Here is a 576,716-nt window from a genome sequence, read left to right on the forward strand (position 1 = left end):
CTACTTAAACATATTACACTACGTTCTATAATCATATACTTGTATCTCCAAATATTTTGATGATAATTTCTCCTCGTTGAATGCTACTATTTGTTTCATTCTACATTCAATGCCTCTCGCTATATTCCTTCATGTAGATATGAATCCTTTTGTTTTGAGAAGCAGCAGTATGAATACAATTTGGAGGTAAACTAAAAAATATTTCATTTGAACTGGCCTTTAATTGCCTCAGTAATTGAGCAGTGTATTCATTTGCAGGTTCAAGTGCATCATAATTAATACTACTTAATTACCTTTCCAACTTAGATATGGTATGAGGAAAAAAAAAAAATTCTATGGTTCATGCAAGAAAGTCCACCTTTTTTTTCATATTCAAAATGTAAGGAAAGAAACTTGTCACATCATCATTATAGAATACTTAAATGTGAGAGAATGTGTGGGCCCTATCTTAGAGAGACATTGTGAATCTTAGGCTATAAATCATAATTTTGATACCTTAATTGTAAATTTACTTTTAATAAGTATAAAAAGAATCATATTATTAAAATGGTTGAATGCTCTGGTTGGTGTATTTAGTTAAACCGTTGACAAATTAATAATTAATTATAATAATAAGTGGGATTTTATTATAAGTTGAAAATAAAGATAAATTTAAGAATGATATTATCCTTGATCAAGAAGATTGATTTTATCTGGTGTTTGGAAAGTAACATGTTATGTTATATTTGTAAACAAACTAACATTATTGTTTAGTTATTAGATATTTAATTAGGAAAAAGTTATTTAATAGATCTAATGGTAATTTTTAAACTAAATATATTATTATTAAAATTGGTAGCCTATTATTCTAATTATTATAATATAACAATTATGATATAATATAGTATAATTTATTATTTTAATGATAAATTGTAATAGATTTTGAGCTACTTTGACAATATAGATTTCCTTTTCCCATTCTTTATAGTTCTTTATTTAAAGAGTTAATTTATAGTTTATTCAACGAGTTATTTTATTTAATCTACATTTTTTACTTTAACAATATGATTCACTTTGTTTATTTTATTAGTTCAAAGAAATATAAGAGCAATGATATTTATCACAGAATCTAAGCCTTCAAGGTAACAAAATTTGTATTCTACTTTGTCTCTTATTTAATGATTAAATTATTGAACTATTTTATAATACTCTAATTGAGTTATTGGTATGTGGAGAATGTTATCTAATGCAACAATTCCAAGAGTTAATAGTCTTGCCTTTTGCCAATGACTCATATCATTATGGTTGGTTAGTTACATTTGACGTACAAAGCTCCTTAGATAACATACTTAAAATTGAAATTGATGTGTGGACATGTTGGTGTAATATGAGTGCCAATGATAGTACAAAGGAATTAACCAATGAGGCTGTGCGGATGGTGCTGGGCAGAGAGTTTCTGCGAATCGAAAATAGGTACCGTGTTAACACGGACATTACATCCGGCTTCTTAACATCTCTTCTGGACCTGAGAGGAGACAAGGTGGATATGTTGATGCTGTTGAGGAAGGTTTTTAAGGAAGACTTCCTTGGAGATGACATTACTCTTGTCGTACTTGCAGAAGTAGGGGTGGGGATCCCTTGGGCGAGTGAATTATCCAAGATTCTTCTCCCTGACCAAGCAATGCCAGTGGCCAGGCAACCGTTTCTCCTAAACCTGAATACGGAGTAGCTGATGCGTCACAGAAAATGGGCACGGATTGGTAGGGACTTCCTCCTGAAATGGTTCCTCCTGGACTACTTTCCAAACTACATGTGGCTTGACGAATTCTCTCAGCTTATGCTATCTGAAGAATTCTACATGGAAGGAGGGCAAGATTCTTAGGGCAGAATTGTAAACAATTCCACTACAGTCTTATGGATATAAAAATGCTTTCTATGATTCTATTTCATTTTTATTAATTAATTTCTTTCAAATGTTTTTTGTATATGAGCTATGGTATTTCAATTATTTGTTAAACAATGGAAATAAATTTAATACTGTGATCATTTTTTATGTAATGTTATAAAAATATTAAATCAGTTTGTTCCATTAATTATTTGTACATTGATTATGGTTGATTATAATTTTATAAATATATAGTCATTCAAAATACAAAATTTCAAAAGTTTCAAGATACAAAAGTTTATCGGTAAAGGTTTTTTAATTCTATTAATTCCAAAGTTTCAAGATACAAAATTTGCAGTCATTCATGCATAAATGCAAACGGAGAGAAATCCATACTGCCCACAGCTTATAACAAGCAGACAAAAAAAATAGTTCATTGTCGATAGGCCGCTCACTCAGTCTCACTATCCCTTAGGTCGCCTCCTCCCAGCCCCTTCCCTCCTCGGAGGTCGATGCTTTGGCTTTCCCTTTTGCCGCACTTCAACTTTCATTTTTGGAATGCAGTTTAGGCACTCAAAGTCGGGGTCACCCTCCAAGCTTGCCAGAAGTTGTATGGCCCTTCCTTCTTCAGCCCTATCTCTCAATTCCCTACCAACCTCCATCCTTGCCACCACATGCAAAGCCTTTAGGACTTCATCCACCCTGGTTAATTTCACAAAGAGCTTCATCGCTTCCCACCCCACTCGGGCATGTTCACGGCATTGGTATTTGATTTCATCATCTGGGCCACGAATAAAAGGAAGTAATTTGTCCTGGTCGTCCCCTTCCTTAATTCGAATGCCAACTCCCGGCACCACCCACTCCAAGATTGATTCCATGTTAATCAAAAAATCCCCATCAATCAATTTGACCAATGTGAGTTTTACCTTTTCCACCTCCAGTTCGAATTCACAGGCCCACGCCAAAACCAGAGAGTAAACCTCCATGTTAGTTCGATATTGGTGACTGATATGTGCCACCTCCTTCGTAAGCACCAGTCAAGCTACCGCCCACAACTTCTCCACCTTGAACCTGAACAACCCTTGCATTCATTTATCAGATACTTTGCCCAAAAAGGGCACCAACTTCTTGTCTGTTCAAAGTGTGAAATTGGCCTCCATGGTCACCTAAAATTTTAAAAGCACTTCCTGCAAAAAATGTCTTATAGAAGCTACGATTCTACGAACTACATATTTGTTCTACTTCAAAGCAAAAACTGGTACACATATCAAAATGTAATAAATTCTGCCTCTGTCTTATAGGTCGGGTAATGAATGTGCCCGATAAGGCATTAATGCCATGAGATCAAGTAAAATATTTCCTGCCATCCTCCCCTTCCTCCGTTCATGCGACATGCCACAGACAACTCCTTCTGCAACAATTAATCACCACCTTGACATTTGTACTTTCCAAATTTGCTCGCCTTAACAAGTTGAGGACTGCACATTTTTTTAATTTAATACACTAAATTTATGTTGAACATTTATATATATTTTTAAACTATTTTTTAAAATTATATATCGTAAAGATCGTCCATCGAATGAGCAAAGATCAATGGCTTAGAATGGATTTCGGCCCAAATGTGTGCAATGAACACATTGGTGAGAACTTCGCCCAGAATTGAACATTTTAAATTTAATTAAATATAATTAAGTCTATAGTCTGTAGACTATAAATCTCTTTTTCGAGCAGAATTTTAAAATGATTAAATAGACTTTAAAAACAGACCCGAAAAGTGACACGAGTATGGTGACGTGCCAGAAAAATGGCAGAAGTCGTGGGACCCACTTCATCTGAAAACAGGTACCATCGACTATTGGATGAACAGAGATCAACGACTTAGGGTGGATTTCGGCCCGAATGTGGGAAGTGAACACCTTTCTGAGAACTTCACCCGGAATTGGACATTTTAAATTTAATAAAATATAATTAAGTCTATAAAGCTTTTTTTCGGGTGGAGGTTTACAATGATTAAATAGACTTAAAAAACAAACCCGAAAAGTGACACGAGTATGGTGACGTGCCAGAAAAATGGCAGAAGTCGTGGGACCCACTACAACTGAAAACAAGTACCATCGACCGTTGGATGAACAAAGATCAACGGCTTAGGGTGGATTTTGGGGCAAATGTGGGAAGTGAATAGCTTTTTGAGAACTTTGCCTGGAAAAGTGACACGAGTATGGTGACGTGCCCGAAAACTGGCAAAAGTCATGGGACCCATGACAACTGACAACAGGTACCATCATTCGTTGGATGAGCAAAGATCAACGGCTCAGGGTGGATTTCGGCCTGAATGTGGGAAGTGAACCCATTTGGGAGAACTTCGCCCGGAATGGAAATGTTTTAAATTTAATTAAATATTGTTTATGGTGAAAATGGATAAAACAATATTGAAAGACTAAATGAATTCAACCACAAAACACTAGCCTAACATCAACAAAGATCCACCATAACATATGAAGATTACCTAAGACAATGCAAATCAAATGAAATCACAAAGATTATACCATCACATGTCCAATAGGGTTTGAATCTCCATTCTTCCTATCTCCATTGATCTTGCTTGATATATTTGCTCTCAGATTTTATGTGCACAAGAGCTCAACAAAGAACGGAAATGTGGTTGCAAGTAGGCTTGATTGCATATGCAAGTTTGAAAGCGTAGTCGAGGCTGAATGCATAGTGAGTGAGGGTTTGATATGAAGGAAGCATCTTCTTATATAGAAGACACTATATGAAATGGAGGGATAAGATTGAGAGGTGTAAAAGAGGTCGGCTATGATTAGAGGGTAGGTAGAGAAAATAAGAAAATAATAAAGGGGTAGGTAGTGTATGAATTAAGAGATAAATGACATGTGTCATATGTAGAAAAGGCTAATGAATTAATTAAATAAATAAAGATTTATTTAATTAATAGAAGAAGTGGGATCAATTAAATAAATAAGAGTGTTTATTTAATTTAGGAAAAGGATAATTTAAATAAATAAATGTATTTATTTAAATGAGAAATAAGGCTAGCAGAGGATAAATGAATTAATTAAATAAATAAAGATTTATTTAATTAATAGAAGAATTAGGCTAAAATAATTAAATAAATAAAGATATTTATTTAATGAGACATGACAATTTTAGGTGTCTACATTTTGCCCCTCTTTGAGACAATGCAGCTTGTTGCATTGTTTCAAAGAAGATAATATGAACTGATACAAAGTTGCCCCAAGATGGGAATGATATGCCCCCTCGAGAGATTGGATGAAAATGTCTGGAAAGATCGCAGACAATCTCTCGATAAGAAAGAAAGGTTAGAATGGACTAACCGAATGGAGTGACAGAGTCACAGGATAAAGAAGATTGACTTGGGAAACGAGGGCTAGGGCAATCTATAAAATAGACCATGAGGGGAATACATCCTCATTGTCATCCACACATTTAAGAGATCAGAGTGTAGAGAGAGAATAGAGCAGCAACAGTCAGCAGCGATGGCATTGGTGCATAGATTCGATCGCGTTCGCCGATTTTAGAGGCCAGCAGATGCAGGAGAGTCGGTAAGTACCGCAAAACCTCCTTGTGCTTTGTCGCAATAAATGTTGTTATAAATGCATGTTAGGTAGGGTAGTATGTCTTCAAGGCCGAATCGACAGTTCTGTGATGAACATACGCTGTCGATTGGATAAGCTGCTGAGAGGATACACTCAAGCAGGTCCTCTAGGGAAGACTAGGATAGCAGATAGGGCTAGGATTGACAATTTTGTGATAGAACATACGTTGCCAATTAGGAAACTACTCAAGAGGATACACTCAAGTATAGCCCTAGGATAGGATAGATCAAGGCACTTTGTGATGAACAGGGAATGCCAAAACATAGTACTTTGTGATGAACAGGGAGTACTAAAAAGAGCAACACTTTGTGATGAACAGGGAGTGCAAAATGTAGTACTTTGTGATGAACAGGGAGCACCACTAGGATAGAAGCAACACTTTGTGATAAACAATGAGTGTCACTTTCATAGAGTATCATAAGTACTTAGAATAATAAGCAACATTTTGTGATGAACAAGGAATGCCACTTTGACTGACACAACCGATTTGCTTGACTGTAGGAGTATCTACCTATGCTAGAGTCACGAGAGAGATTCTCATCGACTCAGAGGTTATGACCAGAGCTGATATTTGAGGACAGAGCCACGATTGAGGTTATGGGTCTATGATTTATTCTGTATGTGCCTGAGTTTCGGGTGAACATGGGATTACTGACTGCACTTGCTGAGAGATGGCACTCTGAGACATGCACATTCCATTTGCCGATGAGTGAGATGACAGTCACCTTAGAGGATGTGTACAGGATTCTAAGGATACCGATCAATGGGAAGTTGATACCCTATGATCGAGATGGAGATAGGGATGCCCTGAGATGAGTGTTCCAGGATCTAGGATTGGAGATGAGGGCTGGACATGTCACTTGGGACACGATGACATGGACATGATTAACACTATGAGCAGTACTAGCAGGAGTGATCAATGGATTCCTCTATCCGGATAGGGTGACACGAGGGTTGGTTGTGTAGCCATATGTATTTTGACATCATTGTATCATGACAATTATGATTTTTGATATATATATGAGATGATTCATCTTTGTGGCAGCTATATGCATGTGTACCTATGTGATGAATGTTTCTATGTGATGCTTATGATATGGATGCAAATATGTACATGAGGAAATGCAATATTTTTGTTCTTTTATATTTTAATAGGTTATGCATATGTGAATGTGAATGTATGAAATGCAGATGGATATGACGATGCAAATAACTATTTACATGATGAGAATGTAAAATGTGCTAACATGTGTTGTGTGTAGGATATGGTGCAATTGTGATATCTATATGTATGTATGAAATGTTAACATGTGATAATGCAGGTGCAACTACATGAAATGCAAATTTTTTTGGCGTGTCATTATACTCAGTCATGTGATAGCAGGTTACATGGACTCAAGAAGGACGATGGAAGTCAATCAGGAAATGGGGATGGAAGATAGAAGATATGGAAGTGAAAGAGCTTCTTGTGCGTTATCATTATTGAGCTTTATTATGGCAAGTAGGTTATGACAATCGAGACATATGTTCAACCCAAAAAGTCATTATACCTGTTTGCATGGAGATAAGATAGTCACAAACAAGGAATGCCCTAGTTCATACTAGACTCTCAGTGTCCTCATATCCTTGGACAAGTCATAGCATTACTAAGAGACAATCCACAGACAACAAAAGAAAAATAGGTGACGATACCCCATCTTCGCCTTTCTAGTCAAAGACATCCCGGAAAAGCTAAAAGACATGTCACCAGAAAGATAAAATCAAAAGAAAACCAAGACTCGACACCAACATCCACTATAGTCCTCAAGTTTTAGTGTCTCTTGTCACTTGTATAAGTCTTATTTGATTGTGGTCACAATGTTTACTTTCACAAAAAGGATAGATAGCACTGAACCATAATGTTGTCAAAGTCTGTTAAAATATCTGATTTGTTGAAGCCCATTGTTATTGTTGTGTCTCATCTGAAACTGACTGAATCAATGAAACTGATACTTTATTGCGGAGAAGACGAAACTTTATTGTGGATTGTGATGCAAATATTTCTTTATTACGGATTGTGCGTGGATAGACTGAAGAAAACTGGAAGAAACTGTACTCCTCAAAACATGTGATGATCTCAGTTCCACACCCATCACTAGACATAGGATTTGCCTTAGCCACAAATAGGAGCTGATTTATTATGAATGGAAAGGGTGAAAAGGAAGGTTATTATGAATGGCTAACCAATCTTGGGTAGATCAATAACAAGCCATGATGGGAATGTGTAAGTTTATTATGGATATGTAGGCTGTGAGTGTGTGCAAAGTGAAGGATGAAATGGAATCCTGAAGGAGGGAGGAGCAATGTCTATACACATGGCACTGGTGACCCAGTTTTCACCATGGTACTTGCCCAGGGCGCCACCAAAGTGGTTTTCACCATTGGACGAAATGTTTTTTCTGTTTTTCAATTTTTTCAATTTTTTTTTTGTGTCACAAGGTGCCTGTTCACTAGGTTTTCACCAAGTAATGATTTTTTATGTTTTTATGATTTTTTTGTATTTTGTATTTTTTTGTATTTTTGAATTGGGGTACTCTAAAGAGATATGTGTAAAACCTACGAAGGTGCATGCTATTGATAGGATCCTCCAAAGGTTCACCCTCTATAGTTGAGAGCTGATATGCACCAGATCCATATGCTGCTGTGATGATGTAAGGACCAAGCTAGTTTGGTTCGAACTTGCCCTTCTTTTCTCTGTCTTGCTGATTTTTAGGATTTTTTCTGAGAAATAAGTCACCCACTTCAAATGTGCGAGGCTTTACCTTGTGATTGTAGCTGCATTGTTCCTTGATTGAATGATATGTTGCTCAAGTGATTGTCTTCCTTGATAAAGGAATTGAGATAGAATTACTAGCGTGTGGACTACACAAGCCCATATGTGTGTCACAAAAAGAAGTTTGGGCATCCTTGATAACAAAGTCCCTCGAGGAAGCTCCATTAAAGGTCCATGATGTATCACCAGAAGGGAAAGGATGTGCGAAACAAGTGGATGAGTGATGAAGGCTTATGATTGCGAAAATAAGTGAAAGTAGGATGGCATGATGGAGACTTAGGATCAACAAGTATGCTTTTTGGCTTGAAATTTTAGAACTTTTGCCACCTGTTATTTTGATATTAGGGGAGATCATCTCTTTCTCATTTTTCTTCATAGGATTTTTATCCTTGACTTTGATTTTTTCAGAGTCCAATAGCTTTTGATTTTGATTTGGACTGAAGGACTTCTCTTTATTTTTTACTTTTAAATTTTTCTTTTCATATCTTGATTTTTGATCCCCAATTAGTAAGGGCTTTTGTAATTCTTGTTGATCCAAGTCTGGAAGTGGAGTGGAAATGGAATGAGTGGATGATATGGTAAAACTATGTGAGTTCTCAAGGGGGTTGGCGATATGCTCAATAGATTCTTTGTTGGAACCACTCTTAGGACTATTGATATCAAGAGTTGCTTGCACCACTAGAGGAGATTTGCATTTAGACTTAGTAGCCACAACACTAGGTGGTTCACACCCAATTCCTTGGCACTGCCAATTGTTGATAGATTGTTCCTGTCGAAAAAATGTGTTAGGAGATAGTGGGAGTTGATCAACATGAAAGATATACTCACCACATCCCATGTCTTTAATCTTGAACTTTTCTTTGATTTCTTCTTGTTTTGATGTAGAAGCTTTGAAGGATTCTGGATCAACATATGTTGATGAAGGAATAGCCTCTCAATTGACTGGTATTGTTATTTTTGATCTAGGTCACAGATTGTTGCAATATATGAATGGGTCTGGGTCAGCTTTGATGGTCACTTTAACTCCATTGTGAGGGAACTTGATACATCGATGATATGTAGATGGGACTGCGCTCATCTCATGAATCCATGGACGTCCTAGCAATATATTGTATGTGAGATCGAGATCAAGGACTTGACAAACCACATCCTTAGTAACTAGCCCAACTTTGAGAGGTAAGGTGATTGTGCCCTTGGATGAACGCTCTTCATCATCATATGCTTTGATGGTAATTTTGTTTGTAGCATTCACAGCTTTGTCTGAATATCCCAATTGTTTAATAGTGCTCAATGTACAAATGTTTAGACCTACTCCTCCATCTATCAGGACTCGTTTTATTCGATGTTTGTGTAGGAAGGCTTCGATGTGTAAAGGTGCATTATGTGGCTGACTTATGGAGGCGTCATTGGCTTATGTGAATGTAAGGGAGTGTGGAATGGAAAGGTATCCCACCATGGCTTGAAACTGGTCCACATTCAGATCAGTAGGAACAAGAGTGTCTCTCAAGATTTTGTCAAGAATGGCTTTATGTGCAGGGGATATGCGTAAGAGCTCAAGGATGGAAATAAGCGCGGGTGTCTTCCCTAACTGTTCTACAAGGTCATACTTAGGTTTGGTTGATGAGGAAGTGGTGTTTTTAGCTGGAGAACCTTGCAAGGTGAATTTACCTCGATAAGTTGTAACATTACATTCAGAGGTTGGTTCAAAAGAAGATCCAATTCCTTTTAGGACAATTTTGGGTCTTTGGGTAGAATTCTCAAGCATTTTGTCCTTGATGATAATGGTAGAGACATAATTGTCCATCGAAATGTGATTGATAGTTGAATCATAGTTATAGGAGGCTTTGGTATAGTTGGTTTGGTCATCTATGGCTTTAGACTTTCCCTTGTCATGCTTTGAGAATGGTTCCTTAAACATCTCATGTTCTTGATTGGAGGAGTGTCCTTCAATCTCAATGTCACCTTTATCAATAAGATCTTGTATGATGTTCTTCAGTCAATGGCAATTTCTTGTCTTATGACCCTTGCTCTTATGAAATTCACAATACTCATCATCATTCCACCAATTTGGTTTAACCTTTGGCTCATATGGAGGAAAATTTGGAATTGTTATTATTCTGTTTGCCACTAGCTTTTTGAAAACTGACTCAAGTGGCTCTCCCAATGGGGTGTACTTCCTTCGTGACTTTGAAGTTGTTTGAGTATTCACTTGATTGTTTGTAGAACTTGATCCAGAAAAAATGATTTTGGGTCATACTGTATTGGCATCAACAACACCATCATTGACTGTGTTCTTGTTTTTATTCCAAAATCTTGGCTTATCTTTTCCTTTAAAGTCATCTTTGTTTTCCTTGAATATCTTAATGACTCCTTGTTCAATTAGGACCTTCTTTGTTGCTAAGCCTTTTTCAATGACGTCCTTGAAGGTGGACAAACAAGCTTTCCTTAGATCATAGCCAATGTCTTTGTTAACATTTTGGGTGAACATCTCTACCATTTGTTTTTCTGGAATTTCACAAGAGCATCTGGTAGCTAGATTCCTCCATCTTTGTAAAAATGATGAAAAAGACTCTCCATCTTTTTGCTTGGTGTTGTACAAAGTAGTGATTGATATGTCTGTCTCTATGTTGTAAGAGAAATGTTGAATAAATGCCTCTGCTAAGTCACCCCATGACTTAATACTAGGTGGAAGTTGGGAGAACCATTCCATAGCTTGATCACCTAGGCTTTGTGGGAATAATCCCATCAAATATGTCTCTTCTGAAGCTACCTCAATGCAAGCTGTGAAAAATTGTCTTATGTGTGCCTTAGGATCCCCTTTTCCTCTATACTTATCAAACTTAGGTATCACAAAAGTGTGTAGGAAATGGAGGCATTGGAATGCTCTTGTCAAATGGATAAGGACATATGTCTCTCATTGTGTATGTTGGCTTTGGTGTATTTATGTCCTCCATTTTCTTTTGTAAGTCCCTAATTTGATGTTCCAAATTGTTCTTATGTGAAGATCGACTTCTTGGACCATACCCCATGCCTGAACCATCGGGTGGAGGAAGAGCATGTTGCATATATGGATGGTATTGATCATACACATGTTCATATGGAGGAGGTCTATAATGATGCTACGTATATGGACCACTTGGTATATAGTCATGATGAGGAATGGAATATCTGCTTTGTCCATGTATACCATACTCTATAGGAATGTCATGAGTTTGTTCTAGTGTGTTGCCCCCAAATTTGACGCGGGGTTTCCTTGTGTCCAAATTTTGAGCATGCCTTTGAATATCCAATTGCTTTGGTGGTTGATCCTTAGCATTGGTATGGATTGAGCATATTTTTCTACATAAGACCTCCATAATGGTCTGCGAAGGTGAGTATCATATGCTTGACCATGTGTGTAAGGGACCTCTGGTTTTTGAAACAAAGATGATGGTGATTCAGGCACCATATGTGGTCCTCTATTGCCTCCACTATTAGGCCTCCTTTGATCCATGTTGGAGTGAGTTTGTTGCAAAGGTCTATGTTCCATTATTTGAGACATGTCAAAATCATGAGGGATCTTGGTTCCACTTTGTGCCATCACTTGTAGAAAGTATTGTCTATCTCTCCTCATTATTTCCTCAACCAATCGATTGAAACGAGGATCCATAATGGTGTCTTCCACTTCTGCTGAATGTACTGAAAAGTTGTCCATATTGTCATTGTGTGTATCATTGTTGTTTGTAGTGTCCATGTTCTCAACATTTGGAATGTTTCTATAAGCATCCATGTTAGGTAATGTAGTATGATCAGAATTGAAAAAGATATCATTGTCATACTCATAAGAACTCATGTTTGCGGACTCTTGAGCCTCTTTAGTTTCTCTCCTAGATTTTTGGGAACGGGTTTCAACCATGAACTAGGTATTGACCAAGATGTGTGAGACTAGATAAAAATGGAAAGAGTATGGAAGACCAAGAGTTTGGATGGAATGTAAATGAATCTAAGGTGTACTTGCAATGTCCAACATGTAAAACCAATTATGTATGTAGTAGAGTAGGTGTGACTTCCAAAGAGATGATAGTTTCTCTTGATGAGGTAAGTTGACCTTGACTCTAAGTAAGACCAAATGAGACCCAAAGGTGATAGACCTTGATGAGGGACCACTCAACAAAATGTTGTTGTATGTAGTGTGTTGACAAAGTATGATGAGGACAAGCAAGTGAACTTTTGACTCAGGTTTAGACAAATGTGAATGTAATGTAAGGTGTAAAGCAATGATGGACTTTGTGAGACCCAAAGATAGGTTGAATGCTAGATGAAAATCTAGAGAAATAACTTAGGAAGCTCAAGAATTCTGAAACTGATTGCTCTTGTTTGTTGGACTGTAAATTTTTCCAATTTGTGAAGTTGTTTGTTGTGACCAAATCTGAAATTTTGACTGTATTTTCGTGACAAGAGGACACAATGTTGATGAAGACTCAATGTTTGCAAGTGTTTAGACTCAAAATGACTCCAAGAAAAGTGTGTTGTTTGATGTAAAATTGTTTTGCATACATTTGAAGACACAAAAGACACAATGTTTTGTTGTTTGGTCTTGAATGTTTGATTGTTCAAAATAAGACAAGCACAATTCTTATGGTTGGCCAAGACAATAGTTGTTGATCCCACATGGAGTTTCCCCCAAGGCTACGCTATTCAGAGTGGATACTTAGATGATTGACCCCACTGGCTCCACCCTCGGCACTCACTTCTCAGGGCAACCAAGCATCAGTCCCCACAAAAACTCCTCGTGGTGAACTTTGTATCTCTACTAAGAACTGTATGTGTGTGGGCCGCTACCAGAGGTCTGACCTTCTGCCCCAATAACCAGAAGGATTTTGGCTTCTAAAACAAAAAGGTGCTAGTAAGGGCATCCGCTCGTGTGGCCATACATGTGGCACTTTCAGCTCTGTAAATACAAAAGGTCCCAGCCAGTAGGGGTTACGCCCTACAACTAATCAAATAAATTTGATCAAATGGGTTTATGGGGAGACATAGTGTCAGTATGAACTAATTAACACATGCTATCCATAGTTTTCACCATGAATACAGTTGTTTATAGTGGTTCGGAAGAGGTGGGTTTTCCTCGCTACCACTTGGGTCGTTCTCTCCTCACTAGTAGTCCTAATGACCACACGGGGAGACAAACCCTTTAAAGATGAAACAAAAAGAGCCTATTGCTCAAAACACAAAAGACAATGGTTCAATTTTAGTGCACCAATTGAAGTGTTTGATAATCTATGAAAACAAGGCACACAATAAAGATCAAAAGAAAATCCTTGTCAAGGTCTTGCAACAAAGATTTGTTAGTAGTTTGGATTGTTTCAAATGATCACCCCTTCCTACAGGCACATAAGTTAGGTAAATTTTAGATCCAAAAGACTTTGTGAAATAGGGGCCTTCAACAATGCATTTTGTTGACCAATTCAAAGATCTGATTCATCATAAAAAAAGACCACTTGTAAAATTTTAAGAGATTTCTAGAGATGTAAGAAAATTCAAAAAATTTGCTAATTTGCTCCAAACATTAATTTTTTATGAAAAATAATAACAAATTCATATAAAATGCAAAATCGATCCAAAAAATCTGAAATTTTTACTAAAGAGTCTTGATGGTCTTCCAAACCTGCATAAAAAAATTTCTGCAACAAATCCGAGCAGTTTGTGAGATATGAGTAAAATAATGTAAAACCCTAATTTTCAAAGATTTGAATTTTGAGGAATGATTTTGCATCAAATTTAAAATCACAAAGAACAAATCCTATGTATAATTCTGAGATATTTCAAAAATGTAAGCAAATTTGAAAAATTCACTAATTTGCTCTCAAAATTAAATTTTTATGAAAACTCATAAAAAATTCATATAAGATTAAAATATGATCAACAAAATCTGAAATTTTTATTGAATCCTTTTGATACTTTTCCTGACCTGCACAAAAAATTTTATGCTAAAATTCGAAGCCGTTTGTGAGATCTGATCAAAATAAGGAAAAACCCTAATTTTTAAAGATCCAATTTTTTAGGAAACATTTTGCATCAAAATTAAAATCACAAAGAACAAATCCTCTGTATAATTATGATAGATTTCCAAAAATGTAATAAAATCCGAAAAATTTGCTCATTTGCTCTCAAAATTAATTTTTTATGAAAATTCATAAAAAATTCATAGAAAACAAAAATATGCTCCAATAGATCTGAATTTTGTTTTGAGAGCTCCTGATACTGTCTTCAACCTGCAAAATAAATTTGGTGCAAAATTTCCACGCTGTTTGTGAGATATGATCAAATCTCTCCAAGATCTTGATTTTGTGTCCAAAACCCTGGCTACACAAGGTTATTCTCCAAATTGTTTTACAAAACAACAATATAGGGCTAAAAAAATCTGCAAAAAACACAGATCTAACAAAATTCCATATCCCACGGGGCATGCCAAAATGTTTATGGTGAAAATAGATAAAACAATATTGAAAGACTAAATGAATTCAACCACAAAACCCTAGCCTAACAACAACAAAGATCCATCATAACATATGAAGATTACCTAAGACAATGCAAATCAAATGAAATCACAAAGATTATACCATCACATGTCCAATAGGGTTTGAATCTCCATTCTTCCTATCTCCATTGACCTTGCTTGATATATTTGCTCTCAGATTTTATGTGCACAAGAGATCAACAAAGAACGGAAATGTGGTTGCAAGTAGGCTTGATTGCATATGCAAGTTCGAAAGTGTAGTCGGGGTTGAATGCATAGTGAGTGAGGGTTTGATAATGAAGGAAGCATCTTCTTATATAGAAGACACTATATGAAATGGAGGGATAAGATTGAGAGGTGTAAAAGAGGTTGGCTATGATTAGAGGGTAGGTAGAGAAAATAAGAAAATAATAAAAAGGGTAGGTAGTGTATGAATTAAGAGATGAATGACATGTGTCATATGTAGAAAAGGCTAATGAATTAATTAAATAAATAAAGATTTATTTAATTAATAGAAGAAGTGGGATCAATTAAATAAATAAGAGTATTTATTTAATTTAGGAAAAGGATAATTTAAATAAATAAATGTATTTATTTAAATGAGAAATAAGGCTAGCAGAGGATAAATGAATTAATTAAATAAATAAAGATATTTATTTAATTAGACATGACAATTTTAGGTGTCTACAAATATAATTAAGTCTATAAAGCACCTTTTTGGGCGGAAGTTAGAAATTATTAAACAGACTTAAAAAATAGACCCATAAAGTCACAACAGGTACCTTGGTCCCTCGTCCATTGGATGAGCAAAGATCAACAACTTAGGGTGGATTTCGGCCCGAATGTGGGAAGTGAACACATTTGGGAGAAATTCGCTCGGAATTGAACGTATTACATTTAATGTCCTCAGAATTTATATTCAAGTAGTGAATGTTTTGTCCTTCGGCATCGAATAGTTATTTATAATAATTAATAAAATTGCAACATGATTCTTAATGTCCTCAGAATTTATACTGAAGTAATGAATGTTTTGTCCTTCGGCAATGGGCATCGAATAGTTATTAATAGTAATTAATTAATAAAATTACAACACATGTAGATATTTTGCAATTTAGGTTTTACTTTTCTACTTTTCAAATTTTTCAAAATAAGAGACTCGTAAATCATAATCGTCTTTCATTTCATAGACAAACCTGTAAATCAAGGGAGATTCAGAAACAACTACTAGATTGAGGAATGCAAGTTGCAACAGAGACTGTCTATGCCAATCTAGTGAAATAGAAATTCCAATTTTCGGGTAAAATCTAGAACACCTACATCCCGCCTTTTTTGCTTTTGGTAATCTCGTGGTCCAATTTGAGGGTTAGCATTTTCAGGTTTTTATCTAGCATTATTTTGAATTATTAACAATAATAGTGATGGGGAAAATGGGAAGCAGTAGTTCAACAAGAAGCCAAGTGAAAAACAAAATGTACCTAACTGAACTGGTTAAAACACCAGGTTTCACTGATGAATACCATGATATTTATGACCCTGCTATCCATGGTGAAAAACGTATCATAGATATTAGATATACATTGTCTAGTAAGGCGGCAAATGCATCTAGGGCAAAATTTACTGTTTTCAACCCAATGTTATAAGAAAAAACAAATAAAATCGCATCGTGGGATATTGGATTGGGAAGCATGGTTTTACCTAAAGTATTCCCTTGCCCTGATTTTGTCATGGTCTGCACCGAAAATTATGATGAAGATAAAAAAGCAATTGTCAATAAAAATACAAAAGAGGAAATTCTATCCATAAACGAGGGAGAATTTGCTCATTTGTTGAACCTAGGATTTGAATCCCAAAACTCAAACGTCCAAATTGACCTTGAAAAGCTGGCAGGGAATTATGAGAGTCTCGATCCAAGTCGCAGATATTCATTTATCAAAGCTCTAATAAAGAGTGGTACTGGTTTTCTGTTGGATTAGAATCATAAGCCTCCTTATGATTTGAACATTTTTGTTCCATGGGTTGGGGATACTATTTCCTTGTTGTCGTTTTGCCTGGGATTAGAAAATGATAGGGAAGTGGGTGCAAGCCTTCTTGAAATGATTTATAATATCCATTGTGCAGGTCAACCAGTAAGATATAATTTTATTGAGCACATTGTAAAATCCATGCAAAAAAAATTACTAATGATAAAAAAAGGTTCATGTAAGACATTTAGATTCTCATCCTACTTGTGCTATCTCCTTCTATCCAAGTATCGTGCAATATTCAAGACCAACAAGGGTAAGTGCACAAAGATGGTGGTAAAAAAAGTGGACACACCAAAACGTGCATAGGGTATTTCAAATTTAAAGAACCCCGTACGCGTTTAGGCTCATTTTGCCGAGCCTAACCAAAGCTAAACTGCATACGCGGTTTAAAGAATACTAACCGCATACACGGTTTAAAGAATACTAATTGCGTACGCGGTTTAAAAACTAAAACCACGTACGCGGTTTAAAAGCTAAAACCGTGTATGCGGTTCTGTCTATCAATAAAATGCAATTCACTTACATTCCATTAGGTTTTTCAGTAGGATATATACATAAAATATAACATTTAAGTATAAGTGACATTTCTCCTTTAAGTTATATTTTATGTATATATTGTCAGGATGTTTGAGAGTGGTTCCAGATCTTTAAGAGTTATAATGCAGATTCTAGTTTTTTGAGTATTCTTATAAATTTTAGACTTACTCAAATTTCAGTAATCAGCATGCTCATATCAGCATTATGTCTCTCATCTTTTCCCTACATTCCCCCTCTCTCTTCCTTAACCCCTACTTTTTTGTCTCTTAGGCATCTCCCTCTCTACTTTCTTCCCTCTCTCGGGTATCTCTACGTCTCTTTATCATCTCCCTCACCCTCTTTCTCTCTTTCATATATCCCTCTCTTTCTCCCTATCTCTCAAATATCTCTATCTCTCACTCTCTCCCGATCTCTTAATTGTCTCTCTCTCTCATTCTCTCCCTCTCCCTTCCCCTCCCTTTCTCTTCCTTTGTCAAGTATTTCTTTCCCTCTAACTCTCTTTCTCTCTCCCCCTCTCACTCCATTTCTCTTTCTCTCAAGTCTCTCTCCTCTCTATCACATCTTTGTATATCAACCTTTATCTCTCTCTCTCTCTCTCTCTCTCTCCCTCTCCCATTCTTTCTCTCTTAAGTCTGTCTCCCTATCTACCTCTATCTCTCTATCTCACTCTCCTCCTCTATCAAGTGTATCTCTTTCCCACTCTCTCCCTACCTCCCCACCTCCACCTCCCTTTCTATTTTTCACTCTCTCTCTCTCTCTCTCTCCCCCATTCTTTATCTTTGAAGTCTCTCCCTCTCATCCTCGTTCTCTCTATCTCACTCTCTCCTTCTCTTAGGTGTGTCTCTCTCATTCTCTCCCTCTCCCCTCTCCCTCCCTCTCTCCCTTTCTCATTACCTCTCTTTCTCACTCTCTCCCTCTCTCCCTCTCTTTGCACCTCTCTCTCTCTAGTCTCTTGTAATATCCTTCCACCCCTTCCTCCCTCTCACTCAAACTCTCTCTATCTCTCACCCTCTCTTTCTCTCTCTCTCACCTTTCCTCCCTTCACCTCTTAGGTCTCTCTTTCTCTCCCAATCCATCTATCCACCTCTTAGATCTCTCTATACCTCCCTCTCTCTCTCTCTCTCATTTATCTCAGTCTCCTCCTCTCTTAGGTGTATCTCTCTCCCATTGCCTCCCTCTCCTCCCCCTCTCTCCCTCTCTAGGGTCAAAAGGTATTCTCAGGGGTCATATGGTATCCTAGGGATCCATGCATGTGTCCTAAGGGTTCATAGGACACCATATGACCCATAACGACACATAAGAGGTCATACGGAGTCCTAAGGGGTCATAAGACACCATATGATCCCTTAGCACACCATACGACCCATAATGACACCAAATGGTATCCTAAGGGATCATAAAACACTATATGACCTCTTAGGACACCATACGACCGATAACGACACCATATGGAGTCCTAAAGGGTCAAATAGTGTCCTAAGGGGTTGTAGGAGACCATATGACCCCTTAGGACACCATATGGCCCCTAATGACACCATATGGTGTCCTAGGGGTCATACAACACCATAAGACACATAACGATACCATATGGTGTCCAATGGGTCATTGGACACCATATGACCCTTAGAACACAATACGACCCCTAACAACATCTAAGGGGTCATAGGACACTATATGATCCCTTAGAATACCATAGGACCTATAATGATGCCAAATAGTGTCCTAAGGGGTCATAGAACACCATATGACCCTTTTGGGCACCATATGGTGGTGTTATGGGTCGTATGGTATCCTGAACGGTCATATGGTATCCTATGACCCCTTAGGACACCATATGATGTTGTTATGGGTTGTATGGTGTCTTAAGGGGTCATATGGTGTCCTAAGGGGTCATAGGACACCATATGACCTCTTAGGAAATGATATGACCTCTAATGACACCTAAGGGATCATATGGTGTCCTAGGAGGTCATAGAATACCATATGACCCTTTAGGACACCATATGACCCATAATGACACCATATGAAGTCCTAAGGGATCATAGAACACCATATGACCCATAACGACACGTAAGAGGTCATATGGAGTCCTAAGGGGTTATAAGACACCATATGACCCCTTAGCACACCATACAACCCATAATGACACCAAATGGTGTCCTAAGGGGTCATAAAACACTATATGACCTCTTAGGACACCATACGACCCATAATGACACCATATGGAGTCCTAAGGGGTCATAGGAGACCATATGACCCCTTAGGACCCATAATGACACCATATGGTGTCCTAAGTGGTCATAAGGTGCCCTAGGGGTCATACGACAACATAAGACACATAACGATACCATATGGTATCCTAATGGCTCATAGGACACCATATGACCCTTAGAACACAATACAACCCCTAACAACATCTAAGGGGTCATATGGTATCCTAAGGGGTCATATGACACTATATGATCCATTAGAACACCATAGGACCTATAATGATGCGAAATAGTATCCTAAGGGGTCATAGAACACCATATGACCCTTTAGGGCACCATATGGTGTTGTTATGGGTCGTATGGTATCTTAAGGGGCCATATGGCATCCTATGACCCCTTAGGACACCATATGACATCGTTATGGGTTGTATGGTGTCTTAAGGGGTCATATGGTGTCCTAAGGGGTCATAGGACACCATACAACCTCTTAGGAAACAATATGACCTCTAATGACACCTAAGGGGTCATATGGCATCCTAAGAGGTCATAGAATACCATATGACCCTTTAGGACACCATACAACCCATAACGACACCATATGGAGTCCTAAGGGATCATATGGTGTCCTAAGGGATCATAGAACACTATATGACCCGTTAGGATACCATATGACCCATAATGACATGTAAGAGGTCATATGGAGTCCTAAGGGGTCATAAGACACCATATGACCCCTTAGCACACCATACAACCCATAATGACACCAAATGGTGTCCTAAGGGGTCATAAAACACTATATGACCTCTTAGGACACCATACGACCCATAATGACACCATGTGGAGTCCTAAGGGGTCAAATAATGTCCTAAGAGATTGTAGGAGACCATATGACCCCTAATGACACCATATGGTATCCTAAGTGGTCATAAGGTGTCCTAGGGGTCATACGACAACATAAGACACATAAAAATACCATATGGTGTCCTAATGGCTCATAGGACACCATATGACCCTTAGAACACAATACGACCCCTAACAACATCTAAGGGGTCATATGCTATCCTAAGGGGTCATAGGACACTATATGATCCCTTAGCACACCATAGGACCTATAATGACATTTAAGGGATCATATGGTATCCTAAGGGGTCATAGAATACCATATGACCCTTTAGGACACCATATGACCCATAACGATACCATATGGATTCCTAAGGGGTCATATGGTGTCCTAAGGGATCATAGAACACCATATGACCCATAACGACACCTAAGGGGTCATAATACACCATATGACCCCTTAGTACACCATACGACCCATAAATATTATCCAACCAATACATCCACATGATCCAAAGAAACTAATACGTTCATTTTCTCCAAACGCTCTACTTTATATCCTATCTTCTTTAAGAAAAAAAAGAAAACCGACCACCTTGTCAATCTTCTTATCACCTTACATATATGCAAATAAAAAGAAGATATATTGGAGGGAGAGGAAGAGAGAGAGGAGAGAGGGGCGGGAGAGAGAGAGAGAGAGAGAGAGAGAGAGAGAGAGAGAGAGAGAGAGAGAGAGAGAGGGTATGGAGGAAGGGAGAAGGGGAGAGAGGAAGAGGGAGAGAGAGAGGGGGGGAGAGGGAGAGAGTGGGGGAGAGAGGGAGAGGGAGGGAGAGAGAGGGAGAGGGAGAGGGAGAGAAAGAGAGGCACCTTGTACGTGCTTGAGAGGGGGAGAGAGGGAGACAATACACATAGATACACACATATGTGTGTATATATATACTTAATATATTATATATTATTATATACATATATATATATATATTATATATTATTATATACATATATATAAATATTATATATTATATATTTTTATATTATATATAAATTATATATTATATGTATATACACATATTATATATACAATATCATGCTATACACACTCCCAAAATTTAAACATTAAAAGCGCATACGCGCTATTTATAGTAAAAATAGCGCGTACGCACTTTTTATAGTTAACATAGACCGTACGCGCTTCTTACACCATAAGTACCCCGTACGCGCTTTTTATACCATAGGTACCTCATACGTGCTTTTGACTGTTTAGGCTTGGAAATAGGTCTGGATGACAAAGCTATGGTTTGGAAGTTTGATTTCCCTCCTTTTCCCTCCTTTTTGGCGTGTTTTATTTTATCAACTTGGTTTCTCGACTTTGTCATCATCAGGTTTACACTTCATCAAGTGGGTATTTCTAAAATTGCCACCATATTTTCACCCATCTTCTGAGATTTCTAACCATATAATTTTATAAAATTTGAACAACAATAACATATTATTATTGAATTTCTTTTACCAGTGTCTCCATAGTTCTCACAGACATACGTGCACCATTTTTTTAATAACTTTTGATATACTTATCCAGATTTTTAAAAAATTATGTATCATTGTAGTGCACTTGATTATTTACAATTTAAAAAAAAAAATTGTATTTTTTGATTTTTTTAGTGCAACTTATGCTTCGCGCACGAACAGGTACCTAATTTTCAAGATGTGCTCGATTGGAAAAATTATAAAAAAAAAAGTACTCAACAAAAACTTATAAAAAAATACATATATTCTAGTTCTCACTCTTAACTATCTTTCTGCCAAAGGATTTGTCAAAATACTAAATCTAACTATGACTTTTTTGATGCGCACATCAGACACTATGTTATGTTTTTCTGAAAAATACAGGGTCTATTTTTCGTGCACGAAGGATTTGACCCCCTTAATATTATCCAATTTTGAAAAAGTTTAGTAGTTTGGAAACTAGATTCAAAGTACTACAATATTTGTTCTTTGATTATCTTCATATCTTGAGTGGATGACTTTCAAATTTTGCCTCCAAGTTCAGGTTCACCTAATTTCAAAAAAAAAGTGTCCACTTATACCCCCCTTTTTGACCACCATCTTTGTGCACTTACCCACAAGCTTCAAATTGTGAGCTATAAAATTGATGAGAAGACTGGGAACAGAATAGAGTGTCCAATATATGATTGGATGCCAAAGATAAGGATGCATGATAATAGAAAGAACTACAACCATTTTGTAGACTTCTTTTTGGCACCAATGTATAATGAAATTACAAGCACTCCAATGCCTAGGTTGCATGTGTCTTGTAGAGATTGCATTCAACTCGGAAGTCAAATAGAATTGGTTGACTGGTTCTTCATGGAAGAATTCACTGTGTTAAGGTTTTACGGATCGGCAATAAAACCATACAAACTTCCAATACATGTGACAGAGAGGGTATTTGCATTAGAGTATGTACGGCAATTGGAGAGCATAGATAGGCACTTCCATGGTCAGCAAAAGAAGAGCATATTTCCTTCCTTGTCTTTCTCATGTGGAGGGTTCACATTTGAGAGAAAAGCATTCAATGTGGCACATGATTTTTTGACAGTTTTTAACTTTGGTGATGAGGATCTCTGGCAGTATGATCCAATCGGCGTAGTTCAAGCAAGGCTTAAGAAAAATGGGAACTCTTCAGCGTTATGTCAACATGAAAGTAAACCATTGCTAGAAAATCTTAGAAACATGGACTCCTGGGATGAGGTTAAAAGAGAGATGGAGAAAATTGCAGCTAACAATAACATTTCAACAAAAGAAATTTCATCACAAATTATGGCATTGCAAATGCACACAGAGAGGACAACAGAGGAGGGCCAGGGCATCCAAAATAGGAGGTCCTACAATTTCTACCTAAAATATGCTAATCCATCTAAGAAAACTATTCCCAAATCAATTCTACATGAATGTAAAGAGAATTATTGGACTCAAACCAAAATAAATGATTTTTGGACTATGAGGAGGAATCTTGGTGAACCAAAGACAAGTGCAGAATTTGAGAGCATCGATGAGGATACAGAGTTTAGCAAATTGTGGAATATGGAGCATCCCACAACATCACATGACAAGAGTGAAGATGTTGATCAATACGAGCCTGAGATTGAGCCCATTCAAACAACTACTATAGTCCCTAGGGCTAGAATATTAGGTGCATTCCATGAGGCAATGAAAGACAAATATAGCAAAGGGGCAAGCATTATGGAAAAAATGGGATTTGAAGGTGGTGGTCTAGGTCCCAGAGGAGAGGGCATTTGGTATCCACTTTAGGTACAAATTCCATCAGGGTCAAAATCAAAAGGTCTTGATAAACCAGTCATTGGACTTGATTCTTTAGATTCATCACCGATAGGTACTACTCATTACCCTTAGAATCCACCTACATTTGTTTCAGGTTCAAATCCACAACCACCACCACATCATGGTATTCCCATTGGTGGTGAATCAAGTGCCACTGCCACTGGTGGGGAATCTGGGGATAGTATTCCTATTATTGTTCAATCAAGTGGCATTGTGATTGGTGGTGTTGGCATGGGTACTACTACTGATACTAGTTTTCTTGGTGTTGGACAATGGAAACAAAAAAATATCTCTCGCAAGAGGCCACTAGAGGTAGATACTCAATCTCATACTATTGAGAATCCTATATCAAGTGCCATTGACACTACAAATCAATCATTTGCAGCTTCAAATCACACACCTCAAAAGACTATGAAAACTACACATGAAAGTGTCAGTAGGAGTGGGACATCATCAGGAATTGTTGTTGGTAATCCTGGTCAAGCATTAGTTAAAACCATAGGAATAAGTGGAACTGGAGCCTATGGTATTCCTATGTCACCTTTCAAACATTCAATTGCTTCAGCAAGCCTAGATTTTCAATTTCGTGATTACTATGAAAAATATGAACACACAACAAAAGAAAATAAAGAATCATAGGGTTTCCATGTTTGAAGTTGTAAACGAACAACCTGCAAGGAACAGGGTATTTCCAACATATGACCCATAGAAAGATATGATGGAGTTCATGGTTGTTATGCCCCTGACCACATCTAAAGATAAAAATCCACCACGAAGTCAGATAGATCCCTCTCAATTTCAAGTTAGCACCCTCCAAATGGATTTTTCCAAAGTACATAATGTGGATAAAATTAGTGTGTCAAAATGGACTAGCGAAGTGGTCTATACTTCACTGCTAAAGGTGGAGAGAGAGAAAAATAAACTGGAGAAATAAATAGAAAAGTTACAGGCAGACCTAGAAAATGAAAAAATCAAGGAGGAAAGCAGCAGATAGCAAGTGTAATGATTTACAGGAAAGGATAAAAAATTTGGGCTCTGCAGTAGAAATTGTAGAGCAGGAGAAGAAGGATGCAGAATTGAAGGACCTGACAGAAAAACTGGCTAAAAGCAGTAAAAAAATTGTTGAGGAAAAAGCCAGTTTTCAAAAATTATACAAAAGTTATGAGTCTACTGCTACTGAAATGAGAAAATTACAGGACCTATTGGATCATGGGAAGGAAAAAGAAAAACATTTGCAAGAGGAAGTAGAAGAAGAAAGAAAAAAATGTGCACAAATGAAAGAAGACCTGCACAATGCAAATGATAAAATAAAAACTTTGGAGGATAGATTGAAATATAATATGAAAAATACAATGAAGTATATACAAGAAAACATTTGGCGGCAAATAATGCAGAGGAGTGAGAAGTTGTGTGAATGGTTTCAATTGACTGAAAGTATGAGACTAATTTTTATAAAAATCAAAGGGCACTATGAGAAGAGCATACATGTTTATTCAAAAGAGGAAATGGCAAAAAAGATTCTGAAAGTAGTCTACAGTTCCAGTGACAGCTACTTGGCATCCAAGGGAATTAAGATCCGCATTGATGCCATAGTTAAGACATCATCTATGATTCAAAAATTCCAGAAGCTAAGGGAAACAACATAAGTTATGGAAAGTTGTGGAAAAAAGATAGTGAAGCTGCAAGAAAAGAAAAATAATTTGATTAAACTTGGTTTGCCTAAGCCTGTTGACACATCAAATAAATTTATTGGAGAAGAAGCTTACAAAAAAAGCATGGAGATAAAAATGAAGTCTGATTTAGACTTGCTTCCAGAGGACACAACTCCCAAAAGCTTTCTGGAATTCATCCAACCATTTACAACTCTAAATTCAGTATTGGATGAAACAGTGATGTCAAGTAAATCTTCTAAATATGAAATGTTGATGAAGTTGGAGTTGACTTTCCATAGTTTACAGAATATTGACCTTCCATAAGATGAAGAGTGGAGCACCCTACAAAAACTGGCACAAAATTCTTAAGAATCATAGTATGTATTGCACAATTTTCTTCTTTTATTCTTAATTTCAAGGTTTTATGTTTTTTCTGTTTGCTATTTTGCTAATCCAGCCTATGAATCTATGATGCACTTGCTATTGCTATTTTGCTAATCTAGCCTATGAATCTATTTTATGAATAGGAAAAAAATAGCACTCGCTATTGCTATTTTGCTAATCCAGCCTATGAATCTATTTTATGAATAGAAAAAAAACAGCACTCGCTATTGCTATTTTGCTAATCCAGCCTATGAATCTATGATGCACAGTGCAAAACTTTAGCTAGTAAATTTGTATTCTCAAATACTTCCTTGCTTTAACATTTATGCATTTCTCTATTTCTGATTAGTAGGTTTTAGGCATTGCTATTATCTATGTTTAATTTGTCATGGCGTGAATTAATATTTAATTTTGAACTCTGTTTTTTGAACATGAGACATCAAACATGCAGCAGATGTTAAATTTCTAATACGGCCTGTGATGGCCATATAAATCTGTGCTGAGTTTGTGATTTTGATGTTCAGTGTTCACATGTTGCAAACTTGCAATTCAACCTAAAGCTGTTGTTGCTCCCTTGTTTCTATAAAAGGGAATTCAGGGTCATTTGCAAAGGGTTCTAAAATTTTGTATTCACTTTTGCATGGACATTGGAGAATCACACAAGAGTTGTTGTTTCTCTCTTGTTTCTATAAAAGGGAATTCAGAGTCATTTGCAAAGGGTTCTGAAACTTTGTATTCACTTTTGCAATTGGCATGGAGAATCACACAGATTGGTGTATTACTATTGAATGAATTGTATCATATGGCTATATTTTGAAAGAATTAATGAAAATCTAAGTTCTCGACATGTGTATTACTATTGAATGAATTGTATCATATGGTTATGAAATGTATCACACAGATTTGAGACTCAAACATGTATAAATAAACAATAAACATCTTTGTATCAATAAACACATTATGGTTTTTTTTTATTATGCTATTTTAAATCTGGAAATAGAAAGTTGAAAAATACAATTACAAATCAATATTAAATTCTAAATGCAAAAAGTAATATGCTTTTTTAATATGAATGATGAGATACAGTAATAAGATTAATAAATACCGATCTCTTACAGTTGCCATTCATCCTCATCAAATTCAGTGCTTTCTTGATTCTTGTCTGTGGTTTCTTCACTTTGAGTTTGAGTCTGCATATCTTCGCCGAACTGCATCTCAATGCTACTAGTAGGTCTAGTAGTCCCACTGGCACTTTGGTTTGAAGTGTTGCCCAAACCTCTTCTTTCACATTTGGACCTCCAGATTTGCAGTGCCCTATCGTAAGGAAAAGTGTGGACATCATACCTAGATGTATAGAGCCTCAAGCAATTTTCTAAATTTTTGTCTAGTTTGTTTCTTAGCTTTTATTTTAGGAACCCCAAAGCACTAAAAACTCTCTCATCTTCCACTGAACCCAATATCATGGTAAGACATAAATCAACAAGCTTCACATATTCTGGCATTGAATCATGCAAGGCTGCATTCTCGGCTATATATTTCCAAAGCCTTGTTATTGATCCCTCTTCACGGGGGTTATCCATTTTGGCATATTGTTCTTTCATAGTGTATGCAAAATGAGATGATTGCTCTCTAAGATGAGTTTCATCTAATATTCCATTTATAGTTACTCCATTCAATTCTCTGGATATGCAAAATTGTTTTATCAATGTTAGTAGCTTACTTTGAAAATCAGATGCACTGTTGAGGCTCCAATAATGAGGAAACACAATAGACATGGCTTCGAGTAGGTTGTCAGGAGGGAATCTGCTTCTAATTTGTGAGGAAAGATCATATGCAATTTTCTTCATAGAAGTAGTTACAGTCTCAACAATCTTGTCAAAATCTTCCTTTGTAACTCTTGCTAGTTTCTTCCTTGGGTGCTTTCCTGGTTCCTCGGGATCGACCATGGCATAGAAGTGCATTGGTATCTCAACTCCCCGTACATTGGCACATACCACCCCATCTGCACCGATTTGTAAAAAGTTATCAGGATTGTTCATATCTATGAGTGTTTGCCACTTAACAAATTTTTCATTAGATAGTGTTGGCTGATTTCGATAGAGATTGTCGAGGGTCATGCATGTCATCTTACGCAGCGTAGCATATTTTGCAATATATAGAGCTCTTTTTTGGGCAGCCTTCATAATATTACTCATTTCCTCTAGCATGTTTAGAAGAGCTGCTAAAGTTAAGAGTGTCTCTAAATTACTTAACCTGCCAAGAAGTTCAGGAAATTTTGGTTGATCTGATTCGTCGCAAGTTGTGTGAAATAGTCCAATCAAGGATGGATATTATGAAAACACTCGATGTGCTGGACCATCCAAAGAGATCCATCTGGTATCATTATCCTTCAGAAGCTTGTTCCCATCAGTTAATCCATCAGCAAAGTGTTAAAATTCCATAAATCGCTTGGGACTTCGACATAAGTGTGAGTAGAGCTCTCTGATTAAAATTTCAATTTTTTTAACTGAAGCAAACTTGCTCACAATTCCAAAAGCTAGATTCATTTTGTGAGCCATGCAGTGAATTGCAATAATGTGCGGTGCAAATGAAGTTTCAATATTTGTACAAAGACCGTTCTTGTGACCTTGCATTACTGAAGCTCCATATGCTCCAACACAAAACCAATTTTTTGGCTACCGTCATGTCATCCATACCTCCATATTCAATTAAACTTGTCTTTACTAGTTGAAATAAATTTTCCACTGTTGCACTCTCCTTCATTTTAGCAACAGATAGTAGATGAGGTTGGTGGGTATGATTCTCTACAGTATAAACATGCATGCATACCCATGAAGTATTGTCTGTTGTTGTAACTTCGTCTAAAGAAAATGCAATGAAATTTGACTCTCTTATTTTTTCCTGTGCATCTTCTTTTTCAACCTCAACAAGACAACTTGCCCATTCCCATCCACTGTTTACTTACTAGTGTCTATTAGGATAGTTAGGAACTTTCAAAAAGTGTAATAAACCACTAATTGATGGGAAATCTGTCATAGCATGCCCTCTACTCAAAATATGAAAAACAATGCTTAACTGAACAACTTTTCCCAGTTGTTCTATTTGCATTGCTTTTCCAAAAATAGCTTCAATAGAAACTTTAACTTCAGCAGGCTTCGTCTGTAATTTCTCATGAAAATAATACTCTTCGGCATTCCTCACATGCTTTCATTCCTCCTTTGTTTTCCATCTTATCACTAATTTTTCAACCTCGTCTATCATTTGTTTTTCATAAACTTTACCCATATGCTTTTCTATGGTGTCAAATTTTAGCTACAACCTAATTTCCTTGTTATGTTTCCAAGTGCAAATCTTACACCTGCATTCTATTGGAGGCTCACCTTCAATTGGATTCTCCACTGGTTTAATGAATGGATACTTTGATGCCCAATTAATTTGAAAATTCCTCACTGACATATCTCACTCCCGATCCTTTTTTGATTGTGGTTCACCCTTTTTTGATATGGCTTTTCTTTTCCCCTTCCATGCATTATCATCAATGGCATTATCACCCAAGTCAATTATATCATTCCGGCTAACTTGGGTATCTGCCAGATAATCTTCTTCAAGATCATCTTGATCTTAGATATCAAGTTCGCCACCGTCTTCAACATGCGGTGCAGGTGGCGAATTTTGTACTTGTACTTGTGATGATGTACCTTCCTAATTTTCACCACAATCTTTTCCAATGCCAAAGTATGAAGACAACGTTCTGCTTTTTGTTGGCCTCTCCTGGCCTTCCCCACATTCAGGTTTCCTATCCCTCTTCCTGTTTGACATCTCCAACGAAATAAAGGCTACCAAAAAAATATGAATTTGTTGAAGAACCAATAATAGACTATAATGTATAATATACCACTTCAAAAATATGATCAATCACCTTTAGGTTTTAGGTCACTAGCAGTCAACAACAATGATTTTCCTTGGTCTGAAACTTTGCTATTGATCAGAATTCAGAGCCTAGAACCCACCAGATTGTGTTGAGATAGATCTGATCTTTGCATGTATTTAAATTTTATACCAATCCTTATATGGCGAATTCCCTGAGAATTTTATATGGTATACAAATATTTGGCGAATCTTGCATAACTATAACATGACTTATGTAATTTTCAAGGCAATTATAGGCTGTCCAAATATGACTTATGTAATTTTTGAGGTGATTATAGGTCGTCCAAATATGACTTATGTAATTTTCGAGGCGATTATAGGTCATCCAAATAATAGGCGAATATAATATAGTTGGTGAAAGTTGGGGTGAATGGAGACACGCGTCGGCAAGATGTCGAGCGAATGAAGGTCATCTATTAAGGCAACCTCGAAGAGTGTAGGTGAAACAATTAAATTTACTGTGTGTCTACCGTGTATTAAGACTTTGACGGAAAATGATAATGTTCTGGCAACATGGCCACCCCTAGTTGGTACAAAATATTCGCCATTTCCTAGGTCGCTGACGTGAAAAATTCGCCATTGGTGAATATTCGCCACTAAAGTAAACTCTGGTTGTGTTGTACACATACTTCAAAGTACATGCAAATACCTATTACTACCATCGTGGACAATGATATTCTTGAATATGTCACTTAAGGGTTGCCCATCAATAGACTTATTTTGGATTATAGTGAAGTATTTGTTCAGACATCTTCAAATGGAAAACCTAAAAATATTTTGAAGGACAAGAGCAAGAATGATTTAGTCAACATATTGTTCAAGTTGATAATATAAAATTTTGTATTGTTTTATATTTTGACAACTATATGCTTTTAGTTCTTTGGATCTTTTCATGATTTTTGGACTCTCATTGTAAAAGGGTTTGGCCCTTTCAAAAACCCATATTTTCCAATAATATATTACTATTGTGTCATACATATAAAATTATAGCTTTCCAAAAAATTATATTATTAAAAAAAAGTAAATATGACAATAACTAAATAATCTAGTTGTTTTATTTGGATCTAAGATAAAAGGCATGGCACTAGTATCAATATGTACATATTTAGGTCTAATTTGCTACATTTTAAAAACTATATTAATTCCTCAATGTTAAGGTAAAATGACTTAATTAATTTATTTTATATTTATTACTTGTCATATAGAAAAAGAAGAAATTTACAATACATAATGATAAAAAAGACATTTTTATTTTGATTTATAATTATATTTTTTATTTGAAAAATAATAATTTGTGTGAAGATTATATACAAATATTATTTAAAAAATAAATCCAAATAATGAGATTGTAAAAAATAAATCTATAATAATTCACCAATTAACCCTAAAGAGAGAATTAGGGTAAGGGCTAAAATTAGAATTAGAGATGGGACTAAGATATGGGGTTAAATTTAAGTTTTGGTTAGGGTTTAAATAGGGTTAGGGTTAGAAATCAATTAGTTTTAGGGTTAACTAATCTTTAACTATAATATTAATCCTAATTGTAACTCTAAACCTAACCTAATCATGACCCTAACCCTAACTATATCTATAACCCAAAACCTAATCATAATCATAATCATAACCCTAACCACGATGTAAACCCTAACACTAACTACAATCCTAACCCTAACAACAACCTAACCCTAATCCTTAGCTAAAACTTATAAAAATTATGATTATATCATAATCATAATCTTAACCCTGACAATAACCATGATGTAAGCCCTAAACCTAACAATATAATTCTAACCATTATATTAAATTCTAACCATAACCATAACCATAACCATATCCATAACCACAATCATAACTCTAACCATAGCCCTAACCTTGATATGAATTGTAGCCATTATTCTAACCCTAAACCTAATCCTTCGCTAAAAGTTATCATAGTTGTTATTCTATCACAATCCTTATACCAACCGTAACTCTTACCCTAACCCTAATCATGATCTACACCCTAACCATAATCATAACCCTAACCCTTACCCTAACCCAAACCATAATCCCGCCCTTAACACTAAACCCTAACCCTAAACAACAACCTAACCCTAACTATAATACAAATCCTAACCTTAACCATAACCCTAAACCCTAACCATTATCCTAACCCTACCCCTAACCCTACCCATGATGTAAACCCTAAACCTACCAATAATACCCACTAAAATTCTTATATTCTATCATAATCCTTATACTAACCATAACCCTTACCCTAAGCCTAATCATGATTTACACCCTAACCATAATCATAACCCTAACCCTAACCTTGATGTAAACCCTAGCCATAATCCTACCCTTAACACTAAACCCTAACCCTAACCAAAAACCTAACCCTAACCATAATATCAAATCCTAACCTTAACCATTATCCTAGCCATAACCCTAAACCCTAACCATTATCCTGACCCTACCCCTAACCCTACTCCTAACCCTACCCATGATGTAAACCCTAAACCTACCAATAATACTCACTAAAATCCTTACCCTAACCCTAATTATGATGTAATCCCTAATCATAATCCACCCCTAACCTTAACCTTAATATAAACCCTAACCATAATGCTAACCTTAACACTAAACCTTAACCCTAACCCTAACCCTAACCCTAACCCTCACCATAATATTAAACCATAACACTAAACCTAAACCATAGCCCTAACCATACCCCTATCCCTAACCCTAAGCATTATGTAAACCTCAACCCTACCAATAATTCTAACCATAACTCTAAACCATAAACCTAACCGTAATAGTAACCCTAACCTCAATCTTGAAAAAAAAATTAAAATCATAATTGTTATTTTATCTCTAATAATATCTCAAACTGCAATCTTAACCCTAACACTAAACTTATGCCTAACCTATTAATAACCCGAAACCTAACTATATCATAACTCTAACCCTAACCCTAACCCTAATTCTAACCCTAACCATTACCCTAACCCTAATTATAATCATAACTCTAACCCTAATTCTAACCATAACCATAACCATCACCCTAATTATAATCACAAAACTAACCCCATTCCTAACCCTAACCCTAATCAAAACCCTAATTATAAGCCTAACCATAACCTTGAACCCTAACCCTAAAATAATACTTAGTCCTAAACCTAAAACCTAATCCTAACCATAACCCTAATCTAAACCCAAACCCAAACCATAACCATAACCTGAAACCTATCCCTAATCTTAAGAGTAAATCCTATCCATAATCCTATTACTAACCCTAAACCCCAATCCAAACCCTAACCCTAATCCTTACCCTAACCCCTATCCTATCTCTAACCATAATCCTACCCATAACACTAAATCCTAACCTAACCATAACCCTAAACCCTAACAATAATACTTAGTCTTAACCCTAAAACCTAATCCTAACCATAACCCTAATCCAAACGCAAACCCTGACCATAACCCAAAACCTATCCCTAATTCTAAAAGTAAATCCTATTCATAATCCTAATCCTAACCCTAAACCCAAATCTGAACCATAACCCTAATACTAACCTTAATTTTAATTATAATCACTAATTATAGTCTTTAATCCTAGCCCTAATTATAATTATAGCCCTAACTCCTATCCTAACCATAATGCTGAACCCTAACCCTAACCTAACCATAACCCTAACCCAGACAATAATACTTAGTCGTAACCCTGAAACATAATCCTAACCATAACCCAAACCCTAACCCTAACCATAGTTCCCAAAACCTATCCCTAATCCTAAGAGTAAATCCTATCCATAACCCTAACCCTAAATATAATTATAACCCTAAGTGTAACCCTAATTCTAGCCATAACCATAACCTTGACCCTAATTTTAATTATAATCACTAATTATAATATTTAATCTTAACCTTAATTATAATTATAACCCTAATTCTGACCCTAACCCCTATCCTAACGATAATTGCAGCTATTCATAATTAATAATTATAATCTTTAACCCTAAACCTAACGATATATATAACCCAAAACCTAACCTTAACCCTAATTATAATTCTAACCCTGACCCTAACCCTATTCTAGCCTCAACCCTAATCCTAACCCAAACCCTAACTCTTATAGCTATCATCATGTACTATCTTTAATTGAAATCTTAACCCTAACCCTAACACTAATCCTATTTATAATTCTAACCCTTACCCTAACCCTAATTTTATTTATAATTAATAATTATAATCTTTAACCTTAACCCTAATTATAATCACTAAGATTGACGCTAATCCTGACCCCAACCCTAACTATAATTGTAACCCTTAACGCAATTATATCATTAACCCTAATAATAATTCTAATCTTAACCCTTATACTAACCCTACCTCAAACCTTGACACTAACACTAACCCTACTTTTATTCATAATTAATAATTATAATCTTTAACCCTAAACCTACCTATATATCTAACCCAAAACCTAACCCTTAACCCTTAACCCTAATCCCTCTAATTGAATGATAACCCTAAACTCAACTCTAACCATATATTTGAACCCTAAATACAAATTGATCCCTAATCTAACCATTTAATTGAACCCTATTCATAAATTTAACCATTTTCCTCAATTGTAATCATAATTGAATCCCAGCCCTAAACTTAACCCTAACCCTAATTGAACTCTAATCCTACCCGTATCCAACTCAAACCCTAATCCTGATTGAAGTGTAATACTAATTTAACCCTAACCCTAATGTAGTTGAATAACAACCCTAATTCTAACCATAATTATACTCTAGCACAACTGTAACTGAACCCTTATAATAACCTAACCTTAAAATTAACCTTAACCGTAATTACTATTTAAACCCTATTTTGAACCTCAACCATAACCCTAAAGTGACCTTGATTGCAAATCCAACCTATGCTTGATGTTATCCCCAATCTTTATGCTAACATAACTCTAACCCTAACAACCCTAATCTTGACCCAAACCCTAACTCTTATATCTATCATCACATACTATCTTTCATTGCAATCTTAACCTTAACCCTAACCTTAATCCTAATTAGAATTCTAACCCTAACCCTAACCCTAATTTTAATTATAATCACTCATTATAATCTTTAAACCTTACCCTAATTATAATCACTAAGACTAACCCCAATACTAACCCTAATTATAATCCTAACTATAACCCTAACCCTAACCTTAACCCTAATTTGAATTATAATCACTAATTATAATCTTTAACCCTAATGCTAATTATAATTATAACCCTAACCCTAATTATAATTCTAACCCTGACCCTGGCCCTATTCTAGCCCCAACCCTAAACCTAACCCAAACCCTAACTCTTATAGCTATCATCATGTACTATCTTTAATTTCTATCTTAACTCTAACCCTAACCCTAATCCATTTTATAATTCTAACCATAACCTTAACCCCAATTTATTTATAATTAAAAATTATAATCTTTAACCCTAACCCTAATTACAATCACTAAGACTAACCCCAATCCTAACCCTTACCCCAACCCTAACCTAATAATGACCCAAAACCTAACTTTAGATCTAACCCAAAACCTAACCCTAACCCTAACAACCCTAATCCTGACCCAAACCCTAACTCTTATAGCTATCATCACATACTACCTTTTTTTGCAATCTTAACCCTGATCCTAACCCTAATCCTAATTATAATTCTAACCCTAACCCTAATTTTAATTATAATCACTAGTTATAATCCTTAAACCTTACCTTAATTATAATCACTAAGACTAACTTCAATAGTAACCCTAACCCTAACCCTAATTATAATCCTAACTATAACCCTAACCCTAATTATAACCCTAACCCTAACTCTAATTTTAATTATAATCACTAATTATAATCTTTAACCCTAACGCTAATTATAAGTATAACCCTAACCCTAATTATAATTCTAACCCCGACCCTAACCCTATTCTATCCCCAACCCTAATCCTAACCCAAACCCTAACTCTTATAGCTATCATCACGTATTATCTTTAATTGCAATCTTAACCCTAATCCTAATTATAATTCTAACCCTAATCCTAACCCTAATTTTATTTATAATTAATAATTATAATCTTTAACCCCAACCCTCATTACAATCGCTAAGGTTAACCCCAATCCTAACCCTTACCCCAACCCTAACTTTAATCCTAAATATAATACTAACCCTCATTATAATTATAACCCTAACGCTCATTATAATCAAAACAATATAAATTAATAATAATAGTATATTATAATATTATTACACAAACGAATAGAAAATAATAATAATAATAATTGCAATAATAATATTACATATTATTGCAACACACATTAATAATATAACATTATATAGTTCTATTTTGAATTTTTTATTGTTTCCCATGTTGCACCGCGACTGCTACTAGCTTATATATATTTTATTTTAACTACATATATATATATATATATATAATACGCTGAGAGATATCCTTCTTGGGGTGCCTATTTTTATCATGTACCCTGAACTCTAATAGGCGTCTTGAGAAGGATATCTCTTGGCATATTATATGTGTGTGTGTGTGTGTGTGTGTGTGTGTGTGTGTGTGAGTGAGAGAGTGAGAGTGGAGAGAGAGAGAGAGAGAGAGAGAGAGAGAGAGAGAGAGAGAGAGAGAGAGAGAGAGAGATTATACACTGCACTCATCAAACTCTCGACAAAAACATGACGCTACGCGTCTCTTGTTGTAATTTCGATTAAGGATGAGAATTAGTAATTATAATGTTTTCTGTTGAATTTATGTGTATGTATATGTATGTGAATTGTTATGGATTATAGATAATAAATTTGTATATTTTAATTATTTTATTTGTTAATTAGTTTTAATTGAATTATTTTTTGTTGTTTAGGAGAGACAATGTGATGTACATTGTGTGGCTTTATGGTGAGGAAAATATACTAATGCCAATCCAATGCCTCAACTAATTGAATATGTATCATGTCTCAACTAGAAGTTTGAAGTATGCATTTATAGTAATCGGTAAATAATTCACTTGTTAATAAATGAAGCCCCCAAGTCTTGCCTAAAAGTAAATGTTTGTGATTAGGTACATGAGCACATATTTTACTTTGATTGTACGTTTGCTTATGAATGTATCATATCACGGTGACAATAATGACCCGATTCTAATTGCACCAATTGACTACACGAAATATATAATTTTTTTTTATTTTTATTTTTTTAATCGATAATAATAATTTTTATTTTATTATAATATATGGTTATTACATCATCAAAATTCAGGCTTTCATGCATCTCTTTAGCCCGCTCCTAGAACAATTAAACCTACACTTGCCTCATACATTGGTGTCCAGACCACCATCAAAAAACACAAAACACCCACCATTCCATCTCCCTCGAACCCACAAGATGATATATAGACTTATTACTATTTAACCTTATCTATTATTTTCAGACCCATATTGGGCTTATAATCCAAAAAAGGACTGGACACTACTAACCAACATTTCCCCAAACCACAGCTGCATCTGCATCCCCTTCAATCGGGAGCCCGACTGGTTTTTATTATTGTTGCCGATTGGCTTGAAAAACCCGACGCTTCCTCATTCCTCTACGCCTACCTTTGGGGTGTGCCTTCAACCAAGCTTTAACCAGTTTGTTCTCTTCCAGCTCGTGCTGCCTAATCAGTCTCTTTAAATTCTCCCAAGCTCCTGCCCTTTCCAAAACATAAGCTTCTTTGTTGACTTTCCCTATCCATCGAACAAAGGAGACCAGGCCGAATTCATCTGCATCCTTTGCATCTGTAAAACCTTCTGAATAATCAAACCCGACTCCTGGCATAGCCCATTCCAGAATGGAATCTAGTCCTTTCAGCATTGCATCCTCGAATATTGACGTAACCGCCCACTTCACCGTGTCAATATCATCTCCAACTTCTAAACCCCATGCTATCACCATTGAGATGATGTCTAAATTAACCTTCCAGCGAGACACATTCTCCATAAAATATGGTCCAACCACCTTCAAAACGGTGTTGATCATTTCCTCCTTGAAATGGAGAAGCCCTAACATTCTGTCTCTGCTCACTACCCCTTTGAAGTCATTTTGTTTCTTTTTAGTTGTGATTGTAAAGTTCGCCTCCATGTTAGCAACTTCTACTCTTTCTTCCCTCTCTGATGTCTCCGCTCGGTTCTCTCTGCAGCTTGTTTTTCTACTCTGAAATTCACTAAATGAACTACTACCCTTGACTTTATAACACCCTACACCTTCTCAATTTATGGTCTATGCACACCAACCCTCTGCATTTAAACTTCGCACGATTGCCCCTTAAAAGATCTTACACTTTGTTTAAAATCAACTTGATCAATCCATTTAATTATGACTTGTCATTTGCGTCAGGGATTCAGGAATCATTACTTGTTGCTCTCCCAGTTAGCTGTCATTTTGAACCTCCCTCGTACTGCTATAATTAAGATTACATAACTTCCCTCGTGCGAGCTTTCACTTCGTCCTTCCGCACAATGTGTCCCACTTGAGAGTGGCGCCATCCACCTGACATCACTCCACTGTATCAAACTCCCCAATCATTACCCTGTTGCTCGCCCAGTAATGATAGGCCCTGAATATCATCCATTTTTAGAACCCCTTCAGACTCAAAAGACAGGGCTCATTTGGATAAATTGTCCACAGTTTGATTTCCTGCCCTTCTAATGTAGCTAATTTTATAGTTTAAAAAAAAAAATAGTTTTGCTAAAATTACTATTAAAAAAACTTGAAGATGCCAAGCGCTTATCTCTCCATTCATAATGGCTTGAATTATAATTAATGAGTCCCCTTGTAAATGGAGGTTTCTAACCCCTTCTTTTTTTGCTAATTCTATCCCTAATAGCATTGCTTGGGCTTCAACCTCATTGTTGGTGCTCTTCTGAAGCCTTTTAGCTCCATATTTTAAAAGATCTCCATTGTCATCCCATAATGCAAATCCTGCCCCTGCTAACTAGCCATATTGTTGCGCTGCTCCATCAAAATTTACTTTAAACCATCCCTTCTATGGCGGTTTCCATTGAACCTTCTTTGAAATTTTCCTTTTCCCCTTTTTCACTAATATGGACCCATGTCTAATTTTAATGCCTGACCATGCCTTTTGGATACTTTTGTCCATTAAAGTGAAGGAGGTGGAAAATGAGGAAGAATGTGATGTTGCTGAGCCTACCACCTCTTCTATAGCTCTATTAATTCTTGTTAATAACCTCCTCTCATCCTCCATCATATCTTGAAAATTCTTCTATTTTGTTCCTTCCATATCTCCCAAATAACTATGGACGGATTGATTTTCCACACACTAGAAAGAGTTGACCTCCTTGGTTGTCTTGGCCAACTCTCAAAAACCTCTTTTAGGGTACTTTGTAACGGACCCTACCAATTTAGGTTCCTCTGGAGTTCAAACCAGCATTTATGTGCCATTTCACATGTTAGGAGCAAGTGGCTTGCATATTCTTCCGACCGATTGTACGTGACACACTTTGATGGGCCCACAAAGCCGAGCCTTTTTCTTCTTTCTCCTATTAAAATTTTGCCTTTCACAGCTAACCAAGCAAAAGCACCTGCTTTTGGAAGACATTCTTTACTCTAGAGGAGGGCCCATGTTTTTTACTAAGTCTCCTCTCTCCCTTCCAAAAGTTGATATCTCAGTTTGACTGAATACTTACCATCCTTTGCCCCACACCATATTACCTTGTCCTCTTTATCTATGAGGTAAATCTTCCTCTGATCCAACATATTTTTGAGTCTCTATTGTTCCTGAAGAGACAATCCTGTGGTTGACAGATCTTTCCAGTGCCATTCTATTCCTAAGATTCCCTCTGAGCTATACATATAATCCCTTACTTTAACTCACCATAACTGCACTAAAAATTCTTTTGTCTTTGTGAAGTCTTCCATTTCTCTCAATGCAGGGTTGCCTGCCCAAGAATCCTCCCAGAACTTGGCCTCTGCCCCATTCCCAATCTGCCATGTTAGATGGTTTGTTACTACCTTGTAACATTCCAAGACGAAGTTCCATATTGCTGATCCTTTGGGGGGGTTACAAATCATGAAGATTTTGTGATCCTCTGTTGAATCTAGATACTTTTCTCTCAGAACTTTAACCCACATCTGGTGTGGATTATAGTAGATATTCCAGACTAATTTGGCTCCTAGAGCGTAGTTCATTTTTTGCCAATCCCTCAATCCTGCATCTCCTCTTACCTTTGCTTGACAAATTTTATCCCATGCCAACAGTGGGATTTTCTCTTGCTCATTTGCCCCATTCCAAAAAAATGTCCTCATCTTTTGTTGGATTGAATTGATGACCTTTTTTCGAGATTTTAAGGCACATCATTGAATAAATTGGGATGGCTGACACAACTATCTTTAGCATTAAAATTCTGCCAACTGATGTTAACCATCTGCTTTTCCACCCCTCCATTTTACTAATGTAGCTATCAATTAATTTCTTCCACAACTCTGATCTGTTTGCTCCTCCAAAAAATGGGATTCCTAGATATCTACCTGGTAAAGACCCCACTTTCATTCCCAGAATTCTGCATATCTTTCTTTGCTTACATGGTTTACAGTTGAAGAAAAAAATTTCCGACTTGTACCAGTTAACTTTTTGTCCTGAAGCGATTTCGTAGATGTCAAGAGTTTCTTTCATTACCTTTCCTTCCCTAGCCGAAGCATCTCCTGCTAAAAAGGTGTCATCTGTGAATTGTAGGTGTCTTATGGGGTTTACACCTGCTGTTATTTGGACCCCCTTCCAAGCTCCTGATTCCCATCTTTTGGTTATGAGATGTCCGAGCACTTCTGGCATTATAATGAATAGGAATGGTGAGAGAGGGTCTCCTTGTCGTATACCTTTTGTAGATTCGAAAAAACCTTGGGGGTTGTCATTGACTAGGACTGACAATCTAGGAGAGTTGATGCAACTTCTGACCCAGGCAATTCAATCTTCTCTGAACCCAAACTTCTGAAGAACTTTTATAAGAAAGTCCCTGTTTACCTCATCATATGCTTTCCTAATGTCAACCTTGATCATCATCTTCTTTGCCCTTGTTGTTCGAATAGAGTGGACAGCTTCGTGTGCCAGGATAATACCTTCAAAAATGGACCTGCCTGGAGTGAAACCACTTTGTTCACTTGAAATGACAAGATCCAAAATTGGTTTTAATCTATTTGCAATGACTTTTGAAATGATTTTATAAATGGAGTTGCAAAGTGATATCGGGCGAAAGTCATCAAAAGAGTTGGTTTTCGCCTTCTTTGGGATCAGAGCAATGAAAGTGTTGTTGAAATCTTTTAAAATGAAGCCTCCCTTCTGAGACTCCTCTACCACTCCAAGGATATCTACAACCAAAATGTCCCAAAACTTTTGAAAGAAAAGAGATGGGAAGCCATTCGGGCCAAGCAATTTTTTTGCACCTAAACTAAAAACTACCTTTTTAACCTCTTCCATTGTGACCTGCTCCATTAACCTTCTGTTGTGGTCTTCCATTATACATGTGGGGATGACCTCTAAAATACGAGGGATATTTTCCTCCTGATTATCCAACCTGTTAAAAATTTCAGAGAAATGCTCTATTGTTGCCTGGTTAATTTGATTTATGTCTGTGATTGTTATTCCCTCTTTGTTTTTTATTGAGGAGATCTTGTTATGTGCTCTTTTAACTTTGACTGAGGTTGGGAAAAACTTTGTGTTCCTGTCACCATCGTTTGACCAGGTTTCTCTTGATTTTTGTCTCTAGTAAATCTCCTCTCTAGCTAAAACCTCTGAGTAATTTGAACTTAGAATTCTCTCCCTTTTGAAAGAATCCTCATCCATCCCCATGTTGATTATTTGCTCGTGTAAGAATTTTAGGTCTTTTTCTAAATCTAGCTTATCTTTGAAGATATTTCTAAAGGATTCTCTATTCCACTGCTTTAATTGTTCCTTTACAAATTGTAGTTTTTTAAAGAAAGTGAAAGCTTTATTACTTGGATTAACCGGCTTGTGTTTCCACCATTGGTTAATGAGGTTTCTGATGCTACCGTCTCGAAGCCACATTGCCTCAAATTTGAACGGACATCTCGCTAGAGCACTTTCATCTTGAATCCTTAAGCATATGGGATAATGGTCTGATCCCATGATAGGAAGGATCTCCGCTTCGCTGGACCAGTGACTCTCCGTCCAATCTCCAGCAATAAAAAACCTATCTAATCTTTCAACGATATTTAGGAAGCCACTCCTTCTATTGGTCCAAGTGAAATCCCCCGTTTTGAAGGGAATTTCGATCAGTCCCGCCCTTATAACAAAGGAGCTTAAATCTCTTTGACTCTGCCTGTTCCAGCCCACACCCCCCATTTTGTCTGAAGGTCGAAGTAGGGCATTGAATTCTCCTCCTAGGATGAATACATTTTCCTTGTCATTACTCAAAATTTCAGATATCTCACTCCAAACTTGATTTTTCAAATTTGTGTTGGTAGGCTCATAAATATTGAAGAGAAAGAAACTTGTCTGAAGTTGCATTGATTTGATCTTCAGCCATTGCCACCAACGAGTGGCCCTAACAACAACCACTTCAACTACTGAATCCTTCCACAGAGCTGCTAGGCCTCCAGAGGAACCTTGTGCTCCTACCAAACTACACTTCCATGTTTGAAATTTCCTAGAAAACACACTCGCATCCTCTTCTTTGATCTTTGTTTCTTGTAAGAGAAAAATGTCTGGCCTTACTTGATCAATGCACCGTTTGATCAAGCGAATCTTGTCAGGGGCATTGTTGCCCCTGACATTCCATGAAAGGGTCCTCATTGCTCCTGGGAAAAGGCATAGCCTTTTCCAATCTCAATTTTCTTTGGCCTGTTGTGTTGCCTGCCAATTCCAGTTTGAACTTATTTGACTTTGGCCCTCTTTTCTTTTTCTCCCCAACCTTGGCCTTAGTTTGGAGGGATAGAGAGGTTTCCAGAGATCGCCTCCCTGACACTCCTTCTATTGTTGTCAGTCCTAATTCATCCTCTTCGTCCTGGAATCCTGAAGATCCATAGTCATAATCTGATCCAGAAAAATTCCCACCGCTGTCCTCTACCTTTTCGAAGGAACTATTTAAATTTTTGATTGGAGAAATTTGTATATCCTTATATATTATGTCCTCCCTTGGTGAAATTGTGTGTTGTCTTGTCTTCCCTGAGCTGCACAGAGATTGGAATTGCTCCACGTTTGTATCAGTCGCCTGATTTGATCAGATAATGCTGTCCATCACAAAGTTTGCTGCATTGGGGGAGGGTGTGGTCTTCTTGGTCCCCTCCTGTGTAGCCTTAATGTTTGCCTTACACATATGTGTAGATGAAGTTTCTTCCACTTGTGGCGGGGCTCTGTTTTCTAGTGGGTCTATTTTGCTTCCCTCCTCAGCAAAAGCCACCTCCCTCTCGTCACCTTCCCTGATTCCATCTCCTGACAAACTTCCTGTTTTCCTAGTGTTTATGTGGAAGCAACCTTCAATGCTTTCCTTTGGATCCTTGTTCTTATTAAAAAGATCGATTGATTGAGCCTCTGCCATGAAAGTCTCATCAATGATTGTCTTCTGGTAGTTGACTATGATCAACTTGATTCCCTTGACAAGGTCTCTGCTGTATTCTGCATGAGAGTGAATCTGCCAATCTTTTTCATTCCATTGATTTTTTCCATGATATCCTTCAGTCAGTCTAATAATCTCCTTCTCCAGAAGTTGTTGAATTCTCTCTTTGCCTTTTGTTTCTGTATTGCAAAAGCCCGGTGGATGAATTTTGTTGGTGCATTTTGCACAGGATTCCATGTCTTCCTCTAGCATTATTTTTTATTTCCAAACCCCCATCCCTTTTTTAATTTCTAATGTATCTGGCAGGTTGTGCATTGTCTACCAGTTTATGCATAACCTTGAAATCATGTTGTAGTCAGCTGGGTCTACAAGTTCTTCTGACATTACAAACTTCCCCAAGTGGTTGCCAATTTGTTTCAGGGTTTCTGAATCCTTATACTCCTGAGGTAGGCCTGGCAATTTAATCCAAATCAGGGTTTTTTCTATTGAGGCTTTGCATGGATTAAATTTGGAGTCCAAGTTGAAATGTTTAAACCTTTTCCTTCAATAAAAAAAGGGTTGTTTTCTAGAATCCAGTCTCTGTCCTGAGCTGTTGGGCAGACTACTAAATAATAGTCGTTACCCAAAGTTTTTAGATCCATGCCTTCACCCCAGTTTTTGTCGCACCGATTCCTGAACTTGGTGAAAGCCGGCCATATCCCATTCCATTTAACAAAAAGGCCTTTGTCTGTCAGAAAGCTGAGAGAATCTTTCCATGCATCGTTTGAAAGCTCAACCGTCATAACTCGATTAAAAGTGGCATTAGGGTTTACCTCTAAGGTTTTAGCCGCTTCTGAAGATATCTTTGGCCGCCAGAATTTCTCCTTCACCATATTGAAATCCACTTCAGGGCCAGTTCCTAAATCGCGATATCCCTGAAAGAAACCTGTCAATTGCTTCCAGGGTGATTTAGGGCCTTCTGCTCTCTTCCTCATCCATGGCTTGGCATTCCCCGGAGCCTTCCATGCCTAGGAGCGTTGCCGCTGTGTTGTTCAACCATTCGCCTTCCAGCTGTGGTTGTGGTTTCTCCCGAAAGGCCATCTCCTCCCTGCATCATCTCTATAACTAAAACCCTCGTGACGCCTGAAACCATCGAACCTGCTCCGCTCCGCCATTTTGTTTTTGATGATTTATATCAATACTACGAAATATATAATATTAAATATAGTATAATATTTTTTATTATTATGTCGACATAAATATAAATATAATAATGACAAAAAAATAAATGAAGGCATTTCTTGTATTTTTAATTTATGTTAATATAATATTACTTGTCTTGGCCCTTTGCTGATAAAAATAAATAAATAAAGACATTTCCTTGATACATAGTCTTTCACTAACAAAGTGCAAAGTAAAATTTAACAATAAGCATTACAATTAAGTGTGTGAAATTATCTAATTTTTGACATTACATTGTCATCATCATCCAAACTAAGGTTACTCCAAATAATGGTGTATGCTAAAAATTATATCAATTGAAACTGGTTTTTATCTTAAAATTAGATCAATAGAAACTAGTTTTTTATCTTAAAATTATTATTTATTTATTTTCTAACTAAATTAGTTATTTTCTACTTATAATTTTAAAAATAATATTTGTTATACATTGTAATTAAGAATTAGTAGATTGGGGTTGACCCCATAATGCAATGATAGTTGCAAGTGTTGTGTTAATATTGCATTCTTGGTTTGATTCTCACTCAAGACAATGTTTGATTGAGTTAGGACAGATCGTGGATGATTGACAAAAGGGAAAAAATTGGAGGACAATTGACGACGTAAAGAGGATGGTGATTGCTCGGTGGCAACAGGAGAAAGAGAAGATTTCTAATGACAAAGCAATCAGCGAACATAGACCAAACAATTGAATAGTCAATGAAGAAGGGATGCCACATCAATTGTACGAAAAAAGAGTCGATAGAGAGGTGTTAGGCCCTCACACTTCAAGGAGGGCATGGACAGTAAAGAATGATAGGCAAAGAGGTGATAAGAAGAGGGAAATGAATAGGAAGGAAGAATGGAGAAGAGGAGAATGAGGAGAGGAAGACAGAGAATGAGGATAGGGAGGGAGGACAGAGAGGAAAGAGGATAAAGGAGAAGAAGAAGGACAAGGAGGAGGAGGAAAATGTTAGAGGGAGGAATGAGGGCAGAGAGGTAGAAAGGAAAATACACACAACTATCAATTGGGGAGGTGTTAATGCCTCAACTTGATCTTGGGAATGGGGTCCCTCGTTGTGGCTCCATTGGTTCACAGCTCCAGTCAAAAGTGTTCATCAATCAAAAAATAAATGAAATGATCTAGTTTTTTAAAATATATTCATTTTTTATTTTTTATTTATGCATGTATCTAAAACTTACAATTTTGATGAAGGCATATCCTTTTTTAATTAAATAAAAAAAAATACAGTCACACCTATAATGACATAATTTATTTTTATGTAGTGTTTATTATAAAAATATTATATTTATAATTAATATATATTTTGACATGTAAATGATTGTCAAATTTAAGCTAAAAGATAAGAGTTTTTGTTTGTTAGGATAATCGGTGGACAACAGAGGAGGGGGTGAATCGGTTGTCATTAGATTATGTGAATTAAAACACTTAAAACCTTTTACCGGAATAGCAAAAAATAGATACTAGAATAACTGATAAAGCATAAAAACATAATTGTAAACCAGAGAATCAATACCATGCATCCATAGAACATAACACCATGATTGTATGTGGAAAACCTGGTAAAGGGAAAAACCATGGTGGGAAACCCTACCCATAGTCAGATGATACTTCTGCAAAAAATATGTGATTACAAAAGGGGCCTGCACATACAGGAAGACACACTGCTCATCACAATAGAGTCTCATTGACTACAAAAGAGGTTAACCACCTCAAAACATTCAGACAACAATCCGAAAAGAAGAACTGACAATGATAGCATCAAACATGTCTAATTACAGTTTCATTTAAGCTCATTACCAAAGGTCTTAAACCTCTTGCATAAACCCAACTCAATCACCTATGATCGACCAAATCCTCCGCTCAAATGATTATTACATTATTCGCTCCTTACTTATAATCTACAATGAGATCTTACATATATTTATACAAACCCTAGGCCTAAACAATTAGGTCGGCCACCCAAAATGATTATTCAATAATCCATTACATAATCCCGAAATAAAATCATAAAACATGTCGGCCTAAGGCCAAACAAATATCATCCAACCAATAAAACATCCCAGAAGCACATTAGAAGGATCCATCAACACGTTGCATGAAACTAGTTCATAACCTAGATAGCACCGGACTTAAATTAGATCCACACACGCCAAAGCAATGACTCCAATTAGTCAAGGCACGAACACAATCACCATCAACATCCTCAATCCCTTCTAGAAGTTGCACCATCACCACTTATGCATTATATCAAAGATCTTCAATAAAGCTCTGTTGGTGAAACCCTTACTGGACCTAGAAAGCAGGCTTACTAAAACATAAGATTTCATCTGATCATCAAGTCAATACCAACTGACTAAGACATACTTCAAAAGCATATTTACCATTCATACAAACTTATTCCATCATTCAAATCGTACTAAAAACAATCAATTGATGGTCTTTCCAATCCAATCCTTCTATCGAAAGCCGGTAAACAACCATAACAGCTAGTGTTGACATCAATGACAAAACATCAATGCAACACATAATCAATTCTTTCATATTGCCAACAATCTCCTCGTTTGGCATTGATGGCAACACTAGATGTGAAAAACATCCAAGTGCCAAGAAATGCCAACAATCTCCTCTAAAGGATATAGCGATGAAGCTCTGAACCAATTCTGAATCAAGAGACCAAATACCACCAAACAATACCACCAAACTCCCCCTGAGGAGTGCAATCAATCTGAAAAATAGATAGCATTGGTTTTTCACATATATCTCTCCCCCTTAATGTCAATTTCTTATTTTTCACATAAATCTCCCCCCCATTGACATCAATGCCAAATATATGACATAGATATCAAACAAAATATGAAATCTCTAAATCTCAAGGCTAACTACTCCCCCTAAGTAGAAGCATTATTTTATCAATCCAGAGCAAAAGATAGTTCTGATAATGCATACCAGATTGATGCACATCTGCATCATTTAAGTCTCTAGCGGAGGGGTAAAAAACCCCAATCTGTCTCTTAAATGCTCAAACGATTCTCGTGACAAAGGTTTAGTGAAGATGTTTGCTATTTGTTCTTTAGTGTTCACATAAACCAATCTAACTTCTTTTGCGTAGACCTTTTCCTTCAAAAAGTTATATTTGATTGGTATGTGCTTAGTCTTGGAGTTATTCTTTTTACTGCACTTTCATGATTTTCTCTTGGATTACTTTGATATCTTGATACAATACTAATTGCATTCATTATATTCGGTCTAGTTTGAGTTAAATATAGCAAACCACCAATCATGGATTTATATCCTGTAGGATTTACTGGAGGGGATACATCTTTAATTGACAATTTTTCACTTGTAACCATAGGAGTATTAACCGGTTTGGAATTTTCCATACCAAACTTCTTCAATAATTCTCTTAGATACTTAGTTTGACAAATAAAGATGTCTTTGTTAGCTTGAGTAATTTGCAAACCTAAAAAAAATATTATTTCTCCAATCATAGACATTTCAAATTTATTCTTCATATTATTAGAGAATTTCATGTACAATTTTTCTTCACCTCCAAAAATGATATCATCAACAAATACTTCAATAATCAGAATATCATCATTAGTGATCTTGTAATATAGTTACTGTCACCATTACCTTTTGTAAAATCAAATTTCAAAAGATACTTATCCAACCTTGCATACCAAGCTCTAGAAGCCCGTTTTAATCCATATAGGGCTTTCCTTAATCTACAAACCATGTTTTTATCATATGTGAGTAAAAACCATGTATATCTGTAGCATACATTTCTAACTCTTCGTGGTCTAGTACAGACATGAGAAACTCGTTATGACGTATATTATGTTAAACTGTCTATAATACAAAAAACTACCCACTTTAGCTTTATCTATGAAATGCAATCAACAAAAATCACAAAATATTGATAGCAATCAAATTCTTTCTACTCCAATGCAATTTTTTATTGAAATTCCCTATAAAAAGCAAAAGGTTTCCATCCCTTAATCCTGACGATCAATGGGTTCATCCACTCACTGTAGTCTTTAACAAGTTTTTGTCCATGGAAGATGTGCATAACACAAGTGCTCTAGAGAAGATATTTTGTATTATAATGAATAACCCAAATGAGAATTTATCATCTTTCATATGTTGGTTGCCCAAATTGGGCACCCAAAATCCTGCACAAAGATTTGAGAGGGAAAACAATTTGAATTTAGAATTTGGTCCTGCATTGTAACTATCAACCAAATATGGTAAGAAGATAATATCCCAGAGATGCTCTAGAGAATGTCAAATAACTATCAATTAACTCTCAAAGATTCCCAAGGCCCCATTCAATTGGAGACAAAGAATTTAACATTTAGTTGTCATATAAAATTAAAAACTTCAAAACAATTATGAATATTCAGATTATTATTTTTCCTTCCATGGACCAATTCAACTTGATATGTGAGATATATAAATGCGATTGCTGGGATGGTATACTTATACAATAAATGAACTATTATGGTTGATTTTTTTTTGTTGTTTAAAACCTTGTTTGGGTTTGTTGTGGGGTTTCTAGGTTTGGTCATATGTGGTTCTTCATGTGTCTTTTTTATTTGCATCTTAGGTCAAATAGATGCTCCTTTATAGAATAAAAAATTTAAGCCATTTCACAACACAATTCATGATTTCTCATGAAGATGTTTAAGGCAAATTAATCCAAACTTATGTGAACTGCAATTGATTTTATTCGTTACAAATCATCTAAACAAAAAGATTTAAATATATTATAACATGTTTGAATGATTGTTTCATAAATTACAATGTTCAATGAAGCTTGAATCCTGTTTGTCAATAGGATAATGACTTGATGTCTCTATATCTTTCTAGTATTATAATCAAAATGCCATCTTTTGGTGATATCCTCGTAGGACAAGACTTCCATACATTGTAATTTGTATGGTACAGATCTTTCAGCAATTATTAATAACAGTATCAACATCAGCAAACATGTCTGAATTTCACCAAGTGTTAGAGGGCTACATCACTTCCTCTACAAATTCTATGTAACTGATTTCTCAGCCTGTCATTTTCCAATATTTTGTTGCGGTAAAGCAAATCGTCCATTATTACAATTTCGCAGCAGAGATCTTCAAGACTCCTCTTCCCTTGGCTCTCAAACAGGCTCCAACATAACTCATAGACACAAAACTTGGGAATAAACCCTGTCTCTGAAAATGAAAACAGTACAGAATACTTTGTCCATCATAAGACCAAAAAAACAAGTTGAATTAAAATACATAAGGAAACTCAAATCTGCAGAGGAAACAAGAAATATCAAGAAAACTGAGTCATATCATTCGAAACTGATTTAGATATATTAATCCCTCATGAGCTATAAGCAGTTTAGTGTGCAGTTAAGATATAATGAATTATATCATTCCTTCATATTCAACGAAATAAAGATTACACCACAAACACACCGAAACAAAGATTTTTCCCACTAAACAAAGAAACTTTCTCTCCAAAAACAAAAACAAATCTACTCAACCAAAACCGCTTCCTCCACACTAAAAAGGAAAGCACAAGGCAAAAAAAAATTGTGTTTCATACAATCTTGAAGACAGGCTATGATATTTAAAACACAAATAAAACTATTTGTTAAGAAAAGGAAAATAACTGTCAATTTTAGATGCATGTCATACTGCTTTAGATGGCTGTATGTAGACTAGAGGGGAACTAATTTAAAAGGTATTACTCGATTATGAATTGGTATGGTCTTACAGGATTTCACAGTGAAAATCGTAGCATGCTTAAAACCATAATTTACAAAGACCGAACCAAGCCAGTAGCAGTGAGTTTCTCTGCCCTGACTAGGTCAACTTGAATGAGTTTGACAGAAATCTGGAAAGCCCTCTACATTTCCATGTTACTCTGAAAAGTTTGTCTGAGATTTGATTAGTCTTGAGAGCATTTTTTTAAGACATTATTAAAAGCCTTCAGGTTTTTAAGGTTAAAACCCTCATCTTCATTTATGGCATTCACTTTTTCTAGTATCAACTTCTTTAAACCCTGAGCAATTTGTTTGATGTATCAATGACCACAAATTCATTGGCTCATACGCAATTCCTCCCACTGATTTTGTCCTAGATGTAAGACAGCGAGTAGTCCATTGAAATTTAGGAGTTTCCAGCTTGCTCCACCATTTTGAAAGAATTTACAGATTTGACTCATATATTATTGATCTTATCCTAAATTGGAATCCATAAAAATCCAATTTATTTTGAAAAGCAAGTTTGCCTAGTCAGGGCCTGAAATGACCTGGAGCCCCAAATGTATAATTAAAACCAACTGCTAATGAATTTCCACTGTAAATGGAAGAACCTACTGGTCTTGTGTACAGATTTTAACAATTTCTTTGAAGGACATAGATGACAATCTTAAGAAAAATTGACTCGGGTATTCTAAATGATACTGCATCAAACTCAAGGTTACAGCTTCCGAAAATATTGGGAGGCTGGAAAACTTGTTTGCTGAAAATTATGTTTAACTGTTCACTCCTTCCTCTAGCATAACCCTCATTCCAAACACAATGATGCGAATTAATGAAATGCCTTTCACATGCAACAAAACTTTTATTAAATAGTCACCAATTACATCACACTGAATGACTGTAGTGAAAGCAATTAGCTCACTTAAAAAGTCAGTAACTAATATGCATACCTTGCTTGAAGAACAATCAGACACAGAATGCAGGGCAGGGGAATATGGACGTAGCTTGTGCTGTTGAATATCGTACCTCCAGAAATGCAAAATGCCCAAAGCCAACACCATGACGAGGAGGGCCTGCCTCTCACTGTGTCCTTCCCAAAAATACAAATCAGCATTGGATTGAGCTCTTTGTGTGGTTGGAGGCCTTAGAGATGGCATTTTCATAAACCATCGACAGTGTTGTAGATTCAGGATGTCCTCTGATAATATTTCTAACAAACCTTTCCTCTGACATCTTCAATACTGACAAAAGAGAAAGGCTCGAGCCATTCATGGCTTTGATTTTCTGCCAAACTAGAAACCTGGGCCTCATAATCTTTTCCAAATTTAAATGCAACAAGCAGGAGTGCTTCACTATATAATTTGCAGGGAGCTCCATGTCTTTAACTACAAAGTTCATCGTTTCACGAACTCTCACCTTGGAGTAAAGAAGCACTTGAGGTGCAGGCCGACATACTTGCCAGGTTTCTTCAGCCGAGAGTCCGCAGAGTTGGAGATTCTCTATCTTGGCCTTCAGCGTTTCGATGCGGCTAATAGCTACTACACCTACAATAAATGTGTACGCCTTGCTTTCTTTGCCGACGCCAATCTCACGAATGAGATCAACTTGGGCAGGCGTTAGAGAAGAGCGTTGCAGAATGTCCGGTCTATTACGTAAGAGTCGGAAGAGCTCCGTGCCCTGAAAACCCCATCTCTCCCAGAAAACAACCGAGGGCTTCAAGGTTTTCTCCAGGTTATAACTGAAAATGGAGGGAGCTCTAAGCAGGGATTTGATGAGGAACTCCTGGGACTGAAATAGATTCTTAAGAAACTCCATCTTGGGAAGAAGGTCGTTCTCAAGGCTGATGCTCAAGATGCTTGGATTGCTCGCCAAAAGCTTCGCCAGAGTTTCACCTTGAAAGCCGAAATCTTCCAGCAGTTTGATTTTGGGTTCAAATATTCTTTCTGCACTTGTGCTGATCATTTGCGGCCGTGTCATCATTATCTTGGCAATTTGGACTTGAGAGCAGCCGTATCTGTTCAACATATCAATAAACTGCTCGACCTTGTCGAGGGTTTGAAGCCTCTGCAAGTGGGGAGCCCACTTAAACATCCGAGCGATGTGGGCCGCAGAGATGTTAAATTTGGTGGAGGCAAAGTGTGAAAAGAGGTTCTGCGAATAAGCATGGGTACTGGTAAGGGTGGAATACGCATTGCGGAAATGGAATGGAATGATAAACAGTTTGCTGCGTAACATGATGTTCCTGGAGTTGCTGCAACAATAGGGTTGTAATCTGACATAAAGAGGCTTCTAGTGACATAAAGAGGCTTCTAATGACCATATTATAAAAAATGATCTCATATTACTTTTAAGTTGATTTTCTAATTCAAAAATTTCAAATTCTATTTTAAGCTATCAAAATATCTAATAAATTATCTTCAAAATTAAATATAATATCTTTAACAAAAATTTATACAATTGTGTTGAAAAATTCTCGCCATATAAAGTTATAATTTCTTTGCATATTTCACAATCTATCTCGATGTACCCAAATAGAATTTAATTTGAACCAACTTTTAAAAGTTTTAATTATGTGCATCTAACATCCCTCTAAGAACACAATTCTAAAGCTATGTAGTCTCATTGTAATTTGGATAAAGGGTGGACTTTGTGATTATGATGTTTTATGTTGAACTTGTGTGTGTATGTATGTATATGTGTGTGAACTGTTATGGATTATCAATGATAAATTTGTACATTTGATTATTTCAATTGTTAATTAGCTAGTATAGATATCTTAAATACGTCTATTTAAAAAATGTCGAGAGATAGCAATTAAAACTATTGTATTTATCTTAATTATTTTATTTTACTTTAAATTATCTTATTTTTTAATTGATAATTAGTATTTTAGTTTTTTTATAATTAGTTGGGATTTCAAACTTGGCACGAAGCAGTTGGGGCTACAAATAGGGATCCACCTCTCCAAAGTATACAACAACATACAAAGCCCAATTAGCAGGTCTCGTCATTCCATCTTCGTTTTTGCTATTGCTTTAGTATGCATCGGAGGAGCATGTTGCAAGAACCTTCTTTTTGTGGTCTTTTATCCCTCCTCCCCTTCACAACATTCCATCCCCACTCCTGATCTCCATCATCCATCACCTCCTGCGAAATAGTATGTTGATTCACCTCATTATTCTCTCAATAAGATTGTTTTTCCTTTAACTTCGTACACCCTAAGGTTTTAGGTTTATCTACTTTCTCTATCTCTATTTCAACAATATCGTTGTCCTTGTTTGAACCCAAACCCTTGCTCTTAGGGGTCTGCAGCACTTGAGGCATTACTCCATTATAAGCACCCTTGACAATCTCTACCTTTGAGTTGTTGTCCTACCTTATCTCATCCTTCTCCATCAGATAATGAGTGGTAGAAACCTCTTTCCACCAAGATTCCTTTTTGACTGATTTTCGCTTAGCACATACAACATCAACATGCCTTATTTCAAAGCATCTATGACACCGAAATGGGGTCCCTTTGTAATCTGAAGGTTGAGTCCAACAACCTTTAGCCAACTTCAATATGACCTGCTCTAAAAATTCTTTGGTAGAATCCATTTCCACCAAGATGTGAGCATATGCAGTGTGCGTGAAATTTGAAGAGGCCTCATCTACTATGAGGAATCTACCCAAAGAGCTACTTAAAACCACAAAACAAGAATCAAACCAATATTGCAAGAGAAGGTCAGAGAGCCTTACCCAAATAGGAATTTTTCAAAAGATTTAGTGGTAGGATTGAAAGCTAGGTATTAGGGTTTTAGCATCAACTGGTACTTATCCTCCCAAGTCCACTAGTAGTCACATTTAAGATCATGTTTCTATCGTGGATATCATCATAAAATACCATGAAGAACCCTTGTGCACCAGAATAGATTTGCACATCCTTATTCAATGAAGGGCCCCAAATTTTTTAAATCCATTTGTTTAAATCATTGAGGCTTGGCTAGAAAACTCGGAATCTTCCTATTAAACCCAATTTTGCAAAATGTCTTTCAGTTACTACCATTTCATGCTCCATCTTCTCATTTAGAATTATTGTTATAGAACTAGCATTCTGATTTGGCATTTTTAAGCTATCACCTTCGAGAATACAATCATTATTATAACTTTCCTCTTTATGAAACCCTTGTCTCTTTACAACCTCTACTTGCCCTTTTCCCTCTCTCCCCTTGTGCCCATATAACCTTGCCTCTAAATGGCCTCCAAATCAGTCCTCTTTGGCACTCCAACTTCCCTATTGCATGCTCATTTCCAGCTGCATGCATGAATCCCATTTGTGCAATTTCTATTGTGAGAGATTTACCCTTTTTTCACCATATGTCTATGGGGAAACAAACAATCCCCCAACATCGCGCTTTGCCACCTACCAAAGGAAATTGCAAAAGTGTTGGAAGATCACCCAGTGTGTGCAAAAGACAAAGGATCATTCGACTAATAGCCTCAATGTGAACCCTCAACCAGGAGTCTCAATTTCTCAAAAACCCTAGCAATGAAAACATACTGAAGTAGCTCCATTTCTAAGTTTACTTTAAATTATATTTACTACAAATGAAAACGATTATTTTCTTTTTGCTAATACAATTTTTTTTATTTAATTTGTTTTTTGGTAGGGCAATTATTTTAATTTTTAAACTTCTTATCATTATTCAAAAAAATCATTAAAAAAAATTTATAAAATATTTTTTATTGAACTAGTTATTTTCTACTAATAATTTTAAAAAGAATAATTGCTACATATTGTAATTATGAAATTGTAGAATTCTATAAAAAAATATTTCATTTTTTAATTTATATATCTATCTAAAACTTGTAATTTTGATAAGTATATATTTTATTGTATGTGGCGTTTATTTTGAAAATATTATGTTTAAAATCAACATTAATATTTTGGCATGTGAATGGTTGTCAAATATAAAGTAAACGTTAACATTAACATGCTCACACCATTGTACTCCAGCCATTGTAGAATCAACATTAATTATATCTAAATCTATTTTATTAATTTAAATTAATTCCTATCGTATGAATCATGTGAGGCAAATTGTTGTTTAGGAGGGACAATGTGGTGTAGACTGTGTGGTCTTATCCAAAGGAAAATATCCTAATGCTAATTCAATGCCTCAACCCAGTACACATGTATAGTATTTAGTATGATTCATTTATTAATCAATGAAGTCGAGAAGTCTTGCCTAAATATATATGCTTGGCACTAGGGACTTGAGTACATATTTTACTTTGATTGTACATTTGCCTATGAATGTGTCATAGAATGGTGACAATATTAACCCAATTCTAATCGCACGCACCGATTGACTACACAAAATATTTAATATAAAATATAAATAATTAAAAAAAGTAAAATATTTATTTATTATTATTCTCAAAATTAATTGAAATATAAATATAATAATGACTAAAATAAATAAATAAAGTTATTAATAGTCTTTAACTAACAAAGTGAGAAGTCAAATTAATTGAGTGAAATCATTTAATTTTTGACATTACATTGTATCATCATTGAAATTAAGGTTACTCCAAATAATGTTGCATACTCCAAATTAAATCACATACAATTCATTGTTAAAAATCAATATTAAAACTAGTATAGATATCTCAAATATAGCTATTTGAATAAATGTGGAGAGAATCAATTGAAACTATTTTTTTAATCTTAAAATTATTTAATTTTACCTTATATTATATTTACTACATACAATTATCATTATTCAAAAAATCATTAAAAAAATTATAGAATATATTTTTTATTGAATTAATTATTTTCTAATAATAATTTCAAAAAGAGCATTTGCTATACATTGTAATGATGAAATGGTAGATTAATTTTTTAAAATATTTTATATTTTATATTTATGCATCTATCTAAAGCTTACAATTCTCATGAGAGCATATCTTTTTTTATTGAATAAAAAATCATTACAATCACACCTATAAGTGCATTTCTTTCTTTTTATGTGGAGTTTATTTTGAAAACATTATGTTAATATTGGAGTTATCATGTATTAGATAATAATTATTTATTTAATTATTAGTCTATTATATTCTATGCTTAAGCTAAACTTAAGCATTTAATAATATGGTAGGTATTTAATAATTATTCTAATTATTAAATACATATTATCCCTTTAGGGTTGCATATTTTCCTTCTATAAGAATTGTAATGTATTTTTCATATTCGATTCCCTTTCTGAATGATAATTTTCTTCTTCAGAGCATTTATGCTTTTTTGCTTTATGTGCCTCCATTCTTCTCTTGTGACAGGTATTTGCATGCAGGTGTTCTTGGGATCTCTGAAGTTGTATTTCTTCAACTTCTTCATGGTATCAGAGCTCCAGATCTGCATGCCCCTGTTCTCTTCATGAGAGATTTTGGGCCTTGTTCTTTAGATCTGTGTATTCGAGGGTTTGTGCAGTTGCCTTTTTTCCATTTCTCGGGGTAGTTGATTTTTTGGTACATTTTGGTGCCAAAAGGACCTCACGGTTGGATTCAGGAGGTCGATTCCACAAATTTTGATATAAAATTTGATATATTTTGGTGTTAGGTGTTCAAGAGGCAAAAATTTTAAGGCCCCAGGTCGTATAGCCTCAGGGTATGCAGATCGAAAAAAATATATATATTTTTTGGCAGTTTTACGGCTTGCCTAGGCCGATTTGGACACAACCGAGCCATCAGTGGTCTGTAACCCATCGAGGCCAGCCTAGCGGTTTATCGCCCACAGTCTTCAAACTGCCAACCCCACCACTTCACAGTTATCGTGGCGGTCACAGTCATCGTCGCCCCGCGAGCCACCTGTCGCCAACACCCTTCGCTAGGTCATTGCCCGGGGCCAGCCCGTTGCCCAGTCGTCGCCAGTCGTTGCTCCGCCTGGCTATCGCCTCCTACTCCATTGCCCAGTTGCCGCCCGCCGCCCGCTACCACCACCCCTGCACCACTCTCGTGCCACCCAAGAGTCCTCGACCTATTTCTGGCCTCTCCTTTGTCCTTTCCGGCGATTGGATTTTTTTTGCAGGCACCAGATTTTTTTTCCAGCAAGTTTTTCCAAGCAAATTGGTTTTTTTGGTGGTGACGGCCATATGACCGTCAAATTTATGCTCACAGTTAGATGACATCAGCACTGTGTAGGCAGCCTTTAGGCCCCTTCTGGGCCCATCCAGAGCAGCTTCAATTTTTTTGCCATATCTTGGGCTTACGAAAGCATTTTTCGACAAATCTTATATCGTTGGAAAGCTCTTTCCGAGCTCTATCCAGATCTAGAGGTTTGAAATTTTTCTTTTTCTTTTTTGATGGTTTTTTTTTGCTATAAAAGCTAGAAGTTTCTTTTTGCACTTAGGGAGACATAATTTGAGCATGTGAACTCCGTTTTTCAAAAACTTTATATCGTTGGAAATCTTGTTTTGTGCACTTTTCAGTCATATGAATTTTCTTTCCAAATTCTTCTTCAGGTACATTTTATTTAGGTTTTTTGCTTTTCAGCACTCTGGTGAATATCTTGGATGTTTCAGGTCCTGGGATCTCTTTCTTTGAGTAGGATGTCTCGTCTTTGGTTGTTATTTTTGTATTTCTAGTCTTCTGTCTCTTCTGATCATTGTACATCATTTTGTAATTTTTTTTTTGCAAACGCATTGAGATAAAGTGCCACTATTGTATACTTGGGATCTTGCACATCTTGTGCCTTATTGTACATGCACTCCATTATAAAGTGTCATGGGGGGGTTGATGTTTGCCTTTGTTTTCCATCTACCTTTGTCATGTGATTTTTCCTTCCACTACATTAGCCTCATGATGTGTGTCAAGTGAGTGTTCATGAATGAGACCCAAATTTGCCTTCATCATGTAGTTGCTTTTTGCTTGCTACATTTAGTTTTTTAGCTACTCCCTAAGTTCATCTTAAGGGGGGGTGTTAGAGTTATCATGTATTAGATCATAATTATTTATTTAATTATTAGTCTATTATACTCTACGCTTAAGCTAAACTTAGGCATTTAATAGTATGGTAGGTATTTAATAATTATTCTAATTATTAAATACATATTATCCCTTTAGGGTTTCTTTAAGGTTGCACATTTTCCTTTTATAAGGATTGTATTGTATTTTTCATATTTGATTCCCTTTCTGAATGATAATTTTCTTCTTCAAATCATTTATGGTTTTTTGCTTTATGTGCCTCCATTCTTCTCTTGTGACAGGTATTTACATGTAGGTGTTCTTGGGATCTTTGAAGTTGTATTTCCTCAACTTCTTCAGTTAATAATTAATATAAATATTTTGACATATAAATGATTGTAAAATTTGCACTAAAAGGTAAGAGCTTTTATTAACATGGTCACCTTAACAAACTCACGCCATGACAAGTTTACCCATTTTTCTATAATCTACAAGCACATGATTTGCTCAAAATAACAATATAAAATTACAATAGCAATAAGAAAGACAATATCTAAAAACCTGCTTACAAACTATCACCATCAACACTACAAGAACACAATGAATCTTCAACATTTAACTCACAAACTTTAGAAATTCTTTTGTAAGTAAAATATAACTTATTAAATGAAAATATGTTGCTATAGTAGAAACAAACCCCAACATAAACAACATAAAAAATAAAAAATACCAATATGAAATATCCACTCAAAAACGACAACTTCAACCATGTTATCGAGCATTGATTTGCTCCAAATTAGAAAATAGATCTCTCCATATTTGAAATTAATTTAAAATACTAACCTACAACACGAAACTCACTTCTACAACAACAAATGCAGTCAAATAGTAGCAATCACAACTCATGCAAAACTAAAAGAGAAACAATTAGCAACTATCCCCTCCTACACCTAGTCTAAAATGACCACTAAAAGGCCTAGGGCCCCTATAGACATTGGTGGTCCTAATGCTAGTCACGATAGTGCTTCTCAAATCATTAGTAGTGAACTGATTATAAATGAAAGTTTAGGAGACCCAGTTTCAAAGGGGGTGCCTATTAAACCTTGTGTTCTCTATGCATCTAGCAAGGTTGCTACCTCTAATAACTCAAACCCATATTTGTGTCTTGAACAAGATGAGAAACGTGGGGATAACCCTTTTACTGTTGCACTAGTGGAAGTGATGAATTTGACTAATCAATTACTAAGATTGTCTTCTAACCTTATTCTGACAAATGCTTTTAGCCTCCTAACTAGTGATTTGGAAAAGATTAAACCTAATCCTATCACCTCTAGTTACTTAGGAATTAAAATTACTAGTCCTTCTTAATCAACCGAAAACCCTCAAAGGAAACAAAGAGGTGGAATCTAATGATACATTGAATAAAAAATGCACAACAACTAGCCATGAATAAAATTAGGCAAAATATTGTCTTGAATAGTTACAGTCCTATTAAAACTAACAAGGGGAATATAGTGGATACTAGAATGAGATTGAAATAAGTCCTTTAATTAAACATTTGACTAATAAAAATGGTGGTAATTTTATAACTATGGTTAACACAAATAATGTTAACCAAGACTAGAAAATCATGAACAAAACATCCTCTGTGGTAAAAAAGATTGATACAAGGGCATCCTGGAGGATCTCAGGCCAAACCTAATGTTGAAATAATACAAATCCTTTATGAACTTCATAGAGCTTTCATATCATGTCATGTGATGGATACAAGGCTAAACAACACCTAGATAGGTCTGCACCTATCTACCCCAAGTTTTAGGCCCTCTCTAAGCATCTAGAGCATTTGTGCACATTACATTAACCATGCGGCCTAGGACGTTGATGCAGATCAATTTTGATGTTGGAACCTGATATATAAACACTTCAAAGAGAAAAAAAGAGTAGCTAGGTAGTAGCTCTAGAGTAGTATCTAGGGAGCAATTGATTTGGGAAACTTCTGATTTATTTTTATCTTTGTAATAAGCCCATGGCAACTTGTGAGATTGCACATGGTGCCAATTTACGCTAAATGTAAGGAATATATAAAGGTTTGTAGGTATGTAATTTTTATGTTCATTAATAGAAGTTCTTGTTCTTATCCACATTCGGTTATTTGTTATGGTTTTGTGTTTGTTGGCTGCAACGTTGGACATCCATTCTGAACCCTCTAACCTTGACTACATCAAATGGCATCAGGGCAAGATTCACACTTGAGGGGGTAGGATTATTGGAAGATACGTAATGTGGACAGATCATGAATTGAGGTAGGTTATAGGTGTAGTCAACTAATCACTAAAGAGAGGAAATTGCAACCCTAAACCAAATCGTCGAATTGAGACAATCACACCTAGTTCAAATTTATAATTCTGCCAAGAAGGATGCTAGTAATGAACAATGTTGTCAAGAGAGTGGAGTAGATGATGAACATGATGAGAGAAATGAAGAACTAACTGGATACATCATTGAGGAACATTGAAGGAAGGGAATAAACTTGAGACTAGAGGAGGAGAGTGGTGATGAAGAGTTGATAATACAAGAGTTGAATGAATAAAGACAAGAGGACTAGGAGTCACATTAGATCAAGATGATTAAGGTGACTGCCGAGATTGGAAAGAGGTCGAGGATCAAGATCCCAAGTTATGTTAGAATTTTAAATTTGGATGAGATAATTTTCTGGATAAATGATATGGAGTACTTCAAATTTCAAGAGATTGAAGATCTGAAGTGAGGGAGGTTTGTCAAAACCAAGCTGAAAGGACATGTCACCATCTAGTGGAAGGAAGTGGCGATGAATTGAAATCGAAGAGGGAAGGAGTGGATCATGAAATGGGATAAGTTGGTAATGAAACTGAAGGGCTAATTCATACCCATAGACTATGCATTAGAATTGTTGAACAAGCTTCAAAATTTGCGGCAAAGAGAGAAAACAGTGAAGGAGTACACTAAGGAGTTCCACAAAATGATCATTCAAACTTGACACAATCAAATCGAAAGAGAGAAGGTGACATGTTACATTAATAGCCTTAAGACTGACATTCAAGAGGAATTAAGCCTAGTGTGGATGACCACCATGGAGGAAGTCTATCAATTTGCACTAGGGGTCGAGGAGAAGTTGGCTAGGAAGGTAGAACAAATTTTAGGTAGTAGGAACTAGATACATCTTGAGAGGTGGGGACAATGAACTGAGAGGAAACATACATGGATTGAACTAGAGGAAGGAACCCTTCCCACAAGGAAGAGAGGAGAGCTAGGAAAGATTCCTACTGCAACCAAAGGAAAAGGGAAGACTATCACTAGTATAATGAATATTGAGGAACTAAAAGTATATTTGATTGGGAGTCATTTCACGGAACATGTTTCAAACATAGGGAGGTCAAACATCATGCCTTTGAGTGCCATCAAGTAAGTGCTATAAATATGAGGGATTTAGAAGCTATAAATGCCTATGTCGAAGATATAAGGTGGCACATTACATCAATAGATTTTGGACCAACATTCAAGAGGAATTAAGTTTGTTTTAAATGACCACCATAGAGGAAGCCTATCAAATTGCATTCAGGGTCAAGGAAAAGTTGATCAAGAATGTAGAATGGATGTGGCGTAGCAAGAATCAAAGAGATTTAAAGAGGTGGGCATAATGAACTGAGAGGAGACCATAAATAGAACAAACTAGAGGAAGAAGCCCTTTTTGGAAGGAGGAGAGGTGACCAAAGGAAGGTTTTAGCATCATAAATTATCACTAGGCCAATTTACACCTCATGTTTGTGCCCCTACTTTAGTGTGTCTCCCTCTCATCTTTTATCTGGGTATGTCCAGTGCCTTAACTCCATTTATGATGCCATGTACACCTACCAAATGAATCTCTTGAGGGGTGTCCTTCTCTTTGGGACTAAATCATGGTCCCTGATTGAGGACGACCAGAGTGTCCAATACCCTAGTCCACCTCAATTGGGCCCTATTTTTAAGTAGAGGATGAGACCTATCTCTCTAGAAAAAATGGCTCAACATGACCATAGAAGGTCAACCTAATTGGTAAATTGACCTAGGATCTCATATTTAAAGACATTTGATCAACCTAATTTCATCGATCCATTCAAGTATTCGACCTAAAGCATTCTTGCATTTGTGAAGCATTCATCATGAAACATTTTTAAAGATCTTTAAGGTTGCATATTCTTCATTCAAACATTGTGAAGAAAAATTACATCATTCATATACAAGCATGTGTGTGTGATTAGGTTTTTGTCATGTTCATGCCATTTTATACAACATATGTGATTACATTCAAGAAGCAAAGCATCATCAATCAATAATTGCAGATTTGAGTTATATCTAGGTTTCATTATTTATTTCAGTATTTGCAATATTTCATTCAAGGCTAATTCCTACACTTGGGTTTGACTTAGGAAAACCCCTATTCCCAACCTATTTCCCTTCTCTAGCATGCGCAGAAATAGGTACACAGTTGTGATCTTCAAAATTGACATTATTTACAGAGATGATCAAGTTTCCCTTTGGACGATGAAAAGTGTGGAGGACCAGAGTGACTGGCATTCTAGTCCTAACATTCTAGAAGCTCCTTCTAGGAACAAATCCGAATACTGCTATATTTATTAAATCCATGTTTTTGGCTTGATTTGACAACTATAGCTCATTTTTTGCACATAAGTACTTCAATTCCAACTTATTTACGCTAATTTCAACACTTTCACAGTTCAATTTAAAAGAGGATCAAACTTCCCCGAAAGTGAATCCAATAAGAATTCTCAGCCCTGTTCTTGTTGATTTGTGGCTATATCTATTGGGTTCACTCCTCTTTTAATATAATGGTCTCTAGGCCTTAAATTAGTGGTGTCTTCCTTTATTGGGTGGAAACCCTAATTTTTCACTATTACATTTTGGTGAACCTGACTCCTTACACTTTTAATTCTAATTTATGTTGTCAAATATGAGTTTTTATACAATTTCAAATTTAAATTTATATTTACAAGTATAATTTCCAATCAAATTTAATAAATTTAGAGGTTAAATCAACAAAAACCCTAATTTTTAATTCTAAAATTGAGCTTGTGACTTGTCTAATTTGGATTAACTATTTTTAGATCTAATTTGTGAACATTCTAATCATCAATTTTTCATTCATAGATCTTATTTTACTCAATTATATAAATTTAGAGGTTTAATTCACAAAAACCCTAATTTACTTTAATTAATTTGGTTTGTGGGTTACATAATTTGTTAAATCAATTTTCATATCTGATTTTACAATATTCATAATGGTAATTGATAGATCACATTTTTTTTTCTATTTCACATATGATTACATTGCTTTTCACTTACATTTATCATACTCATGTGCCAGATAATGGTTTCTTTCATTTCACATTGCTTCTTTTCATTCATAGCACTTTGACACATTGCATTTTTAGAATTTTAAAATTACTTCCTTTCAATCAATTGGATCTCAAAGCTTTCATCTATAGTGCATGTTTTCTTATGATGATATTTTTAGGGAAATGTGTTACATATGTAGATCACCTAAAAGATTTTGTAGATCCTAATCCTAGAGATGCTAATGAAAAACCTAATACTTGTACCTCTCCTGGGGTATCTAATGTGAATGAAGAAAGAGCTAATACTCCTATCAATTATCTCTCTAATGGAGAGAAAGCATTGAAGAGAAACATGGTGTCATCCTCTTCTCATACACATACCCTATCACAAGGGGGGCAAGATCAAAATATTAGTGTTTCCATCTCTCTAGATCCCCCTTATTCTCCTAGAGCCTATCTTAATCATCAAAACATTTGTAGAGAGGATGATGTTATGTATTTCATTAATTAACTATCTCCCCGTTATCACTATTTTGACTATTGGGTGATTTTGTTCTCTGATCCACTAAAATTTGCAAAAAATTGTGCTTAGTACTTCATTTTGCCTCTGAGAGTTATTGGTATAAAGGTTTAGGGTTTTTGAAATTTACCCTCTTCTATCTTGAAATCCCTGTGTTCTATTTCCTTGTTATTTTTTCCACTTAAGTGGAAGGGTCGGTCCGTCGTGAAGAGGTCCCCCCTTTAAGTTTTGCCGTAGGTAGGTTTTTATTAATGTTTTATTTTTTTGCCTTTTCCTAAGTTTTTATTTCGTTGTCGGGTCTCATAAGGATCGTGCATCTTCTGGTTGATCCAATGGTGTGTGTGGATTCACATGGTAGAGATGTGCAGAGTTTACCTTTCATGAAGCAGCGAAAAGGTAGTGGGCCTAGTGGAAGGATGGCTTGCAGGATAAAGAAAGTGCATCTCCAAGAAGATTTAACGGTGCTCGTTATTTTGCAACCAAAAGTGACACGAAGTTTACCTTTCGTGAAGTAGCAAAAAAGAGCTTGCAGTTACGTGGCGGATGAAGTGGCAATACAACTGGATGTCAGGTAAGGCAAAAGGTGATCTGCCAGTAGGACACGTGGCTCCAAATGGATCGTGAGGGGCCCGTTTGACTAAGCGGCTAAACAATACACGTGGTGGTTCATATGTGGAATCCGACAGAGTTCCTGAGCGAATGAATGACCGACACATGGAGGCTATTTGTTGAAAATCAGTAGGACAAGTGGATTTTGCGTAGAGGGCCCACTTTGAAGGTTAAAGGGTGTTAAAGGTCGTGCATCTCAAAATAGATCCAACGATGTGCGTTGTTTTGCATGTTGAAGATGCAAGGTGATTAACCTTCATGAAACAACGAAAACCATTAGCGGTGACGGTTTCATGCGGTTAGTTAAAAGGACTAGCAATCACTGTGGGGAATAATGGTCGAGCGGGTGATAGAAGATCTAATGGTCCGCGTTGTTTCACTTGGAAAAGATGCATGAGGTTTATGCTTCACGAAACAATGAAAGGAAGGCGGGGCTCGTTTCTAAGCAGAATGACCCAGGCAAGGTGAAGAACATACATGTTTTTCAGGATCTAATGGATGGCGTTGTTTCGCAATGAAAAGATGCGAGGGTTTTATCCTTCATGAAGCAACAAAAAGCAAGACATTTAGAAAATTCTCTGCGGTCTGTTGGAGCCATTTTTTGAATTCAATTGTGAATTAATTGTCAAAGCATGTGGCTTAAATGTCTCTATTCAATGCTCAGTTGCCGTAGTAAACTTCACATCACCTGAAACTTTGGCATCATTTCGAAGAGTCTTGCAGAGGAATCAGTGCACAGAGCGAATTTCTTCAGACCAACAAGTAAGTTTCTGCATGTTGCTTGACAGTTATAGTTTGAATTGGTATCACTGGGTGCTTGATTTCTTAGGAGTCTGTCTAAATTTTAATTGAAATAACTATAATTCCAAGATGGCACTGCGAAGAGATTTCACAAGGAAGGTTAATTATCAGGATAGAGCCATTTGTGATGACTTTTTAGAACAATTAACTATGTCTACTAATGTTGTTGCTAAAATAAAAGAATTAGTGCCCAAGGCTCCCCATCTAAGAATTGGTGATGGTTTGTATGACAAAGGGAACTGGTTAAGGGATTCATAGATAGGGATATCAAGTCTAAGACTCTTCAAAGTGGGATTTGGCCAGAGAAATGCCCTTGCTCCAATGAATAGTATATGGGAGTTAGATGTTGGAAAGCTCATAGTCCCTAGGGTTTTCATGGATGTGGACCTGTTAACCCAAATTGCAAATAACTATGATCATGTTGCCAGGTGTGTTAGAAATGTAAATGGGGGATCTTTAATTGAGATAAATGATGATGAGTTTAGGAAGGTGTTCAGAATCAGTGAGGTGTCAAATTATTTAGAGCCCATCAATTTTTAAACACTTGCACAGGTCTATAATGTGTAGAGAGATCACCTCAAGAGTGGCCCTTTGAAAGAGTTTTTTGTCAAAATAGGACTAACTATTGTAGGCCCTAGCACTAGGGAATGTTAAGTTCTGATACTAAATGTAAAGTACTGATGCCAACAGCTAACAAGATGAGAGGGGGGGGTGAATCATACAAACCTAATCTTCCATAAAATCAACAGATTCAACCTCGGTAACTTATACTTCAACAATATAACCAAAAACTGCTAAACATGCTAACTCATAAACACATAATCATCATAACACATATAACACCAGATTTAACATGGAAACCCAAATAGGGAAAAACCACTGTGGGATTTCAGACCCACTAAGAAATATACTCTTCTAGAGTATGCTCGGTTAAAAGCAAATCCTGTTAAAGATTACAAACACATTGCTAGATGTGATCTAGTTAAGGGATTTCCCTCAGATCTGTTAGGATCTTCACTTTGTTAGAAGTGACCTTGTCAAAGGATTTCAAACACTCATTTAGAATGTCACCTTGCTAGAGGATTTACAAATAAGACTGTTAAGTCCACTCGGTTAAGAGATTTTCTGACACTTTACAAAATAACAGTAATAAAAATATATCTGCAACTTCACATCTAAAATGCTAAAGCAGATTCTTATTTCCTCAAACAATCTTGTCATAGGACTTATCTTGTCCCTCTGTTGGGCTCCCTACTCTGTTATTCAAACAGGTCTTCAAGCTTCTATGCTCGGTAATCACTATGTAGCATCCCTGTGCTTACACTTGCCCGCATTCATTATTTATCAATAATTCCTTATTTATAAACAATTTGCTAACCACTTAATCTCCTTGATCACATTTCCCATGATCTATCTTGGCCATCAGATCATCAATCTTGACTAGGTTCAATGTATCCTTTGATCTAAAAACATTTTACCTCGCCTTGGAACTTGCATTCCTTCCTAGGAACTTGTGCTAGGTTATTGCGGTTCAATCTGTGTTGTAGATCTTCCTCTTGATTTTCCATTGCCGTAGATCCTTAACAAACTTCATGCATGGCATACCAATCATCTATTCATCTCTAGCTCATCAACATTCTTCATTAAATAATGCTTTTATCCATCCAATGCGATCTGTCATAACTCGGTTGTTACTCGGTAAATACTAGACTTTACTCAGTAGACATTCTGCCTTCATTAACCGATATCGATAACCTTAGGGTTTATCGACTAGGTTCCATAGGGTTTACCGACTAGGTTCTTTGCTCAGTGACATAGTATAGTATTAACCTTACAATCAACAACATATGTAGGATATCAAAACAATCAAAACAACATGATCTCATCATTGTCTAACTCAGTAATAGTTGCCCAGTGAATAACTTATTTCTCCCCTTATTCATCATATTCTTTCTGTGTCACTTACCGACATCTTAATTCTCATCAATACATACTTCTCAAGATATGGCAACATCATACTGAATTAGAAAGTCAATTTCTTGACATCAATGACAAAATTATATTATAAAGATAGTAATCATCCTTCTTTAGTTATATTAATAATCTCCAACAACCTTCTCAATATCCTTATTGAAATGCCAACAATCGCCTTTCTATTGTAATGCCAATAGGGAACCCTTCTCTCTAAATATTTTTACTTTGAGGGCTAAAGGGATGTATTGGTCCCTATGTCAGATTTTTGGTGAAGATGTTGAAACAACCATGCCCACCCATTATATGCTCATGTTAGCACAGATTTTGAACCCATCTCTGGCAGTAACTTTTGACTTTGCACCTTATCTCACTGATGCCATTCATGAAGGGTTGATAGGGATGAAAAATGCTAAGGTAGATAGACCTTTTGGATTGTATTCTCTTCTTATGACCATGTTTTTATTTAAAGGTGTTGATTATTTTGCTAATGAAATGGACCCGATTAAGGAAAAGGATAATGAGGAGATGCCTATTCAATTGTGGAGCACAATTTTGTCTTGGGATAGAGAGGATGCTAGTTACTTTAAGTTTGATAGATGTTTTGCATCTAGGCTTAGGATCCTCTTATGCCACAAAACCTAAGGATCCCTAAAGATCTCCTTGAATTCCTTAGGCCTAAGGAATTTGCTGAAGACATCAAGATTGTGCATAACTGGGGAGATATATATTTGTACCTTGTCTCTACTATGTTTAGAGTTTATGGTTTCAGCGGAACCCCATATTTGCTCCCCTATCAAGTCCCATTGAAGATAGGAATTGTAGAGGTCTTGAGGCAAATTAGAGGTTTGCAAGAAGCATAATTAACAAATAGAGGGAAAGGGACAATTTTCCCTACTGTCACCATTGCACATCAATTTGTAATCACCAAGGGTGGTTGGAAACATTTTGATGATTTCTTGTAGCCATACAAGTTGTCTACTGCAGTGTCAAGGTTTGCTAACCCTGAATACTTCTTTAATGGTATGTTCAAGAAGAGAGCCATATGTAGAGGTAGACCACATCAATTCCATTTTCTTGAGGATTTGATCAGAAATGAATTCAACCTAGATGAGCAGGAATTGAGAAAGGAAAAGTGGATAGCATATAAAAGGGCTCTTGATTTTATCCACCAATTTGATATTGGTTATGACCCTTTATCTAGTTTTACTCCCTTTGAGGAGAAGGCTAAATTCTTGATTCTTTATTTTGAGGATTTAGTGCAAACCTTAAAGGAGAAGAGGGAAGTTATATTGAAAAATGATCCTGAAAAGGCTAAGATGGTTCTAGCCAAGCCTGCCTTTGCTAAGGCCATCCCTCTAGGTGAGTATGTGATGCATAAGAAGCCAAAGTACAGTGTGTTGGTGCCAGTCAGGGGTGAGTCTTCCACTTCAAAAGGGAAAAGGGCGATGGAAGATGTAGTTGAAATCCAAGATTCCCCTAAGAGGCAAAGGGTGGGAGAAGAGGTGCAAATAGGTGAGCCTTTATACTCTCCATCCCAATCCCCAATCCATGTGGGAGATGAACAAGCAGCGGCTGAGCAACTGTTGCAGCTAGGAAGTCTTGGGGAGATTGCTTATACTTAGGAAGAAGTACAAGAAGGGATGCTTGAAGAGCCACCCAGTGCTAAAATGGAATTGATTGCAGAGGAGTTCAAAGGAAAAGAGTTAGATCCTATCATCAGACAAGCTAGTGAAGAATTCCTGGCTGATAATAATTTTGTCACAACAGGATCTTTCACGCAATTTGTTTGGAAACAAAATATAGAAAAATTCAAAGCAAGATGTGAGAAGAGGAAAAATGAACAACCCCACAAAGATGCATCTGCAATGGAGGAGGAAGTAAAATAGGAAATGATGACAGAGTTTAAAACTATTACTCCTGAATAGGGAAGAGAAATGGTAGCAAAAGCTAGTGTCCTAATTCTCCCTGAATGGGATATAGTAGATGCACTAGTGCTTGAAGCAGTTAGGAAAGAAACAAAGCCCTTGGAAGGGGTGACATTCAACAAGGACCATGTTGCTTTGGTCATGTGGTCTCTAAGAAGGGATGATAGCAAAAAGAGGAAGGACGCTTCGGGGTCCAGCTACCTAGGAGTTATGATTGTAAGAAGAGTGCAGGACACAGGGGTAGTAGAAGCTGCCAGCACAGTTTTGGAATCAACAAAATTCAATGTAGCAGTAGTTGACAAGGAAGCCAAAGAAAAGGTTGATCTCCAAATAAAATTGGAGACAGTTCTAAAGGCTTACAATGAGGCAAAAGGAGAGATAGCCCACAGGGATAGCACCATTGCCAAGTTGAAGAATCAATTAGCTGGACAATACCAGAAAGGTGAATCTTCTACTTTAATGATTGCCTCCTCTCCAGCAAAACCTCCATCCACTAGTCCAATCATTGAATTTCCCCCTTCTCCTATGACGTCTAGTTTTCAAGTAGCTGAGACCATACAAGATGAAGTGGAAAAGTTGAAGCAAGCTCAGGCCCTGTTTGCAAATAAGTATGAGGAAAAGGTCAGAGGCACAATCTTGAAGTTTGTTGACACAGTAGGAGTTCCTATTGTGCACATTTATATGAAAAGAATTTTGAATTTGTTGACTGATCTAAAAGAAGATAAGGCTACTCTGGAGCCAATTTTGAATAAGCGGATGCCTAGGGAGGTGGATTTAGAACTTATGTGTTCATCTTATGAAGAAGCAGAGGTTGATACCAATATTAAGTCCACTTGTGAGTTAGTGAAAGGAATGACCAGGTTAACAGAAGGAAGAGCTGGTGTAGAGAGAAAGGCCAACTTGTATAGAAAGGAATATGCTAACAATAAGTTTGAGTTGTTTCTCAGGGGTTTTGTTAGCTCAAGTCAGTTGAAGGATGAAAAGGCATGGCTTGATGAGCTAGGATACAACTTGTCTCAATGGATAAATGAAGTCATCAATACAAATGACACATCATTATTTATTCAAACAATTGAAGAGATTGAGAAAATGAAGTCATGTTATGGTTTTTTGGAGATAGAGGTTAAGCAATTAAGAAATACATGGAAAAGGTTGAGTAAACTGAAGAAGAAAATTGTTAACTTCTCCTGGCCTAGTGATGACGTGTTCCAAGAATGGAAAAACAAGTATGCAGTGCAAGAGGCAAAGGTTCAAGAGCAGTTAGAAGATGTTGCAGTAGAATAACAAACTAAAAGGCCATTAGGAATGAAATGATTGTAATTTCTTTTCAGCAGGAATCATGGTTGTAACAAACTTTTCCTAGGAAAGTCCGAAGCTTGTTTGCATCCATATCATTATAAATGGATACCAGGACTTCAGAAAAGAGATCACAAGATTTTGTAAAGAAACTCTGAAAAAATATATCTAAGATTTTCTGGTTCTTTCAGAAATCACCTTGAGTTATGTAAGATTTTCAAAAATGAATATTAATATACAGATCAAAGCTTTTTGAGCCTAAATCTTCATCGTCTTCTGGTGTGCATTCATTAATTTACTGGTTTCTTTTGAATAATCCAGGGTTATCTGATTGAATAGGGATTTGTAAGGCAATCTTGCAGATATGTTTTAGGCTTTTCCCTTCAGGAGAGGAAATAAATATACGTGAAATATCTCTGTTAGTAAATCAATTGTTTGTTGCTTGAATTTGATAAACGATTTTAGCATAAAGGGAAAGAACTTATATATATGTCAGACATATATTAGGTTAATGAAAGCCAAAGTGATGAGATGTATGAGAATGTCCAGATTTGGAACTCTTGTTTAAATTGGGTGACTTTGTAGCCTGGATAAGGCGCTGATATCAGTTGTGGAGTTTTTTCTATCTTTCTTGGGGTCAAGACTAAAAATGAACACATGTTTTCTTTTAATGTTTTAGTATTATTGAGGTGATGAGGTTCATAGGTTTTTAGCATTGGTTTACTGTGGATCTCATATTAAAAGTGTGAAAGTATTCACAAGAGGTATACCCACCCGAGCTTTGGATAAGCTTAAAGTGTAGAAGGTTTTGTAGAAACCTTGTTATATGTTTTCTGGAATTCTATTTTCTTGTTGTCCTCTCCATATGCAACAAAGGTTTCAAATTTTCTTACAAAGGGGATTGGGGAAATCATAATTTGAGAACAACACTCCCAACATAAAATTAAGCAAATATGAGGCCTTGGATGATAAGGATCTTCCTTCCCAACCCATCAAAGAGGATATGCATGATGATAGAAATGAAAATCCCTCTCCACGACATATTCCTTCTTCATCTACTTTTCCTTATGTTCCTTCTAAATACACTTACACAATAAATTTTAAAAAATATCATTATAATGTCCTCCTCCTTATCAATTAAGAAATTCCTATAGGAGTGGCTATAACATAATATCAAAACAAGGTTTTAGAGGACAAGGACTTGGAAAATTTGAACAAGGATTTAAAGTCCCTATAAAACCTCCTACGCAAACTAGTATCGAAGGTCTAGGACATTATCATGATTATCCTATGGATGATATCCTTAGGATTCAAGACTTTAAGGATCATCTTGCAAGACAAAAGACTTATCATTCGTCTAAGGGTGCTTCTTCTTCAAACACTCCTTTTTGTGCATATCATTAAACTAATGATCACACTTCTAATGATTGTCCATATTTTCAAAATGGAATGCAAGGACTCATTGATAGAGGTATAGTTAAAATAATCAATGAAAATCCTTCTTCTTCTAACAACCCTTGTCCTGTATCTCAAGAGACAAGACCTAAATCGATTGATAATCAAGAGAAATTAGCTACTAGAATCTTTTGGAGATTGAAGTACGATAAGAATGTTGTTTTTCCTTTCATAAAATTTAGCGGTAAGCATAAAGAACGTAATGAACATAGTCTTTTTCATCATGGTGGTTCTTATTCTCTTGGAAAGTGTAAAGCATTTAAAACATTTGTTCAAGAAAAATATGATAGGGCTTGTATAACTCTCACAATTGATCTTGCTCTCTTCCTTGATGAGAAAGTAGTGCCTTAGCACTCTAGTCACCCTCAATGTTTATCCTCACCCTTTGACACAAGTAGTTAACTTAATTGGGTGTTGTATGTAGGAATCATGGAAAACATCAAAGCCATCAATTAGGTAACAAAAAACCCTAATAAGCTAAGAAATGATCCTATCAAACTCAATATAGGAATGAAAGTGATTTCAGAAACAAATGCTAATTAAAGCACATAAATCTCCTTCATATATCCTCTATTGTTTCTCTTTCTCCTACAAATATGTGGGCTTCACCTACAAAATGCAAATGTGAGAAAGGAAGCAAGATTTCAAATGAATTCGACAACATGAGGGTAGTCAAGAAGTGGTTGTTAAAATGATTGAAAAAAGAAGCTCAATTTATAGACCAAAATTAAGGAAAATCACGAAATTGGAATGATTGATTCGAAAAAGGCAAATTGATTTGAAAATGGCATATAATTGAATGACAAAATATGACAAATTGATTGACAAGTTTCTATGTGAAAATATGACAAATTGAAGAGAGATTTATGCTTCATGATTTATGACAAATTGGCCTTAAAATTTGCTCATTAATTTATGACAAATTGAGCACAAAAGTAGCTTCATAATTTGAGCAAAAGGTGGAGACAAATTAGTGGAGAAATGGTGGGAGAAATTATAGGGAATGGGAAGCATGAAATTAGGGATGACAAATTATGACAAACTTAGGAGAAATTTAAGGGAGAGAAATGTGGGAATAATTAATAATTTCTCATTTATTAATTAGCCCGCAAAAGGGAAATTAGCCAATTAAATAAAATATTTAATTGTGACACAAGACATAGGGTAAATGAATAAATTCATTTATCCTAAGGAGGGTGTTGGAAAGGATTAATAATTAAAGAATTATTAAACCCTAGAAAGGAGAAAAGGAATGAAACAAGTCAAAACAATGTCATGACATAATTAATCTGATAAATGAATGATGATGATCTTGATCAAGAAGATAATTGACAAGGACAAAAAGTTTATTAAATTGATAATGACAAAGACCAATGACAAATTGATCAAAATTGACAAGGATTTATGGAAATTGACAAAAAATGATAATGATAAATGATGATTGCTTAACATTTAAAAGTCAATCATGATCATGAAACGACAATTGAGAATGACATTGATAAGACCTAAATTGGAACATCTAAATAGGATCGAGTAGGAAGAGAAAGAAGAAGAATGATACAATGTTGATAAATGATAAAGATCAAATGTGCAACATAGAGGAAGTGTTAGTAAAATGTAAAAACCCTAAAATAAGGTCACACAGACATGTTAGAGTGTGACATCACAAGTGTTGACCATTTTTAGACGCCTAAAGGCACTATTTATCATAAGAGGTGATGCTTTTTAAATTTCAAACATCTTGAGGAAGAAACATCATTCATTCTTGCCTCTATCTCATTCCTTCTCTCTATCTAAGGTTTCACTATTTTATTTAGGGGTTTAATTTTTCATAATTTGATGTCATGTCTCTTATGATTAATCTCTCCTTAGGGGAGTATGTGATCCTTAATTTTAATTCTTTCCTTCTCTCTTTAGAGATTACCTCTTCTTTGGAGACGCATTTCACATATATTAATGTCTTTTCTTATATTGAATGTTCATGTGAGTGCATTGTGAATTTGCTTATGTCTAATATTTCCTTAGAGATTGTTTAGTTGCTCTCATTGTCCTTACACTTGGGGGGTAGTGATCTCTCTTCTCCTTTCTAAGGATCCACTTTTCCTTTGTTGAGTGGTGTTTTATTGTGATTTGGTGTCATTCCTTGTGTGAAGTTGTTGTGTGTTCAAGGATTCTCTCTTATGCAAGAGGTGTGTATCCTTGGCTACAACCTCTTTGTCACTTGGAAATGTTTATCTATTATAAGCTTACCCTTCACACTAGGTCAAATGTATGTCATCCTTCATCAAGAATCTCTGTCACCTAACAATAGGGGAAAGGTGTGAATTCTTATTCTACTTCCCTTCTTTTGGTAGAAGATGTTATATTTGTTCAAAAACTCCTCTTGGAGGTAGAAGTCTTTTGAGAAAAGATCTCTTCTCCTCCAAGGATCCTCTATACACGTATTGCAAGATATCTCTTTTTAAAATATCTTATCCTTGCTTGTAAGAGCATTCTCTCTTTATCTTGGATTTATGACATTTTTGCCTAAAGGGCATCTCCTTGGTTTTGAAGGGTGGATATTCTTGTCTCTAGCTTCCTTAACACATTAACATAGGGCTATGTTGACATCTAAAGGGGGGCACCCATATCATCCTCTTTGTACTATATTGTACCATATCTTTGCATGCCTTAAATGAGGTATTTAAACTCAAAACCAGAGCAAACAAACTCTTATACAAGATGATTCACGCTCGAAACTAGATGCAACATTGATATATGTCTTAGACAGGTGCACATTCCCAAAACCAAAACAAACAAATTGTTACATAGGATGTTATCAAAACCAAGCATATATCTATCTTAAATAGGGTTATGCATTCTCAAACTAGAGCAAACAAACTCTTATATGAGATGTTCCCATAACTAGACACTCACCCCTTGGAATTTATATTTTAATTATATGTCTTAAGTAGGTTGATGCATGCTCGAAACCAAAGAAAACAAACTTTTAGACGGGGCGCTATATACTTGAAACCAAGAATCACTTGCACACACGCAAAAGGATGAGTGGAACTAGAAAAAAACAACTAGACTATTCCTCCTCTCCTCCCCAACATGGATCACCTAGAAAAACACATCTAGAATGTGTATCCATGTCCTCTATCATTATTCGCCCCATGGATCACCTAGACGAAAAACACATCCAGCATGTATATCCATGCTTTCTTTCTCTTCTTCTCATGTTCTCATAGCTTGATTATTTTTGGTACATGGATGATGCATGCTTTTCTCTTTTATGTGTTCAATTGTGTTTTTGAGATGGCATTTTTCAGGAATAATATTAGTGGTTGATACTTTTTGATATTGAGGTCTCTTCTGCTAGTTGACTTGAGGTCTTGTTTTTGGTTTTTAGCTTTTTGTGTTTGCCCTTTTGCCTTTTATTTGTGTTTTTCTTCTTGCATTTTGTTTACCTTTTTCTTTGTTTTCATCTTGTTTTGTGTGTATCCTTGCATGTGTTTGAGTGAGTTAAGGTCCTAAGATTGGGGGATTTGTTCCTCAAAATTGGTGATCTCTTATACTCCTTATGATTGTGATCCTCATTCCTCCTCTCTCTCATCTATTTCATCTACTTTATCATGATTATTTGCATAGGCTCATACTCTCATTAAAGTGGGGGATGAATGTAGCATCGTAAATTGTCACCAAGACAATTTACACCTCATATTTGTGCCTCTACTTTAGTGTGTCTCCCTCTCACCTCCTATCTAGTTCCATCTAGTGACTTTACTCCATTTATGATGCCATGTAGACCTGCCACATAACTCTCTAGAGGGGTGTCCTCTTTGGGATGAAATCATGGTCCTTGACTTAGGAGGACCAGAGTGCCTAGTGCCTTAGTCCCCCTCAATTGGCCCCTATTTTTAAGTAGAGGATGTGACCTACCTCTCTGGTAGGAAATCAAATTGGTGGCTCAACATGACCATTAGAGGTTGGCCTAATCGGTAAATTGACCTAGGAACTTATATATAAAGGAATTTGATCAACCTAATTTGATTGATCCATTCAAGTATTCTACCTAAATTATTGTTGCATCTATAAAGCATTCATCATCAAGAATTTTTAGAGATCTTCAAGGTTGTATATTCTTCATTCAACCATTGTGGAGAAAAATTACATCATTCATATGCAAGCATGTGTGTGATTAAGGTTTTGTCATGTTCATGTCATTTCATGCAACATATGTTATTACATTGAAGAGGCAAAGAATCATCATCAACAATTGTGGATCTAAGGTATATCCTTTATTTATTTCAGTATTTGCAATATTTCACTCAAGGTTAATTCTTAAATTAGGATTTCACTTAGGCAAACCCCTATTACCCACCTATTTCCCTTCTCTAGTGTGCACACAAATAGGTATAGAGTTGTGACCTTTAGAATTGGCCTTATTTACGAAGATGAACAAGTTCCCCTTTGGAGGGTGAAAAGTGCGAAGGACCAGAGCAACATGCATTTTGGTCCCAACATTTCAGGAGCTCCTTTTAGAAACAAATCCAAATACTCTTATATTTCTTAAATCTAGGTTCGTGGCTTGAGTCGACAATTGTAGCTCACTCCAACACATTTACCCTCATTTCAACACTTTCACAATTCAATTTAAAAGAGGATTAACCTTCCCCCAAAGCAAATCCAATAAGAATTCTTAGCCCTATCCTTGTTGATTTGTGGCTAGATCTATTGGGTTTTTAATGTAATGGTCTCTAAGCCTTAAATTAACAATTTCTTCCATTATTGGGTGGAAACCCTAATTTTTCACCATTACAAAAGGTTCCTATAGTGCTAGAGGGAAAGAGAAGAATATCACGAAGATGATGAATACTAGAGGATTGGAAGAAGATTTTACTAGGGGTCATTCGGGAACATGTTGTAGACACCTAAAATTGTCCTGTCTAATTAAATAAATATTTTTATTTATTTAACTTTTTTATCCTAAATCTTCTATTAATTAAATAAATTCTTATTTATTTAATTCATTCATTTATCCTCTTCTAAGTCTTTTCTCATTTAAATAAATACTTTTATTTATTTAAATAATCCTTTTCCTAAATTAAATAAATACTTTTATTTATTTAATTGATCCCACTTCCTCTATTAATTAGATAAATCTTTATTTATTTAATTAATTCATTAGCCTTTTCTACCCATGACACATGTCATTCATCTCTTAAGTATTCTCTTACCTACCCCCTTTATCATTTAATTATTTCCTCTACCTACCCTTTAATCCTAGCTAACCATTTATCCTCTTTACCTTTTAATCTTATCCCTCCATTTCCTAAAGTGTCTTCTATATAAGAGGATACTCTCCTTCATTATCAACCCTAATGACGACATCAATCAAGCCTTCTTGCGATCGAGCTATAAACCATATTTATGTTGTTTGTTGAGCCCTTGTGCACATACAAAATCTAAGAGAAAATATATCAAACAAGATCAATGGAGATAGGAAGAAATAAATATTGAAACCCTACTTGACATGTGAATGGTGTATCTTGTTTTTTCTATTTTTTTATTTGCATGATCTTAGGTATCTTAATTTATGTATGGTGGATGCTTTTCATTGTTCAGCTAGGGTTTTGTGGTTGGATCTTTGTTAGTCTTTCAATATTATTATTATCATCATCACTTTTCACCATATACACATGTTTCAAGTGTAAGGAAGTCAGACACCATGCCTTTGAGTGTCATTGGGGAAGTATCATAAAGCCAAGGGATTTCAGAGCCAGAAATGCCTATGTCGAGGAAGAAAGGGATTGATTGTTTGGATCTACAAAATATTTGGGAAAGGGAGAATTGTTGGTCATGAGGAGAGCCCTATTGCAAAGGGAAGCCGATGATGAACCAATGTAGAAGAGAAGCCTATTCCAAACCAAATTCAATTGAGGAGGAAAATGTTATTGTATATGGTGAAAATGGATAACAATAACAACAATATTGAAAGGCTAAATGAATCCAACCACTAAACCCTAGCCTAACAATCAACAAAGATCCACCATAACATATGAAGATTACCTAAGACAATGCAAATAACTCAAAATCACAAAGATTATACCATCACATGTCCAATAGGGTTTTGATCTCCATTCTTCCTATCTCCATTGATCTTGCTTGATGTATATTTGCTCTCAGATTTTTATATGCACAAGAGCTCAACAAAGAACGAAATGTGGTTGCAAGTAGGATCGTAGTGTAGCCAAGTCTTCAAGATTAGTCATTAGCATGAGTGATTAGGGTTTGACAATGAAGGAAGCATCTTCTTAAATAGAAGACACAATATGAAATGGAGGGTTAAGATTGAGAGGTGTAAAAAGAGAGGTCGGCTAGGATTAGAGGGTAGGTAAAAGAAATAGTAAAATAATGAAAGAGGTAGGTAGTGTAAGAATTAAGAGATGAATGACATGTGTCATGTGTAGAAAAAGATAATGAATTAATTAAATAAATAAAAATTTATTTAATTAATAGAAGAAATAGGACAATTAAATAAATAAAATATTTATTTAATTTAGGAAAGGGATAATTTAAATAAATAAATGTATTTATTTAAATGAGAAATAAGGCTAGAAGAGGATAAATGAATTAATTAAATAAATAAAAATTTATTTAATTAATAGAAGAATTAGGCTTAGATAATTAAATAAATAAAATATTTATTTAATTAAACTGGACAATTTTGGGTGTCTACATTTTGCCCCTCTTTGAGACAATGCGGCTTGTCGCGTTGTTTCAAAGAAGATAAGATGAACTGATACAAAGTTGCCCCAGAATGGGAATGATATGCCCCCTCGAGAGATTGGATGAAAATGTCTGAAAAGATTGCAGACAATCTCTCAATAAGAAAGAAAGGCTAGAATGGATTGACCAGATAAAGTGACAAAGTCACAGGATGAAAAATACTGACTTGGGAAATGAAGGCGAGGGGCTAGGGTAGGATATAAGATAGACCACGGGCAAAAGACATCCTCATTGTCATCCACACCCTCACGAGATCACAGTGCAGAGCGAGAAAAGAGCAGCAGCAGTCATCAACGATGGCTTTCATACACAGATTCGACCGCGTTCGCCGATTTCAGAGGCCAGGAGAGGCAGGAAAGCCGGTAAGTACCACCAAACCTCCTCGTACTTTGATGCATTTCAATTTTGTCATTAATGCATAGTAGGTAGCAATAAATGCGCTTAGGAATAGGGCATAAAAAAAGTGCAAAAACGTGCAACCGCGTCTGTGTCCGCCAGGCGCGTCTGTGTCGATTCCAGGCGCGTTTACGTCTAGGATCGCATTTGCGTTGAATGCGGCCGCGTCTGTGCATTTCAGATGCGTTTATGTTCCAAAGTCGCGTCTGTGTATGATGTAGGCACGTTTATGTCAAACAGGCGCGTCTGTGTTTTAGAGGTGCGCTTGTGCAGTCAAGAGGCGCGTTTGTGTTTTGTAGGTGCACTTGTGAGTTTAAAGCACGTTTATGTGTGAAAATGCATGGTTTTGGTCTTCTAGGTCAAATCGACAGTTCTGTGATGAACATACGCTGTCGATTGGATAAGCTGCTGAGAAGATACACTCAAGCAGGTCCTCTAGGAAGGCTAGGATAGATCAAGGCACTTTGTGATGAACAGTGAGTACCAAGATAGAGTACTTTGTGATGAACAGTGAGTACCCAAAGGATGAGCAACACTTTGTGATGAACAGGGAGTGCTAAATGTGAGTAACACTTTGTGATGAACAGGGAATTGGGCGGACACCTTACATACTGGAGAGACAGCTTGTGGACAGGGTAGGCAGACAGTTTGGCAGGATCCAGAGGATGCCACAAGGCTTGGGTATGTATGCCCGTATAGTCAGGGATCAGGCGCAGTTCGGGCCATTGTTATCGTATGATCAGGCCGTCACACAGTTGGCAGAGATGATGCCACTACCCTGGGATATGTGGCCGGAGATTGAGGATGCAGGTATGGATGCAGAGTACTCTGCCTATTGGGCAGAGCATCTGTTTCCACAGTTGACATATCTGGGAGAGCTGCTGGAGGGAGAGGTTGGAGGAGATGATGATGATGATGGTGGTGGAGATGGAGGCCAAGGCCGACAAAGGCGAAGGGGAGTAGTTGGGGAGAGGAGGGTGGCACCTCGGAGGGAGGGGGGATAGGAGGGACCAGCCCAGGTGGTGAGGGGTCGCGGTGGATTGCCCCTGCAGGTACTAGCAGCGCAGGGACAAAGACAGGGACAGGTGCAGGGACAGGTGCCAGTACAGGCACAGGGGCAGAGACAGGTATAGGTACCCAGGCATGCACAGAGACAGGTACCTGTTCAGGCACCGAGACAGGTACAGGGGGAGTTACAGGGGCAGGCACCCGCAGAGGGAGAGCCACAAGCAGAGGCAGAGGGTGGGGACTCAGAGGAGGATGAGCTGCTAGAGCTGAGGGAGATCTGCCAGGGCCAGGCAGATGAGATCTAGGAGTTGGAGAGGGAGAGGGATCAGCTCAGGATCAGGCTCAGAGATACTGAGCGGGAGAGAGATCAGGCTATCCAGCGCTACACTGAGGCTGAGACAGCTCTGAGGGCAGGGAGGCAGCGGCAGAGGAAGCAGGGGCAGGCTACGCATATGTCTTGCGAGCCGGAGAGGAGATTGGTTACTGGAGGGACCTCTACTATGGTGCAGTGCCAGCAGATCAGCGGGCGAGGAGCTTCCATAGACCATCGCGGACAGCGACGGCTACGGGAGGGAGTCGGAGGAGGCAGGCATCTAGTGGTGGGGTCATGGGTCCTCCACCACCACCAGACAGGCAGGGTGATCCTGGAGCGGGTCCTTCTATAGCTCACCGTCCGTCGAGGCCAGGCGGCTCCGAGGGAGGGAGTTCATCATAGCCATAGAGGGCTCCCCTTTGTATCAGTATATGTACCATTTTTGTATTGTAGACACCTGCGGGTGATTTTGTAGCCATATGATTCTTTTAACATCATTGTATCATGACACATTTGATTATATATGAGAGATGATCCATTTTTTGCGGCAGCTATATGCATGTGTACCTTATGTGATGAAATTTTCTTATGTGATACATGTTTTATGTGATGGATGCTTATATGATATGATGCAATGCAATATTTTTGTTCTTTTATGTTTTATATGTGATGCATGATGCAAATGTGAATGTATGTGATGCAGATAAATATGATAATGCAAATGATTATTTACATGATGAAAATGTAAGATGCACTAACATGTGTTGTATGCAGGATGTGATGCAATTGTGATATCTATATGTATGTATGAAATGCTTATATGTGGTGATGCAGGTGTAAACTATATGAAGTGCAAATGTTTTTGGTGTGTCATTATACTTAGTCATGTGATAGCGGGCTACGTGGACTCAAGAAGGATGATGGAAGTCAATCAAGAAAGGGGGATGGAAGACAGAAGATATGAATGTGAAAGAGCTTCTTGTGCGTTATCATCATTGAGCTTTATTATGGCAAGTAGGTTATGACAATCGAGGCATTTGTTCGACCCAGAAAGTCATTGTACCTGTTTGCATGGAGATAAGCCAGTCACAAACAAGGAATGCCCCAGTTCATACTAGACTCACAGTGTCCTCATATCCTTGGACAAGTCATAGCATTACTAAAAGACAATCCACAGATAGCAAATGCAAATAGGTGACGATACCCCATCCTCACCTTTCTAGTCAAAGACATCCTGGAGATAGAATCTCTAGTCAGAGACATCCTGGAAAAGCTAAAAGACATGTCACCAAAAAGATAAAATCAAAAGAAAGCCAAGACCCGACACCAACATCCACTGTAGTCCTCAAGTTTAATGTCTCTTGTCACTTGTATAAGTCATGTTTGATTGTGGTCACAATGTTCATTTTCACAAAAGGGATAGATTAACACTGAACCATAATGTTGTCTGAGTCTGTTGAAAGATTTGATTTTGTTAAAGCTCATTATTGCTGTTGTGTCCCATCTGAAACTGACTGAATCCATGAAACTGATACTTTATTGCGAAGAAGACAAACTTTATTGCAGATCTGTAATGCAAATGTTGCTTTATTGCGGATTGTGCGCGGATAGACTGAAGAAAGCTGGAAGAAACTGTACTCCTCGAAACATGTGATGTTCTTAGTTCCACACCCATCACTAGACGTAGGAATTGCCTTAGCCACAGATAGGATCTGATTTATTATGGATGGAAAGGGAGTGAAAAGGGAGGGTTATGGATGGCTAACCAATCTTAGGTAGATCAATAACAAGCCATGATGGGAATGAGTAAGTTTATTATGGGTGAATAGGTTGTGAGTGTGTGCAAAGTGAAGGATGAAAGAGAATCCTGAAGGAAAGAGGAGCAAAGTCTCTACGCATGGCACTGGTGACCTAGTTTTCACCATGGTACTTGCCCAGGGCGCCACCGAAGTGGTTTTCACCGTTGGATGAAATTATTTCTCTTTAATTTTTTCGATTTTTCAATTTTTTTGTGTCACAAGGCGCCTGTTTGCTAGGTTTTCACCGAGTAACGATTTTTTTGTTTTATAATTTTTTTTGTATTTTTGAATTTTTTGATTTTTTTTGTATTTTTGAATTAAGATACTCTGATGAGCTATGTGTAGAACCTACGAAGGTGCATGTTGTTGATAGGATCCTCCAAGGGTTCACCTTCTATAGTTGAGAGCTGATATGCCCCAGATCCATATACCGCTGTGATGATGTAAGGACCAAGCCAGTTTGGTTCAAACTTGCCCTTCTTATCTCTGTCTTGCTGATTCTTGGGGTTTTCTTTGAGGACCAAGTCACCTACCTCAAATGTGCGAGGCTTGACTTTGTGATTGTAGCTGCGACTCATTCTTTGTTGGTAAGCCTTGAGATGATTAAAAGCAATTTGTCTTCGTTCATCCAGCAGTTCTAGTTCTTGTAAGCGAGAGACCCTGTAATCTTCATTGTTGATTATGTTTCTCAAAGAGACCTGTAAAGAAGGTAACTCGACCTCAATAGGCAAGATGGCTTTAGTGCCATAGACAAGTGAGTAGGGTGTAGCTCCTGTAGGTGTGCGGACACTTGTACAATAGGCCCAAAGTGCAGGATTGAGTTGGATATGCTAGTTACGGCCAGCGTCGTCGACTGTCTTTTTGAGGATTTTAAGAATTGTTTTGTTAGACGCCTCAGCTTGGCCATTACCTTGGGGGTAATATGGTGTGGAGAAATGATGAGAGATATGGAAGCGCTCACAGAGTTCACGAACATCCCGATTTTTGAAGGGACGCCCGTTATCAGTGATAATGGAAGTGGGAATACCATATCGGCAAATGATGTAGTTCAGGATGAAGGTAGCAATTTGTTTCCCAGTGACTTGTGTGAGAGGCACAGCTTCAATCCATTTTGTGAAATACTCTGTGGCTGTGATAATGAATTTATGACCATTGGAAGAAGGAGGGTGAATCTTGCCTATGAGATCGAGTCCCTACTGACAAAAGGGCCAAGGAGATGCAAGTGGTTGTAGTTCTTGTGCTGGTGCATGTATGAGGTCTCCATGAATTTGACATTGCTTACATTTCTTGACAAACTGATATGAGTCTTTTTCCATAGTGGGCCAATAATATCCAATCCTGATGAGTTTCTTGGCCAAGGTAGGACCACTAGTATGCGGACCACATATCCCTTCATGCACTTCACGTAACGCAATCTAAGCTTTGTCACTGTCTAAACATCTAAGAAGAGTGCCATCTAGACCTCATCGGTATAGGATATCAGCTAGAATGACATATCGAGAGGATTGACGAATGAAAGTGTGGCATTGGTTGTTCGATAGATCGGGAGGTAAGATATTGTCGTGAAGGTATGTGAATATGGAACCATATAACTGGGATTCAGGACCAACAACGCATATCATTTTAGTAGGAGTGATCTCATATGAGGGAATCAACAGGTTGTCTACCAGGAACTCATAGCAGGCTTCATTTTGAGGCAGGTCAATCAACGAAGCAATTGTAGCCATGGCGTCTGCAGCACGATTCTGCTCTCTTGGTATCTGCTCAAAATCTATCTTTGTGAAGTGCTATTTCAAATCATCTACTAGTTGTTTGTAAGGCATTAGTTTTTCATCTTTTGTTTGGTAATCATCAGTTGCTTGACGGATAACCAGTTGAGAATCCCCAAAAACACGAAGTTCTTGGATCTTCCACTGAACTGCAATTCGTAATCCAGTTGTTAATGCCTCATATTCCGCTATATTGTTAGTGGAAGGAAATGATAAGCGGTATGATTTTGGTATAGAATCGCCTTGAGGAGTTATAAAGAGAATACCAGCTCCTGCCCCGTGCTGTGTGTATGAGCCGTCAAAGTATAATTGCCATGGCTTTGCATGTGATATTGTTAAAATAGCTTCATCTGGAAATTCTGAATTTAGAGGAGCATCATCTATCATGGGAGCATCTGCTAATTGATCTGCGATTGCTTGTCCTTTTATTGCTTTTCTGTCCATGTACTCGATGTCGAATTCACTCAGAATCATTACCCACTTGGCCAGCCGCCCAGTAAGTGTAGCTTTGTTGAGAAGATATTTTAGTGGATCAATTCTTGCAATCAACTTAGTCTTGTGAGTGAGCATATAATGTCGTAATTTCTTTGAAGCAAAGACCACAGCGAGACATGCACGCTTGATTGGTGTGTAGTTTAGCTCATATCCCACCAATGTGTGACTGATATAGTATACTGCTTTTTCCTTGCCGTCAGCTATTTGTTGTGCTAGGAGTGCCCCCAGTGCTGTTGGAGTGGCTGATATGTATAGTAGCAAAGGCTGATCTGGAATTGGTGGCATCAAAACTGGCGGATTCAAAAGATAGTCTTTGAGCGTCTGAAAGGCTTGTTGACAGTTCTCATCCCATTTGAACTTGATGTTTTTATGTAGCAGGTGCTGGAAAGGATTACACTTATCTGCAAGTTGTGCTATGAATCTTCGTATAGACTGGAGTCTCCCTTGTAAGGATCGAAGTTGACTGATATTTCTGGGTGGTGGCATGTCCAAGATAGCCTTGACTTTTTCCGGATCGGCTTCGATTCCTCTTTTAGACACAATGAATCCTAGGAGTTTCTCGGAGGTTACTCCAAAGACACATTTCTTGGGGTTTAATCTTACCTTGTATTTTTCCAACCGATCAAAGATGACTGAAAGTATGTCCAAATGTGTATCTCTATCTATTGATTTTCCCAAGAGATCGTCAACATAATCTTCCACGGTTATGTGCATGAGATCATGAAAGATAGTGGTCATTGCTCTTTGATATGTAGCACCTGCATTTTTCAGCCCAAAGGGCATGACATTCCAACAGAAAGTTCCCCACGGATAGGTGAATGATGTTTTATGCTGATCTTCGGATGCAATCTTGATTTGATTATAACCAGAGAATCCGTCCATTAAAGATAACATTTCGTGACCTGCTATGAGATCAACGATCAAGTCGATATTTGGTAATGAGAAGTCATCTTTCGGACAAGCTTTGTTGATGTCTCTGAAATCTGTACATATTCGGATGCTGCGATCTGGTTTACTGACAGGTACTAAATTGGAGATCCATTCGGGATAATCAATTGGGTGTATGAATCCGACATCCAATAATTTCTCCAGCTCTGCTTTAACTAGTAATGCCACTTGCGGATGCATTTTCTTTAATTTCTGTTTTACTGGCTTTGCCCCCGGTTTGACTGTCAAATGATGCATTACCAAATCCGGATCCAGTCTAGGCATATCAGCGTATGACCATGCAAAGTTGATTTGTCATTCCTTGAAGAAGCTTATGAATTTTTTCCTTTCGAACTCTGCCAATGATTGAGCCAGGAATATGTTGTGTGGAACCTCTTCTGTACCAATGTTTGTCTTGATAGTCTCCTCTACCAACATGGATGACTTTTCCTCATATGATGCTAGGAGAATGTCGAGCCTTCCATCTTCGGGTGCCTCAGAGAGGTTTTCGCCCTCAGATACGTCCTTTCTTTTTACTTTTTTGGGATCAGATAGCACCACAGTGTGGTTTTCACCATAAGATCCTTGTTTTGTTCTTATTTTCACATTTTTGCGACTGGAAGGTCTGACACCCTCACCAAAGTATGCCATATTGTTGAGTTCTATGATGTATCCTGCTTTGTGGTCTCCAGGGGGAAGATCATCTCGAATGCCAAGATAGTCAATAATAGCTTCGTCATTTTGAAATGTATCAAATTGTGCTGATCCTTCATAATCCCAGTCAATGAGTTGGGGATGAACAAGGGGAAGGCCTTTAATGTTTTCGGAATTTGCAGGGCAAAGAGTGAAGATGTGGTTATATTCGAGTATATCGAGGCAATCGTCGAGGTCATCGATGGCACTCTCCTCATCTGTTTCGATCGCAAGCGAATCCAAATTGTCATCACTAGTAGCGCCTTCCGGGACAGGTGTCCTCATCCTATGTGATTTCGACCTAGAACCTTGAAACGAAGACTGTGGGGAATCCTTATGAGTTGTTTCTTGACCAACTCTAAACTTTTTGTAAAATTCCTCTTCTTCTGTGGGTTCATCTGGCTCTCTAAATGTCTCGGTGAGCTCATAGTCACTGGAGGATTTGTCTGAACCCCATTCCCATTCGTTGGAATCTGTGGAATAGTAATTCTCTTGTTGAACTTCGGCAGCTTTGATTTGTGATGCCTCTTTTGTCCTTTTAGTATGGGTCTTGGAAGTCAGAAAACCAAGTCCCTTTGAGCGTTCCCTTCTTATAGTCAATTCAGGTTGTAAGGGCTCCATGACGCCTTCTTTGCGTAACCCAAGAGGGCTTTTTCCATCATACCTGAATCTTTGTAGAATCTTGAAGCCTTTGCCATAGTTCTCATAGGGTATAATAATCTGATCTTGTGTGTCCTCTTCAATGTCTTTATAGAGCATTTTATATAAATTTTCCTCTTCTAGTTCGCCCCATCTTTGAAAGGTAGTAGGATCCCATTTGAGTATCATGATGGAGATTTGCTTGTTAGGATGTGGCCTCCCATATTCTTTTGGAGAGCTCATGACTTGTCGTAAAAACATGGTCTGATTCAAAGTGTATTCTCCCATGCCTTTGTCTTGAAATTTGCTTTTAAGTTCACCTTGTCTTGATGTCGAAGGTTTTAATGACTCAGGATCAATGTATGCTGAGGAAGGAGTAGCCTCACGATTACTGGGAATGATGGTCTCAGTATGTGATCTCAGGTTATTGCAATATATGAATGGATTTGGATCACCGTTAACTGTTACCTCGACTCCATTATGAGGAAACTTAATGCATTGATGATATGTCGATGGGACTGCCCTCATTTCATGAATCCAAGGATGTCCTAGCAATATGTCATATGTGAGATCCAGATCTAGGACTTGACAAACCACATCCTTTGTGACTAGCCCAATTCTTAGCGGTAAGGTGACTGTGCCCTTGGACGAGCGCTCTTCATCATCATAGGCCTTGATGGTGATTTGATTTGTAGAATTCACAGCCTTGTCAGAATATCCCAATTGTTTAATGGTGCTCAATGTACAAATGTTTAGACCTGCTCCTCCATCTATTAGGACTTGCTTTATTCGATGTTTATGTATAAAGGCTTCAACATGTAAAGGTGCATTATGAGGCTGACTTACGGAGGCGTCATCGGCTTCTATGAACATAAGGGAATGTGGAATGGAAAGGTATCCCACCATGGCTTGAAACTGGTCCACATTTAGATCAGTAGGAATGACAGTGTCTCTCAAGATTTTGTCAAGAATAGCTTTATGAGCGGGGGATATACGTAAGAGCTCAAGGATGGAGATGAGTTCGGGTGTCTTCCCTAACTGTTCTACAAGGTCATACTCAGGCTTGGTAGATGAAGAAGTAGTGTTTTTAGTAGAGGCACCTGGCAACATAATCTTACCTTGACGGGTTGTAACATGACATTCGGAGGTAGATTCAGACGAAGATACAACACCTCTTAGGACAATCTTAGGTCGCTGAGGAGGATTCTCAGGATTTTTGTTCTTGATAGTAATAGTAGAGATATGATTGTCCATTGAGATGTGATTGATAGTAGAATCATAATTATAAGGTGCTCTAGTGTAATTGGCTTGATCATCTGTGACTTTGGCTTTTCCCTTGTCATGTTTTGGGAATGGTTCCTTAAACATCTCATGTTCTTGATTAGATGAATGTCCCTCAATCTCAATATCACCTCTATCAATGAGGTCTTGCACAATGTTCTTCAGTCGATGGCAATTACCTATTTTATGACCCTTGCTCTTATGAAATTCACAATACTCATCATCATTCCACCAATTTGGTTTGACCTTTGGTTCATATGGAGGAAAATCTGGAACTGTGATCACTTTGTTTGCCACAAGCTTTTTGAATACTGATTCAAGTGGTTCTCCCAATGGAGTGTACTTCCTTCGTGGTCTAGAAGTTGTTTGAGTGTTCACTTGATTGTTTGTAGAACTTGATCCAAAAAAGATGAACTTGGGTCTTACTGTATTGGCATCAACAACACCATCACTAACTGTGTTCTTGTTCTTATTCCAAAATCTTGGCTTGTCTTTTCCTTTAAAGTCATCTTTATTTTCCTTGAATATCTTGATGACTCCTTGTTCAATTAAGACCTTTTCTGTTGCTAAGCCCTTTTCAATAACATCCTTGAATGTGGACAAACAAGCTTTCCTGAGGTCATATCCAATGTCCTTATTAATGTTTTGAGTGAACATTTCTACCATTTGTTTCTGTGGGATTTCGCAAGAGCATCTGCTAGCTAGATTTCTCCATCTTTGTAAAAATGTTGCGAAAGATTCTCCTTCCTTTTGTTTCGTATTGCACAAGGTAGTGACCGAGACATCTATTTCTATATTGTAAGAGAAATGCTGAATAAATGCCTCTGCTAAGTCTCCCCATGACTTAATACCAGGAGGTAATTGAGAAAACCATTCCATAGCTTGATCGCCTAAGCTCTGTGGGAACAACCTCATCAAGTATGTTTCTTCTGCCGCTACCTCAATGCAGGCTGTGAAAAATTGTCTTATGTGTGCCTTGGGGTCTCCTTTCCCTCTATACTTGTCAAATTTTGGTGTCACAAAGTGTGCAGGAAATGGAGGCATTGGAATGCTCTTATCAAAGGGATAAGGACATATATCTCTCATAGTGTATGTTGGTTTTGATGTACTCATGTCCTCCATTTTCTTTTGTAAATCTCTTATTTGTTGCTCCAAATTATTCTTGGGAGGAGATTGATTTCTTGTAGCATACCCCGTGTTTGAAACACCCATTTGAGGTGGAGCTTGTTGCATGTATGGATGATACTGATCGTAGACATGTCCATATGGAGGTCTATATTGATGCGGCATATATGGAGCACTTGGCATAACTTCATGTTGAGGGACCCCATATCTATTTTGTGCGTGTATGCCATATTCTATAGGCATTTCATTTTCCATTGTGTTGCCCCCAATTTTGACATGAGGTTTCCTTGTGTCAAAATTTTGAGGATGTCTTTGAATGTCCACTTGTTTTGATTGATCCATACCTTGAGCATGTGATTGAGCATATCTATCTGCATAAGGCTTCCAAAATGGTCTTCGAAGGTAAGTATCATATGTTTGAGCTTGTGTATGTGGAATTTCTGGTTTTTGAAGCAAAACTGATGGTGACTCAGGCATCATATTCGGTCCTCTATTTCCTCCACTATTTGGTCTCCTTTGATCCATGTTGGATTGAGTTTGTTGTGAGGGTCAACTTTCCATAAGTTGAGACATGTCAAAGTCATGAGGTATTTTAGCTCCACTTTGTGCCATCATGTGTAAGAAGTATTGTCGATCTCTCCTCATTATCTCTTCAACCAATCTATTGAAATGAGGATTCATTATGGATTCTTCTATGTCTGCTGATAGTATTGAAAGGTTGTCCACATTGTCATTGTGTGTAGCATTGTTGTTTGTAGAGTTTGTTTTTTCCACATTTGGTTTGTTTCTATAAACATCCATGTCTGGTAATGTAGTGTGCTCAGGATTATAAAATAAATCATTGTCATACTCATAAGAACTCATGTTTGCGGATTCTTGAGCTTCTTTATCTATTCTCCTAGATTTTTGAAGGTGGGTTTCAACCATGAACTAGGTGTTTGACCAAGATGTGAGAGACTAGATGAAAAGTATGAAAAGAGTATGGAAGACCAAGAGTTGTATGGAGTGTAAATGAATCTTGAGGTGTACTTGCAATGTCCAAAGTGTAAGACCAAGTAGGTAAGTAGTAGAGTAGGTGTGACTTCCAAAGAGATGATTGTTTCTCTTGACGAGGTAAGCTGACCTTGACTCTAAGTAAGACCAAATGATTCCCAAAGGTAAGAAACCTTGATGAGGGACCACTTAGCAAAGTGTAGTTGTATGTAGTGTGTTGAAAAAGTATAGTGAGGACAAGCAAGTGACCTTTTTGACCCAAGTTTAGACAAGTATGAATGTAAAATGAGATGTAAAGCAATGATGGACTGTATGAGACCTTAGAACAGGTTGAATGCTAGATGAAACCTGAAGAGACAACCTAGGAAGCTCAAGTATGCCGAAACCGATTTCCCTTGTTTGCTGGACTGTAAAAGTTTTCAATTCCTGACACAGACGCTTCTGTATACTTCACAGACGCGATTCCCAGACACAGACGCTTCTCTGTTAGACACAGACGCTTCTAAAAACACAGACGCTATTCTACCCTTCACAGACGCGCTTAGATGACCCAGACGCAGTTAGAACAGACACAGACGCATTTCTGTAAACTTCGTGCAATTTTTCCAATCTGTGAAGTTGTTTCGTTGTGACCAAATCCGACTGTTTGACTGTTTTTCATGACAAGAGGACACAATGTGATGAGGACTCAATGTCTGCAAGTGTTTAGACTCCAAAGTGTGTTGTTTGATGTAAAATGTTTTGCATACACTTGAAGACACAAAAGACACAATGTTTTGTTGTTTGGTCTTGAATGTTTGAGTGTTTAGCATAAGACAAGCACAAATCTTATGGTTGGCCAAGACAATAGTTGTTGATCCCACATAGGGTTTTACCCCCGAGGCTATGCTATTCAGAGCGGATACTTAGATGTTTGACCTCACTGGCTCCACCCTCGGCACTCACTTCTCAGGTCAGCCAAGCATCAGTCCCCATGAAAACTCCCCATGGCGAACTTTGTATCTCTACTAAGAACCGTATGTGTGTGGGCCGCTACCAGAGGTCCGACCTCCTGCCTCAACAACTAGAAGGATTTGGGCTTCTAAAACAAAAAGGTGCTAGTAAGGGCATCTGCTCGTGTGGCCATACATGTGGCACTTTCAGCTCTGTAAATACAGAAGGCTCCCAACCGGTAGGGGTTACGCCCTACAAATGATCAAATAAATTTGATCAAACGGGTTTATGGGGAGACATAGTGTCGGTATGAACTAATCAGCACACGTTATTCATAGTTTTCACCATGAATACATTTGATTATAGTGGCTTGGAAGAAGATGGCTTTTCTTTTGCTACCACTTGGGTCGTTCTCTTCTCACTAGTAGTCCTAATGACCACACGGGAAGACAGGCCCTCTAAAGAGTAAACAAAAAGAGCCTATTGCTCAAGACACAAAAGACAATGATTCAATTTTAGTGCACCAATGGAAGTGTTTGCTAATCTATGAAAACAAGGCACACAACAAAATTACAAAACCCTAGCTAAGGCCCTGCAACAAAATTTGTTAGTAGTTTGGGTTGTTTCAAATGATCACCCTTTCCTGCAAGCACACAAGTTAGGTAAATTTTAGAAAACCCAAAAGACTTTGTGAAAAAGGGGCCTTCAACAAAAAACGTTTTTGCTTCCAAAACAAGTTGCACAAACTTGGTTAGCTAGATCTGAAAGGGTTAGTCCAAAAATAAACCAGATCTGAAACCTTAAGCGCGAAATCCGAAAAAAATGAATCAAAGAAAAATTGAAAATTTCAAAACAGTAAACATAGACGCTGTTATACCAAACACAGACGCGTCTGTATGACACAGACGCGGTTCTGTGATGCACAGACGCGCTTAGAACACACAGACGTCTTTCCAGGACACAGACGCGATCATATGCAACACAGACGCATTTCGGAAACACAGACGCGGTTCCAGAAACCTGCAAAATAAAATTTGGCAAAAACACAGGCGCGATTCCCAATCCCGCAGACGCTTCTGAAACTCAGAGATGTGATCCGAACGCTCGCAGACGCGGAAATACCTAAAATGCCATCGAAAAATGTCTGATCTGCAACTTCAAAAATGCAAAATCTGCAACAAAAAGGTTAAATGCAAAGGGATAAGAGTCCCACCGGGCGTGCCAAAATGTATATGGTGAAAATGGATAACAATAACAACAATATTGAAAGGCTAAATGAATCCAACCACTAAACCCTAGCCTAACAATCAACAAAGATCCACCATAACATATGAAGATTACCTAAGACAATGCAAATAACTCAAAATCACAAAGATTATACCATCACATGTCCAATAGGGTTTTGATCTCCATTCTTCCTATCTCCATTGATCTTGCTTGATGTTTATTTGCTCTCAGATTTTTATATGCACAAGAGCTCAACAAAGAACGGAATGTGGTTGCAAGTAGGATCGTAGTGTAGCCAAGTCTTCAAGATTAGTCATTAGCATGAGTGATTAGGGTTTGACAATGAAGGAAGCATCTTCTTAAATAGAAGACACAATATGAAATGGAGGGTTAAGATTGAGAGGTGTAAAAAGAGAGGTCGGCTAGGATTAGAGGGTAGGTAAAAGAAATAGTAAAATAATGAAAGAGGTAGGTAGTGTAAGAATAAAGAGATGAATGACATGTGTCATGTGTAGAAAAAGATAATGAATTAATTAAATAAATAAAAATTTATTTAATTAATAGAAGAAATAGGACAATTAAATAAATAAAATATTTATTTAATTTAGGAAAGGGATAATTTAAATAAATTAATGTATTTATTTAAATGAGAAATAAGGCTAGAAGAGGATAAATGAATTAATTAAATAAATAAAAATTTATTTAATTAATAGAAGAATTAGGCTTAGATAATTAAATAAATAAAATATTTATTTAATTAAACTGGACAATTTTGGGTGTCTACAGTTATAATGTTATCATCAACAACGATAGCACAAACAATTTTATCTTTGAGAAGATGGTACAAAAGTTGAACTTAAAGAGGATCAAGTGCCTAGATTCTTATTGGATTGCTTGGATACAACATAACCACAAAATTTTGGTGGGTTAACAATGCCTTGTCAGTTTTTATATTGGTTTGTATAAGGATGAATTCTTGTGTTATATCATGTTGATGGATGCTTGTCACTTGTTGTTGGGAAGGCCTTCCAAGGAAACATGATAGGAGGGAAATACATGATAAAAGGAGATACACTCACACAATACCAAAGATAAAAATTAACATGTCTGATTCTATTGGAGAAAAAACATAAGGAGGTAGTATGCAACAAAGCAAGGATCTGTTTGGTGGATGGGAAGAAGTTTCTTGATGGGCTGAAGCATGAAAACACATGTTTCGTGCTTACTCTTAGGAAAAGTAGTAGTTGTGACATTAGAGTTGCCAATGCAAGGGAAGAAAAAGCACTATAGAGGGAGGTTGTAGAGTTGCTTGAAGAATTGCAAGATATTATGTTGGAGAACAATTTGGAAGGACTACCACTAGTTTGGAGTATCTCTCATCACATAGACCTGGTACTAGAAGCAAGTTTTCCTAACAAGGTAGCACACTAGATGACATCGACAAATAATGCGGAGTTGAGTAGACAAGTGCACAAATTGTTAGAGAAGGGATTGATCCAAGAGAGGTTGAGTCCCTATAACATACCTATTGTCTTAGTAACAAAGAAATATGGAGAATGGAGGATGTGTACTAACTCAAGGACCATCAATAAGATCACAATACAGTGCTATTTTACTTTGTTAATGATGGATACCATAATGGATTCCCTCAGTGGTGCAAGATACATTAACAAGATTGATCTCAACAGTGGATACCATTAAATTAGTATCCATGAACGAGATGAGTGGAAGACTACATTAAAGACCTATGAAGGATTCATGAGTTCGTAGTCATGCATTTCAGATGCACTAATGCATTGAGAACATTCATGCAACTCATGAATGAAATATTGAAGAAGTTATTGGGTAAGTTTCTCATCATTTATTAGAATGACATTATGATATTTAGAAAAGAGAAGAACACATTTAAAATATTAGGCAAGCATTCTAGGGTTGAGGGAAAAGAAGTTATTGATCCATATCAAGAAATACAGTTTTATGAATAACGATCTAGTTTATCTAGAATTTGTGATCTCTATAGAAGGGTTAAATATGGATACAAAGAAAATGAGAGCGATTGTAGAATGCCCTACACTAGTGGAAATTGGAGAGGTAAGGTCCCTTCATGGATTGTCATGTTTTTAATAGAAGTTCATCACAAAATATAGCACTCTTTGTGAACCCATGATTGATATAATGAGAGGAGACAAAAAAGGGTTCAAATAGACATCTAGAGAATAGAAAAGTTCTTAACTATTGAACTAAAAGATGATGGAGTAGTCGATACTAACCCTACCAGATTTCAATAAAGTCTTTCAAGTGGATTGCAATGTCAATGGAAGTGTTATAGGAGTTATTTTGAGCTAGGAAGAAATACCAATTGCCTATTTTAGTGATAATTTGAATGATGCTCAGAGGAAGTATTCAATCTATGATCATGAATTCTATGGTATGTAGTCCAAGCATTAAAGAAATAGAGATAGTATTTGCTACCAAAATTTATATTATACACCAATCACCAAGAACTATAGTACCTAAACAACCAAGGCAAGTTGAATCAAATACACATGTGATAAGTAGAGTTCCTGTAGAGTTACACCTTTATCCTCAAACACTGCAGTGAAAAATCAAACTAGGTGACATATGCGCTAAGTAGAAGGAAAAATCTGATGATGCAGTTGAGGGTGGCAATAATGAGATTTGATGAGTTGAAAAACCTATTTAAAGATGATTTGAACTTTGAGGAGGCATGAAAAGTGAGTGGAGAGATTATAGTAAGAAACATAAATAAATGGATAAACTATTTTATCCAGGATGGTATATTGTGTAAGGATATCAGGTGTGTATTCCCATGACGTCAATGAGGGAAAATTTGATCAAGAAGAAACATTCTAGAGGGTTGGTAGGACATTTTGGTGTAGACAAGATAGTAGAATTGGAGAGCAAGAGTTTATTTTGGTTGCAATTGTATAAGGATGTCTAGAAATACATTTAAGAATGTAGGTTCTGTTAAGTAGCTAAAAGGATTATCTCAATACTAGATTGTATCAACCTCTTTCGATAATAGAAAAAGATTTAGAGGATGTCAACATGGATTTTGCATTGGGGTTGTCAATGACTAAGAGGGGATGTGATTCCATATTGTGGTGGTGGATCACCTCTCTAAGATGATGCACTTCATTCCCTGTAAGAAGACTCATGATGAATTTTATATTGCCAACCTATTATTCTGAGAAGTGGTGAGGTTGCATTGAGTTTTGAAGGGTGTTGTTTCAAACCGGAACATTAGGTTTACCAAATACTTTTGGAGGACACTATGGAATATGTAGACAAACCTAAAGTTTAGCTCAATATTTCAACAACAAATTGATGGACAGACTAAGGTAGTGAACAAAAGCTTGGGGAAATTTCTCAAGTGCTTGGTAGGAGACAAAGCCAAGAATTGGGACATAATCTTACCATAGGAAAAGTTTTCATACATTAATTCAATAAACCAAAGTACCAAAAAAATACCATTTGAGATCATTACCAGACTGAATCATAGAGGAGTGACCAAACTCTAGGACAACAACCCTTGAGATAATAAAAGTGAGAGGCAAATTAATTTATAGAAAACATGAAGGCTATCCATAAGGAAGTCAAGTAACACCTCAAGATGATGAATACCTAGTACAAGGAGAATGCAAAACTTAAATGCAGGTAGAAGGAATTTAGAGTTGGTGATGAAGTCATGGTGTATCAAAAGAGAGAGAGATTCTCGGTAGGCACATACAACAAGCTTAAGATGAAGAAATTTGGGCCCTACAAGATCATTTGGAAGTTTTATTCTAGAAATGCCTACGAAATGGATTTATTCAAGAGCGTGGACATTGCACCAATATTCAACATTGCAGATCTTTGCTAGTTCCATTGGGCACAAGAGGATGACAAATATTAATTATCTCAACAACAACTAACATATGTACCACTAGAGTAGATTGAATAGATCCTTGACAATCAAATCGATTGCAACATCTAAAATATTGATTATAAAGAATATTTGTCCAAATTGAGGAACAAGCCAGTTGAAGATGCAACATGGGCCTCAAAGGATGAACTAAAGAAATTTGTGCACACTTGGAACTGTGTAAGGCACACATTTTGAATAAACTTGGGGATTTGATGTGGTGCATCGTAGAGGATCTCAGGTCAAGCCTAACGCCAAAATCATGTAGATCCTTTCTAATATTTATAAAGCTTGCAGAGCATGTTGTCTGGTGGATATAGGGTAGGGAAACATGGAGATACCTCCAAAGCTATCCACACTAAGTTTTAGACCTTCTCAAAGCATCTAGAGAATGTGCACACATTACATTAACCATAGGGCATAATAGGCAGACACAAATCATTTATGATGATGAAACCTAATATATAAACATTTCAAGGAGCATAGGAGAGTATCTATCCAATATCTAGGGAGTAGTTAGTGAGTAGTAGTTAGGAAGAAATTTATCTAGGATACTTCTAATTTATTGTTATCTCTATAATATACCCATGATGACCTATGAGCATCCATGTGGGCCCAATGGCCTAAATGTAAGGAATGTATGAAGGTATATGGGTATGTAATCATTATGTCCATTAATAGAAGTTCATGTTCTTATCCACATTCAATTGTTTGTTATGTTTTTGTTTTGTTTGGCTACAAAGTTGGACAATCCATTTTGGATCCTCTAACCTTGAAAGTGTTAAATATTATATGTGAATTTAAAAAAAAGATATAAAAATTATTAGTAACCTACAAAGTGCCAATAGTAGGTTAGTTTCAAATACCTCTAAGAATAGGATAATAAAAATGTGCACATCAATTTATCACCTTAGTGTGATTGCAATCAAATTGAAAGTAAGGTGTTGGAAGTTAATAATGAGTTACAAGCTGATACTAATCTTTGTGACAAGAATATATTGAACCAAGATGGTGTTGTGGGCCAACAAACTATTAATACTTTGAAAGTTACTAACAATTTGAATATGGATAATAGAGAACACTTTTCCCTTCTCCACTCTGTGACTATACCCAAAGATGATTACAATATTGTTTTTGGGTTGGATATAAGTAATGGAGGCAAACTTAGAACCCAAAACTAAACACTTGAATTTTAAGGTGAACCAATACAAGAATAATAAGGAGAGAAAAGATGTACTAATGGTAGTGAACATAGAGACTCTTATAGGAGCTAGTGAATCTTTGAAATAACAATGAGACTACAAAAGGTTAGCTAAATCCTTGTTCTACCTCTCCCCTTGCTCCTAGGTAACCTAAGAAGAAAAAGGTAATCCCAACTAGGAAGGATAGATTAAACCTCACCAAACATAAGAGGAATAAAACAAGAATAGTGATATTTGATCCTTCCTCTAAGAGGATAGAAATGGAAGACAAATGCCTAAATTATTTGATATATTAAGGACTACAATGAATTAATATCAATAATTATTTATCATGGTTCATAACAATACCTCATGGAATATCAGGGGACTTGAGTCCCTTGATAGAAAATACATAGTCAGGGGTTTTCATAACCTGTATAAACATAAAGATGCAATCCTCCTTTATAAAATCAAAGGTATTTAATTTGTACTTTAGACCAATCTCAATTTTATATAGAAAAAATCCTCTCATTTTTTCACTATGCATGAGAAAGGGAAAGGAGTGGTAGCTATACTTTTGTCTACAAATGGGGCCTAGTTTGTAACTGCATCTAGTACCTCCACATGAAATAGGGTTACATTGGTTACCATTAAGAAAGGAGAGACTAAATTTGGCTTATGTTCAATCTATGCTCCCAACGAATAGGAGGACAAGGTTAAACTATGTTTATGCAACCTTCAAGATCTACCTTGGATTCTAGGGGTTGACTTCAATATGATTGAAAATAGGGAAGATAAATGTGGGGGAATATACAAGGATTGGAAGGGCAATGATAAACACTTGTAGTATATAATAAAATCTTAATTCAACTTATCCGATCCATAAAAAAGGGATGAAGAAAGATAATACTAGCATATGGTATACATGGTGTAATTCTTATTAAGGTAAAAGGAGAATTTACTTTATATTGGATAGGTTTTATGAAAATAGAGATTTTTAAATTTAGATCCAAATATTGATGCTTGCAAAGTGTTTATCCCTATTCATTATTTGACATCACCTTGTTAGAGAAATGATTTTGATGGGTAGGAATGGTCTTGAATAAAGTAGAAGGGAAGGTAGCTTCATTCTTGACACTAACCTATTAAAAATGAGGATTGTAACAAAGCCATATTCACTCTTAGGTAGATAAATAAGTGGATACATTATTGCATGACCACTATCAAGAAGTGGGAACATAATGTGCACAGTTGGAAAGTGATCTTCCAAACCATTGACAAAAAAAATAGTCATTGATATAAGGAAAGATGAAAACAATCTCCAGGAGAGACTTCTAAGAGCATTAGCTTGTACAAAAAAAGACCCATTTAATTAGGACTAGTGTGAAGAGTTCACCATAGCAAAAAAGTCATTGAATAACTTGTGGGTCAACAAAATATATGGCCTTAGAGTGTGGGCTAAACTAAATTGGTTTAATAATGGGGATAAAGGGTTTGAATTATTTTTTACCTACATAAAGGATAAAGACATAGAAGAGAAAATAGATAAAATATGGTATGAGGATAAATTTCTCAACAAACAAGTGGACATCAAAAGATATTTTTTTCTCTATTATAAAAACCTCATTATATCTAAAGGGGATAATGCAGCTAACCACAATGCAAGAGCGAACCTCAAACAAATTATTCTAAAGAAGATTTATGAGGAGAAGGAAAGTATATAGAGTAAAGAAATATCTAAAGAAGAAATGAACATCCTAAACAATGAAAAATATCCTAGGGTAGATGGATTGCTTGTGGATTCTACAAGAAATACATTCATTAGTTGTGTGATGATCTATTTCAAGTGTATAAGGAGGTTCTTAATAAAGGTTAGCTACTTAATAACATTGACAAAGAGATTATTAAGTTACTTCCTAGGGATGGAGATAAGGCATTGATAAAGAATTGGCAGCCAATCACTTTATTGAATGTGTCTTACAAGATTTTGGCTAAGTCCTAGCCATGAGACTATTAGATATTCTTATTTCATTCATCGATAACACCTAAAGTGGCTTTATTAAAGGCATGCATATCTTAGAGAATTCAGTAACCAATGTGGAGGAAATAGAATAGGCAAGATACTCTAAACAAAATACAACTATGTTCCTTTTAGATTTTGAGAATGCATCTCACATGGTATTGTGGTCCTTTATGTGAATGACTCTTGAGGCATTTAGTTTTTATATTAATTTTTGTAACATGGTGAATACCTTATTAAAAGATGCAATTGCACAAGTCAAAGCCAATGACTCCCTTTTTGAGGTGTTCACTTTAGAAATATCAATCAGACAAGCTTGCTCATTCACCCCTACTCTCTTTGTAATAGCTTTTGATGCAATTGACTACATATTAAGATGATCTCTTTTGATCCCTAGGATTAAGTGCCTTTCCCTCCTAGATAATAATTATTTGTTGACAACTCTACATTAATTGTTGAACTTGAAGAAAGCTATATGGATAATCTCATTTAGAAATTAGAATTTTTCTACATTGCTTCGACAAGTGGAAAGATATCCAATGTGAAATCCATCATGGTTGGTTGGATTAACACCCTCAAGTTTGGTTTAATAAGTATGACTTCTAGTGGGGGAAACCCCCGCAAGTAATTCAAATACTTGGAATTACCTTTTCAATTAGCTCTTCCCTATTATATATGTGATTATGTATTAAGATTAATATTGATAAAAAGTGATGGAGCATCTAAGGTGTAGAACAATCTTGCATCACCCAAATATATTGTTGAGTTTGTTAATAAGGGATAATAATGGAAAGGTTAATATGTTTAGTAAGTTGTAATTTTTGTTTTAAATCTTACATAGACTTCCTAAATGATTAAATAGAGCCAATGGTGAAGGAATTATCCTAATATCTCATGGCATTTGAGCGATATTCAATTTTTCTAAGAAATTTCTCCAATAAAAATTGCAATTGAATTTTTTAGTGCCTTAGAGGCACTTAATAGGGTCAAAATTTGGCTATGCACACTCCATTGGTATATATCTCCTCACAATATTTATAACGATGTATGATTATAAAAAACCTGATAGGCAGTTTGAAAGTTATGGCCCCTAGAGCTTCACGAGCCAAAAATTAAATAAAATATTTTATTAAGATGAAAGTTTGTTGGTTAGGGTTTTGTCATGAAAAAATAGGGTATTCCACTTTCTATAATAATGTATGGTGGTTTTTAATTCCAAATAAAGAAGTTAAACGAGGTGACAAAAGATAGTTCCAATAGTGCAGATTGTAGCTTTGGCTTGGTTAAGATAATACCAAGCAAGTGTTTCCTCTCTTACATTTTTTATTTATTTCTCTATTGTTGTTTTGTGTTTCTATTTGTGAGGGGAGCACCCTTGATCAAGTGGTATCAAATTTTTTTTTCCTAAGTGTGTAAACAAATTTCCAAATGTGAGATAATTTGCACTAGGATTGTGGTTGTGGGTCTGTGAGAAAATGCCTCCATGAAGGAACCATGGCAGAAGAAATGTTGGTGTGATGGAAGAGGGTTTTAGAGCCCTCCAAAGACAAGTTTAAGAAATGCAAGAGGAGATGCACATAGAAGTTGTTATTAGAGTAAGAGATGAAAGTAAGGATGAATTTAAGAAGAAGGCGAGTTCAAAGAAGAAGAAGAAATAACTAGAGATCTTGCGGAGGCTAGGTTTTTTAGGGAAATTTATAAGATTGGAAAAAGACCAAAGATTTTAGTTTCCACATTTTCTAAAAATCTTAATCTAGAAGAGTTGATCAATTGGTTCAATGATATGGAAGAATATTTGAGTATGAAGAAGTGGACGATCCTTGTTGGTGTAAATAATTATTCATCATGGATATTATTACACCTTTCTTAAGTTTACTTAGGTACATGCATATCATATTAGTTTGGGTATGAGACACTTGGGTGTTCATTCCATATTGGGATGGTGTGTGTAGGAGAATTTTCACCTTTTGTGGTCTTGTTGTTACATTCCACCTTCGGTGGGTGATCCACATCATGTGGAATATTATATTGTTTCTCCTACCTACCACACCTATTTCCTACCTACCCTTGTTTCTTATTGAGCCACATGTCATGTTTGTGTGCTCACATATCCATATAGCCTTGCCTATATAAGTAGACTCATATTCATTGTATGTAATGCTTGGTGATCCAGTTGATTAGTATTTTCATCTTGATAGAATACAGTTTATTCGTATCATCTATTTTATCTCTCTATTGTACTTTTCATTGAGCTCTTGATCTTGGCAAAATCTCACATGGTATTAGATCCATTAGAGCATCTTTGATTAGTCTTTTGGAGGCTTCATTTTTTGGAGCTGAGGTGGTGCTATTTTTGGGGGTATCATATGATGATTTGGACATCACAGTTGCGTCCGAGAGGCCATTTCCATGAATTTTGAGTATAAAGTTGGCCTATTTTGGTGAGGAAAACATTTTCTCCATTTTGGGTATATTGTACGAATTTTGTAAAAAAAAAAAATTTCTACGAAAAAAACAAATTCGCAGTTTTTATATGTAAAAGTTTTTTTAATTTTGAAAAAATAAATAAAAAATATTATTATTTTCGAGGGGTACAATACCCCCTGCTGCCATACTCTTAAGTTTTTTTGCAGGGCCATGTACCTGTCGCTTGTTCACTGGTCGTGTCGTAGTCCTCTCTACTGCCATTTGGTGTCTCCACTGCCTCCTGTCTACTTTGCAACCCCGACCAACACCCTACAACTTCTGGTAGTCCAGTTCCTTGGTCCCTGACTGCTTCAACACCGACTGTCACCGATTGCACGTCCAAACAACCGGCTACTCTCTGTTTGACTATGTTCTTTCGGCCCTGTCGGTCGCCTATCCTCCCGGCCTCGTGTTGCGGCACCTTCCTGCTATTGCCACCTATTCCACATGTGGACCTCCACTCCTTGGTGACCGACTACTATGTGCCGACTGTCGTGTAGCAGCTCCTGCGATCTCCCCACCGACTGTCGCTCGACCCTTCCACCTGGCCCCGACCCTTCAGACGTTGACTGCCCCACCAACTCACCGCCATGGGGTGCCACATAGGCTTGCTAGCTGATTGCCGAATCAACCTGCCTTTGTTCCTACCACATGGACATACACGTCAGTGTTCGTACGACACTTGGTAGATTTTTAGCTTGCTTAGTTAGCTAGTCCATACTGTACGAATGCCGAATGGGCAGCGAGGCGAATTTTTTTTGATGTCTAGACGAGTGTCATATTTAAGCCCATCATTTGCTGACATCAGCACCACGTCAGCAATATTTTGAATGTTTTTTAACCTCCTCTCATTGGGCTTTTTGATTTCACAATCTGACTTTAGGAGGCCGTAACTTACTCATTTTGGCTCCTTTTTTGGTGCAATGTTTTTTGAAATGGGATAGAATTTCTTTCTTTTCATAGTGGTGGAGGAATTTTTTGATTTTGATGGATGGAGTTTTCAAAAATTGCAGATCTTCATGACTGTACCTATCTAATCCCCAATTTTGCAACTTCAAAGGCTTCGTTTGGGTTCATACGACCTCCTTTCCAGGTACCATTTTTTTTGAAAGTGCATAATTTTTTGTCTACTTTCATAATATTCCATTTGTTTGTAGTGATTTTGAGTATAAATTGTACTTTCAACATTTGGTCATTTTTGGCCTATTTGGTACTTGTATTTCGCTTGTATCTTAGTTTAGATCACTAGCAGTATTTGTTGAAGTCTCTTATATCTCATTTTGAGAAGTTATAAATTGAAATCAAAAGTCCACTTTTGTTTTGCAAGTGGCCCATTGTATACAAGCTAAGTATAAAGTGCCAAATCACCATTTTTATTTTGGGGGGGTGGGTTTCTTGATTAAGTAATTTGGGGGGGGGGGGGGGTGTCTTGTGTGATTGTGCCTCTCTCTATCTTGTTTTTTTTCATTTTGGTGCTATGGGTTCTCCTAAATTTCCACTTTTAAGTCCTCATAATTATGCTTCATGGAAGGTTAAGTCTTGGAGTAAACTAATGGAAAAAGGACTCATTCATTATGTAAATGGAACTATAACAACACCACCTGATCCTAAGGCTGATCCTAATGCTCAGATTGAATGTCTCACTAAGAATGCTATGGCACTTGGAACTTTGAGAAAGTATGTATCATATGACCTCATTTTTCACATTGAGAAGTGTACAACAATCAAAGAGGCTTTGGATATTAATGAGAAATTGTATGGTCAAGTTGATGAGATTAAGGCCTACAAGCTTGATAGTGAACTCACAACTTTAGATCCCAAGGATTTGATACAATCCAGGATTATGTCACAAAAGCAATTGAGCTAAGAGCAAAGCTAAATGATTGTGGAATTGACAAAAAGGATGCTCAATTGGTTTATAACTTGTTGGACAAGCTTCTTTCAGAGTATGCAACCTTCATATCTAGCTTTCACACCCATAGGTTAGCTCAAGGTTCCTCATACACTTCTCCCTCATTTGATTCATTCACAAAGATTTTGATACTTGAGCAATCTAAGTTAACCAAGATGGGGATTCTCAAATCTTCAAAGTCACAAGCTTTGGTGGCTAACAAAGGGAATCAAAGCAATCAATGAAAAGGCAAGAATCAAAAGCAACCTAAGTCAAAACCAAAATAAGATGGAGCACAATCATCCTCTCCACAACAAGGTGATTCTACATTCTCACCTAAGAGGAAATCATATAAGGACAATCTTTTTTGTGCATATTGCAAGAAGTCAGGACATGATGAATGACATTGTTACAAGAAGGATATTGATGAGTTGAAGAATCTTCTTGAAAAGAACAAAATCAACCTACCTTCTAGAATGTCTACGTCAACTTCTTCCAAGGATAAGGATAAAGGAAAGGATCACTCTTTTGGGACAGATAAAGGAAAGGGACAAGCTCTTTGTGCTACTACAAGCCATGATTCAGGGACATGGATTCTAGATTAAGGGGCATCTCATCATATGACATCTTCGCAATCTATGTTCTCTTCATTTGAGCCTTGCCACATGTCATAGATTTTGATGGGCAATCATACATACATGGATGTGATTGGGAAAGGATATATTTCCATTGGGGATAGCTCCTTCAATGATGTGTTGTGTGTACCCCATTTGACAAACAATCTTCTTTTCATCTATAAAATCATGCATGGGGCAACTAGGAAAATTGTGGAGTTCACACTTGATTTAGTTATCATTAGAGACTTGGAGAGTGGAGCTATCATTGCAACTGGGGTGGTTGATCATGCATCTCGATTGTACTCTTTTTCCCATTTTGGTCCTATTGATGAGGTCGATTCTTCCTATGTTGATGATTCAAATTTTGAGGAGAACTTTGGGTGCTTGAACTTGGGGATTCTCACATGTGACCCCGTTCTTGAGCCCTACAGCTAGTGCGATAGTTTTGCCTTCTTGTGATTCAATGCAACAAGATATTTCATGTCTCCCAGCTTCAATTCATTGGGATGACTACTTGACATACATTGCAAGATTGTTTGTGGAGTCCTACATTGCATATTTGGGAGACATCATTGATGACATTCATCTTCTCTTTGATGAAGATGATCCTTCTTCGATTGTTGCGAGGGAACACTCTGACCCTCTTGTGCATTCTCTACATGATCTTTCCTTTGAGGTTGATATGATTGTGGATACTTTTGTACAAAAGTTGGAGGAGGTCTCTTTATCTTTTGAGGAGACATGTGAGTCTTTGGGACTTGTTCTACTTTCTTCTCCACTAGATCTTGGAGTGCCTTTTTTCAGCAGTGTGGAGTAGTTCACCACCTTTGGAGGGGGTATCTTTTAGCATTGACATGGGGACACTTGAGCAGTTGTCAGAGATTCTATTCATCATGGCTATTTTCCCCACATCTTCCCTTCATGATTGGGGAGACTTCATGGATACACCTTTGGTTTTGTTTCTTCCTAAGGGGAGGAACGTGGTTCGATGTTCATGGAGTAGTTTCTTCATTCATCTTTGATCTTCTATCATTGGTGTAGATTCTAAATTGAGGGGGGACTACCTAGTCTCTTTTCTTCTTCTCTCATATGGGGGAGATTTTTTCTTCACATGGGGTTTTGTTCCTCACATACTTCTATGAGAGTTCTGTTGTATATCTTTCATCTCTCTTTTGGGGGAGGGTCTTTTCCCATTGGTTTTTCTCTCTTTCCCTTCTTTATGAGAGATTCCATTGAATTGGTTTTCATGCATTTGCATTTGTACATGGGTACCTAACATGTCCTAGTAGCCGGGACCCATCTTGATTTCTTAGTTGTGTTGCATACTTAAGTGCATTCCCCTAAGTTGCACTTAAGGGGGGGGGGGGGGGGTGTTGGTGTAAATAATTATTCATCATGAATATTATTACACCTTACTTAAGTTTACTTAGGTACATGCATATCATAATAGTTTGGGTATGAGACAATTGGGTGTTTTTGCCACATTGGGATAGTGTGTGTAGGAGAATTTCCACCTTTTGTGGTCTTGTTGTTACATTCCACCTTTGGTGGGTGATCCACCTCATGTAGAATATTATATTGTTTCTCCTACCTACCACACCTATTTCCTACCTACCCTTGTTTCTTATTGAGCCACATGTCATATTTGTTTGCTCACATATCCATATAGCCTTGCCTATATAAGCAGGGTCATATTCATTGCATGTAATGCTTGATGATCCAGTTGATCAATATTTTCATCTTGATAGAATACAATTTATTCCTATCATCTATTTTGTCTCTCTATTGTACTTTTCATTGAGCTCTTGATCTTGGCAAAATCTCACAATCCTAAAAGGGTCAAGTTTGTAAAGACCAAGCTAAAGGGCCATGTAAGTATTTGGTGGAAAGAGGTTTAGTTAGAAAGGAATAGAAAAGAAAAGGAGAAAATAAAAATATGGGATCGAATGGGGGACACATCGAAGAGACAATTCATTTCTATTGACTATGAGCTTGATTTGTTGAAAAAGATACAAGAGTTGAAGCAAGCAGGGAAATCTATTAAAAGGAGTATACAAATGAGCTCTATTGAGTTTTGATTAGAACAAGCCATTGCAAGGCCAACAAGGAGAAAGTTGTCCATTACATAAATGGGTTCAAGCCCAATATTCAAGAAGATTTGAGTTTGGTAGGGATGTCTACCATTGAAGATGCATATTGATTTTCTTTTGAATTAGAAGAGAAGCTAAACCGAAGATTTGAGAGCAAGAAAAAATGGAAGGGGTTGTGGTAGAAAGTCCGGTAGATTATCTTATGGAGGTCATAATAAATATCAGAAGAAGAATGAAGAATTTAGTAGAAATGATAATACAAAAATGAAATAGTTCATATCATCCCTGCAATCAAAATTATGGAGATCAAAGAGGAACAAGATGTAGATGAGGACTAGGAAGAGGAGGCTTTTATGGAAAATGTTTCCAGTGTGGAGAAAGACATAGAGCCTGTGAGTGTTCCCAATATCAAGGACAAATCAAAGAACTGAGGGTAATGTGAAAGTTGCCCATGTAGATGAAGATGTTGAGTCTACACATTCTGAAGATGTAGAGAGGGGAGAGGTTCTTGTTACTCGAAGAGATTTGTCGAATAATGAGAAAGAGACTGCCCAAAGGAAGAATCTATTTCACACAAGATGTAAGTGCAACATAAAGTTTGCAATGATTATTGGGAAAATGGTGTTGTACACCTTGCATAATAATGTTTCATTGTTGTATTATTTTATTATTGTGTGATGTGGACATGGAATTATATTGTAATATCATATTGTATTGTTGCACCTACGAGCACCTAGATAGACGTTCAACATGTAGAGATTCCCTTGAAATATTCTTGTAATCACTTGATGAGTTGTATTGACACAATGGTACTATTATATTGTATTTATTTAATATTGGGGAATGTAATTGTGATCAAGTATACAATATTAAATGTGGGTCAAGGGTAGGTAGGAAAAATATTATATTTTATTGTCACATGGTTTTGATGTAATACCACTTGGTGGTTTTGTGGGAGCTTGTGTTTATAAAAGAAACCACAAGGGTAGTTGTTTGGGTTGGTTAGTTAGCCAAGTTAGCATTTGTGAAGGTTGGAAGCATGGCATGGGATGTGTGGATTCATGCTTGGTCACATGGAGTGCCTATTGATGGCTTATTATGACTGGGTTTCAGAAGCTTTCCATAGTTGTATTGTAATGGACACATTGCTCATAATACATGGTGGATGATTCTTTTGGAGGATGGGTTTTTCCCTCATGAGGGTTTTCCTAGGATATATCTTGTGTCACCTTTTCATGGGTATGTTGTCTATTCTTTGCATATGGATTTTGAAAAAATACTTTGAATGAGGGTTTTGGGGGTGAGTTTTCACAAATGGCCCCGTGGGACAAAATGGACCTCATGGATGGATTCAGGTTGGCTGAGAGACAAGAGATGATATATAATTTGCCCTATTTTGGTGTTGGAGGCCCAGGTTTGAATTTGTTTTTAAATGGTATGACCGTACAATCGTACTGTTTGCAAATTCCTCTAAGAAAAAAAGATAAAAATTAAAAAATAATCCCATCGATAAAAATAAATTAATCCTACTAAAAATATGAATTAAAAAAATATTATTGCAGGGGGTGTTTTGAAAAGATTTGAAAAATAAAAATAATAATAAAAAGAATATTTTTGGAAAGGGTGTGGCAGGGTCCGTAGACCCCGTACCTCCCCAACCCCCATCCTTGCGTACTACGGCATAGGTCCCTGCTAACAAAGCTTGTCGACTGACAAGGCCTATGACTTATTAGTAGGTAGACCTTGTCGATCAGGGCTGCTTGACTGTTACACCCTATGGGGTGAGGGTCCCACGCCCCCCCATGGTGGTTTTAAAAAAAAATTTAATAACAAACAATTTTTTTTAAAAATCCGCCAAATTTTTAACAATTGGGAAAATTAATTTATTTTTTTAAGAAGTTTTTTATATAAAAAACTTTAAAATAATTTTAATATGTCATATGTAAAATATTATTTTATATGCCATGGAGATTTGGGGGTGGGTTCGGCTAATGGGCCCCACCCAATTTTATTTAAAATTTGGAAATATTGATTTCTGGCATATTGGGGATAAATTTGTAAAATAATGATTTTATGGCATATTGGTGATTTTTTTTGGGATCCTATTGCTTGCGTATAGCCTAATTGGTTGTTTTCTTTCATGGAGCATATCTTGGGTGTATGGTGTCAGATTTTTTATTTCTTATAGTTGTTGGAAATGTGATTCAGTGTACTTTATCATGATATGATTAGTTTTTCCAGATTTTGTTGTTTGGGAAGTGAAATGTCATCTAGAAGTGATAGATACCTTGACGGCTTTGAGAGGTCATAACTTGAGCATATGGAGTCAGCTTTTGGACTTCGAATAGTCGACGAAAATCTCTTGGAAAGAACTACACATTGGTTCAGGTTTGGAACATATTTGACATAATTTATATGCTGATATTTTGACTTGAGCTATTTATGGGTTCTTTTGACTATGGTGACAGTATGACTTTATGGAATGTTACATATTGAAGATTTTGATTTGATATCATTGTATACCCAGTGTTGTATCTCATATTTCTCTTATGATGACATGGATATCAATTTGGTTTGGGTATGTATGTTACATTGGTTGGTCTACAAGTTGTGCAATTTTGTGAGTTGTCTTTACTTATAGGATTTCACCTATGACTTGGATATGGGTTGTCTATACCCATAGATCTTTCATTGTTTATGTATATTCAGATTTGGTGGCTTGGCTTAGTCATTGGTTTTCTGATTTTTTTATCATGGTGAGGAGGAGAGATGTTGTTACCATGTATAGTCATGATGGGGGACCTACATGGTTGACTATGTGATGCTGATAGGTTGGACACATTGAGTTAGATGCTCATTTCATGGATGTGATCATGATGTCATGGATGTTCCTTGTGTTTAGGGACTTTGGCATGACATGATTAGATTTATAGGTGCTTTTATTGATGATGATTTAATTTGGATTCTTGATTGATATGGCAGTTTATCTTCTTGTTTGAGGATCATGGTTATTTGGCTTTTGGGAGCTCATGATGTCGTATTTGAGTTCTTTGATTGTTAGATGGCTTTGGTTGATTCTCATGTTAGAGGATGATATTATCATATTTTCATGGATAGCTTGTATACAATTTCAGTGGAAGCTTGTGACAGTGTGATGTGGTAGTGTAGGATTTGAACCTGATTGTTTGTTGATGGTTTTGTATCTTCTTGAGATGGAGTTCATGGTTTACTTGATATTATTGATATTTTAATTGTATGTGTGTAGACTTGGATGATCTTTATTTAGGAGACAGTTATCATGATACTATGGATAACATGGTATCATGGTTTAGTGTGAGCTTGTAGCAGTGATGTGTATTCACCTTTGGATGGTGGATGATCTTATTAGTGTATAGATGTTTGGAGGATGCCTTAGATCCTATTGCTATAGAAGGATCTTTCACATTTGCGAGTACACTTGTAGGAGATGGTGATCTTCATGATATTTGAGGATGTTTACATCTTGAGGGCTCAAGGAGTTCTTGGTTGAGGTGTGGTTTATACTTTCATTTGACATGTTATCCTTGTTTGATAGGATGGTTGATATTATGCCATGATACACTCTTGATGGATATTTTAGAGTTTTGGCATGATATGGTTATTCGATATGTTCATATGGAGCATGTTATCTCTTTGAGATGATTAGATAACGTTGTCATGTTTATGTTCCCGATTCTGTGGTTGGAGCTTTGACATTGATCTTGGTAGTTCTCTTTGTATTGGGTACATGATAACTTTCTTGATTACTTTATGGTGATGCTATGTTGCATTTGGAGTTTGGAATGGATTGATTGGTTACAGGTACTCATGGATACTGGGAGATATATATGGTGTTGATATTCTCTTGTGTTTAGAGATATGTGTTGAAATGGTTTATGGTTTCAATAGAAATTCCAAGGAGCATTCACTTGGTATAGACTTGAGAGGAGATTATTCTTAGATGAGTCATGATGACTTGGATATCTTGGATGATAATTCTCATTCCCCACTCTTGGTCTACTTGGTGTTTTACTACTTGAGAAGTATTGCCCATTGTTTCCTTTCAGGTGCATTATGTTTATGCTTATCTTTCATAAATATGGATCTTGAGCTATGGATAGATGGTTAGTTTTGGATGATTCATTTGAGAGATGTATGACATTGGTTATCTCCTTGTGCATTTGAGTTATTATTATAATGGTGGCAGTCATTGATATTAGTTTGGGAGATGGTTTATTGGGCATATTCCCTTGAGATTGGAAAAAGGACATACTACAGGTTTTGATTTGCAATGTTTCTCTTTGTTTCAGTTATCTTCCTGAATGTTTGTATTCACATTACATTGGTTGGAGGTTGTTTGGAGCTATGTATTGATTAGTTTGTATTCATGATATGTCACATGGGAGATGCCATGGTGGTTCCTTTATCTATTTCTTTTGTTGGTGTGGAGAACGTGAGAGAATGTTGGAGACATGATGTGAGAGTAGTACTTGTAGATTATCGGTTTACATGATATTCATATTAATGTGGATGCTCTTGATACTACATGGTTACACTTCTATGAAATACTGTTAGTGGATTCATTTTTGATATTGACATTACCTATGCAGTGGGAGTTCTTTGGTGTACATACATTGTAGGTATTGCACTTGGGGCTTATGGTTGCATATGTTGATGAGATTTTATTCACTTAGTTTGTAATATGTATGCCTTAGAGGCATGTATAGTTGATGCATTAGCACTTGATGTGAGTGTTATTTCACCTATGTAAACAACTACTTTTGCATTGGATACCTTTGGATGAGTTTTTGTGTTCGGATATTAGTTGGTGCAAGACTTTTCATTTGTTGTGACAGATTGTGTGGATTTCTCTTTGGATGGCCTTTTCATGTCCAGTGGCAGTGGCTTGATGGAGGGTAGGATCATTCATGTATGGGATGGTGGTCACTTTATTTCTTGTTGCAGGTATCTTTATGGAGCACATGGAGCACTTGGATTCCATGATGGTATATGTGCATGGAGAGATTAGTCTCTTGTTCATGTGACATATTACTTCTTGGCCCTTATGCAATGTATACAAGAAGTGGGAGAATGTTGGGAAAATGGTGTTGTACACCTTGCATAATAATGTTTCATTGTATTATTTTATTATTGTGTGATGTGGACATGGATTATATTGTAATATCATATTGTATTGTTGCACGTACGAGCACCTAGATGGACATGCAACATGTAGAGATTCCCTTGGAATATTCTTGGAACTACTTGATGATTTGTATTGACACATTGGTATTATTATATTATATTTATTTAATATTGGGGAATGTAATTGTGATGAAGTACCCAATATTAAATGTGTGTCAAGGGTAGGTAGGAAAAATATTATATTTTATTGTCACATGGTTTTGAGCACATGGTTTTGATGTAATACCACTTGGTGGTTTTGTGGGAGCTTGTATTTATAAAAGAAACCACAAGGGTAGTTGTTTGGGTTGGTCAGTCAGCCAAGTTAGCATTTGTGAAGGTTGGAAGCATGGCATGGGATGTGTGGATTCATGCTTGGTTACATGGGGTGCTTGTTGATGACTTGTTATGGTTAGGTTTCAGAAGCTTTCCATAGTTGTATTGTAATGGAGGCATTGTTGATAATACATGGTGGATGATGCTTTTGGAGGCTAGGTTTTTCCCTCATAAGGGTTTTCCTGGGATATATCTTGTGTCACCTTTTCATGTGTATGTTGTCCATTCTTTGCATGTAGATTCTATGTGTTGATTTGATTAAGATCTATAATAGGTTATGTGAACATTGTCATAAAGTTGTCTGCAAGTTTCCTTTCATTGATATTATAAATAATGTTAGTAGTGATAACCTTGTTTAAGAGGGAATGGTTAGTAAATTGAAGTTAGAAAGAATAAGGCACTTGAATCCTTATTGGATTTCTTTGTTGAAGAAGGACCATAAGGATTTATTCAATCAATAACATATGGTAAATTTTAGGATTGAAAACTATCATGATGAGGTATTATGTGATATTATGTTGAGGGATGTTTGTCATGTGTTGTTAGGGAGACCATGACAATTTATTTGTTATGCAATACATGATGGGTATGCAAATACCTATCCTTTGACAAAGGACAAAGTTTGACACAAGATAAAGAAAATGAAGGAGATGAAAGAAAATATATTTAGCAATGCAAAAATATGTGTAGTTGATGAAAGAAAATTTCTATATGGCATGAAGCATGAGCATATGTGTTTTTATTTAATCCCTAAAATTAATAAAGAAGAATTAGAAGGTATACTTGTGGAAGTTGCAAATTTGCTAGGTGAATTTTAGGACATTGTATTTGATAATGTAGTCGATGGGTTACCACCAGTGAGAAAGATTAGTCATCAAATGGGTCTAATTCCTAGAGATAGTTTTTTTAATAAGACAACTTATAGAATGAATCTAATAGAGAGTGAAGAGTTGAACACACAAGTGAAAGAGTTGTTGTAGAAAGGGTTGATTTGAGAGAGTTTGAGTCCATGTGTGGCACTTGCAACACTAGCACCAAAGAAAAATGGAGAATGGATGATGTGTATAGACTATTGATCTATCAATGAGATTACTATCAAGTATGGACATCTCTTGTCAACTAGGATGGATTGCGTTATGGATTTTTTGAGTGGAGTTGAGTACTTCACAAAGATAGATCTCAAGAGTGGATATCACCAAATCTACATTAGAGAAGGAGATAAATGAAAAACAACCCTTAAAATAAAAGAGGGATTGTATGAGTGGTTAGTCATGTCTTTTGGGATAACCAATGCATCAAGTGCATTATTGCAACTCATGAACGAGGTAATAAAAAGAATTTTTGGATAAGTTTGTTATTGTTTAGGTTGATGAAATTTTGATTTTCAGTAAAACATTGGAGGAATATATAATGCATATTTGTAGGGTCTTTGAGAAGTTAAGGGAAGACAAGTTATTGATTAACCTAAAGAAGTGTGGTTTTGTAAAGGAGTTAATGTACCTAGAGTTTTTTGTCTTAGCAGATCATTTTAAAACAAACCCAGACAAAGTAAAGACTGTCCTTGAATGGCCTCCCCAACAAGTGCTACATCTTTTCTTAGTTTGGCTAGTTTTAACAAAAAGTTTATTAGATATTTTAGTAGTATTTGTGGAACCCTAACTAAACCAATGATGGGGGATTGAAAAGAGTTTAAGTGGACTATGAGAGCATCATAGAGCTTTGATTCATTGAAAAAAAGTTATAGAGCAACTTGTTTTGGCACTTCTAGATTTTAATAAGGTATTTCAAGTAGATTGTGATGTTAGTGGCAATATCATTGGATTTATTTTTGAGTTAGGAAGGTAAATCCATTGCTTATTTTACTAAAACATTAAATGATGCCAAGATAAAATTATTTTGTTTATGATTAGGATTTTTATGCTATAGTTCAGGTATTGAGAAAGTGGAGACATTATCTTTTGCCAAAATATTTTGTTTTATTTACTGATCATCAAGCTTTATAGTAGTCACAAAAAGTTGAATCAACGACATTTAAAATAGGTTGATTTTTTTAGAGTTACACTTTTGTTTTGAAGCATGGGAGTGGAAAGTCTAACAAAGTCATAGATTCCTTAAGTAGAAGGAAGAATTTGTTGACAAAAGTAGTGTTGTAAATTGTACACCCCTAATTAGAGTTGTCTGATTCCACACTTAGGTTAGCACCTGCCTTAGTGTGTCTCATTTCATTTTGCATTTTCAAGATTACTTTATGAAATCAATTATTAATTTAATTAAATCTAAGGTCCTCTCTCATCAATTCCTACATTATAAATTTGGGCCCTTAACCCTAAGTGTGCCCCTTTTTATTTCATTTCAATTAATCCTGATAAACTCTTAATTCTGACCTTCAAGCTACATTTTCATATATCTAAGCACCTTGGATTAACCCACTAAGATGGATTTGACTTTGTAATTCTGATATTTTGCATCCCTAGAAATTTGGGAAAAAGTTGGTTGGACCGATGTGACCACCACATCAGTGTTAGGAATTGCATGCATAAAATATCAATTATATGCAAATAAAGATTAAACAAAGGAATGAAAAAAAATGGAAATAATAGTAGAGAGGAGACAATTTTAACGTGGTTCACCCAAACTCAGGATATGTCCACCAAATAGAGAGTCCAATATTATTATCCAATAAATCGAACCGATTATAAACAACAACCCCTTGCAACTCAATACCGCTACAAAATGCTACAAAATTCTCTATAGAAAACCCTAACTCTTAGCCTTTTTATCAATACATGTTAGTTACAAAATTAGGGTTACAACATGTCATCTAATAGAAAAATATCACCTAAGGGCTTTATAAATTAATAAGTCTTTTTGGCCTTGTGGGGCACTTCCCTTGGACCCCACAAGGGGTGTTGTCCCTTGCTCCCATCTTGGAGGCGTTGCCCCCAAACCCTTGTCAAAAATATGGGGGAAATCACACTGATAGAAGTAGGGAAAATTTAACCTTTGAGTCTGATTAGGATCCATATAACAACAACCAATCTTGAATTTTTATCCCTAAATTTAAAGAGCTGAATTTGGTAGTATTATAATGTTTAAATCTTTCTTTGTGTGAAATTTTATCATTTCTAGGTCAGCCTATGATCAAAATTTGTTGGTAAGAGACACTGCTCAGGTTATCAGGTGTTATTATTTATGGCAAATTAAGTCATTGCACCCATTCACATTGAATTATTTGATCATATCAAAAGTCAAATTGGAGATTTGTTCAAATCTGGTAAGCTACGAATAGAGCATCTGAGAGTGTTCAGTATTTGGGTCGGTACTTCTTTTTAGGTTAAGATTTTGTGTTACAGATATAAGGGAAGGGCGATGGATGTCTAGACCACCCTATCCTAGAGTTTTGGTCTCTGATGATGATTGGTGTGCAAGATAGAAGCTTTTGAGTACCGGTTTTTGGTTTGCCAGTAAAGAACAAGCCTACTTGTGTAGTTGATCCTTATGCCGATTTGATGGAACTGTTTTGGTGATTGATTTTTGTTGGAAACCAATAACATTGAGAGGGGTGGGGGTGAATCAATGTTATGCCAAAATAGTAGATTTTAGCCTTAACAAAACATTCATGCACCAACTGGTATAAACAAAATTGAAAGAAGTAATGCAACCAATAAGCCAAACACATAAATGAGAACCATAACATACATATTTATACGTGGAAAACCTCAATGAGGAAAAACCATGGTAGGATTTGTGACCCACAATATCAATCTACTGGCCACATGTAGAGATTACAATATATGAGGGGTCCGCACTTGCAGGAAGGCTTACAACCTACATCACACTACTCAATCACAAAAGGATCCTCATTGACTACATAACATTCCAAAAAACAATTTGGAGAAGTGTGAACTACTAAGATAGTGTCTTCTATACCAGAATACAGTTCCAATTTAAGCTTTGTTTGTTCCAGTTGAAACCCTAAACCCCTTTACCGAAATAACCCTTACAATAAATTACTCACATACATAGTCTCTCTGAATAATTACATTCGCATATCCATTCTATGTCCATCCTTATCATATCAAAATGATCTAATCAATCTGCCCTATATATCCTATACAAATTTATGCCTTATGTCAGCTTACAAAGATATATATAATATCAGATTAAATGTCGACCATATAACATAAATGAATAAACATTAAAACAAGTTGTCGATGCCGGATCCAAGATAAGTCAGCCTCCAATACCGATAACCTTTACTATACCATGTCGGCCTACATTGTCAGTGAGCAAAGAAATCTTCCCAACCTGCCGGTGCTAGTGCCAGTGCTGATATAGAATCTGTGAAGTTCCTGCCAATATACCATATGAAGCCGGAACCTAAAAAAATGTTGCCATCAATGACAACATAGTGAAACCAACCAATAGAGAGTCATTTGCCAACAATTTTGTGATCCAAGAGGTTTGGCCAACATTTTTGGCAGTGTGTGAATAATTATTTTGGTCAACATAAGCATTAGAGCTTGAATTTCGTCTATTGTTCATACACATTTGGATAATGTTCTAAGTATTGATGAGCCGACTAACTATGGATCTAATTTCTTGTTGCAAATATATATGATCAATATTTTTGATCATTTTGGAAAGGCATAAGGTGTTAGTGATCAATTGTGCGCATTTTCACATGCACAAGGTAGAGATTTGTGCTCTAGATCATAGCAAAGCAGTGTAATAGAGTAGTGAGAGATGAAGTGTATGCAATGCATATATTGTGCTTAATCAGAACTATATTTTGGCATTTATAGATGTTGTTCTTTAGTCCAAACATTTCTATACTCTTTTGTTAATGATTATGTAGGTAGTGAGCCTCCTTTTGAGTAGTGAGCTCTAGGTAGTGAGCCTGAATGCATGTGCATTCCCATTGTAATACTTTTAATAGAGTACACTTATTTTGTGGGTTCATCCCTACCGTGTTTTTTACCCTAATAGGGTTCCCATGTACAAAATTGTGGTGTTATGAATTTGTGGTTGTTGTTCTTTTGTTCTTGCATCCTTCTCTTGATTAAATTTGTTAAGTGCTTAAAAGAACAAGTTAAAAATAAAATTTCTAGAACACTAATTCAACCCTCTCTTAGTGTTCCTTACTTCCAAGAATTGGTATCAGAGTCTGGTTCCTCAGAATAAGTCTAACAACTTGAAGAAAAATGAGGAAGGTGATTCAATGTATTCCAGTGGTCTTCAACAACATCTCCTAGTTGCACTAGATGATCTTGTTCAGTCCAAAGCTTAAGTTTGAGAATTGCAGGTGAATCTTAAGGATGCTGAGGATTTCATTCAATCATTGAAAAGGAAATTGAAAAAGTAAATGGAAAAGAGGAAGGAAATCTATGAAAAGATAAATAAGAAAGAAAGGAAAAGAATGGATGATGATCACTTGAGTCAATCCTTGAAGGAGAAGACAAAATAATGTGAGAAGCTTGCAAAAGAAAATGCAGTCCTGAAACATGAGATGGAATCTATAGTGATGGGGTTGAACAAGGGAATTGAGGGAAGAAAGAAGAATGAAGAGAATCTTGGTTAGTAAGAAAGATTTAATGAATGTCACAGACTTGATTATGAGATTGGCCAACGAAAGCTTGACTTGCAAGGATCCAAAAATAATGAGGAAGAACTTGAAAAGCAAATTGTCGTTCTTAGGAATGAACTTGCTACTACAAATGGATATAAGGGGAAGTTTCAAAATCAACTTAGCTAAACTTGATGTGCTACTTGAAAGCCAAAAGTGGGTAGATAACAAGAAAGGTCTTGGATTTGAGAAAGGTGAAAGCTCTGGATCTGGTCCAAGCAATCTTAAGTTAGAAAATCAAAAGAACAAATCCAAAAAGTCTTTGGTATGACAACCTAATGCTCAAAGGTATCCATATTTCAATGGTAATTGCTTTGTTTTCAATAAATTTGGTCATAAATCTATTCAATGAAGAAGTGGAATGAATCTAAATGGTCCATCTTTCTCTGATCAGTTTTTCAATTGCAATAAGTATGGACATAAATAGAGTGAATGCAGAAGTATAATAAATAACTCCTTCAATAGAGAAAATATTAGGTGTTTTGCATGCAATAGGTTTGGACACATTGCTAATCCGTGTAGATCAAGAGGAAATAAAGTGAATTACGGGTATGGACAAAGAAATGTTGTGTGCTACAATTGCAACAAATCTGGTCACATTGCAATATTTTGTAGAAGAAAGAATGTGGACAGGAAGGGTCTAGTAGACAACAAAAAAAGTGTACAGAAAGATGAAAAAGGAAAAGGGAAAGTAGATGTAGATGAGATCAGGAAGAAAATGAACAAGAAATGATTGAAGAAGAGAGATATTGATGTAGGAAATGGGTTTGCACTTGAATCTGGTGCTGGGAATTCCTTTGACAATTAAATTAAGGCCTCTAGCCTAGGGGGAGTTTTCAAGAAAATCCTATTCTCCCCTACTAGGAGTTGGTGCCTAAATCGGACAGGTTGACAAAATTTGTATTGGGGTATTGAGAATGAGTTGGAAGGATTTCTGAAAGAGATTGAGTGATATTGAAGATCCATAAAAGAATTTTTGTGAAATAGTTTGAGAAGATATGGTATCCAAAAGGTTTAGGGCAAGCACATTTATTACATCAAAAATTTAGATATGCAAATGATAAAAAGTAACTTTACTTTTTCATTTGTCATTTTGCATACTAAGAGAAAGAGAAGGGGTGATCTTTGCAAGTAGATTTCCATGAGATGTAGATGCGAAGGTGATTTCATGTGAAACCCTAATCTGACAAGAAAGGTATTTTTCTATGAAGCTTGTGAATCTAAAATTTTTGCAAATGGCTGCACCATTGGTTGTTGACATCACTGAAAAATATCACCCAAAATTCAAGAAGCACCCCTTCAAATCTATAGAGGTAGATCCACTAGGTGCATTTTCTTCAATTCTATATGGATTTCTTCATGTCGAAGATGTTAGCGCTTATATTCATTCAAATCTCAAGGAGGTAGGGAGCTCATAGTTGTTGAATATGTACTCCAATCAACTATTAGGAGAAGATTACAGACTTTAGATAGAATTTAAGGTGTTGGAGAAAAAATTTGTCCTGGTTGTCAAGTTCTCACCATTTGAGGAAAATGAATGGGTTTGGAATGTGTTGAGAAGAATTCATGCTAAATTTGTGTGATTGAGAAAACTGTTCATGATCACCAAGGACACAATCAAGGTTGTAACTAGTTTGATCTCTTCTAGTGGTTTTCCTATGCTAAGATCTATGAAGAATCAACTTGTTACTAAGGTCACTAGATCAAAGTTTGATAAAAGGGCTATGGCAATTAATGACATAATTGAGCCTGATATAAAGTTTTATTCAATGGTTATTGATTACAAGATCTATTACTTCAACCAAATGAATTATGTATCAAATACTGCAATCTATGCAACTTATTAGATGATTAAGGAGAATAAAGAGTATGACTTGTGTGAGCTACTACAGAGCCAACTAATGGAGAATCCGACTAAGATAAAGAAGGATAAGAAGAATGTTTTCAATTATGGCACTCTAGTCTTGTGCTTATTCTTTTACTTCATGAATGAGGTTTCAGGAATTGGAAATGTTCAATAGACAAATGACAAGCCAATGGCTATTCAGATCAGGGAACACTTATATAGAATTGGTTATAGTAGGGCCCGAAGAACTTCTCTTTGGTGTTACTTCAAGAATTTTCAAAGTTTGAAGTAGGATAGGGAAAGGATTACTAAATCAATTGCTGAGAAGTATGAAGACTTGCAGTTGCATTCTCAATTTAAGAGACCAAAAATAGTAAGGAAGGTAAGAAAACATATAGAAGAATAAGCAGAGAGCATTGGCATTTTGGTAGAAGCAATCAAGGAAGATAGGAAGAAAGCAAAGAAAGCCACAGAGGATAAACTAGTCAAATTTGAGACAACTAGTCTAAAATTCCCCTCCACCAAATCAAGAAAAACTAGAAGCTTTGTATCTTGCTATGGTTCATCTAAGCCAGACAACACCGAGAAATCACAAGCCAAATCATCTAGCAAAGAAGGAAAGAGAAAGAAAGTTAAGAGCACAAGGTCATATGTCACTATTGAGGATGATGAAGAGACAAATTGAAAGGAAGTTGTGAAGGAGATCGAGACCAAGGGAACTAAAGCATCAAGAGTCCCTAAGGACAAGTCCATTGGTGATGAAAAAGTAAGTAAGAAAATGAAGTTAGGTTCAGACAAACCTAGTATTTCAATCAATGATGTTGAAAAAGCTATAACTGTGCAAGGTAATTTGAAGCCACTTTTTGAGTTTTATGATAATTTTGATGATGTTGGTAAGAGAATACTTGAAGAAGCCACTATTAAGTATTTGAATATATTCAATAGGTCTCTTGTTGAAATAATGTTTGACATACCTAAAGGTCTATATAACCTTTTAGAAATGAAGAGAGATAATGCTAAGGTTGAGGAAGAAAGACTAAAAGATGATGTGTTGATTAGACTATGCCTTGAGATATTAGTAGAGGAATGAATAAAATATTCAAAGTAGCTAAAAAGGAGTTTAGGACAAAAACCAGGATAAATAGGCTAATGATTGGGTAAACTAATGAAGTTGTTAAAGAAAGAGAGAAAATATTGAATTCAGTTCTAACAATAAATTCTATGCTATCACAGAAGAAGCCCATGGTGGTGATGATTCAACTGTTCTAGATGTTCAAGAACTACACTCAAAATTTTAATAGGTTGAAGTGAATGTTTCTCCTATTTCGGGAGGAAGAGTTGAAGAATAGTTGAATAAAGGTGGTGGAGAGTCTATGATAATAGATAAAGTTCTAGATACTTAGAATCCTCCAGAGCAATCAAATTTAGAGCCATGAAATACATCTATAAAGATTGAGGCTCCATCAGAAGAAGCAGAGAAGGTGACAAAAGAGAAGAAGACTAAGACCATAGAAACTGTCATTGAAGCAAGAGACATTGCAAGGGCGGCAAAGGAGTTTTCAGAGAAGAACAAATAGGAATTGGATGATCCCGAACTGACTCAAGGGCCTATCAATTTGGCCACTCTTTCTCCAGTTCAAAATTTAATGTTAGCATCATTTTCTTAGGCCAAGACAAGAGAAGAGATTCTGAAATCTCATATAGAAGACAATGAGCTGCTTAGTCTTGCATCTAGTGTCTTGGAGAAGATAATGCGCATATTTTTCAAAGAAACATCTGATTGTCCCTTTAGTCAATTGAAGAGATTAATTAATTTTGTAAGTACTCACTTTGAGTCTTTAGAAAAATGATGCAGGAGCATCCCCGGTTGATGAGCGATCTTGCATCAACCAAAAATATTTTCTTTTAGTTTTGTTCTTGTTGCATTTTATGTGTTACTTTTAGCATTTTTTGATAGTTGTTTCTTTTTCGTTGCAAATCAGATTTTTGGTTTTTGGGCTTGTTCTTGTTGATGATTCCAGATTTCTAGTTCATTTGGATTCTTTTCTAGCAAGTTTCTTGGTTTTGAAGCAGTTTTGAGCTTATCATCTATGTTGGAGATTTCTTCTCATGTGGAGCGATTTCTTGCATTGTGGAACAATTTGGCACCACACATGATGTTTTTAGGCCCTTGGCCAACCCTCCTTTGTATTCCAAACTCATGTTTGTTCTGAGTGGATGAGATCTTCACATTTTGGGGCTAACCTATTTTACACGATTCATTTTCCTTCCTTGGTAAATCTAATCTTTTGTGGTTGACTCAGATGTGTTCAGGATGGTATATATATTGTTCTATGTGATCCTTTGAGACAAGTGAAGTTGTATGATGATCTAGATTTTATAAATTGCAATTTAGATACTTCTTGGGGATCTAGATGAATTGTATTCTAGGATGTATTCTGTAACTAGGCATGTTAGCATGTAGGTAACCTGGATGTTACCAGCTGTTCTATGATGAATATATGATGATTCAGATGCCTGCTTTTCCATTTTTTTATATTTTGTGTTGTTGTTTCTATTGTGTTACTCTTGTTGCATGATCTGGACTATTCTCTTTGAGGATCCTCCAGGTCATGGTTGTGTCAAATGGTATCAAAGCAGGTTGCAAACCTTGAGGCATCCCTTTGGGTGAACAGATTGTCGAATTGAGGCAGGTTGCAAGTGTGCTCAATAGATCACCAATGAAGAGGCAATTGAAATTTTGTAGTCAAATCACTGAGATGAGGCAATTGCATCAGATCAAAGGAGGAGATGCCACAGAAAATGATGAAACTCAGGAGGGTAGAGCAGATGATGGAGGATTTCAAGAATGAGATGCAAAATGCGTTGGCTGGTTTGAGGAGGAATCTGAAATCAGAGGATGAATATGAAGAAGAAGGAGAAGAACTTGAGGCTGAAGAAGAAGAAGAATGACCAATAGATGAGGGTGAAGAAAGGTTTCTTAGAGTGGTGGTGCAAGTTCATAAAGTTGAGGTTTCTAACTTTTCAAGTTCGTTGAATTTGGAAGACATGATAGACTGGATCGAAGAGTTGGAGGACTACTTTGAGTTTGAAGATGTTAAGGACCCACAAAGAGTTTGGTTAGCATAAACTAAGTTGAAAGGGCATGCTTCTTTATGGTGGAAAGAGTTGCAGAGAGATAGAGTGGAGTATGGTGAGATGAAAATCACCTGGTGGAGGCAAATGGTTGCAAGATTGAAGGCTAAATTCATTCTGGGAGACTATGAGTTGGAGTTGTTCAAAAGGTTGTAGAACTTGAAGCAGAAGGACATGAGTGTGAAGGAGTACAATAAAAAATTCTACAAGGTTATGATCAGATCTGGTCATCGAGAGATGGATAGGGAGAAGGTGGCTAGATATATAGATTAACTTTGATTTAACATCTAAGATAAATGAGTATATTGAAGATTTATATAGTTGAGGAGGCTTATCAATATGCTTTGAAGGCTAAAGATAAAGTAAAAAGTAGACAACAGAACAACCCTAGAGGAAATGAGAGATATAAGGAGCAAGTGAATGGTAGTATAGAGAAGCAAAATGTTGAAGAAGAACCAAAATATAAATGGAGTAAAGAACTTGATCAAAAGACACAAAGAAAAGGTAGTGGCAGTAGCAATAGAGAATTTTTAGGTAATTATTTTAAGTGTGGAGAAACCGGACATACATCTTTTGAGTGGAAGCAAGGAATGACAAGAAATTGCATGGTAAATAAGGATCAAGAAGCTAGAGTTACTGGAGAGAATGTGTTATAACCGGAGTAGGGAGGGTCCCTTTTGTTTAGAAGAGTCTTGATGGAGGAAAAATAGTGAAGATACCAAACCTACTCAAAGGAAGAATATTTTATGAACTATTTGTAAATAAGGTGGTAAGTGTTGTAAGGTTATTATGGATACTGAAAGTACTAATAATTTAGTATCAAAGGAGATGGTAGTGAATCTTGGTTTGAAGAGGCTTGAGAATCCTAGCCCTTACAAGGTGGAAGTGAGAGAGTAGTGCTTGGTGAATTTTAGTATTGGAACTTTCAAGGATGAAGTCTTGTGTGACATTTTGCCTATGAGAGCTTGTCATGTTTTGTTGGGTAGACCTTGGCAAGTTGATAGAGGAGATATTTATGATTGTAGAAGAAACCTGATCACTATTGAGAAGGATGGGAAGAAGTTTACTTTGTCTTCTTTGAAGGAGAAGGCTAAGGTAGTGAAGAGTTTGAGTCTTGTGAAGAATTACGGTCCTAAGAAGTAGGTTGTAGTGGATACACCAAATGGTGGCATGGATTTGCAGAAGGATCTAGTATTTAGGTATGATAGTAGAAGGGTTAAGGTGATGGTGGTAGACCAAATGAAATCTTATGGAAGAAATAAATCAGAGTTGCAGAAGAAGAAGAGCAATAGTTAGGGACAGTGTGCAGGTATGGAGCAAGTAAAAGGAGATAAAGAAAAATAGAAGCTAGAGAATTTGGTTGAGGTTTTGGAAGAGGTTAGGAAGAAGTTTGTAGACAAAGAAGATATTTGGATCAGAAATGATCATGGGGTCTATACCCTGAATCCTTTTTGATTTTCATGAGCTACCTCTCATAGAACATCTTTTTCTACCTGGGGTGTTTGATGTAGGAGCATCCCTGGTTGATGATCAATTTTGTATCAACCAAAAATATTTGCTTTTAGTTTTTATCTTGTTGTAGTTTCAGTGTTACTTTTAGCATTTTTTGGTAGTAGTTTCTTTTTCATTGCAGATCAAATTTTCAACTTCCAGGCTTGTTCTTGTTCATCATTCCAAATTTCCAGTTCATTTGGATTCTTTTCCAAGAAGTTTCTTGGTTCCAGAGCAGTTTTAAGCTTATCATCTATGTAGGAGATTTATTCTTGTACAGAGTAATTTATTCGATTGCAGAACAATTTGGCATCACAAACAATGTTATTAGGCCCTTGGCCAAACCTCCTTTGTGGTCCACACTTCATGTTTGTTCTTGGTGGATGAGATCTTCATGTTTTGTGGCTGACATATTTTGCACTTTTCATCTTCCTTCCTTGGTAAATATAATCTTTTGTGGCCGACCTGGATGTGTTCCAGATGGTATATATATATTTGTATGTGATCCTTTGAGACAAGAGAAGTTGTATGATGATCTAGATTCATGAATTGTAATTAAGATACTTCTTGGAGGTTCAAATGAATTGTATTCTGGGATGTAGTCTGTAACTGGGCATGTTAGTCTGCATGTAACAAAGATGTTACCAAATGTTCAAAGATGAATATATGATGATGTGGATGTCTAATTTTCTATTTTCTATGTTCTATGTTGTTGCTTCCATTGTGTTACTCTTGCTGCATGATCTATACTATTCTCTTTGAGGATCCTCCAGGTCATGGCTGCATCAAAAAATCAGCAAAAGTTAGGGCTCTAAATGAGTTTGATGTTGAAAGATTCAGTAAGTTGAACGAGATAATTGCTGATGATATAATTTTGCTAGACACTTGTGTAAAGAGTATTCAAAATGCCTTATATGAAGGAGGCAGTGTCCACAAATCTTGTTTATCATCTTCTAAATTTTTTGAAGATTTTGAGGAGCAAATAAAAGAGGATGAGAAGAATTTGGACGGTGTTTCTTAGTCCTTTGATCCCTTGATTACTTCGTTGTCTTGTCAAGAAGGTCAAGTTATATCTTTACTTGACGAGTTTAAGATCTTGATGCATGATAAGGATAAGATTGTTGGTAGATTTGGTGAGCTTCAGAGTCTAATTGCTCGTAAGTTGGAAATAATGTTTAGTGCTTTAAATGAAGCCCAAGATGCCATGGTCACCAATGATCCCACATATCTTCAGTTGACAAAGATGCAAGCATTTATGTTCAATGATCTCATCTCAATTTTGGAATGTCTCAAGAAAGGTTGGGATAGTGATTTGAATTTATTGAAGAACATTTTTGCAGATGTATTTAAGTTCATGTAAGGTAGGAAAGTTTGTTTGTACATTCGTGGCCTGCTTATAAGATTTTGGTATGAATTTTGGTATGCGGATCCCTATTTTTTCCATTGACATCAAAGGAGGAGTGTAGGGTGGTGAAAAATGTAACATTCATCTCAGGGGGAGTTTTAAGTTTTTGGTTTTTAAAGTGTGTGTACATATGTGGTACTAATTCCAACACTTGTCATTTTTCACTAAGTGTTGCCATCAATGCCATAGGGGGAAATTGTTGACAAGAGACACTTCTCAGGTTATCAGGTGTTGTCATTGATGGAAAACCAAGTCAGTGCACCCATCTGCATTGCATTATTTGATCATATCAAAAGTCAGATTGAAGATTTGTTCAAGTCTGACAAGGTAAGAACAAAGCATTTGACAGTGTTGAGTATTTGGGTTGGTACTTTTTTTAGGTTAAGATTTTGTGTTTCTGATCTAAGGGAAGGATGATGGATGTCTAGACCACCCTATTCTAGAGTTTTGGTCTTTGGTGATGATTTGTGTGCAAGATAACAGCTTCTGAGTACTGATTTTTGGTCTGCTAGTAAAGAACAAGCTGACTTGTGTCGTTGATCCTTGTACGGATTTGATGGAACAATTTTGGTGATTTTTTTTATGATCCAAGAGGTTTGGTCGACATATTTGGCAATGTGCAAATAATTATTTTGGTTCGCATAAGCATTGGAGCTTGTATTCTGTCGATTGTTCATACACATTTGGATAATGTTATGTCTTCATGAGTCGAATAACAATGCATCTAATTTCTTGTTGTAGATATATATGATTGATTTTTTTTTATCATTTTGGCAAGGCATAAGGTGTTAGTGACCGATTATGCGCAGTTTCATAATCGTAGAGTAGAGATTTATCCTCCATATTATAGTAGAGCAGTGAGAGATGAAGTGTATGAAATTTGTATATTGTGCTTAATTGGAACTATATTTTGGCATTTATATATGTTGTTCTTTAGTTGAATTTTTTTTGTAATATTTTGTTAATGATTATGTAGACAGTGAGCCTCCTTTTGAGAAGTGAGCTCTAAGAAGTGAGCTTGAATGCATGTGCATTCCCATTGTAATACTTTTAATAGAGTATACTTATTTTATGGGTTCATCCAGATCATGGTTTTTACCCTAATAGGTTTTCCATGTACAAAATTGTGGTGTTATGATTTTGTGGTTGTTGTTCTTTTGTTCTTTCATCCTTCTCTTGATTAAATTTGTTGTGCTTAAAAGAACAAGTTAAAAATAAAATTTGTAGAAAACAGATTCACACCCCCTCTCATTTTTCCTATTTCCAACAAAAATAAAGTTAGGGTTTCATATATATAGCTTTTTCTTTCCTCATTTGGAGGATCAACACTCTAGCGATTGAAGGAGCCTCTTATAAAGTGAGAGTGTAGGTTTTATGTGAAGTCTACAATTAAAAAATTCATCAAGAATCAAATCTTCATCAACCTTCTTCATCATCAATGAAAGCTTAGAAGATATTGAAGAATAATAAGGAGATCACCAACTAGTGATTATCTTGTACTTATCTCTTAGGTTTTGGTATGGTTGAACATGCTATTTTCCTATCTTTATATGAGTTTCACATCATTCATTCTCAAATTTACATTATTTATTTAGATCCATATTTAATTTGTGATTTGAAGCATTTACATTATGTTCATTTAGGGTTTTTACTCGAAACATAGCATGGTAGAATTCTAGTTTGCATTCTAGCTCATTAGGAGCTTACAAACATGTGAGATTCTAGGGCACAAACATTTAAATACTACATTGGCTATTTGTGGAGGTGGAAATGACCAAAACAATGGGTTTGACTAAGGAAAAACCTTATATAGCCACCTACACACCATTTTTTAGATTACAAGTGCAAGTACAGGTTCCATCGAAGTAAGTTTTCGAGAAGTCTAAGTTTGCAAGTACTTATTCAGATCTAGAATTAGGACCTAGATCTCTAGGACTGGAGTACCTAGTACCTTGGTCCTCCACTGTTGTTTGCAAATTTTAGTAGTTCAAACTTTGAGGACTTCAAGTTGCAAATTTATAGTTTTTGGCCCATTTTAGTGATAGGGACCAGAGCGCCCAGTGCCTTGGTTTGGCTTAATTAGGATTGGATTTTAACATCAGGTGCACATCAAAATCCCTTTTTCAGCTCTGTACTTGTATTTTATTTTCAATTTTGTATCTTTTTGTTATTTATTGTTATCTTAGTTGTTCTTATACTAGTTACTATCTTAGCTTTCTTTCATCCTACATTTGATTCATCTCCCTTTCATAGAATATAAACCCTAAAGTATTCCTTCTCTCTTTCATAAGAACAAGTCAAAGTGAATCACTTCCTTAGAAATATTTCATATTCCAATGTGTTAATGAGAGTGTGGTTAGGTCCTAGCTTACCTAGTCCCATTTTTACCCATTTTCTAGAGAGGTGATGAGACTACATGGTTTACCAAAGGCTATAGTTTCAAACTGAGACACCAAGTTTGTTGGCTACTTTTGGAGGACATTGTGGAACAAGTTGAAGATTGATTTGAAGTTAAGTTAAATGCACCATCTAAAAACTAATGGGAAGATATAATTTGTGAGTAGGAGTTTGGGGAACCTGTTGAGATGCTTAGTAGGAGATAAACCCAAGGGGTGGGATCTAATTTTACCAAAAGTATAATTTACATACAATGATTCTGGTAATAGGAGAACTAGTAAATCACCATTCCAAATTGTATATGGAAGTAATTCTAGAAATGTTTTAAAGTTAAGGAAGTTGGACAAGGGAGAAAAGAGTAGTGTTGAAGTTGAAGACTTTGTAGTGCACTTGAATAATTTGAATAAAGAGGCAAGAAAACATATTAATAAGATGAATATTCAATATGATGCTAAGGAGGATCAAAAAAGGAGATATAAGGAATTTAAGATTGGAGATTAAGTCATGGTTCATTTGAGAAAAGAGAGGTTTCAATGAGAATACATAATAAGTTGAAGATGAAGAAATTTGGGCCATGTAGAATCCTAAATAAGTATTATTCTAGAAATGCCTATGAAGTAGTGTCGCCGGGTGGACTTAATATTTCACCTATGCGTTTAATATATTATATTTCATAGAGTATCATGAAGAGAGTATTAAATATGAAATAATAGAAGTACAGTGGAATATTCCAACATCTAATTTAGGTAAGGAGATAGAGGACATCTTGGATAGTCGTGTGGGTAGAAGAGTATCTCGTTAAATGAAAATGAAGTCTTGTTGAAGATTTTTCATGGCTATCTAAAGAAAAGGTTGATTGTCTTGGTTTTCCTCAAAACACCTGGATGTGATAAGGTCTCGTCTCAAATTACTTGAGGTGTCTAATGTAGGAGCATGTACAATGTAAGAGAAATATTGCATCACCCAAAAATGTTATTTAGTTTGTTAATTAGGGCTAATAATGGTAGGGTTCTATTTTTTGTAGGGTTACTGTTTTTAGTAAGTTGACATTTTTTTTGTTACCCATAGGAGGTACCCCTATGACCTAGCCGAACGCCCAACCTACCTTACCTTGGTCTTACTAATTGCTAATTGGGGTCAAGGAGGGGCAAGTTGAAGCAAGACTAATCCTTCAGGGCCACATGGAGATCCGTAGGGGATCCACCCTAGGGGTGGCTAGTTTAACTAGGCTGGATACCAGATGAAGCTTGAACCTACGTTGATCGTCTGCGTCTTTCAATTACTTGACCAATACCAAGTTGTTATTTTTGCACGAAATTTTACATAGACCTCATAAATGGTGAAATGGAGCTAATGGTGAAAGAATTATCCCAACATCTCTTTTGGCATTTGAGAGATTCATTTTTTTTTTAAATTCTCCAATAAAAATTACAATTGTATTTTTGAGGGCCTTAGAGACACCAAATGTGCTTGAAAATTGACTAAAGTGATGAACACTCTACTATTGTGATTATTCTCACAAGTTTTCCAACAATGTATAATGATCAAATATCTTATATGTGGTTTGAAATTTATGACCACCAAAGCTTCGCAATCCAAAAATTAAATAAAATATTTTCTTAAGATGAAAATTGGTCGATTAGGGTTTTGACACCCAAAAATAAGGTATTCCACTTTCTAGAACATTCTATCAATGATAGTTTTGAATTTCAAATAAAGAATGCGAATGAGGTTGACAAAAGACAATTCTAGGGCAAGTGCACCAAGATGGTGAACAAAAGGGGGGGTATAAGTGGCCACCATTTTTTTTGTTGAAATTAGCTAAAACTGAACTTGGAGGAGCAATTTGAGATTCGTCCACCCAGAATTTGAAGATACCCAAAAGTTTTTCAAAATTGGATAAGATTAAGGGGCAAAATCTTTCACGCACACAAAAGTGTTCTTGTTTTTTCAACAAAACATAACATAGTGCTTGACGTGTGCATCAAAAAAGTTATAGTTGCATTTATTATTTTGACAAACCCTTTGGTAGAAATATAGTTAAGAGTGAGTACAAGAACTTGTGTATTTTTTATAATTTTTTGTTGAGTATTCTTTTTTATGATTTTTGAAAGTGGACACATCTTAAAAATCAAGTACCTATTCATGTGCATCACATAACTTGCACCAAAATAATCAAAAATTCATTTTTTTAAAGTGTAAAGAATGAAGTGAACAATAATATATATTTTGTTTCAATTCTGGACAAGTAGTTTAAAAGTTTTAAAAAAAAATGGTCCACATTTGTCTCTGAGAACTCTAGAGACATTGATAAAAGAAATTCAAGACTAATATGTTAATGTTCACATTCTTAAAAAATTATATGGTTAGAAATCTTAGAAGATGGGTGAATTTATGGTGGCAATTTTACAAATATCCACTTGATAATGTGTAAACCTAATGACAATGAAGTTGAGAAATCAGATTGGAAGAAGAAAACATGTAAAAAAGAGGGAATTGTGATCCATGATATCCAAGTCTAAGTACAAGACAAAATGCATCGTATGGGGTTTTATTTTTTAAATAACGCATACTAGGTTTTAATTTTATATAACACAAATGGGTTTTTATTTTTAAAAGAACACATACGGGTTATGTTATTTAATATTCAAATATGTTAACATATATATATATATATATATATATTCATATATAGTAAAATATAAGTAGACATACATATATTCATATATCTAGATGTATATATTGTATACATGTAAAATTCATCTTAAAAACAAGTAATCAATTAGAAGCAAAAGGGAAATCACGAATCCCTTCTAACCAAAGAATCTAAACAAATAAGACAATGGAATAACACAATCAAGTAAATAGGAATTAAAATAATCAAATTAAATCAAAACTCCCTATCCCAAGATCACGTATTGCTTCCATTGCTCTTCTCCTCTCTATGGTATGATGGCTCTTAGATATTGTGCTGGTAACTTGCAAGTGACACACAGATTCAAAGTTCATGATTATTGAAAATGGAGTTTGGATGCTCAATTTATAGAAAATTGGAGAAGATTGATTGAAAGGTGGAACAAAATGATCAAGAGGTGGAACTCAGGTGAGCTCACATGAAAATTGATAGTTGAACTACTGATTGTAGGAGTGAAACATAATAGATTGAATAGATTAATTGAGTCAACTGATTGAGAAAAAACTAACTGAGGGAAGAAAAATGATGATTGGAGGAAATAAAGAGGATGACAAAGAAAGCTTAATTTAAAAAAAGCTAACTAAAAGATGGAAATAGAGATTGGAGAGATAAAAATTTAATTAATTAATTTAGCATGTGCTTGCATTTAGATTTAGATTTTCAATTTAATCTTTGCATGAGATTTAATTCAAATAATTAGAAGAATATGAAATTAAATGAAATTAGAATTTGGGGATTTGGAAATGGAAGAATTAATTAGTTAATTAAATAATTTAAAGAAACTATTTAATTATTTAGAATGGACTATAATTAAGTAATAAAGATTATTTGAATTAAAGATTAAATCACAATTAATTAAATAATTAATATTTAATTAATATTTAGAAGAGGGTTGAATGATTAAATGATTAGAGATAGAATAAGAAATAGAATAATTAATAATTTATTTAAATAATAAAGATTATTTAAATTGAGGGATTAATCATAATTAATTAAATAATAAATATTTAATTATTAGAAAATGGTTAAAATGATTAAATGATGATAGATTAAAAAAATAGAATAATTAGTGAGATTATGAGGAAATATGAAATTAGAAGAATAAGATTAATTAACTTAATTAAATAATTAAATAATTATTTAATCAATTAGAGGAATAATTAGTACATGATCAATGAGACATTTTTAGGTGTCTACATTTGCCCCTCTTTGAGACAAAGTCAAAATGATATTGTTTCAAAGAAAATGAAAAATTCCTACCCCAGTATGCCTCGGTGATACTGTTGTATAGTGTAAATATGCCCCCTCGAAAAAGGTGGTCGGAAAATTCCAAAATTGAGACCATGTTTTCGATATCAGTTTAACGAGCAAGCGTGTGAAATTTCGTGTGGTTTCAAGATAGTTTGAGTAGGCTACGAGGTGTTTGAAGCTGGTGGAGACCACGAGCATTGAGGTGTCAATAAACCCTAATTTTGAGCTATAAATAGAGATTTTTAGGTTTTCATTTGCTCATTTGCAATTTGGTAATTCCTTGGTTTTCTCTGCAATTTGTGTTCTTTTTTCTGAGTATTTGATCATCATGGTTGGTTATAGAGCTCGATTGCACCTATCTGACCGAGTACGTTCATATCAGAGACCTCTTAGGACTGGTGGCATGGTATTTTTCCAATTTTTTTCCTGATTTATGCTTGTTTTATGCTATTTTCCCAAAAAAATTCCATGATCAATTTTTGCATTGTGTCACGCAATCGCCTGTCGATGTTTACGCATTAGTGTTAACTGTACCGCAAACATTCTAAATGCTACGCATGTGTCGTAAGTGTAATGCATTAGTATTAAACATGCCGCATTCGCTCATTTCTTTACACATAAGTGTTTATTGTTACGTAAGTGTTTATTGTTACGCAAGAGCCCATATCATTACGTATTAGCTTTAAACATCACGCAAGAGTCATAACTGTTCCACATTAGCCATAACTATCACGTATTCATTGTATGTGTAATTTTTTGTCATGCATTTTGAAAATATTGTTTTGTTTTTTGGGATCCGATATTTGATATTTTGAACATTTTCTCATTGCAGGAGAACATTCGAGTGTTATACTGTCGACAGAGCAGACCTAGTGGACTTGATCTTCGAGCTGACTTACCGGATGAGGAGATCGAGCATATCTGACAAATTGGTCTATACCATGTTTTACATTTGCCAGAGGTTACATCCAATAGGGCCATGATTATAGCTTTGATAGAGCCGTGGCATTCCGAGACCTGTTCTTTTCATCTTCCGACTGGTGAGGCATTGATTACTTTAGAAGATGTATGGCGTATACTGCAGATTCCCATTCATGGTGAGAGAGTTGTATATGACCATGATGATGGCATTGTTGGACTATGTGCACTTTTCAAGTGTGAAATTCAGGACTTGCAGATCAATGACTGTTATGACATCCCTTGGGCCCATTTAGACTATGATGACCTGACTATTGTATTATGCAATGTTATCGATGGTTTATTGATACCTAACAGACGAGGTCATGGGTTTCCAGTTGGATGGGGTAGAGCGCTCCATGATATGATTGTTCATCATCGACTGTATGCTTGGGGTCCTTGTCTACTTGCCATGTTGTACTATCAGATACATGGTATTGTGTATCTTGGATATCGTTCTATCAGTTGTGGTGTTACTTTGCTTCAGACATGGGCATGGGAGAACATTTCTATTTCTAGGCCTGTCATTTATGTAGACTTGCAGCTTGGTAAGCCTTATGCTTTCAGGTATACAACAGGTATCAGACATAGAGGTTCGGGGAATAGCTTGTACTGGAGACATCAGTTTGACATATTGCAACATTTTATTTGGAGACCATACTTGGATTGCCCCGATTAGCATGATGATGTAGTGCACTTGTCTTTCTACCGACAACAGAGATATCTTATTGGTAAGACCTTTAAGACCTAGTAGATTATTGAGATGTATCTTCTAGGGCAGGTTCTGAGACAGTTCAGTGAGGTACAGGTGACACCTGTGGTTACTACTTATTTTGCTCGTGTATCTCGAGAGGTATCTGATTGGGGTGTGTGCATACATCCACATGTTGCTTCTCCTGAGTTTGATTCTCTGTAGCAATTACTCTGGGGTTGGGGTAGAGGTGCAACGGATCCAGGGACGATGGCGGAGTATGATGTGTGGTTTGCTAGGCACGAGCCAGTGCCTTTGACTAATCCTATTGTTCTGATTACAGCACAGCAGATTCACCATCCTAGATAGTGGTTGAAGATAGACGCAGGGGAGAGAGCTAGAGGAGGAGGAGAGGGTGGAGCTGAGGGAGGAGGTGGTGGAGATGAGGGTGGAGATGAGGGAGGAGATGAGGGAGGAGATGAGAGAGATGATGATATAGACATTGGTGGAGAAACTGAGTCTATTAGCAGTGAGGATAGCGATGATTCTTCTGAGTCATTGAGCAGTAAGAGTGGAGGTGATGATTAGGATATGCTGGAGCTAGAGGATGTGCTTGGTGCTAAGGGTGGGAGAGGACGGGTTGATGATGACGATGAGCCGCTGACTCTTAGAGCACGGGTCTAGAGTTTGGAGGATGAGGTCGCTAGACAAGATATCGAGTGAGAGACTTATTGTACATATTATGGTGCCCTTGAGGCTGAGAGAGATCGTCTCCAAAGGGAGAGAGATGAGGCAGTGCAAAGATGTCATATTACCATGGATGCCTTTGATCATATTTTTAGAGAAGGTACAGATGCGCGTGATGAGGCAGATAGGTATTTCACTGCTATGCAGTGCAGGAGTCTATTTATTATCGACAAGCATATGATAGAGCCATCCCTGAGGGTCAAAGAGAGCCTAGCTTTAGTGCATTTACAAGGAGGAGATCGAGTAGATCTACTTCACGATGAACTAGTAGTGGTGGCGTTATGGAACCACCTTGACATCCCGGGGTAGGCTCTAGTGGACAAGTTCCACCTACGGACAAAGGTAGTGTTGGTTGATCATGTTATTTGAGCCTTCAGGCTTATTTATTGTATTCACACACATTATCATTTTTGAGTTATATATATATGACATGCGGGTTTTGATAGTGATCTACTTATGTTTTGCTTCTCATATATGCTTATATGATGCTATGAGTTTTATGATGTATATCTATTCGATTCTATATGATTTTGAATGCAATGGTAGTACATGTATGTATTAATGATGGTAATGGATTTTAAAATGAATGCAATGAACTCTATAATGAATGCAATGAATCTATATAAATTCTTTTTGTATGATAATGGTTGAACCAATTTTAACTCAGATACAACTTGAAGAAATGTTTGTTAGATGATAGAAAGAAAAAATTGATGGTAGAAGGAATGTTAGAAAGAATGTGATTTAGACAGAAGATGAGAAATCAACAAACTATCAATTAAGCAAATGAGATGAGAATAAGAATGAAATTGAATGAATAACGAACTTGTGTCACATATTTTATTGAGTCAATGTATATTCATCACTAAGCCTTATCATTGAACAATGAAGCTTAGCCCATCAGGGTATAAGGAACCAAGATGCAAAGATATCTCATTGTAGAAACAACATATAGTAAACAAGGAGTGAACCCTCCATTCTGGGAATTATGCTAGGGGTCGAGGTATGTGTGGCGATTTCACCTTGATGTAAAGGCTCTTATCACAGACACCCACTAGAGAAATTTCCCTAGAATTTCATCAGTTCACACCACAAACAGCAAAGAAAGAAAAAGATAATGCCCATCATAGCTCCTCTAGTCACTAGTAGACATCCTTGAGTAACATAGGAACAATATCTGTCGCCAAATGATAAAAAGATAAAGATTGACTCGGACAAAATTCAGCAGCTATACTGACCTTGTGCCTTCGTTCTCAGTTGCTTGATGTGATGGTTGATAATGTCTGATCTTAGAAAGTTGCGGACCCCATTTAAGACTAACCTGTCTAATTTTGATTGTATCCTCTTCTGTTTAAGACATGATAATGATCACTTTGATATGGATATGATATGATTGATAAGACAGTTTGATTAGTTGATTGTAGATGTTTGACTGGATAGTCGCATCCTTTGTTAACTTCGTGCGAAGTGTTTGCTGGATATCTGCTAGGGTATTTGTTTCTCACAAGACATTTTATTGGAATTTTTTCTAATTGATTGATTTTCGATTTTTAGTTGTTTTCCAGGAGCTTTTTTGATGTTTTTGGATTATGTAGACCGATATTTGAGTGTTTTTGGTTGTTTTTTTTTTATTTTCACTATTTTTGGATTTTGAGTTTTTCTTGTGTTTTTGAATTTTGAGTTTTTCATTGTTTTTGAATTTTGAGTTTTTCATTGTTTTTGGATTTTGAGTTTTTCAGGACTTTATATGATTTTTTGGATTTTTTCAGGACTTTATATGATTTTAAAGATTTTTTCAGTTATGCCCCCAGTGTGCAGACCTGTATGACATGATGATCTGTAGAATGTATGTGGAGACAAATGAATTTTTGACATGACCTATGTGAATGCAATATGCAGGATGAAGATGCATTTCCTATTAGAACAAGGTTGGCTGTGTTTGTTTTAGCATTTGTAATATACCAATTGAAATGAGGTGCAAAACATTTCATAGATAAGTGGTCAATCGATCCCTAAGGTCCCTTTGAACATTAATCTCAACATACTTAGTGAGTAGGATTTACAAATGGAGACATGGAAAACTTCCCCATTGGTTCCTGAAACTTTGATCTTCTTTTTCCCATGTGTGTGCAGATGAGTTAATTCATGCTCTTGTGTTCACTAAAGATCCTTAGCATCCTATATGACTAGCTACATGATTTTTTCTAACTTCAAAAGCATCCTGAATAGAGCCTCGTTGCCAACAAGCCTTGAGAGCTCCGATGAGGTTATAGACTACAATTTCTCAAATATTGCTCCATTGCCCGTAGGTGTTCATAGCCCTGATGGAGTTACTTACATGTTCCCATAGTCAATATTTTTATCACACTTGTATGCATGATATTTTAGTTATATATCATTGCTCTTTTGCCTTGAGATGGATATTTGGCATAGCTATTTTTTTTTTCTTGCCTTGACTTGTAAGTAATGAAACCTACTTGGGTGTGACAATTAAAGTGGTGCTGAAGTAGAATTTTAGATTTTTTACTTAGTCATATGATCAACTAGGTGTCTAGAATGAATTAGAGATCTTCTTAATGTGTGAGATATAGAAATTGATATATTGTGGGTTAACAAGTCTCAAATAATGAAATTACTACCCAACCATAAGTAAAGCATCACCACAAGGTAATGTTGAAAATGAGTGACCTTAGGACCTAAAAGACTTCATGTCCGAATATCTAAGAAAGGAGATGACCCTTGCTTCTCTTGAATGCTAATGAATGATCAACTTGAATAGTTGCCTTGTTTTATTATGCTGCTATATGTAAATGCAGAAATTTTGAGAATGTGATAGATTTGAAAATAAACTATATGTAATGCAGATGTTTTAAATGATATGATATGCAATGCAGAAAGTAAAAACCTAAACTACACAGCCCTTAGGTATAATATCACTTAAGGTACATGTTGTTCATAGGGCCAGAGAGTGGATCTCCCTTCATGGTAGCCAAATTATATGCTCCATTGCCTATGACCCTTGTTATAATGAAAGGACCTAGCCAGTTAGGTTCGAATTTCCCTAGCCTTTCTCATTGCACTAGGTTCCTTTTATTCTCTTTAAGTACTATATCTCCCACTTGAAAAGTTCATGGGTGGACCCGTTTATTATAACTTCATCTTAGTCTATTTTGATATCCTTGTAGATGATTAAACTTTGTTTGTCTTTTTTCATCAAGGGTTTTGAGTTCTTGTAACCTTGCTACCCTATAGTCTTCCTCTGATATGATGTTTTCTAAGGAGACTCTTAGAGATGATATTTCTATTTCAATGGGGAGTATCGCTTCTATCCCATAGACCAAGGAATATGGTGTTGCTTCTGTAGGTGTGCGTACTCCTGTTCTGTAAGCCTAGAGAGCGAGATTTAACTAGAGATGCCAGTCCCATCCTGTGTCATTCACTACTTTCTTAAGAATTTTCAATATTGTTTTATTTGTAGCCTCTGCTTGTCCATTACTTTGTGGATAATATGGCATGGAAAATCTCTATTGTATGTGGAATTTGTCACACAACTCTTTCACTTCCTGGTTTTTAAATGGATGCCCGTTATCTATAACAAAGCACATTGGAACTCTGTATCTACATATAATGTAGTTGAGCATGAATTTTGATATCTTCTTTCTAGTGGTGTATGTTAGAGGAATTGCCTCAACCCATTTGGTAAAGTATTCAGTGGCTGTCAAGATGAACTTGTGCCCATTGGAAGAAGTAGGGTTGATTTTACCCACTAGATCTAATCCCCATTGTGAAAATGGCCATGGTGATGTAATGGGTTGAAGATCTTGTGCTGGTGCATGAATAAGGTCTCCATGCATTTGGCATTGTTTACACTTCTGTACATACTTGTAAGCATCCTTTTCCATGGTTGGCTAGTAATAACCTGTTCTCAATAATTTCTTTGATAATGGCAGACCGCTTTGGTGAGCCCCACAGATTCCATCATGGACTTCTTTTAAAGCAAGGTGTGCCTCATTCTCATCCAAGCATCAAAGAAGAGTTCCATCGAAACCCTTTCTATACAAAGCATCAGCTATAATGGTGTACCTAGATGCCTGACGAATAAATGTCTTCTTTTGATTCCTAGATAGATCTGGTGACATGTATTGAGTATGTAAGTATGTATATATTTCATTGTACCAAGGTGATTCTGGACCCATGATTGCACATACATATTCTGATAGGGGAGTCTCATATGCAGGTAGCATCAACTATTCTATGATGAACTCAAACCGAGTTTCATTAGCAGGCATCTTCAGAAGAGATCCTATGGTTGTCATTACATCTGCTGCCTTGTTTTGTATTCTTGGGATTTGTTTGAAGGTAATTTTGCTGAAGTGCTCCTTGTAATCTTTGACCAACTTCTTATAAGGCATGATTTTGTCATCCTTCATGTTGTAATCATCATTGACTTGGTTTACAATCAACTATGAATCGCCATAGACCTGTAACTCTTCTATTTTCATTGTACAGTTGTATGAAGCCCTATGAGGAGAGCTTCAGATTCAGCCATATTGTTGGTGCATTGGAAATTGATCCTAAATGACTTAGGTATAACATCCCCTTGAGGAGTAATAAAGATAATCCTTGCTCCAAATTCGTGACTTGTATATGACCCATCAAAGTATAACTTCCACATTACTGAGGCAGTTAATATAAAGACGAATTCATCTGGAAAGTCTATCAGCAATGAGTGACTATCTTGTATAGAAGCCTCTGCTAATTGATCTGCTATAAGTTGTCCTTTGATGGCTTTTCTATCTAAGTATTCTATATCAAACTCACTCAAGATCATAACCCACTTAGCCAATCGCCTGGTCAATGTTGCTCTACTCAATAGGTACTTGAGTGGGTCAAAGCGTGCAATGAGTTGTACCTTATGACTCAACATGTAATGTTTGAGATTTTGGGATGCAAAGATTATTTCTAAGCATGCTCGCTCTATGGGGGTATAATTAAGCTCATAGCTGATCAGAGTCCTACTTATATAATAAATGGCTCTTTCTTTTCCATTTTTGTCATGCTATGCCAATAGAGATCCTAGAGCTGAGTTTGTTGCTGATATGTATAACAATAGAGGTTGTCCTGGAGTAGGAGATATTAACACTAGTGTGTTCAAAAGATAATCTTTCAGAGCTTAGAAAGCTTCCTGGCATTGTTCTATCCATTTAAAAGTAAATCCTTTCCTGAGTAAATGCTGGAATGGGTGATACTTATCTGCCAACTGTGTTATGAATCTCCTTATGGATTGCAGTCTTCCTTGTAACCCTCTGAGTTGTTTAAGTGTTGACGAAGGTTACATATCAATGATTACCTTGACCTTGGTAGGGTCTATTTCAATTCCTTTGTTTGATACTATAAACCCTAACAATTTACTTGTTGTTACGCCAAACACACACTTCTTTGGGTTTAATCTGACATTATACTGGTCTAACCAATCAAATATCTGTGTGAGAATTGCAAGCTAACTTTCTCTTGTTTGTCATTTAGCCAATATATCATCCACGTAATCTTCCATTATATTGTGGATCATGTCATGAAACAATGTTGTCATGGCTCTTTGGTATGTTGCTCCAATGTTTTTGAGACCAAATGGCATCACATTCCAGCATTATTTTCCCCATGGTCATGTAAAGGTCATTTTATGTTGATCTTCTGGTGCAATTTTAATTTGGTTGTATCCTGAAAAACCATCCATTAAAGATAGCATCTCATTTCCAGCTGTTAGGTCAACTATCATGTCGATATTGGGTAGTGGGAAGTCATCCTTAGGACAAGCTTTATTTAGATCTTGAAAATCAATACAGATTCTTATGCCTCCTGTGAGCTTAGTCACAGGTACTAGGTTGGATATCCATTCTGTGTAGTCAATAGGTCTAATAAAACCTACATCTAGCAACTTTCGTAGTTCTATTTTAACCAGTAATGCGATACTTGGATGCATTTTTCTCAATTTTTGTTTGTAAGGTTTAACTCCTAGTATCAAAGGTAAGTGATGCAACATTAATTCAGATTCTAAGCCTAGCATGTTAGGATAGGACCAAGCAAAGTTGATAGGTCTTTGTTTTAAAAAATGGATGAATATGTCTTTTTCTTCCTTGCTTAGTGATTTTGCCAGATGGATGTTATGTGTAGCCTCCCCTTCTGCTATGTTTACTTCTTCTATTTCCTCTATAAGTAATGCTGACCTTTCTCTTTTCATAGGAAGATTACCCAAATCACTCTTGTCATATGAGTAGTTTGATCCTTATCTTCTTTTACATAAGTACTTTCTTTTCCAAAGTATGTCGTTCTATTCAGGTCTATAGCAAACCCTGCTTTATGACCACCTTGTGGAAATACCTCTCTAACTCCTAGAAATTCTGAAATTGCTTTGTCATTTTCAAACCAATCTAGTGTTGGTTTTCCTTCTTGCCCCCAATCAATCAAGTGTGAATGCACTAGGGGTAAATCATTACTCCCTTATTTAGTAGACTCTAATAACATGAAGAATTGATTGTTTGACCGACTTTATGTATCTTCATCCTGTATAAGCCTTATTTGATTCCTTAATATTACACTTTATGGTGGGCTTAGGATCATGGAGTGATAAGAATTCGTAGTCATGAGAGTCTATCTCACTTTCAATATATGTTGCATCATATGAGCTATCATCACTTATTTCTTCTTGTTCCTATCTCTGATTCTGTTGTAGATTAACTGGTCTTCTTTGCACATTAGTTACCCTTCTTAAGTATGGTATAAGCCTTTGCAATCTTTCTTCATCTATTTCATTAGGCTGAGTCTGAGTTGCTTCTCATGGTAGTAGTGACAATAACCATGGGTGGGATTTGGGTGGTGGTGGTAAACCTCCATCTGTTGTCACATTAGCCTGTATTGTTGTGTCAACAACTGCATCATTTTGTAACTCAATGATAGGTTCTTGCAGGAGTTGTCTCATGTCTTCTCCATCTGATTCTGCACTGGGTGATGTAGGTACTTGATTACTTGTTTGAGATGAAGATGAGAGCGCCTATGTGGATAAATTCCTTTGTGATATGAAATTTGATGGTTTGCTTGGTTGATTTAGAATATCAAGAGTACATTGTCTTGCTTCGGTGATATGTTGTACATGCTTGTATCCCAATCCTTGATTCCCTGGATTATCATTAGGAACAACAGGTTCTAGTCTTCCTTATTTCTGTAACCCAAGGCTTGTGGTACCATCATATCCATTTCTTTGGAGTATTTTGAATCCATTGCCATACTGGTCTATGTGTATTCTGGGTATTGTCATATGATCTTCTTCTCTATATATCCAATGGTTAACATCTTCGTTTAGGGATTCTTCTTGTAAGTCACCCCATCTAATGAAAGAGCATGAGTCTATGTATCTGACAATTTATTTTCCTTTGTCTTGCTTTTGCACTATAGTGTGAGGTTTCCCAAAGGACTTAGGAGAAAGAGACAACTATTTCCCACTTAAAGTATTTGCAATAGAGTACTCTCCACAACCCATATCTTTTATTTGTAAGGAGGATGTTGTAGGCATTTCCTTTTTTGTTTCTGTGATATTTAATGTTTCCAGCTGTGTAGTGAGAGGTGCGGCTTGATTGATAGGTACCTAATTATCCACACTGTCTTTCAGATAATTGCAATGTTGGAATGGATTTGGATCACCCTTTATGGTGATTTCAATACCATTGTATGGGAATTTGACACACTGATGAAATGTGGACGGTACTGCTTGCAAGGTAGGGATCCATGGCAGCCCAATAACATGTTATATCCCAGCTCTCTGTCCAAGACTTTTAAAGTGACCTCTGTTGTTATAGGTCCTACTTGTACAGGTAATGTTACAATGCCTTTTGATGGACGTTCTTCATCATCATAAGCCTTGATATTTATCCTCTTGGAAGAACCAATGTGAAGTTCAGAATATCCTAGTGCTTTGACCAGCTTTAAAGTGCAAATGTTGACACCGACTCCCCCATCTATGAGTACTCTTTTGATTCTTCTCTTATGAATATAAGCTTCCAGATGTAGTGGGTCGTTATGAAGCAATCTATCACTGGGAATATCTTGTTCTGTGAATGCAATACGTGTGCCTTGTGTCAGATTTACCACCATAGTTTGGAAGGAATTTTCATCTATATCTTTGTTCACTATCGAATCTTGAAGTGCTTTGTCCAGTATAGCTCTATGAGTGGGCAAAATTCGCAATAGTTTGAATAATGATATCTGTGTAGGAGTTTTCTTAAGTTGGTCAACAACATTGTAAGTTCCTACTGCTGGTGGTTGATTTTGTGGTATTCCTTGTAAAGTTACCTTTGATTTGTGAGTAACTACTGCACAATCTTTGTCTCTAGGAGTTATGGTGATCATAGCGATTGTATCATTTCTATCATAGGTTGTTTTATCAAGATTTATGTTAAATCCCTCTTCATAGTCTGTATGGGTATGTTTGACATCCATGATATGTTCTATGAGTTCATCTTCAAACCAACCCGAGTGAGATGGTCGATCATGCCCCCAATCTCTGAGACAAAGATTTATATTATCATCATACTTGGGTGCCTCTAATATCATGCAAATTTGGTTATCATCTATGTGAGTGTTTTGATATTGGTCATCTTGATCAAGTGTTTCTTGTAAATCATTGTTTGCTATATCTCCTGAGCTAATGGCATGGATAGTGTAGTCGTATGAGACCTTTGTGTAATTAGCTGTATTATCTTGGGTACCTGATGTGGTAGCTTTCCCCTTGTCATGATTAACAAAAGGATCCTTAAAAATCATATGATTTGTGTTTGCTAAGGTTTTATCGATATCAATTGTGATGTCCCTTTGGTCTATCATATATTGGACCAAGTTTTTCAATTTGTAGCAACTTGTCGTTTTGTGACCTTTAGTCCCATGATAATCATAGAAATCATTATCATTCCACCATGTGGGTTTGAAAGGACCTAGTTCATACACTCTTACCTCAAATAAAGTGATCATGTTTGTTTGTATTAGCTTTTTGAGTGCTGACTCAATAGGTTCTCCTAGAGGTGTGTAATTTCTTCTCAGAGTATTTACCCTGGGGTATCTTGTGTTCGTGTTATGTGTAGCATTTATATTTGTTGGTGTTGTGTTATTCCCTATATGTAGATTTATTGACTAACTCATTCTCAAAGATAAAATGGGTTGAGTTCTGTTTATTGTTCTAGCGTCTACAATACCATCAATGGTCACATTTTTGTTTTTCGACCAAAACTTAGATTTGTCATTGTTGTTGGTATTACCATACTTAATAAGACCTTGTTCTACTAGTCCCTTCTCACATTTGAGAGCCTTTTCCGTGATTTGTTTGAATGTGGTTAAACATTGCATTTGTATCAGATATTTAATCTTAGGAATCAAATTTTCTATGAACATATCCACTTGCTCTATTTCTAGGATAACTGTCTTGCACCTCCTATAGAGAGCCCTCCATCATTGTATGAAGGATGCAAATGTTTCATTCTCATATTGTTTAGTAGCACACAAGTCCATCAAAGTAATCAAGGTGTTAAAGTTGTGCAAGAAGTTTGCAATAAATTGTTCAACTAATTATCCCCATGATGTGATGGTTGGTGGTAAATGTGAAAACCACTCTAAAGCCGGACCTCCCAAACTTTTAGGAAATAGTCTCATTAGATAAGTATCTTCAGAGGAAACCTCTATACATGCCATAAAAAATTCTCTGATATGATCTCTAGGATCACCCTTCCCTTGATATCTATCAAATTTAGGCATTTCAAAATGTTGTGGGAAGGCGGCATGTATAATATGTGATCGAATGGATAATGACATAAGTCCTGCATTGTGTAGCTCTTTTTATCGTTACCAGTTTGCATGGTCGTCATTTGTTGTTGTAAATTCTGTATTTGTTGTGTCAAAATACCTGTTTGTGTCAAAGGTATACCTTGTGTTTGTGTAGGTCCCACAAAAGGATTCATGGTTGCATAACTAGGAGGTTGTTGGAAGGTACCAAGATTATAACCTTGTTTGTTGTGCGTTCCACTAGGTACTATGAAATAGCTTATATGTGAACCCATGTTTGGTTGAGTTGTACTTGTTGTATTAGCAAGACCTAGATTTGCATTTTGATAGCTATATGTGGATCCCATAGAATAGGAAACTGGAGGTTGGGTTGCACTTGTTGCTTGTGTTTGAATAGGTGCTGAGACACTTGATATTATCGGTATGCTTTGTGATGGTATACTAGCATTGATCGTTGAGGATGGCACACTTGTTTTAAAGTTTTCATTTATGTTGACGTTTGTTTGGATAGGTACGTTTTGAGGAAAACTGGAGGTTGTTGCTTGTATTTGTGTCAAGGGTGGTGTTTGACTATTATCTTGACCTAAAGTTTTTTTGTGGTGGTAAAATCTTTGTGACATCAAAATCTTTAGGTAGTTTTGCCCCATTTTGTATTAACAATGAAATATACTTGTCCCTATCGCTATGTATAAGTGCATCTAGGATCATGAGGACATGTGGGTCTTGCTGAGCAGACTCAATTTCTTCCTTTGTCAAATGCTATTGTTGTAGTACCCCCTACCCTAATCAATCTCTAATCTTGGTTTAATCTTGGTTAGTTTATCTTAATAGAATGTTATAGGCAGATGTTTGATTTAACGCATAGCTGTTGATGTGGTTTTCACACTAGTTGTATGCAAGTTATTCAGTGTTCCTATTTCGTGATATTAGTATCAGACTAATGCTCTCATTAAGTTATTATATATGTATGCATGTATGATCATTGGTTGCAGGAGATTTTAGGTACAAGCCGCATGAGTGCGAGGTTCATCTTCACCTGGATTTGCAAGTTTGAGTGTACCTCTTTTATCCTTAGAGTTGGATTAGGTGGTCGTAGGACCCTAGTTGACCTTAGTCATGCTCAAGTGAGCATCGTCAGTCGTCGTCAGTAACCCCTCTTTGTTTGGGTTTGCGAGTCGTCTGTTTGGTTGACTTTCTCGGTTTGCGTGCTTGGTGTGTATGGTTAAATTGATTAATTAGTCCTTAGTAGTTATTTTGATTAAATATGTATTTGTGCATTAGAGATTAATGGACTAAATTAATCGGGATTTCGATATGCGATTTTTGTTGATATTGGATTGCTCGTTTTAAATTGGGAGTAAGTTCGATTTAATGACTGATTTTGAATATTAAATGCTTTTTGGATATGCTGTTGAAAATAAAGTTTTGTATTTAATTGCAATAGACTTAATTGCATTCTGTTGGCTTTTGAAATTAGAAAGGCTAAATTGGATTAAATGAGAGAATCGATTTTGAATTGAAAAGCAAGTTAATTTGTTGCTATAGTTAGAAAAGTATTAATTTGGAGAGTTATTTTTAAATAAAAATTTTTAATTCCAAAAATAGAATTTTTGGTCAACTCTTCCATATAACCTAAAATTTGGGGAAATTTTGGAGGATGGACATTTTTGGAGAATTTTTGGTTGGAAAGAAATTTTGGGGATGAAATTGGGGTTTTAGGAAGGAAGTTCTTCTTTTGGATCAGCAGGATTGGGCTCTCCTTCAGCTACTCCAGGAATGCGTATGAAGGTAGGAATTACCTTAACTGTTCTTCCTTGTAGTTATGGAAATGGTATGTTGGGTGAATGAAATTGTTTGTGGTCAAAATCCAATCCCTTTTAAATATTGTTATCAGATTTAAATTTGGATTTGTGGGTTTTAAACTATGCTTTTAGCTTGTGTTCTTCAAGAAAATTCATGGTTGTATCATTCTGTTAAAATGGATTATCTTGCCATGTCTGGTTTTCTCTTTGTTTAATAAAAATAAATTTAATTGGAGTCTTGTTATTCCTCAATCTATTTGGGTGTTGAAACCCATTTGTGTTGGAGAGGGAATATCCAAACATATTTCTTTTGAACCTGCCCATACTGTAAATCGAAATTTATAAAATCATTTTGGGTGTGGCGTTTTTTGCTTATTTCGAACTGTGTGTTCAATAAATTATAATCGTATTTTTTTTTACCGAACTGGGCGAGATATTATTAAAAATGCAGCCCTTGGTTTGGGGTTGAAGGGCGGGGAGCGGAGCTCCACCCGCTCCTCCTCCCCTCCCCCGCTCGTCCCCCTCCCCCTCGCTTGTTCTATTAGCAGCGACCGCGGCTCACCGCGGTGGCCGCAGGGCGCCGCGGGACCTGCGGGCACCGTAGTGGCGCCGCTTGCATGAAATTCACTGCGGCTAGGGTTGGGCGCCCAGCCATTCCCGTTGGGAGGTGGGCCTCGCCCTCACCGCTTTTTAAAATGCATTTTTTTTTAAATTAGTTTTTAAAAAAAGTTTTTTTTATGTATTTTTTTTTATTCAAAAAAAATATATAATATTTAAATATTATTTGATGAAGATTTTAATTAAGTTTTTTTTTATGATGAGTAAAGTGGCATAAAGGTATATATATGCTGGTGAATATTGAGTTAGAGTATTATGCAAGATTTAATAGTAAATTGTGTAGTTTTGGGTAGATGAAATATTGCTTTATTGGAAAAACCTTTTTGAGTTAAAACGTACTTTATTCCCATATATATTTTGTTTGAAGATTTTAAGGGTATAAGTCATTTGGAAAGGTTCGAAATGAATATTTAACCATTGGTCATTAGAAATTTAAACGATATGCTTTTGAAAATGATTATCTTCATTTGGATTCCCTTTTTATATTTATATTCCGGGATCCGTATAGAGCAACTGGGCGTGAAAATATGAAACTGTAGAGGTTGGTTTTGAACCAGTATGTCAATGGTGTTTTATTGGAGATTAAATATCTTATTTAATTGATTAATGGTTGTCTGAATTTGATTAATATGAAATTGGTTTAAAAACTCTTTATGGCTTAATATGTCTGTTCGATGCTTTGAACCTTAGAGAGTTAGAAAACCAAGAACCACCTATTCCTAGGTGAGGTAGATAACTGTAATTTGATTTAGATCTTGTAGAAAACTTGATCGACTTTTAATGTTTAGATCAATTCGGAAAGATTGTCTCTGTTGATAATTGCCTATGCGAGTTTAATTTCTGTATTCAGTTTTAATTATGAAATGGCAAGTCGTGCTTGTTTTGATAGGACCCTGTCGTATGGAATGACTTGGGGTACCTGTTTCAGTCCTCGGTTCCGAGTTGACTGTTGTATTGTGGTAGTGTCGTTTTGATCATATCCTCTTATGTGAGTCGAAAGATGATTTGTGGTTGACCATTGTTGGTCAGGTCTCTAGTTAGAGTACCGTCAGTAAGTGTACATCTTTGAGTCATGTTTGACCTGATGGTTGTCTCTCCCTTCTTGAACTTCGTTCATCTGACCATGCCTATCCCTTGGTTTTGAGTTCGTCTGAGTATAGTCTAGTGTCGTATGGGAAAGTGGCTTTCGATTGGGGGCCGCGCCCAAAGTGGCTGCTGGGTAACCCGTCGAAAGTGAGTCTAATAAGTGATAACCTAACAGTAGATTAGAATGTAATCTCTAAGTAAGATAATGTGCCTCACACATGGGACGAGTGCTAACATAGACTCGACATGCTGTGAGAAGGCCTGAAATGGCAAACCACCACCCTTGTCTTCACGAGAGGATGTGTGGGTCCACATGAGGCTTGGATGGGCCGGAAGCTCGGATTAGGTTGCCAGGGTAACCCAATGTATGGGGCCGGGACCTATGAAGACTTGCCATGGTAACCATACCAGGTTGTGTGATGACACTTGTCCCTACGTTCGCTAGTGTGTTGTCGTTTTGTCTTGTTAAGAGTATCTTGGTGGGTCGTCCTTTTGTCTCTGCCCTTGTGAGTATCGGTTTCATGTTAGACCTTGGGTGGTGATGGCTCAGTTTCATGGACGCTCTTCTGGACCTTTGTATTAGCTTTGATTATGTTCAGCTGGATCCTGTTCTTTTCAGGGATCGTTTATGTATTAATTGACCGATGCGGTCATTTGTATATTGTTTATGTTTCACCTTGATGGCAGGATTGTAATTGGTGTAACCTCTTGTATTCTTAACTTTATTAATTATCAGAGGGGTCTTGCAGTTGAGCAGACCCGGAGATGTAGCCCTTTAGGGGTGAACTCCGAGATCATTATGGTGTTATGTGATGTAGTCTCTTATGTTTCCTTTATTCAGCTTTATCATGTATGATTAGCTTATGTTAGAATGGTTAAGTGGATAAATGGAATTAACTTTAAATGCTTATATGCAGTTCTTCTTGAATGCCATGTTGATCGAATGCATAAGTGGTTTAGATGAGATTTATCGTAGATGCATGTATGTAATCGTCTTTTAAAATGCAATAAAATTGGAATATGAAAGAATGTAACTTAGAGTAATGGAATATATTCAGTTGTTGTTAAGGAAATTAAGTATGCTGGAAAAGATCTCTTATGGTTATGATGGAATTCTAGTGTGTTAGGATATTAGATGTATGGCTTGTAATTTTAAACGAAAAGCTTGAATGAAGATTATGAATAGATCTTAATGGATGAATCTTTGCTTGTGATTTATATTTCCGTCCTTTGAAAGAAATTATCCTGATTAAGAATTATCTCATTGTTAGATTAGCAGCTTATTGGATTAATTGTGTGAGTTAAGTGAATTGTGACATTTAAGTAATCTCGTTGGGAAACTCTTTAGGTGTTAGTTGATGTCTTCCGCTATGTAATCTGAATCTTTGATATCTTGTTGTACCTTAATGTGGTGTAACTTTAAAAAATAAAAAATAAAAAAATTATTGCACTCTATTCTTGTGTTATGACTTTATCCCTTCGAGGTTTCCTGGTGGGGCGTTACAATTGTAATTTGTTTATGGTGGAGATTGTCTGTGTACCTGAAAGTTGACCTGTTGACATGTCCATGTTCCAAGTAGTTTTTATAGACCGTGTGTTGTTCAGGTCCATTATTGCTTTCGCTTTCTATGACCTTGTGACGGGCATCTAAAATTGCTTATATGAGGGTGGTTCTATGCAATATGATGACTTCACACTAGACTGTAGATGTAAATATGAGGTATGCAAGACTATACTAGACTCTCTATTGAGGATTTTGACGTGAGACCTTTTGAGCATTTCTAGATTTCTCTAATGCATGTCTTTCCATTTGTTGACAAAGTTGTTCAGCCTCAATCTCTCTATCAGTTATACAGGAAATCCTAGACTCAATGTTTATCTCGTGTATGACTCCTATATATTAAGGTGCGCTTCTTCTTAAATCCCAAGCTAAGTTAGCTAGACCATCAATGATTTCTCATTGACCGCCATTTGGAACTAAATTAGGTTGCTCAAAGTGGAGCAAACCATCACCTGGGAGACCCATGAAGGCACATGCCATGAACCTATAACTAACAATGGACTTAGATGTATATGAGGTCTAGATGAAGATGTATATGATAATGTAGGACTATGTAACTAATATGGATGATAATGCAAAAGACTTAGGATGATAATGAGGACATGATTGGGACTATGCAAAAGACGTAGGGCGATAATGAGGACGTAAGTGGGACTATACAAAAGACGTAGGACGATAATGAGTATGTAAGTGGGACTATGCAAAGGACGTAGGATGATAATGAGGATGTAAGTGGGACAATGCAAAAGATGTAGGATGATAATTAGGATGTGATTAGGACTATGCAAAAGACTATGTAAAAGATTGCCTAGGGTCACATGTATGTAAGGACTTTTGAGTTTTGGTTTCAAAATGGACTTTGTTTTCTGTAACTTCATGTGTAGGACAATGTTTTGTAGTTTTCCAAATCTAAGAACAATTGCTGGTAGGTATGTATAGCGGATTGACTCAATTTTCATACAATCTCAAAAAATTCAGAGATATGTGGGATAGGGCCTGAAATAGCCAAAGGGACTTACTCAATACTGGTCTAGCACATCGATACATAAAAAAACACAGAATACATTCTTAGGCTAGATAGTGGACACCATTCAGTGAGGCCCTTATGAGATACCGAGACAAAATGAACAGATAGAGAGTCTGGTGGCACTGGCTCCACTCCACAACACACACTTCTTGGGCATGCCAGTCTCTCTTACCCCAAAGATCCAAGGATCTTATAGCCGAGGGATTCCTATATCATAGTGTAAGGTACATGAAGAGTATCTATGGGGTGCGATCCACAACCCAGAACCACTGAATGTAGGATTTTTGGCAACTAAATTGGTTCTTAGTATTAGGTTTTGAGGGGTCTCGATCCAATGATGGATTCTCAAAGAAAACCACTTAAGGCTTTAGTTGAGCTTATCGGTGCAGGGAAGGCCCCCACATACGTCGAATTCACTCAACACTCTAGCTGCCTAACCAGTATATTTATATAGCAGCTCAAAAAACTTGCTCGAGAGTACACTGGGAGAGATGATATCCCCAATGCATCCCAATTCGAAGTACCTCTATGGGGTGATGAAATCCCCAGTCAAAGATACCCCTCACTACATAGAATAAAAAAAATCAGATGTCGTTGTCACCTTCCTTCTTTCTCCCAAGTCCCCGAAGGTGGGTGGAAAGTCAGTTAGTGCAATAGTAGGTCCACCCTAGACACAATAAAAAGTTATTTACCTTAAGAAAAAGAAAAATGATTTAATCTAATGTAGCTTGATTCATGTTCATTTTATAGCCAAAATTTAGGTGTTAGATATGCATGTGCATATCTATTTTAAACACCAAATCCAAGTATGAAGGCATACATGTCAATTTTAACCATTTGTTGATTTTAAGTACCAAAAACCAAGTGTGAGATATATGCATTTCAATTTTAGCCCATGTTCATTTTAAGCACCAACAACTAAGTGTGAGATTATCTATGCACGTCCATTTTAACTGTTGTTGATTTTAAGCACTAAAAATGAAGTGTGAAGTGTGCATACAAAAATACTAATCTAATCATCTGTACAAATCCACCACAAGCTGTAAATAGAAGATTAGTAGTAAAACCAAACTAACAAAAAATAGAAACTCAAAACTTGACAGAGATGACTGCGTAATTTTACTTGTGCAATTGCGTGATACTTACAGAGCGAATGCATGAATCTGATAGAGTAAATGCATAAATCTGAAAGACCAAATGCATGACAATATCTCATCGATTGCATAGCAGTAATAGGTTGATTGTGTGACAGAAGGTAGACAACAACAAAAGTTAAAAACTAAAAAAGTAAAAGGAAACTAAACCCGATCAGGAACCTGCAAAACCAATTGTGAAGCCCTAGCCAAATCCCTCATCATCCATTCAATATTGATTAGATCATATTTAATTGTATAAGAAAGAACTAGGCTATTATATTTATCTAGGCCAGTTGCTCTTCTGAATCCTGTATCAATTTTTCTGCCTGGAGAACCTTTTGATAGTGTTTGGCTTCTCTTCTTTGTTGTTTCGTCCTTATTGCACCTGAAATCCTAAACTGTACTTTTCTTGCCATAAATTGTATTAATCAAATCATAAAATAAAAAGCAATTTGATCTCAGATTAACCAAATTTAAGATAGAATTAAATAGAACAGATAAGAGATGGAAGAAAAAAATTAAACATCAAAGCTTCCTGCGAATGCGTGATTCGGAAAGGGCGATTGCGTGATCTAGACATGGCGATTACGTGAACTTGTCAGAATGAATGCGTGACCCCGAAGGGTCGAATGCATGATGTTGTCTATGCGATTGCGTGATGATGAATGCTTGATTGCATGACGGAAAAATCTTCTCAAAATTTGTGCAACTTGCAAAAAAATTGAAAAAATCCGCACAATCTGCAAAAATCACACAAAAAAATAAAGAAGGTTAAATTGCTGTTACTTCACGTCGGGTTCACCAAAATGTATACATGTAAAATTCATCTTAAAAACAAGTAATAAATTAGAAGCAAAAGAGAAATCATGAATCCCTTCTAACCAAAGAATCTAACAAATAAGACAATGGAATAACACAATCAAGCAAATAGGAATTAAAATAATCAAATTAAATCAAAACTCCCTATCCCAAGATCGTGTATTGCTTCCATTGCTCTTCTCCTCTCTGTGGTATGTTGGCTCTTAGATATTGCGCTGGTAACCTGCAAGTGACACAAAGATTCTATTGGCATTTTGGTATGGTTTTGTCATTGATGTCAACACCTACTAAAACACTAGCACTTTTGAGATCCAACAGCATTCACTGGCAAGTAAGTAACTATTGCACAGTTACTGGTATATGGTTCACCGGTAGGATATAATGATCACCAGCACTTGGAATGGCATGGAAGACACATGGTTATGTCGAAGACATCGTTTGGACATCTTGTCCTGGAGTTTTGTTCATTGGTATATCCATATTTGCATATTTGCTTTTACCAACAAATAGGTCCAGGGTTATCTAGGGTTACATTGACAGGTTTATCTTTTCCAGATCAGCATGGCATGCTATGGAGATGATTAATTATTGGTGTAAATGCATTAAGCCGACATGTTGAATCGATTATTGCATCAGATATTATATTATTTGTAAAATATTTTTATTGTAATATCTTGTAGAGCCGACCTACTAAAATTGGTCTTAGGTTATGGTATAAATGTAAGATCTTATTTGTAAGATCAAGTGTGGAATACGAAAAAGAATTGTGTGAAGGTATATGCAAGATCAAGTAGTGCAATACACACAGACATCATTTGAAGGTGAAGCTAGGTTTTTGTGAAAGCATATCAGCATTACACCGGTACTGAATCCAACATATGAAGATGCTATTTTGTGCAGTATATTCTTATTAGATTTAACCATCCAACTATAGTCAGTGTGACTCCCATTTTGTGATTGAGCCGTGAGCTCTAGGCCATTGGCCTTTCTGCATGTGTAGACCCCATTTATGTACACTTACTATCTGCAGTAGTATCATCTGATTGTTGGTAAGGTTTCCCACCGTGGTGTTTCCCCTTATAGGGTTTTCATGTACAAATATTGGTGTTATGTGTTGTGGATGACTCTGTGTTTATGTTTCATGCATTAATCTTTATTGGTATAGCAATTAACTGTTAAAACTATCTACCGACATACTTAACTAGTTTACTGGTATTAAGCATTAAGTTGGTTAAGTTGTTTTTGGTTTGAATTTATTTGACAACTGATTCACCCCCCCCCCCCCCCCCCTCTCAGTTGTCTCCAGGACCTAATAGATTCAAAGTTCGTGATTATTGAAAATGGAGATTGGATTCTCAATTTATAGAAAATTGGAGAAGAATGATTGAAAGGTGAAACATAATGATCAAGAGGTGGAACTTAGGTGAGCTCACATGAAAATTGATAGTTGAATTGCTGATTGTAGGAGTGAAACATAATAGATTGAATAGATTAATTGAGTCAACTGATCGAGAAAAAGCCGTCTGAGGGAAGAAAAAGGATGATTGGAGGAAATAAAGAGGATGACAAGGAAAGCTTAATTTAGAAAAAGCTAACTAAAAGATGGAAATAGAGATTGGAGAGATAAAGATTTGATTAATTAATTGATTGAATTAATTAATTTAGCATGTGCTTGCATTTAGATTTAGATTTTCAATTTAATCTTTGAATGAGATTTAATTCAAATAATTGAATTTATTTAATTCAATTTAGTATTTGAATATATTTAGAACTTGACTTTGATTTTCAATTTGATTTTTGAAATCATGCACATGTATTTGAATTTGGAAGAAATTAGAAGAATATGAAATTAAATGAAATTAGAATTTGGGGATTTGGAAATGGAAGAATTAATTAGTTAATCAAATAATTTAAAGAAACTATTTAATTATTTAGAAATGGACTTTAATTAAATAATAAAGATTATTTGAATTAAAGATTAAATCACAATTAATGAAATAATAAATATTTAATTAATATTTAGAAGAGGGTTGAATGATTAAATGATTAGAGATAGAATAAGAAATAGAATAATTAGTAATTTATTTAAATAATAAAGATTATTTAAATTGAGGATTAATCACAATTAATTAAATAATAAATATTTAATTAACATTAGAAAATGGTTAAAATGATTAAATGATGATAGAATAAGAAAATAGAATAATTAGTGAGATTATGAAAAAATATGAAATTAGAAGAATAAGATTAATTAACTTAATTAAATAATTATTTAATCAATTAGAGGAATAATTAGTACATGATCAATGAGACATTTTTAGGTGTCTACACACACACACACACATATATGTAGACATACATGTAATAATATATGTAGACATTGATAATATGATGGAACAATAAGGGTCCAGTCAACTACTGAGAGGGGGGGGTGAATTAGTAGTAGGAAACCCTAACTTTTGAATCAAACTTAATTCCAACCCAGAAACATCTCACTAAGCATACCGGTTAAGTCACTCAGACAAATCTGCAACTACACTATTAAACTTTATTGGTTGACTAATACAACAATAATGTAATGTAATAGATCCGATACTCACTTACCATTAAACCAAACCACTAAACCACTTCACTTATATTAGTAATAACTCATTTTAGATCACTTCCGGTCATTTAAACATATCTAAGTGGATTTATCAATCTTTCAAATCAACCATATAAAAAACACACCCACAAAATCATTCACCACTTGATGTAATGATTTTTCACGTGGAAACCCAAATGGGAAAAACCACAGTGGGGATGAATAGCCACAAGTATTTTGAACTCTTCTAAAGTTCTCCTTGTTAGGAGCCAAGCCTTGTTAGAAGCTTTTACAATAATGTCATGTTAAGAACAAATCTGGTTAAGGACCACCTGGTTAAAGGATTGACTACAATACCCTGTTAAAGGTAACCTTGGTAGAGGATTTCAAATCCAAGCTAATGGATCACATGGTTAGAGGATTTAAACAACACCAAACCTATTAAAGATTACCCGATTAAGGGATTTAACTATTGCAATGGTTAGAGAACAACAGGTTCTTTGCTGATTTGGAAATATCAATATCTTGCTTAATCAGATCCTTTTCTGCTCCTATCTACCTTTACAACATTCTGCAGATACTTCTTCTATTTTGACAACAATCACACAACCACACTTAACCAATTTTTCCAAACCAATTACAAACAACTCATTGACCTTAAAGACAAATATAATAGGTCGGTAACACATCACAAACCTACAAATCTCATAGAGATTACAAACATATCGGTTCAATCATAACCATTGGATTATATAGAAATCAACTACACATTATTCTAGACAACTTCAACCGCTCCTAGATCACCGCACATTGGATCTTGTAGCTCATCATGCATTTTCCACTTCATACTATGCATATGCTCATTCAAAAGATAAACAGTTACCTTCACGCGCCAAAATCACTTTGAAACTCATCACATGCACCATGCATACGTGGCAGCTTCATCTGTGATCATCATTTAGTCATAGATCATTACAATCAATTCACCAATTTCCATCGGTTAGGGTTAATCTTATCAACTGGTTAGGGTTACCGATTGATCTCAACTTCAATAACAATATCGATTTCCTTCACTCCTTTATCAATACTAGTTGCTTAACAACATCACTACCGGTTTGCAATACAACTTCAATACCGGTTACAATTGACATCAATGACAACACTTAGCTTCATTAATGCAATATCCATGCAATGCCAACAGACATACATGTATTCATATATCTATATCTATCTATATATGTCTTCCTCCTCTTCATTCTCTCTCTCTTTCTCTCTCTCTCTCTCTCTCACTCTCCCTCTCTATTTCTCTCATACACACACTCTCTCACTCTATTTCCTCCTCTCCCTATTCCCCTCTCTCCCTCTCTCCTTTGTCTCTCTCCCTCTTTCTCTATCTCTCTCCCTCTCTCCCTCTCTCCCTATTTCTCTTTCTCTCCTAAACCCCTCTCTCTGTCTCTCCTCCCTCCACATCTCTCTCTCTCTCTCTCTCTCTCTCTCTCTCTCTCTCTTTGTCTCTGTCTCTGTCTCTGTCTCTGTCTCTCTCTGTTTATCTCTCTGTCTCTCTCTCTCTCTCAACCTTAGTCTCACTGTAAAACTCCCTTTCTCAACCTCTCTCCTCAACCTTAGTCTATCTCTCAGCCTATCTCTCTTTCTCTCCTCAGCCTCTCTCCCTCTCTCCTTCTTTCTTTTCTTATCTCCCTATGTCCCTCTCTCTAACTCTTTCCCTCTCTCCCTCTTTATCTATCTCTCCCCCTCTGTCCCTCTTTCTCTCTTGAACCCATCTCCCTCTCTCCCCCCTCCCTATCCATCTATCTTGAGCTCTCTATCTCTCAAATTTATTCTCTCTCTAAACCTCCCTTTCTCAACCTCTCTCTTACTTACTCCCTCTCTCTCTCCTCAACCCTCATCTCTCTCAACCCTCTCTCTCACAACCTCCCTTTCTCAACATAGCTTTCTCTCTCCCTCTTTCTCTCCTCAACCTCTCTATCTCAACCTCCCTCTTTCTCTACTCAACCTCTCTCCCTCTTTCTTTATCTCTCTCCCTCTCTCCCTCTTTATCTCATAAACTCCTCCTCTCTCACTCTCTCTCCCTCAACCTCTCACTCTCTCTATATATATATAGTGTGTGTGTGTGTGTGTGTGTGTGAAAATCCCGATTAGGTTTTGGTCACTATAGACTCATGTCTATAGTGTCAAAACTGCAATTAGGTTATTGCCACTATAGACTTTGCAACACTCCACCTCTCTTTATCTATAGTGTCAATACCTGATATGGGTTTTGGTCACTAAAAACTCATGTCTATAGTGTCAAAACCACAATTAGGTTATTGCCACTACAGACATTGTAACACTCCCCCTCTCTTTTTCTATATTGTCAATACTTCGTATGGGTTTTTTTCTCTTTTTCTTTAATGGATGGTTTCTCCGGATACAATCAGATCAAAATAGCACCTCGAAGATCAAGAAAAGACAACTTTCACATGCCCGTGGTGTACTTTTTGTTGGAATGTCATGCCTTTTGGATTAAAGAACGCATGTGCTACATATCAAAGAGCTATGACAACTATATTTCATGACATGATACATACATTCATGGAAGATTATGTGGACGACATCTTAGCTAAATCCTACAACAAAGAAGAACATATAGAGATACTGGAAAAGATCTTTGATAGGTTAGAACAATACAAGCTATGGCTAAACCCTAAGAAATGTGCCTTTGGTGTTACTTCAGGAAAGCTATTGGGATACATTGTTTCAGCTAGAGGTATCGAAGTGGATACAACTAAGGTAAACACAATCATGGAAATGGCATCTCCCAAGAACATTAGTCAACTCAAATCACTCCAAGGAAGACTCCAATCAATCAGAAGATTTGTTTCTCAACTAGCAGATAAATGTCAAACATTTACTCATTTATTATATAAAAATGTTCATTTAAAATGGTACAATCAATGTGAGGACTCATTCAACAAGATCAAGTCATATCTCATGCAACCACCTATCCAAATGTCACCAATTATAGGAAAGCCATTATTACTTTATGTATCGATCACTGAAGCATCACCAGGAGTTTTGCTTGCACAACAGGATAATGAAGGAAAAGAACGAGCTATCCACTACATCAATAGAACATTAGTAGGATACGAGGTCAACTATTCACCAACAGAAAAATCACGCTTAGCAGTAGTTTTTACTTCTACAAAATTATGACACTACCTCCTATCTCACTCCATCAAATTAATAGCTAAACTCGATCCTCTAAAATATTTACTCAGCAAGGCAATATTAACAGGAAGATTAGCAAAATGGATCAATGATCCTAAGTGATTTTTATATTGAGTATGTTGACAGGAGAGCTATAAAAGGACAAGTCATTGTAGACCAACTAGCAAAGGCACCACTTCAAGCTGATCATCCTTTACAAATTGAGTTTCCTAGTGTTGATATCCTAATAGTCACAACAAAAAAATGGCAATTATACTTTGATGGTTCATATACACAACATGGATCAGGAGTAGGTATTCTACTCATCACACCACAAGGTCATACAATCCTGAAAGCATACAAACTAAGCTTTTCATGCACAAAGAATATAGTAGAATATGAAGCATTGGTAACACGGATCAAAATGGCTATAGAATGGAATATTACACAACTTCAGGTCTTTGGAGACTCTCAGCTCGTCATCAATCAAATCAATGATGACTATCAAACAAAAGATGACAAACTCATGCCTTACAAAAAGATGGTGGATGATTTCAAGAAATACATTGTCGAAATCACTTTTGAACAAATACCAAGAAATGATAACAAAGCTTCTCTATTACAGACACAGGAAAATAAAGAGCGTTATGAATTCCTAGTTGAAGAATTGTTTTACCCTTCTAATAATTGTCCAGATTCCCAAACCATCTGTCAACTTATTGGACATGATTCCTCCTACTATAGTCAAACTTACACATACTTGAAAGATAACACCTTACCTCCTGAATTATGAAAAAACCAAAAGAGAAACTTTATTCACCAATCCTCCCATTATACACTCGTCATGAATACCCTATTTAAATGAGGTCTAGACAGAACTCTCTTAAGATGTCTCGAACAAGAAGAATCTGAGAAGTCCTTACATGAAGTCCATAATGACATTTGTGGCACTCATTCAAGTGGTCTTACCCTTTCAAAAAAACTCATAGGCTTGGGATATTATTGGCTGACTATGGAATGCGATTAACATGCAAACAATGTCAGATCCATGGAAATTTGATTCATGCACCAGCACAAGAACTTCATGCTTTAGCAACATCTTGGCATTTCTGCCAATGGGGTCTTGATCTAGTAGGAAAGATAAATCCTTCTTCATCTAATGGTCACAAATTTATCCTTGTAGCTACATAATATTTTACAAAATGGATTGAGGCAATACCTCTCATCAATATCAAGGAAAACAAATTGTTGCATTTATCTTGAACTACATCATCTGTCGTTATGGAATACCAATGACCATTATCACTAATAATGGGTGACCATTCAAGAATCAGGATATACAAGAGCTAAGTGAAAAATTCAAGATCCAACACAGATTATCCACACCCTACTATCCATAAGGAAATGGACAAGCAGAAGCATCAAACAAAACCATTATGAAAATCCTCAAAAAGAAAGTGAATGATGCTGGCAAATATTGGCATGTTAAATTAAGCCCTTCTCTATGGGCCTATCATGCTAGTATCCCCACAACAAAATGTGCCACACCTTTCTCTCTTGTCTATGGATCAGAAGCAATACTACCAATAGAAGTAGAGATACCTTCTCTACGTGTATCATTAAAAGGTATTATCCCAGATAAAGAACAATGAGTATCTAGACTGTACAAGTTAGAATTGATCCATGAACGAAGACAAAATGCCTTTGATCATTTAAAGGTATATCAACAAAGAATATGTCAGAGTTATAATCACAGGGTCAAACCATGAGTCTTTCAAGTAGGAGAACTATTACTAACAGAAAATCCACGCAATCAGGCAAATCGAGAAAAGAAAGGAAAGTTTGAACCAAATTGGTTAGGACCATTTGTTATCACAACAATATTTGGGTCAGGAGCATATCAGCTATCAACACAGGATGGGGATCAGATCGAGGAACCAATCAATAGCATGCATCTGAAGAAGTTTTATGTCTGAAAAATAAAAAAAGTGAAAAATCAAAAATCAAAAAAAAAAGAAAAAAGCAAAAACAATGAAAAGTAAAAAAAAAAAAATCAAATATGAGAAAAAGTGCAATAAAGAAGATGATGAAAACCTGGAAAACAGGTGCTATATGTCATCTAGCTCGTCCATCAATTAGTTCATGCATTTTTCTGCTTGCATTCATCCTCTATCAGTGCTATCCATATCCATCATAAGCTTTGTGCATATGCCGACAATAGCAGTTGCTCTCTCACCATGGTTTGGATCATTGGGTATATAATATCAACTTTATTTCTACGCTCGGGGAAAAATCCTGCACCTAGCTGGGGGCAAAAACTTTCGATTATTTTGAGCTAAATCAAATAGGTAAAACAATAATTAGACAACACTTGTCAAGCGAAAACAATGAGACACATCCAATGTTGAACATGAAATCAAATTGTTAACTATCAAGCTATCACACGTTAGTCTAAGCACATCGCATATTTTAATGGATGATGTCTTTTGGATAGTGCTTTCAGTACTTTTGGTTCAACTTTATTATGTTGATTTTCACTATCATGATTTATGAGAACCTCCATGATGTCTCTCACTAGAGGAACAAGGAAGGAACATGATATTTTTCTTGTCTATTGTTTGTAAATTAATCATTAGTAGGTGAAAATTTGTCCTAGGACATGATCATCGGATTATCATCGAAGACATTTCCGATTTGCATATACCAATGGTTAATACTGCCTGTTTTACACAAACAACACTCAGGTCATCTTGGTTTAATTATACCTCGATGCTTGTGTTAACTTGCAATATCAAAATACAGGAAATAAGTGCTCAGGTCATCTTGGTTTAATTATACCATCAATGTTTGCACTCACTTCCCACATTCCAAAAGTTCAATGATGACAAAACAAAAAGCAATAATCTAGTGACTGGTCCGATCACAGCTCTACATTTCATTAGCATTCGCATTGGCATTTATCTTGCATTTCATTCTTGCATGGCATCCCACAAGCTCATCTTATCCAAGGTTGAATCTATCACAGGAATCATCAAAGTATTATTATAAGTGTATACACAACCAGAATGATTAAAACAAATCAAATTAATAAGTTGTTGAAATTAATTAGCCTTTTCCTATTATTTGAATTTTTAAATTCAAATTCTCCAAACTTTTAACCACCTAACCTAACGACTCCTAAACTGAACCCATTCCATATAACCCCAGGTTTTCTTAACCCCATCCTAGCTTGCACATCCTAACCACCATGTTCCCTTTCCATGGACACTTTGCCCTCTCATGAGAAAAGCTCCTTGACACTTCTCACCAAGTGTTCCCTTCCAACCAACCCCTTTTCCTACCTACCACCAATTGTCCCCTTTCATCCAATCTCTTCTCAACCCACGTCCAATTTAACCATTGATATCTTTAGATCAAATCTCAACCATTGATTCATGCCAGATCACCCCTGACCTTGGAAAATCTTATAAATAGTCTCTTTGTTGGAGCTCAAAAGGACCCATCTCATTTTGCATTATTAGGCATTGTTACTATAGGCATATAGCTTAGCAATATCATCTTAGCAATGTTACCATGTTCAAATTTAGCTTTAATCCTAGCTTATTTCATAGCAATATCATAGAATCATATAGCTGAAATCATTATCTCATCTAGATCATGCATCTTCATCATTTAAATCCTCCATTTAAGTGTATTCAAGTCACTGGAATTTGCATAACTAGATCTGAGAGCAAATTTCACACTTGCATTTACTAGGAGGCAATAGATCGATTAGCTATAGTTTTATCTTTCATCATTTCAATTCACTAACCATTGCTTGTAATGATTTATTGAGTGTCTTTGTATTGCAGCTGCAAGTTCACAGGTACACTTCACAAATGACATGACAATTTGGCACCCACCATGGGGCCTGAATTATCATTTTTGGCCTCTCAAGCTTCATCAAACTTCATCTCTGTCGGGTCTGAACTAGAATGTCATAAAAACTCATTTATGGCCTAGTACGACATGATTTGTGAGTTGAAATGACAAGAGATCATATGTTGTACGAGTCTTTAGGAAAATTGCAGTGTCGTACGAGCTCTCATCCTGACTCGTACGGTATCAGAAAGTGGTTCATACGATCAGGTAAAGTTTTTCGTACAAAATTCTGCTTCTGTGTTCTAAGAGAAAATTACATTCCAAGTTTCATACTTCAGTTTGATTATGACTAATGCTAACTTTGTTCCGTTTATGATATTTTTGGCAGTCTAACTCTTTTTTGTAGAATGATTAACAAAGATACACTTGTCAAAGACCAAATTCAAAATGCATAAATGATTAATAACAGGTTTATTTTGCAGGTTGCCTAAGAAAATTCGACTAAACTTGGTGTATTCATTAATTTTTTAGGCACATTTGTCTTTTGGGCTAAAAATGAACAAACATGTATTTGGTGTTTTGGTGATAGGTGAGTATGCTCTCGCCTTTCTTAGGTGATCAGAAAGATAGAATCATCATTTAGTTTCATTAGTGCATATCTTTAGCAGGCCTACCCTTTTGAGGAGTAATAACTCTTAGCCATTAAGGTCGGTGAGAGGGGAACGACCTAAGTGGGAACAGCTAAACGCCAAGTAATCCAACCCACTATAAAATAAACATGATTTGATGAAAATCAAGTCAACGACAGTGCTCAGGAATAGCTCTCCTTTGTACCTTTGGGTATAGCAAACCTTGGTTTTCAAGGCTGGGAGACCTCTTAATTGAGTTTATACCTTGATGCGCCAAATAGATACCTTACTAGTTCCAAGTTAAAATAGAAGCTATTCGATTCACCTCCAAAAGGGGGATAATATTTGTGCAAGAGAGATAGTAACTCTCCCAAGATACTTGCCATATCATGCCCCCATTAGTGTTTGGAGTCGGATAATATGACATTGAGAATCCATTGCGTGAGACTCAACGACCATATTCTGATTAGCTATTGGTGTGTACCTAAGTTTGCAAGCAAAGTTTTTCTCTCTCAGCCAACTTCCTTAGGGTTTAGCATGCTTGGAGTCACTTATCATATCATGTGTTTGTTGTGTATTCATCCCTAAATTGACAAATCAGGCATCCAAAAGTGGAAAACATAAGAAAAACATCATACTTGAGTTATCAAAATTTGACCAAACAAATATTTTTTTTATATCTGCTCTGTTATCTGTCGTACGAGTTAGGTTCTTTGTCATACGAGTCAATTGTTTTATTGTATGGTTCAGAAAATTATGTCGTACGAGCCTGTGCTTTTTACATGAAATTTCTGATTTGTCGTATGGTCTTGTATCTTGTGTTGTTCTAAACTGCATATCCTGTCATATGAAACTCTACATTTGTCATTCCAGAGTTGTGTCCTACATGATTGTTTCATATTTGTCATTTATGCCTGATCAATTTGCAGTAAACATAAACACCTGTTAATCTATTGCTTGTGCTCAGATTGTCTACTTGGTTTGCTTGGTCAAGTTATCATCCATCAAACTTAGACTTTAGAACATATACACCTCAAGATTTTCAAGTGCTCATTATCAACAAGTTCAAAATCTAAACATCTCAAAGTGCATTATCACCCTATTTGATAAATTGATCACTCAAACATAGTTTCTCATCAGGATATATCATCCTCTATCATGAAACTAAAATGTTTGGTCAAGATAATCTTGTCCCACATCATAGGATATATCGTTCCTACTAGACTTGGTTCTTATCAAATCATCACCATTGCATTCCAAAACTGAAGATTGAAAACTTGCAAACCTTTAAACACTTGAATCCTCTTTTAATGTCATATCACTCTATCGTATCTACCTTGACAATTGATCCCTTATCAAAACAACCTTTAGACAATTGAATCCTAGCACAATATCTAACACATGTATGCCCATTTTGACTAGGGCTTAGAGATGAAAAATCGAAGAAACAGAAATCGAAACATTAGAAATAACTGAAGAACATAGAACCATGGAACATGAAGATGAAATAAAAATTGAAGGAGAAATAATAGAACAAAATATCAGAGACATCAAGAAAGATCCTCAATTTGACAAATTTATGCAGAAAATATTGGAGGAGGAAAAAGAAAAATTCTTCCTAATGTAAGCAAAATCTGGTGCTACACTCCCCCAAGACTTTGATGTGAACAAATTAACACAAAAGAAAAGTGATCCTCCCCCTGATAATGAACAATATGAGGATATTTTTGGTCTCAAAATGAATAACACATCAATTCCTAATAACACCAGAACCAATGAAGAAAGTTACATTCCCAAAAGGGACGAAGTAGAAATTCTGAATAACATTCAATTAAATGAAAATACAAGAACTAGAGATGAAACAAGAAGAGATCCAGATCCTCCTAGAATGCAAAATCATGGTTATGTGAGAATAAATCATGTTGATAATCCTATCATAACTCTCACACAACAACTACAAACAATGCAAACAACAAATTCAAGATATGCAAAGAGGAAATGTTATAAGATACTCACTTCAAGAAATCTGTCCTTATCCATTCAACATAAATTTAAACATGATACCATTTCCTATAGGTTGTGAAACTCTTAGATATGAAAAATATGATGGAAGCACTGACCCTCAAGAGCACATACGAGAATTTTGCACAATGAGTATGGAGTTTGCACATGAGGATACCTACTTAATGAGATTAGTTTTGAAAAGCTTAACTGGACTAGCTATGGAATGGTTCTCCAAACTTCCACCTGGAATCAAATAATTCTCAGAATTGGTGGATAAGTTTGTTTCACAATACTCTTACAACAACATGAAGTAACAATGCTAGACCTATGTAACACCAAAAAAAAGGTTGGAGAACCTTTCATGACATTTTTACAACGATGGAGACGGTTAGCCTTGAGGTATCCTCGTACAATACCAGAGTATGAAAAAATGGACATATTCATTGACAACTTAAATGATCAAATGAGTTATTATTTAAAAACGCATGGAAATCAAAGTTTCAAAAAAATGATTGATAATGAAATCATAATGGAGGAAGCCATGATAAAGAAAGGTGAGTTGAAAATATATAAAGGAGTCCATCCTCCTAACAACAACAACAATAACAATAATCACAATGATAAAACAAAGTTCTCGAATAGAAATCAAAATATCGTCAATGATGGAATAGTAGATAAAAACAATGTAAAACCAAAACAACTAGTTTTCAATCTATCTACTCACTCAGCAATGGCTCAACAAAACAACCATCACCAAAAAGTAGCCATCAAATTTTTTTCAAAGGCAATTTACAAACATTGGTGAACCCCTTGGGTCAGCACTAAAGGCACTTCTCGCAAACAAATTGATCACTTTGCTAGAAGAAAGGACCTATGAACCTCAAGTAAAACCACCTTGGTGGAATTACAACCATTATTGCGATTTCCATCGAAACAAGGGACATCACACAGATACTTGTCAACGATTGAAACATGTCATCCAAGATTTGATTGATAATGGAGTAATAACAGTAGATGGACATACAACAAACAAATCTCATACAACTTTTAAAACTCCACTTCCAAACTATGAGAAAGGTGAATCATCAACAACAAACAATGGTAAGGGTAAAGCAAAGGTAAACTATGCTCATACATATGATAATGTGGTAAACGTGTAGTTAAAGAAAAGAAAAATCAAGAACCTGCTCATGCTATCACAAGAAGCAAAGCTAAATTAATTTTGCCGATTCCTACCCCTAAACAATCATCTACTACAAAACAATATAGTCTAGTGGAGCAATTACAGAAAACACCCGCACAAATATCTATCTTAGAACTTTTAAAGCTTTCACCCGCACATAAAGAAATTCTTGAATGAGCATTAGTAGATACAAGAGTGTCCAAATATCTTGATATCGATCAATTCCAAACCATGGTGGGACACCTCACAACCCCTCACTGCTTAGCATTCACTGAAGAAGACGACATGTCTTTTCAACATCCCCACAATGCTCCCCTGCATATCAAAGTCATCATTCATAAGACACGCGTTAAATGTGTCCTAATAGATGGTGGAGCTAGCCTAAATATCTGTTCATTGAGTCTTGTTCGTGCCTTAGGATATTCAGAAGATGCAGTTGATGTCTAGAAAAGGATCACTTTAAAAGCCTATGATGATGAAGAATGTTCCTCCAAGGGAATTGTGATACTACCCATCAGAGTGGGACCTTTGCAGAAAAACACAGCATGCCAAGTTCTAGACTTGGACTTATCATATAATATACTCCTAGGGAGACCATGGATCCATGACTTGTAAGCTGTCCCATCAACATATCATCAATGTGTAAAATTTCCATACAATGGAGAGGAAATTATGATCTCTACAGATTTAAATCATTTTCAATATTGCAACAACCTCAAAATAGCTCAAGAAGTCATTGTACCTCATAATAGGGAGACATCATCTTTGAACACACAATCCAAGGAACAATCATTTGCCTCTATTCTCTCAAGTATGGAAAAACAAATGCAGCTAAGAGATCAAGGGAATGAAGAATATTCAATATCACAAATATCACTTTTCTCTAAATCCTTGGGAAAACCATCAAACTCTAAACAACAACCAATTGTAAAACATCTTCCAATATTTGATGGAGCATTTATTAGTGCTAGGACCTTATCAGAGGAAACAGAAGACAAAGATATACTATAGTGGCTATACAAGGACAAAGAATTTCAACAAAAGATCAACAATGTCTGCATACCTATGGAAAAGTATGGAAAAGGATTTAAAATCCTCAAAAAGATGGGATACAATGGAACCAGTCTTATAGGGAAAAGAAAAGAAGGTATATCAAAACCTATCTGACCTTACACTCAGTAGGTTACAGACAAAGTAGGCTTAGGGTATGGAAAAATTAATTTACTAGAAGATACATCTTTTAGTCAACAACAAGAGGAATATGAAAATAGACAAGAACAACTTGCAATTGAAAGGGAGCAACAAGTACAAACAATGAAATGGAAAAACAAGTAATCTTCAAGTCAACGAGAGAAACAGACCAAAAGAACCTCTCAAGAAGCATTAAATCTCTATCAAAACAAACATGATCCTAGTACAAATCTAGGAAAGCTCATAGCAAGGTTGACAGAACTCAATCTCAGTCTTGAAGAAGCTGAATATGAAAGAAGACAAGATATATTAAGAATAACAGAAGAAATGCTATATGATCAAATCTATAGATTGCAAGCTATTAGTGAGATAGATTCTAATGAATGGGAATGGGATTCCTATCATTTTGAAGACTCAACTGAAGAAAATTTCTTTGAAGGATATATAGAAGTTGATGTAGCTCACACGTATGTAGGTGAAACATTAGGAACTAGTTCACTTGAATTAGGATCACATTCGGCTGACTTAGACTTAATCGAGGATGATCACGAGTTTCTTATGCAAGGTCATTCTGATGAGAGTACCATTCTAGACATGGATATACATACTGAAAACTTTGATACATCTATCATGACCCTTAATATCCATGAACCATCTCAACCTGATGATCCCTTCCCTCTGCTCCACCCCAAACTTATTGATTGGGAAAATGAAGGACATACCAACATTGATACCTTTCCAAATGACCATGCCATATCTATATATCTTAATGCAATCAAACCCACAATGACTTCCATCGGGAATTTCAGCAACGAATCTTCCAGTCAAGTGGGTGCCAAATCTCCTAGTCACAAAAATGAAAATAAAGAAAACAATAGCAGGTCTAATGCTGAAAACCATTTCTTGGCAACATTAGATCGGGAAAAAATAAAAACAAAGGACACATCTAATGGTGAAAACCTCCTTGAGGCACCAGAAGATGGGAGATTTGACACTTTACCTAAGCACTATCAAGAAAGGTCATCAATTTTGATCGAACCAACAGAGACAGTTAACAATGGCACAATAGAGCAACCAAAGATTATTCATCCAGTGACTTCTCTATCAGAATAAGAAATGCAACAATATATAGAATTTTTCAAATGAAGGCAAATAAATTTTGCCTGGTCATATGTAGACATGCCAGGGTTAGATCCAGATCTTATTATGCATCACCTAAATGTAAGTCCTGGAGCCAAACCAGTCAAACAAAAGTTAAGGAACTTGCATCCACATATCGCTATTCTAGTCAAAGCAGAACTAAAGAAATTATTGGATGTCGGATTCATCAGACCTATTGTCTATCCTCAATGGGTATCCAACATCGTTCCTATTTTAAAACTAGATAAAAGCATCAGAATATGCACAGACTTTAGAGATCTTAATAATGCTTGTCTAAAGGATGATTTTCCTTTGCCTAACATTGACATCATTGTAGATTTAACTGCTGGACACTCCTTGTTTTCTTTAATGGATGGTTTCTTTGGATACAATTAGATCAAAATAGCACCAGAAGATAAAAAAAAGACAACTTTCACATGCTCGTGGGGTACTTTCTATTGGAACGTCATGCCTTTTGGATTAAAGAACACAGGTGATACATATCAAAGAGCTATGACAACTATATTTCATGACATGATGCATAAATTCATGGAATATTATGTGGATGGCATCTTAGCTAAATCCTACAATAGAGAAGAACATATAGAGATACTAGAAAAGATCTTTGACAGGTTAGAACAATACAAGCTACGGCTAAACCGTAAGAAATGTGCCTTTGATGTTACTTCAGAAAAGCTATTGAGATACATTGTTTTAGCTAGAGGTATCAAAGTGGATCCAGCTAAGGTAAAAGCAATCATGGAAATGGCATCTCCCAAGAACATTAGTCAACTCAGATCACTCCAAGGAAGACTCCAGTCAATCAGAAGATTTGTTGCTCAACTAGTAGATAAATGTCAAACATTTACTCATTTATTATATAAAAATGTTCATTTCAAATGGGACAATCAATGTGAGGAATCGTTCAACAAGATCAAGGCATATCTCATGCAACCACATGTCCTAATGTCACCAATTCCAGGAAAGTCGTTATTACTCTATGTATCGATCACTGAAGCATCACTAGGAGTTTTGTTTGCACAATAGGATAATGAAGGAAAAGAACGAGCTATCTACTACATCAGCAGAACATTAGTAGGATACGAGGTCAACTATTCAACAACAGAAAAAGCATGCTTAGTAGTAGTTTTTACTTCTCAAAAATTATGACACTACCTCCTATCTCATTCCATCAAGTTAATAGCTAAACTCGATCCTCTGAAATATTTACTCAGCAATGCAACATTAACAAGACGATTAGCAAAATGGATCATGATCCTAAGTGAGTTTGATATTGAGTATGTTGATAGGGGAGCTATAAAAGGACAAGTCATTGTAGACCAACTAGCAAAGGCACCACTTCAAGTTGATCATCCTTTACAGATTGAGTTTCTCGATGGTGATATCCTAACAATCACAACAAAAACATGGCAATTATACTTTGATGGTTCATATACACAACATGGATCAGGAGCAGGTATTCTACTCATCACACCACAAGGTCATACAATCCCGAAAGCATACAAATTAAGCTTTCTGTGCACAAACAATATAGCAGAATATGAAGCATTGGTAACAGGGATCAAAATGGCTATAGAATGGAACATTGCACAACTTCAGGTCTTTGGAGACTCTCAGCTCATCATCAATCAAATCAATGATAACTATCAAACAAAAGATGACAAACTCATGCCTTAGAAAAAGATGGTGGATGATTTCAAGAAACACTTTGTTGAAATCACTTTTGAACAAATACCAATAAATGATAACAAAGCAGTAGATGCCATGGCAACACTTACTTCTCTATTACAGCCATAGGAAAATAAAGAGCGTTATGAATTCCTGGTTGAAGAATTGTTTTACCCTTCTCATAATTGTCCAGATTCCCAAACCATCTGTCAACTTATTGGACATGATTCCTCTTGCTATGGCCACACTTACACATACCTGAAAGATAACACCTTACCTCCTGACTTAGCAAAAAACCAAAAAAGAAACTTTATTCGCCAATCCTCCCATTATACTCTCATCGTGGATACCGTATTTAAAGGAGGTCTAGATGGAACTCTCTTAAGATGTCTCGAACAAGAAGAATCTAAGAAGGCCTTACATGAAGTCCATAACGAAATTTGTGGCACTCATTCAAGTGGTCTTACCCTTTCGAGAAAACTCATACGCTTGGGCTATTATTGGCCGACTATGGAACATGATTCTTTTCAGACAGATAGAACATGCAAACAATGTTAGATCCATGGAAATTTGATTCATGCACCAACACAAGAACTTCATGTTTTAGAAACATCTTGGCCTTTCTACCAATGGGGTCTTGATCTATTAGGAAAGATAAATCCTTCTTCATCTAATGGTCACAAATTCATCCTTGTAGCTACAAAATATTTTACAAAATGGATTGAGGTAGTACCTCTCATCAATATCACAGGAAAACAAATTGTTGCATTTATCTTGAACTACATCATCTGCCGCTATGGAATACCAATGACCATTATCATTGATAATGGGTGATCATTCAAGAATCGAGATGTACAAGAGCTATGTGAAAAATTCAAGATCCAACACAGATTCTCCACACCCTACTATCCACAAGGAAATGGACAAGAAGAAGCATCAAACAAAAGCATTTTGAAAATCCTCAAAAAGATAGTGAATGATGTTGGCAAAGATTGGTATGTTCAATTAAACCCTGCTCTATGGGCCTATCGTACTAGTATCCACACACCAACAGGTGCCACACCTTTCTCTCTTGTCTATGGATTAGAAGCTATACTGCCAATAGAAGTAGAGATACCTTCTCTATGTGTATCATTAAAAGGTCTTATCCCAGATGAAGAACAACGAGTATCTAGACTGCAAGAGTTAGAATTGATCCATGAATGAAGACAAAATGCCTTTGATCATTTAAAGGTATATCAACAAATAATGTGGAGGAGTTATAATCACAGGGTGAAACCACGAGTCTTTCAAGTTGGAGAACTAGTACTAAAAGAAAATCCACGCAATCAGGCAGATCGAGAAAAGAAAGGAAAGTATGAACCGAATTGGTTAGGACCATTTGTGGTCACAACAGTATTTGGGTCAGGAGCATATCAGCTATCAACACAGGACGAGGATCAACTCAAGGAACCAATCAATAGCATGCATCTTAAGAAGTTTTATGTCTGAAAAAAAAAAAAAGAAGTGAAAAAGCAAAAAAAAAAAAAATCAAATATGAGAAAAATTGCAATAAAAGAAGATGGTGAAAACCTGGCAAACAGGCGCTATATGTTATCTAGCTCATCAATCTATTAGTTCATGCATTTTTTTATTTGCATTTATCCTCTATCAGTGCTATTCATATCCATAATCATAAGCTTTGTACATACGCCGGCAATCGCAGTTGCTCTCTCACCATGGTTTGGATCATTGGGTATTTCATAACAACTTCGTTTCTAGGCTTCGGGCAAAAAATTTTGATCATTTTGAGCTAAATCAAACAGGTAAAACAATAATTAGACAACACTTGTCAAGTGAAAACACTGACACACATCCAACGTTGAACATGAAATCAGATCGTTAACTATCAAGCTATCACACATTAGTCTAAGAACATCACATATTTTAATGGATGATATCTTTTGGATAGTGCTTTCAACACTTTTGGTTCAGCTTTATTATCTTGATTTTTGCTATCATGATTTCTGAGTACCTTCACGATGTCTCTCACTAGAGGAACAAGGAAGGAACATGATATTTTTCTTGTCTATTGTTTGTAAATTAATCATTAGTAGGTGCAAATTTGTCTCAAGACATAAACATCAGAGTATCATCGAAGACATTTCCGATTTGCATATACCAATGGTTAATACTATCTATTTTACACAAACAAAACTCAGGTCATCTTGGTTTAATTATACCTCGATGCTTGTGTTAACTTGCAATATCAAAATATAAGAAATAAGTGCTCAAGTCATCTTGGTTTAATTATACCATCGATGTTTTCACTCACTTCCCACATTCTAAAAGCTCAATGATGATAAAACAAAAAACAATAATCTAGTGACTGGTCCAATCATAGCTCTGCATTTCATTAGCATTCACATTGGCATTTAGTTTTCATTTCATTCTTGTATGGGATCCCACAAGCTCATATTATCCAAAGTCAAATCTATCGTAGGAAAATCATCAATGTATTATCATAAGTGTATACACAATCAGAATGATGATTCATCTTTCTCCTGATATTATCAACCCAACGAAAATCTTATGCTATCCCCTCAAATGTTCCAACATCAACATATCTAAATCAATTCAACAACCGAATATCAACAAACTGTCAGTTCTTTATCAAATCAACTTTATCCATTCTATCAATCGATCGCATCTGATCTATTTTATCATGTCTTATACAGAATGTATCTTTCCAGAAACCAGACACTTCTGATCAAGTCTTATAAAGGATATATTGTTCCTGAAACCAGACTCTTCTGATCATCTTTGTCTTATATGGGATATATCTTTCTTGAAACCATACTAAATCTAGATCTTATCAAATCGAATCAATCTTATCTTGTCAATCAAGATTTATCAAACCCTATAAATCATCGTGATCAAAGAACTCACACTTTCATCAATCAATGTTGCAGAATTGAATCTTTTCTAATTCGGACATCAATTTCGTAATCATCCAAATCACACCAACAAATCAATTATCTCAATTGATCTCCCGAGGGGGCATAATCATGCAGCAATTTATCAATCAAGGCCTGGAGCATCCTATCAAATCAATATTATTATCAAAACAAAATTATTCTTTGAATCAACGCGTCATCACACCTCGCTTCAAAGAGGGGCAAAATATATACACCTAAAAGTAGTCTGAAGATAATTAATTGAATAAGCAATTATTTAATTAATCCTCCTTCTCAATTTAATTGAATTTATCCAGCAATTTGATTAAAATTCTCCTTTTCATCTACTTATTAATAAATCTAAGGATTTATTTAATAGGTTCATTTCAATAATCCCCTTTAATTAATTAATTAAAATTAATTAATTCCCCCCATCAAATTCATTTCTTCTAAATCCATTAATTAATTAAAAAAAATCAAATTCATGAGTTGTTGAAATTAATTAGACTTTTCCTATTATTTGAATTTTTAAATTCAAATTCTCCTAACTTTTAACCACCTAACCTAACGACTCCTAAACCTAACCCATTCCATCTGACCCCAGTTTTTCTTAACCCCATCCTAGCTTGCACATCCTAACCACCATGTTTCCTTTCCATGGACACTTTTCCCTCTCATGAGCAAAGCTCCTTGACACTTCTCAACAAGTGTTCCCTTCCAACCAACCCCTTTTCCTACCTACCACCAATTGTCCCCTTTCATCCAACCTCTTCTCAACCCACCTCCAATTTAACCATTGATATCTTTAGATCAAATCTCGACCATTGATTCATGCCACATCACCCCTGACCTTGGAAAATCCTATAAATAGTCCCTTTGTTGGAGCTCAAAAGGACCCATCTTATTTTTCATTATTAGGCATTGTTACTATAGGCATATAGCTTAGCAATGTTATCATGTTCCAATTTATCTTTAATCCTAGCTTATTTCATAGCAATATCATAGAATCATATATCTTAAATCATTATCTCATCTAGATCATGCATCTTCATCATTTAAATCCTCCATTTAAGTGTAGTCAAGTCACTAGAATTTGCATAACTAGATCTGAGAGTAAAATTCACACTCACATTTACTAGGAGGCAATAGATCGATTAGTTATGGTTTTATCTTTTGTTGTTTCAATTCACTAACCATTGCTTGTAATGATTTATTGAATGTCTTTGTATTGTAGCTGCAGGTTCATGGGTACACTTCACAAATGACATGACACTATTCACAAGTTTTGATAGCTATTGACAACTTTTGATCTCAATGATCATAAAATTTGGTGAAGATGCCCAAGGCAACCAAATTCAACACTTGGAATTTAGATAATACCGATTGTGATTCATAATTTCTATTGAATTTCAATATCATTAATCCATAACATGTTAAATTGTTCATAACTCAGCCATTCATTATTGAATATACATTGTTCATAACTTAACAATTCTTAAGATGTTAATAAATTGTTCAAAATATGAATATATGCACACAACGAACAAATTAGATCGAATATCAAATTATATATATATATATATATATATATATATATATCCAAATGTAGTATAAAAGTTTTACAAAAATGTGGCATATGTGCCAACTCAACAAAGTGTACAAAAATTGCATATGTGCGAGCTCAATTAAATATACAAAAATGACATATGTGCCAAACCAATACAAGTTTTACAAAACTATGGCGTATTCCATCTCAAGATCGATATACGATGGCCACAATTAATAGTATATAACTCTAACAAATCTTAGAGTTGTGGTGGAAAAATTGAGCCTCTTTGAAGTACTGTGTGGCTTTGTAGATGCCTGCAGAACAACAATTCAAACACGTTAGATTACTTATGTCAATACTAATTTATAGTTGTCAAATTAACATCAAAATAATTGCATTGTACTATTATTTCTCTACAATTGAATTGTTGATTACCTCATGTTGTGGGTTTTTTTGTTGAAATTCATTCTGCAAATGATGGTCCCCTTTGATGATTAGGAGTCTTACCAAATTGATGAGGTAGAGGATTTGTGTTATGCTCATATTGTGAAGGGGATAGACCAATTAAAATACATACATACATACATATGTGTGCATGTACCAGAGGCTCTAATTGTTCACCTATTGTCCTAGGAGGGGTCATCACTGATGAAATAGGCATCGATATTCCCTGTATGTAAAGTGATAAGATTGTAATACAATGAATGTACATGTTCATATAATCATGAAATTGAGAAAATTTAAAAAACATATACCTCTTGCATATCTTCTTCCAATGCATGAATAGGTGCATTCATCTTTACTATAAATGATCCTAGCCATCACTGTACATGTACAAGACAAAATATGTTAGACTTGATCAATCTAGATGAATGTGTATAATCATAATAATTTGAAAAAATAAAATCTAAATCATGCTACAATAACTCGTGTAAGCTCTTAAAACTAATATATCTTGATTAAAATTATGCTCAATTACCTTTTTTTGATTAGGTGTCCTCGAGAATAACCTTTGCAATGGATAAATATCATCTACAAGTGACATACTTTAAAACAGGAACATAATTAATATACACAGACATATAATTTTTGCATAAAGTCAACTAATCAAAATCCAAATGAGATGCATATTCAATACAATCTATAAACAAGATGTGTACAAAGAAGAGTGTCATATAGCTCTCTAGGCCAAATCAAATGACCATAACAATGACATCATGAACCTATGAAAGTTGGTCCATAGTCAACCCCTATCAAACCCCACACAAAGATACATTAGAAAGTTAATGTGCATTATAATATATTAATTTGAGTTCAAGGTCTTATTCTATTTTGGCATGAATTGTAAATTTTTACTTTTGATGAAGATACTTGTGCAAGAGTTGTGGTAGGTGTGGTGGATGACTTACAAAAATTTGGTACATGGGTAAGTGCACCAAGATGGTGTGCAAAAAAGGGGGTATAAGTAGACACCCTTTTTTTTTTTTTCTGAAATCAACTAAACTTGAACTTGGAGGAGCAATTTGAGACTCGTCCACTCAAAATATAAAGATACTCAAAGAACGAATATTGTATTACTCTGAATCTAGTTTCCAAACTACTAATATTTTTCAAAATTGGATAAGAGTAAGGGGGTCAAATCCTTTGCACACGAAAAATAGTTCCTGATTTTTTCTAAAAAACATAACATAGTGTTTGGTGTGTTCATCAAAAAAGTCATAGTTAGATTTATTATTTTGACAAATCCTTTGGTAGGAAGATAGTTAAGAGTGAGCACTAGAAGTTATGTATTTTTTTATAATTTTTTGTTGAGTATTTGTTTTTTAATGATTTTTCGAAATGGGCACATCTCAAAAATTAGGTACATGTTCGTGCACGAAGCATAACTTGCACCAAAATAATCGAAAATGAAAAAAAAAATGTAAAAGTGTAAAGAATCAAGCGCAATACAAAAATATATAATTATTTTAAAATCTGGATAAGTAGATCAAAAGTTATTAAAAAAATGGTACACATATGTCTCTGAGAACTATGAAGACACTGGTAAAAGAAATTCAAGATTAATATGTTAATGTTGTTCAATTTTTTTTAAAAACATATGGAACTTAGAAAGCTCAGGAGATGGGTAAAATTATGGTGGAAAATTTATAAATACCCACTTGATAACGTGTAATCCCAATAACAATGAAGTGTAGAAACCAGATTAGAAGAAGAAAACACGTAAAAAGGAGGGAAAAAAGGCTCCCAAGCCTAAGTACAAGGCAAAACGCGTATGGGTTTCATTGAATTAAAAAACACATACAAGTTTCTTTGAATTAAAAATGCATATGGGGTTTTAGAAATGAAAAATGGGAACGGGTTTTAAAAATGAAAAACATGTACGTGTTATGTTTAGTAAGAAAAAAACATACACGTTATGGTTAGATAAAGTTAGTTTAGTAACATGGACTTATATGTAATTCCTTTAGCATTCTCTCAGTTTTTTCAGTAGGATATATACATAAAATATAATATTTAAGTATAAGAAAGATAAAAGACAAAGAGAAGAGAAAATATAACTTACACTTTAAGTTATACTCTGTATATATTGTCGGGATGTTTGAGAGTAGTTTCAGATCTCTAGGAGTCATAATGCAGATTCTAGATTTTAGGAGATCTTATAATTTTTCAGACAATGAAATTTTAGTAATCAGTGGGCTTACATCATCATTCACTTGCTATCTTTCTATTTCATGCTTTTTGTCTCTCCTAAGCTCTAGACCTATCTATTTTCCTATCTCTCTCCTCTCTCCACCTCTCTCTATATCACTGTCTCCTCTCTCCCCAAGCTCTAGATCTTATAATTTCTCAGACAATCAAATTTCAGTAATCACTATGCTCTTACTATCATTCTCTCTCTCTCTCTCTCTCTCTCTCTCTCTCTCTCACACACACACACACACACATTCTCTTTATCTTCCTCCATCTCTAGACCTATCTCACATTCTCTTTATCTTCTTCCATCTCTAGACCTATCTCCCTACCCATGACTCCCCCTCTGCCCTTCTCTCCTCCATCTCTCCATCTCACTCTCTCCTCTCCTCCAAGATTTAAACCTATCTCTCTCACCCTCCTATATATCTCCCCTCTATTATCTAAATATGTGACACACATTCCCTCTTCTCTATCTCACCTCTCTACCCCATCCCCAAATCTCTCTCTCTCTCTCTCTCTCTCTCTCTCTCTCTCTCTCTCTCTCTCTCTCTCTATATATATATATATATATATATATATATCCCTACATACATCCCCTCTCCCTCTTTACCTCTACTTCTCTACATACCCCTCTCTCTCCCTCTCTCCCTTTAAATTTGTTCCACCCTCCCATGCATCATCTTTACTTCCCTATCTCGCCTCTTCCTCTCTCCACATACCTCTTCTTCCCTTCCTCCCTAGCTCTATTCATCTTCATAAATCTTTCTCTCTACTTTTGTCTTTATTGCTTCCTCCCACCCTCCTTCCCTATCTATTTTTCTTTATCTCACACTCTTATATATATATATATATATATATATATATATATCCCTACATACATCCCCTCTCCCTCTTTACCTCTACTTCTCTACATACCCCTCTCTCTCCCTCTCTCCCTTTAAATTTGTTCCACCCTCCCATGCATCATCTTTACTTCCCTATCTTGCCTCTTCCTCTCTCCACATACCTCTTCTTCCCTTCCTCCCTAGCTCTATTCATCTTCATAAATATTTCTCTCTACTTTTGTCTTTATTGCTTCCTCCCACCCTCCTTCCCTATCTATTTTTCTTTATCTCACACTCTTTGTCTCCCCTCTCCTTCTCTCTACCTACCTCTCTTTTCATCCCTCACTAATTTAACTCCCCTAACTCCCTACCTCCTTCCCTTCATACTATTCCCCCTCTCTCTCTCTCTCTAAATATCGTCTCCACTTCTATCTATCTAGCCTCTCTACATCTCTCTCCTTATCTTTGAGCCTCTTTCTCTCTATCTATCTAGGTATTTAAATAAATAAGTTTTATGGGGTGAGTGCAAAAAGGAAGGTAGATACAGATAAGTAGAGAGAAATAAAAAGAGAGAGAGGTAGATATATAGGTAGGGAGGGAGAGAGATGTAGCTTGACAAAAAGGTAATAGAGAGAGAGAGAGAGAGAGAGAGAGAGAGAGAGTGGGGAGAGAGTGAGATTGATAGAAGTGGTAAGGGAAGGTTTGTGAGATAGAAGAAAAGATAGAAATAGAGGTCTTGTAGGGAGGGATATATATGTAGAGAAATAGAGAGGGGGAAAGGGGAGATAGTGATAAGTTGAGAGGGGGGAAATAGATAGAGAGATGGAGAGTGAAGGAGAGAGATAGAGATAGGTGATATATACAAAAGTGGAGGGAAGAATTGGAGTGAGGGAGAGAAGGAGAGATATTTAAAGAGAGGCCATATAGATAGAGATAAGTAGTTAGAGAGAGAGAGTATGGAGATGGAAGGAGGGAGGGAAAGAGATAAAGGGAGAGCTTGAGAGAGAGTGAGGTGAGATAAATAGTAGAATGGAGGGAAGGAGGTAAATAATTAGGTGAGATAAAAGTAGATAGGGATGGAAAGAGAGGTAGGTAGAGAGAGGAAGAGGGGAGATAAAGAGAGAAGGAGGGAAGATAGATACCCATAGAGAGAGAGAAGAGATAAATACATAAAGGTAGAGGGGAGATAGAGTATAGATAGATGGGTACTTGATAGAGAGGTGGAGTAAAGAATACCTCTCCTACCCTCCCTCTCTTTAAATACCTATCCTTCTCACCCTCACTTCAAATCTCCACTCCACTTTTGTATCTCTCACCTGTCTCTATCTCCCTCCCTCTCCACCTCTCTTTATCTATTTTCCCCCTCTCAACTTAACACTATATCCCCTCTTCCTCTCTCTCATCCTCTCTCTCTATTAATACATAACTCACTCCTTCTCTCCACCTCTCTACTTACCCCTCAAAACTATTGGCAATATTGGAGGAATTTATTATGTGTTGCATTGATGTTTTATCATTGATGGCAACACCAATTGTTTTGGTTGCTTTATCGGGACCCTTCTGGTCCCAGTAGGTTGTTTGGTTTCTGGTTTGATTAGATCTCGTATGCTTTGGTATGTTTAGCTTATGGAACTATATTATTTATGCTACTTTGATTCATGTTCATTTGGTTTTGGTTTGGTGATCGGATGCTATCTTGATTGCTTGCAAGAAGCTTGGCTTGTGATACCGATGAGGGTTTCATCGGAAAATATTTGTTGAATATCTTTTATTAATTGCATTAGTGGTGTTGGTGTGGCTTCTGGTATAGATTCAGGATGTTGATGATGATCATGGTGAAGACTTGGTTGATTGGAATCATTGCTTTAGCATGTGTGGACCTAAATTGGGTCTCGATTTATCTAGGTTATGGACCGACATAATATAACGTGTGGATTGGACTTCTCGATGTTCTTCTAGGATGTTTTATGGCTTGGATATTATTTTTTTGGTCTAAGGACGACATGTTTTGTAATTATGTAATTGTTTTATTGCTTGGTGGCTGACCTTATTGTTTGTGGTCGAGGGTTTGTATATATATGATTTAAGATCTCATTGTAGAATATATGCATGAGAATGTGTATGGGTGAATAATGTAATAATCATTCAGGCAGAGGATTTGGTCGATCATAGGTGATCAAATTGGGTTGGAAAGAGAGGTTTAAGACCTCTGGTATTGAGCTTAACCAAAAATATACTTAGGCATATGAGATGCTATCTTTGCAGTTCATTCATTCTTCCTGATTGTAGTCTAGATTTCTTATGTAGTCAAGGAGGCATGTAGTCAAGGAGGCTCCTTTTGTGATGAGTAGTGCACTCTAGGTTGTTGGCCTTCCTACATGTGTAGGCCCCTCAATTGTATTTCACATACTTACTACAGAAGTATTATCTGACAATGGGTAGGATTCCCACTGTGGTTTTTCCCTTTACTTGGTTTTCCACATACAAATCTAGGTGTCATGTGTTATGAGTGGATGGTAATTGTTCTATGATTTATGCTCTTGCTTAATTTCTATATCTATTATTCTAGTATTTGGTTTATGCATTCCGTTATTGTTCTTGTGGGTTCTGGTATTAAATCTTAAATGCTTAAGGTTTCGGTAATTTGGTGACAATTGATTCACCCCCCCTCTCAGTTGTCTTATGGTTATTTGAAATGTCTAAAAATTAGTATCAAAACCCAGTCCTCTCTACAGAAGCTTAACCACTTGAGGAAGATCCTATGGCATCTAACAAATCAAGTTCATCTTGCACATATGCTATTGTCTTTTGGAGAGAAATTACTAGGCTTGATGAAATAAATTATAAGGTATGGAAGATTCAGATGGAGACTCATCTGAGATATCTTGGAAAGAAGATTTGGGAGATCACTAAGAATAGGGTAACTTCTTATGATCCAACATTTGACAATCCTGCTCCGGAAAACCTAGATAAGGATCTTGAGAATGATTGTAGAGCTAGAGAAGCCCTTTTGTGTGCACTTTTTTTTATCAACAGATAATGAGATTGACTGATAAATCAACTGCAAAGGCTATATGGGACAAGTTGGAAACTCTGAATGAAGGTGACCCTACTATTAAAATTGTAAAACTTGATGGTTACTGGGTGAGGTATGAAAACCTAAAGATGGAAGAAGATGAAAGGTTTACTGCTTTCATGGAAAGAGTTAAAGAGATTGTTATGGTAATTCAATGTTGTGGTGGATCTCTGAATGAAGATGAAATAGTTTTCAAAATACTAAGAGATTTACCACTGGCTTATAAGATGAAGGCTACTGCAATTAATGAGTTGAGAACTATGACAAACACTACTGTTAATCGAGATACTTTGGTTGGGAAGTTATCAACTTTTGAGCTTGAGGAATTTGGACCTTTTGGAGCTATGAAATTTGAACGTGCTTTTCATGCATCTACATCATCTACCATCAAGAATGATTGGAAAGCCTTATATGCAAAGGAACTAGAGGATATAAAGAGAGAAGATGAAGAATTTGAGCAACTTGAAGCCCTATTTGTTAGGAGAGTACCAAAAGGACCGACAAGAAGTATGAAGGAAAAACACCTTTTAAATGTTTTGCATGTAATAAGATAGGTCATTTTGCATCTAGATGTCTTGAAAGAAATTCAAGATTTGAAGAAAGAGTTAGAATATCTTTTAGGCCTAACCATGATTATCAGAACAAGCATAAGTACAGGAGGAACAAAGATAAATCATGCTATATTGTGGATGAGGAAGGTGTGATTGATTCTGATGATGAACCGACACAAGATTCTGCTAGTGGTTCCGACAATGGAAAGGAATGGGTATTTCTGGCTATCAAGGAGGATGATCCAGTATGGGAAGGATACTAGAAGAGAAGGCCCTTGATACTAAAATTCAAGACAAATATGAATGGGTGATAGATAGTGGATGTTCATATCATATTACTGGAGATAAAATGAATTTTCTATCTTTGCAAGAGTTTGATAGTGGATTGGTTAGATTTGGAGATAAAAAATCATGCATGATCAAGGGAAGAGGAACTATATCATTGGATGGTAATCATAACACTGATAATGTTTATTATGTTGAAGGTTTAAGGCATATTATTTTGAGTGTAGGATAGTTGGTGGATAAAGGATTTCAATTACAGTTGAGGGATGGAAAATACAATATTATCAACCGATCTAGATTGGAGATTGCAACTGGTACTGAGACTAAAGGTAATATCTTTCATTTCAATTTCGGTAAGAAGACATGTTTGATTGCACAAATTGATGAGAGTTGGTTATGGCATAAGCAGTTATGTCATGTGAATTTTGATTGCATTGTAAAGATCAATTCTACTAAAGCAGATAGAGATATACCTAAGACTGTGAAGCCCTATAATCCGGTATGTAAGGAATGTCAAATGGGAAAATAGGTCAGAACTTCTTTTAAAAGTATACAAGATAAGTCTAATGATGTTCTTGATCTTATTCATACTAATTTGTGTGGTCCTGCTAGAATCAAAAGTTTTCAGGGTGACAGATACTTTATGCTAATCATTGATGACTATTCTAGAATGGTGTGGGTTACTTTTCTCAGGGAGAAGTCTAAAGCATTTGAAAAGTTCAAAATATTTAAAAATAAAGTTGAGACAGAGACAGGTTTGAAGATTAAATGTTTAAGGTCAGATCATGGTGGAGAACTCACTTCCAGTGAGTTTAATAACTTTTGTGAAAAGAATTGGATAAGGAGACAATTCTCAGCTCCCCAGACACCTCAACAAAATGGAGTTGTGGAAAGGAAGAACATTACTATCTTAGATGTAGATAGAACCATGATTATAGAAGCTAATATGTCTCATATCTATTGGAGAGAAGCTATAAGCCTGATGATATACACATTCAATAGAGTTCATATCAAAGGAGAAACCAGTAAGACACCTTATGAGTTATGGTTTGGTCATACACCGATAGTTAAGTATTTTAGAATCTTTGGTAGTAAATTCTATATCAAAAGAGATGATTCCATTGGAAAGTTTGATCCTAGATGTGATGAAAGAATATTTCTTGGTTGTTCTAATAAAACTAAAGCATATAGATGTTATAACAAAAGAATACAAATAATTGTGGAGAGCACTAATGTCAAGGTTGATGAGATTAACAAAAGTCAATTCATAACTTGTGAGAAGGAACCAACAATGGAAATGATCATAAATGAACCTATACCAAAAAAAAAATGTTGAACCAGTTACTCCGGCAACATCAGAAAACTCAATGGTAACAGAAGATCAAAGTAGAGAAATGGAAAATCAGAAGTATCCTAGGTATGTAAGGTTGAATCATTTAGAAGATTAGATCATTGGAGATAAAAAAAAAGGAGTGATGACAAGAAGAAGGTTGGCAGCTATTGAGGTATGTTTAATTTCTCAAATTGAACCGACATCAGTAATTGAAGCATGTAAAGATAAATATTGGATGAAAGCTATGGAAGAAGAATTAGATAAAATAGAAAAGAATAATACATGGACTTTAGTTCCTCGACCTAAAAATGAGAATGTTATTGGGAAAAAATGGGTTTTTAGGAATAAATTGAATGAAGATGGACAAGTGGCAAGGAATAAATATAGATTGGTTTGTAAAGGATATTCTCAAAAGGAAGGAAATGATTATGATGCAACCTTTGTACCGGTAGCTAGGATTGAAGCTATGAGATTATTTATTGCTTATGTTGCTCATAAGAACTACAAGGTCTATCAGATGGATGTTAAATGTACTTTTCTTAATGGAGATCTTGAAGAGAAAATTTATATTGAGCAACTTGATGGTTTTTCACTTTTAGATGACAAAAACATGGTTTGCAAGTTAAAGAAAGCTTTATATGGATTGAAACAAGCCCCTAGAGCTTAGTATGCAAGATTGGATAAATATATTTTGAAGCTTGGTTTTACTAAAGGTAGTGTTGACAGTAACTTATATTATAAGATCACTGACTATGACATACTAATTACTGAGGTCTTTGTTGATGGTATTATTTTTGGAGGTGAAGATAAGTTGTGTATGGAATTTGCTAACAATATGAGGAATGAATTTGAGATGTCTATGATTGGGAAAATGAAATTTTTCTTAGGTTTGCAGATCAATTAGACTCACAAAGGAATTTTCATCTATCAAACTAAGTATGCTAGAGAGTTATTGTAGAAATTTGGTATGGAAAACTCTAAACCGGTTGGTACTCCTATGGTTATAAGTGAGAAATTAACAAAGAGAGATGAATCGACACCGGTAAATCCTACATGGTACAAGTCTATGATTGGAGGTTTGTTATTTTTAACTTAGACTAGACTGGATATAATGAATGCAGATTGTATTGTATCAATATTTCAGAGTGGTCCTAGAGAAAATCATGAGATTGCAGTGAAGAGGATATTCCGGTATTTACAAGGAACAACTGAATATGGTTTGTGGTATCCTAAAAATGATGACTTTACTTTATGTGCATATACAGATGTAGATTGGGAAGGAGATGTTGATGATCGGAAAAGAACTTTCGGTGGAACTTTCTTTCTTGGAAATAAACTTATTTCTTGTTACTACTTATCAAATTGTCATTAGTTTTATGTCAAAGTTATACTATATACTCTAGTCGGTTACTATTACCGAAATATTCAGTCGCTATGCACAGTGTAGTCAGTTACAAAAGAAAGCAGTCATAGAACACAGTATACACCGAGCTGTCTATCGAGTATCTTTACATGTCTACCGAGCAGCAAAGATGACACACCGAGTTGATATACACTAAGTGAAACATGTTACTAGATTCATTGAACTTGGACATGCATATGAAAACATGTTACAAGATCAAGGCACATCTAACCGTTATCACATTGGAAATTGCACTTAAAGATTGTGTATGATTTCGAGGTCATCTAACCAATGAAATATTTTGCATGGTTATTCATTCAATAAATCGTGTTTGTAAGATTGAAGCAATGAATTGGATCACCATCTTAAGAGATCTATTTATACAACATGAATTGAGATCAGAAATATACATGTAGCATGGCAGAAAGGATGACACAGAGATATATGAAGCAAGACATGTGAAAGCACTAAGTGTTATGACTGTTACAGAGACACAGAGGCCACTGAGAAGGTTTTCAAAGAATAGTCAAAGAACAAAGTAAACAGAAGGGATTACCGAGTTACTATATGGGTTACCGAGGTATGCTATAAGCAAGGTAATCTTATTCTGAGCACATAGAATCTGCTATAACATTCCAGATGTAAAGTTGCAGATATTTGTAATATTTTATTGTAATATTTTGAAGTTGTAAAAGAAACCTTTAACAGGGTAAAAGACTCTAATCAAGTCTATAAATTGTAAAGCCTCTAACAAGGTGCAACATTTATATGAAGTGTTGTAAAATCCTTTAGCAAGGTAGATCTAACAGAACTTGTTACTCCTATCAAGGTATGCTATCAGAAATAGCTAAACATGTAGCTTTAAGTGAGCACTCTTTATTATTGCAATAGTGAAGTTGTGGGTGCCATCCCCACCGTAGTTTTTCTCTCTAACCAAGAGTTTCTGCGTAACCAAAATATATGTGTTATGGAGTGAATCATGTATGATTGTTATCTATTTGTTTTAGTTTTATATTATGTTACTGCACTATTCGGTTTATGCATAACAGTAAAGTTATTGTTGAAGAAATGTTTTGAAGTATTGATTCACCCCTCCTCTCTCAGTACATTAGCTTTCCATATTGGGCCTAACAATTGGTATCAGAGTTTGAATCTTGGAAAAGGGTTTAACTGCCTAAAGAGAAAGATCTTATCAATGGAAAGCTATAAACAATCTCGGAGGATTGTGTATCTGCAAGAAGAGCTGGATCATGCTAATCAAGTGATTGCAGACATGCAGAGGCAAATGCAAAAATCTTTGAAAGTGAGAAGAAGATTATCTGATGATTTGCAGGACTCTCAAGAGTTAGTAGAACAAATTGAGACATCATCTGAGAATAATATATCTAAAGAAACTAAAGAAATGATTGGAGTATTGAAAGAAAAGAACAAAGCACTGGCTGATCAACTAAAAGCAATGAAAAGAGAACATGAACATTTCAGCACACAGATGACTGAAATTCTTGATGCATTGAGGATAACCGAGGATAAAGTAAGAGATCTAGAAAGGGGGAAACAACAACTTGAAGTATTAGTATCTGACAAGAATGATGAAATCACTAGGTTGACTGGAATTCAACAAAACCTATCAGATCAACTAGGTTATGCACATCATGAAGCAAATCGGAAGAATGATGAGAATCAAGAATTGAAACTTGAAGTATCAAGGTTAATTGATGAACTCGAAACAGAGAAGAAATCCAAAGAAACATTGAAGAAGAGTTATGAAGCATCAAAGATGTTGGATAAGCAACTAAATACAAGACGACCCAACAAAGATGCAGGACTCAGTTACAAAGGAAAAGTCTCTACCGAGAAAGGAATTCATACTACCGAGAGAGGAGAATCATCAAAGCAAGCTTGAAAACAAGAACAACATCAAAAGAAAGAAGCTTATTTGCAACTACTGTGGAAATCAAGGTCACACTGCCAACATATGTCAAATCAGAAAAGGTAAGCAAGCGAATGTCACTAAGTCCAATGGTTATTGTTACAATTGCAATAAATATGTCACACATTTAATCAATGTAGGACAAAGTCTGTTAACAATTATCAGAAGGCAAAATTCGAAGGGTTTTGTAAAAACTGCAATAGATATGGACATAGTACCGAGAAGTGTTGGTTTAAGCAAAAGAACTACATGTGGTATGCACACCAAGCAAATGCTAGAGGTTACCGAACTCAGATAGATCCTTACCGACAGTATTATGCAGTACCATGGGATTACAATACAAGGATATGGTGTGAATGTTGTGGAAGATATGGACATATAAGTGCCAACTGCTTTATAAGGTTTGGAATGAACAATCGAAGATCATGGAGAAATCCTGGTATGGATTGTTTTCATTATCAAAAAGTGGGACACTTATCTGGAGATTGCAAAGATCAACCTAGAAAAGACACTGAAGAAATAAAAGAAAAATTAAAGATGATTTGGAAAAAGAAGGAAGTTGTGTCAAATGAAGAAAACACCTTACCTGCCGAGATAGGTGCACCTATTCCAAATTAATCGGTAAAGGTATAAAGGGACTGCATCTTGACCCAAACCCTAACTCTTAACATACTATCTTTCATTGCAATCTTAACCTTAACCCTAACCTTAATCCTAATTATAATTCTAACCCTAACCCTAACCCTAATTTTAATTATAATCACTCATTATAATCTTTAAACCTTACCCTAATTATAATCACTAAGACTAACCCCAATACTAACCCTAATTATAATCCTAACCCTAACCTCAACCCTAATTTGAATTATAATCACTAATTATAATCTTTAACCCTAATGCCAATTATAATTATAATCCTAACCCTAATTATAATTATAACCCTGACCCTGGCCCTATTCTAGCCCCAACCCTAAACCTAACCCAAAGCCTAACTCTTATAGCTATCATCGCGTACTATCTTTAATTTCTATCTTAACTCTAACCCTAACCCTAATCCATTTTATAATTCTAACCATAACCTTAACCCTAATTTTATTTATAATCAAAAATTATAATCTTTAACCCTAACCCTAATTACAATCACTAAGACTAACCCCAATCCTAACCCTTACCCCAACCCTAACCTAATAATGACCCAAAACCTAACTTTATATCTAACCCAAAACCTAACCCTAATCCTGACCCAAACCCTACCTCTTATAGCTATCATCACATACTACCTTTCTTTGCAATCTTAAACCTTACCCTAATCCTAATTATAATTCTAACCCTAACCCTAATTTTAATTATAATCACTAATTATAATCCTTAAACCTTACCTTAATTATAATCACTAAGACTAACCTCAATACTAACCCTAACCCTAATTATAATTATAATTATAACCCTAACCCTGATTATAATTATAACCCTAACCCTAATGCTAATTATAAGTATAACCCTAACCCTAATTATAATTCTAACCCCGACCCTAACCCTATTCTAGCCCCAACCCTAATCCTAACCCAAACCCTAACTCTTATAGCTATCATCACATGTTATCTTTAATTGCAATCTTAACCCTAACCCTAACCCTAATCCTAATTATAATTCTAACCCTAATCCTAAACCTAATTTTATTTATAATTAATAATTATAATCTTTAACCCCAACCCTCATTACAATCGTTAAGGTTAACCCCAATCCTAACCCTTACCCCAACCCTAACTTTAATCCTAAGTATAATACCAACTCTCATTATAATAATAACCCTAACGCTCATTATAATCAAAACAATATAAATTAATAATAATAGTATATTATAATATTATTACACAAAAGAATAGAAAATAATAATAATAATAATTGCAATAATAATATTACATATTATTGCAACACAAATTAATAATATAACATTATATAGTTCTATTTTGAATTTTTTATTGTTTCCCATGTTGCACCACGACTGCTACTAGCTTATATATATTTTATTTTAATTACATATATATATATATATATAATACGCTGAGAGATATCCTTCTCAGGGCGCCTATTTTTATCATGTACCCCAAATTCTAATAGGCATCTTGAGAAGGATATCTCTCAGCATATTATATATGTGTGTGTGTGTGTGTGTGTGTGTGTGTGTGTGTGTGTGTGTGTGTGTGTGTGTGTGTGAGAGAGAGAGAGAGAGAGAGAGAGAGAGAGATCAAATATATATAAGCTAGTTTACCTCTGCAACAAAATACATTGCATTCATCAAACTCTTGACATAAACATGACGCTACGCATCTCTTGTTGTAATTTCGATTAATGATGAGAATTAGTAATTATAATGTTTTATGTTGAATTTATGTGTATGTATGTATATGTATGTGAATTTTTATGGATCATCGATAATAAATTTGTATATTTTAATTATTTTATTTGTTAATTAGTTATAATTCAATCATTTTTTATTGTTTAGGAGAGACAATGTGATGTACATTATGTGGCTTTATGGTGAGGAAAATATACTAATGCCAATCCAATGCCTCAACTAATTGAATATGTATCATGTCTCAACTATAAGTTTGAAGTATGCATTTATAGTAATCAGTAAATAATTCACTTGTTAATAAATGAAGCCCCCAAGTCTTGCCTAAAAGTAAATGTTTGTGACTAGGTACATGAGTACATATTTTACTTTGATTGTACGTTTGCTTATGAATGTGTCATATCATGGTGACAATAATGACCCGATTCTAATTGTACCAATTGACTACACAAAATATATAATTTTATTTATTTTTTAATCAGTAATAATAATTTTTATTTCATTATAATATATGGTTATTACATCATCAAAATTCAAGCTTTCATGCATCTCTTTAGCCCGCTCTTAGAACAATTAAACCTACACTTGCCTCATACTCCAGGCATTGGTGTTCAGACCACCATCAAAAAACACAAAAACACTCACCATTCCATCTCCCTCGAACCCACAAGATGATATATAGACTTATTAATGTTTAACCTTATCTATTATTTTCAGACCCATATTGGGCTTACAATCCAAAAAAGGACCGGACACTACTAACCAACATTTCCCCGAACCACAGCTGCATCCGCATCCCCTTCAATCGAGAGCCCAACTGGTTTTTATTACTGTTGCCGATTGGCTTGAAAAACCCGACGCTTCCTCATTCCTATGTGCATGCCTTTGGGGTGTGCCCTCGGCCAAGCTTTAACTAGTTCATTCTCTTCCAGCTCGTGCTGCCTAATCAGTCTCTTTAAATTCTCCCAAGCTCCCGCCCTTTCCAAAACATAAGCTTCTTTGTCAACTTTCCCTATCCATCGAACAAAGGAGACCAGGCTGAATTCATCTGCATCCTTTGCATCTGCAAAACCTTCTGAATAATCAAACCCGACTCCTGGCACAACCCATTCCAGAACGGAATCTAGTCCTTTCAGCATTGCATCCTCAAATATTGACGTAACCACCCACTTCACCATGTCAATATCATCTCCAACTTCTAAACCCATGCTATCACCATTGAGATGATGTCTAAATTAACCTTCTAGCGAGACACATTCTCCATAAAATATGGTCCAACCACCTTCAGAATAGTGTTGATCATTTCCTCCTCCTTGAAACGGAGAAGCCCTGACATTCTGTCTTTGCTCACTGCCACTTTGAAGTCGTTTTGCTGCTTTTTAGTTGTGACTGTAAAGTTCGCCTCCATGTTAGCAGCTTCTACTCTTTCTTCCCTCTCTGATGTCTCTGCTCGGTTCTCTCTGCAACTTGTTTTTCTACTCTGAAATTCACTGAATGAACTACTACCCTTGGCTTTATAACACCCTACACCTTCTCAATTTATGGTCTGTGCACGCCAACCCTCTGCATTTAAACTTCGCAGATTGCCCCTTAAAAGATCTTACACTTTGTTTAAAATCAACTTGATCATTCCATTTAATTATGACTTTTCATTCGTGTCAGGGATTCGGGAATCATTACTTGTTGCTCTCTCGATTAGCCATCGTTTTGAACCTCCCTCACATTGCTATAATTAAGACTGCATAACTTCCCCCGTGCGAGCTTTCACTTCGTCCTTCCGCACAATGTGTCCCACTTGAGAGTGGCGCCATCCACCTGACATCACTCCACTGTATCAAACTCCCCAATCATTACCTTGTTGCCTCGCCCAGAAATGATAGGCCCTGAATATCATCCATTTTTAGAACCCCTTCAGACTCAAAAGACAGGGCCCATTTGGATAAATTGTCCGCAGTTTGATTTTCTACCCTTATAATGTGGCTAATTTTATAGTTTTCAAAAAAAATTAGTTCTGCTAAAATTACTGTTAAAAAACCTTGAAGATGCCAAGCACTTATCTCTCCACTCATAATGGCTTGAATTATAATTAATGAGTCCCCTTCTAAATGGAGGTTTCTAACCCCTTCTTTTTTTGCTAATTCTATCCCTAATAGCGATGCTTGGGCTTCAGCCTCATTGTCGATGCTCTTCTGAAGCCTTTTAGCTCCATATTTTAAAAGATCTCCATTGTCATCCCATAATGCAAATCCTACCCCTGCTAACTGACCATATTGTTGTGCTGCTCCATCAAAATTTACTTTAAACCATCCCTTCTCTGGCGGTTTCCATTGAACCTTCTCTGAAATTTTTGTTTCCCGCTTTTTCACTAATATGGACCCATGTCTAATTTTAATGCCTGACCATGCCTTTTGGATACTTTTGTCCATTAAAGTGAAGGAGGTGGATAATGAGGAAGAATGTGACGCTGCTGAGCCTACCACCTCTTCTATAGCTTTATTAATTCTTGTTAATAACCTCCTCTCATCCTCCATCGTATCTTGAAAATTCTTCTATTTCGTTCCTTCCATATCTCCCAAATAACTATGGATGGACTGATTTTCCACACACTAGAAAGAGTTGACCTCCTTGGTTGTCTTGGCCAACTCTCAAAAACCTATTTTAGGGTACTTTGTAACAGACCCTGCCAATTTAGGTTCCTCTGGAGTTCAAACCAGCATTTCTGTGCCATTTCACATGTTAGGAGCAAGTGGCCTGCAGATTCTTCCGACTGATTGTACATGACACACTTGGATGGGCCCACAAGGACGAGCCTTTTTCTTCTTTCTCTTGTTAAAATTTTGCCTTTCACAGCTAACCAGGCAAAAGCACCTACTTTTGGAAGACATTCTTTACTCCAGAGGAGGGCCCATGTTTTTGACTGAGTCTCCTCTCTCCCTTCCAAAAGTTGATATCCCAGTTTGACTGAATACTTACCATCCTTTGCCCCACACCATATTACCTTGTCCTCTTTATCTATGAGGTAAATCTTCCTCTGATCCAACACATTTTTGAGTCTTTGTTGTTCCTGAAGAGACAATCCTGTGGTTGACAGATCTTTCTAGTGCCATTCTATTCCTAAGACTCCCTTTGAGCTATACATATAATCCCTTACTTTAACTCGCCATAACTGCACTAACAATTCATTTCTCTATGTGAAGTCTTCCATTTCTCTCAATGCAGGGTGGCCTGCCCAATTTCCTCCCAAAACTTGGCCTCTGCCCCATTCCCAATCTGCCATGTTAGATGGTCTGTTACTACCTTGCGACATTCCAAGATGAAGTTCCATATTGCTGATCCTTTGGGGGGGTTACGAAACGTGAAGATTTTGTGATCCTCTGTTGAATCTAGATACTTTGCTCTCAACACTTTTACCCACATCTGGTGTGGATTAGAGTAGATATTCTAGACTAATTTAGCTCCTAGAGCGCAATTCATTTTTTGTCAATCCCTCAATCCTGCACCTACTCTTACCTTTGCTTGACAAATTTTATCCCATGCCAACAGTGGGATTTTCTCTTGCTCATTTGCCCCATTCCTAAAAAATGTCTTCATCTTTTGTCGGATTGAATTGATGACCTTTTTTGGGATTTTAAGGCACATCATTAAATAAATTGGGATGGATGACACAACTGTCTTCAACATTAAAATTCTGCCAGCTGATGTTAACCATCTGCTTTTCCACCCCTCCATTTTACTAATGCAGCTATCAATTAATTCCTTCCACAACTTCGATCTGTTTGCTCCTCCAAAAAATGGGATTCCTAGATATCTACCCGGTAAAGACCCCACTTTCATTCCCATAATTCTGCATATCTCCCTTTGCTTACATGGTTTACAGTTGAAGAAAAAAATTTCCGACTTGTGCCAGTTAACTTTTTGTCCTGAAGTTGTTTCATAGATGTCAAGAGTTTCTTTCATTACCTTTCCTTCCCTAGCCGAAGCATCTCCTGCTAAAAAGGTGTCATCTGCGAATTGCAGGTGTGTTATGGGGTTTACACTTGCTGTTATTTGGACCCCCTTCCAAGCTCCTGATTCCCATCTTTTGGTTATGAGGCGTCCGAGCACTTCTGCCATTATAATGAATAGGAACGGTGAGAGAGGGTCTCCTTGTCGTATACCTTTTGTAGATTCAAAAAAACCTTGGAGGCTGTCGTTGACTAGGACTGACAATCTAGGAGAGTTGATGCAACTTCTGACCCAGGCAATCCAATCTTCTTTGAACCCAAACCTCTGAAGAAATTTTATAAGAAAGTCCCTGTTTACCTCATCATATGCTTTCCTAATGTCAACCTTGATCATCATCTTCTCTGCGCTTGTTGTCTAAATAGAGTGGACAACTTCGTGTGCCAGGATAATACCTTCAAAAATGGACCTGCTTGGAGTGAAACCACTTTGTTCACTTGAAATGACAAGATCCAAAATTGGTTTTAATCTATTTGCAATGACTTTTGAAATGATTTTATAAATGGAGTTGCAAAGCGATATCGGGTGAAAGTCATCAAAAGAGTTGGTTTCCGCCTTCTTTGGGATCAACACAATGAAAGTGTTGTTGAAATCTTTTAAAATGAAGCCTCCCTTCTGAGACTCCTCTACCACTCCAAGGATATCTACAACCAAAATGTCCCAAAATTTTTGAAAGAAAAGAGCTAGAAAGCCATCCGGGCCAGGCGATTTTTTTGCACCTAAATTAAAAACTGCCTTTTTAACCTCTTCCATTGTGACCTTCTCCATTAACCTTCTATTGTGGTCTTCCATTATACATGTGGGGATGACCTCTAAAATATGAGGGATATTTTCCTCCTGATTATCCAACCTATTAAAAATTTCAGAGAAATGCTCTATTGCTGCCCGGCTAATTTGATTTATGTTTGTGATTGTTATTCCCTCTTTGTTTTTTATTGAGGAGATCTTGTTATGTGCTCTTTTAACTTTGACTGAGGTTGGGAAAAACTTTGTGTTCCTGTCACCATCTTTTAACCAGGTTTCTCTGAATTTTGTCTCCAGTAAATCTCCTCTCTAGCTAAAACCTCCAAGTAATTTGAACTTAGAATTTTGTCCCTTTTGAAAGAATCCTCATCCATCCCCACGTTGATTATTTGCTCATGTAAGAATTTTAGGTCTTTTTCTAAATCTAGCTTATCTTTGAAGATATTTCTAAAGGATTCTCTATTCCACTGCTTTAATTGTTCGTTTACAAATTGTAGTTTTGTAAAGAAAGGGAAAGCTTTATTACCTGGATTAACCGGCTTGTGTTTCCACCATTGGTCAATGAGGTTTCTGATGCTACCGTCTCGAAGCCACATTGCCTCAAATTTGAACGGACATCTCGCTGGAGCACTTTCATCTTGAATCCTTAGGCATATGGGATAATGGTCTGATCCCGTGATAGGAAGGATCTCTGCTTTGCTGGTCTAGTGATTCTCCGTCCAATCTCCAGCAATAAAAAACCTATCTAATCTTTCAGCGATATTTAGGAAGCCACTCCTTCTGTTGGTCCAAGTGAAATCCCCCATTTTGAAGGGAATTTGGATCAGTCCCGCCCTTATAACAAAGGAGCTGAAATCTCTTTGACTCTGCTTGTTCCAGCCCACACCCCCCATTTTGTCTGAAGGTCAAAGTAGGGTGTTGAAGTCTCCTCCTAGGATGAATACATTTTCCTTATCATTACTCAAAGTTTCAGATATCTCACTCCAAACTTGATTTTTCAAATTTGTGTTGGTAGGCCCATAAATATTGAAGAGAAAGAAACTTGTCTGAAGTTGCATTGATTTGATCTTCAGCCATTGCCACCAACGAGTGGCCCTAACAACAACCACTTCAACTACTGAATCCTTCCAAAGAGTTGCTAGGCCTCCAGAGGCACCTTGTGCTCCTACCAAACTACACTTCCATGTTTGAAATTTCCTAGAAAACACACTCGCATCCTCTTCTTTGATCTTTGTTTCTTGTAAGAGAAAAATATCTGGCTTTACTTGATCAATGCACCGTTTGATCAAGTGAATATTGTCAGGGGCATTGCAGCCCCTAACATTCCACGAAAGGGTCCTCATTGCTCCCGGGAAAAGGCATAGCCTTTTTCTGATCTCAATTTGCTTTGGCTTGCTGCGTTGCCTGCCAATTCTAGTTTGAACTTATTTGACTTTGGCCCTCTTTTCTTTTTCTCCCCAACCTTGGCCTTAGCTTGGAGGGACAGAGAGGTTTCCAGAGATCGCCTCCCTGACACTCCTTCTATTGCTGTCAGTCCTAATTCATCCTCTTCGTCCTGGAATCCTGAACATCCATAGTCATAATCTGATCTAGAAAAATTCCCACCGCTGTCCTCTACCTTTTCGAAGGAACTGTTTAAATTTCAGGTTGGAGAAATTTGTATATCCTTATATATTATGTCCTCCCCTGGTGAAATTGTGCGTTGTCTCGTCTTCTCTGAGCTACACGGGGATTGGAATTGCTCCACGTTTGTATCAGTCACCTGATTTGATCGGATAATGTTGTCCATCACAAAGTACTGATAATTTTAAAAATAATATTTGTTATACATTGTAATTAAGAATTAGTAGATTGGGGTTGACTCCATATTGCAATGATAGTTGCAAGTGTCGTGTTAATATTGCATTCTTGGTTCGATTCTCACTCGAGACAATGTTTGATTGAGTTAGGACAGAGATCGTGGGTGATTGACAAAAGGGAAAAAATTGAAGGACAATTGACAACGTAAAGAGGATGGTGATTGCTCAGTGGCAACAGGAGAAAGAGAAGATTTCCAATGACAAAGCAATCAGCGAACATAGACCAAACAATTGAATAGTCAATGAAGAAGGGATGCCACATCAATTGTACGAAAAAAGAGTCGAGATAGAGGTGTTAGGGCCTCACACTTCAAGGAGGGTATGGACAGTAAAGAATGATAGGCAGAGAGGTGATAAGGAGAGGAAAATGAATAGGAAGGAAGAATGGTGAAGAGGAGAACGAGGAGAGGAAGACAGAGAATGAGGATAGGGAGGGAGGCCAGAGAGGAAAGAGGATAAAGGAGAAGAAGAAGGACAAGGAGGAAGAGGAAAATGTTAGAGGGAGGAACGAGGGCAGAGAGGTAGAAAGGAAAATACACACAACTATCAATTAGGGAGGTGCTAATGCCTCGAATTGATCTTGGGAATGGGGTCCCTCGTTGTGGCTCCATTGGTTCATAGCTCCAGTCAAAAGTGTTCATCAATCAAAAAAATAAACGAAATGATCTAGTTTTTTTAAATATATTCATTTTTTATTTTTTATTTATGCATGTATCTAAAACTTACAATTTTGATGAAGGCATATCTTTTTTTAATTAAATAAAAAATAATTACAGTCACACCTACAATGACATAATTTATTTTTATGTAGTGTTTATTATAAAAATATTCTATTTATAATTAATATATATATTTTGACATGTAAATGATTGTCAAATTTAAGCTAAAAGATAAGAGTTTTCATTTGTTAGGATAATCGGTGGACAACAGAGGGGGGGTGAATCGGTTGTCATTAGATTATGTGAATTAAAGCACTTAAAACCTTTTACGGGAATAGCAAAAAACAGATACCAAAATAACTGATAAAGCATAAAAACATAATTGTAAACCAGAGAATCAATACCATGCATCCATAGAACATAACACCATGATTGTATGTGGAAAACCTGGTAAAGGGAAAAACCATGGTGGGAAACCCTACCCATAGTCAGATGATACTTCTGCAAAAATTATGTGATTACAAAAGGGGCCTGCACATGCAGGAAGGCACACTGCTCATCACAATAGAGTCTCATTGACTACAAAAGTGGTTAACCACCTCAAAACATTCAGACAACAATCCGAAAAGAAGAACTACCAATGATAGCATCAAACATGTCTGATTACAGTTTCATTTAAGCTCATTACCAAAGGTCTTAAACCTCTTGCATAAACCCAACTCGATCACCTATGATCGACCAAATCCTCCGCTCAAATGATTATTACATTATTCCCTCCTTGCTTATAATCTACAATGAGATCTTACATATATTTATACAAACCCTAGGCCAAAACAATTAGGTTGGCCACCCAAATGATTATTCAATAATCCATTACATAATCCCGAAATAAAATCATAAAACATGTCGGCCTAAGGCCAAACAAATATCATCCAACCAATAAAAAATCCCAGAAGCACATCAGAAGGATCCATCAACACGTTGCATGAAACCGATCCATAACTTAGATAGCACCGGACTTAAATCAGATCCATACATGCCAAAGCAATGACTCCAATTAGTCAAGGCACGAACAGAATCACCATCAACATCCTCAATCCCTTCTAGAAGTCGCACCATCACCACTTATGCATTATATCAAAGATCTTCAATAAAGCTCTGTCAGTGAAACCCTTACTGGACCTAGAAAGCAGGGTTACTAAAACATAAGATATCATCTGATCATCAAGTCAATAACAACTGACTGAGACATACTTCAGAAGCATATTTACCATTCATACAAACTTATTCCGTCATTCAAATCGTACTGATAACAATCAACTGATAGTCTTTCCAATCCAATGCTTCTATCGGAAGCCGGTAAACAACCATAACAGCTAGTGTTGACATCAATGACAAAACATCAATGCAACACATAATCAATTCTTTCATATTGCCAACAATCTCCTCTTTGGGCATTGCTGGCAACACTAGATGTGAAAAACATCCAAGTGCCAAGAAATGCCAACAATCTCCTCTAAAGGATATAGCGATGAAGCTCTGAACCAATTCTGAATCAAGAGACCAAATACCACCAAACTCCCCCTGAGGAGTGCAATCAATCTGAAAAATAGATAGCATTGTTTTTTCACATATATCTCTCCCCCTTAATGTCAATTTCTTATTTTTCACATAAATCTCTCCCCCTTTGACATCAATGCCAAATATATGACATAGATATCAAACAAAATATGAAATCTCTAAATCTCAAGGCTGACTACTCCCCCTAAGTAGTAGCATTATTTTATCAATCCAGAACAAAAGATAGTTCTGATAATGCATACCAGACTGATTGCACATCTGCATCATTTAAGTCTCTAGCGGAGGGGTAAAACCCCCCAATCTGTCTCTTAAATGCTCAAACGATTCTCGTGACAAAGGTTTAGTGAAGATGCCTACTATTTGTTCTTTAGTGTTCACATAAACCAATCTAACTTCTTTTGCTTCGACCTTTTCCTTCAAAAAGTTATATTTGATTGATATGTGCTTAGTCTTGGAGTTATCCTTTTTACTGCACTTTCATGATTTTCTCTTGGATTACTTTGATATTTTAATACAATACTAATTGCATTCATTATATTCGATCAAGTCTAAGTTAAATATAGCAAACCACCAATCATGGATTTATATCCTGTAGGATTTACTGGAGGGGATACATCTCTAATTGACAATTTTTCACTTGTAACCATAGGAGTATTAACCGGTTTGGAATTTTCCACATCAAACTTCTTCAATAATTCTCTTAGATACTTAGTTTGACAAATAAAGATGTCTTTGTTAGCTTGAGTAATTTGCAAACCTAGAAAAAATCTTATTTCTCTAATCATAGACATTTCAAATTCATTATTCATATTATTAGAGAATTTTATGCACAATTTTTCTTCACCTCCAAAAATGATATCATCAACAAATACTTCAATAATCAAAATATCATCATGCGCAATCTTGTAATATAATTACTGTCAGCATTACCTTTTGTAAAATCAAACTTCAAAAGATACTTATCCAACCTTGCATACCAAGCTCTAGGAGCTTGTTTTAATCCATATAGGGCTTTCCTTAATCTGCAAACCATGTTTTTATCATATGTCAGTAAAAAGCATGTATATCTGTAGCATACATTTTTGACTCTTCGTGGTCTAGTACAGACATGAGAAACTCGTTATGACGTATATTATGTTAAATTGTCTATAATACAAAAAACTACCCACTTTAGCTTTATCTATGAAATGCAATCAACAAAAATCACAAAATATTGATACCAATCAAATTATTTCTACTCCAATGCAATTTTTTATTGAAATTCCTTATAAAAACCAAAGGGTTTCCATCCCTTAATCTTGAGGATCAATGGGTTCATCCACTCACTGTAGTCTTTAACAAGTTTTTGTCCATGGAAGATGTGTAGAACACAAGTGCTCTAGAGAAGATATTTTGTATTATAATGAATAACCCAAATGAGAATTTTTCATCTTTCATATGTTGGTTGCCCAAATTGGGCACCCAAAATCCCGCACAAAGAATTGAGAGGGAAAACAATTTGATCTTAAAATTTGGTCCCGCATTGTAACTATCAACCAAATATAGTAAGAAGATAATATCCCAGAGATGCTCTAGAGAATGTCAATTAACTATCAATTAACTCTCAAAGATTCCCAAGGCCCCATTCAATTGGAGACAATAATATAACATTTCGTTGTCTTATAAAATTAAAAACTTCAAAACAATTATGAATATTCAGATTATTATTTTTCCTTCCATGGACCAATTCAACTTGATATGTGAGATATATAAATGCAATTGCTGGGATGGTATACTTATACAATAAATGAACTATTATGGTTGATTTTTTTTGTTGTTTAAAACCTTGTTTGGGTTTGTTGTGGATTTTCTAGGTTTGGTCATATGTGGTTCTTCATGTGTCTTTTTTATTTGCGTCTTAGGTCAAATAAATGCTCCTTTATAGAATAAAAAATTTAAGTCATTTCACAACACAATTCATGATTTCTCATGAAGATGTTTAAGGCAAATTAATCCAAACTTATGTGAACTGCAATTGATTTTATTCGTTACAAATCATCTAAACAAAAAGATTTAAATATATTATAACATGTTTGAATGATTGTTTCATAAATTACAATGTTCAATGAAGCTTGAATCCTGTTTGTCTCTATATCTTTCTATATGTCTCTATATCTTTCTACTATTATAATCAAAATGCCATCTTTTGGTGATATCCTCGTAGGACAAGACTTCCCTACATTGTAATTTGTATGGTACGGATCTTTCAGCAATTATTAATAACAGTATAAACATCAGCAAACATGTCTGAATTTCACCAAGTGTTAGAGGGCTACATCACTTCCTCTCCAAATCCTGTCATTTTCCAATATTACAATATTACAATTTCGCAGCAGAGATCTTCAAGACTCCTCTTCCCTTGGCTCTCAAACAGGCTCCAACATAACTCATAGACACAAAACTTGGGAATAAACCCTGTCTCTGAAAATGAAAACAGTACAGAATACTTTGTCCATCATAAGACCAAAAAAACAAGTTGAATTAAAATACATAAGGAAACTCAAATCTGCAGAGGAAACAAGAAATATCAAGAAAACTGAGCCATATCATTCGAAACTGATTTAGATATATTAATCCCTCATGAGCTATAAGCAGTTTAGCGTGCAGTTAAGATATACTGAATTATATCACTCCTTCATATTCAACGAGATAAAGATTACGCCCCAAACACACCGAAACAAAGATTTTTCCCACACTAAACAAAGAAACTTTTTCTCCAAAAACAAAAACAAATCTACTCAACCAAAACCGCTTCCTCCACACTAAAAAGGAAAGCACAAGGCAAAAAAAAAATTGTGTTTCATACAATCTTGAAGACAGGCTATGATATTTAAAACACAAATAAAACTATTTATTAAGAAAAGGAAAATAACTGTCAATTTTAGATGCATGTCATACTGCTTTAGATGGCTGTATGTAGACTAGAGGGGAACTAATTTAAAAGGTATTACTCGATTATGAATTGGTATGGTCTTACAGGATTTCACAGTGAAAATCGTAGCATGCTTAAAACCATAATTTACAAAGACCGAACCAAGCCAGTAGCAGTGAGTTGCGCTGCCCTGACTAGGTCAACTTGAATGAGTTTGACAGAAATCTGGAAAGCCCTCTACATTTCCATGTTACTCTGAAAAATTTGTCTGAGATTTGATTAGTCTTGAGAGCATTTTTTTAAGACATTATTAAAAGCCTTCAGGTTTTTAAGGTTAAAACCCTCATCTTCATTTATGGCATTCACTTTTTCTAGTATCAACTTCTTTAAACCCTGAGCAATTTGTTTGATGTATCAATGACCACAAATTCATTGGCTCATAAGCAATTCCTCCCACTGATTTTGTCCTAGATGTAAGACAGCGAGTAGTCCATTGAAATTTAGGAGTTTCCAGCTTGCTCCACCATTTTGAAAGAATTTACAGATTTGACTCATATATTATTGATCTTATCCTAAATTGGAATCCATAAAAATCCAATTTATTTTGAAAAGCAAGTTTGCCTAGTCAGGGCCTGAAATGACCTGGAGCCCCAAATGTATAATTAAAACCAACTGCTAATGAACTTCCACTGTAAATGGAAGAACCTACTGGTCTTGTGTACAGATTTTAACAATTTCTTTGAAGGACATAGATGACAATCTTAAGAAAAACTGAATCGGGTATTCTAAATGATACTACATCAAACTCAAGGTTACAGCTTCCGAAAATATTGGGAGGCTGGAAAACTTGTTTGCTGAAAATTATGTTTAACTGTTCACTCCTTCCTCTAGCATAACCCTCATTCCAAACACAATGATGCGAATTAATGAAATGCCTTTCACATGCAACAAAACTTATATTAAATAGTCACCAATTACATCACACTGAATGACTGCAGTGAAAGCAATTAGCTCACTTAAAAAGTCAGTAACTAATATGCATACCTTGCTTGAAGAACAATCAGACAGAATGCAGGGCAGGGGAATATGGACGTAGCTTGTGCTGTTAAATATCGTACCTCCAGAAATGCAAAATGCCCAAAGCCAACACCATGACGAGGAGGGCCTGCCTCTCACTGTGTCCTTCCCAAAAATACAAATCAGCATTGGATTGAGCTCTTTGTGTGGTTGGAGGCCTTAGAGATGGCATTTTCATAAACCATCCACAGTGTTGTAGATTCAGGATGTCCTCTGATAATATTTCTAACAAACCTTTCCTCTGGCATCTTCAATACTGACAAAAGAGAAAGGCTCGAGACATTCATGGCTTTGATTTTCTGCCAAACTAGAAACCTGGGCCTCATAACCTTTTCCAAATTTAAATGCAACAAGCAGGTGTGCTTCACTATATAATTTGCAGGGAGCTCCATGTCTTTAACTACAAAGTTCATCGTTTCACGAACTCTTACCTTGGAGTAAAGAAGCACTTGAGGTGCAGGCCGACATACTTGCCAGGTTTCTTCAGCCGAGAGTCCGCAGAGTTGGAGATTCTCTATCTTGGCCTTCAGCGTTTCGATGCGGCTAATAGCTACTACACCTACAATAAATGTGTACGCCTTGCTTTCTTTGGCGACGCCAATCTCACGAATGAGATCAACTTGGGCAGGCGTTAGAGAAGAGCGTTGCAGAATGTCCGGTCTATGACGTAAGAGTCGGAAGAGCTCCGTGCCCTGAAAACCCCATCTCTCCCAGAAAACAACCGAGGGCTTCAGGGTTTTCTCCAGATCATAACTGAAAATGGAGGGAGCCCTAAGCAAAGATTTGATGAGGAACTCCTGGGAGTGAAATAGATTCTTAAGAAACTCCATCTTGGGAAGAAGGGTGTTCTCGAGGCTGACGCTCAAGATGTATGGATAGCTCGCCAAAAGCTTCGCCAAAGTTTCACCTTGAAAGCCGAAATCTTCCAGCAGTTTGATTTTGGGTTCCAATATTCTTTCTGCACTTGTGCTGATTATTGGCGGCTGTGACATCATTATCTTAGCGATTTGGACTTGAGAGCAGCCGTATCTGTTCAACATATCAACAAACTGCTCGACCTTGTCGAGGGTTTGAAGGCTCTGCAAGGAGGGATTTCGTTTAAACATCCGAGTGATGTCGGCTGCAGACATGTTAAATTTGGTGGAGGCAAAGTGTGAAAAGAGGTTCTGCGAATAAGCATGGGTACTGGTAAGGGTGGAATACGCATTGCGGAAATGGAATGGAATGATAAACAGTTTGCTGCGTAACATGATGTTCCTGGAGTTCTGCAACAATAGGGTTCTAATGAGATAAAGAGGCCTCATCTACTACGAGGAATCTACCCAGAGAGCTACTTAAAACCACAAAACAAGAATCAAACCAATATTGCAAGGCAAGGGAAGGTCAGGGAGCCTTACCCAAATAGGAATTTTTCAAAAGATTTAGTCGTAGGGTTGAAAGCTAGGTACTAGGGTTTTAGCATCAACTGGTACTTATCCTCTCAAGTCCACTAGTAGTCACATTTAAGATCATGTTTCTATCGTGGATATCATCAAAAAATACCATGAAGAACCCTTGTGCATCAGGATAGATTTGCACATCCTTATTCAATAAAGGGCCCCAAATTTTTGAAATCCATTTGTTTAAATCATTGAAGCTTGGCTAGAAAACTCGGAATCTTCCTATTAAACCCAATTTTGCAAAATGTCTTTTAGTTACTACCATTTCATGCTCCATCTCCTCAGTTAGAATTATTGTTATAGAACTAGCATTCTGATTTGGCATTTTTAAGCTATCACCTTCGAGAATACAATCATTATTATAACTTTCCTCTCTATAAAACCCTTGTCTCTTTACAACCTCTACTTGCCCTTTTACCTCTCTCCCCTTGTGCCCATATAACCTTGCCTCTAAATGGCCTCCAAATCAGTCCTCTTTGGCACTCCAACTTCCCTATTGCATGCTAGTCCTCTTTGGCACTCTAACTTCCCTATTGCATGCTCGTTTACAGCTGCATGCATGAATCCCATTTGTGCAATTTCTATTGTGAGAGATTTACCCTCTTTTCACCATATGTCTATGGGGCAACAAACAATCCCCCAACATCGTGCTTTGCCACCTACCAAAGGAAATTGCAGAAGTGTTGGAAGATCACCCAGTGTGTGCAAAAGACAAAGGGTCATTCGACTAATAGCCTCAATGTGAACCCTCAGCCAAGAGTCTCAATTTCACAAAAACCCTAGCAATGAAAACATACTGAAGTAGCTCCATTTCTAAGTTTACTTTAAATTATATTTACTACAAATGAAAACGATTATTTTCTTTTTGCTAATACAATTTTTTTTATTTAATTTGTTTTTTGGTAGGGCAATTTTTTTAATTTTTAAACTTCTTATCATTATTCAAAAAAATCATTGAAAAAAATTTATAAAATATTTTTTATTGAATTAGTTATTTTCTACTAATAATTTTAAAAAGAATAATTGCTACATATTGTAATTGTGAAATTGTAGAATTCTATAAAAAAATATTTCATTTTTTTATTTATATATCTATCTAAAACTTGTAATTTTGATAAGTGTATATTTTATTGTATGTGGCGTTTATTTTGAAAATATTATGTTTAAAATCAACATTAATATTTTGGCATGTGAATGGTTGTCAAATATAAAGTAAATGTTAACATTAACATGCTCACACCATTGCACTCCAGCCATTGTAGAATCAACATTAATTATATCTAAATCTATTATATTAATTTAAATTAATTCCTATCGTATGAATCATGTGAGGCAAATTGTTGTTTAGGAGGGACAATGTGGTGTAGACTGTGTGGTCTTATCCAAAGGAAAATATCCTAATGCTAATTCAATGCCTTAACCCAGTACACATGTATAGTACTTAGTATGATTCATTTATTAATCAATGAAGTCGAGAAGTCTTGCCTAAATATATATGCTTGGCACTAGGGACTTGAGTACATATTTTACTTTGATTGTACCTTTGCCTATGAATGTGCCATATAATGGTGACAATAATGACCCAATTCTAATCGCACACACCGATTGACTACACAAAATATTTAATATAAAATATAAATAATTAAAAAAGTAGAATATTTATTTATTATTATTCTCAAAATTAATTGAAATATAAATATAATAATGACTAAAATAAATAAATAAATAAATAAAGTTATTAATAGTCTTTAACTAACAAAGTGAGAAGTCAAATTAATTGAGTGAAATCATCTAATTTTTGACATTACGTTGTATCATCATTGAAATTAAGGTTACTCCAAATAATGTTGGATACTCCAAATTAAATCACATACAATTCATTGTTAAAAATCAATATTAAAACTAGTATAGATATCTCAAATATAGCTATTTGAATAAATGTCGAGAGAATAAATTGAAACTATTTTTTTAATTTTTAAATTATTTAATTTTACGTTATATTATATTTACTACTTACAATTATCATTATTCAAAAAATCATTAAAAAAATTATATAATAAATTTTTTATTGAATTAATTATTTTCTAATAATAATTTCAAAAAGAGCATTTGCTATACATTGTAATAATGAAATGGTAGATTATTTTTTATTTTTTATTTTTATTTTATATCTATGCATCTATCTAAAGCTTACAATTCTAATGAGAGCATATCTTTTTTTATTGAATGAAAAATCATTACAATAACACCTATAAGGGCATTTCTTTCTTTTTATGTGGAGTTTATTTTTGAAAATATTATGTTAATGTTAGAGTTATCATGTATTAGCTAATAATTATTTATTTAATTATTAGTCTATTATACTCTACGCTTAAGCTAAACTTAGGCATTTAATAATATGGTAGGTATTTAATAATTATTCTAATTATTAAATACATATTATCCCTTTAGGGTTGCATATTTTCCTTTTATAAGAATTGTATTGTATTTTTCATATTCGATTCCCTTTCTGAATGATAATTTTCTTCTTCACAGCATTTATGCTTTTTTGCTTTATGTGCCTCCATTCTTCTCTTGTGACGGGTATTTGCATGCAGGTGTTCTTGGGATCTCTAAAGTTGTATTTGCTCAACTTCTTCATGGTATCAGAGCTCCAGATCTGCATGCCCCTGTTCTCTTCATGAGAGATTTTGGGCCTTGTTCTTCAGATCTGTGTATTCGGGGGTTTGTGCAGTTGCCTTTTTCCATTTTTGGGGGTAGCTGATTTTTTGGTACATTTTGGTGCCAAAAGAACCTCACTGTTGGATTCAAGAGGTCGATTCCATGAATTTTGATATAAAATTCGATATATTTTGGTGTCAGGTGTTCGGGAGGCAAAAATTTTAAGGCCCCAGGTCGTACGGCCTCGGGGCATGCAGATCAAAAAATATATTTTTTTTTTTGGTAGTTTTACGGCTTGCCTAGGCTGATCTGGACACAACCAAGCCGTCAGCGGTCTATAACCCATCGAGGCCAGCCTAGCGGTTTACCGCCGATAGTCTTCAAACTGCTGACCCCACTGCTTCATGGTTATTGTGGCGGTCACAGTCACTGTCGCCCCGCGAGCCACCTGTCGCCAACACCCTCTGCCTAGGACCAGCCCATCGCCCGGTCGTTGCTCTGTTCGGCTACCGCTGCCTGCTCCACTGCCCAACCGTCGCCGCCACCCCTGCACCACTCTCGTGCCGCCCAGGAGCCACCGACCTGTTTTTGGCCTCTCCTTTGTCCTTTTCGGCGATCGGATTTTTTTTGCAAGCACCAAATTTTTTTTCCAGTGAGTTTTTCCAAGCAAATTGGTTTTTTTGGCGATGACTGTCATACGACCATCAAATTTATGCTTGCAGTCAGATGATGTCAACACTGTGTAGGCAGCCTTCAGGCCCATCCAGAGCGCCTTCAGTTTTTTTGCCATATCTTGGGCTCATGAAAGCATTTTTTGAAAAATCCTATATTGTTGGAAAGCTCTTTTCGAGCTCTATCCAGATCTGGAGGTTTGAAATTTTTATTTTGCTTTTTTGATGGTTTTTTTGCTGTAAAAGCTAGAAGTTCCTTTTTGCACTCAAGGAGACATAATTTGAGCATCTGAACTCCATTTTTCAAAAACTTTATATCGTTGGAAAGCTTGTTCTATGCACTTTTCAGTCATATTAATTTTCTTTGTAGATTCTTCTCTAGGTACATTTTATTTATCTTTTTTTCTTTTCAGCACTTTGGTGAATATCGTGGATGTTTCAGGTCCTGGGATCTCTTTCTTTGAGTAGGATGTCTCGTCTTTGGTTGTTATTTTTGTATTTCCAGTCTTCTGTCTCTTCTGATCATTGTACATCATTTTGTAAGTTTTTTTTTTGCAAACGCACTGAGATAAAGTGCCACTATGCATTATATACTTGGGATCTTGCACATCTTGTGCCTTATTGTACATGCACTCCATTATAAAGTGCCATGGGGGGGTTGATGTTTTCCTTTGTTTTCTATCTACCTTTGTCATGTGATTTTTCCTTCCACGACATTAGCCTCATGATGTGTGTCAAGTGAGTGTTCATGAATGAGACCCAAATTTGCCTTCATCATGTAGCTATTTTTTGCTTCCTGCAATTAATTTTTTAGCTACTCCCTAAGTTCATCTTAAGGGGGGGTGTTAGAGTTATCATGTATTAGATCATAATTATTTATTTAATTATTAGTCTATTATACTCTATGCTTAAGATAAACTTAGACATTTAATAATATGCTAGGTATTTAATAATTATTCTAATTATTAAATACATATTATCCCTTTAGGGTTTCTTTAAGGTTGCACATTTTCCTTTTATAAGGATTGTATTGTATTTTTCATATTTGATTCCCTTTCTAAATGATAATTTTCTTCTTCAGAGCATTTATGTTTTTTTGCTTTATGTGCCTCCATTCTTTTCTTGTGACAGGTATTTACATGTAGGTGTTCTTGGGATCTCTAAAGTTGTATTTCCTCAACTTCTTCAGTTAATAATTAATATAAATATTTTGACATATAAATGATTGTAAAATTTGCACTAAAAGGTAAGAGCTTTTATTAACATGGTCACCTTAACAAACTCACGCCATGACAAGTTTACCCATTTTTCTATAATCTACAAGCACATGATTTTCTCAAAATAACAATATAAAATTACAATATCAATAAGAAAGACAATATCTAAAAACCCACTTACAAACTATCACCATCAACACTACAAGAACACAATGAATCTTCAACATTTAACTCACAAACTTTAGAAATTCTTTTGTAAGTAAAATATAACTTATTAAATGAAAATATGTTGCTATAGTAGAAACAAACCCCAACATAAACAACAAAAAAAAATAAAAATACCAATATGAAATATCCACTCAAAAACTACAACTTCAACCACGTTGTCGAGCATTGATTTGCTCCAAATTAGAAAATAGATCTCTCCATATTTGAAATTAATTAAAAATACTAACCTACAACAAGAAACTCACTTCTACAACAACAAATGCAGTCAAATAGTAGCAACCACAACTCATGCAAAACTAAAAGAGAAATAATTAGCAACTATCCCCTCCTACACCTAGTCTAAAATGACCACTAAAAGGCCTAGGGCCCCTATAGACATTGGTGGTCCTAATGCTAGTCATGATAGTGCTTCTCAAATCATTAGTAGTGAACTGATTTTCAATGAAAGTTTAGGAGACTCAATTTCAAAGGGGGTGCCTATTAAACCTCGTGTTCTCTATGCATCTAGCAAGGTTGCTACCTCTAATAACTCAAACCCATATTTGTATCTTGAACAAGGTGAGAAACGTGGGGATAGCCCTTTTACTATTTCACCAATGGAAGGGATGAATTTGACTAATCAGTTACTAAGATTGTCTTCTAAGATTATTCTGACAAATGCTTTTAGCCTCCTGACTAGTGATTTGGAAAAGATTAAACTTGATCCTATCACCTCTAGTTACTTAGGAATTAAAATTACTAGTCCTTCTTAATCAACCGAAAACCCTCAAAGGAAACAAAGAGGTGGAATCTAATGATACATTGAATAAAAAAATGCACAACAACTAGCCATGAATAAAATTAGGCAAAATATTGTCTTGAATAGTTACAGTCCTATTAAAACTAACATAAAACTAATAAGGGAAATATAGTGGATACTATAAGGAGATTGAAATAAGTCCTTTAATTAAACATTTGACTAATAAAAATTGCGGTAAATTTATAACTATGGTTAACACAAATAATGTTAACAAAGACCAGAAAATCATGAACAAAGCATCCTCTGCGGTAAAAAGATTGATACAAGGGCATCTTGGAGGATCTCAGGCCAAACCTAATGTTGAAAGAATGCAAATGCTTTATGAGCCTCATAGAGCTTACTTATCATGTCATGTGATGGATACAAGGCTAAACAATACCTAGATAGGTCCGCACCTATCTACCCCAAGTTTTAGGCCCTCTCTAAGTATCTAGAGCATTTGTGCACATTACATTAACCATGGGGCCTAGGATGTTGATGCAGATCAATTTTGATGTTGGAACTTGATATATAAACACTTCAAAGAGAACTAAAGAGTAGCTAGGTAGTAGCTACAGAGCAGTATTTAGGGAGGAATTGATCTGGGAAACTTCTGATTTATTTTTATCTTTGTAATAAGCCCATGGCAACTTGTGAGATTGCACATGGTGCCAATTTAGGCTAAATGTAAGGAATGTATGAAGGTTTGTAGGTATGTAATTTTTATGTTCATTAAAAGAAGTTCTTTTTCTTATCCACATTCGGTTCTTTGTTATACTTTTGTGTTTGTTGGCTGCAATGTTGGACATCTGGTCTGAACCCTCTAACCTTTACTACATCAAATGGCATCAGGGTGAGATTCACACTTGAGGGGTAGGAGTATTGGAAGATATGTGATGTGGACAGATCATGAATTGAGGTAGGTTATAGGTGTAGTCAACTAATCATTGAAGAGAGGAAATTGCAACCCTAAACCAAATCATCGAATTGAGACAATCACACCTAGTTCAAATTTATAGTTCTGCCAAGAAGGATGCTAGTAATTAACAATGTTGTCAAGAGAGTGGAGTAGATGATGAACATGATGAGAGAAATGAAGAACTAATTGGATACATCATTGAGGAACATTTAAGGAAGGGAATAAACTTGAGACTGTAGGAGGAGAGTGGTGATGAAGAGTTGAGAATGCAAGAGTTGAATGAATAAAGCCAAGAGGACTAGGAGTCACATTAGATGAAGATGATCAAGGTGACTGCCAAGATTGGAAAGAGGTTGAGGATCAAGATCCCAAGTTATGTTAGAATTTTAAATCTGGATGAGATAATTTTTTGGATAAATGATATGGAGTACTTCAAATTTCAAGAGATTGAAGATCCGAAGTGAGTGAGGTTTGTCAAAATCAAGCTGAAAGGACATGTCACCATCTAGTGGAAGGAAGTGGAGATGAATTGAAATCGAAGAGGGAAGGAGTGGATCAAGAAATGGGATAAGTTGGTAATGAAACTGAAGGGCTAATTCATACCCACAAACTATGCATTAGAATTATTGAACAAGCTTCAAAATTTGTGGCAAATAGAGAAAACAATGAAGGAGTAAACTGAGGAATTCCACAAAATGATCATTCAAACTTGACACAATCAAATCGAAAGAGAGAAGGTGACATGTTACATTAACAGCCTTAAGACTGACATTCAAGAGGAATTAAGCCTAGTGTGGATGACCACCATGGAGGAAGCCTATCAATTTGAACTAGGGGTCAAGGAAAAGTTGGCTAGGAAGGTAGAACAAATGTTAGGTAGTAGGAACTAGATAGATATTGAGAGGTGGGGACAATGAACTGAGAGGAAACATACATGGATTGAATTAGAGGAAGGAACCCTTCCCACAAGGAAGAGAGGAGAGCTAGGGAAGATTCCTATTGCAACCAAAGGAAAAGGGAAGACTATCACTAGTGTAATGAATATTGAGGAACTAAAAGTATATTTGATTTGGAGTCATTTCGCGAAACATGTTTCAAGCATAGGGTGGTCAAACATCATGCCTTTGAGTGCCATCAAGTAAGTGCCAAAAAGATGAGGGATTTAGAAGCTATAAATGCCTATGTCTAAGAGATAAGGTGGCACATTACATCAATGGATTTGGGACCAACGTTCAAGAGGAATTAAGTTTGTTTTAGATGACCACCTAGAGGAAACCTATCAAATTGCATTGAGGGTCAAGGAAAAGTTGATCAAGAATGTAGAATGGATGTGATGTAGCAAGAATCAAAGAGATTTAAAAAGGTGGGCACAATGAACTGAGAGGAGACCATAAATAGAACAAACTAGAGGAAGAAGCCCTTTTTGGAAGGAGGTGAGGTGACCAAAGGAAGGTTTTAGCATCATAAATTATCACTAGGCCAATTTACACCTCATGTTTGTCCCCCTACTTTAGTGTGTCTCCCTCTCATCTTTTATCTGGGTATGTCTAGTGCCTTAACTCCATTTATGATGCCATGTACACCTTCCAAATGAATCTCTTGAGGGGTGTCCTTCTCTTTGGGACTAAATCATGGTCCCTGAATGAGGAGGACCAGAGTGCCCAATACCCTAGTCCACCTCAATTGGGCCCTATTTTTATGTAGAGGATGAGACCTATCTCTCTAGAAAAAAATGGCTCAACATGACCATAGAAGGTCAACCTAATTGGTAAATTTACCTAGGATCTCATATATAAAGACATTTGATCAACCTAATTTCATCGATCCATTCAAGTATTCGACCTAAAGCATTCTTGCATCTGTGAAGAATTCATCATCAAACATTTTCAAAGATCTTTAAGGTTGCATATTCTTCATTCAAACATTGTGAAGAAAAACTACATCATTCATATACAAGCATGTGTGTGTGATTAGGGTTTTGTCATGTTCATGCCATTTCATACAACATATTTGATTACATTCAAGAAGCAAAGCATCATCAATCAATAATTGCATATTTGAGTTATATCTAGGTTTCATTATTTATTTCAGTATTTGCAATATTTCATTCAAGGCTAATTCCTACACTTGGGTTTGACTTAGGAAAACCCTTATTCCCAACCTATTTCCCTTCCCTAGCGTGCATAAAAATAGGTACACAGTTGTGATATTCAAAATCGACCTTATTTACAGAGATGATCAAGTTTCCCTTTGGACGATGAAAAGTGTGGAGGACCAGAGTGACTGGCATTCTAGTCCTAAAATTCTAAAAGCTCCTTCTAGGAACAAATCCGAATACTCCTATATTTCTTAAATCCAAGTTTTTGGCTTGATTTGACAACTATAGCTCATTGTTTGCACATAATTACTTCAATTCCAACATATTTACGCTAATTTCAACACTCTCACAATTCAATTTAAAAGAGGATCAACCTTCCCCCAAAGTGAATCCAATAAGAATTCTCAACCCTGTCCTTATTGATTTATGGCTATATCTATTGGGTTCACTCCTCTTTTAATATAATGGTCTCTAAGGCTTAAATTAGTGGTGTCTTCCTTTATTGGGTGGAAACCCTAATTTTTCACTATTACATTTTGGTGAACCCGACTCCTTACACCTTTAATTTTGATTTATGTTGTCAAATCTGAGTTTTTATACAATTTAAAATTCAAATTTATATTTACATGTTTAATTTCCAATTGAATTTCAAAAATTTAGAGGTTAAATCAACAAAAACCCTATTTTTAATTCTAAAATTGAGCTTGTGACTTGTCTAATTTGGATTAACTATTTTTAGATCTAATTTGTGAACATTCTAATTATCAATTTTTCATTCATAGATCTTATTTTACTCAATTATATAAATTTAGAGGTTTAATTCACAAAAACCCTAATTTACTTTAGTTAATTTGGTTTGTGGGTTACATAATTTGTTGAATCAATTTTCAAATCTGATTTTACAATATTCATAATGGTAATTAATAGATCATATCTTTTTTCTATTTCACATATGATTACATTGCTTTTCACTTACATTTATCATAATCATGTGCCAGATAATGGTTTCTTTCATTTCACATTGCTTCTTTTCATTCATAGCACTTTGACACATTGCATTTTTAGAATTTTAAAATTGCTTCCTTTAAATCAATTGGATCTCAAAGCTTTCATCTATAGTGCATGTTTTCTTATGATGATATTTTTAGGGAAATGTGTTACATATGTAGATCACCTAAAATATTTTGTAGATCCTGATCCTAGAGATGCTAATGAAAAACCTAATACTTGTACCTCTCCTGGGGTATCTAATGTGAATGAAGAAAGAGCTAATACTCCTATCAATTATCTCTCTAATGGAGAGAAAGAATTGAAGAGAAACATGGTGTCATCCTCTTCTCATACACATACCCTATCACAAGGGGGGAAAGATCAAAATATTAGTGTTTTCATCTCTCTAGATCCCCCTTATTCTCCTAGAGCCTATCTTAATCATCAAAACATTTATAGAGAGGATGATGTTATGTATTTCATTAATGACCTATCTCCCAACATAAAATTAAGCAAATATGAGGCCTTGGATGATAAGGATCTTCCTTCCCAACCCATCAAAGAGGATATGCACGATGATAGAAATGAAAATCCCCCTCCACGAGATATTCCTTCTTCATCTACTTTTCCTTTTGTTCCTTCTCAATACACTTACACAATAAATTTTAAAGAATATCATTATAATGTCCCCCTCCTTCTCAATTAAGAAATTCCTATAGGAGTGGCTATAACATAATATCAAAACAAGTTTTTAGAGGACAAGGGCTTGGAAATTTTTAACAAGGAATTAAAGTCCCTATAAAACCTCCTATGCAAACTAGTATCGAAGGTCTAGGACATTATCATGATTATCCTATGGATGATATCCTTAGGATTCAAGACTTTAAGGATCATCTTGCAAGACAAAAGACTTATCATTCATCTAAGGGTGCTTCTTCTTCAAACACTCCTTTTTGTTCATATCATTAAACTAATGATCACACTTCTAATGATTGTCTAGATTTTCAAAATGGAATGCAAGGACTCATTGATAGAGGTGTAGTTAAAATCATCGATGACAATCCTTCTTTTTCTAGGAACCCTTGTCCTGTATCTCAAGAGACAAGACCTAAATCGATTGATAATCAAGAGAAATTAGCTACTAGAATCTTTTGGAGATTTAAGTATGATAAGAATGTTGTTTTTCCTTTCATAAAATTTTGCAGTAAGCATAAAGAAGGTAATGAACATTGTCTTTTTCATCATGGTGGTTCTTATTCTCTTGGAAAGTGTAAAGCATTTAAAACATTTGTTCAAGAAAAATATGATAGGGCTTGTATAACTCTCACAATTGATCTTGCTCTCTTCCTTGATGAGAAAGTAGTGCCTTAGCACTCTAGTCACCCTCAATGTTTCTCCTCACCCTATGACACAAGTAGTAAACTTAATTGGGTGTTGTACGTAGGAATCATGGAAAACATCAAAGCCATCAATTAGGTAACCACAAACCCTAATAAGCTAAGAAATGATCCTATCAAACTCAATGAAGGAATGAAAGTGAGATTTTAGAAACAAATGCTAATTAAAGAACATAAATATCCTTCATATATCCTCTATTGTTTCTCTTTCTCCTACAAATATGTGGGATTCACCTACAAAATGCAAATGTGAGAAAGGAAGCAAGTTTGCAAATGAATTTGACGGCATGAGGGTATTGGAGAAGTGGTTGTTAAAATGATTGAAAAAAGAAGCTCAATTTATAGACCAAAATTGAGGAAAATCACGAATTGGAATGATTGATTCAAAAAAGGAAAATTGATTGACAAGTTGCTATGTGAAAATATGACAAATTGAAGAGAGATTTATGCTTCATGATTTATGACAAATTGGCCTTAAAATTTGCTCATTAATTTATGACAAATTGAGCACAAAAGTAGCTTCATAATTTGAGCAAAAGGTGGAGACAAATTAGTGGAGAAATGGTGGGAGAAATTATAGGGAATGGGAAGCATGAAATTAGGGATGACAAATTATGAAAAACATAGGAGAAAATTAAGGGAGAGAAATGTGGGAATAATTAATAATTTCTCATTTATTAATTAGCCCGCAAAAGGGAAATTAGCCAATTAAATAAAATATTTAATTGTGACACAAGACATAGGGTAAATGAATAAATTCATTTATCCTAAGGAGGGTGTTGAAAAGGATTAATAATTAAAGAATTATTAAACCCTAGAAAGGAGAAAAGGAATAAAACAGGTCAAAACAATGTCATGGCACAATTAATCTGATAAATGAATGATGATGATCATGATCAAGAAGATAATTGACAAGGACAAAAAGTTTATTAAATTGATAATGACAAATTGATCAAAATTAACAAAAATTGATAATGATAAATGATGATTGATTAACATTTAAAAGTTGAACATGATCATGAAATGGCAATTGAGAATGACATTGAAAAGACCTAAATTGGAACAACTAAATAGGATCAAGTAGGAAGAGAAAGAAGAAGAATGACACAATGTTGATAAATGATAAAGATCAAATGTGCAACATAGAGGAAGTGTTAGTAAAATGTGAAAACCCTAAAATAAGGTCACACAGACATGTTAGAGTGTGACATCACAAGCGTTGACCATTTTTAAACGCCTACAGGTGCTATTTGTCATAAGAGGTGATGCTTTTTAAATTTGAAACATCTCGAGGAAGAAACATCATTCATTCTTGCCTCTCTCTCATTCCTTCTCTCTATCTAAGGTTTCACTATTTTATTTAGGGGTTTAATTTTTCATACTTTGATGTCATGTCTCTTATGATTAATCTCTCCTTAGGGGAGTATGTGATCCTTAATTTTAATTCTTTCCTTCTCTCTTTAAAGATTACCTCTTCTTTGGAGATGAATTTTACATATATTAATGTCTTTTCTTATATTGAATGTTCATGTGAGTGCATTGTGTATTTGCTTATGTCTAATCTTTCCTTAGAGGTTGTTTAGTTGTTCTCATTGTCCTTATACTTGGGGGGTAGTGATATCTCTTCTCCTTTCTAAGGATCCACTTTTCCTTTGTTGAGTGGTGTTTTCTTGTGATTTGGTGTCATTCCTTGTGTTAAGTTGTTGTGTGTTCAAGGATTCTCTCTTATGAAAGAGGTGTGTATCCTTAGCTACAACCTCTTTGTCACTTGGCAATGTTTATCTATTATAAGCTTACCCTTCACACTAGGTCAAATGTGTGTCATCCTTTATCAAGAATCTCTTTCACCTACAATAGGGGGAAGGTATGAATTCTTATTCTACTTCCCTTCTTTTGGTAGAAGATGTTATATTTGTTCAAAAACTCCTCTTGGAGGTAGAAGTCTTTTGAGAAAAGATCTCTTCTCCTCTAAGGATCCTCCATACACTTGTTGCAAGATATCTCTTTTTCAAATATATTATCCTCCAAGGATCCTCCATACACTTGTTGCATTCTCTCTTTATCTTGGATTTATGGCATTGTTGACTAAAGGGTATCTCCTTGGTTTCGAAGGGTGGATATCCTTGTCTCTATCTTCCTTAACACATTAACATAGGGCTAGGTTGAAATCTAAAGGGGGGCACCCATATCACCCTCTTTGTACTATATTGTACCATATCTTTGCATGTCTTAAACGAGGTGTTTAAACTTGAAACTAGAGCAAACAAACTCTTATACAAGATGATTCATGCTCGAAACTAGATGCAACATTGATATATGTCTTAGACAGGTGCACATTCCCAAAACTAAAACAAACAAATTGTTACATAGGGTGTTATCAAAACCAAGCATATATCTATCTTAGACAGGGTTACCCATTCTCAAACTAGAGCAAACAAACTCTTATATGAGATGTTCCTATAACTAGACACTCGCCCCTTGGAATTTACATTTTAATTATATGTCTTAAGTAGGTTGATGCATGATCGAAACCAAATAAAACAAACTCTTAGATGGGGTGCTATATACTTGAAACAAAGAATCACTTGTACACATGCACAAGGATGAGTGGAACTAGAAAAACACAACTAGACTATTCCTACTCCCCTCCCCAACATGGATCACCTAGAAAAGCACATCTAGAATGTGTATCCATGTCCTCTATCATTATTCTCCCCATGGATCACCTAGAAGAAAAACACATCCACCATGTATATCCATGCTTTCTTTCTCTTCTTCTCATGTTCTCATAGCTTGATTATTTGTGGTACATGGATGATGCATGCTTTTCTCTTTTATGTGTTCAATTGTGTTTTTGAGATGGCATTTTTTAAGATTAATATTAGTGGTTGATACTTTTTGATATCGAGGTCTCTTCCGCTAGTTGACTTGAGGTCTTGTTTTTGGTTTTTAGATTTTTGTGTTTGCCCTTTTGCCTTTTATTTGTGTTTTTCTTCTTGAATTTTGTTTACCTTTTTCTTTGTTTTTATCTTGTTTTGTGTGTTCCCTTGCATGTGTTTGAGTGAGTTAAGATCCTAAGATTGGGGGATTTGTTCCTCAAAATTAGTGATCTCTTAGACTCCTTGTGATTGTGATCCTCATTACTCCTCTCTCTCATTTATTTCATCTACTTCATCATGATTATTTGCATAGGATCATACTCTCATTAAAGTGGGGGATGAATGTAGCATCGTAAATTGCCACCAGGATAATTTACACCTCATATTTGTGCCTCTACTTTAGTGTGTCTCCCTCTCATCTCCTATCCAGTTCCATCCAGTGACTTTACTCCATTTATGATGCCATGTACACCTGCCACATAACTCTCTGGAGGGGTGTCCTCTCTGGGATGAAATTATGGTCCCTGATTTAGGAGGACCAGAGTGCCTAGTGCCTTAGTACATCTCAATTGGACTCTATTTTTAAGTAGAGGATGTGACCTACCTCTCTGGAAAGAAATCAAATTGGTGGCTCAACATGACCATTGGAGGTTGGCCTAATCAATAAATTGACCTAGGAACTCATATATAAAGGAATTTGATCAACCTAATTTGATTGATCCATTCAAGTAATCTACCTAAATCGTTCTTGCATCTATAAAGCATTCATCATCAAGAATTTTTAGAGATCTTCAAGGTTGTATATTCTTCATTCAACCATTATGGAGAAAAATTACATCATTCATATGCAAGCATGTGTGTGATTAAGGTTTTGTCATGTTCATGTCATTTCATACAACATATGTGATTACATTGAAGAGGCAAAGAATCATCATCAACAATTGTTGATCTAAGGTATATCCTTTCATTATTTATTTCAGTATTTGCAATATTTCACTCAAGGTTAATTCCTAAATCAGGGTTTCACTTCGGCAAACCCCTATTACCCACCTATTTCCCTTCTCTAGTGTGCACATGAACATGTATGGAGTTGTGACCTTTAGAATTGGCCTTATTTACAAAGATGAACAAGTTCCCCTTTGGAGGGTGAAAAGTGCAAAGGACTAGAGCAACAGGCATTTTGGTCCCAACATTTCAGGAGCTCCTTTTGGGAACAAATCCAAATGCTCTTATATTTCTCAAAACTAGGTTCGTGGCTTGATTCAACAATTGTAGCTCACTGTTTGCGCATAATTACTTCAACTCCAACACATTTACCCTAATTTCAACACTTTCACAATTCAATTTTAAAGAGGACTAACCTTCCCCCAAAGCAAATCCAATAAGAATTCTTAGCCCTATCCTTGTTGATTTGTGGCTAGATCTATTGGGTTCACTCCTCTTTTAATGTAATGGTCTCTAAGCCTTAAATTAACAGTTTCTTCCATTATTGGGTGGAAACCCTAATTTTTCACCATTACAAAAGGTTCCTATAGTGGTTGGAGGGAGAGAAGAATATCACCAAGATATGAATACTAGAGGATTGGAAGAAGATTTTACTAGGGGTCATTCCGGGAACATGTTGTAGACACCTAAAATTGTCCTATCTAATTAAATAAATATTTTTATTTATTTAATTATTTTATCCTAAGTCTTCTATTAATTAAATAAATTCTTATTTATTTAATTAATTCATTTATCCTCTTCTAAGTCTTTCCTCATTTAAATAAATACTTTTATTTATTTAAATAATCCTTTTACTAAATTAAATAAATACTTTTATTTATTTAATTGATCCCACTTCCTCTATTAATTAGATAAATTTTTATTTATTTAATTAATTCATTAGCCTTATCTACCCATGACACATGCCATTCATCTCTTAATTAGTCTCTTACCTACCCCCTTTATCATTTAATTATTTTCTCTACCTACCCTTTAATCCTAGCTGACCATTTATCCTCTTTACCTTTTAATCTTATCCCTCCATTTCCCAAAGTGTCTTCTATATAAGAGGATACTCTCCTTCATTATCAACCCGAATGACTGCATCAATCAATCCTTCTTGCGATCGAGCTATAAACCACATTTATGTTCTTTGTTGAGCTCTTGTGCACATACAAAATCTGAGAGAAAATATATCAAACAAGATCAATGGAGATAGGAAGAAATAAAGATTGAAACCCTACTTGACATGTGAATGGTGTATCTTGTTTTTTTTTTAATTATTTGCATGATCTTAGGTATCTTAATTTATGTATGGTGGATGCTTGTCATTGTTAAGCTAGGGTTTTGTGGTTGGATCTTTGTTAGTCTTTCAATATTATTGTTATCATCATCACTGTTCATTGTATACATGTGTTTCAAGTGTAAGGAAGTCAGACACCATGCCTTTGAGTGTCATTGGGGAAGTATCATAAAGCCAAGGGATTTCAGAGCTATAAATGCTTATGTTGAGGAAGAAAGGATCGATTGTTTGGATCTACAAAATATTTGGGAAATGGAGAATTGTTGGTCATGAGGAGAACCCTATCACAAAGGGAAGCTGACGATGAACCAATGTAGAAGAGAAGCCTATTCCAAACCAAATTCAATTGAGGAGGAAAATGTTATAATGTTATCATCAAGAATGGTAGCACAAACAATTTTGTCTTTGAGGAGATGGTACAAAACTTGAACTTAAAGAGGATCAAGTGCCTAGATTCTTATTGGATTGCTTGGATACAACATAACCACAAAATTTTGGTGGGTTAACAATGCCTTGTTAGTTTTTATATTGGTTTGTATAAGGATGAATTCTTGTGTCATATCATGTTGATGGATGCTTGTCACTTGTTGTTGGGAAGGGCTTCCAAGGCAATATGATAGGAGGGAAATACATCGTAAAAGAAGATACACTCACACGTTACCAAAGATAAAAATTAACATGTCTGATTCTATTGGAGAAAAAGCATAAGGAGATATTATGCAACAAAGCAAGGATCTGTTTGGTGGATGGGAAGAAGTTCCTTGATGGGTTGAAGCATGAAAACACATGTTTCATGCTTACTCTTAGGAAAATTAGTAGTTGTGACATCAGAGTTGGAAATGCAAGGGAAGAAAAAGCACCATAGAGGGAGGTTGTAGAGTTTCTTGAAGAATTCCAAGATATTATGTTAGAGAACAATTTGGAAGGACTACCACTAGTTTGGAGCATCTCTCATCACATAGACCTGGTACTAGAAGCAAGTTTTCCTAACAAGGTGGCACACTAGATGACATCAACAAATAATGCAGAGTTGAGTAGACAAGTGCACAAATTTTTAGATAAGGGATTGATCCAAGAGAGGTTGAGTCCCTATATCATACCTATTGTCTTAGTACCAAAGAAATATGGAGAATGGAGGATGTGTACTAACTCAAGGGCCATCAATAAGATCACAATAAAGTACTAGTTTCCTTTTCTAATGATGGATACCATAATGGATTCCCTTAGTGGTGCAAGATACATTACCAAGATTGATCTCAACACTGGATACCATTAAATTAGTATCCATGAACGAGATGAGTGGAAGACTACATTAAAGACCTATGAAGGATTCATGAGTTCATGGTCATGCATTTTGGACGCACTAATGCATTGAGAACATTCATGCAACTCATGAATGAAACATTGAAGGAGTTATTGGGTAAGTTTCTCATCATTTATTAGAATGACATTATGATATTTAGAAAAGAGAAGAACACATTTGAAATATTAGGCAAGCATTCCAAGGTTGAGGGAAAAGAAGTTATTGATCCACATCAAGAAATGCAGTTTTATGAAGAACGATCTAGTTTATCTAGGATTTGTGATCTCTATAGAAGGGTTAAATATGGATACAAAGAAAGTGAGAGCGATTGTAGAATGCCCTACACTAGTGGATATTGGAGAGGTAAGGTCCCTTCATGGATTGGCAAGTTTTTACTAGAAGTTCATCACAAAATCTAGCACTCTTTGTGAACCCATGATTGATATAATGCAAGGAGACAAAAAAGAGTTCAAATGGACATCTAGAGAATATAATTTTTTTTAACTATTGGACTAAAAGATGATGGAGTAGTTGATACTAACTCTACTAGATTTTAACAAAGTCTTTCAAGTGGACTGCAATGTCAATGGAAGTGTTATAGGAGTTATTTTGGGCTAGGAAGAAAGACCAATTGCCTATTTTAGTGATAATTTGAATGATGCTCAAAGGAAGTATTCAATCTATGATCATGAATTCTATCGTATGTAATCCAAGCATTAAAGAAATGGAGATAGTATTTGCTACCAATAGAATTTATATTATACACCAATCACCAAGTACTCTAGTACCTAAACAACCAAGGCAAGTTGAATCAAATACACATGTGATGGGTAGAGTTCATGAAGAGTTACACCTTTATCCTCAAAAATTGGAGTGAAAAATCAAACTGGGTGGTAGATGCGCTAAGTAGAAGGAAAAATCTGATGATACAGTTGAGGGTGGCAATAATGGGATTTGATGAGTTGAAAAACCTATTTAAAGATGATTTGAACTTTGAGGAGGCATGAAAAGTGAGTGGAGAGATTTTAGTAACAAACATAAACAAATGGATAAACTATTTTATCTAGGATGGTATATTGTGTAAGGGTATCAGGTGTTTATTCCCATGATCTCAATGAGGGAAAATTTGATGAAGAAGAAACATTCTAGAGGGTTGGTAGGACATTTTGGTGTAGACAAGATAGTAGCATTGTAGAGAAAGAGTTTATTTTGGTTGTAATTGTATAAGGATGTCTAGAAATACATTTAAGAGTGTAGGTTCTGCTAAGTAGCTAAAAGGGTTAGCTACAATACTTGATTGTATCAACCTCTTTTGATAATAGAAAAAGATTGAGAGGATGTCAACATGGATTTTGCATTGGGCTTGTCAATGACTAATATGGGATGTGATTCCATATTGTGGTGGTGGATCACTTCTCTAAGATGATGCACTTCATTCCTTGTAAGAAGACTCGTGATGAATTTTATATTTCCAACCTATTGATTTGAGAAGTGGTGAGGTTGCATTGAGTTTTGAAGGGTGATGTTTCAAACTAGGACATCAAGTTTACCAAATACTTTTGGAGGACACTATGGAAGATGTAGAAAAACCTAAAGTTTAGCTCAACATTTCAACAACAAATTGATGGACAAACTATGGAAGTGAACAAAAGCTTGGGGAACTTTCTCAAGTGCTTGGTAGGAGACAAAGACAAGAATTGGGACATAATCTTACCATAGGCAAATCTTTCATACATTAATTCAATAAACAAAAGTACCAAAAAAACACCATTTGAGATCATTACCAGACTAAATCATAGAGGAGTGACCAAACTCTAGGACAAAAACCCATGAGATAATAAAAGTGTGAGGTAAAGGAATTTATAGAAAACATGAAGTCTATCCATAAGGAAGTCAAGTAACACCTCAAGATGATGAATAACTAGTACAAGGAGAATGCAAAACTTAAATGGAGGTAGAAGGAATTCAGAGTTGGTGATGAAGTCATGGTGTATCAAAAGAGAGAGAGATTCTCGATAGGCACATACAACAAGCTTAAGATGAAGAAATTTGGGCCCTACAAGATCATTTGGAATTTTTATTCTAGAAATGCCTATGAAATGGATTTATTCAAGAGTGTGGACATTTCACCAATATTCAACATTACAGATCTTTACTAGTTCCATGGGGCACAAGAGGATGACAAATATTAATTATCTCAACAACAACTAACATATGTACTAATGGAGTATATTGAATAGATCCTTGACAATTGAATCGACTGCAACATCTAGAATAACGATTATAAAGAATATTTGTCCAAATTGAGGAACGAGCTAGTGGAAGATGCAACATGGGCCTCAAACGATGAACTGAAGCAATTTGTGCACACTTGGAAATATGTAAGGAACACATTTTGAATAAACTTGGGGATCTAATGTAGGGGCATCCTAGAGGATCTCAAGTCGAGCCTAATGCCAAAATCATGTAGATCCTTTCTAATATTTATAAAGCTTGCAGAGCATGTTGTCTGGTGGATATAGGGTAGGAAAACATGGAGATACCTCCACAACTATCCACACTAAGTTTTAGACCTTCTCAAAGAATCTAGAGAATGTGCACACATTACATTAACCATGGGGCCTAAGAGGAAGACACAAATCATTTATGATGATGAAACCTAATATATAAACATTTCAAGGAGCATAGGAGAGTATCTATCTAATAGCTAGGGAGTAGCTAGTGAGTAGTAGTTAGGAAGAAATTTATCTAGGAGACTTCTAATTTATTGTTATCTCTATAATATACCCATGATGGCCTATGAGCATCCATGTGGAGCCAATGGCCTAAATGTAAGGAATGCATGAAGGTCTATGGGTATGTAATCATTATGTCTATTAATAGAAGTTCATGTTCTTATCCACATTCAGTTGTTTGTTATGTTTTTGTTTTGTTTGGCTACAAAGTTGGACAATCCATTTTGGATCCTCTAACCTTGAAAGTGTTAAATATTATATGTGAATTTGAAAAAAAGAAATAAAAATTATTAGTAACCTACAAAGTACCAATAGTAGGTTAGTTTCAAATACCTCTAAGAAGAGGATAATAAATATTTGCACATGAATTTATCACCTTAGCGTGATTGCAATCAAATTGAAAGTAAGGTGTTGGAAGTTAATAATGAGTTACAAGCTGATACTAATCTTTGTGACAAGAATATCTCGAACCAAGATGGTGGTGTGGGCCAACAAACTATTAATACTTTTAAAGTTACTAAAAATTTGAATATGGATAATAGAGAACACTTTTCCCTTCTCCACTCTGTGACTATACCCAGACATGATTACAACATTTTTTAAGTAATCGAGGCAAACTTAGACCCCAAAACTAAACACTTGAATTTTAAGGTGAACCAATACAAGAATAATAAGGAGAGAAAAGATGTACTAATGGTAGTGAACATAGAGACTCTTATAGGAGCTAGTGAATCTTTGAAATAACAATGAGACTGCAAAAGGTTAGCTAAATCCTTGTTCTACCTCTCCCCTTTCTCCTAGGTAACCTAAGAAGCAAAAAGTCATCCCAACTAGGAAGGATAGATTATACCTCACCAAACATAAGAGGAATAAAACAAAAATAGTGATATTTGATCCTTCCTCTAAGAGGATAGAAATAAAAGACAAATGCCTAAATTCTTTGATATCTTTAGGACTACAATGAATTAATCTCAATAATTATTTATCATGGTTCATAACAATACCTCATGGAATATTAGGGGACTTGAGTCCCTTGATAGAAAATACATAGTCAGGAGTTTTCATAACCTGTATAAACATAAAGATGCAATCCTCCTTTAGGAAATCAAAGGTATTTTATTCGTACTTTAGACCAACCTCAATTTTATATAGAAAAAATTCTCTCATTTTTCACTATGCATGAGAAAGGGAAAGGAGTGGCAACTATACTTTTGTCTACAAATGGGGCCCAGTTTGTAACTGCATCTAGTACCTCCACATGAAATAGGGTTACATGGCTTACCATTGAGAAAGGAGAGACTAAATTTGGCTTATGTTCAATCTATGCTCCCAACGAATAGGAGGACAAGGTTAAACTATGTTTATGCAACCTTTAGGATCTACCTTGGATTCTAGGGTTTGACTTCAATATGATTGAAAATAGGGAAGATAAATGTGGGGGAATAGACAAGGATTGGAAGGGAAATGATAAACACTTGTAGTATATAATAAAATCTTAATTCAACTTATCCGATCCATAAAAAAGGGATGAAGAAAGATAATACTAGCATATGGTATACATGGTGTAATTCTTATTAAGGTAAAAGGAGAATTTACTTTAGATTGGATAGGTTTTATGAAAATAGAGAAATTTTTTAATTTAGATCCAAATATTGATGGTTGCAAAGTGTTTATCCCTATTCATTATCTGACCATCACCTTGTTAGAGAAATGATTTTGATGGGTAGGAATGATCTTGAATAAAGTAGAAGGGAAGGTAGCTTCATTCTTGACACTAACCTATAAAAAATGAGAATTGTAACGAAGCCATATTAACTCTTAGGTAGATAAATAAGTGGATACTTTATTGCATGACCACTATTGAGAAGTGGGAACATAATGTGCACAATTGGAAAGTGATCTTCCAAACCATTGACAAAAAAAATAGTCATTGATATAAGGGAAGATGAAAACAATCTCTAGGAGAGACTTCTAAGAGCATTAGCTTGTACAAAAAAAGACCCATTTAATTAGGACTAGTGTGAATAGTTCACCATAGCAAAAAAGTCATTGAAGAACTCGTGGGTCAACAAAATATATGGCCTTAGAGTGTGGGCTAAACTAAATTGGTTGAATAATGGGGATAAAGGGTTTGAATTATTTTTTACCTACATAAAGGAGACATTAAAGAGGAAATAGATAAAATATGGTATGAGGATAAGTTTCTCAACAAACAAGTGGACATCAAAAGATATGTTTTTCTCTATTATAAAAACCTCATTATATCTAAATGGGATAATGCAGCTAACCACAATGCAAGAGCAAACCTCGAACAAATTATTCTAAAGAATATTTCTAAGGAGAATGCAAGTATATAGAGTAAATAAATATCTAAAGAAGAAATGAACATCCTGAACAATGAAAAATATCCTAGGGTAGATGGATTGCTTGTAGATTCTACAAGAAATACATTCATTAGGTGTGTGATGATCTATTTCAAGTGTATAAGGAGGTTCTTAATAAAGGTTAGCTGCTTAATAACATTGACAAAGAGATTATTAAGTTACTTCCCAGGGATGGAGATAAGGCATTGATAAAGAATTGCCAATCACTTTACTTAATTTGTCTTACAAGATTTTGGCCAAGTCCTAGCCATGAGACTATTAGATATTCTTATTTCATTCATCGATAACACCTAAAGTGGCTTTATTAAAGGCATGTATATCTTAGAGAATTTACTAACCAATGTGGAGGAAATAGAATAGGCAAGATACTCTAAACAAAATATAACTATGTTCCTTTTATATTTAGAGAATGCATCTCACATGGTATTGTGGTCCTTTATGTGAATGACTCTTGAGGCATTTAGTTTTCATATTAATTTTTGTAACATGGTGAATACCTTGTTAAAAGATGCAATTGCACAAGTCAAAGCCAATGACTCCCTGTTTTAGGTGTTCACTTTAGAAATATCAATCAGACAAGCTTTCTCCCTCACCCCTACTCTCTTTGTAATAGCTTTTGATGCAATTGACTACCTATTAAGATGATCTCATTTGATTCCTAGGATTAAGTGCCTTTCCCTCCTAGATAATAATGATTTTTTGACAACTCTACATTATTTGTTGAACTTGAAGAAAGTTATATGGATAATCTCATTTAGAAATTAGAATTCTTCTACATTGCTTCGACAAGTGCAAAGATATCCAATGTGAAATCCATCATGGTTGGTTGGATTAACACCCTCAAGTTTGGTTTAATAAGTATAACTTCTAGTGGGGGAAAACCCCACAAGTAATTCAAATACTTGGAATTACTTTTTCAATTATCTCTTTCCTATTATATATGTGATTATTTATTAAGACTAATACTGATAAAAAGTGATGGAGCATCTAGGGTGTAGAACAATCTTGCATCACCCAAAAATATTGTTGAGTTTGTTAATAAGAGCTAATAATGGCAAGGTTACTATGTTTAGTAAGCTTCCATTTTTGTGTGAAATCTTACATAGACCTCCTAAATGGAGAAATGGAGCCAATGGTGAAGGAATTATCCTAATATCTCATGGCATTTGAGCGATATTCAATTTTTCTAAGAAATTTCTGCAATAAAAATTGCAATTGCATTTTTTAGTGCCTTAGAGGCATTGAATAGGGTCAAAATTTGGCTATGCACAATCCATTGCTATATATCTCCTCATAAGATTTCTAATGATGTATGATTATCAAAAACCCGATAGGCAGTTAGAAAGTTATGGCCTCTAGAGCTTCACGAGCCAAAAATTAAATAAAATATTTTATTAAGATGAAATTTTGTTGGTTAGGGTTTTGTCATGCAAAAATAAGGTATTCCACTTTCTATAATAATGTATGGTGGTTTTTAATTCCAAATAAAGAAGTTAAACGAGGTGACAAAAGATAGTTCCAATAGTGCAGATTGGAGCTTTGGCTTGGTTAAGATAATACCAAGCAAGTGTTTCCTCTCTCACATTTTTTATTTATTTCTCTATTGTTGTTTTGTGTTTCTATTTGTGAGGGGAGCACCCTTGATCAAGTGGTATCACAAAAAAAATTCTTAAGTGTGTAAATAGATTTCCAAATGTGAGACAATTTGCACTAGGATTATGGTTGTGGGTTTGTGAGAAAATGCCTCCATGAAGGAACCATGGCAAAAGAAATGTTGGTGTGATGGAAGAGGGTTTTAGAGCCCTCCAAAGACAAGTTTAAGCAATGCAAGAGGAGATGCATAGAGAAGTTGTTATTAGAGTAAGAGATGAAAGTAAGGATGAATTTAAGAAGAAGGCGAGTTTGAAGAAGAAGAAGAAACAACTAGAGGTCTTGAGGAGGTTATGTTTTTTAGGGCAATTTATAAGATTGGAAAAAGACCAAAGATTTAAGTTTCCACATTTTCTGAAAATCTTAATCTAGAAGAGTTGATCGATTGATTCAATGATATGGAAGAATATTTGAGTATGAAGAAGGGGATGATCCTTGTTGGTGTAAATAATTATTCATCATGGATATTATTACACCTTACTTAAGTTTACTTAGGTACATGCATATCACAGTAGTTTGGGTATGAGACACTTGGGTGTTCGTGCCACATTGGGATAGTGTGTGTAGGAGAATTTTCACCTTTTGTGGTCTTGTTGTTACATTCCACCTTCGGTGGGTGATCCACCTCATGTGGAATATTATATTGTTTCTCCTACCTACCACACCTATTTTCTACCTACCCTTGTTTCTTATTGAGCCACATGTCATGTTTGTGTGCTCACATATCCATATAGCCTTGCCTATATAAGTAGACTCATATTCATTGTATGTAATGCTTGGTGATCCAGTTGATTAGTATTTTTATCTTGATAGAATATAATTTAGTCGTATCATCTATTTGGTCTCTCTATTGTACTTTCCATTGAGCTCTTGATCTTGGCAAAATCTCACATGGTATTAGAGCCATTAGAGCATCTTTGATTAGTCTTTTGGAGGCTTCATTTTTTGGATCTAAGGTGGTGCTATTTTTGGGGGTATCATATGGCGATTTGGACATCACGGTTGCGTTCGAGAGGCTGTTTCCATGAATTTTGAGTATAAAGTTGGCCTATTTTGGTGAGGAAAACATTTTCTCCATTTTGGGTATTGTAGCGTCCTAAAATTGCGACACTTGCAATTTTGACTGCATTTCGATCTTCACGATGGCGACGCAACACGCAACCTGAATGGAGACCCCGAAATCTGATTATGACACCAAAAACTGTATTTTTCAAGCACCCTGGCCTGAACCTCCTTTGCACCCCGCTGTCCCGGAGGTGGGACCAGAGCGCCCAGTGCGCTGGTCCCTCAGGACCAGGGTGCCCAGCGCCCTGGTCCCCCAGGACCATGGCGCCCAGCGCCCTGGTCCCTGGGTCCTATTTTGGGCCCGGTCTCTTTTGGACTTCAGGTCTTTATGTTTGCAAATTGGAAAATTAACTTTCCTGGTCGGCCTAAGGTCGGGAAAATCAGTCTATCAACCCTAATTGACAAGTATATAAACTACATTTTTCTCTCTCATTGAAAACATATGAAGAGGATATGTGTACAAAGCATGGAGACTATATTCAAGCATTCAAGCATTCAAGCATTCAAGCATTCCTTCTAAGTCTCCATTCAAGGCTAAGTGTTGCATTCAAGACAAGGATTCAACCATTGAAGAGGAGATCACATATTACATACTACAACATACAACATACAACAAACAACAACATCTATACCTTCACACATAAGGATACAAACATCCTTACAACAAGGTATTAGTACTTGTTTTACATTACAGACATTTACATTTACAGCAATTGCTCATTTCTTGGTTAATTCCAAAATCGGGGTTTGACCTAAAGGCAAACCCCCAATCCCTAACCCCCCAATCCTCTTCGCTTTTCTGTGTGTAGGTTGCAAGTATGCAGCTGAAATTGAAGATCTGGAATCCTTGTGCAGAGACAAACAAATCCCCCTTCGTTTCGCGGATTTTTCGGAGGACCGTGGCGCCGGGCGCCATCGTCCTGACAACTTTTGATCAAATTTGCAGGACAGCGCCGTATCGACATTTTACTACTAATTCCAGGTCCGTAGCTTCATCCTATATCCCTAACTTAGTTTATAAAGCGAATCCTTGTCACTTTCTATGCATTCCTAGCTTAATTCCTCTATCAACATTCTTTACAAAAGAGGGTAGCCTTGCTGTCATAACCCTTGAAACTCATTTAGCATCCAATCTTACATTGTGTGGGATTGGATCTTGTGGGTTTCAACCCCTCTTTTGAATGTAAAGTCTCTCCCCTAAGTGAAAACCATCAACCCTAGCGACCTCCCTTCTCTCTCCTCGGAGTTGGAAGAGGGGAGAGCAACTAGGGTTCGATCGCGATTTTCCGCTTTACATTTTGGTGAACCTGACATGAACATCCTTTCTGATTATTCATGATTAGATCTGAAAATTGGATTCCTTGATTACATTTCCATGTTTGATCTTTTGCAAATTTTAGAGGTTAATTGCATAAAAAACCCTAAAATTTCTTTTTGGTAATTGAACTTGTGAAATATTTAATTGTTAATGCTTGTTTCAGATCTGCCCTTCTATTACAAATTTTCAATTCATGTTTGTGCTTTAATTTTGAAAATTAAGTGGTTAAGTGTCAAAACCCTAATTTTTGAAACCCTCTTGATTCAACCTTTGTCCGACAATTTCACTGATCAAAACATCTCCAAATCAGCTGTAACTTTGGATTCCGCAATAAAATCACAATATCTTTCATCCTTGAAAATTTGGAAAAAAGTTGCGAGGACCGTGTGCACTCCGAGCACCATCGTCCCCGACATTTTTTCCGAAATTTCGGGAGCAAGATCTTACTGTATTTTTCTGCTAAAATCCAGAATTTTGGCTGATTTTATCAATTATAACACTTTCAAAATTACAGTCAAAGTTGGTCTTGTGATTGCTTGGTTTAAGGCTTCTAAACATTCAAAAATCATTGAAACTGAAATTTTGTGTCACAATTGTGTTCTTATTGTCATAAATTTGAAAAGTGTGTTTGCATTCATTCAAAATTTCAGTTCTTCATTCCAATTCTTGCATTTTGTGACTTTTGAAATTAAGTGCTTAATTACAACAACTTTGATTTCTGCTTTCAAAATTGAATTTTGCGTGAAATTAAGTCAATTTTTAAATTTCAAAATTTGCATTGCTTTTGACATTCCCTCTAAAATCATAAAATTCAAAATTTCAGTTTCCCCCTCTTTTTCAAAATTCAAATTTTGCATTTTTCGACAATCTTGGTAGGGTTCAATTTTGAAATTGCAACTTTAATTTGGCCTATCTACAGATCATATAATCACTCAATTTTTTCAGATTAGCTCTAAAATCATCATACCTTTCATCCCTGCAAATTTCGAAAAAAGTTGCCGGGACCGTGTGCACTCCGAGCGCCACGGTCCCTGACATTTTTTTCCAAAATTTCGGGAGACTGTCCTGATTGTATTTAACAGCTTAAATCTAGAAGATTGGCTGATTTTGCTGAAAATTGCTACCTCTAAATTCAAAATCTTTTCTCCCTTTCTAGTGCATGAGTTTTACAACAATAAGCCCTACTTACACCATTCCCATTAGGCGAAGCCGTAGAATTAAGTCTTTCCGAGGTTTAATTACCGAGGAGATGGAACCTAATTTGAATAGCCTTTTTAACAAGGACATGGGTAATTTCTCTAATCCTCCTAATGATGAAGAAGCTCTCCATGAGGTTTCTATAGAACAACTTTCGAAATTGGATAACCAATTTGATGATTTTCACCAATGGATGTCTCATGAGTATCCCGATAGTCAAGCTCTTCCTTTAATTGAGGGTCTAAAACATATGCTTCAAAGTGATAAGAATGGAATTGATATTTTGCGTGGTATTGCACACATTGTGGATTCGAATGTGATGCCTATGAAGAGTTGTGCTGAAACTTTAGGTTATACACAACCTCCCACTCAAGTTAATCATTCTATTCCTTTGACAACTTCTATTGCTAGCATACCTACCTTTACATCAAGAATAATGGCTACTTCTATACAAGATATTCCCCCTGTGATCACCAGTCATGGGGGCAATCCCTCTTCTTCAATTAACCCTATTCCTTTATTCAATCCGACTTCTTCATTCATTCCTTCAATGAGTGTCCCTATTACATCTCCACAAATGAACATCACACAAGGGGGCAATTCATTTAACCATTCCATTCCTCCTTGTAGTGTTCCTCCTGTCCAATCATCTCCTATGACTACCTATCATAGGGTCCCACCACCTTACTCTTTACCTTCTTTCAATAACATAACACCTCCATCTCAATCTAACACATCTAATATGAACTCTTCGACTGAAGCGACCATTAACAATCTTGCACAAACTATCTCTTCTTTACAACAACAAATTGCCTCTATGAATCAATCTAAGTTTAGTGTGCCCACATTTGATGTTGCGAGCCCACTTTCTCTTGACATTGTTCGAGCTATCCCCCCTAAACATGTTGAAATCCCGCATTTGGAACTTTATAATGGTAAAGGTGATCCTCTAACACATGTTAAGACTTTTCAAACCATATGTACTGATTTTGCTTATGACCAAAGGTTGCTTGCAAAACTGTTTACTAGAACATTAAGAGACAAAGCCCTACAATGGTATTGCTCGTTGCCTTCTTATTCTATTACTTCTTTCGAACAACTTGCAAATGCTTTCATTCAACAATTTCAAAACAATATAAGTCCTAAAGTTACTTTGATTGATTTAATGCATTGTAAACAAGGTGTTAAAGAAAAAGTGACTGATTTCATTGGTAGATATAAGCATTTGTATGCTCAAATTTCTTTTCTAGTGCCTGATAATGATATTCAAAGAATCTTTATTTCTAATTTACAAAAAGATATTCGAGACAAACTTCTGTTTTCTGAGTTTACTTCTTTCCAACAGTTGTGTGCAACTCTTCACAATTATCAACTGACTATGAGTCAAATGGAACAATCACATCCTATGGCTCCGAGTGATAAGGGTGATAGTAGTCAACAACCATTTGGAAAGTTTAAACCGAACAGAGATTCCATCAAATTAAATGAAAACATCATCAACAACAATGTGAATGCAGCATCAGGTGTGCCTCCTATTTCTAAATTTTTCAAGAAAGAAAGAAAGTATACTCCTTTGAATGAATCATTGCATAGTATTATGAATAAGTTATTGGAACAAAATGTGCTTACTCTTCCTCCTATAAGGCAAATTGATCCTGCAAATATTACTTCACCTTATTTTGATTACAAAGCTTTTTGTCAATTTCATCGTCAGCTTGGGCATGATACTGAAAAATGTTTTTCTTTAAAGGGTAAAATTCAATATTTTATTGATAATAATACTATCTCTGTTTCTGAAGCGAATGATAAAGGAAACACATCTGTAGCTCCTCCTAACCAAAATCTTCAGATTTTTACTGATCCATTACCTTCTCATACCTCTAATGCGATTGAGGCTAATGATTCCTCTCTCTCATCTGATGGTCTTGTGTCTATGACTCCGAATGTGATTAACTTTGTAGAGCAGCAAGAAAACCCTAAAGAACCTTCCATCACATTTGATTCTAGTGAAACCATTAGAGCACCTGATGGTCCTTTATACATAGTTGCAAAAGTCAAGAATACACCTTGCCGTGGAGTGCTTATTGATCCTTCGTGCATGGTTAATGTTATTACTGAAGAATTTCTTTTTACTTTGCAATTGAATCAAGTGATCTATGGCAAAAAAGATGTGGTTGTGAAATTATTTGATGCATTTTCTTCTCCTGTAATTGGTTCTATTACATTACCCATTGAGGTCCATAACAAATCTCTTGATGTGAACTTTGCTATTATTCCTTCATCCGAACAATTTCGTGTGAAGCTTGGCTATCCTTGGCTATCTTCCATGAAAGCTATTGCTTCTCCTATTCACAAATGTTTGAAATTTCCCCATAATGGTGAAGTTGTTACTGTCAATCATAGTCTCTTTAAACCAGCTGAAAGAACTTCTAGTGTTCCTATTGATTACTTTTGGCCTAAACAATTCCAATCTCTTCCTCCGCGAAGTGATCATCTTTTCAAATCTTATCAAAAGTGGAAAACAGATATGATCCTATCTTTAAGTGAACCTAGAACACCTAAACTTGACATTCCTATCATTCTTGAGAAGGAAGTTCTTCCTTTGAAAGATAAAACTAATGTCTTTCCTCAAGAAGATTCTCAACCCATCCCTATGGATGTGACTATGTCTATGCCTAATAAACCTTCTAAAAGTAGACCTATACCTCCTCACCATGATGGACTTGGTCTTCTTCCTAAACCAAAAATTCCTCCTTTATATGGAGCAGTTCCTCCTCCTTCCTTCTATAGAGAGAAGAGACCTTCCTCTTCTCCTATTATCCAGCCTAAAAGACCACAACCTAAACACCCAAGTGATAAGGATGAGAACATTCCTCCTCCTCAATCTTCTCCACTTCCTACTAAGACTAGACGAAATCGTTCTGCACGTGAACGCCGACGAAAGCGTCGTCTTAGGGCTCAAGCAGCTTCTTCTCAAACTGTGCAATCTCCAAAAACACCTTCAACAAGCATTATTCCATTTTCTCCTCAGCCGGACATTGAGCCTAAATCTCCTAAACATAAGATGCATGATGGTCTTGATCCTGTGCGAGTTAAAGATCCTATTTTTATAAATCTTGATGATGATATAGATGAAAATGTTATCCATGATGAAAATGCTACTCCTCTTGCTTCTGATAGTGAATATGAACTTGTTGATATTGATAACCATTTATCTAATGAATTTTCTAAAGCACTTATCCTAGCTCCTAGACAAGAACAACGTGGCTTGGAACATGAACATAGCCCTTGTTTGGATCTTGTGATAGCTCCATCTGCTGTGTTGGATGTTCCTCCTCTAGCGTGTTCCCTGCCTTCCCGAAACATTGATCAGCAAGATCGGGGGGTAGATGACGTGCTAGACTAGTTACATTAGCATAGCAGATTCTCTCCTCCTCTCTTTTGTTACTTCATCTATATGTTATTCTCATTCTTCTATTTGTTGTCCTTAGTGTTGTCTACTTGAGGACGATGCAAAGCATTGAGATCTGTTTTGGTCTCTCTCATGTTGACTCAAAAGACACATATGTTCCCTTCTTCTAGGTGACCTTCCTTGATTGGGGAATGAAGAACAATTATGCATACATACATATGATATATATACATGAATTATCATACAGCATACTGACCCCGAGGAAAGCGAAGTCACCTCATGCTTTGTGTTTTGTGTCTATTATCCTTGGGTTTATCTCACACTTGGGGGCTAAATCTTTGTGATAACGTGCTCCTTTTCTTTCTCATTTCTTATGTGTATCACTACGTTAAAACAATCACCCCCATTGAGGTGTGTGTGATCGCTTTAACGTAGGGGGGCATACACCCTGTCTATCCCTTCAAGATACTTGAAAATTTCTTGGCGAACTTAGCTTTGCCTTGAAAATTTCTTGGTATTTCTTTTGCATGACTCATAGTGAGGGAACCTTACTACTGACAGTCATGGTTCTCCCTCGTGATCTTCCCTTTTACTTTGTCAATCGAAGTCGTAAGATCCTTAGTCCACTGGGGGCTTGGTGTGTCTTGCCTCCTTGACGTGGTGAAAGTCTTTCAATGTTGTTTCCTTGTACTTTACCGGAAGTATGAGCGTACGCTTATACTCCCGCTAAAGTGGGGGCTAAATGTAGCGTCCTAAAATTGCGACACTTGCAATTTTGACTGCATTTCGATCTTCACGATGGTGACGCAACACACAACCTGAATGGAGACCCCGAAACCTGATTATGACACCAAAAACTGCATTTTTCAAGCACCCTGGCCTGAACCTCCTTTGCACCCTGCTGTCCCGGAGGTGGGACCAGAGCGCCCAGCGCCCTGGTCCCTCAGGACCAGGGCGCCCAGCGCCCTGGTCCCCCAGGACCATGGTGCCCAGCGCCCTGGTCCCCCAGGACCATGGCGCCCAGCGCCCTGGTCCCTGGGTCCTATTTTGGGCCCGGTCTCTTTTGGACTTCGGGTCTTTATGTTTGCAAATTGGAAAATTAACTTTCCTGGTCAGCCTAAGGTCGGGAAAATCAGTCTATCGGCCCTAATTGACAAGTATATAAACTACATTTTTCTCTCTCATTGAAAACATATGAAGAGGATATGTGTACAAAGCGTGGAAACTATATTCAAGCATTCAAGCATTCAAGCATTCCTTCTAAGTCTCCATTCAAGGCTAAGTGTTGCATTTAAGACAAGGATTCAACCATTGAAGAGGAGATCACATATTACATACTACAACATACAACATACAACAAACAACAACATCTATACCTTCGCACATAAGGATACAAACATCCTTACAACAAGGTATTAGTACTTGTTTTACATTACAGACATTTACATTTACAGCAATTGCTCGTTTCTTGGTTAATTCCAAAACCGGGGTTTGACCTAAAGGCAAACCCCCAATCCCTAACCCCCCAATCGTCTTCGCTTTTCTGTGTGTAGGTTGCAGGTACACGGCTGAAATTGAAGATCTGGAATCCTTGTGCAGAGACGAACAGATCCCCCTTCGTTTCGCGGATTTTTCGGAGGACCGTGGCGCCGGGCGCCATCGTCCCGACAACTTTTGCTCAAATTTGCAAGACAGCGCCGTATCGACATTTTACTGCTAATTCCAGGTCCGCAACTTCATCCTATATCCCTAACTCAGTTTATAAAGCGAATCCTTGTCACTTTCTATGCATTCCTAGCTTAATTCCTCTATCAACATTCTTTACAAAAGAGGGTAGCCTTGCTGTCATAACCCTTGAAACTCATTTAGCATCCAATCTTACATTGTGTGGGATTGGATCTTGTGGGTTTCAACCCCTCTTTTGAATGTAAAGTCTCTCCCCTAAGTGAAAACCATCAACCCTAGCGACCTCCCTTCTCTCTCCTCGGAGTTGGAAGAGGGGAGAGCAACTAGGGTTCGATCACGATTTTCCGCTTTACAGGTATATTGTACGGATTTTGTAAAAAAAAATATTTTTCTGCGAAAAAAAAGCAAATTCACAGTTTTTATATGTAAAAGTTTTTTTAATTTTGAAAAAATAAAATAAAAAATATTATTATTTTCGGGGGGTACAATACCCCCCACCAAATCCATACTCTAAAGTTTTTGGGTAGGGCCATGTACCTGTCGCTTGTTCATTGGCTGTGTCATAGTCCTCTCGACCACCACTTGGTGTCTCTATTGCCTCTTGTCTACTCTACAACCCCAACCGACACCCTGCAACTTCTAGAAGTCTAGTTCCTTGGTCCCTGACTGCTTTAGCACCGACTGCACGTCCAAACCACCGACTGCTCTCCATCTGACTGTAATCTTTTGGCCCTGTCGGTCGCTTGTCCTCCTGACCTTGTGTTGCGGCCCCTACCTGATATTTGCCGCCTGTTCCACATGCATACCTCCACTCCTTGGTGACCACATTGCCTACGGCCCCCGACTACCATGTGCCAACTGCTATGTAGCAGCTCTTGCGATCTCTCCGCCGACTACCACCCGACCCTTCCACCTGGCCCCGACCCTTCCGATGTCGACTACCTTGCCAACTCACCACCACGAGGTGCCACACAGGCTTGCCAGCTCACTACCAAATCAACCTGCCATGTGGACAGACACGTCAGTGTTCATATGACACTTGGCAAATTTTTAGTTTGCTTAGTCAGCCAGTCTATACTATACGAACGTCGAATGGGCAGCGAGTCAAAAAAAATTTGATGTCTAGATGGGCATCAAATTTAAGCCAATCATTTGCTGACGTTAGCACCACATCAGCAATATTTTGAAATTTTTTTAACCTCCTCTCATTAGGCTTTTTGATTTCGCAGTCCGACTTCAGGAGGCCATAACTTGCTCATTTTGGCTCCTTTTTTGGTGCAATGTTTTTTGAAATGGGATAGAATTTCGTGCTTTCCATAGTGGTGCAGGAATTTTCTGATTTTGATGGATGGAGGTTTCAAAAATTGCAGATCTTCATGATTGTACCTATTTAATCCCTAATTTTGCAACTTCAAAGGCTTCATTTGGGGTCATACGACCTCCTTTCCAGGTACCATTTTTTTTGAAAGTGCATAATTTTTTGTCTACTTTCATAATATTCTATTAGTTTGTAGTGATTTTGAGTAGAAATTGTACTTTCAACATTTGGTCATTTTTGGCCTATTTTGTACTTGTATTTCACTTGGATCTCAGTTTAGATCACTAGTAGTATTTGTTGAAGTCTCTTATATCTCATTTTGAGAATTTGTAAATTGAAATTAGAAGTCCACTTTGCCTTGTTTTGCAAGTGGTCCATTGTATACATGCTAAGTATAAAGTGCCAACTCACCATTTTTTTGGGGGGGGGTTTCTTGATTGAGTAATTTGGGGGGGTGTCTTGTGTGATTGTGCCTCTCTCTATCTTGTTTTTTTTCATTTTGGTGCTATGGGTTCTCCTAAATTTCCACTTTTAAGTCCTCACAATTATTCTTCATGGAAGATTAAGTCTTGAAGTAAACTAATGGAAAAAGGACTCATTCATTATGTAAATGGAACTATAACATCACCACCTAATTCTAAGGCTGATCCTAATGCTCAGATTGAATGTCTCACTAAGAATGCTATGGCACTTGGAACTTTGAGAAAGTATGTATCAGATGACCTCATTTTTCACATTGAGAAGTGTACAACAATCAAAGAGGCTTGGGATCTTTATGAGAAATTGTATGGTCAAGTTGATGAGATTAAGGGCTACAAGCTTGATAGTGAACTCACAACTTTGGATCCCAAGGTTTTTGATACAATCCAGGATTATGTCACAAAAGCAATTGAGCTAAGAGCAAAGCTAAAGGATTGTGGAATTGACAAAAAGGATGCTCAATTGGTTTATAACTTGTTGGACAAGCTTCTTTCAGAGTATGCAACCTTTATATCTAGCTTTCACACCCATAGGTTAGCTCAAGGTTTCTCATACACTTCTCCCTCATTTGATTCATTCGCGAAGATGTTGATACTTGAGCAATCTAAGTTAACCAAGATGGGGATTCTCAAATATTCAAAGTCACAAGCTTTGGTGGCTAACAAAGGGAATCAAAGCAATCAATGAAAAGGCAAGAACCAAAAATAACCTAAGTCTAAACCACAATAAGATGGAGCATAATCATCCTCTCCACAACAAGGTGATTCTATATTCTTGCCTAAGAGGAAATCATATAAGGACAATCTTTTTTGTGCATATTGCAAGAATTCAGGACATGATGAACGACATTGTTACAAGAAGGATATTGATGAGTTGAAGAATCTTCTTGAGAAGAACAAAATCAACCTACCTTCTAGAATGTCTACATCGACTTCTTCCAAGGATAAGGATAAAGGAAAGGATCACTCTTTTGGGACGGATAAAGGAAAGGGACAAGCTCTTTGTGCTACTACAAGTCATGATTCAGGGACATGGCTTATAGATTAAGGGGCTTCTCATCATATGGCATCTTCACAATCTATGTTCTCTTCATTTGAGCCTTGCTACATGTTGTAGATTTTGATGGGCAATCATACATACATGGATGTGATTGGGAAAGGATCTATTTCCATTGGGTATAACTCCTTCAATTATGTGTTGTGTGTACCCCATTTGACAAACAATCTTCTTTTCATCTATCAAATCACACATGGGGCAACTAGGAAAATTATGGAGTTCACACTTGATTTAGTTATCATTAGAGACTTGGAGAGTGGAGCTATCATTGCAACTGGGGTGGTTGATCATGCATCTCGATTGTACTCTTTTTCCCATTTTGGTCCTATTGATGAGGTCAATTCTTCCTATGTTGATGATTCAAATTTTGAGAAGAATTTTGGGTACTTGAACTTGGGGATTCTCACACGTGACCCCATTCTTGAGCCCTGCATTTCATCTCCTCCTATTGATATCACGTCACCTATTGCACCTGATGATGTAACTAGTGTGACAATTTTGCTTTCTTATGGTTTAGTGCAACATGATATTTCATGTCTCCTAGCTTCAATTCATTGGGATGACTACTTGACATACATTGCAGGTTTGTTTGTGGAGTCCTACATTGGATATTTGGGAGACATCATTGATGACATTCATCTTCTCTTTGTTGAAGATGATCCTTCTTTGATTGTTGCAAGGGGACACTCTGACCCTCTTGTGCATTCTCTACATGATCTTTCTTTCAAGGTTTATATGATTGTGGATACTTTTGTACAACAGTTGGAAGAGGTCTCTTTATCTTTTGAGGAGACATGTGAGTCTTTGGGACTTGTTCTACTTTCTTCTCCACTAGATCTTGGAGTGCCTTTTTCAAAAGTGTGGAGCAGTTCACCACCTTTGGAGGGGGTATTTTTCAACATCGACATGGGGACACTTGAGCAGTTTCCAAAGATTTTATTCATCATGGGTATTTTTCCCACATCTTCCCTTCATGATTAGGGAGACTTCATGGATACACCTTTGGTTTTGTTTCTTCCTAAGGGGAGGAACGTGGTTTGACTTTCATGGAGTAGTTTCTTCATTCATCTTCGATCTTCTATCATTGGTGTAGATTCTACATTGAGGGGGGGCTACCTAGTCTCTCTTCTTCTTCTCTCATATGGGGGGGAATTTTTCCTCACATGGGGTTTTGTTCCTCGCATACTTCTATGAGAGTTCTGTTGTATAGCTTTCATCTCTCTTTTGGGGGAGGGTTTTTTCCCATTGGTTTTTCTCTCTTTCCCCTCTTTATGAGAGATTCCATTGCATTGGTTTGCATGCATTTGCATTTGTACATGGGTACCTAACATGGCCTAGTAGCCGAGATCCATCTTGATTGCTTAGTTGCATTGTAGACTTAAGTGCATTCTCCTAAGTTGCACTTAAGGGTGTGGGGGGGGGTGTTGGTGTAAATAATTATTCATCATGAATATTATTACACCTTACTTAAGTTTACTTAGGTACATGCATATCATAGTAGTTTGGGTATGAGACAATTGGGTGTTTGTGCCACATTGGGATAATGTGTGTAGGAGAATTTCCACCTTTTGTGGTCTTGTTGTTACATTCCACCTTCGGTGGGTGATCCACCTCATGTGGAATATTATATTGTTTCTCCTACCTATCACACCTATTTCCTACCTACCCTTGTTTCTTATTGAGCCACATGTCATATTTATTTTCTCACATATCCATATAGCCTTGCCTATATAAACAGACTTATATTCATTGTATGTAACGCTTGATGATCCAATTGATCAGTATTTTCATCTTGATAGAATACAATTTATTCCTATCATATATTTTGTCTCTCTATTGTACTTTTCATTGAGCTCTTGATCTTGGAAAAATCTCACAATCCTAAAAGGGTCAAGTTTGAAAAGACAAAGCTAAAGGTCCATGCAAGTATTTGGTGGAAAGAAGTTCATTAAGAAAGGAATAGAAAAGAAAAGGAGAAAATAAAAATATGGGATCGAATGGGGGACACATCGAAGAGACAATTCATTTCTATTGACTATGAGCTTGATTTGTTGAAAAAGATACAAGAGTTGAAGCAAGCAGGGAAACCTATTAAAAGGAGTATACAAATGAGCTCTATTGAGTTTTGATTAGAACAAGCCATTGCAAGGCCAACAAGGAGAAAGTTGTCCATTACGTAAATGGGTTGAAGCCAAGTATTCAAGAATATTTGAGTTTGGTAGGGATGTCTACCATTGAAGATGCATATTGATTTTCTTTGGAATTAGAAGAGAAGCTAAACCCAAGATTTGAGAGCAAGAAAAAATGGAAGGGGTTATGGTAGAAAGTCCAGTGGGTGATCTTATGGAGGTCATAATAAATATCAAAAGAAGAATGAAGAATTTATTAGAAATCATAATGAAAAAATGAAATAGTTCATATCATCCCTACAATCAAAATAATGGAGATCAAAGAGGAACAAGATGCAGATGAGGACTAGGAAGAGGAGGCTTTTATGGAAAATGTTTCCAGTGTGGAGAAAGACATAGAGCTTGTGAGTGTTCCCAACATCAAGGACAAATCGAAGAACTGAGGGTAATGTGCAAGTTGCCCATGTAGATGAAGATGTTGAGTCTACACATTCTGAAGATGTAGAGAGGGGAGAGGTTCTTGCTACTCGAAGAGATTTATCAAATAATGAGAAAGAGACCACCCAAAGGAAGAATTTATTTCACACAAGATGTAAGTGCAACGTAAAGTTTGCAATGATTGTTGGGAAAATGGTGTTGTACACCTTGCATAATAATGTTTCATTGTTGTATTATTTTATTATTGTGTGATGTGGACATGGAATTATATTGTAATATCATATTGTATTGTTGCACCTATGAGCACCTAGATAGGTGTTCAACATGTAGAGATTCCCTTGGAATATTCTTGTAATCACTTGATGAGTTGTATTGACACATTGGTACTATTATATTGTATTTATTTAATATTGGGGAATGTAATTGTGATGAAGTATCCAATATTAAATGTGGGTCAAGGCTAGGTAGGAAAGATATTATATTTTATTGTGACATGGTTTTGGGCACATGGTTTTGATGTAATACCACTTGGTGGTTTTGTGGGAGCTTGTGTTTATAAAAGAAACCACAAGGGTAGTTGTTTGGGTTGGTTAGTTATCCAAGTTAGCATTTGTGAAGGTTGGAAGCATGGCATGGGATGTGTGGATTCATGCTTGGTCACATGGAGTGCCTATTGATGGCTGGGTTTCAGAAGCTTTCCATAGTTGTATTGTAATGGACACATTGCTGATAATACATAGTGGATGATGCTTTTGGAGGTAGGGTTTTTCCTTCATGAGGGTTTTCCCAGGATATATCTTGTGTCACCTTTTCATGGGTATGTTGTCTATTCTTTGCATATGGATTTTGAAAAAATGCTTTGAATGAGGCTTTTGGGGGTGAGTTTTCACAAATGGCCCCGTTGGACAAAATGGACCTAATGGATGGATTTAGGTTGGTTGAGAGACAAAAGATGATATATAATTTGCCCTATTTCGGTGTTGGAGGCCCAGGTTTGAATTTGTTTTTAAACGGTATGACCGTACAGCCGTACTGTTTGCAAATTCCTCTAAGAAAAAAAGATAAAAATTAAAAAAATATCCCATCGATAAAAAAAATTAATCCTAGTAAAAATCTGAATTAAAATAATATTATTGTAGGGGGTGTTTTGAAAAGATTTGAAAAATAAAAATAATAATAAAAAGAAAATATTTTTGGAAGGGGTGGGGCAGGGTCTGCTGACCCCATACCTCCCCAACCCCCATCCTTGTGTACTACGGCAAGGGTCCCTGCTGACAAAGCCTGTCGACTGACAAAGCCTACGACTTGTTAGTCGGTAAGCCTTGTCGATTAGGGTAGCTTGACTATCACACCCTGTGGGGTGCGGGTCCCACGCCCCCCCACGGTGGTTTTTAAAAAAAAATTAATAACAAACAATTTTTTTTTTTTAAAATCCACCCAATTTTTAAAAATTGGAAAAATTAATTTATTTTCTTAAGAAGTTTTTTATATAAAAACTTAAATAATTTTAATATGTCATATGTAAAATATTGTTTTATATGCCATGGAGATTTGGGGGTGGGTCCAGCTAATGGGCCCCACCTAGTTTTATTTAAAATTTGGAAATATTGATTTCCGGCATATTGGGGATAAATTTGGAAAATAATGATTTTATGGCATATTGGTGATTTTTTTGGGGATCCTATTGCTTGCGTATAGCCTAATTGGTTGTTTTCTTTCACAGAGCATATCTTGGGTGTATGGTGTCAGATTTTTTATTTCTTATAGTTGTTGGAAATGTGATTCAGTGTACTTTATTGTGATATGATTAGTTTTTCCAGATTTTGCTGTTTGGAAAGTGAAATGTCATCTAGACGTGACAGATACCTTGACGGCTTTGAGAGGTCATAACTTGAGCATATGGAGTTGGATTTTGGACTTCAAATAGTCGACAAAAATCTCTTGGAAGGAACTACACATTGGTTTAGGTTTGGAGCAAATTTGACATGATTTATATGCTGATATTTTGACTTGTGCTATTTATGGGTTCTTTTGACTATGGTGACAGTATGAGTTTATGGCATGTTACATATTGGGGGTTTTGATTTGATGTCATTGTATACCCAGTGTTGTATCTCATATTTCTCTTATGATGACATGGATATCAGTTTGGTTTGGGTATGTATGTTGCATTGGTTGGTCTACAAGTTGTACAATTTTGTGAGTTGTCTTTACTTATAGGATTTCACCTATGACTTGGATATGGGTTGTCTATGCCCATAGATCTTTCATTGTTTATGCATATTCAGATTTGGTGGCTTGGCTTAGTCATTGGTTTTTTGATTTTTCTATCATGGTGAGGAGGAGAGATGTTGTTACCAGGTATAGTCATGATGGGGGACCTACATGGTTGACTATGTGATGCTGATAGGTTGGACACATTGAGTTAGATGCTTGTTTCATGGATGTGATCATGGTGTCATGGATGTTCCTTGTGTTTAGGGACTTTGGCATGACATGATTAGATTTGCAGGTACTTTTATTGATGATGATTTGATTTGGATTCTTGATTGATGTGGCGGTTTATCTTATTGTTTGAGGATCATGGTTATTTGGATTTTGGGAGCTCATGATGTTGACTTTGAGTTGTTTGATTGTTAGATGGCTTTGGTTGATTCTCATGTTAGAGGAAGATTTTATCATATTGTCATGGATAGCTTGCGTACACTTTCAATGGAAGCTTTTGACAGTGTGAGCTTGTAGCAGTGATGTGTATTCACCATTGGATGGTGGATGATCTTCTGAGTGTGTAGATGTTTGGAGGATGTCTTAGATCCTATTGCTGTAGAAGGATCTTTCACATTTGCGAGTACACTTGTAGGAGATGGTGATCTTCATGATATTTGAGGATGTTTATATCTTGAGGGATCAAGGAGTTCTTGGTTGAGGCGTGGTTTATACTTTCATTTGACATGTTATCTTTGTTTGATAGGATGGTTGATATTAAGTCATGATACACTCTTGATGGATATTTTAGAGTTTTGGCATGATATGGTTATTTGATATGTTCATATGGAGCATGTTATCTCTTTGAGATGATTAGATAATGTTGTCATGTTTATGTTTCTGATTCTGTGGTTGGAGCTTTGACATTTATCTTGGTGGTTCTCTTTGTATTGGGTACATGATCATTTTCTTGATTACTTTATGGTGATGCTATGTTGCATTTGGAGTTTGGAATGGATTGATTGGTTACAGGTACTCATGGATATTGGGAGATATATATGATGTTTATATTCTCTTGTGTTTAGAGATATGTGTTGAAATGGTTTATGGTTTCAGCAGAATTCCAAGGAGCATTCACTTGGTATAGACTTGAGAGGTTATTATTCTTAGATGAGCCATGATGACTTGGATATCTTGGATGATAATTCTCATTCCCCACTCTTGGTCTACTCGGTGTTTTACTACTTGAGAGGTATTGCCCATTGTTTCCTTTCAGGTGCATTATGTTTATGCTTATCTTTCATAATTATGGATCTTGAGCTATGGATAGATGGTTAGTTTTGGATGATTCATTTGAGAGACGTATGAAATTGGTTATCTCCTTGTGCATTTGAGTTATTATTATGATGGTGGTAGTCATTTATATTAGTTTGGGAGATGGTTTATTGGGAATATTCCCTTGGGATTGGGAATGGATATTTAGTTTGATCTTCTTGGTTATGAGAGGCTTACATCCATGTTGATTACATGTTATATATGGTGGTTTAGTCCAAGGGACTGAATGGTGTTTGGGTGTTGTTGTGATTTTAATTTGGGGGTTTTATGGAGGAGATCATACTTGACACAATTAGCATTTAGAGGTGTGTGTAGAAGGACATACTACAGGTTTTGAGTTGCAATGTTTCTCTTTGTTTCAGTTATCTTTCTGGATGTTTGTATTCACATTACATTGGTTGGAGGTTGTTTGGAGCTATGTATTGATTAGTTTGTATTCATGATATGTCATGTGGGAGATTACATGGTGGTTCCTTTATCTCTTTCTTTTGTTGGTGTGGAGAACATGGGAGAATGTTGGAGACATGGTGTGAGAGTGGTACTTGTAGGTTATTGGTTTACATGATATTCATATTAATGTGGATGCTCTTGATACTACATGGTTACACTTCTATGATATGTTGTTAGTGGATTCATTTATGATATTGACATTACCTATCCAGTGGGATTTATTTGGTGTACATACATGGTAGGTATTGCACTTGGGGCTTATGGTTGCATGTTACAAGTTGCATATGTTGATGAGATATTATTCACTTAGTTTGTAATATGTATTCCTTAGAGGCATGTATAGTTGATGTGTTAGCACTTGATGTGAGTGTTATTTCACCTATGTAAACAACTACTTTTGCATTGGATACCTTTGGATGAGTGTTTGTGTTCGGATATCAGTTGGTGCGAGACTTATCATTTGTTACGACAGATTGTGTGGATTTCTCTTTGGATGGCGGGTGGGATCATTCATGTATGGGATGGTGGTCACTTTATTTCTTGTTGCAGGTGTCTTGATGGAGCACATGGAGTGCTTAGATTCTATGATGGTATATGTACGTGGAGAGATTAGTCTCTTGTTCATGTGATAGATTACATCTTGGCCCTTATGCAATGTATACAACAAGTGGGAGAATGTTGGGAAAATGGTTTTGTACACCTTGCATAATAATGTTTCATTGTATTATTTTATTATTGTACGAGGTGGACATGGATTATATTGTAATATCATATTGTATTGTTGCACCTACGAGCACCTAGATGGATATGCAACATGTAGAGATCCCCTTGGAATATTCTTGAAACTACTTGATGAGTTGTATTGACACATTGGTATTATTATATTGTATTTATTTAATATTGGGGAATGTAATTATGATGAAGTACCCAATACTAAATGTGGGTCAATGGTAGGTTGGAAAAATATTATATTTTATTGTTGCATGGTTTTGATCACATGGTTTTGATGTAATACCACTTGGTGGTTTTGTGGGAGCTTGTATTTATAAAAGCAACCACAAGGGTAGTTGTTTGGGTTGGTTAGTCAGCCAGGTTAGCATTTGTAAAGGTTGGAAGCATGGCATGGGATGTGTGGATTCATGCTTGGTCACATGGGGTGCTTGTTGATGACTTGTTATGGTTGGGTTTCAAAAGCTTTCCATAGTTGTATTGTAATGGACACATTGTTGATAATACATGGTGGATGATGCTTTTGGAGGCTAGGTTTTTCCCTCATGAGGGTTTTCCTAGGATATATCGTGTGTCACCTTTTCATGTGCATGTTGTCCATTCTTTGCATGCGGATTCTATGTGTTGATTTGATTAAGATCTATAATGGGTTATGTGGAAATTGTCATAAAGTTGTCTGCAAGTTTCCTTTCAATGCTATTATAAATAGTGTTAGTAGTGATAAACTTGTTTAAGATGGAATGGTTAGTAAATTAAAGTTAGAAAGAATAAGGCACTTGAATCCTTATTGGATTTCTTTGTTGAAGAAGGATCACAAGGCTTTATTCAATTAATAATGTATGGTAAATTTTAGGATTGAAAACTATCATGATGAGGTATTATGTGATATTATACCTAGGGATGTTTGTCATGTGTTGTTAGGGAGACCATGACAATTTAATTGTCATACAATACATGATGGGTATGCAAATACCTATTCTTTGACAAAGGATGGAGTTTGACACAAGATAAAGAAGATGAAGGAGACAAAAGAAAATGTATGTTGCAATGAAAAAATATGCTTAGTTGATGAAAGAAAATTTCTAGATGGCATAAAGCATGAGCATATGTGTTTTTATTTAATCCCTAAAATTAATAAAGAAGAAGTAGAAGGTATACTTGTTGAAGTTGCAGATTTGCTAGGTGAATTTTAGGACATTTTATTTGATAATGTAGTCAATGGGTTACCACCAGTAAGAAAGATTAGTCATCAAATGGATCTAATTCCCAGAGATATTTTTTTTAATAAGACAACTTATAGAATGAATCTAATAGAGAGTGAAGAGTTGAACAAAAAAGTGCAAGAGTTGTTGTAGAAAGGGTTGATTTGAGAGAGTTTGATTCCATGTGTGGCACTTGCAACACTAGCACCAAAGAGAAATGGAGAATGGACGATGTGTATAGACTCTTGAGCTATCAATGAGATTACTATCAAGTATGGATATCTCTTGTCAACTAGGATGGATGGCATTATGGATTGTTTGAGTGGAGTTGAGTACTTCAAAAAGATAGATCTCAAAAGTGGATATCACCAAATCCGAATTAGAGAAGGAGATGAATGAAAAACAACCCTTAAAATAAAAGAGGGCTTGTATGAGTGGTTAGTCATGTCTTTTGCAATAACCAATGCATCAAGTACATTCATGCAACTCATGAACTAGGTAATAAAATAATTTTTGGGTAAGTTTGTTATTGTTTAGGTTTTATAAAATTTTGATTTTCAGTAAAACATTGGAGGAATATATAATGCATATTTGTAGGGTCTTTGAGAAGTTAAGGGAAGAAAAATTATTGATTAACCGAAAGAAGTGTGGTTTTGTAAAGGAGTTAATGTACCTAGAATTTTTTTGTCTTAGCAGATCATTTTAAAACAAACCCAGACAAAGTAAAGACTATCCTTGGATTGCCTCCCCAACAAGTGCTACATCTTTTCTTGGTTTGGCTAGTTTTAACAAAAAGTTTATTAGATATTTTAGTAGAATTTGTGGAACCCTAACTAAACCAATGATGTGGGATTGAAAAGAGTTTAAGTGGACTATGAGAGCATCATAGAGTTTTGCTTCGTTGAAAAAAGTTATAGAGCAACTTGTTTTGGCACTTCTAGATTTTAATAAGGTATTTCAAGTAGATTGTGATGTTAGTGGCAATACCATTGGAGTTGTTTTTGGGTTAGGAAGGTAAATCCATTGCTTATTTTACTGAAACATTAAATGATGCCAAGAGAAAATTATTTTGTTTATGATTAGGAGTTTTATGCTATAGTTTAGGTATTGAGCAAGTGGAGACATTATCTTTTGCCAAAAGATTTTCTTTTATTTACTGATCATCAAGCTTTATAGTAGTCACAGAAAGTTGAATCAATGACATTTAAAATATGTTGATTTTTTTAGAGTTACACTTTTGTTTTGAAGCATGGGAGTGGAAAGTCTAACAAAGTCATAGATGCCTTAAGTAGAAGGAAGAATTTGTTTACAAATGTAGCGTTGTAAATTGTACACCCCTAATTAGAGTTGTTTGATTCCACACTTAGGTTAGCACCTGCCTTAGTGTGTCTCATTTCATTTTGCATTTTCAAGATTACTTTATGCATTAAATTATTAATTTAATTAAATCTAAGGTCCTCTCTTATCAATTCCTACATTATAAAATTGGCCCCTTAACCCTAAGTGTGCCCCTTTTTATTTCATTTCAATTAATCTCGATAAAGTCTTAATTCTGACCTTCAAGCTACGTTTTCACATATCTAAACACATTGGATTAACCCACTAAGTTGGATTTGACTTTGTAATTATAATATTTTGCATCCCTAGAAATTTGGGAAAAAGTTGGTTGGACTAGTGCGACCACCACATCAGTGTTAGGAATTGCATGCAGAAAATATCAATTATATGCAAATAAAGATTAAACAAAGGAATGAAAAAAACGGAAATAATAATAGAGAGGAGACAATTTTAACTTGGTTCACCCAAAATCGGGATATGTCCACCAAATAGAGATTCCAATATTATTATCCAATAAATCAAACCGATTACAACCAACAATCCCTTGCAACTCAATACCGCTGCAAAATGCTACAAAATTCTCTATATAAAACTCTAAATCTTAGCCTTTTTATCAAGACATGTCGGTTACAAAATTAGGTTTACAACATGTCATCTAATACAAAAATAACACCTGAGGGCTTTATTAAATAATAAGTCTTTTTGGCCTCGTGGGGCACTTCCCTTGGACCCCGTAAGGGGCATTGTCCCTTGCTCCCATCTTGGGGGCGTTGCCCCCAAACCCCTGTAAAAAATATGGGGGGAAATCACACTGATAGAAGTAGGGAAAATTTAACCTCTGAGTCTGATTAGGATCCATATAACAACAATCAATCTTCACTTTTTATCCCTAAATTTCAAGAGCTTAATTTGGTAGTATTATAATGTTTAAATCTTTCTTTTTGTTAAATTTTATCATTTCTAGGTCAGCCTATGATCAAAATTTGTTGGCAAGAGACACTGCTCAGGTTATCAAGTGTTGTCATTGATGGCAAATCAAGTCAGTGCACCCATTCACATTGAATTATTTGATCATATCGAAAGTTAGATTGGAGATTTGTTCAAGTCTGACAAGCTAAGAATAGAGCATCTGAGAGTGTTTAGTATTTGGGTCGGTACTTCTTTTTAGGTTAAGATTTTGTGTTACAGATCTAAGGGAAGGGTGATGGATGTCTAGACCACCCTATCCTAGAGTTTTGGTCTCTGATGATGATTGGTGTGCAAGATAGAAGCTTTATGAGTACCAGTTTTTGGTATGCTAGTAAAGAACAAGTCGACTTGTATAGTTGATCCTTATGCGGATTTGATGGAACCATTTTGGTGATTGATTTTTGTTGGAAACCAATAAACTGAGAGGGGGGGGTGAATTAGTGTTATCCTAAAATAGTAGATTTTAGCCTTAACAAAACATTCATGCACCAACTAGTATAAACATAATTGAAAGAAGTATTGCAACCAATAAGACAAACACATAAATGAGAATCATAACACACATATTTATATGTGGAAAACCTCAATGAAGAAAAACCAAGGTGGGATTTGTGACCCACAATATCAATCCACTGGCCATATGAAGAGATTACAATATATGAGGGGTCTACACTTGCAGGAAGGCTTACAACCTACATCACACCGCTCAATCACAATAGGAGCCTCATTGACTACATAATATTCCAGAAAACAATCTGGAGAAGTGTGAACTACTAAGATAGCGTCTTCTATGCTAGAATACAATTCTGATTAATACTTTGTTTGTTCCGATTGAAACCCTAAACCCCTTTACCGGAATAAACCTTACAATAAATTCCTCACATACATAGTCTCTCTGAATAATTACATTCACATATCCATTCTATGTCCATCCTTATCATATCAAAATGATCTAATCAATCTGCCTTATATACCCTATACAAATTTATGCCTTATGTTAGCTTACAAAGATATATACAATATCAGATTACATGTCAGCCATATAACATAAATGAATAAACATTAAAACAAGTTGTCGATGCCGGATCCAAGATAAGTCAGCCTCCAATACCGATAACCTTTTCTATACCATGTTGACCTGCATTGCCAGTGAGCAAAGAAATCATCCCAACCTGCCAATGTCGGTGCCAGTGTTGATATAGAATCTGTAAATTGCCTACCGGTATACCATATGAAATCGGAACCCAAAAACATGTTGCCATCAATGAAAACATAGTGAAACCAACCAATAGAGAGTCATTTGCCAATAATTTTGTGATCCAAGAGGTTTGGCCAACATTTTTGGCAGTGTGTGAATAATTATTTTGGTCAGCATAAGCATTAGAGCTTGAATTTCATCTATTGTTCATACACATTTGGATAATGTTCTAAGTCTTGATGAGCCGACTAACTATGGATCTAATTTCTTGTTGCAGATACATATGATTGATGTTTTTGATCATTTTGGAAAGGTATAAGGTGTTAGTGATCAATTGTGCGCATTTTCACATGCACAGGGTAGAGATTTGTGCTCTAGATCATAGCAAAGCAGTGTAATAGAGAAGTGAGAGATGAAGTGTATGCAATGCATATATTGTGCTTAACCGGAACTATATTTTGGCATTTATAGATGTCGTTCTTCAATTCAAACATTTCTATAATCTTTTGTTAATGATTATGTAGGTAGTGAGCCTCCTTTTGAGTAGTGATCTCTAGGCAGTGAGCTTGAATGCATGTGCATTCCCATTGTAATACTTTTAATAGAGTATACTTATTTTGTGGGTTCATCCCTACCATGGTTTTTACCCTAATAGGGCTTCCATGTATAAAATTGCAGTGTTATGAATTTGTGGTTGTTGTTCTTTTGTTCTTGCATCCTTCTCTTGATTAAATTTGTTAAGTGCTTAAAAGAACAAGTTAAAAATAAAATTTGCAGAACACTAATTTAACCCTCTCTCAGTGTTCCTTACTTCCAAGAATTGGTATCAGAGTCTGGTTCCTCAAAAGAAGTCTAAGAACTTGAGGAAGAATCATGAAGGTGATTCAATGTATTCCAGTGGTCTTCAACAAAATCTCCTAGTTGCACTAGATGATCTTGTTCAGTCCAAAGCTTAAGTTTGGGAATTGCAGGTGAATCTTAAGGATGCTGAGGATTTAATTCAGTTATTGAAAAGGAAACTGAACAAGTAAATGTAAAAGAGGAAGGAACTATGTGAAAAGATAAAGACGAAAGAAAGGAAAAGAATGGATGATGATCACTTGAGTCAAGCCTTGAAGGAGAAGACAAAATAATGTGAGAAGCTCGCAAAAGAAAATGCAGTCCTGAAACATGAGATGGAATCTATAGTGATGGGGTTGAACAAGGAAATTGAGGGAAGAAAGAAGAATGAAGAGAATCTTGGTCAGTAAGAAAGATTTAATGAATGTCACAGACTTGATTATGAGATTGGCCAACAAAACCTTGACTTGCAAGGATCCAAAAACAATGAGGAAGAACTTGAAAAGCAAATTGTCATTCTTAGGAATGAACTTGTGACTAAAAATGAGTATAAGGGGAAGTTCAAAATCAACTTAGCTAAATTTGATGTGCTACTTGAAAGCCAAAAGTGGGTAGATAACAAGCAAGGTCTTGGATTTGAGAAAGGTGAAAGCTCTAGATCTGGTCCAAGCAATCTTAAGTCAGAAAATCAAAAGAACAAATCCAAAAAGTCCTCAGTATGACAACCTAATTCTCAAAGGTATCCATATTTCAATGGTAATTGCTTTGTTTTCAATAAATTTGGTCATAAAGCTATTCAATGCAGAAGTAGAATGAATCTAAATGGTCCATCTTTCTCTGGTCATTTTTTCAATTGCAATAAGTATGGAAATAAATCAAGTGAATGCAGAAGTATAATAAATAACTCTTTCAATAGAGGAAATATTAGGTGTTTTGCATGCAATAGGTTTGGACACATTGGTAATAAGTGTAGATCAAGAGGAAATAAAATGAATTATGGGTATGGACAAAGAAATGTTATGTGCTACAATTGCAACAAATCTGGTCACATTGCAAGATTTTGTAGAAGCAATAATGTGGACAGGAAGGGTCTAGTAGACAAAAACAAAAGTGTACAGAAAGATGAAAAAAGAAAAGGGAAAGTAGATGTAGATGAGATTAGGAAGAAAATGAACAAGACATGGGTGAAGAAGAGTGATATTGATGCAGGAAATGGATTTGCACTTGAATCTAGTGCTGGAAATTCCTCTTACAATTAACTTAAGGCCTCTAGCATAGGGGGAGTTTTCAAGAAAATCCTATTATCCCCTCTTAGGAGTTGCTGCCTAAATCGGGCAGGTTGAAAAAAGTTGTATTGGGGTATTGCAAATGAGTTGGAAGGATTTCTGAAAGAGATTGAGTGATATTGAAGATCCATAAAAGAATTTTTGTGAAATAGTTTGAGAAGATATGGTATCCAAAAGGTTTAGGGCAAGCACATTTATTACATCAAAAATTTAGATATGAGAATGATAAAAAGTAACTTTTCTTTTTCATTTGTCACTTTGCATACTAAGATAAAGAGAAGGGGCAATCTTTGCAAGTAGATTTCCATGAGATTGAGATGTGGAGGTGATTTCGTGTGAAACCCTAATCCAACTAGAAAGGTATTTTTCTATGAAGCTTGTGAATCTAAAATTTTTGTAAACGGTTGCACCATTGGTTGTTAACATCATTGAAAAATCTCACCCAAAATTCAAGAATCACCCCTTCAAATCTATAGACGTAGATCCACTAGGTGCATTTTCTTCAGTTCTATATGGAGTTCTTCATGTCAAAGATGTTAGGGCTTATATTCATTCAAATCTCGAGGAGGTAGGGAGCTCATAGTTGTTGAATATGTACTCCAATCAACTATTAGGAGAAGATTACAGGCTTAAGATAGAATTTAAGGTGTTGGAGGAAAACTTTGTCCTGGTTGTCAAGTTCTCACCATTTGAGGAAAACGAATGGGTTTGGTATGTGTTGAGAAGAATTTATGCTAAATTATGTGATTGAGAAAATCGTTCATGATCACCAAGGACATAATCAAGGTTGTAACTAGTTTGAGCTCTTCTAGTGGTTTTCCTATGCTAAGATCTGTGAAGAATCAACTTGTTACTAAGGTAATTGGATCAAAGTTTGATAAAAGGGCTATGGCAATTAATGACATAATTGAGCCTGATGTAAATATTAATTCAATGGTTATTGGTTACAAGATCTATTACTCCAGCCAAGAGAATTATGTATCCAATATTGCAATCTATGCAACTTATTAAATGATTAAGGAGAATAAAGAGTATGACTTGTGTGAGCTACTACAGAGCCAACTAATGGAGAATTTGACTAAGATAAAGAAGGATAAGAAGATTGTTTTCAAGTATGTCACTCTAGTCTTGTGCTTATTCTTTTACTTCATGAATGAGGTTTCAGGAATTGGAAATGTTCAATAGACAAATGATAAGCCAGTGGCTATTCAGATTAGGGAACACTTATATATAATTGGTTATAGTAGGGCCCTAAGAACTTCTCTTTGAGGTTACTTCAAGAATTTTCAAAGTTTGAAGTAGGATAGGGAAAGGATTGCTAAATCAATTGTTGAGAAGTATGAAGACTTGCAGTTGCATTCTCTATTTAAGAGACCAAACACAATAAGGAAGGTAATAAAACATATAGAAGAATATGCAGAGAGCATTGGAATTTTGGTAGAAGCAGTCAGGGAGATAAGAAGAAAGCAAAGCAAGCCATAGAGGAGAAACCAGTCAAATTTGAGACAGCTAGTCTAAAATTCCCCTCCACCAAATAAAAAAAAACTAGAAGCTCTACAGCTTGCTCTGGTTCATCTAAGCCAGTCAACACTGAGAAATCACAAGCTAAATCATCTGGAAAAGAAGGAAAGAGAAAGAAAGTTAAGAGCACAAGGTCATATGTCACTATTGAGGATGATGAAGAGACAAATTCAAAGGAAGTTGTGAAGGAGACCAAGACCAAGGGAACTAAAGCATCGAGAGTCCCTAAGGACAAGTCCACTGGTGAAGAAAAAGTAAGCAAGAAAATGAAGTTAGATTCAGACAAACCTAGTATGCCAATCAATGATGTTGAAAAAACTATAACTGTGCAAGGTAATTTGAAGCCACTTTCTGAGTTTTATGATAATTTTGATGATGTCGGTAAGAGAATACTTGAAGAAGCCACTATTAAGTATTTGAATATATTCAATAGGTCTCTTGTTGAAATAATGTTTGAGATACCCAAAGGTCTATATAACCTTTTAGAAATGAAGAGAGATAATGCTAAGGTTGAGGAAGAAAGAATAAAAGATCATGTGTTGATCAGACTATGCCTTGAGATATTAGTAGAGGAAATGAATAAAATATTCAAAGTAGCTAAAAAGGAGTTTAGGACAAAAACCAGGATAAATAGGCTAATGATTGGGTAAACTAATGAAGTTTTAAAGAAAGAGAGAAAATATCGAAGTCAGTTATGGATGACAGTAAATTCTATGTTATCATAGAAGAAGTCCATGGTGGTGATGATTCAACTGTTCTGGATGTTCAAGAACTACACTTGAAATTTGAATAGGTTGAAGTGAATGTTTTTCCTATTCTGGGAGGAAGAGTTGAAGAAGAGTAGAATAAAGGTGGTGGAGAGTATGTGATAACAAATAAAGTTGAAGATACTTAGAATCCTCCAGATCAATCAAATTTAGAGACATGAAAGACATCTATAAAGATTGAGGCTCCATCAGAAGAAGAAGCAGAGAAGGTGACAAAAGAGAAGAAGACTAAGACCATAGAAACTATCACTGAAGCAAGAGACACTCCAAGGGCGGTAAAGGAGTTTTTTAAAGAAGAACAAATAGGAATTGGATGATCTCGAATTGAATCAAGGGCCTATCAATTTGGCCACTCTTTCTCTAGTTCCAAAGTTAATGTTAGCATCATTTGCTCAGGCCAAGGCAAGAGAAGAGATTCTGAAATCTCATATAGAAGACAATGAGCTGCTTAGTCTTGCATCTAGTGTCTTGGAGAAGATAATGCCCACATTTGTCAAAGACACATCTGATTGTCCCTTCAGTTAGCTGAAGAGCATAATTAATTTTTTAAGTACTCACTTTGATTCTTTAGAAAAATGATGCAGGAGCATCCCTGATCAATGAGCGATCTTGCATCAACCAAAAATATTTTCTTTTAGTCTTGTTCTTGTTGTAGTTTATGTGTTACTTTTAGCATTTTTTGATAGTTGTTTCTTTTTTGTTGCAGATCAAATTTTTGGTTTTCAGGCTTGTTCTTGTTCATGATTCCAGATTTCTAGTTCATTTGGATTCTTTTCTAGCAAGTTTCTTGGTTTTGAAGTAGTTTTGAGCTTATCATCTATGTTGGAGATTTCTTCTCGTGTGGAGCGATTTCTTACATTGTGGAAAAATTTGGCACCACACACGATGTTCTTAGGCCCTTGGCCGACCCTCCTTTGTAGTCCAGACTCATGTTTGTTCTTAGTGGATGAGATCTTCACATTTTGGGGCTAACCTATTTTACACATTTCATTTTCCTTCCTTGGTAAATATAATCTTTTGTGGTCAACTCGGATGTGTTCAGGATGGTATATATATTGTTGTATGTGATCCTTTGAGACAAGCAAAGTTGTATGATGATCTAGATTCATAAATTGCAATTCGGATACTTCTTGGGGATCCAGATGAATTGCATTCTAGGATGTATTCTGTAACTAGGCATGTTAGCCTGCAAGTAACCTGGATGTTACCAAATGTTCTATGATGAATATATGATGATGCATATTCCTAATTTTCCATTTTTAATATTTTGTGTTGTTGCTTCCATTGTGTTACTCTTGTTGCATGATTTGGACTATTCTCTTTGAGGATCCTCCAAGTCATGGTTGTGTCAAATGGTATCAAAGTAGGTTGCAAATCTTGAGGCATCCCTTTGGGTGAACAGATTGTCGAATTGAGGCAGGTTGCAAGTGTGCTCAATAGATCACCAACGAAGAGGCAATTGAAATTTTGTAGTCAAATCATTGAGATGAGGCAATTGCATTGGATCAAAGGAGGAGATGCCACAGAAAAGGATGAAACTTAGGAGGGTAGAGAAGATGATGGATGATTTCAAGAATGAGATGCAAAATGTGTTGGCCGGTTTGAGGAGGAATCTGAAATCGGAGGATGAATATGAAGAAGAAGGAGAAGAGCTTGAGGCTGAAGAAGCTATTGGATATTGTTGGCATATGGGGAGATTGTTGGATATTGTTAGAATATGATGAACTGATATGTTGATATGATGATAATGTATGTTTTCATTGATATCAATAAAGTTCAAGTGAACTGATATGAAGAGGTATGAAGAGATGCAGTGAACTGGTGTCAGGGTTTCACTAAGTGTGACTACCGGTTAGTGGTCTCAGCTCTATGGTTATCAATTTGGCAATCCATCTTGTGCGATGCAATCGGTGATACACTGCGATGAGTTAGCTAAGAGATATGAATGAGATCAAGGTGCCAAGTCAACCTTGTGTGCGTGAAGGATTGAGATATGAGAAGATCGACTACTTTTGAAGTCTACCTCGAGAATGATCATTCTTCTTAGTGGTATGAGAAGAAAGCATGATGGGTTACTGATTCCCATGAGTGGTGATGAATGAACGATGCATAATGTCTTGTGATATGTTCAAAATTGTAATACTCTATGCAATGTGTTTGGACGGTCAGGATTGGACTGCCTGTGTTGTAAACCTAAGATGCTTAGGGTTTAGAATTTATGCTACCGACCTATCTATTGTCTATAAGATCGATGATGTTTGTTATTGAAAAGTTGTTGGCAAATGTTGTGTGTATCCGAGTGATGAGATACTTGCCAGACCAATAAGAGGAAAAATGCAGAGTGTGATTGCAAAGTAGAGGAAATGAAAAGGATCTGCCTTGACATGTAGTGTTGTTATCAGATCAAAAGTTTTTCCTGTTGTCTTCTAATCATTTCAACAGATGGAAAATCCCTTTACCGGGTAGCTTTAACAGGCTTATTGTAAAACCTGTAACCAAGTGACTCAAGATCATTGAGTTCTTCAAATCCTCTAGCGAGGTAACCTCTAACAGGCTTTCAACCTTTAATAGGATATATAGCCATCCGTTAATCGAGTGATCTCTAACAAGATCGGTTCCTAGCAGAACCTTATTGTAAAGTCTTTAACCAGACTAGGCTCCTAACAGGGCGAGCTTCAAAAGAGTTCAAAAACAAGCTTGTGGGTATTCATCCCCACCGTGGTTTTTCCCATTTGGGTTTCCATGTGAAAAATCTATGTGTTATGCATTTTTCATGTGATGTTTATGAAGTATTTGGTTGAAAGATTATGCATGCAGAGTTAATAGGTTATGGTATGTCTAGTATACCACATGCATATGTTTATGGGTGAAGTTGATATCTAGTATTGATCATACTTGAAGTGATTAGACTTGTCAGTTTATGGTATCTGATGTCTTACTATGTTTAACTAGTGTTGCCATGGTTAAGTTCAGTAATGCTGACAACTAGTTGGTATTGCATTAACTAGATAAGTTGTTGAGAAAGTTTTTTTTGCTTTTACTGATTGACCCCCCCCCTCTTAGTTAGGTTGGGGTATATGCTATTCATCATTATTCATCAAAAGTAGAAGGACCAACAGATGAGGGTGAAGAAAGGTCTCTTAGAACAGTGGTGCAAGTTCATAAAGTTGAGGTTTCTAACTTTTCAGGTTCGTTGAATTTGGAAGACATGATAGTCTAGATCGAAGAGTTGGAGGATTAATTTGAGTTTGAAGATGTTAAGGACCCACAAAGATTTTGGTTAGCATAAAATAAGTTGAAAGGGCATGCTGCTTTATGGTGGAAAGAGTTGTAGAGAGATAGAGTGGAGTATGGTGAGATGAAAATCACTCGGTGGAGGGAGATGGTTGCGAGATTGAAGGCTAAATTCATTCTGGGAGACTATGAGTTGGAGTTGTTCAAAAGGTTGTAGAACTTGAAGTAGGAGGACATGAGTGTGAAGGAGTACAATAAAGAATTCTACAAGGTGATGATTAGATCTGGTCATCCAGAGATGGATAGGGAGAAGGTGGCTAGATATATAAATTGACTTTGATTTAACATCCAAGATAAATGAGTATATTGAAGATTTATATAGTCGAGGAGGCTTATCAATATGCTTTGAAGGCTAAAAATAAAGTGAAAAGTAGACAACATAACAACCCTAGAGGAAATGAGAGATATAAGGAGCAAGTGAATGGAAGTATAGAGAAGTAAAATGTTGAAGAAGAACCAAAATCTAATTGGAGTAAAGAACTAGATCAAAAGACACAAAGAAAAGGTAGTGGCAGTAGCAATAGAGAATTTTTAGGTAAATATTTTAAGTGTGGAGAAAATAGACATAGATCTTTTGAGTGGAAGAAAGGAATGGAAAGAAATATCATGGTAAATGAGGATCAAGAAGCTAGAGTTATTGGAGAGAATGTGTTATAACTGGAGCAGGGAGGGTCCCTTTTGTTCAGAAGATTCTTGATGGAGGAAAAATAGTGAAGATACCAAACCTACTCAAAGGAAGAATATTTTCTGAACTGTTTGTAAATAAGGTGGTAAGTGTTGTAAGGTTATTGTGGATACTGATAGTACTAATAATTTGGTATCAAAGGAGATGGCAGTGAATCTTGGTTTGAAGAGGCTTGAGCATCCTAGCCCTTACAAGGTGATTTTTTTGCAAGATGATCATAAGGTGGAAGTGAGAGAGTAGTGCTTGGTGAATTTTAGTATTGGACCTTTCAAGGATGAAGTCTTGTGTGATGTTTTGCCTATGAGTGCTTGCCATGTTTTGTTGGGTAGACCTTGGCTAGTTGATAGAGGCAATATTTATGATTGTAGAAGAAACTTGATCACTATTGAGAAGGATGGGAAGAAGTTTACTTTATATTCTTTGAAGGAGAAGGATAAGGTAGTGAAGAATTTGAGTCTTGTGAAGAATTGCACTCCTGAGAAGCAGGTTGTAGTGGATACACCAGATGGTGGCATGGATTTGCAGAAGGATGTAGTATTTAGGTCTGATAGTAGAAAGGTTAAGGTGATGGTGGTAGACCAGATGAAATCTTGTGGCATAAATAAATCAGAGTTGCAGAAGAAGGAGAGAAATAGTCAGGGACAGTGTGCAGGTATGAAGCAAGTAAAAGGAGATAAAAAAGCAGAAGCTAGAGAATTTGGTTGAGGTTTCGGAAGAGGTTAGGAAGAAGTTTGCAGAAAAAGAAGATATTTGGATCATAAATGATCATGGAATCTATATCCCAAATCCTTTTTGATTTTCATGAGCTACCTCTCATGGAACATGTTTTTCTACTTGGGGTGTCTAATGTAGGAGCATCCCTAGTTGATGATCAATCTTGTATCAACCAAAAATATTTGCTTTTAGTTTTGATCTTGTTGCAGTTTCAATGTTACTTTTAGCATTTTTTGGTAGTAGTTTCTTTTTCATTGCAAATCAAATTTTTAGCTTCCAGGTTTGTTCTTGTTCATCATTCCAGATTTCCAGTTCATTTGGATTCTTTTCCAAGAAGTTTCTTGGTTCCAGAGCAGTTTTAAGCTTATCATCTATGTTGAAGATTTATTCTTGTGCAGAGTGATTTATTGGATTTCAAAACAATTTGGCTCCACACACGATGTTATTAGGCCCTAGGCCAACCCTCCTTTGTGGTCCACACTTCATGTTTGTTCTTGGCAGATGAGATCTTCATGTTTTGTGGTTGACATATTTTGCACTTTTCATCTTCCTTACTTGGTAAATATAATCTTTTGTGGCCGACTTGGATGTATTCTAGATGGTATATATATTATTGTATGTGATCCTTTGAGACAAACGAAGTTGTATGATGATCTAGATTCATGAATTGTAATTAAGATACTTCTAGGAGGTCTGGATGAATTGTATTTTGGGATGTAGTCTGTAACCAGGCATATTAGCCTTTATGTAACCCATATATTACTAGATGTTCTATGATGATGTGGATGTTTGATTTTCCATTTTCTATGTTCTATGTTGTTGCTTCTGTTATGTTACTCGTGCTGCATGATCTAGACTATTCTCTTTGAGGATGCTCTGGGTCATGGCTGCATCAAAAAATCAGCAGAAGTTAGGGCTCAAAATGAGTTTGACGTTAAAAGATTCAGTAAGTTGAAGGAGATGATTGCTAATGATAGAATTTTGCTAGACACTTGTGTAAAGAGTATAAAAAATGCCTTATATGAAGGAGGAAGTGTTCACAAATCTTGTTTATCATCTTGTAAATTTGTTGAAGATTTTGAGGAGCAAATAAAAGAGAATGAGAATAAGTTGGCAGGTGTTTCTTAGTCCTTTGATCCCTTGATTACTTCATTGGCTTGTCAAGAAGGTCAAGTTATATCTTTACTTGACAAGATTAAGAGCTTAATGCATGATAAGGATAAGATTGTTGGTAGATTTGGTGAGCTTCAAAGTCTAATTGCTCCTGGGTTGGAAACAATGTTTAGTGTTTTAAATGAAGCCCAAGATGCCATGGTCACCAATGATCCCACATATCTTCAGTCGACAGAGATGCAAGTATTTGTATTGATCTTATCTCAATTTTGGAATGTCTCAAGAAAGGTTGGGACAGTGATTTGAATTTATTGAAGAACATTTTTGCAGATGTATTTAAGTTCATGTAAGGTAGGAAAGTTTGTTTGTACATATGTGGTCTATTTATAAGATTTTTGTATGAATTTTGGTATGCAGATCCCTATTTTTTCCATTGATATCAAAGGGGGAGTGTAGGGCAGTGAAAAATGTAACATTCATCTCAAGGGGAGTTTTAAGTTTTTGGTTTTTGAAGTGTGTGTACATATGTGGTATTAATTCCAACACAGTCATTTTTCACTAAGTGTTGTCATCAATGCCATTGGGGGAAATTGTTGACAAGAGACACTGCTCAGGTTATTAGGTGTTGTCATTGATGGAAAACCAAGTCAGTGTACCGATCCACATTGCATTATTTTATCATATCGAAAGTCAGATTGAAGATTTTTTCAAGTTCGACAAGCTAAGAACAGAGCATTTGACAATGTTGAGTATTTGGGTTGGTACTTTTTTTAGGTTAAGATTTTGTGTTGCTGATCTAAGGGAAGGATGATGGATGTCTAGACCACCCTATTCTAGAGTTTTGGTCTTCAGTGATGATTGGTGTGCAAGATTGCAGCTTCTGAGTACTGATTTTTGGTCTGCCAGTAAAGAACCAGCCGACTTGTGTCATTGATCCTTGTGTGGATTTGATGGAGCGATTTTGGTGATTGGTTTTGTGATCCAAGAGGTTTGGCCGACATCTGTGCCAATGTGTGAATAATTATTTTGGTTTGCATAAGCATTGGAGCTTAAATTTTGTCGATTGTTCATACACATTTGGATAATGTTATGTCTTCATGAGTCGAATAACGATGCATCTAATTTCTTGTTGCAGATATATATTATTGACTTTTTTGATCATTTTGGCAAGGCATAAGGTGTTAGTGATTGATTATGCACAGTTTCATGTTCATAGAGTAGAGATTTATCCTCCATATTATAGTAGAGTGGTGAGAGATGAAGTGTATGAAATTTGTATATTGTGCTTAGTTGGAATTGTATTTTGGCATTTATAGATGTTGTTCTTTAGTTCAATTTTTTTTTGTAGCATTTTGTTAATGATTATGTAGGCAGTGAGCCTCCTTTTGAGTAGTGAGCTCTAAGCAGTGAGCTTGAGTGCATGTGCATTCCCATTGTAATACTTTTACTAGAGTATACTTATTTTGTGGGTTCATCCACACCGTAGTTTTTACCCTAATAGATTTTCCATGTACAAAATTATGGTGTTATGATTTTGTGGTTGTTGTTCTTTTGTTCTTTCATCCTTCTCTTGAATAAATTTGTTGTGCTTAAAAGAACAAGTTAAAAGTAAAATTTGTAGAAAACAGATTCACCCCCCCTCTCATTTTTCCTCATTTCCAACAAAAATAAAGTAAGGGTTTCATATATATAACCTTTTATTTCCTCATTTGGAAGATCAACACCTAGCAATTGAGGGAGCCTCTTATAAAGTGAGAGTGTAGGTTTTATGTGAAGTCTACAATTAAAAAATTCATCAAGAATCAAATCTTCATCAACCTTCTTCATCATTAATGAAAGCTTAGAAGATATTGAAGAATAATAAGGAGATCACCAACTAGTGATTATCTTGCACTTCTCTCTTAGGTTTTGGTAGGGTTGAACATGTTATTTTCCTATCTTTATATGAGTTTCACATCATTCATTCTCAAATTTACATTATTTCTTTAGATCCATATTCCATTTGCGATTTGAAGCATTTACATTATGTTCATTTAGGGTTTTTACTCGAAACATAGCCTAGTAGAATTCTAGTTTGCATTATAGCTCATTAGGATCTTACAAACACATGAGATTCTAGGGCACAAACATTTCAATACTACATTGGCTATTTGTGTAGGTGGAAATGACTAAAGGAAGGGGTTTGACTAAGGAAAACCTTATATAGCCACCTACACACCATTTTTTAGATTACAAGTGCAAGTACAGGTTTCCATCGAACTTGTAAGTTTTCAAGAAGTCTAAGTTTGAAAGTACATATTCAGATCTAGAATTAGGACCTAGATCTCTAGGACTGGAGTGCCTAGCACCTTGGTCTTCCACAATTGTTTGCAAATTTTGGTAATTCAAACTTTGAGGACTTCAAGCTGCAAATTTCCAGTTTTTGGCCCATTTTAGTGATAGGGACCAAAGCGCCCAGTGCCTTGGTTTGGCTTAATTAGGATCAAATTTTAACATCAGGTGCACATCAGAATCCCCTTTTCAGCTCTATACTTTGTATTTTAGTTTCAATTTTGTATGTGTTTGTTATTTATTGTTATCTTAGTTGTTCTTATACTAGTTACTATCTTAGTTTTCTTTCATCCTACATTTGATTCATCTCCCTTTCATAGAATAAAAACCCTAAAGTATTCCTTCTCTCTTTCATAAGAGAAAGTCAAAGTGAATCACTTAGAAATATTTCATATTTTAATGTGTTAATGAGAGTGTGGTTAGGTCCTAGCTTACCTACCATTTTTTCCCTACACAATAAATATGTAGATCAAAGTTGGGTTCCATGAACTCAAGAATTTGTATCTAGAGGATCCTAATTTTGGCAAGGCATGTAGAGCTTTCATGGAGCCTATTACTTTAGATAGGACTAGGTGGTTGGATTTTATAATCCAATATGGGATGTCTTTATAGGAAGCCAATTGTACATTCCAAAAAGTTCCATGAGAGAGAACCTAATGAAGGAGAAGCATAGTGGAGATTTGGTTGGAAACCTTGGTTGAGATAAGAGCATTGCTCTTGTTAGTGAGCATTCTTATTGGCCATAATTGTAGCAAGATGTTAAGAAGTTTGTGAATAGTTGTATGGTATGTCAAATGGAAAAAGGAACCAAGAAGAATATAAGGTTATATCAGCCATTACTTGTACTAGAGGGGCCAAGGGAGGATATTAGTATAGATTTTGTTCTTTGTTTACCAAGGACTCGGAGAGGACATGATTCTATTTTTGTGGTGGTTGATAGATTATAAAATATGGCACAATTTATTCCTTGTAAGAAGAATAATGATGTTTTTACATGTGGTAGAGATATTTTTTAGAGAGGTGATGAGACTACATGGTTTACCAAAGGCTATAGTTTCAAACCGAGACACCAAGTTTGTTGGGTACTTTTGGAGGATATTGTTGAACAAGTTGAAGATTGATTTGAAGTTAAGTTAAATGTACCATCTAAAAACTAATGGGAAGATATAATTTGTGAATAGGAGTTTGGGGAACCTATTGAGATGCTTAGTAGGAGATAAACCCAAGGGGTGGGATCTAATTTTACCAGAAGTATAATTTACATACAATGATTCTGGCAATAGGAGCACTAGTAAATCACCATTCCAAAGTGTATATGGAAGTAATCCTATAAATTCTTTAAAGTTAAGGAAGTTGGACAAGGGAGAAAAGAGTAGTGTTGAAGTTGAAGACTTTGTAGTACACTTGAATAATTTGAATAAAGAGGCAAGAAAACATATTAATAAGATTAATATTCAATACAATGCTAAGGAGGATAAAAAAAGGAGATATAAGGAATTTAAGATTGGAGATTAAGTCATGGTTCATTTGAGAAAAGAGAGGTTTCAATGATAATACATAATAAGTTGAAGATGAAGATACTTGGGCCATGTAGAATCCTAAATAAGCATTATTCTAGAAATGCCTATGAAGTAGTGTCACCAGGTGGACTTAATATTTCACCTATGCGTTTAATATATTATATTTGACAAAGTATCACGAAGAGTATTAAATATGAAACAATAGAAGTACAGTGGAATATTCCAACATCTAATTTAGGTAAGGAGATAGAGGAAATCTTGGATAGTCGTGTGGGTAGAAGAGTATCTCGTTAAATGAAAATGAATTCTTGTTGAAGATTTGTCATGGCTATCTAAAGCAAAGGTTGATTGTCTTGGTTTTCCTCAAAACACCTAGATGTGATAAGGTCTCATCTCAAATTACTCAAGGTGTCTAATGTAGGAGCATGTACAATGTAAGAGTAATATTGCATCACCCAAAAATATTATTTAGTTTGTTAATTGGGGCTAATAATGGTAGGGTTCTATTTTTGGTAGGGTTACTATTTTTAGTAAGTTGTCATTTTTTTTGTTACTCATAGGAGGTACCCCTATGACCTAGCCCAACGCCCAACCCGCCTTACCTTGGTCTTACTTATTTCCAATTGGGGTCAAGGAGGGGTGAGTTGAAGTGAGACTAATCCTTCAAGGCAACATGGAGATCCATGGGGGACCCACCCTAGGGGTGGCTAGTTTAACTAGGTTGGATATTGGATGAAGCTTGAACCTGCGTTGATCGTCTATGTCTTTCAATGGCTTGACCAATACCAAATTGTTATTTTTGTACGAAATTTTACATAGACCTCATAAATGGTGAAATGGAGCCAATGGTGAAAGAATTGTCCTAATATCTCTTTTGGCATTTGAGAGATTCAATTTTTTTTTTTTAAATTCTCCAATAAAAACTACAATTGCATTTTTGAGGCCCTTAGAGACACCAAATGTGCTTGAAAATTGACCAAAATGATGAACACTCTACTATTGTGATTATTATCACAAGTTTTCCAACAATGTATAATGATCGAATATCTTATAGGTAGTTTGAAATTTATGACCACCGAAGCTTCGCAATCCAAAAATTAAATAAAATATTTTCTTAAGATGAAAGTTGGTCGATTAGGATTTTGACACCCAAAAATAGGGTATTCCACTTTATAGAACATTATATCAATGGTAGTTTTGAATTTCAAATAAAGAAGGTGAACGAGGTTGACAAAAGACAATTCTAGGGTAAGTGCACCAAGATTGTGAACAAAACGGGGGGTATAAGTGGCCACCATTTTTTTGTTGAAATTAGCTAAAACTGAACTTGGAGGAGCAATTTGAGACTCGTCCACTCAAAAATTGAAGATACCCAAAAAATTTTCAAAATTGGATAAGATTAAGGGGGTAGAATATTTCACGCACACAAAAGTGTTGTTGTTTTTTTAACAAAACATAACACAGTGCTTGACGTGTGCATCAAAAAAGTTATAGTTGCATTTATTATTTTGACAAACCCTTTGGTAGAAATATAGTTAAGAGTGAGTACAAGAAGTTGTGTATTTTTTATAATTCTTTATTGAGTATTCTTTTTTATGATTTTTGAAAGTGGACACATCTTAAAAATGAGGTACCTATTCGTGTGCATCACATAACTTGCACCAAAATAATCAAAAATTCATTTTTTTAAAGTGTAAAGAATGAAATGAACAATAATATATAATTTGTTTCAATTCTGGACAAGTAGTTTAAAAGTTTTTTTTAAAATGGTACACATTTGTCTCTGAGAACTCTTGAGACATTGATAAAAGAAATTCAAGATTAATATGTTAATGTTCAAATTCTAAAAAAGTTATATGGTTAGAAATCTTAGAAGATGGGTGAATTTAAGGTGGCAATTTTACAAATACCCACTTGATAATGTGTAAACCTGATGACGATGAAGTTGAGAAATCAGATTGGAAGAAGAAAGCATGTAAAAAAGAGGGAATTGTGATCCATGATATCCAAGTCTAAGTACAAGACAAAATGCGTCGTATGGGGTTTTATTTTTTAAATAACGCATACTAGGTTTTAATTTTATATAACACAAATGGGTTTTTATTTTTAAAATAACACATATGGGTTATGTTAATTAATATTCAAATATGTTAACATATATATATATATTCACATATAGTAAAATATAAGTAGACATACATATATTCATATATCTAGATGTATATATATATATATATATTCATATATGTAGACATACATGTATTAATATATGTAGACATTGATAATATGATGGAACAATAAGGGTCCAATCAACTACTGAGAGGGGGGGGTGAATCAGTAGTAGGAAACCCTAACTTTTGAATCAAACTTAATTCCAACTCAGAAACATCTCACTAAGCATACCGGTTAAGTCACTCAGACAAATATGCAACTACACTGTTAAACTTTATTGGTTGACTAATACAACAATGATGCAATGTAATAGATCTGATACTCACTTACCATTTAACCAAACCACTAAACCACTTCACTTATATCAGTAATAGCTCATTTCAGATCACTTCTGGTCATTTAAACATTATCTAAGTGGATTTATCAATCTTTCAAATCAACCATATCAAAAACACACCCACAAAATCATTCACCACTTGACATAATGATTTTTCACGTGGAAACCCAAATGGGAAAAACTACGGTGGGGATGAATACCCATAGTATTTTGAACTCTTCTAAAGTTCTCCCTGTTAGGAGCCAAGCCTTGTTAGAAGCTTTTACAATAGTGTCGTATTAAGAACAGATCTGGTTAAGGAACACCTGGTGAAAGGATTGACTACAATACCCTGTTAAAGGTAACCTCGGTAGAGGATTTCAAATCCAAGCTAATAGATCACTTGGTTAGAGGATTTAAACAACACCAAACCTATTAAATCTTACTCGGTTAAGGGATTTAACTATTGCAAAGGTTAGAGAACAATAGGTTCTTTGCTGATCTGGAAATATCACTATCTTGCTTAGTCAAATCCTTTTCTGCTCCTATCTACCTTTACAAAATTTTGCAGACATTTCTTCTGGTTCAACAACAATCACACTACCACACTTAACCAAATTTTCCAAACCAATTACAAACAACTCATTGACCTTAAATACAAATACAATAGGTCGGTAACACATCATAAAACCTACAAATCTCATAGAGATTACAAACATATTGGTTCAATCATAACTATTGGATTATATAGAAATCAACTACACATTGTTCTAGACAACTTCAACCGCTCCTAGATCACCGCACATTGGATCTTGTAGCTCATTATGCATTTTCCACTTCATACTATGAATCTGCTCATTCCCAAGATAAACAATTATCTTCACGCTCCAAAATCACTTTGAAACTCATCACATGCACCATGCATACATGGCAAATTCATCTTTGATCATCATTTGGTCATAGATCATCACAACCGATTCACCAAGTTCCATCTGTTAGGGTTAAGCTTATCAACTGGTTAGGGTTACCAATTGATCTTAGCTTCAATAATAATATCGGTTTCCTTCACTCCTTTGTCAGTACTGATTGCTTAACAACATCACTATCGGTTTGAAATATAACTTCAATACTGGTTACAATTGACATCAATGACAACACTTAGCTTCATTAATGCAATCTTCATGCAATGCCAATAGACATACATGTATTCATATATCTATATCTATCTATATATGTCTTCCTCCTCTTCATTTTCTCTCTCTTTCTCTCTCTCTCACACTCTTCCTCTCTATTTCTCTCATACACACACTCTCACTCTATTTCCTCCTCTCCATATTCCCCTCTCTCCCTCTCTCCTCTACCTCTCTCCCTCTTTCTCTATCTCTCTCCCTCTCTCCCTATTTCTCTTTCTCTCCTAAACCCCTCTCTCTATCTCTCCTCCCTCCACATCTCTCTCTCTCTCTCTCTCTCTCTCTCTCTCTCTCTCTCTATCTCTCTCTCTCTCTCTCTCTCTCTCTCTCTCTCTCTCTCTCTCCCAAGCTCTCTCTCAACCTTAATCTCGCTATCAACCTCTCTTCTCAACCTTAGTCTCTCTCTCAGCCTATCTCTCTTTCTCTCCTCAACCTCTCTCCCTCTCTCCTTCTTTCTTTCCCTCTCCCCCTATGTCCCTCTCTCTACCTCTTTCCCTCTCTCCCTCTTTATCTATCTCTCCCCCTCTCTCCCTCTTTCTCTCCCCCCTCCCTATCCATGTATCTTAAGCTCTCTATCTCTCAAATTTATTCTCTCTAAACCTCCCTTTCTCAACCTCTCTTTTACTTACTCCCTCCCTCTCTCCTCAAACCCCCTCTCTCTTAACCTCTCTCTCTCTCTCACACACAACCTCCCTTTCTCAACCTCTCTTTCTCTCTCCCTCTTTCTCTCCTCAACCTCTCTATCTCAGCCTCCCTCTTTCTCTACTCAACCTCTCTCCCTCTTTCTCTCATAAACCCCCCTCTCTCACTCTCTCTCCCTCAACCTCTCTCTCTCTCTCTCTCTCTCTCTCTCTCTCTCTCTCTCTCTCTCTCTCTCTCTTCTCTCTTTGTATATATATAGTGTGAAAATCTTGATTAGGTTTTGGTCACTATAGACTCTCCTTTTATCTCTTTGTATATATTGTCAATACCCTATACAGGTTTTGGTCACTATAGACTCATGTCTATAGTGTCAAAACTGCAATTAGGTTACTACCACTATAGACTTTGCAACACTCCCCCTCTCTTTATCTATAGTGTCAATACCTTGTATGGGTTTTGGTCACTATAAACTCATGTCTATAGTGTCAAAACTATGATTAGGTTATTGCCACTACAGACATTGCAACACTCCCCCCCTCTTTTTCTATATTGTCAATACCTTGTATGGGTTTTTTTCACTATAGGTGGTTTTGTAATGGCCAATTTTATTTTTTTTGGCACGAAGGTGTTGAAATGTGGTGACTGATCAGCAAAGTATTGTACACTCAGCACGTATCCTTGTCGGGGTCTGGGGCTGGGCAGGGGTTTGGGGGCGGCAACCCCCGAGAAAAGCGGGGGTTTAGGGGCAAGAGCCCTCGAGAAATTTTTTTTTTGGGTATTTTTTTGATGAAAACCGACATTGTAATAAAACCCTAAAAAGGAATGACTTTTTTTTTCCCCTAAAAATGCATGTTATAAGCAGCTGGGATGCTTAAGGCATTGTAAGGTTGATGTACTATTTTTGCTGGATAATAAGAAAGATTGGACGACTGTGTATGGTAGACGTAACCCATTCTGGGTGAGCCCCGTTAAATCTCTGTGTTATCTGTGTCCTTTTTTAATTTCTTTATCTTTTGTATATAAATTTTGCATATAATTATTAGTTCATATTTGCTTCGGATCTGCTTGAAACCCTAACAAAAGGACCCACTATAACCGTGTCTTTACTCGTGGCATTTTTGAATAGTGTATGCTTACTTGTTTTATACGATTTCAAATTATTGGAATGAATAATTAGTTTGATTTTTCAATGTTTTTTTGTTTCTTTTATGCTTTTTATTGTCAAATTCAACGATTTTCATAGTTTTACGAAATATTTTATTTGTTTAATTTGTATAATATTTACTAACATATATGATGTTATTTAGAACAATTCATATTCATGATGGGGAGGACCAAGTGAGGAACCATTGAATCATAAGAGGCAGTAAAGAAAAGGCAAAGGAAGTAAATGAAAAGACTACATGAAATGAGAAAATTGGGAGGAGAAGGTACACCATCTACACTAATTCAATTACATGGATCGAATGCAAACCAACAACAAGTACTAATCAATGATCAAAGAAATGTACTTAATGCAAGCCAAGAAAATGTACTGATATTAACACCTCCTAGAATTATTCATAGAAAAAATAAAGCATATAATTGACATTGATGAAAATATTTTGAAGCCAATGCCTGATAAATTTATGAACATACTTGTAGAAGAATAGATAATAGAGTATGGAAAAATGATTTTGAGAGCTTAAATCAAACTGAAAGATGCCAATTAATTGTTGATACACACAAAAACTTCCTTAAACAACTTAAACTGCAAAGACTGGACTAACTGGCAAACAATATCATCGATCTAAAATAAGGCACTATTGGTAACACATAGTATGACTGTGAAAGACATAAACTGGTTCATCTAGATCATCTTTAGACCTAACATCTCATCTTAACTTCACCCATATGCTTAAGAAAGTAATACATAAAAAATGCAATGACCAGTGGATCAACATGCTTTACCGCTTAATAGAAAACATTAAAATATCACATGAAAAAGCATCACACATAACACACTAATTTTTCATGTGGAAACCCAACTAGGAAAAACCATGGTGGGGATGAATACCCACAAGTTATTCTTGAACTCTTTTGAAGTCCACTCTGTTAGGAGCCTAGTCCTGTTAAAGACTTTACAACAAGTTCTATTAGGAATTGATCCTGCTAGGGATCACCCGGTTAAGGGATGGCTAAATACTCGGTTAGAGGTTAGAACCCTATCAAAGGTTACCTTGTCAAAGGATTTAAAGAACTCAATGATTTTGAGCCACCCTATTAAAGGATTTACAAAAAGCCTATTAAAGTTACCCTGTAAAGGGATTTTCTAGCTGCTGAAATGGTTAGAAGTCAATAGGTAATACACTGATCTGATAACAACACTCAATGCCAAGATAGATCCACTTCAGTTCCTTTACATCTATAATCACACTCTACAGATCTCTTCTCATTGCACCGGTTTGGCAAGAATGAAGTATCTCTTCACTTGGATACACACACAACTTTTGCCAACAACTTCAATTGAGAATCATCATCGACCTTATAGACAATAATTAGGTCGGTAGCCAAAACCTAAAACCCTAAGCATCTAGGTTAACAATACAGTCGGTTCAATCCTAACCGTTCAAACATATTACATAGAATAAAACAATCTTGAGCAAATCTCAAGATGTTCTCCATCATTAGTTCTTCACCACTTCTGGAAGTTGATAACCCATCACGCGCTCTCCACTGTTTACTAAGACTTCGCACATTCCCGAGGTAGATAGAATCAACCTTCTTCATGCAAGATTCTCAAGAAGAGTCTTCACGCAGACAAGGTTGATGTGGTAATGTGATCTCATCTTCATTTCAATGCTAACTCATCATAAAATGTCATCGGTTGAATCACATAGACTTGAAATGCATCAACTGGAAACCCTGAAGCTGAGACTACCAACCGGTAGACATATCAAATGAAACCCCCATACAAAATTTTGCATATACTGGTTCATACCATCATACCGGTTCACATTTCAACATATCGCTTCACTTGAACCATCATACCGGTTCACTTACCAATTCACTTACTTCAATATATCAGTTCATACTTTAGCATATTGACATCAATGACAACATACAATATCATCATGTCATCAAACTTTTCACATATGCCAACAATCTCCCCCTTTGGCATTGATGGCAATATACAAAGATATCTCTCCACTTCACATATTCTCCCAATCTCTTCCATATTATATGTCTTCAATACTACAGATATCTTCTCTACTTTTCATCTTCTCCCCTTTTGACAATAATGCCAAAGTGGAGGCAAAAACATCCATGATCTACTATGCTGCTCCCCCTAAGGAGTAGCATCCTTCAACACACCAATCCTGAAAAGATTTGACAATACAATACCTAACTGATGTGGAGCAAATACCTTTAGTTCACCTCTTGAAGGGGCAGCACCCCTAATTCACCTCTTAAATAGATAAATGTAGCCTTAGGTAGAGGCTTGGTGAATATATCTGCTAATTGCTTTTTATAGGAAATAGTTCCAATACAACCTCTTTGTTCTGAACTTTCTCCCTCAAGAAATGATACTTGAGCTCAAAGTGCTTGGTTCTAGCATGCAAAATTGGATTCTTCAAAATATTAATTGCACTTGTGTTGTCACAAAATATACTCACTGGTTCAGATACAGGGACTTTGAAACCACTTAATACATGATTCATCCAAATTATCTAAGTGCAGTTCATAAATGCTGCTACATATTCTGCTTCTGCTATAGACTAAGAGATACAACTCTTCTTCTTGCTCATCCATGAGACTAGTCTACAACCAAGAAAGAATGCACCACTGATTGTGCTCTTTCGATCATCTACATTACCAGCCCAATCGACATCTGTAAACACTTTGAGATTGAAATCATTACTGTATGGATACCACAATCCATAATCTATAGTTCCCTTCAAATATCTAAGAATCCGCTTGACTGCTACAAAGTGGGATTCTGTTAGACTTTTCTAAAAATGTGCAACAATGCCCACTGCATGTGCTACATCTGGTCTATTGTGTACTACATAGTGTGACTTACAAATCATTGACCAGTATTCCTTCTCATTCACCAATGTTGAGTCATCTTCTTTTGACAATTTACAACCAGTCATCATCGGTGTACCAACCAGTTTGCTGTCTTCCATGCCAAAGGTCTTCAACACCTCTTTGACATACTTGGACTGAGTGATAAAGATACCATCTTTCATTTGTTGAATTTGTAGTCCAATGAAGAACTTAATCTCTTCAATTAGTGACATCTCTAATTCCTTCTTCATTTCATCTGCAAATGTATGGCTCATCTTGTCATTTCCAGCAAAAATTATGTCATCAATAAACACTTCACAGATCATAATCTGATCTCCTTCTGACTTTAGATAGATATTTTTGTCTTCACTTGTTCTTTCAAATCCAATCTTCACAAGATGGGAGTGTAAACATTCATACCATGCTCTAGGTGCTTGTTTCAATCCATACAAGGCTTTATGCAGCCTACACACCATATCATTGTCTTCTGATAGGGAAAACCCATCTGGTTGCTCTATATACACTTCCTCTTCAAGTATTTCATTCAGGAATGCAGATTTTACATCCATCTAATACACTTTGAATCCCTTAAAGGCTGCATATGCAAGTAGCATTCAAACTCCTTCCAATCTAGCTACTAGAGAAAAGGTTTCTCCATAGTCTTCCCCTTCTTCTTGAGTATATCCCTTACATACCAATCTTTCTTTGTTTCTTACCATTGTGCCATCTTCATTCAACTTGTTTCTAAAAACCCATTTGGTGCCAAAAACATTTTTGTGCTTAGTTCTGGGTCCCAAAGACCATGTACCATTCTTTTCTATCTGGTCAAGTTCCTCTTCCGTAGCCTTAATCCAGTCTTCATCTTTATGTGCCTCTTTAAATGTTTTGGGCTCAAATTCAGAGATCATGCAAGAATTTTCTCTGACCTTTCTTCTTGTAAGAATTCTTGCATCCTTATCTCCTATGATCTTCTTTGGATCATGATGTAGCTTTACATACCTAGGAATGATCTTAACTGATTCCTCTTGATTTTCCTCTTCATCCTCATCTTCATCAACATCTACTGGTGTAGGAGCACTGTTATTGGTACTAGGTTGTTTTGCAACTGGTTCCCAAAAGGTTACATCCAGTTCATCTACCACTCTCTCACTGTCGATTTCCTCAGGTTTCTCAGAGGTTTCATCAACTCTAACATTGATACTTTCAACAATTCTCTAAGTCCTATTGTTAAAACACTTGAGAGCTTTGCTCTTGGTGGAATACCCTAGGAATATTCCCTCATCACATTTTGCTTCAAACTTGCTCTGGTGTTCACTCCTCTTGATATAACACTTGCTACCAAACACTATAAAGTAGCTTACTATAGGAGTCTTACCGGTCTAATACTCATAAGGAGTTTTATCCTTACCTTTCTTGATGAGTACCCGGTTCATAGTGTAGACTGTAATGCTCACCGCTTCTCTCCAAAAAGTGTGAGCAACCTTCCCTTGAATTAGCATTGTTTTGGCTACTTCAACTATAGTCTGGTTGTTCCTTTCTACTAGGCCATTCTGCTGTGGAGTCCAGGGGACAGATAGTTGCCTCTTGATGACATTCTCTTCACAGTACTTATTGAACTCACTAGAAGTGAACTCACCTCCTTGGTCAGTTCGAAGGCATTTGATTCTCTTACCACTTTCTTTTTCAACTAGTTCTCTGAAGGCTTTAAACTTTCCAAAAGTGTCAGACTTGTCTTTTAAGAATGTGACCCACATCATTCTTGAGCAATCATTAGTAAGAATCATAAAGTACCTATCTCCCTGAACACTCCTAGTTTTCATAGGACCACACAAATCAGTATGCACAAGATCAAGTAAACTATCTGCTGTGAAAGATTTACCTTTGAAGGTTGAGGAAGACATTTTCCCCAGTTGACATTCTTTTCACAAAGGAGTCTCCAGTTTGTTTAGCACAGGCAATCCTCTAACTGCCTTGATCTTACTAGCCTTCACAATATTATCAAAATTTACATGGCAGAGTCTCCTATGTCATATCCAACTGTCATCAAACTTATCCATTAGACATTGACTGATATTTGTATTTAACTAATATAAGTTACCTTTGGTCTGCATACTGGTGGCCATCAATTCACCACTCTTTCCTTTTATTTTGCACACTTCATCTTTGAATTCTAGAGTGAGTCCTTTATCATTCAGCTGGGCAACACTCAGAAGGTTATGCCTAAGACGTTCTACCCAATACACATTATCAACACTGCTTTTTCCATTTAGAGAGATGGACCCTTTTCCTTTTACCATACATGGTGCATCATTACCAAATCAGACTACACCTCCATCATACTCTTCCAAAGACAAAAAATTTCTTTGATCACCAGTCATGTGGTGAGAACAACCACTGTCAATAATCCACTCATTAGAATTATCAAAGCGGGAGACAAGAGTCTTCTTGTCTGACACTACTTCTTTAACAACTACAAACACTATGTCTTCGCTTTCTTCATCTTCTGATTCATCATCAATGACACCTTCATCAACTGCAACAAGACAATTTCTCCTATTTCCTCCTTTGAAATTTTTGAACTTCTCTAGTTTGTCCTTATTATCACTATTAGGACAGCTGACAACAATGTGTCCTATCCTATTGCAAGAAAAGCATTTCATAGGGAGCTTACCTCTGTATTTTCCAGTTCCCTTAGGAAGTCTCTTGTCCAGAAGAGCTTCAAATTCCATCGGGATCTCCTCATCATCCATATCTCTACTTTGTCAAGATTCACAGCTGGTACTAGCTTCTTTTCCCTTTCTAGATAGTGCAGCAGATGCTTTAAAGGCTAAATCAGTCTTCTAAACACTACCATCATAACTATTTAGCTCATATGGGGTCAACTTAGCAATAATAGAATCAAGGGATACCTTTGTCTTGTCCATAGATCTCAACTCCTAAATAGCGGCAACCCTTATTGCATAGACCGATAATAAGGATGTCAAAACTTTGCTAACAATGGTGAAATCATCCATTGTACCTCCTTCACTCTTGATGTCTCCAACAACAGTTTTAATCCTTATCCCATAATGTTGAATGGTCTCTCCTTCAACCATCTGCATATCTTCAAACTTTCCTCTAAGGCTTTCTTCCTTCACTTGCTTCACATGCTCATCACCACCATAGATAGACTCTAGAGTATCCCATACATCTTTGGGATCATCTTTATCCTAAACATCTATAAACTCAATATCAGATAGACTGCTGATAAGAGCTTCCATGACTTGCCCATTCTCCTAAATTTACCTTCTTTGATCATCGGTGAGAGTATCAGTAGGGACAACATAAGTATTCTCAACATAGTTCCAATGTTGAGCACCCATTCTTTTAATGTATATCTTCATTTTGTCCTTACATATCTTAAAGTTATCTCTGTTGAACTTAGGACCTTCCCTCTTCATCATTAGAATAGGATCTTTTCCTCAAGCAGTTAAGCTTATAGCATAGAGGACCTAGAGGATGCTCTGATACCAATTGATGAATAATGATGAACAGTAAATACCCAATAGGTACTGAGAGGGGTGGGGGTGAATCAGTACACACAAAAACTTCCTTAAAAAACTTAAACTACAAAGACTGGACTAACTCGCAAACAATATGACCGATCTAAAACAAGGCACTACTGGTTACACACAGTATGACTATGAAAGACATAAACTGGTTCATCTAGATCATCTTTAGACCTAACATCTCATCTCAACTTCACCCATATGCTTAAGCAAGTAATACATAAAAAATGCAATGACCACTGGATCAACATGCTTTACCGCTTAATAGAAAACATTAAAACATCACATGAAAAAGCATCACACATAACACACTGATTTTTCACGTGGAAACCCAACTGGGAAAAACCATGGTGGGGATGAATACCCACAAGTTATTCTTGAACTCTTCTAAAGTCTGCTTTGTTAGGAGCCTAGTCTTGTTAAAGACTTTACAACAGGTTCTGTTAAGAACCGATCCTGCTAGGGATCACCCGGTTAAGGGATGGCTAAATATCTAGTTAGAGGTTAGAACCCTATCAAAGGTTACCTTGTCAAAGGATTTAAAGAACTTAATGATTTTGAGCCACCTTGTTAAAGGATTTACAAAAAGCATGTTAAAGCTGCCGGGTAAAGGGATTTTCTAGCTACTCAAATGGTTAGAAGTCAACAGGTAATATACTGATCTGATAACAACACTCAATGCCAAGGCAGATCCACTTAAGTTCCTTTACATCTGCAATCACACTCTAAAGATCTCTACTCACTGTACTGGGCTGGCAAGAATCAACTATCTCTTCACTTGGATACACACACAACTTTTGCCAACAACTTCAACTGAGAATCATCATCGACCTTATAGACAATAATTAGGTTGGTAGCCAAAACCTAAAACCCTAAGCATCTAGGTTAACAATACATTCAATTCAATCCTGATCGTTCAAACACATTACATAGAATAAAACAATCTTGAGCAAATCTCAAGACGTTCTCCATCATTTGTTCTTCACCACTTCTGGAAGTTGATAACCCATCACACGCTCTCCACCATTTAATGAGACTTCGCACATTCCCGAGGTAGATAGAATTAATCTTCTTCATGCAAGATTCTCAAGAAGATTCTTCACGTGCACAAGGTTGATGTGGTAATGCAATCTCATCTTCATTTCAATGCTAACTCATCATAGAATGTTGTCGGTCGAATCACACAGACTTGAAATGCATCAACTGGAAACCTTGAAGCTGAGACTACCAACCAGTAGACATATCAAATGAAACCCCGATACAAAACTTTGCATATACCGGTTCATACCATCATACCGGTTCACATTTCAACATACCACTTCACTTGAACCATCATACTGGTTCACTTGCTAGTTCACTTACTTCAATATACCAGTTCATACTTCAGCATATTGACATCAATGACAACATACAATATCATCATGTCATCAAACTCTGCACATATGCCAACATTTTAGAGAGAATAAAAAATATTGGCTTAAGATCATCTGGAAATAATAGTGAAAAACTATAGTAAGAAATCTATTTGATGTGTATCAAGCAATTAGTTCAACATCACGCTCTAAAGATGCAAATGTTACTTGAAGTGTTCTTACATCAACTATAATGAGAAAGAAAACTAAAAAGTCTTGTTTAATAAGAAAAACAAGTAAGTCATTAAAGATAAGTAGAACGACACTACACCATTCCTTAGGGAGGCATGACAAAATTGAGGATCCTAACAATAATTCTCTTTGGGTATTTTCGGGTAGACTTCCATGAAATGACAAGGTTATTGTCGATGCCCTAAGAAAAAATCATTGTCCTGAGAAAATTGTTGTCTCTTCAAAATATAAGATAGGTTATTGTAGAGGGGCCTAACATGACCCTGTGGGTTTAAATAGATCTTTTGTATGTGCCCCAGATTCTGAGAAACAATCCGTCAAAGTTCAACAAATTTTTGAACTTGAGACACTTAAGAGATGGCACTATGACAATAGGGTGTTAAACGTTCGAGTGACTTGCAAACCCATCCAAGACCATTCCTAGCATAAAAATACCCACCCGAACATGCTTGCATTGACGCTTCATGGATAAAACAAATAGAACAAGATTTACCCTATCTTGCAACTTTGAATTGCAACTATTCACAAGTTTTGATAGCTATTGACAACTTTTGATCTCAATGATCATAAAATTTGGTGAAGATGCCCAAGGCAACCAAATTCAACTCTTGGAATTTAGATAATACTGATTATTATTTATAAGTTCTATTGAATTTCAATATCATTAATCCATAACATGTTAAATTGTTCATAACTCAGCCATTCATTATTGAATATACATTGTTCATAACTTAACAATTCTTAAGATGTTAATAAATTATTCAAAATATGAATATATGCATACAATGAACAAATTAGATCGAATATCAATATCAATATATATATATATATCCAAATGTAGTATAAAAGTTTTACAAAAATGTGGCATATGTGCCAACTCAACAAAGTGTACAAAAATGACATATGTGCCAAACCAATACAAGTTTTACAACACTATGGCATATTCCATCTCAATATCGATATACAATGGCCACAACTAACAATATACAACTCTAACAAATCCTATAGTTGTGGTGGATCATCAAAATTGAGCCTCTTTGAAGTACTATGTGGCTTTGTAGATGCCTACAGAACAACAATTCAAACATGTTAGATTACTTATGTCAATACTAATTTATAGTTGTCAAATTAACATCAAAATAATTGTATTGTACTATTATTTCTCTACAATTGAATTCTTGATTACCTCATGTTGTGGGTTTTTTGTTGAAATTCATTCTGCAAATGATGGTCCCCTTTGATGATTAGGAGTCCTACCAAATTGATGAGGTAGAGGATTTGTGTTATGCTCATATTGTGAAGGGGGATAGACCAATTAAAATACATACATACATACATATGTGTGCATGTTCTAGAGGCTCTAATTGTTCTCTTGTTGTCCTAGGAGGGGTCATCACTGATGAAATAGGCATCGATGTTCCCTGTATGTAAAGTGATAAGATTGTAATACAATGAATGTACATGTGCATATAATCATAAAATTGAGAAAATTTTAAAAACATATACCTCTTGCATCTCTTCTTCCAATGCATGAATAGGTGCATTCATCTTTACTATAAATGATCCTAGCCATCACTGTACATGTACAAGACAAAATATGTTAGACTCGATCAATCTAGATGAATGTGTATAATCATAATAATTTGAAAAAATAAAATCTAAATCATGCTACAATAACTCATGTAAGCTCTTAAAACTATTATATCTTGATTAAAATTATGCTCAATTACCTTTTTCTGATTAGGTTTCCTCAAGAATAACCTTTGCAAAGGATAAATATCATCCACAAGTGACATACTTTAAAAGAGGAACATAATTAATATACGCAAACATATAATGTTAGCATAAAGTCAACTAATCAAAATTCAAATGAGATGCATATTCAATACAATCTATAAACAAGATGTGTACAAAGAAGAGTGTCGTATAACTCTCTAGGCCAAATGAAATGACCATAAGAATGACATCATAAACCTGTGAAAGTTGGTCCATAGTCAACACCTGTCAAACCTTGCACAAAGATACATTAGAAAGTTAATGTAAATTATAAAATATTAATTTGAGTTCAAGGTCTTACTCTATTTTGGCATGAATTGTAAATTTTTACTTTTGATGAAGATACATGTGCAAGAGTTGTGGTAGGTGTGGTGGATGACTTACAAATATTTGGTACATGGGTAAGTGCACCAAGATGGTGTGCAAAAAGGGGGGTATAAGTGGACACCCTTTTTTCTGAAATCAACTAAACCTGAACTTGGAGGAGCAATTTGAGACTCGTCCACTCAAAATATAAAGATACTCAAAGAACAAATATTGTATTACTCTGAATCTAGTTTTCAAACTACTAATTTTTTTCAAAATTGGATAAGATTAAGGGGGTGAAATCCTTTGTGCACGAAAAATAGTTCCTGATTTTTTCTGAAAAACATAACATAGTGTTTGGCATGTGCATCAAAAAGGTCATAGTTAGATTTATTATTTTGACAAATTCTTTGGTAGGAATATAGTTAAGAGTGAGCACTAGAAGTTATGTATTTTTTTGTAATTTTTTGTTGAGTATTTGTTTTTTAATGATTTTTTGAAATGGGCACATCTTGAAAATCAGGTACATGTTCGTGCACGAAGCATAACATGCACCAAAATAATAAAAAATGAAAAAAAATATTAAAAGTGTAAAGAATCAAGCGCAATACAAAAATATATAATTATTTTAAAATTTGGATAAGTAGATCAAAAGTTATTAAAAAAATGGTACACATATGTCTCTGAGAACTATGAAGACACTGGTAAAAGAAATTCAAGATTAATATGTTAATGTTGTTCAATTTAAAAAAATATATATATGGAACTTAGAAAGCTCAGAAGATGGGTGAAATTATGGTGGCAAATTTATAAATACCCACTTGATAACATGCAAACCCAATGACGATGAAGTGTAGAAACCAGATTAGAAGAAGAAAACACGTAAAAAGGAGGGAAAAAAGGCTCCCAAGCCTAAGTACAAGGAAAACACATATGAGTTTCTTTGAATTAAAAACGCATACAAGTTTCTTTGAATTACAAATACATACGGGTTTTTAGAAATGAAAAATGGGTATGGGTTTTAAAAATGAAAAACATGTACGTGTTATGTTTAGTAAGAAACAAATATACACGTTATGGTTACATAAAGTTAGTTTAGTAACATGGACTTATATGTAATTTCTTTAGCATTCCCTCAGTTTTTTCAGTAGGATGTATACATAACATATAACATTTAAGTATAAGAAAGATAAAAGACAAAGAGAAGAGAAAATATAACTTATACTTTAAGTTATATTCTATGTATATATTGTTAGGATGTTTGAGAGTAGTTTCAGATCTCTAGGAGTCATAATGCAGATTCTAGATTTTAGGAGATCACATAATTTTTCAGACAATGAAATTTTAGTAATTAGTGGGCTTACATCATCATTCACTTGCTATCTTTCTATCTCATGCTCTTTGTCTCCCCTAAGCTCTAGACCTATCTATTTTCCTATCTCTCTCCTTCTCTCTTCACCTCTCTCTATATCACTCCCTCCTCTCTCCCCAAGCTCTAGATCTTATAATTTCTCAGACAATCAAATTTCAGTAATCACTAAGCTCTTACTATCATTCTCTCTCTCTCTCTCTCTCTCTCTCTCTCTTTATCTTCCTCCATCTCTAGACCTATCTCCCTACCTATGACTCCCCCTCTCCCCTTCTCTCCCCCATCTCTCTATCTCACTCTCTCCTCTCCTCCAAGATTTAAACCTCTCTCTCACCCTCCTTTATATCTCCCCTCTATTCTCTAAATATGTGACACACATTCCCTCTTCTCTATCTCACCTCTCTACCCCCTCCCCAAATCTCTCTCTCTCTCTCTCTGTATATATATATATATATCCCTGTGTGCATTCCCTCTCCCTCTTTACCTCTACTTCTCTACATACCCCTCTCTCTGTTTGTCTGTCTGTTTGTCTGTCTCTCTCTCTGTCTGTCTCTGTCTTTGTCTCTATCTCTCTCTCTCTCCCTTTAAATTTGTTCCACCCTCACATGCGTCATCTTTATTTCTCTATTTCGCCTCTCCCTCTCTCCACATACCTCTTCTTCCCTTCCTCCCTAGCTCTATTCATCTTCATAAATCTTTCTCTCTACTTTTGTCTTTCTTGCTTCCTCCCACCCTCCTTCCCTATCTATTTTTCTTTATCTCACACTCTTTGTCTCCCCTCTCCTTCTCTCTACCTACCTCTCTTTTCATCCCTCACTAATTTTAACTCCCCTAACTCCCTACCTCCTTCTCTTCATACTATTCCCCACCTCTCTCTCTCTCTAAATATCATCTCCACTTCTATCTATCTAGCCTCTCTATATCTCTCTCCTTATCTTTGACCCTCTTTCTCTCTATCTATCTAGGTATTTAAATAAATAAGTTTTATGGGGCAAGTGCAAAAAGGAAGGTAGATAGAGATAAGTAGAGAGAAATAAAAAGAGAGAGAGGTAGATATATAGGTAGGGAGGGAGAGAGATGTAGGTTGAGAAAAAGGTGTGTGTGTGTGTGTGTGTGTGTGTGAGAGAGAGAGAGAGAGAGAGAGAGAGAGAGAGAGAGAGAGAGAGAGAGAGAGAGAGAGAGAGAGAGAGAGAGAGAGAGAGAGAGAGAGAGAGTGGGGAGAGAGTGAGATTGATAGAAGTGGTAAGGGAAGGTTTGTGAGATAGAAGAAAATATAGAGATAGAGGTCTTGTAGGGAGGGATATATATGTAGAGAAATAGAGAGAGGGAGAGGGGAGATAGTGATAAGTTGAGAGGGGGGGAATAGATAGAGAGGTGGAGAGTGAAGGAGAGAGATAGAGATAGGTGATATATACAAAACTAGAGGGGATAATTGGAGTGAGGGAGAGAAGGAGAGACATTTAAAGAGATGCCAGATAGATAGAGATAAGTATCTAGAGAGAGAGAGTATGGAGATGGAAGGAGGGAGGGAGAGAGATAAAGGGAGAGCTTGAGAGAGAGTGAGGTGAGATAAATAGTATAATGGAGGGAAGGAGATAAAGAATTAGGTAAGATAAAAGTAGATAGGGATGGAAAGAGAGGTAGGTAGAGAGATGGAGAGGGGAGATAAAGAGAGGAGGGAAGATAGATACCCATAGAGAGAGAGAAGAGAAAAATACATAAAGGCGGAGGGGAGATAGAGAGTATAGATAGATGGGTAATTGATAGAGAGGTGGAGTAAAGAATACCTCTCCTACCCTCCCTCTCTTTTAATACCTCTCCTTCTCACCCTCACTTCAAATCTCCACTCCACTTTTGTATCTCTCACCTGTCTCTATCTCCCTCCCTCTCCACCTGTCTTTATCTATTTTCCCCCTCTCAACTTAATACTATATCCCCTCTTCCTCTGTCTCATCCTCTCTCTCTCTCTATTCATACATCACTAACTCCTCTCTACCTCTCTACTTACCCCTCAAAACTATTGGCAATATTAGAGGAATTGATTATGTATTGCATTGATGTTTTATCATTGATGGCAACACCAGTTGTTTTGGTTGCTTTATCGGCACCCTTCTGGTCTGAGTAGGTTGTTTGGTTTCTGGTTGGATTAGATTTGGTATGCTTTGGTATGTTTAGCTTATGGAATTGGCTTATTTATGCTACTTAGATTCATGTTCAGTCAGTTGGTTTTGGTTTGGTGATTGGATGCTATCTTGATTGCTTGCAGGAAGCTTGGCTTATGATACCGATGAGGGTTTCACTGGCAAAGATTTGTTGAAGATACTTTATGAATTGCATAAGTGGTGTTGGTGTGGCTTCTGGTATGGATTCATGATGCTGATGATAATCATGTTGAAGACTTGGTTGATTGGAATCATTGCTTTAGCATGCGTGGACCTAAATTGGGTCCCGATTTATCTAGGTTATGGACCGACATAATATAACACGTGGATTAGACTTCTCGATGTGCTTCTAGGATTTTTTATGGCTTGGATATTATTTATTTGGTCTAAGGATGACATGTTTTGTAATTATGTAATTGTTTTATTTCCTAGTGGCCAACCTTATTGTTTGTGGTCGAGGGTTTGTATATATATGATGTAAGATCTCATTGTAGAATATATGCATGAGGATGTGTATGGGTGAATAATGTAATAATCATTTAGGAAAAGGATTTGGTCGATCATAGGTGATCAAATTGGGTTGGAAAGAGAGGTTTAAGACCTCTGGTATTGAGCTTAACCAAAACTATACTCAGGCATATGAGATGCTATCTTTGTAGTTCATTCATTCTTCTCAATTGTAGTCTGGATTTCTTATTTAGTTAGTGAGGCTCCTTTTGTGATGAGCAGTGTGCTCTAGGCTATTGGTCTTCCTGCATGTGTAGGCCCCTAAATTATATTTCACATACTTATGGCATAAGTATTATCTGACTGTGGGTAGGCTTCCCACCATGGTTTTTCCCTTTACCAGGTTTTCCACGTACAAATCTGGGTGTCATGTGTTATGAGTGGATGGTAATTGTTCTATGATTTATGCTCTTGCTTAATTTCTATATCTGTTATTCTAGTATTTGGTTTATGCATTCCGATATTGTTCTTGTGGGTTCTAGTATTAAATCTTAAATGCTTAAGGTTTCAATAATCTAGTGACAACTGATTCACCCCCCCTCTCAGCTGTCTTCTGGTTATTTGAACTGTCTGACAATTGGTATCAGAGCCTAGTCCTCTCTATAGAAGCTTAACCACTTGAGGAAGATCCTATGGAATCTAACAGTTCAAGTTCATCTTGCACATCTTCTATTGTCTTTTGGAGAGAAATTACTAAGCTTGATGAAATAAATTATAGGGTATGGAAGATTCAAATGGAGACTCATCTAAGATATCTTGGAAAGAAGATTTGGGAGATCACTAAGAATAGGGTAACTTCTTATGATCCAACATCCGACAATCCTACTTTGGAACACCTGGATAAGGATCTTGAGAATGATTGTAGAGCTAGAGAAGCCCTTTTGTGTGCACTTTTTTTATCAGCAGATAATTGGATTGACTAATAAATCAACTGCAAAGGCTATATGGGACAAGTTGGAAACTCTGAATGAAGGTGACCCTATTGTTAAAATTTTAAAAGTTGATGGTTATTGGGTGAGGTATGAAAACTTGAATATGCAAGAAGATGAAAGGATTACTGCTTTCATGGAAAGAGTTAATGAGATTGTTATGGGAACTCAATTTTGTGGTGGATATCTGAGTGAAGATGAAATAGTTTCCAAAATACTAAGATATTTTCCACTGGCTTATAAGATGAAGGCTACATCAATTAATGAGTTGAGAACTATGACAAACACTACTGTTAACCGAGATACTTTGGTTGGGAAGTTATCAATTTTTGAGCTTGAGGAATTTGGACCTTTTGGAGCTATGAAATCTGAATGTGCTTTTCATGCATCTACATCATCTACCAGCAAGAATGATTGGCAAGCATTATATGCAAAGGAACTAGAGGATATAAAGAGAGAAGATGAAGAATTTGAGCAACTTGAAGCCCTATTTGTTAGGAGAGTACCAAAAGGACCGACAGGAAGTAAGTATGAAGGAAAAGCACCTTTTAAATGTTTTGCGTGTAATAAGATAGGTTATTTTGCATCTAGATGTCTTGAAAGAAATTCAAGATTTGAAGAAAGAGTTAGAAGGTCTTTTAGGCAAAACCAAGATTATCGAAACAAGCATAAGTATAGGAGGAACAAAGATAAATCATGCTATATTGTGGATGAGGAAGGTGTGACTAATTCTGATAACGAATCGACACAAGATTCTGCTAGTGGTTCTGACAATGGAAAGGAATGGGTATTTTTGGCTATCAAGGAGGATGATCCGGTACGGGAAGGATACCAGAAGAGAAGGCCCTTGCTACTAAAATTCAAGACAAAGATGAATGGGTGATAGATAGTGGATGTTCATATCATATGACTGGAGATAAAATGAAGTTTCTATCTTTGCAAGAGTTTGATGGTGGATTGGTTAGATTTGGAGATGACAAATCATGCATGATCAAGGGAAGAGGAAGTATATCATTGGATGGTAACCATAACATTTATAATGTTTATTATGTTGAAGGTTTAAGGCATAATATTTTGAGTGTAGGATAGTTGGTGGATAAGGGATTTCAATTACAGTTGAAGGATGGAAAATGCAATATTATTAATCGATCAGGATTGGAGATTGCAATCGGTACTCAAACTAAAGTTAATATCTATCATTTGAATTCCGGTGAGAAGAAATGTTTAATTGCACAAATTGATGAGAGTTGGTTATGGTATAAGCATCTATGTCATGTGAATGTTGATTGCATTGTAAAGATCAGGTCTACTAAAGCAGTTAGAGATATACGTAAGATTGTGAAGCCCTATAATCTAGTATGTAAGGAATGTCAAATGGGAAAGCAGGTCAGAACTTCTTTTAAAACTATACAAGATAAGTCTAATGATGTTCTTGATCTTATTCATACTGATTTGTGTGGTCCTGCTAGAATCAAAAGTTTTCAGGGTGATAGATACTTCATGCTAATCATTGATGACTATTCTAGAATGGTGTGGGTTACTTTTCTTAGGGAGAAGTCTAAAGCATTTGAAAAGTTCAAAATATTTAAAACTAAAGTTGAGATAGAGACAGGTTTGAATATTAAATGCTTAAGGTCAGATCATGGTGGAGAATTCACTTCCAGTTAGTTTAATAACTTTTGTGAAAAAAATGGGATAAGGAGACAATTCTCAGCTCCCTGGACACCTCAGCAAAATGAAGTTGTGGAAAGGAAGGACATAACTATCTTAGATGCAGATAGAACCATGATGATGGAAGCTAATCTGCCTCATATCTATTGGAGAGAAGCTATAAGCATGATGGTATACACATTCACCAGAGTTCATATCAAAGGAGAAACCAGTAAGACACCTTATGAGTTATGGTTTGGTCATACACCGATAGTTAAGTATTTAAGAATCTTTGGTAGTAAATGCTATATCAAAAGAGATGATTGCATTGGAAAGTTTGATCCTAGATGTGATGAAGGAATATTTCTTGGTTATTCTAATAAAAGAAAAGCATATAGATGTTATAACAAAAGATTGCAAATAATTGTGGAGAGCACTAATGTCAAGGTGGATGAGATTAACAAAAGTCAATTCAGAACTTATGAGAAGGAACCGTCAATGGAAATGATCATAAATGAACCTATACTGAAACAAAATGTTGAACCAGTTACTTTGGCAACATCCAAAAACTCAATGGTAACTAAAGATCAAAGTAGAGAAATGGAAAATCAGAAGACTCCTAGGTATGTAAGGTTGAATCATTCAGAAGATTAGATCATTGGAGATAAAAACAAAGGAGTGATGACAAGAAGAAGGTTGGCAGCTGATGAGGTATGTTTAATTTCTCAAATTGAACCAACATCAGTAATTGAAGTATGCAGAGATAAATATTGGATGAAAGATATGGAAGAAGAATTAGACCAGATGGAAAAGAATAATACATGGACTTTAGTTCCTCGGCCTAAAAATAAGAATGCTATTGGAAAAAAATGGGTTTTTAGGAATAAATTGAATGAAGATGGACAAGTGGTAAGGAATAAAGCTAGATTGGTTTGTAAAGGATATTCTCAAAAGGAAGGAATTGATTATGATGCAACCTTTGTACCGATAGCTCGGATTGAAGCTATGAGATTGTTTCTTTCTTATGTTGCTCATAAGAACTACAAGGTCTATCAGATGGATGTTAAATGTGCTTTTCTTAATGGAGATCTTGAAGAGAAAATTTATATTGAACAACCTAATGGTTTTTCACTTTTAGATGACAAAAGCATGGTTTGCAGATTAAAGAAAGCTTTATATGGATTGAAACAAGCCCCTAGAGCTTGGTATGCAAGATTGGATAAATATATTTTGAAGCTTGGTTATACTAAAGGTAGTGTTGATAGTAACTTATATTATAACATCACTGAGTATGACATACTAATTATTGAGGTCTTTGTTGATGATATTATTTTTGGAGGTGAAGATAAGTTGTGTATGGAATTTTCTAACAATATGAGGAATGAATTTGAGATGTCTATGATTGGGGAAAATAATTTTTTCTTAGGTTTGCAGATCAAATAGACTGACAAATGAATTTTCATCTGTCAAACTAAGTATGCTAGGGAGTTATTGAAGAAATTTGGTATGGAAAACTCTAAATCGGTTGGTACTCCTATGGTTACAAGTGAGGAATTAACAAAGAGAGATGAATCGACACCAGTAAATCCTACATGGTACATGTCTATGATTGGAGGTTTGTTATATTTAACTTAGACTAGACTGGATATAATGAATGTAGATTGTATTGTATCAAGATTTCAGAGTGATCTTAGAGAAAACCATGAGATTGCAGTGAAGAGGATATTTTGGTATTTACAAGGAACAATTGAATATGGTTTGTGGTATCCTAAAAATGATGACTTTACTTTATGTGCATATACAGATGCAGATTGGGCAGGAGATGTTGATGATCGGAAAAGCACTTTCGATGGAGCTTTCTTTCTTGGAAATAAACTTATTTCTTGGATAAGCAAGAAGCAGTCATGTACTTCATTATCTACTACTGAAGTTGAGTATGTTGTTGCTTCTACTAACTATACACAAGTCTTATGGATGAAGCAAATATTGAAGGATATAAAGGTGGATTGTAATGAACCAGTAGTTATTCACTGTGATAACTTTACTGCTATTGACATATCAAAGAATTCAATATTTCATTAAAAAAAAAAGAACATATCTATCAAGTAAAACTTTTTGAAGGAGAAGGTGGTGATGAATAATGATGAACAATAAATAACCAACAGATACTAAGAGGGGGGGGGGGGGTGAATTAGTATAGACAAAAACTTCTCCAACAACCTTAAACTGCAAAGACTGCACTAACTGGTAAACAATATTATCGATCTAAATCAAGGCACTACTGGTGAAACATAGTATGACTACAAGAGACATAAACTGATAACATCTAGATCATCTCAAAACCTAATATCTTATCTCAACTTCACCCATATGCTTAAGCAAGTAATACATCAGATATACAATGACCATTGGATCAGCTTGCATTACCACTTAACAGAAAACACTAAAACATCACATGAAAAAGCATCACACATAACACACTGATTTTTCATGTGGAAACCCAACTAGAAAAAACCATGGTGGGGATGAATACCCACAAGTTGTTCTTGAACTCTTATGAAGTCCACTCTGTTAGGAGCCTAGTTTGGTTAAAGACTTTGCAATAGGTTCTGCTAGGAACTGATCCTGCTAGGGATCACTCGATTAAGGGATGGCTAAATACCTGGTTAGAGGTTAAAACCCTGTTAAAGGTTATCTTGTAAGAGGATTTGAAGAACTCAATGATTTTGAGTCACCCTGTTAAAGGATTTACAAAAAGCTTGTTAAAGCTACTCGGTAAAGGGATTTTCTATCTGCTGAAATGGTTAGAAGTCAACAGATAATACACTGATCTGATAACAACACTCAATGCTAAGGTAGATCCACTTTGGTTCCTTTACATCTGCAATCACACTTTGCAAATCTCTTCTTACTCCTTTGGTCTGGCAAGAATCACCTCACATACATTCCTTTGCCAACAACTTCAAATGAAAATCATCATCGACCTTATAGACAACAATTAGGTCGGTGGCCAAAACCTAAAACCCTAAGCATCTAGGTTAACAATACAGTCGGTCCAATCCTGGCCATTTAAACACATTACATAGGGTAAAACAATCTTGAACAAATCTCAAGATGTTCTCCATCATCCATTCTTCATTGCTTCTGGAAGCTGATAACCCATCATGCACTCTCCACCATTTACTAAGATTTTGCACATTCCCGAGGTAGATAGAATCGATCTTCTTCATGCAAGATCCTGAAGGAAATTCTTCATGCGCACAAGGCTGACGTGGCAACATGATCTGATCTTCATTTCAATGCTAACTCATCATAGGATATCGTTGGTCGAATCACACAGACTTGGAATGCATCAACCAGAAACCCTGAAGCTGAGACTACCAACTGGTAGTCATATCAAATGAAACCCTGATACAAACTTTGCATATATCGGTTCACACTCCAACATACTGGTTCACTTTTTTCATATACCGGTTCACTTGCTAGTTTGCTTACTTCAATATACCAGTTCATACGTCAGCATATTGACATCAATGACAACATACAATCCCATCGTGTCATCAAACTCTTCACATATGCCAATAGGTGGAAGCAAATGAAGTAAGACTGGTTTATGTGAACACTAAAGAGCAGAGTGTAGATATTTTCACTAAATCTTTGCCTAAAGAATCATTTGAGTACTTCAGGGACAGATTGGGAGTTTTTGCCCCTCTGGTAGAGACTTGATTGATGTGGTTTGGCATCAATCTAGTATGCATTATCAGAGCTATTATTCATTCTGGATTGATGTCAGGATGCTACTGCTCAGGGGGAGTAGTTATCCTTGTAAGTCAGTGGTTTTTGGTTTTTGCTTCACTATTTTTGTCAAATTTCTAGCATTGATGTCAAAGGGGGAGAGTTATATGTGAAAAACAGAGCTTTATAGAGATATCATTCATAGGGGGAGTTTGGTCTTTGTGTTTGAGCTTCATGGCTATATCTTTGAGTGGGAGATTGTTGGTTGTTTTCCATTGGGGGAGACTTGTTTGGCACTTCTTGGCACTTGGATGTTTTTCACATCTAGTATTTCCATCAATGCCAAAGGGGGAGATTGTTGGAAATATTGGAGGAATTGATTATGTGTTGCATTGATGTTTTGTCATTGATGACAACACCAACTGTTTTGGTTTCTTTGCCGACACCCTTCTTGTCTTGGTAGGTTGTTTGGTTTCTGGTTGGATTAGATCTGGTATGCTCTGGTATGTTTGGCTTATGGAACTAGCTTATTCATGCTACTTAGATTCATGTTCAATTAGTTGGTTTTGGTCTAGTGATCAGATGCTATCCTGATTGCTTGGAAGCTTGGCTTGTGATACTGACGAGGGTGTCACCAACAAAGATTTGTTGAAAATCCTTTATGAATTGCATAAATGGTGTTGGTGTGGCTTGTGGTATGGATTCAGGATGCTAATGATGATCTTGTTTGAGACTTGGTTGATTGGAATCATTGCTTTAGTGTGTGTGGACCTCAATTGGGTCTCGGTTTATCTAGGTTATGGACCGACATAATATAATGTGTGGATTGGACTTCTTGATGTGCTTTTGAGATTTTTTATGGCTTGGATATTATTTGTTTGGTCTAAGACTGACATGTTTTGTAATTATGTAATTGTTTTATTTCCTGGTGGCCGACCTTATTGTTTGTGGTCGAGGGTTTGTATATATATGATGTAAGATCTCATTGTAGAATATATGCATGAGGATGTGTATGGGCGAACAATGCAATAATCATTCAGGTAGAGAATTTTCTCGATCATAGGTGATCAAATTGGGATGGAAAGAGAGGTTTATGACCTCCGGTATTAAGCTTAACCGAAACTGTACTTAGGCATATGAGATGCTATCTTTGCAGTTCATTCACTCTTCCGGATTGTAGTCTGGATTTCTTATGTAGTCAGTAAGGCTCCTTTTGTGATGAACAGTGTGCTCTAGGTTGTTGGCCTTCCTACATGTGCATGCCTCTCAATTGTATTTCACATACTTACTACATAAGTATTATTTGATTGTGGGTAGGCTTCCCACTGTGGTTTTTCCCTTTACCGGGTTTTCCACATACAAATCTGGGTCTCATGTGTTATGAGTGGATGGTAACTATTCTATGATTTATGCTCTTTCTTAATTTTTATATCTGTTATTCTGGTATTTGGTTTGTGCATTCTAGTATTGTTCTTTTGGGTTTCGGTATTAAAGCTTAAATACTTAAGGTTCTTGTAATCTGGTGACAACTGATTCACCCTCCCTCTCAGTTGTCTTTCGGTTATTTGAACTGTCTAACAAAAACACCATATGACCCCTTAAGGCAATATGATTTCCTAAGGGGTCATATAGCGTTCTAACACAATTGTGGCCACTTAAGACCTCATATGACCCCTAAGGACACCATATGACCCTTTTTAACATCTTGGTATGTATGACATGACCCCTTAGAATACCATATGACCCCTTAGGACAATATGATGTCCTAAGGGGTCACATGGTGTCCTAAGGGGTCATATGATCTTTTAACATGTGTGGCCCTTTAGGACCCCATATGAACTCTTAGGATACCATATGACCCTTTTTAACATCCTGGTATGTATGACATGACCCCTTAGGACACCATATGACATTCTAAGGGGTCATATATGTTCTAACACATGTGTGACCCCTTAGAACCCCATATGACCCCTAACGACACCATATGACCCCTTAGGACACCATATGAACCCTTAGGACCATATGATGTCTTAATGGGTCATATGGTATCCCAAGAGGCCATATGGTGTTCTAACACATGTGTCCCTTCTTATGACCCCATATGACCCCTAACAACACCATATGACTCCTTAGGACACTATATGACCCCTAATGACACCATATGACCCCTTAGGACACTATATGATACCTCAGGACACCATATGACTCCTTAGGACACTATATGACCCCTTAGGACACCAAATTTGATCATGTCTGAGAAATTATAAGATCTAGAGCTTGGGGAGAGAAGAGAGAGTGAGATAGAGAGAGGTGAAGAGAGAAGGAGAGAGATAGGAAAATAGATAGGTCTAGAGCTTAGGGGACACAAAGAACATGAGATAGAGAGATAGCAAGTGAATGATGATATAAGCCCACTGATTACTAAAATTTGACTAAGTTTGAAAAATTATAAGATCTAAAATCTAGAATCTGCATTATGACACTGAGAGATCTGAAACCACTCTCAAACATCCTGACAACATATATATAAAATATAACTTAACGTAAGTATAAGAAAGATAAAAGACAAAGAGAAAATAGAACTTATACTTAAATATTATATTTTATGTATATATCCTGCTGAAAAAACTGAGGGAATCCTAAATGAATTGTATATAAGTTCATGTTATGAAACTAACTTTATGTAACCATAACGCGTACATTTTTTTCTTACTAAACATAACATGTATGCATTTTTAATTTTTAAAACCTTTAAAAAAATTTCATTTCTAAAAATTCGTACGTGTTTGTAATTCAGAGAAACTCGTACGCATTTTTTATTTTAAAAACATGAACACGTTTTGGCTTGGATTTAGGCATGGTTATATGAGCCTTAACGTGAATGGATTATTTAAATTTAAAAATAACCCATTCACATTAGTTGTTTTTTAGACATTTTTTTTGAGGGTGTCCACTTTTTTATACACGATCTTGGTGCACTTACCCACATCTTGTAATCATTTGCATTAGTTTAGTTTGAACTATAATTAAAAATCTATTTACATTCAGGAATTTAAAGTATTTAATAAATAAAACATTATAAATTCAAATCAACATACTTGACTAGTAAAGACCTTTTGCATCAAGTCATCTATGAGGGCCACATCATCTTGTCTACCAACCTCACAACTAGCCCCATAACATGTGCAATCATGGTATTTCAAACCATCTGCATGTGCAATGGTATCTACCTTGTAGCAATTGATGCACTGGTGAACAATAGGCATGATAGAAGTATGTGGTATAGTAGCAACACCATCATCTGTTGCTACACCATCATGGGCTATTGTACCATTATCTAGGCCAAGAGGATGTGATAATTGTGTCCCATTTTGGATGATGGTGTTATTTGGTGTGGCAGCTACCTAAAGAGTCTCCATCTCCATGGACTCCTTCAAGGCTATAGGGGTTGTCACATACAGCAAGGGTTTCATAGCTAGTGGAACCCAATTTTAGGCATTTTGTACACATCAAGCCCTTGGTCTATTTTGGGAAGAGCCTCTACCTCTACCCTAGAACTCCCTTAAATCAAAATAATTAGGGATCTCATTCAAGATGAACTCACAGTATAGTTTTCTTAAAAAATATAAAGGCACCTCAGAGTTATTGCAAGGAGGTTGGTCAAAGACCATTCACCACCTATCAGAAAATTGTGTTTTCATGGCCACATGATTGCACCAATGTATAGGAAACCTCTTAGAATTAAGAGGTAGGGTCTCCTAGGTTCGGGGATCAATGAAAAGAGAACATATTTGTGCTTTTCTTATTTCTTTATATTTTACAACATCATATGAGAGAGGTTGTGCATAAAAGTTGTGACATGACTTTTTATATGCATTCCATGTTGGCATTGTGTTGTCATTGATGTCAACCAGTATGGAATGATAACTGGTGAGTAAGTATTGGAGACCGGTATGGAATGTCAACTGGTACGAACGATCAGAGACACCCAAGAGTTGCGATTCAGAATACATGTTCATAACATTGGCATGACCTTGTGATTGAAATTGCATCAAGTTTGGTGAACCGGAGAGCACACTTACAATTGATTGATATGAACTTTGTGAAGAAGGATAGCTAATTGGTGTGTATGATATGTAGATGTATGCAAGATTCCCAGTATGTAGATGCAAGCAGGAGATGTCTACTGGTATGCAACATGGAGATTGAGATATGCAAGTGTGAGACTGTTGGAATGATGTTGTCATGAAGATTACTGGGCTACAAACATAAGACTGCTACCAGTAAGGAGGTCCACCGGTGAGCATGTATGAACAAGAAAAATACAAACCAACAAAGTGAACGATTGTCGGATCACATATAGTGTGAACACAGAATCGGAAGAAATCCAAGTTAGCTTGAAGTAACCAACAAAACATTGAAGAGATGATACAAAGGTTGACTGGTTATTGCATGACCGGTAGGGAAATAATACCAGTAGTGTGTTTTTGGTTGGTGACTGATCCCAAAATGAAATAGTGAATTGAGGTGGATGCCAATAGAGATGACACATAGAATCCAGGTGGCAAACATAAAATAGTCGGTGAAGAGTGTTTTGGCAAGGTTGGTAATGAGTAGGTCGACATTAATGTCGACTGCGAAAATCATGGATTAGATGTAGAGGGTTGTGACTTAAGGAAGATTAAAGGATATAGATTTGATCCTTTGGCATCATGATTGAAGCAGGATGTCTGATCGACTAGTTGACCTGGAGAAGGAAACTACTGGATCATTTATTGTGATTGACAAGCAGTAGTGTCGGTGATCAATTTGTAGTTTGCTAAATTTAATAAACAGGTACAGAAAGGTCAAGATATGATAGTGTGGTCTGAAGAATACTAAGAGGGGGGGGTGAATTAGTATGCCAAAAAACACTGCACTAAAACACTTAAACAGTCTGAAGATAAACCAGTAAAACGGTTTAATAGAAAGATCAGTTATCACACATGCAAACCAAAATGCAAATAAAGCGTTCATCCACAAAAGCAATACAACCATAACATAAGATATTTGATGCAGAAACCCAAATGGGAAAAACCATGGTGAGATGGAACTCACAAGTCACTATCTGCAAAATAGAAACTAGACCGGTTAAGGTCTTACAATGTTCTTCACCAGAACAGATCCTGTTAGGAATCTCAATCTCTGTTAGGAGATAAGTTTGATTAAAGACTACCTTGCTAGAGGATTTTAGATTCATAGAGGTGAACCACCTTGTTAGAGGATTTTACAAAAGGCTTTTGGGCCTACCCAGTTAAGGGCTACGGACTTCTCAAAGATGTGACTAATCAACAAGTGTGTGATCTATCAGATAGCACATATTTCTTGGTTAGATCCAGTATAGCTCACAGCTAATGCATTCTAGCATTACTTCAGTCTTCTCTATCTCTCACTTAGTTACAATTTCATCTTCTTAGATAAGATCGCTCTTACAACAACTCATCAACCACCTTAAACCCTAGCACAAACAAAAAACCTTTTTAGCAACAACCTAAAACCCTAGACATGATGTCCTTTTAAAGGAGTTTGATTTCATGTCGGTCCAATAGGATTACATTTCAATTTCCTAGGTTCAATGAATCTAGACATACTCAGTAACATGACACAAGAAGCACCGCCAGTGTGTCGGCACCATCAATCAATTGGTGGATTGGTAACTCATCACAAAATACCGGTTGGTAACTCATCATAGAGTATTACCGATTCATACAAAATACCGGTTGCCGGTTTGACAAAAATGAAGACTGGTAAGAATGTGTTATGCCACTTTGCTCCCTCATACCACTTAAGATCTATGAACTGCTTGGGGTCGACATGCTGCTTCAGACCGGTAAACACTTTCTGCAAAATCATAAATAGTCTAAAGACTAGAATACAACATACCGGTTGGAACAGATACCGGTTGAGCTCTAGCTCATACATATAAAGGGGATCTTAATGCAAGTGTGTGTCCATCAATGACAATCACAACATAAACATAAAAAATGCCAACAATCTCCCCCTTTGGCATTGATGGAACACTTAGGAAAATAAAATTTTGACATATAAGTGTTTTACAACAAAAACATGCCATTAACAAAATTGCTCCCCCTAAGCATATACACTATCTCTTAATCAATACAATGTATAGCAATTTTGTATACAGAGCATAAACATTGAGATATCAGAGCATATAGCATATATCAAAGCATATAGCAAAATTTTAAAACCAAATGCTTCTCCCCTATACTTCTCCAAAATAGAGTACTTCTCCCCCTTTGCCAACAATGACAAAGTACTGTTGAACAACCCTGTTTCCATTTGATATCAAAATAATAAAAGTTTATGACAACAAGGAATAATACTTGTCAAAAACCGATTTATAGTCCTGCAAAAATTGTTTCATTGATAGAGACTAGGACTCAAGTAGGGAGGTGGCCACTTCTTTCTCTGTTTGCATCTGGGAGACCTGTTCTTCCATGGCATTAACTGTGCTCATCTCCTGTGTAACTGTCAAGGAATCCAAGTTCAGATAACACTTCTGAAGAATTTGCAAATGTGGGAGTAGAACTAGTTGAAGCTCCTGCAAATCTCTAGACCATGTACTAATCTCTTGCTCCGTTTTGGCTGACTGGATCTGAAACTGGTGAATGGTTTGCCCATAAGTTGCAAAGGAATCATAAGGTGGCTTAAATGTGCTCAAGTAAGACTCTAAGTCCGTTTGAAGCTTTTGCTTTTGAGCTAGCACATCATCATAGAATAGATGGGGTTGACAGATTTTGTTAGTAGCAGATTTCCCTCATCCAAAGCGTCCCTTATATCCTTTTGGTCTTTTAACAGTTCAGACCAGAGTTCATTCATTTTCTTCACCAGAGCAATTTTAAGAGCCTTTTGATGCTCTTTCTTGACATTTGCCTCAACTACTTCTTCCAGGCTCTACACCTGATCATCCACTACTGTACATAGTAGCTTAAGCTTTACTAGTGATGATTTAGTGTTGGGAAGATTGGTACCGGGGATCAAACTGGTAAGGGTGTCTACAGCCGCTTGAATTACATCTTGCTCCTTTTTCCTTCAAATGATTTCAAGGTACTCTTGAGCAACCTTGATGCTCTGCATTAGCTTCGATTCACTTGAAGACTGGAGATTGATAGGATTGGTGATATCAACCAATTTGGCTTGACTCCTGGTTGCCTTCGGAGTCTCCATCTGTGTGCTCTTCACCACTTCCGCTGCCTTGTCTTCTTCTTCCTTCTTTTTCTTTGCTTCCTTCTTCTTTTCTTGTTCCTTATCTTCCTCTTCTTTCTTTTTCCTCTCAGCTTCCTTCCTCTTCTCCTCTTCTTTCTCTTCCTCTTCCTTCTTCTTCTTTTCTTCTTCCTTCCACTTTTCCTTTTCTTTATCTTCCTCTTCCTTCTTCTTCTTTTCTTCCTTATCCTCTTCTTCTTTCTTTTTCCTCTCATCTTCTTGCTTCTTTTTCTCTTCATCTTTTCTTTTCTCCTCTTCCTCTTTTCTCTTCTCTTCCTCTTTCCACTTTTTCTCATCTTCATCCCTCTTCTACTTCTCTGCCTGTTCCTTAGCTTCTTCCTATCTATCCTCGGCTTGCTCACTGCCCTGTTCGGCCTATTGCACCTGTCCTATTCCCTCAGAAGGTATGTCCTGAGTGACATCTTCTATGTCCAGGGCATTGACATCAATAGTATCAATTGGTTCTTCAACTAGGTTTCCTTCTTCATCAAAAACTTCATCTAGTTTGGATATAATTGGATCTTTTTCTACTTGCAGGTTGGCCATACGTTCTTTGTGAGCATGGATAGCATGATCCATATACTGATGAGTGTCTTTTTCAACATCATCAACTCTTACCTCTAATAGCCAGAGTCTTCTTCTCCTTGTGCAGAAGAGTCCTTTATTTTGGTCCAAAACATCAAATAATTCTGAGTTTGAGAGGTTGGGAAAGTACTGTGCAAAGACTTTCTCCCTAATCTCATGTTCCTTTTCTATGGCAATGTGCCATTTATTATCTAATGCCTTATATAAGGAATCTGGTGTCTGAGATTTAATCTCTGATGGTGACCGATCATTCTTACACAAATAAATAATAATCTACTAAATCATGAAGTAATTTTCTCCTAATATTCTTTACTATTCTTTGACAATGTGTCAAAGGTTTATATGAGGAGATATCAATATTTACCAGTGCAGACACTGCCGGTTCATTCTTCTTCATCTTCTTCATCTGTCTGGCCTTCTTTGGCATCTCCTCAGACTTAGTCTCTTCAGAGTCCGGTTCATTTGACTTAGTCTTCCTTTTTCTTTCAAAGACTTTTGCCAGTGCCACTTCCGATTTCTTCTTTGCAGGTGACCGCTTGGTCACTCTTGGAGTTGCAGTAGTAGCCAATGTTGATGCTCCAGGCACTGCCTTTTCCTTCTTTGCTACCGGTTCTTTTGCTTTCTTAATAGAGGGTTCCTCGACCAGTGCAATCCTTTCTAGATAGGTTCTGGTCCTATTTGCCTTAGGATCAAGAGGTGAGGCAATAAGGGTTGAGGCATACCCTTCCAGCATATCATACATCACCTCATATCCCATTGGCTCCACTTCTTCCATTCTAGGCTCAACAACCTCTATTAAGCATTTGTCCACTTGGATGGTGAAACATATGTCATTTTCATATTTCTTGATGATGTCACCTAAGATCCTCATCCTTTGACTCATTTTCCATCTGAACTCATCAAAATACTTGTTCAACACATCAGGGTAATCGGTTCTGATTGCTTGAATGCTTTCCTTGATCTGCTTGGTTACCAGTTGGTCAGGAGACCACTGGACATCTCCTACTCTAGGAAAGTAGCCTTGAAAATAGAAGAACAACCCAACCAATAGTTGTCCGAACTTGAATATCAGTGCATTATCCTATTTGATCGACTTTAGATTAGACAGGAGTTGCCTCTGCATACCGGTGCACAATCAAATGATGCATCCTCTTTAATCATTTGGTAAGCGGCATTTACCACTGTAGCAGATACAGAGTTAATTCTATTGGAAGAGAATGTTCTGTAGCCTATCACCATGCAAGCATACTTAACCAGATCATCCTTGATGGAGTTGACTATCATACGTCATGAATCGCTCACAGAACTGGTGAGCCTTGACATTTCCATTTTGCTTATTGTCCTTAGGGTTGGCACTTCCCCTGTGTTGTAGAAACTGGTGACTGCATGAATTGCCTATGGCGTGATATCATGCATCCTCTCCAAGTACATCTTGTCACCATGGACTCTACTCAAAATGATCCTAATATGATCCTCTGTAAAGTCTTCCAAAAAGCATACAACATTATGGAGTTTCTTCTTCCCTAAGATACTATACTCTGGTTTGATTTTCTTATCCTTTCCACAGAACAAACCTAGTTGGGAGTGGATGGCTAGAGACCCTAGGTCTTCATTATTGCAATCAATATAGTCAGAAATTCCCTCTTCTACTATCACTCCATTCGGAACTTGTGATAGGGCATTATACTTTGACTTCCTTTGAATGAAAATTTTAGACTCAATGGATGCACTAGAACTGGTATGAGATGTGGAAGCCATTGTAGAATATTTTAAGAACTCGAGAAATACCTTTAAAACGCGAATTTAGGGCTTTCTAATTCTCCTTCACTCCACACTCCGTCGGTTGCTGAATCGCTACTTTGTGTTCTCCACTTGACCGTTTACAATTTGAATTTGAATCTCCTTCGTGATTTGTCAATTTCTTGAAATCTCAGCTCAAATCGCCTGTTCTTCGCTCTACTCTTTGAAAATCTTTTCTTCACTCGAAAACAGATAGTGAGAAATGATTTGAAATTTTTTTTTATACATGTCTCTCACCTACAACCATTAATGCTCCTCTATTAGGGTGTAAACCCTAATTTGCCTTTTTACCATTTCTGGTCTTCTACCAAGCAATAGGTATCACATACCAGATAAGGTCTTTTATCAGTGTAAACTGGGGGTTTGAAAACATTTCACTGTTTTCTCCCCCTAAGCCTTTTGAAGCTTAGTTTGTCGGTTCTGATATTTCCACACTAGGTGCAAAAACTGGTTTCTCTTCCAACATTGTTGGTTTCTTCCTCCAGGTTTTGTTCATGTCTGCTTGAACTATTTAAACATCAATTTCACCTTCCGGAGTGACCGGTATATCATCAGATACACTCTTTCTGCTTCTGCAAAATCTTGCCACATGACCCGGTTTGTTGCAATGATAGCAAATCATTCCAGGTGCTACCCAAGGTCCATTGTTCATGTTTCCATTCTTCCTTTTGCATGTAGCAGTAGTGTGATCATGACCATGACAAACCCAATAGTTTTCTCTCCATCCGGTTGTTGATTGATAGCCATTGCTTCTTGGCTAATGATTGAAGACATTAAACCGGTTGTGGTTCCAGTTCACAAAAGGTTCAGGACCAACTCCTTGGGTCCTTTGAGGATATCTTCCAATGTTATTCATCACAGACCTGCATTCAAATTCTCTATGCCCAAACTTGTTGCATGCATAACAATGACCATTGAACTTATTGGATCTAGGTACATTGTTAATAAAGTAAGGAAAATTATTGTAGGCTTTGCTCCTACATACATTGGAAGTGTGTCCTTCTTTAAGACAGTTAAAGAAAACAGGTTTGAATTTTCGCTTACCTTTTCCTTTGAATGTTGGTTGCTTCTTTGATGCTTCAACATTTGTTCCTGAGGATTCTCCTTCCTCATGTCTAGAGAAACCAAGTCCATTGGTATTCTTTACCGATCTAGATGACTCAAGCTTTTGCTCTAGCTTAACAACACTTTTGCTGAACTTAGCAAGTATTTCCTTTGACTCAGAGAGTTCTTTGGGAATAGCAGTATTTGTCTCCATTAGGCTTGCATTTTTAGAGATGGATATGTTCAGTTCATCATGTACTCCTTCTTTTTCCATTCTGCTCTCATGAAGGCAAGCAGTCAGTGCACTAATCTCTTGTTTCAATTTGGAGATCTCATGATCTTTGTCCTTCAGTAGATCTTTAGCTTTCCTCTAGTTTTCAAGCTCTTGACTTAACTGGATAGTGAGTCCTTCCAACTCCTTTCTCAGATTGGGGTTTGAATCATTCAACTTATTTACTTCTACTATCATGGCTTCCATATCTGCTTCATCTACAGAACTATTTTCAGATAGCTCCATCAACTTTTCTACATGTTCTCTCCTTTTTGCTTGAGATGCCTTGTATTTGACCATAAGATCATCATAGGCTTGCTCAGATTGAGTGAGCCATTGAGTAAGTTCCCTCAAGGTGCAATCCCCCATATCTCTTTCCAAGTGGTTAAACTTATAGAAAGGTAGGCTCTGATACCAATTGAAGAATACTAAGAGGGGGGGGGTGAATTAGTATGCCAAAAAACACTGCACTAAACACTTAAACAGTCTGAAGATAAACTAGTAAAACAGTTTAACAGATAGACTGGTTATCACACATGCAAACCAAAATGCAAATAAAGTGTTCATCCACAAAAGCAATACAACCATAACACAAGATATTTGACATGGAAACCCAAATGGGAAAAACCATGGTGAGATGGAACTCACAAGTCACTATTTACAGAATAGAAACCAGAGCGGTTAAGGTCTTACAATGTTCTTCACCAGAATAGATCCTGTTAGGAATCTCAATCTCTATTAGGAGATAAGTCTAATTAAAGACTACCTTGCTAGAGGATTTTAGATTCACAGAGGTGAACCACCTTGTTAGAGGATTTTACAAAAGGCTTTTGGGCCTACCCGGTTAAGGGCTACAGACTTATCAAAGATGTGAGTAATCAACAAGTGTGTGATCTATCAGATAGCATAGATTGATTGGTTAGATCTAGTATAGCTCACAGCTAATGCATTCCAGTATTACTTCAGTCTTCTTTGTCTCTCACTCAGTTACAACTTCATATTCTTAGATAAGATCACTCTTACAATAACTCATCAACCACCTTAAACCCTAGCACAAACAAAAAACCTTTTCAACAACAACCTAAAACCCTAGACATGATGTCCTTTTAAAGGAGTTTGATTTCATGTCAGTCCAATAGGATTACATTTCAATTTCCTAGGTTCAATGAATCTAGACATACTCAGTAACATGACACAAGAAGCACTGTTAGTGTGTCGACATCATCAAACAATCAATGGATTGGTAACTCATCACAAAATGCCGGTTGGTAACTCATTACAGAGTATTACCAGTTCATACAAAATACTGGTTGCCGGTTTGACAAAAATGAAGACTGGTAAGAATGTGTTATGCTACTTTGCTCCCTCATACCACTTGAGATCTACGAACTACTTGGGGTCAACATGCCACTTCAGACCGGTAAACACTTTTTGCAAAATCACCAATAGTCTAAAGACTAGAATACAACATACTAGTTGGAACAGATACTGGTTGAGCTCTAGCTCATACATATAAAGGGGATCTCAATGCAAGTGTGTGTCCATCAATGATAATCACAAGATAAACATCAAAAATGCCAACATGGTCTTGTTTTTTTGTAGGTTATCATTTCAAAGAAGATATCTGATCAGATTTGATATGGATTGGGTTGGTGAAGAAAAACCCCAGGGCTTGAAGTTTGATTCTTTGTTTTGGTGAGAAAGATCGAGTATAAATCTGCAGATCAAAGATCAAAGATGATGATGTTAGATGCAGAAGTATAGAGCATGAGTGTGAGAGAAGAATTAGTCCATGTGTAATCTATAGAAGATCATAGTGACTAAGTGTTGAAAGGAAAACTGGTAAGAGGGTTTAACTAGTGAGGTTAAGGTGACCAGTAAGTGGTCATAGAATCTAACAGATTATTCAACCGGTAGTGTCCAAATCAGTGAGAAGGCATCAGAGAGTGATAGAGTGTAGACTGAGGATTAGAGGAAGTTAGGAAAGGCAAAGGTTGACTAGTGAGGGATCAAAGAGAGTGATTTGACAACCGGTAGTAAAAGAACTAGTGAGATAGAGAAGAAGTGCAACAATAGAGAGAAGTTGAATAGGTGTTACAAAACTCATTTGTAACAAGGTGCTTTCATTGTAATAACCTTTTATTTCATTGTATATCAATGAGTTGGTGCTCAGTTTAGGGGTTGGTTCTCCTTGGGTTGGTGCCCTAAATCAATAGGGGTTGGTGCCCTAAATCAGTAGGGGTTGGTGCTCCTTGGGTTGGTGCCCTAAAACAGTAGGAGTTGGTGATCCTTAGGTTATCTCCCTAAATCTTTGTAATATTGTTGTTTCATTGTGAGGCTTGATTGGAGCAGTAGACTGCAACAATATATCTCACCGAGGTTTTTCCCACATTGGGTTTTCCTCATATAACCGGTGCTATGTGGTGTGTCTTTTGTGTATGATTTATAGTTAGTATTCTCATTGTTACCAGTTGCACACACTACCTAAGATTGTTTGAAATCACTGATTCACCCCTCCCTCTTAGTGACATATTGTGTTTTACAATTGGTATCAGAGCCTTAGGTTCCCTGTTGCTCAAAGATTTCTCTAGCTTGGGTAGATTCTAGTTTAAGAACACAATGGCAAGAAATGAGTCCTCCTCCTCCAAAGCCCCAATGTTTTATGGAACCAACTATGCCTTTTGGAGCAAAAGAATGGAAACCTATCTATCCTCCCTAGGTTTTGATGTTTGGATGTCTGTAAAGAATGGGTATATTGTTCCTAGTGTTCCTTCTACAGATCGGATGCTAAGAAGGAGTATGAAAACAATGCAAAGGCTAAACGTGCTATTCTCAGTGGGTTGTTTGATAATGAGTTTGTCAAAGTTATGCACTGCTCATCTACCAAGGAGACTTGGGACAAGTTTCATAGATTGTTTGAAGGAGATTTCAAGGTCAAGGAGGCTAAACTGCAAACACTAAGAGGTTAGCTTGAAGGTTTGAATATAAGAGATGAAGAAAAGATTGTTGATTACCTTCAAAGAGTTGATGAGACTGTGAATACTATTAGAGGACCTAGAGAGGATATTTCTAATGAGGTTATTGTCAAAAAGGTAATTAGATCACTCACATCTAAGTATGACACAAAAGTTTCTGCAATAGAAGAAACCAAGGATCTGAAATGTTTTCAATGGATGATCTATTTGGCTCCCTGACTTCTTATGAAATGAGGACAACCAGTGAAGGATCTTCACGGAAAGAGGTTTCTTTCAACTCCATCAAAAATGGAAAGGAAAAAATTGCTCATGGTGAATCCGGTGAAGACTCAGATATAGAGGTGGAAATTTTTTTGAGGAAGCTCAAAAGAGGATTTGGTAAGTATAAAGGAAAAATGCCTCTCAAATGTTTTAATTGTGGTGAAATAGGAAACTTTGTTGCAAAATGTCCCTATGGTGAGAATGGTGGAGAAGAATTGCAAAGCACCAACAAACGCTTGAGAAAGAACAAAGAGAAGAAAGTCTATAGGCAAGGAAGAAGAAGCTACCAGAAGAAAAATGACCTATATACCTTTGAGGGTGATGCCACAGTTGAAGAAAGTGCATCAAAAGTTGACTACCATGAGGATGAAAGATAAATTAATCTCTTTATGGAACTAGAAGAATTGGTTGATGAAGATGAAGACATTGAAGCTAAAGTGGACCTAGAAGGTGAGCTCATAAGTGCTCTTGAGGAATTAAGTAAGACAAGAAGAGAACTCAAGAAGGTCAAGCATGCTACTAGATTAGTTCAATCAAGTAATTTCAGATTTGAAACTCCAGTTTGAAGAGGCCAAGAGGATATGTGAAGTTACATCCTCTGATTTGATGAAGAAGGCCAAGGAGCACCAAAATATAGAAGAAGAAATTGTAAGCTCAAAAAGGAGCTTGAAAAAAGAAAGGATGAACTGAAGATGAGAAGCAAGTATGAGGGCAACACTGAAGCCTTGGACAAGATGTTGGGAAATCAAAAGCATTCAAAAGATATTGGTGGTTTAGGATTTAAAAAAGGATAGAGTTCAAACAACAAAGACACATCCAGTAAGGGGATACAATTTACCTCCTCAAGTGAAAGAAAAGAAAAACAAACCTTTACTATCAGCAAAGATACCAGAAAGAAGACCTATGCTGAGGCTACAAGTAATCAGCCTATTAACCAGAATGCTCAATATTGGAAGGATCACTCTACATACTGGAATGAAAGTCACAAAGGCAAATTCAAGATTGATGATGAAGGGCTCACTAGAGTCAATATCATGAAAAGAAGACATCCAGTGAAATAAAGGCCCGCCGGTCCATAACAACAAGATTGGTATGTGTTGAGGCTAAAGTTGAGCTCCAAATAGATGACTTGAAACTTGTTAGTCCATCATGCAATTAAAAATAAATCCACATGAAACACTTAACTTCAACCAATGAAGTAACATGAAATAAGAAAAAATAAAAAAAGTTATACCTTTCATGGTTTACACCTCATTGTGTCCTAACTCCACTATTCTTGGTTGTAGGTAATTTGCTCTTAGAAAAGCACTGGTAGCTTCCAAGATGACATATGAAGAATGGACTGATAGTTAACTGATAGTATGATATGCATATGCAAAATGATCTAAACTAACATGATATTAAGCTATGAAAATGATTCTAAACTTTCTAATTGCTTCAAACTCAAACTTATGAATGCAAGATAAAGACTCCTAGAATGACTATATGATTAGCTATTAGACTATTAGTTCCAAAATGGCTTAGGAGACCTCTTTTTATAGATTTTTGAGTGTAAAAGCTGATGTGGCAGAGATCAATGGTCATGATCAAATTTTCCAGATTGGATGGCTATGAGCAAGAGGCTGAGATGTGAGAGAGAAAGGGGGAAGATGTTCCTCCTACACCTACAGGATGAAGAGAAAGGGGGAAGGAGAAGACAAGTGTCACTCATCTCACCTTGACTGAGTTGAAGACTCGAGAGGATATATGATAGTTGGAGAAGATGTAGGGATGAGAGGACAAGTGGACTCAACTTCCTCCAAAGATGTAGGAAGGTTGGAGAGAATATAGAAGAAAGTTGGAGAAATATGTGTACGTACACAATTTCATTTATTTGGAGGTTGGAGATAAGTGGCCAATAAATTATTTATTTTATTTTATTTTGTTGATTTAATTTAGCCATATGAGAGATGAGTTGGCAAGGAGGAAGTGATGTGGAGATGGAAAGGTGAGTTGGAAAAGGGATTAAATAATTAAGAAATTATTTAATATTTGAGACTATAGGATAGAAGATAGAAAGACAATTAAATATTAGATATTTAATAAATTAATTAGAAGAAAAGATGAATGAATTAACTAATAGAAGGATGTAGCATGAATTAAATAAATCAATCTTTTCAAATTAACTATTTTATAGAAGAATAAATATTAAATAAATATAAAATATTTATTTAATTGCTCATAGCCAATTTTAATTTGTATACATTTTTCCCCTCTTTGAAATGATGTTGAGACAACATTGTTTCAAATATTAAATCAAGTCTCGATAATGCGCCCGATGGTGATGAAAAATCCTGATTGTGTAAAAATGTCCCTCAATTAATAAACTTGCCCCACTTAAAACATTAATTACCCTTTGAAAAGGTAAACATAAAATTAACCTAGGTTAACTTTATCCTCATTTGCATTCTTGTCAACTTTTGGAGTGAAAAAAGTTTCTTGTTGAGCTATCAAAATGGTGATTCCATTCAAGAGCCATCAATTTGAGCATGTACGATGATATCAATGACCTCCTGAGTATGGCCCACCGATATGTACCTTATTCCAAGCTTGTTTATAATTTTCCGTATGAATTTCCATTTTTTTTTGGCACGTTTTAGGGCTTGTTTATTTATTTATTTATTTTTGATATTGTGTTTTAGCACTTTTGCTATGTAGATCAACACATATGTTGTTCAAAATTGACACTCTATTGGTTGGTTTCTCTATGTTATCATTGATGGAAACATGATTTTGTGTTCTGCCTTTATGTTTTGATTCTATGGTGTACCGACAAGCACTTCATAGATTCTACACTAGCACCGATAGGTTAGAAAGATTTCTTTGGTCATCAGCAATGCAGACCGACGTGGTATAGTAAAGGTTATCGGTATTAGAGGCCGACATAAGAGATTGATTTTAATGTTTATTCATTTATGTTATCTGGCCGACATGTAATCTGATATTGTATATATCTTTGTAAGCCGACATAAGGCATAAATTTTTATAAGGTATATAGGTCAGTTTGATAGATCATTTTCATATAGACATATGATAGGAGATTATAGATATACAAATGTAATATGATGTGAAAGATATTAGAGAGATTATCTCTATGATGAATTTATTGTAAGGGTTATTCCGATAAAGGGGTTTAGGGTTTCAAATCGAAACAGACAGAGCTTAAACCAGAACTGTATTCTAGGATAGAAGATGCTATCTTAAGAAGTTCACACTTCTTCGGATTGTTGTCTAGAATTTTATGTAGTTAGTGAGGCTCCTATTGTGATTGAGGAGTGTGCTCTAGGCTGTAAGCCTTCCTGCAAGTGCAAGCCCCTCATATTTTGTAATATCTCTTCATATGGCTAGTGGATTGATATTGTGGGTCACAAAACCAATCGTGGTTTTTCCTCTTTGAGGTTTTCCATGTATAAATTAGTGTGTTATGATTTTGATCTATGTGTTTGGCTTATTGGTTGCTTTACTTCTTTCTATTCTATATGTACCCGTATACCGATTGCTGTATGCATGTTTTAATAAGGCTAAAATCTATTATTCCAGTATAACACTGATTCACCCCCCGTCTCAGTGTTATTGGTTTCCAACAATTGGTATTAGAGCCTTCTGCCTCAGAAGAAGTTTAACAACTTGAGGAAGATCCTGAAATGAGAATCAATGAATATGGCTTTGGAGAAGCAACTTGAGATGGCACTTGAAGATTATGATGCTGAAAGGTTAAAGAACTTAAATCTACAAGTTGAATTGAATTCTGCTAAGGAATTCATTCTTGTCCTACAAGAGAGGCTATCATCTATTGAAGCTAAGAGGAAGGAACTCTTGCAAAATCAAGATGATGAAGAGAAAGATGCGTTTAAGGAAAAATGTCAGAAATTGAGTTAGGAGAACATGGTTATGAAGAATAAAATTCAAGTTATAACTATAAGTATGTCTAAGGATATGGAAGACAAAAATAAAAAGAAAGAAAATCTAGATTTATCCCTAAAGAACAAGTTTGAATAATGTGTTAGGTTGGTTCATGAAAATGATATGCTAAGAACTAATTTGGTACAATCCTAGAGTAATGAGCAAGAGCTTGAGAGACAAATGATAATACTAAGAGAAGATTTAACTATTGCAAGTGAGTACAAAGAAAAATTCAAGATCAGCTCAAGACAACTTGATGAGTTATTGAAGAGATAGAGACAGATTGGAGATTCCAGTGGACTTGGATTTGAGGAAGGAAAAAGTTCCAGTACTACTAATGAAGATCAAAACCATAAGGCATTGGTAAGAAAATTCAATGCTTATAAATTCAATGGTACATGTTTTGTTTGTAATAGATTTGGTCACACGGCTAGGCAATGTAGAAATAGAGCAAATCAGAACCCTGATTTTGCTCCCGGTAAATGTTCTACATGTAATAAGTTTGGTCATAAGATAGAAGATTGCAGAATGAATGTAAAATGCTATGCTTGTGGAAAATTTGGACATATGGCTAATCAGTGCAGGTCAAGCAATTCAGAAGAACAATGTTACCTGTTATGCATGTAATGAAGTTGGATATATTGCTAAGTTCTATAGAAGCAAAAATCTACCGGTTAGTAATGGAGGATCAAATGAAAAAGGGAAAGAGAAGGTTAGTGAAATCTGGCAAGATCATACTCAGAGATGGGTTAGGAAGAATGAAGAATAATCATTAGATGGGAATTCCCTGGTTACTTATCCAGTAGAAGAGGGTGCTCCTGGACTAGCAGGAAGCTCATCTGGTAACTAAGGTAGATGCCTTAGGGGTAGGCAAAATTCATGAAGATGCTGCATATGCCCCGAGAAGAGATTCTAGAAGATGTTCCAGATATTGGAGAGGATTATCTGGCATTGATATGTTCTAAGCAAGATCTAGTATCTTTCACTAATATTCATTTATGTCAATGGAAGATTAGGGTTTTTCTTGAAGGTTAAAATGTCGAATACACTTCATTGTTAATCACCTTGCATTTAGAGTGATTTCAGAGCGATTTAGAGCAACTAAGTGTGATCAGAGGCTATTCAAAGGCAATTAGATTTTTTCTTGGGCGATTTCATCAATGTCTGGAAGAGTTTGTTGAAGGTTTTCACCGAGAGTAATCAAAAGGTATTTTCTCTAAACATGGAAGTGAGATCATCTTCTATTCCTATTTTTGTTGCAAACCCAACTATCATAGAGGTCAAGGACCCCCCCAGGCCAATTTTCAAGTAGTATCCACATGTGGCTACCCTAGAAGACTTGGTTGGAGCATTTTATCATGTTCCGGAGTGAGTTGTGTATGTAGATGATAATAGGGCATATATTCACTATCATATCAAGGACTTGGGAACTTCAGAAATCAAGGGAATGTATATGAGTGAGCTAATGGGAGAATATGGAAAGATCAAACCAACATATCAACATATTAAAGAACTAGGGTTTACAGATATTCTGGATATTATAGAGTTTGAGGATGAGATAATCAGATATGTACTGAGAAGAGTACATGGGGAATTCATATGGATGAACAAACCTTACAAAATCAACAAGGAAAGCATCTAGGCAATCACTAGTTTGCCATCGGTAGGGCAACACCCAGACAAGAAAGTTTCAAATGACTTTGTGAGGAAGGTCATTGGTGCTACATCTGACAAAAGATCCATGAAAGTGAGCACTATCACTGACACAGACATAAAATTTGGTAGCATGATTATCGGATATAAGGTAACTCATTCAAACCGACTGAATTTTGTTTCCAATTCATGCATTTTGGTTGCATACAAAATGATGAGAGATAATGTAAAGTTAGATCTATGCGGTTGGATGCTTAATGAGTTGTTAATCAACTTAGGAAAGATTAAGGGTGAGAAGAAGGGCACTTTTTGGTATGGGAACTTGTTAGTTTGCCTAATGTTATATTTTCTGAATGATAGACCCAGTTCTGGTAAGAGACAATGGGATTTTGACATTTCGGTAGGAAGACAATTGAAATAGTCAATTGCTGCATTAGGAAGTCAAAGAGATGATAAGATATGGGGATATAGTAGAAAAATATTCTATTGACATATGCTTCACGATAGAGAAGGATGAGACTCTCATGGAAGCAGTTAAGCCCTGGAAGATTTTGTTGGTGTAAATAATTATTCATCTTGGATATTATTACACCTTACTTAAGTTTACTTAGGAAATGCATTTCATAGTAGTTTGGGTATGAGACACTTGGGTGTTTGTGCCACATTTGGATAGTGTGTGTAAGAGAATTTCCACCTTTTATGGTGTTGATCTTGTTACGTCTTTATCATATCCACTTATTGTGGAGTGATAATTCCACATTCAATGGGTGATCCACCTCATGTGGACTATTATATTATTTCTCCTACCTACCCTTATTTCTTATTGAACCACATGTCATGTTTGTGTACTCACATATCCATATAGCCTTGCCTATATAAGCAGGCTCATATTCATTGTATGTAACAACATCACTTGATGATCCAGTTGATTAGTATTTTCATCTTGATAGAATATAGTTTATTTCTATCATATATTTTGTCTCTCTTATTTGTACTTTTCATTGCCTCTTGATCTTGGCAAAATCTCATAGATTTGGATTGAAGAAATGGGCTATGAGGTAGATGCACAAATTCTTGATGCCTATGCAAAAATGGTAATTGATGCACCAATAGATGAGGTAGAGAAGCCCTGTGGTACTGCACAACAGAAGACTCAAGAGGTTGAAACAAAGTTTAACCGGAAGAAAAGGGAGAAGCAGGAAGGAAAAGAATGTAAGTTTGTGCAGAAGGTCTCAAAGGACATCAAGGCACTAATTGATGTTGTCCTAGAGAAAATAAGAAAGAGGAAGGATCCAGAAATTAATATTGAACATGTTACTGCAGACTCTGAATCAGAGGATGACACACCGTTAGCATTTAAGAGGGTTATTAGGAAGAAACCGAAGGAAAAAAAGGTGGAAACAAAGAAGCAACCTGTTCAGAAGGTTACAATCAAGCTTCCAGTATAGAAGCAAGCACCTAAAGCTACACCTACAACTACATCTAGTACTGCCAAGAGGAAGAAGAAGAGTGACATTAACTTAGCAATTGAAACTCGTAATGTAACTATCATACCACCTAAAACTTATGCAAAAATTGTAGATGAAATCAGTAAAGATGGCATGCTGAAAATTTTATTATGAAAACTTAAAGGATGATGAACAGAGAGAGGTAGAAGAAGCATTCCTATTATACTTGGATATCTATAAGAAATCCTTAATAGAGATAGAAAATCAAATACTGACTTAGTTATATAACATGTTAGATGCTAGAAGATTATCAGCTATACAAGAAGATAAACACATTAAAATTCAATAACTATTATCTATCTATGTTACTATAGCTCCAAATGAAATGAAAAAGACACTTGAGGCGACAAACAAAAAAGTCTTCAATAGAAAACATAGGATAACTAGTCTGATGCTAGGGAGAGTGAATGAAAAAATAAAGGAAACTCAAAAAGCATGGGTCAATTTTTTGGGAGAAAACAAAGGATTCTTTACTTCACCAGAAACCAAGACAGACACTGTAGATACCCCAGTTAAAGGAAAAGGAAAGGGGATTATATGGGCACTTCACCATCAGTTTTGAAAAATATTAAGATAGTGGAAATTGAGCCACTAGTAAATACAAATGTATAGACAAATACTAAGATACTGGTTAATACTAAGAATGAACAAGCTAACATTGTACATGATACTAATATTGAGGATAATTGTCCTCTAGATACAAATGTACAAGTTGAGGATATTGTTCCTATAGAGGAACTGACAATTACACAGACTGCACCAAGTGGCAAAGACACTAGTGCAAGTGAGGAGGTTATAAAGGATAAAACATCAGAGGAGAAAATGGGGGAATCCGACAAGGAACCGGTTGTTGGTCCATCATTATTGTCAATTGACACTTCTCAGGTAGAAAAGAAAACCATCACAAAGATGATTCCCACTGAACTGATGAAGAAGGGATCCATAGATAAGGGGATTATAGATCAATCAATCACTATTCTACATAGATTGGTCCCAGAATGTAAGATTGAAAATGAAGCGAGCCCTTCCGACAAGCTTAAGGTAATCACTGAGCACATATCAAAAGACTTTCAATCCTTCCAGCAAATATCAAACCGACAAGCACTAGAAGGATTTACTTGGGCTAAGAGAGCTGCTTTTGATCAGGTAATTGAAACAGAGAAGAAGGAGATTGAGGAGAAGCTAATCCTAATAGAAAATTCTTTAAAACAATGTACAAATATATATAGGGTATGTTGTAACACTGAAATACTTACAACAAATGTATATAAAAAGATAAAGGACATTCGGGAGAAAATTGCAAATATTGCTAACTCTTTTGATGGATTAATTTCATTGACTACATCAATTGATGGTTAAATTTTGATTTTGGAGAACCACATTTCTGCTCTTGAGAAAGAAAGAGACAAAATAATTTGAAGAGACAGAAGTCTAAGAGGCATGGTGAGTCCATACTTTTATTCACTCTGTGTACATAAGAAAGAATGCATGGATATGGTGGGAAAGCCCACACCGGTAGAGGTAAATGAGAAAGAGTCTTTTGCAAATGTATTGAGTGGACTTGTATCTATTTTTGGCACATTCAAAACCAGCTGGGATACTTATGTGAAGTTACTGGAGAAGGCATATTTGTAAATTTTGAAATTGGTCAAGCTCTGGTAAGACATTCTTAGGGATATTTATTCTACAGTTCTTATTCTTTGACATTCTTTTTAGAATTCTTAATGGCATTGATGTCAAAGGGGGAGTAGTATAGATGTGAAAAAGAATAAAAGAGTTGCATACATTAGGGGCAGTTATTGAGTTTTGAAGTTTTTGGAGATATGGAGTATTTTGCATATTTAGCTCAAGGGGAGCTGGGTCAGATGAAATCGATAGATGAAACCTTGAACATTTTTCACATGAGTGTTGCCATCAATGCCAAAGGGGGAGATTTTTAGCAAAAGGGGGAGATTGTTGGCAGTTGACACTCTATTGGTTGGTTTCTCTATGTTGTCATTGATGGAAAAATGACTTTGTGTTCCGGCTTCATGTTTTGATTCTACGGTGTACCGGCAGGCACTTCACAAATTCTACACCAACACTGACACCAACATGTTAGAAAGATTTCTTTGGTCACTGGCAATGCAGGCTGACATGGTATACTAAAGGTTATTGGTATTGGAGGCCGACATATCTTGGATTCGGCATCAACAATTGATTTGAATGTTTATTCATTTATGTTATCTCACCGACATGTAATCTGATATTGTATATATCTTTGTAAGCCAACATAAGGCATAAATTTGTATAGGGTATATAGGTCAGTTTGATAAATCATTTTCATATAGACATATGATAGGAGATTATGGATATGTGAATGTAATATAATGTGAAATATATCAGAGAGATTATGTATGTGAGGAATTTACTGTAAGGGTTATTCCGGTAAAGGGGTTTAGGGGTTCAAACCAGAACATATAGAGCTTAAACTAGAATTGTATTATGGCATAAAAGATGCTATCTTAAGTAGTTCACACTTCTCTGGATTGTTGTCTGAAATTTTATGTTGTCAGTGAGGCTCCTATTATGATTGAGCAGTGTGTTCTAGGTTGTAAGCCTTCATGCAAGTGCAGGCTCCTCATATTTTGTAATATCTCTTCATATGGCTAGTGGATTGATATTGTGGGTCACAAATCCCACCTTGGTTTTTCCTCTTTGAGGTTTTTCATGTATAAATCTGTGTGTTATGATTCTTATTTATGTGTTTGGCTTATTGGTTGCTTTACTTCTTTTTATTCTATATGTATCGGTATACCAGTTGGTGTATGCATGTTTTAATAAGGCTAAAATCTACTATTCCGATATAACATTGATTCACCCCCCCCTCTCAGTGTTATTGGTTTCCAACATATGCATGTTAGGTTAGTGCTTTTGATAGGTTCTCATTTTTTACTTTTTTGTTCTCACCTTTGTTTAAAATGTTAGTGCATTTAATAGTTTCTCACTTTTTCTTGATGGGTTCACACATTTGTAAGAAAAATTAGTGCATTTGAATACTTTTGAGCATATGTTAGATGTGTTAGTGCATATGATAAAAATGTTAGTGCATATGATTGATTAAGCACTTGTGATCAATAAAACTGTGCATTTGCTTTGAAGAATAGCGCATTTAGTTAAAATGAATTTGTTTGATTTTGAGAATGTTAAAATTCATTTTAAATGATGTGATTTAGGCATTTGATGTTTGATTTTGATAAATAGGTATGTTGTTTGATGTTTGCTTGATAGAGAATTTTATAAATTTGATTGATAGGATAAATGATTGATCAATTTGATTGATAGATTGATAGAGAAGCTCTAAGAGACTGATTCGGTCTCTGATAAAAAACTTGATAGAGTTAACTCAGTGATTAATGGAAAACCATAATTGATGATTCAAATGTTGACTTGATAGCCAAATTTTGCTGATAAAACAAATTTTATTGATTGATAAACATGGTTGATTGTTTGATTGATAGACTAGAAATATCTTAGATTTGATAGATAGATGATTGATAAAAACCAAATTCTCTTGTTAAACAAGAGAAACTTGATGTTCTCCAGTGTTGGGAGAAATTCCCGGCCATGCGCCATTTAGTACTAGAGCTTACACATGATGAGATTAGACACATAGATGCCTATGGATTATGTCATTTGTTATTCATACTAGATATTACCTATAATAGGGGGTTATTGATTGCCTTAGCAGAGATATGGCATAGTGAGCATAACACTTTCCACCAGCTTCGATATGCTTGGGGTGTTTGTATTCTTGCTAATTTGTATCATGATCTTCATCAAGTTGTCTATGACGACAGTGCTAGTCTATCTACAAGATGTACACTTTTACAGATCTGGTGCTGGGAGCACATTGTTGTTACCTAGCCTATTCATCATAGAGTTCATGGTGATAGGTAGCCATATGTCTATTTATACGCAGATATCCTCACTCAACCTAAAATGGGTAAGATGGAGTATTGGCATTGGGTTTTAGATTCATTGGATACCATCATTTGGAGACCTTATATCGATTATGAGCCATGGATGGATGATGCACAAACATATAATGTTAAGCGACAGTTGATTGGTCACATTTTAAGACAGTTTGGTATTATTCAACACATGCCTACTAGTGTCACCATGTATGCATGATGATATAAGGATAGGCGATATTGGGGATCTTCCTTGTCTTTTGACATAGTACGCATAGAGTTTTTGGCTGCCCCTATGGTTGCATATGATTTGAGATTACACATTTTAGATCCTGGGATCATAGCGAATTATGCTCAGTACATGCTTACATGCCTTTTTCCTCGAATCACTAATCCAACAGACCCTCCTCCTAGCTCAGGAGATGATGAGGATGATTCGAATGATCCTATTATTAGGAGACAAAGATGGAGGAGATATCTTATAGCTGCTCGAGATGGTGGAGGAGATGGAGGAGGTGAGGGGGGAGATAGAGGAGGTGGGAGATAGAAACAAAGAGGAGGTCAATTGAGAGTCCATGGAGGATCATCTGGACCTATTGGCAGAGTTGAGAGACCACTTCCCATGGTAGGAAGAGATGCAGGAAGGGTCAGGAGGGACATAGGAAGAGATGAGATGAGAGCAGCGAGAGGATTACCCTCTCCAGGAGGAGGCAGAGGTACTAGATTGGATAGGGGCCAATGGAGAGGCATTGATTTTGGCTAGATTCATCCAGATCCTAGGGTTATTGCAGCTCAGGGTTGAGGGGATGATGGAGAGGAGGATTCAGAGGATCATGTTCCTCTCATTAGATGACAGGTCTTGTGGGCTACCTGGGTTGAGTCTCCAGCAGGTGGAGAGGGAGGTGGAGATGAGGGGATATAGGATGCACCTCAGTAGGATGTGCCGAAACAAAAGACCTTGGATGATCTCAGAGCATAGATAGATCAACTTAGAGAATAGGTGCAAACACTAATGACTAAGAGGGACAGGGATGTTAGGAGATCGCAGGATACTTAGGCACTTCTTGATCACATTCAGCAAGTTGGATCTACTACACTCTCAACCAATACCATCAAATCATTGTATCGAGTTGGGAAGGAGGCATCACATTGGCAATGACTATATGAAGATTTAGTCTCAGAGAGCCAGAGAATAGGGAGATATCAGACTACCATGATGATGGCTACTCATAGTGGTGGTTCATGGGACCTCCTCAGAGGAGTGAAGATCATGGGAGACAACCATCTGGAGGATCTTCTCGCTCGCATCCACAAAGATGGACATAGTCACGTGGTAGTGGCACAGGACAACCTTGACTTGATTTATATTGATGAGGCATTGTATTTTATTATTGATTTGATATCATTGTATACATAGAATTTTTATTATTTTATGATAATCTATATGCACACATGGACTCTATATGATGATGCTTATCTATGATTTATTATACATGCTACTTTGATGATGACGACTTAAATACAGTGATCATATAGATACATTGATTATATAAATGCAGTGATTAGATGGATGATGTGATGATGATCTACTCTTTCTTTTATTTTCATGATTATCTATATGCCTTGATGATATTGATCTATATGATGTGATGATTATGAATTGAGAATGCATTTAATTTTTTGATTTTTGATTTTTGATTATCATGGAAGCAAATTTAAAAAAATGATTCTAGAATTCTTTACTTAAATAATGCAAATGCAATGATCTATATGAAAATCATTCTAATCATGACGCATGAATAAATAATTTCTTTTCTCTTGATGAATATGCATATGATGATGAAAATGATAGAATGAACTACATGAAATTTAATAATTTTTTAATTTTTTGATTTTGACAATAAATGTTATATAATGGTTATGGATGATATATGTGATGAATGCCTATATGATTATGTAGATGCTTATGAGATGATATTGTGAAATACTTATAGATGTGATAAGATGATCATAATGAAATGCCTTAAATGATACGATAAATGAATCTAAGTGTAAAAGATGAAATTAAATGGATGAAATGGACTAATGATTACTAGATGCAACTAACAATAATATAATGCAAATGATAAATGAAATATACTTATGCAGACTAATGAAATGCAAAATGATGTTTATTATGTTTGAATACAAATCTAATGAAATGATTAATAAAAATGAATGAATGAACCTAAAATGATTGAATGCAAATTATTTTTATTTATCCAAGTACACTCAATCTTTATTTTGACCGTTGATCTCTAAATGAGATGCTTATAATGCAAACGAATAATGAGCTAATCTAAAATGATCTAACTAAAATGATACTTCCATTCTTCATATGTTGTCTTATAATAGTTCTTGATTTCATCATTGAGCTTTAAAATGTTGTAAGAAAATACAAGAAACTTTACATAATGATCCAAGCTGACCTGAGTATTTATTACATGAATTTTGATATAGCAAGTTTATACAATCAACTTGACATAATGAATCAAGTTGACCTGAGTGTTTCTTGTAGAACAAACAAGGATTATCTCCCTTCAAGAATGACTCAAAACGTCCTCCTTGATCTTTTGCCAATCATATGCTTAGACGAGTACATACCTTAGTAAGAGATAAACCACAAATAGAAAACAAAGAAAATAATCATGCCCCATCATAGCTACTCTAGTCATGGACACCCTTGAGTTGCATAGAGTACATAATTAGCAAAAATCAAGATATAAACACTGAATCTTGTATGTCATACACATGTTCTCATGGTCATTTACTGGTATAATCATTTTGATGAATGATCATTGATAATCCTTCATTACTTGCTGGTTGATTCCTCATTTTCTGAGTCTCATGATCCAGTTGTTGCAAATGCCTTGATCTTCATTGTCTTGTTGCTCGTTATCTATTTCAAAACCCTAGGTGTTTTTGGTTTTTCTAATTTTATTGAATGTTTTGGATTTTCTAAGATTTAAAAGATCACCTTAGCAAAGGGATTTATAATTTTGCCCCCAGCGAAAACAAAATTTATTAAGGATGTACGAAGAATGATCCAAACCATGATAGGACACAATGTAGATATGACTGATAAAATCCAAGATAGTGACTACGCTAAGTATGTAAAGATTGATAAATGTTGGTAAGCTACATATTTATTGCTAATGGTGCAAAGAAATGGATAAGTGAGGATAAATGAGAGCGATAGATGCAAATAGGATGGATAAGCGATAGATATGCAAAGTGATCTCGTAGATGGAAGAACTCACTTTTTAGATAGCACCTGTTTACCAGGTTTTCACCATCTAAATTTATTGCATTTTTTTAAGGGATTTTTCTTCCTTTTTGATTTTTACTAATTTTTTCAGGACTTTATATGCTTTTTACTGATTTTTTTCAAGACTTTAACTCTCCTTTGTTTAACAGACATCAAGTTTCCAGAATCCATTAGATATAATCTAGAGTGCTTCCAGATTAGATTGTGTATGATTTTTTTGCATCAACATTTTGGATCACACTCCGTGATCCATCATCAGGATGAAAAGAGAGCATGCAAAATATGTATTCTCATTCTGCATGCTCTCTTTTCATCCTGATGATGGATCATGGAGTGTGATCCAAAATGTTGATGCAAAAAAATCATACACAATCTAATTCGGAAGCACTCTAGATTATTATCTCCTTTCTTTACCATCGCATCTTCTATCTTTAAACTATTTTCAATCATTTTAGCAAAAGAAGGAGGACATTGCATTTTAAGATGATAACTCATTTCATTGGTAAGGTTGTCAATGAATATGTCCATTTTCTCTTGATAGGGTACATCTCTTGGATACCTATTGAACTTTTGTTTCCATCTATGTAAAAAGACCATGAAAGATTCCCCATTCTTTTGTTTGGCATTACATAGATCTAGCATGGTTATCTCACTTCTTATGTTGTAAGAGTATTGTGAGATAAATCTATTCACAAGTTCTTCAAAATATTTAGTCCTAGATGGTAGTCTTTGATAGTTCTGATACTTAATGTAAGTACAGATCCAATAGCCAACAAGATGAGAGGGGGGGGGGTGAATCATACAAACTTAATCTTCCATAAAAACATTAGATTCAACCTCGGTAACATATGATGAATACTAAGAGGGGGGGGGGTGAATTAGTATGCCAAAAAACTTTGTATTTAAACACTTAAACAGTTTGAAGATAAACTGGTAAAACAACTTAACAGACAGATCGATTATCACACATGCAAACCAAAATGCAAGTAAAGCATTCACCCACAAAAGAAATACAACCATAACACAAAATATTTGACGTGGAAACCCAAATGGGAAAAACCATGGTGAGATGGAACTCACAAGTCACTATCTGCAGAATAGAAACCAGACCGGTTAAGGTCTTACAATGTTCTTCACCAGAACAGATCTTGTTATGAATCTCAATCTCTGTTAGGAGATAAGTCTGATTAAAGACTACCTTGTTAGAGGATTTTAGATTCACAGAAGTGAACCACCTTGTTAGAGGATTTTACAATAGGCGTTTGGGTCTACCCGGTTAAGGGCTACAAACTTGTCAAAGATGTGAGTAATCAATAAGTGTATGATCTATCTAATAGCACAAACTGCTCGGTTAGATCCAACATAGCTCAATGCTAATGCATTCCAACATTACTTCAGTTTTCTCTATCTCTCTCTCAGTTACAACTTGATCTTCTCAGATAAGATTGCTATTACAACAACTTAAAAACCACCTTAAACCCTAGTCACAACATAAACCCTTTCAGCAACAGCTTCTAAAACCCTAGACATGATGTCCTTTTAAAGGAATTTGGTTTCAAGTCGGTCCAATAGGATTACATTACAATTTCCTAGGTTCAATGAATCTAGACATACTCAGTAACATGACACAAAAAGCACCGTCAATGTGTCAACACCGTCAATCAATCAGTGGATTGGTAACTCATCACAAAATGCCGGTTGGTAACTCATCATAGAGTATTACTGATTCATACAAAATACCGGTTGCCAGTTTGACAAAAATAAAGACTGGTAAGAATGTGTTATGTTGCTTTTCTCCCTCATACTATTTGAGATCTATGAACCACTTGGGGTTGACAGGCCACTTCAGACCAGGAAACACATTCTACAAAATCACCAATAGTCTAAAGACTAGAATACAACATACCAGTTGGAACAAATACCGATTGAGCTCTAGCTCATACATATAAAGGGGATCTCAATACAAGTGTGTGTCCATCAATGACAATCACAACATAAACATAAAAAATGCCAACAATCTCCCCCTTTGGCATTGATGGCAACACTTAGGAAAATAAAATTTTGACCTCTAAGTGTTTTACAACAGAAAACATGACATTAACAAAATTGCTCCCCCTAAGCATATACACTATCCCTTAATCAACACAATGTATAGCAATTTTGCATACAAAGCATAAATATTGAGATATCAGAGCATATAGCATATATCAAAACATATATCAAAATTTTAAAACTAGATACTTCTCCCTATTTGTCTCCAAAATAGATAGAGTACTTCTCCCCCTTTGCCAACAATGACAAAGTACCGTTGAACAACCCTGTTTCCATTTGAAACTGAAATAATAAAAGTTTATGACAATAATGAATAATACTTGTCAAAGACTGATTTATAGTCCTGCAAAAAGTATTTCATGGATAGAGACCAGGACTCAAGTAGGGAGGTGGACACTTCTTTCTTTGTTTGCATCTGGGATACATGTTCCTCCATGGCATCAACTGTGCTCAGCTCATGCGTAACTGTCAAGGCATCTAGGTTCAGATAACACTTCTGAAGAATTTGCAGACATGGAAGTAAAACCAGTTGTAGCTCCTGCAAATCTCTAGATCGTGTACTAATCTCTTACTCCATTTTGGCTGACTGGATCTGGAACCGGTGAACGGTTTCCCCATAAGTTGCAAAGGAATCATAGGGTGGCTTAAATGTGGTCAAGTAGGACTGTAAGTCCATTTGAAGCTTTTGCTTCTGAGTTAGCACATCATCACAAAATAGATGGGGTTGACAGATTTTGCTTAGTAGTAGGTTTCCCTCATCCAAAGCGTCCCTTATATCCTTTTGGTTTTTCAGAAGTTCAGACCAGAGCTCATTCAACTTTTTCACCAGAGCAATGTTAAGAGCCTTTTGATGTTCTTTCTTGACATTTGCCTCAGCTGCTTCTTCTAGGATCTGCACCCGATCATCCACTACAGTACATAGTAGTTTGAGCTATGCTAGTGATGATTCAGTGTTAGGAAGATTGGTACCAGGGATCAAACCGGTAAGGGTGTCTACAACTGCCTATATTATGTCTTGCTCCTTTTTCTTGTGAATGATTTCAAGGTGCTCTTGAGCAACCTTGATGCTATGCATTAGCTCCGACTCACTTGTAGACTAGAGATCGATAGGACTAGAGATATCAGTAGGTTTGGCTTGACTGTCGGTTGCCTTCGGAGTCTCCATCTGTGTACTCTTCATTTCTTCTATGGCCTTGTCTACTCCTTCCTTCTTCTTTTTCTCTACTTCCTTCCTCTTCTCCTCTTCTTTCTTTTATTCCTCTTCCTTCTTCTTTTCTTCCTCTTCCTTTTTCTTCTTTTCTTCCTTATCCTCTTCTTCTTTCTTCTTCCTATCATCTTCTTGCTTCTTCTTCTCTTCATATTTTCATTTCTCCTCTTCCTCTTTTCTCTTCTCTTCCTCTTTTCTCTTTTTCTCATCTTCATCCCTCTTCTTCTTCTCTTCCTATTCCTTAGCCACTTCCTATGTGTCCTTGGCTTGCTCACTGCCCTATTCGGCTTGTTGGCCCTGTTCTATTCCCTCAGAAGGTATGTCCTAAGTGACATCTTCTATGTCCAGGGCATCGACATCAATAGTGTTGATGGGTTCTTCAACCAGGTTTCCTTCTTCATCAAAAACTTCATCCGGTTTGGATACAACCAGTTCTTTTTCCACTTGGAGGTTGGCCATTCGTGCTTTGTGAGAATTGATAGCATAGTCCATATGCTGATGAGTGTCTTTTTCAACATCATCAATTCTCCCCTCTAACAACCAGAGTCATCTTCTCCTTATGAAGAAGAGTCCTTTATTCTGATCTAAAACATCAAATAATTCTAAATTTGAGAGGTCAGGAAAGTACTATGCAAAGACTTTCTCCCTAATCTCCTGTTCTTTTTCAATGGCAATGTGCCATTTGTTATCTAATGCTTTATATAAAGAATCCAGTGTCTGAGATTTAATCTCTGATGGCGACCGGTCATTTTTACACAAATAAATAATGATTTCCTATAATACTTCTTCTTTCTCCTCATCACTAAAATCATCATAATAATCTACTAAATCATGAAGTAATTTTCTCCTAATATTCTTTACTGTCCTTTGATAATGTGTCAAAGGTTTGTATGAGGAGATATCAATATTTACGGGTGCGGATGCTGCCGGTTCATTCTTCTTCATTTTATTTGTCTGTCTGGCCTTCTTTGGCTTTTCATCAGACTCAATCTCTTTGGAGTCCGGTTCATTTGACTTAGTCTTTCTTTTTCTTTCGAAGACTTTTTTCGGTGCCACTTCTGGTTTCTTCTTTGCAGGTGACTGCTTGGTCACTCTTGGAGTTGTAGTAGTAGCTGGTGTTGATGCTGCAGGCACTGCCTTGGCTTTCTTTGCTGCCGGTTCTTTTCCTTTCTTAACAGATGGTTCCTCAGCCAGTGCAGTCCTCTCCAAGTAGGTTCCGGTCCTTTTAGCCTTAGGATCAAGAGTCGAGGCAATAAGGGTTGAGGCATACCCTTCTAGCATATCATACATCACCTCATAGCCCATTGGCTCCACTTCTTCCATTCTAGGATCAACAACCTCCATTAGGCATTTGTCCACCTGAATGGTGAAATAGATGTCATCTTCATATTTCTTAACGATGTCACCTGAGATCCTTACCCTTTGACTCATCTTCCTTCTGAACTCATCAAAATATTTGTTTAGTACATAAGGGTAATCGGTTCCAATGGCTTGTATGCTTTCCTTGATCTGCTTGGTTACCAGTTCGTCAGGAGACCACTAGACATCTCCTACTCTAGGAAAGTAGCCTTGGAAATAGAAAAACAACCCAACCAATAGTCATCTAAACTTTAATCTCAGTGCATTATCCTATTTAATTGACTTCAGATTAGATAGGAGTTTCCTTTGCATACTGGTGCATAGGTCAAATGATGCATCCTCTTTAATCATCCGGTAAGCAGCATTTACTGCTGCAGCAGATACATAATTAATCCTGCTGGCTGAGAATGTTCTGTAGCCTATCACCATGCAGGCATATTTCACCAAATCATCCTTGATAGGATTAACTATCATACCTCATGAGTCACTTGTTGAACTAGTGAGCTTGGCCATTTCCGTTTTGCTTACCGTTCTCAGGGCTGGTACTTCCCCTGTGTTACAGAAATTGGTGACTGCATGAATTGCTTGTGGTGTGATATCATGCATCCTCTCTAGGTACATCTTGTCACCATGGACTCTGCTCAAAATGATCCTGATATGATCTTCCATAAAGTCTTCCAGAAAGTATACTATATTATGGAGTTTCTTCTTCTCTAGGATACTAAACTCCGGTTTGATTTTCTTGTCCTTGCCGCAAAATAAACCTAACTAGGTGTGAATAGCTAAAGACCCTAGGTCTTCTATTTTGCAATCAATATAATCTAAAATTCCCTCTTCAACTATGACTCTAGCTAGAACTTGTGAAAAGGCATTATATTTGGACTCCTTTGAATGAAACTTTCTGACTCAATTGATGTACTTGAACTGGTATGAGATGCAGAAGCCATTGTAAAGTATTTCAAGAACACGAAAAATACCTTTAAAATGTGAATTTAGGGCTTCCTAATTTTGCTTCATTCCACTCCTCATCGATTGCCAAATCACCGCTTTGTGTTCTCCACGACCACTTGCAAACTGGATTTGAATCTCCTTCAAGATTTGTCAATTTCTTGAAATCTTAGCTCAAATCGCCTTTTCTTCGCTCTGCACTTTGAAAAACTTTTCTTCACTTGAAAACAGATAGTGAGAAATGATTTGAAATATGCTTTTATACATGTCTCTCACCTACCACTATTAATGCTCCTCTATTAGGGCGTAAACCCTAATTTGCCTCTCTTACCATTTTTGATCTTCTGCCAAGCGACAAGTATTTCATATTGGTTAAGCTCTTTTACCAGTGCAAACTAGGGTTTCAAAAACATTTCGCTGTTTGCTCCCCCTAATCCTTTTTGGAGCTTAGTTTGCTAGTTTCGATATTTCCACACTAGGTGCAGAAACCAGTTCCTCTTACAACATTGTTGGTTTCTTCCTCTAGGTTTTGTTCATGTCCACTTGAATTGTTTCAACATCAATTTCTCCTTTCTAAGTGACCGGTATATCATTAGATATACTCTTTCTACTTCTGCAGAATCTTGCAATGTGACTCGGTTTGTTGCAATGATAGCAAACCAATCCAAGTGCTCTCCAAGGTCCATTATTCATGTTTCCATTCTTCCTTCTGCATGTAGCAGTAGTGTGACCATGTCCATGACAAATCCAATAGTTTTCTCTCCATCCGGTTGCTAGTTGATAACCATTGTTGCCTGATTGATAATTGTAAGCATTAAACCGGTTAGTGTTCCAGTTCACAAAAGATTTCGTACCAACTCCTTGGGTCCTCTAAGGATATCTTTCGGTATTGTTCATGATAGACTTGCATTCAGATGCTCTATACCCAAACTTGTTGTATGCATAACAATGAACATTGAACTTATTGGATCTAGGTACATTGTTGATAAAATAAGAAAAATTATTGTAGGCTTTGCTCCTACATACATTGGCAGTGTGTCCTTTAAGACAGTTAAAGCAAACAGGTTTGAATTTTTGCTTAACTTTTCCTTTGAGTGCCGGTTGCTTCTTTGATGCTTCAACATTTGTTCTTGAGGATTCTCCTTCCTCATGTCCAGAGAAACCAAGTCCATTGGTATTCTTTACTGGTCTAGATGACTCAAGCTTTTGCTCTAGCCTGACAGTACTTTTGCTGAACTTTGCAAGTATTTCCTTTGACTCACATAGTTCTTTGGAAATAGTAGTATTTGTCTCCACTAGGCTTGTATTTTCAGAGAAGGCTATGTTTAGTTCATCTTGTACTCCTTCTTTTTCCATTCTGCTCTCATGTAGGTGAACAGTTAGTGCACTAATCTCTTGTTTCAACTTGGAGATGTCATGATCTCTGTTCTTTACTAGATCTTCAGCTTTCCTCCGGTCCTCAAGCTCTTGACTAAACTTGATAGTCAGTCCTTCCAACTCCTTTCTCAGATTGGAGTTTGAATCTTTCAGATTATTTACTTCTACAATCATTGCTTCCATATTTGCTTCATCTTTAGAACTACTTTTAGATAGCTCCATCAGCTTCTCTACATGTTCTCTTCTTTTATCTTGAGATGCCTTGTATTTGACCATAAGATCATCATAGGCTTGCTCAAACTAAGTGAGTCGTTGAGCAAGTTCCTTCAAGATGTATTCCGCCATATCTCTTTCCAAGTGGTTAAACTTATAGAAAGGTAGGCTCTGATACCAATTGATGAATACTAGAAGGGGGGGTGAATTAGTATGCCAAAAAACTCTGTATTTAAACACTTAAATAGTCTGAAGATAAACTGGTAAAACAACTTAACAGATAGACCGGTTATCACAAATGCAAACCAAAATGCAAGCAAAGCATTCACCCACAATAGCAATACAACCATAACATAGAATATTTGATGTGGAAACCCAAATGGGAAAAACCATGGTGAGATGGAACTCACAAGTCACTATTTGCATAATAGAAACCAGACCGATTAAGGTCAGACTGGTTAAGGTCTTACAATGTTCTTCACCAGAACAGATCCTGTTAGGAATCTCAATCTCTGTTAGGAGATAAGTCCGATTAAAGACTACCTTGTTAGAGGATTTTAGATTCACAGAAGTGAACCACCTTGTTAGAGGATTTTACAATAGGTGTTTGGGCCTACCCGGTTAAGGGCTACAAACTTCTCAAAGATGTGAGTAATCAACAAGTGTATGATCTATCTAATAGCACAAACTGTTTGGTTAGATCCAATATAGCTCACTGCTAATGCATTCCAGCAACTTCAGTCTTCTCTATCTCTCTCTCAGTTACAACTTGATCTTCTCAGATAAGATCGCTATTACAACAAATTAACAACCACCTTAAACCCTAGTCACAACATAAACCCTTTCAACAATAGCTTCTAAAACCCTAGACATGATGTCCTTTTAAAGGAATTTGATTTCATGTCGGTCCAATAGGATTACATTACAATTTCCTAGGTTCAATGAATCTAGACATACTTAGTAACACGACACAAAAATCACCATCAGTGTGTCAGCACCGTCAATCAATCGGTGGATTGGTAACTCATCACAAAATGCCGGTTGGTAACTCATCACAGAGTATTACTAGTTCATAAAAAGTACCGGTTGTCGATTTGACAAAAATGAAGACTAGTAAGAATGTGTTATGCCACTTTGCTCCCTCATATCATTTGAGATCTATGAACTGCTTGGGGTTGACATGCCGCTTCAGACCGGGAAACACATTCTGCAAAATCACCAATAGTTTAAAGACTAGAATACAACATACCGGTTGGAACAAATACCAATTGAGCTCTAGCTCATATATATAAAGGGGATCTCAATATAAGCGTGTGTCCATCAATGAAAATCACAACATAAACATAAAAAATGTCAACAACATATACTTCAGTAATATAACCAAAACTGCTAAACATGCAAACTCAAAAGCATATAAACATCATAAACCTCATAACACCAGATTTAACGTGGAAACCCAAATAGGGAAAAACCACTGTGGGATTTTGGACCCACTAAGAAATATACTCTTCTAGAGTATGCTCAATTAAAAGCAAATCCTGTTAAAGATTACAAACACATTGCTAGATGTGACCTAGTTAAGGGATTTCCCTCAGATCTGTTAGGATCTTCACCTTGTTAGAAGTGACCTTGTTAAAGGATTTCAAACACTCAATCAGAATGTCACCTTGCTAGAGGGTTTTACAAATAAGATTGTTAAGTCCACTCGGTTAAGAGATTTTCTATCACTTTCATAAAATAACAGTAATAAAAATCTATCTGCAACTTCACATCTAAAATGCTAAAGAAGATTCTTATTTGTTCAATACAATCTAGACATAGAACTAATCTTGTCCATCTGTTGGGCTTCTATACTCTGTTATTCAAACAGGTCTTCAAGCTTCTATGCTCGGTGCATACATTTTCTCGCATACACTATTTATCAATAGTTCCCTATTTACAAACAATTAGCTAACCGCTTAATCTCCTTGATCACATTTCCCATGATCAATCATAGCCATAAGATCTTCAAACTTTGATTAGGTTCAATGTATCCTTCGATCTGAAAATGTTTTACCCTGTCTTGGAACTTGCATACATTTCTTGGAACTTGTGCTAGGGTATTGCGATTCAATCTAAGCTATAGATCTTCATGCTGATTTTTCTTTGCCATAGATTCATTAACAAACTTCATGCACGACATACCAATCATTTAATCAATTCCAGCTCATCAGCTTCCTTCATTAAATAATGCATGTAAGCATTTAATGTATTCTGTTATAGCTCAGTTACAACTTGGTAACAGCTCGATAAATACTAAACTTCACTTGGTAGACATTCTACCTTCATTAACCGATAGCGATAACCTTAGGGTTTACCGACTAGGTTCTTTGCTCGATAACATATTATAGTATTAACCTTACAATTTACAACATATGTATGATGTTAAAACAATCTAAACATCATGATCTCATCATTGTCTGACTCGATAATAGTTGCCCATTGAATACCTTATTCATCCCCTTATTCATCATATTCTTTCTGTGTCTTTTACCGACATCTTTATACTCTTCAAATCATACTTCTCAAGATATGGCAACATCATACTGAATTAGAAAATAAATTTCTTGACATCAATGACAAAATAATAATATTAGGATAGTAAACATCCTTAATCAGTTATATCCATAATCATCAACAACCTTCTCAATATCCTTATTGAAATGCCAACAATCTCCCCCTTTGGCATTGATGGCAAAACCAATTGATTTGACCTTAAAAAGATTTGGATTGCTATGATTCTGAAATGCTGAAATGCTCTCTTGCTGTCATCAGAATTCTCCCCCATACATTAGACTTCTCCTCTTTTCTCCAGTCTTCTCTCCTTCAGTTTCAGTCTTTTTAATAATCAGTCTTCTCCCCCTTTGACAACAATGCCAAAAAGTAAAAAACTAAAACATAATTTCTTCTTGTATGAAGTGAATTCCTACTGTTGTGTATCAACTTAGTCTCGGTCAGAGCATTTTGTCTTCAATTCTTGTTCCCTATATTGTATCCTACATTATTTCCTATTTTATTTCCTGCACACCTTTAGAAAATATCCTAAAGTGTGTAAATCAGCATCAACTCTTAAAAGATATTCGATAGAGTCATTAAATTGATGCTTTCACCGAACTCAGTTAGTGAGTAGAAGATAGGGGTAGGACCCCTAACTTACTTTTGAGATATTCAAAAGTGTCCCTTGGTAGTGGCTTGGTGAATATATCTACTATTTGTTCCTTTGTGCTAACATATTACAACACCACTTTCTTCTCTTGAGCTTCTTCTCTAAGATAATGATATTTTATAGAGATGTGCTTTGTCTTAGAGTGCATAACAAGATTCTTTGAAATGTTAATGGCACTAGTATTCTCACAGAATATAGTTACTGGCTTGGTAACTTTCTCATTTATACCTTTCGATAGTTGTTTGATCCATGCAATGTTGGTACAATTCAATGCTGCAGCAATGTATTTAGCTTATGCTGTTGACTGTGAAACACATCATTGTTTCTTGCTAAGCCAACTCACTAGTCTTTCTCCTAAAAAGAAAGCTCCTACACTTGTGATTTTTCTGTCATCAATGTTGCCTGCCCAATCAGCATCAGTATAAACTTTTAAATCAAAATCATTTCCTTTCTGATATACTAAGCCATAATCCTCTGTGCCTTTCAAGTATCTAAAAATTCTTTTGATTGTTGTCATGTGTGTTTCCTTAGGATCTACAGAGAATCTTGTGACTATACCTACTGCATGTGTTATGTCTGGTCTGCTGTGAACAACATATTGTAGCTTTCCAATCATGGATCGATAAAGTGTCTCATCAACAGATGCAGATTCATCATTCTTTGATAGTTTACAGTTGGTAGTCATAGGAGTACTTACTGGTTTTGAATGCTCCATTCCAAATTTCTTCAAGATTTCCTTTATGTACTTGGATTGAGTAATGAAAATCTCATTTTTCATTTGCAATATTTGTAAACCTATAAAATAATTTATCTCAGTGATTAATGACATCTCAAATTCTTTTCTCATTTCATTTCCAAAGTTCTTGCATAAAGAGTCATTTCCACAAAATATAATATCATCAACAAATATGGCTGAGATCAGTATTCCATTTTCATCTTTCTTCATGTACATATTGCTATTCTCACTTGTCCTTATAAAACCAATCTTAATCAAATAAGAGTGCAATCTTTCATACCATGCTCTAGGTGCTTGTTTCAAACCATATAATGCTTTGTTCAATTTACATACATGATATGTATTATTATCTTCAACAAATCCTTCAAGTTGTTCAATAAAAACTTCTTCTTCTAATATTCCATTCAGAAATGTAGATTTGACATCCATTTGATATACCTTGAAGTTTTTGAAAGCAACATATGCCAACAATGTTCTTACTCCTCCAAGTCTAGCCACAGGTGCAAAAGTTTCACCATAATCAATTCCTTCTTCTTGAGCATAACCTTTGCAAACTAGTCTTGCTTTATTTCGAATGACCTCTCTTTTTTCATTTAGCTTGTTTCTGAAAATCCACTTTGTACCAATTACATTTTTGTCCTTTGGTCTTGGGATTAGTGTCCATGTGTCATTATTCTTGATTTGATCAATCTCTTTTGTCATAGCATTTATCCAATCTTCACTGTTAAATGCCTCTTTCACTATTCTCGATTCAAATTCAGATGTCAGACATGTGTTCTGTCTTAGTTTGTTCCATGTCATCACTGGATCATCCTTATCTCCTATAATCTGACTTGGTGCATGATGTCTTCTGACATACTTGGCTAATACAGGCTCGGTAGGCTCTGTATGATCTTCTTCATCACTTGGTAACTAGATATTCTCTTCATTTTCTTCAACAGTTTTCTCGGTAGGACTTGTCGGTTGAACATAGACAAATTCATCATAATCTTCTAGTTCTTTGGAATTTCCTTCATCATTTCTTTCTACAAATTCATCAATTTTCACATTTTCACTTTCTACTATTTTGTTAGATGATTTGATCAGACATTTAAATGCTTTGCTTCTAGGAGAATAACCTCGAAATGTTCCTTATTCACTTTTCTAATCAAACTTGTCATTTCTATAGTCTTTGTGTACATAGTATCTACTTCCAAAGATTTTAAAATAACTTACATTAGGTTTCTTGTCATACCAGATTTCATATGGTGTCTTCAAAGTACCTTTCTTCAGTTGTACTCGGTTCAGGGTGTAAACTGCCGTGCTTATTGCTTCTCTTTAAAATGTTTGTGGCACTTTCTTTTCAATCATCAGGGTTCTGGTACAATCCACAATAGATCTGTTTCTTCTCTTAGCTATTCCATTCTACTGTGGAGTTCTCAGTGGAGAGACTTGTCTTTTAATACCATGATCATTGCAGAATAAGTTGAACTCATCAGATGTGAATTCTCCTCCTCTATTTGATCTAAGACATTTCAGTTGTCTTCCTGTTTCATTTTCAACTCTTGCCTTGTACCATTTAAACATTTGAAAAGCTTCTAATTTTTCTTTTAAGAACATTACTGACATCATCCTTGAGTAATCATCCACAAATAATATGAAATATTTATCATCATAATAACTTTGAACTTTCATAGGACCACAAAGACCAGTGTGTACAAGATCTAAAATTCCCTTAGAAGTGTGAGACTTACTTGTAAATCTTGATCTTGTCATCTTACCCATCTGGCATCCTCAACACATAGCATTCTCAGGTTTTTCAAGACTCGGTATACCTCTTACTTGGTGCTTCTTACTTATTTTGATCAGATTATCAAAATTTACATGACAAAACCTTTTATACCATAACCAGGTATCATCTATCTTTGCGTACAAACACTTGTTCCAAGTTGAGTCAAGGTAAAATGTGTTACCTTTTGTTTGTGTCCCAGTAGTAGCTAACTTTCCATTCTTGTCATGAACTTTGACAATTCCTTTCTGAAATTCTATTCGGTAACCTATATTATTTAGCTGTGCTACACTCAAATTGTATTTCAAACCTTAAACCCAATAAACATCATTGCATCTTGCATTGTCAAGAAGTATTCTAGATCCTTTACCTCTTACTGGACATGGTGCATCATTACCAAATCTTACATAGCCTCCATCATAATCTTCTAACATAACAAACTTGTGTTTATCTCCTATCATATGATGTGAGCATCCACTATCTATGATCCAAGAATCATTAGTATTTACATGAGATATTAGGGATTTTTCTTCATACCTTTCTTCATCTGATCCATCTTTGATAGCCACATAAACTACTTCCTTTGTATCAATTTCATCTTATTTATCATCATTGGATTCCTCATCAGCTATTAAGCATGTCTTTCTATCTCTTCTTCTAAAGTCTCGGTGTCCTTTGTAATGATTGTCTTTTTGTCTGTCATCTCGGTAATCTCTCTTTTCAGTAGATTCTTTGTTAGGACAGTTAGAAGCCATATGTCCTATTTTATCACAATTGAAACATTTCAAAGGTAGTTTTCCTTTATACTTACCTTTGCCTCTCGGTAACCTTCTAGCTAATAGTGCTTCAAACTCTTCCTGCTTTTTGATTTCCTCATACAGTTTGTGTACTTCTTCCATGTTCTTACGAAATCTTTCACTTGCTCCACTATGATCTCCTTCATAGTACTTATACTTTCTTTCATTGTAATCATTAGATTCATCAAGATGAAAAGAACTAAATGCAGATTCAACTTTATTTACCGAAGATCCACTGTTATCAAAGTTACTTAACTCAAATGCATGTATCTTACCAATAGTAGCATCTAAAGAAACTGGCATATTAGGTATAGACCTCAATTCATTGATTGCAGAGACTCTGATTGCATAAGCCGGTAGAAGGGTTCTTAACAACTTACTTGTTATATCCTTTTCTTCAATAGTTCCACCTGCTCCTTTGATTTGATTGACAATCTCCTTTAGTCTTGTACTGTACTGAGTTATGTTCTCACCTTCATTCATCCTCATAGATTCAAGTTGTCCTCTTAGACTATCTACTTTTTCTCTTTGAACATGTTCATCTCCTCCATATACTGATATGAGCTTACCCCACATAGCCTTTGTATCATTGTAGCCTACTAGATCATTAAACTTTGAGTTGGTTATTGTGGATGTTATTTCAATCATTGCTTGGATATGTTCTTGTTTTGCCTTTATCTCTTCCATTGTCAATGGATAGGTGCTCGGTGTGATGAAATCATTCTCCATATAATATACAACATATTATCCAACTCCTGATAGGTGCAACTTCATCCTTTTCTACCATGTAGAGAAACTTGACTTGTTCAGCTTCGGTGCATCCCTCTTATACATCTTTGGATCTTTGCCTCAAGTACCTTTAAACTTTTTTTCCAGAGTCCAAAGCTCTGATACCAATTGATAGTTCTGATACTTAATGTAAGTACAGATCCAATAGCCAACAAGATGAGAGGGGGGGGGGGTGAATCATACAAACTTAATCTTCCATAAAAACATCAGATTCAACCTCGGTAACATATACTTCAGTAATATAACCAAAACTGTTAAACATGCAAACTCAAAAGCATATAAACATCATAAACCTCATAACACTAGATTTAATGTGGAAACCCAAATAGGGAAAAACCACTGTGGGATTTCGGACCCACTAAGAAATATACTCTTCTAGAGTATGCTCGGTTAAAAGAAAATCCCGTTAAAGATTACAAACACATTGCTAGATGTGACCCGGTTAAGGGATTTCCCTCAGATCTGTTAGGATCTTCACCTTGTTAGAAGTGACCTTGTTAAAGGATTTCAAACACTCAATCAAAATGTCACCTTGCTAGAGGGTTTTACAAATAAGATTGTTAAGTCCACTCGATTAAGAGATTTTTTGTCACTTTCACAAAATAACAGTAATAAAAATCTATCTGCAACTTCACATCTAAAATGCTAAAGCAGATTCTTATTTGCTCAATACAATCTAGACATAGAACTAATCTTGTCCATCTGCTGGGTTTCTATACTCTATTATTCAAATAGGTCTTCAAGCTTATGTGCTCGGTAATCACTATGTAGCATCCCTGTGCATACATTTGCCCACATACATTGTTTATCAATAGTTCCCTATTTATAAACAATTAGCTAACCGCTTAATCTCCTTGGATCACATTTCCCATGATCAATCATAGCCATTAGATCTTCAAACTTTGACCAGGTTCAATGTATCCTTCGATCTGAAAATATTTTACCCTACCTTGGAACTTGCATACATTTCTTGGAACTTGTGCTAGGGTATTGCAGTTCAATCTAAGCTGTAGATCTTCATGCTGATTTTCCTTTGCCATAGATTCATTAACAAACTTCATGCACGACATACCAATCATTTAATCAGTTCTAGCTCATCAGCTTCCTTCATTAAATAATGTATGTAACCATTTAATGTATTATGTTATAGCTTGGTTACAACTCAGTAACAACTTGGTAAATACTAAACTTCACTCGGTAGACATTCTGCCTTCATTAACTGATAGCAATAACCTTAGGGTTTACCGACTAGGTTCCTTAGGGTTTACCAACTAGGTTCTTTGCTTGGTAACATAGTGTAGTATTAACCTTACAATTTACAACATATGTATGATGTTAAAACAATCTAAACATCATGATCTCATAATTGTCTGACTTGGTAATAGTTGTCCATTGAATACCTTATTCATCCCCTTATTCATCATATTCTTTCTGTGTCTTTTACCGACATCTTTATACTCTTCAAATCATACTTCTCAAGATATGGCAACATCATACTGAATTAGAAAATCAATTTCTTGACATCAATGACAAAATAATAATATCAAGACAGTAAACATCCTTAATCAGTTATATCCATAATCATCATCAACCTTCTCAATATCCTTATTGAAATGCCAACAATCTCCCATTGTCTGTTATAATGCCAAATGCCAATAGTCTTGAGAACCATTCCATTGATTGTCCACTTAAGATTCTAGGGAATAATCACATCAAGTAGGTTTCATCATGTGCAAACTCCATACTCATAGTGCACAATTCCCTAATATGATTTCTAGGATCAGATTTTCCATCGTATTATATCATACTTAGGGATTTCACAATATTGTGGGAATGGTATCATATTCAAGCTCTTTTCAAAAGGATATGGACAAATGTCTTCTATTGAGTATTTCTTAGAACTTGTTCCATTCTGCATAGCTTGTATTTGTTGTTGTAGAGTTTGTATTTGTTGAGAAAGATTTAACAAAGGATTATCAAGATGGGTTCTCCTTGTATCCTCATAAGTTATTTTGTCACCACGCTCTCTCCTTGCTTCACCTTGGTTTCTTTCACCATCATGATCTCTTCTTGTTCTATCTCTTCTTATTTCCTCATGATTTACTCAGTTTACATCCCCGTTGTTAAGATCATCAGTATTTTGATTGTTACTTGTTCCTGCATCTTGTTTCAAGCTTTCTATGTTGAAGTCTTGTGGTAATTTAGCTCCTGATTTTGCCAACATTAAAAGGTATTTCTCCTTTTGTTTTCCCAATAAATTTTTCATTAGTTTGTCAAATTTATCATCTTGTTCAAGGTCCCTAATGGTGTTATTAACTACTTCCTCATCAACATCAGTGTATCCAAATTGATGAAACATTGGGTCTTCTTCTTCCATTTATTTTTGTTGTCTTTTGAACTGTTTGTGTTGAGCCCTAGTCCAAACCGACATGTGATAATTTTTAAAATTTCTCAAGTTTTGACTTTCTTGATGTAACTCAATAAGTGATTATTTGCTTAGGAAGATACGCTTTATTAATTTTATCACTGTTATTAGTGTGTTGTGATAAAGCATCTCTTTGTTGAAAAGCACGTCCTTGTAAAAGTTTTCCGTCAAATTCTGTTCTGTAACCACGTAAATAGTGATGAAAACGGTGTAGGAATGTCCTATGTTTTAACAAGATGTTGCGATTGATATACAAAAATCTTATCCTCTTCAAAGTAGCCTTGTAACTAGATTTTCTCTTCTTAAGGCGATATTTGAAAGTCATATAAGCATATGATAGTTTACAAGTTTGTTTGATTCCAATGTGAGTGCAATTTTGATTTTGATATAACCTAGGTTCAAAAATAGGAACGATATATCCGAGATAATGAACAAAGGTTGATATGATCAAGTTTCATGATAAAGGATTTGATGTATCCTAATGAAAAACTGATATATCGTTGATGTGTTGATTTTTTTGCACTTGAGATAGTTGAATCACTAACTTGTTTGAGAATTTTATGCTTATGAAGCCTTTGGAAATAACCTATTAGATTGATAACCCAATTATTGGACTAGTTTGAAGGTCTATGATAATTAAAGATAGTTATACTTGAAAAAGGATATTTGAAACTGGTCTTGGAATTTTAATTTGATATGCAAAAGTACCCTATGTTGTAAATGCACAACAGTTGCACTAACCTATTGATCAAATGTGCCAACTTAAGGGACAAAAGCAATGTTCTGCTATTTAAAAGCATTGTTGTGTGTATGCAAAAGCAAGATCTCTTATGGAACAAAAGCGTTGTTTTACAGGCAAAAGTGATAACCTAATGAACAAATGCGCTAGCCTATAAGACAAAAGCACTGGACTATTGCTCAAAAGTGCTATCTTACTACTCAAAAGTGTTGTTTTACTGTTTAAAAGCATTGTTCTATGAGGTAAATGCATGATTCTGACTGTGTTACATAAATTTTTCAATTTTCCCAGCAAGTTGTCAGATTTTTGCTCATTTCAAAATGATATTTTTTCATGTTTTTGACCATATTGAGAACATTGTGCAGACACAAAAGACACAATATTCAAAAAATAGAAATGCACAAGCAAGCACAAATCTTATGGTAGGCCGAGACAATAATTGTTGAAACTCACATGGGGATTCCCTCGAGGCTACACTATTCAAAGTGGATATTTATATGCTTGACCCCACTGGCTCCACCCTCGACACTCACTTCTCTGGGGCAGCCAAGAACCAATTTCCATGAAAACTCCCCATGGTAAACTTCATATCTCTACTAAGAACTGTATGTGTGTGAGCCACTTCAAAGATCCAGCCTCCTACAACAATAATTAGAAGGATTTTGGCAACTAGTACAAGTGGTTTTTTGTAAGGGCTTATGATCATGTGGCCATACATGCGGCACTTTACACTCTAAAAATACAGAAGGTTCCAAGCCTATAGAGGTTACACTCCATAGGGTTTATGGAGAAACATAGTGTTGGTATGAACTAATCAGCACATGTTGTCATGAATTTCATCGCAAACATGATTTATTTAGAGTGGATGGGAAGAGATTGGCTTTAGCCCATTTCCACTTGGGTTATTCCCCTCTCACTGGCCCCCTCAAGGCAGCTCAGGAAGGCAAGCCCTCTAAAGGTTACACATAAAGAAAGTAGGTTTGGTTTTTGTATCATCATATGAGGGTGAGAGCATACTCGCCTACTACTTTATCAAGCACAAAATACACAAGTTTATTTTAACCTTCTAGAATCTATGTGCAACTAATTTAAAGAAGTCACTCAAATGCAAGTTGCATGTTGTTGGTTATCCATCCTAGTTAAGCTAGATGAGCAAGATATGATGTTTTACACTCCAAAATACTCCTAATTTACTAGATGTGTGGAAATGCATGAAATTTTCTTTAAAATAACTCTGCACACACAAATGTTAGTAGTTTGCAAAATTTAAAGTCTTGGACATTCAGACCTGCAAAGATTGTTAGCTTTCAGATTGCAAAAATTCAAAAATTTCAGCACTGTCAGATGAAAAGCGCTAAAACAGCAAAAGCGATAACATAAAGGCAAAAGCGCTATCCTGGGAAACAAAAGTGTTGCTTTCAAAACTAAATGCATGAATTCATAGAGAAAAGCGCTAACCTAAATTCTCAGTACATACCAAAATGCTCAGTACTGGAAGGATCACACTACATACTGGAATGCAAGTCACAAAGGTAGGTTCAAGATTGATGATGAAGGGTTCACTAGGATCAATATCATAAAAAGAAGACATTTGGTGAGATAAAGGTCTGCCAGTCCACAACAACAAGATTGGTATGTGTTGAGGCTAAAGTTGAACTCCAAATAGATGACCTGAAACTTGTTAGTCCATCATGCAATATAAAATAAAGCTACATGAAATATTTAACTTCAACCAATGAAGTAACATGAAATAAGCAAAATAAACAAAGTTATACCTTTCATGGTTTACACCTCATTATGTCCTAACTCCACTGTTCTTGGTTGCAGGTAATTTGCTCTAAGACAAGCATTGGTAGCTTCCAAGATGGCATATGAAGAATGGACTGATAGTTAACCAATACTATGATATGCATATGAAAAATGATCTAAACTAACATGATATCAAGCTATGAAAATGATTCTAAACTTGTTAATTGCTTCAAACTCAAAGTCACGAATGCAAGATAAAGACTCCTAGAATGACTATATGATTAGGTATTAGACTATTAGTTCCAAAATGGCTTAGGAGACCTCTTTTTATAGATTATTGAGTACAAAAGATGATGTGGTAGAGATCAACGGTCATGATCAAATTTTGCAGATTGGATGGCTATGAGCAAGAGGTTGAGATGTGAGAGAGAAAGGGGAAAGATGTTCCTCCTACACCTACAAGATGGAGAGAAAGAGGGAAGGAGAAGACAAGTGTCACTCATCTCACCTTGACTAAGTTCAAGACTTGAGAGGATATAGGATAGTTGGAGAAGATGTAGGGATGAGAGGACAAGTGGACTCAACTTCCTCCAAAGATGTAGGAAGGTTGGAGAGAATATAGAAGAAAGTTGGAGAAATATGTGTACATACACAATTTTCATTTATTTGGAGGTTGGAGATAAGTGGCTAATAAATGATTTATTTAATTTAATTTTGTTGAATTAATTTTTCCATATAAGAGATGAGCTGACAAGGAGGAAGTGATGTGGAAATGGAAAGGTGAGTTGGAAAAGGGATTAAATAATTAAGAAACTATTTAATATTCAAGACTATAGGATAGAAGATAGAAAGATAATTAAATATTATATATTTAATTAATTAATTAGAAGAAAAGATGAATGAATTAATTAATAGAAGGATATAGTATGAATTAAATAAATTAATCTTTTCAAATTAACTATTTAATAAAGAATAAATATTAAATATTTATTTAATTGCTCATAGCCAATTTTATGTGTATACAATATGTACCCAAATTTCATGGTTATTGTTACTAGTGTAATAAGTTTGGACATGTAATTGTTGATTGTAGTTTGATGAATAAACCCCTTGCTAATTTTGAAAGTAGAAACTCATTTGCTACACTCTGGGAGATGAATGTTACTTTTTATCAGTGTAATAGTTTTGGTTATAGGATTTTTGAATGTAGGAGAAGTCAATTGGTATCCTACAATAGTTTTATAGGTTCATCTTTCAATGTCAATGTGAAATTATATCATTGTCAAAATTTTGGTCACATTGCAAAGCACTGCAAACTCAGGAAAACCAAGCAAGAAAGGTCAGTACCAGATTAGAAACTGGTAGCAATACCAGAGCATGAATTTGCAACATACAAGAAGAAAGAAGCCAAACTAGTTTGGGTTGAGAAGGACAATAATAAAGCATAATAAGGTATGACTATGCAGATTGCCCTGCATGCAGAAAGAAGAATTTTATAGGTAGTTGACAATGGATGTTCCAATCACATGACCAGAGACAAAAAGAAATTTATTAAGTTTGAAGATTGGAATGGAGGTTGAGTAAGGTTTGGAGACAACTCCTCCATCAAGATAAAAGGAAAAGGGACCCTGAATATAGATGAAAAATTGAAGGAACATGATGTATACTATGTAGAAGGTATAAAGCACAATTTTCTAAGTGTGAGTCATATGTGTGATAAAGAATATAAATTCACTTTTGACTTTATCAATTGCCAAATAAGAAAAGAGAGTAATGGTCAGATTCTTGCAGAAGGAAAAAGGATAGATGAAAATGTGTACAGTTTGAAGGAATGCTTTGAGTCTCAATGCATGTTGGAACAAGTGGATGAGAGTTGGATGTGGCACAGAAGATTAGGACACAAACATTGACAATCTAGTCAAAGTGAGCAAGAAAGGCTATGTGGGACACATACCAAAGATCGTCAAACCGGTAAGCACATTTTGTGATGAATGTGTAAGAAGAAAAGCAGACTAAGGTGAATTTCAAGACCAAAGAAAATAATACTTCAAGGCCCTTAGAAATTGTGGATACAAATCAATGTGGACCAACCAGGACAAGAACACTAACTGGTGAAAGCTACTTCATTCTCCTCATTGATGATTTTTCAAGAATGACATGGGTTACTTTCTTACATGACAAGTCTCAAGGACTTGAAAGATTCAAGATTTTCCAGAAGATGGTTGAAAGGGAAAGTGGATGCAAATTGAAATATCTAAGATCTGATCAAGGTGGAGAGTTCACATCTAATGAGTTTGAAGATTACTGTGAGAGACATGGAATCAAAAGACAGTATTCAGCCCCAAGGACACCAAAAAAAAATGGTGTTGTAGAAAGGAAAAAAGGGCAGTCAAGGAAATGGAAATAACCATACTAAATGAGGTAAACATACCAGATATGTATTGGAAGGAAGTAGTTCATACTACTGTATATACCTTGAACTGGGTTCAATTGAGAACAAACAACAGGATGACACCTTATGAATTGTGGTATGACTAGAAGTCATCAATCAAGTATTTAAAAGTGTTTGGAAGTAAATGCTTCGTTAAGAGAGATGAGAATGGTTTAGGTGGCTTTGATTCCAAGAGTGATGAAGGTATTTTACTTGGTTACTCAACTCACAGTAAGGTCTACAAATGCTATAATAAAAGACTAAGAAGAGTTATTGAGAGTGTGCATGTAAGAGTGGATGAAGATTTGCATAAAGGGAGATATGCTCAAGTCAACTTGTATGATGATTCTGGTGATGAAGATGAAGTGCAATCTGATAGTGAACCAGAAGAAGCATCCAACAAGTCCCCTAACTAGTATGTGTAGAAGAACCATCTAGAAGAGTAGATTATAGGCAATAAGAATGATGGTGTGTAGACTAAAGGAAGACTTGCCCGAAATAATGAACAAGTCAATTTATGCCTTATGACTGAAATGGAACCCAAGACATTCAATGAGGCCAACAAGAGTGAGAAATAGATGGCTGCAATGGAAGAGGAACTACAACTTACTGAGAAGAATAAGACTTAGGAATTAGTTCCTAGATCGATAGACAAGAATGTTATTGGCACAAAATGGGTCTACCGGAACAAGATGAATGAAGAAGGCAAAATTGTTTGACATAAAGCAAGGTTAGTGTGCAAAGGATACTCTCAAGTAGAGGGAATAAATTTTGAAGAAACATTTGTACCAGTTTCTAGACTCGAGGCCATTAGAATTTTTCTAGCCTTTTCAACCTACACGGGATACAAGGTCTATCAAATGGATGTAAAATTTGCTTTCCTGGATGGAAATTCAGAAGAGGAAGTATACATGGAACAACTAGAAAGTTTTCTGCTGCATAATGATGAAAAATTTGTGTTTCAGTTAAAGAAAGCATTGTATGGCTTGAAGCAGGCTCTAAGAGAATGGTACTCAAGGTTAGAAAAATATCTAAAGGAGCAAGGTTTTAGAAAAGGGAGTGCAGATAGTAATTTGTACATTAAAGAAGATGGAAACCACATGATTATTGTGGTTGTATATGTGGATGACATAATTTTTGGAGGCAACAAGGACACTCTATGCAAAGAATTTGCTAATCAAATGCAGTCAAAGTTTGAGATGTCAATGCTTGAAGAGATGACATATTTTCTTGGTTTGTAGATTTCATGGCAAGATAAAGGTATATTTATCTCTCAAACCAAGTATGTTAGAGATATGTTGAAGAAGTTTCAAATGGAAGACAACAAACTGGTAAGTACCCCCATGGTGACCGAATGCAAGGTGAGCAAAGTTGATGAGTCACCAGTAGTGGATCGGACCTTATATATGTCCATTATTGGTAGTTTGCTATATCTTAATGCTTCTAGACTGGATATAGTGCAGTTAGTGTTCATAGTGGCAAGATTTCAAGAAGGACCTAAACAGTCACATATGAATGCAGTTAGAAGGATCTACAGGTACCTGCAAGGAACACTCAATTATGGACTATGGTACCCTAAGCAAGAATAATTCACCTTACAAGCCTACACTGATGTTGATTGGGCATGATTCATTGATGACTAGAAGAGCACAAGTGGTGGTTCATTCTTCTTAGGTAACTGGTTGGTTTCATGGCACAACAAGAAGCAAGATTCAATCTCCCTATCATATATTGAAGAAAAATATATTGTTGCTACTACATGTTGTTCCTAGGTGTTATGGATGAAGAAGAGCCTCAAGGATATTCAAGTAGAGATGATTGATCCTATTTCTATTTGGTGTGACAATTCAAGTGTAATTAACATATCAAAGAACCCGGTTATGCACTCCAAGACAAAGCACATTTCCATCAAATACCATTTTCTTAGGGAGAAGGTTGAAGAGAGGGAAGTTAAGGTGGAATATGTCCCTTCAGGTGAGAAAGTGGCCGATATCTTCACCAAACCTTTATCAGTAAGAACATTTGAATATCTAAGACACAAGTTAGGAGTTGTGTCACCAGCTTCATGCACTTAAATATGTATGGAGATCTATAGTTCATGAGAAGTTCACAACCATATTTATATATCTTGAACCATATGCTAGATACAGGGGAATATTTTAAAAAGGGGGAGATTGTCCTATTTGAGAAAATACTGAGTCATGTGGTCTGCTCCACTGAAAAAAGGAAGCAAGATAGTGGATATTGAATGGGGGAGAAGGAACCGATATGATAGTGGATAATGGATACTATTTGTGCCCTTTGTCATTGTTGTCAAGGGGGGAGAAGGAACCAGTTTGACAGTGAAGACTCTGTGTGTTGACATCAATGCCAAAGGGGGAGATTGTTGGCATTGTCCTGTCATTGATGTCAACCGGTATGGAATGATAACTGGTGAGTAAGTATTAAAGATTAGTGTGAACAATTAGAGAACACCCAGGAGCTGGGGTTTAGAATACATGTTCATAACATTGGCATGACCTTGTAATTGAAATCACACAAGTTTGGTGAATCAGAGAACACACTTACAATTGATTGATATGAAATCTATGAAGAAGGATAGCTAACTAGTATGTATGGTATGAAGAAGTATGCAAGATTCCCGATATGCAAATGCAAGCAGAAGATATCTATTGGTATGCAATATGGAGACTGAGATGTGCTAGTGTGATACTGTTGGAATGATTTTGTCATGAAGATTACCATCTTAAAAATAGGAGACTATTGCCGGTAAGGAGGTCCACTAGTGAGCATGTATGAACAAGAAAAAGACAAACCAACAAAGTGAATGATTGTTGGATCACATAGAGTGTGAACACAGAACCAGGGGCAATCCAAGTTATCTTGAAGTAACTGACATAACGGAGAAGAGATGATACAAAGGTTGACCGGTTATTGGATGAATGGTAGGGAAAGAATACCAGTAGTGTATTTTTAGTCAGTGACTGATCCCAAACCAACACAGTGAATTGAGGTGGATACCAACAAAGATGCCACGTAGAATACAGTTGGCAAACATACAATAGTCAGTGAAGAGTGTTTTGGCAAGGTTGGTAATGAGTAGGTTGACATTAATGTCAACTGCAAAAATCATGGATTAGATGTAGAGGGTTTCCGCTCAAGGCAGATTGAAGGACAAATATTTGATCCTTTGACGTCATGATCAAAGCATGATGTCTGGCTGACTAGTTGACATGGAGAAGGAAACTGCTAGATCATTTATTGTGATTGACAAGTAGTAGGGTCTGTGGTCAATTTGCAGTTTGCTAAATTTAGTAAATAGGTACAAAAAGGTCGAGATATGGTGGTGTGGTCTTATTTTGTTGTAGATTATCATCTCAGAGAAGAGATCAGATCATATTTGATATGGATTGGGTTGGTGAAGAAAAACGCTAGGGCTCGAAGTTTGATTCTTTGTTTCGACGAGAAAGCCCGAGTATAAATTTGCAGATCAAAGATCAGAGATGATGATGTTAGATACAAAAGTACAGAGCGTGAATGTGAGAGAAGAATTAGTCCATGTTTAATATGTAGAAGATCATAGTGACTAAGTGTTGAAAGGAGAACCGATAAGAGGGTTTAACTGGCGAGGTTAAGGTAATTGGTAAGCGGTCACATAATCTAATAAATCATTCAACTGATAGTGTCCAAACCAGTGAAAAAGAATTAGAGAGTGATAGAGTGGAGAGTAAGGATCAGAGGAAGTTAGGAAAGGCAAAGGCTAACAAGTAAGGGATCAAAGAGAGCGATTTGGCAACCGGTTAGACAAAGAAGAAGTGTAATTAGTAGTGAGAAGTTGAATAGGTGTTACAAAACTCATTTGTAGCAAGGTGCTTTCATTGTAATAAGCTTTTATTTCATTTTATATCACTGAGTTGGTACTTGGTGTAGGGGTTGGTGCTCCTTGGGTTGGTGCCCTAAATATTTGTAATATTGTTGTTTCTGTTAGGTCCCGGAGACAACTAAGAGGGGGGGGTGAATTAGTTGTCCAATAAATTCAACCAAAATTAACTTACCCAAAACTTAATGCTTAATACCGGTAAACCAAACTTTATGCCGATAGACAGTCTTAACAGTTAATTGCAATACCAGTAAAGATTAATGCATGAAACAGAAAGACAATAACATCCACAACACATAACACAAATGTTTGTATGTGGAAACCCTATAAGGGGAAAAACCACGGTGGGAAGCCTTACCCACAATCAAATGATACTACTGCAGATAATATGTGTGTACAATATAGATTCTGCACATGCAAAAAGGCCAGTTGCCTAGAGCTTGCTGCTCAATCACAAAATGAGAGTCACACTGACTACAATTGGATGGTTAAATCCAATGATAATGTAAAACATAAAATAGCATCTTCATATGGTGGATTCAGTACCGGTTTAGTTTTGATTTCCTTCCTAAAATCCTTCCTTCAATCTTCAAATGATGTCTGCGTGTATAGCTCTGCTTATTTTCGCATATACCTTATTGCAATCCTTCTCACATCTACTTCTTAATCTCACAAATGAGATCTTACATTTATACCATAACCTAAGACCAATTGAGTAGGTCAGCTCACTAAAAGATATTATAATAAAATCAATTACAAATAAATCAATATCTGATGCATGATGTCGGCTCAATGCATTTACAATAATAATAAATCATCTCCATAATGTTTTGTGCTGATTTGGAATAGATATGTCTGTCGGTGCTTATCTTGGACCTATTTGTCGGTAAAAGAAAATATGCAAACCCAAATAAACAATTAACCAAATCACCAAAACCAAGTGATCAAATAATGTCTTTGACATAACCAAGTAGTTTCCAAGTCATTCCAAGTGCTGGTGAACAATATAATCTGCCGGTGAACCAAATACCGATGGCTGTGTATAAGTCTCTGACTTGCCGGTGAACATAACCAAAATCTCCAAGTGCTGATAAGTGTTGACAAGCGATGACAAGTGTTGACATCAATGACAAAACCATATCAACATATCCAAAAAGCCAACAATCTCTCCCTTTGGCATTGATGGCAACACAAGATGGAAAAACCATCAAAATGCCAAAACAGAAATGCCAAAAATCAAAAACCAACAATCTCCCAAAGAGATCATTAGCTAGAAATAAAAAATACATAATATATCTCCCCCCAGGAATAATCTCTCCCAAAAGAAAAAGATAATGTGTTTTTCCTTATCAATCTCTCCCCCTTTGACATCAAATGCTAAAGCAATACAAAACCAAATACAAAATACCAACTTATTATACCAACTACTCCCCCTGAGAAGTAGCTCTCCTCATCAAAGCTAGAATAAAAGATTTCTCTATTAATTCTGTCGATTGATGACAAACATCAACTGTCTAAGTCTCTACCGGTGGGGGTAGGAATCCAAGTTGCTCTTTGAGACACTCAAATATTTCTTTAGGCAAAGGCTTTGTAAAAATATCTGCAATCTGCTCTTTAGTATTCACATAAACCAATTTCACTTCTTTTGCTTCAACATTCTCCTTTAGAAAATTGAATTTGATAGAAACATGTTTAGTCTTAGAGTGAAATACTCGGTTATTTGATATATCAATTGCTACCATATTATCATAGTAGATAGTTATAGGTTCCTTGCATTTTACCTTTATGTCCTTCAACATTTGCTTGATCCATAATACTTGTGTACAATTAGTTACTGCTGCAACATATTCTGATTCTGTTGTTGATAGACTTGTACAACTTTGTTTCTTGCTCAACCATGAAATTAGTCTACTGCCAAGAAAAAATGCTTTGTCAGTGGTTCTTTTTCTATCATCCACATTTCCTGCCCAATTAGCATCTGTGTATGCACATAAGTCAAAATTTTCATCTCTAGGATACCATAAACCAAGATTTGTAGTGCCTGTACCGAAAAATCCTTTTCACTGCTGATTCATTATTTTCTTTAGGATTACTCTGAAATCTTGAAACAATACATACTACATTCATAATATTAGGTCTTGTTTGTGTCAAATACAGTAAACCTCCTATCATAGATTTGTATCTAGTCGGATTAACAGGTGTAGATTCATCCTTCAAAGATAATTTATCAGTTGTAGTCATAGGTGTGCTTACCGGTTTACAGTTTTCCATGCCAAATTTCTTTAGTAATTCCTTCAAGTACTTAGATTGACATAGGAATATACCTTTATCAGTCTATGAAATCTACAATCCTAAAAATAATTTTCTCTCCAATCATAGACATTTCAAATTCTTGCTGCATTTTGTTAGAAAAATCTTTACACAAAGCATCTTCTCCTCCAAAGATTATATCATCAACAAAAACTTCAATAACCAAGATGTCATCACTAGTCACTTTGTAGTATAGATTTCTATCAGCATTACCTTTAGTGTAACCAACCTTCAAAAGATATTTGTCCAATTTAGCATACCAAGCTCTAGGAGCTTGTTTAAATCCATATAAAACTTTCCTTAACCTACAAACCATGTCTTTGTTATCTGTCAAATAAAATCCATCAAGTTGTTCAATATAATCTTCTTCTTCAAGATCTCCATTCAGAAATGCACATTTAACATCCATTTGATATACTTTATAGTTCTTGTGTGCTGCAAAAGCCAATAAAAGTCTGGCTGCCTCAATTCTAGCTACCAGTGCAAAGGTTTCATTGTAATCAATTCCTTCTTTCTTTGAATATCCCTTACACATCAATCTTTCTTTGTTTCTAATTACCATGCCATCTTCATTAAGTTTGTTTCTAAAAATCCATTTAGTTCCAATTACATTTTTGTCTTTAGGCCGGGCAACTAATGACCAAGTGTTATTCCTTTCAATTTGTTCCAATTCATCTTCCATAGCTTTAATCCAATATTTATCTTCACATGCCTCAATATTGATGTAGGTTCAATTTGAGAAATAAGACATACCTCCTCATTTTCTAATCTTCCTCTAGTCATAACTCCTTGAAATTTGTTTCCAATTATCTGATCTTTAGAATGATTCAATCTTACATACCAGGGTGTTTTTACTTGCTGTCGTTCTTCAGTGACTGTTGAATCTCCGGATGATGCCAGTGTCACTGGATTACCATTTTGTACCGATGTATTCACAGTTGGTTCATTTGTGATTATCTCTATTGCCGGTTTAGAGTCTGTGTACCTTGAATTTCCTCTAAACTGTTCATCAATATTCACATTTGCACTCTCAACAATTTTGTGAAATCTCTTGTTAAAACATCTATGTGCCTTGCTCTTAGATGAATAACCAAGAAATATTCCTTCATCACTTCTAGGATCAAATTTTCCAATATACTCATCTCTTCTAATATAGCATTTACTTCCATGATAATTAGAAACAATCTCTGCCTTACCATAGTTCATGCGAGGTCTTACCGGTTTCACCTCTGATGTGAACTCTGTTGAATGTATACACATCTATATTGACCGCTTCTCTCCAATATATATGAGGTAGATTTGCTTCAGATATCATACTTCTAGCTGCATCCAAGATAGTTTTTTTTTTCCTTTCCACAACTCCAAGAAAAGTAACCCAACACATTCTAGAATAGTCATCAATGATTAGCATAAAATACCTATCACCTTGTATACTTCTAGTTCTTGCTGGACCATATAAATTAGTATAAATTAAATCAAGAAAATTGTTAGACTTCTCTGGAATACTCTTGAAAGTTTCTCTAACTTGTTTTCCAAATTGACATTCCTTACATACCAGATTGTGAGGTTTAACAATCTTAGGTAAGTCTCTTATCGCCTTAGTAGTATTGATTTTCACAATGCAATCAAAATTTACATGACAATGTCTCTTATGCCATAACCAACTTTCATCAATATGTGCAATCAAACATGCTTTCTCATTGTTGTTGAAATGAAATATATTTCCTCTAGTCTGATTACCGGTTGCAATTTCCAAACCAGTTTTGTTTAAGATTTTGCATTTACCATTCTTGAATTGTAACTAAAATCCTTTCTCAACTAATTGACCAACACTTAGAAGATTATGCTTCAAACCTTCAACATAGTAAACATTATCAATATTCTGCTTACCATCAAAAGATATAGTGTCTTTTCCTTTGATCAAACAAGCTTTATCATCTCCAAATCTTACTAGGCCTCCATTGTAATCCTGAAAGGTTAAGAATTTACTCTTATCACTAGTCATATGAAGTGATCATCCTGAATCAATAATCCATTCATCCTTATCTTCAACTTTAGCTGCCAGGGCCTACTGTACTGGTTGAATAGTAGGTGCCAGTTGATCATCTATTATAGCAATAAAAGCCCATCCATTGTCTGTCGGATCCTCATCAGAATCATCAGTAACTCCTTCATCAACATAATAACAAGATTTGTCTCTATTCTTCTTAAACTTGTATTTCTGATAGTAAAGGTTAGACTTATATGTTCTTTTAGCTTCTTCTCTTAATCTTGCATGTCTATCAGGACATCTAGAAGCCATATGACCAATCTTATTATAGTTAAAACATTTAAAGGGTATTTTACCTTCATACTTATTTCCAATTGGACCTTTAGGCATTTTCCTTGCAAATAGTGCTTCAAGTTCTTCAAGTTCTTCATTTTCTCTCCTTCTTTCTTCAAGTTCTCTTGCATAGAAGGCTTTCCAATCAGATTTATTAGATGATGATGATGTTGTAGTTGATGATGATGCCTTGAAAGATAGGTTTGTCTTGATAGTAGTAATAGGACCAAATTCCTCAAGCTCAAAAGCTGAAAGTTTTCCAACCAAGGTGTCTCTAGATACTGATACATTAGGTATTGTTCTCAATTCATTTATAGCAGTAACTTTCATTTTGTATACCGGTGGCAAAGCTCTTAAAACTTTAGAAACAATCTCATCTTCACTTAAGGTTCCTCCACAACATTGTATACCCAAAACAATTTCATTTACTCTTTCCATAAAAGCATAAATTATTTCTTCTTCTTCCATTTTTAGATTTTCATACCTGACCCAGAAGCATTCAAATTTTGCAATTTTGACTATGGAATCTCCTTCATTCAATGTTTCTAATTTGTCCCAAATAGCTTTAGTAGTAGATCTATCTGACAATCCCATGACTTGTTGATCTGACAATGCGCTCAAAAGTGCTTCTCTTGCTTTGCAATCATTTTCCTCATCTTTAGCCAAGTTAAGTGGAATAGGTTGACCTTGAGTAGGAGCAGTATAGCCATTCTTTGTAACATCCCATATGTCCTTTCCAATGCAATTTAAATGTATCTCCATCCTGATCATCCATATGTCATAGTTAGTTCCATAAAGTTTTGGACTGTCCTTCCTAAAATAGTTAGAAGACATTGGATCTCCTCAAGCTGTTAAACTTCTGCAAAAAAGGACTAGGCTCTAATACGAATTGTTAGGTCCCAAAGACAACTGAGAGGGGGGGGTGGTGAATCAGTTATCCAATAAATTCAACCAAAATTAACTTAACCAAAACTTAATGCTTAATACCGGTAAATGAAACTTTATGCTGGTAGACAGTCTTAATAGTTAATTGCAATACCGGTAAAGATTAATGCATGAAACAGAAAGACAATAACATCCACAACACATAACACAAATGTTTGTATGTGGAAACCTTGTAAGGGAAAAAACCACGGTCGAAAGCCTTACCCGCAATCAAATGATACTACTGCAGATAGTATTGTTAGGTCCAATAAGGAAAGCTAATGTACTGAGAGGGGAGGGGTGAATTAGTACTTCAAAACCTTTCTTTAATAATAACCTTACTATTATGTATAAATAGAATAGTGCAGTAACATAAAATAAAGTTAAAAAAATAGATAACAATCATACATGATTCACTCCATAACACATATATTTTGGTTACGCAGAAACTCTTGGTTAGAAAGAAAAACTACGATGGGGATGGCACCCACAACTTCACTACTGCAATAATAAAGAATGCTTAGTTAGAGCTACTTTTAGCTATTTCTGATAGCTTACCTTGTTAGGAGTAACAAGATCTGTTAGATCTACCTTGCTAAAGGATTTTACAACATTGATTCTGAATGCTGCACCTAGTTAGAGGCTTTACAATTTATAGACTTGGTTAGAGTATTTTACCTTGTTAAAGGTTTCTCTTTCAACCTCACAATATTACAATAAAATCATAACAAACATTTGTAACTTTACATCTAAAATGTTATAGCAAATTCTATGTGCTCAGGATAAGATTACCTTGCTTATAGAATACCTCGGTAACTCATATAGTAACTTGGTAAACCCTTCTGTTTACTCTGTTCTTGGACTGTTCTCTTAAAACCTTCTTGGTGACCTCTGTGTCTCTGTAACAGTCCTCCTTCATACATATATGCACACACATTGCTCTTAATTCATGTTGTATATATAGATCTCTTAAAACGGTGATCTAATTCATTGCTTCGATCTTACAAACAAGATTCCTCGAATGAATAACTAAACAAAATATTTGATTGGTTAGATTGATCTCGCAATCATACACAATCTTCTAGTGCAATTTTCAATGTAATAACGGTTAGATGTGCCTCGATCTTGTAACATGTTTTCATATGCATGTCTAGGTTCAATGTATCTGGTAACACGTTTCACTCAGTGAATATCAACTCGGTGTGTTAACTTTACTACTCGGTAGCCATGAAAAGATACTTGGTAGACAGCTCAGTGAATACTGCATTCTATGACTGCTTTCTTCTATAACCAACTAGACTGTGCATACTGACTTCTCTGTTTATACCGAATGCATGATTCGGTAGTGCTAACCGACTAGAATATAAAGTATGACTTTGAATACAAAAACTAATGGCAACTTGATAAGTAGTAACAATCTCCCCTTTTGACATTAGTTGAGATGTTTGACAAAAACTACTTTCAAAGTCATAACTCAAAAATCTATATACTTTGCAAAATGACTACACTTGACAATATATACAATAGTCAATGAAATAGTATATGCAGATATACTCCCCTTATCATTATTCTATATATAACTCATATTTTGCATGCTTGGTTCTGTTCTGTGCTTGTGTGCTCTTCTTTCTCTGCATGGTATACTCCCCTATATACAATACTCAAAACTATATTACCAAAACTGTATCACTCTCCAAATATAGTATATTATTTCCCTTATGTAGTATTACTCCCCTTTTTTGACAAACATCAAAAACTTAATTTCCATCCGGGGGAGGTAACTGATCAAAAATAGATTTATACTTGTTCCGGGCATCGGTGAGTGCGACTGAGAGTGCATCCTTTACACTTTCCATTGGAGAATTTTGTGCTTGAATATCAGCCAATAGTGATATTAAGCCATCAAGAGTGCTTCCCTCTTGTGTAGTAGATAGGCATGTAGCACGGTTAATCTGCTCTTGAACTGATGAGAGATGAGGAAGGAATAATGTCTGGAGGGTCATTATATTCATCCTGATCTTATGCTCTTCATTTTTGAGTTCTAACTATTGAGCCATGAGTTGTTGAAGCTTAGTATAAAAATTCTAAACTGAATTAGGCTTGGTGGTCAACTTAGCTGAGAGATCGGTGATCTCTTTCTCAATTGCATCTGTTTTATTCTTGATATCTTTAATGAATAAGGAAAATGTACAAAGTTTCTGAAATAAATAAAGAATATGCTTGAGTTGAGGGGACAACTCAACAATGAATTTGACAAGCTTTACTTTTCCTATAGCGAGAGCTTTTTGTACCTCTTCTATCATCTTTGCAGTAAGCTCTTTATATTTTAGCTTGCTCCAGTACTCAGATGCATCAACTCCAGATGTTTCTATTTGAGTAAGGAGTTCATCCAGTTGAATGTGGATGGCTGCAGTGGTTGACACTGTTGCTGAAGGTAGCATATCTGTTAGTAGTGTCTTTACCTTCTATAGTACTTTATTCTTCTTTTGAATGGCCAATTGTTTTTCCTGTTCGGCCTTTGCTTTGCATAGTTCACCGAAATCAATAATTGCTTGCCCTTTTAATTTTGAGATATCCACATTGGGCAACACTATCGGTTTAGTTAAATCAACTTTGAAACTATGCTTTCTCACCTTCTTCTCTTTACCTTTGATTGGTTTAACTGAGACAAGTGCTTGTGAGGCTTGCTGACCCTCGGTAGGTTGCTCGATAGGTGCAACACTTTGGTTGGTTCCTGTAGCTATTGTAGTGTCCTTGGGTGTCTTTGTACTAGGGGTCTCAGCTGTTACATTTGTAGTGCTTGATAGTGCTTGAGATGTCTGATCTTTAGTTGTATCTTCTGCTACTTCAAACTTGTGAGCTTCAGTGCCTTGTTCTATATCCTTAGGAGCTTTGGTGGAGACAGGTGGCTTGACCGGCGGATAAGGCTGAACTTGTTCTAAGACAGATTCACTAGATACAAGTTTTGCATAGGTAGTGTCTTCAATCATTTCCTACTCCGGTGCTTCTGCATCCATGACATCTTCATCAATTTGAATAGTGTTAGTCGGGTCTTGCTTGGTAGCATCAGGACCTTGCTCGGTGACATCAGGATCTTGCTCAGTGACATCAACAATTTCAACTTGAGATTGTTCACCGACATCCTTTAGTTTGAAGATTTCCTGCCACTTGGCTTTTGTCTCATTTTCCACATCAATGTATAGCCCATTCATCAATTTTAAGGCTCTCTATTTGATAAGAAATTTAGAATTGTATGTTGTCAAATGTTCTTTAATTTCTGCCACAGACATATCAGGGAATAGATGGACTAGACTTCTTTCTCTTATTTTTTTCTCCGAGTCCATTGCATATTTCCATCTGCTATCAATATGTAAGTATAATTCACTCAGAAGTGACTTTACCAGTTCTAATGGAGCTAGCCAAAACTTTAGAAGTGTGCAGATGACAACTTCTTCAATTTGTCACTTCTCATTATTATTCCTAGTCTCATACTTGACATATCTAAATCCTGCAAATCCACCATATTCTTTAAGATTGGCACAAAAAATTTCAACACTATGAATGTTTACCTTTTTGCTTTTTACAATCTAAAATTTGTCTGCATCATCGGATTTTGTATCACTAGACTCTTTTGCCAAAATGAGTCTCCAAGTAGATTTCTTGTAGGTCTTGGTTACCTTGGGTGCAGTAACACTCTTTTGTTTCTTACTCGATGATGCAACTGATGCTCTAGTGTCAGGTCTCTTTGTTGGTGGAGTCGGTAGGGCCTTTGAAATGTTTTGTTTCTTTCTTTTCAAAACTTTACCCTTAGGCAACTTGGTACTTAATGTTATTGCTGCCTCTTGAGCTTCTGATTCCTCTTCGGTAATGGAAAGAGTGCCTTTGATAGGTGTAGAGGAGGATTCATCTTTGAATTTCTCAGATAAAACCTTTATCATTTTTGTAGCTTTTCTTGTAGCCTTGGGTACTACAATGCTCATTTTTACTTTTTCTTTCACCTCTTCATAAGTTCCATATCTTAGTTCGGTAGCATGCCTTGGCAACAATAGATAGGAATCAATTTGCTGTTGTGTTATATCATAGTCAATCTCATAACCCATTGGTGGCAAATATTGAGTCTTTGGTTCAACAACATTCATATAACAGTAATCGGTGTCTACCTCAAAACATATATCATCCTTATATTTCTCTACCTGTTGTGGTGGAATCCGGTACATGTTGTGCATCTTCTCTTGAAATTTGTTGAAATAGTCATCCATGATATCATTAAAACTATCTCCCACTTTCTTGATAAAATCATTGATTTGATGGGTGATAGGTCGATGTAGCTCCCAAACTACTTTACCGATTGAGGGAAAGAACTTCTCAAAGTAGAAAAACATGCATACAAGAAGTGAACCAAACTTCAGTGTGTTTGTTGAGTTGTTCTACTTTGGCTTCCTTATTGTGTTCAGGTTCTCAAACAAGTTTTTCAGTAGCAAACATAAATATACTTTCATTCCCTTTTTCACTATTTTATAGGCTAAGTCAACTGCGGCACATGGTACACTATTTTGCCTTGCTGATTGGAAGAAATAGTAACCAATTACTCTAATTGCAAACTTAAGTTCTACATCAGTGACATTGTTTAATTTCAGTCCTTGATAATCAGTTTCTACTCTAGTTAGATTGATTAGCTCCTTCTGTGATATCATTTCTGTGCTTGTACATGATCATAGATAGGATACCTGGTGATCACATGAATGATTTCCTTGGTGATTTTGAATGGTTGCTCCTCTAGCCACATAAAATCATCATGAACTCTGCTTAAAATAAACTTAACCCAGTGGGGTTTGAACACACGGGGATAGGCTAGGGCTTTAGTGAATCCCTTGATTTTGATATGCTCGAACTTGCTATCCATTTTGCCATTGGTACAAAGTTCATCATATGTGTCACTAATCTCAACATGACTGAGTTCTTCAACACGACATTTGGTGAAGAATCTAACATCTTTGACTAACAAGACTCGATCAGGGATGAGTGAAAATGCAGTTTTGTCATCCAGTTCAGAGGTGACTTTGGGAGTCAAAGAGTACTTCAACGAGGGCTTCTCCACATTTTTGACAACTATGGGATCTTGGATCTTGGGCGCCATTGAAGGTTTTAGGTAAAATCTTAGCAAACTATCCTTAGGGTTTGATAGTTTACAAATGACTGATGCTTCACACTCGGTAGATAATAGCAATTTGACAAGATCAGAAACCAACTTAACAATGTGAATAGATTTGATGTAAATACCTTGAAATTCGCTCTGAATGAAGTTTGATCACCTTGGTTCGCTCTGCTCTGCTCTCTTGAAAACTTGGTGAATGAAAATGACCACGAAAATACCTTTAAGTACACAAAATACCTTATCGGGCTTCGTGTGAGTTAGGTCAAAACATTAAATACACTCGGTTCACCTTTAACCGATTTACTCCCTTTTTTTCGTTTTAATCGAGTAACCAAATTTCCTTCATTAACCGACTTGATAGGCTTCCTGTATACACCGACTTGATAGGTTTCCTGTAAAGTACTTTTGATAGAATTTCAAACTTACTAATGCATCTTAACTATGTAGATTTTGAATTTTGTACATAATAGAATAGGAACTGTTAAGATTTAACCTTTAGAGAATGCAGTCCCTTCATACCTTTTCTGATTAATTTGAAATAGGTATACCTAACTCGGTAGGTAAGGTTCTTTCTTCATCTGACATGATTTCCTTCTTTTTTCATATCATCTTGAATTTTTCTTTTATCTCTTCAGTGTCTCTTCTAGATTGATCTCTACAATCTCCAGCTAAATGTCCAACTTTGTGACAATGAAAACATGCCATACCAGGATTTCTCCATGATCTTCGATTGTTCATTCCAAACCTTATAAAACAGTTGGCACTAATATGTCCATATCTTCCACAACATTCAGACCATATCCTTGTATTGTAATCCCATGGTACTGCTGCATATTGTCGGTAAGGATCTGTGTGAGTTTGGTAACCTCTAGTGTTTGCTCGCTGTGGACACCGCATGTAGTTCTTTTGCTTAGACCAGCACTTCTCGATACTATGTTCATATCTATTGCAGTTTCTACAAAACCCTTTGAATTTTGCCTTCTGATAGTTGTTAATAGACTTTGTCCCACATTGATTAGATGTGTGACCATATTTATTGCAATTGTAACAATATCCATTGGACTTAGTGAAATTTGGTTGCTTACCTTTTCTAATCTAGCATATGTTGGCAGTATGACCTTGATTTCCATAGTAGTAGCAAATAGGCTTCTTCCTTTTGATGTTATTCCTGTTTCCAGCTTGCTTTGATGATTCTCCTCTCTCGGTAGTATGAATTCCTTTCTCGGTTGATTCTCTTCCTTTGTAACCAAGTCCTGCATCTTTGTTGGGTCTTCTTGTATTCAGTTGCTCATCCAACATATTTGTTTCTTTGGATTTCTTCTCTGTTCCAAGTTCATCAGTCAACCTTGATACTTCAAGTTTTAATGCTTGATTTTCATCATTCTTTAGGATTGCTTCATGATGTGCATAACCTAGTTGATCTGTCATATTTTGTTGAATCCCAGTTAACCTTATGACTTCATCATTCTTATCAGATACTAAGACTTCAAGTTGTTGTTTCTCTCTTTGTAGATCTCTTGCTTTATCCTCTGCTATCCTCAATTCATCTAGGTTTTTAGTCATCTGTGTACTAAAATGTTCATGTTCTCTTTTCATTGCTTTTAGTTGATTAGCCAATGCTTTGTTCTTTTCTTTCAATACTCCAATCATTTCTTCAGTCTCTTCAGATATACTATTCTTAGATGATGTCTCAATTTGTTCCACTAACTCTTGAGAATCTTGCAAGTCATCAAATAATCTTCTTCTTACTTTCAGAGATTTTTGCATTTGCCTTTGCATGTCTGCAATCACTTGATTTGCATGATCCAGCTCTTCTTGTAGATACACAATCCTTCGAGATTGTTTATAGCCTTCCATTGATAAGATCTTTCTCTTTAGGTAGTTAAACCCTTTTCCAAGATTCAAGCTCTGATACCAATTGTTAGGCCCAATAAGGAAAGCTAATGTACTGAGAGGGGAGGGGTGAATTAGTACTTCAAAACCTTTCTTTAATAATAACCTTACTATTATGCATAAACAGAATAGTGCAGTAACATAAAATAAAGTTAAAACAAATAGATAATAATCATACATGATTCACTCCATAACACATAAATTTTGGTTATGCAGAAACTCTTGGTTAGAGAGAGAAACTACGGTGGGGATGGCACCCACAACTTCACTACTGCAATAATAAAGAATGCTCGATTAGAGCTACATTTAGCTATTTCTAATAGCTTACCCTATTAGGAGTAACAAGATCTATTAGATCTACCTTGCTAAAGGATTTTACAACATTTATTCTGAATGCTGCACTTGGTTAGAGGCTTTACAATTTATAGACTTGGTTAGAGTCTTTTGCCCTGTTAAAGGTTTCTCTTTCAACTTCACAATATTACAATAAAATCATTACAAACATCTGCAACTTTACATCTAAAATGTTATAGCAGATTCTATGTGCTCAGGATAAGATTACCTTGCTTATAGCATACCTCGGTAACTCATATAGTAACTCAGTAAACCCTTCTATTTACTCTGTTCTTTGACTGTTCTCTTAAAACCTTCTCGGTGACCTCTGTGTCTTTGTAATAGTCCTCCTTCATACATATATGCACACACCTTTCTCTTAATTCATGTTGTATATATCTCTTAAAATAGTGATCTAATTCATTGCTTTGATCTTACAAACAAGATTCCTCGAATGAATAACTAAACAAAATATTTCATTGGTTAAATTGACCTCACAATCATACACAATCTTCTAGTGCAATTTCCAATGTAATAACGGTTAGATGTGCCTCGATCTTGTAACATGTTCTCATGTGCATGTCCAGGTTCAATGTATCTAGTAACACGTTTCACTCGGTGAATATCAACTCAGTGTGTCAACTTTACTACTCGGTAGCCATAAAAAGATACTTGGTAGATAGCTTGGTGAATACTGTGTTCTATGACTGCTTTCTTCTATAACCGACTAGACTGTGCATACCGACTTCTCTGTTTATACAGACTGCATGATTCAATAGTGCTAATCGACTAGAATATAAAGTATGACTTTGAATACAAAAACTAATGGCAACTTGATAAGTAGTAACAAGTATGTGTGTACAATATGGATTCTGCACATGTAGAAAGGCCAACTGCCTAGAGCTCACTGCTCAATCACAAAATTAGAGTCACACTGACTACAATTGGATGGATAAATCCAATGATAATGTACTACATAAAATAACATCTTCATATGCTGGATTCAGTACTGGTTTAGTTCTAATTGCCTTCACAAAATCCTTCCTTCAACCTTCAAATAATGTCTGCGTGTATGTCTCTGCTTATTTTCGCATATACCTTATTGCAATCCTTTTTGCATCTACTTCTTAATCTCACAAATGAGATCTTTCATTTATACCATAACCTAAGACCAATTGAATAGGTCAGCTCACTAAAAGATATTACAATAAAATCAATTACAAATAAATCAATATTCAATGCATGATGTTGGCTCAATGCATTACAATAATAATAAATCATCTCCATAACATGTCGTGCTAATCTAGAATAGATATGTTTGTCGGTGCTTATCCTAGACCTATTTGCCAGTAAAAGAAAATATGTAAACCTGAATAAACAATTAACCAAATCGCCAAAACCAAGTGATCGAATAATGTATTTGACATAACCAAGTAGTTTCCAAGTCATTCCAAGTGCTGGTGAACAATATAATCTATCTATGAACCAATTACCAGTGACTGTGCATAAGTCTCTGACTTGCCGGTGAACATAACCAAAATCTCCAAGTGCTGATAAGTGTTGACAAGCAATGACAAGTGTTGACATCAATGACAAAACCATATCAACATATCCAAAATGCCAATAGTTTCATTGTGAGGCTGGATTGGAGCAGTAGACTCCAACAACATTTCTCACCGAGGTTTTTCCCACATTGGGTTTTTATCATATAAACGGTGTTATGTAGTGTGTATTTTGTGTATGAATGATAGTTATTATTCTCATTGTTACCAGTTGCACACACTACCTGAGTTTCTTTGAAATCACTGATTGACCCCCCCTCTCAATGAGATATTGTGTTCTACATTCCATTAATTGACTTGTTTTGAAACTTTGTCAACATTATTCACCATTGTTTCTAGGGCTTGGGCAAGTTCTACATGGTGTTGGTGTTCTGATGCTTTCAATCTAGCCACTAGGTTGGAAATGATTACCCTATTTTGTACTAGTCGACCTAGTAAATCCTCTTGTGTGATTTGGGAAGGCTTTATTGAATGATTAGGAGGATTACAATGCATATTGTGTTGAGTGGGTATGTTTTGTTGAGCATTTAATATCAAATTTACAAAATAAAATAAAATTAGTCAAAAACTAAAAAGATATAGAAAAATTTGAGATAGAGAACAATAAAAATGCATAAATAAATTGTAAACTAACCTCTCTAATGGTGTGGCATTTTGTTTTGGCTTATAGGGCTAAAATCGCAATCGTGGTTTTAGCACTATAACTTGGTTGTCTTCCATTTTTTGTGGAGGCCGTGGGTAGAATGGTTCCAATTGTTTTTCAAAAAGAAATTATAATCAGAAAAATGAGTACGGGCTATTAAAACTAAAAACATCGCGAATGCGTTAATAATCTTTTTAGTAACATGTACGAGTTACTAATAAGATTAGTACGCTTTACTAATCTTATTAGTAACCCATACACATTACTAATCTTAATAATCTTATTAGTAATGCACATGGGTTACTACTAAGATTAGTAATGTGTACTAATCTTATTAGTAACCCGTATGCGTTACTAATAAGATTATTAACACATTCGGTTTATGGTTCAAATTTTCCTAGTTGTAACCCATGAGTGTTGGTTTATCATTCAAAATAACTTGTACACATTAGGTTCTTTTTTAATTTTTTTAGATGTTGGCCAATTTTTGGTTCACCATCTTGGTGCACTTACCCTCTAGTAGTGTAGATTGTGGTTCTTCCTTGCAAATTATTGTAATGAGAATGCCCATATGGCTATAACATTTTATTTTCTAAATGTTGTAATTTCATTTTATTTGAGATAATAGAAAGAAAGTATTTTCTCTCTCACATTTTGTGTTTATTTCTCTATCGTTGTTGTGTTTCTCTCTACAAGGGTAATAATCTTCATCAAAAATCTTGATGGTTGGAATAGACAATACCTTTCTTTGGAGAGAAGGATTCAAATTTGTTAAAAGATATTATCTCTTATAACCTTTACTATTCTCCTATTTGTCAAATGGGATTGGTTTTATCTTGATAATGTTGGCATTATGGATGAATTGATTATGTGTTGCATTGATGTTTTGTCATTGATGTCAACGCTAGCTGTTATGGATGGTTACCAGTAGACAGGTTATCGGTAGAAGATCTAGTGTTGTCGGCAGAAGAGATTATCTATTGGACACTTCCAGCATGTTTAATCAGTGAAGTATATTGGATTTCATTTGTTATATGCTCCATGAGCATGTTTTGGTTAGTTGGTATTGGCTTGGTAATCGGATGATATCATACACTTTGGTAAACCCTTACCGGCATTGGTTTAAGGTTTTACCAATAGAGCTTTCATTGAGGAATTGTGACAGGATTCATAATTGGTGTTGGTGTAGCTTCTTCATGGATTTTAGGATGCTGAAGATTTTCATTGATCGTGCTTTAAATCCTTGAAGGCGTTGCTTTAGCATGGTGGACATAGAATAGGTCTGGTACCTATCTAGGTTATGGAATGGTATCATGCTAGCGTGTACTCTACATGTTACCTGGATGATTCGAGATGATTTATGGATTTGTTATTAGTATTTTGGTCTTAAGCCGACATGGCATATCATTGTAATAAGGAATTATGGAGTGATCTTATTGTAATATCTTTAGGTGCCCGACCTAATTGGTTAGGCCTTAGGGTTTGTATAAATAAGAGGTAGAAACTCTTTGTAAAGTATCATGGTTATTGTAAAAGGTCATGGTCAAGGAATGTAATGTGTGAATATTGTAATATCATTCAGGCAAAGGATTTGATTGATCATTGGTGATCGAATTGGATTCAAAAGAGGATTTAGTCCTCCGACATTGAGCTTAATTGGGATTGTAATCAGGCATAGTAGATGCTATTTCTAGCAGTTCACTCTATTGGATTTTTGTCCACTTATCTTGAGAAGGTTGTAGCCTCTTTGTAGTTAGTGAGAATATTTTGTAATGAGCAATACGCTCTAGGCAGTGTGCCTTCCTGCAAGTGCAGGCCCCTCATTGTAACACATACTTTCTGCAGAAGTATCATCTGACTGTAGGCAAGTTTCCCACCATGGTTTTTCCCTTTCTAGGTTTTCCACATACAAATCATGGTGTTATGTGGTATGGTTGTTTTACATTGATTATCTGGTTAATTATTAAGTTGTATTGTTTACTGGTTTTTGTTCCTACTGTCATCTCTCTGTGCTTTGCTAGTACTTAATTTGTTTAAGGTCATATTGTGGATTAAAAGTTATAATCTATTAACAACTAGTTCACCCCCCCTCTCTTAGTTGTTCACCGGTTATCCTAAAAATTGGTATCAAATCTTTGGTCCTCTTTTGCAGAAGCTTAACCACTTGAGGTAGATCCTATGGTAGCTAACACAACTAATCCACTGACAACTATTTTCAGAAGAGAAATCCCTAAGCTTGATGAAACAAATTATGGGATATGGAAAATTCAAATGGAGACTCATCTTAGATGTCTTGGCAAGGATATTTGGGAGATCACTGAGAAAGGATACACACCTTCTGATTCGACATCTGGAAATCCTTCTCCTACAGACTTGGATAAGAATATTGAAAATGATTGCAGAGCTAGAGAAGCCCTCCTATGTGCACTTACTGATCAACAGATTATGGGATTAACTGACAAATCATCAGCTAAGGTTATGTGGGACAAATTGCACTCTGAATGAAGGTGACCCTACTGTCAAAATTGCTAAACTTGATGGTTACTGGGTAAGGTATGAAAACTTGAAGATGGAAGATAATGAAAGAATTGTTGTGTTTATGGAAAGAGTAAATGAGATTGTTATGTGAATTCAATGTTGTGGAGGATTTCTAAGTAAAGATGAAATAGTTTCCAAAGTCTTGAGAGCCCTTCCACCGGCTTACAAGATGAAGGAAACTACAATTAATGAGCTAATAAAAATGGCAAACACTTCAGTTAACAAAGATATTCTGATTGGGAAATTATCTGCTTTTGAGCTTGAAGAGTTTGGATCTTCTGGAGCTGTAAAATCTGAACCTTCTTTTCATGCATCATCATCAACATCTACTGGAAAAAGTGATTGGAGAGCCCTATATGCAAAAGAACTAGAAGACATGAGGAAAGAAGATGAAGAGCTTGAGCAACATGAAGCCTTATTTTCTAGGAGAGTACCTAAAGAACCAACTGGAAGTAAGTATGAAGGAAAAGCACCTTTTAAATGTTTTGCATGTAATAAGATTGGTCATTTTGCATCTAGATGTCATGAAAGGAATTCAAGGTTTGAGGAAAGAGTTAAGAAAACTTTTAAGAGTAACTTGAATAGATATAGATTCAAGAAAAACAAGTTACATTGCTACATAGCAGATGAGGAAGGAATAACAAATGACTCTGGAGATGAACCAACAAAAGACTTTGCTAGTGGATCTGGAAATAGTAAAGAATGGGTGTTCTATGCTTTGAAGGAAGATGAACTAGAACTAGCTATCAAAACTAAAGAAAAGGCCCTGGCAGAAAAAGTTGAAGATAAAGATGAATGGGTAATTGATAGTGGATGCTTACACCATATGACCGGAGATAGAAAGAAATTTTTGTCCTTGCAAGAATACAATGGTGGTCAAGTCAAATTTGGAGATGAAAAGACATGTATGATCAAAGGTAGAGGTATTATTTCTTTGGTTGGCAAGCATAATACTAGAAGGTTTGATTCACACTAACTTATGTGGTCCAGCAATGACTAGAAGCTTTCAAAGTGATAGGTATTTCATGTTGATTATTGATGACTATTCTATAATAATGTGGGTGACTTTTCTGAGGGAGAAGTCTGAAGCTTTTGAGAAATTCAAGATCTTTGAAGCGAAGGTTGAAATAGAAACTGGATTGAAAATCAAACGTCTAAGATCACATCATGGCGGTGAATTCACTTCTCATGAATTTAACCATTATTGGGAGACAAATGGAATCAGGAGGTAGCTATCTGCACCTAGGACTCGTCAGCAAAATGGAGTAGTTGAAAGGAAGAACAAAAGCATTTTGGATGCAGCTAGATCTATGATGATGGAAGCCAAATTGCCTCATATCTACTGGAGAGAAGTAGTGAGTACAACAGTCTACACATTTAACAAAGTTCACATCAAAGGTGAAACCGGTAAGACCCCTTATGAACTACAGTTTGGACATACACCTACTGTTAAGTATTTTAGAATTTTTGGAAGTAAATGATATATCAAAAGAGATGATTCAATTGGAAAGTTTGATCCTAGATGTGATGAAAGGATATTTCCCTGCTTATTCAATTTAGAGCAAAACATATAGATGTTATAACAAAAGATTGCAGAAAATTGTGGAAAGTGCTAATGTGAAAGTGGATGAGCAATACAAAAATCATTCTATATCATATGACAGGAAACCAGCAATGGAAATGATTATCACTAAACCAACAATTCCTCAATGGGTACAGGAAGCTGAAACAGATACACCGGCATAATCAGAACATTCAACTATGACTGATGATCAGAACAATGAACCTGAAGTTCAAAAGACACCAAGGTATATAAGATTAAATTATTCTGAAGATCAAATTATTGGAGATAGAAACAAGGGAGTTATCACAAGAACAAAACTGGCAAATGAAGAGGTATGTCTTATTTCTCAAGTTGAACCGGCAACTATTTTTGAAGCTTGTAAGGATAAACATTGGTTAAAGGCTATGAAGGATGAATTAGACCAAATAGAAAAGAATGAAACTTGGTCCTTAGTTCCCCGCCCTAAAAATAAGAATTTTATTGGAACTAAATGGGTTTTTAGGAATAAACTGAATGAGGATGGTCAAGTTATAAGAAAAAAGGCTAGATTGGTTTGTAAATGATATTCTCAGATGGAAGGAATTGATTATGGTGAGACATTTGCACCTGTAGCTAGAATTGAAGCTGTTAGACTATTTCTTGCATATGCAGCCTATAAGAACTATAAGGTTTATCAAAGGGATGTCAAATGTGCATTTTTGAATGGTGAGCTTGAGGAAGAAATTTACATTGAGAAACCTAATGGATTTTCATCGACAGATGATAAAGATATGGTTTGTAGATTGAACAAAGCTTTATATGGTTTGAAACAGGCTCCTAGAGCTTGGTATGCAAGGTTGGATAAATATCTTTTGAAGCTTGGTTTTATTAAAGGTGGTGCTGATAGTAATCTATATTATAAGATGATTGATAATGATATTCTGATTATTGAATTTTTTGTTGATGATATCATTTTTGGAGGAGAAGATAAACTGTGCATGGAATTTGCTAACAACATGAAAAATGAATTTGAAATGTCCATGATTGGTGAGATGAAATTTTTCTTAGGTTTGCAGATTACTCAAATTGACAAAGGCATTTTTATCTATCAAACTAAGTATCAGAGGGAATTGTTGAAAATGTTTTGTATGGAGAATTCCAAATCGGTAAGTACTCCTATGGCTACAAGTGAGAAATTATCTATCAAGGATACTTCTACATTGGTAAATATGACAACTTATAAATCTATGATTGGTGGTCTATTATATTGAACTCAGACTAGACTTGATATTATGAATGCAGTAAGTATTGTTTCAAGATATCAAAGTAATCCTAAAGAAAATCATGAATGCGCAATAAAGAGGATATTCTGATATTTACAAGGAACAACAAATTATGGTTTATGGTATTCCAGAGATGATGATTTCACTTTATGTGCATATACTAACTCAGATTGGGCAGGTGATACTGATGATAGGAAGAGCACTTCTGGTGGAGCTTTCTTTCTTGGAAAGAAACTGGTTTCATGGATAAGCAAAAATAGTCATGCATTTCTTTATCTACTGCAGAAGCTGAATATGTTACAACAACAACTAATTGCACTCAAGTTTTGTGGATGAAGCAAATGTTGAAGGATATCAGGGTAAATTGTAGTGAACTGGTAGTTATCTACTATGATAACTCTATAGCTATTGACACGTCTAAGAATCTAGTATTTCACTCTAAGACTAAGCATATTTTAATAAAGTATAACTTTTGGAAGGACAAGGTTGAAGCAAAGGAAGTCAAATTGGTTTATGTGAACACTAAAGGATAGATTGCAGACATATTGACTAAACTGTTGTCTAATGAATCATTTGAATATTTGAGAGATAGGTTAGGGGTTTCTGCCCCTCTGACAGAGACTTGATTGATGAATTTTGTCATCAGTCCGGTATGCATTATCAGAGACATTATTCATTCTGGCACTAATGAGTGGTGCTACTACTCAAGGGGAGTAGTTAGCTTTGAGATTCAGAGGTTTATATCATTGCTTTGATATTTTTTGTCAGGTTTCTAGCATTGAAGTCAAAGGGAGAGTGATAGTTATGTGAAAAATCATTCTGAATGTTACAGAGATATCATTCATAGGGGGAGAGCTATTGATTGATTGGTTGTCTTCCACAGGGGGAGACTTGTTTGGCATCTCTTGGTACTTAGATGTTTTTCACATCTAGTGTTGCCATCGATGCCAAAAGGGAAGATTGTTGGCATTATGGATGAATTGATTATGTGTTGCATTGATGTTTTATCATTGATGTCAACACTAGCTATTATGGATGGTTACCGACAGATAGGTTACCAGTAGAAGATCTAGTGTTAACGACAGAAGAGATTATCTGTTGGACACTTTTGACATGTTTAATCAATGAAGTATATTAGATTCCATGTGTTATATTCTCCATGAGCATGTTTTGGTCAGCTGGTATTGGCTTGGTAATCAGATGCTATCATACCCTTTGGTAAACCCTTACTGGCACTGGCTTAAGGCTTTATTGGCAGAGCTTTCATTGAGGAAGTGTGACAAGATAACTTCTTCATGGATTTCAAGATGTTGAAGATGTTCATTGATTGTGCTTCAAATTCTTGAAGATGTTGCTTTAGCGTGGTAGACCCAGAATAGGTCTGGTACCTACCTAGGTTATGGGCTGGTATCATGCTAGTGTGTACTCTACACATTACCTAGATGATTCGAGATGATTTATAGATTTGTTATTATTGTTTTGGTCTTAAGCCAACATGGCATATCATTGTAATAAAGAATTATGTAATGATCTTATTGTAATATCTTTAGGTGGCCAACCTAATTGGTTTAGGCCTTAGGGTTTGTATAAATAAGAGGTAGAAACTCTTTGTAAAGTATCATGGTTATTGGAAAAGGTCATGGTCAAGGAATGTAATGTGCGAATATTGTAATATCATTTAGGCAGAGGAGTTGATCGATCATTGGTGATTGAATTGGATTCAGAAGAGGATTTAGTCCTCCGACATTGAGCTTAATCAAGATTGTAATCAAGCATAGTAGATGCCATTTCCAAAAGTTCACTCTATTAGATTGTTGTCCACTTATCTTGAGAAGGTTGTAGCCTCTTTGTAGTCAGTGAGACTCTTTTGTAATGAGCAGTAGGCTCTAGGTAGTGTGCCTTCCTACAAGTGCAGGCCCCTCACTGTAACACATACTTTCTGCAGAAGTATCATCTGACTGTGGGTAGGTTTCCCATTGTGGTTTTTCCTTTTCCAAGTTTTTCACGTACAAATCATGGTGTTATGTGGTATGGCTACTTTACATTGATTATTTGGTTAACTATTAAGTTGTATTGGTTACTAGTATCTATTCCTACCAGCATCTGTATGTGCTTTACCGATACTTAATTTGTTTAAGGTCATATTGTGGATTAAAAGTTATAATCTATTAACAATTGATTCACCCTCTACCCCTCTTAATTGTTCACCAGTTATCCTAATAGATAAAACCCAAGGTAGTTTAAGATTTAAGAATGCATAATATTGCTTTTGCAATTAAATTGATTTCTTAGGCATTAACTACCAGTATATTATAAATAACAACACACAAGTTCCTGCTCACCATTCCATATAGCAGAGCTTGGAAGACAAGGATAAACCCTTTGCATTACTACAAAGGTGTTTTTCTAAGAGCTTGTGATGCACGAGCACCCTCGGTTCATGGCAATCTTGCATCAACCAAAAATATTTTTGTTTTGTTTTTCTTTCTGTTTGCAGTTTCAGCATTTCTTTTTGTGTGTACCGGTTTTGGCTCACCAAAACCTCTGGAGTTGGATTTGACTTGAAGACTTGATCATCTTTCTTGTGTCAATATGACATTGCATTTGGATCATTCTTCCAGCAAGATATCACTACCGGTTTCCCATGTCAGTTTCATGTTACCGGATTGCTTGGACCTATTTTGGTGATCTATCAGAACCCCTTCTAAAGCTTGCGGAGCCTTGAGCATTTATTTTGATGTTCCTTGGTGTGTGGTTGACCTTTTCCCCATGATCTACACTCCATCATTTGAATTCTCCAGAGGATTCTCTTGGCGGAAGCCAAACTTGTTGGTTGTACATGTTTGATCTTGTTCTTCGGGTGTTGATCCTTTGGGACGACTGGATTCCATTAGATCGTCTATATATATATCATTGTAATTGAGCATTAGAGGACGGGATCATAGTAGATGAAATAAGGTCATAGAAGATAGATCCTTTGATTCAAGGTCCCAGTTGCAACTTGTTTTGTATGTTACTGCAGGCTTGTGTGCTAGTTTATGTAACCTGGATAATTACCAGTTGATTGTATTTAAAATTCTTGATATAAATCCATTAGTTTTGCATTGCCTCCATCATGTCTCTTTGTTTTCATTTTGTTTACTCTTGTTGACCGGTAGGACAGATCTCTCTGAGGTTTCTCCTTTCCGGTAGCTACACCAAGTGGTATCAAAGTGATTTTCATTCCAGTTGTCCTAAGAATTTATTGTGGGGTGGTGGACAAAGGATCCAACTTACAACTACAGAGGACTAGCGAAGATGGTGCGAAGAAGAACTAGGAATGGTGGAGTGCATGGGAATGCAGACCTTGCTATAATGGAAATGTTGCAAGGTATAGCATCCCGATTGGAAGTCATGGAGACAACACAAAGAAGAGGTCAACATATTGAATATCTAAGTGAACATGAGTCTAAAGGAGCCCCGACAAAACAAGAAAACCCATCGGCGGTTGATCCAGATGAAGAGAGGTTTTTTAGGGTTTTGAGTAGGGCTAATACTAAACCACATTTTACCCCACTAGAATATGATGGAAATTTGGATTCCAATGAATTGATGGATTGGATCTCGAAAATGGAGAAGTATTTTGATTTTGAAAACACTACAGAAGAAAGGAAGGTGAAATATGCATGTACCCGGTAGAAAGGTCATGCATATCTTTGGTGGGAACATTTACAAGTTGATAGACAGAGAAGAGATAAAGAGAAGATTAAGACATGTGATCAGATGGTTGCAAAGTTGAAATCAAAGTTTATGCCGACAAATTATCAAGTGGAATTATTATAGAAGTTGCAGAATTTGAGACAGAAGGAATCTAGTGTGAAGGAGTACACCGAAGCATTTTACAAGCTAAATATCAAATCTGGACATGTTGATGATGAAGTTGAAAAATTTGAAACGTACTTGAATGGGTTGCGAATGTCTATACAAGATGAACTCAGTTTGATAAAATTGGAGAGTGTTGAAGAAGCTTACCAATATGCCCTGAAGGTTGAAGAAAAGTTGAACAAAAGACATGAGAAGAGGCAAAGAGACCTAGAGGTGGAAGGTTTACCAGAGGTAGATTTCAAGGAGGAAGAGGATATACCAGAGGAAGAGTTATCAATACAAATCAGAGCAAGGATAAAGAAGTAAGCAAGGAAGGTAATTCATACTGGAAAGATGATAGAAATTTCTACTAGAGGAGAGAACCAGATGACTACCAAAATGACAATTTTGGAAAAGATGATAGAAGACAAGATAAGAGAATGTTTAGAGGAACTTGTTTTAAGTGTGGAGGAGAAGGACATCATGCATTTGAATGTATGAAGATAGATAATATCAGAGAAGCAATAATGGTGGAAGAAAAACCCACTGGATCAGCTAACAAACCGAAAGATGAAGAACTATTGATGATGAGGTTTGTGTCATACTGGTGAAGATGAGGAGCCCTTACAAAGGAGGAATTTGTTCAAAACTAGATGTAAGGTATCTGGTAAGTTCTATAAAGTTGTTATTGATAGTGGTAGTTTAGATAATATTATTTCAGAAGAGATGGTGAATAAGTTGAATTTGGAAAGATTGAAACACCCTAAGCCTTATCAGATAGCATGGATTCAAGATGAACATAAGCTATTGGTAAGTGAGCAATGTTTGGTGAAGTTAAAAATTGGGAATTATCATGATGAAGTCTTGTGTGATATTATACTAATGGATATTTGTCACCTTTTGTTGGGTAGACCTTGGCAGTTTGACAGGCAGGCCATGAATGATGGAAGGAAGAACATATACACCATTGTGGCAAATGGAATGAAGCAAACCCTGTTACCTTTGGATGAGCCTTTGAAGAGTGAAATATGTACAAATGTTAGGATCTGTTTGGTGAATGGAAGGAAGTTCCTAGATGGAATGAGACATGAGAATGTGTGTTTTTCCTTGATTCCTAAGAAGACTGAGAGACCGGAACCAGAAGAAGAGCAACCAGAGGAAATAAAAGACTCATTGGCAGAGTATGAAGACATCATTTCAAATAATATGCTTGATGGATTAGCACCAGTAAGAAGTATCAGTCATTGCATGGATTTGATTCCTGAAGCTAGTTTGCCTAATAGAGTTGCACACTAGTTGACACCAGCAAATAATGAGCAGTTAAGTAGACAAGTACATGAGTTGTTGAAGAAAGGTTTGATCAAAGAAAGTTTGAGTCCTTGTGCAGTATTAGCAATATTGGCACCTCAGAATAATGGAGAATGCAGAATGTGTACTAATTCAAGAGAAATAAACAATATCATAGTGCAATATCGGTTTCCTTTGCCTAGGATGGATGACATAATGGACTATTTGAGTGGAGTGAGATACTTTACACGGATAGATTTGAAGAGTGGATATCATCAAATTAGGATCAGAGAAGGAGATGAGTGGAAGACAAAATTCAAGACAAATGAAGCACTATGAGTGGTGGTGATGCCTTTTGGGTTAACTAATGCACCGATTAACTTCATGAGGTTGACAAATGAGGTATTGAAGAAATTCTTGGGTAAGTTTGTTATTGTTTACTTGGATGACATTTTAATTTTTAGTAAGATAAAAGAGGAACATATGTTACATTTGAGACAAGTTTTGCAGAGATTGAGAGAAGTGAAGTTGTTGATAAACCTTAAGAAATGCACTTTCATGAAGGAAGAGCAGAGATTTTTTTAGTGGCAAATATTTTCCAACTGGCAAAATCCGCGCGAATTGTCTGGGGCAACATCGTGGTCAAATCGCCCAGAATTTCGGGGTTAACAGTACATTGTAGAATCTGGCTTCACCATTGACCACACACCATCAACGTGCATGCCCGTAATATTCACCTAGAATCACTTAGACATGGGTATTAGATCACCTCCGTTATTCGCCAGCAATAGTAAAATGACCACATACCCAGGACCTAATTCACCAATGGTAAATTAAGTGTTCATTGCACACGTCGACCAAATTCACCAATATCAATTAAAACATTATAAGCATTCGAGGACCCATTTCGCCCTGCTTAAATTAAATGTTCATTGCACGCCCACGCAATTCACCAAAAATGCAATTAAATTAAATGTTCATTGGCAATTGTGATGCCCGGGCCCTACGCAATTTGCCAAAAATGCAATCATGGATTGCTATAAATACACTATTTCTTACACTCTTTCTTACAATTTGTTCATGTCTAATTAGTAAATTAGGAGCTCTTGAGTCTCGATTCGCATTCCACAAATTAAGTTGGAAAGTCAAAGTTCATTGTAGAGTAGAGGGCCAGAGTTACAATCCTGCAACACAAGCCCAAGCATTCCTGATTCCTGATTCAGAGAATTGAGAAGGAATAAAGGCCAGACATCATTTCTTCATACTTGATAGTATTAGTTTTAACTTTTAATTCATAGTGAGAAGTCAAGACTCAAGATGTCATAGTCAGACATGGGTCAGACTCCTCAAGGTGGTGAAGGGATTGAGATGTCACACAAGGGTGAGACTGAGACTCCTTAGGGTGGTGAAGGGATTGGGATGTCAGACAAGGGTAAGACTCCTCAGGGTGGTGAAATTGAAGGGATTGGGAGGCCATCAAAATTCCCAAAACTTAAACTTAGAGATACTACCATAAAGTCTTTCTTTGGAATTGGCAAAGTTTCTGGTCCATCAACTTCTGCAGTTGCAGAAGCCATTCACAGTAGCTCACCAACACCACAAGGTAGGATTGTCATTGAGTTAAATGCATCAAATGAGGATGACAATACCGACATGATAGAAGATGTTCTAATGGATACACACAATGAGATAGTTCACTTGGATGCAAATGCTAGTATTGAAGATGATGTTGGTAGGAAGAAAATAAAAAGGAAAGTAAAACTAGGGCAAGAGTGGGAGATGACAAGGAGTTTTAAGATTGATTGGGTAGAAAAGTACCCATTCATTGAATCGATCCCAAACAATGATGAACAACCAACAAAATGCAGGTGTAAGATTTGTAGCTGGAAAACTAAAAGAGAGAAGAAGATGTAGCTAAAGCTTGACACCATAGAAAAGCATATTGGTAAGGTTTATGAAAAATATATCATAGATGGAAAGGAAACATAAGTAGTAAGATAGAAATCAAAGGAAGAATGTCTTCATGTTAAGTATGTTGTGGAATATGAAGAGCATAACCACAAAATTGCACTGATTGGTAATAGTGGATTTGGAAATACAATCAAGGCTGGGCTTGAACATGCAGGGAAAGATGCAAACCTGGCAAAGATTGTTCAAATGAGTGTTATTTTTCATATTCTGTCGAGAGGGCGTCCTATGAAAGATTTCCCAGAATTTAGTAATGTATTATCTTTTTTGAATGTTCCTCACTATCCTATGTCACATTGGTCAATAAACGCTGGATGGGAAATGACAAATTGTCTCGCTTAGGTGGAAAAGCAAAATTTACAAGAGAGTGTAAAACAGTCAAATTTCATTTCATTATCCATAGATGAAGTTACTGCGGTAGATAACACTGCTTGGGTTTGTATGCATGTGTATACCATAAAAGAACACATCCATCGAGCTCATCTACTCTGTGTTCATAAAATGAGGGGCAATTCAACAACAGAAAATTTATATTTGGAAGTTAAGAAAGCTTTGAATGAAATTGCTGGTATGGATGACTTGACAATTGCCAAGAAGTTGGTGTGTGTTGGAGCTGATGGAGCTGCAATAATGCAAGGTCAAAGGACCGGTCTTTGCACAACATTACAAACTAGTATTGCACCATACATGGTTAGCATTCACTGCATGGCCCATCGAATGAATTTAGCATATATAATTGTAAGTAATTTCCCTATAGTGTCAAAAGTTGAAGATCTGGTCCATGAGCTCCACTCATACTTTTGCCGAAGTCCTAAACATTTTGTAGAATTTTAGATTTTTGTTGAGGGAGTAACAACAGGAAACAAGCTTCTCAGGGATATTGAGACCAGATGGATCTCCTTGCATGGACTAGAGAAATGAGTTCTAACAGAATATCAATCTTTGATCGGACTAATGTATGAGCAATGCCTCATAGTAGACAAAGCTCCTAATCTCTTACATAAGTTAAGTGATATAGAGAATCTGTTAACTTTAGCTAGTCTTCTCCCCATGCTGGATTCAATGAACAAACTTGCTAAGAAATCCCAAGATAGAACTATGTATATCAATGAGTATTGTATATGGTGAAAATGGATAACAACAACATTGAAAGGCTAAATGAATTCAACCACAAAACCCTAGCCTAACAACAACAAAGATCCACCATAACATATGAAGATTACCTAAGACAATGCAAATCAAATGAAATCACAAAGATTATACCATCACATGTCCAATAGGGTTTGGATCTCCATTCTTCCTATCTCCATTGATCTTGCTTGATATATTTGCTCTCAGATTTTATGGGCACAAGAGCTCAACAAAGAACGAAAATGTGGTTGCAAGTAGGCTTGATCACATATGAAAGAGTTTAGTCAATTGATTAGGATACATAGATTGATTAGGTTTGATAATGAAGGAAGTATCCTCTTATATAGAAGACAGTATATGAAATGGAGGGATAAGATTGAGAGGTGTAAAAGATAAATAGTCAGCTATGATTAGAGGGTAGGTAAAAGAAATAATAAAATAATGAGAGGGTAGGTAGTGTAGGAATTAAGAGATGAATGACATGTGTCATAGGTAGAAAAGGTTAATGAATTAATTAAATAAATAAAGATTTATTTAATTAATAGTAGAAGTGGGATCAATTAAATAAATAAGATATGTATTTAATTTAGGAAAAGGATAATTTAAATAAATAAAGGTATTTATTTAAATGAGAAATAAGGCTAGAAGAGGATAAAGGAATTAATTAAATAAATAAAGATAAATAAAAATATTTATTTAATTAGACATGACAATTTTAGGTGTCTACATTTTGCCCCTCTTTGAGACAATGTAGCTTGTTGCATTGTTTCAAAGAAGATAAGATGAACTGATACAAAGTTGCCCCAAGATGGGAATGATATGCCCCCTTGAGAGATTGATGAAAATGTCTGAAAAGATCACAGACAATCTCTCGATAAGAAAGAAAGGGCTAGAATGGACTGACAAGATAGCATAGAGTGACAGAGTCATAGGATAATGAAGACTGACTCGGGAAACAAAGGCTAGAGCTAGGGCTAGGGAAGTCTATAAAATAGACCACGAGGGGAAAAAATCCTCATTGTCATCCACACATCCAAGAGATCAGAGTGCAGAGAGAGAATAGAGTAGAAGCAGTCAGTAGCGATGGCATTGGTGCATAGATTCGATCGCGTTCACGGATTTCAGAGGCCAGCCGACACAAGAGAACCGGTGAGTACCACAAAACCTCTTTGTACTTTTTCACATTAATTATTGTCATTAATGCATGCTAGCTAGAGTAATATGTCTTCAAGGTTGAATCAGCAGTTTTGTGATGAACATACGTTGTCGATTGGATAAGCTACTGAGAGGATACACTCAAGCAGGTCCTCTAGAGAAGACTAGGATAGCAAATAGGGCTAGGATTGACAATTTTGTGATAGAACATACGTTACCAATTAGGAAACTACTCAAGAGGATACACTCAAGAAGAGGCCCTAGGATAAGATAGATCAAGGCACTTTGTGATGAACAGGGAGTACCAAGACAAAGTACTTTGTGATGAACAGGGAGTACAAAAAAAAAGAGCAGCACTTTGTGATGAACAGTGAGTGCAAATGTAAGCAGCACTTTATGATGAACAGAGAGTGCAAAAACACGTAGTACTTTGTGATGAACAGGGAGTACCACTAGGATAAATAGCAACACTTTGTGATGAACAGTGAGTGTCACTAGGATAAATAGCACCATATGATAAATATAAGCACTAGGATAAAGAGCAACATTTTGTGATGAACAAGGAATGCCACTATGACTGACATGATTGATTTGCTTGACTACAGGAGTACCTACCTATGCTAGAGTCACGGGAGAGATTCCCATCGAATCAGAGTTTATGACCGAAGCTGACATTTGAGGACAGAGCTGTGATTGAAGTTATGGGTCTGTGATTTATTCTGTATGTGCCTGAGTTTTAGGTGAACATGAGGATGTTGACTGTGCTTGCTGAGAGATGGCACTCAGATACTTGTAGTTTTCATTTGTCGATGGGTGAGATGACAATCACCTTGGAGGATGTATACAGGATACTATAGATATCGATCGATGGGGAGTTAGTTCCTTATTATTGAGAGGGAGACATGGATGCATTGAGATGAGTGTTCCAAGATCCGGGATTGGAGATGAGGGCTGGACATGTGGCTTGGGATACCATGACATGGACAGGATTAGCACTACCAGTAGTGTTGGCAGGAGTGATCAGTGGTTTCCTCTATCCGGATAGGGCGACTCAAGGGTTGGCTGTAGCCATATGTATTTTGACATCATTGTATCATGACACATGATTTTTGATATATATGTGAGATGATTCATCTTTGCGGAAAGTATATGCATGTGTACCTATGTGATGAGATGTTTCATGATGTATGTTTCTATGTGATGGTTATGATATGGATGCAAATATGTACATGATGAAATGCAATATTTTTGTTCTTTTATGTTTTTAAATGTTTATGCAAATGCAAATGATGAGAATGTAAAATGTGCTAACATGTGTTGTGTGCAGGATGTGATCTAATTGTGATATCTATATGTATGTATGAAATGCTTATATGTGGTAATGTAGGTGCAACTACATGAAATGCATATATTTTTTGGTGTGTCATTATACTTAGTCATGTGATAGAAGGCTACACGGACTCAAGAAGGACAATGGAAGTCAATCAAGAAAGGGGATGGAAGATAGAAGATATGAAAGTGAAAGAGCTTCTTGTGCGTTATCATCATTGAGCTTTATTATGGAAAGTAGGTTATGACAATCGAGGCATATGTTTGACCCAGAAAGTCATTGTACTTGTTTGCATGGAGATAAGACAGTTGCAAACAAGGAATGCCCCAGTTCATACTAGACTCTCAGTGTCCTCATATCCTTGGACAAGTCATAGCATTACTAAGAGACAATCCATAGAAAGCAAAGAAAAATAGGTGACGATACCCCATCCTCGTCTTTCTAGTCAAAGACATCCTGGAGATAGAATCTCTAGTTAGAGACATCCTGGAAAAGCTAAAAGACATGTCACCAAAAGATAAAATCAAAATAACACCAAGACTAGACACCAACATCGATTGTAGTTCTCAAGTTTAGTGTCTCTTGTCACTTGTATAAGTCTTATTTGATTGTGGTCATAATGTTTACTTTCACAAAAAGGATAGATAGCACTGAACCATAATGTTGTCTGAGTCTGTTGAAAGATTTGATTTGTTGAAGCCCATTGTTGTTGTTGTGTCTCATTTGAAACTGACTAAATCCATTCAACTGATACTGTATTGCAGAGAAGATGGAACTTTATTGCGGATTGGTGATGCAAGTGTTGCTTTATTGCAGATTGTGCACGGATAGACTGAAGAAAAGTGGAAGAAATTGTACTCCTCAAAACATGTGATGCTCTCGGTTCCACATCCATCACTAGACGTAGGATCTACCTTAGCCACAGATAGGAGTTGATTTATTATGGATGGAAAGGGATGAAAAGGAATGTTTATTATGAATGGCTAACCAATCTTGGGTAGATCAATAACAAGCCATGATGGGAGTGGATAAGTTTATTATGAATGGATAGGCTATGAGTGTGTGCAAACTGAAGGATGAAATGGAATCTTGGAGGGAGGAGCAATGTCTCTACACATGGCGCTGGTGACCTAGTTTTCACCATGGTACTTGCCTAGGGCACCACCGAAGTGGTTTTCACCATTGGGCGAAATGTTTTTCTGTTTTTACTTTTTTCAAATTTTTTGTGTTACAAGGCGCCTGTTTGCCAGGTTTTCACCAAGTAACGATTTTTTTATTTATTTTATGATTTTTTTTGTATTTTGAATTTTTTGAATTTTTTTATATTTTTTTGTTTTTTTTGAATTAGGATATTTTGAAGAGCTATGTGTAAAACCTGTGAAGGTGCATGTTGTTGATAGGATCCTCCAAAGGTTCACCATCTGGAGTTGAGAGCTGATATGCACCTGACCCATATGCTATTGTGATGATGTAAGGACCAAGCCAGTTTGGTTCGAGCTTGCCCTTCTTCTCTCTGTCTTGCTGATTTTTAGGATTTTCTCTGAGAACCAAGTCACCTACCTCAAATGTGTGAGGTTTTACCTTGTGATTGTAACTGCATTATTCCTTGACTAAATGATGTGTAGCTTGAGTGTCTGTCTTCCTTGATAAAGGAACTGAGATAGAATTACTAGTTTGTGGACTACATAGGCCCGTATGTGTGTCACATGAAGAAATTTGGGCATCCCTAATAACAAAGTCCTTTGAGGAAGTTCCATTAAAGGTCCATGATGTATTGCTAGAAGGAAAAGGATGTGCGAAACAAGTGGATGAGTTATGAAGACTTATGATTGTGAAAAGAAGTGAAAGTAAGATGGCATGATGAAGACTTAGGATCAATAAGTATTCTTTCTGGCTTAAAATTTTAGAGCTTTTCCCCTAGTTATTTTGGTATTAGGGGAGATCAACTCTTGTTCTTTTTGATTCATAGGATTTTTATCCTTGACTTTGATTTTTGCAGAGTCCAGTAGATTTTGATTTTGATTTGGATTGAAGGACTTTTCTTTAGTTTTGACTTTTAGTCTTTTCAGTTCATAGCTTGATTTTTCATCCCCAATGAGTAAGGGCTTTTGTAATTCTTGTTGATCCAAGTCTGGAAGTGGAGTGGAAATGGAATGAGCAGATGATATGGTAAGGCTATGTGAGTTCTCAAGAGGGTTGGCGATACGCTCAATAGATTCTTTGTTGGAACCACTCTTAGGACTATTGATGTCAAGAGATGCTTGCACCACTAGAGGAGATTTGCATTCATACTTAGTAGCCACAATGCTAGGTGGTTCACACCCAATTCCTTGGCATTGCAAATTGTTTATAGATTGTTCCTATCTATTGAATGTCTTAGGAGATAGTGGGAGTTGATCAACATGAAAGATATACTCACCACATCCCATATCTTTAATCTTGAAGTTTTCTTCGAGCTCTATTTGCTTTGATGTAGAAGGTTTCAAGGATTCTAGATCCACATATGCTGATGAAGGAATAGCTTCTCGATTGACTAGGATTGTTATTTTTGATCGAGGTTGTAGATTGTTGCAATATATGAATGGATTTGGATCCACTTTAATGGTCACTTCAACTCCATTGTGTGGAAACTTGATACATCGATGATATGTAGATGGGACTATGTTCATCTCATGAATCCAAGGATGTCCTAGTAATATGTTGTATGTGAGCTTTAGATCAAGGACTTGACAAATGACATCTTTTGTAACTGGCCCAACTCTGAGAGGCAAGGTGATTGTACCTTTGGATGAACGCTCTTCATCATCATATGACTTGATGGTATTTTTGTTTGTAGCATTCACAACTTTTTCAGAATATCTGAATTGTTTAATAGTGCTCAATGTACAAATGTTTAGACCTGCTCCTCCATCTATCAGGACTCATTTTATTTGATGTTTGTGTAGGAAGGCTTCAATGTGTAAAGGTGCATTATGTGGCTGACTTACAGAGGCATCATCAGCTCCTGTGAATGTAAGGGAATGTGGAACAGAATGGTATCCCACCATGGCTTGAAACTGGTCCACGTTCAGATTAGTAGGGATAGAAGTGTCTCACAAGATTTTATCAAGAATGGCTTTATGTGCGGGGGATATGCGTAAGAGATCAAGGATGGAGATGAGCGCGGGTGTCTTCCCCAACTATTCTACAAGGTCATACTCAGGTTTGGTTGATGAGGAAGTAGTATTTTTAGCTGGAGCACCTTGCAAAGAGAAGTTACCTCGATGAGTTGTGACATTACATTTAGAGGTAGGTTCAGAAGAAGATCCAATGCCTTTTAGGACAATCTTGGGTCTTTGGGTAGAACTTTCCAATGTTTCGTCCTTGATGATAATGGTAGAGACATAATTGTCCATTGAAATGTGATTGATAGTTGAATCATAGTTATAAGATGCTCTGGTATAGTTGGTTTGGTTATTTGCGGCTTTAGATTCTCCCTTGTCATGTTTTGGGAATGGTTCTTTAAACATCTCATGTTCTTGATTAGATGAGTGTCCTTCAATCTCAATGTCACCTCTATCAATGAGATCTTGTATGATGTTCTTCAGTTGATAGCAATTTCCTATCTTATGACCTTTGCTCTTATGAAATTCACAATATTCATCATCATTCCACCAATTTGGTTTGACCTTTGGCTCATATGGAGGAAAATCTAGAATTGTGATTATCTTGTTTGCCACTAGCTTTTTGAAAACGGACTCAAGTGGTTCTCCCAATAGAGTGTACTTCCTTCATGAATTTGAAGTTGTTTGAGTATTCATTTGATTGTTTGTAGCACTTGATCTAGAAAAAATGATTTTGGGTCGTATTGTATTGGCATCCACAACACCATCATTGACTGTGTTCTTGTTTTTATTCCAAAATCTTGGCTTGTCTTTTCCTTTAAAGTCATCTTTGTTTTCTTTGAATATCTTGATAATGCCTTACTCAATTAGGACTTTCTCTATCGCTAATCCTTTTTCAATGACATCCTTGAAGGTGGACAAACAAGATTTTCTTAGGTCATAACCAATGTCTTTGTTAACATTTTGGGTGAACATCTCTACCATTTTTTTTTGTGGAATTTCACAAGAGCATATGCTGGCTAAATTCCTCCATCTTTGTAAAAATGATGAAAAAGATTCTCCATCCTTTTGCTTGGTGTTGCACAAGGTAGTAATTGATATGTCTATCTCTATGTTGTATGAGAAATGTTGTATAAATGCCTCAGCTAAGTCACCCCATGACTTAATACCAGGTGGGAGTTGGGAGAACCATTCTATAGCTTGATCACCTAAGCTCTGTGGGAATAATCTCATCAAATATATCTCTTCTGCTGCTACCTCAATGCAAGCTGTGAAAAATTGTCTTATGGGTGCCTTAGGATCCCCTTTTCCTCTATACTTATCAAACTTAGGCATCACAAAGTGTGTAGAAATGGAGGCATTGGAATGCTCTTTTCAAATGGATAAGGACATATGTCTCTCATTGTGTAAGTTGGCTTCAGTGTATTTATGTCCTCCATTTTCTTTTGTAAGTCCTTAATTTGTTGTTCCAAATTGTTCTTAGGTGGAGACCAACTTCTTGGACCATACCCCATACCTGAACCACTGGGTGGAGGAGGAGAATGTTGCATATATGGATGATATTGATCATACACATGTTCATATGGAGGAGGTCTATAATGATGCTACGTATATGGACCACTTGGTATAGAGTCATGTTGAGGAATGACATATCTGCTTTGTCCATGTATACCATACTCTATAGGAATGTCATGTTCTAGTGTGTTGCCCCCAAATTTGACGCAGGGTTTCCTTGTGTCCAAATTTTGAGCATGCCTTTGAATATCCAATTGCTTTGGTGGTTGATCCTTAGCATTGGTATGTGATTGAGCATATTTTTTTGCATAAGACTTCCATAATGGTCCGCGAAGGTGAGTATCATATGCTTGACCATGTGTATGTGGGACCTTTGGTTTTTGAAACAAAGATGATGATGATTCAGGTACAAGATGTGGTCCTCTATTGCCTCCACTATTAGGCCTCTTGTGATCCATGTTGAGGTGAGGTTGTTGCAAAGGTCGATTTTCCATTATTTGAGACATGTCAAAATCATGAGGTATCTTGGCTCCACTTTGTGCCATCATTTGTAAGAAAAATTGTCTATCCCTCATCATTATTTCCTCAACCAATTGATTGAAATGGGGATCCATAATGGAGTCTTCCACTTCTGCTAAATGTACAGAAAAGTTGTCCATATTGTCATTGTGTGTATCATTGTTGTTTATAATGTCCATGTTCTCAACATTTGGAATTTTTCTATAGGCATCCATGTCAGGTAATGTAGTATGATCAGAATTGAAAAAGACATTATTGTCATACTCATAGGCACTCATGTTTGTGGACTCTTGAGCCTCTTTAGCTTCTCTCCTAGATTTTTGGGAATGGGTTTCAACCATGAACTAGGTATTGACCGAGATGTTTGAGACTAGATGAAAATGGAAAGAGTATGGAAAACCAAGAGTTTGGATGGAATGTAAACGAATCTGAGGTGTACTTGCAATGTCCAAAGTGTAAGACTAAGTATGTATGTAGTAGAATAGGTGTGGCTTCCAAAGAGATGATAGTTTCTCTTGATGAGGTAAGTTGACCTTGACTCTAAGTAAGACCAAATGAGACCCAAAGGTGATAGACCTTGATGAGGGACCACTTAGAAAAATGTTGTTGTATGTAGTGTGTCGACAAAGTATGCTGAGGACAAGTAAGTGACCTTTTGACTCAAGTTTAGACAAATATGAATGTAATGTAAGGTGTAAAGCAATTATGGAATTTGTGAGACCCAAAGATAGGTTGAATGCTAGATGAAAACCTAAAGAGAGCTTACGAAGCTCAAGAATTCTAAAATTGATTGCTCTTGTTTGTTGGACTGTAAATTTTTCCAATTTGTGAAGTTGTTGTGACCAAATTTGAAAATGACATGCTTGAGCTGGGATGGTCTATATTCAGATCTAACAGGGTGAAGCCCAAATTTTTTTAGGTGGCAGATAATTACAGATTTGAATCATGCTGAATTTTTTTTACATTTCAATACAAAAAATGAGTTATGTGTCTTTGTAAAAGGATTTCAAATACCAATGCACCAATCTAAGATGGGCAAGCGAGGCAGAGCACTACTAGTTAAAAAGGAAGATTTTGACAGGATTGTTAAATCTATTAGTGATAATTTGAAGTCTATTGCATATGAACTTTCAACTGAGATTCATGAAATATTCCCTTGAGAAGAAATACTTGAAGCCATGGGTTGTATGTATCCTCAGTTTTGGCATTGAATTGGAGATAATCCAAATGGCGCAAAGATGTTTCATTAAAAACTAGAGGAATTGATATTGACATTTTCAAAAGATGCATATTGCAATAGATAGCCAATAGAAGGAATTTTAAATTCAGACTGTTTATGGTGAAAATGGATAACAATAATAAAAAGATTGAAAGGCTAAATGAATTCAACCACAAAACCCTAGCCTAACAACAACAAAGATCCACCATAACATATGAAGATTACCTAAGACAATGTAAATAAAACAAAATCACAAAGATGATACCATCACATGTCCAATAGGGTTTGAATCTCCATTCTTCCTATCTCCATTGATCTTGCTTGATATATTTTCTCTCTGATTTTATATGCACAAGAGCTCAACAAAGAATGGAATGTGGTTGCAAGTAGGATCGTAGTGTAGCCAAAAATGATCATTAGGGTTTGATAATGAAGAAGGCATCTCCTTAAATAGAAGACACAATAAGAAATGGAGGGATAAGATTGAGAGGTGTAAAAGGAGGTTGGCTATGATTAGAGGGTAGGTAAAAGAAATAATAAAATAATGAAAGGGGTAGGTAGTGTATGAATTAAGAGATGAATGACGTGTCATGTGTGGAAAAAGCTAATGAATTAATTAAATAAATAAAGATTTATTTAATTAATAGAAGAAATGAGATCAATTAAATAAATAAAATATTTATTTAATTTAGGAAAAGGATAATTTAAATAAATAAATGTATTTATTTAAATGAGAAATAAGGCTAGAAGAGGATAAATGAATTAATTAAATAAATAAAGATTTATTTAATTAATAGAAGAATTAGGTTTAGATAATTAAATAAATAAAATATTTATTTAATTAGACTGGACAATTTTAGGTGTCTACATTTTGCCCCTCTTTGAGACAATGCGGCTTGTCGCATTATTTCAAAGAAGATAAGATGAACTGATACAGAGTTGCCCCAGGATGGGAATGATATGCCCCCTCGAGAGATTGGATGAAAATGTCTGAAAAGATCGCAGACAATCTCTCGATGAGAAAGAAAGGCTAGAATGGATTGACCGGATAAAGTGACAAAGTCACGGGATAACGAAGACTGACTCAGGAAATGAATGTGAGGGCTAGGGTAGGCTATAAGATAGACCATGAGGGAAAATACATCCTCATTGTCATCTACACCTTCACAAGAGCATATTGCAGAGTGAAAATAGAGCAGGAGCAGTCAGCAGTGATGGCTTTCACTCATAGATTTGACCGTGTTCGCCGATTCCAGAGGCCAGCAGAGGCAGGAGAGCCAATAAGTACCGCCAAACCTCCTTGTACTTTGATGCATTTAATTTTTGTCATTAATGCATGCTAGTTAGAGCAATAAATGCACTTAGAAGTAGGGCTTAAAAAATGTCAAAACTGTTTAATTGCATCTATGTCGGTGCCAGGCGCGTTTGTGTCCGCCAGATGTGTCTGTGCAGGTGCCAGGCGCATTTGTGTCTGGAACCACGTCTGTGTCGAATGTAGGCACGTCTGCGATGTTCAGGGGCGTCTGCGTAGTCTAGTTGGGTTTATGCCCGACATAGGCATGTTTGTGTTATACAGGCGCGTCTGTGCAATCTGTAGGCGCGTTTATGTAATGTAAGCATGTTTACGTTGAAAAATGCAAGTTTTGGTCTTCTAGGTCAAATCAACAATTCTGTGATGAACATACGATGTCGATTGGATAAGCTGCTGAGAGGATACACTCAAGCAGGTCCTCTAGGGAAGACTAGGATAGATCAAGGCACTTTGTGATGAATAGTGAGTACCAAGATAGAGTACTTTGTGATGAACAGGGAGTACCCAAAGTATGAGCAGCACTTTGTGATGAACAGGGAGTGCAAATGTGAATAACACTTTGTGATGAACAGTGAGTGTCACACACGTAGTACTTTGTGATGAACAAGGAGTACTACTAGGATAGAAGCAACACTTTGTGATGAACAGTGAGTGTCACTAGGATAGATAGCCATATGCATTTAGATAGCGAGTAGCATTTTGTGATAAACAGTGAATGCCACTATAACTGACATGATTGATTTGTTTGACTGCAGGAGTACTTGCCGATGCTGGAGTCACGGGAGAGATTCCCATCAACGCAGAGGTTGCGACCTGAGTTGACACTTGGAGACCGAGCTACCATCGAGGTGATGGGCTTGAGTGTTATATGTGCCTGAGTTTCGGGCAAACATGGGTTTGCTGACTGCACTTGCTGAGAGATGGCACTCTGAGACGTGCACATTCCATTTACTGATGGGTGAGATGACAGTCACCCTAGAGGATGTTTATAGGATTTTGCGGGTGCCGATCGATGGAGATTTGATCCCCTATGATCGAGATGGAGACCGAGAGGCATTGAGATGGGTGTTTCAAGACCTTGGATTGGAGATGAGGGTAGGACACGTGGCATGGGACACCATGACAGCCACAGGGTTAGCATTGTCGGCAGTGATCGGAGGAGTTATCAGTGGGTTCCTGTGTCCAGACAGGGCGACACGGGGGTTGGCTGTGGGCTGGGGGGAGCACTGGAGACACTGGTGACGCAGCACACCAGATATACTTGGGGACCATGTGTGCTGGCCCATTTGTATTATGAGCTTCACCAGTTCATTTATCACGAGTCAGTAGGATTGGGCTACGGGGTGACACTACTGCAGGTGTGGGCTTACGAGCATCTGCCAGTGACAAGGCCGATACACTTCAGAGGTAGGGGGCATGGACGCAGTTTTGTGCATCTGTACGATATGATCACCTCGCAGCCACGGATTGGCAGGTTGGAGCATTGGCGGCGAGTGCTAGATGATATCGATGTGGTCATATGGAGACCATATCTAGGCTGTGAGGAGTGGGAGGATGATGCAGTGGAGCTTCCATACACCTTCTGGAGTAGGTACCTGATTGGGCGGATGCCCTATGTGCTAGAGAGGCAGCTTGTGGACAGGGTTTGCAGGCAGTATGGTAGGATCCAGAGGATGCCACGGGGCTCAGGCATGTATGCCCGCACAGTCAGAGATCAGGCACAGTTTGGGCCGTTACTGTCATATGATCAGGTAGTCACACAGCTGACAGAGATGGTGCCCCTACCCTGGGATATGTGGCCTGAGATCGAGGACGCCGAGATGGATGCTGAGTATTCAGCATATTGGGCAGAGCATCCATTCCCCCGATTGATAGATCCAGGAGAGGCACTGGAGGGAGATGGTGGTGGGGAGGAGGATGATGATGGAGGTGATGGGGGCCGAGGCCGACGGAGGAGGAGAGGAGTAGTTGGAGAGAGGCGAGTTTCACCTCGGAGGGAGGGTGGAGAGGAGAGGCAGGCTCGGGTGGTGAGGGGTCGCGGTGGATTGCCTCTACAAGTACCAGCAGCACAGGGTCCCAGGCAGGTACAGAGACAGCTACAGGGATAGGGACAGGGACAGGTATAGGGACAGGTGCCAGTACAGGCACCAGTACAGGTACAAGTACAGGGGTAGGCACCCGCAGAGGGGGAGCCACAGGCAGAGGCAAAGGGGGTTGACCCAGTGGAGGCTGAGCTACTGGATCTGAGAGAGACCTGCCAGGGTTAGGCAGATGAGATTCAGGAGCTGGAGAGGGAGAGGGATCATCTCAGGAGACAGCTTAGAGATACTGAGCTGGAGAGAGATCAGGCAATTTAGCGCTATACAGAGGCTAAGACAGCGCTTAGGGTAGGGAGATAGGCAGCTAAGGACACAGGAGCAGGATATGCTTATGTCCTACGGGCAGGATAGGAGATAGCCTATTGGAGGGACCTCTACTATGGTGTAGTGCCAGCAAACTAGCGGGCGAGGAGCTTCCATAGACCGTCGTGCATAGTGATAGCTACGGGAGGGAGTCGGAGGAGGCAGGCATCTAGTGGTGGGGTCATGGGTCCTCCACCACCACCAGCACTAGATAGAGGGGACAAGCAGGATGATCCTGGGGCAGGTCCTTCAGGGGCTCAGATTCCACTGAGGCTAGCTGGCTCTGAGGGAGGGAGTTCATCATAGCCATAGAGGGCTCCCATTGTATCAGTTTTGTACTATTTTTGTATTGTAGACACCTGCGGGTGATTTTGTAGCCATATGATTTTTTTTGACATCATTGTATCATGACACTTTTGATTATATATATGAGATGATTCATTTTTGCGGCAGCTATATGCATGCGTACCTATGTGATGAGATGTTTAATGATGTATGTTTATGATATGGATGCAAATATGTATATAATGCAATGCAATGTTTTTTTTTTTTTTTGTTCTTTTATGTTGTATATGCATGATGCAAATGTGAATGTATGTAATGTAAATGCAAATGTAAATTGTGCTAACAGGTGTTGTGTGCAGGATGTGATGTAATTGTGATATCTATATGTATGTATGAAATGCTTATATGTGGTAATGTAGGTGAAACTACATGAAATGCAAATGTTTTTGGTGTGTCATTATACTCAGTCATGTGATAGCCGGCTACACGGACTCGAGAAGGATGATGGAAGTCAATCAAGAAAGGGGGGATGAAAGACATAAGATATGAACGTGAAAAAGCTTCTTTTGCATTATCATCATTGAGCTTTATTATGGCAAGTAGGTTATGACAATCAAGGCATATGTTCGACCCAGAAAGTCATTGTACCTGTTTGCATGGAGCTAAGACAGTCACAAACAAGGAATGCCCCAGTTCACACTAGACTCACAGTGTCCTCATATCCTTGGGTGGTTCGCCTCGTTTGTTGTATCTCTCTTTTTGTTTGGAATAATTTTGTAACCCTCTTTATTGTCAAAAAATTATGAAAAACATCCATCCACTAGATGATGATGTGACAAATCCATGTTTTAAAAACTAAAATTTTCTTCTTGCTATAAAAAATGTTATGCACTACAACCTAAATGTAACTTTTGAAAAAATGTTGAATACTGTAAATAATAAGTTATTAAAAGTTACATAAAAATATGGATAATTTATTTCTAATTATTTAAAAAAAAAATATTTAGAATCTATATGAAAATATCACAAATTAATAATTTAATTCATCTTCAAATTCTTTATGGTTTAGCTGCTATAAGTATTAGAAAGGAAAGATTTGTTAGCATTTGGCATTATAACAAACAATGGAAGATTGTTGGTATTTCAATAAGGATATTGAGAAGGTTGTTGATGATTAGGATATAACTGATTAAGGATGTTTTGCAGTCTTGATATTATTATTTTGTCATTGATGTCAAGAAATTGATTTTCTAATTCAGTATGATGTTGCCATATCTTGAGAAGTATGATTTAAAGTGTTAGAAATATGGATGGAGTAACTGAGAGGGGAGGGGTGGATCAGTTGCCACAAAAATAAATCCACAAGTCCCTTAGATGTCTTAAATATAAACTGCTGAAACTCGGTAAATTAACTTATCAGTGTTCATTAAACATTAACATGCATAAAACAAATAACATGAACACAAGTAACACCAGATATAACGTGGAAACCCAATTTTGGGAAAACCACCAATGTAACTAGTTACTGATTTTCACTCTTCTGAAGTGAGCCCTGTTAGGAGCCAACCCTGTTAAAGGTTACAAAACACACTGTTAGGTGTGACCCTGTTAGAGGATTTAATCACCCTGCTAGGAGTGGCCTTGTGAAAGGTCTTAAGAACAATTCAACCGAATTGTCACATTGTCAGAGGATTTACAAGAATGGTTGTTAGACCAACTCTGTTAAGAGATTTCGGTATCACTGCTACAATGGTTAGAAAGCAACAATGAAGTGATCTGAATTAAATACAACTTATCTTGCTGATACAGATCTCTGTTCTGAGCCAATAGATCCTTACTGATCACATATATCTTTTCTGTGCCTCAAGAATATCACTGATCCTTCATCAGAATTCGCACATTTCTGCTCCTTCACATTTCCATACTTTTCATACTTCACCACACTTCGAAATCGCAACTTGATCTCTTGTATATATCATTCAGGTTACCAAGTCGGCCCAATTACAAGTTAAAATAAATATTACATAGGTCGGCTACATATACAAGTTTCAATAAATAAATATTGCTTCGGTCGGCTGCATAAACATTTCACTGATGCTCGGTGAACACTGCTGATTCTTCGGTAACCGACTGAACTCGGTAAGTACTGCGAACTCGGTAAAGACTGACTTTCCTTCACATATTCTTCGAAGACCGACTGAACTTGGTAAAGACTGCGAACTCGGTATAGCATACTGGAGTGCTAGGTAGACTCTATGACTTGCTTCTCTTACCGTCTGAACTCGGTAGACTCTGTCTAACTGCCTTGCTGAACATTCTGAGCTCGGTAGACTCTGTCTAACTGCCTTGCCGAACATTCTGAGCTCGGTAGACTGATATGACATTTGTGTAACATCAAAGACAATACACAATTAAACAATTGTATCCAACAATCTCCCTCTTTGGCATTGATGGCAACACAACATGTCATAGCAGAATGAAATTTGAAAACAGGTCTTTTCTTTTATGACAGCAACATGCCAACATAACTTTCCCTTTGGATAGAGAACACTCCTTCTTTCAATAATCTCCCTCTATGAAGTAACTTCATCTTTGGACGGTGAAACTCTCCCTCTTTATCAAACAACTCTCTCTCTTTATCTTAATGAACTTTCTTTCAAATTTTAGTAGGATATGACAGTAAAACTCTCCCTCTTTGACAACACATGCCAAAGACAATAAGACTTCATCTGAGTTATAATGTACCTTTTGTACTGATTCATATGCAATATTTTCTTGATTATACTGCATCAACTACTTAGGATGAGTTGATGCATCACTAAAACTTTTCTTTAGTGAATTTCAGATAGGGGAGTGACCCCTAACTTATCTCTTAGATACAAAAATGCATCCTTAGCCAATGGTTTTGTGAATATGTCAGCAATTTATTCCTTTGTGTGAATATATTCCAATCTGATCTCCTTGTCCTGCACCAATTCTCGGACAAAATGATATTTTATTGCAATGTGCTTGGTTTTGGGATGCATCACTGGATTCTTGGACATGTCAATTGCACTTGTATTATCACAGAACATAACAATTGGTTCTTTGATTTCCATTTTCATGCCTGCCAATAGCTGTTTAAACCAAACAACATTTGAACAATTTACTGCTGCAGCAACATATTCTACCTCTGCTGTAGATTGGGATATACAATTCTACTTTTTGCTTGTCCAGGAAACCAATCTCTTTCCTAGAAAGAATGCTCCTCCGCTTGTACTTTTTCTGTCATCAATGTTTCCTACCCAATCAGCATCAGTAAATACTTTCAAATCAAAATTTCTTCCAAATTTGTACCATAATCCATACTCTTCAGTTCCTTTCAAATATCTCATTATTCTTTTGATTGCCGTCATGTGACTTTCTCTTGGTTTTGCTGAGAATCTTGCAACAATACCAACTGCAAGAGCAATATCTGGCCTAGTATGAACAACATACTGCAGCTTTCCAATCATAGATCTATACAGTGTTTGATCTACTTCTTGTGATTCATCTTCCTTGGTAAGCTTCAATCCAGTACACATAAGAGTTCCAACTGGCTTACAATCTTCCATACCGAACTTTTTCAGTATCTCTTTGATGTATTTTGATTGTGTAATGTAGATACCATTTTTGTTTTGTTGAATTTGAAGACCAACAAAGAATTTGATCTTACCAAACATGGACATTTCAAATTCCTTATTCATTTGTACTGAAAATTCTTTGCAAAGATCATCATTTCCTGTGAAAATAGTATCATCTACAAATATTTCTGCTAAGACAATTTTGTTATCTGATCCTTCCTTGATATACAAGCTACTGTTATCATTAGTTCTTTGAAATCCAATCTGAATAAGATAGTTATGCAATCTTTCATACCATGCTCTAGGGGCTTGTTTCAGACCATACAATGCTTTATGTAATTTGCAGACCATGTCCTTCTTTTGTGGATCAACAAAACCTTCAGGTTGTTCAATATAAACCTCTTCATCCAATATACCATTAAGAAATGCAGATTTAACATCCATCTGATAAACTTTGAATCCTTTGTAGGTGGCATATGCAAGTAAGGTTCTGACTCCTTCCAATCTTGCAACAGGAGAAAAAGTTTCTCCATAGTCTATTCCTTCTTGTTGAGCATATCCTTTGCATACTAGTCTTGCTTTGTTTCTTGAAACTTTGCCATCTTCATTCAGTTTATTTCTGAATACCCACTTAGTTCCAATCACATTTTTATCCTTAGGTCTGGGTACAAGAGTCCATGTCTTGTTTTTCTCTATCTGTTCTATCTCTTCTTTCATAGCCTCTGTCCAACTATCATTTCTCAATGCATCTTTGACATTTCTAGGTTCAAAATCAGCAAGTAAACAAGTGCTTTTCAACTTACCTCTTGTCATGGTTCCTTCAGATTTGTCTCCAATGATCTGATCTGCTGAATGATGTCGTCTGACATACTCGGCTAATACAGGTTTCTTGCCTTTAGAATGAATTTCATCATTGTCCTCTTGTTCTTCAACTGGCTGGTCCGGCTCGGTAAATATTGGCTCGGTTTCTTCAGACTTGGTAGACACTGGTTTTGGTTCATCAGACTCGGTAGATACTGGCTCGGTTTGCTCTTTCTGTAACTCGGTTACTGATGACTCGGGAGTAGAAGATTCCTGATTAGCAGATGTATCTGGTATTGTATCAGGTTCAATAGACACAAATCTTCTATAATCTTCTGGTTCTCTTTTGCTTTCTTCTTCAGATCTTTCTGCAAACTCATCAACTTTCACATGTGCACTTTCTATAACTTTATGAGTAGACAAGTTCAAACATCTATATGCTTTACTCTTGCAAGAATATCCGAGGAATATACCTTCATCACCTTTCACATCAAATTTTCCTTTTCTAGATTCTTTCAAAATGTAACATTTACTTCCAAATACTTTTAGGTAACTTACATTAGGTTTGTAGCCATACCATAATTCATAGGGGGTTTTGAATGAGTCCTTCTTCAGCTGTACTCGGTTCAAGGTATGAACAGCAGTGCTGATAGCTTCCTTCCAGTATTTGATAGCAATATTCTTTTCAATCATTAAGGTTCTTGCACAATCCATGATAGATCTGTTCCTTCTTTCAGCTATTCCATTTTGCTCAGGAGTTCTAGGGGCTGATACTTGTCTTTTGATTCCTCTTTCAATGCAAAAGTTATTGAATTCATGAGAGATGAATTCACCACCTCTGTCTGACCTTAGACATTTAAGTCTTTTACCTGTTTCTTTTTCTACTCTGGCCAAATACCATTTGAACTTTTCAAATGCTTCTGATTTGTTCCTTAAATACATGACAGTCATCATTCTTGAGTAATCATCAACAAAAAGAATGAAGAACTTTTCTCCAGTATAACTTTCAGTTCCTATGGGTCCACATAAATCGGTATGCACAATTTCTAATATATCTTCAGATTGATAGTTTTTGCTTTTGAAACTAGTCTTCCCCATCTTTCCAATTTGACAATTCTTACATAGACCGACCTCAGGTTTCTTTATATCTAGAATACCTCTTACTTTTCTGAATTTACTTATTTTCACTAGGTTATCAAAATTTACATGACATAACCTTTTGTGCCATAACCAACTTTCTTCAACTTGAGCAATAAAACATGAATTTTCACTTGTTTCAAGTCGGAACAAATTACCTTTTGTTTGAGTGCTTGATGCAATCAACTTTCCTTGATTATTTAGCAGTTTGGCCTTTCCATGCATGAATTCCACCTTGAGTCCACTATTAAGTAGCTGTGCCACACTCATCAAGTTGTGATTGAGACCTTCAACCCAGTAGGCATCATCAAATACAAGTTCTTTGGTTATAGGGATTCTACCTCTTCCTTTTATGTAGCGAGGTTCATTATTACCAAACCTTACACTACCTCCATCATAGTCTATAAAATGTTCAAACTTGGTTTTATCACCAGTCATATGATCAGAGCAACCACTGTCTATGATCCACGTATCATTTTTGCTTATATGAGAAATAAGTGCCTTCTTATCTTCCTCATCATTATCAGAATCATCTCTTATAGCAATATAAACAATTTCATCTTCACTATTATCAGAATCCTTAGCCATAAAGCATATTTTCTTACCTTTGAATGATTTGTAGTCCTTTTTGCCATTCCATTTGTGATCTTTCTTCTCATCTTTGCTCTGCTTGTTTGGGCATCTAGCAGCAATATGACCGACTTCATCACATGAAAAACAGATTAGAGGAACTTTGCCTCTGTATTTTCCTCTGCCTTTGGAATATTTCTTTGCTAGAAGAGCTTCAATTATTTCAAGATCACTGTCTGAACTTGGTTCTGATTCATCTTCACTTTCTGACCGAGATTCCTTTTTCTTTTTGCCTTTCTCCTTGAGTGAAACCTTAGCTTCAAATGCTGATTCCATATTTTTGGAAGCTGGAACATAGTTGTCATAGTTGTCTAACTCAAATGTAGTTAATCTTCCAACTATGGCCTCTAAATTTATCTTATGATTTGCTTCACATCTTCTTTCCTGAATTGCAGAAACTCTGATTGCATAAATGGGTAGTAATGTTCTGAGAACTTTGCTTATGACTGTTTCCTCCAAGATATCACCTCCAGAAGCTTTGATTGCACTGACACTGGCTTTGACTCTTTCAACATATTTTGCAATATTTTCATCCTCACTCATTTTTAATTGATCAAACTGTCCTCTCAAGCTTTTTGCTTTGGCTCTTCTCACATTGTCATCACTACCATAGATATCTTTTAGCTTGTTCCACATTTCAAATGCACTTTTGCAATCTTTGACATCATCAAACTCTTCATAGCTTAGGGTAGATGCAATGTCTATCATCATGGTGTTATGAGTCTTCTTTGCAGCAATATCAGCAACAGTTAGTGTACCAGTGGGTGTCACATATTCTGTGTCAAGATGTGTCAATCCTGTATCTCCAATGGAAGCCAAATGGAGTCTCATGAGACCTTGCCATGCTGAAAAGTTATTTCTGTTTAGCCTTGGAATTTCCCTCTTGTAAGACATCTTGATCTTTAGCTTAGATCCTTGAAATCCTTCCTACAAGCACCGAGAGCTCTGATACCAATTGTTGGAAATATGGATGGAGTAACTGAGAGGGGAGGGGTGAATCAGTTACCACAAAAATAAATCCACAAGTCCCTTAGATGTCTTAAATATAAACTGCTGAAACTCGGTAAATTAACTTATCAGTGTTCATTAAACATTAACATGCATAAAACAAATAACATGAACACAAGTAACACCAGATATAACGTGGAAACCCAATTTTGGGAAAACCACCAATGTAACTAGTTACTGATTTTCACTCTTCTGAAGTGAGCCCTGTTAGGAGCCAACCCTATTAAAGGTTACAAAACACACTGTTAGGTGTGACCCTGTTAGAGGATTTAATCACCCTGCTAGTAGTGGCCTTGTGAAAGGTCTTAAGAACAATTCAACCGAATTGTCACCTTGTCAGAGGATTTACAAGAATGGTTGTTAGACCAACTCTGTTAAGAGATTTCGGTATCACTGCTACAATGGTTAGAAAGCAACAATGAAGTGATCTGAATTAAATACAACTTATCTTGCTGATACAGATCTCTGTTTTGAGCCAATAGATCCTTACTGATCACATATATCTTTTCTGCACCTCAAGGATATCACTGATCCTTCATCAGAATTCGCACATTTCTGCTCCTTCACATTTCCATACTTTTCATACTTCACCACACTTCGAAATCGCAACTTGATCTCTTGTATATATCATTCAGGTTACCAAGTCGGCCCAATTACAAGTTAAAATAAATATTACATAGGTCGGCTACATATACAAGTTTCAATAAATAAATATTGCTTCGGTCGGCTGCATAAACATTTCACTGATGCTCGGTGAACACTGCTGATTCTTCGGTAACCGACTGAACTCGGTAAGTACTGCAAACTCGGTAAAGACTGACTTTCCTTCACATATTCTTCGAAGACCGACTGAACTCGGTAAAGACTGCGAACTTGGTATAGCATACTGGAGTGCTAGGTAGACTCTGTGACTTGCTTCTCTTACCATCTGAACTCGGTAGACTCTGTCTAACTGCCTTGCCGAACATTCTGAGCTCGGTAGACTCTGTCTAACTGCCTTGCCGAACATTCTAAGCTCGGTAGACTGATATGACATTTGTGTAACATCAAAGACAATACACAATTAAACAATTGTATCCAACATTAAAGAGTATTAAGATGTCGGTAAAAGACACAGAAAGATTATGATGAATAAGAAGATGAATAAGGTATTCAATGGGAAACTATTACTGAGTCAGACAATGATCAGGTCATGATGTTTAGATTGTTTTAACATCATACATATGTTCTAAATTGTAAGGTTAATACTATACTATGTTATCGAGCAAAGAACCTAGTCGATAAACCCTAAGGAACCTAGTCGGTAAACCCTAAGGTTATCGCTATCGGTTAATGAAGGCGGAATGTCTACCAAGTAAAGTTTAGTATTTACCGAGTTGTAACCAAGTTGTAACCAAGCTGTAACAAAATGCATTAAATGGTTACATGTGTTATTTAATGAAGGAAGTTGATGAGCTGGAACTGATTAAATGATTGATATGCCGTAAATAAAGTTTTTTAATGAATCTATGGCAAAGGAAAATTGGTAGGAAGATCTACAGTTCAGATTGAACCACAATACCCTAGCACAAGTTCCAAGAAATGTATGCAAGTTCCAAGGCGAGGTAAAATGTTTTTCAAATCGAAAGATACATTAAACCTGGTCAAGTTTGAAGATCTGATGGCTATGATTAACCATGGGAAATGTGATCAAGGAGATTAAGCGGTTAGCTAATTGTTTATAAATAGGGAACTATTGATAAACAATGCATGCGGGCAAGTGTATGCACAAGGATGCTACATAGTGATTACCAAGCATAGAAGCTTGAAGACTTGTTTGAATAATAGAGTATAGAAGCCAACCATATGGACAAGATTAGTTCTATGTCTAGATTGTATTGAGAAAATAAGAATCTACTTTAGCATTTTAGATGTGAAGTTGCAGATAGTTTTTATTACTGTTATTTTGTTAAAGTGACAGAAAATCTCTTAACCGAGTGGACTTAACAGTCTTATTTGTAAAACCCTCTAGCAAGGTGACATTTTGATTGAGTGTTGAAATCCTTTAACAAGGTCACTTCTAACATGGTGAAGATCCTAACAGATCTGAGGGAAATCCCTTAACCGGGTCACATCTAGCAATGTGTTTGTAATCTTTAACAGGATTTGCTTTTAACCAAGCATACTCTAGAAGAGTATATTTCTTAGTGGGTCTGAAATCCCACAGTGGTTTTTCCCTATTTGGGTTTCCACATTAAATCTGGTGTTATGAGGTTTATGGTGTTTATATGCTTTTTAATTTGTATGTTTAACAGTTTTGGTTATATTACTGAAATATATGTTACCGAGGTTGAATCTGATGTTTTTATGGAAGATTAAGTTTGTATGATTCACCCCTCCCCCCCCGCTTCATCTTGTTGGCTATTGGATTTGTACTTATATTAAGTATTAGAACTATCAATATTTAGTGCAAAATGTTGACCAAGAAGTGTAACCTAGTATTATGCAATCACCCAATATAAAATTTGTGAGAATTTATTGAAGATAGCCAAGATCAAGAGCTCAATGAATAGCACAATATAGAGACAAAATAGATTGATAAGAATAAACTATATTCAAATCAAGATGCAAATACTGATCAACTGGATCATCGAGAAAATTGTCACATACAATGTAGATGAGCCTGCTTATAAAGGCAAGGCTAGGAGACAAGAGAGCACACAACAATGGCATGTGGCTCAATGAGATGCAAGGGTAGGTAGGAGTAGGTAGGAGAAATAATAAAATATTCCACATGAGGTGGATCACCCACTGAAGGTGGAATTATCATCCCATAATAAGTGGATGTGATAAAGTAACAACAACATCACACCATAATAGGTGGAAATTCTCCTACATGCACATCTCCCTAAGTGTCTCATATGAAAACTAAAATGTAGTGCATATGCCTAAGTAAACTTAAGTAAAGTGTGGTTAAATCCAACATAAATAAATAATTACACTAACACCCCCCTGAAGTGCAACTTAGGGGAATGCACTTAAGTCTACAATGCAACTAAGTAATGCAAGATGGGTCCTGACTACTAGGCCATGTTAGGTACCCATGTACAAATCCAAATGCAATCTCTCGTAAAGCAAGGAAAGAGAGAAAAACCCAATGGAAAAAAACCCTCCTCCAAAAGAGAGATGAAAACTATATACAAAGTCCAACTCTTAAAGAAGTATGAGAAGGACAAACCCCATGTGTGGAAAAAGTTCTCCCCATTTGAGAGAAGAAGAGAGACCAAGTAGCCCCGCCTTAATGTAGAATTTTCACTAATGGTAGAATTTGAAAGTTGAATGAAGAAACTGGTCCATGAATGTCGAACAATGTTCCCCCCCTTTGAAAGAAACAAAACCAAAGATGTATCCATGAAGTCTCCCCAATCATGAAGGGAAGATGTAGCAAAATAATTCATGATGAATGAAGTCTTTGAAAACTGCTCCAAGTGTCCCCATGTCAATACTAAAAGTGACCCCCTCCAAAGGTGGTGTACTAATCCACACTACTGAAAAGGGAACTCCAAGATATAGTGGAGATTAATGTAGAACAATATCCAAAGACTCACATGTCTCCTCTAAAGATATAGAGACCTCCTCCAACTGTTGTACATAAGAATCCACAATCATGTCAACCTCGATAGAAGGATCATGTAGAAAATGCACAAGAGGGTTAGAGTGTTCCCTCGCAACAATCAAAGAAGGATCATCTTCGTCAAACAGAAGATGAATCCCATCAATGATGTCTCCCAAATTTGCAATGTAGGACTCCACAAACAAACCTACAATGTCTGTCAAGTAGTCATCCCAATGAACTGAAGCTGGAAGACAAGGAATATCTTGTTGCATTGAATCACAAGAAGAAAAAATTGTTATACTATCCGATTCATCAAGTGTAATAGGTGATGTGATATCAATAGGAGGAGATGAAATGCAAGGCTCAAGAATGGGGTCACATGTGAGAATCCCCAATCTCAAGTACCCAAAGTTCTCCTCAAAATCTGAATCATCAACATATGAAGAATCAACCTCATCAATAGGACCAAAATGTGAAAACAAGTATAACCAAGATGCATGATCAACCACTCCAGTTGCAATGATAGATCTACTCTCTAATTATCTAGTGCTAACAAAATTAGGTGTGAACTCCACAATTTTCCTTGTTGCCCCATGTGTAATTTCATAGATGGAAAGAAGATTATTTTTCAAATGGGGTACACATAACACATCTTTGAAGGAGTTATTCCCAGTGGACATAGATACTTTTCTAATCACATCCATGTATGTATGATTGCCCATCAAAATGTGTGGCATGGTGTAAGGCTCAAATGAGGATAACATAGACTTGAAGATATCATATGATGAGAAGCCCCTGAATCAATAAACCATCTCCTTGAATCATGACCTATAGTAGCATAAAGAGCTTGTCCCTTTCCTTTATCTATCTCAAAAGATTGATCCTTTCCTTTGTCCTTTTATTTAGAAGAAGAAGCCGATGTAGACATTCTAGAAGGCAAACTGATTTTATTCTTCTCAAGAAGATGTTTCAATTCATCAATATCCTTCTTGTAACAACGTTGTTCATCATGTCCTGACTTCTTGCAATATGCTCAAAAAAGATTGTCTTTATATGATTTCCTCTTAGGTGAGGATGTAGAATCACCTTGTTGTGGAGAGGAGGATTGTGCTTCATCTTGTTGTGGCTTAGGCTTAGGTTGCTTTTGGTTCTTTCCTTTTCCATGATTGCTTTGATTCCCTTTATTATCCACCAAATCTTGTGACTTTGAAGATTTGAGAATCCCCATCTTAGTCAATTTAGATTGCTCAAGTATCAACATCTCCATGAATGCATCAAAGGATGGTGGAGTGTAGGAGGCACCTTGAACCAATCGATGGGCATGAAAGCTAGAGATAAAGGCTGTATACTCTGATGGAATCTTGTAAACCAATTGAGAATCCTTTTTTTCAATGCCACAATCCTTTAGCTTTGCTTGTAGCTCATTTCATTTTGTGACATAATCTTGGATTTATCAAAATCCTTGGGATCCAATGTTGTGAGTTAACTATCAATCTTGAAGCCCTTAATCTCATCAACTTGACCGTACAATTTGTCATAAATATCCCAAGTCTCTTTAATTGTTGTACACTTCTCAATGTGAAAAATGAGGTCATCTGATACATACTTTTTCAATGTTCCAAGTGCCATAGAATTTTTAGTGAGCCATTCAACATGAGCATTAGGATCAGCCTTAGGATCAGGTGGTGTTGTTATTGTTCCATTTACATAATGAATGAGTTTTTTTTTCATTAGTTTACTCTATGCCTTAATCTTCCATGATGCATAATTATGTGGAGTTAAATGTCAAAATTGAGGTAAACCCATAGCACCAAAATGAAAAAACACAAGATAGAGAGGCACAATCACATAAGACTCCCCCTCAAATTACTTGATCAAGACCCCCCCCCAAAAAAAAATAAAAAATAAAAAAAAATGATGATTTGACACTTTATACTTATTGCATGTACAATGGCCACTTACAAAACAAGGCAAGGTGGACTTCTAATTGCAACTTTACAACTAGCTCAAATAGGCTATAAGAGACCCCCAAAAATATTTCAAGTGATCTAAACTGAGATCCAAGCAAAATACAAGTACCAAATAGGCCAAAAATGATCAACTGCAAAAAGTACAATTTATACTCAAAATCACTACAAAATGATAGCAGATTATGAAAGTAGACAAAAAAATATGCACTTTCAAAAAATAAGGCACCTGAAAAGGAGGTCATATGACCCCAAACGAAGCCTCTGAAAATGCAAAATTAAGGATTAGATAGGTACAGTCATCAAAAATTGCAAATTGTGAAAAAAAATTCCGTCAAAACTAGAAAACTCCTCCACCACTATGAAGAGCACGAAAAATTAGCTAAAATCAAAAAACATTACACTGGAAAAGGAGGTTCAGGGCCCAAGATATCGCCATTTTAAAATTGCCTATAAGATTGAAAATGCAAATGAAGAGGGGGGCAAAAATTCTCTAACAAATGATGACATCAAAATCATATCAGCAAATAATATTCTCTGATTTTGACCATATTCCTTGTGCCAAAAAAATATTATTTTCCAAAAGTTTCAATTTTTCTTAAAAAAACTTTAGGAAAAGTAAAAAAATGAGAATATGTGGAGGCCACATGAGCCTCACCCACACATATGAAGGCTCCTTTGAGAGTATGTAGACCTATAGAGTAGCTGTGAATTCTTTTAAAACAAAAATTAGCATGCAAGTTAAAATACGACCTTTGCCAGAGATGTAAAACGATGGCAAACAATATGGAAAGGAAAACGAGTCACTCTGCACCGCCCAAGAAAAACCCAACATAGTAGAGAAAACAAGAGTGTTCCTCTCTCCACAAAGGGATCATATCATTCAATAATGATGCACAAGAAAAAACAAGAAGCATGGGATGCCTGTGAAAACACCACGAGCCACCAATGAATCCGATCAAAACAATAATTGCACAGTGAATGAAGGAGTCACATCATAGATGGTGATGTCTATAGAGGGCTGATGAAGAAATTATGAAGCACAAAGCATTGTGCCAAAGTATGTGTATACACCTATAAATAGTTTGAAGATAATTAATTAAATAAGCAATTATTTAATTAATCCCCCTTCCTAATTTAATTGAATTCATTAGCAATTTGATTAATTTCCCCATTCACCTGCTTATTAATAAACTAATAATTTATTTAATAAGTTCATTTCAATAGTCCCCTTTGATTAATTAATCTAAATTAATTAATCCTTCCCCCATTTGATTCATTCTTCTAATCCCCTAATTAATTAAAACAAATAAATTTATGAGTTGTTGAAAGTTAATTAGCCTTTTCCTATTATTTGAATTTTTAAATTCAAATTTCGCACATGCCTCCTAACTTCTAACCCCCTAACCTAACCCATCCCACCTAATCCTGGGTTTAGCTAACCCTATCCTCTTGTACATTCTAACCTCCTTATCCTAACCTCCTATGGGTTGGATATTCTCCCCTTGAGACACATGGCACTTATGCGACATGTCTCTTTCCTTGGACACTTGCCCTCTTATGAGCAAGAATCCTTGACACTTGTCACCACAAAGATGACAAGGGTCCCTCCCTCCAACCTCCTCCAATTTGACCCTTGATATCTTCAGACTCAATCTTGACCATTGATTCTTGTCACCTCACCCCTGGCCTTAGAAATCCTATAAATATCCTCCATTTTGGAGCACAAAGGATCTCATCTCATCTCATCTCAAGCATTGTTATTATAGGCATATCCCATCTCATCTCATTTCAAGCATTGTTATTATAGGCATATCCATTCTTGTATATCATTGAAGCATTGTTATTATAGGCAATTGCATCTTAGATCTTGCTTAATTTGATCATCTTCAAGTATAATTTTGTAGAGCCCCTCCCCGATCAAGCTCTAGTTAACTCAATTGATCATGGTTGACCTTACTAATAAATGCTAGAAGTCAATAGGATGGGCTATGTTAGACAGATAGATTGGTGAGAAAAGTAATTGAACTAGGTTAAGGAATCATTTCACCTTGAGGTGTACATTTTGATGTGTTATGGATACATAACTTTATATGATTCTAGAATAGGATAACTTTGAGATGATGAATGCCATTATTGGATTTGCAGGACTTTACTATGATGACAGAAATAGGATGCATGTCTTATGTATGGATCAAAATTATGAGGATTATAATAATTGCTTATGTGGATTTATTTGGATATAAGATATATCGATTTGTTTGAATGTAAATTGTATGCAGAGTGTTTAATGTGTATTTGTATTCATGTGTTTAATATTATATGAGTTTATTTGGAATTACTAATGTGTAATTGAGATGTGCAGGAAAATTATCCATGTGACCATGGAAACATTATGGAGAACCAAACCTAGACCTATGTACGTTCGTAAAACCAGGGGTTGTCTATTTGGAGAGACAACACCCCGTATGTATCATATTTTATTTGTGAAAGTAAACGATGCATGTGTGTTAAATTGAATTTATTTATTTGTGTAAATCCAACAAGAGACAAATTTCATGTGTAATTTTGTAATGTATTTTATTGTGTCACTTGACACATGTGTCGATTTATGTCTTAATTTTTGACTTGTCTCTTGGAGGGAGTTGTTCAACTATAGCTTTTTCAAACATTGGAATGTGGTTCTAAAATTTTCCTTGGGTAGAGAATCTTTGGAGTGGTCAACTCAGGTTTGACCCAAAAGTTAACTTCAGATGGGTTTATAAGGGGTCAAATGGACTCCTAGGGGTAGTTTAAAGGTGTTTCTTAAAGTCCATAAGGTATACCTGTTACTACTTATCAAATTGCCATTAGTTTCATATCCAAAGTCATACTATATATTCTAGTCAGTCAGTATTACCGAATCATGCAGTCGGTACACATAGAGAAGTCAGTATGAACAGTCTAGTCGGTTACAGAAGAAAGTAGTCACAGAATGCAGTATTCACCGAGCTGTTTACTAAGTAATGTTTCATGGCTACCAAGCAGTAAAGTTAACTCACCGAGTTGATATTCACCGAGTGAAACATTTTACCAAATACATTGAACCTGGACATGCACATGAAAATGTGTTACAAGATCGAGGCACATCTAACTATTTTTGCATTGGAAATTGCACTAGGAGATTGTGTATGATTACAAGGTCAATCTATCCAATGAAATATTTTGGTTAGTTAGTCATTCGAGGAATCTTTTTGTAAGATCGAAGCAATGATTCAGATCACCGTTGTAAGAGATCTATTTATACAGCATGATTTTAGGGTTAGGAAAAGAGAGATATACAAGAGATGTGAGATATGTGTGTATATGCATGAAAGAAGACTATTATAGAGACACAGAGAGGTCACCAAGAAGGTTATCAGTGAATAGTCGAAGAACAGAGTAAATAGAAGGGTTTACCGAGTTACAATATGGGTTATCGAGGTATGCTACAAGCTAGGTAATCTTATTTTGAGCACATAGAATCTACTATAACATTTCAGATGTAAAGATGCAGACATTTGTAATGATTTTATTGTAATATTTTCAAGTTGTAAGAGAAACCTTTAACAGGGTAAAAGACTCTAACCAAGTCTATAAATTGTAAATCCTTTAACCAGGTGCAACATTTATATAGTGTTGTAAAATCCTTTAGTAAGGTAGATCTAATTGATCTTGATACTCCTAACAAGGTAAGCTATCAGAAATAGCTAAATGTATCTCTAATCGAGCATTCTTTATTATTGCAGTAGTGAAGTTGTGGGTGCCATCCCCACCGCAGTTTTTCTCTCTAACCAAGAGTTTCTGCATGACCAAAATATATGTGTTATGGAGTGAATCATGTATGATTGTTATCTGTTGATTTTAGTTTTATTTTATGTTACTGCACTATTCTATTTATGCATAACAGTAAGGTTATTATCAAAGAAATTTTTTGGAGTACTGATTCACCCCTCCCCTCTTAGTATATTAGCATTCCATATTGGGCCTAACAATTGGTATCAGAGCCTGAATCTTGGAAAAGGGTTTAACTACCTAAAGAGAAAGATCTTATCAATGGAAGGCTACAAACAATCTCGGAGGATTGTGCATCTTCAAGAAGAGCTGGATAATGCGAATCAAGTGATTGCAGACATGCAGAGGCAAATGCAAAAATCTCTGAAAGTGAGAAGAAGATTATCTGATGACTTGCAAGATTCTCAAGAGCTAGTGGAACAAATTGAGACATCATCTAAGAACAGTATATCTAAAGAGACTGAAGAAATGATTGGAATGTTGAAAGAAAAGAACAAAGCATTGGTTGATCAACTAAAAGCAATGAAAAGAGAACATGAACATTTCAGTACACAGATGACTGAAAATCTAGATGCATTAAGGATAGCTGAGGATAAAGCAAGAGATCTACAAAGAGAGAAACAACAACTTGAAGCTCTAGTATCTGATAAGGATGATGAAATCATAAGGTTAATTGGTATTCAACAAAATATGACAGATCAACTAGGTTATGCACATCATGAAGCAATTCTAAAGAATGATGAAAATCAATCATTGAAACTTGAAGTATCAAGGTTGACTGGTGAACTTCAAACAGAGAATAAATCCAAAGAATCATTAGAGAAAAGTTATGAAGCATCAAAGATGTTGGATGAGAAACTAAATACAAGAAGACCCTACAAAGATGCAGGACTTGATTACAAAGGAAAAGACTCTACTGAGAAAGGAATTCATACTACCGAGAGAGGAGAATCATCAAAACAAGCTAGAAATAGGATTAACATCAAAAGGAAGAAGCCTATTTTCTACTACTATGGAAATCAAGGTCATACTGCCAACATATGCCAGATCAGAAAAGGTAAGCAACCGAATATCACTAAATCCAATGGATATTGTTATAATTGCAATAAATATGGTCACACACCTAATCAATGTAGGACAAAGTCTATTAACAACTATCAGAAGGCAAAGTTCAAAGGGTTTTGTAAAAACTACAATAGATATGGACATAGTACTGAGAAGTGCTAGTTTAAGCAAAAGAACTACATGAAGTATCCACATCGAGCAAACACTAGAGGTTACCAAACTCACACAGAAATCCTTACTGACAATATGCAGCAGTACCATGGGATTACAATACAAGGATATGGTGTAAATGTTGTGGAAGATATGGACATACAAGTGCCAACCGTTTTATAAGATTTGGATTGAACAACCGGAGATCATGGAGAAATCCTGGTATGGCATGTTTTCATTGTCATAAAGCTGGACATTTAGCTGGAGATTGTAGAGATCAACCGAGAAGAGACACTGAAGAGATAAAAGAAAAATTCAAGATGATTTGGAAAAAGAAAGAAATTATGTCTAATGAAGAAAGCACCTTACCTACCGAGTTAGGTGCACCTATTACAAATTAGTCAAGAAAAGGTATGAAGGGACTGCATTCTTTAAAAGTTAAATCATAACAGATCCTATTCTATTATGTACAAAATTCAAAATCTGCATAGTTAAGATGCAATTAGTCAGTTTATATACTATACAGGAAACCTGTAAGTCAGTGTATACAGGAAACCTGTCAAGTTGGTTACCTGGTTAAAACACAAAAAGGGTAAATTAGTAAAAGGTGAATTGAATGCATTTAATATCTTGACCTAACTTGCATGGAGCCCGATAAGGTATTCTTGAGTACTTAAAAGTGTTTTTGCAGTCATTTTCATGCACCCAAGTTTTTGAGAAGCAGAGCAGAGTGAATCAAAGTGATCAAACTTCATTCAGAGCGAATTTTGAGGTATTTACATCAACCTATTCACACTGTTAAGTTGGTTTCCGATCTAGTCAAATTACTATTGTCTACAGAGTGTGAAGTGTCAATCGTTTGTAAACCCTAAGGATAATTTGTCAAATCTTACCTGAAACCTACCATGGCGCCCAAGATCCAAGACCCTGTAGTTGTCCAAAATGTGAAGAAGCCCTCGCTGAAATATTCTCTAACTCCTAAAGTTGCCTCAGAACCGGATGATAAAACTACATTCTCACTCATCCCGGATCGAGTCTTGTTAGTGGAAGATGTTAGATTCTTTACCAAATGTTGTGTTGAGGAACTTGGTCATGTAGAGATTAGTGACACATATGATGAACTGTGCATTGATGGCAAACTGGATAGAAAATTTGAGCATATCAAAATCAAGGGATTAACTAAAGCCCTAGTTTGTCCCTGTGTGTTCAAACCCCAGTGGGTTAAGTTTGTCTTGAGCAGAGCACATGATGATTTCATGTGGCTACAAGAGCAACTGTTCAAGATCACGAAGGAAGTCATTCACTTGATCACCGGGTATCCCATCTACGATCATGCTCATGCACAGAAAATGATATCACAAAAGGAGCTAATCAGTCTAACTAGAGTAGAATCTGATTACCAAGGACTAAAATTGGATAATGTCACTAATGCAGAACTAAAGTTTGCAATTAGAGTTATTGGTTACTATTTCTTCCAATCTGCAAGGGAAAATAGTGTACCATGTGCTGCAGTGGACTTGGCCTACAAAATAGTGAAGAAGGGAATGAAAGTAGACTTATGTGAAGTGCTACTGAAGAACTTGTTTGAGAACCTGAAAAAAATAAGGAAGCCGAAGAAGAAAAACTTGGCAAATACACTAAAGTTCGGTTCACTACTTGTATGTATGTTTTTCTATTTTGAGAAGTTCTTTCCCTCAGTCAATAAAGTAGTATGGGAGCTACACCGACCTATCACCCATCAAATCAATGACTACATCAAGAAGTTAGGAGATAACTTTAATGATATCATGAATGATTACTTCAGCAAATTCCAAGAGAAAATACACAATAGGTACAGGATTCCACCGCAGCTGGTCAAAAAATACAAGGATGAAATATGCTTTGAGGTCGACACTAATTATTGCTATGTAAATGCTATTGAACCGAGGACTCAATCATTGCAACCAATGGGTTATGAGATTGATTATGATATTACACAGCAACAAACTGGTGTCGATTTATCACTGCCAAGGCATGCAACTGAACTAAGGTATGGAACCTATGAAGAGGTGAAGGAGAAAGTAAAAATGAGCATTGTAGTACCTAAGGCTACAAGAAAAGCTACAAAGATGATAAAGGTTTTATCTAAGAAATTCAGAGAAGAATCCTCCTCTACACCTGTCAAAGGCAATCTTGCCATTACCAAAGAGGAATCAGAAGCATAGGAGGTTGCAATAACATTAAGCACAGAGTTGCCAAAGGGTAAAGTTCTGAAAAGAAAGAAATGGGACATCACAAAGGCCCTACCGACTCTACCAACAAAGAGACCCAACACCAGAGCATCAAATGCTTCACCGAGTAAGAAACAAAAGACTATTGTCTTTCCTATGGTAACTAGAACTTACAAGAAATCTACTCAGAGACTCATTTTGGAAAAAGAGTCAAGTGATACAGAGTCTGATGATGCAAACAAATTCCAGATTGTGAAAAGCAAAAAGGTAAACATTCACAGTGTTGAAAATTTTTGTGCCAATCTTAAAGAATACGGTGGATTTGCAGGATTTAGATATGTTAAGTATGAGACTAGGAATAATGATGAGAAGCGACAGATTGAAGAAGCTGTCATCTGTACACTTCTGAAGTTTTGGTTAGCACCATTAGAACTAGCAAAGTTACTTCCGAGTGAACTCTACTTACATATTGATAACAAATGGAAATATGCAATGGACTCAGAGAGACAAATAAGAGAAAGAAGTCTAGTCCATCTATTTCCTAACATGTCCGTAACATAAATCAAGGAGCATTTGACCACATACAATTCTAAATTTCTTGTGAAATAAAAAGCCTTAAAATTGATGAATGGGCTATATATAGATGTGGAGAATGAGACTAAAGCCAAGTGGCAGGAGATCTTCAAACAAAAGGATGTTGGTGAACAATCTCAAATTGAAATTGTTGATGTCACCGAGCAAGATCCAGATGTCACCAAGCAAGGTCCAGACCCGGATGACACTATACAAACTGATGAAGATGTAATGGATGAAGCCGCACCTAAGTAGGAAATGATTGAAGGCACCACTTATGCAAAACTTGTCTCTAGTGAATTTGTCTTAGAACAAGTTCAGCCTTATCCGCCAGTGAAGCCACTAGTCTCAACCGAAGCTCCCAAGGACACCGAGCAAGGCACCAAAGGTAACAAATCTGAAGCTATAGGAGATACAAGTAACAAATCTAAAGTTGTAGGAGATACAACCAAAGATCAGACATCTCAAGCACAGACAAGCACTGCAAATGTCACAATTGAGACCCCTATCACCAAGCCACCCAAAGGCACTGCAACAACTACAGGAACCGACCAAAGTGTTTCATCTACTGAGCAGCCTACCAAAGGTCAGCAAGCCTCACAAGGGTCAGCAAGCCTCACAAGCACTTGTCTTAGTGCCTTAGACCAAAGGAAAAGAAAAGAAGGTGAGAAAGCATGGTTTTAAATTTGACTTATCTAAACCGATCATGTTGCCCAATGTAGACATTTCCAAATTGAAAGGGCAAGCACTCACTGAATTCGGTGAACTATGCAAAGCAAAGGCTGAACAGGAGAAGCAACTAGCCATACAAAAAAAGAATAAAGTACTTCAGAAGGTTAGGACACTACTAACAGAAATGCTACCATCAGCAACAGTGTCAACCGATGCAGCCATCCATATTCAGTTGGATGAACTCCTCAATCAGATTGAAACATCTGGAGTTGATGCATCTAAGTACTTAAGCAAGCTCAAGGATAAAGAGCATACAACAAAAATGATAGAGGAAGTACAAAAATCAATTACTATTGGCAAGGTAAAACTTGTCAAATTCATTGCTGAGTTGTCCCCTCAACTCAAGCATATTCTTTATTTATTCCAAAAATTGTGTACATTTTCCTTATTTATTAAAGATATCAAAAATAAAAATGATGCAATTGAGAAAGAGATCATTGATCTCTCATCTAAGTTGACCACTAAGCCTAATTCAGTTCAGAACTTTTACACAAAGCTACAACAAGTCATGGCTCAACAATTAGAACTAAGGAATGAAGAGCATAAAATCAGGATGGATATAATAACCCTTCAGACATTATTCCTTCCTCATCTCTCATCAGTACAGGAACAGATCAACCGAGCTACATGCTTATCAACTACACCAGAGGGAAGCACTCTTGATGGCTTAATATCACTCTTATCTGATATTAAAGCACAAAACTCATTAATGGAAAGTGTCAAGGACTCGCTCTCAGTTGCCCTCACCGACACCCGGACCATGTTTAAGACTATTTTTGATCAGTTACCACCTTCGAATGGAAATTAAGTTTTTAATGTTTGTAAAAAAGGGGGAGTAATATTATGATACTACATAAAGGAAAGTAATACCTAGCAAAGGGGGAGTAATTCTACATTTGGAGAGTAATACAGTTTTGAGTATTGTATACAAGGGGAGTATACCGTGCAAAATATACAGAGCATTCAGAGCACACAAGTATAGAACAAAATCAAACATGTAAAATTCAGAGTTATGTACAGAATAATGATAAGGGGAGTATATCTGCATATACTATTTTATTGACTATTGTATATATTGTCAAGTATAGTCATTTTGCAAGTATATAGTTTTTGAGTTATTACTTTGAAAGTAGTTTTTGTCAAACATCTCAACTAATGTCAAAAGGGGAGATTGTTACTACTTATCAAATTGCCATTAGTTTCATATCCAAAGTCATACTATATATTCTAGTCGGTTAGTATTACTGAATCATGCAGTTGGTACACACAGAGAAGTCGGTATGAACAGTCTAGTCAGTTACAGAAGAAAGCAGTCACAGAACGCAGTATTCACCAAGTTGTTTACTGAGTAATGTTTCATGGCTACCGAGTGATAAAGTTAACTCATCGAGTTGATATTCACCATGTGAAATGTTTTACTAGATACATTGAACCTGGACATGCACATGAAAATGTGTTACAAGATCGAGGCACATCTAACCATTTTTGCATTGGAAATTGCACTAGGAGATTGTGTATGATTACAAGGTCAAACTATCCAATGAAATATTTTGTTTAGTTATTCATTCGAGGAATCTTTTTGTAAGATCGAAGCAATGAATCAGATCACCACTATAAGAGATCTATTTATATAGCATGATTTTAGGGTTAGAAAAAGAGAGATATACAAGAGATGTGAGATATGTGTGTGTATGCATGAAAGAAGACTGTGGTTCAACTATAGCTTTTTCAAACATTGGAATGTGGTTCTAAAATTTTCCTTGGGTAGAGAGTCTTTGGAGTGGTCAACTCAGGTTTGACCCGAAAGTTAGCTTCAGATGGGTTTATGAGGGGTCAAATGGACTCCTAGGGGTAGTTTAAAGGTGTTTCTTAAAGTCCATAAGGTATACCTATGGGTTAGGAGTATTTTTAGGCATGTGTCTACTCCCATGTGACTATTTAGTCACCTCAAAAAGTGGGTTTCCTAAGGTGAGCGAAAATTGAAATTAGAAGGTGCCATCTAGGTTAGATAACTTTCCTTTTTGATGTGAGATCTTTTTCCCACTTTCTTTTACTTTTCCCTTTTTAGTTTTAGAAACCTGGGAGAACTCTCACTGAGGTCTTTTTAGGCAAGAATGAGAGACTTTGTGGGTAATCACCCACTCTCCATTTTTGGAGATCATGCAATTTTGGAAAAAAGAATAGTTTTGGGATAGAATTTTGGCTGAGTGTAGAAAGAAGAATGGTGGAATTGGGTTGCTCATCCTCAAACTAGCTCTAGCAAACCTTTGGGCAGATTGAAGGTTGGATTTATCTTCTCCCTTTCATGTTGCATGTTTATGTTGGAAAGATTGCTTGTATGTAAAAGTTGGTTTCTTGTATTTTCCCTTGTGAAAATTATTATGTGACCTATCTGTTATTTATTTTATGCATTTCCTATGATTTGGAAGTAACCAAGGCCTTCTACTCTTGGGAGAGTAGGATGGACTTGCGGGTGGTAGGAGTTTGACAGCCCTCGAGTGAGAGGCTCTCATTATGAGAGCGAACTCAAGGGGTGTATATGTGACCCTTGCTGCATAGCCTTGTGTATGCATTTGGGGGTCATAAGGAGGGAAAGTATGGCATGGATGCCTTGGGGGGCATAAGGATATGGGGTTAATGAACTTGTGATATATCTTTGTTTTCCATGTGGTGGCTTTGTGATCTACTATTCTTGCAGGCTCCTCAGGGTATTTGGTCCACTACCACCCATGTAAAAACATCACATTTTGTGATGAAGTGTAGCCTTGGTCGGGAAAGTGTTTGCTATATGTTTTTCCCTTGCTTGTTGTGTTTGCATATATGTAAACTGTCTAGGGCTTGGTTCTCCAAGCTCGGGGGTTGGCTTCTAGTAAGCCTAGGCTGGGAGGTGAGCACTCCATGGTCAAGCCTTATGATTTATTTGCAAGTTGCTTGGAATGAAAGGAAAAAGTCAAGCTAGGAGTTGTTGTTTTTACTTGGTTTGTAGAAAAAGATTAAGAAAAGGGATGCTATATTTTCAGCTGCAGGAATGTAAATAAAAAGTTGCATGTTGTATTTACCTTAAAAAGAAAATGTATCTATTTTATTTAAAGTCCTCATTTGATAGAAATGAGAGACTAGTTGGGTATACCACCCATTTGTATTGTTGGCTATTTTGTATTTTAAACACACTTTAAAGAAATGCATTATTTTTATTAAGTATCATTTTGTTGCAAAAATGAAATGTTTATCTTGGATTAAGTTCCCTATAGTTACCAAAATAATATTTGTAGTATGCATGTTAGTTTTGAAAATAAAGGTTCATTTTATCTTCTTATGCATATTGAAAAAATGGGAAAGGAGTAAAGTAGAAAGCTTGCATGTTAGTAAAAGAAAATTTTGCATTTAGTTCTAATTATTATTTCCAAATACATATCATGGTTTAATAAATTTAACATGCATACCTCTAAGATTTATTTCAATAATTTTTAGTCTAATATAGTTGATGCTTAAATTTATTTAATTATGTCCTTTTACTTAATTACAGAAACTAAATCTAGGGTTAATTAGTCTATCTCTAATTTTAGCTACACGGTATTTTAAAAAAATAAAAAAATACATTGTTTTAAATCTGAAAATTTTAAATAAATTTGTCTATAAGTTATCCAAGAAATGGTCTTGATAAAACAAAAATAAACAAATAAACTTGGTGTTTTTTTTTACTGTCATTATTTTGTTAATATCCTGCAAGTTGGTTTCAATATATATATATATATATATATACACACACATATTAAATCGTGCCCTAAAATATCATATATATATATATATATATATATATATATATATATATATATATATACTTTTGAAGGTAACTATATATATGTATATATGTGTGTGTGTGTATACATTTATTTACATATATACCTATATATATATATATTTAAAATAACATAAAATAAAAAATTTTAAAAAATAAATAACAAAAAAAAAGAGGGCTCGGCCCCTGCAGAACCCCCGCAGGGCGCCCCCCCTCCCCCCCCCCCCGGACAGTGGGTGGCGACCCCCAGCGGCGACCGCAACTGCCACTGTGGGCTGCAACCCTTAGTTGGGAGGCTTCAGCCCCCACTGTGGGCGGTGCCCCATAGCGACGGCATAGCCAGGCTATGGGTTGCGCCTCATAGCGGCAGCCAAGGTTGCCTCTGTGGGACGCGACCCGCAGGCACGACTGCGGCCATCCCTGGAAGGAGCCCCCATGGTCACCACCACCACTCCTGCAAAACAAACTCTTCGCCGCTCCTCCTCCATGGTCGCCACTCCTCCCTTGGCCCTGCACAATAACATAAAACCCTAACCTGGTTTGGGTTAGGGTAGGAATAAAATATAAAGAAAAATATGGAATGAGGGTAAGAGATATAATAATAAGGTTAGAAATTTTAGGGTTTGTTGTTATTCAATTATTTAGGAAACAAAAGAATTATATATATATATATATATATATATATATATATATATATATATATATATATATATATATATATATATATATATATATATATATATATATATATATATATATATATATATATATATATATATATATATATATGCACATGATTATATATATGCATGTAAGGGTCAAATTTTTAGATTATTATGTTAAAATGTATTTATATTTTATATATGTTTTATATAAACATATGGGCATGTAAATATTCGAATATAATGTTTTTTTTAATTTTAAATATCTTTTAGAGTGTAATCCTATAGGAAATTATATTGACTTTATAAGTTATTTTGACTTTAGGGGATTAGTCAGTCCACCTAAATTTAGGCTATTCTAGACTAAATTTTATAGGGCAATTTACATTATGGAATTTAATTGACCCTTTAGTCGAATTAGTTTAATCACATTTTAATTATTGTTAGGATAAAATATAGACATTAATAATCTAAATGCTAGGACTAATTTATTTAGTTCCTAAAAGCAAATAATGGTTATTGGAGATTAATATTATCTTTGTCAATTAATTTTAGAGATTTTTGCGTAAATGAATTTATTTACTTATTAAATGGTGGGATGACAATAATTTCTTTGGAAGAGGATATCGTGGTGGGATTATATATATTCGAAAATAAGTCCAAGACCTTGATCTTACGAACTCTTTCAGCCTAGATGGAATCTTATACTAAACAAAAGCAATTAACATTTTAAAGTTTGACACTTCAATTTTCAATTGCTCGATTAATTGGTATTATTACGTTAAAATCATATTAATAATTAATTTATAGATGCAAGATTTAATCAAGTATAAAGGAAGGATGTATTATCATGGATGGAGGAAACTTGTTAGGAGATAAATAATTATTATTAAATCAAGTAATTATATTAATGCCTATTTAGTAGAAGTCGATCTAATTAAGAATTATAATTTGCAACTGTAATAAAAGGGACATTCGATGTGAATTTATTACTGTCCTTATAAAATCACTTTTGTTCCGTTTGATTATAGGAGTTATTGTCATTTGATATGTTAGGAATATCCTAACTTTGTTGTCTAGGAGTTTTATAGAAACCTAAGGCTTTTAGATAAATTTGTTCTATTCATCGTTCATGTTAGAAAAACATTTTGTTATAATTTAAGATTTCGCTTGGAACAACCTGTTAAGTTGTCACATCTAATTAAGCATAGGATGCATATAATTAAGTGTTTCAAAAAAATTTATTGTTTGGGTTTTTGCCCAAAAGTTTGGGCATGACAAATTTCTTAATCATATAGAATAATCAATCTCTCATCTAGCTTAATTGCATCTATCATTTAGCATTATCATGCATACCATTAGCATAATTAGCTTCTTGGATCAATCTAGTTTAATCATACATTTATCTAGCTTGCACATCATATCATTTTAAATCCTCTATCTTGGTTAGTCAAGTCACTAGGATTGCTCATCTAGATCTGAGAGAAAATCCACACTCACATCTCTTAGGAAGTGATAGGTCGCTTTGTCATGGTTTATCTTTCATTTGATTTCAATCTGCTAACCATTCTTGTAATGATCTATTGAGTGTTTGTGTTGCAGCTGCAGGTACCCTACTTCACAACCATGACATTTTGGTGCCCACCGTGGGGTTGGAAATCTAATTTCTTGGCCTCTTGCATCTTCAAATCTTCAATCTCATGGATCTTTGGCTGCATTGTCTTAAGAATCTCATACGAGTACCTTTTCAGTACCGTATGATTTTCTTTGTGAACTCATACAGGTATATGGGAATGCTCGTACTACTAGGTGAAGAAACTCATACGATTTTATGTTTCTATTTTTTAATAAACAGAGTTCATTTTAGGTTTTTTATGCTTAAATCTGGCTATTACTAATGCTAACCTTGGTCTGATTCTGATTTTTCTAGCAACCTAACTGGTTTTCTATAGAACATTTTTGTCCAAGATTACGCAAGCCAAAGAATCATTTTACTCCAAAACAACATGATTACTAATGTACTGGTTTTGCAGGTTACCTAAGGCAAACTCAGCCAAACTTTGTGTCTTCTTAAAGTTTTCTAGGCACACTTAATTTGCTAATTGGTAAATGAATAATCTTGTTTTCTATGCTTGAAAAGTTGTCTAAAAGGTAGGAGAGTATGCTCTTGTCCATATGAATAATAAAAAATCCCAACCCATGAAGTGCTTCTATGTTTGAGATTTGAATACCTTTAGTGGGCCTGTCATAGTGGTAAAACATAATCACCTTGTGAGAACAACCAAAGTGAGTACAGCTAGACCTAATCTTTCCAACTCACTCTAAAAAGTAGGCCTCTCAGGATTAAAGTCTTAGAGGATGGGATTATTTGAGTTTTCTCTTTTGAGATCATTCATATCCGACATTCAATAGGGCCTCGAGGTCTCAATCACTCTTGCATGACTACTTGTTTTGGTATATTGTTGGGCTATAGGCCTCAATCATGCTTGCGTGACTGCAAGGGGTAATTCCAAATGGAAATCCTTACTATGAATTCTAAGATAGAAGCTACTCGATTCACCTCCGAAAGGGGGATAATCTTTGTGCAAGAGAGATACTAACTCTCCCAAGACACTTGCCATATTGTGCCCCCATTAGCATTTGGAGTCGGATAATACAGCGTTGATAATCCATTATGTGAGACTCAGTGGTCATATTCTGATTAGCTATTGGGTGTGTACCTAAGTTTGCAAGCAAAGGTTTTCTCTCTCAGCCAACTTCCTTAGGATTTAGCGTGTTGTGCTTGAGGCCACTTATCATATCGCGTGTTTGTTGTGTTTTTATCCTTGGCACTAAGACTGAAACATCTAAAACTTGAAAACATAATAAAAAACATCAAACATCATTGGTCAAAAATCTGTCAAAGTCAAAAATTTGTCTATGCTTTGTCCTAAGCCGTACGAGTTTCTTAGTTTGTCGTATGAGAAAGCTAGTTCATTGTTCTGTCCTGTCTAAATTTTCGCATGATTCATATCAGCAGAAATTCTTTGTTATCAGTTATCATATGGTTGGCCCTAAATTTTTGTATGAGATTCCTAGTTTATCATATGGACTATTTAAATTGTCATCTAGGAGTCCTTAATCTATTGTACGAGGTGTTCTTTGTCAGTCCAGAGTTGTCTTATTACATGTCTTTTTCAAATCTTTCATATTTGCTTGGTCAATTTACAGTGAGTGTATACACCTAATATCTATCATTTTGTGCTTAGGTTGTCTTCTTGGTTTTGCTTGGTTAAGTAATCTTCTGTCAAAATGAATTCTAGAACTAGACACCCCAAGATTTTCAAGTATTCATCTTCAACAAGTTGAATATCTAAAATCTCAAAGTGTATCATCACCTTCTTTGGTAAACTAATCACTCAAAACATAGTTTCTCATTAGGATCTATCCTCCTTTGTCATGAAACTACAACATTTGATCAGGATAACCTCATCCCATATCATAGGATATATCATTCCTATTGGACTTGATCTTATCAAAATCATCATCATTGTACTCCAACCAAAGATCAAAAAACTTACAAACTTACAAATAATTGAATTATCTTTTCATGTCATATCACTCTATCATATCTACATTGATAGTTAGTCACTTATCGAAACACCTTTTAGACAATTGAATCCTTGCACAATATTCAACACACATGTATGCTCATTTTAACTAGAGCACAGAGATGTAAGATCGCAGAAACGGAAAATAAAAACATTTAAAATGACGGAAGATTATAGGAACATGGCATACCAAAATGAAATACAAGAAGAAGACATAACAGATCAACATATCACAGAAATTAAACAAGATCCTAAATTTGATAAATTTATGGAGAAAATATTGGAGGGAGAAAAGGAAAAATACTTCCTAATGTTAGCAAAATTTGGTTCTACACTCCCCCAAGATTTTGATGTGAGTAATTTAGGACAAGAGAGAAGTGACCATTTCCATGATAATGAATGACATGAGGATATTTCTGGTCACAAAAAGGATGACACATCAATTTCTGATAACACAAGAACTAATGAGGAAACTTTCATTCCTAATAGGGATGATGTAGAAATTCTCAACAAGGCTAAATCTAATGAGGACACAAGAAAGAGTCGAGATAATATAAGAAGAGATCAAGATCATACTAGAATGCAAACTCATGGTTATACAAGAATAAATCATGTTGATAATCCTCTCACAACTCTTACACAACAAATACAAACACAACAAACACAAATTCAAGATATGTAGAGAGGAACTATTAGAAGATACTCACTTCAAGAAATTTGTCCTTACCCATTTAACATAAATCTAAACATGATACCATTTCCTACAGGTTGTGAAAGTCCTATATATGATAAATATAATGGAAGCATTGATCCCCAAGATCATATACAAGATTTTTGCATGATGAGTATGGAGTTTTCACATGAAGATACATACTTGATGAGATTATTTCCAAAGAGCTTAAGTGGACTAGCTATGGAATGGTTCTCCAAACTTCCGCCTGGAATTAGATCATTCATAGAATTGGTGGATATGTTTGTTTCACAATACTCTTATAACATTCAACATGAGGTCACAACGTTATACCTATGTAATACTAAACAAAAGAGTGGAGAACCTTTCATGACGTTTCTACAGAGATGGAGATAGTTAGCTTCACAATATCCTCGTACGGTGCCAAAATACGAGAAAATGGACATATTCATCGACAACCCAAATGGACAAATGAGCTATCATCTAAAAATGCAATGCCATCAAAATTTTGAAAAGATGATTGATAATGGAATTAGAATGGATATGTTTGTTTCACAATACTCTTATAACATTCAACATGAGGTCACAATGTTATACCTATGTAATACTAAACAAAAGAGTGGAGAACCTTTCATGACGTTTCTACAAAGATGGAGATAGTTAGCTTCACAATATCCTCGTACGGTGCCAAAATACGAGAAAATGGACATATTCATTGACAACCCAAATGGACAAATGAGCTATCATCTAAAAATGCAATGCCATCAAAATTTTGAAAAGATGATTGATAATGGAATTAGAATGGATGAAGCCATGGTAAAGAAAGGTGAGTTGAAACTCTACAAAGGAGTTAATCCTCCTAACAACAATACTAGTAACAACAACAATGATAAGCCCAAATTTTGGAATAGAAATTGAAATGTTGTCAATAATGGGATAGTGGATAACAACAATGTAAAACCAAAGCAATCAGTTTTCAATTTATCCAATCACTCAGCAGCGGCTCAACAAGGCAACAATCACCAAAAATCAACTTTCAACAATTTCTTTCAAAGGAAATTTATAAACATTGGTGAACCACTTGGGTCAACATTAAATATGCTTCTCGCAAACAAGTTGATTACTTTGCCAGAACAAAGAAACTTTGAACCTCAAGTGAAACCCTCTTGGTGGAACGACAACCATTATTGCAATTTTCATCAAAACTAGGGACACCACATGGATAATTGTCAGTAGTTAAAACATGTCATCCAAGATTTAACTGATAATCAAGTGATAACTGTGGATGGACATACGTGAATCGTTAGCAACACATAATAGTAAGGGGAAAGAAAAGGTGAACTATGCTCATGCATATGAAAATGTGGTAAATGTGATTGTGGTTAAAAAAAAACAACATCAAGAACCTACTCATGTTGTTACAAGAAGCAAAGACAAAGTTGTTTTATTGGGTCCTATAACTAACACTTCATCCACTTCAATAAAATACAGTCTAGTGGATCAACTATAGAAAACTCATGTGCAAATATCCATCTTATAACTTTTAAGGCTTTCACTTGCACACAAAGAAATTCTTGAAAGAGCATTAGTAAATACGATAGTGTCCAAATATCTTGATGTAGATCAATTCCAAACCATGGTGAGACACCTCACAACCCCTCACTACTTATCATTCACTGAAGAAGATGACATGTCCTTACAACATCCCCATAATGCTCCCTTGCATATTGAAGTCCTCATTCATAAGACGCGCATTAAATGTGTCCTAATAGATGGGGGAGTTGGCTTAAACATTTGCTCATTAAGTCTTGTTTATGCTTTAGGTTATTCTAAAGATGCAGTTGATCCCTGTAAAAAGATCACAATCAAAGCATATGATGAAGAAGAGCATTCCTCTAAAGGAATTGTGGTATTACCCATTAGAGTGGGACCTTTGCAAAAAGACACAACATGTCAAGTTCTAGACTTGGATTTATCATACAACATACTCTTGGGAAGACCATGGATACATGAAATACAAGCTATTCCATCAACATATCATTAGTGCCTGAAATTTCCCTACAATGGGTAGGAAATCATGATCTTAGAAGATTCAAATCCATTCAATTACTGTAGTAATCTAAAACTAGCTCAAGAGGTCATTGTTCCTCATAATAGGGAGGTATCATCTTCAAACACACAATCCAAGGAAAAATCATTTGCCTCAATTTTGTCAAGTATGGAAAAACAAATGCAGCTAAGAGATCGAGGGAACAGAGAATATTCACTATCATAGTTACCACTTTCTCCTAAATCCTATGGAAAACCATCAAACTCTAAACAACAACCAATTGTGAAACATCTTCCAATATTTGACGAAACATTTGTTAGTGTTGGGACCTTAACAAAGGACAAAGATATGCTACAATAGCTATACAAGGATGAAGAATTCCAACAAAAGATCAATAATCTCATAATACCTACAAGAAAAATATGGAAAAGGATTTAACATCCTTCAAAAAATGGGATACACTACAATGGGTCTTGTAGGAAAAAAAAAAGAAGGTATCTCAGAACCTATACAACCTCATACTCAGCAGGCTACAGACAAATCAAGCTTAGGGTATGGACAAGTTACTCTACAAGAGGACACCTCTTCTAGGCAACAACAAGATGAACATGATAATAGAAAAGAGCAACTTGCAATTGAAAGGGAAGAAACATATACCAGGAAATAAGAACAAACAAACATCAAATGCAAAAATAAGAAAGCTTCTAATCAACAGGAAAAACAAACTAAAGGCACCTCCCAAGCAGTGTTAACTCCTAATCAAAACAAACAAGAAGTTGGTATAAATCAAGGAGAGCTGATAGAAAGGTTGACAAAACTCAATATTAGCCCAAAGGAAGATAAATATGAAAGAAGAAAACATATAGCAAGAAAGACAGAAGAAACAAATCAAACACTATATGAAAAAAACTGCAGATTGCAAGCTGCAAGTGAGATAGATTCTAATGAATGGGAATGGGATTCCTATCATTCTGAAAAATCAACTGAAGAAAATTTCTTTGAAGAAGATGTAGGTGTTGATGTTATTCATGCGTATGCAGGGAAAACGTTAGGAGCTAGCCCACTTGAATTAGAATCACATTCGGTTGACTTGGACTTAATTGAGGATAATCAGGAGCTACTTGCGAGAGGTCATTTTGATGAGAGTATCATGCTAGACATTGAAATACATATTGAAAACTTTTACATCTCTATCATGACCCTTAATACCTCTGAAGTATCTCAACCTGAGGACCCCTTACCTTTAATTCATCCTAAACTTATTGACTGGAAAAATGAAATACATACTGCCATTGATACCTTTCCTAATGACCATGCCATATCCTTATATCTTAATGCAATCGAACCTACAACAACTTTCACTAGGGATTTCAACAATGCATCTTCCAGTCAAGTGGGTGCCAAATCTCCCAATCACAAAAGTGAAAATAAAGAAAACAATATCAGGTCTAATGCTGAAAAACCATTTATTGGCAACATTAGACCTAGAAAAAGTAAAAAGAAAGGATGCATCTAATGGTGAAAACCTCCTCGAGGCACCAGAAGATGGGAGATTTGACACCTTACCTAAATACTATCAAGAAAGGTCATCCATATTGATCAAACCAACAGAGGAAGTTAACATTGGGACAATAGAGAAACCAAATATTCCACATCCAGCAATGTCCCTATCAAAACAAGAAATGCAACAATATATGGGCTTCTTCAAAGGATGGAAAATCAATTTCGCCTAGTCATATGTAGACATGCCAGGGTTGGATCAAGATCTTATTATGCATCACTTAAATGTCAGTCCAGGAGCCAAAATAGTTAAACAAAAATTAAGGAAGATGCATCCTCATATCGCTTTTCTTGTCAAAGCAAAACTAAAGAAATGACTGGACATGGGATTCATCAGACCTGTAGCATATCCTCAATGGGTATCAAACATTGTTCCTATTTCCAAACCAAATAAAAGTATCAAAGTGTGCACAGAATTCAGAGATCTTAATAATGCATGTCCAAAGGATGACTTTCCTTTCCCTAATATTGACATCATTGTGGATTTAACCACTGGACATTCCATGTTTTTTCTAATGGATGGTTTCTCGAGATACAATTAGATTAAAATAACACCTAAAGATCAAGAAAAGACAATTTTCACATGTCCATGGGGTACTTTTTGCTGGAACATCATTCCATTTAATTTGGACTAAAGAATATGGGTGCTACATATCAGAGAGCCATGACAATGATATTCCATGACATGATACATACATTCATGGAAGACTATGTGGATGACATGTAGGAAAAATCATACAATAGAGAAGAACATATATGAATACTCAAAAATATCTTTGACCAGTTAGAACAGTACAACCTACGGCTTAATCCCAATAAATGTGCCTTCAGTGTTACTTCAGGTAAGCTATTGGGATACATTGTTTCAGCTAGAGGTATCGAAGTAGATCCATCCAAGGTCAAAGCAATCATGGAAATGGCATCTCCCAGGAATATCAGTCAACTCAAATCACTCCAAGGAAGACTTCAGTCAATCAAATGATTTGTCGCTCAGCTAGAAGATAAATGTCTACCATTTACTCATCTATTGCACAAGAATGTTAATTTCAAATGGGATAATCAATGTGAGGACGCATTCAATAAGATCAAGGAATATCTCATGCAACCACCAGTCCTAATGTCACCAATTAAAGGAAAGTCATTGTTACTATATGTATCAACCACAAGAGTCATTAGGAGCTATCCTCACACAATAGGATAATGAAGGAAAATAATGATCTATCTACTACATCAGTAGAACATTAGTGGGATATGAGCTCAACTATTCACCAACAAAAAAAGCATGCTTGGCAGTAGTATTTGCTTCTCAAAAATTGAGACACTATCTACTATCTCACTCCATCAAGTTGATTGCTAAAATCAATCCATTGAAGTATTTTCTCAACAAGGAGAAATTGTAGGTGATTGAAGGTTTTTTCATTGATGGCAACCTTGAAATCATATGACACCGGCAAGACAAAGATACCAGCATTGGCAACAAAAAACTCTACACTGACACACAGAACACCAGCAGTGAAAAGAAGGATATCGACACCCTGGCCGACAGGAATTTTGTTTAAAATGTATTTTGTAATTAATTGTAAAATCATTGTAAGCCGACATGGAGAGTTTTAATATGACTCATATATGTATGAGATCATTGTAGATCATTTTGTATGTAAGAAAGGATGTGAAATATGCAAACCTAATATGTGAATTATTGGTTAAGGGTTTATGTATGTAGCAGAGCTTAAACCGGTACTGGATCTGGCATAGCAAATGCTAATCTGAAGCAGTACAAGACATTAGATTAATATAATCCATTTTTGTAAGTCAATGTGACTTCTTTTGTAATTGAGCAATGAGCTTTAGGCACTTGGCCTTCCTACATGTGCAGGCCCCTATTGTAAGAGTAATATTCCCTTATTGGCCAGTAAGTGAATATTGTGGGTCACAAATCCCACCGAGGTTTTTCCCACACCAAGTTTCCTCATTAAAATACTATGTTATGGTGTGCTTCTTATGTGGTTATTGTTATTCTTGTTTACTACATCATTTCTGGTTTACCGATACACAGTTTTGATATGCTTTTCATGTTTTAAGTCAAGTAAATTTATATACCAGTTAGATACTGATTCACCCCCCCCCCCTCTCAGTATCTTTGGGAATCCTAACAATTGGTATCAGAGCTTTGTCCTCTATTTTCAGAAGCCTAACAGCTTGAGGAAGATCTTGTCACTAGTAGAGATGGAAAACTTGAGAAAACAATTGGAAACAACTCTTTCAGGCTATGATGTAGATAAGTTGAAGAATATCAAACTTGAAGATGATCTAAAAGCTTCTCAGGATATTATTCAAGCACTTCAAGAAAATCTCACTATTGCAAGAAATAAGAGAAGACAACTTCGTGAAAAGATGTAGAATGAGAATGATGAAAAGGAAACTCTTAATGATCTAGTAAACAAGCTAAGACAAGAAAGCAGTACAACAAAGAATGAGATGCAGGATATGACTATGAGATTTTGTAAAGAAATTGAAGATAGAAAGAAAAATGAACTTGACTAGAAGACTGAATGATGTTGCTAATGAAAACACAAGACTCAGTAATGAAAATGATATGTTGAAGACAGATCTAATACACACACGAAATGATAGAACTGAACTCATGAGATAGAAGGACTTCTTGGAAAATGAATAGACTGCTGCAAATCATCACAAGGAGAAATTCAAGAAAAGTTCAGAAGAACTTGGTGACATGCTGAAGAATCAGAAACCTTATGGTGATACAAATGGCCTTGGCTTTAAAACTAGTAAAAGCTCTAGTACTACAAACAATCATGATCATAGCAAACTGGTAAGACAACCTACTGCTTACAAGTTTAATGGCAAATACTTTAACTATAATAAGTATGGTCATAGAGAAAATCAGTGTATATCTAGAAATCATCAAAGAACTAATACACCCACCGGTCAATGTTCTAAATGCAACAAAGTTGGTCATAATTCAGAAAATTGCAAAATGAATGTAAGATGTTATGTTTGTGGAAGATTTGGACACTTATCTAATCAATGCAAAACACACACTGGCATAGGATATGGTAAAGCTATTCAGAAGAACAATGTGACTTGTTATGCCTATAACAAGATTGGACATATTGCTAAATTTGGTAGAAGCAAGCCCTCACCGACAAATAACAAAGGTCCTAGTTTGAAAGGTAAAGAAAAAGTTGAAGAGGTAAAGCAAGAATTCTCCAAACAATGGATCAGAAAGTCAGATCAGAATATTGATGGGAATACTCCTCCATTGGTAGAACAGAGTAACACTCCATCGGCAGGAGAATCTTCATCTAACTAAAGAAAATCTTTTGGGGGTTTAGCAACAAAATGAAAAACATGCTAATTTTCCCTCGGTTGATGGTGAGAAGTTGAAATTACATCTATACCGGCAGATGAGTTAAGTTGTGACTTAATCAGAAAGCATTAAATGTGGTAGTTGGAAAAAATAACATTATAAAGCAAGTGTTTTGGCTCCTTTTTCATTCATCAAGCATTCAAATCTCTGAAAGCACAAAAATTCCCGAGCGAAGGTATTCCAAGTGAAGAAGTAAAGCAATCCATCAAATCATTCTTCATTAAGGTAGATTGAGGTATTTATAGCTATGGCATCTTCATCCACTCCTAAATTTATTGCAAACCCTACTATTGTTGAAGTTGTAAAGCGACCTAGAACCGTATTCCAATTAGTTCCCGAAATTGCAAAGAAAGATGATAGCATAGGTGCATTTTCTCAAATCCCTAAAGGAGTAGTATATGTTGAAGACCCTAGGATGTATATACATTATCATATTGAGGAATTAGGTGATGATGAGATTAAGAACATGTTTAAAATTGTGATTTGTGATGAGTCCAGAAATGTCAAACCTGAACATAAGATAGTAGAAACCCTAGGTTTCACTGAAATTCTTAGTATCCCAGATTTTCCCAAGGATATTATAAGGATTGTGTTAAGCAAAGTACATGGTGAATTTTTTTTGTTAGACTCTATTCATAAAATCACAAAAGAAGCAGTAAAAGTTGTAATAGGGTTACCCTCCACTAGCAACAAACCTAACAAAACAAAGAAGGTTTCAAATGACACAGTGATAAACCTAATTGGTGCAACATTTGATAAGAGATCTCTAAGGGTAAACGATGTGAAGGATATAAATGTCAGATTTATCAGTATGATCTTAGGTTATAAGTCTACACATGCAAGTAGGTTAAACTCAGTTTCTAGCCTATGTATCAAGAGTGCCTATGATATGGTCAATGACAATGCAAGGATAGACATATGTGAATGGCTTAAAGATGAATTGATAGACAATCTAGGAAAGATCAAAAGAGACAAGAAAGGAACATTCAGATTTGGAAACTTACTTGTTTGTCTGATGTTGTACATAACCAAACAAGTACCCGATATTAGTGCTAGAGATTTTGGATTTGATATACTGGTAGGAAAGCAACTATCAGATCTATTGAACAACATGGGAGAGAACAGGGAGAAAAACATAAATGAGCATTTTCAAGCATTGAAGGCTCGAATGAAAACTAGAGTAAGACTATCACAAGCTATTGTGGATAAGTATCAAAAGGAAATATGTTTTGTGATCAAGAAAGATTAAAATTGGATGGAGGCAGTTATCCCTAGAACCATTTGGGTAACTGAAATGGGCTATGAAACAAATGATAACATCATAGAAACTTATGCAAAAGCCTTCCTTGAAGCTCCTGAAGAACTGGAAGAGAAAGTATTTGGTAGTGCAGAAACAATTGAAAGCACAATACAATCTAGGAAAAGAGTTAAGAGAGTAGAAGCAAAGGTTAGGAAAGGATCCCGATAGGCGAAGGCAATTAAGGAAGATGTGCTAAAACAAACTGGTATAACTGAAAGTGAGTTGGAAGCACTTCAACCGGAAACTCATCTTTCACTGGTTGGAACTTCTTCTGAAAGTGATATACCTATTGTATTTAAAAGGGTTGAAATAAAAAGAAAACCCTCACCAATACCTTCTCCTACACCAAAAAGGATAAGACAGAAGCAACAGGCAGTAAGGCCTTCGATGAAGAAAATGACTCCTAAGAAGAAGGTGAAACAAACTATTGCTCCTATAGACAAACTTCTTAGCAAAATAATAGAGGATGGTAAGCTGAAGAATATCAATAAAATATACAATACACTATCAGCTGATGATAAGGAAAGTATAAAGAATAGTGTAATTTTACACTTAGATATATACAAGAAATTCTTAATGGAAGTTGTCGATGAAATTCCAAATGACTTGTATACGAGATTAGAAGCTAGAAGATTAGCTTTTGTTGAACTAGATAAAAAGATTAAGATTGAAAAATTGCTAGCAGTGCATCTAGTTAACTCACCTGATGAAATTGACAAATTAATCAGTGAGGCAAACCAAACAGTATTTTCTATTGCTCACTAGCATGTAGCATTAATGGTACGAAGAGTAAAGGAAGTTTATGAGGAGACTGCAGATGCATGGGATATTTTCTTTGTGGAAAAAGAAAAAGAGGAAGAATTACTTAAGCCTAAAACTATCAAAGTATATCAAAAGGACAGAGATAAGGGAAAAGGTAAGGTAGGTGCTGGCCACTGAGAGTATGGAGACTCTAGTAGAAGATACAAACCCTGAATCAAAAATTTTGTATACAGTAAATGTAGACACTCGGGAAGTTAATGTCATGGTTAACAGAGAAACTACTGAGGTTAAGGAGAAAGATGTGACTACTGAATCATCAGGTGCAGAGGTTGAGTTAAACACAAAAAAACCTACACAGGCAGAGAAACCGACAGAGGATACCACTGAGAAATTGGTAGATACAACAGATAAACCATCTGAAGAACCAGCTAAGAAAAGTTCAGAGGCACAAACTGAGATTACATCTAAGAAACCGGCAATTGAAAACTTAGAGAAACCTTTTGAGACACAGTTAGAGAAACCAAAATCGGTACAGGTTGAAGCTCAAGTACAGACAGAGATAGTGCCACCGACCCAAAATGAAAAGCATAAACCTTTGTTTGTAGAAATGCAAACACAGACAGACCTACCAGAGGTCAAATCAAGCAAGGAAATAACCACAACCGGTAGCATGGCTATTGTAAAGACTATTGGACAAACATCTGGTACAACTATGGCAGAATTCAGACCTACTAATGTAACTAAGATCCTATTAGATTCAATAAAGAAGATCACAGAATGCAATGCACAAGCCTATAAGGCTATTGATGATACAATACCAATTCTTAAATTGATAGCACCAAAGTGCAGTGTTGAGAATAAAGATTCTTTAGGTCAACTAGACACATTGTCTAAGTTTATCACTGGCAACCTAGTGACTGTTGATCAAATGAATGAGGATACATTTAAGGAAAGAATGATAAAAGAAAAAGAGAAATTCTTTGAGGATATTGTAAAGAAGAATAAGGAAGAAATGGACACCCTTTTATTGGAACCTAGAGAAATAATCCATGACTTCAAGAAACTGTACAAGGATACTTGCAAAACGAATGTCTTAATAGAGGATCTTAACAAGGAGATCAACAAAGCACAAGAGAAGATAAATAATATTGTTGATAATCTGATTGGAGCATCAGATTCATTTTTGGAGTTATAAAAGAAGATTGCAGAGCAGGAAGAGAAAATCAAGAAACTAGAAAATGACAAACAAGAAATAAAGGATAAGGCAAAGGACTTGAAATGCAAACTTAGTCCAAGACTAGAGTATCTTATTTCCTTAAGAAAATAAATATCTGAGGCTCTGGTTCTTGGACTGAAGACACCGGAAGAGAAAATGCACATACTCACCGGTACAGTTCAGTGAACACAAGAGGCAATAAAAGACTACAAAACATTCAGCAATGGCATAAATTTAGTTTTGATAGATATCTTTCAGATTGTAACCCACTAGTTACAAGAATCTAGGCAGGACTCCACTGACAATGAATGACAACCTTTGTCATTGATGTCAAAGGGGGAGTAGTGGGATGAGAAAAATGGTTAGAAGAAAGGACATCATCTGCTCAGGGGGAGCCTATAGTTTTGGTAAGACAATTTTGGCAAACTATTTTTGGATATCATTTTGGACACTTTTGATTTTTCTCATGAGTGTTGCCTTCAATGCCAAAGGAGGAGATTGTTGGCAAATGCACACTCCAATGAGAAATTGTAGGTGATTGAAGGTTTTGTCATTGATGGCAACCTTGCAATCATATGACACCAACAAGACAAAGATACTGGCACTGGCAACGAAAAACTCTACACCAGCACACATAACACCAATAGTGAAAGGAAGGATATCGACATCCTGGCCGATAGGAATTTTGTTTAAAATGTATTTTGTAATTAATTGTAAAATCATTGTAAGCCGACATGGCGAGTTGTAATATGACTCATATATGTATGAGATCATTGTAGATCATTTTGTATGTAAGAAAGGATGTGAAATATGCAGACCTAATATGTGAATTATTGGTTAAGGGTTTATGTATGTAGTAGAGCTTAAACCAATACTGGATCTGGCATAGCAGATGCTAATTTGAAGTAGTACAAGACATTGGATTAATATAATCCATTTTTGTAATTCAGTGTGACTTCTTTTGTAATTGAGCAGTGAGCTTTAGGCACTTGGCCTTCCTGCATGTGCAGGCCCCTATTGTAAGAGTAATGTTCCTTTATTGGCCAGTAAGCAAATATTGTGGGTCACAAATCCCACCAAGGTTTTTCCCACACCGAGTTTCCTCATTAAAATATCATGTTATGGTGTGCTTCTCATGTGGTTGTTGTTATTCTTGTTTACTGCATTATTTCTGGTTTACCAGTACATAGTTTTGATATGCTTTTCATGTTTTAAGTCAAGTAAATTTATATACCGATTAGATACTGTTTCACCCCCACCCCCCCACCTCTCAGTATCTTTGGGAATCCTAATAACAAGGTCATACAATTCCCAAAGCGTATAAAATAAGCTTTCCATGCACCAATAATACAAAGGAATATGAAGCTTTGGTCATGCGAATCAAAATGGCCATAGAATGGAACATTACACAACTACAGGTCTTTGGAGACTCTCAGCTCATCATCAATCAAATCAATGACGATTATCAAACAAAGGATGAAAATCTAATGCCTTATAAGAATATGGTTGATGATGTCAAGAAATACTTTGTCGAAATAAATTTTGAGCAGATTCAGGGGAATGAGAACAAAAAAGTAGATGCCATGCTAGCACTTGCTTCTCTACTTCAGACACAGGAAAATCAAGTGTTATGAATTCCTGGTGGAAGAGTTGTTTTACCCTGCTTATAATTGTCCCGATTCCTAAATTATTTGTCATCTTGTTGCGCATGATTCCTCCCACTATGGCCAAACTTATATAAACCTGAAAGATAATATACTCCCTCCTGACTTGTCAAATAGCCAAAAGAGAAAGTTCATCTGCCAATCCTCCCATTATACTCTTGTCATGGATACCCTTTTTAAACAAGGTCTGGATGATACCCTCTTAAGATGTCTCAAGAAAGAAGAATCTGAGAAGGCCTTAAATGAATTCCATAATGACATTTGTGGCACTCATTCAAGTGGTCTTACCCTTTCCAAAAAACTCATACACTTGAACTATTATTGGCCAACTATGGAACAAGATTCATATCAAATAGCTCAAACATGCAAACAATGTCAGATCCATGGAAATTTGATTCATACACTGTAAAGATGTAAATTAATCTATAAGATATAATCTACTCTTTATTCATAAATAAACTCATAGGTCAATTAAGAAGTCTATTTCATACATAATATAAAACAAGTTTAATAAATTGATAAAACAATCATAGATATCAAAGAGTTAAATACAATTTTCTTATAAAATGGAAGGTACAAATTTCTCATTACATATCATTATACCCTACTTAGGCTTTCATATTGCCCTAAGTAATATACAATCATAAAGAAGGTGAGATACATCCATCTATCTCCAATCCGAGCCACTTCCTTTCAGTCCATTGAATGAAGATGAGAACAAGATTCGGGCGCTTTTTCCGCCCAACCTTGAAGCTTACGCTTCCCCAGAATTCTTGGTCAATCAAGAATACCCGACCCTGCACGAATTGTTTTAACCAAATAATTCAAAAGAGAAGAGGGAATCTGGTGTGTGCCTAGATGATACAAGCATTTTCATTTTTCTAATTCTTTTAAGAAACAAGTATTATCATGCAAGGATATGGTAGAGCATAAAATAAAGAATTCCATCTATTTCTATGGATAATTCAATTCATTACTCATCCGAGTATAATGCCATGCATAGCAAAAATAAATAGTTGGAAAAAGCAACTATTCTCTCTAAGATTCCATATTCGGCACCAGTCCCAGAAGGTAACTTTATATACACAAGCCTATCTATAGCTTGGTTCCCACAAACAAGAATACATTTAGGAATACAATCTTTTGACTAATTGATATGACATCTTCCCTATCACTTTCATAAATTAAACACTATTATGTTACTTTCACCTAGATGAATACAATCTTTCGTAATTTGAAAAGCAAATATAATTTCATCAAAAATATTTGAATAAATACAAAGTAAGAAGAAGGTGTAACACATGTATGTATCTTACATATAAATTGAATAAAATGAGTACACATTCTTTTATTCAATTATCACAACATTTAAATAGCTTAACCATTAACATGCATTCCATTTTTTATGGTTTAGAAATCTAAGTTTTATATCGTCTAAGCTCTGTATCTTTCCATGTGTCTTGGTTCATTTACCTCTTTTCTCAAAACATCATATTTAGTTTAATACTAATATATGACTTTCATGATTTAAATACTCAACTCACTAATTTTACTAATTTACCATAACAACAATCTAACATGATGAAAATTTAAAAAGCACCTATCTATATGGCCTTTTTTTAATGAGACCTAAAAACCATATTTTCTCTTCATGCAAGGATCTAATTTGAAAGTGTAAGTCTTTTCTTATGATATTAAAATAAACTTCACTATTTAATAAGTCATAATCCTAATATTTCATCTTCTTCGTAGTTCAATTTCAGAGTTTCTCTCTCTATCCTCTTACTCTGTTTCTAGAGGATTGGGTGATCTAATTTCTAAGAGTTTCACTAATTTTTATCAACAAACTTTCATAAAATATATCATTATTGCATCTATTTTTGCATGACCATAATTTAAACAATTAAAAATGATTCATATTGTCATTCTAACTCTTCCATTAGAATATTTCATAAATCTAAAACTAGATCATTCTTTATCTCTTAAATCTCTTCAACAAAACATACTAGATTTGAGCCTACCTCAAGAAACATGATCCAGGTCTATTATGATCCTTGATAACTTCAAATTGTCGACAATAAGTCTGGATTCCAATGCTTTCCTTCTTGGCACTCTTCTATCTCACGAGCTCTCTATTCCCAGTTATTATCCTTTCTACATTTTGAAATTTCTCAAATAATAATAAAACAACTAACACATGTTCAAGATCCTAACCCTTAAGATCTATGTTAAATTGGAGATGAGCATCATCAACCTTTTACAACTCAGTCTTAAACACATCAAAATCTCTACTATTCTATTCTCTCTAATATTTTGTCGCTCTTCTACATTCTTGCTTTCCTCTATCTTCCTATCTTTTTCTTTATTTCTCTCTGCTCCAACTTGCTATTTGCTATCTTCCTCTATATCTTTTCTTATCATTCTTTCCTCCTTTTCTCTCGAGATTTCACTCTTATTTATACTATCCTCAGTCTAAATTGGTTACTATAATCTTGGCCATAACAACGACACCACTGATAATCATAAAACTCTCATTTAGTTCTAATTGATTTACAACTCTACTGGTTGCATACCTGTTGACAAAGCTTGTATCTATGGTTGACAGATCTACTTACCTATGCTCCATGACTTCACCACTTCTTGACTTATCTAGAGTTTTAATTGACATCAAGAGCACGATAATCAGTCGGTTTGCCTACCTCGTGGGTTATGTGCCCTTGTCGACACCTGTCCCTATCCTATGGCAATCGTCTATTGTTCTCTGCAGTCGTGGAGTGCTTAAGTCGGCCACCTCCAACTGTGGATCATGGGACAAGATTGTTTGATTTCTCAGTTATCTCTGTGGGAACTTCAGTCTTTCCTACTACCAGCGTGAAATGGGGAGAAGTCTGCAATTTTCAAATTTCCATGGCACTATGTGCCAAGTCTCTTTCTTTCCACAACGGTCGCGAGGCACCATGTGACGTGGTTAACTACAGTTTTACTAAGTTGACTATCGACTTTTGCATGCAAATGATCAGTTACGTAAATAGTGATCTCTCAAGTCCTAATGGCTTCTACGTGGTAGACTATGACTATGTGGGTTTGACTACGACCCCAACATTAAACCCTATCACTGCATGACTTTGTTAGACACAGCTGCAACGAGGTTGGTGTATTAATTTATTAGACATGGGAGAAAGTGTTTTTGCAACATGGTTTTCTTTTATTAAAAGGGAGGAGGGGTGGTTGGTGGTAATATCGACCCCTCCCTTTAATTAAGGGGACTATCGACCACCCTTGTTAACATTATTTTGCATTAAACCGCCACCATCCCTTTCCATCATTAGGTTTTCAATTAAGTCGCCTTCCAATGGTTGTTTTTTTATTTTATTTTATTTATATTTACATATATATAAATAATGACTTCATTTATATATATTAAATATTAAAATCGTTAACAAATTCTTTATTAAACCATTCCTATGATTATATATATATATATATATATATGATATAGATTTTCATAAAATAATTTAGTTATGCAAATTTATCTACATATTCGATATTCACATACATACTTATAAGTCTATTATTGAATCATTATTATAACTCTAATACATATATAATACATATACATATTTAATCTCAAATGATTATGTATAGATAAAATAAAATTCATGATGTAATTAAATTCCACAATCATAGGATATTTATATAATAACTATATAGATATATATATGTACATGATTGAATCAATTTCTCATACATATATATATATATATATACATATATTATACTATTACCCAATTTACAAAAGTAAACTCATAAGTACAATTTTTAAATACATTTATACACATCTAAACAAAAAGAACATATAAACCTAGGGTCAATATTCGTTTTTGAAACATTTACACATTTCATCTCTTTTAACAATAAAGCATAATATTTCACAATCACTCATACAACTTAGATTTAATTCATTCACCACTCAAATCATGCTATCAATGCACATGTATAAATATTTAAATCAATCTACTACTCATTCCAATTTCATCATTCTAATGAAAACAAACATTCAAATAAGGTCATTTAAATCGTCCAACATTACAAGATGCAATTTATAAATCCTAATGTGGTGTGTGAGAGATTCCCCTAGTCTACCGAAGTCATAAGTTAAAAGCAACTCTACCTAGGTCATGTTCTCACCTTCAACTTTGTTCACCTGTCCCTGCATCACTTGCACTCAATAATTCATCAGCATTGACGATCCCCAATTAAGATAATACTAGATATCGAATTACATATTGCATGAATAAAATGCATACATCATTTCCTATTATTTGTATACAACTGAATTATCCTCAAAATGAATGCTCATATCTGTTTCAATTTCAATTCATAAATAAAAACCTACATTATATCTCTTACTAATACATTATCAAAAATACTATCCGTGACATCCTTCCCCTCTTGGAAAAGACATCTTCGCGATGCCTTACTACTCATTAATAATCACATACTTTCTCAATATCACAAATATTGGTCTCAATCAAATATAACAATAATAGTATCATCTATACTATCCAAATTTACATGTAAATAAAAATCAAAGTTTTCAAGTATTTCATGCATCAAGCAAATACTATTGTAAGAAAACAAAAGATGAATATGATAGTCAATCATCACATCATCCTTCCAAATAGCACTATTATCATAATATCAGTCCGATTGGATTCAATACTGAATGAAATCTCTTCTATGTAACTTAACGCTACTCTGATCAAGAATTTGGATGTGCTCCACTAGCACCATTCCTAGATCCTGGTTATCTGCAAGGATAGATGATACCTGGTTATGGCATAAAAGGTTTTGTCATGTTAATTTTGATAATCTGATCAAAATAAGTAAGAAGCACCCAGTAAGAGGTCTACCGAGTCTTGAAAAACCTGAGAATGCTATTGCCAAGGATGCCAGATGGGTAAGATGACAAGATCAAGCTTTACAAGTAAGTCCTACACTTCTAAGGGAATTTTAGATCTTGTGCATACTTATCTTTGTGGTCCTATGAAAGTTCAGAATTATTATGGTGATAAATATTTCATATTATTTGTGGATGATTACTCAAGGATGATGTCAGTAATGTTTTTAAAAGAAAAATTAGAAGCTTTTCAAATGTTTAAATGATACAAGGCTAGAGTTGAAAATGAAATAGGAAGACAACTGAAATGTCTCAGATCAGATAGAGGAGGAGAGTTTACTTCTGATGAGTTCAACTTATTTTGCAATGATCATGGTATAAAAAGACAAGTCTCTACATCGAGAACTCCACAATAGAGTGGGATAGCTGAGAGAAGGAACAAATCTATTATGGATTGTGCCAGAACCTTGATGATTGAAAAGAAAGTTCCACAAACATTTTGGAGAGAAGCAATAAGCACAGCAGTTTACACCCTGAACTGAGTACAATCGAAGAAAGGAACTTTGAAGACACCTTATGAAATCTGGTATGACAAGAAACCTAATGTAAGTTATTTTAAAATCTTTGGGAGTAGATGCTATGTTCACAAAGATGATAGAAATGGTAAGTTTGATCAGAAAAGTGAAGAAGGAACATTTCTAGGTTATTCTTCTAGAAGCAAAGCATTTAAATGTTTGATCAAATCATCTAACAAAATAGTAGAAAGTGCAAATGTGAAAATTGATGAATTTGTAGAAAGAAATGATGAAGGAAACTCCAAAGAACCAGAAGATTATGAAGGATTTGTTTATGTTCAACTGAGAATTCCTACCGAGAAGACTGCTAAAGAAAATGAAGAGAATATCCAGTTACTGAGTGATGAAGAAGATCATACAGAGCCTACCGAGCCTGTATTAGCCAAGTATGTTAAAAGGAATCATGCACCAAGTCAAATTATAGGAGATAAGAATGATCCAGTGATGACAAGGAACAAACTGAGACAGAACACATGTCTAATATTTGAATTTGAATCGAGAATAGTGAAAGAGGCATTTAATAGTGAAGATTGGATAAATGCTATGACAGAAGAGATTGATCAAATCAAGAAGAATGACACATGGACAGTGGTCCCAAGACCGAAGGACAAAAATGTAATCGGTACAAAGTGGATCTTCAAAAATAAGCTAAATGAAAAAGGTGAGGTCATTCAGAATAAAGCAAGACTTTGCAAAGGTTATGCCCAAAAAGAAGGAATTGATTATGGTGAGACTTTTGCACCTATGGCAAGACTTGAAGGAGTAAGAACATTGTTGGCATATGCTATTTACAAGAATTTCAAGGTATATCAAATGGATGTCAAATCTGCATTTCTGAATGGTATATTAGAAGAAGAAGTTTTCATTGAACAACCTGAAGGATGTGTTGAAGGAGAAAATAATGATCAGGTATGTAAATTGAACAAAGCTTTATATGGTTTGAAACAAGCACCTAGAGCATGGTATGAGAGATTGCACTCATATTTGATCAAAATTGGTTTTATAAGAACAAGTGAAAACAACAATATGTACATGAATAATGATGAAAATGGAATACTGATCTCAGCCATATTTGTTGATGATATTATCTTTAGTGGAAATGACTCTCTATGCAAGAACTTTGGAAATGAAATGAGTAAAGAATTTGAGATGTCATTAATTGGTGAGATAAAATATTTTATAGGTCTACAGATACTGCAAATGAAAGATGAGATTTTTATTATCCAATCCAAGTACATAAAGGAAATCTTGAAGAAATTTGGAATGGAGGATTCAAAACTAGTAAGAACTCCTATGACTACCAACTGTAAACTATCAAAGAATGATGAATCTGCATCTATTGATGAGATACTTTACCGATCTATGATTGGAAAGTTGCAATATGTTGTTCATAGTAGGCCAGATATAGCACATGCAGTAGGTATTGTTGCAAGATTTTCTACAGATCTTAAGGAAACACACATGACTGAAATCAAAAGAATTTTCAGATACTTAAAAGGCACTGAAGATTATGGCTTAGTATATTGGAAAGGAAATGTTTTTGATTTAAAATTTTATACTGATGTTGATTGGGCAGGCAACATTGATGATAGGAAAAGCACAAGTGGAGGAGCTTTCTTTTAAGGAGAAAGACTAGTGAGTTGGCTTAGCAAGAAACAAGGATGTGTTTCTTAGTCAACAACAAAAGATGAATATGTTGCTGTAGCACTGAATTGCACCAATATAGCATGGATCAAACAACTGTTGGAAGGTATAAATGAGAAAGTTACCGAGCCAGTAACTATATTCTGTGATAACACTAGTGCCATTAACATTTCAAAGAATCTTGTTATGCACTCTAAGACAAAGCACATCTCTATCAAATATCATTATCTTAGAGAAGAAGTTCAAGAGAAGAAAGTGGTTTTGGAGTATGTTAGCACAAAGGAACAAATTGCAGACATCTTCACCAAGCCACTGCCAAAGGACACTTTTCAGTATCTCAGAAGTTAGTTAGGGGTCCTACCCCTATCTTCCATTCACTGACCGAGTTCGGTGAAAGCATCAATTCAATGACTCTACAGAATATCTTTTAGGAGTTGATGCTGATTTACACACTTTAGGAGGTTTTCTAAAGGTGTGTAGGAAACAATAAATAGGGAGCAGGAATTGAAGACAAAATGCTATGACCGAGATTGAATTGATACATAACAGCATGGAATTCACTTCTTAGAGGAAGAAATTATGTTTTTAGTTCTTTTCATTTTTGGCATTGTTGTCAAAGGGGGAGAAGACTAATGTATGGGGGAGAAGTCTACTGGCCGAAGGAGAAGACTACATTTCAGAACTGGGGAGAAGACTAATGACAGAGGGAGAGCATTTCAGAATTTCACAGCAATCTGAATCCAAATCAATAAAGTCAAATCAATTGGTTTTTCCATCAATGCCAAAGGGGGATATTGTTGGCATTAAAACAGACAAGAAGAAGGCATTCCAATTACAATGAGAGATTGTTGGCATTTCAATAAGGATATTGAGAAGGTTGTTGATGACTATGGATATAACTGATTAAGGATTATTACTGTCTTAATATTATTATTTTGTCATTGATGTCAAGAAATTGATTTTCTAATTCAGTATGATGTTGCCATATCTTAAGAAGTATGATTTGATGAGTATAAAGTGTCGGTAAAAGACACAAAAAGAATATGAAGAATAAGGGGATAAGTTATTCAATGGGCAACTATTACTGAGTTAGACAATGATGAGACCATGATGTTTAGATTGTTTTGATATCCTACATATGCTATTGTTTGAAAGGTTAATAGTATACTATGTTACCGAGCAAAGAACCTAGTCGGTAAACCCTAAGGTTATCGCTATTGGTTAATGAAGGCAGAATGTCTACCAAGTGAAGTTTAGTATTTACCAAGTTACAACTGAGCTATAACAGAATGAATTAAATGTTTACATGTGATATTTAATGAAGGAAGCTAATGAGCTAGAGTGGATTAAATGATTGGTAAGCCATGTATGAAGATTGTTAAAGAATCTATGGTAAAGAAAGATCGGTAGGAAGATCTACAACTCAGATTGAACCATAATACCCTAACACAAGTTCCAAGGTGAAAATGCAAGTTCCAAGGCGGGGTAAAACATTTTCAGATCAAAAGATGCATTGAACCTGGACAAGATTGAAGATCTGATGGCTATGATTGATCATGGGAAATGTGATCAAGGAGATTAAGTGGTTGGAAGATTGTTTATAAATAGGAAACTATTGATAAACAATGTATGCAGGCAAGTGTATGCACAGGGATGCTACATAGTGATTACCGAGCACAGAAGCTTGAAGACCTATTTTGATAACAGAGTATAGAGCCCAGTAGATGGACAAGATAAGTCCTATGAATTGATTGTATTGAGCAAATAAGAATCTGCTTCAGCATTTTTAGATGTGAAGTTGCAGACATATTTTTATTACTGTTATTTTGAGAAGTAGCAGAAAATCTCTCAACCGAGTGGACTTAATAGTCTTATTTGTAAAATCCTCTAGCAAGGTGACATTCTTATTGAGTGTTTGAAATCCTTTAACAAGGTCACTTCTAACAAGGTGAAGATCCTAATAGATCTAAGGGAAATCCCTTAATCGGGTCACATCTAGCAATGTGTTTGTAATCTTTAACCGGATTTGCTTTTAACCAAGCATACTCTAGAAGAGTATATTTCTTAGTGGGTCCAAAATCCCACATTGGTTTTTCCCTATTTGGGTTTCCACGTTAAATCTAGTGTTATATGTTTGTGATCTTATCTATTTATGGGTCTGCATGCATTACTATTTTTCTGATAAGGTTACCCAGGTTGAATCTGTTGTTTTTATTGAAGATTAAGTTTGAATGATTCACCCCCCCCCCCTCTCATGTTGTTAGATTGGCATCTGTACTAATCATATTTAGTATTAGAACTATCACTTTACTCAAATCTATCAAATCTATGATCCAAAATATCTACTTTCAAAACCTCAATAATGTTCTTCTTCCAAGTAGATAAAATTTCCTTGATCTATAAGAACCCATCATTTGAATTCCTTTTTATTTCCAACTATTCCAACCAACTCAATCTGCTTCATACCCTAAACTTCTATCAATCCATCAGATTTCCAAATTACTATGTATGCTCTTAATCGACAAATAACAAGGCAACCATGACGACAGAAAATTTCCTAACATCATAACATATGTTATACAACTACTAGCACAACCTTATAATTAATTATCTCAAATGTGTTTTTATGCCAAAGACCAAATATCCTTGGATGTTCAAGACTCCAAAACCCACTTTTAACAAAAGACATCTTGCATGGTCACATGGTCTCGAAGGTAAAAACCAAGGAAGTAAGATCTCATATAATTGATGAACTAATTTGAATTTATCTATCTACTAAATACATATAAATATATTTACCTTTGCAATGCCTATCCTCTTATTCCACACATTGAATTTACTCAAACTAAAAATTACACATACACATAGTATTATTGCCCTAACTGACACAACACCTATGTTTGGTACACTCTCTGCTCTTACTCTCTTGGACATACTATTAGGGGTTCACTATGATCATGATAAGGACAAAATGCAATATGAAACCAAAAGACAATGAAATTTTTTAAACATTAGATAAGCCACCATAAAGGTTATGTGATCAATTTCAACAGTAAATTATAAAATGCGCATAATGAAACATTAAGTCAAGTGTGACCAAGGGTCACAAAATAAAAAATTGGTAGCTATTCCATTTAGAAAATGAAAAAGAAAATATAATCAAGTCAAGAAGTCAAAACTAATCCAAAATCAATGATCAAATAATTCATCAATAAACCAAATAAAGCATCAAACTGAATACATATCAAATGTACTTAGTGACTAGGACTAATAACATATGAAGGAGTGTTACAACACCTTGGGGTATTTTTTCTAGAGTGTTTGAGAGAGAGTATAAAACATAGTACCTACAATTTCATGTTTGAAGATAAGGACACAAACTATAATACAAAGTCCTATGAAGATTTCATCATATCGTCCATAATTCTTATCCATGTAGTACCTACCTCGTACACTATAGATATAGAATAATATCTTTCGCAAGAGATAAGTTAGAATAATTATCAGTCTAATAAATCAAGCATCTCAAGCATCTAGGTTCTAATAGTTCAACTATCATTTGTATATCAATAAAGCCTCAACTACAACTTTACTATATAAGTACCCAACTCTCACTCAATAAACTATTATCTGACGAATGTGTCCATTAAGTATATCATTCTAGGAGATACTCTTTCTCAATCTATCTGAACACCATGTTGATTTTGCAAAAAGAAACTTTACTTATCGATTGTTCATAAATGATATCACCCAAATTTATATCTCTTCTCATGGAGTCAATGGGGTGCATCCTTTCGACTTATATGAACTAAATATAGTTAACTTAGTAGGGAGATGTTCATTCTTCGTTTACCTCCTCAGTAGGATAGTCCAACTATTCTTGTCTCTCGAGGGAATGGTAGATGGGATTTCCATTACCCTACTTAGCTTGGTTAACTATTTCTTCTTTCTTAGTTTAGGAGTTGATTCCTTTCTTCTTTCATCCTATAAGTAGACAACTACTTTACTCGACCTTATCATTCTCATCTTGAATATCCTGAATTCATTTCATAGTAGGAGGGAAATATTTCTTCCTTAATCAACCATCCTCCTTCTTCTAGGATGTTATCATAAATTCACCTTAAAAAGGCTTTGCGCTCCTTTATTTACAAGTATCATACATTAGATATCCAATAGCAAGTTTGTCAAGCACAAGACTTCATTCATGAAGTGGACTCATAGGCCCTAGAGTTATAAACTGCGCTCTAATACCAAAATGTAAAGATGTAAATTAATCTATAAGATATAATCTACTCTTTATTCATAAATAAACTCATAGGTCAATTAAGAAGTCTATTTCATACATAATATAAAACAAGTTTAATAAATTGATAAAACAATCATAGATATCAAAGAGTTAAATACAATTTTCTTATAAAATGGAAGGTACAAATTTCTCATTACATATCATTATACCCTACTTAGGCTTTCATATTGCCTTAAGTAATATACAATCATAAAGAAGTTGAGATACATCTGTCGATCTCCAATATGAGTCACTTCCTTTCAGTCCATCGAATGAAGATGAGAACAAGATTCAGGCACTTTTTCCGCCCAACCTTGAAGCTTACGCTTCCCCGAAATTCTTGGTCAATCAAGAATACCCGACCTTTCATGAATTGTTTTAACCAAAGAATTTGAAAGACAAGAGGGAGTCTAGTGCGGTCCTAGATGATACAAGCATTTTCATTTTTCTAATTATTTTAAGAAACAAGCATTATCATGCAAGGATATGGTAGAGAGAATAAAATAAAGAATTCCATCTATTTCTATGGATAATTCAATTCATTACTCAGCTGAGTATAATGCCATGCATAGCAAAAATAAATAGTTGGAAAAAGCAACTATTTTCTCTAAGATTCCATATTCGGCACCAATCCTGAAAGGTAACTTTCTATACACAAGCCTATCTATAGCTTGGTTCCCACAAACAAGAATACATTTAAGAATGCAATCTTTTAACTAATTGATATAACATCTTCCCTATCACTTTCATAAATTAAACACTATTATGTTACTTTCACCTAAATGAATACAATCTTTTGTAATTTGAAAAGAAAATATAATTTCATCAAAAATATTCGAATAAATACAAAGTAAGAAGAAGGTGTAACACATGTATGTATCTTACATATAAATTTAATAAAATGAGTACACATTCTTTTATTCAATTATCAAAACATTTAAATAGCGTAATCATTAACATGCATTCCATTTCTTATGGTTTAGAAATCTAAGTTTTATATCATCTAAGCTCTGTATCTTTCCATGTGTCTTGGTTCATTTACCTCTTTTCTCAAAACATCATATTTAGTTTAATACTAATATGTGACTTTTCATGATTTAAATACTCAACTCACTAAATTTACTAATTTACCATAACAACAATCTAACATGATGAAAATTCATAAAGCGCCTATCTATATGGCCTTTTTTTTTAATGAGACACCTGATAACCATCTTTTCTCTTCATGCAAGGATCTAATTTGAAAGTGTAAGTCTTTTCTTATGATATTAAAATAAACTTCACTATTTAATAAGTCATAATCCTAATATTTCATCTTCTTCGCAGTTCAATTTCAGAGTTCCTCTCTATCCTCTTACTCTGTTTCTAGAGGATTGGGTGATCTAATTTCTAAGAGTTTCACTAATTTTTATCAACAAACTTTCATAAAATATATCATTATTGCATCTATTTTTGCATGACCATAATTTAAACAATTAAAAATGATTCATATTGCGACTCTACCTCTTTCATTAGAATATTTCATAAATCTAAAACTAGATCATTCTTTATCTCTTAAATCTCTTCAACAAAACATACTAGATATTAGCCTACCTCAAGAAATGTGATCTAGGTCTATTATGATCCTTGATAACTTCAAATTGTCGATAATACATCCGGATTCCAATGCTTTCCTTCTCGCCACTCTTCTATCTCATGAGCTCTCTATTCCTAGTTATTATCCTTTCTATATTCTAAGAATTTCTCAAATAATAATAAAACAACTAACACACATTCAAGAGCCTAACACTTAAGTTCTACGTTAAATTGGAGATGAGCATCGTCGAAATTTTATGACTTAGTCGTAAACACATCAAAATCTCTACTATTCTATTCTCTCTAATCTCTTTTCGCTCTTATACATTCTTGCTTTCCTCTATCTTCCTATCTTTTTCTTTATTTCTCTCTGCTCCAACTTGCTATTTTCTATCTTCCTCTATATCTTTTCTTGTCGTTCTTTCCTCTTTTTCTCTTGAGATTTCACTATTATTTATACTGTCCTCATTCTAAATTAGTTGCTATAATCTTGGCCATAACAACGAAACCATTGATAATCATAAAACTCTCATTTAGTTCTAATTGATTTACAACTCTAATGGTTGCATACCTATCGACAAAGCTTGTATCTATGGTTGACAGATTTGCTTACCTATGCTCCATGTCTTCACCACTTCTTGACTTAGCTAGAGTTTTAATTAACATCAAGAGCATGATAATCAATCGGTTTACCTACCTCGTGGGTTATGTGCCCTTGTCGACATGTGTCCCTATCCTATGGCCATCATCTATTGTTCTCTGCAATCATGGAGTGCTTAAGTCAGCCACCTCCAATCGTGGATCATGGGACAAGATTGTTTGATTTCTCAGTTATCTCCATGGGAACTTTAGTCTTTCCTACTGCCACCATGAAATGGGGAGAACTCTGCAGTTTTCAAATTGCCATGGCACTACGTGCCAAGTCTTTTTATTCCCCCAACGGTTGCAAGCCACCACGTGAAGGGGTTAACTACATTTTTACTAAGTCGACTATCGACTTCTGCATGCAAATGGTTAGTTACATAAATAGTGATCTCTCAAGTCTTAATGGCTTCTACGTGGTAGACTATGACTATGTGGGTTTGACTATGACCCTGGCATTAAACCCTATCACCGCATGACTTTGTTAGACACAGCTGCAACAAGGTTGGTGTATTAATTTATTAGACATGGGAGAAAGTATTTTTTCAACGTGTTTTGCTTTTATTAAAAGGGAGGAGGGGTGGTTGGTGGTAATACCGATCCCTCCCTTTAATTAAGGGGGGTGGTCGATATTACTATCGACCACCCTTGTTAACATTATTTTGCATTAAACCGCCACCATCCCTTTCCATCATTAGGTTTTCAATTAAGTCGCCTTCCAATGGTTGTTTTTTATTTTATTTTATTTATATTCACATATATATAAATAATGACTTCATTTATATATTTTAAATATTAAAATCATTAACAAATTCTTTATTAAACCGTTCCTATGATTATATATATATATATGATATCGATTTTCATAAAATAATTTAGTTATGCAAATTTATCTACATATTCGATATTCACATACGTACTTATAAGTCTATTATTGAATCATTATTATAACTCTAATACATATATAATACATATACATATTTAATCTCAAATTATTATGTATAGATAAAATAAAATTCATGACATAATTAAATTCCACAATCATAGGATATTTATATAATAACTATATAGATATATATATGTACATGATTGAATCAATTTCTCATATATATATATATATATATATATTATACTATTACCCAATTTACAAAAGTAAACTCATAAGTATGATTTTTTTATACATTTATACACATCTGAACAAAAAGAACATATAAACCTAGGGTCAATTTCATTTTTGAATCATTTACACATTTCATCTCTTTTAACAATAAAGCATAATATTTCACAATCACTCATACAACTTAGATTTAATTCAATCACCACTCAAATCATGCAATCAATGCACGTGTCTAAATATTTAAATCAATCTACTACTCATTCCAAGTTCATCATTCTAATGAAAACAAACATTCAAATAAGGTCATTTAAATCATCCAACATTACAAGATGCAATTTATAAATCCTAATGTGGTGTGTGAGAGATTCCCCTAGTCTACCGAAGTCATAAGTTAAAAATAACTCTACCTAAGTCATGTTCTTTCCTTCAACTTCGTTCACTTGTCCCTACATCACTTGCACTCAATAATTCATCAGCGTTGACGATCCCCAATTAAGATAATACTAGATATCGAATTATATATTTCATGAATAAAATGCATACATCATTTCCTATTATTTGTATACAACTGAATTATCCTCAAAATGAATGCTCATATCTGTTTTAGTTTCAATTCATAAATAAAAACCTACATTATTTCTCTTACTAACACATTATCAAAAATACAGTTCGTGACATGCACTAGCATAAGAACTTCATGCTTTGGCAACGCATTGGCCTTTCTGCCAATGGGGTCTTGATCTAGTAGGAAAAATAAATCCTCTTTCATCCAATGGTTAGAAATTCATTTGTGTAGCTACAAAATATTTCACAAAATGGATTGAGGTTGTACCTCTCATAAATATCATAGGAAAACAAATTGTTGCATTTATCTTGAACTACATCATATGTCGCTATGGCATACCCATGACCATTATCAGTGATAATGGGCATCCATTCAAGAACCATGATGTACAAGAGCTATGTGAGAAATTCAAGATCCAACATAGATTTTCCACAGCCTACCATCCACAAGGGAATAGGCAAGAAGAAGCATTAAACAAAACTATTCTAAAAATCCTCAAAAAGACAGTGAATGATGTTAGCAGAGATTGGCATATCAATTGAACCCTGCTATATGGGCCTACCATACCAGTTTCCACACACTAATAGGCGACACACCTTTCTCTCTTATCTATGGATCAGAAGCAATACTGACAATAGAAGTAGAGATACCTTCTCTACGAGTATCATTAAAAGGTCTTATCCCAGATGAAGAACAATGAGTATCTAGACTACAAGAGTTAGAATTGATCCATGAATGACGACAAAATTCCTTTGATCATTTGAAGGTGTATCAGAAATGAATGTGTCAAAGTTATAATCACAAGGTGAAACCATGAGCCTTTCAAGTTGGAGAACTAGTACTAAAGGAAAATCCACGCAACCAAGCAGCTTGAGAAAAGAAAGGGAAGTTTGAACCAAACCGGTTAGGTCCATTTGTGGTCATAGAAGTATTTGGGTCAGGAGCATATCAACATCAACACAGGATAGGTATCAACTCGAGGAACCCATCAATAGCATGCATCTGAAGAATTTTTATGTCTAAAAAAGGCAGAAAAATCCAAAAATAGTGCAAAAGCAAAAAAATCCAAAAACAGTGAAAAAGCAGAAAAATCCAAAAACAGTGCAAAAGTAAAAACATCCAAAAAAAGATAAAAAGCAGAAAAATCCAAAAATAGCAAAAAAGCAGAAATTTTCAAAAGAAGTGTAAAAGCAGAAAAATAAAAAAAAAGGTGAAAAAATGGAAAATATAAAAACAACGAAAAAAAAAAAGTGCAATAAAAATAGATGATGAAAACCTGGCAACAAGCACTATCTATTAGCTATCTCTTCCATCTATTAGTTAATGCATCCTTCCACTTACATTTCATTTCCCATCAGCGTTGTTCATATTCACAAATAAGCCTTTGTACATACGCAGACATCGCAGCTGATTTCTCACCATGATTTGTATCATTGGGTATATCATAATAAATTTATTTCTAGGCTTGGGGCAAAATCTTGCACCTAGCTGAGGGAATTTTTTTTTATCATTTTGAGCTTCATCAAATAGGTAGAACAACAGTTAGCCAACACTTGCCAAGTGAAATTGAGACACATCCAACGGTGAACACATGATCAAATTATCACCCATCAAACTATCACATGTCAGTCTAAGCACGACACACACATATCAATGGATGATATCTTTTGACTAATGATTTCAACAATGGTTCAACTTTTATATCTTGATTTTTGCCATCATGATTTATGAGTGCCTCCAGGATGTCTTCTAACTAGAAGAACAAGGAAGGAACATGATATTTTTCTTGTCTGTTGTTTGTAAATTAATCATTAATATGTGCAAATTTATCTTAGGACATGATCATTGGAGTATCATCGAAGATATTTTTTATTTATTTATAGAAATGGTTAATACTGCTTGTTTTACACAAGCAACACTTAGGTAATCTTGGTTCAATTATACCTCAATGCTTGTGCTAACTTGCCATATCAAAATCCAAGAAATTGGTGCTCAGATCATCATGGTTTAATTATACCATCGATGTTTGCACTCACTTCCCACATTTAAAATAAAAAAAAACTCAATGATGACACAAAGCAATAACCCAGTGACTGGTTCGATCGCAGCTTTGCATTTCATTTTCATTTTCACTTGCATTTAGCTTGCATTTCATTCTTGCATAGGATCACAACAAGCTCATCTTATCCAAGGCCAAATCTATCATAGAAATCATCAATGTATCATCATAGGTGTATACACGATTAGATCAATGACTCATCTCTCTCCAGATGTTGTCGACCCAAAGTGAATCTTATGCTACCCCCTCGAATATGCCAACATAAGCACATCTAAATCTTCCTGCAACATGATATCAACAAAATGTCAGTTCTTTATCCAATCAATCTTATCAATTCTATCAATCCATCACATCTGATCTATTCTATCATGTCTTATACATGATGTATCTTTCCTGGAACCAGCCATTTTGATCAAGTCTTATATAGGATATATCGTTCTTGAAACCAGACGCTTTGATCATCTTTGTCTTATATAGGAGGTGTCATTCCTGAAACCAAACTTGATTTCAATCTCATCAATCTAATCAATCTTATCAATTCAATGAAACTCTATCAATCATCACATCAAGAACCACATCACAGTGATCGAAGAACTTGCACTTTCATCAATCAACATTGCAAAAATCAACTCATTTCTAATCAAGAAATAAATTTCGCAAAGATTCAAACACACCAAAGGTCAGTTATCTCAATTGATCTCCCGAGGGGGCATCATTGTATCACAATTTATCAATCAATGTCTGGGGCATCCTATTGAACCAATATCACATCAACATCATCAAAATGAGATTATTCTTTGAATCAACATGCCATCACACCTCGCTTCAAAGAGGGGAAAAATGTATACACCTAAAAATATTCTAAAGATAATTAATTAAATGATCAATTATTTAATTAATCCCCCTTCCCAATTTAGTTGAATTCATTAGCAATTTGATTAATTTCCCCATTCACCTGCTTATTAATAAATCTAAGGTTTTATTTAATAAGTTCATTTCAATAGCCCCCTTTGATTAATTAATCTAAATAAATCCTCACCCCATTTGATTCATTCTTCTAATCCCCTAATTAATTAAAATAAATTAATTTGAGTTGTTGAAAGTTAATTAGCCTTTTCCTATTATTTAAATTTTTAAATTCAAATTTCCCACATGCCTCCTAACTTCTAACCCCCTAACCTAACCACCCCCTAACCTAACCCATCCCACCTAATCCTAGGTTTAGGCACATCCTAACCTCCTTATCCTAACCTCCTATGGGTTGGATATTCTCCCCTTGAGACACATGGCACTTATGCCACATGTCTCTTCCCTTGGACACTTGCCCTCTTGTGAGCAAGAATCCTTGACACTTGTCACCATAGAGATGGCAAGTGTCCCTCCCTCCAACCTCTTCTCCAACCTCCTCCAACTTGACCCTTGATATCTTCAGACTTGATCTTGACCATTGATTCTTGCCACCTCACCCTTGGCCTTGGAAATCCTATAAATATCCCCCATTTTGGAGCACAAAGGATCCCATCTCATCTAATCTCAAGCATTGTTATTATAGGCATATCCCATCTCATCCCATTTCAAGAATTGTTATTATAGGCATATCCATTCTTGCATATCATTTAAGAATTGTTATTATAGGCAATTGCATCTTAGATCTAGCTTAATTTGATCATCTTCTAGTATAATTGCTTAATCATATAGCATAATCAATCTCTCACCTAGCTTAATTGCATCTATCATTTAGCATAATCATGCATACCATTAGCATAATTAGCTTTTTGGATCAATCTAGTTTAATCATGCATTTATCTAGCTTACACATCATATCATTTTAAATCCTCCATCTTGGTGTAGTCAAGTCACTGGGATTGCTCATCTAGATCTGAGAGAAAATCCACACTCACATCTCTTAGGAGGCGATAGGTCCCTTTGTCATGGTGTATCTTTCATTTGATTTCAATTTGATAACCATGATTGTAATGATCTATTGAGTATTTGTGTTGCAGCTATAGGTACCTTACTTCACAACCACAATAGTATGATATGAACCTTTGATTGTCAAAGATGAAATGCTCCACCAAAGCACTCTGATCTTGTAAGAAAGAGCTCGATCCAATGTCAACGCTAGTCAAAACAAAAGGAGCCACCAATGTGTTTTGATGAAACACATGCCACAACAAATGTAGAATGTTGTTAAGAAACTGCAAAGAATTCTTCCTGCTCCAAATATGACATGCAAACCTCTATATAAATGATTTAGCCAATAGTGAGGGAGGGTGGCATATCAAAATAGAGCCTACGACAATATAGATCAGGTTTGCAAACTATATAGAACCCCAAAATCAAACATATGTCACCAAAACAATATATTTCACCCACCAATAAAATATTTGACCAGATCTGATAATATTTGCATAAATAAAATATTTTATTTTTTAAATAATCTGTATTGTATAGCCTTATAGGCTAATTGTTTTTTCCTAAGTCCCAAAATCAATTTTTATCAAATATAGGCAAATTTATACTCAAAATTCATGGAAACAACCTCCCAAACTCAATGGTGAAGTCTAAGGACACCTCTAAAATGAGTAGCTCCCAAAATCCGAAAATGAAAGCCTCCAAAAGCCTTCCAAAAAGACTAATCAATGAAGCCCCAATGGCTCTGATACCATGTGAGAATTTGTTGAAGATAGCCAAGATCAAGAGCTCAATGAATAGAAAAATAGAGAGACAAAATAGATTGATAAGAATAAATTGTATTCAAATCAAGATGCAAATACTGATCAACTGGATCATAAAGAAAATTGTCACATACAATATAGAGGAGTCTTCTTATAAAAGCAAAGCTAAGAGACAAGAGAGCACCTAATGATGACACGTGGCTCAATTAGATGCAAGGGTAGGTAGGAGTAGGTAGGAGAAATAGTAAAATATTCCACATGAGGTGGATCACCCACCGAACGTGGAATTATCATCCCACAATAAGCGGATATGATAAAGTAACAACAATATCACACCATAAAAAGTGGGAATTCTCCTACATACACACTCCCAATGTATACACATCTCCCTAAGTGTCTCATATGAAAACTACTATGTGGTGCATGTACCTAAGTAAACTTAAATAAAGTGTAATTATATCCAACATGAATAAATAATTACACCAACAAAATTGAAAACCTGAAAGTGGCATACCTTGTGAAAGGGAGTTTTGACTTCTCCTTGTTCTAAACTTAATAAATAGATATTCATATTAGAATATAACACATGAATCAATGATAAAAGAACAAGTAATGTAGCTTGTCGATGTGCTAGATTAAGTCATGTTCATAACTTTAATTTAAAGATTATAATTTGTTAAATTATCATAAATGATTATATATATAACTAGTGTGGATCATCTTACTTAAACTTATTTCCCCATGTTAATCAATCATAGCTTTTGATGATCTTAATAACTAAAGTTTTAGATAAATTTATTTTGAGGAGGTTACCACATATGTCTTTTATTGAGTTCTTGAGTGGTTTAAGTGTGTGTGATATATATGTATATATAGAACACACACACACACACACACACACATACACACTTTTGTAGGTTTTTTATGCATTATTGATTTCCCTTGAATGTCCATGAGGCTTGTATAATCTTGTGTATGCACTTAGTTGCTCTTGTATCGCTTCTATGCTCATGTGTGTTGTGAACTTCTCTATGCATTATAATTTATTGTGTATTTCATTGTGTGTCTTCAATGTGTGAGTACGAATGGGTGTTGAATATGGAGTAAAAGAGAAGGGTGAGTTTTCATAGAGGTTTAAGTCTCTGCTTTAACTCATCTGCTGATAGTTGGCCCTAAAAGATCTTTAACCAAAGTTTTGTTGATCTCTTAATATATGCTTGCTGATTGAATCATTATATTTCCATTCTCTTCTATATCTTAGTGTTATTACAACAACATCTTAGATTGTAGATACACTAAATTGCACTAGATTCCATCCCCTACTAGTTTTGAGTCGCTAGATGTCCTCATGCAGGGTCAATGGATCTTTTTGTCATAAAGAACTTCAAGGAAGCGTAAATCTTTGCGTTTAGGTGGTAAAGCGCCCCTACAATATTTTTTGCCTATGATGTGCTTGTGGGAGATAAATGCTTGAAGCTCCTGTCAAGAAGTATATTAGATATGTTTTATATATTCATTGTAAATCGACCTTATGGTCTTTTGTAACTATAAATAATTTTCTTATGTTTTGCTAATCTTTTGGCTCATGCATTTAAACATTTTGTCAAATTGTATTTCTTGCATCTATTCAATGTATATTGAGCAAGATGTATTAATGAATGATTAATTATGTGTAAAGTATTTATCTTATAATATTACTAATATGAAAGTCCTTATAGTTTTGCAGTGGGTTTTCTAGGTTTGGTCATATGTGGTTCTTCAAATGTTATCATCAAGATGTAATAAATCCAAACCTATGTAAACTACAATTGATTTTATCTGTTGCAAATCATGTAAACTAGAAAATTTAAATATATTATAACAACATGTTTGAATAATTGTTTCATACATTACAATGCTCAATGAAGCTTGAATCTTGTCTATCATTAGGATCATGACTCAATGTCTCCAATTCTTTCTAGTATTATGGAATTATATAGATTATAATAAAATCTAATGCAATCATTTGGTGATATCCTCCAGTGATTAATGCAGATCATAAAGATTTAATTCCTAAAAATCTCATGGAAATCCATTGTGTTTTGCGGATTTTAGAAATCATATGAAATGTAGTTTTGTGTGGAGATTAACCACATCCGTAATTAATGAGATAAATATTTCAACAATAATTAATAATAGTGTTAGAAGGCCACATCACTTCCTCTCCAAATTCTCCATAGCTATTTTCCCAGCTTGTCAATTTTCAATATTTTGTTGTGGTAAAGCAAATTGTGCATTATTACAATTTTCACGAAGGCCACTTGGTGCAGCGAGAGAATTTCAAGACTCCTCTTCCAGCTATTAAATAGTCAACAATTACATCTCACTGAATGAGTGCAGTGAAAACTTGATTGTCTGCCAAACTAGAAACCTAGGCCTCATAATATTTTCCAAATTTCTATTCAACAACCAGGAATGCTTCATTATATAATTTGTAGGGAGCTCCATGTCTTTAACTACAAAGTTCATTGTTTCACTAACTCTTACCTTGGAGTAATGAAGCACTTGAGGTGCACCCCGACATATTTTGAATCTATTTTATTAATTAAAATTAATTTCTATCTCATAAATCATGTAGAAAATTGTTGTTTAAGAGGGATAATGTGATGCGGATTGAGTGGCTCTATTAGGAAGAAAATATCCTAATGCCAATTCAATGCCTCAACTAATTGAATGTATATCATGTTTCAACTATAAGTTTGTTTAAAGTAAGTATGCATTTATATAATACATTTATTAATCACTGATGTTTACAAGTCTTGAACAATGTAAAGAAGAAATTAGAAGAAATTAGAAGAAATTAGAGAAGCTATCAATATCTTGAACATTGACAAATCTCTTGGGGCAGATGGATTGCCTATGGAGTTATGAAAGAAATACATTGATTTCTTGTTTGATGATTTGTTTCAATTGTATAAGGAAACTCTTAATAAAGGTTCACTGGGTAAAAACATTAATAAAGGGATATGCTACTTTGCAAGGATGGAGATAAGGCACTGATAAACAATTGTTGGCCAATCACATTACTTAATGTGTCTAATAAGATTTTGGCCAAGGTCCTCGCAATGAAACTAGTAGATATTTTTCCTTTATTCATTAATAACACCCAAACTAGCTTTATTAAAGGTGGATATATCTTAGAAAATTTACTAATCAATTAGGAGGCAATGGAATGGGCAATGTACTCTAAACAAAATACAACTATGTTCCTTTTAGACTTTGAGAAGAAATATGACATAGTATTGTGGTCTTTTTTGAGAATGACTCTTGAGGCATTTGGCTTTTATATTAGTTTTTGTAACATAATGAATGCCTTATTAAAAGATGTAGTTGCATAAGTGGAAGTCAATGGCTCTCTTTCTGAAGTGTTTACTTTGGAAAGATCAATCAAACAAGGTTGCCCCCTAGCCCCTGCTCTATTTGTAATAGCTTCAGATACAATTCAGTACATATTAAGAGAAACTTATTTGACCCCTAGGATTAGGGGCCTCTCACTTCTAGATAATAATGATTTGTTAAATATTCAACTTTGTTTTTTATTCTTGATAAAATGCATATAGCATATAATATATTAATAATAGGGAAAATACATGGTAAAAATACATAGATAAAGCAGTTGCATAAAATATGGAAGCAAGGCTCAACCATTGAGGCAGTAGTATTTAACTAGACAAGAGGAATACTCCTCTAGCACCTCTACATTTAAAGTCATAGAGACATAGAATTGAAAGAGTTCAACACCAATTGTTGTTAGGTCCCGGAAATAACTGAGAGGGGGGGGGGGTGAATCAGTTGTCAACTAAATTCAAACCAAAAACAACTTAACCAACTTAATGCTTAATACTAGTAAACTAGTTAAGTATGTCGGTAAACAGTGTTAATAGTTAATTGCTATATCGGTAAAGATTAATGCATGAAACATAAACCAAAAGTCATCCACAACACATAACACCAATATTTGTATGTGGAAACCCTATAAGGAGAAAAACCATAGTGGGAAACCTTACCCACAATCAGATGATACTACTGCAGATAGTAAGTGTACATAAATGGGGTCTGCACATGCAGAAAGGCCAACAGCCTAGAGCTCACTGCTCAATCACAAAATGGGAGTCACACTGACTATAGTTGGATGGCTAAATCCAATAAGAATGTACTGCACAAAATAGCATCTTCATATGCTAGATTCAGTATTGGTGTAATGCTGATATGCTTTCACAAAAACCTAGCTTCACCTTCAAATGATGTCTTCATGTATAGCTCTACTTAATCTCGCATATACCTTCACACAATTCTTTTTCACTTTCCACACTCGATCTTACAAATAAGATCTTACATTTATACCATAACCTAAGACCAATTTTAGTAGGTCGGCTCTACAAAATATTACAATAAAAACATTTTACAAACAATATAATATCCGATGCAATAACTAATTAAACATGTCAGCTTAATGCATTTAAAACAATAATTAATCATCTTCATAGCATGCCATGCTGATCTGGAAAAGATAAACCTGCCAGTGTAACCCTAGGTAACCCTGGACCTATTTGCCGGTAAAAGCAAATATGCAAATATGAATGTACCGATGAACATAACTCTAGGACAAGATGTCCAAATGATGTCTTTGATATCACCAAGTTTCTTCCACATAATTCCAAGTGTCAGTGATCATTATATCCTGTCGGTGAACTATATACCAATAATTGTGCAATAGTTACTTGCTTGCCGGTGAATGTTGTTGGATCCCCAAAGTGCTAGTTTTTTAGTAGGTGTTGACATCAATGACAAAACCATACCAAAATACCAACAATCTCCCCCTTTGGCATTGATGGCAACACAAGATGGAAAAACCATCAAAGTGCCAAAATAGAAATGCCAAATACCAAAAACCAACAATCTCTCCTAAACAACAATCTCTCCCCCTAGGAGCAACATGTGTTATCCAAAGTTTTTCAATTCCAATCTCTCATTAAGAGATAATATGTTTTTCCATAGATATCTCTCCCCCTTTGACATCAAATGCCAAAGTACAAAATACCAATCAATTCAATATACCAACTACTCCCCGTAAGAAGTAGCTTCCTCATCAAAGACCGGAGTGAAAGATTTGTCTTTTAATTCTGTCAGTTGATGACAATCATCAACTGTCTAAGTCTCTACCAGTGGTGGTATGACTCCAAGTTGATCTCTGAGATATTAAAAAGTCTCCTTAGGTAAAGGTTTTGTGAAAATATCTGCAAGCTATTCTTTAGTGTTCACATAAACTAGTTTTATCTCCTTTTCTTCAACTTTTTCCCTTAGAAAATTCAATTTGATAGAAACATGTTTTGTTTTAGAGTGTAATACCGGATTCTTAGATATATCAATTGTTGTAGTGTTATCACAATATATTGTAATAGGTTCCTTGAATTTTACCTTTATGTCTTTCAACATTTGTTTAAGCCATAGTACCTGTGTACAGTTAGTTGCTGCTGCAACATATTCTGATTCTATTGTTGATAAAGATGTACAACTCTGTTTCTTACTCAACCAAGAAACTAATTTTTTTCCAAGAAAGAATGCTCCGCCGATGGTGCTTTTTCTATCATCCACATCTCCTGCCCAATTTGCATCTATGTATGCACATAGATCAAAATTTTCATCTCTAGGATACCATAATCCAAGATTTGCAGTGCCTTGTAAGTACCGAAAAATCCTTTTTACTGTTGAGTCATGATTTTCTCTAGGATTACTTTGAAATCTTAAAACAATACATACTACATTCATAATATCAGGTCTGGTTTGTGTCAAATACAGTAAACCTCCTATCATAGATTTGTATCTAGTTGGATTAACAGGTGTAGATTCATCCCTTTGAGATAATTTGTCATTTTTAGTCATAGGTGTGCTTACCGGTTTAGAGTTCTCCATCCCAAATTTCTTTGGTAACTCTTTCAAGTATTTGGATTGACTCAAAAATATACCTTTGTTAGTCTGTGAAATCTGCAATCCTAAAAAGAATTTTATTTCTCCAATCATAGACATTTCAAATTCTTGTTGCATTTTAATAGAAAATTCTTTACATAAAACATCTTCTCCTCCAAAGATTATATCATCAACGAATACTTCTATAATCAAGATGTCATCATTAGTTATTTTGTAATATAAATTGATGTCTGTATTTCATTTAGTAAAACCAATCTTCAAAAGATACTTATCCAATCTTGCATACCAAGCTCTTGGGGCTTGTTTCAGTCCATACAGAGCTTTTCTTAACCTGCAAACCATATCATTGTCATCTGTCAAAGAAAATCCATCAGTTTGTTTAATATAGACTTCCTCTTCAAGATTTCCATTGAAGAATGCACATTTAATATCCATTTGATAAACTTTGTAGTTCTTGTGAGCTGCAAAAGCCAAGAATAATCTGACTACCTCAATTCTAGCTACTGGTGCAATGGTTTAATTGTAATCAACTCCTTCTTTCTGAGAATATCCCTTACACACTAGTCTTGCTTTATTTCTAGCAACCTTACCATCTTCATTAAGTTTGTTTCTAAATACCCATTTGGTTCCAATTACATTTTTATCTTTAGGTCGGGGAACTAATGTCCAAGTATTATTTTTCTCAATTTGTTCTAATTCTTCTTCCATAGCTTTAATCCAAAATTTATCTTCACATGTCTCATTTATAGATGATGGTTCAATTTGAGAAATAAGACATACCTCTTCATTTGCCAATCTTCCTCTTGTCATAACTCCTTAAATTTGTTTCAAATTATCTGATCTTCAGAATGATTCAATTTTACATACCAGGGTGTCTTAGTTTGTTGTTGTTATTTAATTATTATGGAATCCTCAGATGGTACCGGGGTATCTGGATCTTCATTTTGTACCGGTGGATTTAGTGTAGGTTCATTTGTCACAATTTATGTTACTGGTTCAGAGTCTATATACCTTGAAGTTCCTCTGAATTGTTCATCAATCTTTATATTTGTACTCTCAACAATTTTCTGCAATCTCCTGTTAAAACATCTATATGCCTTGCTCTTAGATGAATAACCAAGAAATATTCCTTCATCACTTCTAGGATCAAATTTGCCAATATACTTATCTCTTCTAATATAACATTTACTTCCAAAAATTCTAAAATACCTAAGAGTAGGAGTATTACCAAACCATAGTTCATGAGGGGTCTTACCAGTTTCACCTTTGATGTGAACTTTGTTGAATGTATAAACCATTGTGGTGACTGCTTCTCTCCAATATACATGTGGTAAATTTGCTTCAGATAACATACTTCTTGCTACATCCAAGATAGTTTTGTTTTTCCTTTCAACAACTCCATTCTGTTGTGGTGCTTGAGGTGCTGATAGCTATCTTCTGATTCCATTTACTTCACAGAATGTATTAAAGTCTTTGGATGTGAATTCACCTCCTTGATCTGATCTTAAACATTTGATTTTCTTACCAGTTTCATTTTCAACCATTGTTTTGAATAGTTTGAACTTTCCAAGTGCTTCTGATTTTTCTTAGAGAAAAGTAACCCAACACATTCTAGAATAATCATCAATAATTAGCATGAAATATCTATCACCTTGTAAGCTTTTAGTTCTAGCTGGACCACATAAATTAGTGTGAATCAAATCAAGAGCATTATTGGATTTTTCTGGAATACTTTTGAAACTAGCTCTAACTTGCTTTCCAAATTGACATTCCTTACATATTGTATTCTGAGGTTTCACAATTTTAGGTAGATCTCTAACTGCCTTAGAAGTACTGATCTTTACCATGCAATCAAAGTTTACATGATAGAGTCTCTTATTCCATAACCAACTTTCATCTATATGTACAATCAAGCATGCCTTTTCACTATTATTCAAATGAAAGATATTACCTCTAGTCTGATTACTGGTTGCAATTTCTAAACCAGTTCTATTCATGATTTTGCATTTTCCATTCTTAAATTATAATTGAAGTCCTTTCTCAACCAATTGACCGACACTTAAAAGATTATGTTTTAATCCTTCAACATAGTAGACATTGTCAATGTTATGCTTACCATCAAGAGATATTGTACCCTTACCTTTGATTGAACAAGCTTTGTCATCTCCAAATCTTACTAAACCTCCATTGTATTCTTGAAAGTTCAAGAATTTACCTTTGTCTCATGTCATATGATGTGAGCATCCTGAGTCAATGACCCATTCATCCTTTACTTCAACTTTAGCTGCTAGAACTTGTTCTACCAGTTGAGTAGTAGGTACTGGTTGATCTTCTGTTATAGCAACAAAAACCCATCCATTATCTATCAGATCCTCATCAGAATCATCAGTCACACCTTCATTAGCAATGTAACAAGATTTGTCTTTGCTCTTCTTAAATTTTTATCTCTGATATTCAGGATTAGGCTTGTATGTTCTTCTAGCTTCTTCTCTTAGTCTAGCATGTCTATCAGGGTATCTTGAAGCCATATGACCAATCTTATTGTAGTTAAAACATTTAAAGGGTGATTTACCTTCATACTTACTTCCAATTGGACCTTTAGGCATTTTTCTTGCAAATAGTGTTTCAAGTTCTTCAAGTTCTTCATTCTCCTTCCTAGTTTCTTCAAGTTCTCTTGCATAAAAGGCTTTCCAATCTGATTTGTCAAATGATGGAGTAGATGATGTTGATTCTTTAAAGGCCAAATCTATCTTTATAGTAGCAACAAGACCAAATTCCTCAATTTCAAAACCTGAAAGTTTTCCAATCAATGTATCCTTAGTTACTGATGTATTAGGCATTGTTCTCAACTCATTTATAGCAGTAACCTTCATTTTATATGCCGGTGGCAATCCTCTTAAGATTTTTGAAACAATTTCATCCTCACTTAAGGTTCCTCCACAACATTTAATACCCAAAACAATTTCATTTACTCTTTCCATAAAAGTAGAAATCCTTTCATCTTCTTCCATTTTCAGATGTTCATACCTGACTCGGAAGCTTTCAAGTTTTGCAATTTTGACTATGGAATCTCCTTCATTCAGTGTTTCCAAATGATCCCAAATAGCTTTAGTAGTAGACCTATATGATAATCCCATGATTTTCTGATCTGATAAAGCGCTTAAAAGTGCTTCTCTTGCTTTGCAATCATTTTCCTCATCTTTAGCCAAGGTAGTTGGACTGGGCTGACCAGCTACAGCAGCAATGTAACATTTCTTTGTAACTTCCCAGATGTCTTTACCACTGCAATTCAGATGTGCCTCCATTCTGATCTTCCATATGCCATAGTTGGTTCCATCAAGTTTAGGACTGTCCTTCCTAAAATAATTAGTAGACATTGGATCTCCTCAAGTTGTTAAACTTCTGCAAAAAGAGGACTAAGCTCTGATACCAATTGTTAGGTCCCGGAGACAACTGAGAGGGGGGGTGAATCAATTGTCAACTAAATTCAAACCAAAAACAACTTAACCAACTTAATGCTTAATACTAATAAACCAGTTAAGTATGTCGGTAAACAGTGTTAACAGTTAATTGCTATACCGGTAAAGATTAATGCATGAAACATAAACACAAAGTCATCCACAACACATAACACCAATATTTGTATGTGGAAACCCTGTAAGGAGAAAAACCATGGTGGGAAACCTTACCCACAATTAGATGATACTACTGCAAATAGTAAGTGTACATAAATGGGGTCTGCACATGTGGAAAGGCCAACAGCCTAGAGCTCACTGCTCAATCACAAAATGGGAGTCACACTAACTACAGTTGGATGGTTAAATCCAATAAGAATGTACTGCACAAAATAGCATCTTCAGATGCTAGATTCAGTACCGGTGTAATGCTGATATGCTTTCATAAAAACCTAGCTTCACCTTCAAATGATGTCTTCATGTATAACTTTGTTTATCTTGCATATACCTTCACATAATTCTTTTTTGCATTCCACACTTGATCTTACAAATAAGATCTTACATTTATACCATAACCTAAGACCAATTTTATTAGGTCGGCTCTACAAGATATTACAATAAAAAAAATTTACAAACAATATAATATCCGATGCAATAACCAATTAAACATGTCAGCTTAATGCATTTACAACAATAATTAGTCATCTCCATAGCGTGCCATGCTAATCTCAAAAAGATAAACCTGTCGGTGTAACCCTAGGTAACCCTGGACCTATTTGCCAGTAAAAGAAAATATCCAAATATGAATGTACCAATGAACATAACTCTAGGACAAGATGTCCAAACGATGTCTTTGATATCACCAAGTGTCTTCCACATAATTCCAAGTGTCAGTGATCATTATATCCTGCCGGTGAACTATATACCAATAACTGTGCAATAGTTACTTGCTTTCTGGTGAATGCTGCTAGATCTCCAAAGTGCTAGTGTTTTAGTAGGTGTTGACATCAATGACAAAACCATACCAAAATACCAATAGTTGTATGGATCAAAGACACATAATAGAAATAAAGTATTGAGGATCAACACTAAAACAAACCAAAATGGGAGAGAGAGGCTTCAATAAAGAAGGCCCTTAATTAAACTTGGCCACAATTGTGGCAAGGCCTAAGAATAAATAAATAAATATTATACTTGTGAGCTTCCTCAAAGAGATGCTCATTGTTTGAATAGAAGATATTCATGAGTGCATGGTCATCATAGGTTAAATAGGATTTGAAGAGGTCCCATGCCTCTTTCATTTTATCTTGGTCGTCTTCCCTTACAGGATTAAAAACTTCACCTAAAGAGCTCAAGATCAGATCAATATCAACACCATCCAAAGCTTGAGCTATATTTGGCCAATACAAGCCAACCACCAATTTACTATCTACTATACAAACCCTATCTGGAAATGGGACTGCTTGGAGTAATGGGGTGAAGAAAAATTCAAATATCTAACCATTGTGGATATGAGAGTAATCTTCACCAACATTGTTCTTGAGGAAAAGCAATATTGCCTCCCAAACAAACTCATCCTCAAAATGAAAGATTCAATGACATTACCGATCTAGGGACTCATTTTCACATTTCCATGAAACACCAAAGAATGTCATCATTTCAGAGCGAGTTACAATCTGCTAAGATACACAATGAGGCCCAAAATACAAGCATAATATCATATCTTAACTACTAAGAGCGCATGTCTACTTGAAAGCTACTAAAGACCATATGAAGAGGCAAAGAATGAGGCATGTGAACCTTGCTCATGAGAGGATCAAGTAATTCACATTTGAGTACACCATATCATATCAAATCAAATCCAACTTCCCTCTATAAATCTCTAACGAACTATGCAATGTATGATTAAATTATTTGGTAAGCTCGTGTACTCAAAGCATGAGACCAAAAAATGTACCAAAACAACCCCTACAAAAGGATTTTGGTAGCACAAGGGTGTGCAAAGTATAAGGATCAAGGAACTGAAACTTTTGACATGGATATAGATAGCACATGGACTTAAATATTGAATATAAACATCTAATTTGAAGGGGCCAGGAAAATCTTAGGAGTGTGCTATGCATGATGAGATCCACTGACTAGACCATCTTTGAAAATGTGACCAAAAAAATGCACCAATTGAATCCCCTAATGAGTCTAAAGATGCAAGAACCTACAATTTGGAGGAGTCACATGATTAATATTGTTTTGAATGTTGAGCATCATGCCAAGAAGTGAGTATAAAAGAATCTTTGGAAAAAGCATTTGAAACCACAAGAAATTGGTCATTAGAAGAGTCCAAAAAACATAATGCTGAGGAGAAAGATGGGAAAATCAAAACCTAAGAGTAGATAAACATAGAGTAAGTTAAATATGTCTAGCATCATCCTTAACAAATGAAGATAGAAAGGGATCCACCAAAATCTTAGGGATATTTAAGGATTCCTCGTCAACAACTCGGAGTAGCCCCTATTTGTCAATACATTTGCAACCTTGTTTGCTTCTCTGAAGCAATGAAGGAGATAGATGAATGGAAGACAATCCCAAGCTTCTTGTGGGATGTAATTAATTTTCCAATTTGGAACTTCCCTTGTCCTAAATGCAAACAAAAAAATCTAGGAATCCCCTTCAATGGTAAGTTGCCTCATCTTACACTTCATTGCTACTTTAAGACCTACCAACAAAGCCCTTGCTTTAGCCATATGATTCAAATCATTGGGAGCTTTAGAAAAAAGGGTTGTTATAACCAACCCCATGGAATCTCTGACAATACACCCCACCCCCAAAATAGTAGGATTTCCTTTCAAAACCACATAAATATTTATCAAGGGGCTTCCATTTGATTTATTTCTTGGTAACACACTTGGGTAAATTGTTAAGCAAACTCCCTTTGAATGAGAGATAAATGAGTTTCCATTCTAAGAGGATCATATCATCCTTGAATGAATAGAAAGAGACAATTCTCTTATGTTTGATAGTATATGCATTTATTGATTCTGAAATTGATTTTTCAATGTTAAAGAGAACAATATCCAGAGTATTTTTCTCATTCCTAAAGATGCACTTGTATCTTTCCCACTAGATTTTCTAGATCAGGATGCCTAGTGCAACCTTCCAAATATAAAAATGAAAGAGTCTTGGTTGATAAGAGGCCAAGATTCAAATACTTCTACTAAATTAGAATAAAGTGGGGAACTTGAATGAAGTTTACCTTCCAGCTATAACCAGCAAGACTAAGCGAAAGGATTGGTCAAGAGTAAGTGATTTTTGGTTTAAAATTTTGAATCATAAAGCACATAATTAAATATAGGAGCAATCCATAGATGATAAATTATCTCACTCATTAATATCCCTCCTTTAAATGTTAACCAAGCAAAGGAACCCACCTTAGGAAGACCTACATCTAACCAACAAAAGGAAAAACATCTTGCCTTTGTTATCTCTCTAGGATCCCTAATAATATTGTAGCATTGTTTGACTAAATAATTGCCTGATGGAGAAGGAGACAAAATAATAAAATCTTGAGTCTTTAAAATGCACAAATAGGTTCTAATTGAGTTCCCTTTGAAGAATGTTTACCTGATCAATAGGAATAGGAGTGGAGGAGAGGTCTTTCTAGTGTGCTAATTTCAACCCATTACATTCTTTAATGATGAAATAATCACTCAATTTGTCAACCCAAGCTCTTTTGAGGAGGGCTTTTGACTAAGTTAATGGTTCTAGATTGTTTAGGGGAGGAAATTCATTCTAAGAGTCCTCCAAAAAAAGGATTTTCTCCCATCATCGATGACCAAGGTTAAGAAAGAAAGAAATATCTTTCTATAGTTGCCCATGAAGTTTCACATTTGGGAACCCAAAGGTGGATTTAGGACTATGAAAATATTAGAGTCCAAATATTTTTTTCTCATGATTGTTGCCCATTTAGAGTTATGGTTGGCAAACATTTTCCAAACTAAATTTGCACCTAAGGCCACATTTATAAATTCCATATTGTGGATACCTGATCCTCCAATAGATTTGGGTGTACATACCTTCTCCCAAGATAAACCATGGATTTTTTCTTTGGGATCTTTATTACCTTTCCAAAGAAATCTCTTGAGTTTAGATTCAATGTCAACCAAAACTCTTTTGTGGATAGGGAGAAATAATATGATGTAATTAGGGATGGAAGCCAAAACATATTTGATCATGAGGAGTCTGCCTGCTAGAGAAAGCCAAGTGTTTTTCCATGAAGAAAATTTATTTTTATTGAGTTTGAAATATTATCCCAAAATGATCTTTTATTTTTCCTATAAAGAGAGGAATGTATAGGTATTTACTTGGGAGAAGCTCTTGTTTGAATCTAAGAAGGAGAAACTCCTATTTGAATCCAAAAAACTAAGATAATCTTTGAGAAATATTTGAAGAGAAAATATGAAAAATATCTTTGATTTGGCAGCATTAATTTTCTAACCTTTGACATCACAATACATGCCCAACACCAATTTCATAGCTTGGGCCTCTTGCATAGTGGCTTCACCAAATAAAATTGTATCATCAACAAAGAGGATATATGTAATGGCTACATATAAGAGATGGATTTTGATTCCTCTCCACAATTGAAGGCGGTGTTTAGGAACAATAGACATATTGAGAGCCTCAACAAAGATGATAAATAAGTAAGGAGATAATCAATCACCTTGTCTGATTCTTTGGGATGGAGAAAAGAAACCACGTGGTTTCCCATTAATTAGCACAAAAAATTTTATGCTTGAAAAATGTGAAATGATCCATCTACTCCATTTGATTGAGAATCCAAATATGAGAGGCACTTCCTCTAATACTTTCCAGTTGACTCTATCATGCCTTTAACATATGTATCCAGTTTTATAATCATGCTCTCCAATTTATGTCATTTGATATAGTGAAGAACCTCATAGGTAATAAAGGCACCCTCAAAAGTCCCCTTTCTAGGGACAAATCATCCTTGTTCCTCTAAGATGATTTTAGGAATCAACTTCACAAGTTTGATTGAAATAGCCTTGGTGAATATTGTGTAGATTGTATTGCAAAGGGAAATTGGTATGAAATCAACAAAGGAATCAAGGTAGCTCTTTTTAGGAATAAGAGCTAAGAAACTTGTGTTGAATTTTTTGAGGATATTACCATTCCTTCTAGCCTCCTCAAGAGCTGACTAGACCTCGATTCCCACAAACTCCTAACATTTTTGGAAGAAGTGGGTCATTACTCCATCATGTCCAAGAGATTTGTAAGGGAACAAAGAGAATACCACAACCCTATCTTCTTCAAGGGAAAATGGTTCGAGGAGATCTAAGTTATTTTGATTGGATACCAAAGCAATGATATTGTCAAGGAGACCATAGAGATCACTAGCTCTTGAATTTACACCCTTTTGAAGAGCTACAAAGAGTGGGAGAAAAATTGGATTGCCTCAAGCTGAATTTTGTCATTCTCAACTAAGAGGACCCCAGATGAATCCTTAATTTGAAAGATTGAATTAGAAATGGCTCTCAATTTGGTTGAGGAATGGAAGGATTTTGTGTTTCTATCCCCATCTTTGAGCCAAATTTCTCTTGACACCAAAATATCTCTTCTCTAGAGACTACCTCCTCATAGGCATGTTGGATTGTTTTTGCTCTTGGTAAGAAGATTGATTTATACCATTTTCAACAATTTGTGCATTAATCTTGGATAGTTGATCCTCAAGTTCAGCCTTAGAAGTAAAAATATTTTTAAATACATGTTTGGTACCGACTTTGATGTGGGCTTTCAAATTTTGAAGTTTCTTATAGAGTTGATACATTCTAGATCCCTTGATGAAAGGGGAGTTTTGCCACCAAAATTTAAGAAGATGAAGGAAGGACGGATCCCTAATCCATATTTTCTCTAACTAGAAGGACTTAGGTTTATGATGAGTCATACCAAAGTCTTTAAACTAATCTACAATGGAAAGTGACCTAGTCTAGAGAGGGAAAAAATTTATGATTTACAATAGCCATGAAGCAAGATCCAAGTAGGGTTGATGAAGAATCTATCTAATCTCTTAGCAATATGAAGGAAATTTGACCTTTTGTTTGTCCATGTGAATTTCCTATTAGATGGAATAAAGTCCTTGAGACCATTATTAGACACAAAATTAATTTAAGTCTTGCATTATCTTAAGAGGAGGAACTATTTGATAACTCAATGAAGAACCACTAGTACCAAACCGGTACTGAGAAGGGGGGGTGAATCAGTACAAACACAAATATAGTCCAAGACTAGTTTGATAGCAAACACTCCAAATGACTGGCAAACAAGAATACCTATTCAACACATACTGCAACCGGTAAAGCCAAGAGTGTCTGAAACAAGCATTGATTGGTTGAACACTTAGCTTTTCATTTAACTCAAAACAACACTACCATTTCACCCTCATGCATGAACAGGTAAACTATTCTCTAATTGTCACAACAGTTAGTTCAGTATGCTTTATAGACAGGCATAAAACATAGAACCATTATATGCTCAACAGGTAATAACAAAGCATCACAAGATAAAAGCATCACACATGACACACATATTTTTCACGTGGAAACCCAATTGGGAAAACCACGGTGGGAATGAATACCCACAAGTTGCTTTTGAACTCTTTTGAAGTCCGCTTTGTTAGGAGCCTTGTCTGATTAAAGACATTACAATAGGTTCTACTAGAACCGATCCTATTAGGGATCATCCGATTAAGGGATAGCTATAATGCCCAGTTAAGGGTTAAACCCGGTAGGGTCACCTTGTTAGAGGATTTAAAGAACTCAATAGCTAAAGGATCTCTAGAGCTCTATAGCTTCTCAGAACTCATTAACCTCGAGTTACCCGGTTAAGGGATTTGAATCAAGCCTATTAAGACCACCCTGTTAGGGGATTTTGCATCAAGCCAGTTAAGGCTACCTTGTTAGGGGATTTTACAACTATTGAAATGGTTAGAGATCAACAAGAATTACAATGATCTGTTAACAGCACTCAATGCTAATGCAAATCTATTTATGCTCCTCTTCTCCTTCTGCACATTCACTTTGCAGGTATCTCTTCTCTCCTTTGGTCTGGAAAGAATCACGTATCAGTTCCCTTGGATACACATTCACAACTTTTGCCAACAACCCTAGAAAGAAACACAACATCAAGCTTATAGGAAACAGACAAGTCGATAGCAAAAACCCTAAACCCTAAACCTGTAAGGTTAAGCAATTCAAGCAGTTCAATACTGACTGTTGAGACATACTACATTAAATGCAACAGTCTTGAATCGATCTCAAGACATTCTCCATCATCCATTTTCCACCGATTTCATGGTGGCTGATAACCCATCACGCGGTATCACCATTTGACAGACTTCACACATTCCCAAGGTAGATAGGAATAGTCTTCTTCATGCTAGATCCTTCATGCGCACAAAGCTTACGTGGCAACTATTGGCATTTTTGTTTATTTATGTTGTGATTGTCATTGGACACACACTTGTATTGAGATCCCCTTTATATGTATGAGCTAGGGCTCAACCAGTATTTGTTCCAACCAGTATGTTGTATTCTAGTCTTTAAAGTATTGGTGATTTTGCAGAATGTGTTTCCTGGTCTAAAGCGGCATATCAACCCCAAGCGGTTTGTAGATCTCAAGTGGTTCAAGGGAGCAAAGAGGCACAACACTTTCTTACTAGTCTTCATTTTTGTCAAACCAACAACTGATATTTTGTATGAACTGGCATTTTGTGATGAGTTACCAATCCACCGATTGTTTAACGGTGCTGACACATTGACGGTGCTTTTTGTGTCATGCTACTGAGTATGTCTAAATTCATTGAACCTAGGAAATTGTAATGTAATCCTATTGGACCGACATGAAATTAGATTCCTTTAAAAGGACATCATATCTAGGGTTTTAAGTTGTTGCTGAAAGGGTTAATGTCATGCTAGGGTTTAAGGTGGTTGTTGAGTTGTTGTAAGAATGATATTACCTGAGAAGATCAAGTTGTAACTGAGAGAGAGATAGAGAAGATTGAAGTAATGCTATAATGCATTATCTGTGAGCAATACTGGATCTAACCAAGTAGTTTGTGCTATTAGATAGATCAAACACTTGTTGATTACTCACATCTTTGACAAGGCTATAGCCCTTAACCAGGTAGGCCTCAAAGCCTTTGTAAAATCCTCTAACAAGGTGGTTCACTCCTGTGAATCTAAAATCCTCTAACAAGGTAGTCTTTAATCGGACTTATCTCCTAACAGAAATTGAGATTCCTAACAGGATCTATTCTGGTGAAGAACATTGTAAGACCTTAACTAGTCTAACCTTAACCGGTCTGGTTTCTATTCTGCAGATAGTGACTTGTGAGTTCTATCTCACCGTGGTTTTTCCCATTTGGGTTTCCACGTCAAATATCATGTGTTATGATTGTATTGCTTTTGTGGGTGAATGCTTTATTTGCATTTTGGTTTGCATGTGTGGTAACTGGTCTCTCTGTTAAACTCTAGTACCGATTTATCTTCAGACTATTTAAGTGTTTTTGTGTAGTGATTTTTGACATACTAATTCATGCCCCCCTCTTAGTATTCATCAATTGGTATCAGAGCCTACCTTTCTATAAGTTTAACCACTTGGAAAGAGATATGGGGGAATACACCTTGAGGGAACTTACTCAACAGCTCACTCAGTCTAAGCAAGCCTATGATGATCTTATGATCAAATACAAGGCATCTCAAGCAAAAAGGAGAGAACATGCAGAAAAGCTGATGGAGCTATCTGAAAGTAGTTTTGAAGATGAAGCTAATATGGAAGCCATGATAGAAAAAGTAAATAAGTTGAATGAATCAAACTCCAACCTGAGAAAGGAGTTGGAAGGACTGACTATTTGGTTTAGTCAAGAGCTTGAGAATCAGAGAAAAGCTGAAGAACTGGTAAAGGACAGAGATCATGAGATCTCCAAGTTGAAACAAGAGATTAGTGCACTGACTGCTCACCTTCATGAGAGCCGAATGGAAAAGGAAGACATGCAAGGTGAACTGAATATAGCCATCTCTGAAAATGCAAGTCTAATGGAGACAAATACTGCTATTTCCAAAGAACTCTCTAAGTCAATGGAAATACTTGCTAAGTTTGGCAAAAGTACTATCAAGCTAGAGAAAAAGCTTGAGTCATCTAGACCGGAAAAGAATACCAATGGTCTTGGTTTCTCTAGACATGAGGAAGGAGAATCCTTAGGAACAAATGTTGAAGCATCAAAGAAGCAACCAACACTCAAAGGAATAGGTAAGCAAAAATTCAAACCTGTTTGCTTTAACTATCTTAAAGAAGGACACACTACCAATGTATGTAGGAGGAAATCCTACAATAATTTTCTATATTTTATCAACAATGTACCTAGATCCAATAAGTTCAATGGTCATTGTTATGCATGCAACAAGTTTGGGCATAGAGCATCTGGATGTAGGTCTATCATGAACAATACCAGAAGATATCCTTAGAGGACCCAAGGAGCTGGTCCGGAATCTTTTGTAAACTGGAACCCCAACCAGTTCAATGCCTACAATTATCAGTCAAGCAACAATGGCTATCAACCGGCAACCAGATGGAGAGGAAATTGTTGGATTTGTCATGGCCATGGACACACTGTGGCTACATGCAGAAGGAAGAATGGAAATATGAACAATGGACCTTGGAGAGAACCTGGATTGGTTTGCTATCACTGCAACAAACCGAGTCACATTGCAAGATTCTACAGAAGCAAAAAGAGTATATCTGATGATATACCGTTCACTCAGAAAGGAGAAATTGATCTTGAAACAGTTCACATGGACATGAACAAAACCTAGAGCAAGAAACCAACAATGTTGGAAGAGGAACCGATTTCTGCACCTAGTGTGGAAATATTAGAACCAGCAAACTAAGCCTCAAAAGGCTTAGGGGGAGCAAACGGCTAAATATTTTTGAACCCCCAATTTACACCGGTAAAAGACCTTAACCAATATGTGATACCTATCACTTGGCAGAAGACCGAAAATGGTAAAAATGCAAATTAGGGTTTACGCCCTAATAGAGGAGCATTAATGGTGGTAGATGAGAGACATGTATAAAAGCCAATTTCAAATCATTTCTCACTATCTATTTTCAAGCAAAGAAAAGGCAATTTGAGCTAAGATTTCAAGAAATTGAAAAACCTTGAAGGAGATTCAAATTCAGTTTGCAAGCGATCATGGAGAACACAAAGCGGTGATTTGGCAACTGATGGAGAGTGGAGTGAAGCAGAATCAAGAAGCCCTAAATTTGCGTTTTAAAGGTATTTTTCATGTTCTTGAAATAATTTACAATGGCTTCCGCATCTCATACCAGTTTGAGTACATCCATTGAGTCAGAAAGTTTTATTCACAGGAAGTCCAAAGATAATGCCTTATCACAAGTTCCGGCTGGAGTCATAGTTGAAGAGGGAATTTTAGATTATATTGATTGCAAAATAGAAGACCTAGGGTCTTTAGCTATTCACACCCAGTTAGGTTTATTTTGTGGCAAGGACAAAAAGATCAAACTGGAGTTTAGTATCCTAGAGAAGAAGAAACTCCATAATGTAGTATCCTTTCTCGAAGATTTTACGGAGGATCGTATCAGGATCATCTTGAGCAGAGTCCATGGTGACAAGATGTACCTAGAGAGGATGCATAATATCACGCCTCAGGCAATTCATGTAGTCACCAATTTCTGTAACATAGGGGAAGTGTCAGTCCTAAGAATGATAAGAAAAACCAAAATGGCCAAGCTCACCAGTTCAACAAGTGACTCATGTGGTTGACAATTAATCCTATCAAGGATGATCTGGTGAAATATGCCTGAATGGTGATAGGCTACAGAACCTTCTCAGCCAGTAGGATTAATTCTGTATCTACTGCAGTGGTAAATGCTGCTTACCAGATGATTAAAGAGGATGCATCATTTGACCTATGCATCGGTATGTAGAGGCAACTCCTATTGAATCTAAAGGCAATCAAATAGGACAATGCACTAAGGTTTAAGTTTGGACAACTACTGGTAGGGTTGTTCCTCTATTTCCAAGGCTACTTTCCTAGAGTAGGAGATGTCTAGTGGTCTCCTGACTAATCAATAACCAAGCAGATCAAGGAAAGTGTACAAGCCATTGGAACCAGTTACCCTGAAGTACTGAACAAATATTTTGATGAGTTCAGAAGAAAGATGAGTCAAAGGGTAAGGATCTCAAGTAATATCGTTAAGAAATACGAAGATGACATTTGTTTCACCATTCAGGTGGACAAATGCTTAATGAAGGTTGTTGAGCCTAGAATGGAGGAAGTGGAGCCAATGGGCTATGAAGTTATGTATGATATGCTAGAAGGGTAGGCCTCAACCCTTATTGCCTCACCTCTTGATCCAAAGGCTAAAAGGACCAGAACCTACTTGGAGAGGATTGCACCAGCTAAAGAACCATCCATTAAGAAAGGAAAAGAACTAGTAGCAAAGAAAGCCAAGCCAGTGCCTGCAGCATCGGCACTAGCTACCACTACAACTCCAAGAGTGACCAAGTGGTCATCGGCAAAGAAGAAACCGTAGGTAACATCGGAAAATGTCTTTGAAAGAAAAAGGAAGATGAAGACAAATGAACCGAACTCCGAAGAAACCAAGTCTGATGAAAAGCCAAAGAAGGCTAGACAGACAAAGAAGATGAAGAAGAATGAACCGGCAGCATCCGCACCGGTAAATATTGACATCTCCTCATACAAACCTTTGACACATTTTCAAAGGAAAGTTAAGAATATTAGGAGAAAATTGCTTCATGATTTAGTAGATTATTATGATGATTTTAGTGATGAGGAAAAGGAAGAAGTATTACAGGAAATCATCATTTATTTGTGTAAAAATGACCGGTCACCATCAGAGATTAAATCTCAGACATTGGATTCTTTATTTAAAGTATTAGATAATAAATGGCGCATTGCCATTGAAAAAGAACAGGAGATTAGGGAGAAAGTCTTTTCATAGTACTTTCCTGACCTCTCAAATTCAGAATTATTTGATGTCCTGGATCAAAATAAAGGTCTCTTCTTCACAAGGAGAACAAGACACTGGCTATTGGAGGGAAGAATTGATGATGTTGAGAAAGACACTCATTAGCATATGAATCATGTTGTTCTAGCTCACAAAGCATGAATGGCCAACCTCCAAGCCGAAAAAGAACCAGTTATTTCCAAACCAGATGAAGTTTTTGATGAAGAAGGAAACCTGGTTGAAGAACCAATCGACACTATTGATGTCGATGCACTGGACACAGAAGATGTCACTCAGGACATACCTTCTGGGGAAACAAAATAGAGGCAACAAGCAGAATAGGGTAGTGAGCAAGCCAAGGACAGACAAGAAGCGGCTAAGGAACAGACAGAGAAGAAAAAGAGGGATGAAGATGAGAAAAAGAAGAAAGAGGAAGAGAAGAAGAAGAAGGAAGAGGAAGAAAAGAGGAAGAAGGAAGAGGAAGAAAAGAGAAAGAAGGAAGAGGAAGAAAAGAAGAAGAAGGAAGAGGAAGCAAAGAAGAAGGAAGAAGAAGAACTGAAGAAGAAGGAAGAAGAAGAAAAGAAGAAGAAGGAAGAGGAAGAGAAAGAAGAAGAGAAGAGGAAGGAAATAGAGAGGAAAAAGAAAGCAGAGGAAGACAAGGCACAAGAATAGAAGCAGGAAGCTGAGAAAAAGAAGAAGGAAGAAGCAGACAAGGCAGCTAAAGCAATGAAGAGCACATAGATGGAGACCCCTAAGGCAACCGAGAGCCAAGACAAACCGGCTGATATCTCAAGTCCTATTGATCTCCAATCTGCAAGTGAGTTGGAGCTTATGCAGAGCATCAAGGTTTCCCAAGAGCACCTTGAAATTATACGAAGGAAAAAGGAGCAAGATATCATTCAAGCGGCTATAGACACCCTTATCGGTTTGATCACCGGTACCAACCCTCCTAACATTGAATCATCACTAGCACAACTCAAACTATTATGTACTGTAGCAGATGATCAGGTGCAGAGCCTGGAAGAAGTAGCTGAGGCCAATGTCAAGAAAGAGAACCAAAAGGCTCTTAACGTTGCTCTGGTGAAAAAGATGAATGAGCTTAGGACTGAACTATTGAAAGACCAAAAGGACATAAGGAATGCCTTGGATGAGGGAAACTTGATACTAAGCAAAATCTGTCAACCTCATCTATTCTGCAATGATGTGCTAGCCAAGAAGCAAAATCTTCAAATGGACTTACAGTCCTACTTGGGCACATTTAAGACACCTTATGATTCCTTTGCAATATATGGGCAAACTATTCACCGGTTCCAGATCCAGTCAGCCAAGATGGAGCAAGAGATCAGTACATGGTCTAGGGATTTGCAAGAGCTTCAACTGGTTTTACTTCCACGATTGCAAATCCTTCAGAAGTGTTATCTAAACCTGGATGCCTTGATAGTCATGTAGGAACTGAGCACAATTGATGCCATGGAGGAACAAGTATCCCAGATGCAAACAGAGAAAGAAGTGGCAACCTCCCTACTTGAGTCTTGGTCTCTATCCATGAAACAATTTTTGCAGGACTATAAATCGGTTTTTGACAAGTATTATTCATTTTTGTCATAAACTTTTTATATATATCAAATGAAAACATGGTTATTTAGCGGTACTTTGTCATTGTTGGCAAAGGGGGAGAAGTATCTGGTTTTGGTTTTAAAATTTTGATCTTCTAATATGGGGGGAGAAGTACTCTATCTATTTTGGAGAAGAATAAGGAGAAGTGTTTGGTTTTGAAATTTTGATATATGTTTTGATATATGCTATATGCTCTGATATCTCAATGTTTATGCTCTGTATGCAAAATTGCTATACATTGTATTGATTAAGGGATAGTGTATATGCTTAGGGGGAGCAATTTTGTTAATGGCATGTTTTTTATTGTAAAACACTTCAACGTTAAAATTTTATTTTCCTAAGTGTTGCCATCAATGCCAAAGGGGGAGATTGTTGGCATTTTTGTTTATTTATGTTGTGATTGTCATTGATGGACACACACTTGTATTGAGATCCTCTTTATATGTATGAGCTAGCGCTCAACCGATATTTGTTCCAACTGGTATGTTGTATTCTAGTCTTTAGACTATTGGTGATTTTGCAGAATGTGTTTCCTAGTCTGAAGTGGCATATCGACCCCAAGCGGTTCGTAGATCTCAAGCAGTTCAAGGGAGCAAAGCGGCACAACACATTCTTACTAGTCTTCATTTTTGTCAAACCGGCAACCAGTATTTTGTATGAATTGGCATTTTGTGATGAGTTACCAATCCACCAATTGTTTAATGGTGTCGACACATTGACGATGCTTTTTGTGTCATGCTACTGAGTATGTCTAGATTCATTAAACCTAGGAAATTGTAATGCAATCCTATTGGGCCGACATGAAATTAGATTCCTTTAAAAGGACATCATGTCTAGGGTTTTAAGTTGTTGCTGAAAGGGTTAATGTCGTGCCAGGGTTTAAGGTGGTTGTTGAGTTGTTGTAAGAATGATCTTACCTGAGAAGGTCAAGTTGTAACTAAGAGAGAGATAGAGAAGATTGAAGTAATGATAGAATGCATTAACTGTGAGCAATACTGGATCTAACCAAGTAGTTTGTGCTATTAGATAGATCAAACACTTGTTGATTACTCACATCTTTGACAAGTCTATAGCCCTTAACCAGGTAGGCCTCAAAGCCTTTGTAAAATCCTCTAACAAGGTGGTTCACTCCTGTGAATCTAAAATCCTCTAACAAGGTAGTCTTTAATAAGACTTATCTCCTAACAGAGATTGAGATTCCTAACAGGATCTATTCTGGTGAAGAACATTGTAAGACCTTAACTAGTCTAACCTTAACCGGTCTGGTTTCTATTCTGCAGATAGTGACTTGTGAGTTCCATCTCACTGTGGTTTTTCCCATTTGGGTTTCCACGTCAAATATCATGTGTTATGATTGTATTGCTTTTATGGGTGAATGCTTTATTTGCATTTTGGTTTGCATGTGTGGTAACTTGTCTCTATGTTAAACTCTGTTATCGGTTTATCTTTAGACTATTTAAGTGTTTTAGTGCAGTGATTTTTGGCATACTAATTCACCCCCCCCCCTCTTAGTATTCATCAGCAACATGCTCTGTTTTCCATTATACTACTAACTCATCACATGAACATCACCGATTGAGTCACATAGGCTTGAGGTGCTCCAACTAGAAATTTTGAAGTGTAAACTACCTACCAATTGGTAGTAACACAATGCTTCCATGTACCGGTTCCCGTAAATGCATGCCGGTTCATCTTGAACAAATATGTCACTTCACTTTGGCATATAAACCAGTTCATACATATGTCAGTTCGTCTCTCTTTTCACCAATCACATGTGCCAGTTCACACCATGTCTCATATTGACATCAATGACAACATACAATATCATTATGTCTTCATTCTAGTTCACATAATGCCAACACTATTCATGTTGGCATTTGATGTTTCATTGATGCTCTAATGAAGATTGGTGTTACTTAATGCTTATAGATTCTTAAGAGTTGTCATTGATGTCAACTCATCCTATGGATCTAATCTGGTATGGATTTTTGGCTAACTGGATGTCTTAGAAAAAGTATTTCTAGATTAAGACTATCGGCGCAGTTCAGTATACAATTTTGTGATCATTCTTATTTTTGATGAAGCAGATTTTGGTTTTAGTGATCAGTAATTAGTTGTTTGGGTATATAAAGAATATTATCATGACAATCCACCCTTTGATGTCGATTCCTATGCCTAATTGAAGGTCCAGTATTCAGTTGAGCAGCAAAACAGAGTATTCATTATGTTTGGTGGTATAATGTGTGACCATATTCTTAGAGTTGATTCTGATGATTGATGATATGTTATAGATGGTTGATGAGACCTGTAGGAAGTGTTTGATCATGTATTTTGGGTCTGGAATATGGTTTGGCAAAAGATCTAAGCCGACTTGCAGCTACACATTTCATTTTTTATATTTGGTGAAGTTGACTTGTGGAAGATCATTTTTGTTGGTGTGGATATATAAGATCGACTTGGTTAGTATATTTGTGTGTGGAAATGGTGTATGTAATGGTTTTAGGGGTGATTGAGCATATTTTCATGTGTGCATCCTGATTTTTGATGATTCGGTGAGTAGTTGCAAAGCATAACAAAGCATATCATTACATTAGTCACAGCAGATCACCTTGAGCCTAACCGGAACTAATTTTTGGAATAGTTAGATGTTATTTCCCAGTTCATCACTCAGTGTGCTAATGCTTTTGTATCATATGTAAGTAAATGAGCCTTCCTCCAAGGTTGTTGGTCTATTTTTGTAATTGAGCAGTGAGGTCTAGGTAATGTGCCTGAATGCAAGTGCATTCCCCTTTTGTAATATTTTTTTGCTACTAGCCATAGTGGAATAATATTGTGGGTTCAATTCCCAATGTGGTTTTTCCCTTTTGGGTTTCCACATAAAAATATTGGTTTTATAGTTGCATGGTTATTTGTTTTGTGTTGTTGCACTTTGCTTTCTTTCTTATGCATCTGGTGGTTAAAGAATCAAAATAACAAGTTTAAAATTTGTAGAACGCTAATTCACCCCCACCTCTCAGTATTCATTGAATCCAACAATTGGTATCATAGCCTAGTTCCTCCCACAAAGCCGAACAGCTTGAGGAAAATCTAGAAGACTGAATCAATGGACTCAGATTTGCAAAGAGCTTAGTGTGGCACTAGAAGACGTTGATTTAGCAAGGAAATAAGTAAGTTCCTTAAAGAGAAACCTAAGTGTAGTTGAAGATTTCATTGGGACATTGAACAAACAAGTGAGCACTTCAAGAGACAAGAGGAAAGCGTTGATGGACAAACTGAAAGAGAAAGAAGAACAAAGCATGGAAAAATAGGGCAAGACTGATGAATGTGAAAAGCTTGCTAGAGACAATGTTGTTCTAAAGAATGAGATGCAATCATTATTATGAAATTGACAAAGAAGATTGAAGACTGGAAGAAGAATGAAGAAAGCTTAACTCAGTCACTAAAAAATAGAACACATAAATGTTGCAGACTTAATTATGAGATTGAACAGCTGAGGCTTGAAATAGCACAATCCAAAAATGATGGTCAAGAACATGAAAGACAAATCATAATTATGATAGATGAGCTTTCTACTACTAATGATTACAAGGATAAATTCAAGGCTAGCTTAGAAATGCTTAATGAGATGTTGGAAAGACAAAGACATGGAAAGGACACAAAAGGAATTGGATATGAGAAAGGAGAATCCTCCAGTTCTGGATAGAGCAATGCAAAAACCTAATCATCAAAAGAGTAAGAATCCTCCAATAAGACAACCTAATGCTTATAAATTCAATGGTAGATGTTTTACTTTCTAGATTCGATCATATGGTAAATCAATGCAGAAGTAGGATGAATAATGGGATGATGAATAATGTTCCTACCTTTAACGGTCAATGTTTCAAATGCAACAATTTTGGTCACAAGTCAAACATGTGCAAAATGATGAACAATTTTAAGAATAAGTGATGTTTTGCATGTGGGATATTTGGACATATCTCTAACCAATGCAAGATGAGACCAAATCAAATGAATTTCAGACCTATGCAAAAAAATATTGTTTGACATGCATGCAACAAACCAGGTCGATTGATTTTAATGGGCTTTCAAGCTCCTTCCCTTGACCATGTGAAGCAGCTTCTTCACATGAATCTAGAATTGCACATTAGTCAATGATCGTAGAGTTTTGGAGCTAGGGCTTTCTTAGAAGGTGCACTTGTTGTAGACATTGGTGGTGAGCTCGGGTGTTTGATGGAGATAGCAGTTTGAAATTTTTCTCATGGACAGTGTCAACACTCGGTTTAGTTGGTTCAAGTGGGTTGTGGTCATGATTGATATCTAGGCAGGTTTTCCCTTGGTCATCTCAGCCAGCAGTTGGCGGTTTGTTGGCTTCGATCCCTCTATGTTTTTGAGCAATTTACCAGAGATTGGTAGTTTTTGATGGAGGATGAAATGTCTTTGTCTTCCTAGATAGTAATGGAAGGAGGCATGGAGATGCTAAGGATCCATGTCTTTCTCCTTGGATCATCTTTTTAGATCAGATTTATTTTGCAATTTTATCCCCATGTAATCGAGATGTAATGTATTATCTTTCCTTCATATAATGGAAGATTTAGTAGCTTAAGGGTTAGATGTTTCTATCATCCTAGATGGAGAGTGTCCTTTTTTTCTCTCTATTCTATTCCATATATATTATAATCTATTTTATATTATAATTAATATATTATAGGCCTTGGCCTTTTTGCTTAAAAAAAAAAAGAAAGAAAACTAGATCACATTGCAAAATATTGCAGAAGCAGGAATAATGGTTTGGTAAACAAGAAAAAATCAGATGAGAAAGGCAAAGAAAAGGTAGAGGAAATAAGAGATCAACATAAGAAGATATGGGTTAAGAAAGATGATTCTAATGTGCAGAATGAATCCACACCTAAATCCAGTGATGGAACCTCATCCGTTAACTACAACTTTTTGGCCTTAGGGGGAGTTTTTTTCATGCAAATTCATAAAACCCCCTCTTTGAAGATCTATAACTAATTTTGGAAGGTTGTAGAAGGTTTAGATCATGTATGCAGATGATACCAGGAAGATTGTTTGAATATTTAAGGTTCTGGTAAGTGATTTCATGAAAAACAAGGGAACCAGAAGCCAAAAGGTTGAAGCATTTATTACAACCTAAAATTAGGTTTTTAGAGGTTAAAAAGGGCATTTCAAAGGTTCATTATTCACAATACGATCAAGAGAAAAGTGCAAAGCAGCAAAGAGAAGAGAATTAGGAACCTAAATTGAGCTTGTAGCAATCCAAAAGGGATTTCTTGCACCCGATTGAATCAAAAGGTATTTATCAGTTTTGTGAAACTATCTATTTTCAAACCCTAAGTTTGCAATGGCATCTGTGTCCAGAATTGCTACTCCTTTGGTTGTTGAGATTAAGGATAAGGCAAGGACAATTTTTAAGAAACAACCTTTCAAGTCTGTTGAAGACGATCCAAAAGGAGCATCTTCTTTGGTACCCTACGGTGGTCTCCATAACAAAGACATTAGGGCATACATCCACTGTGATCTTGAGGATCTCGACAATGCTGACATGCTATCCCTATATAAAAAGCATTTGGTGGACAACTTGGGAAACCTAACACCAAAATATAAGATTCTCCAAGATGAGGGTTTCATGCAGTTCATCCATTTCTCTTCATTTTATGAAGTGGAATGGATCCGGTACATCCTGAGCAGGGTCCATGATGAGTTCATGTGGCTAGATAAGCCCCATAAGATCACCAAGTAGGCGATTCAAGTCATAACATGCCTAAATGCAATTGGTGAAGTGCCTGGTCTAAGGAAGGTATCAAATAACATTGTGATAGCCACTACCGGTTCAAAGTTTGACAACAGAGAAATGACTATCGGTGACATCTTGGAGCATGATGTCATATTTTGATCAGTAGTAGTTGGTTACAAGGTCTATCAATCAAGTAGTCAGAACTTGGTTTCTGGTACTGCAATATTTTCAGCCTATTAGATCCTAAAAGAAGATAAAAGGTATGATTTATGTGAAGTTCTTTTGAGCGAATTGTTGAGTAACTTAAAGAAGATCAAGCAAGCTAAAAATCACACCTTCAAGTTTGGTTCCCTTATTATATGTTTGCCATTATACTTCCTAAATGATATCCCCAATATAAAAGGGAAGGTCCAATGGGCCTATGATAAACTGGTGGCCATGCAAATCAAAGAAGGGTTGTTGGGAGTTGGTGACAATGTTATAAGGATATCCACATTATGGGGATACTTGCAAAATTTTCAATCCACTATGAAGAGAAGAGAGAGAATTCCCAAAGCCATAGTGGAGAAGTATGAGGAAACCATTTGTTTCATGGTAGATAAGGATCAATGCTTGATGGAGGCAATAGAGCCAAGGACAGTGTGGATCATGCCCATGGGGTATGAGGTTGATGAAGACACACTTGAGGTATATGCACAACATATATTGAGTCAAGCCTTAGACAAGAAGGAGCCAAGATTTGGTACCTTTAAGGAGAAGGACCTAAGCCTACACAAGCAATTCTCCAAGCCGGCAAGAAAGAGAAAGATCAGGAAGGAAATGGAGGTTGTTGCAGAAAAGATGAGATTGACAAAGGATCTTGTAAAGAGGGAAAGAGCTCATTGTCATGAACCATATTTATCTATAATTATTTAATTAGGAAAATAATGTTTATTTTTCACTAATGGAATGAAATTGAAATGGAAATGAAATTTTAAGTGAAATTAGATAATAATGAAATGAAAATTTAAATGCAATGGAATGATTTAAATTGATTTCCTTATTGATATGTAAATGCAATTGAATTATTAGTATTATTGTTATTATGAAATTGGGGATCGCCATTGCTAATGAGCAATCAAGTGCAAGTGAATGTAGGAGTAGGTGAACATGAATGAAGGCAAGAACAGGGTTCAGGTAGAGTTGTTTTAGCTTATGGACTTCAGTAGAATAGATGGAATTTCACAAACCACTTTAGAATGCATATGTGCATCTTTTACATGACTAAATTTAGTGTTGGATCAAATTCAAAAAAATCAATTTGATGAGTAATTGAAAATGATATTTCTTTATTTCAAAGAAAGATTGATTTTTAATGATTATTAAAAAAAAGATTTAATTATGTATATTGATCATAGATATATACATTCTTTATGTCCAGATATGTGTAAATGGATGAAATATCGTGCTTATTTTTCATGTTTGTATTTGATAATCATATGTGTGTGTGAGCATTCAAATAAAACATATGTAAGTATATATGTGTGTGTGTGATCAATTCGATTATACACATGTACATACGTATATAATTATACATATATATACATTTATATCATGAAACTAAATTATTCAACTTCATTCATTGTGTTTTTAATATATATGTATGAATTATTTAACTTATTTATTTGTGTTTTCAATATGTGTGTGTGTGTGTGTGTATATATTTATGTGTGTGTGTGTATACATATATATATATATATATATACACATATGTATATATATATACATGTATATATATACATATATGTATACATATATATATTGTCGAACTTATCAATGAAATTATATTAATGCAAACCTAGCGAATTATTTTTTATAGAGTTCTTTCCAACGAACTAAGAGCTAGCGTTGTTTGGTCGCTGACCCAGTGCCTAGCTCTATGTGGCCATGCCACCACTACAGTCAACAGGCAATGGTGGGTATGCGTGAGCCTCCTTTTCATTCAGAACTTCTAGTTGTAGGAAGTAGATAGAGGGTATGCATTTCTTTGTTATGCACGAGTTGCATTTTATGATAGAGGGGCACAAATAAAAAAAGAAAGAAGAAAGCGATAGAAGGAAGAAATAAGGAGAGTTTGCATATAGGGAAGGGGGTTTGAATACCTAGAACCTGATTAGAAGATTTCAACAATGGAATTGGGGAATACATCGAATTCATTGACAAATTTTAGTCAAATTTATCAGGTTGGAATCAAATTCTTATAATATTTGCATATGAATTATTTTAATTTTGAAATCTGTAGGGTTGGTTGTAGAATTTTGAGAACAGTAGATTCATTTTCTCTTAAAATGTAGGCTTGTATATATATATATATATATTTCATACTGTGATTTTTTCATAGAAAACATGAAATATAACACATAGGAGGAAATATAAACAAAAAACCCTGTGTAAATCTGAGTATTCTTTTATTTGTAAACTGTAATATGGATGTATGTTTATATATTCAGTTATATATGTATGTAAAAATCAGATTTTAGGAAAACTTGAAACATAGACATGTAATTTCCAGAATCTAGTATATTTCCAGAATATGCAATATATGACTGTTTTGATTTAAACTACCATAATTAGAGAAGGAATTTAGTTATTTTATTTGATCATATGTTGAGATTTACAGTGACAAAGCAATGTACAACATTATATACGTATATGTATATAAGCAAGTGTTCATATATATAAATATATATAAACACGTACGCATATATATATATATATATATAAGAAGTATATGCTTGTTGATTTCTTTAATATTGGACTTCTTTAATTATTGTTCTTATATTTTCTAGACTTAGGATTGAAAAGAGACAAACTCAGAACTTGTAATTGTTATTCCATTTACTTTGGAAAACCTCTGACAAACACAAGAAAAACAAAAACATTAAAGATTACATAATATTACAAACTTTCAAACTTCAAACTTAAGAAAAAGATCACTGAAACTATAGTTCTTTCATAGAATAGAAATGTACAACAAAATGATAAAACTAAGAGATTGTATATGATACATATACACATAGAATACAATGGTAATTTTGATTTGAAAGAATGTGTACTCATATTTTAAATTATGTATTATGTTATATGCAAATGAGCATTCATGTGTTACACCTTCTTATCTAAAATTACTTTATAAAGCTGAAAATGAAAGATTGTCTTCTTTTCAATTCATTTTGATTTCATAAAAAAAATTAGACATGTTAGATGAAAGAATAGCTAAACATCTTTTTGTGGGGAAAGTTACCTTCTGGGACAGGTGCCAAATGTGGAATTATAGAGAAAATAGTTTTCTTTTCCAATTTATGTTTATTTGCTATGCATGGCATTATACTCGGTCAAGTGACTTATTGACCATTGAAACAGATGGATTTATTTATGTTCTCTACCATATCCTTGTTATGATCTTGTGTGTTTCTTAAATGAATTAGAAAATAGAAAATGCATGTATCATTCTAGGCACACACCAAATTCCATCTTGTTTATCGAATTCCTTTTACTAAGCAATTCATGCAGGGTCGGGTATTCTTCATAGATTAAGAATTTGGGGGAAGTATATACTTCAAGGTTGAGTGGAAAAGCACCTGAATCTTGTTCTCGTCTTCATTCTAATGATTGAATTGAAGATAGCTTTGGATTGATGATCAATAGATGCATCTCATCGTCTACGTTGTATTTCCTTGTTATTTGAACTTAAGGTAATGGAAAAGCTAAGTATTGTATGTATCTATGAATGATGTATAGAACGTATGAAATACTACGAAGACACTATGTTGTAAAATACTAATTAAATCTCCTTATTATATAAGAATCATTTTTTTTCGATCATAGAATTTTGTGTATGTAAGGATCATATTTGGATGACAATATTGAACTTAGGATAGTAGTGGAAGAAATAAAGGAATTTATTTAAGAATAAAGAGTTTACATTTTTTTATTGAAGTTAGAACATTTACGTCTTTGCATTTTGGTATCAGAGCCCTAGGTTTATAGCACTAGGACCTTTGACCATTATGCTAAAGAAACATTCCTTGATGTAGGAATTGTTGAATTACAATGGGTTCTAGAACTACTAGAGTTGGATCAAGAAACAAGAATGAAAGACTTGATTAGATTCTCAATATTTTGAATCATCAGAATGCTAGGATGGATGGAATTGAACATGAAGTTTGAAGGGTTGGTGAGGTTCAAAATGAACAACCTTGATAGGAGGAGAAACCTAGAAATAAAATTCCTAGAGCCGAGGAACAACCTGATCATTGAGCTAGGATTGAAGGGGAGCTAGCAAAGGATATGAAAAGGATAGCCCCACCTAAGTTCGATGGTAAGACCATCGGTGATGGTTCTGAATCTTGGGTAATTGAGATGGAGAAGTACTTTGAACTCAGTAACATGTCAAATGAAACTAAAGCAGTATGGGTTCCTTATCAGCTTACTAGAGGAGCTAGGACATGATGGGACAATGAGAATTTTGAGAAGAAGTTACAGCCTAGTGATATTACAAGAGAACTATTTTTGCAATTATTTAGGAAGATATGGCTTCCTCTATAATGCTCTACCAGGAACCCCAAAGGAAAACCCACAACAAGGGTGAAACAATTTTTTTTTTTTTTTTTTTTTAAGTATAAACATCATAAGTGCATTTACACAACATGTAAGATAACACAAGCGGAAGACTTACACCATAATTCCTTAAGGGTTACCAACGAAGAATTAACTTCAAGAATAAATTCCACAAAATCATAAATCCACATATGCATCATTAACTCAATGATCACAAGAAGCCGTAAGCAATAAAGATTCATCATAGATAGATTGAAAGGATACAACATAATTTCCACTTCAATAAGCATTTATTAACATCATCAAGGAAACTGATAAAAACATCCAAACATAGTATTACATTTCTCTTCCAATACATAGCTTCTCAATAAACATTAAGGATAGATCTAATCCAGTTACAAGGTTACATAAGTTCAATATTACAATGATACAATGACCACATAGGTCTACAAATACCAATAATCTTCAAAACATGAGATGAAGCATGAGCCACGAACCACTGGAACACTTGTGAATCCAATCCTCGCATAAAGGCACAAATCCAAAAATCTAATGGGAAGTGGCACTACCACTCGACCATGTAATTCCCATAATGGAATCACCCCACCGTGCTAGGAGATAGTTGAGGACCCTCAAACAAGCATAAGCATGACATGGTCGACAAAACAATATGACTCCATGACATCACAAGAGACTCCACAATAATCAAGGTGACTCAACATCACAAATACACAAGTGAATCAACATCACACACACAAGTGAACCTAAAGAGAGAGTGTCATCGCATAGCTTGATGGTTACCTTGGTAGGCCCTCATAGGTCCAGGCTCTCTGTCCTAGTAACCTCTCCCGAACCTCCGGCTCCAACTAAGTCTCATGCAGACCCTTCCAGCCTTTTGTGAAGACAAGGTGATTGGTTTTCCATTCCAGGCCTTCTCACTACATTATGAGCTTCAATACAAGCACTCACCTATGTGAGAGGTAAAATATCTTATTAATGTTATGAACTAATGATGGGATGGTGCTTGGGATAGACTAGCCTAGTCTATGCTCTTAGATCCTTTCCTTGGATCACCTGGTGTTCTCCTCACACCCTAGGATCTCTAGGACTTCCTTTGCTTGATGAATCCCCTAACCTTTCCCAATCCACCCACCAATGAGTTTCTATGCTATTCCTAAGGTCTCACCTACTCATGAGACTCAAAACCCCTTACAATGGTTAATAAGGGCTAGGCTTGTTCCAAACCTTCCAACATCTTAGAAAGGTTATAATAGGTCGATTTCATGGTCTCTCCACCCATTCATGTGCCCCCAAGAGGTTTCAAGCCTTCAACCCCTTACCGATTTCACCATTTTGTGTTTTTGCCTACAAATAGGGCTACAAGGATTAGGACCAATTAGGCCTCCTTCCCGGTCTTTTAGGGCTCCCTCTCAAAAATGATTCACAGACAACCCTAACTCCCAAAATGGAATACCATTCATTTGGCAAGGAATCAAGGATTTTCTAGGTTTTAGGCCTCCACATGTCCATACACTGTCCTAGGTGGATTTTAAGGTTTTCAAGGGTTTTTGTGAGGGTTTTTAGGGTCTGCCTGGGTCACAGTGAAGGTTTTGTGTTTTAGACACCTTGTTTGGATTTTTGGAGGCTCCTCCTTCACACCAATGATTCTTCACACATTCCTCTACACCTCCTCCAAAGGATGCACTCTCCTCTGACCAACCTTTCTCTTCAAGACCTCTGCAACTTGACCTCTCCTAGTCGACCACTATCCAGTCTCACCTAGGAGTGGGTCTTTGTTTGGCCTTCTTGCATTTTCAAGGGCCCTTCTTGCATGGGACTATAGTATAGGGTCTTCACTTCCATTCCCCATGGTTTCATGGTGATTCCACAATGGGGAATGGAGTTATGACTTCATTTGCCCAAACCAGTCTAAAACTAGACAAAGAAAAGACAGTTTACAAACTATTACAAACACACTCAACCTGCAAATAAAAACCTAATCTAATTGCTTACAATGAAGATATTTTCACCATATAAGACACTCCACACAATCTTACATGCAAATCAATCCATTAACTTGCTCGGTAGCTTCATTCAAACTGACTAGTAACCAACAAACAGTCACAATCAAGCTTTTCTTGCTTGGGTCGTACAATCTCTGACATCCAACCCATTCAATTAGGGTTTGAAACATCTTATACCACCTTTTCCTCAGTCAGTGTGCCAAAATTAGGGCTCACCATTCCAACCTAAGGATTTTGTCCTCTTGGTGGAAAAGTTGCTTGACAACTTTTAAAAGTTGTCATGCAACTTTTGAGCAACTTTCTCAATGTTTCTTTTCATGACTCCTAAACCCACATTGGGCCAATCTAAGGACACCACCATGTTATAAAGGATCCCTAAAAACCATAAAGACACACATACCCTCCATTTTTAAGAAAATCACAATCTTGACTTATGACCCCTAAGATCTCCACTAGGACCTATGAGCACATGGCTCATTATTTTATGTACAATAGCTTCATAAGAAGCATAACACCAAAAAAACAAGGAGGGAGAGCTTGAAAGGGTTCTCCTACACCATACTCCCCCTCGGCACATAACTAAGAAAAAGAAGGAGAAATGAGAGTCGGGTCTATTCCAAGTGTCTTGAACCTGCTCCCCTCCACCCATGTAGCTTCAAATACTGGTTGATCTGCCCATTTCACTAAGTACTCCATGTAGACCTAGTGTCTAGTAGACTTCTTCACCCTTGACTCCAAGATCTCCTCTACTTTAGGCTTCTTCACTTGAGGTAAGGTATTTACATCCAAGTCTTGTAATACCTTGTCTTGGTTCTCAGTCTGCCCTGCTATCTCTCCCTTGTACATTACTAGATCAGCAACATTAAAGACTGGTGAAATGGCTAAGTCTGAAGGTAAATCAACCTTATAGGCATTCTCACCATATTTTGCCAGAATTTGACAAGGTCCTACTCTCTTCATCTGCAGTTTGGTAGGCTTACCACTTTGCATCCTAGCTTTGTTCAAATGGACCATCAGATAGTCACCCACCTTGAATTGAATCTCTCTCCTTTTCTCATCCACTTTAGCTTTCAGTTTTGAGTGGATTCAAGGATGGCCTTCTTAACTTGCTCTTGAACTTCCTTGATGGTTTGAGTGAAGTCCTCTACTTTCCCACTCTTCATTTCCAAAGTACCAAGGTCTCTCAACTCACATACTCCCCTTGGATGTCTACCATAGACAACCTCAAAAGGGCTTCTACCAATGGTCCTATTCACACTATCATTATACGCATACTCTACTTGAGGAATGATAAGGTCCCATGTATTTCCATACTCCTTAGTTAGACACCTCAACAAATTGCCTAACACCCTATTGATGACTTCAGTTTGACCATCTGTTTGTGGATGGTAAGCTGAGCTAAATGACAAGTTAGTTCCTAGTCTCCTCCATAATGCTTGCCAAAAATGGCCCATGAACTTGTTGTCCCTATCTGAAACAATGCTTAAAGGGAGTCCATGAATCCTAACAATCTCTTTGAAGAAGAGATGTGCAACATAGCTAGCATCATGTGTAGTCCTACATGGTATGAAATGACTCATCTTGGAAAATCTATCGACTACCACATAGATGTTGTCCATACATATTTTAGTCTTGGGAAGTCCTACTACAAAGTCCATGCTTATACATTCCCAAGGTCTGTTAGGGACCGGTAATGGTTGATAGAGACTAGCATTGCTTGATCCACCTTTTGCTCTTTGGCATACACCACATTGCTCTACATACCTCTTCACATCTCTTGGCAACTTTGGCCAATGGTAGTACCTCTATACCAAGTCTAGGGTCTTATTAATCCAAAAGTGTCCACTCAAACTGCCATTATGTTTCTCTTGGATGAGGTTCTCCCTCATGGATCCCCTTGGTACACACAATTGGTTACCCTTGAACAAGAGACCATTTTGGAGAGTGTAATCTGCATACTCACCATGGAAATGGTTCTCAAACTCTTTGCAAACCTTGTAAGCTAATGAGAAGTCTTCATCTCCTTCATAGAGGTCTTTGAAACCTTCTATTCCTATGCTCTACAACTGTAGTTCATGAACTGTCAATAACTTCCAGCTTAAGGCATCTGCCACCTTGTTAAGTTGCGCCTTCTTATGCTTGATGGTGAAGGTGAAGGATTTAAGGTATTCCATCCACTTCAGATGTTTGTTGCTAAGCTTCTCTTGAATGTTGATGTAACTCAATGCCTGGTTGTCTATGAACACCTCAAATTATTTTGGGAGTAGGTAATGTCTCCATTTTTTTAAAGACTGCACTAATGCATACAACTCTAGGTAATAGGTTGAGTACTTTTTCTTTGCTTCATTAAGCTTCTCAATGAAGAATGCCACAGGTCTTCCTTCTTGACTCAATACACCTCCTACTACAATTCCACTTGCATCACACTCCAAAGTAAATAGCTTATCAAACGTAGGTAGGAGAAGGATAGGTTTTGTGGCTACTTCTTGTTTCAACAATTGAAATGCTCTGTTAGCCTGCTCAGTCCATTTAAACTTAGTTTTAAGGCCTCCTTTAATGGTGTCAAGGACTGGTGCACATATACCACTGAAGTTCCTCACAAACTTCCTATAGAATTGAGCTAATCCATGGAAACTTCTAACCTCAGTCCCTATTTTAGGTGTAGGCCAATTCAAGATTGCCTCCACTTTGCTTGGATCCATCCTTAAGGTTCCTTTAGACACCACGAATCCTAAGTAGACCAGCTCTTGCTTCAAGAAGTCACACTTCTCTAGGTTGATGGATAGCTTCTCCTCATGCAACCTCTCTAAGACTAACCTCAAATGCTCAAGATGCTCCTCTTTGGTTATGCTATAGATGAGAATGTCATCTAAGCACACTACCACAAATCTACCTGTGAAGTCTTTTAACACCTCATTCATCAACCTCATGAAGGTGCTTGGAGCATTGGTGAGTCCAAATGGCATCACAAGCCATTCATACAATCCCTCTATGGTTTTAAAAGTAGTCTTCCACTCATCACCCTCCTTAGTTCTTATCTGGTGATAACCACTTTTAAGGTCTAGCTTGGTGAAATACATAGCCCCTCCTAAATAGTCCATTAGATCCTCTATTCTAGGAATAGGAAACCTATACCTTATGGTAATCCCATTGATTGCTCTAGAGTCAGTGCAAAGTCTCCACTTACCTCCTTTTTTTGATGCTAGCACTACCGAGACTGCACATGGGCTGATGCTCTTCTTAATCAGTCCTTGTTCCAATAACTCCTGCACTTGCCTTGCTATCTCCTTGTTTTGATCAGGTGTGAGCTTATATGCAGCCTTGTTAGGTAAGGATACACCAGGAACAAAGTCTATTTGATGACTTATAGACCTTCTTGGTGGGAGTGTTGTAGGTGTTCCATCACTCACTATGTCTTTATACTCTTGCAACATGTGCTTCATCTCCTTGGGTATCTCTGCCTGCAACTTGTCTTGTTCCTCCTTTGGTTTCACAAAGATGGCACACTTCACTATCTCCTCCTCATGTAGCAAATTTAGGAACTCTTTACCAATAGCCATTAAGACACTAGATGTCTTTGAAGTTCCCTCTTCATTCTCTGTCAAAGATTGAATTTTGAAGGTCTTGTTGTCCTTCTTAAAGGAAATGGAGTTCTCCTCTCCATCATAGATCACCTTCCTATCAAATTGCTCAGGTCTTCCGAGCAGTAGATGACAAGAATCCATAGGCAACACATCACAAAGGATCTTATCCTTATATCCTCCAATAGAAAACTCTACCCAAGTCTGTTCATTGACTAGCACACTTTGTCCTTTGTTCAACCAAGTCACCTTGTATGAATTAGTGTGGGGTATCCTTGTGAGTTTCAACTTCCTAACTACCTCTTCTGATATGATATTGTCAGTTGAGCCTGAATCAACTATCACCTTGCACACTTTGCCAAGCACTTTGCATCTCACCCTAAATAATGCTCTCCTATGTTTGGGTTCCTCCTTAACCTGTTGTCTGATCAAAATCCTATTGAACATTAGATTTTCTCCAATCTCTCATTCAATATGGTCCACATCCAGTGTTTTACTACTTGAAGAGTCTTCATGAGCATAGGCAACCCTCTTTCCACTATTTGATGAGGTAGGCTTGTCAGGGCATCTATATGCCAGGTGTCCCAATTGACCACAATTGTAACACTTTGGTGCAAAGTAGGAGTTACCTCTGCTGGTACCTCTACCCCTACTTGGACCACCTTATGCACCTCTTCCTCTAGAATTTCCTCCTCTAAGATTGGCTTCACTGTCATGCTCAGTCAACTTGGCTTCTCCTTGGTTCCTCTGCTCATTTGGCTTGCTTTGGTAACCACCTCAATGATTCACTTGATCTCTACCTCTGCCTCTACCCCTATTATTGGAGTCTCCTTTCCTTTTATTTCTCTCTTCTACCTTGGCAGCAAGCTGATGAAATTTTTGAATAGTAGTAGGAGTCCATAGGCTTATCTCCTCTTGAATGTTCCACTTTAGGCCGCTTAGATACCTAGCCACCTTAATAGATTCAGCTTCTTGCACTTTGGACCTAAGACATAGATTTTGAAACTCTTCTATGTAGGAGGTTACATCAAGATCTTTTTGCTTCAATTCTTGTCTCTTCTTATGAAGTTGGACTTCATAATCCTCTGGTAAGTAGTTCTCCTTAATCTTACTCATCATAGCTTTCCAATTTGCAATAGGTAGCTTCCCCATACTAACTCTTTCTTCTTGCAGGTACTTCCACCATGTCAAAGTTGCTCCCCTTAATCTTGATTTGGCAACTTTAACCTTCTGAGCCTCTGTCACTCCCTCACACTCAAAGTGGTTTTACATGCCCTCAATCCATTCCATAACAGTGTCTATGTCCATTCTTACACTAAAATGTGGCAATCCTTCAAAAGCTTTGGTGTTCAAAGCCTTAATATCCTTTACAAATGGTTCTTCATTGAACAAGGGATAATATCATCTATGATAATGTCTTTCTTTCCTTTACCCTTGGTGTCTTCATCCCAAGGTCCTTGTGTCCTCTGATCCACCACTTCCTGCAGTTTATCCCTTATCTCACTCATTGCTTCTTCAAGGAGTCTATTCTTCTCCTTCTACTCTTCTACCTCCCTAGCCAGCTCTACATTAGTGACATTCTGCTCTCCCCTACTGATTCACTAGTATATAGAGACATACACAGTCCTCCAAGTCTTTTAACTTGGCTTTGATACCAATCTAATGGGATGGTGCTTGGGATAGACTAGCCTAGTCTATGCTCTTGGATCCTTTCCTTGGATCACCTAGTGTTCTCCTTACACCCTAGGGTCTCTAGGACTTCCTTTGCTTGAGGAATCCCCTAATCTTTCCCAATCCACCCACTAATGAGTTGATATGCTGCTCCTAAGGTCTCACCTACTCATGAGACTCAAAACCCCTTACTATGGTTAATAAGGGCTAGCTTTGTTCCACACCTTCCAAGGTATTAGCAAGGTTATAATAGGTCTATTTCATGGTCTCTCCACCCATTCATGTGCCCCCAAGAGGTTTCAAGCCTTCAACCCCTTACCGATTTCACCATTTTGTGTTTTTGCCTACAAATAGGGCTACAAGGATTAGGACCAATTAGGCCTCCTACTTGGTCTTTTAGGGCTCCCTCTCACAAACAATGCACAAACAACCCTAACTCCCAAAATGGATTGCCATTCATTTGGCAAGGACTCAAGGATTTTCTAGGTTTTAGGCCTCCAAATGTCTGTACACTGTCCTATGTGGATTTCAAGGTTTTTAAGGGTTTTTGTGAGGGTTTTTAGGGTCTACCTGGGTCACAGTGAAGGTTTTGTGTTTTAGCCACCTTGTTTTGATTGTTGGAGGCTCCTCCTTCACAAAAATGATTCTTCACACACTCCTCTACACCTCCTATACAGGGTGCACTCTCCTCTGACCAACCTTGCTCTTCAAGACCTCTGCAACTTGACCTCTCCTAGTTGAGCACTGTCCAGTCTTGCCTAGGAGTGGGTCTTTGTTTGGCCTCATTGCATTTTCAAGGGCCCTACTTGCATGGGACTTTAGTACAGGGACTTCACTTCCATTCCCCATGGTTTCATGGTGATTCCACAATGGGGAATGGAGTTATGACTTCATTTGCCTAAACCGGTCTAAAACTGGATAGAGAAAAGATAGTTTACAAACTATTTACAAACACACTCAACCTGCAAATAAAAACCTAATCTAATTGCTCACAATGAAGATATTTACACCATAGAAGACACTCCACACAATCTTACATGCAAATCAATCCATTAACTTGCTTGGTAGCTTCATTCAAACTGACTGGTAACCAACAAACAGTCACAGTCAAGCTTTTCTTGCTTGGGTCGTATAATCTTTGACATCCAACCCAATCAATTAGGGTTTACAAAATCTTATACCACCTTTTCCTCAGTTGGTGTGCCAAAATTAGGGCTCACCATGCCAACCTAAGGATTTTGTCCTCTTGGTGGAAAAGTTGCTTGACAACTTTTAAAAGTTGTCATGCAACTTTTGCAACTTTTGAGCAACTTTATCAATGTTGCTTTTCATGACTCCTAAACCCACATTGGGACAATCTAAAGACACCACCATGTTATAAAGGACCCCTAAACACCACAAAGACACACATACCCTCCATTTTCAAGAAAATCACAATCTTGACTTATGACCCCTAAGATCTCCACTAGGACCTATGAGCACATGGCTCATTATTTTATGTACAATGGCTTCATAAGAAGCATAACACCAACAAAAAAAGGAGGGAGAGCTTGAAAGGGTTCTCCTACACCATACTCCCCCTCTGCACATAACTAAGAAAAAGAAGAAGAAATGAGAGTTGGGTCTATTCCAAGTGTCTTGAACCTACTCTCCTCCACCCATGTAGCTTCAGATACTGGTTGATCTGCCCATTTCACTAAGTGCTCCATGTAGACCTAGTGTCTAGTAGACTTCTTCACCCTTGATTCCAAGATCTCCTCTACTTTAGGCTTCTTCACTTGAGGTAAGGTATTTACATCCAAGTCTTGTAATACCTTGTCTTGGTTCTCAGTCTGCCTTGCTATCTCTCCCTTGTACATTACTAGATCAGGAACATTAAAGACTGGTGAAATGGCTAAGTCTAAAGCTAAATCAACCTTATAGGAATTCTCAACATATTTTACTAGAATTTGAGAAGGTCCTACTCTCTTCATTTGCAATTTGGTAGGCTTACCACTTTGCATCCTAGCTTTGTTCAAATGGACCATCACATTGTCACCCACCTTGAACTGAACCTCTCTCCTTTTCTCATCAACTTTAGCTTTCAGTTTTTGAGTGGATGCAAGGATGGCCTTCTTAACTTGCTCTTGAACTTCCTTGATGGTTTGAGTGAAGTCCTCTACTTGCCCACTCTTCATTTCCAAAGTACCAAGGTCTCTCAACTCACATACTCCCCTTGGATGTCTACCATAGACAACCTCAAAAGGGCTTCTACCAATGGTCCTATTCACACTGTCATTATATGCATACTCTGCTTGAGGAATGATAAGGTCCCATGTCTGTCCATACTACTTAGTTAGACACCTCAACAAATTGCTTAACACCCTATTGATGACTTCAGTTTGACCATCTGTTTGTGGATGGTAAGCTGAGCTAAATGACAAGTTAGTTCCTAGTCTCCTCCATAATGCTTGCCAAAAATGGCCCATGAACTTTTTGTCCCTGTCTAAAACAATTCTTAAAGGGAGTCCATGAATCCTAACAATCTCTTTGAAGAAGAGATTTGCAACACAGCTAGCATCATGTGTAGTCCTACATGGTATGAAACGACTCATCTTGGAAAATCTATCTACTACCACATAGATGTTGTCCATACCTGTTTTAGTCTTGGGAAGTCCTACTACAAAGTCCATGCTTATACATTCCCAAGGTCTGTTAGGGACTTATTATCTAGAAAATTAACTAGATTATCACTTAGTATTTGACTTTCACAGGGGTAACTTGCTCGAAAGCCACTCTCTCAAAGGACACTAAATAGACAAGGTCACTCCCAGAGGACCCTATGGCGAAGCAGATAGCCATAACACCACTTTCAGAAACAAGTGGTCAAACAAGGACATACTAACTCTTGGCTAACCATAAGACAAAGACAGTACATGGTTACGACAACAAAGCCAACATATATCACTTGGTCAAAGTACCAATTACACCACCACAGTATGACTGAACCATAGACCAAAATATCACAATAAACACTTGCAAGGATAGCTAAATACATCAAATCCGCACTCAGGCAATCTTTGAAAATATCAGCATCATAAACACTTGCAACATCATTGATTGAAAATTAAATAAAACACTCCTTTCCAGCAGTCACATCTAATCAATTTCCAAATCAATATTCCAAATCTACCCATTTGAATCTCTAATTCATGCCTTAATTTTCATTGATAAATTTATTAACCACATAATAAAAATCACATGAAAAGCATATTACATCATGCAATACCACTTTAAACATTCCATTTATAAAATTTAATTTCTTAACACAAACCGGTTTGGAGACTAGTGAGGGCTCGAAGTTAAGCGGGGTCAAACCAACCCATGGATGTGCTACTATCGGGGGCAACAGACACCACTTACCGGTAGTGCTGCTACCATTGGTAATAGCCCTAACAACCGGTAACACTATCACTACCAACCAGTAACACTGTTGCTACCAACCAATAACACTGCCACTACCAACCAGTAGTGGTAGTTCCCACTACCAACTGGTAGCGGTACTACCAACTAGTAGTGCCCACTACCAACCAGTAGTGGTACTGTCGACCGGTAGTTCTGCTACCTACGGGTAGCAGACACTACCGACTCATGTGATGAGGCAAGCCCATCACGGGAGTGGTAAAGGCCACAACAGAGGCACAAGAAACATGCCTCCAAGCATTCTAAAACCAAAAAGACACAAAATCAATAACCACAAGGAACATTCCATTTCCAAAATTATTTCATGGGCACACACATATAGTGCCAATTTCCAAAATTTCAAGGAAGAGTTTACCAGCAAGGTAAATAGTGAAATAAACATAATGGAAAGAATAGCTAGCCAATTCATGACAGAATAGAAACAAGGATGCACCCAGCAAGCCCAATCTAAAATTCTTTCTTTCCAAAGAAGAGGTAAATCAAGAAATTGTTTTCCAAGAACAAAACACACAGCAGATAGAGAAATGAACCATTTCTTTCTTGTAAGCAACCATATGATTTAGGATTCACAAAACCAACAACCACGGGCATTCTTTCTTCTATTTCAACATTCCAAAAAGAATCTACATGAAGAATACATAAATGTCCATACACATGAAGCAAACTGAAAATTTCAAAATTAAATTCAAAACTAGAAAGGAACCTCCAACCTTGAAGCAATTAACAAGCAAAAGGGATGAAGCAAATCCAGTCTTGCAACCAGGATGAATTTCTAGCTCCTCCAAGAAGTTTTTCTAGAATTTTCTCACCAAAAATCCTCTTCTTCTCCTACCGTGAATCCCCAGAATGGATGCCCAAAAATATCTTTTAACCCAAGCTTCTAGGTTAAATTTTTTTCATCCAATCAAATTTAATTATTTTGAAACTAAAAGCAATCAGATTTATTTCTTTCTCAAAAATAATAATTCTTTCCAATGATTAAATTAAAAAGGCCAAATGGAAAAATAAAAAGGGAAATCTTTAATTTATTTCTTTTTCCATAAATACTTTCTTCAACATAAGCATTTAACCTTTTTAAATGGCTAGGCAATTTATTTATTTCACAAAAATATCAATGCAACTTTACACAATAAATTAAGCCATTTAACCATTTAATCTAGCAATCATTAATTTAAATAAATCAATAATCACAAAGCATAATAATTAAATGATTATGCCAACACAAGATAGCATCATCCATTTAAATTAAATAACAATTTAAATAAATGAAAACATGCAAAACCAAGACATATCAAATGATGACTCTCAAATGACCAACCCAAGGCACCATGATACATATAATAGCCAGACGGGGAAACACAACTGACTAACAACACTCACATGAGTGTAACTGTGGTCAAGCTAGGGTACAACAACTATCTCCTCCACTCCCATCGAATATATAAGGCATGTTCAGACCTGTGAAACCAGGTGGAGTCGATACCCCGTACCTACCTAGTATTAGTACCTACACCAAAGAACCACACGTTCATATAGGCCAATATATATAAATACAGACACGACACGCACACTGATGAAGGAGAATCGTGATGTTCTTTGTCTCACCAAGGTGAGTGAAGGAAAATCATCCCCTCGCATCCCAAGACACTTGCAAACATGCAACATATAAATAACGCACCGCAATATAAGGGAAAAGTGTTAGTCCATGATAATGATCCATAAATATACATTACTCATAAGCACTGAAATACTGCATAAAATCATACACCATAAATCTAGATAAAGAATGAAATAACATCACATAATATCTGAATCAATATACAATAATGGTCCACTAAACAGTCACTGAAGTAGCTCAAAACATACAAAAGAGGTTGATCGAGAAGGGGTACTACATCCTCAGTTATTCTTTGACAGGAAGATGGAAAATTTCCTGAAGTAGTCATCAATGAGGAGGGACCTCAAAGAGATCAATCTAGACCAGTCAGCAAGAGTAACACAACGAAAACACAAAGATATGATGTAGGCAATGCAGAACAGATTATTTTATTTTATAAAAATTGATTACATGCAACCGGTAACAACTGGGTTACAACATACCAGCTCATAGGCCTAGTAGAATATAAAGATTAGGTCACAACCAGGACCTTGAATCATGAGATCTATCTTCTACACATAGTATAGCTACTTGAATCTCTGATTGATTACATTCTAATGCACAATTAAAATTATATATATTGATCCAAAGGATCCAGTCAGCCCAAAAGGGAACAAAACCTGAAGAACAAGACCTAACATGTAAATTAACAAGGTCGGCCTCTACCAAGAGATTCCTCAAGAAAATCCAAAGGATGAAACATAGATTGCGGGAAAAGGTCGGTCATACACCAAGGAACATCAGAATCAACGCCCAAGGCTCTGCAAGCTTTGGAAGGAGTTTCGGTAGATTTCCAAAATAGGTCCAAACAACCGGTAACAAAGGACTGTCAACTGGTAACAAGAAATTGTCATGGAAATCGGTAGCGATATCTTGTCGAAAAATGATCCAAATGTGATGTGGTTAGGAAACAAGAATGATGATCAAGTCTTCAAGTAGAATCCAACTCCACATGATCTGGTGTGCCAAAACTAGGACACACAAAAAGGAAAACCGAAACTGCAAACAAAAAAACAAAATAGAAAGGAAAATGTTTTTGGTTGATGCAAGATTGCTATGAATCGGGGATTCTCCTGCATCAGTTCCAAAATCTGACACAGGGTGGTATGACAGTTACTCAATACTAGGAGAAGTTCACCAATCTCCTAAAGTATGTTCTGCAGTACCAGATCAGTGAATGATTTCACATTCGGAAGTTCATCTTGGGTTTGAGGAATCACATTGGAGCAGAAGTGGATATTCATAATCCATTGACTATGGATGAAGTCTTTGAGAAAGTGACTAAACAGGAACAGAAGTTTTAATAGTTGGAAAATTTTTGAAAGAATGTGAATACCAAACCAGGTTTTGGGAATAGGAATTTTCAAAACAATGATCATCAAAAGGGAAACAATAGTCTACAGATGAGGAATCTGAAAAGAGGACCTAATACTTAGGAGAAAGGAGGAGTGAACCAGGGTGGAAACAAGAAAGTGAATAGTCAAACCAACTTCACTAATTCCAACACCAAGCAAAACTTTGACAAGAATAGAATAGGTGGACACTTAGGACCTAGAGATGGATGTTACAATTGTGGGGGAAATCATTATTCTTCAAATTTTCCACAATGTTTCATAGCTCAAAGAGGAGGAAATCAGCAAGGAGCTTCATAACATCAAATTCATGCAGTGGTTGACAACCGCCAGGCTAATTTATAGGCTTCACCTATCTAGATGACGGGTAAACTTTTTGATCAATTAGTTTCTATTTTGATCGATACAAGAGCTAATTAATGCTTTATTGATCCTAAAGTACTTTCTAAATTACCTATTAAACCTAGTTATATGTCACATGGATGGATGGTACAATATGGAAATTGAGCATAGAAGAGGGTAGATTCATGTCTATTTTGCAAGGATTTAAATCTTCCTAATTTCCAAACTCAGGTTAATCTATATGTAGCACCACTGGGATCATATGATGTGATCTTAGGTATAAATTGGTTAATTGATCACAAATTTGTAGTAAACTATGAGGTTAAGGTTGTTAGTTGCATAGATGACTCTAGAAATCCAGTTGAGATTCTTGGGTCTCAAAAGCCTCTTGAATTGAGACACATCTCAGCTATGCAGCTCAAGAATTCCTAAAGGAAGGGATGTTCCATTTTTGTTGTCATTGTAAGTGACTTGGATAATGCTAAGAAAAGACCTGAGGATTATCCAGTTCTCAGAGAGTTCTTGGATGTTTTTCCAGAAGACCTTACTGAGTTACCATCTAAAAGGGGATTTGACTTCTCTATAGAACTCTTACCTAGAATCGAGCCACAATCCAAGGCTCCATACAAAATGACTACAATAGAATTGTATGATCTTAAGGCTTAATTGCAAGAGTTGCTTAAGCAAGGTTTCACAAGACCTAGTGTATCCCTGTGGGGTGCACCAGTAATCTTTGTGAAGAAGAAGGATGGTACCTTGAAATTGTGTATTGATTATAGGATGCTAAACAAGGTAACCATTAAGAACAAATATCCTTTTCCTAGGATAGATGAGTTATTTAATGAAATGAAGGGTGCTAAAGTATTCTCCAAGATCAATCTTCGATCAGGTTACCACTAGCCGAGGACTAAGGATGAGGATATTCCCAAGAAAGCATTTCGAACTTGGTATGAAACTACAAGTTCACGGTAGTACCTTTTGGTCTAACAAATGCCCTAGCAACATTCATGAACCTTATGAGTAGTATCTTTAGAGATTACCTGGATGATTTTGTGCTTATATTCATTGATGGCATATTGATCTATTCCAAGAATGAAGAGGAACACAAGAAGCACTTAAGGATAGTTTTACAACGGTTAAGGGATCAAAAGTTTTTTGATAAGTTTTTGAAGTGTTCTTTCTTTCAGGAGAAGGTGCACTACTTAGGCCATGTTATATCTACGGAAGGAATTTCAGTTGTGTTGGTATTTTGGTATGGTTTTGTCATTGATGTCAACACCTACTAAAACACTAGCACTTTGGAGATCTAGTAGCATTCACCAGCAAGCAAGTAACTATTGCACAGTTACTAGTATATGGTTCACCAACAGGATATAATGATCATCGGCACTTGGAATACCGATAGGATATAATGATCACTAGCACTTGGAATAATATGGAAGACACTTGGTAATATCAAAGACATCGTGTGGACATCTTATCTTAATTAATTAATCATTGGTATATTCATATTTGCATATTTTCTTTTACCGGCAAATAGGTCTAGCATTATCTAGGGATACAGCAGTAGGTTATCTTTTCTAGATCAGCATGGCATGCTATGGAGATGATTAATTATTGTTGTAAATGCATTAAGCCGACATGTTCAATCAGTTATTGTATCAGATATTATATTGTTTGTAAAATGTTTTTATTGTAATATCTTGTAGAGCTGACCTACTAAAATTGGTCTTAGGTTATGGTATAAATGTAAGATCTTATTTGTAAGATCAAGCGTGGAAATGCGAAAGAGAATTGTGTGAAGGTATATGCGAGATTAAGCAGTACAATACATGCAGACATCATTTGAAGGTGAAGTTAGGTTTTTGTGAAAGCATATCAGCATTACACCGGTACTGAATCCAGCATATGAAGATGATATTTTGAGCAGTACATTCTTATTGGACTTAACCATCTAATTGTATTCAGTGTGACTCCCATTTTGTGATTGAGCAGTGAACTCTAGGTGCTTGGCCTTTCTGCATGTGCAGACCCCATTTATGTACACTTACTATCTGCAGTAGTATCATCTGATTGTGGGTAAGGTTTCCCACCATGGTTTTTCCCCTTACAGGGTTTCTACATACAAATATTGGTGTTATGTGTTTTGGATGACTTTATGTTTATGTTTCATGCACTAATCTTTACCGGTATAGCAATTAACTATTAAAACTGTCTACCAGCATACTTAACTAGTTTACTAGTATTAAGCATTAAGTTTGTTAAGTTGTTTTTGGTTTGAATTTAGTTGACAACTAATTCACCCCCCCCACCTCTCAGTTGGCTCTGGGACCTAACAATTGGTATCAGAGCATAGTCCTCTTTTGCAGAAATTTAACAGCTTGAGGAGATCCAATGTCTACTAACTATTTCAGGAAGGACAGTCCTAAACTTGATGGAACCAACTATGGCATATGGAAGATCAGAATGGAGAGACATCTGAATTGCATTCAAAATGACATCTGGGATGTTACAAAGAATGGTTATACTGTTGTTGTACCAGGTCAGCCCAATCCAGCTAACTTGACTAAAGATGAAGAAAATGATTGCAAAGCAAGAGAAGCACATCTGAGCGCATTATCAGATCAACAAATCATGGGACTATCAGATAGGTCTACTGCTAAAGATATTTGGGATCATTTGGAAACACTAAATGAAGGAGATTCCATAGTCAAAATTGCAAAACTTGAAATCTTTCGGGTCAAGTATGAACATCTGAAAATGGAAGAAGATGAAAGGATTTCTGCTTTTATGGAAAGAGTAAATGAAATTGTTTTGGGTATTAAATGTTGTGGAGGAACCTTAAGTGAGGATGAAATTGTTTCAAAAATTTTAAGAGGATTGCCACTGGCATATAAAATGAAGCTTACTGCTATAAATGAGTTGAGAACAATTCCTAATATATCAGTAACTAGGGATACATTGATTGGGAAACTTTCAGCTTTTGAAATTGAAGAATTTGGTCCTATTGCTACTATTAAGATAGATTTAGCCTTTAAAGCATCAACATCATCTGCTCCATCATTTGACAAATATGATTGGAAAGACTTTTATGCAAGAGAACTTGAAGAAAGTGGGAAAGAAAATGAAGAACTTGAAGAACTTGAAGCACTATTTGCAAGGAAAATGCCTAAAGTTCCAGTTGGAAGTAAGTATGAAGGTAAAGCAGCCTTTAAATGTTTTAACTACAATAAGATTGGTCATATGGCTTCGAGATGCCCTGACAGACATGCTAGACTAAGAGAAGAAGCTAGAAGAACATACAAGCCTAATCCCAAATATTAGAGATACAAATTTAAGAAGAATAAAGACAAATCTTGTTACATTGCTGATGAAGGTGTGACTAATGATTCTATTGAGGATCCAGTAGACAATGGATGGGTTTTTGTTGCTATAACAAAAGATCAACCGACACCTACTACTCAACTAGTAGAACAACCCCTAGCAGCTAAAGTTGAAGTAAAGGATGAATGGATCATTGACTCAGGGTGCTCACATCATATGACAGGAGACAAAGGTAAATTCTTGAACTTTCAAGAATACAATGGTGGTTTAGTAAGATTTGGAGATGACAAAGCTTGTTCAATCAAAGGTAAGGGTATAATATCTCTTGATGGTAAGCATAACACTGACAATGTCTACTATGTTGAAGGATTAAAGCATAATCTTTTAAGTGTTGGTCAATTAGTTGAGAAAGGATTTCAGTTACAATTTAAGAATGGAAAATGCAAAATCTTGAATAGAACTAGTTTAGAAATTGCAACCGGTAATCAGACTAGAGGTAATATCTTTCATTTGAATAACAGTGAAAATACAAGCTTGATTGCACATATAGATGAAAGTTGGTTATGACATAAGAGACTCTGTCATGTAAACTTTGATTGCATGGTAAAGATCAATACTACTAAGGCAGCTAGAGATTTACCTAAAATTGTCAAACCTCATAATACAATATGTAAGGAATGTCAATTTGGAAAACAAGTTAGAGCTAGTTTCAAAAGTATTCCTAAAAAATCCAATAATGCTCTTGATTTGATTCACACTGATTTATGTGGTTCAGCTAGAACTAAAAGCTTTCAAGGTGATAGATATTTCATGTTAATCATTGATGACTATTCTAGAATGTGTTGGGTTACTTTTCTCAGAGAAAAATCAGAAGCACTTGGAAAGTTCAAACTATTCAAAGCAATGGTTGAAAATGAAACTGGTAAGAAAATCAAATGTTTAAGATCAGATCAAGGAGGAGAATTCACATCTAAGGAATTTAATACATTCTATGAAGTGAATGGAATCAGAAGACAACTATCAAAACCTCGGACACCACAGTAGAATGGAGTTGTTGAAAGGAAAAACAAAACTATCTTGGATGCAGCAAGAAGTATGTTATCAGAAGAAAACCTACCACATTTATTGGAGAGAAGCAGTCAGTACAACGGTCTATACATTCAACAAAGTTCACATCAAAGGTGAATTCGGTAAGACCCCTCATGAACTATGGTTTGGTAATACTCCTACTCTTAAGTATTTCAGAATTTTTGGAAGCAAATGTTATATCAGAAGATATGAGTATATTGGAAAATTTGATCCTATAAGTGATGAAGGAATATTTCTTGGTTATTCATCTAAGAGAAAGGCATATAGATGTTTTAACAAAAGATTGCATAAAATTGTTGAGAGTACAAATGTAAAGATTGATGAACAATTTAGAGGAACTTCAAGGTATATAAACTCTGAACCACCAACAGAAAGTTTGACAAATGAACCTACACTAAATCCACCGATACAGAATGGAGATCCAGCTACCCTGGTACCATCTGAGGATTCCATAGTAATTGAAGAACAACAGCAAACAAAGACACCCCGGTATGTAAGATTGAATCATTCTTGAAGATCAGATAATTGGAAACAAATTTAAAGGAGTTATGACAAGAGGAAGATTGGGAAATGAAGAGGTATGTCTTATTTCTGAAATTGAACCATCATCTGTTAATGAGGCATGTGAAGATAAATTTTGGATTAAAGCTATGGAAGAAGAATTAGAAAAAATTGAGAAAAATAACACTTGGACATTAGTTCCCTGCCCTAAAGATAAAAATGTAATTGGAACCAAATGGGCATTCAGAAATAAACTTAATGAAGATGGTAAGGTTGTTAGAAATAAAGCAAGACTAGTGTATAAGGGATATTCTCAGAAGGAAGGAGTTGATTACAATGAAACCTTTCCACCGGTAGCTAGAATTGAGGCAGTCAGATTATTCTTGGCTTTTATAGCACACAAGAAGTACAAAGTTTATCAAATGGATATTAAATGTGCATTTTTGAATGGAGATCTTGAAAAGGAAGTCTATATTGAACAACCTAATGGATTTTCTTTGATAGATGACAATGATATGGTTTGTAGGTTAAGAAAAGCTCTGTATGGATTAAAACAAGCTCTAAGAGCTTGGTATGCAAGATTGGATAAGTATCTTATAAAGATTGGTTTTACTAAAGGAAATGCAGACACCAATTTATATTACAAAATAGCTAATGATGACATTTTGATTATAGAAGTATTCATTGATAATATAATCTTTGGAGGAGAAGATGGATTATGTAAGGAATTTTCTATTAAAATGCAGCAAGAATTTGAAATGTCTATGATTGGAGAAATAAAATTCTTTTTAGGATTGCAGATTTCACAGACTGATAAAGGTATATTCTTGAGTCAATCCAAATACTTAAAAGAGTTACTAAAGAAATTTGGGATGGAGAACTCTAAACCGATAAGCACACCTATGACTACAAATGACAAATTATCTCAAAGGGATGAATCTACACCTGTTAATCCGACTAGATACAAATCTATGATAGGAGGTTTACTGTACTTGACACAAACCAGACCTGACATTATGAATGCAGTATGTATTGTTTCAAGATTTCAAAGTAATTCTAGAGAAAATCATGAATTAGCAGTAAAAAGGATTTTCTGGTACTTACAAGGCACTATAAATCTTGGATTATGGTATCCTAGAGATGAAAATTTTGATCTTGTTGGCATTTTTGATGTTTATGTTGTGATTGTCATTGATGGACACACACTTATACTAAGAACCCCTTTATATGTATGAGCTAGAGCTCAACCGATATTTAATCCAACCGGTATGTTGTATTCTAGTCTTTAGACTAATGATTTTGTAGAATGTGTTTCCCGGTCTGAAGCGGCATGTCGACCCCAAGAAGTTCATGGATCTCAATCGATACAAGGGAGCAAAGCGGCATAACACATTCTTACCAGTCTTCATTTTTGTCAAATCGGAAACTGGTATTTTGTATGAACCGGTAATACTCTATGATGAGTTACCAACCCACCAATTGATTGACGGTGCTTTTTATGTCGTGTTACTGAATATGTCTAGATTCATTGAACCTAGGAAATTGTAATGTAATCCTATTGGACCGACATGAAATCAGATTCCTTTAAAAGGACATCATGTATAGGGTTTTGAGTTGTTGCTATTGCTGAAAGGGTTTATGTTGTGGCTAGGGTTTAAGGTGATTATGGAGTTGTTGTAAGAGTGATCTTATCTGAGAAGATCAAGTTGTAAATAGAAAGAGATAGAGAAGACTGAAGTAATGCTGAAGTGCATTAGCAGTGAACTATACTGGATCTAATCAAGTAGTCTGTGCTATAAGATAGATCAAACACTTGTTGATTACTCACATCTTTGACAAGTCTGTAGCCATTAATCGGGTAGGCCTCAAAGCCTTTGTAAAATCCTCTATCAAGGTGGTTCACTTGTGTGAATCTAAAATCCTCTAACAAGGCAGTCTTTAATCAGACTTGTCTCCTAACAGAGATTGAGATTCCTAACAGGATCTATTCTGGTGAAGAACATTGTAAGACCTTAACCGTTCTGACCTTAACCGGTCTGGTTTCTATTCTACAGATAGTGACTTGTGAGTTCCATCTCACCGTGGTTTTTCCCAGTTAGTTTTTCATGTCAAATATCTTGTGTTATGGTTGTATTGCTTTTGTGGGTGAATGCTTTATTTGCATTTTGGTTTGCATGTGTGATAACTGGTCTATCTATTAGACTGTTTTACCAGTTTATCTTCAGACTATTTAAGTGTTTAAGTATAGAGATTTTTGGCATACTAATTCACCCCCCCCCCCTCTTAGTATTCATCAATTGGTATCAGAGCCTACCTATCTATAATTTTAACCACTTGGAAAGAGATATGGGGGAATACACTTTGAGGGAACTTACTCAATGGCTCACTAAGTCTGAGCAAGCCTATGATGATCTTATGCTCAAACACAAGGCATCTCAAGCAAAAAGGAGAGAACATGCAGAAAAGTTGATGGAGCTATCTAAAAGTAGTTCTGAAGATGAAGCTAATATGGAAGCCATGATTGTAGAAGTGAATAAGCTGAATGATTCAAACTCCAATCTGAGAAAGGATTTGGAAGGACTGACTATCTAGTTTAGTCAAGAGCTTGAGAACCGTAGGAAAGTTGAAGATCGGATAAAAGATAGAGATCATGAGATCTCCAAGTTGAAACAAGAGATTAGTGCATTGACTGCTCACCTTCATGAGAGTAGGATGGAAAAGGAAGACATGCAAGGTGAACTAAACATAGCCATCTCTGAAAATACAAGTCTAATGGAGACAAATATTGCTATTTCCAAAGAACTCTCTGAGTCAAAGGAAATACTTGCTAAGTTTGGCAAATGTACTGTCAAGCTAGAGCAAAAGCTTGAGTCATCTAGACCAGCAAAGAATACCAATGGTCTTGGTTTCTCTGGACATAAGGAAGGAGAATCCTTAGGATCAAATGCTGAAGCATCAAAGAAGCAACCGGCACTCAAAGGAAAAGGTAAGCAAAAATTCAAACTTGTTTGCTTTAACTGTCTTAAAGAAGGACACACTGCCAATGTATGTAGGAGCAAAGCCTACAATAATTTATCATATTTAATCAACAATGTACCTAGATCCAATAAGTTCAATGGTCATTGTTATGCATGCAACAAGTTTGGGCATAGAGCATCTGAATGCAGGTCTGTCATGAACAATACCGGAAGATATCCTCAGAGGACCCAAGGAGTTGGTCTGGAATCTTTTGTAAACCGAAACCCTAACTGGTTCAATGCCTACAATTATCAGTCAAGCAACAACGGTTATCAACTGGCAACCAGATGGAGAGAAAATTGTTGGATTTGTCATGGACATGGACACACTATGGCTACATGCAAAAGGAAGAATGGAAATATGAACAATGGACCTTGGAGAGCACCTGGATTGGCTTGCTATCACTGCAACAAACTGGGTCACATTGCAAGATTCTGCAGAAGCAGAAAGAATATATCTGATGATATATCGGTCACTCAGAAAGGAGAAGTTGACATTGAAAACATTCAAGTGGACATGAACAAAACCTGGAGGAAGAAACCAACAATGTTGGAAGAGGAACCGGTTTCTGCACATAGTGTGGAAATATCAGAACCAGCAAACTAAGCTCCAAAGAAGCTTAGGGGGAGCAAACGGCAAAATGATTGTGAACCCCTGGTTACACTAGTAAAAGACCTTAACCGGTATGTGATACCTATCACTTGGTAGAAGATCGAAAATGGTAAAGGAGGCAAATTAGGGTTTTCACCCTAATAGAGGAGCATTAATGGCGATAGGTGAGAGACATGTATAAAAGCATATTTCAAATCATTTCTCACTATCTATCTTTGAGAGAAGAAAAATTTTCAAGTGCAGAGCGAAGAAAAGGCGATTTGAGCTAAGATTTCAAGAAATTGATAAATCTTGAAGGAGATTCAAATCCAGTTTGCAAGTGGTCGTGGAGAACACAAAGCGGTGATTTGGCAATCGACGAAGAGTGAAGTGAAGCAAAATTAGGAAGCCCTAAATTCACATTGTAAAGGTATTTTTCATGTTCTTGAAAATACTCAACAATGGCTTCCACATCTCATACCAGTTCTAGTACATCCATTGAGTCGGAAAGTTTTATTCAAAGGAAGTCCAAATATAATGCCTTATCACAAGTTCTGGCTGGAGTCATAGTCGAAGAAGGAATTTCTGATTATATTGATTGCAAAATAGAAGACCTAGGGTCTTTATCTATTCACACCCAGTTAGGTTTATTTTGTGGCAAGGACAAATGGATCAAACCAGAGTTTAGAATCTTAGAGAAGAAGAAACTCCATAATGCAGTATACTTTCTAGAAGATTTTACAGAGGATCACATCAGGATCATTTTGAGCAGAGTCCACGGTGACAAGATGTACCTAGAGAGGACACATGATATCACACCTCAGACAATTCATGCAGTCACCAGTTTTTGCAACACAGGGGAAGTGCCAGCCCTAAGAATGATAAGCAAAACCGAAATGGCCAAGCTCACTAGTTCAACAAGTGACTCATGGGGTATGATAGTTAATCCTATCAAGGATGATCTAGTGAAATACACTTGCATGGTGATAGACTATAGAACATTTTTTGCCAGCAGGATTAATTTTGTATCTGCTACAGCAGTAAATGCCGCTTATCAGATGATTAAAGAGGATGCATCTTTTGACTTATGCACCGGTATGCAGAGGCAACTCCTATTGAATCTAAAGGCAATCAAATAGGACAATGCACTGAGGTTTAAGTTCGAACAACTACTAATAGGGTTGTTCTTCTATTTCCAAGGCTACTTTCTTGGAGTAGGAGATGTCCAGTGGTCTCCTAACCAACCGGTAACCAAGCAGATCAAGAAAAGCATACAAGCCATTGGAACCAGTTACCCTGAAGTACTAAACAAATATTTTGATGAGTTCAAAAGAAAGATGAGTCAAAGGGTAAGGATATCAGGTGATATAGTTAAGAAATATGAAGATGACATCTATTTCACCATTCAGGTGGACAAATGTTTAATGGAGGCTGTTGAGCCTAGAATGGAGGAAGTGGAGCCAATGGGCTATGAAGTTATGTATGATATGCTGGAAGGGTATGCCTCAACCCTTATTGCCTCACCTCTTGATCCAAAGACTAAAAGGACCAGAACCTACTTGGAGAGGATTGTACCAGCTGAAGAACCATCGGTTAAGAAAGGAAAAGAACCAACAGCGAAGAAAGCCAAAGCAGTGCCTACAGCATCGACACCGGCTACCACTGCAACTCCAAGAGTGACCATCGGTCATCGGCAAAGAAGCAACCAAAGGTAACACTGGCAAAAGTCTTTGAAAGAAAAAGGAAGATGAAGACAAATGAACCAGACTCTAAAGAAACTGAGTCTGATGAAAAGCCAAAGAAGGCCAGACAGACAGAAAATGAAGAAGAATGGACTGGCAGCATCCGCACCGGTAAATATTGACATCTCCTCATACAAACCTTTGACACATTTTCAAAGGATAGTTAAGAATATTAGGAGAAAATTGCTTCATGATTTAATAGATTATTATGATGATTTTAGTGATGAGGAAAAGGAAGAAGTATTGCAGGAAATCATCATTTATTTGTGTAAAAATGACCGGTCACCATCAGAGATTAAATCTCAGACACCGGATTCTTTATTTAAAGCATTAGATAATAAATGGTGCATTGCCATTGAAAAAGAACAGGAGATTAGGGAGAAATTCTTTGCACAGTACTTTCCCGACCTCTCAAATTCAGAATTATTTGATGTGTTGGACCAAAATAAAGGTGTCTTCTTCACAAGGAGAAGAAGACTCTGGTTGTTGGAGGGGAGAATTGATGATGTTGAAAAAGATACTCATCAGCATATGGATTATGCTATCAACTCTCACAAAGCAAAAATGGCCAACCTCCAAACAGAAAAAGGACTGGCTATATCCAAACCAGATGAATTTTTTGATCAAGAAGGAAACCTGGTTGAAGAACCAATCGAGACTATCGATGTCAATGCCCTGGATGTAGAAGATGTCACTCAGGACATACCTTCTAAGGGAACAGAATAGGGGCAACAAGCCGAATAGGGTGGTGAGCAAGCTAAGGACACACAGGAAGCGGCTCAAGAACGGGAAGAGAAGAAAAAGAGGAATGAAGATGAGAAAAAGAGAAAAGAGGAAGAGGAGAAACAAAAAGATGAAGAGAAAAAGAAGCAAGAAGAGGAAAGGAAGAAGAAAGAAGAAGAGGACAAGGAAGAAAAGAGGAAGAAAGAAGAGGAAGAAAAGAAGAAGAAGGAAGAGGAAGGGAAGAGGAAGAAAGAGGAGGAAGAAAAGAAGAAGGAAGAGGAAGAAAAGAGGAAGAAAGAAGAGGAAGAAAATAAAAAGAGGGAAGAGAAAGAGAAAGAAGAGAAGGAGAGGAAATAAGAAGACAGGAAAAAGAAAAAAGAGGAAGACAGGGAACAAGAATAGAAGAAAGAAGTAGAGAAAAGGAAGAAGGCAGAAGCAGACAAGGCAGAAAAAGCAATGGAGAGCACTCAGATGGAGACTCCGAAGGCAACTGGGAGTCAAGCCAAACCAGCTGATATCTCCAGCCCTATCGATCTCCAATCTGCAAGTGAGTCAGAGCTTATGCAAAGCATCAAGGTTTCTTAAGAGCACCTTGAGCTCATTCATAGGAAAAAGGAATAGGACATAATTCGGGCAGAGGTAGACACCCTTACTGGTTTAATCCCTAGTACTAATCTTCTTGACACTGAATCATCACTAGAATAGCTCAAACTACTATGTACTGTAGTGGATGATCAAGTGTAGAGCCTGGAAGAAGTAGCTAAGGCCAATGTCAAGAAAGAGCACCAAAATTCTCTTAACATTGCTCTGGTGAAAAAGATGAATGAGCTTCAGTCTGAACTACTAAAAGACCAAAAGGACATAAGGAATGCCTTGGATGAGGGAAACTTGCTACTAAGCAAAATCTGTCAACCTCATCTATTTTGTGATGATGTGCTAGCTAAGAAGCAAAAGCTTCAAATAGACTTACAGTCCTACTTGGGCACATTTAAGACACCTTATGATTCCTTTGCAACATATGGGCAAACCGTTCACCGGTTCCAGATCCAGTCAACCAAAATAGAGCAAGAGATCAGTACACGATCTAAAGATTTGTTGGAGCTACAAGTGGCTTTACTTCCACATATGCAAATTCTTCAGAAGTGTTATCTGAACCTGGATGCCTTGACAGTCATGTAGGAGCTGAGCATAGTTGATGCCATGGAGGAACAAGTATACCAGATGCAAACAGAAAAAGAAGTGGCCACCTCTTTACTTGAGTCCTTGTCGCTATCCATGAAACAATTTTAGCAGGACTATAAATCAGTTTTTGATAAATATTATTCATTGTTGTCATAAACTTTTATTTATATCAAATGGAAACAGGGTTGTTCAGTGATACTTTGTCATTGTTGGCAAAGGGGGAGAAGTATTTGTTTTTGGTTTGAAAATTTTGATCTTTTGATATAGGGGGAGAATTACTCTATCTATTTTGAAGTCAAATAGGGAGAAGCATCTATTTTTGAAATTTTGATATATGTTTTGATATATGCTATATGCTCTGATGTCTCAATGATTATGCTCTGTATGCAAAATTGCTATACATTGTGTTGATTAAGGGATAGTGTATATGCTTAGGGGGAGCAAGTTTTTGTTGTAAAACACTTAGATGTCAAAATTTTATGTTCCTAAGTGTTGCCATCAATGCCAAAGGGGGAGATTGTTGGCATTTTTTATGTTTATGTTGTGACAGTCATTGATGGACACACACTTGTACTGAGAACCCCTTTATATGTATGAGCTAGAGCTCAACCAGTATTTGTTCCAACTGATATGTGGTATTCTAGTCTTTAGACTAATGATTTTGCAGAATGTGTTTCCCGGTCTGAAGCAGCATGTCGACCCCAAGCGGTTCATGGATCTCAACCAGTACAAGGGAGCAAAGCGGCATAACACATTCTTACCAATCTTCATTTTTGCCAAATCGGCAACTAGTATTTTGTATGAACTGGTAATACTCTGTGATGAGTTACCAATTGGCATTTTGTGATGAGTTACCAACCCACCGATTGATTGACGGTGTCGACACACTGACAGTGCTTTTTGTGTCATGTTATTGAGTATGTCTAGATTCATTGAACCTAGGAAATTGTAATGTAATCCTATTGGACCGACATGAAATTAGATTCCTTTAAAAGGACATCATGTCTGGGGTTTTGAGTTGTTGTTGTTGCTGAAAGGGTTTATGTTGTGGCTAGGGTTTAAGGTGATTGTGGAGTTTTTGTAAGAGCGATCTTATTTAAGAAGATCAAGTTGTAAACAGAAAGAGATAGAGAAGACTGAAGTAATGCTAAAGTGCGTTAGCAGTGAACTATACTGGATCTAATCAAGCAGTCTATGCTATAAGATAGATCAAACACTTTTTGATTACTCACATCTTTGACAAGTCTATAGCCCTTAACCGAGTAGGCCTCAAAGATTTTGTAAAATCCTCTAACAAGGTGGTTCACTTGTGTGAATTTGAAATCCTCTAACAAGGTAGTCTTTAATCGGACTTGTCTCCTAACAGAGATTGAGATTCCTAACAGGATCTGTTCTGTTGACGAACATTGTAAGACCTTAATCGGTATGGTTTCTATTCTGCAAATAGTGACTTGTGAGTTCCATCTCACCGTGGTTTTTCCCAGTTGGGTTTCCACGTCAAATATCTTGTGTTATGGTTGTATTGCTTTTATGGGTGAATGCTTTATTTGCATTTTGGTTTGCATGTGTGATAACTGATCTGTCTGTTAGACTATTTTACCGGTTTATCTTCAGACTATGTAAGTGTTTAAGTACAGATATTTTTGGCATAATAATTCACCCCCCCCCCCCTCTTAGTATTCATCAGATCTATATGCATACACAGATGCAAATTGGGCAGGAGATGTGGATGATAGAAAAAGCACCACCGATGGAGCATTCTTTCTTCGAAATAGATTAGTTTCTTGGTTGAGTAAGAAACAAAGTTGTACATCTTTATCAATAGCAGAATCAGAATATGTTGCAGCAGCAACCAACTGTACATAGGTACTATGGCTTAAGCAAATGTTGAAAGACATAAAGGTAAAATGCAAGGAACCTATTACTATATATTGTGATAACACTACAACAATTGATCTATCTAAGAATCCAGTACTACATTCTAAAACAAAACATGTTTGTATCAAACTGAATTTTCTAAGGGAAAAAGTTGAAGAAAAGGAGATAAAACTGGTTTATGTGAATACTAAAGAATAGCTTGTAGATATTTTTACAAAACCTTTGCCTAAGGAGAATTTTGAATATCTCAGACATCAGCTTGGAGTCATACCACCACCGGTAGAGACTTAAGAATTTGATGATTGTCATCAACCGGTAGAATTAATAGACAAATCTTTTATTCCAGTCTTTGATGAGGAAGCTAATTCTCAAGGGGAGTAGTTGGTATATTGAATTGATTAGTATTTTGTATATGAACTTGGTTTTGTTGTAACTTTGGCATTTGATGTCAAAGGGGGAGAGATTGGTATGGAAAAACTCACAAAAACTTTGAAAAACACAAGGAAAACACATGTTGCTCCAAGGGGGAGAGATTGTTGTTTGGGAGAGATTATTACTCTCTATATGTATTTTTATTTCTGGCTATGATCTTTTTGGAGATTGTTGGTTTTTGGTATTTGGCATTTCTGTTTTGGCACTTTGATGGTTTTTCCATCTTGTGTTGCCATCAATGCCAAAGGGGGAGATTGTTAGTATTTTGGTATGATTTTGTCCTTGATGTCAACACCTACTAAAACACTAGCACTTTGGAGATCTAGTAGCATTCACCAGCAAGTAAGTAACTATTGCACAGTTACTGGTATATGGTTCACTCGCAGGATATAATGATCACTGGCACTTGGAATAATATGGAAGACACTTGGTAATATCAAAGACATCATGTGGACATATTATCTTAATGAATTAATCATTGGTATATTCATATTTGCATATTTGCTTTTACCAGCAATAGGTCTAGGGTTATCCAGGGTTACACCAGTAGGTTATCTTTTCCAGATCAGCATGGCACGCTATGGAGTGATAGTTCTGATACTTAATATAAGTACAGATCCAATAGCCAACAAGATGAGAGGGGGGGGTGAATCGTACAAACTTAATCATCCATAAAAACATCATATTCAACCTCGATAACATATATCAGTCATATAATCAAAAATTGTCAACCATGCAAACTCAAAAGCATGTGAACAATATAAACCTCATAACACCAGATTTAACGTGGAAACCCAAATAGAGAAAAACCACTGTGGGATTTTAGTCTCACTAAGAAATATACTCTTCTAGAGTATGCTCGGTTAAAAGAAAATCTTGTTAAAGATTACAAACACATTGCTAGATGTGACCCGATTAAGAGATTTCCCTCAAATCTGTTAGGATCTTCAATTTGTTAGAAGTGACCTTGTCAAAGGATTTCAAACACTCAATCAGAATGTCACCTTGTTAGAGGATTTACATATAAGACTGTTAAGTCTACTCGGTTAAGAGATTTCCTGTCACTTTCACAAAATAACAGTGATACAATCTATCTACAACTTCACATCTGAAATGCTAAAGCAGATTCCTATTTGTTCAATACAATCTAGACATAGAACTAATCTTGTCTATCTGTTGGGCATCAATACTCTGTTATTCTAATAGGTCTTTAAGCTTTTGTGCTAGGTAATCACTATGTAGCATCCCTGTGCATACACTTGCTCGCATACATTGTTTATCAACAGTTCCTTATTTATAAACAATCTTCTAACCGCTTAATCTCCTTGATCACATTTTCCATGATCAATCATAGCCATCAGATCTTCAATCTTATCCAGGTTCATTATATCTTTTGATCTGAAAATGTTTTACCCTGCCTTGGAACTTGCATAATCACCTTGGAACTTGTGTTAGGGTAATGCGCTTCAATCTGAACTATAGATCTTCTTGCCGACTTTCCATTGCCTTAGATTCATTTAACAAACTTCTTTTACGGCTTGGCAATCATTGATCCGCTCCAGCTCATCAGCATCTTTCATTAAATATCACATGTAAACATTTAATGCATTCTGTTATAGCTCGGTTACAACTCGGTGAATACTAAACTTCACTCGGTAGACATTCTGTCTTCATTAACTGACTGTGATAACCTTAGGGTTTACCGACTAGGTTCTTTGCTTGATAACATAGTATAGTATTAACCTTTACATTTTACAACATATGTATGATGTTAAAACAATCTAAAACATCAAGATCTCATCATTTTCTGACTCGGTAGAGTTTCCCATTGAATAACTTATCCCCTTATTCATCATATTCTTTCCTGTGTCTTTACCGACTTCTTTATAATCTTCATATCATATTTCTTAAGATATGGCAACATCATACTGAATTAGAAAATCAATTTCTTGACATCAATGACAAAATAATAATATCAAGATAGTAAAACATCTTTAATCAATTATGTCTATAATCATCAACAACCTTCTCAATATCCTTGTAATATTGCCAACAATCTCCCCCTTTGGCATTGATGGCAAAACCAATTGATTTGACGTTAAAAAAAAATTCAAATTATTGTGATTCTGAAATGCTGAAATGCTCTCCTCCATACATCAGACTTCTCTTTTGATTTCAGTCTTTATTTCAATCTGTAGTCTTCTCTCAGTCTTTTCAGGTTAGATCTTCTCCTTCTTGGTCTTCTCCCCCTTTGACAACAATGCCAAAAAGAATAGAACTAAAACATAATTTCTTTCTGTAAGAAGTTATTTCATACTGTTGTGTATCAACTAAGTCTTAGTCAGAGCATTTGTTTACAATTTTTGTTCCCTGTATCATTTTCTATATTATCCCAGTATTATTTCTAGTACACTTTTAGAAAAATATTCTAAAGTGTATCACTCCAGCATCAACTCCCCAAAAGATATTCAATAGAGTCATCGAAGTGATGCTTTCACCGAACTTGGTCAGTGAGTAAAACATAGGGGTAGGACCCCTAACTTACTTCTGAGATATTCAAAAGTGTCCTTTGGTAGTGGCTTGGTGAAGATATCAACTATTTGCTCCTTTATGTTGACATATTCCAACACCACTTTCTTCTCTTGAGCTTCTTCTCTAAGATAATGATATTTGATAGAGATGTGCTTTGTCTTAGAGTCCATAACAGGGTTCTTTGAAATATTAATGGCACTAGTATTGTCACAGAATATAGTTACTGGCTCAATAACTTTCTCATTTATACCTTCCAACAGTTGTTTGATCCATACGATGTTGGTACAATTCAGTGTTGCTGCAACATATTCAGCTTCGGTTGTTGACTGAGAAACACATCCTTGTTTCTTGCTAAGCCAACTCACTAGTCTTTCTCCTAAGAAGAAAGCTCCTCCACTTGTGCTTTTTCTGTCATCAATGTTGCCTGCCCAATCAGCATAAGTATAAACTTTTAGATCAAAATCATTTCCTTTCTGATATACTAAGCCATAATCTTTAGTGCCTTTCAAGTATCTGAAAATTCTTTTGATTGCTGTCATGTGTATTTCCTTAGGATCTGCAGAGAATCTTGCAACAATACCTACTGTATGTGCTATATCTGGCCTCTTGTGAACAACATATTGTAGTTTTCCAATCATGGATCAGTAGAGTGTCTCATCAACAGATGCAAATTCATCATTCTTTGATAGTTTACAGTTGGTAGTCATGGGAGTACTTACTGGCTTTGAATCCTCCATTCCAAATTTCTTCAAGATTTCCTTTATGTATTTGGATTGAGTAATGAAAATCTCATTTTTCATTTGCAGTATCTGTAAGCCTATAAAATACTTTATCTCATCAATTAATGACATCTCAAATTCTTTGCTCATTTCATTTCCAAAGTTCTTGCATAAAGAGTCATTTCCACAAAATATAATATCATCAACAAATATGGCTGAGATTAGTATTCCATTTTCATCATTCTTCATGTACATGTTGTTGTTCTCACTTGTCCTTATAAAACCAATCTTAATCAAATAAGAGTGCAGTCTTTCATACCATGCTCTAGGTGCTTGTTTCAGACCATATAAAGCTTTGTTCAATTTACATACCTGATATTTATTATTGTCATCAACAAATCCTTCAGGTTGTTCAATGAAAACTTCTTCTTCTAATATTCCATTCAGAAATGCAGATTTGACATCCATTTGATATACCTTGAAGTTCTTGAAAGAAACATATGCCAACAATGTTCTAACTCCTTCAAGTGTAGCAACAAGTGCAAAAGTCTCACCATAATCAATTCCTTCTTCTTGGGCATAACCTTTGCAAACCAATCTTGCTTTGTTCTAAATGACCTCACCTTTCTCATTTAGCTTGTTTCTGAAGATCCACTTTGTACCGATTACATTTTTGTGCTTCGATCTTGGAACCAGTGTCCATGTGTCATTCTTTTTTATTTGATCAATCTCTTTAGTCATAGCATTTATCCAATCTTCACTCTCGGTTCAAATTCAGATATCAAACATGTGTTATGTCTCAGTTTGTGTCTTCTAACATACTTGGCTAATACAGGCTCAATAGGCTCTGTATGATCTTCTTCATCACTCAGTAACTAGATATTTTCTTCATTTTCTTCAATAGTTATCTCAGTAGGACTTCTCGGTTGCACATAGACAAATTCATCATAGTCTTCTGGTTCTTTGGAATTCCTTCCATTAGTTCTTTCTACAAATTCATCATTTTTCACATTTGCACTTTCTACTATTTTGTTAGATGATTTGATCAGACATTTAAATGTTTTGCTTCTAGAAGAATATCCTAGAAATGTTCCTTCTTCACTTTTCTGATCAAACTTGCCATTTCTATCATCTTTATGAACATAGCATTTACTTCCAAAGATCTTAAAATAACTTACATTAGGTTTCTTTCCATACCAAATTTCATAAGGTGTCTTCAAAGTACCTTTCTTCAATTGAACTCGGTTCAAGGTGTAAACAGCTGTGCTTATTGCTTCTCTCCAAAATGTTTATGGAACCTTCTTCTCAATCATCAGTGTTCTAGCACAATCCACAATAGATCTATTTCTTCTTTCAACTATTCCATTCTGTTGTGGAGTTCTCAGTGCAGAGACTTATCTTTTAATACCATGATCATTGCAGAATAGGTTGAACTCTTCAGATGTGAACTCTCCTCCTCTATCTGATCTAAGACATTTCAATTATCTTCCTGTTTCATTTTCAACTCTAGCCTTGTACCACTTAAACATTTGAAAAGCTTTTGATTTTTCTTTCAAAAACATTACTGATATCATCCTTGAATAGTCATCCACAAATAATATGAAATACTTATCACCATAATGACTTTGAACTTTCATAGGACCACAAAGATCAGTGTGCACAAGATCTAAAATTCCCTTAGACGTGTAGGACTTACTAGTAAAGCTGGATCTTGTCATCTTACCCATCTGGCATCCTCATCACATAGCATTCTCAAGTTTTTCCAGACTCCGTAGACCTCTTACTCTGTGCTTCTTGCTTATCTTGATCAGATTATCAAAATTAACATGACAAAACCTTTTATGCCATAACCATGTATTATCAATCTTTGCATGCAAACACTTATTGTGAGTTGAGTCAAGGTGAAATGTATTACCTTTTGTTTGTGTCCCGGTAGTAGCTAACTTTCCATTCTTGTCATGAACTCTGACAATTCCTTTCTAAAATTCTATTCGGTAACCTGTGTTGTTTAGCTATGCTACACTCAACAAATTATATTTCAAACCTTCAACCCAATAAACATCATTGCATCTTTCTTTATCAGGAAGTGTTATGGATCCTTTACCTCTTACCAGACATGGTGCATCATTACCAAATCTAACATATCCTCCATCATAATCTTTTAACATAACAAATTTGTGTTTATCTCCTGTCATATGATATGAACATCCACTATCTATAATCCAAGAATCATTAGTGTTTATGTGAGATATTAGGGATTTTTCTTCATACCTTTCTTCATCTGATCCATCCTTGATAGCCACATAAACAACTTCCTCTGTATCAGTCTCATCTAATTTATCATCTTCAGATTCCTCATCAGTAATTAAGCATGTCTTTCTTCTTCTGAAGTCTCGGTGTCTTTTGTAATGACTGTCTTTCTGTCTGTCATCTCGGTAATCTCTCTTTTCGGTGAAATATTTGTCAGGACAGTTAGAAGCCATATGTCCAATGTTATCGCAATTGAAACATTTCAAAGGTAGTTTTCCTTTATACTTACCTTTGCCTCTTGGTAACCTTTTGGCCAATAGTGCTTCAAACTCTTATTGCTTTTTGATTTCTTCAAACAGTTTGTGTACCTCCTCCATGTTCTTTCGAAATCTTTCACTTGCTCCACTGTGATCTCCTTCAGAGTACTTATACTTTCTTTCATTGTAATCATTAGATTCATTCAGATGAAAAGAACTAAATGTAGATTCAACTTTATTTACCGATGACCCACTGTTATCAAAATTATTTAACTCAAATGCATGTAGCTTACCAATAGTAGCATCCAAGGAAACTAGCATATTAGTTACAGACCTCAATTCATTGATTGCAGAGAGCTGGATTGCATAGGTAAAAGGGTTCTTAACAACTTACTTGTCACATCCTTTTCTTCAATAGTTCCTCCTGCTCCTTTGATTTGATTTACAATCTCCTTTAGTCTTGTACTGTACTGGGTTATGTTCTCACCTTCATTCATCCTCATAGATTCAAGTTGTCCTCTTAGACTATCAACTTTTTCTGTTTGAACATGTTCATCTCCTCCATATATAGATATGAGCTTAGTCCACATTGCCTTTGCATCATTGCAGCCTTCTAGATCATTAAACTCAGAATCGGTCAATGCAGATGTTATTTCAATCATTGCTTGAATATGTTCTTGCTTTGCCTTTATCTCTTCCATAGTCAATGGATAGGTGCTTGGTGCAACAAAAATAATTCTCCAGATAGTATATAGCATATTCTCCAACTCCTAATAGATGTAGCTTCATCCTTTTCTATCATGTAGAGAAACTTCACTTATTCAACTTAGGTGCATCCCTCTTATACATCTTTGGATCTTTAACTCAAGTGCCTTTAAACTTTCCTTTCGGAGTCTAATGCTTTGATACCAATTGATAGTTTTGATACTTAATATAAGTACAGATCCAATAGCCAACAAGATGAGAGGGGGGGGGGGTGAATCATACAGACTTAATCATCCATAAAAACATCAGATTAAACCTCGATAACATATATCAGTCATATAATCAAAAACTGTCAACCAGGCAAACTCAAAAGCATATGAACAATATAAACCTCATAACACTAGATTTAACGTGGAAACCCAAATAGGGAAAAACCACTGTGGGATTTCAAACCCACTAAGAAATATACTCTTCTAGAGTATGCTCAGTTAAAAGCAAATCCTGTTAAAGATTACAAACACATTGCTAGATGTGACCCGGTTAAGGGATTTCCCTCATATCTGTTAGGATCTTCACTTTGTTAGAAGTGACCTTGTCAAAGGATTTCAAACACTCAATCAGAATGTCACCTTGTTAGAGGATTTACATATAAGACTGTTAAGTCTACTTGGTTAAGAGTGTAACTAGGAATATTGTAAAACATAAAATACATCATAAGCTATGCAACCACAAACATAACCTAGTATATGATAATTCTAGCAAAACATTCAAAAGAAGAAGGAAATAAAAACACTATTATACTATGCAAACCATATATTTGAGCTCATTCCTTGACCTCCATTGTTTCTCTTTCTCCTCCAAATTATTGTGGATCTCACCTCCAAAATGCAAGTGTATGCAAGCAAGATTATAATTCAAAAATGATAGCATAAGGATACTAGAGACGTGGTTGATTCGACCAAGGATCAGGGATCAGGGCCTTTGATTGAAGAAATTCGTCCAATTTATAGACAAATTGGAGAAAAGATTAGATTAGCATAAAAGTGATTCGAATATAAATTCAAACCAGGAATAGCAAAATTATGACGAGTGTATGACAAATTGCTATGCAAGGATTTATGACAAGTTTTTGAAATAGAAATAGACATTTGGGAATTTAGGAGAAATTAGAAAATTAGGTTAGAAATGATGACTTGGAATTTAGGAAATTGATGAAAATTAGGTAAATTAATTAATAATTTCTCATTCATTAATTAATTTACAAAAATAGGAGGAATTAATTAGCCAATTAAATAAACATTTAATTGTGACAAGAAGACTTAGGATAAATAAATAAATCATTTATCCTAAAGAGAAAATGGAGAGAAAAAAAATGACAAACAAGGTTAAATGAATAAATCATGAAACCCTAGAAGATAAATTAGGAATGCAAGACGACAAGATTGATGACAAATCGATCGCAAGACAAGATTGATAAGAGGACAAAACCCTAATTAGGATTGATGATGTCCAAAATGATCACAAATGAGCACGCACATTGATGCGACAGAATAAGATTGACCAAAATCATGACTGAAGATTGTTGTCGACAAGACCAAATTCAAAAGCGAGATGAATGAAGAATGAAAAAGAATGACTCAATGCTCGCAAATGATAAAGACCAAGTGCGAATCATAGGAGAAATGTTAATGTGACACAAAAACCCTAAAATAAGGCAATGCGCAAATGTTAAAGTATGATTCCGCAAGCATTGACCATTTTTAGACGTCTACATTTTGCCCCTCTTTGAGACAATGCGAGTTTAAGCGTTGTTTCAAAGGATGATAATGAAAATGCCCCAGACACTGACAATGACACATGCATGCCCCCTCGAGGAATTGGCCGGAAATAACTAGAAAAGAGGCCAATTGATCGATAAAAGTGATAGAAAATGATAGGATCGAACGGACTGACAATCAGAGATCGGATGCACGAATGACAAGCAATTGAAGGCACAAAAGACCGTAAGCAACATGAGATGGAGAGAGTGCACATCCATCTATGCACTAACAAAGATCTATAAATAAGACAAAGAGAGTGAAAAGAGCTCATTTTCACTAGCCAAAAGGAGGATTTGTTGCTCTGGAAAAGGACACTTGCAAAGAGATGGCGAACATTCCAATGGTGGATCACCTCAGAGAACATGTATGCACTTACAGATGACCGGACAATGTGGGAGCAGCAGTATGTACCTAAAAAACCCATATTGTCAATTTTATGAATTTGACTTGCTTGCAGGACATTGCGGGGCCCACAGAAAATGCAGAAACTGACTTCTGTGCTTGTGTGTAGGGTCTTCTGCACTTGTGTATGGTACACAGGCACAGTTGTGCTCTGGCAACCCTAATTTTGGTCAAAAACAACATGCGAATGATCTGAAAGGGGGGATAACAATAGTATAGGTCAAAATAAATTAGAAACACCCTGATTTGGACATGAAACAAGGAAATGTGGCATGTAGGAGAAAAACTCTAAAACTGACAAAATGTGCCCCAATTGTGGTGCAGAGTCGACAGTATCCATTGATCATGCGGGAGAACCGACCTAACTGCTTCATGTTACGACATAGACTCAGGAGCACGGATAGAGATACATTAGTAGGACTTGGAATATACTATATCACATTCATGCCCGAGATTAGGGCAAACACAGGACTGCTTACCACATTGGCAGAGTGATGGCATTCAAAGATGTCCTCATTCCATCTAGCGACTGGGGAGGTGACTATGACACTAGAGGATGTATGGTGTATCCTTCACATTCTGATTCATGGGGAGATGATAGAGTATGACCCAGTGATAGGGAGAGATGCGTTGTGCAGATTATTTGAGTGCGACACAGATGATTTGGATATCATAGAGAGGGAGATTAGCTGGAAGACCATTAGCAGGAGATAGATGAGGACATGGATTCCCTATTGGATGGGGAAGAGTGCTAGAGTAGATGGAAATAAAGGGGATAGTGTACGCATGGGGACCATGTGTGCTTTCCATGCTATATTTTCAGTTGCATCAGATAGCATACCAGGGAGTTCAGAATTTGAGTTGTGGAGTCACACTGCTATAGGTATGGGCATTTGAGCACATAGCCATATGTCGATCGATTGTAGAGAGACAGGTATTACCACACCGACCATATGTGTATTGCTATGGAGGAGCACTGAGACAGGGTCCTTTCGGATACATATTGTATTCACGACATGAGCTAGACAGATTGAGAGAGTTTACATGGAGGCCATATCTTGATTGCCTTGGATGGTCAGATGATAGTGATGAGCTATCATATTATAGATAGGAGAGGTACCTGATTGGTTGACCAGTGAATCACCAGAGAGTGATTGAAATGTACCTGCAAGAGAGAGTCAGATGGTAGTTTGGAGAGAGGCAGGATGTACCTAGAGGGACTGCACACTTTGCCCGATCTCATAAAGAGACGAGTCAGTGGGGGAGAATGATTCAGCCACACATAGCATATGCTGACTTCACATAGCTACAGCAGAGATAGTGGTATTAGAGGTCAAATGTGGTGGACGTTGGGATGACAGAGGAGTATGAGCGATGGTTTGCATGATGACGGCTAGTGCCATTGACTGATCCTGATATTCCAGTACCTAGGAGACAAGAGGACTTCCCACTCGCTGGAGAGGAGGAGGGAGATGAGGAGGATGAGGCGGAGGATGAGGGTGGTGATGAGGATGAGGGGCATGATGAGGATGGAGATGATGAGGGGGATGATGATTATGAGCCAGATTCAAGCGATCAGGAGTCATTGCAGGATATACCCATAGAGCCAAAGACAGCTAGGATAGAGGAGATGGAGACGTGCAGGGCTACCATAGCGAGTCAGCATGATCACATTGCGACATTAGAGAGACAAAATGTCATCTTGAGGATAGAGAAAGATCAGTTTAGAGTAGAGATAGCCAGACTTACAGCGGCTCGAGATACAGCAATAGCTCAGGCATAGCGAGAAGAACAGAGAGTCATTGAGTATATTGGGTCGATTAGGGATGCCAGTGCACGTGAGATGGCACAGATGTTGGTAGAGACTGGAGAGGAGATATGTTATTGGAGGACACTATATGAGAGTGCAGTTCCACTAGAGTAGAGAGTAGCTTCATATCAGGCACGATCGAGGACAGAGAGCAGGGCACGCTCTCGGAGGTCAGTGAGCAGCATAGGGGTGAGTGGACCTATGAGACCACCACAGCCAGGACCAGGACCAGGAGGGACATCATCTGTCAGAAATGGCAAGGATGAGGAGGATAGGGGGAGCACCCAGTGACAGAGGCATGTGCCCCTTATTTATGTAGTGTGATATTATATAGTCAGCCTGCGGGCCATACTTAGGACAAATAGTCCAATTTTGTACTCTGATATTATTTTGGTATATGATATGATATGCATCGATATGATGGGATGCAATGTGTTATGACTTATAGTTATTCTTCATGTATGGATGACTTATGCACCATGTATGAATATATTGTTATGTGTTTTTGATGTATTTATAATATGAAATGGATAAAATGCTTGATATGATGCTCGATGTAATGCAAATGTACTAACCAATGAATGCAGGATGCAGCTTATGTGTTTGGGGAAATCGGAGCACTAGACCGAACTGACGGAAGAAATGTTACTAAGAAGAAATGAGACAGAGGATAGTTAGAGATGAAGAAAAACTTGCTTTCAGTAATGCACGTTGTAGGTGAGAACCTTTATTTTAATGTAGCAAAATGGATGCATAGCATGATGGCATTGAAGGCTAGAGCTGAAATGCAACCCTTTTTGCAAAAGACAGACACATCACAGACAAACAGCAATCACAACAAAAAAAGAAAGGGACCATGAACCATCCCAGTCACTATAAATCACTCAGTGACATCATCAAGCAACATAGGAACATGATCGAAGCCAAAGATAAATCAATAAAAAGATAAGATGCACAAATTCAACCAAGTCAAACAAACATCTTGATCTTCATTGTCAAAAGTTGAAAGTGTTGATAGGACGATCATGTTGTCTAGTTTCAGGACATGTGGTACCCCATCTAAGACAGGACACAATCCAGTTTCGAGTATACCACACCCTGTATAAGACCCATGATAGTAGTGACAAGGAAAAATGATATTGGTGGTAACGTTCGATTGATATGACAATTGTGATCAGTTTGAATGTCTAGTTTTGATTGAAAAAGTTCATCTGTTAATGCATGATTTGAGTTAAAGCACAATGTGTGATTGTGTGTCATTGGATGTATACTCAGTGATTTGTCTTATGCACCAAGAGATCATTTATTGCAAAATGCTTGTTTTTGCAAGTTTTATAATGTTTTTGTTCATTTTTTTCAGGACTTTATTTGACTTTTTAGGGATTTTTTCAGGACATTATTTGATTTTTTGAGATTTTTTTAAGGAAATTATTTGATTTTTAGGGATTTTTTCAGGACATTATTTGAATTTTTTTATGATTTTTTTTTTCAGGACTTTTTTCATTTTTTTTGGATTATTTCAGGGCATTTTTCAAATTTTTTTTGCATTATTGCAGGACATTTTTCAATTTTTTTTTATTTTTTCAGGACATTTTTCAAATTTTATGATTTTGCCCCCAGTGTCTAGCAAGGCAAGGAATATGACAGGTGAATAAATAGGCTTGCTAAAATGATGGTGGATAGAGGGAAGACAAAGGCCTTTTATCATGGAGACAATACAAATGCAATTTTCAAGGGCTATTGCGTGATGGGACAAAAGACTGGATATGACAATGTAAAGCAGGAAAATGGCATGAGGGACATGTCAAGAGGTTTTTGAAACCATGTTTAAATTTTGCATCCTTATTACAGACCAAGATCAAGGAATGAAAAAGAGTGTATGGATAGTGATAAGATATGGATAGGATAAGCAAGACCAAGAATGGATAAGGGACATGGATTGAAGGTCGGGATAGGCTAAGGGATAGTGGCAGAAAAAAAGTTGCAATAAGCTAGGGAATATGGATGAAAGGTTATAATAAGAAAATGGATAAATGACCAAAAGTTATGATAGACTAAAAGCTGCAAACAAGATGCGTGATGCTCATGATGATCCTCAGCCTTGTCAAGATCAAAGGTGGAAAGGGAAACTGGACATGAGGGACAATAGAATATGAAGGGTAATGACAAGGGTTCGATAGGATAATGGAACAATGAAGGACAAAAGGATATGATAGGATAAAACCTATCCCCAAGTACGGTATGCAAGAAGTTCATAGATTATGCATGATGCCTGTTTGCCAGGTTTTCACCACGATACTTGCCCAAGGCACCTGTTTGCCAGGTTTTCACCAGTGGATGAATTATTTTTGCTTTACTTTTTTTTTCTTTTTCAATTTTTCACTTTTTTTTCTCTTTTTGACTTTTTCAATAGAAGATGGACACATGATAGGGGCAAAATGGAAGGACTCAAGTGTCTTTTTTTTTTTTTTGGATAGTAGCCTTGAAAAAAATGGACCATGACCTTTAAAGGTATGCTCAAAGACATTGGTAGGATAAGGACATGGAAAAAGAGATGAAACTAAGGCAAGGATTTATGCAAAGGATTGGATCAAAGCGATCAAAGGATGGAAAATATGCATTGGATAATGGATAGGGTATTGGAAGAATTGGGCTTCACTGTATGGAAATGAAGGCAAGATCAACATTGGCACACACCTTGAGGGGTGATGGACTGATGGAGGAAAAATGGATCTCAGATTGTGAGATTTGGATGGAGGAATAGCTCGGGATTTTGGGACATAAGAGCCCAAAATGGATGAAGAAGGTGATGGAGGAATAAATTTGAGAGGGTTGGATGGAGGAATAGCAACTTTGGATGCCAAGTTGGATGTTTCTTTAGGCTTTTGTGCTTCAAGGAGCCGCTTAGGGATCCACATGGTTTTTGATTTTTCATGCTTTTGTGATTCCTTAGAGTGCATTGCTTGCACAAGGGATTTAGGAACCCATATATATTTTGACTTTGCTTTATTTTGCTCAGTGGGCCTTTGTGACCTTTTGGATATTTCTTTTTCTTTATAGATCAAATTTTTCTTTGTTTTGACATGTTGATTATATTGGACATGTTGATCTTTGAATACATGTGGATTGCTAGACTTATGACTTTTATACTTGGCATCCAAATTGCTTGGAGGGGGAAAGGAATGCATGGATGGATAGGAATGAAATGGAGTTCTTTTGGATGATTGGAAGGTTCTCAAAGATGTGTGCCTTTGCTGACCTTGCATAGAGGATGAAGGGATATAAGGACCTAAGATGGATGGAAGGGATGATGGGGAAGGGATATGTTTGGATTGTGATGGAGGGATGCCAACGTCTTGAGAGTGAGTTGTGTAGACATGACCCTTAATATCTTCTTTGATATTGAGGAGTTCTTTCTTATGAAGGTCTACTCCTTTTCCTTTATGAATATTTTGACTTGTAGGATACGCTTTTCTTTGGGAAGAAGACGTGAGTCCATTATGAGGTGGATATGATATGAGAGAAATAATGAGATCTTGAAGTGGATCGGATTGCACCAAAGTGGAAGAACCCATTATGCATTTCGAGGGTTCATGAAAATCTTGCACTGACATGTTAGAATCATGAAGGGGATTAGGATCATGAGGGGGACTGGGATTGTGTAGTGGACATGGTTCAATTATAGGCCCTTCAAGAGATGGAATGGGAGAAATAATGGGATCATCAAAAGAAATGTGATCTTGGAGTGTATATGAAGCATTAAGACAAGGAGATGGAGGAACAAAAGGATCTTGTGGAGGATTTAAAGGAATAATTTGATCTTGACAAGGAGGAAGATCATTGGAATCCTCTTTAAAGTTGCTTTGCTCTTGAATTTTAATGGGATCATCAGAAATGATGGAAGGGATATCTTGATCTTTCTTAGGAAGTGGAATGCCAATGGGATTTGAAAGGATATTATGTTCATGAAATGGAAGGGGATCATTTGGGATTGGATGAACTGGGATATCTTGATCTTTCTTGGGGAATGGAGTGTCAATAAGACTTTGGATAGGATGGACAAGAATAGGGGAATCAACGTGAGTGTCTGGGAACATGGGGTCCTGGTCAACAATTGGATGGGATGATAAGGTTTCGGGATCTTGATCTTGATCTATTTCAAGACATGTTTCTTCATGCTCTAAATTATCCTCTTGACATGGGGTTGGACTTTGGATATGCATAGGGGATTCTGACAAGGGATCAATGTTTTGGCATGAAGGAAATGCACTTTGAACATTTGTGATGGATTCTGGCAAGGAATCAATGCTTGAACATGAGGAAGAGGGACTTTGAATGGGGTCCTCTAAAACAGGTAATGGCAATAAAGTGCATGGTTGCATTGGATCTTGTATTTCTAAAACATGACAAGGATGTGCATCATGAATTGGATTATCTTGGCAATCAATGATGGATAGCCCTTGGATAATTGCATCCTTGGGTGTATTATTTGATGAGGATGATATGGAAGGTCCTTGTGAAACTTCTAAAGGTGTAGGGATAGATGCCACTGGAGAGTCAATTTGTTTGCGAGGGGATGAGGCATTGCTAGACATAATTGTATTATCTTGATCTTCCTCAAAGAACTCACTTGGTAATTTCCTTAAGAGCATTGCAATAAAGCCACCTTTCTTTCGAGGTTTTGACATGGTTGTATTTGGAATTTGAACTTGTTTGGAAAGGAGTTGGTTATGGTCTAATGTCATGTTTTGATATTGGACTTGGTTCAATTGTTCCAACATGTTTAAAACTTGGCTTGGTGTGTGCTGCAACCTTTGTTTTTGAATGTTTGGTTGTGTTTGTTGACATTGATATGTTGATTTAACTTGTTGATATTCCACCATTGGTTGAACTATTTGTTGACATTGTATAGTTGGTTGGACATATTGTTGAAATTGGACCATTGGTTGTGTTGGTTGTAAATGTTGGACCATTGGTTGTGTCTGTTGGAAATGTTGGAGTTGTTGAACCATTGGTTGTGATGGTTGAAAATTTGATTGATAGTAAACACCTTCTTGTTCTTGTTGTGGAGGCACATAATGTTGAAATTGATGTTGTCTCTTTTCTTGAAATTGTTTCATCATCTCTATTTGTGAGAGGAGAGCTGGTATGTCTGATCGTTCAAGAAGAGATCTTACATCAATTGGCTCAATCTTTGGATTTGGACTTGGAAATTTTTGAAACATTTTGGACATTTGTGATCTATTCTTTGCAATGTTTTTCACTCTTTGTTCCAAAATCTCATTTTCTTGAGCTAGTTTCTCCTCTAGTTTTTGTATTTGGAGACTTGTTTCATCATAAAAAGTTTGATCGATATTGCCTTGTTGTTAAGTTGGATATAATTGTGATTGCCTTGGATTAAAATTTGATTGCATTGTCAGTTGATACGTCAAGCTTTGTTGCATCATTGGTGCTTGGAACCTTGTTTCAATAGACATGTCACTATGCAAATGGAACTAATGGGATTGACAAATGCAACCTAAAAGGATGACAATGCAACTTAATGTTTTTTTTGTTTTTCAAGATTTTGACAAACTCATGAATGCAATTCTAAAAATGAGACCCTTAGGAAATTGAAATGATGTCTAGACCTCAAAGTACAAAAGGACCAAGTGACAAAAGGACAAAATGACAATGTCTCCCCTATATGCTTGGATACTAAGCTAGCTTTGACCAAATGACATTGATGACAAAAAGACAAAAGTTTGATAAGGTCTAGACTTCCTAACAATAACTTAGGGTTTATAAAAGATTCGCATTACTCAAGTATGACAAAACCTATTTTTGACACTATATGCAAAGGGACAATTACTATGCAAATGACCCTAATATGATATAATAATGACCTAAGCTTAATGAAGAGACCTAGGGTATGCAAATGCAAATGTATGACAATGTCAACCTAAGGCAAAACCTAAGGTTGAATTATGAAATGGTATTACTCTAATGCAAGAAGACACATGCAAATGGAGGACCCTTATTAATATGCAAAGGAATATGACCTAGGTGAAACTTAACTTTGGTAATTGAAAATGAACTTGCAAAAATGCAAACCTAGGATGAACCTAAATCTAAGTGACATGAATGTTGAGACAAGATTTTGAACAATGTTTGACAACCATGTTTGAAGGTGTTTTGAACTTTGTTGAATGAAATACTCTTGTGTTTAACCTTGTTTTGAATCAATTTGCCTTGTTTTTGAAATGAGATACAATTCAACTTTTGACAAGCAAAGAAGACAAGATATTTCAACTTAGACTCAAGACAATCATGCTCATTCACACATTTCTTATGGTAGGCAAGGACATTAGGTACTTGAGAGGTAGACTCGTTATGGGATTCAAGGAGAATACATAGATGCTTGACCCCACGGGCTCCCCTCCATGGCACTCACTTCTCAGGGCAGCCAAGCATTAGTCCCCATGGAAATCTCCCCATGGCGAACTTAGTATCTCTTCCAAGTATCCAAACTTGTCCTTCTCAAGCAACTAGAAGGATTTTTTGCCTCTAAATAAAAGGTGTTTAATAAGGATTTCTATTAAGCGCTACTCCTTGGTGTCATGCAAGAGTGATTGAGACATTAAGCCCACTAAGATACCAAACAACTGTAGTCGTGCAAGCATGATTTAAACTATGAGGCCCTACTTAGATGTTGATATGAGAAAGAGTCCAAGGGTCATCACTTCCCAAGTAACTACAATTCCCACGTAACCCTTCCTTCAAAGCTTTCACCCATCAGGTATTTATTTATAGTGAGTTAGCATGCCTAGGTACTCTAGTTGTGCTCACTTTGGGTTGTTCCCTTCTCACGATTGTCACTTGCTTGCAAAAGAAAGAAAATGGTCGGGAAGGCAGCCCCTCTAAAGGTAACAAACAATCCAAGACATGAGAATGGTATCGAAGATCTGGATTTCTGATCACCCTAAGAAGGATGAGAGCATACTCTCCTACTCCAATCTCAAACTCAATAATCAAAGCAAACATACGTTCATTCCATCCTACCTAGCAATCAAAACTAGGTTCCTAATTATGAATTACAAACACAAGGTTTAGTTGGAGTATAAGGCAACCTGCAAAATCTCCAAGTCAGAAGTTTATTTTGCTTAGTCTTTGACTATCAAACCTACATAAAATGTGTTAGTAGTTTCATTTGTTGTCTTTGTCATGCATAATGCCAAGGTGCTACACAAAGAATTAGTACCAAAGAAAATCCAAAAAGCAGAAACAGAATGCAGAACAAATCAATTTGCAAGTAAAAAACACTGCTTTTTACCTCTGTTTTTGGCCTTACACAGGCGCAGAATGTCTCACACAGGCGCAGAATGATTCAACACAGGCGTAGAATGATCTAACACAGGTGCAGATCCATTTGACACAGGCACAGAAGTCTTTGACATAGGCGCAGAATGCTTGACATAGGCACAGAAATGCCCAGAAAGCCCTGCATTACCCTGTTTCTTGGTTTTTTGACCTGCAAATCATCTCAAAAGCACTCAAAAGCATGGTTAGGGGGTTAGTTCACATCGGGTTCACCAAGAAATGTAACTAGGAATATTGTAAAACATCAAATACATCATAAGCTATGCAACCACAAACTTAACCTAGTATATGATAATTCTAGCAAAACATTCGAAAGAAGAAGGAAATAAAAACACTATTATACTATGCAAACCATATATTTGAGCTCATTCCTTGACCTCCATTGTTTCTCTTTCTCCTCCAAATTATTGTGGATCTCACCTCCAAAATGCAATTGTATGCAAGCAAGATTATAATTCGAAAATGATAGCGTAAGGATACTAGAGACGTGGTTGATTCGGCCAGGGATCAGGGCCTTTGATTGAAGAAATTCATCCAATTTATAGACAAATTAGAGAAAAGATCAGATTAGCATGAAAGTGATTCGAATAGAAATTCAAATCAGGAATAGCAAAATTATGACAAGTGTATGACAAATTGCTATGCAAGGATTTATGACAAGTTTTTGAAATAGATATAGACATTTAGGAATTTAGGAGAAATTAGAAAATCAGGTTAGAAATGATGACTTGGAATTTAGGAAATTGATGAAAATTAGGTAAATTAATTAATAATTTCTCATTCATTAATTAATTTACAAAAATAGGAGGAATTAATTAGCCAATTAAATAAACATTTGATTGTGACAAGAAGACTCAGGATAAATAAATAAATCATTTATCCTAAAGAGAAAATGGAGAGAAAAAAAATGACAAACAAGGTCAAATGAATAAATCATGAAACCCTAGAAGATAAATTAGGAATGCAAGATGACAAGATTGATGACAAATCAATCGCAAGACGACAAGATTGATAAGAGGACAAAACCCTAATTAGGATTGACGATGTCCAAAATGATGACAAATGAGCACGCACATTGATGCGATAGAATAAGATTGACCAAAATCATGACTGAAGATTGTTGTCGACAAGACCAAATTTGAAAGCGAGACGAATGAAGAACGCAGAAGAATGACTCAATGCTCGCAAATGATAAAGACCAAGTGTGAATCATAGGAGAAATGTTAATGCGATGCAAAAAACCTAAAATAAGGCAATGCGTAAATGTTAAAGTATGATTCTGCAAGCATTGACCATTTTTAGACATCTACAAAGAGATTTCCTGTCACTTTCACAAAATAACAGTGATACAATCTATCTGCAACTTCACATCTGAAATGCTAAAGCATATTCCTATTTGTTCAATACAATCTAGACATAGAACTAATCTTGTCTATCTGTTGGGCATCAATACTCTGTTATTCTAATAGGTCTTCAATCTTTTGTGCTTGGTAATCACTATGTAGCATCCCTATGCATACACTTGCCCGCATACATTGTTTATCAACAGTTCCTTATTTATAAACAATCTTCTAACCACTTAATCTCCTTGATCACATTTCCCATGATCAATCATAGCCATCAAATCTTCAATCTTGTCCAAGTTCATTGTATCTTTCGATCTGAAAACATTTTACCCAGCCTTGGAACTTGCACAATCACCTTGGAACTTGTGTTAGGGTAATGTGGTTCAATCTGAGTTGTAGATCTTCTTGTTGACTTTCCATTGCCTTAGATTCATTTAACAAACTTCTTTTATGGCTTGCCAATCATTGATCTACTCCAGCTCATCAGCATCTTTCATTAAATATAACATGTAAACATTTAATGCATTCTATTATAGCTCAGTTACAACTCGGTGAATACTAAACTTCACTTGATAGACATTTTGTCTTTATTAACCGACTGCGATAACCTTAGGGTTTACCGACTAGGTTCCTTAGGGTTTACCAACTAGGTTCTTTGCTTCATAACATAGTATAGTATTAACCTTTACATTTTACAACATATGTATGATGTTAAAACAATCTAAAACATCAAGATCTCATCATTGTCTAACTCGGTAGAGTTTCCCATTGAATAACTTATCCCCTTATTCATCATATTTTTTCCTGTGTCTTTACCAACTTCTTTATAATCTTCATATCATATTTCTTAAGATATGGCAACATCATACTGAATTAGAAAATCAATTTCTTGACATCAATGACAAAATAATAATATCAAGATAGTAAAACATCTTTAATTAGTTATGTCTATAATCATCAACAACCTTCTCAATATCCTTGTAATATTGCCGACATGCAGATGATTAATTATTGTTGTAAATGCATTAAGCCGACATGTTCAATCGGTTATTGCATCAAATATTATATTGTTTGTAAAATATTTTTATTGTAATATCTTGTAGAGTTGAGCTACTAAAATTGGTCTTAGGTTATGGTATAAATGTAAGATCTTATTTGTAAGATCAACTGTGGAAATGCGAAAGAGAATTGTGTGAAGGTATATGTGAGATTAAGCAATGCAATACACACAGACATCATTTGAAAGTGAAGTTAGGTTTTTGTGAAAGCATATCAGCATTACACCAGTACTGAATCTAGCATATGAAGATGCTATTTTGAGCAATACATTCTTATTGGATTTAACCATCCAATTGTAGTTAGTGTGACTCCCATTTTGTGATTGATTAGTGAGCTCTAGGTGCTTGGCCTTTCTGCATGTGCAGACCCCATTTATGTACACTTACTATCTACAGTAGTATCGTCTAATTGTGGGTAAGGTTTCCCACTGTGGTTTTTCCCTTTACAAGGTTTTCACATACAAATATTGGTGTTATGTGTTGTGGATGACTTTGTGTTTATGTTTCATGCACTAATGTTTACCGGTATAGCAATTAACTATTTAAACTGTCTACCGGCATACTTAACTGGTTTACCGATATTAAGCATTAAGTTGGTTAAGTTATTTTTGCTTTGAATTTAGTTGACTACTGATTCACCCCCCCCCCCTCTCAGTTGTCTCTGGGACCTAACAAGTTGATCCTACAAAAATAGAGGCAATTGTAGAATGACCAACACCTTAGAGTGTTACAAAGGTCAGAAGTTTTATGGGTCTTGCAGGATACTATAAGAAATATGTTGAAGGATATTCTAGGATAGAAGCACCTATTACTTCTCTTCAAAAGAAGGTAAAGAAATTTGAATGGACATATGAATTGAACTATGCACCACATGACTTAGAGCTTTTGGCTATTGTTCATGCATTAAAAATGTGGAGGTATTACCTTTTAGAGAAGGCATTTGAGTTGAAGACGGATCACTTAGGACTGAAGTACATCTTCACACAACCTAACCTTAATTCAATACAAAGAAGGTGGCTTGATTTCCTAAGTGAATATGATTTTGATATTGAATATATCAAAGGAAAGGAAAACAAGGTAGTAGATTCTCTCAGCAAAAGAAGACATCTATGTGCTATGGTTACTACAAGATCAAACTTGAAGCAGCAAGTATTGTAGAATCTCTCTAAAGATGAGCATTACCTAAGGGTTAAGCAAGACCTAGGAGTAGATCCTTCAGATCATCGATTTGATGGATATAAGCTATAACCTCATGGTATTTTAAGATATCAAACGAGGATGTACATTCCTGAAGGCAGAGATTTCAAGAAGTTAATATTGCATGAAGTGTGTAATACACCTTATTCAAGACATCATGGAGTGACTAAGATGGTAGTTGAACTGAGAACTTTATATTTTTTGCCTAAACTCAGGAAAGAGGTGATTGAGTATGTGGCACAATATTTGGAATGCCAACGATTGAAAGTTGATCATGTTCATCTGGAAAAAATTTAATTTCAACATGTCATACCTGAGTATAAGTGGCATGTAATTAGTATGGATTTTATCCAAGGGTTACCTATGATCAAGAACAATCATGATATCATCTTAGTAGTTGTTGATAAGTTGACAAAATTTGCACATTTCATACCTGGGAATCTCAAGGACGGATCATTTATTATTGCAAAGAAATTTGTGCAAGAGATATTCTAATTGCATGGTGTTCCAGAAACCATTATATTAGATAGGGATACCAGGATGACGTCTAGATTTTGGACAACATTGAATGCAGCTTTGGGAACCAGACTGAATTTTAGTTCAGCATATCATCCTCAAACAAATGGCCAAATGGAAAGGGTTAATTAGGTAGTGGAGGATCTTCTACGGATGTACTACATCCATCAATAGTACAAATGGGAGGAATATTTTCCTTTGGTTGAGTTTGCATATAACAACTCTTTCCATGCATCTTTAGGGAGGACATTTTTTGAGGCACTCTATGGATGAAAGTGTCGCACACCCATTAGATGGGATAGAATGGAAGATAGGATCATTATTGGCCCTGATTTGCTCAAGGAAATGGATGAGCATATGAAGTTGATCAAGAGTAGATTGAAAGAGGCAGCCGATAGATAGAAAAGTTATGCTGATAGAAGAAGGACTTTCAAACATTTTGTTGCAGGAGATAAAGTCTTTTTGAGGGTTAAGCCTCATAAGAGCTCTATCTCATTTGGGAAATTGTCAAAGTTGACACCAACATATGTGGGACCCTTTTATGTGCTGAAAGTTATTAATCCAGTCGCATATAGATTAGTTTTACCACCTTCTCTAGCTCAAATCCATAATGTTTTCCATGTTTATTTATTGAAGCCTTATCATCCTAATGCATCTCATATTCTTGATTAGAAATCTTTACAGGTATAGGATCCAGGGGTGGTGTTAGTGGAGCCCATATGAATCCTAGACCTACGTAGTAGAGATTTTACTCAGTATAAGGTCTAGTGGGACCAATATTATGAGGATAGTGCTACATAAGAGGATGTTGAGATGATTGACTATCATTTTCCTCCTTTGCTTTCATAGAGTAGTATTTTATTATTGCATGAGATACTTTGATACTCTGGTTTTGATTCACATCTTGTGAACTTGGATAGCATGGATGCTACTATAATTGTTTATGTTTTGATTTGAGACTAGGACGTGTGGTTATTATTTAATGACATCTTTTGAGATACTATGTGCTTATTGTTAGAATAATAAGACACCGGGATGATGTCTCTTCTAGGTGGGGAAGGATGTCATGAACCGTATTTATATATAACTATTTAATTAGGAAAATAATATTTATTTTTTGCTTATGGAAATGAAATTTTAAGTGAAATTAGATGATAATGAAATGAAAACTTAAATGCAATGGAATGATTTAAATTGATTTCTTTGATGATATGCAAATGCAATTGAATGATCAGTATTATTTTATTATGAAATTGGGGATCGTCAGTGCTAATGAGCAATTGAGTGCAAGTGAATGCAGGAACAGGTGAACATGAATGAAGGCGAGAACAGGGTTCAGGTAGAGTTGTTTTAGCTTATGGACTTCGGTAAAATAGATGGAATTTCACACACCACCTTAGAATGCATATGTGCATCTTTTACATGACTAAATTTAGTATTCGATCAAATTCAAAAAAATGAATTTGATGAGTAATTGAAAATGATATTTCTTTATTTCAAAGAAAGATTGATTTTTAATGATTGTTAAAAAGTAGATTTAATTATGTATATTGATCATAGATATATACATTCTTTGTGTGTAGATATATATATGTACATATATATATGGACATATATATATGCACATATATATATGTGTGTGTGTGTGTATGTACATATATATATACATATATATGTGTATGAGAATTCGAATAAAACATATGTAAGTATGTGTGCGTGTGTTTGTGCGTGTGTGTGTGTGATATCAATTTGATTATACACATGTACATACGTATATAATTATACATATATATAGACATTTGTATCATGAAACTAGATTATTTAACTTCATGCATTGTGTTTTTAATATATATATATATTATCAAACTTATCAATGAAATTATATTAATGCAAACCTAGTGAATAAGTTTATGTTGAGTTCGTTCAAATGAACTAAGAGTTGGCATTGTTTGGGCGCTAACCCAACACCCAGCTCTAACTAAGAGTTGGCGTTGTTTGGGCACTAACCCAACACCCAGCTCTATGTGGTCATTCCACCACTGTAGTCGATAGGCAGTGGTGGGCATGCGTGAGCCTCCTTTGCATTCGCTACTTCTAGTTGTGGGAAGTAGATAGAGGGGATGCATTGTTATGATAGAGGGGCATAAACAAAAAAAGAAAGAAGAAAGACAAAAGGAAGAAATAAGGAGAGTTTGCATACAGGGAAGGGGGTTCGAATACCCTGTCATGCCCAAAATTTAGGGCAAAAAACGGAACAAATTTTTTTTTAAAAGATACTAATTTAATTAACAAGTTCACTCTTGCGACAAGCGTTAATGAAATTTTCATTATTAAATTCGAGCTAATTCCGAAACGAACTAAGCATTGATAAATTGTTAAATTTTAATTGCGGAAAACCTCTTGGTTTAAGTTCTATCTCCAAGAGATACTTAGTCAATAGTTTTATTAAATTATTCAAACTAAAGGAAATAGGAGAGATATTTTAATTTATCCTCCAATATGACTATATAGTCTTTTCAATTCTTTTATATTTCTCTTTATAATTTATCCCAACATTAAAATTAGGATTATATAAATATATACATATATACATATTTGAATATGCATATATTTATATATTTATAATTTAATTACTTATTCAAAATACTCAAAAATTCATATATATACATATATATATATGGATATATATATATATATATATAATATATTTGGCATAAATGACAATATTTTAATTCTAAATTTAAAAACCATTATATCTTCCTAAATATTGTTTCATATTTCCCCCCAACCCTAATTAGGGTTTTAATCTCCCCACTTAAATGTTATCTAATCTACTTATCTTATTCATTTTTAATAACAACTTGCCCTAGCCCCATTCGGCTAGGGTTTTAAACCATTTATATTTTTTTAATAGTCAATATTTTTGGCTGGACCGAAGCCCTTGGCGGCCATGAAACCATTTTATCGTAGGTCATGGAGGAAGGGAAAGTGGGCTTGGCCGCGCGCGCCACTGTGTGAGCGCATAGTGGGCGCCGCGGCACCAGTGTGCCCACACAGTGGGCGCCGTTGGCGGCTCCCCACTGTGTGGCCACACAGTGGCAGCCGTGGCCGTCCACTGTGTGCCCACACAGTGGGAGCCACAAGCGGCTCCACTGTGTGTGCACACAGTGGGCGCCACGTGGTCGTCCACTGTGCGTTCTCACTGTGGAGTCCGTGGGGACCCAAAACATTATTTTTTTTTTTTATTTTTTTTTTAAATATAATATATAAATATATATATATATATAAATATATATATATATCTATATATATATATGTATATATTTATATATACGTAACTTTTATATTCATAGTTAAAAAGATGAAATTTATTTCCAAGTAAATTTATATATATATATTTTTTAAAAGGGTATTTACATGCAAAATTTTAAACTCATATAACAAAGGGAAAAACATTAAGTTAAATCAGATTTATATGTATATATATATATATATATATATATATATATATATATATATATATATATATATATATATATATATAAAATCAATAAGCTTTTAAATCAATGCTAACTACAATACAATTTAAAATACTTTTAAAAAGATACAAAATACTTTTTCTAGAATAAAAGGAATTTTCATTGATTTTTCTCCTCTAATCTAATATTTACATAAAACTACTTTTTTCATTAAACATACATAAAATCTTTCAACATCAATAAACTTCTATTTGCCACAAGTGAAATATAAATAAAATCTAAATGAAAACAATTCTTTTATTTCTTTCCATAATACAAGAAGCTTTTGCATGCAACACAATTTAACTTTTCTTTTTCAAATAAACTAGAAGTAGAAATAACAAGCTTTTCTTTTTTAAAACATCTCTAAGATATTCTACCAATTTACAGAATGTTTTCTCTGAATAGTCACAACAATAAGACTTCAAGTCTACTTTCACAAATTACAACTTGCTTCTCTTTTCTATGAATGAGGCATATTTCTATAACAACTTTAAACAAACATCTGCAACTGAACTCAAGTATCTTCAAATACAATCTTTTGTATCTCTTTCATGGTTCCTATTCTCTTTCCTCTGAATTTCCTGCATAATAGAAAACACAAAAATGACCACAGAGTGCTCACCTCCCAGCCTAGGCTAACTGGTAGCCACCCCCGATCTCGGAGAACCAATTCCTAGACGGGTAACAAACAGGCAAACACATAGGAAGCAATGCATACAGATATTCTAGACACATTCCCAACCTAGCTTTCACAGCACCACACTTTGGTGATGAACATTTTCAAAGGGTGGTAGTGGACCAAATACCCTGAGGAGAACTGCAAGTATGAAATAAACAAGAAGCCACCTCATGGCACAATAAAAATATCAAGAATCTCAACCCCTTAATCCTTATGCCCCCCAAAGGCATTCTAGCCTTATAACCCTCCTTATGACCCCCATTGCACAAACAGGCCATGCAGCAAGGGTCACACAAAGATCCCTTGTGATCGCTCTCAAAAGAGAGTCTCTCACTCGAGGGCTGTCACTGCTACCACCCTCAAGATCCTCTTCTCTCCCAAGAGTAAGAGATCTTGAGAAAACTCCCAAAACACATCAATTCATAAAACAAAATACCAAAAAGATTTTCAAACATAAATTTTCAAGAATACAGATTTCTTACACCAACAACTTCCAGACATGAACAAGAAGAAGATATTAAAAGTAAAAATTGAAACCAACCTTAATCTACCCAAAGGTTATTATGATATCTGAAGAAGAGCTGCCCAATCCACAAATCTTTTTCCTTCTACCCTTATTCAATTTCTCTATTCCATAACATTATTTTCCTTACAAATTTTCTTCTGTCTCCAAAAATGGAGAGTGGGTGATTACCCTGCTATTCTCAAAAATCTTCCTTAAGAAGCTCACTCTCTGAGTTCTCACAGGATTCTAAAAAAAACCAAAAAGAAGAAAGAAAGTAAAATGCAAAAAGACTCCCCTTCCAAAAGGAAAAATCTTGATTTGATTTAACTTCAATTTTCAATTTTCGCTCAACTCAAAAAAACCAATTTTTAAAGCGTTAAAAAGATCATTATAAAGTAGAAACTTGCCTAAAATTACCCCTAACCCCTAGGTATACCTTATGGGCTTTAGGAAACCCTATTAAACTACCCCTAGGTGTTCATTTAACCCATTTTAAACCCCTCTGAAGTTTATTTTCGGGTCAAACATAAGTTGACCACTCCAAATATTATATTCCCAAACTATTTTTTTGACAACACATTAATTTATTTAAGAAAATTATAATTAAACACTTTCCCACCAAGAGACAAAATAAAATATTTAAATTTAAATCCACACGTGTCAAGTGACACTAATAAAATACTTTTACAAAAATAAAACATGAAATTGTCTCTTGAGGTTTTTACACATTAAAATTTAATTAACACTTAACACTCATGCAGCATATACTGATACGAATAAAATACAACACAAACGGGGTGTTGTCTCTCCAAATAGACAAACCCTGGCTTTACGAACATACATAAGTCTAGGTTTGATTCTCCGTAATTTTCCATGGTCACATGGTAAATTTCCTGCGCATCTCAATTTACACATTAGTACTTCCAAATATCCAAATATAATTTAATTCAATAATATAACAATGCACATCATCACTTGCATACAATTTTCATCTGCACAGATTGAATACATCTTTTATCAAGCAAATTCACATAAGCAATTTCATCCCAATTCACATAAACTAAACATACATCATAGTTTTATATTCAGAGTAAAGTCCTGCAAATTCAATAACGAAATCTATCATTGCAATTTCATTCTATCTAATAGTCATGTAGTGTTCTATCTCATAAAGCATGTAAATAAATCATCAAATCATAGCAATGTTATCCAAATCCTGAAATCATATAAGTTCTAAGTCTCAAAATGCATCAAAATAAAGTATCCATAATAGTCTAAAATATAAAATCCACTGAATGTCAGACTGAGTCGAGGTGAGGCCTCACATACCGAGAACCCGATTAACATATTTCAATAGTGGAATTGGGGAATACATCAAATTCATTGACAAATTCCTATCAAATTTCTCAGGTTGGAATTGAATTCTTATAATATTTGCATATGAATGCTTTTAATTTTGAAATTTGTAGGGTTGGTTATAGAATTTTGAGAATAGTAGATTCATTTTCTCTTAAAATGCAAGCTTTTATATATATATATATATATATATATATATATAATTTCATACTGTCATTTTATCATAGAAAACATGAAATATAACACATAGGAGGAAATATAAACAGAAAACCCTATGTAAATCTAAGTATTCTTTTCTTTGTAAACTGTAATATGGATAAGTATGTAAAAATTAGATTTTAGGAAAACTTGAAACATAGACATGTAATTTCCAGAATCTAGTATATTTCTAGAATATGCAATATATGACTGTTTTGATTTAAATTACCATAATTAGAGAAGGAATTTAGTGATTTTATTTTATCATATGTTGAGATTTATAGTGACAAAACATTGAACAACATTATATATGTATATGTATATAAGCACATGTTCATATATATATAAACACGTACACATATATATAAAAGAAGTATATACATGTTGATTTCCATAATATTGGACTTCTTTAATTGTTGTTCTTATATTTTCCAGACTTGGGATCGAAAAGAGACAAACTCAAAACTTGTAATTGTTATTCTATTTACTTTGGAAAACCTGTGACAAATAAAAGAAAAATAGAAACATTAGTGATTACATAATATTACAAACTTTCAAACTTCAAACTTAGAAAAAGATCACTAAAACTATAGTTCTTTCATAGAATAGAAATGTAGAACGAAATGAGGAAACTAAGAGATTTTATATGATACATATACACATAAAATACAATGGTAATTTTTATTCGAATGAACGTGTACTCATATTTTAAATTATTTATTCTATTATATGCAAATGAGCATTCATGTGTTACACCTTCTTCTTTAAAATTACTTTATAAAGCTGAAAATGAAAGATTGTCTTCTTTTCAAACCATTTTGATGTCATGAAAAAAATTAGACATGTTAGATGAAAGAATAGCTAAACATGTTTTTGTGGGGAAAGTTACTTTCCAGGATGGGTGCCGAATGTGGAATTATTTGCTATGTGTTTATGGTAAAAATGGAAACAACAATATTGAAAGACTAAATGGATTCAACCACAAAACCCTAGCCAAACAACAACAAAGATCCACCATAACATATGAAGATTACCTAAGACAATGCAAATCAAATGAAATCACAAAGACTATATCATCACATGTCCAATAGGGTTTGGATCTCCATTCTTCCTATCTCCATTGATCTTGCCTAATATATTTGCTCTCAGATTTTATGTGTGCACAAAAGCTCAACAAAGAACGGAAATGTGGTTGTAAGCTAGATCGCATATGAAAGTTTGAATGCTAGAAGGCTTCAAAGATTGATTAGGGTTGATAATGAAGGAAGCATCTCCTTATATAGAAGACACTATAATAAATGGAGGGATAAGATTGAGAGGTGTAAAAGATAAATGGTCAGCTATGATTAGAGGGTAGGTAGAGGAAATAATAAAATAATGAGAGGGTAGGTAGTGTAGGAATTAAGAGATGAATGACATGTGTCATAGGTGGAAAAGGTTAATGAATTAATTAAATAAATAGAGATTCATTTAATTAATAGAGAAAGTGGGATCAATTAAATAAATAAGAGTATTTATTTAATTTAGAAAAAGACTATTTAAATAAATAAATGTATTTATTTATGTGTAGGGGAAAAAGCGAGACTAGGTTAACATGCCCTAATCCTACCTTTTGACACACATTACGGAATACGAAAGAGCCTAGAGGTATCACACAATTGGCTACTTCTTTTTGTGAAAGAGAGAGCCACGGGCTACCTATTAGGATTTCTATTCCTTTGTTGTAGTTGAAAGATAAAATGATACAAGTTCAAGTCCTAATCCCAAAATGCATGTATGAACTAATAACAAGATTGCAGAATTGAGATTAAACAATGAACAGCTGTAAACACAAGGATGAAATAAGAATGCAGATGCATACCCGGAGTCAAAATCTGATTGAAAATGTTCAGGACGGGGGTGCGGGCGCCACTATCCTGATACTGTGTCGGAAACTGCTCCTGAAACTGCTGTCTTGCACTCTGGAAACTGTCAAAAATGTTGTTTGTTAGGAGGACCAGGGCGCCCAGCACCTCTGTCCCAGGGACCAGGGCGCCTAGCGCCCCTGTCCTGGCAGGACTAGGGCACCCCATGCCCCTGTCCTGGTCTTTTGCTCTGCAATTTGGTGTGGAGTGCTGTCTCGACCTGCTTTTCCCGGATCTGCAACCTGCGGCATCGTCCGAGTCCCGAAACCTGCACTTGTATCTGAAAAGGGTATGGTGGGCGGCTATATAGGGTTTTGCCTTAGTCAAACCCCTGCTTCGGTGATTTCCACCTTCACGAATAGCCAAGTTGTATTGTAAAATGTATTGTGTGTGTAGACCTTGTGTGTGTGAAAGATCCTAAAATGCAAGTAAGCAAACTAGAGCAACCTAGAAAGTAAACCCTAATTGCTTGTAAATGATAATGTAAATGCTCTAAATCAAGATGCAAAGTGATGTAAAGCATGAATAAATGATATATTGAAGCTTATGCAAAGACATGAAAACAACATGAAATCATACCCAACCCCCAAGGGAGGGGTACAAGCCAATCTTCAGTCGGTAATCTCCTATTGTTCTTCAATGTCTTCCAAGCCCTAAATGGATGAATGAAATTGATAAATGCTTGATAGAGGGATGTTGAATGTTGTTGAAGTCTTCAAAGATCTGCTCTTTTGCTGCATATGAGGTTCCTGAAAACAAAAATCAGATCCTTTCAAATGAAGAAAGAGAGCTCTTATGTATGAAACCCTAGGTCGTAATTCATCTTTTGGCCGACCTAGAGATTGAATCTCCCACCAATTTCTTGGGGTTAAGCTTTATTTTATGATTGGATTGTGCTCCTAAAATTTCGAGAAAAATGTCTGGGACCATGTGCACTCCGGGAGCCACGGTACCGACAACTTTTCACCAAATTTTCAGGGCCGTCGGATATGATGATTTTAGAGAGAATCCCAAAGTTACAGGTGATTTCGAGATGTTTTGACCCCCGAAACCAAGCCCCCAAGTTCAAAATAGGACTTAATAGTTTTTGATTGAATGATGTATTGGAGGAATAAAATGAAAAGGGCACACTTTAATGAAAGGACTGACTTTATGATGTGGAGAATGGTGAAATAGGACCTTAGACCTAATTAATTTGATTAATTAAGTGCTAAAGGAGAAATGCAATGCAAAATGTAAAATGCACCAAGGCGGGTGCTAAACTAGGTGTGAAATTGTACCACCCTAGCAAGTGCATACAATTTACGATGCTACATTTAGCCCCCACTTTAGCGGTCATATGAGTACTACGTGCATATGCAAGCTAAAGTACAGAAAAGTAAACATCATTTGAAAAAGGATATATCCATAAATTGTCGGACGAAGCCCCCAGCGGTATCTGCAGTACACAGTTAGGAACCGCACCCTACAAAACACACGTTAGATCACAAAATCACCTAATGCTTACTAAGGAAAGTGATGAAATTTGTGAGTAGCTATATGCCCCCCCCTGTTTCGACTTGCTTATTAGGGAGGTGAAACAGGGTAGCATGTTTACTTACAACAAATTGTGTAAGAGAGTATTGATGAGGGATGTTCACTGAAAAGGCTTCATCAGAGCACTTTTTGGAACATCCCGAGAGTAAGGGAATGAAAATACAATTCCTACCTAACAAACGGTTTGAAAATCACATCTCCCAAACTCAAGTTATGATGAAATGAGTGATAGAGGAAAATTAGGGTTTTGAAAGTAAAGGTAAAGGAATGAAAGTATATACCTTGAAAGAGACATTTGCATTTGTCACTTTGTTGATTTCTGAATACTGTTCATTGCAGTGGAGCCCACATAGCCATCATCATGCCTTCATGATGACCGAAGCGTCCCACGAGGATTGACATCCTGCGACAGGCCGTGATCGATGACGAGCCACTAGACGAGGTGAGTTGACTGAATGTTGACTTTTGATTTTCTGCATTTGACTTTTTGTGGTCATTTGCGGGCCCTGAAGTCTGGCCCTGGGTCCCACCCAGGGCACCATGGTCCCTGTGGGGCGCCATGGTCCCTTCAGGGCGCCATGGTCCCCTCAGGGCACCATGGTCCCAATCAGGACTTGGCGAGAGATGTCAGGGTTAGCATACGATGTTCGACAGTTTGCGTGAGTGATTTTGATGATTGAGTACTGATTATAGTTATGTTTTTGTGTTGCAGGGTCTCGCATACATGAGAGAGCATACGGTGGGGAAGATTCTTTGCAGTTTGCGAGATCAGATTCCCCGGCTGACTCAGGCAGAGAGAGACACATTGTCGATCGTGGGTTTATGGTATGCGATCCTCATGCCAGCCATTCGGTTCCATCCTGTGATGCTGATGGCACTGATGGAGCGATGGGATCCTGACACATGCACATTCCATCTTCTAGTAGGAGAGCTAACGGTTACACTTGAGGATGTGTACCGCATACTTCGTCTTCCTATTAGTGGAGCTACTGTGACATACGCGACCGATCGGTCAGCGAAGGACCATCAGAGGGAGCAGGTATACTGCATAGGGAGAGTCATGCCGAGCGAGACGAGAGGTCGCATCATGGTAAACTAGCTCTTACATCCTACAAGAGAGGTGCCCCTTGTGAGACATCTTATGATTGCCATCATTGCACTAGTCGTCTGCCCTAATGGGTGAGGTACGCACATGCATGGAGGTCTCACATGGTGCATCAGAGCTATGGAGAGACACAGGAGAGTATATGCTTGGGGTCGGAGTATGCTTGCACATCTCTATCACAACCTTGAGGAGTATGTGTTTGGACAGGGTTGCAGCTTGATGACATGCACACTTCTATAGGTGTGGATATTTGAGCACTTCACATGCACTAGGCCTGTTGGCTTTCCGATGAGTACGGCTAGCGAGCGACCTAGGGTGTTTGCTTATCCACTTACTAGCGAGTGGAGATTTGGAGATCTACTATATTGGAGAGTGATATTTGATAGACTGACAGCCGAGGTGACAGTATGGAGACCCTATCTGCGGATGCACAGATGGGATGGGATGGAGAGATAGTTAGCATGCTTACAGAGGAACCACCTACTGCAGGGATGATATTCACATATCATAGTCCCATTCTACTTTGACTGAGTACGGACACAGTTTGGGTTAGAGCAGTGTGTTCCAACCAATGTACCCATCTATACTCGACACTCACGAGTCCTTCCCAAACCTAGAGCAGTAGCGAGACTGATGATAGATCACATCGAGACTACAGATATAGAGGGATCTGATCAGGATGTAGTCACTAATTACTTTGCAGAACCTAGAGCACAGCGCAGGTATGTCTCATGGTTTATGAGATCATACCTAGGGCCTATCTTTCCACCAGATCACCCGATAGGCCATCCAGGCCCATGGAGACATGGAGACCGAGATGAGGATCAGGGATCTAGGTCGGAGGAGCCAAAGGAGGGAGAGGGTCATGAGGAGGCAGGAGATCCTGATCCACCCACAGGAGATCAGGCTAGTGTTGAGGAGGAGGAGGAGGGAGAGGAGGATGACACAGATAGAGATGAGGAGAATGAGGATGCCGGTGAGGATGCGGACAAGGATGAGGATGAGGATGAGGAGGATAGAGATGATGAGGAGGAGTCAAATGCAGCTCCCCACCATTCAGGAGATGATACCATAGCCCTGGATCCTCCTCTTATTCCCCAAAAGGGGGAACATGAGGTGATACGGAGACCTGTTTCTAGTACAGGCCAGCCTACACCCATCGTGAACAGATTATTTGAGCGTGGGGAGCCTAGTAGTTCCCAGTCACAGATGCTACCATATCATGATCCCTACTGGTGTGAGGGAGATCTAGGTATAGTAGGTTTATATTGATTGATTAATGTTTTGATGATATAGAATGGTCCTAATACAAAAATCTTTTCTACTGCTACAGCTAATGTGTAGGAGTGGCATTCCCTGATTCAACAAGCAGTGACAGACATTTCCACGATAACACAGATCCCCAGTTCCTCATAGATTGCTTATAGGCCTCAAGGGAATGTGGGTCGGCATGAGGACTTGTTTTCCCCATTCCGAGTACAGGTGGACATATGGAGGGAGAGAGAGAGAGTTCTATCAGAGAACCTTCAGCAGGCATAGTGAGATCTAGCAGCAGCTTAGGCCGAGGCTACTTCCTATCGCGCGATCCTTATGGATAGGGATCATAGGAGTTCCTCTCGGAGTCACTCACGGTCTATATCGCGCTACACACCTATGGGTCCACCTGCACGGCTAGATCAGGAGGGAGCATCTAGTCGTCACTCTCCAGCCACTAGCCCTAGGGATAGGAGATGATCTTATGATGTAGGATAGGTCACATTTTGAATGTATAGTGACCTATATTTGTATACGATCCACATATATATATATATACATGCTTCTCTTTTGTCTCAAATGTGTTTCTTTCAAATAATGTATGGATATATCCTTTTTCAAATAATGTTTACTTTTCTGTACTTTAGCTTGCATATGCACGTAGTGTTCATATGACCGCTAAAGTGGGGGCTAAATGTAGCGTCGTAAATTGTACGCACTTGCTAGGGTGGTACAATTTCACACCTAGTTTAGCACCCGCCTTGGCGCATTTTGTATTTTGCATTGCATTTCCCCTTTAGCACTTAATTAATTAAATTAATTAGGTCTAAGGTTCTATTTCATCATCTTCCACATCATAAAGTTGGGCCCTTTCATTAAAGTGTGCCCTTTTCATTTTATTCTTCCAATACATCATTTAATCAAAAACCCTAATTAGGTCCTATTTTGAACTTGGGGGCTTGATTTCGAGGGTCAAAACATCTCAAAATCACTTGTAACTTCGGGATTCTCTCTAAAATCATCATATCCGATGGCCCTGAAAATTTGGTGAAAAGTTGTTGGGACCATGGCGCCCGGAGAGGACCTTTGAGAGAAACCCTAAGTGATGGAATCTCTAACTCTAAAGGCATAATAGCGTTAGCACCATAAACAAGATTATAAGGGGTAGTTCCTGTAGCAATTCGTACACTCGTTCGGTAGGCCCAAAGAGCATAGATTAGTTGATTACTCCAATCCTTACCATGCTTATTCACGGTTTTGCGAAGAATTTGTTCAATTATCTTATTAGATGATTCAGCTTGACCATTTGATTGAGGATAGTATGGTGTAGAAAATCGATGTTTGATATGATACTTCTCAAGGAATTTCTTCACGTCCTTGTTCTTAAATGATGTCCCATTATCTGAGATTATAGTGGAAGGTATCCCGAATCAAGAAATAATGTTTTCTAGAAGAAATTGACAAATCACTTCAGCAGTAGTAGAATGAAGGGGAATAGCTTCTACCCACTTCGTAAAGTAATCTATTGCGGTTATAATGAAGGTGTGTCCTTGAGATGAAGGAGGAGAGATTTTACCAATGAGATCCAAACCCCATGCAGAGAAAGGCCAAGAAGCTACTTGAGAATGAAGTTCTTGGGTAGGAGCATGAATCAGATTATTGTGTTGTTGACATTGATGACATTTCTTAACAAATGAAAAAGAATCCTTCTGCATAGTTTGTCAATAGTATCCCATACGAAGCAATCTTTGAACCAAGGACTTGCCTCCAAAATGCCCCCCACAGGCACCTGAATGTGCCTCTTCAAGAGCAACAGGGATTTCTGATTTGTTAAGACAGCGAAGGAGAAGACCATCATAACCCCTTCGGTAAAGGACATTAGAAAGAATGATATATCTAGCAGAAAGCTTGTGGATTCTAGCCCTAGTGTTCCTATTGGCGGAATCAGGAAAGGTACCATCGGTCAAATATCTTACGATATGCGAATACCATTCATCTGAGTCTATAAAGTCACAACATGTTACCAAGCTAGAATCGTCTACAATAGCTGGAGAAGTAAGGTTGTGAATAACAAATTTAAGATCAACCACAGGGTCCTCTAAAGACAGAAGAGAAGCCACACATGCCATTGCGTCCGCATGTCGATTATCTTTTCGAGGAACAGGTTCCATGGTATAAGAATCAAATTTTGTAATAAAGAGATAGCAAGGTTAGCAAGGTCTTTATATTGTGATAATTTGTCTTGTTTTGCTTGATACAGTCCCGTTACTTGTCTAATAATCAATTGAGAATCTCCATAAATATGTATGTGCTTTATATTCAGAGCTAAGGCTACTTTTATTCCGGCTATAAGAGCCTCATACTCAGCAATGTTATTGGTACACAGGAAATTTAGATGATAGGATAAGGGAATGGATTTCCTTGTAGGAGAAATCAGAACAACACCTGCCCCCGATCTCGTACGACACTTAGAACCATCAAAGTATAACTCCCAAGTTTCATCTTTCTCTACAGAAAGAATGAAGTCATCGGGGAAAGACTCAGAATTAGGGAAGGAGAAAGGTGAAGGGGCCTCAACTAAGTGATCGGTCAATGCTTGCCCTTTAATTGCTCTTTGTGAAACAAATTTAAGGTCAAATTCAGTTAACATCATAACCCACTTAGCTAGGCGTCCTGATAAATCAATTTTAGAGAAAAGATGCTTCAAAAGATCAAACTTTACCATGACGTGGACTTCTGAATTTAAAAGATAATGTCTCAATTTTTGAGTCGCAAACACCAAGGCCAAGCATTGTCTTTCTATCATAGAATATCAGGTCTCATAATCGAGTAAGGTATGACTTATGTAATAAACCGGACATTCCTTACCATCTTTATCATGTTGTGCCGACAATGCTGCAAGAGCATGAGAGGAAGCAGCTGTATACATAAGGAAGGGTTTAGAAGGTTCGGCAGGTTGAAGAATAGGAGGACTAGCCAAATACACTTTTAAATCTTCAAATTCTTGCTGACAATCTTCGTTCCATTGAAAAGTGATATTCTTTTTGAGAATTTGAGTAAAAGGAAAGGTACGATCTGCAAGTTGAGATACGAACCTATGAATAGCTTGAATCTTTCCTTGTAAGCTTTTAAGTTGAGACACATTTCTAGGAGGTGGCATGTTGACAATAGCATCTATTTTCTTAGTGTCCACCTCAATCCCACGATGCGAAACTATGAATCCTAATAGTTTTCCACTATCCACACTGAAAACACATTTTCGGGGATTCAAGCACATGTGATATTTATGAATTCTTTCAAAGATTTGATGAAGGATCTTAATATGATCTATGCGAAGAATGGATTTGGCCAAAATATCATCAACATAATCCTCTAAAATCTTATGCATATAATCATGAAAGATAAGGGTCATCGCTCGTTGATAAGTTGCACCGGCATTTTTAAGTCCAAAAGGCATCATTATCCAACAAAACGTACCCCAAGGAGTGGTGAAAGCGGTTTTGAATTGATCTTGAGGGTTAATGAAAATTTGATTGTATCCTGAAAAACCATCCATGAAGGATAACAAGGCATGTCCTGCCGTAGAATCAACTATCATGTCAATGTTTGGAAGAGGGAAATCATCTTTTAAAGAAGCCTTATTTAAATCTCAAAAATCAGTACACATTCTTATTTTATTATCTGGTTTAGCCACAGCGACAATATTTGAAATCCACGGGGAATAATCAATAGGGCGAATAAATCCAGCCTCCAATAATTTTTCAATCTCGGCATTAACAAGCAGAGCCACCTTAGGATTCATTTTTTGAATCTTTTGTTTCACGGGCTTAGCATCGGGAACTAAGACAATATTATGAGTGACAATCTTAGGATCTATACCAGGCATGTCAGAGTATGTCCAAGCAAAGATCTCAGGGAATTCATGCAATAAATCTTCATATTGTTTTTGTTCCTCTTCATCCAAACATTTTCCAATTTTAATAAATTTTTCCTCCTTGCAAGGATCCATCTTAACATCAATGGTGTCACTTATAAGAAGATTACTTTATTGAGGAGTATCCTTTAACTGAGGGAATTCTTTCACAATCTCATCATTATCAATCTCTTTTCCAAAATAGGCTTCAGTGTTCAAACAATAAGGGAGTCCCCTATTGTGATGATAACGAGGAAGAGTATCATATGCTCCTAAAAACTCATCTAAAGCATCATCAGTAGGAAAGATATCCAAAGCACAGTCACACGAAGGATCCCCATCAATATACTCGGGGTGTTGCATTGATAGAGACGTAGAAATAGCATTAACACTAATACATGGTCTCTTAGAAGCTTTAGTGCGCTTGCAGGGATTATAGCCAAGTCCAAAGGCATAATTGTGAAGATTATTCTCTAGAGGAACCTTTATCCCTTGTTCATGAGTGCCACAACCATTTCCATGATACCCATGCTTAGCAAAAATGCAAAAACCACGACCATAACGATCAGCCATTTCAGAAAGAGAAGGCGGTTTTTCATAAGACAAAGAATCAAATTCTTCAAAATTAGAGGTGTGAGGAGAAGAAGTTTGAGAAGCGGCCACAAAATTATTGCTCATAGGTTCAGGTAAGATTGACTGATTTTTAGCTTCTTCCTTCTTTTCAACTTTAAGCTCTCTAGAAGGAACCTTATATTCACCTACAAAGGTGAGAATAAAATCAAGAGATCCCCAATCGTCTTCTGCAAGAACCTTCTTAGGATCAAAATCCTTCTTATGTGTAGTTTCAAGTCGAGAAGAATCTTCTTCAGGAGCTCCAGACTCATCCAAAGAATTTTGATCATCAGAGAGTGAGGATTCATCAATAGGTATCTTGTTTAAAGAGTCATCACTAGACGAGGACGTCTTAGAAGAACCCCCTTTGGAAGTAGATGTTTGTAAACAAGCTTGGAAATTAGTATCACCTATCAAGGTATATGTCTTATTGTTATAGATAAATTTAACTTGTCTATGCAATGTAGAGGGGACAGCTTGCATACTGTGAATCCAAGGTCTCCCTAATAGCAAGTTGTATGTTAAATTTCCCGACATAACATGGATAGGAGTAGGCAAAGTAACAGGTCCCAATGTGAGGGGTAAGGTGATAATACCTAATGAAGTCTTAGCCACATTGTCAAAGCCTCGAATGGGACGAGAGTCAGGCTCAATGAGGGATGTATCCACATTCATTTTATGCAATAGATTAATGCTACACACATTAAGGCCAGAGCCATTATCTACTAGTGTTCATCTTATAGCAGTGTCTTTCATGATAACCACAATCATCAAGGGATCATATTGATGTTGAATTTCACTAGTAGGCAACTCATCTTGGGTAAACACAATTTGAGCCTTAGGATTCATCACAGAGTTAACCAAAGATGCTATATTACTGGATGTATTCGATGGAGGAACATTCAAATCTTTCAAGGCATCTTGTAACATTCCATGATGAGCGGAAGAAGTTTGAATCAAATCCCAGAGGGATATCTTAGCAGGGGTAGCTTTAAGTTGTTCTATGAGATCATATTCCTTACCCATAACTTGCAAAATACGGGGAGCTTGTGGAAGAATTGGTTGAGGATTAGGAAGAGAAACTGGAATAACAGGAGGAGGATTAGGCTGCCTATTATTTCTAGTGTGATAAGTATGGGCAACCGCATGATAACTCTCTCTAGTTAATTGCTTGGCATGACTATAAGGACTTATAGGTTTTCTTCCTTGCACAGTGATGATTGGTTTATTCAGAGCACGAAAGGAATCATGATCATACCCTCCTTGGATAGTAAGGAGAGGTGATTTAGGAACTTGAAAGGTGAGAGAAGGATAAGCACCTTGGACTTCAAAGAGAGGCTTATTATGCTCATTCAAGTTTATCATGTTAACCAATTTAGAAGTCTTGTTCTTGTTTAAAGATTTTGATAAGGCCACAAAGTCATCAAGAGCATCATCAAACAAAGTATGATCATAGCTATCAAAAGGTTTATCTTTTGGTTCAAAAAGGAGATATCTCTTCATAGAGGGGATTGTTGAAAACAACCATGTTACTAGATTTAGTGGAAGAGTTGATAGGAATGTACCCTTGAGAAGAACCATTCGACTTATCTTTCTCATCACACCTAAATGGCATAGTAACAAGGTTTATGAGTTTTTGGTAAAATGAAGGTTTGGCATCTTTAGGGTTCAAAAACTCATCTAAAGCTTCATCTAATTCATCTTGGCTATACTCATAATAATCATCATAAGCATGAACATTTTGCAAATAAAAATCTGACATTTTGAAATAAAGGTTGCATAAAATTTAAACACACAATGCAAAGAAACACACTCCCTTTTTTTTTTCTTTTTTTTTTTAATGAAAATGAAATGAAAACACACTAAATCTAGATCTAGATCTAACAAATGCAATGCAAGAGGAAGCAATTATAGATTCACGTCGGGTTCACCAAAATGTGTAGGGGAAAAAGCGAGACTAGGTTAACATGCCCTAATCCTACCTTTTGACACACATTACGGAATACGAAAGAGCCTAGAGGTATCACACAATTGGCTACTTCTTTTTGTGAAAGAGAGAGCCATGGGCTACCTATTAGGATTTCTATTCCTTTGTTGTAGTTGAAAGATAAAATGATACAAGTTCAAGTCCTAATCCCAAAATGCATGTATGAACTAATAACAAGATTGCAGAATTGAGATTAAACAATGAACAGCTATAAACACAAGGATGAAATAAGAATGCAGATGCGTACCCGGAGTCAAAATCTGATTGAAAATGTTCGGGATGGGGGCGCGGGTGCCACTGTCCTGATACTGTGCCGGAAACTGCTCTTGAAACTGCTGTCTTGCACTCTGGAAACTGTCGAAAATGTTGTTTGTCAGGAGGACCAGGGCACCCAGCACCTTTGTCCCAGGGACCAAGGCGCCCAACGCCCCTGTCCTGGTCTTTTGCTCTGCAATTTGGTGTGGAGTACTGTCTCGACCTGCTTTTCCTGGATCTGCAACCTGCGGCATCGTCCGAGTCCCGAAACCTGTACTTGTATCTGAAAAGGGTGTGGTGGGTGGCTATATAGGGTTTTGCCTTAGTCAAACCCCCACTTCGGTGATTTCCACCTCCACGAATAGCCAAGTTGTATTGTAAAATGTATTGTGTGTGCAGACCTTGTGTGTGTGCAAGATCCTAAAATGCAAGTAAGCAAACTAGAGCAACCTAGAAAGTAAACCCTAATTGCTTGTAAATGATAATGTAAATGCTCTAAATCAAGATGCAAAGTGATCTAAAGCATGAATAAATGATATATTGAAGCTTATGCAAAGACATGAAAACAACATGAAATCATACCCAACCCCCAAGGGAGGGGTACAAGCCAATCTTCAGTCGGTAATCTCCTATTGTTCTTCAATGTCTTCCAAGCCCTAAATGGATGAATGAAATTGATAAATGCTTGATAGAGGGATGTTGAATGTTGTTGAAGTCTTCAAAGATCTGCTCTTTTGCTGCATATGAGGTTCCTAAAAACAAAAATCAGATCCTTTCAAATGAAGAAAGAGAGCTCTTATATATGAAACCCTAGGTCGTAATTTCATCTTTTGGCCGACCTATAGATTGAATCTCCTACCAATTTCTTGGGGTTAAGCTTTATTTTATGATTGGATTGTGCTTCGAAAATTTTGAGAAAAATGTCCAAGACCATGTGCACTCCGGGCGCCACGGTCCCGACAACTTTTCACCAAATTTTCAGGGCCATCGGATATGATGATTTTAGAGAGAATCCCAAAGTTACAGGTGATTTCGAGATGTTTTGACCCCTGAAACCAAGCCCCCAAGTTCAAAATAGGACTTAATTAGGGTTTTTGATTGAATGATGTATTGGAGGAATAAAATGAAAAGGGCACACTTTAACGAAAGGACCCGACTTTATGATGTGGAGAATGGTGAAATAGGACCTTAGACCTAATTAATTTGATTAATTAAGTGCTAAAGGAGAAATGCAATGCAAAATGTAAAATGCACCAAGGCGGGTGCTAAACTAGGTGTGAAATTGTACCACCCTAGCAAGTGCGTACAATTTACGACGCTACAATTTAAATGAGAAATAAGGCTAGAAGAAGATAAATGAATTAATTAGATAAATAAAGATTTATTTACTTAATAGAAGAATTAGGCTAAAATAATTAAATAAATAAATTTATTTATTTAATTAGACTGGACAATTTGAGGTGTCTACATTTTGCCCCTCTTTGAAACAATGTAGCTTGTCGCGTTGTTTCAAAGAAGATAGGATGAACTGATACAAAGTTGCCCCAAGATAGGAATGATATGCCCCCTCGAGAGATTGGATAAAAATGTCTGGAAAGATCGTAGACAATCTCTCGATAAGAAAGAAAGGGTGGAATGGACTGACCAGATAGGATAGAGTGACAGAATCATGGGATAAAGAAGATTGACTTGGGAGACTAGGGCTAGGGTAGTCTATAAGATAGACTATGAGGGAAAACATCCTCATTGTCATCCACACATCCAAGAGATCAGAGTGCAGAGAGAGAAAACAACAATTAGTAGTCAACAGTGATGACATTGGTGCATAGATTTGATCGTGTTCATCGATATCAGAGGCCAGCAGATGCAGGAGAGCCAGTGAGTACTACAAAACCACCTTGTACTTTGTTGCATTAATTGTTGTCATAAATGCATGTTAGGTAGAGTAATAAATGCGCATTAGGTACATTACAAAAATATCAAATGCGTCAAAATACGGGAAGGCACATCTGTGTTGGTGTCAAGCGCGTCTGGGTAGGCTAGGCACGTTTGTGCAGGGCAGGCACATTTGTGAAGTATGCAAGCACGTTTATATCATAAATGCACATTTATTTCTTCAAAGTTGAATCGACAGTTTTGTGATAAACATACATTGTTGATTGGATAAGCTGCTAAGAGGATACACTCAAGCAGGTCCTCTAGGGAAAACTAGAATAATAGATAGGGCTAGGATTGACAATTCTGTGATAGAACATACGTTGCCAATCAGGAAACTACTCAAGAGGATACACTCAACTAGAGGCTCTAGGATAGGATAGGTCAAGGCACTTTGTGATGAATAGGGAGTACCATAGAAATTGACAATTTTGTGATAGAACATACGTTGTCAATTGGATTAAGCTAAAATTGACAATTTTGTGATAGAACATACGTTGTTAATTAGATAAGCTACTCAAGAAGATGCACTCAAGTAGGTGCCCTAAAAGATAGGATCAAAGCAACACTTTGTGATGAATAGGGAATGCCACTAGGATAGAAAGCAGCACTTTGTGATGAACATGGAATACCACTAGGATAGAGTGTGATATGATAGATATAAGCACTAAGATAAAAAGAAACACTTTGTGATGAACAGGGAGTACCACTAGGATAGAAATCAACACTTTGTGATGAACAGGGAATGCCACTAGGATTGACACAGTTGATTTTCTTGATTGTAGGAGGATCTACCTATGCTGGAGTTTCGAGAGAGATTCTCGTTGACTCAGAATTTATGACCAGAGTTGACATTGGAGGATAGAGAAGCATTTGAGGCCATGGGTTTGAGATATATTTTGTATGTGCCTGAGTTTCGGGCAAACATGGGATTGTTAACTGCATTAACTGAGAGATGGCACTCAAAGACTTGCACGTTTCATTTGTCAATGGGTGAGATGACAGTCACCTTAGAGGATGTATACAAGATATTGCAGATATCGATCGATGGGGAGTTAGTTCCTTATGATCGAGATGAAGATAGGGATGCACTGAGATGAGTGTTTCAGGATCTAGGACTGGAGATGATGGTTGGACATGTGGCGTGGGACACCATGATATAGATAGGATTAGTGCTACTGGCAGTGCTGGCAAGAGTTATCAGTGGGTTCCTCTGTCCGAATAGAGTGACACGAGGGTTGGCAGTGGGATGGGGGAGGACACTGGAGACATTGGTGATAGAGCACGCCATGTTTGCATGGGGATCGTGTCTGCTAGCACACTTGTACTATGAGCTGCGTCAGTTTGTGTATCACGGATCAGTAGGATTGGAATGTGGAGTTATGTGCATATTGGGTAGAGCATCCATTTCCATGGCTGATGGATCCAAGGGAGCCGATAGAGGGAGATGGTGGAGGAGATGGAGATGATAGTGGGGGGTAGAGGTAGAGGTCGACGACGAAGGCAAGGGGTAGTAGCGGAGAGGAGGGTAGCTCAGAGGAGAGATGGTGGAGACGAGAGACAAGCTCATGTAGTGAGGGGTAGAGGTGGATTTCCATTACAAGTGTTAGTAGCACAGGGTCCCAGACATGTACGAGGATGGGGATAGGTATAGGAGAAGACACAGGAGCAGCCATAGGGATAGGGGTAGGGGAGAGGGGATGAGGAGGATGAGCTACTATCCTTGAGGGAGATCTTTCAGGGACGGGTAGATGAGATCTAGGATCTGGAGAGGGATACAGCTAGACTCAGAAGATAGCTGAGGGACACTGAGCGAGAGAGGGATCAGGTTGTTCAGTGCTATATGGAGGCTGAGATAGCATTGAGAGCGGGGAGGGAGGCAGCAGAGGACACAAGGGCAGGATATGCCTATGTTCTACAGGCAGGGGAGGAGATAGCCTACTGGAGAGACCTGTACTATGGAGTGGTGCCACCAGATCAGTGGGCTAGGAGCTTCCGGAGACCATCGCTGATGACGACGACCACTGGAGGGAGAGATAGGAGACAGGTGTCTAGTGGTGGGGTCATGGGTCCTCCACCACCACCAGATAGAGGGGGTAGGAGAGATGATCCTGGGGTGGGTCCTTCCAGGGCTCAGACTCTGTCGAGGCCAGCCGGCTCCGAGGGAGGGAGTTCATCATAGCCTTAGAGGGCTCCCGATATATCAATTTTGTACCATTTTGTATGATGATGTAGACACCTTCGGGTGATTGTAGCCATATGATTTTGACATCATTGTATCATGACACTTATGATTTTGAGATATATATATATATGAGATGATTCATCCTTGTGGCAGCTATATGCATGTGTACCTATGTGATGTTTCTATGTGATGCATGTATCTATGTGATGCTTATGATATGGATGCAAATATGTACATGATGCAATGCAATATTTTTGTTCTTTTATGTTTTATATGTTTATGCAAATGTGAATGTATGAAACGCAGATGAATATGATAATGCAAATAACTATTTAAATGATGAAAATATAAAATGTGCTAATATGTGTTGTGTGCGGGATGTGATGCAATTGTGATATATATATGTATGTATGAAATGCTAACATGTGATGGTGCAGGTGCAAACTACATGAGATGCAAATATTTTTGGTCTGTCATTATACTCAGTCATGTGATAATAGGCTACATAGACTCAAGAAGGACGATGGAGGTCAATCAAGAAAGGGGGATGAAAGATAGAAGATATAGAAGTGAAAGAACTTCTTGTGCTATTATCACCATTGAGCTTTATTATGGAAAATAGGTTATGACAATCAAGGTATATGTTCGACTCGGAAAGTCATTGTACCTGTTTGCATAGAGATCAGACAGTCACAAACAAGGAATGCCCCAGTTCACACTAGACTCACAGTGTCCTCATATCCTTGGACAAGTCATACCATTACTAAGAGACAATCCACAGACAACAAAGAAAAATAGGTGACAATATCCCATCCTCGTCTTTCTAGTCAAAGACATCCTGGAGATATAATCTCTAGTCAAAGACATCCCAGAAAAGCTAAAAGACATGTCACCAAAAGATAAAATCAAAAGAAAACCAAGACTCGACACCAACATCTATTGTAGTACTCAAGTTTAGTGTCTCTTGTCGCTTGTATAAGTCTATTTGATTGTGGTCACAATGTTTACTTTTACAAAATGATAGATACCATTGAACCATAATGTTGTCTAAGTCTATTGAAAGATTTAATTTGTTGAAGCCCATTGTTGTCGATGTGTCTCATCTGAAACTGATTGAATCCGTGCAATTGATACTTTATTGCAGAGAATATGGAACTTTTATTGCAGATCTGGCAATGCAAATGTTGCTTTATTGTGGATTGTGCGTAGATAAACTACAGAAAATTGGAAGAAACTATACTCCTCGAAACATGTGATGCTCTCAGTTCCACACCCATCACTAGACTTAGGATTTGCCTTAGCCACAGGTAGGAGCTGATTTATTATGGATGGAAAAGGGTGAAAAGGAAGTTTTATTATGAATAGCTAACCAATCTTGGGTAGATCAATAACAAGCCATATGGGAATATGTAAGTTTATTATGAATGGATAGGCTGTGGGTGTGTGCAAAGTGAAGGATGAAATGGAATCCTAAAGGAGGGAGGAGCAATGTCTCTACGCAATGCGCCAGTGACCCGGTTTTCACCATGGTACTTGCCCAAGGTGCCACCGAAGTGGTTTTCACCGTTGGACGGATTTATTTCTCTTTACTTCTTTTTTTTTTCAATATTTTTGTGTCACAAGGCACCTGTTTGTCAGGTTTTCACCAAGTAACTTTTTTTATGTTTATGATTTTTTATTTTTTTTTTGTATTTTTTAATTAGGATACTCTAAAGAGCTATGTGTAAAACCTGCGAAGGTGCATGTTGTTGATAGGATCCTCCAAAGGTTCGCCCTCTATGGTTGAGAGTTGATATGCACCAGATGCATAGGTTGTTGTAATGATGTAAGGACCAAGCCAATTTGATTCGAATTTACCCTTCTTCTCTCTATCTTGCTGATTTTTAGGATTTTCTTTGAGAATTAAGTCACCCACCTTAAATGTGTGAGGCTTTACCTTATGATTGTAGCTGCATTGTTCCTTGATTGAATGATGTGTAGCTTGAGTGATTGTCTTCCTTGATAAAAGAACTGAGATAGAATTACTAGCATGTGGACTACATAGGCATGTATGTGTGTCACCTAAAGAAGTTTGGGCATCCCTAACAACAAAGTCCCTTGAGGAAGCTCCATTAAAGGTCCATGATGTATCGCCAGAAGGGAAAGGATGTGCGGAACAAGTGGATGAGTTATGAAGGCTTATGATTATGAAAAGAAGTGAAAGTATCATGACATGATGGAGACTTAGGATCAACAAGTATTCTTTTTGGCTTGAAATTGTAGAACTTTTGCCCCCAGTTATTTTGATATTAGGGGAGATCAACTCTTATTCTTTTTTCTTCATATGATTTTTATCCTTGACTTTGATTTTTGCAGAGTCCAATAGCTTCTGATTTTGATTTGAACTAAAGGACTTCTCTTTGTTTTTTACTTTTAGATTTTTTTCTTCAAATCTTGATTTTTGATCCCTAATGAATAAGGGTTTTTGTAATTCTTGTTGATCCAAGTCTAGGAGCAGAGTGGAAATGGAATGAGTGGATAAAATGGCAAGGCTATGTGAGTTCTCAAGAGGGCAAGTGATACGCTCAATAGATTCTTTGTTGGAACCACTCTTAGGACTATTGATATCAAGAGTTGCTTGCACCACTAGAGGATATTTGCATTCAAACTTAGTGGCCACAACACTAGGTGGTTCACACCCAATTCCTTGCAAATTGTTTATAGATTGTTCCTGTCAACTAAATGTGTTAGGAGATAGTGGGAGTTGATCAACATGAAATATATACTCACCACATCCCATGTCTTTAATCTTCAACTTTTCTTTAATCTCTGCTTGTTTTGATGTAGAAGCTTTCAAGGATTCAAGATCAACATATGTTGATGAAGGAATAGCCTCTCAATTGACTGCTATTGTTATTTTTGATCTAGGTCGCAGATTATTGCAATATATGAATGGGTTAGGATCACCATTAACTGTTACTTCAACTCCATTATGAGGAAACTTAATGCATTGATGGTATGTAGATGGGACTGCTCTCATCTCATGAATCCATGAACATCCTAGCAATATGTTGTATGTGAGATCTAGGTCTAGGACTTGACAAATCACATCCTTAGTTACTGGCCCAACTCTGAGAGGTAAAGTGACTATGCCCTTGGATGAACTCTCTTCATCATCGTATGCCTTGATGGTAATTTTGTTTGTAGAATTCATAGCCTTTTCAGAATATCCCAATTGTTTAATAGTGTTCAATGTACATATATTGAGACTAGCTCCTCCATCTATCAAGACTCGTTTTATTCGATGTTTGTGTAGGAAGGCTTCAATGTGTAAAGGTGCATTATGTGGTTGGCTCACGGAGGCAATGTCAGCTTTTGTGAATGTAAGGGAGTGTGGAACGGAAAGGTATCCCACCATGGCTTGAAACTGATCCACGTTCAGATCAATGGGGATGGAAGTGTCTCTCAGATTTTTATCAAGGATGGATTTTTGTGTGGGGGATATACGTAAAAGCTCAAGGATGGAGATAAGCGTGGGTGTCTTCCCTAACTATTATACTAGGTCATATTCAAGTTTGGCTGATGAGGAAGCAGTAGTTCTAGCTGGAGCACCCTGCAAAGTGACCTTACCTCAACGGGTTGTGACATTACATTCGGAGGTAGGTTCAAAAGAAGATCCAATTCCTTTTAGGACAATTTTAGGTCTTTGGGTAGAATTTTCAAGCATTTTGTCCTTTATGATAATGGTAGAGACATAATTGTCCATCAAAATGTGATTGATAGTTGAATCATGGTTATAGGATGCTTTGGTATAGTTGGTCTGGTCATCTGTGGCTTTGGCTTTACCCTTGTCATGTTTTGGGAACGGTTCTTTAAACATTTCATGTTCTTGGTTAGATGAGTGTCCCTCGATCTCAATGACACCTCTATCAATAAGATCTTGTATGATGTTCTTCAATCGATGACAATTTCCTATTTTATGGCCCTTTCTTTTGTGATATTCACAGTATTCATCATCATTCCACCAATTTGGTTTGACCTTTGGCTCATATGGAGGCATATCTAGAATTGTTATTATTTTGTTTGCCACTAGCTTCTTGAAAGTTGACTCAAGTGGTTCTCCCAATGGGGTGTATTTCCTTCGTGGTTTTGAAGTTGTTTGAGTATTCACTTGATTGTTTGTAGAGCTTGATCCAGAAAAAATGATTTTGGGTCATACTGTATTGGCATCAACAACACCATCATTGACTGTGTTCTTGTTTTTATTCCAAAATCTTGGCTTGTCTTTTCCTTTAAAGTTCTCTTTGTTTTCTTTGAATATTTTGAAGATGCCTTTCTCAATTAGGACCTTTTATGTTGCTAAGCCTTTTTCAATGACGTCTTTGAAGGTGGACAAACAAGCTTTTCTCAAGTCATAACCAATGTCTTTGTTAACATTTTGGGTGAGCATCTCTACCATTTGTTTTTGTGGAATTTCACAAGAGCATCTGCTAGCTAGATTCCTCCATCTTTTTAAAAATGATGTGAAAGACTCTCCATCCCTTTGTTTGGTGTTGCACAAAGTGGTAACTAATATATTTGTCTCTATGTTGTATGATAAATGTTGGATAAATGCCTCTGCTAAGTCACCCCATGACTTAATTCCAGGTGGGAGTTGGGAGAACCATTCCATAGCTTGATCACCTAAGGTCTGTGAGAATAATCTCATCAAATATGTCTCTTTTGCTGCTACCTCAATGCAAGTTGTGAAAAATTGTCTTATATGTGCCTTAGGATCCCCTTTTCCTTTGTACTTATCAAACTTAGATGTCACAAAGTGTGTAGGAAATGGAGGCATTGGAATGCTTTTGTCAAATGGATAGGGGCATATGTCTCTCATTGTGTAAGTTGTCTTCGGTGTATTTATGTCCTCTGTTTTCTTTTGTAAGTCCTTAATTTGTTGTTCCAAATTGTTCTTAGGTGGAGATCAACTTCTTGGACCATGCTCGATGCCTGAACCACCGGGTGGAGGAGCATGTTCCATATATGGATGGTATTGATCATACACATGTTCATATGGAGGAGGTCTATAGTGATGTTGTGTATAAGGACCACTTGGTATAGAGTCATGATGAGGAATGAAATATCTATTTTGTCCATGTATACCATACTCTACATGCATGTCATGAGTTTGTTCTAATGTGTTGCCCCCAAATTCGATGCAGGGTTTCCTTGTGTCCAAATTCTGAACATGCCTTTGGATATCCAATTGCTTTGATGGTTGGTCCTTAGCATTGGTATGTGATTGAGTATATTTTTCTGCATAAGACTTCCATGATGGTCTGCGAAGGTGAGTATCATATGCTTGACCATGTGTATGTGGGACCTTAGGTTTTTGAAAAAAAGATGATGGTGATTCAAGCACAAGATGTGGTCCTCTATTGCCTCCACTATTAGGCCTCCTTTGATCCATGTTGAGGTGAGGTTGTTGCAAAGGTCGATGTTCCATTATTTGAGGCATATCAAAATCATGAGATATCTTGGTTCCTCTATTGCCTCCACTATTAGGCCTCCTTTGATCTCTTCTCATGATTTCCTCAACCAATCTATTAAAATGGGGATCCATGATGGAGTCTTCCACTTCTGCTAAATGTATGGAAAAGTTGTCCATATTGTCATTGTGTGTATCATTGTTGTTTGTAGTGTCCATGTTCTCAAGATTTGGAATGTTTCTATAGGCATCCATGTCAGGTAATGTGGTATGATCAGAATTGAAAAAGACATCATTGTCATACTCATAGGCACTCATGTTTGCGAACTCTTGAGCCTCTTTAGCTTCTCTCCTAGATTTTTGGGAATGGGTTTCAACCATGAACTAGGTATTGACCAAGATGTGTGAGACTAGATGAAGATGAAAGAGTATGAAAGACCAAGAGTTGGGTGGAATGTAAATGAATCTGAGGTGTACTTGCAATGTCCAAAGTGTAAGACCAAGTATGTACGTAGTAGAGTAGGTGTGGCTTCCAAAGAGATGATAGTTTCTCTTGATGAGGTAAGCTAACCTTGACTCTAAGTAAGACCAAATGAGACCCAAAGGTGATAGAACTTGATGAGGGGCCACTTAGCAAAATGATGTTGTATGTAGTGTGTTGACAAAGTAAGATGAGGACAAGCAAGTGACCTTTTGATTCAAGTTTAGACAAATGTGAATGTAATGCAAGGTGTAAAGCAATGATGGACTTTGTGAGACCCAGAAATGAGTTGAATTCTAGATGAAAACCTAAAGAGATAACCTAGGAAGCTCAATAAGTCTGAAACTGACTACTCTTGTTTGTTGGACTGTAAATTTTACCAATACTGGACATAGACGTGCCTGTATACTTCACAGACATGGTTCTAAAATTTGAGTGAAATTTTTTTCAATTTGTGAAATTATTGTTGTGACCAAATCTGAATTTGTGACCATGTTTCATGACAAGAGGACACAATGTTGATGAGGACTCAATGTTTGCAAGTGTTTAGACTCAAAATGACTCCAAAGAAAGTGTATTGTTTCATGTAAAAATATTTTGCATACACCTGAAGACACAAAAGACACAATGTTTTGATGTTTGGTCTTGAATGTTTGAATGTTTAAAAGAAGACAAGAACAATTGTTATGGTTGGTCAGAACAATAGTTGTTGATCCCACATGGGGTTTCCCCCGAGGCTACGTTATTCAGAGTGGATACTTAGATGTTTGACCCCACTGGTTCCACCCTCGGCACTCACTTCTCTAGGGCAGCCAAGCATCAGTCCCCACGAAAACTCCCCATGGCATACTTTGTATCTCTACTAAGAACCGTATGTGTGTGGGCCGCTCCAGAGGTCCGACCTCTTGCCCCAACAACTAGAAGGATTTTGGTTTTCTAATACAAAAAGGTGCTAGTAAGGACATCCGCTCGTGTGGCCATACATGTGGCACTTTCAGCTCTGTAAATACAGAAAGCTCCTAGTCGGTAGGGGTTAAGCCCTACAAATGATCAAATGAATTTGATCAAACGGGTTTATGAGGAGACATAGTGTCGGTATGAACTAATCAGCACACGTTACCCATGGCTTTCACCATGGATACAGTTATTTATAGTGGTTCAGAAGAGGTGGGTTTTCCTCACTACCACTTGGGTCGTTCTCTCTTCACTAGTAGTCCTAATGACCACACAGGGAGACAGACCCTCTAAAGATTAAACAAAAAGAATCTATTGCTCAAGACACAAAAGACACTGGTTCAATTTTAGTGCACCAATTGAAGTGTTTGCTAATCTATGAAAATAAGGCACACAATAAAGATCAAAAACCCTTGCCCAAAATTTTGCAACAAATATTTGTTAGTAGTTTTGCAATAATACCCCTCCTGGAAGCACACAAGTTAGGTAAATTTTAGATCCAAAAGACTTTGTGAAATAGGGGCCTTCGACAAGACGATTTTTTGATAGATTCAAAGATCTGATTTTCTATGAGTTATTTTGCATCATAAAAAACATATCACCTATTAAATTTCAAGACATTTCCAGAAATGTAAGAAAATCCAAAAAAGTTTCTAATTTGCTCCAAAAATTATTTTTTTATGAAAAATAATAAAACAATTCATAGAAAATGAAAAATTGATCCCAAAAATATGAAATTTTTACTAGAAACTCCTAATAGCCTTCCAAACTTGCATTAAAAAATTTCTGCAAAAATACCAAGCAGTTTGTGATATATGATCAAAATAATGCAAAACCCTAATTTTTAAAGATCCGATTTTTTAGGAATTATTTTGCATCAAAATTAAAATCACAAAGAACATATCTTGTTTATAATTCTAAGATATTTCCAAAAATGTAACAAAATCTGAAAAATTTGCTAATTTTCTCTCTAAATTAATTTTTTAGTAAAATGTATAAAAAATTCATAGAAAATTCAAATATGCTCCAAAAAATCTGATTTTTTTACTGAGAACCTTTGATAATGTTCTTGACCTGCAAAAAAAAAATTTATGCCAAAAGTCAAATCCATTTGTGACATCTGATCAAAATAATGAAAAAATCTAATTTTTAAAGATCCAGCTTTTTAGGAAATGTTTTGCATCAAAATTAAAATCACAAAGAATAGATCCTGTGTATAATTCTGAGAGATTTCCAAAAATGTAAGAAAATCCAAAAGATTTGCAAATTTTCTCTCAAAATTATTTTTTTATGAAAATTCATAAAAAATTCATAGAAAATGTAAATGTGCTCCAAAAATTCTGAATTTTGGATTGAGAGCTCTTGTTACTCTCTTCAACCTGCCAACAAAAATTGGTGCAAAAATTCAAAGTTTTTTGTGATATCGGATTAAATCTCTCCATGATCTTGATTTTGTATCCAAAACCCTAATTGCACAAGGTTATTCTCCAAATTGTTTTACAAAACCGCAATATAGGGTTAGAAAAATCTATAAAAAACATAGATCTAACAAAAATCCATGTCCCACTAAATGTGCCAAAATATTTATGGTAAAAATGGAAACAACAATATTGAAAGACTAAATGGATTCAACCACAAAACTCTAGTCTAACAACAACAAAGATCCACCATAACATATGAAGATTACCTAAGACAATGCAAATCAAATGAAATCACAAAGATTATACCATCACATGTCCAATAGGGTTTGTATCTCCATTCTTCCTATCTCCATTGATCCTTCCTGATATATTTGCTCTCAGATTTTATGTGTGCACAAGAGTTCAACAAAGAACGGAAATGTGGTTATAAGCTAGATTGCATATGAAAGTTCGAATGCTAGAAGGCTTCAATGATCGATTAGGGTTGATAATGAAGGAAACGTCTCCTTATATAGAAGACACTATAAGAAATGGAGAGATAAGATTGAGAGGTGTAAAAGATAAATGGTCGGCTATGATTAGAGGGTAGGTAGATGAAATAATAAAATAATGAGAGGGTAGGTAGTGTAGGAATTAAGAGATGAATAACGTGTGTAATAGGTGAAAAAGGTTAATGAATTAATTAAATAAATAGAGATTCATTTAATTAATAGAGGAAGTGGGATCAATTAAATAAATAAGAGTATTTATTTAATTTAAGAAAAGACAATTTAAATAAATAAATATATTTATTTAAATGAGAAATAAGGCTAGAAGAAGATAAATGAATTAATTAAATAAATAAAGATTTATTTAATTAATAGAATAATTAGGCTAAAATGATTAAATAAATAAAGATATTTATTTAATTAGACTGGACAATTTTAGGTGTTTACACTATGCATGGCATTATACTCGGTCGAGTGACTTATTGACCATCGAAACAAATGGATTTATTTATGTTCTCTACCATATCCTTGTTATGATCTTGCTTGTTTCTTAAATGAATTATAAAATAGAAAATGCATGTATCATTCTAGGCAGGCACTAGATTCCATCTTGTTTATCGAATTCCTTTTATTAAGCAATTTGTGCAGGGTCGGGTATTCTTAATAGATTAAGAATTCAATTCTAAGAGATTTCTACAATCCACCATATACAAGAGTGTAGTTTCTTCATCCTGATGATGGATCATAGAGTGTGATCCTGAACGTTGATGCAAAAATCTTACACATAGTCGAATCTAGAAACTACACTCTTGTAGATTAAGAATTTTGGGGAAGTGTATACTTCAAGATTGGGTGGAAAAGCATCTGAATCTTGTTCTCATCTTCATTCTAAGGATTGAATTGAAGATAGCTTTTGATTGAAGATCAATGGACGCATCTCATCCTCTACTTTGTATTTTCTTGTTATTTGAATTTAAGGCAATTGAAAAGCCTAAGTATTGCATGTATCTATGAATGATTTATAGAACGTATGAAATACTATGAAGACCCTATGTTGTAAAATACTAATTAAATCTCCTTATTGAATAAGAATCATTTTTTTTCGATCATAGAATTTTGTGTATGTAAGGATCATATTTGGATGACAATATTGAACTAAGGATAGTAGTGGAAGAAATAAAGGAATTTATTTAAGAATAAAGAGTTTATGTTTTTTTTTTTAAAGTTAGAATGTTTACGTCTTTACAAATATATTGAGAGAAAAGGATGTAATCAAGCCACAACCCAAACCGAAAAACCCTCCTAAGCAATCCAAGACAAAGCCTAGCAGATCTACACCTCTCTTTGGAGTGAAGAAACCGGTACCTCCACCCAAGCCCAAGCCAACAGTATCAACCGGTGGATTTGAGAAAAGGAAAAAGGAGAAGCCTTCAAGGGAGTATGTGGCAGCTGAGGAGGACACATGGTCAAATGAGGAAGTCTGAAAAGTTAAGAAGATTGATATTTATGCTTGAGTAGTCAGAAATCCATCTAGTGATGCTCCACCCTCCAAGAAGACAAAGACTCAAGAAGATCCATCCAAAAAGCCTAAAGGAAGCAAGAAGCAAAAATCTGAGATAGATGAAGCCTTGGAGTCTGGTAAGGTTAAGTTCATCCCTCCCAAATCCTTAGAAGAAATCAAGAATGAAATTATAAAGGATGGAAATTTGAATAATATTGCTATATACTATGAGAATGTTGATAACAAGGAGCAGAGGGAAATTGAAGAAGCAATTGTTCAGTACATGAATAACTTCAGTAGAGCTCTGATTGAACTATCATCTGAGATTCCTAAAGAGTTATATGACGTTTTGGATATCCGAAGAAATGCTTCTTGCAGGAAAGATGAAGAAATGCAAGAGTGTGTTTTAGTAAACACTTGTTCAATCATATCAAGGGATGAAGTTGAAAGATTATTGAAGTTGGCAAATGAGAAATTTAGAAGCAAGAGAAGAACTAACAAAATTATGCTTGGTAAAATTGATGAAGTTGCAAAAGAGACAGAGCAAATAATAAAAGACTTTTTGTTAGAGCTGAGATATAAGGTGAATCAGGCAGAGGTTACCACCCACTTGGTCGAGCACATTCCTAAAGACACTTCCATTCCATAAGTAATTGCAGAAGTCTCTGGTGGTCAAAAGGATCAACCATTTGTTGATTTGGTTGAGCAAGATGTTGCACAAGATGCACCTACTGAGAATATAGTCACAGATATCTCCGGTGAAGCTACTCAAGACCCTCCTGAGATAGAAGTAACTGCAGAGATGATAGCTGAGGAGATAGAAAAAGGTGAAAAGGGTGTGAGTGCGAAGGTTGAAAAGGAGAAGGGTGATGAGCCAACAGAGAAACCTCTTATTACCATGATTGCAACCAATGTCACTAACAAAGGTAAGGAGATTGATGTATGATTTTCTCATGGTCTGGTGGACTTGAGCACCTATCCCCTCTTCAAGCATTGAAACTTGCCACTCAAGCTCAAATCAAGGCAAGCGAAGACTTGTTGAAATCTCAGTTTGAAGATAAAGAGGTCATTTCTCTTGCAACTGAGGTTTTGGAAAATCTTTTGCCTAGTTTCAATCAAGATTCCAGTGCTTCTCCCTCCAAAAAGCTTAAGAACATGTTAAATGTTGTTAACACTCATTTTGTATCATTAGTGAAGGTTGTAGATGAATCTATACAGAAAAGATTTAATGAGATGAGATTGCAGAAAAAATTGAAAGAAGTTGAGAGAGATAGAGAGAGCCTAAAGACTACTATGAAGAGTGTAGAAAAGGCATTGAATGAAGGCAGTAAAATTTTCAAATCATGTTTATTTTTGTCCAAATTTATTGCAGACATTGATCGGCAAATAAGATATCTTGAAGGTAAGTTAGCCGGTATCGGTCATTCTTTTGCACCCCAATTAGTTTTTCCAAGTTCCCTTGAAGCACAAATTTTGGATTATATCGATAAAATTAAGAGTTTGAATAAAGACAAGGAGAAAATTTTGAGTAGAGTGGTAGAACTGAGAAGTTTGATAACTCCTCGGATGGACATCCTACTTGAAGCACAACAAAATGCAATTAATGCCTTAGGTAAACCGGTGTCATCTGATCTTCAGAGTCTTGAGATTCATGCATTCATGTATAGTGCCCTAATAAATGTTTTGGAGTGTTTCTTGAGAGGATGGAACCAATATTTGGAATCCTTGAAGATGACTTACTCAGACATCTTTAAGTTCATGTAATCAATTACATTCATTCATTCTTTTGTACATAAGTTTTGGCAGATTCCCACCCTGTCATTGATGTCAAAGGGGGGGAGAGAGAGGGAAATGAAAAATGGAGTAAGCCATGTAGATTGATGCACATCTTTAGGGGGAGTCAACCAATTAGTGAGTGTATAGATTTTCAGATTGTCAGATTGCTTGCAGTGATTGGAGCTCTTATCATTTTTCACCAGTGTTACCATCAATGCCAAAGGGGGAGATTGTTGGAATTTGATGTTCTGATGATGCTCCGGTGAAGATTGGTATTACCTGATGCTTATATATTCTTAGGAGTTGTCATTGATGGCAACTCAGCCTACTGATATGATCTAGTATGGAGTTTTGGCTAACCGGATGTCTTCGATAAAGTATTTTTGGATTAAGACTGTCGGTGCAGTTCAGTAAACAGGTCTATGATCATTCTTATTTCCGATGAAGCAGGGTTTGGTTTCGATGAGATCGGTGATTAGTTGGTTGGGTATATAAAGAAAAATATCACGACAATCCACCCTCCGATGTCGATTCCTATGCTTGATTGAAGGTCTGGTATCTGGTTGAGCAACAAACCAGAGTTCATTATGTTTGGTGGTATAATGTGTGATCGGATTCTTAGAGTTGATATTCAGGTGTGTAGACACTTAAAAATAATTACTTTTAATTATTTTTAATCCCTCACATAATTAATTAATTAATTATGTTAATTCAAATTCTTCTCAATATTAATTAAATATAATTAATATTGTCACTATAGTATGTGACTAATTTATTTAATAAATCAATCCCTTTCTTTATTCTTCTAAAAAATTAAATCCTCACAAATCTTCCTTTTGGCTAATTAATTTCAATTAATTAGTTAACCTACATGATTCCTACAAATCATCTTCTTAATTCATCATTAACCTAATAAATTCTTCTAGAAACTCCCTAAACTCACTTAACCTTATTCTTCTAATTTTTAATTCCCCCCACTCCTTCTCTCTCCTAATCAAATTCTCCTACAACTCCTAATCCCACCTAACATTTAATCCCCTCCTAATGAGTTTCTAGTGGCTAATCATCATGATTAGCCACAAAATCAACCCCTTGTCCCTTCCATCCAACCACCAGCTTTTAATGCTCTTTTCCTAGTTATTCATCATCATGTGAGATTTTTGAAATCTCACAATCCTCTAGGCATCTCCTCTCCCAAGGAATTTTGAATTCCTTCTTATTCCTCTAATCCCCATGATTATCCCTTTTTGGAGAATTTTTAATTCCTCCTCTCCAATCTTCAAGGAATGTCACATCCCTTGCTCCTCTCAAGGCACATTGGGAAGCCTTCTCAATGCACCTTGCTCTTCTCAAGGTACCTTGGGAAATCTTCCCAATGCACCTTGAGGAGTGTGGAGACAAGAAATGCCTTTAAGGCATATCTCTTGGTCTCCACACCCACTCTTGGGCCTTGTGTGAGCTCACAAGCAATCCTAGCCCTTCATCTTGAATCCATCCTAGCTGTCCATTCTTCCTCTCCTCTTATAAATTGAGGACTCCATCCCTTCATTTTTCATCTCCAAGTTTAGTAATTTTATGTTGTCCTTTTGAGCCTAGAAAAATCATTTTAGCATCCTTATCATGTCAAAATCATCCTACATCCACACTTAATCATCTCATCTCCATCCAAGATCCATCTCATTTGTGCACAACATTGGAGAGTCATCCACATCAAGCAAGCAAGAGCAGCACATCAAGTGGAGCATCATCCAAGGGCGCCTTCACTTCATCAAGCTCAATCCGAAGGAGAAGGTAAAATAGCAAGGTGAAATGGTCTCTTCATGATATTTTAGCATTTTTCATGTTTATTTCATTATGTTTTGGTCATTTTCCCTTCTAATCTGTTTTCCCCTCTTCAGAGTGATTGGTGAGACCTATAGGAAGCGTGTGATCATGTATTTTGGGTCTGAAATATGGTTCAATAAAAGATTTAAGCCGACTTGCAGCTACATGTTTCAATTTTGATATTTTGTGAAGCCGACTTGTGGAAGATCATTTTTGTTGGTGCGGATATATAAGATCGACTTGGTTAGTATCTTTGTGTGTGGCAATGGTGTATGTAATGGTTTTATGAGCGATTGAGCGCAATTTCACATGCACATCCTAATTTTTGATGATCCGGTGAGCAGTTGCAAAGCAGATCATTACATCAATCACAGCGGATCACCTTGAGCCTAACTGGAACTGATTTGTCGCATAATTAGATGTTATTTCTCAGTTCATCACTCAGTGTACTAATCCTTTTGTAATCATTCGTAAGGCAGTGAGCCTTCCTCCAGGGTTGTTGCCTTGTTTTTGTAATTGAGTAGTGAGCTCTAGGCAGTGTGCCTGAATGCAAGTCCATTCCCCTTTTGTAATATTGCTTTGCTACTAGCCATAGTGGAAAAATATTGTGGGTTCAAATCCCATTGTGGTTTTTCCCTTTTGGGTTTTCATGTAAAAATATCGATGTGATGGTTGCATGGTTATTTATTTTGTGTTGATGCAATTTGTTTTCTTTCTTATGCATCCAGTGGTTAAAGAATCAAAATAACAAGTTTGAAATTTATAGAACACTGGTTCATCTAAATCCAATTAGCCCTTACTACAAATGTTTCAATCTAAATGAATCTATCCTTCCACAATATAGCCAAACCTCCAAAGGCCTCAATAGATGGCGATGCAATTTATTTCCATTTTACAAAGAGTTGGTTGCATTCTTCATTAGAGAATTTGGTTTCTTTCGGCAAAATTACATCTACTCCACTAACCTTAACCTAGGATTTGATGAAGCGTTTTTTGTTAGGGGCATCGAGGCCCCTAACATCCCAAGTTATAATTTTCATTTTTTATGTAGAGAGCAACGAGCTCTTCATGGGCTAAGATTGTCATCTGAGGCAGTTTGGATTCCTATTTTGATTTCTTCCCTTATTTTTTAATTCTTTGATTTCTTTCCACCTTTTCATTTTGTTTATTTAGAAGGGCAAGAGGAAGAATCTGCAATGGGAGGTGGTGGATAGCACATGGGAGAGGAGCTTCAATATTTGAGAGCACTTGGGAGGGGAGGTCCTCAAACACATCTTGATAGCCATCTTTTGATCTTATGAATAAATCACGAAGAGGAGATTGTTCTTGTGTAGGAGAGTCCTCTAATTTGGGAGACCTAGCTGATCCAATAGCCTCATCCACTAGGAATTTGAATTCATATTAACTGATGAAAAATGAAAATTGGTTTAATTAACCAATTCAACTTGCTATTTATAGAAAGTGGACATGACAAATGATGATGATCACGATGACACTAAATGATGATGTTGATTATTTAGAAAATCCATATGGCATTGCAAACTGACTATTGAATACAATATTAGTATTTTAATATTGAACTTGAAGTTTTAAAAATGAATATTTTATATGTTAAATGGCATTCGACTTTATGATGGTTTTGTTGATTATATAATGTTATGTGATATTTCAAACTTAATTCCTAGTTTTAAGCTATAAATAGATAGACAAATATTTTCACATTGTTTTTTGTATGGACGAACCCAACCCCTAAAACAATTTTACCTAATCCACAAACCAAATCCGTAAACCTAAACCAAAACTAGCAAGTTAGCTCAAATAAGTAAGTGGACTTTTGTCTTCAAATTCATTTTTTGCCAAAAGATTTTTGTCATAAAGCAAAAAAGATGAAAAAAATAATCTCAAAAGTTTCGAGTTTGATGATATGAAATTGATAAACTCTTTATTAAAGTCATTTTTATTAACATTTCTTTTAGACTCAATTACTTACAATATTTTTTATCCCTGTTTTAAAAAAAAAATTGTTAATATTTTTAAAACAATATATTGAATAAAAAATACTTTCTACTTTTTAATGGATATTTCATTTTTGGATAAAAACCTTTGCTTAAAAAGAGGACATTAAAAGATTGAGAAGGCAACAAACAAGAAGAATGAAAGATTAATTTTATATACTTGTCACTTAAACATGTCGATCATGTATATCTGTAGTATGCATATTTGACCCTTTGTGGTCTCTTATAGTCATAAAAAACTCGTTATGATGTATATTTTGTTAAACTATCTATGATACAAAAAACTATCCACTCCAACTCTATCTATGACATCCAATCAACAAAATTCACAAAATATCGATACCAAAAAACAAATTGTTTCCTTCCTTGATTCCTAACGATCGACGAGTTTTCATCCACTCACTATAGCCTCCAACAAGTTTTTGTCCATAAGAGATTTGTAAAACACAAGTGCTCTAGATAAGAGTTTTTGCATAATGTTCAATAATCCAAAAGAGAAATTTTCAGCTTTTATATGTTGGTTGCTCAAATAAGGCACCCAAAATCCCACACCAAGATTTGAGGGGGAAAACAATTTGAATTTAGAATTTGGTCCACTTTATAACTATCAACCAATATGGTAAAAGGAAAATATTTCAAAGATGCTCTTAACTCTAAGATGCCCCATTCAATTGGAGACAATAAATGTAATATTTAATTGTCTTATAAAATTAAAAGATCAAGATAATTCTTAATATTAAAATTATTATTCTCTCTTTGAACTTTATATTAAGTTATGGAAAATGAAAATGGGTTAATTAACTTATTCAGATTGCTATTTATTGAAAGTGAACGCGACAATTAATGATGATCATGATGACACTAGATGATGATGTTGATTATTTAGAAAAACCATAGACATTGAAAACTGATTATTCAATTCAATATTAGTATTTTAATATTGAAGGTGAAGTTTGAGAAATAAATATTTTATTATATTTCTCTTTTATATTTTAAATGGCATTCAACTTTATGATGGTTTTATTAATTATATAATAGTATGTGCTAATTTAATTCCTGGTTTAAAGCTATGGATAGATTGATAAATATTTTCACATTCTTTGTTATATGGACAAATGAACCCCGACAATAATTTTGCCTAATCCACAAGTCAAATACGTTAAATCCAAACCAAAACCAAAACCAGTATCTTAGCTCAAATAAGTAGGCAAGCTTTGTCTTCTAGTCCATTTTTGTTCAAAACCCAAAAAAAAAAAAAAAAATTAATCTCAAAAGTTTTGAGTTTGATAATATGAAATTTATAACCCTCTTAATTAAAGTCATTTTAATTAACAGTATCAACATCAGCAAACACATCCAGATTTCACAAGTGTCGGAGGGCTACATCACTTCTCTCCAAATTCTCTATTATAACAGTTTTCTCAGCCTGTCATTTTACAATATTTTGTTGTGGTAAAATAAATCCTCCATTATTACAATTTTGGAGATGGCCACTTTGTGCATGAGAGAACTTCAAGGCTCCTCTGCCCTTGCCTTTCAAACAGGCTGCAACATAACTCATACTCACAAAACCTGGGAATGAACCCTGCCTCTGGAAATAAAGTTTCATAAATAAAATTTGCAGATCAAAATCACAACCACCGAATAAAATCCTCAGATTTCAAAATTATCATTTAATAATTAAATTCTCTATAATGAAATATTAATCAAAAACAACTAACCATAACAAATTACAAACACAAAATAATTTCTTTTCTTTCCATAAATCATGCTCAAAATAAATTTGTTAAACTAGAAAGACAATAATTTGGAAGCATGGAAATCCCAATACAACCCTGGCAATACCAGGATTATAAACTTGAACCCCCATTACAAAAATCAAAATCATACATAGGGAATTTCCAAATTAACACTACTTCCCAAAAAATCCATAAACACAAGAATTTAAATTTTTTTTCAAAGAAAATTTTCATTAACCAAAACACACAACGAGGGATTTTAAACCCCTACCATAAAACACAATCTTGGAATGAACTTGTTGGCGAAGCTCCAAAATCCAGTCCGAACAACACACAACAACCAAAAAGCAAACTTCAAAGAACCTCTGCAAATATTTTCCTTGCCCAACATTTCTTCTAAAAAAAAATTTCCCCAAAACCAAAATTCGATTTTCTAGAAAATTCACCCAAAGACCTGCATTCAATTACCCACCACCCCCCCAAAGACCTGCATTCAATTACCCATAACAGTTTTCTCAGCCTGTCATTTTACAATATTTTGTTGTGGTAAAGGAAATCCTCCATTATTACAATTTTGGAGATGGCCACTTTGTGCATGAGAGAATTTCAAGACTCCTCTGCCCTTGGCTTTCAAACAGGCTGCAACATAACTCATACTCACAAACCTGGGAATGAACCCTGCCTCTGGAAATGAAAAAAGTACAGAATATTTTGTTCATCATAAGACAAAAGACAAGAAGAAACTCAGATCTGCTGAAGGAAACAAAAAAATATCAGAAAACAGAGTCATATCATTCCAAACTGAATCATATCATTCCTTCATATTCAACAAAATAAAGATTACGCCACAAACACACTGAAACAAAAAAAAATCCCAAACCAAAACTTTTCCTCCAAAAACCAAAACAAATCTACTCAACCAAAACCGATTCCCCCACACTTAAAAGGAAAGCACAAGCCAAAAAAAAAATTGTTTCATATAATCTTGAACACAGGCTATGATATTTAATCATAGATACGAGACCAAACCTCCCATATGAACATCTGAAAGCATGATTTTTAGATTCATTCTATGGTAAAAAAATTCTTTCTGATTTTAAAAATTTCAGACCAACTATTTTTGCAGTAGAACATTTGACAAAGCTCTTCTGATCAACATTTAAAGTGAGCTCCCACGAATTTCTAGGTGCTGTCAACAAAATACTTTTGTGTGTTCCTATTTGTTTTGCTTTGATTTTGTCCAAATATACTAGTTTTTATTTATGAATTTGCATGAGTAGATTAAATGTATCTATAGTATACCACTTGATAAAGGTAAAACACAAATAAACCTATTTGATAAGAAAATGAAAATAACTGTCAGTTTTAGATGCATGTGATACTGCTTTAGATGGCTGTATGTAGACCAGAGGGGAACTAATTAAAAACCATTAATCGAATGCATGATTGGTATGGTATTACAGGATTTCACAGTGAAAATCGTAGCATGCTTACAACCATAATTTTGAGACTCTGTGCATCTGTGGTGAATTAACAAAGACCGAGCCAAGCCAGCAGCAGTGAGTTTCGCTACCATGACTAGGACAACTTGAATGAGTTTAACAGAAATTTGCAAAGCCTTCTACATTTCCATGTTACTCTGAAAAATGTGTCTTAGACTCGACCAGTCTTGAGAACACTTTGTTAAGACAATAATAAACGCCTTCAGGTTTAAGGTTAAAACCCTCACCTTCATTTACGTCATTCACTTTTTCTAGTATCAACTTCTTAAACCCTGAGCAACTTGTTTGATGTATCAATCACCACAAATTCATTGGCTCATAACCAATTCCTCCAACTGACTCCTACGTGTAAGACTAAAGACAGCGAGTAGTCCATTGAAATTTGGGAGTTTGCAGCTTGCTCCAGCATTTTAAAGGATTTAAAGATTTGATTAATATATTATTGATGTTCTCCTAAACTGTAATCCATAAAAATCCAATTTATTTTGAAAGGCAAGTTTGCCTAGTCAGAGCCTGAAATGACCGGGAGCCCCAAATATATGGTTAAAACAATTTTACTAACTATGACTTCCATCTAATAATTTTTTGTGATGGTGTCCAACTGCTAATGAACTTCCACTGTAAATGAAAGCACCTACTGATCTAGTGTACTGTTTTTAATAATTTATTTTAAGGATATACATCACAATCTTAAGAAAAACTGACTCAGGTATTCTAAATGATATTGCATCAAACCTAAAGTTACAGCTTCCGAAAATATTTGGAGGCTGTTAAACTTATTTGCTGAAAATTATGTTCAATTGTTAACTCCTTCTCTAGCATAACTCTCATTCCAAACATAATAATGCGATTTTTTGAAATGCCTTTCAGATGCAACAAAACTTCTAGCTATTAAATAGTCACCAATTACATCACACTGAATGACTGCAGTGAAAACAATTGGCTCACTTAAAAAGTCAGTAACTGCTATGCATACCTTGCTTGAAGAACAATTAGACACAGAATGCATGGCAGGGGATGGGCGTAGCTTCTGTTGCTCCAGAAATGTAAAATGCCCACAGCCAATACCTGGATAAGGGTGGCCTGCCTGCCTTCTGCTAAAGACTGGATTAATATGTTTGTTGTGGTTTTTGTGTCCCGACTCTCACTGTCTCGTTCCCAAAAATACAAATTAACAGTGGATTGAGCTCTTTGTGTGGTTGGAGGCCTTAGAGATGGCATTTTCATAAATAGTCCACAGTGCTGTAGATTCAGGATGTCCTCTGATAATATTTCTAACAAACCTTTCCTCTGTCATCTTCAATACTGACAAAAGACAAAGGCTCGGGCCATTCATGGCTTTGATTTTCTGCCAAACTAGAAACCTGGGCCTCATAATCTTTTCCAAATTTAAATGCAACAAGCAGGAGTGCTTCACTATATAATTTGCAGGGAGCTCCATGTCTTTAACTACAAAGTTCATCGTTTCATGAACTCTTACCCTGGAGTAATAAAGAGCTTGAGGTGCAACCCGACATAGTTGCCAGCTTTCTTCAGCCGAGAGCCCGCAAAGTTGGAAATTCTCTATCTTGGCCTTCAGCGTTTCCGTGCGGCTAGTAGCTACTATATTAACAATATATTTGAACATCTTGCTTCCTTTGTCGACGCCTATCTCCCGAATGAGATCAGCTTGGGCAGGCGTTAGAGAAGAGCGTTGCAGAATGGACGGTCTTATCCGTAAGAGTCCGAAGAGCTCCGTGCCCTGAAAACCCCATCTCTCCCAGAAAACAACTGAGGGCTTCAGGGTCTTCTCCAGGTTACAACATAAAATGGAAGGAGCTCTAAGCAGGGATTTGATGAGGAACTCCTGGGACTGAAATAAATTCTTAAGAAACTCCATCTTGGGAAGAAGGGTGTTCTCGAGGCTGAGGCTCAAGATGGTTGGATTGCTCGCCAAAAGCTTCGCCAGAGTT

At 36.0% G+C, this 576,716-nt stretch overlaps 3 protein-coding genes across 8 annotated transcripts in view; all 3 read right to left on the bottom strand.

Annotated features, from left to right (window-relative positions):
• Positions 1 to 49,293: 49,293 nt before the first annotated feature.
• On the bottom strand, positions 49,294 to 52,603 carry LOC131034888 (transcription termination factor MTERF2, chloroplastic). Of its 2 annotated transcripts, none has more exons than XM_057966496.2 (2): positions 51,328 to 52,603; positions 49,294 to 49,759 (listed from the first exon to the last, which is right to left on the bottom strand). In XM_057966496.2, exon 1 carries the CDS (start codon positions 52,534 to 52,536, stop codon positions 51,409 to 51,411), a length of 1,128 nt encoding a protein of 375 aa, XP_057822479.2. In that variant the 5' UTR covers positions 52,537 to 52,603; the 3' UTR covers positions 49,294 to 49,759; positions 51,328 to 51,408. The 2 variants fall into 2 exon arrangements, with proteins under 2 accessions (XP_057822479.2, XP_057822478.2); XM_057966495.2 differs by having other exon boundaries at positions 51,252 to 52,603.
• Positions 52,604 to 199,714: 147,111 nt separating this feature from the next.
• Positions 199,715 to 203,168, bottom strand: LOC131034886 (transcription termination factor MTERF2, chloroplastic). Of its 3 annotated transcripts, XM_057966493.2 has the most exons (3): positions 202,095 to 203,168; positions 201,631 to 201,962; positions 199,715 to 200,135 (listed from the first exon to the last, which is right to left on the bottom strand). In XM_057966493.2, exons 1-2 carry the CDS (start codon positions 202,965 to 202,967, stop codon positions 201,786 to 201,788), a joined length of 1,050 nt encoding a protein of 349 aa, XP_057822476.2. In that variant the 5' UTR covers positions 202,968 to 203,168; the 3' UTR covers positions 199,715 to 200,135; positions 201,631 to 201,785. The 3 variants fall into 3 exon arrangements, with proteins under 3 accessions (XP_057822476.2, XP_057822475.2, XP_057822473.2); XM_057966492.2 differs by having other exon boundaries at positions 201,705 to 203,158; XM_057966490.2 differs by having other exon boundaries at positions 201,631 to 203,154.
• A 369,642-nt stretch (positions 203,169 to 572,810) lies between these two features.
• LOC131034890 (transcription termination factor MTERF2, chloroplastic) overlaps positions 572,811 to 576,716 on the bottom strand; it is a 4,352-nt gene continuing 446 nt past the window's right edge. The window contains exons 1-2 of one of the 3 annotated variants that reach the window (XM_057966502.2): positions 575,741 to 576,716; positions 572,811 to 573,108 (exon numbers count right to left, since the gene is read on the bottom strand). The exon at positions 575,741 to 576,716 is cut by the window's right edge and continues 446 nt beyond it. In XM_057966502.2, the coding sequence (XP_057822485.2) occupies positions 575,936 to 576,716 (781 nt within the window). In that variant the 3' untranslated portion in view covers positions 572,811 to 573,108; positions 575,741 to 575,935. Of the gene's footprint in view, positions 573,115 to 573,144; positions 573,947 to 575,740 lie in introns of those variants that run through there. The other 2 variants (XM_057966500.2, XM_057966501.2) reach the window with 2 other exon arrangements.

Source organism: Cryptomeria japonica, chromosome 10 (assembly GCF_030272615.1).
Source record: "Cryptomeria japonica chromosome 10, Sugi_1.0, whole genome shotgun sequence".
Lineage (NCBI taxonomy): Eukaryota > Viridiplantae > Streptophyta > Pinopsida > Cupressales > Cupressaceae > Cryptomeria > Cryptomeria japonica.

Excerpts from the sequence above, each read along its gene's own strand:
- LOC131034888 (XM_057966496.2), bottom strand. The coding sequence starts at position 52,536 with ATGTTACGCAGCAAACTGTTTATCATTCCATTCCATTTCCGCAATGCG.
- LOC131034886 (XM_057966492.2), bottom strand. The coding sequence starts at position 202,967 with ATGAGGCCTCTTTATCTCATTAGAACCCTATTGTTGCAGAACTCCAGG.